The 470,819-nt window shown below is 44.7% G+C and overlaps 1 protein-coding gene across 1 annotated transcript; it reads left to right on the top strand.

Annotated features, from left to right (window-relative positions):
- The first annotated feature begins 58,867 nt into the window (after positions 1-58,867).
- UCHL3 (ubiquitin C-terminal hydrolase L3) lies at positions 58,868-395,424 on the top strand. The gene is made up of 7 exons (XM_069205275.1): positions 58,868-59,000; positions 105,846-106,002; positions 132,877-132,962; positions 159,063-159,110; positions 342,212-342,287; positions 377,632-377,690; positions 395,195-395,424. Exons 2-7 carry the CDS (start codon positions 105,921-105,923, stop codon positions 395,276-395,278), a joined length of 435 nt encoding a protein of 144 aa, XP_069061376.1. The 5' UTR covers positions 58,868-59,000; positions 105,846-105,920; the 3' UTR covers positions 395,279-395,424.
- The last annotated feature ends 75,395 nt before the right edge of the window (positions 395,425-470,819 follow it).

The following is a 470,819-nucleotide window of genomic DNA, read 5'->3' as shown; positions in this document are numbered from 1 at the left end:
TAATGTTATATACATTTGTTTCTATTCAGTTTTAGCATGGCGTTTCTGCCTGTGTTTTCATTATTTATCAGTCTGGGGCCATTAAGGCAGCCGAGGAACTAATTTTGAAGCGATTTCATCTTATGCGTACTGTTTAAAGTATGCACCGATATTGGGAAAAATACCGGCTATAGATTTTCGTAATTTCTGCACCAGCAAGAACATAAAAATACTTTATATGACTGCAAAAAAAGTCCCAGTTGCAACCTTAGCTGCTTCACTAGAGATTTAGTTATGTAGCAAGTCACAACAATCTTCAGGTTTTAGCACATGCTATAGAGCCGGAATAACAGCCTTAATCTTCATAAACGTTCAGGGTTCCTATACGACTCTCCGTGTAAATTACATAAAATATTCTCTTGGAAAAGTGAATGTGTGCATGCAGTTAATTCGGAATGAGCATGAACAGTACGTTTTAAATCATATTCACCCGCTGGATTACCCACTCGACATGTCCTCAGTCTGCAAGGGTGCCTATGACATCTGATAACTAACAGAAGCTACACTGCACTGTCAACAAACCCTTACAGCAACAAGTATACAAATTAGAACACAACCCCCCACTTATGCGATCTTTCCTACCCAAAAAATAAGACCTCAGACCTCACTGGACATTCTGTCACCTGAAGGCTCCATACAGGATATACATTCAAACATAAAGCCACCCATGCACCACACTACAGCAACATACAACGACCCTATCTCGCTTTCCATAATACTAGATAAACATTTAGGCACCAATATTAAACCCGCATTGTTACCACTGATGGTGTCCATCGGTAGAAACTATAGCCGCATACTGTCTACCTCTTCAGCACACTTATTCCACCTAGATTCTGTTTCCTATTCTTAAAACAGTTAGCTGCAGCATGGCAGACTTTCCCCCCCCCATTCCACCTACAGCTCAAACAGATCCCTTATAATTCCACCCATCTCCTGTTAGAAATTAAATATGCAATATTGTAGTAGAACAACTAGAAAGTCCTTAATCTTGTACTAATGAAGTCTGCATCCCTTCCTCCTCATCCATGATCAAGTGCTGTCCTACTCATCTGCCTTGGGCAAAATGATCAGACTATGTGACCACTGGACCAACTGTACCAACGATTGCCGAGCCGAAGCTGAATGTTTTGCCTTAAACACACCTTTTTGAATTTCTGACAGATACTTCAGGACGTTATACCCTTGATAACATCTTGTAGAGAAACACCAACATCATGGTTAAAGGCAATCTCTTTATCCTCATGGATCAGACACAAACATACATCCACCAAAACGATGTTCTGGATTATATCGATACAGAAATCTTTTCACCAACCTACTTGCAAAGCAGATCGGTGCTAAACCCTATCTCAAACACTCCAGCACCACATATTATTGTACAGCTGTACGATATAGTGCAAGCCAAATGCCCTACTCCAGGCAGGAAACCCAAATACTTTATCTCTTTTAAGATCTCCTAACTACTTGAGACTTTGCAGAAATGCAGGTTTGGGCTTGGTATAGTTCCAAGCTGAAAAGTCCTAGACCTACTTTTAACGGACCCCAACAGCCTTCCCCCAGACAACATACTATGACAAAAATAAATATATGCAAACAAAGGCTGTAGACCATCAGATTATAAAATAATTAAGCACAACTGACTAAAGCCAGCCGCTGCAAAAGTGATATCTTTCTCAAATGTAGCATCTTCATGTTGTGCGAAATCAGACTACTGATTTTAATTTGTTTAGCAATTTAAACGAATAATTTCCCACTGCCTGTGGAAGCTTACCTCTTATGCACGATTATCTCAGTTTATGATACATATTTAATTCCACGTAATTCTTCTAGTAAAAGCACATCAATACTTCAAAGTGGAAAACCGCTAGCAAATTAACAAAGTACTGCAGTTGAAACATAAGTTTCGGGATCTGTTAGCATAAGTTCATTTTGATATCAAAGACATAAGTGGCAACATATGACAATCTTATTATGTAAGTAATTGAACAACTTCCGAAGTGTTTAAAAATAAATTTGCTATTCGAATATATTACACAAGAACTGTCTCACCGCAATCATAAATCTGAATGATACTCACATGATTACCATGGATCAGTCATGGTCCCTTAACCAAGCATATACACTGCCTCTTTCTATTATTTTGAGTAAGAAACACTGTGTTGCTTACTGCCTTAATAATATGCCAACTCTGATATTTCTTTACATCCGATTATTGTTAACAAAGAACGTAGATATAAAAGTGAAACCATTTCTTACAGAAATTGACTTCAGAACTGCTGTTCAAGATCTCAGACTTTGGCATGTGAATGGTGGTAATGCTTTGTTCCATGACCTTCCCGACCCTTACTGGCACTCCTCAGGGGCATCCTAGATGCCACAGGACATCACATGCAGGGCTGAAGAAAAATGATTACATTACCCCCACCCTGATTGACCTCCATTGGCTCCCCTTCAGGCCCACAGCACCTTCAAAACCAGCTATATCAGCTTTATCTGTGGAGTGTTTGATGTACACAAAATCAACTCTGACAATATAGTATGCTGGTGTACCATAGTCTGTCACCATCTAGAAGGATTTCATCTTTGAATACAGTTCAACACTATGGTATTCCTTGGCTGTTACAAATATGAATCAGGAATACTCATGGACCTTTTTATACTTCACAGAATTTGCTTGTATGTTTACTCTTTATCTGTATATTAAACACAAAGATTAGTGAACTAAATATCAGTATGTGCCAATGGTAAGGTGGCTATGTGCCTTCATTTATTGTCCTTTTAGTCCGAGCTTGGACCTATTTGTATCCTGTTATTACTATTTTTTTTTAATCTGAAGCTTTTTTGGGTTTCATGTAAATTATACATTGCTCGTCGCATAGGCTCTCATTATCTTAATGAGACTACTGGATTTTGAGCAACAAGATCGTCCACGATGTGGGGAACTGAGTCTGGCCCACGGTAGATGACGCTTGTCACTCCAAATCCGTATTTTGCTCCGGCTAACTAGCAGTGCCTCATCTCTCCCAAATGGTAGAAACAATTGGGCAGCCGAGCGCATGACATCTCAGTACTTCTCAGGGAAGTCGTGGTTACTCAGGTCACAACTGGTTCTCTCATACACAGTGCGGTCTCATATATAAATCACAATAGAGGCAGTATAAGTTTTAAGGATTGGTTTAATAAAACGACTGCATTTGTGAGCTGCAATAACCAGAACTACACAACACAATAATATTAAAATAGTAATGATGAGTGTGAAGCACAAGAATGAGGCTATCATAGTGCCGCTAGATTCTTCTCTCTCTAAGTTATATTTCGAGCACAGCATGTTAAGCTCTAAGCCTGCCTTTCAGGTTCCCCCGGGAGGACATCAACCCTCATACCTGAGCAAAGGCCTGTAATCTGCATCAGTATCTGCAACAGGGCATTCAGCATACAGTTGTGGTTCCCTGGCTGGAATCTCCCTCTTGACGTGTACTAGGACTAGAAAGTGTTTTTATAACAAACACCCAGATGTTCTAAGAAAATGTCCCTACGTAAGGATGTGTGTTTTCTACGAATGCTGGAGACTAAACTTTTACCCCGTTTGCCGGCAATGCACCAGACTGTAGCCTTGACTGAAGCACAGGACGATCAAGAATGCATTATTTGAGAACACAGTGCTGATCTAAGCTAAACAGTGTGATAGAAGAAATTAAAACAAGACCGTAAAAACTGGTTATTGTAAAATAACAATGCGAAGCTGAATAAATTATATCTAGGGCAAAGTGCACAGCGGCCTAGTATGTTAAACTAACGTGCATGGAGCTATACTTGAAATGGCTACACAACACCCTCCCCTTGTCGGTAGAAAGTGGTTCAAGCCAAAGGTAAAATGCCCTAACCTAAAATATATCTAAAACCCTACTTAATTTTGACAAGTCAAGAGGACACACAAGCATACTAGTAGGCAATTTAAAAAATGAGCATGCGGCCAAGAGCCGAACTCAAAGGAAAATGTCAATTTAGGACAGTTCCAAATCAAGCATCAGTCCTGGAAAGCAGGATATCCTCCACTTCGGCAGATGACAACCAGTAAATCCGTGCCAAAAATAACTAAGGAGCATCCATAGCCCCAGTGTCAACCAAGGTGGCATCCCATGCAGTGCCTATTAATGAGTTAATGGTAACTTTCTCCAGGAAGGGTAGCTCGTAATCAGCTTCTCTGAGCAAACGCAGCCACTGCGTGCATGTCTGGTAATGAACCCTCAACGAGAACATCAACAGATCAGCATCAATCACTGAGGGGTGTGGCTGTGAAAGACAAACTTCCAGTGCATGTTCAAAAGAGCACCAACGGCACCGAAACACGGGCTGCACACAATCCAAAACCGGTCAGAATGACAGAGTCCAGTCACACCCCAAATGTTCCAGGAGTGTTGCTCCAAACTGCTGCATCATGCGTTCATGACACAGCTGCGCTGATGGGAGCGCCTTCATTTGTCCTTGTTGCGGCGCGACAGCCATTGCGGAAAAGCAACAGCAAAATGCCGGCTAATAAAGCCAAAGTTATTGGAAATTCCCAAAAAATGCTTCCGAAAAGTGAGTGAATAGCCAAAGGTATCAAACTGAATATAGAGGAAAAGGTGTGAACAAAACCAATACCAACAGCTTTGAAAAAATGTGCTAATCCAGCCGTGCTGGACGCATTAAATATACGTCCCACGAGTTCACCAAAGTGTCTCGGAAAGTTCGTATTTAACAGGGACTATATTTCTGCCGACGACCTTGCCACCTGAAGTGCGTAGGTCTCGCGTGCAGATGTAAGGGCCACATGCTTCTGAAACAATAAAGCCTTCAGTCTACTTAACTTGTCAAAATTCACCTTGGAAGTAGCAGTGTGAGGCCAGATATCAGCTACCTCCCTAAATTTAGTGGTGGGAAACAACACGTTCCCGCAGCATGTAACGACCTTAGAGACCGAAATGCTGTACCTTTTGTTCCCTAATAACACTGGATGTATTTACCTCAAATGTGCACTCACCTCTCCTAACTTGGTGATGCAGTACTTTATGTTGCAAGTTCTAATTGAGAAGAAAGATTAAAAAATACTTTTGAAGTAGCAGATACATTTGAGGTTAAAAGCCTCATAGGTTTAAACCAGTCATGCCCATCTTACTCCATTGTAGGTGAATCCTGGGGCTAGACTGTCACCATGCGCAAGAGCACTCCTTCCTGATTGATGATGTCTGTGATTTCCGTAGTTTCTTTAGCTACACAAATATCTCTTCTCCTTTCCCTTTTCAGCTGTGGAAATGCATGTAAACCTGTTATGGAGAGGTTTGCATTTAAACCTTACCACTTAAATTGAAATCTCCTCTGTCCCAGCACCTCGCTGGCTTATTTTCGTATCTGCTGAACAGTGTACAATAATTTCTGTCTTTCCTTGGGGCACTGATGATTCTGAATATCACCATTGACTATCCTGTATTCTTACTCCTTCCCTTCTTTGTCGACTCCACTTAGTCCTCTTTGTTCCTCGCTCCTGGATGGTCAGGTATCGATATAATGCATTACTGCCCCTTCAGATGAGATGTCAATGCTTTGTGTTTGGGCAAACTGTCCACAATCTTAGACTGTCATTCCCTCTCTCTTGTCCCCTCAATTGCTCGTTCTTATTACCTTTATTATGCCTTGTGCCTTCAAAACTTTGATGTGACCCCAGGATGGCTTAACATGTCATATTCATTCTGCACACCCATTATTCATCTGCTGATAATCTACACTATGCTCTCCCACCCCTGCAGTAGTCACTTGCTAATGTTCCTAATGTGCTTGGCTCCACATATGGTAGTCCCCTTCCTCTAGGTAACACTGCTACCCAAGCAGGGCACAAAAAGCATAGGCATGAAGGACCAGATCATCTTACTGTCATAGAAACGTCATGAATCCTTGTTTTTCCTGCTATCCTTTTTACAGTCCATGATATTTGGACATATGGATAACTTTGTCAGATGAGCATAATTGCCAATGCACATTGATTCAGCTATAAATCCAGTTTCACATATATAACTGCCATCAAGATCCTAACAAAACAATCAAGGTACATGTTATACTTATTTCAGAGTCAAACATTTAACATTGCACAAACACAGATCTTCTCCCTGTTTGGACCGCAGAATGTCCAAGGTCAACACAGGCCATGGCCAATCAACACCAGGAATTGCTATACTATGGACATATTCTGCAATGTGGCGTGTTATACAATGAATGCATTGTCTGCAGCAAAACTACTTATCATTTAAGTCGTAGTGTTAGCTCACTGGCCTTCCTTAGTAAACTCATTTGGGAAGCACAGCAAGTCGTTGTACACTCATCAGGTAACACTGTACTCTCTTCTGCTCTACAGCCCTTAGACAAAGGCCACAGACTGTCACTTGCCAGTCACTCTTCAAGCTCCTAATCATTAAATATTTTTTTCCGTAGATTCTTCACTAGTTCAAAGAGAATACACAAAATTCAGATTTTAAGATTTCCCGAGGTTCTCCGATAGGAAAACATAAAAGACATGGTGGGGATTTCATGTCTTGTCTTCAGACACACAGTGGAAGACCATTTTGTTACCATTATAATATCAACAATAAAGCTCTTGTAGATGAAGCAAGCACCAGAACAAGATAAATACAGAGTGGAAAATATGTGGATTCTTTTGCAGACCAGTTAAATATATTTTTATTTGACTGCTTCTAGCAAGTACAAAATAACATGCTCACACAGACGCTACTACAATATACCTCCATGACAGCAAAACACCTAAGTGTCTATTTGATCAAGCACAATCGACAACTTACAACATAAACTGTTTGGTACTTGAAATGTGGAAGATCTAACAAAACTACCCTCTGAGTATAACATTAAAAATCTAAAGCAGTCTAGCTCTGAGGAGGACCTGTGATCATTAAAAAAAACTCAAAGCAGGGAAGGAATTGCGCTATCAATGCACAATGCTAATTTCACTGAGATATTCTTACTGATCTTTAAGGAATCTATTGACATTCACACTTCTAAAACTTGACATTTGTAGAGTTGATGTCTTTGGTGTTATAGGTGCCACTATGAGTACTTTAATGGCACAAGGAACTGTACAATTTGTGATTTAAGTCCCAAAACTATTGTCCATACCCTAATAATATGTGAAGTCTGACTGACAATAGATTATTTTAAGAGATCTTTTCTTGGGGAAAAAATGTTAAAACTGTGGCAGAAGCATTTAAACTCTTTGTATTTATTTAGTTGTCGGCAGCAAATGCCAGATAAGTCTAGTTTTGAGACACCCAAAAAATAAAAAATGAACGGATTTTGGGTGGTGGAAGATGGGATCAAGAGGCATAGGTAGTGAGAGAGCTAATTTGGAACTTATTTTTCATAGCTAAAGCGAGAGTGAAGCATGCTGATTACAGATCAGATTTGTTATCTGGAGAACTGTTCATTAAGTGTATTTTCAGCATGGATTTAAAGGTCTTGAGAGTAGGATACCGTCACAGTAAGGTGTAAGTGCTTTCCTTTTGTCCTGTACTCTCTGTGGTGAGTGTATGTTTTCTTTGAGACTTTTTGTTAGACCAGGCATCCTCGGCATGGCCTCCCCTGCCTTTTTTTGCCTCAGCTTCCCATGTTGTGACTGTGTGCTGGACTCTGTTTTTGAAGTTTTGATACTCTGGGCACCTTACCAGTGCAAAAGTGCAAGTGGTCCTGTGTAAATTGTATGTGTAATTGGCCTTTCCATGCTTGCCATATTTGATTTACTAGCATGTCCCTAGCAAAGTGCCCTAGAGGTGCCCAGGGCCTGTAAATCAAACGCTATTAGTGGCCTGCAGCACTTGTTGTGCCACCCATATGAGTAGCCCTGTAAACATGGCTCAGACCTGCCACTGCAGTGTCTGCGTGTGCAGTTTTAAACTGCCAATTTGACTTGGCAAGTGTACGCACTTGCCAGGCCCAAACCTTCCCTTTTTATACATCTAAGGCATTCCTAAGGTAGGCCCGTGGGCAGAGTGCAGTGTATGTTAAAGGTGGGACATGTACTGATGTGTTTTACATGTCCTAACAGTGAAATAATGCCAAATTCGATTTTCACTTTTGCAAGGCCCATCTCTCTCATAGGTTAACATGGGGTCTGCCTTTAAATATCCTTAAAGTGCAGTTTCCCTTTGTGAGCAGATTGAGATCTGGCCTCACAATTTAAAAATACATCTATTGGTAAAGTTGTTTTTTAAATTGTTTGTTTGAAAATGCCACTTTTAGAAAGTGAGCATTTGCTTGCTTAAACCTTTCTGTGACCCTGCCGGTTTGTGTATTCCTTCTCTGGGTCAGACTGACAGTTGTGCTGTTCGAGAATCCCCTCTAGACATTGACACAAAGGGAGCTGGAGTGTAGCCTGCATATCCTGATAAGCCATCTGGGCTAGAGCGGAGGGAGGAGTGGTCACTTACAGCTGAATGGGCTGTGCATGCCCTCACACAATGCAGTCTTCAACCCCCTTGTGTGACTCTGGAGCCAGGCCTGGGCAAGGCAGGATCTTGTGAGCAACAGAGACTTTCCTTTGAAGTTTGTCTACTTCAAAGGCGGCAGAAGGGTGTATAAGTAGTGGACCCAAAACTCAAGATTTCTTCAAGATCACTTCTGGAATCAAGAGGAACCGCCTGCCAAGGAGAAGAGCTGAAGAGCTGGAGGAGGAGCACTACCCCTTTGCCTGTGACTGTGCCTTACTGGGTTGGCCTGCAGTTGTTGCTTCTGCCTGAGAGAAGACAAAGACTGGACTTTGTGGTATATTCCTGCTTGTGAAGAATCTCCAAGGGCTTGGATTGAGCTTGCCTCCTGTTTTGAAGTCTCAGGGCCATCAAAGACTTCCTCTGCAGCACCTGGACTCTCTACTTAGACTCATACCCTGCCAAGTGGTGCCCTATCCAGTCCCTGGGCCCTTGAGGGGTGAAGTTGGCAGAACAAGGACTGAATTCCACGCACCACCTGCAACATGGCTGAAAATTGACACTCCACCTGCATCGTCGCAAAAATCGACGCTCCACCTGCATCAAGGCTGGGAGATCGATGCAGCGCAGCTGGAGAAATGACGCACCACCCCTTGTGGCTGCTGATAACAACGCAAACTCCACGCAGCGCGATTTTCCAACACTGTGTGACCGGATTTCTTACGCATCATTGCTGGACATCAAAAATCAACGCAGGTTTGTCTGTATTCAAGGTGCCTGTCTGGAAATGTATACACCGCTCTCTTGCGGTGGAGAAAAATTATGCATCGCTGACCTGACCAGGGAAGAAATGACACACAACCTCACATGCGAGTCAGGAATCGACGCATCTCTGACTTTTTCACTGACGTTTTTGATGCACGCTCACCCGTTCGGCTTTATTTTTGATGCAAACCAGGTATTTTGTGTAAAATCAACATTTCCATTGTTATCTATGGAGTAAGACTCTTATTCTTTTGAAAATTCATATCTTGACTTGTGTATGTTGGATTTTTGTTGTTTAGGTCTTGTTTGATTTAGATAAATATTACCTCTTTTTCTAAGCTGGTGTGGTGTCCATTTTGTAGTGTTTTCATTATATTACTATGTGTTTTGGTACAAATAGTTTACACAGTGCCTTTGAGATAAGCCTGACTGCTTGTACCAAGCTACCATGGGGGTGAGCAGGGGTTATCTAAGTGTGTATCTTCTTTGCCCTAACTAGAGTGAGGGTCCCTGCTTGGATAGAGTGCAAACTGACTGCCAACCAGAGATCCCATTTCTAACACCTTTCTTTCTCTGTTTGGTTATCCAGAGCTTGGTGTCTTTTGTGCAATGTAGATTTCCTTTTGGCTTGATTGGTCTGAATAATTCTGTCAAGTATTCAGGGGAGTTGAAGTGTATTGCTTTCCAGAGGACCCAGAGAGTGTTTAATTGGTGTTTCATCGAAACTCACTTTAGTTTGGCAAGGTATGTCGATATGTGCTCATGATTTTTAGGATAAAGATGATTTGTATTGCTCTTTTTGGACCAGTTGCCATTTAGTCAAGATCTTCAATAATGCGTGAAGGGCAACAGATGAGCAGCATAGTAGGGTACTCTGAATAAGACTAGAGCTTGAATGAGAAGGATCCTTCAGGGATATACCGACATCAAATCAGATTTTTGGAGGGAGATGTTTCAGAGTAGATTATGTGCATTTCTAGTAATTGCTTGGACCTGTGGAGTGAATGAGAATCAGAATCAAATATAATACCCACATTTGCGCTTTAATGGGATTTTCTCATATAGAACACGTACAGTAGAGATTAGGAAGAAAACACAGGGATAAAGAGAAGGAGACAGGGTACCTACCAAATGATTGTAGCAAGTATCTTCTAGCTTTATTTTCCGAAAGTATATATTGCAGCTTTCTTGAAATTCCTCTGATACTTGGTAACTCACAGGTTCATCTCTCTTTGTGTGTTTAGGTGTTTTAATTGGCTTTATGGGGTCTCCCCGATCCATGGAAATGTAGTCTTAAATAGAAGTCTTAAACAGTCCTGTTCCTCCCGGCAGGGCCTTGTTGGTAGTCACCCCCTTCAATATCTGTCATTCTGTCATCCTCCTTTTTGGAGCCTGATGTTCTGTGCATCTTCTCCTTTCTTACTGAGTCAGTGGCATAATGGGACATTCTCCACCCCGATTTGGCCTTTATAAATGTTTTAAGTGGCCTCCAGATTTTTATTGAAGTGACACACCTGTCGGATAGGATGATAGAAAGCTTCTCCATGGCATAGACACATCATCTTTTAGACCACTGATTACTGATGGGGGTGGATCCTTTTTCCAAAATTGGATCAGGGTGAGTCTCCCTGCTAAGAGGAAATATGATAATACTTTATCCAGGGTAGTGTGTGAAGTGTATTTGCTGTCTTTGTCCAGGGAGCACAGGTGTATTATTGTGGAATCCGGAGGGCAATCCACTTACATGATATATTTCACATTGATCAGTGATGCCCAGTGTTATCTGATTCTGGGACATGAAAATCCAGACATATGAAAGAAAACAAACTTGAGAATTCTCATGGAAGCCTAATACACATATAATGCTAAAAATGGCTGTCAAGCATGAAAAATATTTAAAGTTCAGTTAATTTCCATGAACCTATCAGTTAGAGCATGTAATGCCATCTACTGTACATTTTTATACATGTCCTTTATACAATTTCTCTCAATGCAGTAAGTGAAGGACAGGGTACTTGATCAGCAGAAGCTCCAGATAGACAATAACAAGCAGGTTCTAGGCCTTTTTCATAGAAAGAATATGAGATGGCCTTAAAATGATAATACAAAAAGCTATGATAAAAGGCTGTCTCTCCTACATCTGCAGTTCGTGCTTCATTGCGCCATCTTCAGAAGAAGGATATACTTATTTGAACAGTCATGCTAAGTAATGTAATGTTGAACATGCCAATGTACCCACACAGTATAATAAGGTGATGGTGCATAGAAAATATTTTTAAATGTGCAGTAATGCTAAGGCTTTAAGCTAGCATGCAATTAGTTCACAACTGTTATTACACACAGCCAAGCTTACATAAAATAGCATTCTCACACGTACCATTGTTGCCCGCATTTGACACTTTCTCTATCATAAATTCCTGAATATGGCTCTGAATCTCACTGGGTTAGATACCAAGGAGTAAGAAGTTTATAAACTCTCTCATTGTGTTGTGTGCATTTTGATATTTCACTGCCCCATGCTAAATTGTTCTTTGGACAATGTCCAATCAAACTCCTCCCACTATGTAATGTAACTATGTCTGGCCATGGAGAGGACCATCCCTACTGTTAAATATATTCTCAGGATGCCCCTAAATGTGGAGACTTGTGAAGTAGAGATTCTTTTGGTGTCAATTCCTGACGACTTGTGTTTCTCACTAGTGCCCACCCTGTGTAGACCTTGCATTAGTTTAAATCTTTCTTGGGGGCAATTGTTATTGTCCTTTACAATCTGCTCTGTGCTTGAACACTTGTCCAATAACATTTTCAGCATTTACGGTCCAAGGTCGTCTCGTTAATGAAATATGTATCAAGTCCAGTGATAAAATCAGGGTTGTGGGTCATTTAGGTCATACGGATAAAAAAAATGTTTTTTGCATTGTACCACGGCATTCCATAGACTAAGATTTGTTGTTTTGCCCAGAAGAATGTTTCCACCTTTTAACCTGGAACGTGAAGGCAGCCACATTAAATGTTTAAGGAATCAAGAAATGCTTCCTTAAACATTTAATGTGGCTGCCTTCAGGTAGCCATGGTCTTGTTTTTCTTTCACAAATCCAGTCGAGAGCTGGGTGAATGTTGTCTTCTGTTAAATATCTGGGAATCTCTGGAAGTTCATCTTCTCTCTGTGAGGGAATTGTTGGATTTCTCCACTCTTAATGCCCTTTCTCCCTAAAGTTTAATAGGTGCTTCTGAATGTCTTTCCATATGTGTTGTGGAAACCTGAGTGGGATGGTCTGGTTGCATAAAGGAACCACAGGAAGAAGTTCATCTTAATTCTGTTAATCTTCAGACATAGTACAGGTCTGTTTGGCCCCATATATACATATTTCTCTTTCAAGGGGGAGATCCAAGATGCTGAGTCTGTCAAGAAGCAGTATAAATGATTTGTGACTAGAACACTGTTGTAGACTCAGCTCTCTGTGACCATCCATTTTATTGCTCAATAGCTGATTCTTGTCATGATTAGGGAGTTCCTTTGTGAGAAGTAGGATCAGGGGTGAAAGTGGAGACTCCTATCTCAAGCCCCTTATAAGGTGGATTCTCTGTGAAGGCTCACCTAGATTTTAATGTGACCTGATAATTATATGAAGTTAGCCAAAATGAATGAGGACTTTGTTGAGCCTAGATTAGTTTTTGACAGTACTTTTTGTAAGAACTACCAGTCTACTTGGTTGAAAACATTCTCCACATCAAGTGAGGGAATCATCTGTGTTTTCCCCTTGTGGTCAGCTTATTAAATTCATCACCAATCTAATGTCGCCAGTTTCATGGCTTTGTTCAAAGAGCTAGACTGTAATGGCTAGATTAGGTTGGCTAGACTAAGTGTAACCTGGAAACTAGGACTGCAGGAAAGATTTTAGCGTCTTGGTTAGTTAAAGCTATGGTACAATATGATGCATATAGAATTTCACACTGTTTTGACAGGAACAAGAGGTGCTTTGATGTCTGATGGCTTTTGGAAAGGGAGGACAGATGCCTTTTTTTGTACCAAATGTCAGTATTTCTATTTTGCCCTTGTTCAGTTGAAGGAAATTTATATTCATCTAGGTTTTAGTTCTAACTAGGCAAATGCCGATGACTGAGGAATTAGGAGTGTCTTAGTGGATGTCCAATAAAATCTGAGTGCCATATGAAATCATTTGAAATTTCAGACTTAATATTGGCAGCAAGTTGCATATATATGTGCTGAACAGTATGGGAGTCCCGGATGATCCTTGTGGAACCCTGTGGATGATGACGATGGGGTGTTTAGAAGGGTACTAATCTGGTTTTATATATTGTTTTCTGTTTATGATGGATGATTCTCAAAATGTGAGCTATCAGCAAATACCAAAGTCTGTGTCCAGCCAAGCAAGCAGTATTTTGTGGTCCATTGTGTCAAAGGCCATTGAAATAACTAATTATAAGTGCTGCATTATTGCCTTTGTCACAGATTCTGAGTAGTAGGGAGACTGCACAGAGAGACTGCTCATGCCTCAAGAGCAGTGGGTCTTTTAGGTTGTAGTCTATAGGCACCATGTAGTGAAAAATAGGTGCATTCCTGGCCCGAGGCACTACACAGGAAGGCAGGGGCCAACTAATGCATGGAAGGTACTAGCATGCCTGGTCCTTAGTAAGTAAACGTACATTGGGACGCGTATAGGTCGATGAACCTTTTAGATCGCATGGAGTATCCTACATATGTAGTGACCAGTGCTACTAGAATGCACTATAACCAATCAACAATCACTATTGGGAAACATTAGTCATTAGACAACTAGATCAACATTTCATGAATAACCACAACTCAATATACGTTTAACAATTTTTATTTCCCTATTAGTTTCAATTCTAATGCATTGGTTAATTCAGACTTTATTCAATCAGCTCAGAATTAGTTTATTAACGACCCCCAATAACATACTCTAATCAGAACTTAAGAAAACATATACTCTAATGCCTCAACATAAGCTAACAAAGATTCAAATAACAGCATTAATAGCAGAGTTCAGCAAACAGTTCGCCAATCATTTGTCACTGGCAACGTCACCCAAAGGATCCGTACCTAACCCAGATTAGCATTTAGCATGTGGGACTTCATGCAAAATCAATTTAGAAAACGTGAATTTGGAAAACATCTAGCTAAGAAAAAAAACGATAAAAACAGTGCAGTTGGTACCTAGAAGAAAAGGCACAAAAGTTAATCAGTCACATTGTCATAGCTACCTATCCACAATGGATCAGCAACAAAGTCAGTCCTCATCTTCAGGTCCTCAATCGATCAACAACGCATCAGGCTCTTAAGAGCATGAGCCCAATGACAGAATCTCGAACCGCGTCTCTTGACGTCATCAATTGTCCCCTCTCATATGAAGTTTTAGTTCCTTGTCATTACTTTTTATTAGAGTTTTTCAGTCCATCCCCCTAATTCCTAATTGGTCAGTTAATCACCATATGTGACGCTACCCAATACATTCAATTCTAAAAATATATGAATTCTAGTATTTTTCCGTTCTCAGATCATTGATTGGTTCACTGCACGATGTCCTCATCATCCGTCTCATCAGGTATCGAAAATATTGCATCTTCTTCTCCAGTCAGTGTCTCTATTGTTCAAGTCCTGGGAAAGTACATTGAGACTGTCTTACACCAAAGTTGTTACATTTTCTAGTCGTTCATCTCCTGTTTGTCGGTATATTGCAGAAAATTCTAGCTTAGCATATTATATTAACGCAAGTGATCAAGGTTAGTTTAACACATTTGCCTTCTTCCAGCATGCTCTAATAATTCAGCTTCTGCATGAGGCCTGGCAACTAGGCCCCAACTTTGTTAACTCTACAGTATAATACAAAACATAGGTTATACATTTCAATATGGCATACTACTACATTGTTATTATATATTTTCATTACTTAACACATTTTTAATCATTTTAATATAAGTGGCGGCATTTTCTCGGTGGGCACATTTTCAAAACGTGCACATTCATTTTTCTCTACAATTAATTTCTTTATAAACTTTTGTTAATCAAAACACACAAACATTCATTAATAATTTCTAATTAGCATATCTGCTTCAACAAAGGCCACATGCAAAGAGCAGCATAAGCCACAGAGGCCACTACGGACCTAGACTGAATGGAACTTTACTGGTCACCATGGGAAAACAAACAACCTTAAACAGCAACAGCTTGTGTTTGAGACCAAGTATGCCGATCAGGGTGAGAACCAGGACAGAGGCCAGACTGTGGAGGGAACAGAGTGAATGCACAAAGACCAGGTACACATGTCTGTTAATGAGAGACAGCAGTCAAACAGTTGTCGAGGCATATTTATTGAAGCCCGAGCTTAAAGAGATACTAAGCAGCCAGCTTCCAAAGTATACTCTAACAGGTGCAGCAGGCATAATCTTTATAGACTGCTTGAACTTCATTGACATATATTTAAAATGTTGGGTTAGCCACGTATGCACATAATAAATAATGTAAGTTGAACTTAAGCCAAACGCTTACAGGAATCGTATAAAAACATAAATACATTCTCACAGTGCCGAGGACAGATGTGATTTCAACATCTGCTGTTCATCGCCCTTTCTTAGCTATCTTTTATCTACCTGATCTTTTAGATTTTGATTAAAAAAAAAAGAAGCTATCAAGAATAAACATTTCATGGACTTTTACCTTCCTCATCCTAACTGTAAAATCCTTGGTTTTTACAGCTGCATGGTTCATGAAATCACAGTGAACACAACAACATGAAGGATAGTTATTCAATTTCTCACACACCACCCTTTGAACAACTGTTCAACATGTTATAATTTTGCTATTCAATATTGGTTTGCTTTAGTGCAGTCACTACTTCTTCCCGCTGTATGATGACGCTAGAAAGTGAACATTACTTGGTGGCGGGAAAAGCACAATTTGGTACATGCATAACAGCAAACAGGAAGCATATTTACACATAACCAACTGATGCAGTAACTACACCTATTATTACCTTTTATTAAAGTCCAACCCCAAGCTCCAAATACTGAATTAATATCATCCCTAGGACAAACTGTCATTGAAGACATCTCTATAGGACGAGCCTTTCCCTCTGATAGAACAACCCAATGGTACCACTATTTCATCTCTGTATTTGCGTCTGACATCAGTACCACTTGGGCCAGAAAACCAGGTGATCACTGCTTTAAATAGAACATAACAAAAACCATTAAGCATCAAACTCGGAGGCAACAAAGGCATCCTGTGTTGTGTTACAGAAGGAAGTTCTAGACAAATCCAACAATCTGAGGCATTTTATTCCTTGTGATTGAAGTTCATCATTTTTATGGTAATGTTTTAATGCTACTTTTTGGAATGGTGGTTGTGCAGATCTTCAGTAAGCATGGTATTGTTTGACTTCAGGAAGTGTAGATAATACAAGTAAATGAAAATGGCTGGGTAGTAGCAATGATCAGGGCAAATGGCATGCACAATTTCTTTTTCAGCATAGTTCCATTCTATTCTAACTATTACTCTTGCGCAGTTGGCTCCCTTTGTTCCTTATTCTTTACCATCACTAGGCTGTGCGAGGTCACCAGTACTACGAAGATCTGGATCCGATAATAGACTATCATTGGTTGGATCAAGAAGATGGACTTACTGTAGGAAGTGGGTGCAGGTTCAATCGAGGGCCAATGTCCTTGATGGACTGAGGTGGCACAGTCTTGGCAACTTTGTGTCCTGCAGCATGTAGTAAAGACTGATGCAAGGAAATGCTTTTCACATTTGAGAGTTGAATCCAATTCTCAAATCCTGTATATTTTACGCCTGACCGTGTTGCCAGAAAAATGTGTACGGGACCCTTCTAACATGGTTGTAGGCAATTAGCTCTTGGAAAGTTCTTCACTATCACCCATTCACCAGATTGTGATTGTGACCAGGCCCCTGCAAAGGCAATGGCAAGGTGTCTTCTACCTGTACCTATTTGTAGGAAGCAGCTCAAGAAAGTAAATCTGCAAATTTTCAAAGGGTGCCTCAGCAGTTGCAAAATGCCCTGTAAAAGTAGAAATGTGCTTAGCGTTATTATACTGTGTGAATGCTATGCATTGTTTTTACATATTTTGCCAAAACAGTTTCATGCTGTTTATCATGCAGTCTTTTCCCAAATGGGTAGGGTTGTGCCTCAATGTCATAGGATATGACAGTTTGTCAGGCAGCATGAATCAATAACCATGTTGATCCTTCCAACACCCATTTACTAGAGTACGATATTGTTGCTATTTTTGTATCTTTAGTTGCTTCTTTTTACAGATCTGCTCTGCTCCTATCACTGTAGTCATATGCACTTTCTTTCTCTACAAGAATCATTCAATGCAAACTTATGTTAATGGCTATTTGAGAGTGGCTATCCATATGTATGTTCACAGTTAATCCAGTGCTTAACTCACAGGCTCTTGGTAATGTTATTACTTCAGCCGCTTATGCCGCTAATTCTAATAGTTTACACGTTTCAATAATATTGTGTACGGTGGTAACAGCATAGACTGCAGTAGTTATCACATCCTTGAGATTTAAGTAAAAAATATCCACCCAAAAGTCAATATCTCTTACATCCATTGGTGTGTATTGTACATCTATTCTCCCTGTGGCCTGTTCTTCTGTGATCAATGCACAATCATGGGGCATGTCAGTACCCTTCTGTGGAAGGGGCAAGAGGGTTGCTGGATTAAGTGTGTTGCATTGATGTATGGTAATATTAGGACTGAACAAACATAAATCCTAATGTGTTAGTTGGCATTTATCAAATGTTGAGTTTGCATTTTGTTTAACAGTATACCTCCAGAGTGAGGTACATACACATGCACTTTGTGTCCAAGAATCAGAATTTTTACTTGTTTATGGGAAACATCAGCTGTTACAGTTTCTTGCTGATAAGCCTTGAAAAATCATGTCTAAGGTGGTGGAAAAATAAACGCAATGTCTTTTCCTGTCTGTTTTTGTGTAAGAGCAGCAAGTGTGCACCCATCTTGTTTATGTACAAGAGATGACATTGTTTAGTATAGTCAGGAATTACAAGACCAGGAGTGCCACAAAATGCCTGTTTGATTTGCAAACAAATATTCTGGTGTTGAGTTAACCACGGTAAAGGTTGTGGGGTGCCTTCAGTCATAAGGTTTTGCAGGGGTCTAGAGAGAAGGGAAAAGTTAGAGATCCATTGTTAGCAATAACCTGCCACACCCGGGAAGGCTTCTCCTTGTTGTATTGTAGGGGGGTTGAAAATTCAATATAGTGTTCATTCTTTGAGTGTCATTGTCAAGGGGACCAGATCCTCGGGGCTTGCGCATGTTCCCAACATGTCCACCTCTTGGCAGCTCCAAACTACACTAGTTATGTAGCACAGAGTATGAGAGAGAGAATGGCCAAGTGGGGGAACGGGTTTTGGGTTGGGAACAGCGGGGAAGGAGACCTGAGGAAGCAAGAGTTAAAGAACACAATTGCAAGATTAATCACAATGACTTTCAATAAGTTTTGTTTCAAATAAACATTTATGCTGGAAACATGAATGGCCAAAGGCTTCACTATAACTAGGCCTCAAGAATCTAGGTACCTGGAAATCAAGAAGGTTATGCAAGGTTTTCTCATGAACATTCCAGAATTAGCATATTATATTTTGAACAATAAACTCTCCAAAATACTTCTTAGAACAATCTCTACATTGTAGCAAGAATCAAAGAGCACATGTTTTTTTCTCTGCATGAATCAACTGTACAAATGCCATGAATAACACTTCTACGTCACTCTCTGATTAGGAGTGTCAAGACTCGAATGTTCAGGGAATATTATGCACTTTAATCAAAACTGCTCATCTAAGTTTCAATGTCTAGGATGATCGCGCACTCCGCCGATCTGGATTTCAAAAGTTAAACACCAGGAATGAAACGCACACTCTGTTGCCGATTCAACATCTAGATTTTACATGCACTGAAACAATCATGCACAACGCCGATCTATGATTTAAGAGTTAAATGCAGGGAAAGAATCGTGCACACTGTTGCCGATTCAGAATTTACGATACAAATGTCATGAAATGATCGCGCACACTGGCGATCCGAATGCCAAGAAGTAAATGCCTGGAAAGAATCATGCACACTGTTGCCAATTCGAAATTCACAATGTAAATGCCATGAAATGATTGCGCGCACTGCCGATCTAAATGCCAAGAAGTAAATGCCTGGAATGAATCGCGCACACTGTTGCCGATTCGGAATTCACAATTCAAATGCCATGAAATGATCGCACACACTGCCGATCTGGATGCCAAGAAATAAATGCCTTGAAAACAATCGCAGACGCGATTTCAAGATTAGGCTCAAAACTCGAGTTTCACTGGAAAACGGAGTCGGGGGCCCAACCCGACCTCTGCCGTAGTGCCCTGCTTGAAGATCACCAAATAAGCAAGTGCAGGCCTGGAAATGACTGGCTAGGCCTCCGGGACAGGAGCTCTGGAAAATGCTGCTGCTCTACACCGGGACGTCTGAATAGTGAGCATGTGGAGCTGGGCTGGCTCCCTAATATAGGGCCAAGCCCCGCCCATGAGCCACAGCCAACCATGCTGCAAGAAAGGCTTCTAGAAAGTCTGCAATGCAAAAGGTTAACATACAGCATAGAAACACAATGCATGAAATATGTCTCTGCATAAGGACTGGGTTTTTGCATTTGTGTCGCCCATAGAGCGCGCACTGTCCTGATGTTGACAGTCATGTCTCCTTTCTCCCTTCAACAGGAGGTGTCCTAAATAGGTAACCTCCTGTTGAAGAAATTGCAATTTAGTGGGAGACACCTCGTGGCCATGTATGGCAAGAGAATTTAGCGATGCAATGGTGTCAGAAGCACAGTCTGTTTCACAGCTCAAGGCCAATTATATATCATCTTTGTATTATATGAGCATGGTGGTTGGTGTCAACTGAAAGGTGTCTGGTTGTGCTTTTAGTGCCTGCAAATAAAAACCACAAACCTCCATATATCTTCCTTAGTGGGGGTGGGGGGGGTGGGGTCATCACTCTTTTTTAATACAGGAAGGATTGGGCCATTGCATGGGGAACCCTGTATCTCTCGCATCCCTCTATTCCTAAGTAAGTCCTGTATCACTAAGTCTATTCCCTGTTCTCCTCTTTTGATATTTTGTACTGTGGCACTCGTGGGAGAGGAACATTTTGTTTCACTGTTACAGATGCTATTGTCAAACGTCCCACATCTTTCTTATCAGAGGCCCAAACATTTTTATCTATTTTACCAAACACCCATTCAGTTATTGGGGTTTGGGTTCAGCTGAAGTAGGCATCAGTGGGAAAAGAAGAGTTTATGGTGCATTCAAGAGTGATGCCATCTAAGATGCATGTTTTTGTTGTGTGCAATTTTTGAAGTAGTCTATGCCCAACAAGGTAAGGGCACATTTATCTTCCATTACAAAATAATGTTTCTCAGTTATTGGGCAGATGGTATATATCAGTGGGGTGAAGACAGGGCTATAAATGGGGACACTAGAAAAACCCACAGATGTATTGTACTTTTCCGAGAGGGGTACATGTGCGATCATTTTTTAGTGAAATGGAGGAATTAGGTTTGTGTGTGTCCAGGAGGAATTTCCCCTTCTGTCCTACCATCTTTTCAGTATATGCCCCTCTTGGATCTACTGGGGTCTCCCCCGTCCATCACCCCCTTCCGGACTTCCCTATTGGACAAAATCATAATCAGACAAGGGGACAAATACCATGTAGGATCCATTAGCCTGTCTATTAACCCACAGGGTGCCTAGAGTGACCTGGACTCGTCCTCAGCCACGGTTGCTGTGTGCAGAGGAAGAGACCAGCTCGTCCTCCACCCGGCCCCAACCCCCATCAGGGATGGAAGGGAAATCGCTTCCTCTTCCGCCCCCTCCAGTGACGTCTGATGACATCCGCACACAATTGCACGCTGACCTCCCATCGCACTGGAAGTGCATTTCTCTTCCAACCGGGAGGTGGGGGCAGGCAGAGGCATGAAAGGAAAGGTCTTTCCTTTCCTTTCATTCCTCTCTGAGCATTTCTGCAGCCCGATCGTGAAGCGATCGTGCTGCAGAAGTGCCCACTAGACACCAGGGATGTTTTTTGTTTGTTTGTTTATGTATAAGGGGAGCAGCCCCTTTGGCAAGGGCCGCTCCCTGGGGGACAATTAATGTTTTGCCCTTTTCTGCCCCTTTTGGGGGCAGATCGGCCTATTTTTATAAGCCACTCTGCCCTCGGGGTGGCAGAAACCACTAGACACCAGGGATTGTTTTTTTTAGATAGATTCACGCAAGGGGAGCGACCCCTTAGGCAAGGATCAATCCCCTGGGGGAGCAGATTCATTTTAGGCCATTTCTGCCCATTTTAATTAGGCCTGTCTTCCCCCAAGGGGGCAGAAACCACTAGGCACCAGGGATTTAAAAGTTTTTAGAGATGGGGGGTGTGGAGGGGGGCAGGGGTGACCACTTAGGCAAGGGTCGCACCCATGGGGGGCAATTTTATTTTAGGCCATTTCTGCCCACCTTGGGGGCCAATCGGTCTATTTTTCTTAGGCCAGTCTACCCCCAAGAAGGGCAGAAACCACTACACCACAATGGATTTTTTTATGTCCGTTTCATGCAAGAAACCACTAGGCTCCAGGGATTTGTTTATGTTTTTATTTTTTACAGATGGGTAGCGACCCCTTAGGCAAGGGTCACTCCCGGGGGCGGGAGTTGGGGGGGTGGATTAATTTATTTTAGGCCATTTCTGGCCCCCTTGGGGGCAGATCGGTCTTCTTTCTATTAGGCCCATCTGCCCCCAGAGGATGCAGAAACCACTTATACACACACCAATCCCTGGTGCCTGTGTGTTGTGTTTGGGGGACAGCCCCTTGGGCAAGGGTCGCTCCCCATGGGGGCACCTTACTGTTGGCCATTTCTGAAGCCCCTTTGAGGCAGATCGGCCTATTTTTGTAAGGCCCATCTGCCCCCATGGGGACAGAAAGGCAACCAGAAACATTATTTTTTCTTTCTTCAAAAAAAGAGGGTGGCTATACCCCCGGACCCAAATAAATAGGTACAAAGTTGTTCTGCCCACCGGTGGGCAGATGGGGCAGTTACCCCCGATCCACTCCCCCCTGGGGTGGGGCAGAAAGCCTTCTAGATGCTATTGAATAAAAAAAAATAAAAAAATAGTGGGGTCGTGGCTATCAACCAGTATGGGCATGGTTATGTCCCACCCCAACTGAAGGGGGTAAGTCTTTCAGCTCTCCCCTCCTCACACAGCAAGCAAGAGGACATTTGATTATTTTGGGTTTTGGTTTTACATTTGGGCCATGAGAGCTTGTCTAACTCCAAATCGTGAGGGCTGCACTTTTTGGACTTTGGGATGCTGCCATATAGAAAAATCTGTGAGACCTAGATACATCTGGAAACTAAACATCTGGGTTAGTCAAGGGGGGTGTGCTTCACTTGTAGCCCACACCATTTTCTTACCCACAATGTCCTGCAACCTTCAACTTTGCTTGAAATCACACTTTTTCCCACATTTTTGTAATGGAACCTTCTGGAATCGGCAGGTATCCACAAAATTCCTACCACCCAGCATTGTTGCATCTATACCGATAACAATTCAGCCCCACTTGTGAGCCTAATTTTTTTTTTTCCAAACTGCCCTTTTGGACCCGCTTTGGTTCCCCCTCATTCTCGATATGTTTTTGGCTCTTCCCTGTCACAGGCACTTGGCCCACCTACACAAGTAAGGTATAATTTTTACCAGGAGACTGAGGGGAATGTTGGGTGGTACAAGGAAATTTGTAATCAGACACAGAAACGTGGGAAAAATTTGATTTACTTTTTTAGCTTAATTAGAGGTTTTCTGAGGATTCTGGGTAAGAAAACACAGGGGGATCCATGCAAGTCACACCTCCCTGGACTCTCTAGGTATCTAGTTTTCAGTAATGTTGTGTTTGGTAGGTTTCATTAGATGTTTGCTGAGCCCGGGACCAAAAAACGCAGATATCCCCCGAAAAAACAGGTAGTTTAGTATTTGATCATTTTGATGTGTCCATTACGAGCACTAGGCCTACCAACACAAGTGAGGTACCATTTTTATCGGGAGACTTGGGGGGAATGCTTGGTAGAAGGAAGTTTGTGGCTCTCCTCAGATTCCAGAACATTGCGGCACCGAAATGTGAGGAAAAGTGTTTTTTTTGCCAAATTTTGAGGTTTGCAGAGAATTCTGGATAACGGAACCTGGTGAGAGTGCCTTAACTTACCCCGTCCTGGGTTCCCCTAGGTGTCTAGTTTTCCGAAATGCACAGGTTTGGTAGGTTCTCCTAGGTGCTGGCTGTGCTACAGACCAAAATCCACAACTAGGCACTTTCCAAAAAACACACCAGTTGTCAATGTAAAGATGTGATGTGTCCATGTTGCGTTTTGGGGCGTTTCCTGTCACGGGCACTAGGCCTACCCACACAAGTGAGGTACCATTCTTTTTGGGAGACTTGGGGGAATGCTGAGTGGAAGGAAATGTGTGGCTCCTCTAGATTCCAGAACTTTCTATCACCGAAATGCGAGGAAAAAGTGTTTTTTGCCAAATTGTGAGGTTTGCAAAGGGTTCTGGGTAACAGAACCTGGTGAGAGCGCCGCAAGTCACCCCATCCTTGGTTCCCCTAGGTGTCTAGTTCTAAAGAAAATGCACAGGTTTGGTAGGTTTCCCTAAGCGGCAGATGAGCCAGAGGCCAAAATCCATAGCTAAGCACTTTGCAAAAAACAAGTCAGATTTCAATGAAAAAATTTGATATGTCCATGTTGCGTTTCCTGTCGCGGACAGTAGGCCTACCCACACAAGTGAGGTATCATTTTTATCGGGAGACCTGGGGGAAAACATTAGCAGAACAAGTGTTATTGCCCCTTGTCTTTCTCTACATTTTTTCCTTCCAGATGTAAGACAATGTGTAAAAAATATGTTTATTTGAGAAATGCTCTGTAATTCACATGCTAGTATGGGGACCCCAGAATTTAGAGATGTGGAAATAACCACCTCTCAACAACCTATCTTGTGCCTAGTTTGGAAATACAAAGGTTTCCTTGATACCTATTTTTCACTCTTTATATTTCACCAAATGAATTGCTGTATACCTGCTATACAACGAAAACCCATTGCAAGGTGCAGCTCATTTATAGGCTGTGGGTACCTAGGGTTCTTGATGAACCTACAAGCCCCATATAGCCCCGTGACCAGAAGAGTCCAGCAACGGTATATTGCTTATGAAAACTTGACATCGCAGGAAAAAGTTACAGAGTAAAACATGGAGAAAATTGCAGTTTATTTTCACCTCGATTTCAATATTTATTTTATTTCAGCTGTTATTTTTTGTAGGAAAGCCTTGTAGGATCTACACAAATGACCCATTGCTGAATTCAGAATTTTGTATATTTGTCAGAAATGTTTAGCTGTCTGGGACCCAGCATTGGTTTCACACCCATTCCTGTCACTAATTGTAAGGAGGCTGCAAGCACACAAAATAGTAAAAATGGGGTATGTCCCAGTAAAATTCCAAAATTGTGTTTAAAAATGTGGTTTTCTGATTCAAGTCTGCCTGTTCCTGAAAGCTGGGAAGATTGTGACTTTAGCATCACAAACCCTTTGTGAATGCCATTTTTAGGGACAGAACCATAAGCTTCCTTCTGTAGCCCTTTTTCCCATGTATTTTGGCTAATTTCTTGGTCTCCTCCAGGGGAACCCACAAACTCTGGGTACCTCTAGAATCCCTAGGATGTTGGAAAAGGACGCATATTTGGCCTGGGTAGCTTATATGGACAAAACGTTATGAGGGCCTAAGCGCGAACTGCCCCAAATAGCCAAAAAAAGGCCTGGCAGCGAAGGGGTGAAAGTAGTTTTGTTGGGGTCTCTGGTAAATGGTGTCATTTACATAATATTCTGCATAGGGACCATTATTGGGCATACCATTATGTTGTTGCTACCCTCTTAAAATAATTTTGTATCCCCTTAGGCATCTCCTCATGGCATGGAGCACCCTCTGTTAGTTGTCTTTAATAATAGACATTCTCTTATCCATTGATTACGGTCCTTGCAATTGTGGCATTCATTTGGGCATTCTAGGGTCGGTAAGTTGATGCAGAGTTCTTTTGTCCCCCCCCTTCCCCATTGTCCCCAGAATGTAGAACTGCCTCTCTTGATGTAGTTGCTGCTGGAACACTTTACTCTTTAACTCCTTGTGCTTATTATCCTTATTCTGTTTCCCCTGTGCCTGGTCTCTCAGCATAGTATTGGGTAATGGCCAATTCTTCTGTTAGCGGCTTTACTCGCCATGTTAGCTCATACACATTGATGGATAATCTTATACATTCTTGGAGGCCATAAACAAAACAACTTGAGAGGGCTTGTTGGGCCCCTCATCAGCTTTGGTCAGAGAACAACTTCTGTATTCTGGAGAAGAAGGCTGCTATATTTTTGTCCTTTTTCTTGTTTACAATTCTTTTAACTTAGTCCAGTCTAATCTTTTGCTGGACACTCATTCTTGCAATCTAGCCACCAGTTTGCCTGTCATGGCTGCTATTTTATCGGTTGCTTGGCCATCAGCTTTCCGGGCATCTCCTGTAGTATTAATTTTGGACCAATCAACTTATTCAAAGTTTTCTTTCCTGTTCTTCTTCCATATATCAGTTGAGAGAATGCAGAAAAACATTTGGTCTATCTTTCTATGTTACCTTGCTTATGCACAATCTATCCTGGCATACCATTCACTAGGAGGGGTTCCCTTATATCAAGGTAGTCTTTGGAAAAGGTAATGAGTATTACTTAATGCCATGTTTCATGCAGTTCTGAACAAATATTTTAATTTGATCTGTGGTGTTATGGTGCTTCTTAATAATTTAGTACTGGAAGCAGGTCCGCCTATAGGCAGCAAAGTGGGAGGAGTCGGAGGGTAAGAAGGGTCATCCTCCATTGGATCTCCCTGTTCTTCTAATGCAGGCCTACCAGAACCTGAGAAATTCATCACTCCTTTTCATTCTGTCATATTCCCTTGCCTTCTCCCTTTCCATCTTTATAACTTCCTTCATATGTTTTTGCCTGGCGTATTTTCTCACCTATTGAGCACATCAAACTGCAACAGTCTCGAATCCATTTTCTCAAACATGCATTATTTTAGATAATACAATGTATCATTATCAAAAGTGCTTTTAAATGGAAACTGTAATAAGAGATCATTTTCAGTATAGTCATACCATAAATGGGAAAACAGTCTAGTCTCCATCCTATGTTTAGTCATCATCTCCCAGGCTGGAGTTCCTTCTACTGGACATGGTTGTACGTCATCTACATAATGTTTATTTAAACCACACAATTACCTCAACAACTACCCATTTTTACTACTTCTATAAGATAGTTATCGTAGTGCGGTAATGGTGAATCTTCTTTGTCACGATGCAAATGCTTCCCATCACACCACTAGCCAATAAAAATCAACATCACGTGGGACTTTCACGTAAAAAAGTACAACGCACTGTACTGTCCCTATGGCCATATTTATCATTAGACGTCTCTCATATCATTTCGCATCATTTCACACATCCCTGGCACTTCCACTAAGTCTTGATGACTGTTGTCTCGGAGTTCTTTGGATCCAGCCAAGTCAACCTCGGGTCTCTGGGTACCAGTGATCCCTCCAGACTGGGACAGTGGGAAACGCAATCCCCTCTGTAGGTATGTACTTCGAAATCAGTCTGTTCGCCAACCGGCCCCCCGACTGCAGCTCCTGCTGGTCTTCCTGGATTGACTTGGTGGATCCCGGATGAGCCCCCAGTGTGTGAATGCACAAATTAAGTTCCATCGTCTGTTAATGAGAGACCGCTATCAAACACAATTGTGGAGGTATATTTATTTAAACCCACGCTTAGAGAGATAATATGCAGCTAGCTTCCAAACCATACTGCACCAGATACAGATGGCACAATGTTTATTTACTGTTTGAACTTCATTGACATTTATTGAAATAGCCGAGTCAGAAATATATGCACATAATAAATAATGGAAGTTAAACTTGGGCGAAACACTAACAGACATTTTATCAAAGCATGAATACATTCTCACAGTGCTGACAACAAGTGCTGTTTCAACATCTGCTGTTTGTCATCCTTTTATCTAACTCCTAGATACCTGATCCTATATTTCTTGAAAACTATGTAGAGGCTAACGAGAATAAACAGTTCATGGACATTATCCTCCTCAGCCTAACTGCTAAAACCAGGGTTTGTATAGCTGCAGGGTTCATGAAATCATAGTGAACGTGAAGGACAGTTCTTCGATATCTCATTTATAACCCCACAAGAGATGCCCTGGACACAAATGCTGACACCAATTTGAAAACTCTACTCCTGGGTAGGCAACAACCTCCAATCCATAGACCAAAAAATGGATGCCTTAAATCGCCGAATTGACAACATGACCACATGGCTAGACAAGCAGGATACCAGGCTGGTGGATGTAGAATAGAGAGTGTCACACATCGAAGATTCCCAGCATAGAAACAAAGGAAAAAGTGGTCAACATGATAAAAGAACTGGCATTTATTAAAGGCAAAAACAAAGAACGCAAGGCCAGATCCTGAATAAATAACCTGTGGATCCTGGACGTGGCAGAGACAACTAAGATGGACAAGATGGAAACATACATGGAGAACCTGCTGACAACACTGTTTGATGCAGATAAGTTTTCTATAGTGTTCATGGTTGAAAGAGCACATTGGTCACTGTCGGCGTGCCCGCAGCCGTGAGTACCCCCTGGCCCATTATGCCTGCTGTTGAATTACAGAGACTGAGCACTTCTGCTCATGAGAGCAAAGGTGGACGTCGAGTATGATGGAAGCAAACTTTTGCTGTAACCGAATTTTACCCTGCAAGTACAGGAGGTGCGCAGAGCCTATGCAGCAGTGAGAAGAAGCCCATCCAACCAAATTTGCAATGCTCTATCCTGTGCGTTTGAAAATCACGCACTGTCAAAAACCAGTGATCTTTACTAACCCGCAGCGAGTATCAGACTTTCTGAATTGTATGCAAGTGGAGAAGAATGAGACAAGAGAGGGAGGTCGAGATATGCAACAAATTCTGCACCACCCCCAGTCACAACCACTAAATCCTTCTATGCAGGAGTTAATGCACCAACTGTCGGACACCGCAACCTTCTAGAAAGCATGCTATGGGGTTTTCGGTTGGTTGGCCTCATACAAAATGACTTCCCTTTGGTCATAACTGACATACAGTGATATACTGCGAAAGATTAAGACCCTCCCAGTTAGTAAAATCCAGGTTAACTTTTCAATAACTTGCAATACCATCATTAAGCTACAGATGTTTTGGCTAAGTTCATGTTTCTCTTACAGTAGGGGGGAGGGAAATGTACCACAAAGCACCTTTTCTGCACACCACAGGTGACATGCAAAGTCACCAGAATACACATCCACGGGTATAAAATCAGCAAGAGATAGCAAGGCACAGAACTGACCCCATGGCATTCCAACTACATGATATTTGTCCAGAACTATGAAAAGACGCTGACATTCCTCGAATAGCATGTACATGGTCGCAACCCAGAAAGAAAAGGCAAAACATGGCATACATACAATGCCAGGATGTGAATGTTGTCTTCCTTACAAGGGATGGGCATCTGCTGAGCCAACACCGCAGTGCACTGTGCGCAGGATGGTGGTTCAGAGGTATCTGACATCATACTCCTCATGTGCTAGAGGAGTAACAATACTCCCTTGGTGTAGCATCACGTTTCAGTTGACTCACTCATATACAGACACAAATGGCTGCTATATTATAGTGCGGGGATTACTGCATGGGCAACATATTGCTAGGGTCAACACATATGGCCCCAACATTGACAGTCACGACTTCTTCATTGAAATGTGGGCCAGGGTGCGACAGTTAGAACCCATTATTCGGGGAGTACTTCATTTGACCCACTAATGTATTGATCAAACAAAGGGCCAAGAGGGCACACACCGATCATCAGGGTATTACATATCATTATGGACAAAGATCTTGTGGTCATATAGAAGATTAGACACATGAACCACAGGTAATAAGTTATTAGTCTGCATCCAACAATATGTAGCCCAGACTGGACTTCTGGCTCACCACTAGAGAGGTTAGCACCTGGGCTCCTCACGTACCCCACATGGTGCTTAAACTATCTGATCACTGTCCGGTACTGCTAAAACTCAAGTCCTCAAAGACATGGGCGACACGGGCAATGTGGTGGCTGTCCACAAGAGTACTGCTGGATAGTGCATTTAGAGAGGAGATACGTGCTGAAGTTACGCAATTATTTGAGACCAACCAAGGGACAGTGGAGAGGAAGGCCACCCTTTGGGAAGCATTTAAAGCAGTGATAAGGGGCCATTATATTGCTCAACAACAGAGGTCTTAAAAACTCTGTGAGAGCAACTACATAGATAAGATAGGGAAACCAAGCAATTTATAGCTGCCCTCAAGAAGGGGGACAGAGACCAAATTAGAGAACTCATAAGTCGCAAAGTGTCAGAATACAACACAGCGGAGAGTGAAGCCAAATTTCTTGGTGCATACTCTAGAGCATTTGTAGAGGGAGAGAGGCCTGGGAGAATTATGACAACCACAATAAAAAAAAAACAATGGGCTACATGCGATATCACTGCTGTTACCACAGCGACAGGGATTACCCTGCAGGAGGCATCGGAGATCGCTTATGAAATTGCACAATAGTGCAAAACGCTGTTTGCTATGAGTCCTGCTGCTGCGCCATGTTTGGTGATAAAACCACATTTGTGGAAGACACTGCATTTGCCTGGCTGGGGACAAATAGGTGAGGTCAGGAAGACCATATGAAATTTACAGAGTGCGAAGGCCCTGGGCTTGGATGGCTTGCCCCCCGGACCTCTAAAAAATATTTATATATCTATTAGCGCCAGGCCAGGCTTTAGGGCAGTGCAAGTGGTGTGGTTGCACCGGGTTCTGGCCTGGATTGGGGCGTGTTTACCCCAGGTGGGGCGCTATGTTTAGCAATAACCCACGAAACGTGCGATTTAAAAGCACCTGCTGAAAAGTTCCTTGTGCGTCCAGCCTTCAGGAAATAAATAAATTGTCAAAATACATCTTGAGATGAATGTTCTTGCTAGGACGAGAGATGGGAGTTTAGTCTTGGGGCAGCTTTGACTCACCATAAAGTAGTTTAGAGGGTTAATATACCTGCTGCAAAGAACAGAACCTTATTTTATGATGGACAGCTTAGTGGATTAGTAAAGTCAGCCTTTGCAAGCGCTTTAAAACAAATGAAATGTATGTGAAAGGGGGGCAATGGAGAAATGGCATGTTTTCTGGGTGGTAGTGAGTGAATTAGAGGAGGTGGTTATGGGGTGGAGGGTGCCAAAAAAGACTGTCGCACAGGGTGCTACTAGCTCTAAAGCCGACCCTGATTAACGATACTTGAAGACGTTATAACATTTGGTTCTCTGCCCCATACGATATCTGTAGCCCTTTTGATAACTAATCTGAAACCCACTGACCCTGCAGATAGTTGCAAGTCATGTAGGCCAGTATCCCTAATTAACTGCAATACCAAGATCCTAGCTAATGTAAAATGGACTCCTGCCACTAATGCCGCGACTAATATACCTGCCCAAGTGGGATTCGTCCAGTGTAGATAAACAACCCACAACTGCAGGCACTGTTTGTGGCTGTACATCAGTTCACCCTGCGACAAGTACTGTGGCGGTGTCCTAGACACGATAAAGGCCTTTGACACTCTGTAATGGCCCTGTAGGTTTGTGATCTGATCTCACACCTGATGGCTAGGCTGTACATTAATGACCAGTTCTCTGTTCACATCGTACATGACAGGGTTGTCCCCGTCACCATTATTATTATTTGTGATGGGTCTAACGCCACTGGCCGCCAGCAGTATGCCCAATATGCACTGGCCCTTGAGACAGACCTCTGCTACTATATGTATGTTATACATGGATGACATAACGCTAAGCGTAAACAATCCTCAAAATAATCTTAACCACATTCTTGGAGAATTCAGCAGATTCCAGGGACTTTCTGCTATTGATTTAAACTGGAATAACGAAGTTGGGTTCCCGCTCAATCTTTTCCAGCCCAGAGCCGACCTCGACTTTCCTCAGGAATGGTGCAAAAGCACCATTAAATAACTTGGGTTTGTAGATAAGCACAGGTGTGGAGTATATTGCTAGGCTAAAATATGACCGTGCATTTAGTCACCTTGGAGACCAAATAGACTGATGTTTAAAACTACTGCTCACGTTAGTGGGAAGGATAGGCCTAATTAGTATGTTTGTCATCCCACATTCCTGTTAATATTCCCATTGTCCTCCATAGGAGTTTCTTCCCGGTGTTCAAGTCGCTCTATACCAGACTGGTATGGAATGGAAAGATACCTAGACTTTCATGAGACACACTGACCCAACCTTACAAGCGAGGCGGATATGCAGTATTGCACATGGAACTTTACTACCTGTGCGTAGAAGCTCACTTTGCGCACTATTGGGTCCACCCACAAGTGGCTCACCTTGCCATCGAGCTCAAGGTAGCTCATTCCGCCCACTGCGATGATGGTGCGACACCCGGGGGTTAGCTCTGAGATCAACACTGTCCAGTGCACAGCCAAGGCCTGGGGTAAGCTTTGGAAGCTAGCTAGCACCCCTCCTCTATACTCCCCTGATGTCCCGCTGACCCTCCTTCTGCACTTACCTACAACTCAAGAGACAAAAGCAGCATCCCAGGTGCGCTGTTTGGGCATTGTGAAGTGGGGACATCTGTACAATGATGACCGCTACATTACATTAGACAAACCTGGTGCACCCACCGATATTACCCGACAAGGCATATTTCTCTGTCAAAGGTTAAAGGCCATTAGCACACTAGACTTGCTATAATGAGCCCGCACAGTTTCGACATTACAGATAATCATGGACTCCCACACCCCCAAACAGCACATTACCAGTCCCTACAAGGAGATGCAGAAGGTGATGCCTACGTGAGCGCCCCCCGCTAGAGAGGTATGGGAGGGGAGACCTTCGACCCCATGTCGAGGATACAGTATGGGAATACTTCTGTGCCCAAACGGGGGAACTCTTACCCAATACCCACCTTTTGACTACGTCACTTCTGATTCCTACACTGAGTTTATTATACCCGCCGTCTCTGTGCAAATGGATACTGGAAAGGACATACCTAAGGCCAATAGAAAATTAATTTCTTTGGCCTTGCTGCCTGCCAGATATCTTGTGCCGAGGCATTGGGGCGGAGGACTCACGCCAAAGAAAAACACTGGCTGGCATAACTGACTTATTGTAATGATCAGCTGGAAATCTATGACAAATTGTTGCCAGCAACCAGGTCCTCCCCACGGCACATATGAGCAATCTCCACAGGATTTCTGCTGACAGTGGGAGAAGGGCAACGCGTCCCAGAGCCCACACACCCACCACGCAAACTCGATCGGATCAATGAGATCGAGGGACAAATTTATGTTAATTGAGGCTTACTGGTGTGCTGAGCTTGAACTGTGACAGCTGATCTGGTACCATGTTTTTTGTTGTTGTTTTTTTTGTTTGCTTGCCTGCAGGGTTGTAGCTTCGGGGGTGTTAAACCCCGCTAATAAATGTATTTTCTAGAAAATAGTTGGATACAGATGCTTTCAATCTGGCATAGCGAGGTGTCTGTTAATGTAAAAATTCCTCGTGAAATCCGACAGTCAAAAAAACGCACATACACTCACTCACTCCCTCTCTACAGTGAAAATCTTCAAAAATATTGGTTGTTTAACAAACTATTGTGATTTCTCTAACTTAGTTACCCCTACCAATCATTTCCACTGCCCCTTCACCCCTTTCATGTGCCCTGTTTGTTGTATAATGTATTTTGACATTATATGCCATTGTGTTTGTTGGAAAATCTGAAGCTCACCCCCTACCCAGTCTTAAAGACCAAGCTATGCCCCCGGTTGTCTGTCTTTTTTTTCTTCTTTAATTATTTTTAATAAAAAAAATTAATAAATTTTTAATTTTTTATTTTCAATACATTTCATTTTTTAATAATATCTTTTATTGGCATTTCAACAACCAGACTGTCTACAGGAAAAAGTAACATCAGTTTAGTACCATAATTTCTAGGCTGAGCAGTCATTCAAATACAACGCAAAGTGGCATACTCATAGTTGCAGCAACAGTCGATGGTCCAAAACATCTTACATTATTACAATCAACATTGAAATCAAGTAACCCCTCCCTACACCTAAGGCCTCCACCTCTCTCATTTGAGGTGGGGCACATTGATCTAAAAAGCAGAACAATAACCATAGTCTTCGTGAAGTAATTGGGAATACATCACTGGGCCCAGTCATATTTCTAGCGATATATCCGTGACCATTGATCATCCTTTCTGTTGGGAATGTTCTCATTAAGGCGTCAGATTTGACAGCTCCTGGCATCTCATACCCAGTGCTTTGATATCATGAGCCATCCCTTAAGAGTGTTGCCAGCTCCCATGCCATCATACCCCAGGAAAGCAGTTTGTCCGCTGCCTGCCCAACCCTCCTTGTCCTTCTCATGTCACTTCCTCTGCTCTTGCCCATTCCAATAGGTCCTCACTCCAGGCTCTAACCGCTGGGGGTCTAGCATCAGCCAATGAATCGCAATGCGCCTTTTTGCTTCTATTAGTCCCAGATGTGTAAACCTTCTGCTTTGCTTCTTCTTCGCAGTATCTGGGAGTTAAGCCAGCAGGCTCTGTTTTAGCGTGTGAGTGACCTCCCATCCCGTATTATCTGCCCGTTTATCTTTGAAAAAGTCGAGTACATCAAGTTTGGAAAAAAACAAAAAAACAGGGTGTTCTTGAGGTAAATTAAATTGTGTGATAAGATGGTGTTTACTTTGGTGAGAAGGCTGAAGTCTCAAAGAAGAAGGATGCTGTTGGTATGCAAGCAGAGCTAAGAAGGGCAAAGATTACAAAACCTGTGCTACCATGACACGCTATTGAACAGGGCAAAAGTCAACCAACTGTGCCATGCTACTAATGAGCCATGAAATCAGGTGTTTATTTAGAAATAAGTTTTGTGCTTATGTTTGTACATTTAAGTGAACCTTTAATAACTGACTTGAGCCTTCATTAACTGACTGTTGAATGTTCTTAAGCACAGATATTATCACTGTAAAGTTAAAATGTGTGATGTTGGTAAATAGGAAAATTAGTTATGGTGAATTTTAGTAGCTTTTTAACTTTTATTAGAAAATGATAAGCAGTAAGTGGCTTATTAGTGAAAATGTGATCATTTCTATGAGAGTCCCTGCAGTAGCATAATAAGAACCTTTGTCATAGTGGTTGCAATTTTTTCCGTCTTACTTCTCTTCAGATGCTGTACGACGTTAGCGTAAAACCACATTTGATGCCATACAAAAAAAGAGGGAGCATAGTTCAAACAGACTGTAATATATTATATTTAGTCCTCCACTCTTGTGTCAGTCCAGAGTTAGTTCAAGTGTAGCTGAACAATTCCTAAGACATGATGAAATATTTTCAAACACATTATGCTCTTTAGTTATTAATTTTCTTTCTTACAATTTACCTTGCTTCTGGTGTTAGGTGCTTTGATATCAAATTGTGTTTTCTCTCTCATCCTAATCCACCTTTCACTCTCTTCTGACCTCTTTATTTGAATTATCCTCCTTTGTTGAGTGCAACTAAGAAAGTCAAGTGGTCATTGGTCAGTCTTCATTGGTTTTATCTCCTGGCATAAGGAAACAATGTGCAGTATCCATCAGGCCTCTACTCTTACAAACAAAAAAAATGTCTTTACAGTTAAAAATTTAGATGACAATACAAACATAATTTCACTTCGGATATTAACACCAAGATGGTCATGCCATTTGTAGATAAATCGTGGATAGAGGAAGGGAGAAAGCAGCAAGAAACAAAACCAACCCTCCCATTAACCCACCCGCAGTCCATGTTCATGGCTTTATCTCTGCGTTGTTTGACCTTCGAGACCAGCTTTCTTGTGTGAGCATCCCACTTTAAGCAGCTTTAAACCTTAAGACTTCAGTACATCACATAAAGGAAGTGTAATTCTAGTAACAAGATGTGCTTCCAGCAGGATGGTACTTGAACAGTGTTCATGGAGGACTATTACCTGAATGTTTGATTAGTTGTAGCCAAATAATTTCCATTGTTATAGGCTAAGAGGAGCACAGTTGCAGCTGCATATCTTCTAATCATGACCATTTTTCAGTAGCCTACCTGTACAATTAATACCCAGCAGTTTATTAGTGGTGCATGCTTCTGGTTTCCATGACATATCTTATATTTGTCTAGTAACAATGGCCGGTCAAGAGACATTAACCACTATAAGTGCACAGTGGGGCTTAGTAGCCTTACCTCTTGCCAAAGGAGGTGGAACCTCTCATTTATCTTTTCTAACATAAGCAGGGTCTGTAAAGAATGGATGGGCACAAGCATACCATAAGCACAAGAGCTGCTTGGACTGTGTTGCCTTCAAACAAACGCTTGACAAGGTATAATAAGTCCTGTGTGGTCTGACTGGTGATGGTTACCTGTGATGCAAGAATTTAAACTACGGCACTATTCACCAACTGCCTTTTTGTAATATGTTAACTAGTACTGCAGTAGTACTAATTACGTGCTTCAGAATGCAGTTTACTAACCTACAAGTGTAAATCTGAGGCTCCACCTCTGTCCTTTTGGATATCCTTACCATGTACATTTACTACTTAGTAATAAATGTATAAGAGGATATAAGGAGTATACCTGCTACTAAATGGGAAGGGTTTAAGGAGGAGTAAGGAGGGGTCTAGGGTGGGCCAACAGGGAATTTGAAGAAGGTTTGGGGATCTACAAAAGAGTCCGTTACTATTCGCAAACTGAATTTCTAAAGTTAATAGAGCCAAAAACAGCTAAAACAGTAGTAAATGTACTCCAGCTCAGATCAGGAGTAAGTCCAGTACCACACATTGCTAACCACTTGTATTGCAACACTCTCTGTTGGAAAGTGGCTTATTAGTATCTGCAGGTAGATACCTACAGGTAGTAATAAGACCACAATCACACATAAGGTCCAGTCAAGGTCTCAGTAAATGAATCCTTGCTCAACCCTTACTAGCTTGGCTCGCGAGCAGTCAGGCTTAACTTAGGGGACAGTTGTGTAAAGCATTTATTATCAACAAAACAGTAAATAAGTAAGATACAACACACAATAAAAATCCAATACCAATTTATAACTATGGAAAATATTTTTATCTTTAAAATGAAACCAAAGTCACAAAAATCCAATGCAGGGAACTGGAGACATACATTTTTAAAAGATTACATTTCAAAATGTGCTTTCTAGCTCCAACAATTGAAAAGCGCCAACCACAGCCATCTGGTCGCACCTGACTGGATCAAAGTCAAAGTTTGAGGTGGACGGCGGAAGGAGCTCGAGTTGGATACACTGAGTGGTAGGCCTCTGTCAAAATTTTACCTTTGGACATAGTCCCTTTTCTGGAGCTTTTTCTCTCGGCGTCAAGTAGGTCTGGTCAGGCCACCTTGCAGTTCAAAGACGGTGGCTTGGCTTGTCGCAATGCCTCGGTCAACTCCTGGAAGTCTCATCGATGACGACAAAGCTCCGGAGCTTCAGCGCGGCACACCTGAAATTCAGGCCGGGTCACGGTTCGATGTTGCCAGCTTGACTCTTGACGACGGGTCGGTCAACTTATGGAGCTTTTTGACAGAAATTCTCCAAATGATTCCAAACTTCTGTATCTTCTGCCTGAAGATCCTTTTGGGGTCTTGAAGTGTCCACATCAAAATCCAAGGTTCCAGAAGCTCTGATATGCTCCTTGGAGAGTTGGGACTACAGTTCCCACAATGCACCTGATCAGTTTCTTAAAAGTCCACTGGACGCTGGTCAGCGGGCTCTTCTTGCAGGAGTTGATGCAGGTGATTCTTGGTAGCTCCTTTATACCTGTTGCTTACAGGGAGTCTACTCTTGAATCTTGTAAAGCAAGGCAGAGTCCTCTTTTTGTGAAGCCCAAAGTGTGTAGCTCGTGCAGTTCTTCTGAGTGCAGTCCTTCTTAGTTCAGACCAGAGGTTCATCAGGACAGTCCTTCTTCTTGTTTTCCCAGCAAGGATGTGAGTTGCTGAGCTAGCGGCCCTAATTTAAGATGACAGACAGTGTCAGAAAGCTCTGACTTAGTTTGCCAGGCTGTCTGGGCAGGCTGAGTGGTAGGGGATAGTGTGTGTGTGCAGTGACTCAGGATACCTTCTGTCCAACTGCTGTTATCAGGAGAGAGGTCTCCCTCTGGCTTGTTTCCTCACTGCTCAGGTACCCACAGGGATAATACAGGTTCCACATCACAGGATGGGGATGATACTTATGCCAGCTAGTGCCTCCAAACTAAATAGCACATGTGGCAGAGAGATGGGCATGCCACTGAAAGGTCGAGACAGGCTGAAGTCAGATGTCTGGCTTTGGCTCAGCTCTAGGTCCTTTCAGACCCTCCAGCCTAAAATGAGCTGAACTTTCACATGGCATCTGTCTGCCACCCACGCTCTAACCTCTTGCACCAAGAACTAAAGAAAAAGTATTAACATTTGTTGTATGACAGGAGAGATAATGAGATATCTATATACTGACTGAATTGCGGGGTGTGAAACCAGAAAACCAGGGGTGACGTGCATTGAGGAGGAGTACTGTGCACTCCCCCCTCACTGCACATATATGTTTGGCCGTCTGTCTCAGGCTGGCTAAGCACACATGCGCACAGGGCTCTCCATGTCTGGTCTGGAGTACATTTACTACTGTTTTGGGTCGTTTTTGGGCTGTAGTAACTTTATGCTTGTATCTTTGCCTCCACACCCTGGGGTGGAAACGTGCAAGCTTGCACTTTATAGTAAATTTATACTTGGATATGGTGAACACCCAAAAGTAATACATTTAGTACAAATTGTGAGAGTAAATGTACAAGTATACGCTTACTCCTGTGTGAATTTTCCTTTGTGACTATTCCCCAATATGTTTTCAACAGGCATGAAGAGAGACCGTCTTCCAGATATGCCCCATTTTTTTGACATTTTGCTTTACAAAGACATTTTCTGTTCGTATTGATAGTAATGAGTGGTGTGGGTGGATTGTTGCCTCTGGCCCTCTTCCCAACTCTGAAAAGATACTTGATATGTATTGATGCACAGTTTCCTGTAAGTCTGCTCTCTAGAAAGAGTCATTGGCACCATATGAAAGTGAAGGAGAAACTGTCTGTCTGGAATCATGAACGGTGCCCCTCAGTCAGAGAAAGTATTTAGGATCGATGTATCGTATAAACTGCCCATGTGAATGAATCCTGCTCATAGCTACAGGACCACAGCAACAAATTACGTCAGGCTGATCTCTGCAGATTGGATTATCATGCATAAAGAGGCTGTGCAGCAGTAGGATTTGTTGTTTTCTGTCTTTTTCAGTACCCTCCTCCCTCAATTTTGTGAAACCGATGTTAGTTTAGCTGGTCTCTCAGTGGTGAAACAATACCACCTTTAAGCATATAGGTCACAGTCTATTGGACAGCAGTGTCTTTTCTATGGATAACTCTTGATATCTATTCATTGAGTATTCTGACAATGAAGCCAAATATTGCTCAATGTCACTTAGTCTCTAGCCCCCTCTTTCGACAGTAGCTGTTGTTTAGTTAAGGCAACCCTATATCTGTTTTTCTTCCAAACCAGAACATGGTTCTCTTTTCATAGGGAGATAATTCACGTTCGAGAATGCATTTTCCATGGATGCAGTGGAAAACAATGTGATTTTCCTACTCTATGTTGGGCCACAGATCCATGGCTTTTGATGTACGCCAGGATGCCATCCACTCAAATTAGATGTAACTTGTCTGTCATTGATATGGCCTGACTTGATTAGTATCTTTCACCATTATATGCCAGTGATTTCCTTGATATAGCAGATACTATTGGTGTAAAGTTCAAGGACCATGTGCCACATTCATACTAGCACTGTCAGATATAATGTTAAAATAATGTGACTATAAGGCCTCTAAACACCTGAAGATCAGGATCTGCTCCACATTTCACATACAGTTTCACGTCATTTTTGTTTTCTCCATTTTTCTATCTTCCTGTGGTGCTAAAACCCTGCTGCAGGTGTCTTTATACACAGTTATATGAATTAAAAATTACAATAGGGAAAGGATTTAACATGCCAGTTTATTTTGTATATTTTCAATCGTTGTATATTTCTGTCATCAACAGTTGTACATCCGGAAGAGAATGAGCTGTGTATAATTTTGATACTATACTGAAAACACAGTTGTGTGTTCATTTCAAGCCTAAAGTCTCTCCAGCCAATTCATGTATTTTCATAGAGAGATGCAATGAGCACATCGTAGTTTCTAACAATTGGATCTCCATTGAAAATAAACACATTAAAAGGGGCTTCAGATAACTTAGTGGTTGGGACTATTTACAAACTGGGTGAATAACCTCATGCCATGGCATGATATGCTATATCGATTTCTATAGCGGAATAATCACCCGAATGGGTTATGCAGGCACTTGTGTAGGTGTGTGGTCCCCAAGGTGCTTTTATGAAGAGCCAGGTCTTCAGCTACTTGCTAACTCTAGAAGTGAGGAGTAGGCTCTGATATGTTGATGGAGGTTAGAGACCCATCCAACAGGATAACGGAGCTGTTCACTTGAATGCAGAAAATAATTGGTATTTAGTGAACCAGAATTGGGTAGGTGTGCTGTCCAGATAAAAAAAAAAAGGAACCAGACTATGGACCTAATAAGTTTGTGAATTACTAGTAATACCCTAGTTTGCAAAATATTGAGAGGAAAAAACGTTTTCGAGAAGGGGTTATCCCTTTGTCGAACAGCACATTGTTGTCAATTAGAAACACAGATCACTGCTTACAAATTTACATTTTATTCCAACACAAATGGAGAAATTGGCAAGAGTTCCAGTAGGGCTGAAAAACCCTAGCACTGTATCCTGTTGACAGCTAGCTATTTGGTTTGTTATTCTGTTATTCTGACCTCTTACCAGACTCCTCCTGACAAGTGCTCAACATTGATTTGGGATTTCAGTAACCTACAGAGTGGTAGACTCTGCTGGTTGATGGCTGCTAACTCCATGATCAAGACATGTCACCGCTAATGGTTGTTTTCAGCTAATTTTAGTTGTAGGGTTCAGACCTTGTTACGTGAACCACATTGGAGAGACTGCTTTCAGACTCTCCCTTGTAAATCTGTTCAACAAGTCATGACCGCACCCTGTGGCTCCCCACTATGATAAGTGGAGTGTATACATAAGTCATTGGGTGCATAAGAGGTTGAAGTCCCCTTCAGGTGTTTATAGCCCAAAAGGCTTTATGTAGCTCAGTAGGGTTTAGTGATAGCCAGTGCTGCTATTCCTCCTCCCCCTTCCCCAGTGCTCTCTTCAGTGCTCCTCTGAACCTTCCTCCACCTCCCTGTATAAATCGTTGTTAAGCGAAGGTTGAGTGTCTGGTTTCTGATCAACATCTAGTTGATGCAGCAAGAACAGTTTTTTTGCTAGTCACAGGGTGTGGTCCAAGTTAGTTATAACAGTCCAGTCTGTAGCCCAACGAACATCATTTGATCGATAATGAGAACAAATGGACTTGCCATTGGAGCACCCCTCATACAAAACAGATAGCCTATCTCCCAACATTGCTACTTTCTGTGTCCTGCATGCTGTAGAGGGGAGACCCCAAAAGCAGCACCTGATTTGCCAGAGAGATTTCCGGAAGATAGTGCACAAACTGAAAGCCACAGCCTATCTGTGGTTGGTTACCATTGAGCTGTGGCATATCAAAAAATAATAATCAGGATTAATTTGTGCCTAAATATTGTAGCTTCCTCTGAAGCTGAGATTCAAGCCAAATGACCCTAGAGGTAAACCATTTTTACCTTTCCTCAGGAAGCTATACATAGTTGTAAAGGGAATACTAGAGGCAGAGTTTTTGGGCTGCCGTCTTTTGTTGAGTAAAGACTTAAAACTTTGCTTTTGTTGATGGAGACAAGGATGTGAACTGCCTTGCAAGCAGACGTCCTATCCTGCTGAACCCAGAGCACTAGTCCAGTTTCATAGCCTCATTCAGTGCACTGCCTGCAAGAGTGACTGCAGAGGTGCTGGGCGTGTTAACTTTCAAGATCTTGGATTGTCCCCTGTGGATGTTGTGCTGATGTGGCTTCCATATTGTCAGTCTTCTCTTGCATCTGCAGATGGGTATGGGAGAGTAGGGCCAGGTCATCTGCAAAAGCAAGGTCATCAAGCTGCAACCAAGGTGTCCACTCAAGCCATTTCTTCTCCTTGCTGTTGATGTTTTCATGATCCAGTCAGTGACTAGCAGGAAGAGAAAAGTCCTCACTTGGAAGTCTTCTGTGAGTTGTTCTCTGTGGACCATCTTCAGGTCATTTCCTCGTAAAAGTACCTCATGATTCTTGAGAGTTTATCTGGCACACAGTAGTGGTGGAGGAGTTTCCGTAGGATTTCTGTCCACGCTTTCGAATGGCTTCTCATAGTCAATGAAGTTGACACAGAGCGGTGTGTTCCATTCCATCGACTGCTCAATGATGATGCACAGTGTTGCAATCTGGTCTGTGCAGGATCTATCTTTGCGGAAGCCAGGTTGCAGTTCTCGCCAATGAGCTTTGACTTGTTCCTTCATTCTGTTCAGGATGACTCTGTTGAACACTCTGCCTGAGGTTGATAGAAGAGATATCCCTCTTTAGTTTGTGCAGTTACTCAGGTCACCTTTCTTGGGGATACTGATGAGATATGCCTCCTGTCAGTCTGATGGCACCTTACCTGTTCCCAGATCCTTCCAAACATGGGTTAGAGCATGTCTACTGAGGTTTCATTGTCTGCCTTCAGTGCCAGAGCATGAATGTTGTCCGGTCCTGCTGTCTTCCCATTTCTCAGATGTTTGATGGCTTGCCGTATTTCTTCCTTGGTGGTTTGTTGCATTTGAATGGTACGTCCTTGTCAGCTGGCTGTATGTCTGGCAGAGACTGCGGCATAGGCTGATTTAGCAGTTCTTCAAAGTGCTCCACCCATCTTTGTTGTTGGCCTTTGTTGCCCACGATTGTCTTCCCAGCTTTGTTGTTAAACACCAGTCATGCCACTACGTAACGTAGTAGCCTTATCTCTTAGTGCAGTGAAAGAAGAGCTCAAGGTGTTAGCATACCAAAACAACAACAAAAATACAGATCTCTTGAGGCAAACAAAAAGGGGTAATATCGTCACCCCGAATGCGAAGGACACTATTCAGGAGCCAGAATATCTTTACATCCCTCATTTGTAAGAGTATTTTATCCATTTCCCAACCTATGAAAAAGTTGAAAATCCCCCAGCTGGCTGTCCTTCCGCTCAGGATAGGTACAGTGACTGAGTTAATCTCACAGTGTGTCATGTGGGAGCAAAGAGAGTTTACTGACCTCCAATTGTGTCATTTGGGGGCTTTTACTTGTGCTCTACTGGGACCTCCTTAATAATGGACCCAAAACTGAACACCAAGGGCCAGATTACGACCTTAATGGAGGGGATTTCTCCATCACAAACGTGATGGATATCTCGTCCGCCCTGTTACAACTTCCATAGGATATAATGGAACTGTGTATTACAGCGGGCAGGATATCCCTCACATTTGTGATGGTGTGATCCTTTGTGCCAAGGTCGTAATCAGGCCCCAAGTGTAGTGTGGGCTAGAGACTCAGAATTCAGTGTGCACAATACTGGTTGATAAATCTATGCAAGCGCATGGATACCCTATAGGGTGATTAGCTGCGCTTTATAAATCCTGATTGATTGCGCAACCTTTACTTTGTTTTTAACAAAAAAAAGTATTTATCCCCCACACAGTTACAATGTTATTAATTAAATTATTTTAGAATCAACATACACATGGAATGCAGTTTAGTGGCTATCACCAGATTTTGCTAAAGTTCTAGGGAACTTGATTCTACTTTACTCGTCTATGTAAGTTATTACCATAGCAACAGCTTCTTTGCAAATGTCACTGTTCCTTTACACTGCACAATGTGTCGTGAAGGTTGGGATTTACTGGCCTCACTGCTAACTCTTGCAAAATGCCCTTTCGTCTGTCAGGCTTACTTTGAGCTGGGCCAGCACAAGCATTTGTATAGAGGGAGATCAGACGTCCAGTAGAACATTGCGGTTTGAGAGTCCCCTGTCCATATGGAGCCTCTGAAGTATTCTTTTCTCCATTTGAGAGTTACAGTGGCATACTAACCATCCACCCAAAGTGGGATTGAAGAGTCTACCCATGTAACCAGTGATTTTCAGAGGATGGAAGGTAGGTGCCGGAGGCCACTAATGGGTACTCTTAGGGAAGTCCAGTGGGACTTAGAGGTGCACCCAGTTAGCTGCACACAAAGATTCCTGGATCTAAAAGGTTTTGAGTGCTTGGAGAGATTTGTGAGTACTAATTATAATGCCACCACTTTCATTTAGACAAGGCCATGCTCGAGAAAGCACAGACATTCATGTACTTCTCAGTACATCTGACTAACTGGCTGCTTCAGTGGTGTAAATACAGGCTGCAAGGCATAGTGGTTCTGTGATCTTGCTATCCCTCCGATTGAAGGTTTTCGGGCCAGAAGGGAGGCCCAAGCATGCTCATGGCCTTGACGGGGCAAGCAGGCGTACACAGAGAGTCGATAACAAAAGGGCTCACCAAGGTTCTTGGCAGGCTGGTTCTTTCCCTGGGCTGCATGTGGTGCTGGTTGGTGTAGTCATTTTATTCTTCCTGCGCAGCTCTGCTTCTTTGAGATATTGGTTTCTGTATTCCTCTTCCAGACCTTGCTTTCCGAAAGTCATGCCTGCAGTATTTCCACCTCAGTTCATAAAGCAGGTGCCTCCATTCAAGGGTATTCCAAGCAGCACTTGCAGCAGGATGTGTGTGCATAACCTAGTATGTGAGCTGGGCTGGTAAGAATACCAACCCTGGGTTTTTACTCTGCATTATCCCAGTTTGGCAGACACTGATGTGTATTTTGATTTTAAAAAAATCCAGCTGTTTTAAGGAAGGCATGGTTTTAGCTAAGTAGGCCTCTTCCGCACTAGCTGCTGTCAACCATATGCATACAGGACTCCCTAAAATGGATTCTCCTATGCACACAGTAAAGCAACGTATACGTGATATATGCCCTTTCAGTCTCACTCATGCACAACAAATATACCTGTGCCAATCCATTTACCCAAATGGGTGGAACGAAAGACGTTTGAAAGAAAGTAGCAGAACTTTTAAAACCGAATGTCTGAGGCACCGAAAGACACAAGTTAAAAATACCTGCTCTTTCTACTTAAATAAGGTGCTGCACCACTGCCATTGTTCAACCTAGTGAGATGGCAGTACACACTTTAAATTAAGACAAGTACACTCTGTGTCCCTGAAGACTGGAGAGCCTCGCTCTTGGTCTGCAATTCCCCTGAAGGCTTTGAACACACATCTGTTTCTCTTATGTGTTGAGGCAAAAAATTAGAAACCTACAAATACATGCTGCAAAGGGAGCTTTGGGCAGGGGTACATGCTCTACTAAGCCATGAAGGAAGACATTTCTTTTCCAAAATAATCGATTTGTTAGGAGTTTAAGATGCTGAATCCAAGATAGCGCATGCAACGTTCATGAACTGATTTCAGTGCTGTGGCCTAAGAATTATATTTTGTTAACACTTCATGTAACAACTGTGCACACAATACATGAACATAGACGAAATGTAAGAAAATCATTTTGCAACCCAGGAAAACAGCATCTTTATGTGCAATAGTGAAATATTCCCCAACTACAAAGAACTGCTGAGTACTCCAACTTTGACCCTCTGTGGAAATGTGTGTATGTGTTGGGTGGAGAGAGAGTAGACTTAGGATGAAAATAGGAGTGGCCATTTACAGAATGTAATTGTGGCAAATTACACATTGATCATAATCTTTAGGCCTTAAATTTTCTGATGATAGAAGTCTGATAAAATGAAAACTTAGAAAATAAAATGGAGTGCTAATAACCTCCCCTACAGAAAATAAGTAATAATCTTGCCAATTTGGGCACAGGCCAGCAGTTCTGTGCAACCCCAGACTTAATTTCATCCTAAGAGCTACTGGGTACTGATGTTCTCAGGGGTCCAACACAACCTCTGCGCCATTGAGGCAGCTGACCCAAATGTATCTGGATGGGCGTGTCTCATTACACGGGAAAAGATGTCTAAGGCCAGACGGTTTTTCTAGCCAAGGGTAATCCCATTCTGATGAGCTTGTATTGGAGAACCTAACACAGATTGAGTTCTGCATGCTAGAAGTTTCCTCGTTATCTTGTGTTCTGACTTTATCAATCATAATGGGTAAGATGGAAGTTTCTCTGTAAATTCGTACCCTGGTTGGGGATCAATACCTTTGCTTCCGTTGGCATAGATACTGAAAACCTACGAGTCATGAATGTGGTAGTGTATGACTTCAACAATTGTTAGCACAGCTGTTTTTCCTTTTCCTAAAATTCATCCAGGATGTCATCAGAGCCTGTTATTTGAAAATCTCCTTTGGGATTACGGCAACTTCTTGGGATTCCACTTGGACCTGATCTAAAGCGTGTGCTCATACTAAGAAGTCTGGAGTTTGATACGAATGAGGCAGCTGAGTGTTATAGAGATCTGCCATCCACTTCCAGGGCTGATCCCTACATGCTTCTGTCTACAGTGGATAACATTTACACACACTTAGTAGCCTACTGTACTGCTTTGCATAAGAGCAGTAGTCAAGGCATTGTTCTGGCATCAGTTGTCTGAGTCTCATCTGTTGTGCATTGTAGCTCTAGCTTCTTAATATCTCTGTTCAAATTGTCTAGCAGAGCGAGTCGATTATACTGCCTGATCTGCACATTGCCTGTCTACTAAGTCTTCTACATTAATGTTTAAATAACGTTGCTTTCGCACTGTGACTGTTATGTTGCTGATGTTTTAATGGACTAGGCACTTTATGATATTTTTCCTTTTTCAGTCGGGTCTGACTCTCCCAGCTTGAAATGTGCGGGTCCCTCACCCTAGTTCACCACCTTTTTTTAGTCGAGGGAGACTCCCTCGAGCAGCCATTTTGGAGGTGCTGTGTTGGTCCCCCTTTTTCTTTAGACTGTGGTCTAATTGTTAAAGCTGATGTTAGACTCTCTACACATAGAAAAACGGTAATGCTCGGATCTACCAAAGGAAAGCCCGTCAATGCCTGATGTTCATCGCAGTGAAGTGTAACCAGTAGTAGTTGACAGTATTTTTCCTAGATATTACTTTCTTTCAGCCCTTGCTTAATACATCTACCCTTAAGAAACACAGTCTTGTATGAATGTCACACAGAGAAAAAAAATGAATAAACTCTACAATTTGAGTGAAAGTCTCTTACTCCTCATACAATGTGCAGTTTCCCAAAGTGAGCAGAAAGCATCTGACGTTCTGTTACACTCCACACCACTGCATTCTGCCCTGCACCACTCTACTCTTTGCCACTTCACTCTATTCTGGAACAATCTACTCTATGCATCAGCACTCTGTGTCACTTTACTACACTGCACCACTCCTTGCCAATGCACTCTACATTGCACCACTGCACTCTAAACCAAATCACTATATGCCACTCTACACCACTGCACTCTGCAACACTTCACTCTGCATCACTGCACTCTAGGCCACTGTGCTCTGCATCGCTCCACTCTCTGCCACTCCTCTCAGCACCACTCTGTGCCACTGCACTCTCTGCCACAGTACACCACTGCACGAGACTCTACTCTGCACCACTCCACTCCACTCTACTAGCACCCCTCTAAGCTACACCACTGTATTCTAAGAAGCTGCATTGCAAGCCACTGACTTCTACTCCTCTGCACTCTACCCTGCATCACTTCACCGTGCACCATTTCACTCTACTTTGAAACACTCTACCCCACTGCACTCTCCACCACTATTTTCAGTGCCACTCTTTTCTGTGCCAGTCTACTTTATACCTCTGCCCCCTATGCCTCTTCCCCCTATGCCATTGCACTCTACACAACTGCACTCTATGCCATTGCACTCTCCTCTGGACTAATGTACTCTGTGCCATTCTACTCTGTGACACTTCACTCTACGCCAGTCTACACCACTGCACTCTGCAAAACTGTACTCTGCAACACTGCACTCTCTGCCGCTGGACTCCGCGACCCTGTACTCTGCACTACTACTACACTCTGTGCCTGTGCCCTGTAAGACATTCTACTCTGAACTCTGCAAGACACAACTCTAACCTTCACCACTGCATTCTATGACACTGCATTCTATGCTGCAGCACTCTGTGCCACTCTTCTCTACACCTCTCCACCCTGCACCACTGCACTGTTTGCCACTGCACTCCTATGCAACACTATAATGTATGTGATTGCATTCTACGACACTGCATTGTAAGCTGCTAAATTCTATACCTCTGCTCTCCATTGGACTTTAGTTGGCAACACACTGTCAGTCCACTCTACTGTACACCATTTCATTGTACTCTACTTTACGAGACTCCACTCTATGCCACTCCAATACAGTGCACTCAACTTCACCATGCAACCTTCAACTCTACGACACTCCACACAACTAACTTTTAGCCATGCTAAACTGCAGCCACGCTGGTGTACAGCATGGCTAAAATACATTGGCAAAGCCAATAGCTCTTGCATAGGTTAGACCTGTTGTCTTTGCCAGTGCTTATTTACATTGTGAATTGATGTCTCTCGGGTACCCTCTCTGCTTGGTACTAAAGGATTGACTAACTTTACATGAATGCCATTGTGGTGCCTCTGAGAGTTCTATGGTGTTTAATACTGTGAACGTTGAAAGCTGGCTATATGCGGCTGAGCCCCCTGCTATCAGTTGTGTTATTATTGAGCTAACATATTCTGAAAATGAACTATAGTCTAGAATATGGCTTGCATGTATGTCAGTCTGCAGCTGACAAGTGTCACTTCAGACAGACTTCTGCGCAGTCTTGCTTGTTAATAAAGAGAAAAGTTTGATGTGATTTTATTTAGCCTGAAAGTTGAGCAGTGGTCCAAAAGTGATAACTTTTGAAGGCACATTGGATCAGGTGAAGCAAAAATGTATCCATAATGGAACTGGTGGTCGGTAGAGATTTCTGCTCTGTGGTTTTGTGTGTGGAGTAACCTATGAAAGGAATTTCACAGATTTCGTCTTACTGAGTGAAAGGCACAACCCTCTAAGCACAGTATATGTTTATTGAGTCAGCCATGGTGCTTAAAGGGGACTAGGTTAGATGGGAGAGGCGAGAGTGAGTCCCGGAAAGTGTTTTCGCTACATCACTTTAATTTACTATTTGTGTTGCATTTTTTTTATTGCTTTTTTTCGTAACATACTAACATACCTGAGTTGGCTCTTCCCACCTTATAAGGAAGGAGAACAACCAAACATAATACCCCTTGCTAGACACAACCCTAACCCACCGCTCTTTAACAATACCGATACAGTATTTAAATGTTTGCCTCTTCCTGTCTCAAACTTTCCGAATATTTCCTGCTGTGTTGGTTACACCATATATCCCTCACCAACTATTTAATTTACTACTTGGGATCTTATCATAAATATTTTCCGAGATGGTCTCCCTGCGACGAGGCGGTCCCACAATGCACTCTGACATTGTGGTGGAGAAACGCGAGTGTGGAGCCTGGGGAACAATAAAGAATTGGATATGGTGTCTCTCCTACTAACTAGTTGCCAGTTTAAGAGATTTTGATTACACACACAACATGCTGGATTTCGGGTCGGAAAGAAGTGGGCCCTTAACCACTGATTGGGTGTGGATCCACGTGAACTGCCAGGAAAAAATATCTCCAGCTTAGCCTGGCTTTCTTCTTTAATGTATGAACCTCCAAGGATACGGAAGTTGCCGTGGCCCCAGGACCACTGTGGCAGATGTCAGTGTTCAGATGTCTAAACTGACTTGGCTGGTCCCATGTGGAGGTCTGGCATTAATGCTCGAAACCAAGTGTGGACTGCCTATAGTCAGAGAGAGCTGTCTGGTAATGTTACCACAGGAAACTCCTCACAAGCATCAAAATATTGTCCTCAGATCTGGATTTTTCGCATTCAAGTTGGAAATACTTCTGTGAATCACTGGAGTGCTCTACAAAATACTACATCAACATTGCCGGTCCAGAACTAAATCTGCTGCCTGCCTCCCCACTTTATAAGTAACCCATGTTTGAACAATTACATTCTTTGGTTTTTACTTTTGCTGTTCTTTGGGCTGGTTATATGCCTCGCCACTATGATTTTCTCTGGAAATGTAGCTCATGCCACTCTACTAAAGATGAGCAGGAAACCATTTCATCCACTACTCGGTTTGCTAAGCACATATTCTGGGTTTTCTGAATTCATCTTGCAGAGCGATTACATAAATGCATTCTCACATTTGATATAGGGCAGGGCGAAATTGGTTATTTTTTTCCTTTAAAAAAATTGGAAATTCTTTAATTTTACAAAATTAAACTTTTCTAGCAAAATGGGCTTTGTTGGTATACTGTATCCTTTTTTTTCCACATAAACGTTCTTCTTGTTTTAACCAGTTTTTGCGAGATGCCAGTAGGAAACTGGTTTGAGTGGAAAATGCCTCTTGACAAGACATTTTTTACTCAAACCAGCCTCCTTTGGTATCTCAGACAACTTTTTAAAGCAAGAGCCCACTCGGATAAACAAGAACTAATTTGAAGACCAGTAATGCAAAATTCTGGAGAAATTTGACAATTTTATGTACGCAAAAGTCTGGGATTTCTCAAATGTACATGTCATCATTAACATTTCTTTCAGATTTAATTTTAAATCAGCACAACAAAAGTCCTTTAAAGCACATATGCAAATAACCAGGGATGCCACATCCATTTAGGCAGAGGAGCGTTGCTCCCCCGCCAGCGGCAGCAGCTGCAAAACCTTTCAAAGAAAAGGATAATAAACAATGTTTATTAACCTTTTCTTTGGAAGGGGTGGGGCAACGGGGGTGATGTGCACTGAGGAAGAGTGCTGTGCACCTCCCCTCAGAGTGCATTTGTATTTGGCCAGCCGTCTCGGGCTGGCCAAACACACATGCGCACAGGGCTGGAGAGAGCCTGCACCGGCTCCCAGTCTGCCTGGGAGCACATAGCCAGGGTGCTCACAGCTAATCCGGACGCTGGTCTGAGCAACATCAGGATTGTCGCAGGGCAGGCTGGGAGCCTGTATCTCCCTGGAGCGATGAGGGAGAGCGGAGCAGCGCGGAGCGAGGGAATTGGTTATATATATATATATATACGTATAAAAAACGTCCATTTTGTGAGCCTCAGCATCTTCCCTGTGTCCTAATACAGCCCAGTGTTCAAGGATTGCAAAAAGACCTAGGTAGGGAGCTCACAGATTTTTCTGGGTAAATAGTATTATTTGTTCAAAAGTGTTTATTTCAGCTACCTGTGTCTGTTTTACTGGGGACTCTCTGTGTTTCAGGCAGCCTGGACTCTTTTAAAGTGGTGTCTTTTTTATTTATTTGTTTTTGCAGTGACTGTGGGAATTGCCTTGCTAGTTTGTGGCACATAAACCCCTCCTCCCCCTTTTTCCTTCTAAGTAAAAAGACTACATACATCTTGCATGTTTTAGGAGACTGTTATAATCTGTTTCTGTGATTGAAGTTGTGTTTAGAAACTGTCTGCCCCCCCTGTTTTTTGCCTTTAAAAAAGCCTGATTTCAGAGTGCGCGTCCAGCAGTATTCCAGTGTTTGTTTTTTAAACAATCTCTCCCTTACCTGGAAATTAGACTCTGCTAGCTTGGAAGTGTCGATTCAGCCTGTCTGTATCCAAGGAGATTCTGAATAGAGCAGCAGATGCCTCCTCCCCGCCCACAGGGACTGGACTTCAGTTAACTTGCTCCTTATATAAGTTCCTATTGGTTGTTGCATATGTTGTTGTGATAGGTTGTTGGGAGATGGTCTTTCCGTTGGTTGCTAGCTCCATGGCTGGGGTTATGATTGGTGGATAGGGCTGAGAATCTGATTGGCTGTTGGTTCGAGGGCTGTGATTTGTGGATAGGGCTGGGATTCTGATTGGTTGCTGGTTTTAGGGCTGGGGCTGTGATTGGTGGTCAGGAATAGGGCTATGATTGGAGATTAGGGCTGTGTCTCCCATTAGTTGGTTGAATCAGGGCTAGAAATTGGATTGGCTAGGGTTAGGACCAGCTTCTTATTGGCCAGTAGGGCTATTTAAGCCTAGGACTCAGGGCATTTTAGCCCAGGCGTTGAGGCAAAGGGAAGTTGCCTGTTTGGGCCTGTTCAGGACTAGGGACTAGGGATTAGGGACTAGGGACAGAAATGCTGCCCAATTCTCAATTGACTTTGAATGGTTTCAGCCCCTACACATCCCTCAACATGCAAACACATATTTTACAAAGACATCCAACTCATGCATCATAAACTGACCACAGACAGATTGCAATGTCCCATCTCCCAACACAATACCCTTTATACAACACATATACACATATCTTCCACAACTACAACAGTCAAACACCTTCATTCTCACGGCAAACACTACTCTGTCCACTCCCACTAACACAACCTGCCATCACCCACACAACACAAAACTACAGTATACATTTCTCTCAGTCTCAGCCTTCCAGATACACACTCTCTGCTCATACTAACCAACAACACTATCCACTGTTTGCGCCACACAGACCACCTGTCATCATAACAATGCCCAAACACTGCCTTCAAACACACCATCTACAAACACTCTTCCCCTCTCTTCACCAATTACACACAACCATACAATCCCCAGATTTCATTCCACCACACATTACCTCTTCCAGTCATCACAACTAACACTAACTCCCCTGACACACATCCATCACCTCTTACACACCTCATACATTCATCTCCAAAACACATCAACACCCCATCTAACACTCAAATTCCACTCACCAGCACTAACTCACATACAAATCCCTCACCAAAAACAACTACACCAATATCCCCTCTCACTATTCCACAAAAACAATACAGACTACACACATCGGCACATCAAAGCAACACAAACTTACATTACACTTATCGTCATACCCACTCCCACCCTCAGGTCTACACAAAGAATACAAATTCCATCCTATCTTCAGCCCTACTTTCTCACTCTTCACAAACACCTACCACAAGCACCCCAACCCAGCAACTTTCTTTCACTCGCCTCTCCTCCATTGCACAATTTAGAGCCTTACATCATGATCCACATGCTCCTCCACCACCCCTAACCCATACTCCATCCACAGTAAACAAACGCAAACAAAATAAAAAACATGCCACTCTTAGCAACCTCGCATCCCCTTGTCTATTACATAATAAGACTACCCTACAAAAAACAGTACACTCTTCATGGCTCTCTCAGCCACCAAGTCCACCACCCACACACACAGACTACACAAAGAATACAAATTCCATCCTATCTTCACCCCTACTTTCTCACTCTTCACAAACACCTACCACAAGCACCCCAACCCAGCAACTTTCTTTCACTCGCCTCTCCTCCATTGCACAATTTAGAGCCTTACATCATGATCCACATGCTCCTCCACAACCCCTAACCCATACTCCATCCACAGTAAACAAATGCAAACAAAATAAAAAACATGCCACTCTTAGCAACCTCGCATCCCCTTGTCTATTACATAATAAGACTACCCTACAAAAAACAGTACACTCTTCATGGCTCTCTCGCCCACCACCCACACACACAGACCGAACAAAATGCCTCCTTAACCTGCTGGAAGAGGAACACTATATTGAAAAGCATGACTGTTGTGAGCCTCAAACAGTTATCACAACTAGCAACACTCCTGCTTCAAGCTCATATTATACTACTTACCCTTCTCCTAAACAAAACAACACTACCACTAACACACCTTTTCTAAACTGCCAGCTCATAAATGCTCAATCACTCTAAAAAAAAAATGCACCACATGTATGACCTACTCACAGACACACAACCTGACCTACTATTCATAACTGAATCCTGGTTGGGAGATGACATGGCCCCAGTGTTGCACGAAGCCGTTCCTCTGGGCTATCAAACCATCACACAAAATCATATAGGCAAGAGAGGAGGTGGACTAGCTATTATATTCAAACAGGCAATGAACCTCAGTAAAACAGACATCTCCATTCAAGGATGTGAAGCCCTCCTTACCAGATGCCACCCTACTCCAACTTCCTCCTGTAACTTTCTCCTCCTTTACAGACCTCCACCTAACAACACATTCCCAGATGCTTTTCTAGACACAGTCTCAAACCTTATTACACTGTACTCCAACCTATGCATTCTTGGGGATGTAAACATTTGGTTTGACAAACCCAATATGCCCCATCCAAAAGCTATCACCACTGGCCTAGTCGCATTGAACCTACATCAGATTGTACACAATCACACACACATCGCTGGACACATCCTAGATGTCATTTTTCTAAGCCTGAACTAGTTACTATTCATAGCATCACTCCAATCACTTGGTCAGACCACCATTTGATAACTTTCCGACATACAACTCCACAAATCAACACACCCCACAACTACTTACATACAGGCACCTATCGACCATGGAGCAAACTCAATTTGGATGACTTAGAAACACAACTAACAGCCAACACAGATCTAGATACAATTAATTATGTGCCAAAACTTTACGAGTGGCTACAGGAAGCTTTTGATATCCTTATACCACTCAGAAAAACTAAACACGACAAAAGAAAACCAACACCTAGGATAAACACAGAACTTAAAAAGATAGAGCAACAAATCAGAAAGTTGCAACTGACCTGGCTCAAAACAGTCAAGACAAACTGCAGCTACACAAACTTAACAGAATATACAAATCATCAATCAAAAAAGTTAAAAAAAAAAAAAAGGTACTACTCAGACAGAATTCAAAATACTGAATCTACAACCAAGGAATTTTATAAACTTCTCAATGAATTTTGAAAACCTACATGCATGGAAGGAAGTCATCCCACTACTCAAGATTTCACAAACAAATTGGCAACTCACTACACAACCAAGGCAGATACATTGGACCCCTATTTAAAACAGAAGAAAACCATCAGCACCAACCTCTTTCCTAAAATACTCTCTAAGAATAAACCACCCAACCTCTACAGTCCTTCCAACAAATATCCCAAGGTGAATTTATGGATTTGGTCAAAGCAAGCAGACCTTCTAGTTGCCCTTCTGACCCTTTCCCACCACAAATCTTCAAGAACATTCTTCTATCTACTTCTGCTGCCACACCTGTAAGAAGAATCATCAACAACTCTTTAACTACAGGGACTTTTCTTGTAGACCTGAAAAAGGCATTCATACGCCCATTATTAAAGAAAACAAACCTAGACCCACAAGACCCCAACAACTACAGAACAATCACAATTGGACCATTCCTGGGCAAATTGATAGAAAGAGCAGCTTTCGCCCAGATGTCACAATTCATTGAAGACAATTCTATACTTTCAGACTCCCAAACTGGATTCCACCCAGGAAGAAGCACTGAATCGGCACTCTTAGCAATCTGGGATGATCTTAAAAACACAATCGACCACAATGGAGTTGCTGCACTACTTCTCTTGGACCTCTCGGCTGCCTTTGATACGGTTGACCATGACACCCTAATTCAAAAACTCCAGGAAGCCGGCATACAAGGGATTGCTCTCGACTGGATTACTTCCTATCTTCAAAAAAGATCTAATATCATCCACTCGCCACCCTTCTCGTCCGAACCCTACCTCACAAAAGTAGGGGTCCCCCAAGGATCAATCATCTCACCTTTGCTTTTCAACATCTACATGATATCTTTACCAGAACTGATCCATGATTTCCATCTCACATGCTACAACTATGCAGATGACACTTAAATACTACTTAAATTAGAATGCCCCAAAAACATTGAAAACTCAGAAATCTTCAGTTGCCTCAGAGCCGTTGATCAGTGGATGACCTGGAGCCATCTCAAACTAAATACCTCCAAAACAGAAATACTCATATGTGGTGACTGGAAAAGTTATGACCCTCTGTGCATCTGGCCTGACGATCTCAGACCACCTCCTCAATTATCCAAGGAAGTTAAAAACCTTGGAATCACCATGGGTTCCAAGTTAACTATGAATGCCCAAGTGGACAAATGAGCACGAACAAGCTTCATCACCTTGAAGACTTTACAACGCATCTTCCCCCACCTCGGACTTCAACACAAGGTGCAAGCTACTGTCTTGCTTGTACTATCCAAACTGGATTATGCCAATGGCCTCTACCATGGATCATCTCTATCTATTATGAAAAAACTACAACGTATCCAGGATTCAGCAGCCAGGCTACTATTACATGTAAAGCCGCAAGCCCACATCTCCCCTGCCTTGAGAGCACTACACTGGTTACCCGTTGCCAGAAGATGCACTTTCAAGCTGCTTTGTATCACCCACAAAGCTATACATGGAACAGGACCGCTTTTTATCAGAAACAAAATAACCAAATACATCCAACAAAGAAACCTCCGCTCAAGATTGGCACCCCGCCTTAGAACACCACCATACAAGAAAAAGACTATAGGTGGTACGTCCTTCTCCGTTCAAGCAGCCAAACTATGGAATTAATTACCCCCAACTATAAGAGCCACAGATAACTTTCTTGTCTTCAGAAAACTACTCAAGAGTTGGCTCTTATCTTCATAACCACCATATTCAAACAACTATGGACTGCATTTGCCTATGTTGATAAATATTTTTTCTGATTATGTGTCTATTTCTAGTTATGTATAGTTCTTTAAAAAATATGTATTGCTACTATGTCATAACAATAAAATACACACACACTCTTTAAACCTGTTTGACTAAGTATAGTTACCCATGGTTCTAATTATGTATTGTATGTACATATATGTGTGTGTATTCATGTGTGTTTGTGTGTATGTGTGTGTGTATATGTATATGTATGTATATATATATATATATGTGTATATGTTGTTTCTGTGCTTGGCATGTTCGTGGGTCATTGCATGGCTCCTGGGTGGGTTGTTATACTAGATATCTATGAATCCCTGCTCTCATCTTATCACACTTATCTACCCATCATCATATGTCATGTCTCTGTCAAACTATCCTCCATTCCCACTCTGACTCATCCCAGATCCTTTCTACTCTACTACTTTCATCTCCTAAATAACTCTGCCTAAGCTTTTCCCTCCGCTTCCACATCTAACTCACCAAACCTCACTCTACTACCATGACCTTCCACACAACCCTACTAAATTCTCCCTCATGTATCTCACCCTGCTACTATGATCTCTCTAACCCTTCCACAGACGCTTCCCTCCTCCATCCCCCTTTACTCATCCCAAGCCTTTGGGTTGAGTAAATGAGGGATATACTCCCAATTAACACTTCTGGATTTCTTTCCTCCTCCACCCCTCCATTACTCCAGTCAATCTAACTAACAAACCTGCGGCTCAAATTAACTCATAATAATACTAAAACTGTACTCATATTTCTTGATACTAATCCATCACTAATTCTTGTTGGGTTCCAGAGTAGCATGCTACTCACCAAAAAGTGCTTCGACGCCTCATTCGGGGTAGTAAGCGCTATATAAATACTATTACATTACAATACAATACAATATATATATATATATATATTTATATTTATATTTTTAAAAAAATTACCTGAGCTCCGCCATCGCCACCACCTCACCCACGCCGCACCGCCCCCAACCTGCCCCTTCCATGCTTCCATGCAGCACGAATAACCCTTGTCTCTTCAACTGCTGAAGTAAATGTCTTGCTCCGATATTACTCCTCTAGCGGACATTAACCTGTATGCGTTTTTCTGACTGCTCATTAAAGCCGTGTTTTTACAATCTATAATTTTTTTAAATTAGTGTGAGAAATTGATTTCGCTAAAAAGAAAGAAGTACTCAATACCATACACACAACACGAAAAGGAACTCAAGCTATCAACTAGACAAGACTGTGCATCATTTTTACTGCATACTGGAAGCTAAAGAATACACGAAAGTGATGGATGGAATGCCTGAATTGATCTCAGCCATTGAAAATTACTTGGGCCGCATCTCAGTCCATCATTATTTTGCAATCCATGCCATCTCAATTTGGACCCAGGCATAGGCAAATGCGTCTTAAACCTGCTCCAATGGGGAACAAACCAGTCCCAGTTGACAGGCCGGTTTCCCCCTCAGCCTTAACCCCAAGCAACTCAGGACCAGTTTGCCCTGAGAAGGGATTATCAGCCAGGTATAGCATAGTTCCAGTGACACCGTGTGCGTGGAACCAAACCATATATATTGCTGGGTGCAAACTGAGGTGGCATGGTTTTCAAAATAATGATGGATTGGGGTGCGACGTGAGCGATTAAAAGTGGCTGAGAATAGTTTGAGCATTCCATCCATCACTTTTTAGTATACTTCTTCAAACCAGAGGCGTTACTGGAGTCAGTGGCTCATGAACTGTTATGAGAAGCTTAGATGTGGAGGATTTGTTTCACAGATATTCATTGAGAAAAGAAAGTTCAAGTTTGTTGAGCCTAGTTATATTTTCATATGAAGACCTGTGAAAAATCCTCCTAATAGATTATCAGTTTTTTTTATGGGCGAGCGCAAAGCACTCTGTCCAATTCTGTAATCTCTCTTTGGGTTTCCAACCACGCCCATGTCACGTCAATCACTTACATTGGTTCGTGGGCTTGCCTTTTAAAATCCGCTTGCTTTCATTTGTGAAAGGCATGCATATGTCAGGCCTTTTCTGGTGTTTAGCCCACCTACACAGCACCAGTAAACTACTAAAAACATATGACATGGTGCCCGGACTACTTTATCTGTTTTTTTTTTCTTTACAATGCTAATAGCTCTAACTCGAGAAAATGCTTGTCATGTTTTGCTAAGTGATGCTTCATACCTAAAAGATGGATGCAATTATCACTCATTTTTGTTGTTGCACCGCCATCTAGTGGCAAATGTGTACATTTTAATTTTGGAAGTATGTATGGTGAACTGAGTAATCATCGCCAGATAATCAAAAATGTAGAGAAATCATTTGTTTTTTCGTTTTCGACTAAAAACTGCAAAATGTAAATTTTTACTGTACATCAAAATAGCTGTTGTTACACAGCCTGTTTTTTCTTGTCCTAGTGCTGCATCTCACCAGGTGCCCGAAAGTCTAAGAAACATACACTCTTAAAACCATAAGCATGAGCTGTTTTAGAATATGATGAGATTTTAAGTGTGAATCTGTGATCCTTTCTGAAATCATTAGCATTGTATGTAGGGGAGATGTGGAAGGTAACCTCTGTGATTGTTCACGTAGAGCATCTATATTTATGAGGCAATATCTGTTTCTTACTTACACATTTCTTGTTTTGGGCAGTTTCTCAAGCAACTTGGAGTACTTTCTAGCTGGCAGTTTGTGGATGTTTATGGACTGGATCCCGAGCTCCTAAGCTTAGTACCAAGACCCGTCTGTGCAGTGCTGCTTCTTTTTCCAGTCACTGAAAAGGTAATTACGCCCCCTACACAATTTCGGTTGATATTAGTACTAAAGTTTGGATGCACAAGGGCAGTTTTAATCATGGTCTTATGTGACAACAAATAAAGACAAAAAAACTGGGAAAGAAGGGAAGTAAATGATTTTTTTTCAAATGAATGAATGCATAGTGGCACTTTCGAAGCTAGAGTGACAAATTAACTTTGAATACTAATGATTTTTATAGTGAGCAAAGGTTACGAAGTATGTTTATTAATGTTTCAACAATATCTTTATTCGGCCAATGTATATGGCCATAAAAGCACAAATAACATTGAAATTTCATATACACATAAAAAGTAAAAAAACAGTTGAAAAGAATCATAGCAAAACCCTTTCAATAAACAGCTAAAGTGCATAAATTTGTTTTAATAAAATAGCAGCAACAAAAAGACTTAAAACATCACCACAGATTTCAACATATATTTCATCCAATAATGATTTTAAATGCATAAGTTCTTCTTAATGTAATAGCAGCAACAATATAGCTAAGGACAGCAGTGCGAATTTCAGCAGAAGACAGACTTTGCAGGAATGTCAGTCCATCTTTATAAGATGTGAAGTGTTTATTTAAAAGAATTGGATGCAAAAAACTCATTCTGAGGGAGTCATACAATGTGCAAAAGAGCATAAAGTGTGCCGTGTATGTTGGGCAGTGACAGCATCACAGGGGCAGCATTGGAGAAATGTATGCCAGGAGCCTCCTATGGGAAAAGCCACTAGAAAGTGACTGTATTAAGTCTTAGCCTGGTAAGATAAAATCTCTGCTCTGGGTTGGGTTATCCAAGTTAGATGTGGTTCTATACATGTGGTTGTAAATATTTGCATGTACCTGATAACTAATGGCATATCCAGAATACCTTCAAGTCTGGTTTCCTCTTTAAAGGATTCATAATCCCCCTCTTCACAAGGCAGTCTGCCACCTTTCACTACAGCCCTTAACACATTTGTGACGAAAGAGGCCCAAAACTCTACATTTAATTTAAACAAGTCAATTGGTACCTCATCAGGCACAGGGGCCTTACCATTTGTGGCACCCATAATAGCTTCAATTACGGAAGCTAAATTTACAAGGTCAGCGTTCCAATTTTTCTCTATAGGCTGGAGATCCAACCCATTTTCATTTTCCATGCCATCCTCGTTCCCCCCATGCCCCCCAGCCCCCAATTGTATGGGTTGAAGACGAGAGAATAATGGTCAATCCAGTCTTGTTCAGGAATGTGGCACACAACCTCTGTAGAAGGGTTGTCTTAAAAAAGGGACGGTTAACTATTACCCAAAATTTTCTAGGGTCTTTCAGCTGTGCCACTTTAGATAGGTCCTCTCAAGCACTCAAACTAATATCATGTTTCCTTCGCTGGAGTGCTTGCTTATTTTTAAGCCTTGCTGCTCTGATATCCATGGTATTACGTGGGAGGAGGATATTTTTTGGCTACCTTGAGAGCTTTTACTGCTGCAGTACATTTATGGCTTCACCATGAGTGACCAACTCCCTCTTTGGGTGGTTTATTTGAAGCAAGCCCGTTTGATATAGCTTTGCAAATACCCGTAAAACTATCCAGGATGTTTACACGATCATGTGTAATGGAGAGGCAGCCCATGATCTCCTTGCGATTTACAGTGACCAGGTTATTAAAAACCTTTTTGGGGTCGATGGAGCCCCACTTTAGGCAAACCCCCTTCTTCACTGAATAACTAAGTAGGGATATAATTATACTGGGCGTACTTCCCAGTAGATAAGGGTGAAATTTAAAAATTACAGGGTTATGGCCGCTATATGGGAATGAGCACACCTCATAACCCGAGAGATGCTGAGCCAAGTCCCTCGATTACAAAACAACATCGATCATCTTTCATCGATCATCATCAGCTTCTAGCAGGTAGGTCGCTTTCTCCTCACCTCCACTACTGCCGACTGCCTTCTTGATTGGATTCCTTATTTTATCTTTCCTCATGTTTTTCGGATCCTCGTCACCGCTGCGTCCCCGCCCCCTTCCTCCTCCTCGAGTCTCCGTTCCGTTCCTTCCCCTGTGGTTTCCCACCTCTGAGCCCTGCTGCCCCACCCCCGCCCTTCCATTGGTCAAGCCCCCCCCTCCTCCCAGCTGCCACTCCCTCCCACCTCCCCTCTTATGCCCTGCTGCCCCGCCCCCCACTGCCCTTCCATTGATCAAGCCCCCCCTCCTCCCAGCTGCCACGCCCTCCCACCTCCCCTCTTATGCCAGCCGCAGCGCGGATGCGCTGCTGGCGCGCCAAAGGCAAGGCCTTCTGTGCCCGTCCGCGCCAAGACCGCACCCAGCGCCAGACCCCGTGGACAACACGCCCCCGTGCCACCAATCACCATTACACTGCCGACAAACTACACACCCTCAATCCAAGACGCTCTTCTATCTGCTTCCAGTCCACACCGACGTGCACCAAAGGACCCTTCTCCTGCAAAGCCTGCAATTTCACCTGCAACCTAACCTCCAAACTCCAAATCAAAGCAACAGACAGCCGCCTAAGATGCATCCTGCTTAACACTCGCTCCGTCCACAAACATGCAATTGAACTCTGGTACCTACTGACCACATACTTGCCCCACGTCGCATTCCTCACCGAAACCTGGATGAATTCGACCTCTGAACCAGACATATCCATAGCCATACCTGAAAACTACAAGATCACCAGAAGAGACCGCAGCAACAGACCAGGTGGAGGAATCGCCATAGTCCACAAAACCACCATAAGAGTCCAACAACTCCCACGACACTATCAAATCCGCTGAGCACCTCCACTTCAAAATCCACATCAACGCCAACAACACACTCAGAGGAACACTGGTATACAGACCCCCTGGCCCTAGACCGCAGTTCTGCGACGACAATGCCCGACACCATCAGCTCCCAATCCCTCGCCTCAACGGACTGCATCCTCCTCGGCGACCTGAACTTCCACCTAGAAAATAACAACAATATCAACACCACCAACCTAATTGACAACCTCGCCAACCTCAGCCTCAAGCAACTCGTCACTTCACCCACCCACTCTGCAGGCCACAAACTCGATCCCATCTTCTCAGCCAGCGACCACGTCTCCTTCAGCCACACCACCGAATTCAGCTGGACAGACCACTACTGCATCCACTTCTATCAGAAACCAGTCACTCACTACCACCGCACACAACCCCCCCGACGCAACTGGGGCAAAATATCAATGGATCAACTGATTTCCACTCTTGCCCGGGCCCCACCCCCGGGACCCCGGGACTCTGGATCCCAACACAGCCACCACCAACCTGCATCGCTGGATAGAAGACTGCGCCAACAGCCTTGCACCGCTCAAAAAAAAACTAACACCCCCCACAGAATCAAGGCCAGCTGGTTCACCCCAGATCTACAGGAATCCAAATGGCTATGTCTCAGAAGGGAAAGAACCTGGCACCTTGACCCTACCAACTCCAACCACATCGCTCTCAAGGATGCCCTACCAAACATCACCAACTGATCCGCACCACCAAAAGGACCCACTTCAAAAACTGCATTGAAACCAACGCTCACAACAGTAAAGAGTTCTTCGGCATCATCAAAGAGCTCTCCACTCCCAGGACCTGCTCCAACGAACCCCCGCCATCACAGGAGTTCTGCAACTCACTCACAACCCACTTCCGTCGAAAGATAGAAGAAATCCACAATAGCTTCAACCACCAGACCCTCCAGCTGACTACAAACACCCACGAACCCAACACTCCAAGCAACACCCACTTCCTCCACACCTGGACCCCCGTCAACATAGAAGACACCCCCAACACCATGGCCTCCACCCACTCCGGATCACCATCGGACCCCTGCCCACACCATATCTTCAATAAAGCAAACATCATCATCGCTCCCCGCCTCTGCAACACCATCAACAGTTCCTTCGAGTCAGCCACCTTCCCAGAGAGATGGGAGCACGCAGAAATCAACGCCCTGCTGAAGAAACCAAAGGCAGACCCAGACGACCCCAAGAACTACCGGCCGATCTCCCTCCTCCCCTTCCCAGCCAAGATCATCAAAAAAAACGTGAACAGCCAACTATCCCGGTTCCTGGAAGACAGCAAGGTACTCAACACCTCCTAATCCGGATTCCGCAAAAACCACAGCATCGAGACCGCACTCATTGCTGCCACAGACGACATCAGGACCATGCTCGATGAAGGAGAAACAGCAGCACTCATCCTCCTGGACCTCTCCGCAGCTTTCGACTCGGTATGTCATCACACTCTCCGCACACGCCTCCACAACGCTGGAATCTGCGACAAGGCACTCGACTGGATCTCGTCATTTCTCACAGGCAGAACCCAGAGAGTCCGCCTCCCACCGTTCCTGTCAGAAGCCACTAGAATCATCTGTGGCGTCCCCCAAGGATCTTCGCTCAGCTCCACACTCTTCAATGTTTACATGGCCCCGCTCGCCAACATCGCACGAACCCACCACATCAACATAGTTTCCTACACAGACGACACTCAGCTCATCATGAAAGACCCCACAACTGCAAAGAACAACCTCCACAACGGACTTCACGTCATCGCCAGCTGGATGGAATCAAGCCACCTCAAGTTAAACACAGACAAGTCAGAAATACTCATTTTTGGCACCAACCCCTCAGCTTGGAACGACTCATGGTGGCCCACCTCCCTAGGAGCCGCACCCTCACCCACCACCCAGGCACGAAACCTGGGATTCATCTTGTACTCCACACTCAGCATGACTCAGCAGGTCAATGCCATCTCCTCTTCCTGCTACAACACTCTCCGCATGCTCCGCAAAATCTTCAAGTGGATCCCTGTCGAAACCAGGAAAACTGTCACCCACGCCCTGGTCAGCAGCCAATTGGACTACAGAAAAGCCCTATGTGCAGGAATAACAACCAAACTCCAAATAAAGCTGCAAAGAATCCAGAACACATTTGCCCGCCTCATTCTAGACATCCCACGTCGCAACCACATCTCCCCCCACCTCAGAGACCTACACTGGCTACCAGTATCAAAGAGGATCACCTTCAAACTCCTCATCCACGCACACAAAGCCCTCCACAACACAGGTCCAGCCTACCTCAACGACCGACTCACCTTCCACACCCCCACCCGTAACCTTCGCTCCGCCAGCCTCGCCCTGGCCTCCGTCCCCCGCATCCGTCGCACCACCGCCAGAGGAAGATCCTTCGCTCACCTAGGTGCCAAGACCTGGAACTCCCTACCGCTCCACCTTCGCCAGACCCAAGACCTCTTGACATTCAGGAAACGCCTCAAGACATGGCTTTACGACCAGTAGCTTCCCTTCCCCCCTCCTCTCTACCCCACCCCCCAGAACCTTGAGACCCTAACGGGTGAGTAGTGCGCTCTATAAATCCTTTAATTGATTGATCATGCTGCCCTTACCCTTTCCTATAAATGTGGGTAGGTTTTCTTTACCACCACCCTGAGCATCAGATGGGAAGATAAAATTTTACAATAAAATCAACTGATTTCGGGCTTCACCATAAGTCGTGTGTGCAAAGTGACCCATATCAACATCTTGAACATTAGTAAATCGACACATACGGTCCCATCATAAGGGCATTTAGAAGTATGGAAATTGCCTGACTGATGTAAAGGTTTTTCCCTTGTCAACACATTCTGCAGTTAGCTTACCCACCTCTTCTATGATGCCTATAGGGTGTGCTGGAAAAAAATAAAAACTCATTAAAAGAATATTAAACTGGTTGGGCACGTAAAGGTTTAAAATGTGAAAACATGGCAATTATTTTATCTTCCAAATTCCTAATGGAACACACCACAAAGATAGCTAGGCCCCCTTTTCCTCTGCCAGTAGCGGGTGGAATTACATCAGTGCAGTAAGATTTGAACCCATTAATGGCTATGTTTTAATTAAGAAAAATGATTTGAACTTGCATGTTTGATCCAGGGAAGGCAAGTAACCGATAGAGCCGCAACCAGTCAGTAAAGGACAGAAGGACCAAAAACCAAAGAATCACGAGGGTGGGCCTCGTCTGGCCTCTGTTGGACTATGATGGGCTAAGACGGGCCATCTTGGCCCAGTCTTCGTCCTGGTGCAAGCCAGAGGGTGTGCCGTGCTGTTGGGAAGCGGCTGCGCTTATCAAGCGTGTCAGAGACCCACCCTCAAAGGATGGAAGGCTCGGGTGTCAAAGTCTCACCCCAGCCCATTGTTGCCTAACACAAGTCTGCAGAAGTCTAGTGGAATGTTAGCCGCGCTGCAGGAAAGCGGCTGTGCTTATCAAGTGCGTCAGAGGCCCTCCCTCTGAGGATGGAAGGCTGGGGGGCGAAGTCCCACCCCAGCCCTTGTGGCCCAACACAAAGTCTGTAGAACTCTGGTGGAATGTTAGCTGCGCTGTCTGTTATTAATGTAATTTAGTTATGCCACATTTTTACAGTGACACCATTTTTATTTAAAGGGATGCTGTTTTTGTGTTCTGTTCATCTTGCTCCTGCTCATTACTCCTCCCAATCAATGTCACTCTGCATGTCTTCTCTCCCTGCAGTCTTTGCAGAGAACAGGACACTGACACAATTGGTTATTTTCATTAATTTAAATACTGTATTGAGGCTCGAAGCCATAAACGTACATATCAATATACATTGTGCAATTTATGAGGCATTTATGTCTCATACAAACAAAGGCAATAACACAGATGCAGTGAAGTTATAATAGTTTTTATTCAACATAACTGCAATTTGTGATAAGTTGCATGAACTGCAATGATTAGGATAATGAATATACCAAGCAACAGTATTGTGAAGAAGAGTCATTGTTATAAAGACCCCCACCATTGTGCAATATATGAAAGAAATATATGTATATGTATAAGATGGAATAAGCCCTAATACCCTAAGGAGAATAGGTCTAACCTCCTACCTAAAAGGAGAGCTGGGTTTGTTAAACCTAATCTGCCAAAGCCGTGTCCATGAGAGGAGCCCCCAACCCTCGTTACATTGGAATGAGGTCTCTATCTCAGACTCCGCAGGGACACAAAGACTGGGTCAGCGTCAAGATGACTGCAGCATCGGTATCAGCGATGGTGGCGATGCCCTCTGGTCGGAATCCCTCTGATTATCTGTCTAAAGTGTGTTGTATTTATACAGATCTACAAGGTCCCCTGACATAAGTGTTATTCATAACAAGAGATAACAGGCATGCTTGGAATGGCAATTAATATCAACAATCCCTCGAAAGTATAGAGAGGGAAAATCCCTAAGTGTGAATACCTACTGTATGTTTGTCTTTCGTGCTTGATCTTGACGCCTTGACGCAGTGACACTGATAATAGAACCCATAACAAGTGGCCTAACTATAAACAAGGCCGCCATCTTAAAGGAAATAAATAATTAAATGGACTAAGACAGAGCAAGCTAAGTAGGTTAAAAGTCACTGGGTGACGGGGCACGAGTTTTCAAGCCTATGGCTAAGCTAACTCCTCTTATCCCGTTAAAACAAACTAGGATTCACTACATTATCTTACAGAAATCATTGAAACTGTCCAAAACCCTTTGGATGCCCATTGGCGTCTTTGAAAGAAGGAGATTGTCCTCTGCGAATACCATTGCAGGCACCTTGACTGAAGCTATCTTAGGAGCATCATTATTAATACCATTCACTGATTCAATTAAACCATTAATGTACAAAATATAAAGGTTGGTGTCTACACGCAACCTTGCCTAACACCCTTTCTAGCTGCGAAGGGAGCAGAGAGTTCCCCCAGTTTGCCATGGTGTACCTGTGCAAAGTTTCCTACATGCAGTCTTTGTATTATATTGCACAAGTAAGACAATACGCCCATGTCCATCAACACCCTCCCTAGTACATCTCCAGGGACCAGATCGAACGCTGCCCGAAAGTCCACAAAAATCAGATACAGGATAGCACCCTCCAACTCTACTGTTTTCCAATACAAAAGTTGTAATCTAAATACTTGGTCAATAGTAGAGGTTCATTGGTAAAAGCCAGCCTGAAGCGGGCAAAGTACTTTCTTATCTTTGATCCAGTCTTGAAGTTTTGTAAGATAATTCTAGCAAAAATTGTTTGCATCGTATCAATTAGGCTGTTAGGCCTATAGTTGACAGGGAGCAAGGGGGAACCTTTTTTAAATATGGGAATAATCTCTGCCCCAGCCCATATATAGGGGGTAGGCATCCCTTCCTTAATAGTATTAACCATAACCCAAAGGTAAGGCCTCATATATCTGGTGCTGAGCGATATAAATTCCCGGGGATTTTATCAATACCAGCAGCCTCTCCAGGAGCTACTTTGTTAATAGCCTTGAGCACTTCTTCTAGGGTGTTCAATAGGTATTCACTTGTTTCATGGATGAGGAACGCCCTGCTGTTTTTGGACCCCACTTGAACATTCTCACCAAATTGCGCGCCATACAAAGAGCAGAAGTGCTCATTCCATTGGTCAGCTGAGATGTTGCTCTTAATACTACCACCAGTCTCTGGTTTCCGTTTCTCTACAATGCTCCAGAAAGCCCTAACATCCTTGTTCCTAATGGACTCCCATATGGCAGTTTCCCAACCTTTCTTGGCAATACTGGTAGTGCTTTTAAAATTGCTTCTAGCAATACGAACCGGGGCACTATCTTTTAGTCCTATAGCCTTAAGTAAGGCAGTTTTAGGTTTTAGCCAGATGACACTGCATGTTAAACCATGAGGGGTGGTGCCTCCTGGGCCCCTCGACAGAGCTTCTGCCAAAAATAGGTCTTTGAAGGCTCTCACCAACTCATGATGTAGCTCAGTTACTCTAGGCCACTGTCTACCTTTCTCCTCCAACTCTAGTGCATTTCCAACCTCCTCCAAAGCAATCCCAGCTGCATCATGTACCACATTTACATGATCAGGAGTCCACTTAAGCTTTCTCCACTTAACTCTGCACCTGTTCGGTGCCAGACTAAGCCTGAAGTCTAATTGCTCTGAGAGCTTATATCGTGAATGAAAATTTCTTTGTGATCCCAGAGTATCATTCTGAAGGACACTTCTGCTGGAAGTTTGATGTAGGCTTATTGAAACATTAGTGTATGAGTCTTTGTTTGAAAATGTTTCATATTGTGTTGTACATCTCTGGGCTATCCTGTTGCTGTGGAAATGAATAGAAAATTTCTTCTGCCTTAGAAATGGGTTAGTGTTATAATAATTTTATTGACAACCGTGATTCTGATTTGTCCGGCATGTTATTGCTAGTCATGACATGCTGAATTAACAGTTTTTGCTTATTACCTATGCGTAAAATGTGTATAAAAGCCAATTGTTTAGTGGTGAGCCAGAGACTTTTAGTTTTCCTCACAAGACTGTTTGATCATTTTGATGACCTTCCTACTTCTCTGCAAATGCTGTCCGTTTCACTCATGCTTTTTTACTGTTTATTAGGCTTAGAATAATTCAGATTTCTGACAATGTACTCTGTATTTGAGCCTACATGGCATTGCATTGTAACTTTCTGTTTTGCCTATATTTATATATATCTTTTTAACTTTATTTGGTCTAGAACACAATTAAGTGAGTGGACCCAGTCATTTATTAAATGACTCTATTTGTTTGCCCTGTTGTTAAAAAGGGTGGTGACTCTTATCGCTAGATCAAGTGTGCTGGAGCCGAGTTGGAGGTACATTTGGAGTGATCAAAATACTGGAGAGCAGGTAAAAATTGGTGTAGGGCTCTCGCAGTACTCTACTGTAGAGTAGGCTATCACTGATCAGCAATATTTCATTATAGATGCCAAGCCTATGATATCTCAGGTCTCCAGCGTTACGATTTCATGTATGCCACTACGGCCATATCTAGACCTCCAGCATTCTGATATTATCTATGCTATAGGGACAATAGCCCTAGTGATCACTATTCTGAAATAGTCTGTGCCATTGTGAAGATGTTGAATGATCACCAACATTTTCGTTTAAGCTATTGATACGATTTTCCTGATCATCTGCATTGTGCTATCAACTGTTTCTTTGGGACGAAACCACAGATCACCAGCGTTATCTTATCATCTGTAAGCCACAAGGACAATATTACCAATAACCATCATTTTTTGTGACTTTATGATCATATCCGATGACCGTCATTATAAGATGATTAACTAAGGGTCAAGAAAACAGACCTCATCCATCATTACAAATCCTAATGTAGTTTGACATCTCATGCAATAAAACATGCCATCAATTGACCTGGAACTGGGACCACTGTTGCCTTAGTTTTTCTTTCCTCACAGCCAAAGAACAACTAAAACTGCACTCGGTTTCTCAATGTTTTCGCTGGTAGATGCCTTTTGGTACAATATTTGTGTTAATTTCTGATAAATTGCGGGTGAGAGGGTGACGGATGCATATGGTGAAGTGCACCTTGAGGTGATCTTTGGGAGCGAGCAGTAGCACGTGGAATGTGTGAATGAGAGGAAGAGAAGTTTAATTTGAGATAGCACAACTGGTACAAGAAGAACTATGTGAATACAAAATGCTGTGAGCAAACTGTATTGATTCTAGCTTCCTAGCCTTCCTACTTCGCACCAGTGAAGATGAAGATGTTGTGTCAGTGTACCACACAATGTACAATTTGGGGTATAAGTGGCTACCTAATAATTTCTGAATCAGGTCAATGGAAATGTTCTTTTTCTTTTATGACAATTTTTTTTTCATGTATACAAAGTTGACACCTATAGAAGAGACCGTATACAATAGCTAAGAGACAACTAATTAAGCCCAGAGTCTCACGTTTCATAACACTTACAATGCGAAGAAAAACAAGTACGAAAATAATTGGAGTGTTCTTGGGGCATTGCAATGCACAGATAGACAATAGCATTTGCTGAGGATGGAGTGATTGATTAGTGATTTGAGAGTATTGTGTAAACTTTGGCATCTTTGGCATTTTATGGTTTGCTCTGGGTCGGGGGTGGAGGTTGTGCCTTGCATAGAATGTGCATGTACTGATGTAGCACGGGACATTGACCAATCAGCCTCTGAGCTGAGTGACAAAGATTTACTCTTGTTTCTAGCTTTCTTCTGCACTATAGTTCATTCTAGAGCAGTGGTTCTTACCCCTTTGACTTCTGTGGACCCGTATTTTATCTTTGCTAGAACCCGGTGACCCCCCCACTAAATCTTTATTGGAATCTGGGGACCCCTTAATGAGTCCTTACTGGAAGCCAGGGACCGCGGCCTAAACATTGTTAGTGATTTGAACCGCAAAACAATACACAAAAAATACAGAAACAAACATTCATCAAACACATACACAAATGATAACACATTTTATTCAATTTGCAAACAAATATAAATAAATACAAATATTAGGAAGGTTGGAGCTTTTCAAAATTCATATGAAGCCACACACTGTCCCTGTTTATATTCTTTTAGATGCACCTGCACTGCTCCCATTATTTTGTCTGAAGGTACTAACTTTTAGCCTTCACTTTTCAAGTTCCTCGACATTTACAGTACGTTTTAAAATGCCCAATTGTATGGTTAGCCACTTTATTTATATACATTTTATCAATCTGTTAAAATGATTGTATTTTCTGCCGACTAGGCTTCAGACACCCACAAGTTGGGAGCCACTGTTCTAGAGTATTTCGCTGTAGTATGGTCAAGATTAAAGAAGGAAATATTTCAGCCTTCCTGCTATAAAGGTGAAACACAAATGTTGACACTTTGCACCTAGGAAGAAGCAGTCTTTGAAAATACTTTAAATCTATAGTTCCTTTTTAATAGTGAAAATTGCCTCTTTGGTCACTGTTTTGGGAGTGGAGTGCCTTGGATGTTGAGGCGCCTGGATTAAGACCATATCTCGAGCTCTTTTTAAATGGTGCATCCTCAGAAAAGGCCACAGAAATGTTGATATGTTGCCACCATATAGGACATGATGGTTGCCTTTTTTGAGTTATGACCCAAGATTAAATGTTGTGATTTGTTTTCTAACACAGCTGAGCCTGATCTGACACAATTCAGGATATAATACTTGGCATGGTTGTCGTTCAGTCGATGGTTTTATGGTTCTAAATGCCTGAACTCCTTCTTGATGGTCTAGGTCTTGAAAGAGATATGTAGGGAGTTGAATATGTCTAATTAAAAATAAGGTTCCGCTGTGGAAATTAATTGTTGCCTGTTTGTCTGTGTATGTACCTATAGTGTCTGTGTAACTGTATTCAATGAAAAATGTTTGTGAAACTTACAGTTCATGTTGCTCAAAAAGATGTATTAAAAATACATAAAGTTACTTAAAAACATTGCTAAAATGAATTTCTTGTTACTACTTTCAGTTGAAAAAAAATAATGGCTAACAGTGCGCTGTCCATGAACTCACAAAGAATTAACCCCTTAAATGCGGGCGACGGCCACTGGCCGACGCCCGCACTACCTCCCTGGTGCGGGTCACGACCAGTGGCCGACACCAGGGAGGGTGTTAATAAATCCTCGGGTGCGTTGTACCCGAGGATTATTATTTTTTTTTTACTTTTCCCGGGAGACACGGAAGCTTCCGTGTCTCCCCTCCACCCCCCACCCGCCCCGGCACGCTGACGTTACAAAGTTGTTTTCCCCATCGAAGCAGGAAGCAGCCTTGCGGCCGCTTCCTGCTTCGATGGGGAAAACGGTCTTCCCCACATTCGCGAAGGCCTCGTAAGAAAGGGGAGAGTCTCCCCTTTCTTACGAGGCCTTCCTGAAAGTGTTTCCTGGCCCCCGGTTGCAGCTGTGCTGCGATCGGGGGCCAGTAAACACTTTCAGGTTTCCTGGCCCCCCGATCGCAGCACAGCTGCGATCGGGGGGCCAGGAAACACTTTCAAAAGGCCTCGTAAGAAAGGGGAGACTCTCCCCTTTCTTACGAGGCCTTCTGAAAGTGTTTCCTGGCCCCCGATCGCAACACAGCTGCGATCGGGGGCCAGGAAACACCACTAGACTCCAGGGATTTCACTTTGGGGGGCGGCCCCCTCAGAAAATTTTTATTTTTCTCCCCAAAAATAAAATAAAAAATAAAATAAAATTACAGGGGGTCGCCCGTGGGCAGGGTGACCCCCTGTGGGGGCAATATTTTTTTTTAGATGTTGTAGGGTTTCCCTGGGGCCATTTTGGCCCCCAAGGAAACCATACAACAACTAAAAAAAATAGATCTATATATAGATCTATATATATATATATCTATGTAGATAGATATATCTATGTACATGGATATATCTATAGATATATCTATGTACATGGATATATCTATAGATATATCTATGTAGATAGATATATATATATAAAGGTAGATCTATATATATCAATCAAAGAGATTTATAAAGCGCGCTACTCACCCGTGAGGGTCTCAAGGCGCTCGGGGGGGTTGGGGGGAGGGAAAGGGGCTGGGAGGTTCACTGTTCGAAAAGCCAGGTTTTGAGGCCCTTCCTGAAAAGAAGTAGGTTTTGGGTCTTGCGAAGGTGGGGTGTGAGGGCGTTCCAGGTTTTGGGTGCAAGGTAGGAGAAGGATCTACCCCCGGTGGTGGTGTGTTTGATGCGGGGGACAGAGGCGCGAGAGAGGTCAGCTGAGCGGACGTTTCGTGTGGGGGTGTGGAAGGTGACTCTCGTTGAGGTAGGCAGGGCCTGTGTTGTGGAGTGATTTGTGTGCGACGATGAGGATCTTGAAGGTGATCCTTTTGTCAATGGGGAGCCAGTGGAGGGATTTGAGGTGTGGAGAGATGTGTTCGTGTCGGGGGAGGTCGAGGATGAGTCGTGCTGCTGAGTTCTGGATGCGTGTAGTTTGCGCTTGAGTTTTAGAGTGGTGCCGGCGTAGAGGGCGTTTCCGTAATCAAGCCTGCTGCTGATGAGTGCGTGAGTGACAGTTTTTCTGGTCTCTGTGGGGGATCCATTTGAATGTTTTTCAGTATACGGAGTGTGTTGAAGCATGAGGAGGTGAGAGCGTTGATTTGTTGGGTCATCGAGAGGGAGGAGTCTAGGATGATGCTGAGGTTGCGTGCGTGGTTGGCGGGGGTGGGTGCAGGGCCTAACGTGGGGGGCCACCATGAGGGGTCCCAGGTGTTTTTGTGTGGGCCAAAGAGGATTATTTTGGTTTTGCTTGAGTTGAGTTTCAGGTGGTTGGCTGTCATATATATATATCACTTTTGTCAATATGTGTGTGGTTTCCCTGGGGGGAAAAGGGTCCGACTTGTCTAGTGGCAGTTTTAGTGCCATAAAGAAGCGCAGAAGGTTTATATGCCTACTGCAAAGAGCAAATCTGTATTTTATGTAAATAGCTGAGTACATTAGTAAAGTCAGCTATTACCTGCGCTATAATACCAATGAAATGTATGTGCGGGGTGGAGGGCGGCTATGGAGAGATGAAGGGCACTTTTGCTGGGTGGTAATGAGGGAATCCGAGGAGGAGGGAGTGGGAGCACCAATAATGATTGTTGGACTGGGCGCAGGAGGTGCTAAAGACTGTGACGAATCGTATGTGACGAGGTGTTTTTTGAGTGTCTTGAAAGTACGTGCTGATTGAGGGAAGAAGCGCAGGTATGGTGGCCTCTACTGTTGCACGTATCTCACACACACCATCGATTTTGTGACTGTCTACGTAGGCTAGTGTTTTAGAGCAACAGTTTAGCCAATAGCAGAGATGGCATCTTGATGGATGACTGCTGCCTGCACTCGGGTAATAGAGGACCGCTCTGACATAGGATCAGAGACTGAGACATCAGATACTGAGACAGCATCTGAGGGATAGGACAATGGCGCAGACTCTAGGAGTGATTTTTCTGTCAGAGGAGTCCCATTCGATAACTCCTCTTCCAGTACATTATGAGGGAGGTGATGAGGACAGTCCTGCTGTCCCTTTGCAAGCTGTTCGTGCAACTGGGTAATAGTGGGTTAGGCCAACCCAGAGAGCAGGTGAATGCGGCGGCAAGCAGAGAGAGAGAGAGAGAGAGAGTGTGAGCTCTCTTGGGAGCTCCCCAATTTAGTTCAGCCCCAAATTCCACCACCCAAATCATATTGTGGAGACATCAAAATTATCTATGGCAAAACAAACTGGTTTTGTAAGGCAGGCACCTGTGTTTTTGGTCCTGGATTCGGCGGCCATATAGAGAAACACACTAAACCCAAACATTTCTGGAAACTAGACATTCGGGGGAGTCCACAGAGGTGTGACTTGTGTGGATTCCCCAAAGTTTTCTTACCCAGAATACCCTGCAAAGCTGAAATGTTGAAAAAAAACTCAATTTTTCTCGCATTTCTGTCACACAAACTACAGGAATATGCTGGGATCCACAACATTCCTACCACCCAGTGACTCCTCACCTGTCCTGATAAAAACACTACCCCACTTGAGTGCCTACACCTAGTGCCTGTGTCAGGAATGGATCACCCCAGGGTCAACAGCTGCCTCACGTAAGTACCAACATTGACCGTTGTGTGATCTATTCCTGTCGCGGGCACCAGGCCTAACCACACAAGTGAGGTATCATATTTATCGGGAGACTTGGGGGAACGCTGGGTGGAAGGAAATTTGTGGCTCCTCTCAGATTCCAGAACTTTCTGTCACCGAAATGTGAGGAAAACTTGTTTTTTTTGCCACTTTTTGAGGTTTGCAAAGGATTCTGGGTAACAGAACCTGGTCAGAGCCCCACAAGTCACCCCATCTTGGATTCCCCTAGGTCTCTAGTTTTAAAAAATGCACAGGTTTGGTAGGTTTCCCTATGTGCCGGCTGAGCTAGAGGCCAAAATCTACAGGTAGGCACTTTGCAAAAAACAGCTCTGTATTTTGTCAAAAAATGGGATGTGTCCACGTTGTGTTTTGGGGCATTTCCTGTCGCGGGCATTAGGCCTACCCACACAAGTGAGGTATCATTTTTATCGGGAGACTTGGGGGAACGCTGGGTGGAAGGAAATTTGTGGCTCCTCTCAGATTCCAGAACTTTCTGTCACCGAAATGTGAGGAAAACTTGTTTTTTTTAGCCACTTTTTGAGGTTTGCAAAGGATTCTAGGTAACAGAACCTGGTCAGAGCCCCATGAGTCACCCCATCTTGGATTCCCCTAGGTCTCTAGTTTTCATAAATGCACAGGTTTGGTAGGTTTCCCTATGTGCCGGCTGAGCTAGAGGCCAAAATCTACAGGTAGGCACTTTGGAAAAAACAGCTGTGTTTTCTATCAAAAAATGGGATGTGTCCATGTTGTGTTTTGGGGCATTTCCTGTCGCGGGCACTAGGCCTACCCACACAAGTGAGTTATCATTTTTATCGGGAGATTTGGGGGAACATAGAATAGCAAAACAAGTGTTATTGCCCCTTATCTTTCTCTACATTTTTTCCTTCCAAATATAAGAGAGTGTGTAAAAAAGACGTCTATTTGAGAAATGCCCTGCAATTCACATGCTAGTATGGGCACCTCGGAATTCAGAGATGTGCAAATAACCACTGCTCCTCAAAACCTTATCTTGATCCCATTTTGGAAATGCAAAGGTTTTCTTGATACCTCTTTTTCACTCTTCATATTTCAGCAAATGAATTGCTGTATACCCAGTATAGAATGAAAACCAACTGCAGGGTGCAGCTCATTTATTGGCTCTGGGTACCTAGGGTTCTTGATGAACCTACAAGCCCTTTATATCCCCGCAACCAGAAGAGTCCAGCAGACAAAACGGTATATTGCTTTCAGAAATCTGACATCGCAGGAAAAGGTTACAGAGTAAAACATAAAGAAAAATGGCTGTTGTTTTCAGCTCAATTTCAATATTTTTTTATTTCAGCTGTTATTTTCTGTAGGAAAACCTTGTAGGATCTACACAAATGACCCCTTGCTGAATTCAGAATTTTGTCTAGTTTTCAGAAATATTTAGCTTTCCGGGATCCAGCATTGGTTTCACACCCATTCCTGTCACTAACTGGAAGGAAGTTGAAAGCACCAAAAATAGTAAAAATGGGGTATGTCCCAGTAAAATGCCAAATTTGTGTTGGAAAATGTGGTTTTCTGATTCAAGTCTGCCCGTTCCTGAAAGGTGGGAAGATAGTGATTTCAGCACCAGAAACCCTTTGTTGATGGCATTTTCAGGGAAAAAACCACAAGCCTTCTTCGGCAGCCCTTTTTTCCCATTTTTTGGGAAAAAAACGAAATTTTCACTGTATTTTGGCTATTTTCTTGGTCTCCTCCAGGGGAAACCACAAACTCTGGGTACCATTAGAAACCCTAGGATGTTGGAAAAAAAGGACGCAAATTTGGCGTGGATAGGTTATGTGGACAAAAAGTTATGAAGGCCTAAGCGCGAACTACCCCAAATAGCCAAAAAAGGGCTCAGCACTGGGGGGGAAAAGGCCCAGCAGCTAAGAGGTTAATGACCTCACTGGTGACGTCATATATCACATCACTGTTGTCATTATCAGCAACATCAATATGAAACACAATCACTACACTACGAATCGAAATCATAAGTGTAATTGTTTACTGTTGTTGTCTTATTTATTGTTAACTATTCCTATGAAGTATTGCTTTACTTTTGGCAAAGCGGTGGGCCCAATCTTTATGCGGACATACCACAGTGTACACAGACAATGGCCATGTGCAGTGGTGGTTTAGTGCGAGCCATAACCTTCGGCGTGGCCCTGCACACAGACCCCCAGTTTATGTTGGCCACTGTTTCCAGCTTAGAAATGATTGAATAAAGGTTCTGGCCGAAGACTAAGCCATTCACCAAGCCCCCATACAGACATAAAATCTGTGAGAGAGCGTAGCTTATATAATCTATATTAACATGAAATGTTTATGAATCAATGTGTGATAATGCTGCATAGAAATTATGATGATAGTAATTTTGCTTAAACATGCACTTGAATTGTGACCACGGGGAGTGGCCACCAATGTATACGTAGACTAATAATAATGACCAAAATGTTTATATTACGTTTAAACAAGTTTATCCTAATAATTGCGTTATCGAATCTGTGCTGAAATTCTCACAGGCCTTAAGTTAGCATGAGCCGAAGCTTAGCTGCTTGGCTCTCGTATTAAATGTATTTTTCTATTTTTCAGTATGCTGACTCACAAAGGGACATGACCCCGCGTGTTCTTTTTCCTTTAAACTAGAAGACGAATGTAACCATGTTAGATCCGTTCTCACAGTCTTTGCAGAATAAATGTTAAAAGTAAATTGAAACAGTGTAGATTAATGTAATGTACAAGGTCATTCAAACCGGTGAAGACAAGGGAACTGCTGATCAAAAGATGTGCAAAGAATTACAGAAAGATTAAACCATACCGGAAGTGCCACCTCTGAAGACGTCAATTATGAAGACCAATCAAAGACTTGTAAAACAATATGGGGTGAAGAGTTGGGTTACCTAATGTGTTTTCTGTTAGGTTAAAGATAGTGGGGTATAGCAAATGTCCAATAGAATTTTGGGGGAATGTATAATGGAAAAGGGATAAAAACCCATGTCACGGGAAGTCATTTAGAATTAGGTAGGGAATGCTATTGATTTTATCCAGAAACTCTGTCACTCTGTTTGGTGACTTGGTGGGTTACTTAAAACCACCCTTGCCCTTAGTTTTGTCCATGTTACACTTTACCTCTTATGTGGGAAGTGCCCTTCTTGCGCCGGAGCTGAGTTCTGACTGATGGCGATTTGACTGATGTCCTGAAGACGAAGACTGAACCTGTGCGCTGACCTAAACCTTGGAGGGTAATTATGACAATGCGATTGTGATTTGTCTGTTTGCTTTTCCTTTCTAGGTACCAACTGCTTACTTTTGACAGAGACCATAGTTAGATGTTTTCCAAATTGGTGTTCTAAATTGTTTTGCATGAGGCCCAACATGCTAATGCTAATCAGTGGTTAGGACAGGTGCTCACTAAACTGACGCAAATAGACAAACAACCAAGACTATGCTTTGTTGAACTGACGCGTTATTGACACTCTGCTAATCTTGATCTATGTACACGCTGTGTTATGTTCTGATGTTTGTGATTCTTGCTCTAATGAAGTCCTATCAAAGTTGCCATATTGTGACTATGCTATTATGTTTCTTGGTTTTGAGATTGACGCATCTAATATTAGAATTGTAAGCAATAGGGAATAAAACTCATAAAATTCTACTAAACCGGTGTGGTTATTGATGGCTGAAAGGTCATGGTAGCGTCTTTGAATTGATTAATGACTTTGACTAAAGTGAAATGCATTGTTGTGATAAATATTGATGACATTATTGATGTATTGATTGACATATTGATCAGCTATCTCGTCCTAAGGTGTCTCTCAACTGGGTCAAAAGATTCATTGGCCTAAAACGAGTCCTGATGTGTAATAAATTATCATAAAGGGACGCGTTAGCAGTTCTGGTAGCAGATCGACGGTTTGGCCCTTTGGGGCCCTAGGACGGAGAATCATTGTTTAAATTGTTTTTCTGAGATAATGCAAATTGGAGGTATGATGTGTTTCTAAATTCACCATGACTTTCCCGGGATCTCGGAGCCTGCCTAAGTGAGTTGGGAATGTTTTCGGCGCCATAGTATGTGTGGTATAGGGTTTGCGCTTGCTCAGCTTATGCATTTTTCAGGTGATTTGTGAAGTTTGTGTGTATTTAGGCCAGGTAAATGTTGTTTTAGTAGGAGTGGGCGTACTCCGCAGTATGAGAGTAGGGAAGTCGGCGTACTTCATATGAGTGTGGCGCTTTGTGCTCAAAATTATCCACATGGTTGGTTGTTCGTGTACGGACCCGTCGTGGTCTAAGACTCCGGAGTATATTGACAAGTGTAGGAGACACTTGGATTTATGTTGTAATTTGTGCGGTTTAATTAGGTCAATTGGGCGTGGTTGACAAGTTGAGTCTGAGTCAATTGTGTGAGTGAAACCTTCGATGGAGATTTGGCAAGTTCTATAGTGCACTAGAGCAAACCATTGACAAGTCGAGAGTAGGATTTGCGGGTCGAATTCTGCTTGCAGGTGCGGGAACTGAGAAGGAGAGAGTAGCGGCCGAGGCTTCAAGTTAAATATCTGTAAAGTTCTGAAGCGAATGTGTTACCCTTCCTGTAGTAAACCGGCAAATTTGTGTTGTTGTTAAGGTGCTCGCATTCATTTTGCATTAGTTTGGTGTGAATCCAGTGAGGGGCGGACGAGCCGCAAGACTTTGTCAGCTGCAGTGTGTGAGTGTGACGTCAGTGGTGCCGCGCTGAGATAGGTCAGTTATCAAGAGGGGTCGCGCACAGATTGGCTGCCGTCTGTGAGAGGCAATAGGTTGAGAAAGGTGGGTGAAGAATGTCCTGGGAATTAAAGTCACTTTCTGATTAAATACAACAAAAGGAAAAGATGCAAAGAAGAATTTTGTTAAAGCTTTTAAGAGTGCGCTGAAAGGAGACGCATACATTATGGCGAGTGAAGGGGAGCCTACACCGCCTGAGGGTACTCCAGCTTACATAGTTATGGAGGAAAAAGGTGTCGCGCCTTGCTTATGGATGAAACAGTGGCGCAAATTGACAGAAAAAGAGGGATGTTTGGCGTTCCCAGAACACGGGACGTTCAATACGAGAGTTCTAGAGAATTTAAGGTGGATGTTAAGTGTACAGAAACCACCTCCGAGGCCAGCTTAGTATGAGGCTTTAGCAATTTGGGATTTAATGGCTCTTAAACAGAGACAAGAAAAATTCCAAAGAAGAATAAAAAGGGCAGAAAAGACTTATGCGGAAGCTGGGTGGGATAATGAGAGCAAAATGTGGAGACGGGGAATAGTTGATGGATTAAAATTGTTCCCAGCGATAACACAGGGAGATGACACAGGGAAAGAAAGCCACATGCAAAACAGACAAAGACTCTAGTAAGCCTTAAGAAACTAAGAGATCTTGGGAAGAAGAAGATGATTCAGACAATGAAGAATTTATGGATCCGATATTACATGATCGCCCGCCACCTTATGCAGTAAGTGACAATGTTCTGAGCACTAGTGCAGGTCCTGGGAACCAGACACAGGAGAAGGGAGTTACTGATACAGTACAGACCAGTGATACGGGTTTGATACAGAATGGTGTCAGTGTACCCACTGCGCCAGACATGCAGATACAGTTGCAACCTCCACCGCAGATACAGAGAATCTATCCAGATGTCCCAGTACTAGAGACTACTACAAATCTGATAGTGCCCCCAGACCCGATATATACAAAATCGAGGTTAGTGCAGATTGAGCCAACTCCACAATTGCTGCCCCAGCCACAACTGATACCGGGATATAATCCAGCAGCAGGACCTCCATTAATACCTGCCCCGGCTTCAGAGAATCAGACCTTTGGAGTCGCATCTCCACGGGGTTTGGGACCAGGTCAAACACCAGCTTCCATATCATTGCCAATTACTGTTGGTCCACCTGTACCACTATATGCGCATAGTAAACCTGAGACAAGTGATCAAGGAATGGGGACCCAGGAAATGATGATAGGGGAATTCACAGAAACCCCCGATCAATATCGCCAAGATCACAAACAGCTGAACACCTCAGGTCCCTGTTAAGCCTTAGTCCGATCGGGGCTCCTATTGAAGCGATAAGACAAGCAGGGTCAAGTGTGTTATCCCCTCAGACAATGAGTGTGGAAACATCACAGTCTCCAATAATGCAGGCAGGAAATATCTCATTGCAGGGTTTTTCTGTGCAACAACTAAACGAGTGGCTGGGAAATAATAAATCTTCACAACTTGCTGCGATAAGGGCAGAGAGAGATGATTACCTGAACTTTGTGAGATAGGGCGTGGAAGCGGCTGAACTAGTGGATGGAACAATGGGGGTAAACAGATTAGAGTCATACACCGAAGCAGAATTGAGATATCTGTGCGCTAAGATTACTAAAGAAGTAGACAAGGTACATCAGAAATTAGCAGATTTGGCAGACAAATACAATATCGACATTGAGAATACTAAACATTTGAAAAGAAGTTACAGATTAGACTTTGATTCAAAAGACTTCGAGCACATGATGTCTGCCGAATGGAAGGCGCATTTAAAAGAAATATTACAAAGTGCGCAAATCTGGGGAGCATTTGAAAAGTGGGAAGGCAGATGGGCTAAGAAAAGAGACAAGGAGAAAGGTGACAGTCCTGGATCGAGTAAAGCTAAAACTTCACCAGATACGGAATCAGTAAAGATGTTACCCATGAGAGAAACAGCTGGTGGGGTTTTAATTCATGTACCGTGGTCCAGGGGAGACATACTATCTTTTACAAATGATTATCCCAGGTTGTGGGAGAAACCGATCGAGTGGTACCAACAAACAGATAGGTTTGTGAAGCTTGCAAAGTGTCTCTGGGAAGACCTGAATACCTTATTTGAGATTATTGTTCCGCCTGACTTATGGCTTAAGTGTAAGCAAGGGGTAGACTGGCCGACGCAGGAGCCGGCAAGGGATAAGGTGACCAGAGGACCCTCTGAGGAGGTGATTAAGTACTATCATAAAGTGATTGAGTTTTTGAAGCAAAAGGTGTCGCCGAAAGTGACTGACTGGCAGAAAATCAACCGGACCTCACAAGAGGTTAAAGAATCAATACATGCTTACTATGAAAGGTTGTTGAAGGCATTCAAACATTACAGTGGTACTGAGACAATTGAGCCGAAAGACATGAACCATCTTGTGTTCAGATTTGTTGAAGGTCTGAAGCCAGAGGTTAGTCAGATGATTAAAAATCATTTGATTTGTTGGCAAGCGAAGCCGATTGAGGAGGTGTTGTAGTATGCGAAATACTGTAGTGGTGAGATTGAGTTGAAGCAGAAAAAGTTGAAGGAGAAAGTGATGGTGATGCAGATAAGGGCAGCGCAGGCAGGAATACAGGGAAATGGGATCCAGCAGATGATACAGGAGCAACCGCAAGGGAATGGTGTGTTTCAGGCACAACCAAGAGGTCGAGGTTGAGGTTTTGTGAATCGCGGTCCAGACTTGAACACTGTTGTGGTTCAAAATAACGTGCAAGGGATGAAAAAGATGTCACCATGTCATGCGTGCGGGGGCATGGGGCATTGGAAGCTGGAATGCCCAAATATGGGGCAGGATTGTGTCGTTCAACAAAGCACTAATGTCAGTACATTGCCAAATATGAGAGGTCCAAAATTGAGAAATCAAAATTCAAACTTCCAAAATAACATGGTTCAGATGCAAGGGTCACAGCACATGCAGCAAATACAAATGCTGCGTGTTCAGCCAGCGCAAATGCAGCAAGTACAACAGCAGGTTCCCATGGTACCTAGACAGCAAATGCAACTACCAATGGCTCCGATGGGACAGCAGCAGGTGATGCTTCCTCAGCAGGTCACAGGTCACATAATGAGCCAAAATAATACAGTACAGCAATTCCCATTGCGCGGTGAAGACGGAATGAATGAAGAATGGTCGGATGACAGTTCAGATAGCGAAGAATGCAGGCTTGCAGCGTCCCTAGAGGTAGATCAGAGGGGACCATATGTAGAGGGAAAGGTGATGGGTCACAAGGTTTCATTCTTGGTTGACACTGGAGCTACACGCTCCACAGTCAGGAGTGCAGAGGTTCCGAAATTGCCACTTTCGGGGCGTACCATAAGAGTGGTCGGAGTAGCAAACCAGTACTTGACAAATCCAATTACAGATCCGGTGTAAGTTGAGATTGGCAACTTCCAGGGACTGCATAAGTTTGTAGTCTGTGATTCAAGTCCGGTATCCCTACTGGGAAGAGACTTACTGTGCAAAACGAAATGTTCGATTACCTGTTCCAATGATGGAATTGAGGTACAGACAAACAGTGATGATGAAGGGGATGATGGTCAGTTCTCAGAGTTAGAGACAGAAACCGCAAATGAAGATTACCCTTTGATAACATTATTCCTGATGCTTACAGTGACTGACTAACCAGCCGAGTTACAGGGAACGGTGACAGAGAAAGTGTGGGATTTGACAGGAAAGGAAGTGGGACTGATAAAAGGAGTGGAACCAGTTAAAGTACAAGTGAACCAAATGCAGTGTTTCCCCAGGTGCCGCAGTACCGTATGGCACAAGATGTCCTTATTCAGGTGTCGCAAATAATTCCAGACTTTGTGAAACAGGGAGTCCTGAAAGAAGTATTGAGCAGCCCATGTAATTCACCGATAATGGATCTGAAAAAGCCCTGTGGGAAAGTTCGAATTGTGCAGGACTTGAGAAAAATAAACGAGATTGTGGTGAAGTGTTGCCCCATAGTGCCCAATCCAGCAGTGATTATGTTTCAGGTCCCGTGTGATGCTGAATGGTTCACCGTTGTAGACCTGTCACAAGCTTTCTTTTTGATACCTCTTCATGAGGACAGCCAGTTTTTATTCAGTTTCAAATTGCTGGACAAGGTGTACAGTTGGTGCAGAATTCCTCAAGGGTTTTCTGAATCACCGTCCATCTTCAATCAGATATTGAAAAAGGACTTAGAATCCCTAGTACTGCCTTTCAATTCGACTCTGGTACAGTACATTGATGACTTGCTGATTGCGTCCAGGACAAAAGATGACTGTAAATATGACACAATTGCCTTGCTGAATCATTTGGGAAAGAAGGGACATAAAGTGCCACTCAAGAAACTGCAGTACTGCCAGAAAGAGGTGAAATACTTAGGACACTTGATTGAGAGAGGGTCCAGGAGAATATCGAAGGAAAGGGTAACTGCTATTTTGCAAATGAACCCCCCCCCCCCCCCCGACAACAGAGATGTCAGGATGTTTTTGGGAATGGTGGGTTACTGTCGCCAGTGGATACCCAACTTATCAATTATCTCAAAACCATTGATAAGGCTAACAGGCAAAGAGATTAAAGATGAACCGTACACCATAACCCTATCCAAAGAAGAGCTTGAGTCATTCATGGAGTTTAGAGAGTGCATGTGCAGGGCACCAGCTTTGGGTATGCCTGATTACACTAAACCTTTTCTACTGTTTTGTCATGAACGTGATGCTTGTTCTCTGTCTGTCTTAACACAGGTCCATGGAGGTGCAAACCGCCCTGTAGCATATTTTTCAGCTACCTTGGACCCCGTCGCAGAAGCCTTACCGGGTTGTTTGCGCGCAGTTGCAGCAGTTGGTCAAAGCCTCACGCAGTGTGAAGGCATAGTGATGGGACATCCCTTGACAGTAATGGTTCCACATTCAGTTGAAATTCTGTTAACTTGAACCAAAACCCAGCATATGACAAATGCCCGACTTACCAGATATGAGACAATTATTTTGGGGTCGCCTAATGTTTCACTGAAGCGATGTACTGTATTAAACCCGGCAACTCTACTTCCTGTTGAGAGTACCGAGATTAATAATGAAGAGGGAGTGGAGCATGATTGTCTTGAGGTAACAGAACTATGTACCAAGCCCCGACCTGATATTCAAGATACACAGTTAAAAGAGAATGACTGCATTATGTTTGTTGCTGGATCCTGTTTGAGAGACTCAGTTGGAATGCTGAGAGCCGGTTACGCTGTGTGTACCATAGTTGGTATTATTGAAGCTTCCTGGCTCGAGAGAGTGTATTCCGCACAAGTAGCAGAATTAATTGCCCTTACTAAGGCATGCCACGCAGCTGAAAATCTGAGGGTCACTATCTATACTGACAGCAGATACGGATTCGGAATTGTACATGATTTTGCCAATTGTGGTCACAGAGAGGTTTCATGACCTCATCTGGTTCTCCTGTGAAAAATGGTGAACAAATTAAGGATTTGTTACATGCAGTTCAGTTGCCTCTTGAAATTGCCGTGGTGAAATGCAATGCTCATGTTAAGTCGCAAGACTTTGTGTCCATGGGAAACGGTTATGCAGATCAAGTCGCAAAATTTTGTGCATTGAACTGTATATCGTTCAAGGATCAGTGGGAATTATTACCACAAACTGAAAATGACACATGTTTGAACCTTGCATCAAGGGAGGTTGATACATTAGATTAGCTAAAAACACTACAGGGTCGTGCTAGCAAAGAGGAGAAACGCTCCTGGCAGAGAATGCAATGCGTACAAAGGGCTGATGACTTGTGGGTCTCAGAGGAGAGGAAATTGGTTTTACCAAACAGTCTTCTGTCACAATTTGCAGGGCTCTACTATGGACAGGCACATCTTGGGAGAGATGCAATGATCAGGTCATTCAAGATTGACTGGTTTAACCCAAAATTCAGACATGCTGCAGAGGTTACTTGTCACAGGTGCATCATCTGTCAACCGATGAATGCCGGAAAAGGGACTGTGGTAACATTGAGCCACATAGGGAGAGCTGGTGGTCCATTTAGCAAGATGCAAATGGATTTCATTGAAATGCCTGTTTGTGGAGGATTGAAGTACGTGTTGGTGATTGTGTGTGTTTTCAGCCACTGGATTGAAGCTTAACCCACACGTAGAAACGACAGTCTCACAAAAGCAAAGCTGCTGCTTAGGGAACTAATACCCAGGTTCGGGTTTCCGGTCTCTATAGAATCAGATAGGGGCAGACACTTCGATAATGAGGTGATTAAGCTCTTGTGTGCTGCATTAGACATTGAACAGAAGCTGCATTGTAGCTACCGCCCTGAAGCATCAGGACTAGTAGAACAAATGAATGGTACCTTAAAATCGAGAATGGCAAAGATGTGCACAGCTACCAATATGAAATGGCCAGATGCATTGCCCTTAGTACTGATGTCGATGAGGAACACCCCTGATAAGAAGACAGGACTATCACCCCACGAGATCCTTATGGGTAGAGCTATGAGGCTGCCCGCAGTACCTGCAAATGCTCTTGTGAATATCACGGATGATATGGTGTTGGACTACTGCAAAGGTTTGGCTGATGTGGTTCGCTCTTTTTCTCACCAGGTGGAAGCTAACACATTGCCACCGATCAGTGATCCAGGTCACACCCTGCAAGCGGGTGACTGGGTGGTTGTCAAGAAGCATGTGAGAAAATCGTGTTTGGAGCCGCCCTGGAAGGGGCCATATCAGGTAATATTGACAACAACCACTGCTGTGAAATGTGCAGGCGTTCCAAACCGGATACATGCCAGTCACACTAAGAAGGTAACGTGTCCAACTAATGAGGAACTTGAAGTCTCCGACTCAACAGTTCCAGAGAGGGAAGCCTCAGGGCCTGAAAATAGTCAAGAGAGAACTGAGACTGCAGGAGAGCCCACTGAGAACAGCCTTGTCCCTCAAACAGTAAACGAGTTCGAGAGAGGTGACAGTGTGCGTACCTCAGTAGAGGCAGCAGGAGAACTAAAAAAAGGAGAGGTTCTCCCAGAAGCAGACGGATACAGGTTAGAGCTTAAACCTGTTACAGATCCGGAGCAAGAAGAAGAAGGGGAAATAATAGAAAGAGATCAAAGTACACCGGCATCCCCTGAATCAGTTGCAGGTCCATCAAGAGAAAACACCATAGTACAAAAGGAGGGTGCTGTTCAGCGTCCTGAAAGGACAAGCAGGAAAAAGACGCATAAGGGAGATAACTGGCCAGAAAAGCAGGCTGCAAAAGAAAAGGCTATATCAGGTGAAACTATAACAGAAGAAACCGATACCACAAGAACAGAAGATCTGAGTGAAGAAGAATTGCAAAGCGAACGCAGATTGAAAAGAAAGAGACCCGCAAATAGAAGGTACGCAGGTCCTGAATGGGCATATGCAACAACATCTGAATGGCAAAAATAATTCTTAGCATTCTGTTTTGATCGAGAAGTACCAGGCCAGTACTACGTACCTGAAAGCAATCAGGCAAAGAGACTGTGTTGGAACTAAAATATTGAAATTGGAAAGTTGAGAAAGAGACTTATAAATTACCGGATGCGACACTGATAACCTGAATTGACTTTGAAAACCTGATTGTGACAAGCTGCTAACCTGATTTGACAAAAGGGTCCTGGAGTGAGTGAAACACTGTAAATACACGCAGGAAGAAAGAGACTTTTGCATCAAGAAAAAAGAAATCGTTATCATCCTCAAGTTGATTATTGTTCTGCTATCTGATTCTTTACAGACATGGCTTATAATAGAGGTAGTAACAAAAAGGGTAAGGTGTGTGGTTGGTTGAGTCTTATATTAGGTATTGTGTGTGCAATAATAATTGTGGGAGTGATTGTCGGAATGCCGTGGTTGGATAAGAAAGTGACTAACAATGCTTCAAAACCTGAGACTACAACATTAACACAGTGGGAAAAGTTTGAGCAGGATGCAAGACACTTGCATGAGGGGACTAACTCAAAGGGGGAACTTTCTACTAATGTTTTCTATTGTTTGCTGAATGAGTATGTTGAGACCATGGATGCGAAAAACTGTTATGTGTGCACAAAGATTCCTTCATCAGTGCAAGAAGGGGTCACCTATCACAGCCTTCCACTAACTTACGCGATAATTTGTAGCTTGCTATTAACAAGATTCCATAATCAGGAGCATGTGCAATATTTTTATTCAAATTTGGATGTAGTGTTTTCTTTTGTGCCTGTGACTGAGTTTCTGAACAAGCAAGCTAAGGAGCATAGTATAAAATTAGTAAGAGGTTTCTTTAAACCAACGCTTACATTTGGGACAGCTTATGCACACCGAAACAATCTGACTTGCTTATTGACACCTGTAGAGAAAAGCTTTTTAGATCACACTGATGATAGATGCAAAGCATTGAAAGAAAGATTAGAAAAAGGGTTAGAGAAACGCACATATGCAAATCATTATGCTTACACTGCAATAAAGATGCAAGGGAAATTAGCTATAGATGCTTTACATGTAGGAAGGCTTTGTATATATAGGCCGAAGTCTGAACATGACACTTTATTTGTAGGAACGAGTGAATGCAGACATGTGATTTTGTTTCAGAGTAAATGGACATTCATGTTAAATGGACAGGACCCAGCGATCCCTGGGATCTATTATATCTGTGGACTTAATGCTTATTACCGTCTCCCTAAGGGATGGTATGGGACATGTTATTTGGGAATAGTCTTCCCAAAGATTTACCAGATTGATGACTTAAAACAAATATCTAAAACGTCTGAATTACAACATGCTGGACAAAAACGAGAGACAGCGGCTGCTGTTGTTGGAGACATATTTGGAGCCAAAATTCCTTCAGTAGGGGTTATCTTAAACTCCATAAAGATTCAAAAGTTGTCTACTATTGTGGATAACATGCTGACAAATTTTACAGGGGCTATACTCCTGATGGATACTGAACTTGCTGCGGAAAGAGCTATGACTCTTCAAAATCGGCTTGCCTTGGACATTCTTTTAGCAAGGTGTGGCGGAGTCTGCAAGATGCTCAACAAGTGTCATTGTTGCTCATATATACCAGACAATAGTAAAAAGATTAGATGTATGCTTACTAATCTAACTAAAGATAGTGCAGATTTGAAGGATTTGAAAGAACCTGGAGTGTGGGATAAATTAGGAAAAGGAATTGCCAGAGTAGGGAGCTGGTTTAGCAATATTTGGAATGGGGTACTTGCAAAAATATTAGGAGGTCTATTAATTGTTCTGACCTGTCTATTAGGATTATGAGGAGCATGCAAAATTAATGACAAAATTAAAAGAAATTGGACAAAGAGAAACAAGAGAAATGAGGAAAGTGAAAGGGAGAAAATGTTTAATGAAATTTGGGAGAGTTCACATTAGGGACAAGATGTTCAAATGCGCATTATGCGTAAAGTGAAAAATTAAAGTGAAAGGTCGAAGGGAAAGGTTTGTGTGATGACGAACGTCATCAGAGGAGGGACTGAGAGAGCGTAGCTTATATAATCTATATTAACATGAAATGTTTATGAATCAATGTGTGATAATGCTGCATAGAAATTATAATGATAGTAATTTTGCTTAAACGTGCACTTGAATTGTGACCACGGGGAGTGGCCACCAATGTATACATAGACTAATAATAATGACCAAAATGTTTATATTACGTTTAAACAAGTTTATACTAATAATTGTGTTATTGAATCTGTGCTGAAATTCTCACAGGCCTTAAGTTAGCATGAGCCGAAGCTTAGCTGCTTGGCTCTCGTATTAAATGTATTTTTCTATTTTTCAGTATGCTGACTCACAAAGGGACATGACCCTGCGTGTTCTTTTTCCTTCAAACTAGAACACGAATGTAACCATGTTAGATCCGTTCTCACAGTCTTTGCAGAATAAATGTTAAAAGTAAATTGAAACAGTGTAGATTAATGTAATGTACAAGGTCATTCAAACCGGTGAAGACAATTGAACTGCTGACCAAAAGATGTGCAAAGAATTACAGAAAGATGAAATCATACCGGACGTGCCACCTCTGAAGACGTCAATTATGAAGACCAGTCAAAGACTTGTAAAACGATATGGGGTGAAGAGTTGGGTTACCTAATGTGTTTTCTGATAGGTTAAAGATAGTGGGGTATAGCAAATGTCCAATAGAATTTTGAGGGAATGTATAATGGAAAAGGGGTAAAAACCCATGTCACGGAAAGTCATTTAGAATTAGGTAGGGAATGCTATTGATTTTATCCAGAAACTCTGTCACTCTGTTTGGTGACTTGGTGGGTTACTTAAAACCACCCTTGCCCTTAGTTTTGTCCATGTTACACTTTACCTCCTTATGAGGGAAGTGCCCTTCTTGCCCCAGAGCTGAGTTCTGACTGATGGCGGATTGACTGATGTCCTGAAGACGAAGACTGAACCTGTGCGCTGACCTAAACCTTGGAGGGTAATTATGACAATGCGATTGTGATTTGTCTGTTTGCTTTTCCTTTCTAGGTACCAACTGCTTACTTTTGACATAGACCATAGTTAGATGTTTTCCAAATTGGTGTTCTAAATTGTTTTGCATGAGGCCCAACATGCTAATGCTAATCAGTGGTTAGGACAGGTGCTCACTAAACTGACGCAAATAGACAAACGACCAAGACTATGCTTTGTTGAACTGACGCGTTATTGACACTCTGCTAATCTTGATCTATGTACACGCTGTGTTATGTTCTGATGTTTGTGATTCTTGCTCTAATGAAGTCCTATCAAAGTTGCCATATTGTGACTATGCTATTATGTTTCTTGGATTTGAGATTGAAGCATCTGATATTAGAATACTACTACTAAACCAGTGTGGTTATTCATGGCTGAAAGTTCATGGTAGCGTCTTTGAATTGATTAGTGACTTTGACTAAAGTGAAATGCATTGTCGTGATAAATATTGATGACATTATTGATGTATTGATTGACATATTGATCAGCTATCTCGTCCTAAGGTGTCTCTCAACTGGGTCAAAAGATTCATTGGCCTAAAACGAGTCCTGATGTGTAATAAATTATCATAAAGGGACGCGTTAGCAACTGCACACAGACTTCAGCTGTGCTCAGTAGAGGTTGGGGGCGGAGCCTGTTCCGAAGACAGGCCCTGTGGCAACCCCATATGTGCCCAACCCAAATCGCAAAGCCCTTGGCCACGCCCAGCATGAGTTGAGAGCCTCATCTGCTGTGTATACTATAGTCAAATCTGCATTGGCCAAAATAGGCTCTTATCACTTTCAGCTTGTCTAGAAAAGACTTGCCATCCTTAGTTGAATGTATAATTTATAGCTTCATAATCTTATCATTTTCAGCGTAGAGTCTAGTCTGTTTTAATATCGAAATGCTGTGTTTATCTTAGAGTTCCTTTTGTTTGTATGCCGCTGTGCTGCTTGGCTCATTCATAGGGTTGTCATCCATGATGCCAATGGTGAGGTGACGTGTTGACACCACAGCAGTGATGTAGTTTATGATGTCACCTGTGACATCTTATCTGAGGTAATGAGCAGTGCATTGGGGTGAGTTATAATAGCGCATAACCGACAAATTTCAGGTTTTATTTTCAACTGAAAAATCATATCCATAAGGTAATTTTACCCATGTTTTTCAGTTAATTTATGTGTGTGTTTGTTAATAAGACCTAGATTGACTGACTTTTTTTTTCCTGCTTGCAGTGTTCACGTTGGTATAATGTACTTCTCATCTGCCAGCCCCCATGACCAGCGTTGCATCACCCTTAGTGCCTCTGAGCCCACTACCCAAGGCCTTCAGTCATAGGCAGTGGGCTGTGGGTGCAGGTCCTTGACTCTGGCAAGATTCTGTGTCAGCAAACATGAATTCTTAGTCTGGCTTTTGACCGTCCCCATTGTGCTCTGGGTGCCTGGTGTAGCCTGTGGGTTGGTGCTGCAGCAGCCCTGTGCCACTAAAGTCATTGCAGATACCCTTCATCTTGGCTCTGTGCACAGGGACTGGCCTATTGCTTCCAACCCTGCTGTGTATGGCCTTTGGTCCTGGGCAGCATGTTACGGGTGTGTGGCCTTGCCTGCTCTTTAAGCCCTGTGACCCGCCCATGCCAACAAGTCCAATGTGAAAGGCATGTGCACTACTCAGTGACAGAAAGTCTTGCTGCAGGAAACAATCCGTGCTTCAAAGTCTGCTGGACAAGGCCTATGGCTTTGAGCAGTTGGCTCTAGATGCAGGGCCTGGCCTGTGACCAGGCTGTACACCAGCCCATATGCCGCCAAGCAAGCTGCATAAGGCCTGCCTCTTGGCACTGCTCCAGACCCTGTCTCAGTTAACTAACTTCAAATGGCATTTGGCTAAGTGTTGCAAGGTTTGCCCGCCAGGCCTGAACCACACGAATTCTGTACATTTTGATTCTATGTACACCATTTTCTGAAATGTTCTAATAAATGAGATTGCTATAAACATATATGTATTGTGGGATTCTTAGAGGTCAATATTATACTGTAGGGTGGACTTGGGAGTGATAGTGAATGGGTTTGAAATTGGGTGCTGCTCTCACAAGGATGTGTTTGGCCATTGGTTCTGCTAACTCAAAAGGAAGGAAGGAAGGAAATGAAACAGCAGATTGATAAGAGGTTACTCTGAATATTGAAAGCAGATGCCCGGGGGGCAAGGAAGAAACTGAGCTGAGATCAGTAAGGAGGATTGTTTCAGGTCTCTTCATGAAAGACATTATTCTGGCTTTAAGGGTTGTCCAGATTAAAATTAAATTTTTAAGTTTTAGAACAGAGGGGAAAAGGAAATAGTGCGATGGTGGAGTAAAAGGCATTAAGGGTGACTTGAGAAATACGCTGGCTGTCCATGTAGAGCAAACAAAATACATTTTGGTTCGTTATTCTAACAAAACGATACATGGAAAAAAAGTTAGTTATTGCTTATAGGGATTATTAAAATGGACAATAACTAAAGAATGTCTTTTAGGTAGTACCTTAAACAAAACTTGCATTTATGGTGCCTCAAGTTGAATATTGTGAAGCATTGCAATTAAATTACAAGCTTTGTGTGAGTCATCATGAAATATCAAGGAAGGCAATACAAGGAGAAATTTAATATTCCAAGAGGTGAGGATTCTATGTGATGTTGTCACCTCAGTAGCAGATGTGGAAGATCTTAAATCCTTGTGCAAGTGACAGTCATGGACCATCTTTGAAGGACGTCAAATCAAAATTTAGTAAGGGGTTCAAAGCAAGGTAATGTAATTAAAGTTAGTTTCAAACCAACCAAGATCATGTTAAAGTATGGGGTCATATTGACATGAGTTATGGAAGCTAAGGAAGTTTGGATGACAAATATCAAAGATAACAGATGTGACAAGATTGTATAAATGTCCTTCTCTGTTTTTTTCTGGTTTAAAAGGCCAATGATGATATAAGATTCTGCATTGACTTGGTCATTACAACAAATAGGTGGTCAAGTAATCTAATTTTGAGCTTGCATAAATTTGTGTCTAACCCACAAATTCCAATAGTACTCATTTCTGTAGATTTTGCCAGTACCTATAGCTAGATTCTGTTACACAAGATAAACCTTCACATTCAAATGATTGACAGCCTTATTGGCAAGCGTACCATCCATACTGTTAATGTTTTAATTTTATTAAGTAGCCCCAAAATAATTGTAGCATTCTAAGGCAGTGTGTTAAATTCAAGGCAAAGACTTGTAAGATCATTACCATTTTCCAGTTCATTCTGGAAGAACTGACAAAAGTGGTCTAGCTTTAAGGGTAGAGAAGTTCACGTTTGCCTAGAAACATACAGAGTTCAGGAACTTCACAATTTCAGTGAAAGGAATTATGAGAAATAAAAAGTCAAGAAATTAAGGATTGTTGGAACTGGAATGGCTCTTTCATGATAAATAAATGCGTACTCCATTCCTTAGTGACCCGAATTAATGCAAAACTGATATCCTGACTTTTTTTTTGTGGCCCAGCTAGAGTAGGTCTCTAGCACTAATGCATAGACATATCGATGATTGAGTTACAGAACCTACCCTGTGACTTGAGGGACACACCAAGTGGCACATGTACGAAGACTAAAATTTGCAATTCAATTGTGATTCAATGCGAATCGCAATTACCGACTCGCAAATCTGAATGTACGTACAAATAGAAGACCAATTTAGCAATTCGGTGCCGAGTCGCATCGCAATTTGCATAATTGCGATTACCTAGATTGTGAAGGGGGGTGTTACCGAATCGCAGTTTGCGACCCGGACTCGCAAATTGCAATTGAGTCGTAATTAGCGAACGGTGCAAAAGAACAGAGAAATTTCACTTCCTGGTGCGGGGTAATGACCTTAAAATCCAGAAGTGCTTCCCAGCTGAGAGGAGCAACTGCAGCCACGGCTAGTCAAACAAAGGAGGGAAACACACCAGGGAGGAAGAGAAAGCTGACATTTTCAGAAAAAGAGTTGGAAGTCCTCACTTAGGAATGCTGCCTACATCATGAGGTCCTGTTTGGGAAGGCAGCAATGGCTGTACTTGACTCACAGAACAAAATCTGGCTGAACATGCAAAGCAAAATCAATGCTATTGGAGTCAGTCACCGCTCCATTGAGGAAGTGCGCAAAAGATGGTATGACCTCACGTCAAGAAACCAGGAAAGGGTTGCAGAGTGGATGAAGGAGACGCATGGAACAGGTGGGGGACCATCCACAGTACCACCACCCACAGCAATTAGAGTATGGTAGAGACCACACTGGAGCCAGAGTCTGTTGTGGGAATCGGGGACCTGGATAGTTCAGCGCCAGGAACCTCCAAAAGTAAGTAGCACACCTCACTTTCTCAAACTTTTCAGGGCACTATGCACACAACCACAGTTCAAAAAAGCATGCATCATTCAAATATTTCAATGCCTATAAGTCCAGCTCAAGTATAGTGCATTATGGGTAATGTAGTACAGTAGTTCAAATGTTGATTCATTTTTATTTTGATAAGCCACACATCTGAGAGGCACTGACAGTGTATCCCCTGTGTCCCACAGGTCTCCCTCGGGTATCCACTGATGACCCCAGTGTGGAGGAAAGTGATGATGCCACCATGGCAGCAAAGGAGGCAGTCAGCATTTCCGCAGAGGAGTGCAACACACCAACCATTGTTCCCATTGCACCTGAAACCACAGAGGGGACAGATCTGGACAGTGAGGGTGTAAACCTGACTCCCAGTCCACAGATGTGTGATAGCCAGCCGCAGAGATTTGCAGGGCGTGGGTGTAGAAGGCGTCATCTGACACATGATGCAGCTGATGAGGATGCCAGTACTCAACTATTTCTGGGACTGGAGGCATCCCTACTCAGCAGTCAACGCCTGCAAAACAAACAAAAGCGGTTAATGAACAGGAATTTACACAGTATGCAACAGACAGTCACACATGGATTTGGGAATGTGGAAACACTATTGTCCACCATGAATAGCAACATGGTCAACCTCACCACTGCCATCACTGACCTATGTAGGGAAATGGTGGCAGATCGTGACCATGTAAGGCGCCATGAGCGCAGCACAGCTGCACGGTTGGACCAGCTAAGTCAGTCTATTGGCCGTCTAGCCACAACAACATGCCTGTCACGACGTACTGTCACGATGCAGGTTGGACTGGGACATTTTGCTGGAGATGTGGCCAGGGGACTAGGCCACATTACTGCAGCTGTGGACCTACTTCATACCTCCCAGGCAGCAAGAGCCTGGTGACACCCCTCAGGACAGTGAGGACATATCGAGTGTGAGCAGCATTTCCGCTTCAGATGCCCGCATCCTGCGTAGCAGCATTGCCTGCCAGACACCCGTGGACCAACAGGGGTATTCCCTTGTAGTCACACTCACTCCAAAGGGAGTGTCTGGCACCGGCACATAGGTACTCTCCACGGTAATCCCTTTGGAGTGAGTGTGACTACAAGGGAATACCCCTCCCCCCGGCGCCATTCAGACCAGAGGCCAATCGCCCCTTACTCCGAGCCATTACAGACCTACCACACCATGAACCACCTGTTCATGTAGGCTCCTTATTATTCACTTTGAGCACTTCACTTACTGTTAGTGCCCCGGGATCCTAGACCCTGACGAATGCCCCTGACCTACCAGCACTTTGAGAGGGCAGAAACATGTTGGTCGTACGTATTCCTTTTTAGACTCTAGGAGACATTATTCTCCAGTGAGCCTCCTCCTTATTTTTTAATCTTACCAACATGCACCTCCATTAAAATTTAACATATATTAACTGGTGACATGTATGGTAATTTTATCTCCACCTCATCTGGATCCCCGTATTTATCCAGCTAGTTTAATTTCAGCACTCCCTCTGGTTCTTTTAACCAAGAGGTCGAGTCCGCCCAAGTAGTATCATCTTACTTGGGTGGGGCTAGGTGGTCAAATGATGAAGCAAGACATTATTATGTGTGTGAGGCCACCTAGTCCGTAAGGGGACTCCCCCCTTTTTTTCTCTCCCCCCCTAGGACAACACAGTTTCTCATTCCTGGGACACTCTTTGCTCATGCCTTCTACAACCCGTACGTTAAGGCGACCTAATTGATACCGCTCTTTGAGGGAACACTGGTTAAGTTCCACCCTCAAACCTCTACTACCCCACACCCTTAGTGGTTCGATAGATTTCTTTTGGGAGGTGGTGTGGGTTAGCAAATACTCCCAGTACTCTCCTTTTGTGTTTCACATTGGTGTGTACTACACAGTACCTAATAAATATTCATCATCAAACTCCCCATGTTCTAGGCGTTGGTGTATCCCACTGTGCCTGAAAATATATGCATCAAGTGTGCTCCCTGGGTATTTTGCCACTATATCGGTTATGACATTGTGGGCATCACATACCACCTGGATGTTTTCCTATTGCGGAACATATATTCCAGATGTGCAGTAGGATATAGGGGTACATGTGTCCCGTCCACACACCCTATTACATGGGAAAAGTTGGCAGTTCTGTAGAAGTCCGAGTTGGTGTTGTGTATTTCCTCCGCATTCCTGGGAAGGTAAATGTACCTGGACATGTGTGCGAGTATGGCGTCTAAGAACGGTGTAAAGAATCGTGACAGGGCACTTTGGGAAACCCCAACAGCAATTACCCCCTGGTAGCTACCCGAGGCCAAGAGGTGCAGTGAGCACAGCACTTGCACATGTGTGGGGATGGAGCAGCTGTGCAGAGTCTGGCTTTGTAGCTGAGGTTTTAGCAGTTCTATTATCTCTAAGATTACTGTGCTGCTCAATCTGTATTTCTCATATCCTCCTCAGTCTGTTGAAATATGGTCTGCCTGGTTCTGTATATCCTCTCCTGTCTCCGCCTCTTCCTCCTCGGCTGGGCAGCCTGGAATCGCCTCCTCCATGCAATCACGTAAAGTGCAGCCATTGTGGTAAACCCAGATTCCTTCTGGGTCTGCTTTTATACTTTGGTTCTGCTTACCACCTGTTCGGAATCAGTGCTAATTTGCATGTGCAAAATGGCCTATTTGCGACTAATCGCAATTTGCGACTACCATGTACATTTGGTTTGTGAGTCGCAAATTGCGATTTCTTATTTGCGAGTCGGTTATTGGTCACATCGCTATTTGGGACTCCAAAATTGCATTTATACCTACCATTTAATGTTTTGCACTGTCGCAAATAGTGCTGCGACCCATTTGCGAGTTGCAAAACGTACGTACATGTGCCCCCAAGAGTGGTCTCCATCAACCAATCAATAAGTGTAAATATTTTATTCTGCATAGATTAAGATTAGCTATAAAAGCAATTCAACACAATACATCAATTGTAAAAAAAATAAAAAATACAATCCATCCATGCTAAGTCTATCTTGTCACACACCTAGCTGATTGCAATGACAGTAACCCCCATGGTGCAAGAGAAATATAATCTGAGACATATAAAGTAAACAAAATCATGCATTTCAGTTCATTAGTGTCCCATTACCAGACATACTTCCACTTTAAATACCGCAATTCAATTACTAAAAGGCATGTATAAAACTTAAAGAGAAAAACTAGACCTGACAGGCCTTTCCTGTTCCTTCATAAAGTGCTGGCTGCAGACTAGCAAATAAGGGGAGAATGCAATTGTTGCAGCTACGGTAGCCTTGGTCTACCTTGTTTAAAATGTACCTGTCTCACCAGGGGTGTAATAAACGTTGTCCTTGGCTTCAAGTAAAAGTTGCAAAGGTGGAGCGTACTTTGCTCTGAGAATTTGTCACATGGGCAGGGCGTAAATGCGTTTCTTATGCTATAATCTATAAAAGTAAATAGATGGTGTACAATGTTTAAGCAAAATCTAGTCAATAAAAATCTGTGATGTGTATGCGAGAACATATAGGGTGGAACGCAAGGCTGGGTTAACAGAATGAACGCTGCGACTGTTTTGTTTTTGAATGCTTTACCCGTCCTACTTTCTGAACTGTATTCATTGATCAACGTTTTAAAATATTTTTCACTAAGTCCTACCATGGTCTCCGGGTCATCGAATTATTTAGAAATTCCCGTATCTGCACACTATTTCCTAATAAAATTATTTTAAGGGATTTGATTAGCACCACCCAGGGGCAGACAATCACGATAGCCTATTCAAAGCCACTACATGCTTCTACCGCGTAACAGGCCACAAGAATAAAGGAGCTGAATAAATTGGGTCCTCAGTGTATAGAATATACAGTTCCTCATTACATATGTCATTTGCACAAGTAGACGGAACAGCCAGCATCCATTTAAGCAGTTTTTTTCCACTTGCTGAATTGTATTCACTGTAGTGTCCCCCATATACCTGCAGCATAATACACCCCTGACATGCATTAACTACTGTATATGGTGGACTGTGGGTTCAGTGGTCTCTTCACTAACCTTGATGCAAATCTGAACAGTGCTGCAGTCGTTTTTTTTTTTTCTTCCTTCAAAATATAAGATTCTAGATCAGGAATTCCCAACCTTTTAACTTTTGTGGACCCTCCTCCACCACACTTTATCATTACTGGATCCCAGGGACCACCACTGAATAATTACTGGAATCCGGGGACCCCTCACTAAGTCATTACTGAAAGATGGGGACCTAATCTGTTAATATTACTTATTTTTATAAGCAGCCACGGATCCACTGAGGAGTCTCTCTGGACCCCCATGGGTCCCCGGACCACGCGTTGGAAACCACTGTTCTAGATTATAATACAGGTTTCCAATCGTTATGGTTGCTAAGCAGAAGACCAAGGTATGAAAAAGTGTCTGTGGAAGAAATCTTATTTCCGTTAAGGAAATTAGTACAGGCCTTCCCTGCTGCTCCTATTATCATGGTGTATGGCTTTCCCAGATTCATCTCAAGTCCCAGGTTATCCATGAAAACAATAAAGCTATAGAGAAGTGGATGGAGCACCCTTTCTGTGCGTGCCATCAAGAATTCGTCATCTGCATAAAGCAGAATAGGCAGTGGTCATGATCCCACTTGTGGCATGTTGCACGCTGTATCCACCAGAAATGTTTCAATGTTATTGATCTATAATGTAAACAAGAATAGGACTAGGATGAATCCCTTTCTCAATCCTTTACACACTCAAAAGGCTCCGTACACTCACACATACCATTGTAGTGCACCTTCGCCTTGGTATCTGCATATTAAAGGTGCAAAAAGTATACTATCGATACTCATGTCCACCAGAACGCCCGGTAGCCTGGAGCGAGTAACAGTCAAACGAGCACACCGGGCCCATGAAAGCCATCTAAAACTACCTTTTTTTTTTCAAATCCGACTTGTATTTGCTAACAAGAAGGTTTAGGTTCAAACATTGTTTCATCGTACCTAGTTCCCCCGGAAAGCCATACTAAACATAATAATATTCTTTCCTTCTTCCCATTATTTCAGTCTCGACAAGAGTAGCATTTGTGCTACTTTTAGAGGGAAATCTAGTAAGTAAATCGGCCTATAACAGCTTGGATCAGATTTATTTCATTTTTTTTAAATCAGGACAATCTCTGACTGATTCAAATCATTGGTAACCAACTGTACCCAGAGATGCGAATTTCCTATATACATATCTGAAGCTATGCTGTCCAGCCACATGGATTCTCTTATCTATATTTCTTTATTGCACCAGTGACCTCCTATATCCCTCTTGAGTGGACAATGTGGATGCTCATCCTCCCCTCTTACGAGTTGCCCTGCAGGTATTGACTCTCCCTTCCTTCAGTTGCCGAATAGGTTGCTGAAAAGTTTTTGACCCATTCCTCTGATGGAATTGCTATATCTTCTGTTGGACCTACCGGTTCTCTAAAGAACGGGACTTTGATGGCTTTACAGAAGGCAGCAATATCAGCTCACCTCCTCCTCTATTGCTTTTTACACTTCTCTAGCATGTTTTTGTATTCTGACCCACATAATTAGAACCTTTCCACAGCTCTAGGGACTACTTTTGAAGCACTTTAGTGCACTATGCACCTTAGTGCATGCTGAATCGAACCAGACATAACCCCTCTTTAGTTGATCATCTGGTTGTCGCAGTAGAGCTTTGCCAAGAAGACGGTAATGACTTCACCCCCCTATGCAAAATCTTTTAAACAAATATCGAATACCCCCATGTGGCATTATTAAAACGGACAAGAGTATACCAGTGTCTGTTCTGTCCCATTTGAGGGCTAATCCATTACATCCCACCCCACCCACCGCTAGACCATGAATCTGTAGTGTCGGCTTTCAAATCATTTACACCAACTTTAAGTTTACAATCAGCGGATTTTGGTCACTCATGCAAGAAGGAAGAATCTGATAACTATCTATAAATGGCTTAACATTCTCCAGTACCACAAACAATCAGTGGTGCTTGTACGGCCATCTCCCACAAATGTTGGGTGCTACATATATTGTTAAGAAGGCCTTTGTTTTAATTTTAAAACCAAATAATTTAATGCATCTCCATATGCATTTTAAAGAAAATGTGTCATCCCCTCTCCGTCATCGTTGGTCATGCCACAGACCTCCTTGACATCTAATGAGCTTTTTTGAATGTTAAAATATCCTACCCATCTAACAAAGATTTCTCTTTCTGTATTCTCAAGGACTCCCTTTGGTTCTTGTTATAGTGTAAAAAACACATTGGCACAATTACTGTAGTATTTAATGAGCAAGAGGTCCTGCCCCCGGCACTCCAACCTGACTATTTGGGAAAAAAGGTGTCTTAAGTTTACCTAATCACTTTACCTGCAAGTGTTAGTAATATTAAGGTTGCCAATACCCCCTTACCCCCACCATGGTCATCCAAATGAAAAGAGAAAGAGCTAATTGACCATGTTTCTTGAAAGCATAGGATAGAAAGATCTAGCATGAAGCTGTGCCAATCTGGATTAGCTCTTTTAGACCTTACCCCAGGGATATTCCAACCCAAAACCTTTATCCCTCCTTCTGTTAATGCTAGGTTGCTAGAATGCACTGATGATCTGCCTTCCTCTCCTCCCTTGTGGGCATTTCCTGTGACCCCATGCATTCAAATATATGCGAGAACCTCTCTAGATCTTGGCAGACTCATCACTGATAATTGTCAATCCTGCTCAGAGTGCTTGGGTGAGGTGTAAAACTGTGTCCACACTGAAGTTATAGGCATAGGCTAGTGATGAAAAACTTGAGGATATACACTGGGTGAAGTAATAGTGCTCATTACTGAGCACGGGAGGGGGCAGTAAAAATGCCCCAAAGGGCCTTCCAAGATTTTCTTAACAAGAGGGACAGAAGAGGCCAGTAATCCCAGAGACATTTTAGCAAAATAAGCAGAACGTTAATTCCCCACCACACAGTGCTATCTTCGATTGTTTTATCCCTTCTAAACAGTAAGTGGCGGTGGCCTCCAGTGCATCAATTAGTTTAAAAGTTGAGTTAGATGAGTCTCCCACAAAATACTTGGGAGCGTAGCATATTATCTATGATCTCGTGCATCAGGTGTTTTAGCCCTGATATGTCCAGATCTTTTAGTTCCGATGACCTTGAACAATTACTGGCTTTCTGCAGCCCCCTCTGTGGGAGAGAGAGCTGAAGCTACCTTAACTTTTGTACGAACAATCCTGGGAACCCCTTTTAACTTCGTGGCTGCTGTAAACTCAATAGGGTCCATTGGGGAAACTGACTCGATGGGCAGTGAGTCATTTGACACACAGGGGTTAGTGACACCTTCGGTATGACCTACTGATGAGTGAGTTGATGGGCAGCCATCTGTAATAGTAGTATGATCTTTAGAACCGGCCACTTCCTTTGTAGCCAGCTGGGTATGCACAAGCCTCTCCGACACACTACACATTTTGTTGTTAATAGCCCTCATTGCATTTACCAAGAAAGTTTCAGTGCTGGGTGTAGGGGTACATTCTGTGCCTGGGCGTGAAGAGATAGATTTACATTTCCCCATCAGGCTGTTTGTTTTTACCGATGTGGAGACACCTAAATCGTACATCAACTCCTTGCAATGACCCGAACTCCTGCACATCTACTAGTGGCTAGACAACCATCTAAGTGGGCACTGGACCACCAATGTCCATCCAGTATGGTTCTAGTGTCCGATCCAGCAGCTTGTGCTTATTAAGGGCTACTTGAAGTTGGGGATGGCAGTGTTTAGTTGATAAACAATAAGGAAAGGTGGGGGAACACCGGATACTTGTGCCGGACGCCTTCGCTCACCCCCGCACTACAGCCAGCACTGCTGCACCTAGTGTGCTATGGCTTACCTCTTCATTGTGACTTAGATTCCTTGCTGCTGCTTCCACTGTTGGTCGCTTTATGAGTGCACGGGGCCTGGGATCTGGATCCTGATTCAGAACCCTGCACTAGCCTGACCGAGACTTTAGACGTGCCCCGGACTACCCACTCTCATAGTGCAAGGGACAAGAAGGTTGCAGTACTTCAAGCCCTCAAGGAGTCTCGTATCGGTTCACCAGGAAGCCATTGTGAGAGCCACTAGCGGACCTGCTGCCATTGGGTGCCATGCCCGAAACCCTACTTCGTGTGCTACAGTCGCCAAAGTCGCACACACCCTCAGTGCCTTTCCTGAAGGCTGCGCTTCCTGCTGGGGGAGCACAGGAGGGGCATATGGAGAAAATCTTGGTCACAAGGCTAGGTAGGCCATACAAAACCTAGCTGCTTCCGCCGGCAGGCACTGACTGCAGCCTCTGCATCTAATGTGGAAATGTGGCTCAACCGCTTCAGATGCCTCACCTGCCTATATAGGACCGTGGGGCTCGAGTTTGTAACTGCAGAGGGCCTGGATCTGTGCATTTCCTGAGGTTAGACTCTTGCCCTCCAGTGATAGTGCGATGATTTCCAGCCTTTCTCATTGGGCTCCATATTTGTCAGTGCCTCGGTTCGGTCAATGCAGAATAATTTAACTACCCTCAGTCTTGACGTGGGCCTACTGTCCACCTCCTGGGTTCTTGCAATAAAGCGATTGTGGAGGCATACCAGTTTCTGTAGATTATAGTACTGAACAGACCTTTTTGTTGGTTCATATGGAGTTCAATGAATAATGGTTAAGCTTATATTGGGCACCTCGAGCCATGACGCTGAAATCTGTCTGTGTGTAAGATGTGGGCTTGCAGGGGCTGTAAAATGAAAGAAATGCATGCAGGCAGGCAGATAGGTCTTGTGAAAGATCAGTTACTCTTGGGTGGAAGAGGAACAAGTCGGTAGGAGAAACCAAGGTAACCTTCCGCCCCCACTGTTGCGCAGGAGAAAGGAAAGGAAGTCCCTCGTTGCCGCCATATCAGTAGGATGCACTGAGAACGATGCCTGCAAAAGCTCCACTGTAGTTGGTCACGGTCGCAGTCCTAGATCTCTTCCATAATCAAACCGAGCTGGGTGAATACCCTGCCATAGTCATTCGTTAACCTTTGTTCACGTTGCTTTCCAGCAAAGGTGGGAAGTGTGACGTAGGACGTGCAGAATCCGAACACGCTGTGTTTCACTTTTGAACCGGTGGCGCACTAAGGGCGTTGTCGGCTGATACGAATGTTTGCCTTGTAGGGAGGGTAGCGGAGCGGCCACGCTCCCGAGTCCTGAAAGATGACTAATCCCGACGTTGCGTGCCTCCACTAATTACCCTATGACTTGAAATGTTGCTTACGTGCAATCAACGTGTTTTTCCTATTGCTGTTAACAGCTGCTGGCTTTCTTGTTGGCGCCATGGTTGGTAACTCATTTATGAATTTACGTGAGATCGGTGTATGTTATTTTTCCTTCCACCACAGAGTACAGGAGAGTGAAGCATTTTATTTATATGTTTTATTAATGTATTAACCATAGGTCTATCTCATTTCATTTTATTTTCAAATTGGGTTATACCTTCGTCATTTTCTGAAAGTTTTTTGTAACAGAAAAACTAAACGACAATCTCTAGTGAATTTGATCGTGTTCTCGTTTATGCTGAATATATTGGAGGCAACATTACTTCTTGAGGTGATTTTTCTAGTTTCTGCACTGTGTAATGCTTCACTAGTAATATGCGTGCGTACTCTCTCTCTCTCTCTCGTTAGAAAGGAGCTGTGGTACGATTCAGGATGGTTTATAGCGAGGCCCGTAACAAATAGGCTCCTACTGTGTGGGTTGGTAGTGCACTTTAGTGAGATGTGTCCTCGATTTCGTTATGAATTGTAGACACCCACCCTGGACCGTCTGCATCTTCACCATACCCATCCTCCAAATCTATATGTAAATGAATGCTTCAGGTCTACTTGCCAGAGTTGCAGCAGTGTCGAGGATGCTCTACCCAGACCAAAATACAATATCCTTGAGCAGCCCTGGAGTTTGTAGAGCTGCTGTTTGCATATTTATCTTAAACCTACATGGTTACATTATCAAGGGTGTCTGCGGAGGACCATTCCTTAGGACTGATGGATTAGGCACCCACGAGGCACACAACCCTCAGAGCCTGCCTCATGCTGCAGCCAAGACTGGTAGACTTCCATTTTCCTGGAGGAGTATTGCCCTCCCGGATTTTCCCCAGTGCGTGATGAGCGAACACAATAAGAGCTGGCCGGGCCCCCTCTGTAATCGCTGACCTGGTGACAGTCAGTTTTATATTGGATGGTTCTTCTGGCTGGGAGACGGTGTGGGAGGGAGATCAGGGTGACTGCAGTGGAGCCTTACCACCCCTCGGCGCACGCTGCCTCAGTTCACTAGAGGAAAGGGGAACAAGGGACTGTCGCAAGCTCTACGAAAAGCCAAACTATTTTGTACAATAAAAGTGAGGAACATGTTTATAGCAAAACAAGAGCGCGCAAAAATGGTGTGAGTTGTGCTGCATCCTGCCAGGGTATGAAAGGAAGGCGACTGCTCCAAACGCACAGTACATGAATGTACTGCAGGTTTATGCGATGCTAATGATGTTCACATGTATAGCCCGCAATACACACTTGATCGTTGCACTGCGCCTAATAATACAAGTTAATATCGCTTCTTTTAGTCGGCTGTGGTTATTTAACTACAGTCCTACTTGCAGTCCATACTAATGAAATTAAGTGTTCACACTGGAATATGTTAACGTGTCGCAGCATGACTTCTAGAGCTGGGCGAGCCACTGAAAGCTCGAGCCAGGATCGGCTCTAGCTCGACCCTGAAGCCTGGCTCTGTTAGAGGTCCTGTTGAAATATCGAGCCCATAACGAGCCGGGCTTTTGTGTGGCTTTTGCCCGCCACCCTCCCTCAACCCAGGATGTTGGAGCTGTCTCTTTTGGGAGTGGGGAACCAAGGTTTAATTAAGTCCGTGTTGGCAGCAGCATACTGTGATTGTGGGCAGCTCGTTTAATCTACCTGTGGCGAAAAACAACGCGTGTGACCTTGTGCAATGTAACTGGTCGTCATTTAAAGTAGCTCTAACAATTTGCACAGTTTGAGTAAATCACAAATTGGTTAAAAAAAAACACAAAAAAACAGAGAGTTACCATACAGAGAGCCAAATAAATACCCTTTTGCTAGCTGATTTGTACAAAGTGAAACCAGAAAACCTGGATAAATCGCTACTTTCCCACTTGAATTGTGTGACCCTGGGTACATTTTTTACTTCACCAAAATCACTTATCATTATCGCACATGAACGCCCTTTCAAATATGTGAGTTCAGAACAGCAGTTGTTCCCGAATCTATTGTGTTTGGTTTAATAGAATATAATGTTGCTCTGTAAGAATCTGAGTCATATACAGGGTTTAAATGACTGTTTTATCTCTTTGCTCACCGATGGTTCGTGTTTAAAATCTATCTGGAAGTACTTCTCAGTGTTGTGATATGATGTGACGTATTAATGCCAAGGCTGCTACATGTTAAAGAAGCACACTGTTTTTAAATTTTGAGGAGACTTTATCATATTTGACATAACATGTGGTGTACGCTTTACCTAGCAAGCGCTGTCGGGCGGTTCGGCCCGTTCGTGGGCTCGAAGAGCCGAGCCAGACCCTTTCCCTGTGCGTGATTGGTCTCGCCCACCTTTACTGATTTCTACCCACTTTACCAGCTGGGTATGAAGGCGGGCTGGGGAGGTTGGGGGTAGGCGGCAGGTGAATACTTTTGCATATGAGGGTGTGCAGTCTTGCAGTTTACCCCGACGTGCGTTCTTTTAGTGTAACATGCGTTTATCCTATAACTTATTTTCAATCAGTATGAAGAATACAAAGCTGAGGAAGAAAGCAACATTAAAACTCTTGGACAAGACGTGAGCTCCACGGTGTACTTCATGAGGCAGACCATCAGCAACGCCTGTGGCACCGTCGCTCTCATTCACGCTGTCGCAAACAACCAGGGGAAATTGGAATTCGGTGAGTCAACCTCGGCTATCTTTCCAGACTGAAACTGTGCCTTTTGCCTAGTTGTCACTAGATGGCGCGCGTGCTCTTTCAACAGCGCTCCCTTTGGTTTATGGCTGACGAACGTGCTCTGTGTTCATCTGCAACAGAATGATGCTAACGAGGAACGATAGGTTCGGAAAGAGGTTTACATGGTGGTTTATAGCAAATAGACCAGTTCTGGTCACATAATAGGATAGGGTTTACTCCCCTCTCGTTTTTCGGCAAACGTGAACGGCATTCCAGGTTTTGTAAGGCCACCCTCAAGCACGGAAGTGCAGTGCAAAAGAGCCTCGTCCAGATCGTTTACACACACCCTTACAACTCTCTGTTAACGGACGATTCCACAGAATCGTGCTGCTACCAAAACAGGCTCTCGAATTTTGATTGTTAACTAATTGTGTGCAAAGGATAAGAAAAATACGGCTCCTGCAAACAGCGTCTCACCAAACATGACGTTATTGGCAAAGGTACGTCTGTAGACAGGGGCGTAGGAGACACTAAATTTCTGGGGGGGACAAGGACAATCTTGAGGTGGGCCCCCTGCACAAAGTTTGCACCCAGAAGGGTTGCCGCGGTGGGGGGAGATGGGAGAGGCGGTCGCTTCCAGTGGTGTCCTGCCTGTGCGGCCTGCAATTCCCTGTCTGCTGGGCCCTTGGCTGCCTTTTAGGCAGCGACAGGCTCTGTGCTGCTGTCCGCCTGTGTGAAGTCCTAAGAGGCCTGTACTGCCTGCTGGGCGCAGTGCTTCCTGTTGATTCCTGTGCTGCATGCCATGCACTGTGCTGCCTGTTGGGAGCTTTCTAGTCAGGCTGTGTCAGTCTCTACCCCCCCCGCCTGCCTATGAAGGCCGGTAAGGCCTATGATTGCTGCTAGGTCCGTGTCTGCTGTCAAGTGGCAGTTTCTGTGCTGCCGCGTTCCTGTGAACTGCTGTGCTGTCTGACAGGGCCGGCCTTAGTGCTGGTGGCGCCCTGTGCAACATTGTTTGTTGGTGCCCCCCAGTGACCACCTCCGCCACGGATTCCCTCACTACCATCCATCACCACTCTCTCTCAGATGCATGTCATTAGTTTTATAGCACCACTCATACCGGGAAATATTCCTTACAAGGCAATCAACGCAATGCAATGCAATGCAATGCATTGACCACGCTGACATTACCACAAATATGGGTCTAGCACGCATGCCTTTACCACACATCTTTACTACACATATGCATGGTTACAGCATAGAGAGCGGTCTAGCTGTCCGGGTGGAACAGGAAGAAGCAGACGAGAGAGAGGTAAGTAGGGCTCTGGACGGGTTTAGAGTAGGAGGTTGGGGTCATTTTTAGGGCAGGGTAGGGTCGGGGTAGTTTTTAGGACAGGGTGGGGTAGGATTTAGGGTACAGGGTGGGGGTCATGTAGTATTTAGGACAGAGGGGGTAGGTTTTAGGGTTCATGATGGGGGCAGGGGCATCAAGGTAGTTTTTAGAACAGTTCAGGGTAGGTTTTAGGGTTCAGAGTGGGGGTCGGGGTAGTTTTTAGGACAGGGCAGGGTTACTTTTAGGGCTCAGGGCAGGGGGGTTTAGGGCTCAGGGCAGGGGCAGTTTTAAGTGCTTGGAGGGGTGGAGTATGGTATCAGGTGTAGGGAGAATTTACCACACATGTTCCTTTACCAAACATGCTTTTACAACGAAATTCGTTGTAAAGGCATGCGTAGTAAAGACCCGGTCATAGTTGAGACCGCGATGTTAAGGCATGCACGATATACGCATGTGTTGTTCCATCATTCATCCCTCATACCAGTGTAGGGTGTCAAAGCACTTTACATCACACAGACATTAGGCAGAGATCATCATATATGTGTGAATCATTGTATATGAAATGTTACATAAGACAGGACTACAAGGTGTAGGTGTCACAGGTCATCCATACTGGTAGCAGGTTTAGTTTCAGAGTGCTTTATCTGGAGAAGCACAAACTCAGAATTTAAAACATAACACCATGGTTGGGGGCTCTCTTTAATAATAAGAACTGATTTGCACTCAAATCAACTTGTTTTGCAACATTAAGTTAATCAAAAAGTGGGGGGAAATCATAACGCTCTAATCTATACCTTGATGTTTGCATGCAGCTCTTTGATGAGTTCATTGCTCACTGTTCTATATTCAGTTTTCATTTATAAATTGCAGGGGACAAAAAAGGAGCTCTCTGATGTAGGAAGCTGGCCTGGTGTGTGGTGAGTACCTATGGTATTATCACCTTATACCAGGTCCAGGTATCCCCTCATTAGTGAAGTGTAGGCAGTATCTAGAAGCTAGGCTCTCTAGAGGTAGCTGTGGATGATCAGCCAAGACTTATCTAGGACACATGCAAAGATCATGCAATACCACTGTAGTCACACAGCACTTACACACATGAAAGAAACACGTGTTATGAAAATAAAGGTTCCTTATTGCAGTAACACAAACACTAAAACACTAGATAGGCAATACTCCAATAGGATGTAAGTAACACACTATTATATGTACAGCAGCAATCACAAAATTGGCATAAAAAGCAATAGAAAACTGTGAAAGGCAATACTGAAGGCCTAGATGGGGACCAGACCATATACTAAGAAAGTGAAATGCGAAAGCCGGGTCCCCACCCAAGGAAGTGGAATTGGTAGAGGGGAGCTGGAGGAACTAGGAAACCCCAAAGGTAAGTACCAGAGTGCCCCCCAGCGACCAGGAGAAAAGAGGTAAGTTACTGTTTTTTCCCTGACCCACCAAAAGAACTTCAGAGAAGGATATTGCAAAACGCAGACAAGACTGCAAGAAACTAGAGGTGGATCCTGGAAGAGTAAGACCTGGAAAAGAAGGGCACCAAGTCCAGTTTACGTAGGATGGTCCGGTCTTGGCAGGAGCCACTACCCACCCATCTGTGGATGTAGGAGTTGGTCGACGGGGAGACGAGATGGTCAGCAATGCAGCACTGGAGCAGATGAAGAGTTCCTAGGTGATGCAGTCGACGTCCCATGCCAGATGAAGAATTGCAGTCAGTTTGTGGTGTGGGAAACCCACCAACAAGCCTTGGCAAAAGAAAATGTCGCAGTAGGAGAAAAGTGGAGCTGCCGGGGACCAGCAAGGTCCAGGGGGACTCAACCCATGGAGGGGAGTCCCAGGTGACCATCAGCAAGGCAGAGAGTCTGGAGGAGGAGAGGCAGCCCCCACAGAAGACCTACAGGCAAGGAGCCCAGGAGCTGCAGAGAGGCCCACAGCACACCTGAAGAGAGGTCCCACTTCACAGGCGAAGCACGTTGAGGGCTGTGCTTCACAGAGAAGAGTGCCGGGGGCTGAGGCTACATGGAGCCTGAAGATCCCTTGGAGGAGGTAACAACAAGCCTTGGTAGCTGCAAGAGACGCGGTGCATGGGGGTACTATCCTGCATGGGAAGGCAAGGACCTACCTATTCCAAAGTTGGGCAGCTGGTAGAGAGGACCAAGGAGACCACTCCAGACTAACACCCCTGATGCAGGATCCACGCAGCTCAGGAGGAGAGGAGATCCACGCAGCCGGTGTTGTTGCAGTTGGTGCCTGCAGAGGCAGGTAAGTGACTCCTTCACTCCAAGGAATTTTCCTTCTTTCTTCTCATGCAGACTGAAGACTTGCTGCCCTCAGAGGAAGCACAGCTGGGCAAATGTTGCAGTTGGTGGAAGGAGTCGCAGAAACAATGTTGCGTGGCGAAGTCGTTGCTGGAGCTGTAGATTGTAGGTTCCTGTGAAGTCCAGTTGCGGTTCCAGTGGCCAGAAGTCAAAGCAAACGTTGCTGAGGAGTCCTGCTGGAATCTTGCACGTCAAATCTGAGGACCCACCCAAGAGGGAAACCCTAAATAGCCCAGAAAGGGGGATTGGTCACCTAGCCGGGTGACCACCTAGGAGGGGGCTGTGATATCACCTCCCTGATCTGGCACTCAGATTCTCACAGAGGCCTCTGCCAACCTTGGATTCAAGATGGAAGAATCAAGTGGCCACCTGGAGGAGCTCTGGGCACCACCCCTGGGGTGGTGATGGACAGGGGAGTGGTTACGCCATTTCCATTGTCCAGTTTCACGCCAGAGTAGGGGCTGAGGTCCCTGAACTGGTATAGACTGGTTTATGCAAGGAGGGCACCAAATGTGCCCTTCAGAGCATACTAGTAGCTTAGCGAGCCTACCCCTCCCAAACCTTGTAACGGAGAGGGTGTTGCCTCCCTCTTCCAAAGGAAATCCTTTGTTCTGCCTTCTTGGGCATGAGCTGCTCAAGCAGCAGAAGGAGGGCAGAAATCTGTCTGAGGGGTGGCAGCAGCGGGGGCTGTCCGGAAAACCCCATAAAGCTGGTAGGAGCAATGCTGGGGATCCTCTAAGGAGCCCCCAAAGTGCATGGAATCATACAATCAATACTGACAATAGTATTGGGGTATGATTGTGACATGTTAGTTACCCAACATGCCCAGGTTTGGAGATACCATTATGTAGCTGGACATAGGTACTGACCTATGTCCAGTACAAGCGTAAAATGGCGTCCCCGCACTCGCGAGGTCCAGGAAAATGGAGCTGGAGTTCGTGGGGGCACCTCTGCTCCTGTAGAGGTGCCCTCACACACAGGTACTTGCACCCTGCCCTCTGGGCTAGGAGGGCCTACCATAGGGGAGACTTACAGTGACCTGGTGCAGTGACCTGAAGTGAAAGGGTGCAAGCACCTTTTCACGCAGGCTGCAATGGCAGGCCTGCAGACAGTTTACATGGGCTCCTATGGGTGGCATAATACATAATAAATGCTGCAGCCCATCGGGAACCCCTGATCCCCCAATGCCCTGGGTACCTGGGTAACATATACTAGGGACTTATAAGGGGCACCAGTATGCCAAGTGTGGGGTGTGTGTGGTCCAAGCAACCAAATTTAATGGGAGAGAGCACTGGGGTCCTGGTTAGCAGGATCCCAGTGAACACAGTCAAAACATACTGACAACAGGCAAAAAGTGGGGTAACCATGCCAAAAAGATGGTACTTTTCTGCATCTGACAAAAGCAGTAACCCACTGACCTATTCACATTAGGTACACTTTGTGATCTGCATGTAGACGGCCTTTGTAGCAGGCATAGTAACCCTGTATGTTATGATGAGTCAAAACTTCCACCGGACAAAACTTTAATCTTTCTCCAGAATGACCATTAATCACCGGAATTATCTTAAGATTTTTATTGTTGCCTGAAAACTGTTGGTGGCAAGGAACATCCAGCAGGTGCTTTTAAAGTCACAATATAATTGCAAACATAGCACCCCCATCCTACGTCAGCACCCAGTGCAGCAGCAACGGTTGCATCACCCTAGCTGCCTTACCTAGCCCTGTCCATCTGGTTCTTCCTGGGACCCATGCTGTGTGCTGGTCTCTCCACTGTCTATCCAGCAGTGTCAGGCTCTGTTCCACCACAGCCTGTGAAGTCCTGTGAAGCCTGTGAGATGCCACAGTGCTGGCTTCGCATCCACAGGCCATTGGCTGGAAATGAGATTTACAGACAGCCCTTGCCCTTCAGAGTGGGCTTTCACAAATACCAGGAAGGCTGAGGGAGAGACAGGGGACCGAACTGTTGGGGGGGGCATGATGTCAACTTAGGGGACAATAATTAGCACTGGGGCAGGCAAGCTAGAGACAGAGGAGAGAAGAGAGTGAGAGAGAGGTGACAGAAAGGGGGGCCCTAACAAACATTGTTGCATCAGCGCGCCAAAGCCTGCCCTGCTCATATCTCACAGTAACTCAACAATACTGTTTTTAGAAAGGGAGATACTCTGCAACACAGCACTGTATTTAAAAAGAAAGGGAGTTACTTAGCAATAGTTTATTTAACTACCCAAACCTCCTTACCTTCTTCAAATCTTGCTGCTGTCTTCAGGGTTCTTTCTTCAAGGGACAGGAAGGGTAGGGCTCAGGAGAGACGGGATGCAGATAGCAATCAACAAAGGACCTCTCTCGTCTTCCTTTGTTCTCAGAAGTGCAGACTGCAGGGGGCTGTGTGGCAAGGTGAGAAAGAATCCCTTGTGTGCTGCAGCACAACAAAAGGGCAGAGGGCGAGTGTCCTGGAGCCAGGTCACAGGTCGAGTGCAGGGCCAGTATATGTAGCGCTTTCATGCGCTAATGGCCCTGCGAATTACAGGAGAAGGGAAAATTCTTCTGTCCCCTCGTCCCCCCCACCCTTGTCCCCTGTGTCCCCCCCACACCAAAATCTGGGGGGGACATATCCCCCGCGTCCCCCACACTTCCTACGCCCATGTCTGTAGATAATGTGAAACATTCCCTTATACTTCGCCGTTTGTGCAGGGTGACCAGGCGTCCCTGATTTCGCCAGCTGTCCCGGCAGATTTCGGGAACTTTAGCTCGTGTCCCGGTTTTTAAAGAGGGTCGACCGAAAACGGTGGAGGGTGCCTTGTTAAGTTTTCCGAAGCAGGGATATCAGGCAGGTGTTATAAGAAAGCACATTTATTAGCAGGCATAATACTGGCTTTAAGAAATGCATTTTATGTATATTCTTAGTGCCACTTCTGTAATTCTATGCTGATGAGCGCTGTCATTATGTGCCCTCAGTTGAAGGAAAATATGTAGACCATCGATTTTTGTCAAATGTCCCGGTTTTTGGTTTTAACATTCTTTTTGGCCACCCTACGTTTTTAGCTACACGTGTGATTCAGTTGGCTTACATCCACATGATGTTCCCAGGAATTTCTGGCACCCATTCCATCCGCACAAATAACACTTCATCTTTTTCAGCCACCTTGGCCGGGCCACAGTACTAAGCCGCGCTAGACTGCCTGTAATGCCAAGCATTCTGGAAACGTAAAATGACTCTCATTCGGTTTCCCGTCAAGGTCTACACATATGGGAAGCGATAGTCTGTTGGCGATTGTAACTAGCCAGACAGTAGATTAAAATATGTTGCATAGTCCCACACCGATGATTACAATCTGCATCCGCTCTGCGATTTGGGAATAGACATCCAGGAACCAATCGGCCATGATTGCTTACTTCCCCAAATCGCAGACATCTTTTTTTCTAATCTCCTGTTTCCAGACCAAACCGAAATGTCCAAGGGCAGCTCCGTTATTAAAAGTGCTTATGTATTGCACCTAAGATAGCAAGTCACAAAGGTTACACATATCAACAGCTCTACCATATTCGGTTATAGTCTTGAAGGCCGACAAAGTGACAGTCTGTTGTGAAATAACCCCTTCTCCTTCAACCCCTCATGTCAAAGTTTGCAAATGGACCTGCCATCAACAAATTAATTATTACTTTCTTCATGAACCAAAAATCCAAGTAAGTACTAGCAACAGCTCCCTAGTCCAATATATCAAACCAAAGTAACTCAACAGGAATAGCTCCTCAATAAAGAGGCCTGTAAACCCTCCGTGGAATTCAGTGTCAGTGGTAGCCATAAAGGAGCACCGCAGAATAAGATGGGGATCATTTTGCAATTTTAGGCATGAATTAAGAGATAGACTGTGTGTGGTCAGTTTTACGTGTTGAGCTTTTAAGAAAGCATTATCTGCTGTTTCTTCTTGCTTCTCATTTTTAGGTCTAGGGCACAGGTGCTTTCCGACCTTTTGTAAGTATTCTGTGGGCTTTTAACCATGCCCATGTCTCGCCCATCACTTATGCTAGCTTGTGGACTTGCCTTTCAAAAATCCCTTGATGTCATTAGTAAATGCTTTGTTTTATCACCGCCTTGCAGACTGACCCTTTTACATGGATTATTGTACAATTGCTGATATACTTCAGCGTGGGTGATCTACTTTTTCCTTTCATCTCTCCCCTTTGTGCTCATGGCAGCCATGGCCCTCGCAGCACGAACAGCGCAGAAAGCATGCTAGTCACATTCTTCACACTGTTACCTAATTAGAGTCATTTCTTTTGGCTCTCCCCTAAGTATGTTCTCTCTCCAGAAAGAACATTAATCGCCCAAGTTATTTTGACATTTTTACGTTATGTGCACTTAGTGATTTGCCTAGTACACTTTCTTTGCAGCAGGCACATTAACCCTCTGCACTGCCTTATAATGAGTCCAAACTTCCACTAGACAAAAGTATGTTCTCTCTCCAGAAAGAACATTAACCCTGGTCAATACCTTATAATGAGCCCAAGCTTCCACTAGACAAAAGTATGTTCTCTCTCCAGAAAGAACATTAATCACCAGAGTTATTTTGCCATTTTTACATTATATGCACTGTGATCTGCTTAGTAAACATTCTTTGCTGCAGGCATATTAACCCTGTGCGCTAGCTTATGATGACTTCAAGTTTCCACTAGACAAAAGTACGTTCTTGCTCCAGAACGAACATATATCACTAGAATTATTTGGAAATGTTTATATTATATGCACTTTGTGATTTACCTAGTACACATTCTTTACAACAAGCATATTAACCCTCTGCGCTACCTTATTATGAGTCCAAACTTCCACTAGACAAAAGTATGTTCTTTCTCCAGAAACATTTGTCACCAGAGTTGTTTTGACATTTTTGCATTATATAAACTTTGTAATATGCCTAGTACACGTTCTTTGCAGCAGGTACATTAACCCCCTACGTTATCTTATAATGAGCCCACGCTTCCACTAGACCAAAGTACTTTCTCTCCAGAAAGAACATTAATCACCAGAGATATTTTAACATTTTTACATTGCATGCACTCTGATCTGCTTAGTACATGTTCTTCGCAGCAGGCATACCAACCCTCTGTACTACCTTATTATGATTCTAGACAAAACTACATTCTCTCTCCAGAAAGATCGTTATTCACCAGAGTTATTTTGACATTTTTACTTAACATGCACTCTGTGATCTGCCTAGTACACATTCTTTGCAGCAGGCATTTTAACCCCCTACTCTACCTTATCATTAGTCCAAGCTTTCTACTAGACAAAAGTATGTTCTCTATCCAGAAAGAACATTAACCCTTTGTGATACCTTATAATGAGTTCAAGCTTCCACTGAAGAAAACCATGTTAAAACTATGTTCTCTCTCCAGAAACAACATTAATCACAAGAGTTAATTTTACATTTTTACATTATATGCAGTCCGATTTGCCTAGTACCCATTCTTAGCGGGAGGTGTATTAACCCTCAGCGCTACATTATAATGACCCCAAGCTTCCACTAGACAAAAATACATTATCTCTCCAGAAAGAACATAAATCTCCAGAGTTATTTTGACATTTTTACATTACATGCACTTTGTGATTTGCCTAGTACACGTTCTTTGCAGCAGGCACATTCACCCTCTGTGCTTCCTAATCATGAGTCCAAGCTTTCTTTAGACAAAAGTATGTTCTCTCTCCAGAAAGAGCATAAATCACCAGAGTTATTTTGCCATTTTTACATTACATGCACTTTTTAATTTGACTAGTACACGTTCTTTGCAGCAGGTACATTAAGCCTCTGCGCTACCTTATAATGAGTCCAAACTTCCACTGGACAAAAGTAGTTCTTTCTCCAGAAAGACTAATAATCGCCAGAGTTATTTTGACATTTTTACATTAGATGCACTCTAAACAGAAAAATGTCACAAATGGAGAAAAAAAATAGCTGTAACTGTGAGCTGAAGGGGCCAGGTGTGGCTGAACATGGAAAAAATAGGCACAATATGGCTTTAAATTTACATTACCTCAGTATTTAGTGGTTTAACATTTACATGCAACAGCTGTGTTACTGCATAGCGCTTTAAAACTATTTTCTGCTTTGAAGATGTTTGTGTTTTTTGGGCCCCCATGAAGGGGTTATTTGTTTGAGCTTTATTACAACTTTACTGAACTCCTTAATGAATACCTTTGAAATGTGTGCACTGGCCACTTCCAAATCCTGTACAGGCAGCCAACCCCAGCTAATGAGCTGTAGCTGCAGTCCGTGATGAAAACAGTCAGGTAATGTGCTGAAATGCTGGTTTTGCCCTGTTTTTACTGTGATACACTACTACTCAAGAGTGCATTCCCACTGTAATAACATAAAGCTGGAAGCCAGCCCTTGGAGTAGTATTTGTAGAGGTGTTCAGCCCCCCTAGTTCAAAACATGATTCAGTCATTTAGTTTGTTTCTGCTTTTCATTCTGGGACCCGTAGTTTTATTTTTATAACATGATACAAGCTGGAAACCAGCCCTTTGACTAGTATTCATAGAGTTGTTCAGCTCCCTAGTTCAAAACATGATTTGCTAATTTAGTTTATGTTTCTACTTTTCATGCTGGGACCTGTAGTTTTATTTCTATAACATGATACAAGCTGGAAACCAGCCCTGGGAGTAGTAGTCGTAGAGTTGTCCAGCCCCCCAGTTCAATGCTTGATTCGCTCATTTAGTTTGTTTCTGCTTTGCTTTTTGGGACTTGTAGATGTATTTTTATAACATGATACAAGCTGTGAAAACAAAGCAGAAACCTGACTAGATGAACTACACACTATTGAGTCTGAAAATTGAGCTCTGTGTGTGCATGTATTTATAAAACTAACTTCAAGGAGAGCTTACAGTTGATTATGCTGTACAATGGTCATTATTTTATAACTAATATTTCAGTTCAAGACTGATAGAGGCACATTAGTATGATGTGAGATGGGGCCCCTCAAGCGTATGAAAAATCCTTGCTGTTTCATTAGACTCCCCAGACTGCAGTAAAGGGATAGTGATCAGTAAGCACACATTCTTGGAGTACAATTATTTATTTTTTGCCCTGCGGGCAACGTCGCCTGTACCAACAGCCAAGTAAATATGTTTTGCACCTGGGAGTAGTTTGTGTTTTAAGGGCCTTGTTTAAAAAAATATTCCAATAGGCCTAGTAGACCTTTAGTTATATACAGGGACACTGGAATGATTTGGCAGAAAGGACCGATATATGCAGCAGGGTTGACCAATTAATGTGGCAGAAAAAGTCCAGTTATGCATTTACAATGCCAATACCTCCAACTCAAGTAAATTTGAGACCTATTGCAATGCAAATGCTTGTTTACCAGTGACAGCATTTTATCAATGAGTGTCCCCAATAATTTAGTATGAATATGTTGATTATGACTTGATTGTGATTTCCACTTGAGGGCTGCAAAAACAAATATCATTGTTTGGGTCCTGACCATATTTTTGGGGGCAACCCTTGCTTTCATAAGTCCCCTTCTTTGCCATCATGCGCCAATCCATGTCACGTTTCCATTCTCCCATTTGCCATTCTTGTGACACCCCTCACAGCCTTGCTGTGTTGCGTTCGGCCACAGCCAGTCCTAGGGTCATCCAAATTTTCTCAATTCTCTTTAGGTCCGTTGCATCCCATATATTCTGCAGACACCATTTCGCCAAGGCCTCCATATCACTCCCACATACTTCACCCATGCAAGCTACCTCCGATTCCCAGTACTGCTGCATTGCCGGGCAATCCAAAATTATTTGCAGGGAGGACCCATCCTGGCCGCTTTGTCAGACAAATATAAGTTTACTATCCTGGAATGTTAATGGACTAAGAGACAAAATTAAAAGAGGAGTAGTTATGCAATACATAAAGAGACTTTCCCCAGATGTCATTCACCTACAGGAAACGCTATTCTGCCCATTTTCATCTTGATGGTGCATGTAAAATAGGACCTATGAAGTATTTTGAGTTGCATCAGGTGGAACCCAGATTTAGTTACCACTTCCCTCTGGAATGCTAGGGCTTCACGCCATTCATCGTATTCCAAACCCCAAAAGTCACTCTCCCAGTGTGTCCTTAATTGTTTCAGAGTATCTGGTGAGTTATTGATTAATTTCTGATATGTAAGGGATGTCTTTTTCTGGTGCATATGTTTCTCCAATAACCTGTTCTCTAGGGGTGAGGATTCAGGAAGTTCACCCCCGCTTAGTGAGTGCTGTCTGAAGTGTATGTCACACCTGGGTAGCGGTAGCATTTGATCGGTAGAAGGTGAAATTCCCGTTGCATGTCAACAAGAGGAAACACTTGCCCTTGCGACCAGAGATCCCCCCACCCTGGAAGGGCCAATAGGATCCCACTTAGCGAACCCAAGTTGTGTCCCCAGTACGCCCAGTTTCTCAGTATCCCAGTGGGGAGTAGCCTGTGTTATTCCCCCACCCCACCCCCTCCCTAGTGCATGGAGCGCTGTGTGTTGGAGGCAGACCATCACTGCCGTTGGGCCCCGAGTGTTGTGCCTTGGGTTAGCATAGAGGGCTCTTAGATATCCTTCTGAGTGCATTATTTGCCTGTCCATACAATATGCTGGCTCATCAGGAGGAGAGTGTACCCATTGATTAATGGTCATGAGCAGTGCTGCCCAACAATATTTTCGAATGTCGGCCAAGGATATCTTCCTGTCGTACCACCCCGTGGTTAGTTCAGCAAAGGCTTTTCTTGCTGGCCCACTATCCCAAAGCAAGGTTCTGACTTAGTTTTCTTTAGTTAGCTTTGATATAGGTCGCTGGAACAGAGTAAGGCGTGTTGTGCAAGGCATAAAGAAAGCGAGGCAGGGCCATCATTTTGAAGAACAAAACCCTGCCCAGCATTAACAGCGGCAAGGATCTCCAATGTTGCACGTCACTTTTCAATCATGTCTGCAAGGGAGCTAAGTTGCGATAGTAAAATTGGGGAGGGATCGTTGGTGATGTGGATTCCCAGATACAGGAAACCATCTCTGCCTATTTGTGCTGCATATCCCTGAGGCAAAAGTGGCTTCTGCCCATTAAGGATATAGATAATGGATTTCGTCCAGTTTATGGTAAAGCCAGAGTATTGTCCTAACTGGGTCAAGTGTGGTGGGTAGATCAGCTGTATAGAGCAAAATATCTTAAGCATAGCGTGATATTCTGTCCTCCCAATTCTCAGTCCATCGCAGACCATGAATCAGCAGATTCATTGTGATCCATACCACAAGGGGTTCGAATAAAAGAGTAGGGAGGAAAACGGGCATCCTTGCCTGGTGCCACATTGGAGGCTCAACACTCCGGCCGTCTCAGCATTAACCACCACTTGTACCAGAGGAGAGTCATAGAGGAGCCCTATCCATTCTATATATCTAGGTCCAAAACCGAGTGTAATCAGCACTTCAAACAAGTAGGGCCGTTCTACCGTATCGAAAACCATATGGGTATTACGGGAGAAGACGTCATGGGACCGCAAGTAGAATGTGAAGAGCTGTGCGTATGGCTTAGGGCGCACCATGCATCAATGAGGTTTAGAGCATCAAATAAGGCAGCGAGTGGCCGACAGGAAGAACTCACCAGGAGTGTCTGTCAGTAGTGTCACAAAGTGCTACATTAAAGTCCCCACCTAGTAGTAATTACCCATCTGGAACAGTAATCAGTAATGTACTTATGTCAGGGAGTGTGGTTTCATGGAGTCGGGTGGGACCTATATGGAAAGTATGATAACAGTTACCCCTTCCCAGGTTCCAATGAGTGCCGTGTATTGTCCACGTTGATCAGACCATGTGCATTGGACTGTAAGGGGGAACAACTTTTCCATCAGGATTCCCACTCCCTTGGACGTGGAGGTATAGTCCATAAGGACAACCATTTTATATCCCCACTAGTCCAACGCCCGACATGTGTTGCCCATGAGGTGCGTTTCCTGTAGGTGAATGACATCTGGGGAATGTCTCTTTATGCGTTGCATAACTACTCCTCTTATAATTTTGTCTCTTAGTCCATTAACATTCCAGGATAGTAAACTTATATTTGCTCTTACGAGGAATACCAAAGCTGAACTGCATGAAGAACCAGGAGGAAATCCGGCCACACACGACGACGGATCCAAAGGCCACCGTGCATCAACCGGAGGAGGAGCAGAGGCGCGGCCGAGGACCGCACGCACACTCTCGGACCTGAGGCCGGGGAGTCGGGCTCGCAAGACAGGTGAGGGCCTGGCAGAGGGAAGCGGCCTTGGAGGCCTCCCCGGCTGAGCCTCCGATAAACAGAGAGGGCGCGGACTGCGGAGTGAGGAAATCCGGCTGCACGCGACGACGGACCCAAAGGCCTCCGTGCATCCACCGGAGGAGGAGTAGAGGTGCGGCCGAAGACCGCGCGAACACTCTCTGATCCGAGGTGGTGGAGCCAGGCTCGCGGCCCGTAAAACAGGTGAGGGCCCGGCAGCGGGAAGCGGCCTCAGAGGCCTCCCCGGCTGCTGGGCCTCTGATAAATATAGCGGGCGCGGACTGCGGTGACGTACCGGCGGGCTTCTTGATACCAGTCCCTTAGGGCCAAAGAACACCCCCCCACTCCATTGGGCACGTGCGACCCCAAACGGCAAGTACGCCGTTCTGACATGCCATTTAACTGCCATAGCTCCTAACGGGGAACCCTGCCCACAGTAACCAATAGGAATATCAGCCAATTCGAGCCACGGACCAGGGTGATCCTACAGCACCCACAGAGCGGCATATCAGCTGCCCAACGCTTGGAAACACCTTACTCCTCACAAAGTGATGCTCCGTGCCCCTCCGGCGACATAGATCGGGTCGCGGGCCCCTTGGAGTGCTCCAAGCCCCACATAATTTTCTGGAAAACACAACAGCTGCTCCTCAACATCGCACTCCCCGTAGTAGAACTGCTCTGCGCACAGTAACTGTCCTCAACCGGCCACGCTCTACAATTACAGCCTGCTACAAAATAAAGCAAAACTACCCAACCAAACAAGTATCGCTCAGCTGCATCAGGTCAACATCGCTGGTGCCAGACCTGGCTACTGCACACGTCGTGCTCTTATATACAAGGGACAAGGGAATTAATTACTATTTGTCCAAAACTGCAACTCATCGTCCGAAAACAGCATTATTTGCCTTGTGCTCAAGCTCCTGTAAACTGAGACACTGCCCTCACTCTTGCTAAACTAACAGCTCGCATATTTATATTAACCACATATTATAACCTCTGATCGCTGCCCCCAGAGCGCAACTGAGCCAGATACTACTGGTGATGGAAACCTAAACTTTAGCGCGTGCAGAAGCAGTGGAAAGAGCACAGCAGAGCGGGAGCGGGAGGGGGGCTGCTCCTTGAGGCCTCACATCTAAAAGCAATTGGGAAACCATAACCAGGGGATACCGTCGGACTTGCTGTTTGCTGCTGGTTTGCTTTTGGACTCTCCTCTGCTTCGCGGGTCCCGCTGCGGCGTGAGAGCCGCTTGTGCAAAACCTACGGACAGATTCAGTGAGGGACCGGGCGAGTGCAGGGGCTGCGAGCGTCGGGACAGGACTACGTCTCCCAGCAGTCCTGTTAACCCGCGCCTCCTGTCACCTGGCCGCTCTCCCTGCAAGCCCCGCCCCACTCACAGCCTGAAAAACCACTTCTGAGCTCCACTCCCCTGGGATACCGTCGGACTTGCTGTTTGCTGCTGGTTTGCCTTTGGACTCTCCTCTACTTCTTGCGGAACCCGCTTCGCGGGTCCCGCTGCGGCGTGAGATCCGCTTGTGCAAAACCTACGGACAGTTTCAGTGAGGGACTGGGCGAGTGCAGGGCTGCGAGTGTCGGGACAGGACTACGTCTCCCAGCAGTCCTGTTAACCCGCGCCTCCTGTCACCTGGCCGCTCTCTCCACTCATAGCTTAACTTTTCTCTTATAAATTCAAACAGCTACTTCCGCGTCGCGGGATAAGCCCGGGACAAGGGCGGGACCGTCTGTGGCCGTCAGGGCACGCAGGAGGCTGGGCTGGGCCCACTCTCTTTCTCCTGCATTCCTTGATCCTACTTGGTATGCGAAAAAGGTTCTGGGCATGCCATCATCAGCCCTAGGTGGAACAGCAGCGAAGGAGGGGGGAGCCAACACTGGGACTCTGGACAATTACTTTAAATCAGTAAAGGGTGATGGGGGAATCGAAACCTCTCTGGAGATGCGTAGGACAGAGCGTCGTCGCTCGATTGAACACATGAAAAATAGGCCCCTCAGTGACATAACTCCCTATCCTATCTCCCAAGAGGAAGGTTCCCCCAATGGCAGCCCGGATCTTTCATCCCAAGAAGACGTTCCCCTATTACTCCGGGATAGTTCTCCCATTTCTGGCCCACCTTCCAAACAAACTACGGCCTCCACTCTACTATTAGTTGCCAGTAGTTCGGCAGTTGACTTATTCACCCAAACACACACCAGAGCCAAAATCAAGATTAATAAGTCAAAGCAAACTGTGGTGGCAGAGGTGTATGACCTACCACCAAATAAACGCAGAAGGAAGATGAGGGGTGGTCAGGGGAAGAAAAAGATCCCCCACTCTGATTTTGGAAAGTCACTCAAGTCCGTACCTATGTTGGACAGGCCTTTAGTTAATGTGCAGAAGGCTACTCCCCCTAAGGGTACTAATATTATTACCACTGCTTCCATTAGCGACAAAGGGAAGAGCCCACTTAACACATTACTTCCCGGTAGCTCTTTGGGGAGCATTGAATCCTTAATTAGATCACTCTTGTTGCCCATTAGCGAGAGCTTGCAGAAAATAGAATTCAGGCTGACCACTCTGGAGGCAACTTTAAGCACCCTGAAATTTTTGGACAACAAACAGAGTAGAACCATTGAGTCCAAACTACCAATAGGAACCTTCCCCAACATACAAAACCCACCGATCCACACGGGGCCTCCCTTGGGTACCACTGCCGCCCCTCTTTTACAGCCACCTATGGCTATCCCAGTTCCAATTTTACCTACTAATTCTAACATCCTACCATCAGAAACAGATGGCCCAGCACTCCAACGTATACTCCCTGGTAAGCCTGCCCCTAGACCACGAGGACCCGACTTACCACCAGAGGCTAATAGCCTCATGGTGGTGTTGGCTGGTGTTCCCTCTCTAGAATTGGGTGAAAATGAGAACTATCACTCACTCAAGAGGAAAACCATTAAATGGTTGAATTGGAACAGACCTCTTCCAGCTCACCTCAATAATGAGATCATTATGGTAAGAAGGGTACCATGGTTGGGGAAGTCGGGGAAATCAATAGCAGGGGACTGTATCATTGTGTCTTTTCGAGACCCTGGAACAGTACTATACATTTGTGCTGGGTCAAATAGATCACTGGATTCTACCATACAGACTTTGCCAGTTTCTTTCTTTTTCCCTCCCATTCGCTTGCACCATGACTTGTCACAAGGTAACTGGACAAGGGTGGAACGAAGATCTAGACATAGGGGATATGCTCCACGTCCAGTTTACCGACCTTCGGAGACTCCCTTTTTGGACCACAATCGTTTTAACTGTCTGAATGGTCTGGATGGTGTGGATTGACTGCCCCCAAACCCGAACTCAAATCCTGTGACCTCGGATAATGGTCCCAGTAAACTGCCTGATCCGGCTGAACCCACTTCTGAAAATGACCCTGTTAGAGTAATTGGTGTAGTTTCTGGCTTTGGTACTGGCTCTCCCCCCCACTCCACCCCTGCAATCTGTTCTGTGGCTTCTCCAGCGCACATGAGACTAATTTGGTGGAATGTGGCTGGTTTAGCCAGCAAACTGGGCACCCAAGATTGGATAACTTACATTGAGTCCGGGGATGTTTGCATGTTCCAAGAGACTTGGGCAAGGGAAGATTACAACCATCAAGGTTACGAGTCATTTTCCATCTCGGCTAGGTGGGAGGGTAAGGGCCGCCCCTCTGGTGGACTCACAACTTGGGTGGCTTCCCACCTAGGATGTCAGGCTTCACGCCTACCGGTGCCATCAGATGATATCCTAGTGGTTTTATTAGCCTGGCCGAACCTAGCGAAACTTGCCCTGATAAATATTTACTCCAGGCCAGTGGGAGCTTCGCGTGAATCCCCCACTATAGAGGAGCTCTCAGTATATTTAGCGGAAATGCCAAGAGATATCCCTTATATAGTGGGAGGGGATTTAAATTCCCATTTCGAGCCGTTGGTCGGTCTCGTAGAGGGATTTCCCATGGAAGAAGAGTTCAGGTGGTCAGTACCCTCTGTTGTAGCACCTTCCCCAAAGGCATGGACGCCTGTGGCTTTGCAGATTACTGCTCTCACCCTAAAGCATGGAATTAGAGCCTGCAATGGACGTATTAAGTCTGATGTACCAAGCAAAACCACGTACAACAGAGTGGGAAGAGAGTCCCGCTTGGACTATGCTCTTGTACAGATAGTGAACTGGTCTTCTATCCTGGACTTTAGGGTGGTGGAGAGACTTGATAGTGACCATAACGCCCTTGAACTCGATCTTAGCCATCCTGGGCCAAAGGCCTCCATAACAACCATGGGGGAGTCCAAACCTGAACTACTATTAGGCAATAACAGGAGAAGAATCAGGTGGGATAAACTAGCTACGAGCCAAGTGAAACTTTCGAAGCTCTACGCAGGTTTAATCCCCATTTTGGAAAAAGTGGGAGAGCTAGCCAACGATGTGGGCAATATATTCCACCATGAGAAATTATATCAGGCTCATGAGGACCTTATAAAGGGAGCGGCCTCTGAGCTTTTTACCAGGGTCCAGAACCAGAAGAGGATCCAACAACATAACTCCTTATGGTACAATGCAGTCTGTAGGAAGGCAAAGGGAGAACTCCTCAGATGCATCAAGGAGGGAACAGATAGAGAGAAGCTGCGAGAAAGTAGACGGGCTTATAAAAAACTGGTCATCCATGCTAAAACCGAATGGGAGGAGAACCAGTGGGAGGAGCTTACCACTTCCCTCGCAACAAGAGACCACCGAATGTTTTGGAGAGTAGTAAACGGGGGGTCGGGGAACCTCCATTCGGCAGATTGATTTCGGTACTGGACTAGTAGAGTATGGCGGGGATTTGATAACAGTGGGGGAGGTGAAGGTAGCACTAATGGGACTTAAAGCTGGAAAGGCGCCAGGATTGGACGGCCTGCCCGGGGACCTGTTCAAGCAGGAGCCCGGTGTTTGGGCCCCCTATCTGGCTGCAGTGTTTAATGGAGTTTTGTGTGGCATGGAAATTCCGAGTACTTGGCTGGGGGCAGAGGTGGTTGCTATATTTAAAAAGGGCTCGCCCCTGCTCCCAGCCAACTACAGACCAATCAGTCTAATTGACGTGTCACAGAAGCTGTTTGGCAGGATACTGCTGAATCGGCTCCAGGACTGGGTGGAAGAAACGGGTGCCCTCAGTCCGTATCAGGCGGGATTTAGAAAGGGAGTTTCTACAGTGGACCAGGTTTTTCGTCTGAACGTTATCTATTGGAGGGCAGCAATATTGGAAGGGAGTAGTTTATACACTATATTTGTGGACCTGAGGGCTGCGTTCGACCTCGTGCCCAGAGGGAAACTCTGGAGTGTTCTGGCTGAGATGGGGGTCCCCCCAGACATCCTGATAATTTTAAAGAGATTGCACCATAATAACTATGCCCGGGTCAGGTGCGGGAAATACGTGGAATTAACGGACAGATTCCCTGTTGACAGGGGGGTTTGACAGGGCTGTGTATTGGCACCGACCCTGTTCTGCCTCTTTGTCAACGGGGTAATCGCCCATCTCAATGGAACTGAATACACTGATGCCCCAAAATTGAATGGCAGCAGGGTGCCTGCAATCACTTTGCAGATGACACCCTGCTGCTGTCCAAAACCCCCATGGGGATACAGAGGATCCTTGATTCTTTTGTGGCTTTTTGCACAGATAGGGGGTTAGAAATCAATGTTAACAAAACCAAGTTTATGGTTATGAACCCAACCCCAAGATCACGCCCGAACCCCTTACTGGGAGCTTCACGTTTAGAGAGAGTCTCCACCTTTGAATATCTAGGTGTAACGTTGAATGAAACCATGTCCTGGGGAACTCACCAGACTAGGGTTAATCTTAAATTAGTGCAGACCACTGGCGGCATTGCTCGGTTGATGAGAAGCTCCACATATCGACCGCTGGGGCCGCTTATCCAGATATACAAGGCACAGGCTAGAGGAGCTCTGATGTACGGGGCGGAACTGTGGGGTCACACAGCTTCCTGCAGTTTGTCTATAACTGAGAACAACTTCATTAGACAGATAGTAGCACTCCCGTCCAGTACTCCGCTCCTCCCCCTGAGGATGGATCTGGGTCTGAGTCCAATAGCAGATGAATTAGGTCTCAGACCCATAGTCTTCTGGCGAAGGCTATGGAGCACCGAAGAACTCTCTTCTTATAGGGCGGAACTGAGGGAGTTTCTAACCCACCCTAAAGCTCTACAGATCCCGTGGATAAAATATATAAAAAAGTCCTGTATGGGATTGGGCCTCCCTGACCTGTGGTCGGACCCAGCTAACGCCTCACTAGGGATCCCACGAAGAGCTTTGGTCAGTGCTTACCACGAGCAGAAACTAGCTATGGCCCTAGACTGCAAGAACGAGGGGTCATTAACATCTGTATTCGCGCAAAGCAAGGACTCATACCGCCTGGAGAGGGTTCTGGATGCTATGTCTCCTGTGCTGGCCAGGAAGCTATTTCTCCAATGGAGATATGGCACATTGCCTCTGCGATCTTACACCTGCTCCTGGTCAACACTGCCATCTACCAAGCTATGTCCGACATGTGTGGGAGCAGAGGAAAGCGATCTGCATGTGGTCTTGTTTTGTCCAACTTACAAGGCCGCCAGGAAATATTGGCTCCTACCACTTATTAGAAACCTTGGTTTTAGGGAGTACCTCCCGGTGTACAGAATTTTAAAAACTGATGTTTCAGGTCCAATTGTGTTTGCACTAGCCAAATTCTTTACCAATGTCTGGCATATTCGTACCCGTATTTTAAAGTTGCAGGCTCCTATCTAATTTTAAGTTTTTATTTTAATTGTATGGTCTCTTATCTGATGTGTTTCCTGTTTACTTTTCCTTGATGGTTTTACATGTTCATATGTGTGTTTTTTGTGTACATCTTTTATGGCCAAATTGGCCGAAATAAAGATTAAAGGTATATATTTGCTCTATCTGAGTGCTCATATGTAGGGCTATTTAGCAAGTGGGTCAAGTATGTCCCTTATAGTGAGGTAGTTTGGGAGTCTGGTTGAATGCTTGGACTTAAACACCATGTGTCCCTTTTAACATTAGTGTGGTATATGCAGCTTGCCATAGCCAAAACATTAACAAAAAACAAACATTGTCCCTTAACAAACAAACAAACCCCCACCAACCCTGCCTCCCTGCACCATGGAGTTTGAACCTCCCACCTCCTCAACTTTGGAGATTGCCTGTCACCTCAAACTAACATTTAACCTATAGGTGACTGTGGCAACCGCCTAGGGGACTCCCACCCACCCACCACCATAAAGGACATTTGTTACCAAGTTCTGTCGACAGTCGTAGACCCCATAACCCAGAGCACCACTCAACTGGGCCTTGGGCCCAGTAGGCAAGCTGCAGTTTCGGATCAGTGTCAATTTTAAAGATTACAGTTCACCAAGTCATTGGTCTCACTCCGTTGTCTTGAATCAGTCTTTATGCGAATCTTAATGCGAAGTTTGGTGCTCCTGGTTTTGCAGCATGGACTGCTGCTGGTGTGGATTGTCAATTCTCTGCTGGCACTCTGGGGTGTGATCGCCACTCGGTGTCTTTGGGATCGGTCTCGGAGATTTGACCCCCCAACCTGACTCCAGCTGGGCAACCAGTCCCAGGTTGTGTCTGGACTCATTAAGACGTGAAACTTTCCCTTTGCCACCACTCGCAATTGTGTCGGATATATCCTGGAGTATTTGATCTCCCGTTTCCTGAGGGCTTTTTTGACATCAAGTAAGCTTCTGCAACTGTGACACAGTTTACAAACGTTATCACCCAGCAGCCAGTAATATCAACCTTAAGATTAAACACTGAAAAAAAGTAACAGTGAAGCACACAGACAATCCAGAATTGGTTGCAATGCTTGTATCTAGAGATGTCTGAGATGATACTCCTTGTACTTTCTCGTTGTAGTCATATCCATGAGGTGGAGGCCACCTGCAGGACAGGAGAACTATACTTCAGCACTGAAATTAACCTTTGCAAATGTCTTGATTACCAGGGCAGGGAAAGCACAAACATCCAGCATACAACTGAATTATTTTCTTCTGCCTTGTGAAGACGGAAATAACCCACGTGAGGTGTTCTTCTTTGTGCAGAAGGTGGTGCTTAGGGAGTAGCCTTCATGTTTGTCCTGCTGAGACCCAGAGACGGGGTGAAGGAATCTAGTCCCTGGTCCATGGAAATGATGGTGGACTCAAAACAGCTGCACAAGAGGTTGAGTGAAAGTAATCCCTACATGTGGCACCTCACTATTGAATGCTTTTTGTAATTTCTTTATTGCCAGTTTACACTTAACTTTGGGCAATTCTCATAATCATTGCTCCCAAAATTCTGCTCACAGGCACCACTGTGATGGTCACAGTTGTCCAAACAATATTCAGAAATCCTTAAGATCAAACGTTGTTGGGAGGTGTTAGTGATATCTGTATTTAACCATTGCTCCATCTTGACCACTGACTCCATTTTTGTGCTTAGCTCTACACATCTTCATATTGGCGGCCAGCAGCTCCATTTTGATTACAGACTCCATTTTGTGCTTAGCTTAGCTTTAGCCACCATCATGTTAGAGGTGCAGGAGGTGCAGATATTTTTATGCGCACAAGTTATGCAGTGTGTTTTTCGCTCATGTTTTCACTCTTCGTGATCTTTTTCACCAAGGGCTAGAACATAACATGGAGGGGTAGGAGTTAGATAAGGATGTACCAGGATGATGTTTATGGTGCGGCAAGGAACAGTTTGATCTTGGAAGAACACCTTGGGATGTGGCCAATTTACAACATGCCCTTCTCAAAACCAATCTGCTTTGGCCAGCGTTTGACCAACAACTCCCTGGGTGAGAGGAGGGATTCCTAGAATTCTCTTCTCCAGCCTGTTTAACATATATAAGAGGAGGAAACTAGGCGACTGTGGAAATATGGAACTCTGGTCGGACGGGTGCGCCTGTGCCCACCACTCTCCCTTGAAGGTAGTTCTCTCTCTTCACGATAGACTGGGTTCACGGCCCGTTGCTGGCAAGGAGATGAAGCAAGTGAGCCCGACGGTGATGAATTCTTTTTTGATTATTTCTAGCTTTGCATTGTGCATGAATATATAATCACTGTCTATGCAGATATATAATCCATGATTAAAGTAGTGTATTTTCATTGTTTGCTTTTCTGAGCATTATTATTCTACTGCTGTGATTATTTTTGGAAGTGTATTCGCGTTGCTGCATTTGACCTACATGCTTCCTCTATTCAAACCTGAAATAGTGCTTTAATAAATGTATTACTCAGACTAATCGCTCTGCAGTGGTGGAATTCCTTTTATTTGTGTTTTCTCTCAGTTTAAAGTAAAAGCAGAACACTTTTATTTCACTGCCGTAACTTTCTTCATATGTGCACTCGTGTTGTACATAATTGACCTTTTTATTCAAACCTTGCAAAGTGCCTCCGTTGATGGTGTCTGTGTTTCCATACCTGGACCAACTAGCTTACCGGAGCACAAATGATTGAGAAGGTGATGGCAGGAATGGAGTATACATATTCAAGACCCCGCAAGTTTTTGAGATCAAAGTTTTTGTTTGGGTTGGTCAGAGCGGGAAGTGATCAGTGAAGAGTTAAAATGTCTGAAGTGTTGCCAAGTTAATTAGGATTCATGGACAAATGAGAGTCCTTTTTATGGGCGAGCACAAAGTGCTCCGTCCATGCTGTAATCTCTCTTTGGGCTTGAAACCACGCCCATGCCACCTCAGTCACTTACATTGGTTCGTGGGCTTGCCTTTTAAAATCCGCTTGCTTTCATTTGTGAAAGGCATGCATAGGTCATGCCTTTTCCGGTGTTTAGCCCACCTACACAGCACCGGTAAAGTACCAAAAACATACGAGGCTCGATGTTTTCAGCCTGGAGTCCGGACTACTTTATCTGTTTATTTTACATAGTGCGATCGCGCTGCATTTTTTTTTGCTTTACAACGCTAATAGCGCTAACTCAAACAAATGCGAGATCCGTTGCATTGAAAATGCTTGTTTTCTACTGTGTTCTGCTCTGTGTGTTAAATGGTGCTGAATGCAGTGATGATGACATCTAATAGATTTCGATAAGGGTGTAAGCGAGATCTATCATGAAGAGCACATCAGATTTGTGTTATTGGATGATATTGGCATGGTCATGTGCAAGGAGGACTGCAGAGTAAGTGTTGATCATGAGTTGGAAATTTATTTTCTTGCAATGTGCATTTTTGTGAGAGGAATACAAATGAGGTGCTTGCATGGCGGGAATGGAGTGTGTGGATTGCAAAGACTGTGGGTGTGGAGCAGAGTGATATGTGGAAGACAATGCCCACCTCCCTGTTGCCCCTATCTGACAACGTTAGGGCAGTAGATGCCAAAGGCGGGGATGCTTTCAGACGGTCTGAGTGGCGTAAAACTGAGATGAAGCTAGTGAATTGGGATGCAGGCTCTCTGATGGGTCACATGACCTTATCACTGGGTAATCTGGGAAACTGTCTTGCTTGATAAGGAGCACGCTTGCACAGTTAGTTTACAAATCCTGCATTCTGTTCATCCCTAATTGACTTTTTCACCTGAAGAGTTGTTGCAGGGATTGTACAGTCAGTGAAATCAGATGCTAGGAGAATCTGATTAAGAACGTCACTGTTGGACAGGATGCAGAAACCTTGCTTTCAAGACACCACACTCGGTTATCACTCTAACAGCGGCCACGTTGTTAAATGGATCGATGTTGCACCCTCTTACTAGATTGCTCTATTTGAGGACACTGGTCGTCCAAAAAGCAAGAATCACATACCACATCTTGGAGAAAAGAACTTTTCGATTAGACCTTCAGGGTTTCTTACAGTCTGTCAAAAGGCAGGCGGTCAAAATAAGATATGCAACATTATCTTGATGCTTTACATCAAGAAAAAGAGAAGCACCCGATCTTAAGAATAGTTGTCAGAGGCCCAGCTTGTTTGGCGCTTGCTCAGTTTCAACAATGGCTCTAGGTCAGTAGTACCTCTGCAACGAAAGATTAATTACTTTACATATGTACTCAACTTATCTAATAACCTCTGTCATGAGTGGAAATGAAACAATGACGCTTTATAGGCCCTATGCAAAAGTTGGGGCATGTCATTGCTGAACATTTTTTTGGTACAAAAAAGAACCTAACATGCGGATTAGTGCCAGATGACTTTGACAGACGGGACCCAGCTGGAAATATTGTTAGTTCCAGGTCAAGCTTCTTTTCCTCACTCTTCACTGCCCTCCCTCCCCCCACCCACTTCTGAACTTGATAGCGCCCTACATCAAGAGATAAAATCCTTTCACTTGGCAGCATAGCTTTTGCACACCTTAGGTTCAGCCACCTAGACATACCAGAAAATGTGTGCGCATCCTGAGAAAGGCCAGAATTGTGCCATCAAATACCTCTCTGGTCTTTGGGCAGCTGTCATCTCTAAAGAAATGTATCCTTTACTGTTCTCTCTATGGCCCATCTCGGGAAGAACACAATGCTCCATTGTTGTTTTACCATCAACAAAGGAGTTCACGCCAGGCCTTTTTTGTGTTATCCCATTGGTAGCAAAACCTGTTCTTAGGAACAGAATAGAGTACTGTCCAAATCCATGCTGCCTCACCTGCACCCTTGGGCCAATAAATAAGGCACACATTAAGTATCTATTCTGCTATGTAGTGTTAACTTGCCATATAACATTTTTTTTTTATCTCTGTTGGTACTGAAATGAGTCGCAACACATACATTTGCCAAATCGGTCAAAAAAGTTTTGCTTCCTGCAAGATGAGATCAATAAATGCGGTACTGTTTACATGAAACCTATCTGTTATGTGTTCATACCCCATTTTAGGTGGAACAATCTTTCACAGGGTAAAGCCTCTGGCTCGTCCGTCATCCATTATATACAAATGTAATACAATTAAGCCCAGAACAGAGCCTTGCTGTACCACTTCTGTACAATGAGTTGTTATCCTTGGGACACCTGTGCTGATGTATCCTTAAAAGGCAGGCTATCCTTTACCAATAAACCTTATTTTCTGCTGACATTTGTCACACAACTTTTATGATATTGTATTTTTTTTTTTAATTGGGTGAAACAAACATCTGGACAATCTGTTCTCATAAGTGGATTCAGCAAATGTTCTGATATGGGTCATGCAGTGACACTGTTAAATTTACGTGGGGGTATAGTGATTAGGGATATTGCTCCAAGTCAGGCCACTGTGTTCTGTAATGCGCATGTAGGGAGTGTTTTATAGGGCCTGCTTTTTGGAGTAGGTTTCATTACACAGAACTGTATGTCCTTACATTATTTTTGTTTGCTATAATATAGGTACTCCTAGAGTGAGAGATACAATAGATGATCTCTCTTGCTGATTCAGCTTTCAGCAGGTAGAAGCATTGGAAACTGCATTTGCATGGACGATACTTGCCAACAGTGGTATGTAGAGGTTCCTTCTGTTGGAGTTATCACTCCAGTAGGGTTCTCATGTCACTTTCTCTTATATAGTGGTCTATACCTAGCTCAGAATGTACTACAGATTTGCTTATCCAGGCCCAATGTGTTCTGTGTTGGAGCACGTGTCAGAGGAAGACACTGCATTGTGATGTGGAGCATGCATTGGTGCAATGTTCTGATGAAACCATCAGACGAAAAATGCATCTTATTTTCTCAATGAAAAATCTATTTTGTAGCCCCTCGGGGGTGAGTGAATTGATCAATGTTTCTTAAAGTGGAGACCATTTTTTCTTTGGAACTCAATTAATTGATCTAGCTATAAAGTGAAAAAGTTATCTGGGATAAACCTTTTAATTTGATGTTAAAACCCATGTACTTTTCAAAATAACATATTTTACTTTGTGTGTTGCCTGCGACCTGCCTCTGTAGTGTTTACCAAATAAGTAATCTGTAGTATTTTACTTTCTTTCCTATCTATAATAGGACAGGATTCCGCCATGAAAAAGTTCCTCAATCAGTCATCTTCAATGAGTCCTGAAGAAAAAGCAAAGTTTTTAGAGCAGGATGAAGTAAGTAAATAAAAAAACAAATGTGCTTTTTGTCCTCAAGTTTGTAACTAATTTAGAGATGTTTATCTTGACAGACCCAGTTTTTAGGTCTCGCCTAAACTGCTGTTGCTGCAAGGGATATTGTTTTCATGAAGGGCTTAGAGCCCGTCCATTACTTAAAATTTGCTGGCTTAATTGCCATTCTTTTTAGCTGCCTCCTAATTGCCCTGCATATGTCTCACGTCACTTCCTTTTATTTCTCTGGAGCATGGACCAAGTACTAATTGATTTCATTTTATTTGCGTCTTTCTGCTGTCCATCCGCTGCTCGTGCTGTGATTTGGGGTACTTTTTTTCAATTTTTTTCTCCTAAATGCATTTTTTTTATAGTTATTTTTTTTTCTTGTTGTTGGAATTCGGTGATTCCTTTTACACCAACAAGCAAATGCCACAGACTCTTGGGACAGTCTGCAGCTTATTTTGTTTTTACAGTTTGGCGCTTCCTTTTACCAACACTTTTGGATTGCTTTTAACTTGTGTCCCAATTCCTTGCATAAAGTGCCAGCTTGTTTGTTTAAGCGCTTAAGTTTTATGCAGCACAATAACTACACTGTTTCTCCTTAAGGCCTGAGCCTCAGTCTTCATTCTCCTATGTATTCTACCAAAAGCACCTTCAGGTGCCCTTAAGTCCTATTCCTGTAAGTGCAAGAGATGTAGCCCAACTGCACAGCTACACTCTACTCTAATCTTCCCAAATCCACTCCAATCTACCCCACTCTACTCCAATCTACTCCACTCCAATCTACCCCACTCCACTCTACCCCACACCACTCCACTCCACCCCACACCACTCCACTCCAGTCTACCCCACTCCACTCCACCCCACTCCACTCCAGTCTACCCCACTTCACTCCACCTTATCCCACTCCAATCGATCCCACTCACTACAATCTACCCCACTTCAGTGCAGTCTGTCCCTCTCTACTCCAGTCTACCCTGCTGTATTCCAGTCCATTCTTCTAAGAAGAAAGTGTATCCTGGACAGTCTGCATATGAATCCAGATGGAAGCGTTACAACGAAGATCCCAGATGCAGGCGTACAAACCTCACTGAATCTTCAGCATCACTTGAAGAAAGGTGCAGATGGTCACCTGCATGGTCTATACTCTACTAGAAAAATAGCATTATTGGAAATTGTGTTAAACTTTGTGTGAGAATCCCTCTCCTGACATTATTTTGCTATCCCCTTTAGAACTTCAGTGACTTTCTGATTTCATCAAGCACTGCATTTGGGTGTAAGTTACCTATTATAGGTGATCTGTAGGTATAGTATTTATTTTATGGTTGGAAGGCATTGTTTGACCCTCGCTAAAAATTTCATACAGTGCAATAAACCTTTATTTTTTCAGTACTGATAGGTGCTCTGATACCTCAGTACTGCAGAAATGTGGAATCCGGATTCTACAACTAGGCACTAGTTACTTGAGGGTCCACCTCTCAACCTGTAGTACAAAGACTAGGGGAGGTAGTTTTGACTGACAGAATGCATCTTACGGTTTTGATATCCTGGAGTTTTTCTCTAGTAAAGCCCGAAAGGGGGGTCTTAGGTAGTGCTCAAAGTTTACAGGGGCTACTCGAATTAAGTCATCGAGGTCAATGAAGAGAACACAGCTCCCGGCCTACTCCACATTTTCGCTGCTAGATCTCGAAACTCACATATTTACTCTTATCTCCAAACACCTGACTCCTTACTGACTGAATGTCAAAGCATTCTCCTTAACCCCAGCATGAGCCCCAACATTCCACTGACATTTCAGGAGACTTCAGCTCCGACTGGTTCTGGAACATTCTGCATCACACAAATAAACACGCGCCTTCCAGATAAACAATCCAATCCTAGTAGAAGCCTTTTCAGGAAGCAAATAAATAAACCAACTGCCACTTAAAGTAACAGACATGCACGACAAACTGTGTCCAGTGCACTATCATCGTCCTTTGCTAAACATTGATACCTAAGAAAACATCTGCATTATAAACCTCGAGGGTTATACAAGATCTCCTGCTCCAGTAAGCATACCAGGTTTAGCAGAACATAAACATGAGGAGCAGATTTTCACGCGGACACAGTGGCATTCACTTCCGGCCTTACAGCCATACAAATATTACATTTGAAAACGTATTAAAAAGCAAGCTAACAAAGTCCATAAGGCCTGGACCTTGTTTACTCAAGCACTGCATCTAACAGCTTTGCTATGTAGTATTGTTTACGGGTAGGTCTTTCACGTGTGGATACACTCATATCTAACCTGACAAGTTTATGTGTCTTATTCTGGTGTCGCTTTTAGTTTGTGAGAAAGAATTGCCAAAAGGCAAGCATGATTAGGAAAACAATGTGCCTATTTACTGAATCTGTGATATCACGGTGGGGCTAATAATAAGCTTAACAGGGTGTAGCTTGGGTCTAGTTGGCTTGTTTTAGAGATAATTGCCTGTAAGGTGATGCTGTTGTTGATATTCAGAAGCTTCTATGGAAGAGACCTTTCAATCGCTGTAGTTGATGGGATAAGCAGATTGTCTCCACCTGCATCTGGAATTGACTGTAGCCAGTTTTCATCATCTTTCTTCAATGCAAAATATATTTGGAAAACTATGGTTTTAATTGGTTATCACAACTGTCCTTAATAAGTACTTACAAGGGGATGCAAATAGGTCGATGAACCTTTTAACTCGTTTAAGATGTTCTTGTCATAGCTCAATTTCATGAACGATAATCAATAATCATTAGTCACAATCAATAATCAATGGAGTCAGTAAGTATCACGCACCATGACCTTTCAGCCATGAATAGCCACACCTTTAGTATAGGTTTAGTAAGTTTATTCCCTTATATTAACAATGCTAAAGTCATGTAGATTAATCTCAATATCAAATGAGACGCATATAAGAACCATACCGGTTGACCAAAGTGACGAAAGAAACGCAATCTAATCAAGGCTTGAATCACGACACATTCCAAGGCAATGGTGCAAATCAGTAGCAAAGTCAACTGCAACAAGGATATGGCATACGTAGAGTTTCAGCAAGATAATTCTTCAAAACATTAGTCCCTGTAATTCGTCAGTCGTTATGTGAATACTCTCATCTAACCCAGATTAGCATCAGCATGTCGGGCCTCGAAAAATCCTAAAAACGTTACTAGACCTGCAGGTCGAGTAGCTTGAATAATCTACTCGACCTAACTGTCATGTATTTGACCCGGAAATGGGACTCAAATTGTATGATCCTAGGCAAATATTGTATTTTACAGTAGCCTTTTTCTTCATTCTCACATGAGTGTACCTTCAGATATGAGAGTTCAGCATTTCTGCTGTAAGAAAATTCTCTTTTGTTTGATAAAATACAAGAAACGTTTGCTCCATGTATAATAAATCTAGCCCACATATAGGGTACACATGATCCATGCATGACGTACCTCTTAGTTTACTAATAGCTTTGCAATCAGAGCAAGCAGGTTTCTCAGTTTGTTTAAACACTCACTTTTCATAAATATATTAATAAAGCATGATGTGGTAGTGCACTGTCATTTACAGAGAGTACATTTCCAAGAGATGTCCAAAAACCTTCCCACTAACTTGCAGCTTTACTGATAAAACTATATAGTGTATAAACAATAATCTGTGAAAACCGGTTTTCCTAAAACATTTATCATTTGCTCATCACCAAGTAAAGTGTTCTGACTTTTTTTCATCCTATTAAAATATTTTTTTCATCACACCGAAGTACAAAAATGGTCTTTCACAGCTACTGAAATATATTTTGAAATGTTTGTAAAGTTGACTTAGTTATATAAATGCTGTTTGTTAGGGAAAACCTGATTCCAAAAGCCTTTCATTCACATAGGTCAGACAGTTCACCCTACAAAATCCTGGAACTATGCAATCACAAGGAAAAGTATTTGCATTGCAAGAAGACAGACTGACTTATGACCTCTGTCTCTGAACACAGAGCAAATGTGACAAGAATAAAATTTAAAGGCATCTTAATTGCTAACTCAGTTTCTGACTGAACAGAACACTTGTTCTTTGTCCACTGCCAGATGGGTCCAAATCTAAAAATAGCTCGACCTCATAAATTAAAACTTGCCACAGCAGTGAGCCAGTAGATTTTTCCAGTCTTGGGAACTGTGTGTGAGTGGGGTCCCAGTATAGGAAAAGAAGTGAGCTTGCCAGGCTAGAACTGAGGTGCACTGATGGAGCTGCGCCCGAGGTCCCAGTACTGGAACAGCAGAGTGTACTAACTGTGAGAACTGAGGTCCTCTGACAGACAGCGTGTGTGGGGCCCTGGCATGGGCACGACTGAGGAGCTTTGAGTGCGTGAACTGAGGTACACTGATAGAGCTGCGCCCGAGGTCCCAGTACTGGGGCAGCAGAGTGTACTGACTGGAAGAACAGAGATGCTGTGGCAGCGCGTGTGGGGTGTCTGATACTGGCAAAGCTGAGGGCTTGGAGTGTGTGAACTGAGGTGCACAGATGGAGCTGTGCCCAAGGTCCCAGTACTGGAGCAGCAGAGTGTACTGACTGGAAGAACAGAGGTGCTCTGGCGGACAGCGGGTGTGGGTTTCCTGGCACTGCCACGGCTGAGGCCGTGGAGTGTGTGAACTGAGGTGCACTGATGGAGCTGCGCCTGAGGTCCCAGTACTGGAGCAGCAAAGTGTACTGATTGCAAGAACTGAGGTGCTCTGGCAGACAGAGGGTGTGGGGTTCCTGGCACTGCCACGGCTGAGTCCATGGAGTGTGTGAACTGAGGTGCACTGATGGAGCTGTGAGTGGGATCCCAGTATGGAGCAGAAGTGGGCACTGTCTCTAAGGATTGCAGAGCCCTGGTAGAGCTGGATGCCTAGGCTATAAGCAATTACAAGCGATCCTACGCCCTTGCTCTCAGCACCCCACAGGCAGGCACACTTGGTAAAAAAAATCCAAGCCAAGGAAGGGCGGGAGCCAGGCAGCTGAGAGAGGGTGCAGAGAGCCCACAAAGGCCAAATGTGACCAAGATAACAGCCGGATTTATAGCATTGTTTACAGCTAAACTCAGAGCAAGAATGCTCCGCAAATGAAAAGGGAAGTGTCACTAGACAGGAACGGGAAATAAAGGTAAAAAAGAAAGTCCCCTACAGACCAGATAATCAGGACAAAGTGGAATTATACAGTAGTTGGTCCCTGTTCCCACACAGAAGAAGGAGGGACAAAGAGGCATGACTGACTACTAGCAAGCAATGAATTTTAAAGTACACTGAAACTAACAAATGAAATAGCTGGAAGCCCACAGAAGACGCACTCAAATCGGAACGGGCGGCACACGGCCGGGCCCCGTCACTTCTTATACTCACCGGCCTTGGACACTTTCTCGACCACTTGCTTTATAATCTCTTGATGCACTGCACAGGCCCATTACATGCATTTGTGTCTTCACACTTTGCAGAATTTCTTTTGCAATATCTGGAATACTACTTTGCCCTGAAGAAGCCCACCTTTATGGGGCGAAACGCATTGGCTGTTTTTTCCGTATGAACTTTGTCATAACAATCCCTTTATGCCAATTAAAGAAATCTCCAGAAGGCAACTGAGAGAAGTCTTGCATCATTATCATTTCAACAGTATTGGACTCTTCATGTTTACTATTGTCGCTTGATGTTCTTGAGTGGTGCACCCCCTGAATGTTTTAAGCCCACAGAAGACGTTTAATTAAAAGTATACAAGAGGTCGTACGGTAGCGCTCGACCTAAAAACCACCAAGCACAAATCTATCTTTAAAAAGCTGAAATAAAGACGTCGTGATGTTCTTTCCAGAGACATATATTACAAATGGGGAATAGCATGATATGCAATCCATGTTTTCCCTAGCATTATTTATCATTCTTTTCAATCAAAGGAGTTGGTGTGCAAGGAAGGATAGAATGGGTGAGCTAGGATTTTCAGATCTGGACAAAGTGTGAACAGGAAGTTTCAATGTAGAAAATGCATGTCTCAAAATGAAATTTTAGAGGTTTTTGTAAGTGGAAGTTTTTCAAAGACTAAAGAACATTGCAAGTGATTTTCTTTGTAGACATATTTCTAGATCCCTTTAAAGAGGCATCACGCCCTAACACGTCGACTTTTTTAAGACTGCTCATGTTGAGGATATTGAAAATGACTATGCTTGGTGTCTGGAAATGTTCACAACTCTTTCGACACTTGATTTCTAGGGAAGCAGGGACAAGACCTCAGAACTGAACAATCAATCAACAGGCACAAACCCTAAATGCCCAGCTTAGTTTTGTCTTTTTATAAAAGAAACTACTTTTAATCACACAGCAGAACTAAATACTATACAGTATGGTTCAACTCCTGAATTTAGGGTGTTACTCATCATGATTCTCCCACTTAGCACTACACCCCTCACCCACTCAGTGTGCTATTCTTACCTTGTTGTTTTAAAAACATTTTCCTAATTGATTTTATTACAACAGAAACGATACAAAAATGTAGAAAGGAGAAAAATAAGGAAAAAAGAAGGGATAAGTGAAAAAGGAATACATTCAAGCATCACCCTGATTAATCTGCCTAGTGGGGGTGATAAGCTGTACAGTCTTGAATGTGGAAGCTGAGGCATTGAAGTTGGTGCCATAAAGGTGGCAGAAAGACCTTGGGTGCTTATGGATGCACATAGCAAGAACACTCAAGCAACAGTGAATGGGGGAAGGTAAAAGCCCAGGGGTACTCAGCTATTTAGGTAAGATTGTGGAGTAGTGGGGGACAGTAAGGTGGTGAGGCAGGCTCAGCCCGTCTCAATCCAGAGTGGGTGGTAAGCGGCTATGAGTATATTGTAGGGAGGTAAGTTTTAGCAGTAAGCGTCATTAGGGAGTGAAGTGGACGTTGCATGGGTTATTCATGTGTATTGAGTGGGAGGAGCGGCGAGACGATTAAATTCTGAGAGCATAGTATTCCACGCTGGTGATATGGGTTGGCGGCGGATCTGCTGAGTCTCTTCTTGGCGGAGTGCAGTGCTTTTCGCTGCACCCCATTTTCACATTGCCCGAGCCAGGTCTCCAATGGAAGAGCCGCAGGAGCCTTGTGTGCTTAGCTAGTGTGATGGCCAAGTTAGCAAAGCGATTGTGAACTACCTGGTTCTTCCAGCATTTATTCTTACCTTTGTGACCTTAATTGCTATAGTCTCTTGCAGAGGCATGAATTGGGCACAGATGCAGATTACGATGCCCACAGCATTAAAAGTACAATTCGTCACTGTGAACTTTCCCCTGTTATAGTTGTGGATAGAAACTCTTATGTCCTTGTACTCAATTCAATGCTTTCCAGTTCTCTGTTCTGACTGCAGCAGGAACCCATGGTACTTGGGTACTTTTTTCATCACAGTAGAGGAGGAGTTTGAGCACAGAGGATGTTTTCCAAGTGCAAGGCCTCTAGGTGGAGCAGATGAACACCGCTTAGTGGCTTCAGGATAGGGATACAAGCCTCTTCTGCAGTGGCATCCCTTGTTCGGACCAGTGCATGAGAAGCCCACAGCTAGGTAGCTGTGGCTACCGTCCTGCAGACGAATCCTACAACAAGGTAGTTATGAGCCTCATGCCTTGCAATGAGCCATGGTTCATTAACAATATACCAAGTGGACAATCAACAATAAGAGCTTGGGTGGGCAAACAGGTTTACTGGTGGTTAAAGAAGGGTTTAAATACTTAGCATTATGCATGTCTGAAGACAGGGATACCACTTGGCATAGAAATGCCCTGCCACAAATAGACAAACTATGGCACACAATTATGTTCTAGTCCACTCTCCCTTATCAATAATTCATAAAGTCACTGTATTTAAAGTGATTGCACCGCCATGAATACTCTACCAACTCCAGAACTTCCCATTTGAAATCCCGAATTATTTTATTCTGATAGAGACTTTAAGCTGCAAATTCTTCACCTTTTGAAAAAACCCCAGGTATCAGACTGGATCTGGATACTTTTCAGCAGTACCTCACTGCGCTGTCAAGTGGTGGTGTGGAGGCTCCGTACTGTTGCTATTACGTTCTGGAAATGACATGCAGAACTTGTATAGGCGCCACCCCGACCACTGTCTGTCAGGAATCCCCAAGGTGCTTCCTGCGTTATCTGTCAGCATCCCCAGGGTTTAGGGTTAAATCACATTATTATTATTGTAGTTACTTGCCTAATTGTGCTTCAGGAAATCTGTTTGAGCTCAAGTACTACAAAAAGTGACAGTGCAATTTTAAAAGAGCATTTACGTGACTTTTCTTTCTCTAATAGCATAACTCTTGGATTCAAACTTTCATTCATGCCTGTGTTTCAGGTTTGAGGAATTTACTTTTTGAAGGGTTTTTCACACACAGAGTGAAACCACCCTAACTGTTTGAACCCAAAGTGTACATTTGTATTTCTTGGATTTTTTGTTCCCTTTTGTTTAAACCTATGCATGCAGGAAAGTTATATGTGATATAATTAATGCCCTTGTTGTCTTTCTTGTGCATGACAAGTGCAACCACAGTTCTAATTGTAGTATGCAACAGTGAATCTCTGTGAAGCCAGCCCTAGTGTCACAGTACTTATTGTTATGGTACTCAGTTTGGGTTTTTAGCAAGGCAGTGTTAGTAATTGTGCCAACAGTTATTATTATCTAAGAAAAGTGCTGGAGCATCCCGGTGTTCTTCTACCGCTCCCATATCAGAAAGAGAGATTCTGTTTCAAGGAAGTTGAGTGCACTAACTCTACTATCACTCTGTCAACAAAGACCTGCCCCCCTGAAGATACAGGGTGCCTGGCTGGACCGGCAAGATGTGGCAGTGTTTTGTCTCTTTCTTTTCCACTCCCCCTTTCCTTTTGGAACACCTGCCGGTGTTTCTGTGTCTACCAGGAAGTGCCGAGAGGTGTTCCAGGAGGTCGAGGGGCATACCATAGCCCCTGCAGACATCCTGCTTTTCAGGTGATCGGCCCGTCTCAACATCGTCTTAACCTTTCTTTCCGTGCCACCAGACACGGATCCTGACCTCTTTTCGTGTATCTCAGAGACATTTTCCTTGAACATTTCTCCAATGTGCAAGGAATGTCACCCCAAAAACAACAGGCTTTAAGCCCTGTTGGGACTGTTGCAGGCACATGTCTGTGACAAATTCCTAAACGGTATGCCTATAGTGTCTGGGTTTGGACCTCAACCGACTTGGAAGCCAAACCCACAGCTGTTTCTGGAACAAACGGAGTTTCCGGGGCCAACAGCCACGCCACATCATATCAATGTGTTCCAAGCAGCTGTGCTCCTGCCAAACTCCCTCTGCCGCGCCTTCAGGTCCCAAGGGACTGAGAGGCCTTCCATCTGGAGTACTGCTGGCAGGATTACCATCAGTGCAGTTTAGGCCCTCCAAGCCTGCTTTGCCTCCGGCTCCAGTCCTGATCCCTTTGCCATCGCCTCGAATTGTGCTGGCCCTTGGTGCTGTGATGCCGACTTCATCAGCTCCGGAGGAGGAGGTTCTGGCACTTCTATCTGACACCAAGTCACGCCGGTTGGACCTTGACAGAAGTCATGCCACTTCCCCCTCTTAACTTGCCAACTCCACAAGTCAGAATGCATATTCTGCATTCTCTTTTTGTTATGGACCCAAACAATAAATATGGCCTGGGTCACAAGTTAGCTCAACCCTACCAGGATGACAATTGGTACGATGTCTACTTCTTCCCCTCTGGGCCGACCACAGAGGAATCAGCTTCCTACATCTTGGTAATCTGTAGAGCGGCCAAAGTATTTGACCTCCAGCTTACCAACCTGGATGTTAAAACTAATGTATTAACAGAAGTCCTTCAGCCAAGGCATAAATCTTCTGTGCCCCTTCTTCCATTTAATGAGTCATTGGCAAATACCTTATTGGGGGCTTGAGCTGAACCTTATTTTGGTTCCCCAGTCAATCAACAGATTGCCAAGCAACGTCGGCCTGCTCCATGCTACCTTGCATTTCTCTTGTAGCACTGATTCCCCGAAAGCCTATTGGTGCAAGCCTCCATAAGTATGTCTAACCCAAATACGTTACCTACCGTTCCCCTGACAGGGAATCTAAGCGGGTGGAGATGTTTGGGCAACATGTTTTACTGTACCTTTCTGGAAGTCTGTTCAGTTAACACCAGATGCTTGTTGGGGCACTATTCCTATGCCCTTTGATACGAAGTGGCACAAGTCCTCACTTGTGTGCCAGAACATCTCTGACCTGTTCTTGCTTAGGCAAGACTGCCATGATGTGGCCAAGCTTATGTTGTTGTTGGTTGGACACCTCAGAGTCCATTGAGCAAACCATTGGCACCAGTGTTGCCATTCGATTCCACATGTGGCTGCAGTCAAATGGGTTCTCAGACGATGTCCAGTCCTCCCTCATTGACATACCCTTTGATGGGACTTTCCTCCTTGGTAACAGGGCTGATTCCGCGTCACAGTATTTTAAAGAGAGCAGAGCTGCTGCACACTCTCTAGGCCTGTCCACCCCACCTTGCCAACTGCAATAGTTCCACCAATCCTTTTGCGGATTTGGCTAAGGTGCCCCATACTGCCAATCTGTCCAGCCTCTGCATGTAACCCAGCAATTTTGCAATCAAGACTGTGGTGCCCACTGCCCCCATGGCCAAGGTTAATGGGCCGCTCAGTCTACCATGCCCTGTGCAGCTTCTCCTGCCAAACCTCTTTAGCATGCCCTCACAGGTGCACAGCTACCCGGTGGGAGGCAGAATTCACAGATTCTTTCGGAGTTGGTGGGCAGCAATTTCATACAGGTGGTTGTACACATCATTTGCAGGTGCTATGCCTTATCTTACCTTTCTTCTCCACCACACCTTCCACCATCCCCACAGCCACTGACGGAGGACCATCTCTCCATTTTGCAGCAGGAAGTGTAAGCTCATTTGCCCAACGGGGCTATTAAAGGGTGCCAGTGCCAGAAATAGGACACAGTTGTTATTCCTGCTAATTTCTGGTGTCCTAATGTAGACCTGCACCCTCTCAACTCCTTCCATCGGAAGGAGAAATTCAAAATTCTCACCTTAGCCCAGGTCTTATCTGCCCTGAACCCTGGAGACCAGATGGTGGCACTGGACCTCCAGGATGACTATTTCCATATACCCATGAAAAAGAATGGACAATCCAATAACACCTTGTGAGCTTGGGCATAACCCTGTCAGGTAAAGGGCAATCGAGGGGATCATTTATGAAAAATATTAATTAATTAAATATATTCAATGTCCCAAAGGGTGACATTATGAATTAATCATATGGAACATATCAGTGAATTAATCATATGGAACATTTTACTGAGATATGCCAAACAATCATACATAAATCATGCCTGGAAAAGGTTAGTTAAAAAGAATAAAGACCATGAAGTAGTTTATGATAAAGTCCACTCTCCTATGAGGGAATTATTCCTTTGTGTGCAACAAATAATTCAAGGACGTCGATGCAGATGTGATTTTATATATGATTGTTTAGGATATTGTATACCCTTGTATTTTGTTACATCACAAAGTATTTATATGAAAAAAGACACCTCTTTCACATGCACCTGTTTTCTGTATCAGATTTTTTTCTATTATATCTGTGTGTCTCAGTTATATGTTCCATAGGATTAATTCGTGATGTCACCCTTTAGGACACTGAATATATTTAATTAATTAATATTTTTCATAAATGATCCCCTGGTTGGCCCTTTACCCTTAATTCCGTATACCGTTCCTGCTGACCCACTGGCAGTGCCTGCGGTTTGAAGTGGGACAGGAGCATTTTCAGTTTGCCATCTTCCCCTTTGGTCTTAGCAGTGACCCTCCGGGATTCACAAGAGCGATGGAGGTAGTGACAGCACACCTTCGGAGGTCAGGGGTGCTAGTTTTCCTCAACATACCTCAATGACTGGCTGTTAAAGGCGGGCTCATCCCAGGCAGTCGTCAACCACCTTCAGACTATGGTGAACCTCCTGTCATACCTTGGGTTCACTATCAATGTGCCAAAGTCATCCTGACTCCTCAGATGCTCCCTTTATTCAGAACCATTCTGGGCTTGGCTTGGTTTGGTTTTGTGCTTTTCCTCTGGGAAAGAGAATCTAGGACGTTTAAGTTATGATCCTAGTCTTTCGACCTTGGTCCTGGATTTCAATGAAGTTGACTCTGGGCTGATGGCCTTCTGCGTCCTGCTGATTTAGCATGCCAGGATGCACATGCAGGCTCTGCAGTGGGATCTATAGTCCCAGCAGACCCAACATAAAGGGGATCTTTCCAACCATGTTCAGATCTCAGAGAAGACCGTGAACGACCTACAGTGTTAGTTGTTGGACCGTGATTAGGTCAGCAGCAGATCCCTCTCCCTACCAAACCCAGAGCGGCCAGTGGTGACCGATGCATCAATTCTAGGTTGGTGCGGCCATCTGGGAGAGGTGGAGATCAGAGGCCTCTAGTCCTTGACAGAGTTCCGGCTCCGCACAACCTTCTGGAGCTCGGTCATCTCCTTTGCACTGGAAGCCTTCCTTCCGTCTGTCAGTCAAGGGGAGGTGGTTCAAGTGCTCATGGACCACACCATTTCCATGTGGTATTGCAGCAAACAGAGCATGTGGGATCTTGACCCTGTACCATGAGGCGCTGTGCCTCTAGAAATGGCTGGACTGGCAGATAATTTTCCTAGTGGAGAAACACCTGGTGGGTTCTTTGAACGCCAGGGCGGACGAACTGTGCCGTCAGCGCCAAGCGGGTTTCGAGGGGAAATTACACCTGGAGGTGGTGTAGGGCCTCTTCTGTGAATGGGGAGAACCTTGGCTCAATCAATTCACCAGCACTAAGAATGCGCAGTGTCAGTGCTCCAGCGTGTTGGAGTTTCCAAGGCATCTCTTGCTCAGAGACACATTCCACATCAAGTGGAACTCCGACTCCTGTATGCCTTTGATACCACTCCTGAGTTGACTTATCAAGAAGATCAGGACAGACCGGATCCAAGTCATCCTAGTAACTTCTGTTTAGGCACGAAGAGCATGGTATCCAAAACTCCTGGGCTTTAGCGTATGTCCTCTGCTGAGGCTGCCCCTCCAAGGGGACCTGCTGTTGGAGCAACAGGGCAGGGTTTTGCACCAGGATCTTTGCAATCTCCACCTTCATGCTTGGAGATTGAATGGCCACAACTTAACAACTTTGACCCTCCAGAAATGGTGGATGTCATTTTGGCAACCAGGCATCCCTGGGAAAAACTGTTTGTGCCGGTCATTGGGATAATTTTGTGGTTTGCTGCAGCACACCCTACATTGACCCCCTCCAGGCCAAGATATCTGATGTTATGTTGTTTGCTTTGTTTCTAGCTTGGGAATGCTTTGCTTTGAGCACAGTTAAATGTGATCATTCCGCACTTTTGACCTTTTTACGGTTGCTAGATAAGACCTCCTTGTTTAAGTAACCAGTTGCGGTGCTGTTTTTGAAAGGGCTACAGTATATGTTTCCCCCTTCTCACTTAATCCACCATACACTACCTTCTTCCCAGAAAAACTGGTTCTGCCCAATTCGGGAGACGGGAATTGACAAAATGATGTGACTCTGCAGCTGTCTAGTAAAACAAGTAAGGAGGAATTGGAAGGCGGTCAAGCCGAGTGTTGAAAGATCATGCTAATACTACTGCATGTTCGGAGACACTCACCTGCTGGAGTGCATGCATTGCGCATGACACAGAGAAATGCACGTTTTGTGTGTACCCGGTCCAAGTCTGAGGGGCCAGAAAGGAGCTGTGAGGGTGACGCTGCACGATTGGTCACACTGTTGTTCCTCACAGTGTGACGCATTGACTGCTCTTCTATTTTGTTTTTTAGGGTGAAAAACAGATAATCTGACTCACTCATTTTATTCAACATTACTCGCTTTCCCTCCCTGTTGTTTTCTGTGTTTTCTGTGAAGTTAGTGTATGGTGGGAGGCAGCGCCTTTGAAGGGAGGAGCTCACAGGCTCAGAGTGAGCTAGACTGTGTAATGAAAAAGGAGCTTTACCCGGCAGCATATTGGAATCTGGTTGTACTTTGCACAAGTGGGAGTTTTACTTGTAGTGGCCATTTTGAAGCAGCATTTGTAACCTAATTTTTAGAAGCTTTTTACCAAGAACATTATTTGGAAACTAGACAGTAAACCAAAGTAGTATTAGTACTGTCTTTCATATAAAACCTGACAGTTTCTTGGAGAAAATTTACCAAGTTGGAAATTGTAACAGTAAATTACACTTACTGCTTCAGAGGTTTAATTAGTTATTAGAGGTTCTGCAAGTAGAACATTCAGGACAGTAAGATGCAAAATGCAATAGCTCCACCATTTTTCCTACAGTCACCTGGAAAACCTGTAATAAAATGAAGTAGAGGGAATTGTTTTTTTTAAACTACTTCAGAGTATGTGGCACAAACATAAGTGCAGGAAGACGACATGCACTTCTGTTACATTGTCTTGGAGCAGAGGGACAAGAGATTCTTGAGAATTGGCCAGATTTACTGACCAATTAGGCTAGAGACTTGCATGAATATGAAATAATGTAACCAAAATTAGATGTACTTTACTTACCAAGAATAAACATGATATTAGAACAATATCACTTTGGTCTTAGGAGTCAGGGAAAAGACGAGACAGTGGAAGAATTTGTAACAAGCCTTCGGAAGTTAGCATCCACTTATAAATTTGGGGCAAGGTTGGAAGAAAGGATGTGATAAATTTTTATAAAGGTGAAACAGTGACAACATTTGTGAAGAATTGTGAATGAAAGATGAACCACCACTGGAGGAGTTGTTTATTATGGCAAAAAGACCACATGCTGAAATGTGTTGAGTAGTTAAATAAAGGGGAAGAAAGTGAACAGTTCAAAAGGCACAACTACTGATGTTTGTGTGGTTGAACCCAAAAACAATCAGAAGAAAAATGTCACTGAATTCAAAGGGTCATGTTTTAGATGTGGTCTAGAGGTACACAAGGTGAATGACAAAACATGCCTGACATTATTTCAAATGTGTAATACATGTGGGATAAAAGGGCACTTTAGTAAATGTTGTAGAAGTAAAAGTAAGAAGTTCTCTAGATCTAAGGTCTCTGAAATATGCCAAAAAGTAGTATTACTGGTGAATAATCTTCCAAAAGGATATCCAACTGGGATGGTACTGATTGATGGGGCAATGGTCTCAATGAAATTTAATTTACGCTCACAAATTACCATGATTTCCAAGCAAACCTTAGGAGAAAAATCTCGTTGTTGGGAAAAACTGTGCTGCATGGATATTAAACCTGAAGGATATGGTTGCTCAGAGATTAAAATGTTGGTGTACTTTGAAGCCAATATTAAAATTGGAAACAAATTCACAAAAGGAAGAGTTTGTCTCGTGTGAGGGAGATGACCTGTTAGGTTGGGTACACCAAGGTGATTTAGGAGTCAGTCTGATCTCCAATAAGATTCCCCAAGTGCAGATAAAAGAGGTAGCACAAAAAAAAATTGTTGGGGAATTAAGCTGCTTATTTGGGAATGGACTGGGAAAATTAGTCAGATACAAACATAAAGTCAGATTGAGAGGATCAGCCATTCCAGTAGTTGCAAAAGTGAGACGTGCTCCCCTTTGTGTGCAGGACGCAGTGGCTGATGAATTGGAAAGATTAAGTAATGGGGGGGGGGGGGTCATTGAATACATAGAGAATACAGAGTGGCTTTCACCTATTGTAGTAGCACACAAAGGGAATGGAGATGTTCGTCTTTGCATTGATCTGAGAGCATTAAATAAACAGATAGTAGTTGACAGTTTCCCTTTACCTAATATAGAAGAAATTATTTCCACATGCTCTGATGCAAAGGTTTTTACGATTTTGGATTAGGTGTCAGCATACCATCAAGTAGAGTTGGAGGACTCATCTCAAGAACTAACTCTATTTGTGACTCCCAAGAGGATTTATAAATTCAAAAGAATGTTGTTTGGGCTCATCCCAGGGCAGCTGTTTTTCAGAGGGCCATGCAAAAGATTCTTAATGGCATCCCTGGGGTCAGATTCAACCAGGACAACATTATAGTCTTCAGATCATCCATGGAAAAGCATAATGTGAAGGTCTGGGGAGTTCTTGTAAAGTGGCAGAGAACGGGGTTAACCCTGAAAGCTGAAAAATTGAAATGTGGCCTGCCCGAGGTTGATTATCTTGGTTACAGATTGTCAGGAGAAGATATTAATACCAAATAGGAACTGAAATACTATCATGGCTTTGATAGAACCAGCTAACAAAGAAGAGTTGGCATTCTTTCTAGGAATTACACATACTATAGCAAATTTGTACAGAAATTTGCTAGTAAAACATTTTGCGTGAAGTATCTTCTCAAGAAGAAAGTTGAATTTCATTAGAGTGAACAGTGTATTGAGAAATTTGAGTAGGTGATAAAAGTTAAGTCAAGCTCCTTCACTGCAATCATTTGATCCACAGTGTAATACCAAAGTAATTTGTGACGCACGTGCAAAAGGTTTAAGAGCATTAGTAGTTCAAGAAAAGAATGGTCGAGAGAATTTAATCACATGCATATCAAGAGCTCTGAAAGAGCGGACAATAATTATTCAGTGATTGAGAGGGTGTCATTGTCAGTGCTCTGGGAAATAAATAGATTCAAACATTGTTTATGAGGATTGAAGTTTTCATTAGAGTGATCACAAATCTTTAGTAGAGATCTTTTTTTTAAAGTTTTGGATTGCATCACATTGAGGATACACAGGTGGGTTGTGAGTCTACAGGAGTATAATTTCATGGTACAGTATAGACCAGGAGCAAATAACCATTTTGCTGATTGTTTATCAAGAGTGGTGAAAGTGGAGGAGTCAAGTGAGATGGGAAAGGAGGAGAATTTTGATGACTTACTCAAGGTATGTGAGGTTACTCAAGAATGTGTGAGTGAGGCGGAATGGTTCTCAGAACTAGAAAAAGGTTCTGAAATAAAGGAAGTTATGGAGTTGGTGAAGAAAGCGGCACCTCATGACAAAGAATTCAAGAAGTGTGGTGGGTGCTGATAATTGGTAAGAAAATAATTATCAATGACAAATGGTTTCTGTTTAGAGGCACCCGATTAGTTCTACCACAAGGTTTATAAAAAATACTATTTACATTTGGCACATAAAGGTCATTTGGATATAGTAAACACAAAAGGGACATTATGGAAAGACGTCTGGTGGCCGCCATTGGATTATGAGGTTGAACACAAAGTTATATAGTGTGTTGAATGTGTAAGGTCCGACAAGGGTTTGAGAGCAAGCCATGTATCTATGGTGTATAGGGGTTTACTTTCTCACCCTTGGGAAAAGATAGCCTTAGATATTTTGGGACTTATAAGAGGTGAACATGCTACACTTTATGTAATTGTTTTGTTAGATCTATACTTAAGTTGGATTGAAGTATCGTGTGATAGATATATCTTCAACAGCGGATATCACATTTCTTGTTAATATTTTCAGAAGAGAGAGTTGTCCATGTTGTCTGCTATCTGATAAGTGTAAAATTTTGTTCTGCGCAAATCAGAACGTGTTTGAGAGAATGTGGGATTACTCATAAAACATCAGCGCTATATCACCCTCAAACCAATGGTGCAGTTGAAAGAGTGATCAAAACACTGAGAGAGGGTATACAATTTGCAAAAGTGAATGGTATTGACTTGAAGAAAGAGTTGTTCCGGAGGGTAGCTGGGTTTTGCATGTCTCTTATTCCACAACTGGAAAGTCTCAATTTGAATTTTTCAAAGGCAGACCCCCCTCCACCAATATTTGTCCTCTTTAGATGAGTTGGAATAAAGGTTATGTAAACAATACTTTGGGTGGAGAGACAGAGAGAGAGAGAGAGAGGCTGTGGAAGTTAACTTAGGATACTGTGTAGGAGTGTGAGTGCCTAAGGGATATGTTGAATAGTCAAAGTTCACAGGAAACTTGGATGTAGTCAAGTTGTAAAAAAAAAAAAGACACAACTGTAGAATCTGGAACAAGAGTACAGTTGATGTTATACATGTACCTCCAGAGAGGAAAATATATGATGATGGTCCTCATACAGATGGCAATAAAGGGAGAGAGGAAGTTCCAATATCTGTGAATTCAAAACAGGGTATTACGAATACAATGAGGTGTAGTATAAGAGTATGTAGGAAACCTTCCTACTTACAGGAGTTTATGGCTCAGTAATACAGTAATATACTGCATAGTCATGATTCTATTAATTTATATTGACAATACCATTCTTTCTTTATGGGCAATAATGGTTGTTTTCACATACATGTTAATTTGTAAGTTTGTGTTCCACATTCTGTATTTCTTTTTCAATTTCTTTATTGGCATTTCAGCAATTTCAACTGTTTGCAGAAAAAAAACATAGCAGTATGGTACCACCATTTGTAGGTCAGTTGTAGGCTGGACAGTCTCTCAAGTATAATATAAATTGCCATTTACATATTTGTATCAACAGTCCTTGGTTACCAGTATCCAGACGAATCCTTACAGTACAACATTTAAGTTTAAATAAACTTATAAGGTCTGAAAAAAAATGATAACCATAGTCCCACAGTGCAAAATTGGAAATACATCATAGGGCCTCATCATGCGGAATAGTGATATACCTGTGTCCACTGATCATCCTGTCTGTTGGGAATGTTTTAGCAGTTTTTGCTTTTTGTTAAACTCTTTGGGGGAGTTATTGTTTTCTTTCTACCGGGCGCCTTTTGTGCTCCGATATTCGCTACTTAGTTTATCTCTCAGGAGAGGTGGCCTGTTAGAGCCCTCCCCTTTAGAATTTGCATATCGATCATCTTGGGGGAATTTAGGTCAGCAGTCTAGCTGCTAACAACCTGTGATCACGCGCAAATTGAGCCGTAGCCCTTATTCAGGGGGCGATGCGGATGCGCAGCGGACGTGCACAGCGAGTGTGCCAATGGCGTGCCTAAGGCAAGCCTGTCTGTGCCCGTCCACGATGGACTGGGGGTCGGAGACTATGCCCCTTCTCGGTCAGGTTCTGCCCCTACTTCCTACTTCTCTCATGCCCTCCATTTAAAAGGGTGGAGTTGTAAACATTGTAATTGGTCACCCTGGACAACATATGGCATCACTTTTCCTCATACTACATTACAGGAGGTACGTGTAAGCTCGAAAAATGAAGTGGTTGTGAATGCTAACTCTCTGATTTGTGCACTAGTTAATGCACACTCTTTGGTCAAGCATAAGACCGAAATTGAAGACTTAATTGTCCATCAATTGCCTTTTTATTACCGAAACTTGGGCCCTGATTTCATAGCTGCCACTCCACTAGGATATTCATTTTGTAGACTGGATAGAGCTTCAAGTAGAGGAGGAGGAGGGGTCTGGCTATTATTTTTAATTCTATTTTCTCCTGTCAATGGGAAGCCATAAATGTCATATCAGATATTTGCGAGGGTATTTGCTTTAAAATTCATCAGAAAAATACTGTGCTATTTGAGGGACTATTGTTGTACCGACCTCCAGGTCCCTACTTTAGTTTCCTGCAGCATTGGTCAAACATAATTGTGCCATTAACCATGTCTACCAAATACTTTCACTTTGATGATAGTCAGGACCCTCACACCAAAGAGTTCCTGAATTTTATGGCAGATTTTGATTGGAAATTAAAAGTAACAACAGCCACACATAGGACTGGTCACCTGCTGGACGGGATATTTGCCCGTCATGATGACTTGGTTTTGTTGAAGAATAGGCCGCTTGATTGGACTGACCACTATCTTCTTATCTTTAGTTTGACTAATGCCCAATGCCCTCTACATGTCAGCCCTACCTTGAAACCAGTTAGAAATTGGAACTGCATTAAGAGTCAACAATTAGGACCGCCATTGGTTTCAGGGTGGGAAGCAGCTATGAATCTTCCTCTGTCGACAACGGACAGTTTTAATCAGGGGATCAATTTGACAATTGATCATCTGGCTCCGCTTATAACCCCTTTCGTTTTAAAGAAGAAAAAAGTTAGTTGCCCTTGTTTACTAATAACCTCAAAAGCCTGCAGAGGAAATATTGCCAACAAGAACCGAGATGGAAATTAGATCCAAACTCTGAGGAGAAAGAGAAGCTTAGAACTGTCCTTAGTACCTACAAAGATGCAAGAAATAAAGCTAAGACCGAGTATTTTACTCGACAAATCAAGGAGGCATCAAATGCCCCTAGAGAACTTTTTAAAGTAATACGCTCCCTTGCGGTCCCCTCTACAGCCCCAGAGTTGGAGAATTCTCAAGAATTTTGCAATAAGGTGGCTACCTTTTTTGAAAATAAAGTTTTACAAACTGAAGCGAGTTTTATTCACTCTGTGGAGATATCTGACCTGTATGAATATTTAAATAGCACTTTAGGGAGCCTGCGACCTCTTTACCCGCGCTTATGGAGATACTAGTTGAGTTTAGCCAGGTTTCGGGATTTAAAGTGAATATGCAGAAATCTCAGGTCCTTGTTCTGTCTCTGAGCGCTGATCACAAGGAGGATTTGAAGGCTCGATATCCCTTTATTTGGTCGTCCTCACGCCTTTCCTATCTCGGGTTGAGTTGGCGACGTCTGCAGTTAAAACGGCGAGCGTGAACTATGCGAAGTTGGTTTGTGAAGTACGGCGGGACCTGGAGTTGTGGGGAGCCATAAACTGTCTTGGCTGGGTAGGGTGGCTGCGGTCAAGATGACAGTCTTGCCGTGAATACTATATATGTTTCAGGCACTCCCACTAGCCCCACCTCCTCGGACGATTGCCACCCTACAATCGGCGGTCCTGAGATACATATGGGAGGGTCGTCCGACGCGTCTATCGCAGCAGGTTTTATATCGTCCCAAGGGCAGTGGGGGATTGGCGATACCATGTCTTCTGAGATATTTTCAGGCAACACAGTTGCGCTTTCTGGTGGAGTGGAGTAGCCCACTCACAGAGAAACACTGGTGTTTTATGGACCAGGTGGTGGCGAGCTCTCATATATGGACGGAGCCCTGGCTCTAGCGCCTGCATAGAGCGGGAGGTCTTTATTCTTCCCCGATTACCGGAACAACGTTACGCCTATGGGATGCGGTTGCTTGCCGTCTAGGGCTGACTTCCTTTCCATCCCCTATGACCCCCATAGGCGCGAACCCTGACTTTGAGCCTGGACTTCATCTGGATGGCCTGAGACGTTGGTATGAAGGGGGCTGTAGGAGAGTAGGAAGTCTTTTTGATGAACAAGGGGTGTTGTCCTTCGACCAGATGAGAGAGGCCTATGGCCTAGTGGAGGCGGATAGATTGATGTATTATCAGGTTCCACACTGGGCTCTCTTGCCGGTGAACAGAGCTTTGATAGATAGGCCTCTTACGCCATTTGAGAAATGGCTGTTCCTAAAGAAGGATGATAAGAGAATTATCTCGGAACTCTATCGGCTTCTGCAAGGGGAAAACCACCCGCCTAAGTCAAAGGGTCAGTTGCGATGTGAGAGGGAGCTGGAGAGAGAACTCTCAGATGAGGAATGGGACAGTATATTCTATAGAATACACCACACAGCATATAATGCAGCTGGGACAGAGACATCATATAAAGTGTTTCGTATTGGTATTACACTCCTGCGCAGTTGCATGCATGGAATCGTGATAAGTCAGACCTTTGCTGGAGGGGGTGTGGAGCTACAGGTACGCTTACGCATTTGCTTTGGCACTGCCCCAAGCTGCATCGTTATTGGGAAAGCATTATAGATGATATTGATGTAGTGTTCCAAGTTAAGATCCCGAGACTCCGATCGTATATTTTATTGGGATTGCCTAATTACCTTACTTTTCCTTTACGGTCCGTAAAAGGGAGGCAGATGGCTCTAGCACTTAACGCAGCGCTGCAACTGATCCTAGCTCTCTGGGGTACAGATAGTCCCGACGCGTATCTCATGGCTCCAGAAGTTGTGGTTTATCTTAGCTATGGAGAAACTTACGCTAGCCTCCTAGCAGCGGGCAGAAGACTTGGGCGAGTTGTGGAAGCCGTTCCTTCGGATTCTCTCTGCAGAATTTACCGAGCTGACATGCCTGATCTACCTGCGAGTTTTGAGGCTGATTTTAATTCTTGGTTGGAGGGCTGAGGGGGGGAGGGGGAATTGGATGGGGGGGGGGTGAGCTTGGATGATGCAAGGGGTTGAGGCGTGGAGAGACAGGAAGATGACATGGTTTCTCGGAGGGAGGCATAATTGAAGTGTTTGCGTTTAAATGTTTGTGTTCTCATCTGTGGGACTAGCACCTTGGAAGACTATTGGACACTGCCGGCGGACACATGATTCTGCAACGAGAAGACTGGCTGGGTGGTTCCTCTGGGTGTGGTCTTTGATTACGAGAGAGACTTCTGCATGAAGATATAAGATTGCTATTGTGCTGATATCTTGCATCTGTGTCCCGCAATGAGCTGTGTTTTGTATGTTTATATTTTTTCGCTTTTTTTTTCAAAACAATAAACAGATTTGATCCTAAATAGCACTTTAGATAAGGACTGCCCCATGTTGACTAAGTTTCATCCACTGCAACCGAAAAGGATTAAAGAGATCTTGATGGGGATTAAGTCAGGTTCCCCCAGGGACCCTTGTCCTCCTCATGTATTACAGCTTGTCCCTGATTTAGTATCTACAGCTCTTGTTCCGGTCTTCCAGGAGGTTCTGACTATGGGAGTTTTTCCACCATCCTGGAAGGAAGTGACAGTTTTTCCCCTGAAAAAGAAACCAGATGGAGCAGCATATGATCTCAAGAATCTGCGGCCCGTTGCCTTGCTGTCTTTTGAGGCTAAACTTTTTGAAAAACATATTAATGCAGAGCTAGCCAAATTTCTTCAAGATTCGGGTAGCCTAAATTCTACTCAACATGGCTTTATGAAAGCCCACAGCACGGAATCCACCCTCATTACCACATCAGACACTATCCGCAGATTAGTGGATGAGAGACAAGGAGCCATTTTAGTACTATTAGATATGTTAGCTGCTTTTGATACCATCTCCCCTCATATTATGGCATCTCTCTTCTATCAAGCAGGGATTAGAGGCACAGCACTGAATATTCTGAAATCCTTTTTAGGAGAGAGATCTACCACAGTAAGTTGTTGAGATTTTACAGCACCCGCGTATCAACTACCGTGCGGGGTCCCCCAAGGCTCTTCACTCAGCCCCACACTATTTAATTTGTACGTAGAACCATTGGCCAGACTTATTTGATCATTTGGTTTTATGGCCACTTCTTATGCTGATGACACACAACTAATCATTCCTGTTCTTAAGAACTGGGAAGAAGTTGCAGAACGCTTCCATCACTGTACGAGTAAGGTTAACAGTTGGATGGGCTTGAATTGCCTTAAGATGAATGGCGATAAAACAGAGATTTTGCTCTTTGGCTCTAGTAAGGAATTGTGGAGGTCACGCTGGTGGCCATCAGTGTGTGGTGAATTGCCTACCCCATTACCTCCACCAGAAATTTGGGAGTTATATATTCGACAACTGCCTGTCCATTATGTCACCAGTTAATTCCATTACTAAATTTTGAAGAACATTTTTCCTTATTTACAAAAGGAGCTTAGAATCACAGTGACCTTGGCATTAGTAATTTCTAGATTAGATTACTGTAATGCTCTAATGCTTAACATTGACAATGCCTCATTTACGAAACCCCAATTGATTCAAAGCAGAGCTGCCCGTTTAATATTGGACCTCCCCCACTCAGCTTCCGCTAGCGGACGTTTAAAACAATTACATTGGCTACCTGTCATGAAGCACATTATTTTAAAAACTTTGTGTTTGACTCACAAGTCTCTGTATATGTGCGGATCTCAATATCTCTCCTCAAGGCTACGTTGGTATAGGCCGAGCCGTCAGCTCAGATCAACAGGATCCCACCTGCTCCAAGGTCCTCACAATCGTAAGGCCAGATGGGGGGGATAAAACATTTATTGTGGCTGCTGCTAAACATTGGAATATGCTCCCCTTGACGATAAGGAAGGAACATAATTTTCTGGCCTTCAGGAAGCAGCTGTAGACTTGGCTCTTTCCTCAGCAGTTTTATTTTCTCTTTTCCTGTTTTCCCTTTAGACACTCTACCCTCTATTGCTCAGCGCTTCGATGCTACGGGCGCAATGCGCTTTATAAATACAAATACAAATGTCTCAGTTAAGGTATCAGATTTAATAGTTCCCTGTATAATGTGCCTAATGTTTTTACATTATGGGTCATCCCCTAAAAGTGCTGCCTACGCCATTATACCCAGGAAAGCAGGTGTTCCGTTACCTTCTCATCCCCCCTCTTTCTTCTCATACATGGCTTCTCTGCTCCTGCCCTTTCCAATAAATCATCTTTCCAGGCTCTAACCACTGGGGGTCTAGCCCAGGAAGACCCATCAGGATATGCAGAAGGTACCTCCGCTCCCTTTGTGTGACTGTCTGAAGTGAATTCACTAATGGCTCAGCTGTCATCTTGATACAGACATGTATTTCAGCAGACAGGCAGAGGCACAATATGGTTAAGCAAGAAAATGTGCACTTTCTAAAAGTGGCATTTTCAAATTTACAATCTGAAAACCAACATCACCAAAAGATGTATTTTTACATTGTGAGTTCAGAGACCCCAAACTCCATATTTCGATTTGCTCCTTCTGGGAAATTACACTTAAGATATTTTAAGGCAACCCCCATGTTAACCTTTGGGAGGGGTAGGACTTGCAATAGTGAAAACCGAATTTAGCAGTATTTCGCTATCAGGACATGTAAAAACATGCCAGTACATGCCCTACTTTTTAAATACACTGCACCCTGTTCATGGGGATGCTTTGGGCCTACCTTGTGGGTGACTTACATGTAGTAAAAGGGAAGCTTCAGGCCTGGCAAGTAGGTGCACTTGCTATGTGGAACTGGCAGTTCCTAACTGTCCACACAGATACTGCATTGGCAGGTCTAAGACATGTTTACAGGGCTACTCCTGTGGGTGGCACAATCGGTGCTGCAGGCCCACTAGTAGCATTGGATTTACAGGCACTAGGCACCTCTAGTGCACTGTACTAGGGACTTAATAGTAAATCAGACATGCCAACTATGGACAAGCCAATTACACATACAATTTAAACAGACAGCACTGCTCAGCCGTGGTAAAGTGCCCAGAGTCCTAAAGCCAGCAAAAACGAAGTTCAGCACAGGATCAAAGCAGGAGGTCAGAAGCCAAAAAAGACAGGGGAAACCAGGCCATGGGCTGACAGTTCTAACGAATAATAAAAGACCAATATCAAAAACTGAATTGTGTTACCTGGGATGTATTTTTTAATTTGCACCAGAAAAACAATGGACTAAGTGGTGGACTGTTTTTCTATGACAATTTAGGAAAGGGATACAAATTAGCAAAAGCTATTGGAATTACTTAGGTGTGTCTCCCACTTTGAGGTAATTACATTATCATAGCTTGTACCTGGGGCTGAAGATAACACTGTGGACTGTTTGTCGCTATTACCCTGAGCTGATGACCAGTACGAGCACAGTGGAGAATTCATAAAAAATGTGCTTAGGGACATTATTGGATGGACGGTAAGAAATGCAGAACATGAGCTACACTTGAAAACGTCTGGCTGAAACAGCAAATTTATGGGGACCCATTACTTGACCAGTAATACCAGAAAAAGGTGTTTTCTTTAAATACTGGAAGATATTAATATATGAAATTAGTGTCATTGCTTTTTTCAAGAGCACATTTGCTAGGGGTTTTGCATTTTTCGTCGGTATGTTTGCTAGCATATTTTAAGATTTACATGAAATTGAAGTTGATATGGTTTTCTGCGCCAAAAAAACAGGGGAGGGCCGAATTTAAAATGACACAAGGAAAAAATATTTAGAGATTTGTATACTAGCTCTGAAAGTGCTGAAACGTGTTTGAAAGCATATTGTTTTGTTGTATTCGTCCTGATTGCAGCAATAGTCCATAACTAAAGAGCCGTCTGCACTACTTCCTACCGAAACTTGTCCTAGTTATCCTCAGCATACGTTTTATGTTCAATTTCTTGCACGGTTTGTACATTTTGTACACGTTCTAGTTTAAATTAAACCTTAAAGATTCTCTTCTCCATTCTCATTTCAGAGTATTCGTGTAACTCACGAGAGTAGTGCGCAAGAAGGACAGACCGAGGTATTTGAATCTTTAAATGTCTTTATTTCCATTTTCAAAAGTGAACGCACAAACATTTATTATATGGAAGCAGAAACATGATCTCATTGGTAAACCACAGTGGTTAAATAAAGTCAGCAAAACATTTATTTCAAAAGCCATTCTGCAAGTCTTTGTCAATTTTGAATGTGTTGGGCAGAAGTCTGTTTTGGAAATGTAATCTTATCCTTTGGAAATATTTTCTAATGTTAATTCATTTTTGATTACAAGATGGTAGTGTTATATAAGTGTTTAGCTATAAACATCGAATTGTTTTTGTTATGTTTTTTGGTGACTTGAACCCTTTAACTCTTAAAGAACTAGAACATTGCTATTCAACCATTGCTTTCAAACGAAACCGTAGAATCTTTTTGAGTACATGTACCGGCTTCATCTTTCATCTGTGAAAGGGTAGGGTGGGGAGGAGAGATGAATATGTTCTAGAACATTTTGATAAATCGTGTATTTCACCACACGGTTATCCATGTGTTTTAGATAAGCAGTCGGGTGTTTTACAGTAACATTTGCAATGCGTAGAGAATCTTGTGAAATATTCTAGTACTTCAGTGTCTACGGTAATTATTTGTGCTGGATCATGCCTATAAAAATGGTGTTCCAAAAATACTCGACACATAGCAGAAAAATATTTGTCCCACAGGAGGCGCAGTCTGTTTGGTAGAAGTCTGCTCTATGGGAATACAGCTCATAGCAACAATCCGTTCCATGAAGAACTACTTACCACGGTTAAAATTCTTCCTGTGTCAGTTATAACTTGTCAGATTTTTGTGTGGCAGAAAATAGAATATAATCTGTATTGGTGCTATTCAATGCCAAGAAACAGCCACTCTACGCCTGCACACTTCAGTATGCGTTCTTGAATGTTCTCTGTTCCTAAATAAAATGTCTGCCTAGTTGCGTGATCTTCGGCGCGGCTGTCCATCTGTCTGACTCAGGGCTGCTGCCATGAGTGAGATGTGAAGGGGAGAGCTAAGATGCCAGCACAGCTGTATGCACAAAGAGTGCCAAGCTCATTGGTTTTGGATTGACCAGCATGTGGTGCTGGTGAGATAATGGACCTCTGCCCTGAACAAAATGGAGGTAGACATACCTGAGAGTGACTGCCAAAGTAACTTAAACGTTCTTTGCAAATTGTGACAGAGCATAAAATGAAAGTATGGCTGAAGCTGATCTACTACCACGTTATCCTTGGGCTTGTAATGCTATGCATCATGACCCAAATCATAATTTGTTGCCTTTGGACATCAAGTGGTGTTAAGTTAATCCTTGGTCCATCATTAGCTAGAAAACTGACTGCACAAAGTGCACAGTCGAAGATGTTTAATGTATCTTAAGATGAAGGGATCGCAGACTAACCCAGTAGAAGCTAGTGTGCATAGTGAAGTGCCAGTCAGAGGAGCATGGGATGAACAGTGAATTTGGTGAAGGCGAGTACAGGTTTAGGAGACTGAGATCAAGTAATGACAGGAAAAATGTTTGTCAAAAGAAAAATACGCTGGACCGTTCTAAGGTGCACATACTCTAAAAATCACAAATAAGTGAGCTAGGTTTGTTTTAATGAACTTGTAGGGAGAGAAGCAGGAATCAAATCACTGAATTTAATATGGTTTGGGTGAGATTATTGAATGAAGATGGAAAAAAAACAGCTGGTCAGTAAGAAGACTCTGGTGTTGGGTTTTATGGCTCTGTGTGCATATTCAGCTGCTAATTCCATTGCCGTGTTTTATGATATTGAAATAAACATGTCCCTCAAATTGGCTATAGCTCCAGTTTATTTCTTGTCAGTGTAAAAGTCTGCTGCTCTTGGGACTGACTTCTTAGCTGAGAGTGTTTTCATATTTGATTATTAGAAGCAGAAGACACATATATTCTGCTTGTACTATCCATTTGTCCTTGTGTAGCTCAGAATTTGTGCAAATTTCATGCAGTGAAAACAATGTTGTCAGACTCCCTTTTGTTGTTGAGTCCTTGACGTGTACTTGTAACTTCTTTGAGGTCTTAGTTGAAACTCCCTTACAGATGTTTGATCCTTACGGAATATCCCACTTCCAATTGTCAGACAACAGATTAGGGTATGTAAACCCCTAGTCTAGTTTTATGAAGGATTTCTGAATGTGCAGAATCTTAATTGGAAAAATAGGGCAACTTTTTCAATTGTTTCTATTTTTTACCACTCAAGTCTGCATGTGGATCCATTTTGCAGTCAGTGGTATTGTCTTTTGGAGCTCGTCTGCTGTATGATAATGAGAGAATGAACACATTTCGGTTTATTAGTAGGTAAAGGACCCTTTAAACTGAATAAAATCATTTTATACGATTCCTACTCAGATAATGGGCTGCGTATTTAGGACGGTAGGACTTCAGAATGTGGGCACTAAGTCCGTCCACACCATCAGAAACTGTCAGCCTGATTCCTGGCTAGCTCACAGTATCTCAGGTGAACCCCTGAACCTACAGGGGCAGAAGGTGATTATGGCAACCTAAACATGAGACACTGACTCCCCACATAAGTCATGGAAACACATTGCACCCTTTTGTTTTTCTACTCATGCAAGCCCAGGCAAAAAATATACAAATTGAGTTTTCAATATATTTATTGAAACAAAGGTAATCTTGTATAAAGCAAATGATCTACAATAATTAGGCAGATGAAAGAAAGCAAAATAACCAGCATGATCAACATGGTGAAGACCGTGAATATTCTAACCATGGTAAATGTGTTCTAGAAGTTCCTACCTAACCCTAAGACTGTGCTAAGAGCATAGCGGGTGTACCCTTCTGCCTGGCCTGATCTAGGGGATTAGCCCCAGCCCCATACCTGAAGACAGTGTCCGGAGCCGACCTGCAGTGTGGATGGCAATCATCTCACGGGCTGATAGATTAGTGCCAAAAGAGCTGTGTGTTCAACACAGCATTCGTTCCAGTACTGTTGTGACTGGAGTGCCCTCCGCCCCATCCAGGTCAGTGCACAGTTTATATAATAAAGTCATACTGTGTTGGAAGCACAGCTCTGATGCAATGCTCTGTCTAGATATTAGAAGCTGTCTCCTGAACAGGCAGCACAAGATCTAGGATATTGTCTACAGTGTTCCTAGCGGTGTCAAAAAGTACTGATTACATGTCATGCAAAAGCTAACTAAACAAGCAACTTGTACCACATATTCCTAGAAGAATATCATGCAAGAAATGTATGTAAAAGGTTATTGCTAAAAGCAGTGCAGCTAAAACGCATAAAATATGACATATAATATGAAACTAAAAAATAGGGGGGGGGACCAATTTTGTTCCAAAAGGTCCCCAAGACATTGAGGACCTTAGTCTCCATACTGTTAATGGAAACATATTAATTCTAATATGAGAAATTTAAATGTAGACTTCTCAGATTTATCCGTACATGACCAAAATGGGAGATAGGAACAGGCAAGGCAGTTTTGGTAAGAACTGTATTTTGTTTCCATTGTTCTGTTATTGAAGAGCAGTTTCCCATTAAACTATTCTACAGGTTTACAATGGTTGCATTCAGTATTGCAGCAGAGAGTGATTTCATCTTCAGGTATAAAGATGGTTTCTGTTATGGAACCTATGTCTGGGAAAATTTGTGAAATGACCAAAGTTCAGCTAATTTAGGTTTATCCTACAAATCTTACGGAGAGTTTTTAATGTTTTATTGACAATTACAGCTATTATATTCTGCCACAGTTATATAGGCTGTAAAGGGCAGTTGAGCAAGTAAACTTCTTTTTACTATGCACGGTTGTTTCAATGTCTTGGATATGATGTTGGAGAATGAACGACCTTCAGTTTTGCTTTTGCAAATGTGGGAAATGTGTGTGAGTGAGGCAGACCGTAGGTGTCTTGAGGGTTGGTAAAAGTAAGTTTTATATTAATTGCTGTAAAATTAAGGTTCACAGCAGTGGTATAGGGATTCGAACAAGCTATATTGACTGTAGTATTAATGATTTTTAGTGTACATAAAAATGATGGGCTGAAATATTAAGTGCTGTTTGCATCAAGAAGGCTTTTGGGCGATACAATTAAAAAAAGAGCTGTTTTATGACAAGAGGTTTGGAGCTCTCTCTGAACATAAGCTTAACCTCTCAAAAAACACACAGAATACTTAATTTCCAAGTAGAAAATCAAGTCACCAGGATTGCTTCAGCTGCTACCTATATATGGTTTAAGGTTAGTGCTTGAGTGGACCGCATTTTGCAATTGAACTATGAGCCCCACTTATTCATATATCGCCAATATGGGGTCTTGGAATAGTCTTCCAGTAAGCATAATAGGATGATGCAATATCATTAAAAAGAATTTTCTCGCCCAAGTTTCTCTATCTCTTCTGCACAATCCCGTTATGCATTCCCAACTGTGCGTTTTAAGACATTGGAAGGGGCTATTAGTAGCTTTTTTGGGGAATATAGCATCAAGAAGGCTCTTGGCAATTTAATTTAAAAGAAGGACTGTTTTTTGGCACTTCTGTCAATGAAAAAGGGAGCTGAAAAAATTGAAGGCTGTTTGCTGAAAAGAGTTTTAGGTTTAACAGTGGGCAGCCCCAAGAAGACAATTTTATGAGAAGCGAGTGAGGCTTCTTTTGACAAAGGAACTGGCTGTGTGCTCAATGACTTCCTGGCTGTTTAACATGAGGAATGTTGAAATGAGTACCCTCCACAAGTTAGTTGCAAAGCAAATTCTAGTTTTTGTGATATATTATAAGAATTTGTATAGTGTTTTCTCTTTTTTGTGGGCTAGGAAACGTAATGCCAGAGTGCTGATTAAAGTGGAGGGTTTTTCAAAAAATGAGTTCGGCTGGGGTTTCTAGGGACATTTATTTGTATGTGTATGTTTTGAATTACCGCTTTGAACTCGAAATTTATTGAAGGTCTTTGTTTTAAAGTATCCTTACACTGCATTGTTGCTAAAATAAGAGATTGACATATCCGTGAGCCACTGCAGTCATCTAACTCTTAGTCTAACAATTACGACTTTAATTACCGCGAAACGTTAGGCATTTTCTTGAAATGTTGCAGTGAACACTTTCTCAGTTTACGCTTTGGATATACGTGTTCTAATGACTTTTTAAAGTTGAACTGCGGCATTTCAAAAGTCTTGCCGGGTGTCCTGTGTGGAGACCTGCGCAAGAGCTCAGCATTATCAGAACTGTAAGTAGTTGCTGTCTGGCATGGTACATCAGTCATGCTTTAGACTTAGTGTTAAGGTGACCACCTCACTCTAGGTCATTACGGCCTAAGATCCTGAACTTTCCACCAACAAATATTTTTTTCAAGCGTGTTAGAGTAATTAGTTCAGTGGAAGCAACAAATCGAGCCTGCAACACTCAGAATGTATTTGTTATCACCAAAATGTCCAGGATTAGAAACGTTGTAAATGACGTGGAAGGACTGTGTAGCCCTACATGTCTGCATGTGTATTAGGTCGTTTAAAGTTAAACACACTTCATAAATGAAGTTTAAATGGGGTTCCTACTCAATTATATTGTTTGAGGAGGCTCCAGGTTTAAAGTGTGCGCACAACGTACAACTCGCCCCCACCCCCCCTTCCAGAAACAATTTGAGACAACTTAAAGTATGTGGCTCACCCATGCGTAGACCTTTTATTCCAGTAATGCACGTTTAAACATTTTATAGCATATACCACTTGTAAACCATCAACCCAAAGACCACCACAAGGAATGGCAGATTTCAACAGACAAATACGTAAGGCAGAAAGGCAGAAAGATATGGCTTCACGCATTATCAAATTTTTACGACGACAGCAGACAGCTGATTGGTTACAGCACTCATGGAGACAGTCTCTTGTCACTAGGGCTACAGTGCGCATTGTGCCGGTAGGCCCCAACATGCACCACCACCCGGGCTTTTAAGTCAGGCAGAAGAGGACGTCACCATAACAACATTGGCACAACAACTTTTGCATCCCTTCAATCCAGAAGGGTGGTCCCAGCGAATCCCAGGGCACCGCATAGCTCATTGGCCCTGCCAGAGTACCTGAACACAGGGGTAGCCCCCAAAGTTCCAACCAGGCATCTAAGGCAGGGCAAGATAGTCCCGGGCCACCGGCATGGCAACCCCCCTCTCTCGCCAGCCCAGTGCCCACACAGTCACACCCCGCTCAGCGGTCAGTCCAGCCAAGAGTCCATATTCCGAGTATTCCCTGATATTTCTAGCCCTGGGGCCCGCCACAGGGTGAGGAGCTAACTGGCGAACTCGCCCTCCCCCCAGCGCCACCGCAAGACCGACTGTGTCCCCCAAAATGGTCTGGATGAACAACTCATGGCCCCCGATGGACAAATGCACCCCATCATTGTGAAGTTCTGCCGCACCAAGCCCATAGACAAGCTTGTCATGATTTTCTCTATCGAACGGTTCAGAATCTTCACACGGTCATTAATTGCCCTGGTGGACACCCCTCCGGACCACTTTAATTGTGGGATAATCTCTGACCACAGCAAGGCTACTGTTGGTAGATGATTCCGTACCCTAGACAGGGTGGAGAAGAGAGCCTCCCTAACACCCCGCCTACTTAGGGGTTATTGCCTCCCGCATGGATGACCATGAAGTCAGGGGGAGGGACTGCGCCTTCGTTCAAGGCCTTTGCAAGATGGTGAAATAAATCTCCTAGCTTGAGGTCTCCAATACCCACCCAATGATGCTGGAAACCTGCCTCCAGCTGGCCCCTCTCCAGGCCAGAGTCAGTGAAATATTGAGCCGCACTTTGAATAGAGTGTCCACACCAACACACATGAATTGTACCACGTCCGACAGCTGGAACAGAGGGAAAAGGAATCTAGGTCAAAGATCAGCCTAAACCAAAAGGGGTGCACATAGCGTTCATAGCATTTTGATTTCCACCTGCCAACCCTCCTGATGGCATCCCCGGATAGGCCCAGAGCAGCCGCCGTAGTGGCTGTGCTAATGCGAAAGGAGTGGGAAGTATACCCGGGAGCCTCCTCGCCCATAAGAGCCAGGGGGTGCTTACATACCGGTGTAAATTGGAAGCGAGTGAGCATGGACCCATCCTTGTGTATCAACAACTTGGAACAACCACCCACAGGTCGCACCCGGCGGAACTCTCTGGCCAACGTCACTGGACAATAGGGTGTCTCCGGGGCCAGACTTAGCCACACCCATGTACCTTTTTCCCACGTCTCCGTCTTCGATCTCCTGACCTTCACCCGTAGACAATTATCAGTCAGGATAATGTCTGACTCCTCAATCCCAGACCCTGCCCAGCCTTGGAGGATGCTACCAGCTCAGAAATCCTGAATGGGCCAAAAAAGGCAAGTGAGTAAGTGACGCGGAACAGGCTAACTTCATAGGGAGATCGCATATCTGTTGCACTACCCCCACAATGCGTACTAGCCTCACTACATCGATGGGCCTCCAGGTGTCTTCCTTAGTGGGGGGTCATACGTTCCCAACCTGTGATAGCCCTCCTCACCGTAGGATCTTTGGTTGGGTCCCTTACCCCTTTTAGCCCAGCGAAGAAGGCAATTGCTGACAGCTGCCTCCGTACTAAGTGCACAGACTTGCCCCCCTCTCTGTGCTTCACCAGGAACTGTAAGACATCCATGGGAAGAAAGAAATCTACTGCGATCAGGGAGTCAAAGGAGGTGTTGCATTTCTGCCAAGCCAATTCATACATATGTTTGGTCTTAGGCACCAGGGATGCAGCAATCAGGTCAGGGGTGATGGGGCACCAAGCTTCCATAACTCCTGAGTGAAGACTGACATCTCTTGTCCGCTTGCCGCCACAGTGCTCTGAACTCTGTCGTCTTGGAACGAGACAAGGAATCAGCCACTGCATTGTCAACCCCCAGGACATGCTTTGCCAAGAAGAACATGTTATGCGCCAAACAACTGCAAACCAGGGCCTTAAGTAAGCGTAACATAAATGGGCACTTCACACTCTGTTCCATTATTGCCATGACTGCCAACATGCTGTCTGACCAGAACACCGTCCTGCTGTTGGCCAAGGCGTCTCCCCAGATCTGCAGTGCTACAATAATGGGGAACAGCTCTAAGAAGGTAATGTTGTGGGTGAGCCCAGAGGTCACCCATTCTTCTGGACAATGCTGCATACACCATCTTGTGCCAAAGATTGCCCCAAAACCCACGCTGCCTGCAGCGTCTGTGAACAGAGCAAGCTCAGTACTGGACCGCAGCGACTGTTGCCATAAGAGGGTGCCATTGAAGGAATCCAAAAAACCCTTCCATGTCCTCCCTGACCTCGGAGGACAGCCTAGTGTGGTGATGCTTGGCCTGAAGGCCCATCATAGCCCTGGCAATATCCTTAGAAAAGGCCCTCCCCATAGGAATCACCCATAAAGCAAAATTCAGCTGCCCAACCAACACTTGCAACTGACACAATGTGACCTTCCTGCCTGCCAGGCAAGTCTCTATGGATGCCTTGAACGACCTTTCCTTATCCTCAGAGAGCCTGCACACACAGGCCATTGAGTCAATTTTGATACCCAGAAATGTTATTCGTGTAGAGGGACAGTCTGTCTTGTCATCTGCCAATGGCACCCCCCAGGGCTCAGGCCAACTGTTAGAAGCCCAGCAGGGCCTTCTCACAGTCTGTGGAGCCTGTGGGTCCCATAAACAGGAAATCATCCAAATAATGAACTACCCCATCTGTGACTGTCACATCCTTCACTGCCCATTCTAGGAACCTGCTAAGAGTCTCAAAAAACGAGCATACAATGGAGCACCCTCTGGGCATGCAAAGATCAATGAAAAACTACCCCTCAAATGTAAACCCCAAAAGACAAGTGTCCACCGGATGCACTGGTGGGAGACGGAAGGCAGATTCAATATCAGCTTTGGCCATCTATGCCCCCCTGCCTAATTTCTGCAATTTTTTTAGGGCTGCATCAAAAGTGGTGTACTGCACCGTGCAAAGGTCTTGGGCTAAACCATCATTGGCCGAAGCACTTGCTGGGAAGGAAAGATTGTGGATTAAGCAAAATTTACCTAGCACTCTCTTCAGGACCAGACCGAGTGGAGAACAGACGAAGTCCCCGGAGGGGGGTGACAGAAAGGGGCCAGCCACCCTCCCTGCCTGCACTTCCTTCATGATCTTTTCATATGCTATCTTTGGTTGCTGCAGGACTGACAGCTGATTCCTAGGAGGGACCAGGGTAAGCGAGGCACTAGAAAGTATGCGGAATCCGTTCCTAAAACCATGGTACAGGACATGGGCATCTTTAGAATTCTTGTATCTACCAAAAAGAGGGGCCAGAACATGGAGACGTATGAGCTTAGGAAGCTTGCTGGGATGTTTGTTATTACCTGCTTTTGGTGGGCTGGGACTCTCTTGGTTTTCTGTGCTTCTTGAAGCACTTGTTTTAAGGGTGCCCTTGAGTCCCGCAGAAGGAACAGATGTGTTTATATTTGCAGGCGGGCCCCCCTACTGCATTCCTTTTTGTTATATTGCCAGCAGGTGCAGTTTTTGTCCACAGAGCTTTTATCAGACCGAAAGGGTTTCCCAGCTTTTGACTCATAGGGGTACATGGTAAATTCAGAGTGCCATAAGTTAAACACCTTCTGATCCCATGTCATTTCTGGCCTGACCACCTTCATCTGTCTAAACTTAACATCATATTGGAGCCGAGCAGCACCCTGAAACTCTGAAGCCGTGCTATAAATTATCAAGATGTATGCGAACAGCTGGGGGGCCAACACTGGATATATCTCTGTCAAGGTTGCTGCATAGATTGAAAACCCAGTCACTCGATTCTTCAGGGACCACTCCACCCAAACCTTCCGTGGCCTGAGTTCCCCTTCTTTGCCCAGTCTGGGCTTCTGTGGGACCACACCCACGTTAATCAACTCTTTTCTTTGGTCTTTGGCGGTACGTGCCAGTCAATTGCCTTGGGAGGATGAGGGTGGGTGCTGTTGAGCCTAAGAACAATGGACTGGTCGATAGTGGGGTCTGCACTGGGACGGTTAGGACCGGGAGAGGTACCGCGGACGGCTGCGCCCATACTTGTGCTGCAGTGACGGCTTGGTCAGCCACGTGAATTGTCTGGGTAGCGGCCTGTCCATTTCTCACTTACCTAACCATATGCACCGGGGATAACCTGGAGGAAAGTTGCGCTCCAAGTCGCTGGAGGGGGTTGATCGGAAACTGTCCCCTTTCACGGATTTGCACCAACGCAGGAGCCAAATCCGCCGCAGGTGCAGCATCACTCGGACCGGGAGGATAGAGGTTAATCTGACCCTTTGCCCCCAAGCTGGAGTCACCTACTGGGTCACCAGGGGGCTGACCTCCGGGGGCGGATGAAGGGGGACTGCACTGTGGATTCACCCTGAACAACCGCGCGGCCATTGTTTTTTTGTTTTGTTTTTCCAGCAATTTGACTTTTTAATAACCATAGAAACTCTTTAGAAAATTATCAAGATTCTGTTGGTCATCGCCACACACAGTAGAAATGAATCCGTTTTATGTGAAGTGAATGAGGCTTCTTTTAGCAAAGGAACTGGCTGTGTGCTCATTGACTTCCTTGCTGTTTAATATGATGAATCCTGAAATTAGTACCCTACACAAGTTAGTTGCAAAGTAAATTCTAGTTCCTGGGATATATTATGAGATTTTGGATGGTGTTTTCTATTTTTTGTGGGCTACGATTACAGAGGGCTGATTACAATGGCGAGTTTTTCAAAACGAGTTTTCTAAATGAGTTTGGAGAGGTTTCTGGGGTCTTTTGTGTGTGTATATTTTGAATTACCACTTTGAACTCGAAATTAATTGAAGGTCTTTGTTTTCCAGTATCATTACACTGCATTGTTGCTAAGACAAGAGATTGGCAGATTCATGAGCCACTGCGGTCGTCTAACAATTACAACTTTAATTACCACAAAACGCTAGGCATCTAGAAATAACGCAGTGAACATTTTCTCAGTTCCCGTCATTCCCTGCGGCATTTGTGTAAACCCCTCCAGACGGCCCATTCCCGCAAAGATGATAACAGTCTGTAGTTTTGTTGGAACATATTGGCCGCAGTTTTATTGAGGGATTATTTACAGCATGTCAGCCCTTCTTTTATGAGGGTCATAAATCAATCTTACGTGTTGTCGTAAAGGCCATAAATTCATTATACCTTGATACATTTGTGTCATAATCGCTTTCTTTAACAACTTTCTAATTAGATGATAATTATCTATTACATGCTGCTTGCTCTTTGTTTCCAATGACTCTCCTGCCTTGTCCGTCATTTTTCGCTAGGAGTGTACTCGTGTTTTCGTTTAGGCTTAGCTCGCTACCTTGTTTTGGTCCTTGTGTCCCGCTCTCCAGTGGACCCGGGCTGCGAGTGCCGTGTTACCGAGTACCTCCCCTGACTGTCTTACCCTGCCGTGAGGCATCCCAAGGTAAGTAGCCTTGCCACCCCGCTGCGCTGGGTGTGGCCTTTGTATTTCTTTTTTCCCTTTCTTTCCGCCACGCCGCACTTTGGGTTACCGCTCAAGGGCGGCTCCCCCTTTGTTTGCTTTAGTTGCAACCGGCGAGCTGTAAAGCTGCCCACAGGTTGTCCCCAAAATAATTCTGTCCCCTTCCTGGATAGGTGTACCCCGTCTGCTGCAAAATACTCTGGTCTTTGTAGGTTGATTAGCCCGTGCCTCACACTCTCCCACCCATTTTGGATGCAATATTTTTTGGCCGCGACATTCAGTTTCTTCCGTGATCTGTCCAGGGCGCCCAATGATATGGCCCCCCTTCATTGCTGTCTGGGGATGATTTCTGACCAGATCAAAGTGGTCCCCCCCAAGCGCCTGGCTGCTGCTGTGAGGTTTGACCTTATGGCCTCCAAAAGGCCTTTCCTCCCCAGTTGAGCCAATTCGTTCCCCCCCAGGTGGATTACCAGTATGTCTGGTGCGTGGTGCTGGGAGGCCAGGAGCTCGTCGATTCTGTTCATGAAGTGCTCCCACTTCATGCCTGGGAAACCGAACCATTTTATGTTAGTCCAACGTGGCAGCTGCCTGCCGGTGCTGGCCGCTGATTCCCACCAAGTTTTTGTTCTGTGGATGAAGGAGTGACCGACCACCCATGCCGTTCTATGTGTACCTGTGGGTGGAAAGGGAGATTGTGTGGTGACTGTTGTGGTTCCTTAGGGGTAGTCGCCTCCTTGGTGTATCCTAATGTATCTTTTGTATGCCTTGGAGCGCCACCTACCCACTGCTTTGATGCCTGTTTCTGACATGCCGTGGCGGGCTGCTGTGGTGGCAGCCCCTATCCGGAATGAGTGGGTGCCAAAATTATTGGCTTGAAGCCCCGCCTTGGCCAATGCCCTTCGGAGTATAGATTTGAATTGGAACAAGCTCAGACATTCCCCATTTTCGTGTGTTAGGAGTGAGCCTTGCGTTCCGGGGATGAGCTGTAGTAGTTCCCGGGTGTTGCACACTGGGCAGACGTCCTGGTCGTCAATGCAATTTAGCTTTATCGTTGCCCCTTTTCCCAGCTGGTCTGTTTTGGACTTTCTGAGTATGATTGCCATTTGACTTCGGCCTATGTGCACGTCGTTTCTTTGGATTCCTGCCTTCTTGTGGCCTGTTTTCGCCGGGGCCACTAGCTCGCTTATCCTGAACGCCCCAAAGAATGCCAGTGAGAAGGCCGTCTTGAAGAGTCTATGCTCAAATTTGTTGCGGCATATGGCCCCTAGGGTTCCAGACAGCTGTTTCAGTGTACTGAAATCTATGGGGCGCCTTTTGTCCACCGCTGGCCCTTCCAGCCTGCGCCAACCTTTCATTGCCGTTTTTATGTAGTGGGAGCTCGTGGGGTCCCTGCCCGTTGCCAGCTTTCCAACGTGTGCTACTGCTGTTAGGTGTGCTTGTGCCCATGATTTCGTTTTCTTTTCTGAGAATGCCCATTGTATGAAGCGTTCTACCGCTTTTTGTGACTCTTCGTGGTGAGACCAGGACTTTAGGCCTGTCACTGCAAGCACTCTGGCTGCGTGCGTTGTGTAGCGCTTGTCTGTTTTTGGTGCCAAGGCGTGGGCAATTAAAGCTGCTAAGTCCCCTCTACCAGTCCCCACAGGCTGTGTGGAAATGGGGTCATCTCCTCCTCTGCCTCGGGAGCCAAGCTCCTGAATTTTTCCATCTGGAAACGAGAGAGGGCATCCGCTTTAGAGTTTGCTGAGCCCTGCACATGCCTAGCTCTTAATTCTAAATTGCCTTCCAGTTGCCTGAACACCATATATCTCAATAACCTTAAAACAGCTGCGCATTTGGCGGACCCTCTGTTGATGGCGTACACTACCGCCTGGTTGTCTGACCATAGGGTGAGTTTCATGTTTCTCAGCTGCTCCTGCCAGATTGTTAGGGACACTGCGATGGGGAATAGTTCCAAAAGTGTGATGTTCTTGTTCAGGCCACGCGCTGCCCAAGATTCTGGCCATTTCATGGCACACCACCTGTCTTTCAATATTGCCCCGAAGCCTGTGCTGCCTGCTGCGTCTGTATATAGTTCTATTTGCTTAGCCGTCACCCACCCTTCCCTCCATATGAGGGTCCCGTTGAAATCTGCTAAGAATGCTTGCCATGTCTGCAGGTCTTGTTTGGCCCCGGATGGGAGTCTTACGTGGTGGTGCTTTTTGTTCAACCCTCTGGTCAGCTGCGAGAGTCTCCTGGAAAATACTCTGCCTGCAGGGATCACTCTGGCGGCGAAATTTAGCTTGCCTATGAGCTCTTGGAGCTCTCCCAGGGTGGCTTTCTGTCTCCCCAGCAACCCATTTATGTTGGTCTGTAGGTCTTTAACTTTGTCTGGCGGCATGCTGGATGTACCTGCTATTGAATCTAATTCGATTCCCAGAAATACTAGCTTAGTGGTTGGCCCTGAGGTTTTGTCTTCCGCCAGAGGCACGCCCAGTGAAGAGGCCAGGGACTGAAATGCGTCCAGTAACTCCTGGCATTCAGACCCCTTGGGTTTGCCTATAAATAGGAAATCATCGAGGTAGTGCAGCTTCCCGCCCCTGGGGTATCGCTTGTGTAATGCCCATTCTAAGAGGGTGCTGAATTTCTCAAAGTACGCACAAGATATGGAGCAGCCCATGGGCATGGCTTTGTCAAAGTAAGTTTTGCCCTCAAAACTGAACCCCAACAGGTGGTAGCTCTCCGGGTGTACCGGGAGGAGCCTAAAGGCTGCTTCGATGTCTGCTTTAGCCATTAGCGCGCCCCGCCCTGTTGCGCGCAGTAAATCCACTGCATCATCTACTGATGCGTATCCTACCGCGCAGTGCGCCGGGTCTATGCCATCGTTCACTGACCCGCCTTCTGGATAAGATAAGTGGTGGATGAGCCTGAACTTGCCTGCCTCTTTTTTGGGGACTATTCCTAGGGGGGATATCGTCAGTTTTTGGGGAGCAGAAGGGAGGGGGCCCTCTACTCTCCCTAGCTGTAATTCTTTTTTAATTTTTTCTTTTACCACTTCGGGGTATTCGCTTGCTGAGCGCAGGTTCTTTGGTTTTTTATTAATTGATAAGGGTGTGGACGGTATCTTGAAGCCTTGCTCGAACCCTTCACATATTAACTTTGCGTCTTGTTGGTTATTGTATTCGTTGGCCAGCTGTCTTAACCTGACCGTGTTGATGGGGGATACCGCTAGTTCTACCTCTCTCCCTAGCCAGGATATGTGGTTGGTGTGTTTATTTCTTCTTGTCTTTCTCTCGCTTGAAGCTGCCGCCGCCCCCTTTTTTGCATTCTGATGCGGGGTGGCCTCCCCCACATGCCGAGCATACATGTCTGAATTTACATGCCGCGCCCCATGTGCACTCGTCTTTCTCAAATTTATAGCAAATTGCTGACACCGTTCTCCCAGTTTGGGTCCCTTTCCATTGTGTGTATGGCTGTCTTTTTTGGTAGGGCTTGCCCTTTTCATGCCTGTTTTTCTGGAAGCTCCCGCGAAAGGGCTGCTCGCCCTTGTGGGCCCAGTTCCTAGCTTCCCTTGCTACCATCATTTTATGCATGTATCCCGCTACATCTTCATCGTCCCATTCCATGTCTGGGTGCCCTTGCATTTTTAGCCTGAACCCTTTGTCATATTCTAGCCAGGCTTCCCCTGTGAATTGCCGTTGTGCTTCGTGTATCTTTGCTTCGTAAAGCCACAGGTCCTTTGCGCAATGGGGGAATTTCTCCACTATTATACACGCCATGATCCTAAAGGCATCAAGCCAGTTGTCAAAGTTCCTTTCCTTTCTAACTCTGGTGCGCTCTCTCCTTTCTTCCTCCTTTCTGTCAACTGTGGTTAAGTCTAGCCCTTCTACCTGAATCTCAAGGAGGGTAAAAATGTCTATGAACTCCCTGCGCCATATCCTCTCCTTCACCGCTAGCGGGATGCGGCCTGCCAGGCCGGGGGCCCTTGCCACCATGTAGGGTTTACCTAGGGTCCCCCTTTTGTATGTCTCGGGAGCCTGCCCGTCTGCCGTTGTGTGTCGCCGCCTGCGCGCCGTTTCCCTTGGCCCTGAACCCCAGGCTTGTGTGGGTCGGGCCGGGGATCTTGGGGGGGCTGGCTCCTCCCCCCCACTGTCTGGTGATATGCTTCTCTCAGGTGTTGTGCTTGCCCTGACTACCCGGGGGGATTTTTCTTTTGCCCTTTTGGTGGGGGACCTTTCCCTTAGTTCTGTGCCCCTAGGTGTTTCGTCTACTTGCCCCCCCCCTGGCTTTACAAATAATAGAGGTGCCATTGATTTCAGACATTCTTGCACAATCATGCTAATTTGCTCACCATTTGATGTCTTCGCTTTCTTGCTTGGCCCCGGGGTTGCCGCTTCTGTGGGCTCGCCTGTCTCTTTCTTGTCCCCTCTCTTTGGTCCCCTGCTCGTATTTCTCTGTCGCTTCTTTGTTTCTGGGGGTGTCGCTTCGCTTCCCGTTGGGTTAATCGCGCTGCTGTCCCCCTGCGCTTCTTGCGTTTCCTTTTCGCTTGCTCCTGCTCCTCTTATTTGTTTCAAGATCCAGTCCTTGCTGCCTGTGGTCGCCGCCTCCCTGGCCGCTTTGATGATCTCTTCCAAATCGAGGCCCTCGCTGGCTTCTGTGGACTCCATGTTGCTCTGTCCCCCAAGGGCCTTGATCGGTGCTGCTTTCAGCCCCCACTGGGCTGCCCCTGCAAACAACTTGGTCAATGCGCGGATCGCGTCGCCCTAGATGGTGGCCGTCCCCGGTGATGCCCGTGTGGTGTTTCTACAGCCAGGTCGCGTCGCCTCTCTGGCTGTCCCCGGCTGTATTTTGCTTGGTGTGCGCTTGACTGGTTTCCTCAGTTTTGTTGACCCGGTGTGCTGTAGTCTCTGTCCATGCACCACTTTGTCTCTTGTGCAAGTGAGTAGGGTTGTGCTGGCTCTGCCTGTAACAGCTGGGATGTGTCTGCGCTAAAAGTTTTTTTTTTTTGTTACTTTGCACCGCTCGGTAGCGTGTCCGTTCCTTTAGTCCTGCTCCCTGCCGCGTGCAGGCTGTTTGTGCTGGGCCTGTGGCCCCGCCTCCCTGTGGGTGTGGCCCCCGTTAGGCCCGATCGGCCCGATGTCGTGAACGGATGCGTTGTGTGCGAGGAAGCAAAAACGCGGCCCGGGGAAGGTGAGTTTGTCCCTTCTCGCTCCCTGTTCTTGTGCGGCCGCGTGTACCTCCGTGGCCCCGCGGCTGCGTGCACTGCCCGCCCTCTCGTCCTCTGCTTCGTTGGCCGGACCGCGTCTATCCTTCTCTCGGCCCGGAACAGGTAAGGTGATGGTTTGAAACGGGGGGGTGGACGGGTGCAGTCTCTCTTCACACCGCACCCGGAAGGGATAGCGGCGCGGGGGAGAGCGGGCTGGGCCCCGGGCGGACCGAGTGCTGCCGCTCCGCGTGTCTCGATGACGCAGGCAAGGTACTGGTTTGCACAGGGGGGGGTGGACGGGTGCAGTCTCTCCTCGCGCCGCTCCCCGATGGGTCCTTCTCCTGGTCCCGGGGGATGGCTGCCGCTCTGCGTGACTCTAGGACGGGTCGCAGCAGCGCCGCGAAGTCTTGCTGCACAGTCCCGGGGGCGAGGGTCGCGTCGCTCCGATGAGCGGTCCCCTCGTCCCCTTGTTGCCCTCCTGCTTATGCAGAGCGTTGAGGGAAAGCTGCCGGGTGGATGCCGGTACGATGAGCGGGGGTTGGCTCCAAGCTGTAGGTGAGTCCAGTGGCGAGGGTCGCGTCGCTACGATGAGCGGTCCCCCGTCGATTTTCTCCTTCGCTTCGCCTGATGCACGATGTGATGGTCGTCTGGACGTCTGTCATCCTCCACTCGGCTGCCCGGTCACCTGCATTACTGTCTGTAGGCCACAGTATACCGGCCTGCACTGCTGCCTTCACGTAGCTCGGTTTTCAGTGGTCTGGGTCTTTATTACGTTCGGTACGCCCGTCGTTATTTCTGTGGAACGTCATGCTTACGTTGGATATACGTGTTCCAGTGATGTTTTAACGTTGAACTGCGGCATTTCAAAAGTCACGTCGGGTGTCCTGTGTGGAGACTACTCGAGAGCTCAGCAATATTAGCCGTGTGGCATAGTACATCAGTCAAGTTTTAGACTCACTCTGGGTCATTACGGACACTGCCTAAGGTCCGGAACTTTCCACCAGCAAATATTGTTTTCAGGTGTGTTCGTGTAATTAGTTCAGTGGAAGCAACAAATCAGCCTACAACATCAGAATGTATTTGTTATCACCAAAATGTCCAGGATTGGAAACGTTGTCAGTGACCTGGAAGGAGGTCTGCACTGTGTTGTGTACATGTCGGCGTGTGTATTATGTCTTTTAAAGTTAAACACACTTGATAAATGAAGTTTAAATGGGTGTCCAACTCGATGTTCTAGTTTAAAGAGGCTCCAGGGGCAGGAAGAGTAGTCTGGCAGTGACAATAGTATTATAAATATGATAGAACTCTTCATTTAGGATGAGCAGAGCCAGTATAACCTCACCAAATGGTGTTTGAAAAAAAAAAAAACGACAAACATGAAGTAATTTTAATGACAGCATTAGCATGACGAAAAGAGAGGAGTAAATACAAATTAATCATCAAGATTAAATTCAGTCCATACAGTGGCTCGAGCAAGTTTAGAAAACAAGTAGGGCCAATTTAAAAGAGAGCAAGTTTATAAAGTCTTTAAAAGAATTATCAACAATTGCACATCATTTTGCAAACATACAGCTGCAGCTTGATCTGATGAACTGAATGTGGATTAAAAGTATGACACCCTTTGGAGAGTCCATTGAAACTAATGCAATTAATTTTATCCGTTTTATCAGTTTGCAAATTATTTTTGACCCTTAGTCTTAAGAATCATCATTCCCCTGTAGAAGCAACTTCTCTGTAAGGTTTGGCCAGAGAAAGTCTCCTAAAAATGGAAAATGGAAATATGGTTGGGCCGGATACAGGAAGTAAAATAGGCAAGTGAGGTTTATTTTCAATTCTAATACTTTTCTGCCGAGACCATACATCCTGACACAGATTTTGCTCCTCATTTTCAATTTAATGAAATTTAAAACAAATGTACCAAAACTTACACGTGGCTGTCATTCCACCTTTTGTGAATCAATATTTTTTTTTTCTAACCAGATCCACAGCTTTTTGAATATGTAAACTATTACATTCAGTTCAGATACACTGTCTTTTAATTGGAATAAAATATGTATTGATTAATAATTGATTTTCGGTATAAATATAAATCAATTCCTTGTTTCTAAATAGTCATTGTGAATTTGTTTAACAAGTGCACTCTAAAACAGCTACTCACTTTGTTAGCAGCAACTTAAGCATACTTTGCTGTAACTCTCAAATATAAACTTTATTGTTGTTTGACTTTCTGCTTTTCAGGCATAATGGTTTAGTGTTCACTTTTGTTAATACTTACATGACAATAAATTTCATAAATTACTACAAAATTGTAAACTAAGATCAACTTCAGTTTTAGAAATCGAGATTGTATCGCTGCAGCAACCGACCCTACCAATTTTCTGAAAAAGTGTCAGTGGAATTAATATGTTAAACCAAAACTGATTAAACATACTTATAATGTTGGTCACAACATTGAAATAACCAATACTTAGTGTCGAATAAACTAGTTGCATATTGCCAGCGTGATCTTTTTCAAATAGACTTCATTAAATCAAACATTTTAACAATAATTTTTAACAAGAACATCTTTCAAACACAAGGATCTGTGGCATTTCAATGGTATTTAAGTTAATTAAAATAAACACTGGCCATCTATCAGTATTTCCGAAGTGCTTGTAATTAAATGATTTTCAGTTGCACGCTTACCTTTGAAATAATGAAAAATCAGGTCGCAGAGCACTGGTTCTTAGAAAACAAGTGCTTAATGTTTGGTATAGCTTGTATTTAAGATTTTGGCTTCTTATTTATCGTTTCTGTGAATAAGAAAACAAGACTTTTAGGTCAATGATGCTCCCAAAGTGACAAATTTCATCTTCTAGAACCATATTTTTGATTCTTAGCTAACATGTTCAAACGCTCCTTTAGGAGTGAATTTAAACCACACCCTTCAAATCACCAAAAGAGAAATTAATTAGAGGCTGGCTTATCTTTGTCTTTCTTCCTTTGGAAGACTATTGACGTGGAAATCGTTAAAATTAATTCTATCTGAAGCTATTGTTTACTGTGAAGAATATCTTACCTGAATTAACATTGAGATGGTGATTGTGCTGTTCTAACCCGGGCCACACTTGTTTTAAAATACTCTGCTACTGGCTCAGGGATCTCAGTCAGCAGCTGTTCTCACTCCTCCTAATTCGAGTCAAGTCACTTCTCCTCGACCATTGGTCAGTTATCGATCAAATCCAATAATCCCATTCACACTTGTTAGCGTCCTGGATAAGATCAGCTCTCTTTTGTGTCTGGTTAGCATCTCTTCCTTTTGTTTTTCTCATTAACCCTACCTCCCCCCATGTCTCATTCAACCAGCTCATATTTTTTGTCCTTTTAAGATAACTTTCCTAGTCCATCTTTTCGGTTGCCGTTTATACTGCAAGACCATATTCAGATTTACTTATAAGGTAGACACTTTCCCAGCCTTACAAGAATAATTATACAGTTCTTACAGATACCATTAGGGGCACTGTAGACTGAATTGTTTGTATGCTATATACTTGTAACGGAGAAAGAGGAGAACTCTGACAACCTGTTTTTTGGAACCGGTCAAACTGACCTCTATCAAAGAATAGCTGTTGAAAACATAGTTTTAATATGGCTGTGGGAGCTATATTTTATTTCTTCTCAAATACATGGGAGACTTTCGAAAAGAAGGTCACGTGCTACTAAGGACGCAGTCTCAACATTTGCCAATGCTGATGTTTCCCCTAGTTTTGTAATTTATGGGTAGAACTCCCTTTTGTGCTTTTTACATTGATAGCCCATGCCTGTTTTTTCCTCATTAGTCGGGGAAACCAAGGTGTTAGCAAAATCAGCAAGATCTTTCTAACTACTTCCATTTTGCATGTTTTTGGTTCGAGTACAGATGAATGTTTTCTAGGAATTGCTGCAGCAGATTAACGGTTACCTGCAAACTAGCTTGTACATCATTGTGTGCTCGGGACTTTTTAAGACATTAACAACACGAGTTCAGCTTTAGCATATGTCACATTTCAGGAAGGATTTTATACATTTCTTGAACTTGCCAATGTGTTTCCTAGTTGTTTTACATAATTGTACAGCTTTTAATCTTTGTTACATGACCTCTTTTGTGCTTACAAAATTACTCCCAAAATTATTTTAAATGTTGTGTGCTTCCTCCTATATGCAGCAATCATTTTTCAATTGTTTGATTTGCAAAAAACGTCACCCTTTTTTTTTACCTGTTTAGTCGTTCATCCATGGATAAAGAAACACTGTTGCTCATAATACACTGAGTGTTTTCTTTTGCTTCAAGCATTTCATTTTCATTTTTCCTGCATATTTCACAATATATCCTTTAATTGCATATTTATTAATATGATTTTTCTAGTTTGGGACAAAACTGTAAGTAGGCATATGCCACCATCAAAGCAATAAAGGGACTAGAAAGGACAGATATGTTTTGTGAGAAGAATAACCTTGGAATTCCTGGCCATATTATGTTGAATAGTGTGGGTTCGGTAGTAGTATAGTGTGTTATCTTGACACTGAAAGGGCAGTGAGCTTATAAAGTTGCCAAGTGGCAGAATCAAAATCTGTGTATTAACATTGCTTTGGGCAAACGAGCTTTGGTGATAAATGTTTGCTGCTGCCTAAGTACATGAGCATCTCTGGCACTCTCCTCTTCGATAGTTTGTCCCGTGTTGGCGAATGCTGCTTCAAAACTTAGCACCTGTCAAGTCACAGAATTGTAGGCCCACTACCGGCCTGGATTAAAGCTACTTAAGTTTTAAAGTCCACAATAATAAGATCACTCATGAGTTCTTGCTCGTTTTAACTTTGATTTGCTGGTTCCTGTGGACCAGGGCCCTGTAAGGATTGTAATGGCAGATGGTGTCAAGTTTCCCATATGATGGTGGCTTAGGCATTGCTGGCGTTCTGTTGCACTATTGCACCTCACATCTGATAATTGTGAACAAATGGTTACATGAATTGAAACTTGACCCTGCTTTCACTGCTGAGGATTGGATTACTGAAGACATACCCCAGAAACACTTCCTCTGTGGTAGGTGACTCTATGTAGACCTTCCACCAACCGTTACTGCTGCACAGAGACTATGGCTGAAACCTTGCATAGAATAGGTTGGTGGGGCAGGCTCACAAGGGAGATGACGTTATGGAAAGTAACTATATTCGGCCAGGTACATGGTTTGTTGGGATTATCCATACTATGGCATGTTTTGTCCCACCGCACATTTTGCTTGCACTTTCACAGAGCTTCCGGCTTACTTTGATGAATACAAAGATTTATTTTTTGGTATCTTCTATTCCGGCATGTCATAGCTCCCTATATTAAAGTTTTTATGGACTTGGCTGATTTAAGTTCATGTGATGCAAAATTACTAATGGAGAAACACAAAATTTTATCCCTTTACTGTTCTCTGATGGTCCACACCCTTAACACATTCCCCACCCTTAAACAGTCTTTCGAAACAGATGTGAGCTACAGAGGATTGCCCTTATGGCCACACAGGATGAAGCTATTGCAACCCATTTCTGAATGATTTATTCTAAGTACTTTGCGAAGGTATATCTCACTAGGAAAAACTCTGGCACTTCAGATAGGGCTGCTCCCTAGAGTGCCTGCAATGCTGGAGTCTCTTGGGGGACTTCCCGCAAACAACAAGGTCGTTTCCTAAACTGCAATCTTCTGGCTTGACCTACTGAACATCCTTTCTGACTTGTATACCAATAAAAAAAACTAGCATATAACATATGAATCCAAATATTGCCACGACAATCATCGCCAGAATATACTACAGTGCTTACCTTCATGAGTGGGCATGGGGGAATGGACCGCTATATAATGACCCTGGAAACACTAATATACAGGACTAGAGGCTGTCATATGAAGTATAATTTGAGAAGATGCACAACATCCAAGCCCGCTGACGTCAGTTCCTTTATTTCCACACCTTTGCACATGGATGCAGAGCTAGCTCCTAAGTTATTTTCTCTTCAGTTCCCAAGATTTTCTATTAAAAAATCCTTTCCTGTCTGCAAAGGAACATGTCCTCTCAAACTACAATGTTTAAACCGTGTAGAGACTGTCGCAAGCAGATGTCTCTGAAAGGTCCATACAAGGTGTCTCTGTTGTTTGGGTTCAGGTCATGACTCCATATTGTGCGAGGAGTGTTCCCTTATGAATTTGTAGGTGAAGCGAGAACACAAAACCAATCTGTATGTCACTGAACACCACAGGAATATTAGCCGTGTGGCATAGTACATCAGTCAAGTTTTAGATGTTTTACATGTCTTGTAAGCCTCAGTCTTGCTCTAAGTCAAGAACCCAGACTCGCTCCTGCCACAGGTCTTCTTCACGGTCGAAGACCAAGCGGGCCTCATTCTACTTTTGCCACTTTCTTTCTGAGAAGTTGAGAGGATGCCTAGGTGGCCTTCCATCTCCCTCACGGTCACCTGCTGAGCAGTCGATTTCGCAGATGATCTGGATGCATCCTAAGTTTTAGCTTGTCAGCAATATTACAACAAATGTAGGTTTCCAAGGAAGCGATGTTGAAATATTTTACACCCTGCCTAAATCCCCTTCTCCCTGCCCCTCCCCCCTTTCCTGGCACTCATTTGGGCTCCATGGAGCCACATAGACCTTTCCACAGTGGATCTGTCTTTGGCTCCTTCTGAACTCATTTTGAGTTCAACCTTGACTCTGGAGTCAACTCCTGGTGCCAAGAGCCACGCTGGTTTCTGCCACATCTATAGTGGCCCTGATGCTGCAGGAGTACGTTGTTTCTATTGTCATCTGACTCCAAACAAAATTGGTCTCTACCCCAACTAAGGTCACGCTCTGGAATAGTTCCATCTGGCGCGCCTGGTGCCAGTTCTTGTGATTGGGCCAAAACTCTACTCTTATCTGGGAGCTGCCCTACAGTACTGCAGCAATGTCTTTGCTCTCACTCTGACGACCAGCTTTAGCTTTTGATGACAATTGAAATGATAGGGATGACTTAGTGCTACCATTTGATGATAATAATTTCTATTTTGACCTACCTGAGTCCAGTGGTTTGGACACTTATCCTGACACAGGGTTGAGTTCTCTCACTTGACCCTCTATGGAAGAAGCAGCTTCATTTGCTGTTGTCATTAGATAAGCAGCTGAGATTCCGGACTTACAGTTGCCTTCTGTTGAGGTGAAAACCAATGACTTTGCTAAAGTTTTGCACCCTGGGCAGACTTCGTCCAAACCCTTGCTGCCATACAACAAAGTCCTATTGGCATTCGTGGGTACTTGGGCAAAGCCTTGTTTCTTCCCATCTGGGAATCGACAGGTAGCACCACCACATACCTGCTTGGTGACTCTGCTTTTCTGAAGCTGCACCCTGCTTCTGAAAGCCTAGTGACGTCCATTCATTTTGGACGGTCCATCACACCCCTGACGTTCTTTGCTCCAGCTCACCTCTCAAAAGAGGAGGAGAGATTCCATTGTTTGGACCCCGGAAAGCACTACGTTGTTACATCAGTCGCACCAAAGACCATCTCGTAGCCAATCAGCTGTTTGTGGATTTCTCTGGGGCAAAGATGGCCAGGGCAGTGCAGTGCAGAAAAGGACTCTGTCCAGGTGGGTAGTTCTTGGTATACGGTTTTAAAAGTGCACTGGCCAGGAAGCAGTCTTCTGAGGGTTCATTCCATCAGGTCCACAGCTGCTCACACTGCGCTGGCATGCTGAGAGCCTGTTCTTGACATCTGTTAGGCTGCAACGTGGGCTTCAGTGCACATGTTCAAGAAGCACTACTGCTTTGAAATCCAGGTCAGACAGGAAACACATTGTGGCCATTTGGTCCTGCATAACATTTAAGTCAGAGCAACTCCAGATACCCACTGCCTGGTGAGGTACTGCGCTAATATCTACAGGGAGTGCAGAATTATTAGGCAAGTTGTATTTTTGAGGATTCATTTTATTATTGAACAACAACCATGTTCTCAATGAACCCAAAAAACTCATTAATATCAAAGCTGAATATTTTTGGAAGTAGTTTTTAGTTTGTTTTTAGTTTTAGCTATGTTAGGGGGATATCTGTGTGTGCAGGTGACTATTACTGTGCATAATAATTAGGCAACTTAACAAAAAATATATACCCATTTCAATTATTTATTATTACCAGTGAAACCAATATAACATCTCAACATTCACAAATATACATTTCTGACATTCAAAAACAAAACAAAAACAAATCAGTGACCAATATAGCCACCTTTCTTTGCAAGGACACTCAAAAGCCTGCCATCCATGGATTCTGTCAGTGTTTTGATCTGTTCACCATCAACATTGCGTGCAGCAGCAACCACAGCCTCCCAGACACTGTTCAGAGAGGTGTACTGTTTTCCCTCCTTGTAAATCTCACATTTGATGATGGACCACAGGTTCTCAATGGGGTTCAGATCAGGTGAACAAGGAGGCCATGTCATTAGATTTCCTTCTTTTATACCCTTTCTTGCCAGCCACGCTGTGGAGTACTTGGACGCGTGTGATGGAGCATTGTCCTGCATGAAAACCATGTTTTTCTTGAAGGATGCAGACTTCTTCCTGTACCACTGCTTGAAGAAGGTGTCTTCCAGGAACTGGCAGTAGGACTGGGAGTTGAGCTTGACTCCATCCTCAACCCGAAAAGGCCCCACAAGCTCATCTTTGATGATACCAGCCCAAACCAGTACTCCACCTCCACCTTGCTGGCGTCTGAGTCGGACTGGAGCTCTCTGCCCTTTACCAATCCAGCCACGGGCCCATCCATCTGGCCCATCAAGACTCACTCTCATTTCATCAGTCCATAAAACCTTAGAAAAATCAGTCTTGAGATATTTCTTGGCCCAGTCTTGACGTTTCAGCTTGTGTGTCTTGTTCAGTGGTGGTCGTCTTTCAGCCTTTCTTACCTTGGCCATGTCTCTGAGTATTGCACACCTTGTGCTTTTGGGCACTCCAGTGATGTTGCAGCTCTGAAATATGGCCAAACTGGTGGCAAGTGGCATCGTGGCAGCTGCACGCTTGACTTTTCTCAGTTCATGGGCAGTTATTTTGCGCCTTGGTTTTTCCACACGCTTCTTGCGACCCTGTTGACTATTTTGAATGAAACGCTTGATTGTTCGATGATCACGCTTCAGAAGCTTTGCAATTTTAAGAGTGCTGCATCCCTCTGCAAGATATCTCACTATTTTTGACTTTTCTGAGCCTGTCAAGTCCTTCTTTTGACCCATTTTGCCAAAGGAAAGGAAGTTGCCTAATAATTATGCACACCTGATATAGGGTGTTGATGTCATTAGACCACACCCCTTCTCATTACAGAGATGCACATCACCTAATATGCTTAATTGGTAGTAGGCTTTCGAGCCTACACAGCTTGGAGTAAGACAACATGCATAAAGAGGATGATGTGGTCAAAATACACATTTGCCTAATAATTCTGCACTCCCTGTATTCTAAAGATGAGAATTTTCAATCAGCAGTAACCATTAGAAGAACAGCTTAGTTAACTTCAGTATGCTCTCTGGCGGATTCTCTATCTAACCACAGATTTCTCGCTTCTCTCCCTCTTCCCTGTTGTATGGAATTACTTCTTTTCTTTCTAAAAAGGTCCCAAGTCAAGAGATCTTCACACTGGCATGGAGAATTGTTTTTTTTGTGTGCTCTTTGTCCAGGGTGTGGACAGTGTCAAGAAAGAAACTGACATCAGCACAATTGGGTAACGGTATTGTGCAGCTCCGACTGTCACTTCCAAGTTGGAATTAATTCAACGCAGAGTTGCAGAACTCAACCTACTGGCACGCAGGGGGTATGCTAAAATATTCTAAGTGGGAGGAATCAACACTTAGAATGAGTATTCAATCCACCAGAAAGAGTATTACAGAGGGTAATTATTGGCTTTCTCAGTGCTGTTACCTCTTTGTGCTTATTGTCAACGCTTTTTTAAAATAGATTTCTGGTTTGTGCCCATCAGCATAATTTTGCTCTTGTCTTTTCCGTCTAACTGAAGCTTAAAAATGTTAATTGCTTCTAATGGGGCCTTTGCAGTGCCATGCGGTGGATGTGGTGGAGTACTGCTTTTGCACAGTCGTTGTTTAGGGGCGGCAGCGCTGCCCCTCTATCCACAGCATATGGAAGGAGAGGAAATGAGGAATAACTTCACACTGTATCCATGTTTAGTCCACATGGCACCAGTATTCGGTTACAGCCTTCTACAACTGTGGCAGTGTCTGTTGCTCATTTACATTTGGTTTAAAATTAATCGAGCAAATATGGGAACCTGGGCAAAGATGGGCTTCCAATGTCTGCTTTTAACATATCACAAGGTATCATTTACAAGGTGAACCGACATGTGACACACATGTGAAACATAATGAGTTTTTGAGTGGCTTGTAGAGCAGTCTGGCTGTCCATAAGTGCTGGTCTGATAGGTCAGTGTGAGAGCTGGAATTTGGGATGTTTGTGGGCTTGTTATGGTCTGATGCACTTTTTTTTACTGTTGATTTTCCTCATATAACTGCAAACATTACCTGCAGCAAGCACAAATGATGCTGTCTCCCTTATGCTGCTAAACACTTACGCAGCATGCCTTTGGAAGTTCAAAACTTCCTTGATTTGCAAATATGGGACACTTTTTAGGTCTCACCTAGACAGCGCATGCTGTCTCTTCAAGGTATTTTGTTTACTGAAAGTGAAATTACAGCCCGCCCATACCTTACTATTGGTTAGCTTCAGCGTCGCTCTCATTTGTTTCCTTTGTTCCCATTTGCCTGCATCATGTTATCTTCCTGTGTTTGGCCCTCCACTGGAGCATGGCCCATGTACTTGTATCCTTCCAGTGCTCTCGTTTTTGGAGTTACATTTTTTTTTGTGGGTGTGTTCATGCACTCCATATGAGTGCTTGTGTTTTCAGGACATCACTCCTATCGGCTTCTTAAGCATGTGCTTCTGCCTCCCACTCATCCATGCTGCATCTTTATCCACCTCAGTTTCTTTTACCACGCCGTCAATGTTGCTTCTTTTTACTGCCACATCCCTGTCCAGGTTGCTTCTTTAGAACATTCCCCGTCCACCTGTGTTGTGTTTAGCAGTGTGTAGCAAGCGCTGATTTTCCGACGTATTGGTATGTATCTGGGCTTTTAACCACGCCCCTGCATGCCCATCACTATCACTTGTTCGTGGGCTTGCCTTTCAAAAATCCTTTGTTTTCGTTGGTAACTGCTTTACGTTTGTCCCTCCTTAGGGCAGTTTTGTTACCGCCTTAGCCATCGACCCTGTTACATGGATAATTGCACTTTTGCTGATAACTTTGACTGCAAGCGAACTTCTTTTTCCTTTTGTGTCTCTCTCCTTCACGCTCCTGGCGGCGCTTTCAATTAGCTTGCTTATGCCAACTGTTTTACTTTTTATTTTCAGTTTGTGTGGCAAGAAAAGTCCAGTTAGGAATTTACAACGCTAAACGCTCTAACTCGAGCAAACACGAGACCCATTACATTGCAGATGCTTCTTTTACCTCTGACCCCTCTACCTTGTCCATTTCTTAACGCCCCGCCCACCACCACCCGCTCAACCCTGTTTTAGCCCCACCCTAAACGGCTGCCCTGTCTCTTTTCCTACGTCAGTTTCTTCTCCCTCCTCCCACCAGATGCAGGCAGCTCTGGCCACTTCATAGTGCATTTTTATAACCGCCTTGCTTGATAGCCCCATGTACCCTCTCATTCACCACCCCACCCCTGTTCACATCCCCTACCTCCTTCCAATTCACAAACCCCACCCTCCGGAGCCCCGCGTCTTAGAAACGTTAATCCTATCTTGGGGTTTGTAGTTAATGTCTAAGAACTGGGTCGAAACCGAATATTATTTTGGTTGTGCCTTGCCTCCTCATTTTCTGCGTTGTACGTCACTTGGAACGTGCCCAGGTGTGGTTTACGGCGTATTTTCAGATACCCTGCCAATTGTGTGATTTAATCCACACTTTGGATGAGGGGCATCGACCTCCAGCGAGACTCGAAATACCATCTTCTATGTCATTATGTCCCTGGCAAGGAGGGGGACCCCGCCAAAGGCGCTCCTGTGGCCTGAAGGGGCGCAGATAGATGTTGGGTGCCGTGTCCACAGAAGGTGGTAACTGCGCAGCAATGTCTGGTACAGCGAGTCTCGCGTACCAGAAGAACAGGTTGAGTTCTTCGAAGTGAGCACATAAATACACGCGGGGAAGAGTTTCTCCTCCTGGCAGCGCAGTTATCTCATAGCAATGCAAGAGGCGGAAATATTTGAGGGCTCACAGCAGGTCATAGCAGTGATGCAAATCAACGCGGTAGCTTTTGTTCCAGGACACCCCTCGCTTCTTGGGGGCTGTTTGCATATTTGACCCGGGCTCCTACACAATGCATACCAAACTCATAGGAGGGCGGCTCCCACATGTGCAGGTTTATCGTTACTACTGGAAAGGATTCCACTTGCTGGCATGCACGCGATTTCCAGCAACGCTTCTCTTAAAAACCAAAATGTCTGTGTCTCCATACCATGCTTTTATTCGGGCTATTAGTCACTCGTGTTAACTTTTAACGATTTAAAGCTGCATTTGATCTGTGCCATGGCACTGAGAGAAAAAAACATATTCCAGGAAATTCTTCATTGCAATCGGACTGTGTGAACAGGGTAGAGGCATTGTAAAGCTTTTGAAACTTGAATTGCACGCCCAGCATTTCTTAGTTCTATGCGCATTTTTCCAGAAGCACACACAGAATGTCCTGTTTTAGATCCGCTTTGTTTCTGCGCGTCTTTCTAGTTTTTTTTGTTATTTCTCATCTCCTTTTCTCAGTATTCTGTTCTATGTAGCTTCTACTGTGACACAGTCATGACCATCTGAGAGAACAACAAACTTCTTCTAGTCCATGAAGAGTAATTGTGAAAGAAATGTGCCTATTAAAACTTACTGTGTGATTTATTGGTGAACGGTATAACAATCATGCTGACGCAGATATGTTGATTCAAATTATTAATGAGTGTTTATGTATTTTTGAATAATAAGATGTAAAGAAAATAATATAGAAAATTAATGTGCACGTTGAAAATGTGCCCACGAAGAATGGCTGTCAACTCACATGAATTATACTAAAAATGATTAAAAGATGAATGAAATGATGAAAATGCGTAATAAAATTGCAGTAATACGTCATATTGAGATGTATAACGTATGTTTTGCATTATATTGTAGAGTTAACTTAGCCGAAGTTGTGGCCTAGTTTTGCCAGGCCCCATGCAGAAGCTGAATGCAGTGTAGAAAAGCTGATGCATTGAACTGACCACTTATGTAAAAAAAAAAAAAAAAGCCTGTTAGCTAGATTATTCTGCAATGAACTGACGGACAGGAGATGAGGAGCTAGAGTATGTAACCATTCATTGTAAAGCAGACAAGATGTACTTTCCCAAGACTCGAACAATAGAGACACTAACTGGAGAAAAAGATGCAACATTTTCGATACCTGATGAGCCGTATGATGAGGACATCGTACAGTGAACCAGTCGACAACCTGAGAGCGACAAAATATTAGAACTCATAGATTTGTAACAAAAAAAAAAAAAAACATTGGCTAGCGTCACATATGGTAATTAGTTGACCAATTAAGAATTGGGGGATGGACTGTGCAACTATAATATAATATTATGACAAAGGGGGAAAACTTCAGATGTGAGGGGAGAACTGACGCAGACGTTAGGTGTCGGAAGATGCGATTTGAGACTTTGTCATTGGGCTCATGCTCTTGAGAGCCTGATGCGTTGCTGATCGATTGATGACCTGAAGACGAAGACTGACTTTGTTGCTGATCCATTCCGTGGATAGGTAGCTATGACAATGTGACTGATTGACTTTTGTGCCTTTTCTTTCTAGGTACCAACTGCGCTATTTTATAGTTTTTCTTTTAGTTAGATGTTTTTCCAAGTATATGTTCTAAACTTTTGTCGCATGAAGTCCCACATGCCAATGCTAATCTGGGTTAGGTAGGGTTCCTTTTCTGAGACGTTGACGTGTACGGTGACAAATGATTGATGGACTGATTTGCTAAACTCTGCTATTCATGTTAGCACATTCTTCTTTATTGGCTTATGTTGAGGCATTAGAACGTATGTTTTCTCAAATTCTGATATGGTTATGTTATTGGTGGTCACTAATGAATTAATCTTGAGTGAATTGAATAAAGTTTGAATTCACCTTATGACTTAGTATGTAACATATAGGGAAATAAAATTGATGAAACGTATAATTGAGTTGTGGTTATTCATGAAATTTTAACGTTAATGAATGGTGATTAATGATTTGCTTATTGATTATTGATTCGTATTTTGATTATTGATGGTAATCGATTACTACCTAGCTGGGATACTCCATGTGATCCAAAAGGTTAATCGGCCTATATGCGTCCTCTTGTAAGTTTACTTACTAAGGACCAGGCGCACTACCAATCATGATAACAAAGCGTTTACCTACAGATGTAGAGACAAATGTTTTTACTGTAATAAAGAATTTTATTTTGGCTTGTTTCCTTTCTCTGTGCTAGGAGAGCTCGGAGGGTATGTTTCTATTGCAGCGAAGCGTGTCTGTATGTCCTGCAGAGATTTGTATCCCACCAGGTCTGACTCAGTTTAAGATTTTGAATACCCATTTGACCGGACTAAACTATTCATCCTTTCGCGGTCAAAACATTTGGCGTGCTTAATTTGTGTCAGAACGTTTCTGTTGAAAGCACATTCGACAGCCCACTCTTCGTTGCGCACAGTGTAAGTGGTCGACCTCGAAAAAGTGAAGTTTTTCCACCGGCATTCGATTTGCGAAAATGATAGCACTACTAGATTATTTATACAATTTTACTAATATGCCAGGGTTACTGCCTTGTAAATTATTAAAAGAACTAGACCTGATGTTACTTAAGCTGATGTGGAGTTCATGTCGATGTAGGGTGGCCTTCAGCAAATTTTAACTGCTGATCTATTGGGAAGACCTGGGAGTCAGTGGTGTAAAATTAGTCCCGACATTCCCTGCGGTGAGGGGTGACCTCTGACACAGGACTCTTTTTGGTGTAGTTGAAATGCCAGTTCTGCTTGCTGAATCATTTTTCTTCCAAGCCCTCTCAGCCATATACCTGTAGTTTCTTGCAGAGTGAACTTTCCTTCATGTCACTTCTAGATACATTGCCTCCATTTGTCTTGTCCTAGGTCACCTTGATTAGCAATTGAACATTTTGAGCTTCTTTTTAAAGCAATCTTTTATTTTCCCTGGCAGATGTCTTTTCAGAGCAACGTCCCCTTTGGAGTGCAGGACATGTGGTGGTATTAAATTAGCTGAGATGAATTAATGATTTTATTTAATGTTGCAAATACAAATGTCAACATATGAATATGACTATTTGTTTGAATAGAGACCTGCATTTGTATTTATTCACGCATTGAATGTGTTTATGCAAAGCAAAAACATGTCAGTGAATGATTTGTTCCAAATAGTCCTCATATGCTGTTAGTCTTATAAATGAGTCCCCTGTGACCTATGTTACTGTTCACCTTTTGTGTATAAAGGTTGTCCCTGTGGATGAATATCGGTGCCTTCACGCCAGCCCCCAGGAGTAGCCTCTGAATTTTCTGAACTGATGCGGGAAATGCCTAGTAGGAGTCTATAGTGAGGAGTGACCTCACTGTGGCTGTACTAGCTTTAGAGCCCTCTAAGGCAAATTGGCTTTTTCACAGAAAATAAATGTGCAATCACAGGACATAGCCAGGAGAGAGGCTTGTATATCTTCACCAAATTCTATGGAACACATCCATGCGTGTTCGCAGAGCACAACACTGGTGCTGAACTCCCTTCCCAGGCAATCAGTAGTATCTAGGCAAGAATGAATCACATATTTGGCCACATCTTGTCCATCTTGAGTTGTCCGAGCAACAGGGGTCCCTAAGATCTTCCTGGACTGCCAGCAAGAGTTTGCTGGGAAAGTCCTAGAGGGCATGTGTGTAGCAACCTGATAAACCGCATTGACCGATCTCAGTACCAGGCAAGCAGGAGAGAATATACGTTTTCCAAATGCCTCAATCTCCCTGGACTCCCCATCCAGAAGAGTTATGAGAAATGAATTGAGGTTCACCTTGCTAGTTGGAGCCTGAAAAACCAGGCTATCTGGAGTGTGATAATTAGTGAGAAAATGGCGATCTCTAGGAGCAGGACGCCTGTCACCCTGCCTGTTCACCGGTAGGCAGGAACAGGGCTTTGAACAAATGCTCATCAAGGTATCATTGAGGGCCTCATTAAAAGGGAGCTCAGTGTCACACTTGGCTGGCCCAGGCTGCAACATTTCTCTAAGTATGTTCATTTGGTCTCAACTGAAGGCAGCTGCAGATTCGGCAGATCAGCTGCTTCATGGACCGCCTCTGCAAATGAAGCACTTTCATTGGTGTCCCATGTGGCGAGTCAAACCCTGTTTCAGAGGAGGTCAGAAATCAAGCCGACTGGCTTCTAGTAAGTTCATGTAATAATTGTCTTCTGTATAGGGAGGAGGGAGAACACCACCCTCTCCCCTCCATCATCTACTCCTCTCTCTCAGGGTGTATCCTTTTGTGAGTCCTGACAAAACGTTGAGAGATACTCTATTGGCATGTCCGCTCTGGTAGAGTCACTGGTTCAGAGTCAGGCGGTATGGTGACCGTTTGTGCTTTTGTAGCCTCATAGTGCGACGTCAGTTGAGATAGGACTGAAGTTAGTTTGGTGTCATACATCATATTCAGCACCAGATCCTCATCTGGCACCGGTGGCATCGGTGCTGCCATCAGTGAGGAAGGGCCCAGTGCAGGTCTTTCAAGAAGTAATGGATATCTGTACCAGAGTCAATACAGGGCCTGAAGAGCGTCCCAAGGGGTCAGGTCTTTGAAGAAGGCTCTGCTGGAGGTACTACATCGGATTAAGTTTGGAAGTAGTCAGAAGGCAGTCACAATTGAGAGAAAAGCTCTGGATCCATGTTGGAAGGCGTACAATAAAAGTAACTGATGATGGCACGCAGGTATGGCACTTAAATGCAACTCTACAACATCAGTTCTGGAATGGTACAGAGTCCGTGCAGAGTCGCACACCACCACGCCATGTAGAGGCACGCAGGAGCATTACCGGAGAAAAGTTTCCAGATCCAGTCTGGCACCTGGCGAGTATTCTGAGGTGAGGAATCAGCAGTTAGAAGTATCCATCGGAAAAGGCTATTCTCTCTCTTACTGGCTGTGTGATCTGCTATTTTACATCTGTGGTAACTTAAATTAGTAGAGCAATTCTTGGGTCCAGGATATTTCCACCTTGCACAGCAAATGGAGCTGTTCATTCTTGTGCTGCTTCAGTCCTTCCACAACTGTTGCACACAATGATTCATCCATTAACAATAATATTTTTGCTAGTTTCTATTCTATCCTCTTAAATAAAAAAATTGTGAGTTTTAGTTTTCTTTATCTGAACATGGTACCAAGCTATAGCAGTGACAGTCGAGGGTGAAAGCGTTGATGGGTGACTTTTTGCCGGCTATGTTTCCTTTTGCCAAATTGCAAGTTCTGATTACTTGGAGGATAGGGTTTCTGTAATCCAAAAGCCAAAGTGTTAATACCACAGAGATTCGGCAGAATGCTACTGTCGGCTCACAGGTTAGCCCCTGAACGATGCATTGTAAACTATTGCTTCCTTAGTAATGTTGAAAATGGGGGCATCTATGTTAATATGCTAAATTGCCATTTTTGCAATGCTGACTTGGGAATGGTAATTGGAACTGTCAAAATTGCGTTAAAGTTATTAAAAAAGGCACTTGAGTCCTGAAAATAGAGTTGTGGTAATAAAAACGAAATCCTATTTTATGAAAATGATCCTGTTGCATCAATATGTCTGTGTAAAAACCCTTTTGTATAATGTAAATATCAATAAACCAGGGACTAAGTCTTGGGATTTGTTCTCTGCCAATACATCATTTTTGATGCTGTCAAGTTTAGCAGAAGTCTGTTTTATGGTATCTGCTAAGGCTGTATTGAAAGTATAATTGTATTGAGGTTTTTAATTCTAGGCCTTATAATAAGTATGAATCCTGACTAGGGTGGTGATATTGTTTTGTTTTTCTGGCTATCCTAGCAGTTGGCACACGGGTAAAGTAGAGGAGGAATAAGTTATATGATGTTGCCTTGAACGAGAACTTTTTGTATGCCTCAAACTGGGCAAGGGCTATTTTGTCTACACCATACAGCAAACTGAATCACTCTACATGCTAAATGAGTGGAACCGTTCAGTGGTTTCTTACCCATTCATTACCTCTCTGCCTCTTATCGAGACCACCAGAATGCCTGAGTGCGAAGCAGGTGCTAGTAGGATTGATGTGTGACCCAAGTCGCAGGTTCGAATCCCGGCCGCAGTTTTTATTATTTAAGTGGTAAAGAACGAAGGCCTTTTGACCTGAGCCACGGGCTGTCGGGAACCTTTCAGGAGTGGCGTTGCGCTGTTTTGAAATTCTGACGATAGTGCTGCAGTGGGCCCCTATTTTTTCGGCTCCCGCAGAACCCAGAAACTTGCTAATTTGATTTGAAAACGGTTGTGCAGTCAGTCTACCTGAATTCAGAAAGGGGTCGATGTAATTTATTACACGTGACAGTCTTGTCATGTATTATTTGTAAAATGTTGATTTAGTGGTACATGTTCCTATGGATCTTCTAGGGGTAATTGTGTAAATGTGTCTACATTTTCTTTATCAATATTCATAAATGATACTTTGATGTTAACTAAGTTTTTTTTAAAAATATAAGTTAAACGTGTCTTCGGTGTTCTGATTGAGGAATACGTTTAGTTTGTATTTTCTACATTACTATGTATAACATTCTATCACAGATTATGGTGGAAAGGGGCCGTTTCTTCAAGGTCATATCCAGACATTTTGCCTTCCTCATCCTATTTTTACTGAATTCGTTTTTGTTGGACTTAGGACTCAGTGCACTTTGCCGCTGCCAACCAGTGCTAAAGTGCTTGAGTTCTCCACTCTAAACCTGCTAGTTTTGTCTTATGCACAGTTGGCATATTTAATTTACTTCTAGGTCCCTAGTAAAGTGTTCTACATGTGCCCAGGGCTTGTAAATTAAATGCTGCTTGTGGGCCTGCAGCACTGATTGTGCCACCCAATTTAGTAGCCCTTTAAGCATGTCTCAAGCCTGCCTTTGCAGAGCCCGCATGTGCCGTTGTACACTGCCATGTCGACTTGGCAAAGCAACCCTTCTGCCAGGCCAAACTTTCCCTTTTTATACATATAAGTCACCCCTAAGGTAGACCCTAGACAACCAAGAGGGCAGGGTGCAAAGTATTTATTACATTTTTATAAGTGTACTTCCCAATTGTAAAGAGATAGACTTATCTGATAGGGACATCTAGTTGCAGAGTTCTTACTTAAGAATTTCCTCCAGGCGTACTCATGTGCACCGTAAGTGGCGTTGATTGGCTTTGCATACGTCATTGGCGTTGTCCATGCCGGAAATGACTTTGTGGGTCCTATAAGCCGCCACCACAGCAAGCTGACATCAGTCCTTTTCTTTCTGCGCCACCAAGTGCTTATCGAAAGAGAGCTACCCTCAGTCATTTTTTTGACTGGCCTTTTGCAACTTTTTGTCAATTTTTTTTCGAGTTAACTCCTTGTGCGTCGAGGGATGTCATCGATGAAGACTGGGTTCAAGCCCTGCAGGTTCTGTCATCGGGCAATGACCGTGACAGAGCCACACCTCACATGCCTTTGGTGTTTGGAGCACAACCATGACCCGAAGTTGTGCTCCAAGTGTCGGCCCATACACTCAAAGGCTTTGAGGGAGGGGTCTCTGAAGCTGATGCAGCTCAACGGTCGACTCAGCTCAAGTTGAGGTCCTGGTCGAAACGAAGGTCCTGTGAGCGGTCACGGAGTCCTCCATCGTCATCATCCCACTCCAAGTCCTCGGGACGATCGGGTAAGTCGAGCTGCAAGAAGAAGTCAAAGAAAGCAAAAATGTTCTTCGACTTCATGCCTGTCAGCCGATGAGGAAGCATCGTCATTCTAGGCCTTCCTCTGCGGTGCCTGCGTCTGGGCCAACTCCGCGTCTCCCCAAGTTTCCGGGAGCCAAAGCGACCCCAGCCAAACTAAGAGTTGTATTAAGCCATTCACCTCATTTTTGGGCAGTCTGACATCGCTGACGTGCCTTCGGGCCCCGCAGAGTTGGTAGCAGCCCTTTCAGATTCTTCACCGGCCGCTTCGGCTCCCAGGGAAGGCTTGCATCCGGGACGGCATTGGTCATCCCAACTTGACCTTTCCCAATGCCGCCCATGACCCCAGGTGGCACCATACCCATCCTCATTGATGACTGACAGAGAACTGAATGGGCGTCGGACAACTCTGATGCCGGCAGGAGCCTTGCCTCCTATGTTGGATTTTAAGCCCCTTTTTTATGGGCTAGTTTACAGTGAAGAATGGGAGGGGTCACTGGACCCTTTAGAATACCAGCTCCAAGATCCTGTGGACTGGCGCACAGACTTGGATGAAGCCAGTGGACTGTATACCTCCCCAGATGCTGACATGCCTTCTCCCCCTACGGTGGCTACAGAGGAGGGCGCTTCCTATTTTGTGTTGGTGTGAAGAGCAGCTGAAGTTCTGGGCCTTGAGTTGCTTTCGGTGGGAGTCAGGACTAACCTCATGTTAAAGGTGTTTCAACCTGGAGTGTCATCCTACGAACCCTCGCTCCCCTTCAATGAAGCCCTCACAGATGATATACTGGGTGCCTGGTCCAAACCCAGCACAGGGGCTCCTGTGAACAGGACAGGGCCCACTACCATTGCCCTGCTCCGGGCGACCCAAGTTTTCTTACGTAACACCCCATCCATGAGAGCTTGGTTATCCAAGCCTCCACTTCCCATGGTGCGTTCCCTTCCGCAATCCCAGATAGGGAATCCAAGAGGCTAGATGCACTTGGGAATAAATTTATTTTCGTCCGCCAGCTTGGCATTGCAATCCGTGAACACCACATGCCTTTTGGGCTGTTATTCCCACACGCTGTGGGATATGGTTGTGCACGTTCTGCCACAGGTCTCGGGGGGAGGGGGGAAGCTATACTTTCCAGGCAGTTGCTGGTGGGAGAGTCGCAGCAAAGTTCACGATCCGATGTGGCCTGGACACAACTGACTTACTGGGCAGAGCGGTTTCATCAATAGTGGCCCTTAGGCACCACACCTGGTTGAGGACACCTGGCGTTTTGGGGGGGATGTCCAAACCAATCTTATAAACATGCCCTTTGATGGCACACATCTCTTTGGAAAAAAGGCAGACTAGACACTCAAGCGCTTCAAGGATTGTCACGCTACAGCCATGTCTTTGGGCCTCACGGTGGCTCTTTGTCCCCCTCAGTCTGCTTTTTGCCCCTTTTGTGGCTACAGAAGGGGCACCTAACTGCACCTGTTCTTTTCCAGTCTCCGTGCCATACATGAGCCAAGCCTCTGCGTGGCCAGAGGCTTGGGGGTCCAACGACCTAGTGGATCGGGGAGCCAGCAGTCCGGCCAGTCCAAAGACAGCCCCCTCCCTCCCACAGCTGCCGTCCAACCTTCCTAGTCTGACTCATCTCCACCAGAAACTAGTCAGAGGCAGAATACACCATCATCTGCTCTGCTGGCAGTCCATCACATCAGAAGGTGAGTTTTACAGATAGTCTGAAGGGGCAACTTGCTCCTCTTCGAGACTACCCATCCGTCCATGCCATTATCCTACGATCGGAGGACAGAGGATCACTTGACACTTCTCCAAGAGGAAGTTATGGCTCTCTTGGCCAATGGCACCATGGAGAGGGTTCCCGTGCCAGAAGTAGGTCATGATTGCTGTTCCTGCTGCTTTCTGGTACCCAAAAAGTACAAGGGCCTCTGCCTTATCCTAGAGCTTTGGTCCCTCAATCTCTTCCTCAGGAAGGAGAAGTTCAAAATGCCCTTTCTGGCTCAGGTTCTATGTGCCCTGGGTTCAGGAGACTGGATGGTAGCGTTGGACTTGCAGGACGCTTATTTCCATATTTCCGTCCTGCCTGCCCACAGACATTACTTGTGGTTCACATTGAGCTACGAGCACTTTCAGTTCACTGTGCTCCCCTTTGGCCTTACCAATGCCCCTCGGGTGTTCACCAAGGTTGACAGTGGTCGCAGCTCATCTGCGCAGATCAGGAGTTTGTCTTCCCCTATCTGGACGACTGGCTGTTAAAGGTGGGCTTACCCCAGGCTGTCGTCTCCCACCTCCAGATTATGGTGCACCTCCTGCATTCACTGGGGTTTCCTATAAACATGCCAACATCACACCTGAATCCCTTTCAGACACTCCCTTTCATCTGAGCCGTTGTGGACACAGTGCAGTTTCGGGCTTATCCTCCCGAGCCCCAAGTATAGGATATTCAGGGTATGATACCATTATTTCAGCCTCTATACTGGATTTCAGTGAGAATAACTCAGAGGCTGTTGGGCCTCATTGCCTCCTGCATCCTGCTAGTGACACATGGCAGATGGCATATGCGGGCTTTGCAGTGGTACCTGAAGTTCCAGTGGGTGCAGCATCAGCGGAATCTCTCAGACATGGTCCAGATCTCGGATAGAACTGGGCACGATCTGAAACCAACCGCGATTGGGTCAGAGGCAGATCCTTCTCCCCTTCCCAACTGGATTTTACAGTAGTGACAGATGTGTCTGGGCTTGGGATGGCCATTTGGTCTCCAACAGAGTCCGGACTCCACATAAATCTGTTGGAGATCTGTGTGATCATACTAGCATTGAAAGCATTTCTTAACTCTCTCAAGGAGAAGGTAGTGCAGGTGTTCACAGACAATACCCCACCATATGGTTCTGTAACAAGCCAGGCGAGGTGGGGGCCATGGATCCTTTGCCAGGAAGCACTGTGTCTCTGGAGGTGGCTGGGACAACAGGGTATTTCCCTGGTGGTTCAACTTCTGGCAGGCTCTCTGAACGCCAAAGCAGACAAACTCAGGCGGCAATGCTTAGCCAATCATGAATGGCGTCTCCATCCAGAGGTGGTGCAAGGTCTTTTTCAGCAGTGGGGAGAGCCTTGGTTTGATCTCTTAGCCTCCCCAGAGAAAGGGCAATGTCAGTAGTATTGTGTGTTGAAGTTTTCAAGGTCGCAATCACTCTGCCACTCTTTTCGTCTCAAGTAGAACTCAGGCCTCCTCTACGCTCATGCCATTTCCGCCCAGAGTTCTCAAGATCAAGAACAACCAGGCCCAAGTCATCCTTGTGGCTTCAGAATGGGCACGTAGAGTCCGGTGTTCTGAGCTGCTGAGCATGGCCATCGATCCTCCAATCAGACTGCCCCTTCGGGAGGATCTTCTGTCGCAGCAGAAGTAGAGAGTCCTCCACCCTTACCTCCCAAGTCTCTGCCTTCTTGCGAGAAGATTGAGCAGTGACAGTTGACAGCTTTTGACCTTCTGCTGAAGTCTGTAATGTAATCTTGGCAGCCAGGCGCCCCTCCACCAAAATGATATACACCTGTTTTTGAAACAAATTTGTGACATGGTGCAAAGACAAGTCTGTTGACCCCCTTTCCGCCCCTCTCTCTGAGGTCATATTGTTTAGCCTTTCTCTTGCCCAGCAGGGCTTTGCTATGAGCGTATTCAAAGGTTATTTATCTGCTATTTCTATGTTTTTGAGGTTGCCTGATCAACCTCCTTTGGTTAAGGCTTTCATTATTACTAGGTTCCTCAAAGGTCTTACTCATATATTTCTTCCATCCCCACTCATTATGTCCCAATGGGATTTGAATTTGGTTCTGAAATTCCGGATGTCTGCTCCTTTGAGTCTCTCCACAATTGTCCTCTCAGGCTTCCCGCCTTGAAAACAACCCTTCCTTGTGGCTATTACATTTGCCCACAGGGTGAGCCAGCTGCAGTCTTTGTCATCCAGGCCGCTCTAGCTTTCCATCTATCCTGCCAAAGTGGTGCTTCACACTAGGGCTTCCTTTTTGCCAAAAGTGGTTACACCCTTTCATTTAGGCCAGTCCATCACCTTGCCTACTTTTTACGCACCCCCTCATCCTTCAAAGGAAGAGGAGAGACTCCACCCCCGTGACCCAAAAAGAACTTTGGCGTTCTACCTTGATCTTACAAAAGAGTTCTGGGTGGATGACCAAATCTTTGTTGGTTAAGTGGGTGCAAAGAAAAGTCGGGCAGTGCAGAAGTGGACCCTCTCCCAATGGATCATCCTCTGCATTAAAATCTGCCACACACTGACCAAGAAGCAGCCACCTGAAGGTTTGCGTGCTTATTCTGCTAGAGCCACAGCTGCTACCACTGCATTAGCATGTGGATTTCCAGTCCTTGACATCTGTCAGGTGGCAACTTGGGCATCTCTACACACGTTTACCAGACACTACTGCCTGGACATTCAGGTCCCCAGGGATGGGTACTTTCCCCGTTCGGTCCTGCAGGACCTTCTAGTATGATTCAAGTTAGTAACCCAGCTTCCAGGGATGGTATTGATTGGGTATCTATTCTAAGTTAAGGAATCTGCATCTAGTAGTCCCTATTAGACGGCAAGGTGCTTACCTTCAGTAACGTCTTATCTGGTAGAGATGATATATAGTGGCAGATTCCTTACTGGCCCACCTGTCCTCCCCACTCTGCAAACTGATTTTTAGGGACAGGGACTCCCTTTCAGGGCATTGATTTTGATGCTCCAGTGGTCAGTGATCTTCATGGCTCTGTGCTTCTGGATTAGAAAGTCGTGAAAAGAAACTGACGTCAGCGCGCCGGGGTGGCACCTATAGAGGATCCGCAATGTCATATCCAGCATGGACGTAGAGCAGATTGACGCCAGCTAATGACGCACAAGCGTATTGCTCAAGAAAGATCCAGACTGATGCCAGGGGGGAATTCCAAGGTAAGGAATCTGCAATTAGATATTGCCTTTACCAGATAAGGCGTTACAGAAGGTAAGTAACTTGTCCTTCAAACTTGGTGTCTCTAGATCACCATTTAAAATCCAAACTTAAGGTGACGTCGGATTTTAAATTGCACTTCTGAGAATGCCTGTTTTAGAATGTTGGCATTTTCTTACTTTCGCCGCTTGGTGTCTGTTACCTGTCTCTTGCCTGGAGATGGTGACAGCAGAGCTTTGTGTATTCCCCTAGACAGGCACACACAATGGGAGCTTAGCTGTGAATTGATGGGCCATCCAGGCAGGATGTGAGGGGTGAGCTGGTCCCAGCCTAACTTAAACCTGAAAAGGCTGTGTCCTATCCCTACATCAAAGGGCTGCATATCCCCCTGTAGGGAGTCTGGAGTGAGGGCAGGTAGTTCAGGACCTGTGTGCACTTCAAAGTCCTGTCTTTGAAGTCTGTCTCACTTTAAAGGTTTCACTGGGTATAAGAACTGGACCTCCGATATCACCACTTCAGGACCTCTGGATACTCTGCCAGGAAAAAGGACTGCCGTGCTGCTGAAGGACTGCCACTCTGCTGGACTCCTGCTTTGCTGTGCTGACCTGTTGCCTGCTGCCCTCTGCCCCGGTGAGAAGGACTGGACCTGCATCTCTTGAACCCAGAGGGACTCCAAGGGATGGTTGGCTGGCCTCCTGATCTATTTTAAGGCATTTCATTTAGCCACAATCACCCCAGAGTATGCCTAAAAATGGGTTGACTGTTTCTAAAACCTCTTCTTGTTCTTCGGACACTTTAATTTTACACTTGTAGAAATTGAATTGTTGGTTGACTTGGGGTTCTGATGTTTCTTGTGTTTTTTTCAACAAACATGTTCCTTTGATCAATGTATCCATTAATTGCTATTGGCACATCCGATTCTCATTGAAGCAGCCTCTAAGCATCATTGAGCAAGGCTTAAAATGTAATTTACATCTTGTTACTTTGCCACTTCTGTGCCACAGAGGAATTTGCACAGCTCCTTCTACCAGATTGGTAAAATGAGATCACTAGCTCTTTTCCGAATTCATCATGCCAATTAAGACAGGTTTATGATCTGTGCCAGCATCTGCTATACAGGTACTCCAGCTGTAAAGTTTCAAAAGTTCCTAGATATCTCAATTGGAAATGGGGAATATAATTAGCTCAACTTCTTGAGTCTTATTTTATTCTTTAACATGGATATTAACATCAGAGGTTTCTCAAATGGGTATTGGAAAAGACCATCACTAACTGTTTAATTCTGGACCTTTTACCCAAATGCAGCTCCTTGTCTGTGTTGATGCTGTAATCCCAGCCACATTACAGCATACACTTAGGGGGTCATTCTGACCCTGGCGGTCTTGGACCGCCAGGACAAGAATGACGGAAGCACCGCCAACAGGCTGGCGGTGCTTCATTCCCTATTCTGACCGTGGCGGTAAAGCCGCGGTTGCACTGCCGGGGCTGGCGGTTTCCCGCCGATTTTCCCCCGGCGGTGATAATCCGCCAGGGCAGCGCTACAAGCAGCGCTGCCCTGGGGATTATGACCCCCTTACCGCCAGCCTGTTTTTGGCGGTTTACACTGCCAGGAAGAGACTGGCGGTAAGGGGTGTCCTGGGGCCCCTGGGGGCCCCTGCACTGCCCATGCCACTGGCATGGGCAGTGCAGGGGCCCCCTAACAGGGCCCCGGCCTGCTTTTCACTGTCTGCATGGCAGACAGTGAAAAGCGCGACGGGTGCAACTGCACCCGTCGCACGGCCGCAACACCGCCGGCTCCATTAGGAGCCGGCTCCTGTGTTGCGGCCTCATTCCCGCTGGGCCGGCGGGCGCTAACATGGTTAGCGCCCGCCGGCCCAGCGGGAATGTTGGAATGGGGGCCGCGTTATTGTGGCCGCATGGCGGCTGCTTGGCGGTAGCCGCCCACCAAGGTTGGAATCACCCCCTTAGTCTCTTCCTGGGTTATGGACTGTTCTATGATAGAATACTGCTGTTTAAACTCTAGACCCTTGCAAACTAGAATTCTCCACCCATCAGCGAGAAACCTATGTCTTGGCCACAGTGGCAGCTGGTGGAACTTGAAAGGGGCGGGGCGCCTCTTGTATGCTTTTAACTTGTGGGAGCCACTTTGGTGCATCAGTTTATATTGCTATAGTGAGAGGCATTTATTAAAACTATTAATAAATGCTTCTCATTGTAGTGATATTAACTGATGTACTAAAGTGCACCGTTCCTGCATGTTAAAAGATTACAAGAGACTAGAGCACCTTTGTTGAGGATGCCTCACATATTTGAAAGAGCTCTCTTGTATGCTTTAAACATGCAGGAGCGTTTCACTTTAGTACTCAAGCTATGCCACTTTACTAAGAGGCATTTATTATAACTGTTAATAAATGCATTTCAGTATAGTGATATTAACTGATTTACTAAAGTGAAACGCTCCTCCATGTTAAAAGCATATTAGAGACTAGAGCACTTTTAAATATATCACTTCAGGATGCATACATCCTGAGCTCACATATGTAAAATAGTTCTCGTGTATGCTTTAGTGCTTCAGTTTATATCACTATATTGAGAAGCATTTATTAACAGTTTTAATAAACACCTCTCAATATAGTGATATAAACTAATGTAGTAAAGTCAACAGACCAGCGTGATAAAATCACACAAAAGGAACACTTTTAAATAAATGAGTTCCGGATGCGTGCTCTGCTGTGCCAACCTGTGGTTTGTTTTTATTGTTTTTAAAATAGTAAAAACGAACCACAGGCTGGCAAGCATGTAGAAGGCCTCCATCCTCCTGCCCCACTTAACTGGCAAATCCTTCTCTGGAACACACACGGCAGCCCGCAACAGGGTTTGTTGCTGCTGTTCCAGTCCAGGATGGGAGGGTGTCAAGCGTGCCTCTCGGGTGCCGATGCAAAGGCATGAATGTGGCTCGAGTTCACAGAGTCTCAGGACTCTGTGAACTCGAGTCATGTGCCTGCAGTCGTTCACATGCTGCAAGCATCACCCTTGCCCAGCACGTCACAGGTTGCTTACAGCCTGTGAAAATGATTGCAGGCAATCTGGGGAATACAGGGCTTATGCCCTAGACACCCAGGACTGCCTGTAAATATGACGCTGCTGGCATCATGAATGGGAGGTCTCTTCAGACCTCCACACATTACAGGCCAGGGCTGGTGCTAGGTCAGCCCTTAGCCTGCATAAGCTTTTTTTCAAAGGAAAATGCTGAGGGACACATGCTTACTAGAGTATGTGCCCCACTCGAAAGTGCCTGGCTGCCTGACTCCCAAGTAGCAAGCGAGAGAGGCAACCAGGCACATAAGCAGCACTCCACAGGCTTAAAGCACTTATTTAATTAAAAAAACAACTTATTTGGATGGTAATTACTCTTTGCAATTATCATCCACATAACTTGAAAAAAAGCAAGATGTGCGGCTCCCGGGCACCCTCTAGTGGCAACTGCTGCTGCTTGTCCGTCAACCAGAATATGATTTCCCTCTTCAAAAGTAAATTGAGCCACAAAAAGAACTGCATTTCACCAGCTTTTTCATAAGCCCATGTCATCACCAGTCTAGTTAGGCCAGCAAACCTTTACCAATGGCTTATGTCTTGAGGAGCAAATAAGGTTGCATAACAGCATCCTGGGGTTGAAGACCATGTTTGTTGCCCTGAATGCTTATTCCTGCTGTCCATTAGGATATCTACCTTTGCACTGGCCAGGGATTTTTTATTCCTAAACAAGCGGTTTTGGGGGTAATTCTAGCCTGCCTGTTTGCTGGGCATAGGGTTAGAGGTATAGATTGTACACAGCAGCTGCTCCCTTATCACTATCTATTTGCAAAAAAAGCTAAATGTTGATAGGCACAGTTTCCAGGAATGAGAACGAAACCTGTATACCCCAGCAGGTCAGTTGGTCTTTTCCATATGGGGTTTATTTCAACATGTAAACAGGTGCAACTGTTGATACTAATTATACTCTTACTAGATGTTCAGTAGTATGGCATCCCTAAGGTACTGCATTACCTTATTGACTGGTTGAGGAACATACTATAGTTAATTCCTTTCAGAAATATAGTCACACCTCTTAAGGCACACTCATTCTTATGGCACAGGCCTGAAAATAATGCGCCTTGTTTTGGGAGCTCTGCACTTGGCCACATACAGGAACATTTTCTTTCTGAAGAGGCTCACTTTACTGTCTAAGCAGGAAAAATTTCGAATTGATTTGGAAAACTGTTTTTATGGTGAACATCTCTTAAGACAATTGAGTGATTTCATCTTACAGACTTGTTCTGCTTCTAAGCCACACAACCTTCTTGGTGCCATGGCATTTAACATCTCCTAAGCTCAGGAAACATGCATTATAGATGAAACATGGTCTATGTTTCAAGTTTCATGTGCCAGTTTAATGTCCGTATTTCAGTGTTTTGTAGTGTGTAAGTAATAAGCCCAGCCTTCCTATTTTCTCAAGCCGTACTTTCTTTCCCTTACTGTAGTTCACATCACGGACCATAGGTTTCCTCTGTTTGTGTTTTTAGTTGGATTATTTATTCTCACATTCGCATTATTTTGACAATAAATACCTTACCACCATCCTCACTGAGTCACTGGGTGTCTGTACCTGAGATAATCTGTTACTCTCTCACTAATATTGCCCTCCTTCCCATTTTACATACCTATGCCACATCTGAGGCTTAGGTACAGCTATACGATTACCACAGCACTACGAAGCTCCCCAAATGCTCCCCACTCTGTCCACACTACATTCTGTCTATCAACTAATGAAAAACATCAAAACAGCTACTTGTCAATCAGATACAAATAGGCAGACTTGCCTTGCTCCATCTTACAATGTCTTTGTGTATATGTACAGCCATATCATGCCACCATGATGTGTTTGGAGTACCCCTCCAGACCTTATACTCAACGCGGACTCTTGCCACACAGCCCAAACTAAAATTCCAGACCCTCCCAACCATATCCGACGAAAGGAAAAGCCTCTCACCCAAACGCTATGTATCTTTCTTACATACCTATGTATATCTTATATCCATTTCTTTTCTTTTTAATCTGTATTGCTTCCTAACTCACACATGCACAAATGAACTGATATAGTGAGGCAAAATCCTCTAATTCTTCTGGAACAACACTGTTACTTCAGGCTTCACTATGCCTCCTGGTCTCTTTCCTTTTCCACCAAGGAGCCGACTCCATCTCTGGGCTTGATGAACCCTGAGTTGCTCTGCTCATTGATGATGTTGCAGCAATTTGGAGCAGTTTGAGAGGCTTTAATGAACATTTTGGGCACCCTTTTGGCTTCCTCTGGTGTGCCTTCAGGCCCTAAGGATCTGCAGAATCCTCCAGTTGGGTTACTGCCAGCGGGTTTCCCTCAGTGCCATCTGTATCCCTTGAACCTGCCTCAGGTTCTGTACTGAGATCTGGATTAGTGCCGCAACCCACACCAGTGGCTCGCGCATTGACATCGACAGCGATGGTGGAGGAGGGCATGCATCCTATTGTACTGTCAAACTCCAAGACAGCTTTCTCTCAACCAAGTCATGTCCAGATCTTGACTTCTCACAGCTTATACTGATACCCATCAGTCTGAGACATGATTCCTCTAATGCTTGGTCTCGCACATATAGTAGACCAGCTTTTTGGCTCAGACTCTGATCATAGTTAGCCATATGAAGATGACAGTGGAAGAGATGGGGACAAATTTTCCGCTCCTTATGATGAAGACAACAGTAACATGGAATTACTGGGATCAATGGACCGAATACCTCATCTGACACTAGGTTGGTTTCCTCCTCCAAGACCAGCCACAAAGAAGAGGACTTTCTTTGCGAAAGAAATCAGAAGACCTACTGATGTCCTTGATCTTTACCTCTCTATTATTGAGGTTAAGACAAATGTACTCAAATAGGTCCTACGGCCTGGTTACTCACAGACTTAAACTCTTTTACCCTTCAAGAAAGACCTTATGGACGTACGGTGGGGCACTTGGGCTGTACATTGCTCTGGCCCCCAAATCAAATGACAAGTTGCCTGTCGCCATAGCCCTGTTCTGGTGACCTGGATTTCCTAACTCTGCATCTCACACCTGAGACCATGGTGGTGCTGGCATCCACCAGTAGAGGAAACCTTAACTCTTTTCCAGCCACTCCCCCATAAGGAGTCAAAATGATTGGATATGTGTGGCGAGCGTATGTTCTCGTTATACACTCTTGTCCTGAAGTAAGTGCTAGCTTCCTACTGCGGCCTTATACCCAGCACACTTTAGTTCATGGTGAGGTCCCAGAAGACCAATGAGCTTAATTAGCCCAAACCATTCGGGATGTTTGGGATCCAGCCAAACCAGCTTCGGTCTCACCACCACATATTATCTAGGCAGGGCTATGGGATCTAGCGTTGTGTTTCAACGACACACATAGATGAAGTCCTTGGGCTTCTCCAGGGTGTTCAAGGTGTCCTCAGTGGGCATGCATTTTGATAGGTTCTGCCTAAGGGGTGAAAATGCGGACCCTGCCCTGGAATGTTTATAAGAACTGTGCCACTGCACATTTTCTCTGGGCCTCTCAGCCCCAGTCCTGCAATCCATACAAAGGATGGTGTATCTCAATGTTTCAACCTCTGCCCAGTGTCTCAGGAAAGATGACTGTAAGGCTTGTGCTCACAGATCATGTCAGATGGCTCATGCAAGCTGGACTGGATGTTTCAGTGGGTCCAGCACCAAAGGAACCTATACTTTTTAATCCAGGTGTCGAAGGAGACCGCAAACAAGCTGCAGAGGTGGCTGCTTGACCACAGTTAGACAGCAGCAGCAGACCTCTCTCCCTACCTCACACATAGCAGTCTGTGATGACTGAAGCATTGCTACGGAGTTTGGGAGGCAATCTGGGAGAGGTGGAGCTGCCTCCAAATCAACTTGTTGTAGTTGTCATCTATTCTCTTGCTATTGAATGCATTCTTGCAAACATCAAAGGGGGAGCTGGTTGCATGTTCTCACAGACTACACTACTTCCATGTGACACGGCAACAAGCAGAGCCTGATAGAGAAAAGGATCCTGAGGTGTCTAGATCACTAAACATTTCAGAGTGGTGATGGATCTTTAACAAACTTAGTCTGCAATGGCTAGTGCATCACCAATGGCATTTACATTCGGAGGTGGCAGAGGGCATCAGTGTGTGGGGGGGTACCCTAGCCTAGATCCCTTTTCTGCCACCAAAAACGCACTCTGTCAGCACTTTGTTCACTCTGGAGGTCTCAAGAAAGCTTTCTCTCGGAAATGCATTCTACATAGAGTCAAGCATGGGACTCGTGTGTGCCTTGCCACCGTTACCTCCCCTTCACTGAGTTCTGAAGAAGATCAGGGACAAATGGTCTCAAATCATCCTAGTGGCACTGTATTTGGCTGGGAAAGCGTTCTGGAAATTCGGAGTCTGCGCATCTGCCCTTAATCTGACTTCCACTGAGGGAGGATCTCCTGTGGCAGTAGCAGAGGAGGATATTGCAACTGAGCTTGTGCCATGTGCACCTCCATGCATGGAGATTTAATGGCGATGGTTGAGTACTTTTGATCTCCCTCCTGAGGTCATTGATGTCATCCTGATGGTTAGGCGTCCTCCCACAAAATCTGTATTTGCTTAGTGCTGGCAAAAGTAAGTGGTGTGGTAACAGGCAGTTAGATTTGTTGCAGGCAAAACTGTCTGATGTCTTGTGGTTTGCTGTGTTTTTGGACCAGCCTTTGCTCTGGGCACAGTTAAAGTTTATCAGTGGGCCTTTTTACCCTTACGACACCAACAGTTCTGGTTCAAATTGCTGAGTGTAATGAGTTTTCTCAAAGTTTTGCAGCATGTTTCCACTAACACCTTTTGTTATGCCACATTGTGACTTAACTTTAGTCTTCACCTTTCTGATGTGTACTCCTTTCAAATTAATACTTAGTTGCTCATTGTTCCTATTTACCTTAAAAACTGTCTTCCTTGTGGCGATCACATAAGCACACTGGGTAAATTAACTTCAGGCCCTCTTGGTCCAACCTGCTTATACCACTTTTTAATTTTTTTAGATAGACTGGTGCTAAGGCCAGAAGCTGCGTCCCTACAGAGGATGGTGACTCCTTTTAACGTCAGTCAAGTCATCACTCTTACGACCTTCTTTGGTCCACCTCCCTAGAAAGAGGAAGAGAGACTCCTTTGTTTGGGCCACAAGAGAGCACTCCACTGTGACGTTGATCATAATACAGACCATCAGGTGACTGATCAGTTCTCTGTGGGATTCTTTGGGACAAAGAAAGGCAAGGCAATGCAGAAACTGACCACCTCTCGATGGGTAGTCCTCTGCATCAAGATCAGCTATGCTTTGGCCAAGCAGCAGCCTTCAGAAAGTCTGTGCGATCGATTCACCAGGGCAAAGACTGCTACCACCGTGTTGGCATACCGAGTTCCTGTCCTGGATGTCTGTCAGATAGTTATGTGGGCATCGGTGCACATGTTCACTAAGCACTATTGCCAAGACAGTCCTGTCCTTCAAGATTTTCCCTACCTGGTACTGCTGGACTTTTAAGCTTGAACCATTCCACAAACCTGTCACCTTAGGAGGTATTGCTTTGATATTTATTCACAAGGTGGGGAATCTGAAGTCAGAGTTATCCATCAGAAGAACAAGTTACTAACCTTCAGTACCTATCTTTTAGGTGGATACTCTATCCAACCGCAGATTCCTTAAAACCCTCATGCTTCCACAGTCTTCTGTATGGTCTATCCCATTTAAAAAGATTCCAATTTAGGAATCTACACACTTGTTTCAGATGATCAATCAGTATCGCATCTAAGGACGTGAACGGATTAATGTACGAAACCGACGTCAGCACACATAGGTAGTGCTTATATGCAGCTCAGTTTGTCATTTCCTGAGCGGGATGGTGTAAGCACTGAGTTGCATGGCGCCACATGCAAGCACACGAGTACTGTTTTGAAATTTCCAGATCCAGTCTGGTGCCTGAGTACCAGTAAGGTAAGGAATCTGTCATCTCATATAATGTCCACCTGAAAGAGCATCACCAAAGGAAAGCCACTGGTTTTTCTGGGTCACCAATTATTCAGATTTCAAAATGTGAACAGTGTGTCAAGTCTATAACTACCTCACTTCTCCTCATAGCTTCCAAGGTTTCAGATTGCCATGTGTGACATTTTCTTAATTTCAGTTTAATTTTGAGTGACATTTCAATGACTATGAGTGAGACTTGCTCGCAAGCAAAATAAAGCGATGAAGACAAGGGAGCCATAGAAATATCGTTGAGAATCCTTTTCCTCCCATTGTGCACCAGCGCCACCTTCTGGCCTTTGATAAACACTACTCTTAGCTTACCTAGGAAAGTGAGAAACTGGAACAAGAAGGTTTTACCGCACTTCAGGACGCGGTTCTTTTGCGTGACAATCTCAGGCATTGTGGTAATTCAGGAAAATTACCGTATATGTGTTATTCTAACACAAGATGCGTGACACTTGGCAGGGCTGTCTCCTAGGTGTGCTCAATTGCCAAAGGATCTCTTCTGTTGAATACGACACTCCCTGTGTGTTGAATTGTTTTCATAATTGAAAACATATACAGGTTTGTGGAAGGCCTAGCATCTGTGCCTTAAAAGAGATCTTTGGTCCATCCCTTACCTTCACTCCTTGATTAAACGCAACCCCAAGTTTGCAGTGAGACGTTTGGAGAAGCCATTCATTGGTCATACACTAGACAAAGCTTTTACCACATAGTTCATTCTGTAAACTCACACCCTACCAACCCCACGCAACAAACGGAGTAGCTTTTCACTCGACCAGCGGAAGTACAACAAGGCTTAGAGGCACTATATAACATTTACAAACGCACCTCATCTCTGCTGCATTTATATCATGGGTTCATCTGATCTGGTGATATTTTCTTAAATCTCTTTGTATACATCCGTGGAAAATTTAATACTAGATTTTAGTAGTCCCTTATTTCACGTTCAACTCGTGCCATGGCTACATTCACTGCACCCATATCCTTAATCTCACAGAAGTGTTTGACTCATAGAAGAAAGGATCGGCAGAAAACACAGCAATGATATTTATCCTTTTCAAATAACTTACCTTTTCATGAGATTTTCATTTCTGCGCATTGACAATGAAGAGTGGTGCACGATTACACGTAATTAGAGTGCTTTTTTTTCCTGACAAAGTAATAAAAGAAGACTTAAAAATAGACTCCATCTAAAAACAGCTTGGTTTTATTTCATACATTTGCAGTTTTGGCTGTCGGTGAAACTGAAGTCCAATATTATATGCAAAGCCACCCACTGGGGAAACCAAAATACTGTTGTGTTTGCTAAGAGAACGTAGATTGTTTTCAACAGTTATGATATATTGCAAAGCTGGCGGAGATGACAAACATTTTAATACCATTAACAAGTTCCCTTAAATCTTTCTTGGTACTTCAACGTCATCTGTGCCTAAGAGATGGGTTTTAACTATGTTTCATCACGTATGAGAAATAATTCTGACAATACTTTTTATGGGTTGTTCCATTAACAGTAATTCTGTCTTCTTTCTCTGCACTGCGTTAGTCACAGTAAAGCATCAGTGGTACTCTTAGGTAAGGGCCTTATTCGTGTCGGTACTGAGAACTGACACCAATTTTTGTTGACTGGGACGTATTTTTCCTCATCAGACTTTTGCCTTGAGCACGAGAGAAAGACAGAAAGAAGAAGATAGGAATACAGTGACAAAATAAAGAAAGCCGGGATGAAAGAACATGCAGGAGTAGGATAAAGACATAGAAAGTCTCCCAGGGTGGAAGAAATGCATGATGTGAAGTCAAAATCAAAACTAGGCGACCTTGGTTTTAGGCAGCCTCAGCACCACAGGTGTGCAAAAGTAGCAGTGGTGCTCTCCTAAGAAGTACTTTGGTTCCTTGCACACTTAGTTGTGGTTTTTATTTTTACAAATTAAAAATAAACACTACCTAAAGTCATACGCTCGTTGTCACTCAACTCTGTCTTCAGTTTGACCTTGTTTTTCTTCTTGACCGATTCAGTACACCCACATTCTAATCCGTGGTGTCCAGTGGTTCCAAGAGAGTCAGATCCATGCCATGGTTTCACGTGGACCACTCACACACTGGATGAGCCCCATTCAGAATCAGTGCAGTTCAATTATCTCAAGTTGATATCCCAATAAATTGCCTTGGATCATCCTTTCTGGATCGTCATTGCACACTGTTTTATATTCCATTCACTTTGACACACACCATAGCCAAAAACATTAGAAAGCACCACTTCTCTGTTAACTACAGATAAGGCATCGTGTGCTAGCACAATGTAATTTTCAGACAGCATGTTTTCCATTACCATTAACTTTGCACAGGCAGTTTTACTGGTAAAACTCTGTAGCACTTAAATGATAATGGATAGAAATCCGGTTTCTGTGAATATTATCTTGTGTGCATCACCAAATAAAGTGTATTGATTTACCTTCATCCTGTTAAAATCGGTTTCCAGCACACTTCAGAATAACAAAAAATGTTCTTAATTCGTTTTTCTTTTACATACTGGTAATTTCTAAGTATTTAGTAGTGTGTTGCAAAAAATGAAACCCTACAGCCTTTCCTTTCACAGTCCCTGTACTCCAGCAAGACTTGCGTAACACTCTAAAAGCACCTCTCACTTTGCAGTAATAGAAAGAAAAGTAAACACCAATCCCATGTTAAAAGAATAAGCAGAAATTTGTCAGAACATACTCACTCTAGACATATGGACCTCATCTGCAGTCAACCACTTGTCACATCGCCATTCAAATAACAAGCATTTGCAAAGCCAATTGGTTTGGTCTTTCACATAGTTACAGCTGCATCAAGTAATTACTAGAATTCTTTTCTGAGTCAGAAAACACTTGCAGACTTCCAAAACTTTACTAGATGTACCTCTCAAGTCATAAGCATGTGCTTAACAAGTCTGATCGCAGCCTAGCAACATGGTGGAAGGGTGCCTGTGTTACAGCCAATGTTAAAAATGGGGTCTCTAGTTGGCAGAGGTATTCACCTTTGTCCAAGTAGGGACCACAATCCTAGTCAGAGTAAGTCACACACAGTCCAAATTATCCTCTGCCCTCCCTCTGGTAGCTTAACACTGAGCAGTCAGACTTAACTTAGAAGGCAATGTGTAAAGTATTTGTGCAGTAAGTCATGCAATAACGCAGTGAAAACACCACAAAAATACACACACAGGTTTAGAAAAATATATGATATTTATCTAGTTAAATTAAGGTCAAAACGATTAAGATCCAATAAGCACAAGTTGAGATATCACTTTTGCAAGATTAAAAAGAGTCTCAGATCTTAAAAATCAACAGTTGTCTCTTGATTACACAAAGTAACTGGTTTGCATAAAATTACACGCATGGAGACCGAAGAGGAGGAGATATGTGGAAAAATAGGGTGTGCGCCAGATTTTCCGATGCAGCACAGACAATGCATCATTTCCTTCCACGCTGCGAAGGGCTGTGTGTCGATTTCCGGCATGCAGTCTTGGTTCCTCACTGTGATGCGGGGATCTTTTTGACACCCAGGGACGATGTGGGGAAAATCCTGGGCGTGCGGGAAGGAGTCACAGGCGTTGCGTTAATCCGGTAGGCAATGCGTCGACTTTTCTGTTGCACGCCAGGCACTGGGTCGATTCTTCACTCAGGAAGTTGGACTGAGTCGTTCCAGCTCGGCTTTGTGTCAATCCAGAAGAGTTCTGTGTTGAATTTCCGGTTGCAACGAAGGCGCTGCATCGAATCTTCACTCGAGAAGTCGGACTGCGTTGTTCCGGCTTGGCTGTGTCGTGATGTTCTCGTCGCAGGGCAGACTGTGCTTCGATTTTCCGCGCACAAGGAATTTCTTCAAGCAACAAAGGCCCTCATTACAACCCTGGCGGTCGGTGATAAAGCGGTGTTAATACTGCCAACAGGCCAGCGGTAAAAACAATGGAATTATGACCACGGCGGAAACCCCCAACACAGACAGCCACTTTAACACACCGACCACCAGGGTGGTAACAGCCGCTGGGCTGGAGACTTTGGTCTCCAGCCAGGCGGCCGTTACAATCCCACTCTCGGGATTATGACCCTGCCTACCGCCATGGTTTTCGTGGCAAGCGTACTGCCACAAAAACCATGGTGGTAGGCACTATCCGGTTGGAGATGGGACGCGGCGTTGCTGTCAGCAGCAGCATCCCCCAGCGAAACACCGCCAGGCCGTATCATTGCTCATGATACGGTTGGCAGTGTTTTGCTGGCATGGCGGTGCTGCTGACAGCAGCACCACCTTACCGCCATCCGCCACCATGACCTTAGCGGTATTCCGCCAGCCTTCTGGTTGAATTCCATCTACGATCATAATACGCTTGGCCAGCTGGTAGCTACGGCGACGGTATGTTGGCGGCCATCACCGTGGCGGTAGGCGGCAGTTACCACCAAAGTTGTAATGAGGGCCAAAGTCTTTTTGGCCCTGAGACTTCAGAAAACAGGAGGCAAGCTCAATCCAAGCTTTTGGAGAGCACTTATCAGCAAAGTGAGAGGGCAGCAGGGCTACAGCAGGGCAGAAGCCCTTCTCAGCAAAGCAGTCCAGGTGAGTCCTTTTGGCAGCCAGGCAGTTCCTCTTGATAGGTTGCAGGTTCAGGTCCAGAAGTGTCTGATTTGGTGGGGTCAGGGACCCACTTTATATACCCAAAAGTGCCTTTGAAGTGGGGGAGACCTCAAAGTGTGGTTTTGAAGTGCACAAGATCTCTTTTCAATACAGGTCTGTCTGCCAGGGTCCCATGGGGGTGGGGGTGGTTGGCAGTCCATTGTGTGAGGGCAGGCCACTAGCCTTTGAAATGTAAGTGTCAGGCCCCTCCACCCTTTCAGCCCAGGAAGCCCCATTCAGCATGCAGATGAGTGCAGGTGTTACTGAGTATCCTGTGTTTGTGGTGGTTTGGATGAAATGCACAAGGATGCTGTCAACAATCCCATCCCAGATGTTGGTTGGAGACAGGCTGTAAGGCACAGATGGAATTTTCAGTGCAGAGAAATGCTCACTTTCTACAAGTGGTACTTCTAAAATAGTAATGTAAAATCCAATCTCACCAGTAAGCATGATTTTCTATTACCATTCTGGCCATACTAAACATGACATGTGTACTCCTTTCTGATCAGAATCTACCACTCAGACAGTATGTGAGGGTAGCCCTAATGCTAGCCTATGGAAGGAGCAGGCCTCACAGTAGTTGAAATCGAATTTAGGTGTTTTCCACTACCAGGACATATAAAACACACATGGATATGTCCTGCCTTTTACCTACATAGCACCCTGCCCTATGGGTTACCTAGGGCCTACCTTAGGGGTGATTTATATATAGAGAAAGGGGAGTTTCAAGCTTGGCAAGTACACTTAAATGCCAAGTCGAAGTGGCAGTGAAACTGCACACACAGGCCTTGCACTGGCAGGCTTGAGACATGGTTAGGGGGCTACTTATGTGGGGGGGGGGGGGGTACAATCAGTGCTGCAGGCCCATTAGTAGCATTTAATTTATAGGCCCGTGGCACATGTAGTGCACTTTACTAGGGACTTACAAATAAATAAAATATACCAATTGGGAATGAGCCAATGTTGCCATTTTTGAAGGGAGAGAGCATATACACTTTAGCACTGGTTAGCAGTGGTAAAGTGCACAGAGTCCTAATACCTGCAAAAACAGTGTCAAAAAGTGGAGGGAGGCGGGCAACACAGCAGCCACGGTCTTTGGAGGAGGCTGTTGTCCCTCTTGGGCGACAAATCCAGGCACAACCAGCACTCAGGGGTCCAGCAGACACGGGAAAACCTTTTGGCTATCTCCGAATTATCCTTGGGGATGCCCAGTGTCCGGTAGTGGCAAAACCTCTACAGTGGATACCAGATATGTAACTTGGGCTCTTTAATCTTTAATGACCCCAGTGCTGTTCTGGGAGGCCAGCTAACTGACCCTTGGAATCTCTTCTTTGGACTGAGGTCAGGAATCAGCTTTTCTTCAAGCCAGACACGCAGAACAGAGTCCAAACTCTGCTAACCCAAAGTGCAGCAGGTATAGTCGCTCTGGTGTCGCAGCCTCTCTTTGTGCACTTCCAGTTGGTGCAAAGTGGTCTTCTCGTCCCCATTCCAAGTCCAGAGAGTACTTAGGGTCAATGTGTCAGGGGTGCCATACTTATCCCAGGAAAGTGCCTTGAAGGGACCACATGGTACTAGCCAATGGGCTACTGGCTGCCCTCCTACCTAGTGACGTGGTTTCTGTGATGGGTGGCATCTGGCTCTCCCAGAATGCCACATTCTTGCCCCATTCAAGATGGCACAACCCTTCCTCAGTCATGAGAAGCAAGGTAGTCCACGCTGGAGATGTGGCTTCCAATTTGAAGCATGCTTCTGGGCTAAACCCCACCTTGAGTGGCGATCCTAGCAGAGGAGGTGACACCTCGCTGCTGCAGCACTGCCTTTGCTGGGCCTGAGAGTCATTCACGTCTCTCCAGGCAGCCAGAAAAGGGGCTGGGGGAGAGTGTGTGTGTCTCTTTGTGAGGCTGCTGGATGAGCACAGCCCAGCGGCAGCTATCTAAAAGTTGCCTACGTTTAATAGGGACATTAATTTTGACATGGCCATTCGGTCTCTTTTAATGCAACAATTAATTTGATACCTTACAATACTGAGTTTTGTAGTCCCAGTCAAAAGTTAACCGGGTTGGGATGTCACCCAGGAACTCTGTGTTAACCAATGGGGGCTGCCAAGTTCACACACAGCAAAATGACAATTTCGAAGTGTGGCTGCTAAGACGTATCGAAAAACATATGTCCTACTTAACAAAACACAGCTCCTTTTCATAAGAGTCCACAGGCCATGCTTAGGAAAGACGTATATAATGTTAAGGGATAACGTGGCTTTTCCATTGGTGTAAATTGTAAAGTCGAACTGGCAGTGAAAACACTGCCCTTCCAGTCTGCAGTGGCAGGCTGGGCGCCATTTTGTATCTTGTCACATGAAGGGTGGCACAAACAGTGCTGCAGCCCTGAGTGGACACTCTGTCTTACATGCCATGGGAACCCTGGGTACCATATACTAGGGACTTATAAGTAAGTCAGGCCTTGCCAATTGGGTGTTTCCAATTCATACAAATGTAATTTGTAAGAGGTTAAAACACTGGCACTGAGGTCTGGTTAGCAGGCCTCAGGGCACTCTGAATCGAACGACCAGCAGTATCAGTCCAAAAATGTGAGGGTGAACATGCAAAAAGAGGCAATTCCTTAAAAAGTAGTTGTTAGACCTGGCAGCATTTTGGCGTGTCTCCCCTGTCCTTTTGCCTTCTGACCTCCTGTTTTTATGGCATACTGGACTCTGTTTTTACTGGTTTATTGTCTCTGCAAACTTTACCACTGCTGATCAGTGCTAAAGTGCAAGAGCTCCCTATGTAAATTGGATTGGTGATTGGGTCATCCATGACTGGCATATTTGATTTACTAGTAAATCCCTTGTAGAACGCACTACAGGTGCCCAGGGCCTGTAAATCAAATGCTGCTGGTGGGCCTGGAGCACTGGTTGTTCCACCCACATTAGTAGCACTGTAAACATGGCTCAGACTTGCCACTGCAGTATCTGTGTGTGTATTTGTAAACTGCCAATTCAACCTGGCAAGTGTACTCACTTGTGGATTCCCCATCTGGGTCAGTTTGACAGTTGGGCTGTTTACACCTCTCCTCTAGACAGTGACACAAAGGTAGCTCAGTGGTAGTCTGCATATTCTAATGAGCCATCTGAGCTAGAATGGTGGGAGGAGTGGTCACTCACACCTGAAAGGACTATGCCTGTCCTAACACAATGCAGTCTCCAACACCCTGGTGTGTGTCTGGGGCCTGGCCTGGACAAGGAAGGGCTTACAAAAACTTGAGACTTTGCTTTGAAGTTCGCCAACTTCAAAGGCACAAAGGGGTATAAGTATTGGACCCAAAACCCTAGACTTATGGAATCTTTCCAGAATCAAAAGGAACGGTGGTGACTGATGACCTCATCAGAGGCCTGCCCCTGCTTTTGTATTTCTCATCCGATCACTGGAGGGGCGAAGAAAGACATGAAAGGAGAGGAAAGGCTTTTCCTCTCCTTTCATGTCTCTCTCAGCCTTTCTGCTGCCCGATCACGATGCAATCGGGCAGCAGAAATGCCGACTAGACATCAGGGATTTTTTTTTGTTTTGTGCAAGGGCCGCTCCCCATGGGGCCAAATTATTTTTAGGCCATTTCTGTCCCCCCCTCCTCCCCCACCCACAGGAACCCCTTAGACACCAGGGATATATTTTTTATATGTGGGGAGCGACCCCTTAGGCAAGGGTCACTCCCGGGGGGCAAAATTAATTTAAGGCCGTTTCTGCCCCCCCTTAGGGGCAGATCGGCCTATTTTTATTAGGCCAGAAACCACTAGACACCAGGGATTTTTACTTTTTTTTTGTTATTGACATGAGGAGAGTGGCCCCTTGGGCAAGGGCTGCTCCCCCGGGGGCCAACTTATTTTTAGGCCATTTCTGCCCCCCCCCCCCGGTATCTCCACCTAATATAATTAGTCCAATCTACCCCCCGGGGAGAGCAGAAACCCCCTAGATACCAGGGAGCGACCCCTTAGGCAATGGTGGCTCCCTGGGGGGCAAAATTACTTTTAGGCCATTTCTGGCATAATCTCTTCCCCACCCCCAAGTGGCAACTGATCGCATGCTGACCTCATCAGAGGTCACCTCCATCGCACTGAAAGCATAGCTTCAAGCGTGACCCGAGAAGAAACTGATTAGTTTCATCTCAGACGGGGAAGGGGGTAGATCGGAGAGGCATGAGAGGAAAGGAAAAGCTTTTCCTTTCATGTCTGTCTGAGCATTCCTGTAGCACGATCGCATAGCGATCGTGCTGCAGGAATGCCCACTAGACACTAGGGAGTTTGTTTACTTTACGTAAACAAATAAAGGGAGGGGCCCCTTGGGCAAGGATCGCTCCTCAGCGGGGGAAATTTTTTTCTAGGCCATTTCTGCCTATTTTAATTAGGCTGATCTGCCCCCAAGGGGGGCAGAAACCTCTAGACACCAGGGATAATTTATTTTATTTATGTTACAGGGGGAGCAGCCCCTTAAGCAAGGGTCACTCCCCTGGGGGCCAAAATTATTTTAGCCTATAGGCCTATTTATATTAGGCCAGTCTGCCCCCAAGTCGGGGTGTGGAGAGGGGGGTGGGGTGTGGAGAGGGGGGTGGGGTGGGGGGGGGGACAGAAACCACTAGACATCAGGGATTTTTTTTTTAATTATTTACCTAAGGGGAGCGACCCCTTAGGCAAGAGTCACTCCCGGGGGGGAGGGAGGGGGCATATTAGGCTATTTCTTCTTCCCTTGGGGGCAGATCGGCCTACTTTTATTAGGGGGCAAAAACTACTATACACCAGTGATTTTTTTGTCAATTATTTTATATAAGGGGAGCGACCCCTTGGGCAAGGGTAGTTCCCCATTAGGGCATATTATTTTAGGCCACTTCTGCCCTCCTTGGGGCAGATCGGCCTATTTTTATTAGGCCAAACCACTTATGCCCCAGAGATCGGTGTGTGTGTGTCTTTTGTTGGGGGAGTGGGGGCGGCCCCTTGGGCAAGGTTTGCTCCCCATGGGGGCATATTACTGTTGACCATGTCTGCCCCCCTTGGAGGCAGATTGGCCTATTATTATAAGGCCCATCTGTCACTAAAGGGCCAGAAACCACTTAGGCACCAGGGATTGGTATGTGTGTGTGTGTATGTGTATGTGTGTGTGTTTTGTTTGGGGGAGGCGGCCCCTTGGGCAAGGGTCACTCCCCATTACTGATGGCCATTTCTGCCCCCACGGGGGCATATCGGTATATTTTTGTAAGGCACATCTGCCTGAAGCAGGGCCGAAAGCCCACTAGACACCAGGGAAGATTTTTTTTTTTTTTAACCTCCAGCTTTGCTTGAAATCATTCATTTTCCTTACATTTTTGTGATGGAACCTTCCGGAATCCACAAAATTGCCACCACCCAGCATTGTCGCATCTATAAGCCTAAAAACATTTTTTCCACACTGCCCTTTTGGACCCGCTTTGGTTCCCTTTCAATTTTGACATGTTTGTGGCCCTTCCCTGTCACAGGCCCTTGGCCCACCTACACAAGTGAGGTATCATTTGCATCAGGAGCCTGATGGGAACGTTAAGAGGTAGGAGATGTGTGCCGGTGCTGTGATACCACACACAAATGTGAGGAAAATGTGCTTTTTTTTTTTTAGCTAAATTTGAGATTTGCTGAGGATACTGGGTAAGAAAATACTGGGGGATCCACGCAAGTCACACTCCCTGGACTCCCTCGGGTGTCTCGTTTTCAGAAATGTCTGGGTTTGGTAGGTTTCCCTAGAAGGCTGCTGAGCCCAGGACCAAAAACGCAGGAGCCCCCCTTGCAAAAAACGATAGTTTTGTAATAGATAATTTTGATGTATCCATGTTGTGTTTTGGGCCATTTCCTGTCGTGGGTACTACACCCACCCACACAAGTGATGTTCCATTTTTATCAGAAGACTTAGGGGATTGCTGGGTGGAAGGAAGTTTATGGCTCTCCTCAGATTTCAGAGCTTTCCATCACTGAAATGTGATGAAAAAGTGTTTTGTTTGCCAAGTTTGGAGGTTTGCAAAGGAGCCTGGGTAACAGAACCTGCTGAGAGCCCCACAAGTCACCCCATCTTGGATTCCCCTAGGTGTCTAGTTTTAAGAAATGCACAGGTTATTTAGGTTTCCATAGGTGCCGGCTGAGCTAGAGGCCAAAATCCACAGCTAGGCACTTTCCAAAAAGCATGTCAGATTTCAATGTAAAAATGTGATGTGTCCATGTTGCATTTCCTGTCGCGGGCACTAGGCCTTCCCACACAAGTGAGGTACCATTTTTATCGAGAGCCTTGGGGGAACACGGAATAGAAGAACAAGTGATATTGCCCCTCGTCTTTCTTTACATTTTTTCTTTCCAAATTTTAGACAGTTTGTAAAAAAGAAGTCTATTTGAGAAATACCCTGTAATTCACATGCTTGTATGGGGACCCTGGAATTCAGAGATGTGCAAATAACCACTGCTTCTCAACACCTTATCTTGTGTCCATTTTGGAAATACAAAGGTTTCCGTGATACCTATTTTCACTCTCTATATTTCACAAAATGAATTGCTGTATACCCGGTATATAATGAAAACCCATTGTAAGCTGCAGCTCATTTATTGGCTCAGAGTACCTAGGGTTCTTGATGAACCTACAAGCCCCACATATCCCCGACCCAGAAGAGTCCAGCAGACGTAATATGATATTGCTTTCAAAAATCTGCCATAGCTGGAAAAAGTTACAGAAGAAAACGTAGGCAGAAATGGCTGTTTTTTTCAACGCAATTTCAGTACTTTTTAATCAGCTGTAACTCTCTGTAGGGAAACCTTAAAGGATCTACACAAAAGACCTCTTCCTGAATTCAGAATGTTGTCTACTTTTCAAAAATGTTTAACTGTCTGGGATCTATCATTGGTTTCACACCCATATATGTCACTAACTAGAAGGAAGCTGAAAGCACACAAAATAGTAAAAATGTGGTATGTCCCAGCAAAATGCCAAACTTGTGTTGGAAAAGTTGGTCTCCTTCAGGGGAACTCACAAACTCTGAGTACCTTTAGAATCCCTAGGATGGTGGAAAAAAGGACACAAGTTTGTCATGGATAGCTTGTGTGGACAAAAAGGTATGAGGGCCTAAGTGCGAACTACCTCAAATAGCTAAAAAAAAATAAAAAATGCTTGCCACTGGAGGGAAAAAAAGGCCTGGCAGCGAAGAGTTTAAGCAACCGCATTTCAAGTAATGGAGTACACACTTCAAAAGGGAAAGATAAATGCAAATAAAGTAGTGAGAGGAAAATTTACATTATGAAGCTTCACTTAATACAGTTACTGCAGTTGTCTTTGGGTAACTTAACCAGAGAGGAACCAAACTGAATCTTGTTTGGCGCAGTGGCTGGTACAGAGGTGTTTATTCATAATTTTAAAACTGTATTGCACCCAGTATTCATAGGATGCCACAAAATGTGCAAAGAGATTTAGTGTTAAATATGAAGCTATTTGTTTTGCAATATATACAATATGTAATGGCAATTGCATATAAAATGACATTCGTGGAAAATGCGCTCTTTTACAGTCTAAAACCTCTAAATTAGTTAATGCATCACAGCAGTAGTGCATGTGTGTGTCTGTCTGTCGGTGAGAGCAAATGTGTGTAATCTGAGCGAAACTGAATTGAATCCTGTTTGGTGCAGTAGTTAATAGTGAGTTGTGTATTTATAGTGCTTGGAGGTGCAATCAAAAAGCATAATAAATATGCAAGTTATCATTTTAAAATAGGGACAGTTGGTTATTGAGTTCCCGATTCAGGTGTTTTGCAGCAGTTTCATGATTTTTTCGGTGCTTCTCATTTCTCAAAATGGTGTACATATGAGAAATTAACTCTTTTCATGAATTTTATTTCTTGGCTTTACTTGCGAGAAAGTGTCACTCTTAGTGTCACACATTTGGCAGTTGAATATCACTCATAAGAACATTGAAACCATGGAAATGTCACACTTAAGCAACCTGAAAACTTGGTAGCTATGCATTTGCAAAATTCTTTGATTTAAGAGAAGGGTTTTCTGCATACTGACAGTGCTTGTACAACACTCCAACAGGGGAGATGCTGCTCCACAACTAGTTAAACAAGCATTTGCAATACAGTGGGTCTCACGTTGGCTAGAGTTAGAGCTATAAGCATTGTAAATTGCTAACTGGGCTTTTCTTGCCACATAAATTGAAAATGAAAAGTAAAACAGTTGACATACGCAAGCCGATTCAAAGCACCATGGCTGCCATGAGCTCAATGGAGAGACACAAAAGAAAAAAGAAGTTCGCTCGCAGTCAAATATATCGGCAAAAGTGCAATTATCCGTGTAACAGGGTCAGTCGCCAAGGCGTTAACAAAACTACCGCAAGGAGCGACAAATGTAAAGCATTTACCAATGATAGCAAAGGATTTTTGAAGGGTACGCCCATAGACGAGTAATAGTGACGGGCGTGCAGTGGGCATGGGTAAAAGCCCACAGATAGAGTGCAACAGGCAGAGCACTTGCGCGCTCACTCTAAAAAGGGCACTCTCAAGTCAGATACAAGTGTTTGAAGTGTCAGTCACAATGCTGTGGGAGGTGTGGCTTCAACCTAAAACTCAGCATATACATTCTAGCTACCCCAGTGACTTATACCTATTTTCATTTGGACAAATAAATATAGCAAAGCTGGTTTATGGTGAGGAATGAACATTAAAATTTACAATAAATCTGTTGAAGGGTATGAAAATAGTTCATGTAACCCTACTGTGCATAGGGACTATCAAACATTGGGAAATTCAAGTATCTAACAATTTCTATTTTTGGACTGACTATGGCCATACTGGACTATGGCTATACCGTTGCCCTACAGCACCTTAAGGCCCACATGGCACTGAATGGCAGCTGATTGCACCATGCTTTCACGACTGGCCTGGTGGCCTTGTACCGCTTTGCTGTGCTCTGCCAGATGTTGTGGCTCTGCCTCCAGCATGTTTGATGCTGCAGTGTGACCTGGAACTGTAGTTGTGACACTACTGGGCTTTGTCTACTATTCTTCGCACTCTGTAGTGATTGAACCCTCCCTTTTTTTCTTTCTTCTTGAGCAGCATTCTATGGCCTGCGCCTCTGGTGATCCACCACAATTTTCTGCCTCATTTGGGGACCTGTAAATTTAAACTCTGCTATCCCCATCACTGGACCTGCTTCCCCCTCCGTCTACTACTGAACACACAACACGCACATGGCCAAAATGGGCCGTGACGACCCTAAACAAACCAGCTTAGTTTGGAAGCTGAGAGAACACCACGACAATAGCATTCCCGCCCTGGAGCTGAAGTTCCCCTATGCGATGCCGAATCAGCCGCCAATATGTGCCTCTTAATGGCTCTTTCCTAACTTCACCCAAGTGGTCCAGGAGGGATGATGTAAATTTGCTGATGTGAAACACAGTCTCCAGAAATTAGGGCTCAAGTACAGTATGCTTTACCCAGCCCGTCTGCGAGTGAAAGTAGACAGCAGCCAACATGTGTTTATTACCCTTGCTAACGCTATTCAGTTCTGCAAGCAGCATACATTTAGCGGGACCTCTCCTGGCGATACCTCACCCTCCCGCCAGCCGTCTCCACATTTGGATCCGAGTCTAACCTCTCACTAAGACGGACCCTCCTTCGGCTAAATTGCCTGCCTCCAATGTGTATGACTCAGGGTGATCTGGTGCCCCTACTCTATACCATATCACGCTGGAAGGGTTGCTGTATATGTATGTGTGTGTATATATATATATACATGTTGTATATATATATATATTACTATCCGTGTGTGTGCTGCCCCCCTGAGCGTTGTCGCCCCTCGGAGGTGTATACCGCCACGTTTGTTTTTCTGATTTGTTTTTGGGTTCTGGGGATTCTCCAGCACTTGATGTTCCAGATGTGGGGGGGTGGAAAATTACTGTGATGTTATGTTTGATTGTGGAAGCTACACCTTTAGTTCACTGTATGGCTCTCTATAACCACTCTCCTGGCCATATACATCACATTTGTACTTGCCACTATGGCGAAGCACACTAATGGGAGCTCGACTTTTGCACTCAAATGCATGACATGGAACATTAGGGGCCTCAATAATCCAAGGAAAAGGAAGCAAGTCCTCTCCTACCTCATCCGCCATGGCCTTAGGGTGGTCTTTCTGCAGAACACTCACCTGTCACCCCATCCTGATTGCGCATAGGCTGCTCAAAGGGGCTCTAATCGTTATTGTTTCCACTACAGCTCATATTCACATGGGCTCTGTATTCTGATTCATATCATTGTCCCGTTTGTGTCTCAAAAGAGTATCTCAGACCCAGAAGAACGATAATTATTATTATTGGGTAGTCTGGCTGGTAAGTCGATAATGCTAGTCAATGTATACGCACTTAATACTGATTTCCCCGAGTTTTATTACAACCTTTACGCTCAGATAAGCCGCCATCCAACCCATTTTTATTGGGCAGTGATCTCAATGTTACATGCCGTCCAAGTCTTGATTTCACTGGCTCTACTACATTTGCTAGGCGCACTTGCTGCAGGACCTCACAGACCTATTAGACACCTTTCACCTCAATGATGCTTGGCGATACCGACATCCACAATAGAGGGACTACTCATTCTACTCTGCCCCACACAACATCTGGACCTGCATTGGTCATTGGTATTTATCACATGATGCGCTATTGTGACCTGCTTCTATCGCAGACTTACCCCGCATGCTATCGGATCACGCCTCCATAACTGCAACACTACATATCCCTTGCATACCCACTTGGTCAGAAATTGGTGCTTTCCTGATAATGCACTACGTGGTATAAAAGGTATTCCGCACAGAAATCCGGGATGCTGTAACTGAATATTTTGCTTATCAATACTGGAACAGTGCAGAAATACTCTACTCTCTCGGAGGCCTGCAAGGCCTATAAAAGGGGTACGTGTATTGATAAACATGCTGGGGCCCTTCATAGTATTAGGAATGACCTAGCCAAAGTAAAGGGAAAATTACAGGGCATGGACATGATGGACAAGTCTGCCACAAATGCCATGCTCCAACATTCGATATCCGTTCTGCTGCAAGTTTTTGAGACCTAGCTGCACAATAGGTGAATTACTTGGGCAGGTACGCTAGAGCACGCAGGTACGGTGAGGATGAGCGATCATCGGGCTGCACATAGACTCACCTTCTGTGTCCCTCGTACCATGCCACTTATGTGACCAGCGTACAGTGGGCTGATGGCATGGTCATTACAGACAATGCCACCATCATAAACGATGTTACGACATACTACAAACAACTTCACACATTACACATGGGTGACGATGTGGCTGTGTTTGCCGATTATTTAGCTGAGATGGCAATGGTTTGGCTTGACACTGTCCAGGAACAATTCCTCGCAGCTCCCATCACTTGTGAAAAAATATTGCAGGCCATTGATGTCCTAAGTGGCTCTAAGGCACCCGGGTTGGATGGATTCACGGGAAACGTTTATAAAGCGTATTAGATAATTTTGGTCATCTATCTGTTGGAGGTATGCGCTGAATCTCTCAAGCTTGGTACACTCCCCCTCTCCCCCAAACACTATTTGGAGTTGTCATCCTGGACTCCGCCCTCACCATGTCCAAACAGGTCAGCGCCGTCTCCTCTTCCTGCTTCAACACCCTTCGAATGCTATGCAGAATTTTCAAGTGGATCCCAACAGGAACCAGAAAGACGGTGACCCAAGCCCTCGTCAGTAGCAGACTTGACTACGGCAACGCACTCTACACAGGCATCCCAACAAAAGACATCAAACGACTCCAGCGTATCCAAAATGCATCCGCCCGCCTGATCCTCGACATACCCCGCCGATGTCACATCTCCCCTCACCTGAAGGACCTCCACTGGCTCCCCGTGGACAAGAGGATCACCTTTAAACTCCTCACCCACGCTCACAAGGCTCTACACAACACCGGACCTACCTACCTCAACTCCAGACTCAACTTTTACGCCCCCACTCGTCAACTCCGCTCTGCCAATCTCGCCCTCGCCATCGTCCCCAGGATCCAGCGCAAGACCTCCGGCGGCAGATCCTTCTCCTTCCTCGCCGCCAAGACCTGGAACTCTTTCCCCACCTCTCTACGCCAGACCCAGGACCTCCTCACCTTCAGGAGACTCCTCAAGACCTGGCTCTTCGACCGCTAACAGCTCACCCCCCCCCCCCCCCCCTCCAAGCGCCTCGAAACCCTTACGGGTACATAGTGCGCTTTACAAATGAAATCATTGATTGATTGATTGATATGTGAAGCTGTTATTACTTTCTGCTACTTAAGCCAATGCCCCCCACCTCTGCATCTCCTACTGGCCATTATCACTCTTAACACAGAATAACAAAATCTTAGTTAAGGTAATAGCTACTCTCTTTTGTCTCCTATTGGTACATATAATTTCCCGATGCAATCCAGCTGTGTTCCACATTGCTCCATCTCCATTAATCTTTGCACTCTCTTTGCTGTAATCAACCAGATCTCCCCGCTATCCCGGCAGTGGTTGCCCTATTAAATGCTGAGAAAGCATTTGATTCCCTCAAATGGTCTTTCTTCGACACCACATTAACTAAATTGGGCATTCCTAATGGGTTCAGGAAACTTATAATGTTCCTGTACATGGATCCCTTGGCCTGCCTTTAATTTAATGTCACACTATCTGAGCAATTCCCCTTAGCAAGGGGCACCCAACAGGGTTGCCCGCTATCCTCCCTCCTATTTATTATTGTCATGGACCCCATAGTTAGGCTTGTGCAAAACTGGCACCTAATGCTGGGCCTTGGATTCCCCCACCTTATGTTTTTAGCCTCCCTTTTAGCTGATGATATCCTGCTGTTTGTCCGTGACCACCCCTGCCAATCTCCTGCCTCCTATTCGAGAAGTGTTGTGATTATGGACATTTTCTGACTTGTGCATTAACTGGCGTTAATCGGAGTTATTCACACTCATGGACGCCACTACATCCTGCGAACTCGAATTCCCCTTGCAATGGTGTATGAACTCCACCAAACATCTGGGCATTCACATACACTGAGACAGGTCTGAAGTGAACCAACGCAACTATGGCCCTGCCATAGACAATCTTGCTGCGCAGGTAGAACACTGGATTAAATTGCCATTGGGTAAAGCTGGGCTCATAGCCATCCTTAAAATTGTGATTTTATCCCGATTTCTGTATTTAAAAAAATAAATATTCCCATTGCATTAACAAACCGTTTTTTTGCTGCACTCTCAGGACTGTTAATACGTCTCAAATGGGCTGGTCGCAGGCCCCGTATTCGATGGGAAATGCTGACACTCACCTATGATTGGAGCGGTTTTGGGTTCCCGGCCCTACAAATATATTATTTAGTGGCTCAGTCATACTTCGCCTACTACTGAGATCACCCAGATACTAGACTACCATATCTCAAACCCGAAACAGCCCAGATGCCTACTCTCCCTTCCTTTCTACCACAGGGGCTGCAACGGACCTCCACTGAAATACAAACACACTCTACCACTAGTTGGGCTTGGTCCAAACTCCAGACACACTCTACCAGCAGTTGGGCGTGGTGCAAACTCCTACGGTATCTAGGCATAGATAACTTATACTCTATGCATATACCCCTTACAAGCAATCCATAGCTCTCACTTACACAGGAACGTTTAGTGCAATGCCACATCATTGTGGCATTGCACTAGAGATAGATAGACTTCACCACACTTCTCTGCAACTGACATCCATTGGTGCGGAGAAGTTTAAAGCTGCCTGGGAGCATGACCTGGGATACTCTATTCCAGACAAAATCTGGTATTTGTGCTGTACATGGACCATAATTGTCTCTAACAACCACTGTCACAAACTACTCCACTATAAATATCTCCATCAGGCATACAAAACCCCTAAGGCCTTAGTTAAACTCGACCCCACCACATCTCACCATTGCCTCAAATGCAAAACGGAACAAACGACTCCGCTCATTTGTCATGGACTTGTGTAACATTTGCATCATATTGGGGGAAATCTATACCATCCTGTATGTCATGCTTGAATAACCACTCACCCAAGATCAGCTGATGAGCCTACTAAGCTATGTTAAGGCACTACCTCCCAGATTACGTTGATTCTCTGCTATTTCTCCCCTCCTGACCAAACAGCAGGTGTCACTCCATTGGGGCAATAGTACACTTCCCACCGTGTCCTCTTGGTTGAGAGATGTCTAATTTTGGGACATCACTTTCGAACTTTGTTTCCTTACAGCCAGTTACCTCCAGGCCTAAAGACATTTGGCAGCCACTTAGAGACTATCTGTTAACTTTTGACCAGGCAGAGGACCATGGAGAAGCAGACTGACCTCTTTCGGCTATTGAGTTGCCCCACAGAGGGGGGTACTTACACAATGTTGCCCTGATGTGATGTACTCAGTTTGTTGTCGTATGCCCCACCTGAATGTATGATCGTCATTGTTGTTCTTTTTTCCTTTCCCCTTGCTTCCCCTACTTTCTTCTGTTTTTCTTCCCTGCTCATTGGAGTGTCATAGATGTTTTGTTTTAAATTGTAGCTTCTTGTGTTTCTTGAAAAATTATAAATAGGGCTTTTAAAAAATGTGAGGTGAGATATAGTCTGTGGAGGAATTTAAAATATGTTTGATCGAGTCTAGTGTTGCTTGACAGTCTGTTATGGTATATTAGTATTTTATCACAGTCCCTGTTGGGCAACTGTGTTCTGAGATCTCTTTCCCATTTATTACCACCCATTGAGGGTGGGGTCAGTGCTCATCGTTATCCACACTCTGAGTTTCCCGATTCTGTCTGGCTATGAAGAGGTCCAGCACCCTGGTTGCTTGTAATACAGATTGATATCTCAAAGAAGGTCTTTAGTAGTCCTTTTGTGTGACCTTTGTCTGTTGGGGCTGTATCCCAGTTTTTCCCAAGAGTTCAAGATTGTTGGCCTCTTTCATTGGTAAGATCTTTTATTCTGGCACTTGGAGCTGTTGACCTATTGTCACCCTTATTTTAGATCCCAAGGTGTCCAATGCTAAAGGGTGTATGACAAACCTATTTCTAAACCAGGAAACAAATCAGTTCTTAGGACTTAGTTTTGGAGGGACGTTCCATTAACAACTGAGTTAAGTTTCAAGAAGACACAGACTGAGGTTTCCTAATAGGCAAAATTATTTTGATTTCTTGTACCAAATCTGAGAATGAGCATGAATCCTGTCTCAGTTGTGGTTTTTTGGAAACGGCGCTTATCATGCTATGCAAATCATGTCTTAAAATCGAGGAAAATGAACATGCAACATATCACTTTTATGGGGTGATATTCAGCAATTTTTATGTTGCATTCTGTGTACTATATATATTACACAGTGGCAGTCACCAATGTGTATTTAGAGTGAGAGCAGACATTCCTTTGGAAGTTTTTTGTTTGTTTTGCCAATAACTTTGGCGACGTTTGATGAATCTTCACAAAACTCACAAAAAACAGTTTTGGAGTGATCTATGAAGCGGGGGCTTAGAAAAAAAGGGAAGTTCCAAAACACATTTTCCCACATGCAGTTTCCCATAGGAATTTTAGACAGCTGCTGTATAACCAACAGCTGAACAGAATTACACCAAATTTGGCAAAAAGCTAAATCTTCATTCCGAAAGCATTCTTTATGTCATTTGTGTTGAAAGAAATTCAGGAACTGGGGAGGGCCTGGACCTAGTGGGGGCAGAGAAATTGTACTGCTGGTCCAGTGGTACTCCGAAAGGACTCCGATGTAATCGTGCGAGAAATCTGCGGGATTCAGCACAGACTTGTGTGGTCCTAGGGCAGTGACATGGGACCTCGGAATTAAAAAAATAAAATAAATAATAATAATAATTTTTTTAAATAAAAAGGGTGGGAGAACTTGGGGGGGTTGGCTGACCGCGGGAGTTTGGTGGCCAGGCCTTGCATCCAGTCTCCTGTTGAGCATGGCAAAAGGTATGTTGCATGAGGGACTTTGGTTCATATGATCAGAAAATCCAGAAATTCACCGAAAAAAAACATAGGTTAAAGTGACATTATATAATTAGACCTTGCAATAATGTAAAAACTATTGTTTTTAAACATAAAAACACTGAAATTCATCAGTTACAGTTTAAGGAGCTAACTATAACTTGCAACCACGCCACGCTCAGTTTATGACCTTGCGTATTACGTCACTTATGAGATGTCAAAGATCTTCCTGTGGAACAGTCTTTTGTGCTTCACCTGCATGACTATTCCATATCTCAGAACGATCTACACTGTCCCTCAGGGGCTTCCACATCCCACTGGTTCCCATGGTATATTGTAAAGTCTTTTCTCGATACACCACCTGGTTGCACAAAGTTCATGTAACCTCCTGTACATTTATCTTTTTTATTTGCCATGTGGAAGTTCAAAACAACTTCCACACCACTGGTACTTTTTCAGGTCTTGGTTGTTGTGGCGTTGCAGAAGTAAACTGAATCATGATAATGTTGTCGTCCTCTGATGCTGCACTTGGGATAAGCCTGGTGGGTGATGTGCTTGGAGTTTCCTGGTGAGTAGTTTTGTCTGCTGCCATGATGGACTGTGATTGCATTTACACCAAAATGCATCTTTTAATCACCAATCAGGTAATCGCAGTCTGAAAAAAAATATTTTTTGAATAGTGTTCCATGAGTCAAAATGGCTGTTTTTTTTGTTGTTTTTTTTATGTCCCCTAGGCACCACAGTACTCTAGCAGGACCCACCGAGCCTATGGGTCAAGAAGGACAACTGATTTTTGATAATCTTCTTGAAATCGAAACACCATTAGATTCTTTTGACACCTGGAATGAGTATACAGAAGGAGTTAAGAGACTCACAAATAAGTTTTCACAAAAAACAAGTGTTTTATTAGAGTGTTTCAGTATCTTCAAGCACAAACAAGGAGGGGATGAATCAATTGAAGAGTTCTTATCTTCACTTAAGAATTAGCTGCATCCTGCAGTTTTGGATTTGCTCTAGATACTTATATAAGAGACCAATTTGTTTTAAATTGTGTGTCCAAGAACATCCAGGAACGTTTGCTGAGCTGCAGGGATCCTACACTTGAAGAAGTTTTTGACACTGCAAGAGGCATAGAACATAGTATTATTTCGAGAAAGTTGATCTCCTGTGAAACAAAATCTTCCAGTGTATCCACTATAGACATTTCTAATGATGAAGAGTTAGTTGTAACTATTTGTCAAAAAAATACTTTTGGGAAACGGAAAGTTAATAAGAATACAAACACATGTTATTGCTGTGGTTTGAAAAATCATAATGCCAATAATCCTGCATGTCCGGCGATCAACAAGAAGTGTAATAAGTGTAGTAAAGTTGGACATTTTCATACAGTTTGCAGAAGTTACAGAATTCAATCTAAAGTCAATAGTATTGAGTTGGATACTGAACAAGATATCAATATTTGTCAAAGGTGGTGTTGACAATATTGTCTGAAACAAATCCGCATAAAATTAAAGGTCCATTGTTTCAAGCTAAAATTGGGGAATATCAATTAACCATGATGGTTGATTGAAGGTTTACAACAAGGATAATTTTAAATTATTTGTTCAAAAAGATTTGGAGTAATATCTCATTAATGTCTTCTGATGTTAATTCAAAGGCTTTTGTAGAGTATGATATTAACATGTTAGGTTTTTTCTGCAACACGCTTACTTGCTTAGGAAGGTCTATTACCAAAAAAAATATATGTTGCAGAGAAAGAAACGGATATTATTGGATGGAAGGATCAGGCAAATCTTGGGATCATATTGGTGCTTGGTTCAGAGAATCCAATTGTACTTTCTGATTCTAAAGCGTTTCTGTTGATAATCAAGATGATTTATCGGCAGATGATGTAATTTCTGCTTTTTCCAAAATATTTTCTCATAAAATAGGTAACATCAGTAAATTCGAACATTGTATAAAATTGAAGAGCAATGCTATCCCCATAGTACACAAAGTAAGACCTGTTCCCTTAAGTGTTAGAAAGGATTTGAAGAAGTTATTAGAAAAACTTTGTTCAGAAGAAGTTATAAGGGCAACTGATTCTTCAGAATGGGTTAGTCCTGTGGTTATTGTTAAGAAAAAAACAGGAGAGCCGCTTGTGCATCTATATGCGTACCTTGAACAAGAATATTAAAGTTGATTGCTACCCTTTACCTAAAGTACAGGAGTTACTAGCTAATTTAGGAGGGTCCAAATTATTTTCTTTACTAGATCTGCATACCATCAGATCCTACTTGCAACAGAGAGTCAAGAATTAACCACTTGTATTACTCCGTTTGGAGCTTACAAGTTTTTAAGGATGCCCTACGGATTGGCCTCTATGGCAAGTGTATTTCAAAAGTTTATGGACACTATTCTTGCAGACATTCCTGGTGTGCAAGCGTTTCAGGATGATGTACTGCTTCATGCAGAATCGTTCAGGAAACACAATTGGATTCTACAACAAGTGTTGACTAGATTTGAAAGTGTTGGAATTACCTTAAGAAAGGATAAATACAAATTTCAGGTTAATTGTTTATATTATTTGGGACATAATATATCTGAGAAAGACATCAAACCCAAGTAAACTTTAGTGCAGGCTATACAGGACACAACTCCACCAAATAACAAAGATACTGTACACAACTTTTTAGGGCTTTGTGAGTATTATTCACGTTTTATTGACAGGTACGCGATTATTGTGCCACCATTGAGAATGACTTTGAAGAAAGGGAAAATATTTTTATGGTCAGAGGAAGCACAAAGAGCGTTTTTGAAGATAAGATTATTGGTTTCTTCTAAACCAATTTTGTCGCCTTTTAGTTATGGAGAGTCATGTACTTTGTGTGTTGATGCCAGTCTGTTGGCTTCAGGCGTGGTACTTTCTTAAATGGTCAATCATAAAGAACGCACCATTGCTTTTGCTTCACGATCTCGGAGTCCCACAGAAAGCAATTACAGCACGATAGAGAGGGAAACATTGGCCTGTGTATGGGCTGTATAGAAGTTAAAAACTTTCCTATGGGGAACACGTTTTGACATCTTCACTGACCACAAACCTTTGCTTAATGGACATGGTACACATAAAGCTTCTGCTTTATTGGTGAGAATACTGTCAAAGTATCATGAATATAATTTTTGTGTGAAACATCTTCCGGTGGAAAAAAGTCAAGAGGAGATTGTTTATCAAGAATGGTTTCAAAAGAAGTAGACAGTGGCAGCAGTTTCGCTGATGATATAGAATTTGTAGTGGCACTTGTAGGTGATGGTTGGGAGGAACATCAAGTTGGTAAAACCAGAAGGGAATCGTTGGAGGCTTTGGAAAAAGATGTTCTATTGAAAGAATTTATAAAATTTGTGAGGGAAGGTTGGCCAGAAGATAGGAATTTGGTTTCACAATTGAAGCAATATGCTCAGGTGGCTGATACGTTTACCATAATTCACAGATTTTTAACCAGACATAATTTGTTGGTACCACCTGTAGAACTTAGAAAGTCACTTTTTAAATTTTCACTTGAAGGACACCTAGGTATTTCAGCCACCGTTTGCAACATTAGGCAATTCTATTGGTGGCCTGGTTTAGATGCTGAGGTTGAGGGATGGATTAATGAGTGTGATATGTGTCTAGTGTCAGATAAGCATTGACAATCTGTTGAATCCAGTCTGCATGTTGTACCTTTACCTGATGGTCCTTGGGAGAAGGTTTCTTTTTTAGGACCTTTTGAACTCTTACCAAAGGGGATGAGATATTTGATTGTATTGATTGATTATTTTTCTAAGTGTCATTATTATGATTTTGTGTCTTCAGCTGATACCAAAACTGCTGTTGCGTTCCTTACCAAGATTTTTGAATTAGAGGGTCCACCTAAGGAAATCGTTACATAATGGGACACATTTCAAACCTATTCAGATTAAATCCTTTATTGAAAGCTTTAACACTAAACATCTACAAGTAGCCTTGTACTCTCCTTCATCCAGTGGTCAAGTTGAACGTATTAACAAATTCTTAAAGGAAGGTGTTCAGACTGCACTTTCTTCTGAAAACAATGTTGCTGAGTTTTTAAGATAGAAAGCGTGAAATTACTTAATAACTCCTCATAGTACTACAGGGGTTTCACTATTTAATTTTTTGTGTAAATGCATCCCATGGTGTCAATTGTATCCTGACTGGATAAATGAGCTTGTGACATTAGAAAACACAAAGAATGAGTAAAATTGTTGCACAAAAACAAAGAAAAATTGAGTATAATTTTAACAAAAAGCATAAAGTTAAGTGTGTAGTTTTGAGGTTGGAGAAGCCAACCAGATCTAAGAAAGGTGAATCTAGATTTACCTATGCTTCCAGAATTGTTAGTGTCAAAAGGATCTATTCAATTAAAAGATAAAGGGCCTGATTACAACTTTGGAGGAGGTGTTAATCCGTCCCAAAAGTGACGGTAAAGTGACAGATATACCACCAGCCGTATTACGAGTCCATTATATCCTATGGAACTCGTTATACGGCTTGTGGTATATCCGTCACATTTGGGACGGATTAACCCCTCCTCCAAAGTTGTAATCAGGCCCAAAGTGTGGTAAAGTAGAAGGAGTCTTGTGAAAATATCTAATGAGCAAGCTCGAAAGATTGTGATGACTAAAGAAAAAGGCATTGAGAAACATGTTAACCAAACTGACAGGTCATGTTGATTTGATTTTGATGCTGAAATGCTTAATTGCAGCAATGTGAACGCAACTGGGGAACATACTCAATGACTTCTGCATTTCAGATCAGAATAATATAGATGACGATTTGAATACTAATGTTCTTTCTAATCACAATTTGTCTGAGCACTCGTTTATAAAGCATCATAGGAATATCTCTGTACCTGTTAGATTTAAAGATTATTATTTGTAGCAATGAGGTTTTTTTTTCTTCTAAAGGGGGAAGGATGATGTAATGTTGTTATGTATTGTAATTCCATTATGTGCTGGTTGGCTCGTGCTCCAGTGGTTGTTACCGGGGACACCTTTGGCAGCGGATGGAATTACTGACCTGGCTGTGGGAGAGAGATATATATATATATATATATATATATATATATATATATATATATATGCATACATACAGTGAGATTGAGTTTTCACACCCCTTTAAGTCCAACCCGAGCCTGTCTTTAAATTCTAATTTCTTGTGAAAAAGCTGAACAAATTTACACTAAATCACAAAACGCTCGCTCTCTGAGTAAACGTGTAGCTTTTTGCCAAATTTCGTGTATTTCCCTAGAGCCGTATTTCTGGATCAGAAAGCAAAGTTTCCTGTAGGAATGAACATGGGAAATCAGCACTTTGGCATGTAATGGAGTATTATGGATTAGGGAAGAAATTTATTGCAGCAATAAGGGCTCTATATAGATCACCGGTAGTTAAAATACAACTAATGGGGGGACAATCGGAGAGTGTCCAGGTTAAGAGAGGTACTAGACAGGGATGTCCATGTTCTCCGCTCCTGTTTGCTGTATATATAGATCCCTTGCTTAGAAAGATTAAAGATAACAGCAAGATTCCACCAATTCATAGGCAGGGATGGGATATAAAAGTTCTAGCATATGCAGATGATATTGCTATACTAACCCCCACCCCTGATCCGGCATTGAGAGAGGTTGAAAAGGTGCCAATGAAGTTCGGAAGATTTTCTGGATATCTTCTAAACAGAGATAAAACACAGATATTGATTAATCAATACGCCAGCACTCAGGATACACGAAGTGTCGACCATGCAGTATATCTGGGCATAGATATTACGCCGCAAGTAGGAGAAATTGTTAAATTAAATCTGGATCCCATACTTGCTAAAGCAAGACAAGATATGTGTAGATGGAATAATTTACATTTAACCATCATGGGGAGGTGTAACATGGTAAAAATGATTTTCCTCTCTAAGCTGCTGTATTTGTTCCGGGCTGTACCATTGAGCTTCACTAATTTCAGATTTAAAGAGATAGATAGAGTGGTTATGAGATTCATCTGGGCATATGGTAAATGTAGAAGAGCAAGTAAATTCATGTCACTTTCCCGAGAAAGGGGGGGGTGGTCTCTGCCGAATATAAAATTATACCAAATGGCGGCAGCCTTTCAGTATATGCGCCCTTTATGGGGTTCTAAGAAAGGAGGGATTCCAGAAGAGGATTGTCCTGACATATACGAGCTGCAGATAGGTGCAACAGCTAATGGATGTCTGGTAATTTTTCATGAGCCCGGGTACTACAAGAAAACTCGATATAAGGTATTGGAGGCGGCCTATAAGTGCTGGCGGTCATGGTATAAAAAGAAAGGATTCGGCAGATATAATTATTATACCATGATCAAAAAGAATCCATTGCTCCCCGACATATTCAAGGATAAATGTATGGCAAGCTGGGTCTCAGCAGGTATAGAGAGGCTGGGGAATCTCTTTGATAACTCTGGGGTTAAGGTATTTGTTGATCTACAGAAGTGTTATGGTTTGGAACGTAGGGATTTTTTTTAAATACCTTCAGATACGAGATTTCCTTTTAAGGAAAACAGGAGGGGTGCAGGGATTTAGGAGCGTTCAATTGCTGGATGATATTGTGACTAATCCTAATATATCAATCAGGTCAATCTACCGATTATTAATGATAGAACAGCCCGATGATTTAGAGAAGAACTGTGAAAAGTGGAGTAGGAAACTGGAAGACGGGAGTAAAATCTTTCTAAGGTCATTAGAATTGGGACATACTATTCTACTCTCCTCCTCCCTCCAAGCGCAACATTATAAAACTGTGTTTGATTTGTATCATACCCCAGCTCATCTTGTTAAATGGGGTAGTTTATTGGGAACAAGCTGTCCAAGATGTGGGATGTATGGAATAGATATTGTACACATGATGGCTACATGCGGGGAACTGAAGGATTTGAAGGAGGGCATTCAATCTGTATTGAAGGAAATTCTGGGATTTGATCTAATCCTTACCCCCGAGGCAATGGTTTTAGGGGTTATGGGTGATACGGACAATCTATATGAAGCATTTATTTTTGTGGCCATGGCAGTATTTCGATTGTGTATAACATCCGCCTGGCTCAATGTCCGACCCCCGACCTGGCAACAATGGTTGGCCAGATTATTGTCTGTGTATTATTTGGAGATAGCATTGTATGAACGGAAAGGGAAATATGCGAGGAGGAAAGGGAAGGCAATATGGGGGGCATTTCAGGATTGGATTTTTGTTCATAATGATTAAATGTTTAAATTGAAATGACATGTCACTATTTAAGAGATGGATATTTGTCTTCTAAAGGTTTATCCCCTGCTGGGTTTAATCTGCTGTATTTTCTTATTTTTATCTGTTGTATGATACCTTTCCATTATAAAAAAAAGAAATTAAAAAAAAAAAAAAAAAAAAGGAAATCAGCACTTTGGGACTCCACATTCTTCTTGGCCCATGGCTTGAAGGATCAGCACGTAATTTTCCATGAAGGGCTTGCCTATTGGCCTATTGGCTTTGACAACGGATTTTAACAATACTATGCACCATCCCCAATGCTGTAAAGAATGGCTAAAGACTAAACAAACAAAAAAAGTCCCATAAAATGATGCAGGTGTTTTTGTTTTATTTTTTTATTTTACAGCTTACAATTGAATCTGTAAATAATATGTTTTAAACAAAATAGTGCAAAGCATTTTTTTTGCTCTTTTTTTTTTTTGGAGGCAGAGGTGAGGGAACCAACAAACAGGGCTTGGATACAGAGCAACATGGAAGATGCAGGTATGTGAGTAAGCGATATTGGCCGGCAGAAGCAACACAAAGGGTGGGGAGCAAAAGCAATGCATAGAGCGCAGGTGGTGCAATACACAAGATGGAGAGAAGCAACTTGGGGAGAGAGAGAGGCCCTGGAGCATGGGTGAAAAGAGAAGCACACAAGTTAGAGAGAGGAAAATGAAGTGGTGGAGGGAAGCACATGGGCAAAAAAACAATGCGGGTGGTGAGGCACCCAGCGACCAGCACAACACTTGGGAAAGTGAGGGAGAAGCACATGGGTAAGAGAGAGCAATACAGAGCACGGTGGAGGGTGAAGAGCAGTAGTTTAAGAAAACCTCTGAAAAACGCATGCACTCTCATGGACTGCATAACCAAAAAGACAAAAGTAGTGCTTCAAAAGTGAATAGTGGACAATAGAGGCAATCCATGGTAATTAATGGGTGGTCTTTAAGCCAACTATAAGGTGACAGTAGGTCTTTTCGTCAACAGACAGCTTTCTCTGTCTTGTAAGCGAGACCTAAAAAAGCATTCTGCATTATGACATATACGTGTGCATGTATGAAGACACGTACATTTATATGTCATCATGCTTGCTGTTTGTTTCTTTTTTTTTGCCAGTTTTGTTCCATTTTGACAAACAAATATTTTTAGGTCAAGAGTGCAAGCGCTGTTGTATGTATTGTGTGCTTTTAACCATGCCTACCACACTCCCATCACTTTCACTCGTTCATGTGCTTGCCTTTCAAAAATCCTTCGTTATCATTGTCAAATGCTTTACGTTTATCCCTCCTTGGGGCGGTTTTGTTACGGCCTCACAGACTGCACCTCTTACATGGATAATTGCACGATTGCTGATACGTTTGACTGCGAGCTAACTTCTTTTTCATTTTGTGTCTCTTCTTGCGCTCATGCTCATGGCACTTTGAATCAGCTTGCTTGTTTCAACTGTTTTACTTTTCATTTTCAATTTATGTGGCAAGAGAAGTCCAGTTAGGAATTTACAACGCTAATAGCTCTAACTCGAGCAAATGCGAGACCCATCGCATTGTAAATGCTTGTTTTTCTATTTGCTGATATGGAACAGAGTTGAAAAAAAATATTTGTAAAAAAGCATTGGCAAGGTCAAAAGGTTGGGTAATGATGTTAAAAAGTGTAATTTATGAGCTTTTCCAATACTTGTGTCCCCACACTAACAGTTTTGCACGGAATGCCCACATGGACCCCGGTTTTCTTCTTTTTTTTATTCCACCCCAACTGAAGCATTCTTGGACACCACTGTTGTCCTCCCCACCATTTTCACATCCCCTTTCTCACTTTCAACTTGCTTTTACCTTCTCTAATTCTCTGCCTCCATTTTTAGGTCTTATCTACAGACTGGTTTAACTGTCATTTGTTGAAAGGCCTTTTCTGGACAATGTTAATATTTACAGTTGGCTTTTGGTGAGACCCTTTTTTATCATTGGTTAGCTTTTTTCTCAATTTTATTTGCTTATTTCACATTCAATGGCTTTCCTTCCTCTTTTTGTGTTTGTCCCTCCCTTGCAGCATAGCTGCTTTGTCATCCTTTTGATTGGATGGCTTGTATCCTTCCACCGCATGAACTCCAGGAACTACTTTTTTCTTTAGCTTTTATCTGTTTTTTGGAGTGCATTTTTCCCTTGCTCTTACCAATTCTTCCCTATGTGCTGTTTCCCTCCTAACACAACACTCCCCTGTGCTTTTTTTGTTTCTTTTCCACCCCATAGTTCACAAATTTTTCCCTCATCCCTTTCCATCCTGCTTGACTTTGTTTTTTGAATCATAATAATCCCTACTGCTGTGTTTCCCCCCCTCTCCCTGCTCACCTCTGCTGCCTATCATCATCAGCAGCACCCCTCCTGCTCCTCTGACTCTTCGCTGCTCCTCTATGTCCCACCTTTATAGGTTTCGCCTGCAGAGCGCTTGCGCTGTGGTGAAGTCTTTTGTATTTAAAAAAAATATATAAAAATAAATCTTAAGAGGGGCTTAGAGTCCGCTAATTACTTACATTGATTCACCAAGGGATGGCTCCCAGGTTGCGCCTACGTCACATTACTTACCATTGGCTGGCTTCCACATGATTGCACATAGCTCTACATACCATTGGCTGGCTCCCATGTGGCTTCTTGCTGGTCAATGCCTCCTCCTCACTTCCTTCGTTGTGCTGTGGAAAATGGCCACTGGCCCAAGTCCTGTTCTGGTGGCCAGACTTCTTCCACTTGCGTCTGCTGGATACTTCTGATGGCACTTTTTGTTTAAATTACTCCCACCCACCCCTGCAATGTTTTTTTAATACATTTTGTTAACTACCTAGTGTCTGCAGACCCTCTTCTTTCGTCCCCTACACTCAGGGTGCATTGCTGCTTCATGCAACCCGTTGTTAAATTTTTTTTTCCTCAGCTTAAGTGGGGGGGAGTGAAAAAAGCACAGGAGAGAAGGACTTGAGATGGCGGTTTTATATATCTTTGTGCTCTAATTATATATATATATTTTTTTGTAGTTTTTATATGGCACACACTTGACCCGATGCGCTTTACGTGAGCACCAGCTGTGAGTTTGCACTATATAAAAATTGCAAAATAATTATATGCGTACCACAAAAAGACATAAAACAGCAGGATTTTGCATTGGCATAGTTAATAAGATAATTGACTATTTCACTGTTGTGTTTGGCTGCGAGGACACATGATCTACGATTTACCAGTGAATGACAGTAGTACTTTGTGAGACTACAGAGGAAAGAGTCATTGCTCATTGTATGTGGCCAGGCACGCTTAAGTTACTGGGATGACTACTTGGAAATGTATGCATAAACCCCACAGTGTCCAGTTTAAATACCACATCGAGGCCTCTTTAATGAGTATCCACTTCTTACTCAGACATGGCAGCTATCAAAAGTGATTACAGGCACTGTTACTTAACAGTAGCAGAGGCCGACTTGTCTATAAGAACATGGGGAAAATTGGCAACAGGAAATACCTCTGTAAGCCCACGTGTCGCTTGCAGAGTCAGTTATTTGCATGTAACTGAGTGCCCATTAGAATATAAACAAGCATTGGCAAACCAATAGGTCCCCCCTCCACTCCCCACCCTCCCCCCCACGAAAGCTATTGGTTTTGTTAATGTTTTTTAGGCATGTTACACAGCAGCGCGAGATGCAGCACAGCATGTCTGAAATCTGAAAAAAGTACTATCACAGGATCAAAGGTGGGTGTATCATAGCTCTTTTTAAAACTTTAAGACATGCTACACAGCAGCTCGGTCTGTTGTGTAGCATGTCTAAAAACATTGACACAACCAATCGATTTCGTAGAGGCGAAACCCATTGGCTTTGCCAATGCTTGTTTTAAAATGTATATTCTTTAACCTTCTTATTACAGTCTTGAAAGCTGCACTTTGCTACACAACATTTTCCTTTGGGAAAATGTGCTTTCAAGCATATTTAATTTTTAAAAAATGTTCTTAATCTACTGGTCCAGGGAGGTGTCTGCCTGTTGAATTATGCGCCTGCAAGCATTGTGATCTCTGCTCACGTGTGCATAATCACACTAGTGTCTTAGCATTAGAAGCATGCATGCATATATGTTGGGGTGTTTGTTTTGTTTTTTCTGTTGTTCTGCATTATCTATAAAAATAAATTATTTTTGCTGATCTGATTCTGAATAAAATTGCAAAAAGCATTGGGAAAGCTAATAAGTCTGAGTGGCAAAGCCAAAGGGATATGTTTTGCAGGAAACTACCCCCCAACTTTCACCCCGCCTCCTTTGCAGTCTGTGTTAGGCTTGTCCGGCACTCCTACAGCCCTCCCTAAGTAGTTCCCCTTTCTTTTTGTTGAGCACTTCAAATTATTGTTTCCATACAGCTGTGTTTTTGGCCTGCGTCATTCCACATTTGGAACCTTCTATGCCTGCTGTCCTCTGAAACAACTGTACTTCTAACATGCACTTTTTATCGTTTTTGTTTTTCATCAAGGCTATCCTGTTTTCTTCGTAGTACTTCACACTTTTAATTTTTTGCACTATAAAAACTTTTTCGTAGTCTCTCTTTTGACTTCACAGCGTTGGCACTACTTTTTTTGTTCATGACTTTGTTTCTTGTTTTTAGGTTGAGCGCACAAGCGCTTTTCGACTTGTTATAAGTATTCTGTGGGCTTTTAGCTATGCCCATCTCACGACAATCACTTTCACTCGTTCATGGGCTTGTCTTCATTGGTAAATGCTTTATGTTTGTCCCACCTTGGGGCGGTTTTGTTGCCTCTTTGCAGACTGACCCTGTTACATGGATTATTGCACGATTGCAGATATACTTCAGCATGGGCAAACTATTTTATCTTTTGTCTCGCCCCTTTGTGCTCCATGGCGGTCATGGCGCTTACAGTGCAGAACAAGGCGAACTACATCGGCGGTCTGAAGCGCTGGTCACATTGTTCATACTGTTTCCTAATCAGAGTCATTTCTTGTGGTTCTCCACTTCACACTCCATAGCTTTCACAAAAACAGTTATAATTGACAAATGCTTTACATAAAAAACAGAGAAATCCTCAAAGCAGCTCTCCTGACACAGCAGTAGAGCTGATATTACAATATTCACTGCACTCTGGAAACTGTGCCCATGATGCTTTGCAGGCCATTACTTTTAGAAAACATTTTTGCTCATAACTCAGCGTGTGGTGGTTCTAGAACAATGGGACCACCTTCAAAACATTCACCACAACGTGCTCTTTCTGTCTGTATCATCTCTGGGTATCCACACTAGGTTAGTGGGGACCCCAAAATAACAACTCCCACTATTGTGTCTCTTTAAGCTCTCTCATGGCTGAAACTTTTGTTTTACAGCTGGGAGTAGTTTTCTTTTACGGGCCTTGTTTGGTTTTATCATTGCAGTAGGCTTGCTAGCCTTCAAAATGTGTAATGCACTGCACCCTCTGGGGCTAAATATATGGCTACACTGCAGCACTTTGTGCCATTCTCTTTTCATGTGGTTATGCCCCCTATGGGCTAGCTATATGGTTACATGACAGTTTATTACAAGTGCTATTTTTACTGTGGTGTCCTCTAGGGGCTGTTCTGAGCATTACAGTCAGCATACTACAGTGTTCACAGGCATGAAAACTCGCCCCATAATGCTGTACAAGACATTGCTTTTACAAAACATTTTTGCACATATCTCCACCTGTTGTGGTCCTAGGACAAGGGGACCACCTTCAAAACGTTCACCACAGTGTGCTCTTTTCGTCTACATCATCTCTGGGTCCCCACACTACGTTAGAGGGGACCCCAAAATAACCCTTAGCACCATTCAGTGTCTTGTGAAGCACTCTCATGGTTGCAACTTTTGTTTTACAGCTGTGAGTAGTTTGTGTTTTAAAGGCCTGGGTTGTAATTTATTTGTAATAGGTCTTCTAACCCTAAAAATGTGTAATGCACTATGCTCTCTATGGGCTACAAATATGGTTACACTGCATTACTTTCTGACATTTTCTTTTCTTGTGGTTATGCCCTATGGGGCTAACTATATGGTTACATGACCATGTTTTTGGCAAATGCTATTTTGATTGTGGAGTCTTCTAGGGGCAGTTCTGAGCATTACAGTCTTTTGCCAAAAGTTTATTTCTGATTAAGGTTTTCATTGGATTTACATGATAATTATAAATGTTTTATTAATCTCCCCTTATTGCGATAATGACCATGATTCAGGCTAACTTAACATCCTTATTACACTAGGACTGTTTGAACACTCTTTATATGTTTGGGTGACCTGCATAGTTTATTTCTCTTGTTACTCCTCCGCGGCTGGCTTGTGTCTTTTTTGGGGGAATTGTGTTAGCCAGCCAGCAACTCTGATGATAGGGTGGTGAAAGTGGTTTTCTATTGGAATTAGCAAGGCAGATTTAAATTAGGATGCTAAATGGCACCGTTTCAGTTTTGGCTGCAGATAGAGGAAGAAGGTAAACAAGAGTGCTTTAGTTATATGCAGAGCCACTGGAATCATGTGGTAAGAAAAGACCAAATTATGATTCAAGGTTGACCAATTTAGGTGGCAAGAAAAGTCCAGTTATGAATTTGCAACTCCAATAGCTCTAACAAAGCAAATGTGAGACCTATTGCATTGCAAATACTTGTTTTGTTTTGCAACCCACAATGTTAATTGTTTGTTCTAGTCTAGATTTTATGTTTCAGGCTTTGTGGAAGGCTGTAATCCTGCCTGGAATGCAGTGTGCTACCTCCTTTAAAGACAGAAGTGGTTAGCATTGTCTTGGGCACATTCTGTTCCCAATTCCTCTGAAATCGGCAGTCTTTGAAAGTGCTCCAGTTTTCTGGGGAATGCTTGATTATTGCTACTGAAAATAGTTGGGAGTCAAGTGCCCACTTCCTCTCTTTTACAACACTCGAGGCTGGTGTTTGATATGTTTAAAATCCATACCTGATGATTTCTTTTGTGTTTTCCTTGCCCACGTACCTTGTGCTTCTTGAAAGAATGTGTGTTGAGCCTCACCCAGGACTCCCTTTGTCATTGCTTGCGCTAAAAATACGGGCTGTAGGTGTGGTGTGAAAGCGTGCTAGACTAACTAGTAGGAACAGGAATGCAACTATAACCTAATGTATTTTTTTCTTTGTAGCTAGATAAATAATTATTTCCTCCGTGTGATTAATTTATTAAACAAAAATAAATAAAACAAGTTTGGGGCCAAACATTTTCTTATGCTCCTGCCACTGGCAAATTCCGGCGTTGCCAGGTACCAAGGCCTCATAGCCATGCCTCTTCCTTCCACTCAAGCACGCACAGTAATTGTTGCAGGCTCTGTTTTTTATTCCCAGTGTATCCCTTTATCAATATTTTCCTATCTTTCCCCTTTCTTTCTTATTTTTTTAGGTGTTGCCTACAGCGAAAGCTATTACTACATAAAAAAGCTTTAAAACACACTTAGATCCCTTCCCTTACGTACCAGTGGTTGGCTTACAGTTTACGCTTATTCCCTTTCTACTTACTATCACGCCTCCTGCTTCCTGCCAACTGCTCTCCTCCTGCATTCTTCTTCTCCGAGCTTCTGTTCCTGCTTTGGAGTATGGAATATGTGCTGTACCAAGTCCTTGTGTTTTTGTCTTGCTTTTTTCTTTTCTTTTGGCCATTCATTCTGAGAGCATGGCGCTGTATAGTCTCCCCACCTCTGCCCTCCGTTGTTACTCCCTCCCACACTAACCTGTGATCCATTTTCCCCACCCCCTCTGACTTTTTACCCCTCACTCCCTGCTATCTGTTTTCCCTCCACCCCAATGCAGTCCTTTTGCCCTCACTGCCAACTCTGTGCCCTCCTACCTTGTGTTGTTTAACCACCCTGTGCTGTTTTCACTCATAATGCACAGCAGCAGTGTTGCTGTGCAACATGTCTTAAATGAAAAAAGGCTTATGACGTGGGCAATGGTGGTCATGTCATAGCACCCCCTTATTAATATATTGATTTATTTAATACTTTAAACCATGTTGCACATAAGCTCATCCTGTTGTGCATCATGTCTAGAAAATTGACAAAGCCAATAGATCTCACAGAGGCGAAAGTTATTGGCTTTGCCAATGCATGCTTCTGTTCGATGTGGATCAAAATCGGATAATGAAAAACAAATCCCTATTTTGAAAAATGAGCGCTGGCACCTATCCTCAGCCATATTTGGCACAATTAAGCTCTGGTGATTGTGCTTATATCGTTTGTCTGTACTAGGTATTTCGATATGTTTTCAGCTTGTTTACTAGAGCCTCACAATTAGACTTGTGGATATCTTTGACTTTCTGGTCTCTAAGGCTTTGCCTCCTGGTTTACTTGCAGCTTATATTGTTGTGACACATATCCAGTCTTATTAGCAAGTCACCCTGCTTTTCCTAATATCTAACTTTGAAGAAACAAATCTGAAGAAGCATTGGCACTGTCAATAGTTCCGACTTACGAAAGCACTGTCAAGCTATACCTAAAAATCCATGCACCTTAATGACTGCCCTCCTCTCATCAGTGCTGCTGCCGAGTAAAACACCATATTTTATGTAGTTATCTAAGACACTTTAGCACATATGTGTGCCCCTGAAATTACAAGCTCAGGCAGCTGGATAAATACACAAAATGATGACAGCTGTGTGGAGTGCAAGCACTTTTGTGAAGAAGCACACAACGTCTGCCCAATCAAAACATGTACTCCTGGCTCCCAGTATGTAGGCAGAGCCAAAGCCTCCTCCTGGTGATTTTCAGATAGTTTTTTTTCCTGACAGCAGTGCTTTCAAACCAGACTTTAAAAACATATTCAGCATACAGGCACACTTTATAATCAAGATGTTCATGTAACAGAAGATTGGGTGATGCTACACATATCTGTCTCTCCTTATGTTGGACCCCAAAAGATTTTGCACCTTGCCTCTCTTTACCACATCAGTTATTCCTGTAAGAAACTCTCACTGGTCTCTTGTATAGTCCTTATTTTTTTGATTGGTGAAACTTCCTTTGAAATTTGCCTACTTCAAAGGCAGAAATGAGTTTTAAGTATTGGGCCTCTGAGACCACAACTTCAGAAAACATCTGGACTTAGGACACTCTGCCAGGGAGAAGAGCTGAATTCCGAAGGAGGACCTGCCACTCTGCCTGTTGCTTTGCTGTGCTGGCCTGCTGCTGCAACTTCTGCCCTTGGAGTGAAAGGACTTGACTTTGCATTCTACATCTTGCTTTTCAAGGTTCTCCAAGGGCTTGATCTGAGCTTGTGAAGTCTCAAGGACATCAAAGCCTTCATTTGCCAGTGCTTGGACTCTTATACTGAGAGTACTGACTTGCCAAGTGGTGCCATATCCAGTTCCTGTGCCCTTGGTAGTGGAAACTGGTGACCTGAAGTAAAATCCACACACTGAGGTCATTATGTCAGAAAAATCAAGGTAGCGTGTACACTGTGGCTGAATATCAACACATTGCCTGCCTGAGAGAGGATCCATCGTTACCCTGCGTCTGGATTTTCCACTCATCTTCCTTGGGAGTCATTTTCTTCATCGATGCTGCACAGCAGTGAGGAATCGATAAGTTGCAAGCCCGGTGGGAAAAGAATCCATGCATCGCCTGTCCGGTAGGAAAAGAATTGACGCATCGCAAATCAGACGGGAAAAGAATCCACACACCACCCGTTCAGCAGGGAACTAATCAACGCATCACTTTGTCGCACCACCTCCTTTGCGGCCCACATCATCTTTGTTTTGACGCATCCAAGGTACTGTGTGTTATAAGGATACAATCACTGATTCTTCAGGATTAAGACTGTCTTTTAAACCTTTAAAAAGGGATATCTCTACTTGAGTATGTTGGATTTTTGTCATTGTGGTCTTGTTTTACTCAGATAAATATTGGCTTTTTTTCTGAACTGGTGAACTGGGGTTTAGTACTTTTGTGGTGTCTTAACTGTGTTACTATGTATGTGTGTACAAGTACTTTACACGTTGCCTCTGAGATAAGCCTGACTGCTTGTGCCAAGCTACCAAGGGGGTGATCAGGGGTTGCCTGGGTTGTGTATCTCCCTTACCCTGACTAGAATGGGATGCCCTGCTTGGACAGGGTGTAAACTGACTGCCAACTAGAGACTCAATTTCTAACACTCTTGTTCATGGCTTTGGCTATTTTTTACGTAGGTATGGCACCTAGGGTGTTGCAGTTTCAAGTAGAGGGACTGCTGGTGGCTGGCCACTAGCAAAATAGTTTGTCATCCCAAGTGCATAAGGGCATCACGCCTGCCAAACCGTCCTCTAGAGGGAGAAAAGCATTTTCCCCCTCCAGAATTATTTCCCTATCCACAAGGTCCTGGACCATTGTGTGGCCAAAATCCCAGGCAATAATTTATAAATGCACTAGTGAGTTGTAGTTAACAGAATGGAGATCTGCCACTTTTCGTTCTGCATCTATGAGGAATCCTACTCATGCTGAGTCCTTAAATGTACTGTAGCCTAGGCCTTACACTGGCTTCAGTCCTCCTGGTGGGGTAATGCTGTTGGCAGGGATGGTCTAGTGTTAAGCTTTGGGTCTGAGCATGAATGCGAGGAGAGATGGTCCAGCAGGTGGGCACCAACAACAGCACAATATTGCATTGAAGCACTGGCATGGTTTTGAAACCACCTCGTGATCTGTATATCTTTTGTCATATGTCAACACCGGAGTTTTAATCAGACTGGTAGCTTTTGCATATCTTCTGATGATATAAGGAGATTTGATCCCTCTCTGCAACAATGAAAATGCATGCCACTGTTCTCGGTACTTTATTCTCCCTTTTTTCCTCTTTGGGGCAATGACCATACAAAATACTTGATTTGTTGGGTATTATCAAAATCTTTTTCCAAACTTAATCCTTCTCATGTTCTTTAACCGCTGCTGTTCTTCAGGCAGCATGCCTCAAACTTCTTCCTGTTGTACGAGTCCCTAGGGTTGGATACACCTAGATAATCAGCAACAACCTGCAACCAGAACATCTGCTTTGCTATTTAGCAATGCAGCATAAAATCGAATGTACAGAAATGTCTGCTGTTTAAGAGTGCCAAACAGTACTTTTAACACAAAAACATTGAACTTGATTTGGAATGGACATTAGTGTAGTTCTATTCGTAGTAGGAGAAAGCCCAAATGTCTACAAGTGACTACCTATCTTTACAAAAAATGTTGCCCTAGCCGGTATCTATTTCAAGGTAAATGATTCCCTATTTTTCTGAATAAGTGATCTCTTTCCTGTCTCCTCACAGCCTCCCCAGAGTTTCGGGCATCCTCCAAAAGAATCTGTATATATTCAAAGAAATGCAGTTCTTGCAGGCTAGTCATAGCCTGTCTATTCATTGGTTAAGGATTCAGACCGTGAATAATGCCGAGGATTATTTATTGGTATTTGGCTGCATAGCCTCTGCCTTACTTGAACCTGGTTGTTGGTGCAGATATGTGCAAATGTGTCCCAGTACTGTTGCACCTTGATCAGAATATTGGTGCTGTCAAACTGACAACTTTGTGCAACCTCCTATTGTGGTTTGTGGACTAAGTACTTACTTATACTACCATGTATACAAACTAGTCTCCACTTTCCACACTTTTGGAGGATTATCTCTTGGTGAATTAAATCATGACTGGGACTTCAATATATACTTATGTGATTGTTAGAATATTTAAGCGATTTACTGAACGTGACGGAAGAGCTTTCTCTGTAGTTATTGCTTTCAGTCCACGACTGGACCTCATAAGTGTTGTCAACAAATGAAGTCAAGAAGTGACGTAAAAAAATTGAACACTTAATAAATATTCTAGCAGCACGCTGTACTCTTGTACTTTGTTTTGTTTATAGAATAACAGTGTCTTGTTGCTGTTACAGGAGTTGTGTTACATATCTAGCTGTATTTCTGCATAATAGTTGTGAACGTATATTCCTGTGGATTATTGTATTCCTTAATATTTTATTAGAATACATTTTACAAGTGTCTAACTTTTGTGTACAATATTGTTAATATACTACTGTTGTGTGCTCCAGCCAAGCCAGGATCTATATATTTCGTATTGCTTTTGCAGTTCCCATACATATACTTCTTGGTAACGGGAGTGTAGTCTGTTGAAGCACCAGTTTTAACTTGGCCTTACTCTATACTGGCCACAAACCTTGGAGAGGAGATAGTGTGGGTATCTCATTTCCTCTGTTAACTTTGTGATAGTCTTTTAAAATAATAATTTGAGAGGTTGCAGAGGCCTTGGAATTGAGTCTAACATTCTGATTGAAGGTTTGCAGTCCTCCAGGGTTTCCACAGAGCTTTTGCTTACTTCCAATGAGGCTCTCCCTAATCCTATAATGGCTTCAGAGTAGAAACTAGTTAAGGGCCTTGCAGTCTACAGACATTTTCTAAAGAAATGCCTCTTGTGATTGCATTTTTTGTCCTCCTGCCTTCCACCAGAGGGTCTAGCAAAGTTATTTTAATGGCAGAGCCCCAACACATTATCTGCGGCTCTCCAAACAGGGAATCAAAGAAGATTGATATCTTGGATCATACAGTTTTTGTCTCCTACAGCATGGCTCTGAAGTTGTCTAATGGCACCTATATTTTAAGTCAGTATGTATATGCCTTGTGGGAACTGGTAAAGGTTACAGTTGTCAGCCTGGACCACTATAGGAAGAAGCCCTTCTATGACCTAGTTACTGATGGCCTGGGTGTGTCAGAATAGAGCCTAAATTGTGTTTTTTGAATTTATGTATACCATTGCTCAGTCCATGGGTCAGGCTTTCACACTGTGTTTGCATGGTTAGATGTTTTCCACTAGATTTTCTGGAAATGGCCAAGCTGGGAGAAATGTCTGGCTCCTCTTGGGAATGCTTCAAGAACAGCAAGGCTACAGCTCGTGTCCTTGGCAGAGCTTCCTCTCCCTGGCAGTTTCACCATAAGTATTGAAAATCCCATGGTTCTAGTGCTGTGCACTCACTACAACACAAACTTTCTCAGCCCCTCCAAATGCCGTAGCGAATATATTGCTCTTTTTAAGGCACACTTTTATCCTAAAGGAATAACCAGAAGCAGGGAATCCAGTCCCAACTGTCCTCTGTGAATATATTCACAAACAGCACATGCTGGAACCACGCATGCCTGAACAATGCAGTCGGAACAACAACCACATTGTTACAGCTAATGCCTTTACCACGAATGCCTTAACAGCAATATTTTGTTGTAAAGTCATTCCTGGTAAAGGCATGAGTGGAATGGCATGCATGGTTCCAGCAATCGACCCCCCTGAGTCCCCACCCCACCCCTAAAACTACCATGACCCCCCCCACCACAGCCCCTAAAACTACCCCAACCCCCCACCGACCCTAAAACCTAAAATTACCCGACCCCTGCCCCTAAAACTACCCCACCCCTAAAACCTAACCTACCCCCACCCCGCCCCTCAAACTGTCGTGACCCCCGCCCCTCAAACTATCGTGACCCCCACCCCTCCCCTAAAACCACCCGACCCCCCACCCCTCCCCTAAAACCTAAACTACCCAAACCCTCCCACACCCCATAAAACTACCTCGACTACCCCGCCCTTAAAACTACCGCTACCCTCCACCCCCACCCCTAAAACCACCCGCACCCCTTCCCCTAAAACTACCCCGACCCCCCCACCCCTTCCCCTAAAACTACCCCGACCCCTCACCCTTGCCCCTAAAACTACCCCGACCCCCCCACCCCTGCCCCTAAAACTACCCCGACCCCCCCACCCCTGCCCCTAAAACTACCCGACCCCCAACTCCCACCTCTGCCCCTGAAACTACCCCGACGACCACCCGCCCCTAAAACACCACAACCCCCACCCCTAAAACGACTGCAACCCCCCCACCCCGTCCCTAAAACTACTCCTACCCCTAAAACCACCCCAACCCCCCCACCCTGCACCTATAACCTAAAATTACCCCCACCCCTGCCCCTAAAACTACCACCAACCCTGCCCCAGCCCCACTTACCTGACTGCGTCCTCTCCGATCTGGAGTCTGTTTTCCTCTACCTTAACAACGCATGTTCGTTGTTCCGGACATGCGTGGTTAAGACAGAGGAAACCAAGGTCGTTGTTCACGAAATCGTTGTTCCGCTTTCGTGGATAATGTACCTCATTGTTCCCGCGTTGTTGTTGAGGCTGCTTCCCGTCCTCTGCAGCTCTGCTACTTCTAACCCCCTCTGATTCCTCCCCTTGTAATATGATCTTTCTTGTGGGGGGACTCGATTTAGTTTCTCATTGAGTGGTGATCACAGCAGACCACAGGGTGCCACAATTAATCTGCCTGGCTGCACCCTTCCTTACCTATACCCAAACCTCCCAGACAACCCTTCTTCCTTTAGATTGTGCATGCAGGCTAATACCTTGATCTTAGAGGTGATATGGCTTGAAATGCTGGAAATGAAGCCATAGAAGTGGTGCCTCGGGAAGAGAGGGGCACAAGATGATACTTCTTTTACTTATTGACATGAGGCTCAATTCCTGTCTTGAATTTCCACCTTAAGAATTTGTTCATCCGACAGGACCCTTGCTCTTAAGGACACCTACATTCAGCTTCCAATTCTCCATTTTTAAAAGCGTTTTTTAAGGCTTATAGTGGGGTCACAGCAATTTCAGTTACTGTTCCCCTCTTGTGGGCTGACAGCAGCACCAGACATCTTTATGAAGGTGGTAGCGACCACACCAGCTTCACTGCAGAGGTTGGACAACTGGCTAGTGAAGACAAAGTTCGCAAGGCTGGTCCAGGAACATCTTCAGTGGATGATGGCTCTACTGTGCAACCTGGGCTTTACCTTTGACATCACTTCGCTCCCACACAGAGGCTGACCTTTATTGGGGATGTGCTTTAAATAACCCTGATGATAGCCTTCTCCTCACAAGGTCATGGATACTTGGGCGAGGATTCCCGTGCGTCCTGTAGGTCTTGCTTAGATCCTGCTCCTGTAGGTCTTGTGCCTGCTGGTCTTCATGGCCACATACATCCTATTTCTGCCTTGCTCCAGGCGTGAATGAGAAAACGCTCTTGTGGTGTCTGAGGAAGCAATGGATGCAGCACCAAGGAAGTCTCTCGGGTATAGTTCTTCCAGTAAGTGCATGAGGATCTGCACAGGTCATGGACCCCTGCAACCTTCTGAAGCGATGTAAAACCCTCCACAATCTCAGGCTACCATGGTCAATGGTGACTCCTTGCTGAGCTAGATTCCTCAGCGGGATGACTTGACAGCACAGCAAGAGGTTCAGCAAGGGCTCAAGAACCTATGTAGATTCACAACACCCAACTGGGGCCCACAGACCCTAATAAAAATAAATTAAAAGAGCAGGAACACTTCTGTTTAGCCCTCTGAAGGCTGTGTGCAGCGGGGCTCGGAGACTGGTCCTGGTGGTAGATGTGACACTTAGTGGCGAGTTCACAGGAGGTTGAACACAGGGCTTGGCAATTCCCTGTAGCCAATGCCTGATATGCTCAACCTTCAGGCCGCAGACCAGGCCCTCAGCCAACCCTAACTGTGCACAGCACAGAATGGGGTGTAGGTGCTCGCGGAGGGCTTGGCACAGGGCCTGGCAGGTATGGTTTCTTTAGTTAGAAACCCTTTACTTCTGTTTGTAAAAAGAACTTGGAAATTCACTTGAAACACAGTTAAATTTCAGTTATGACAGAAATTCACATGGTTAGGGCCATAATCCATAACTCCCACAACAACCACGCAGACCTTAACTAGCACACCAAATACAATTCCAATGACCTAATAATAATTATACCAGTAATTAACAACTTCTAAAAGTAAATGTAAGTAGTTAATGACACATTCTCTAACCACTACATAATACTACATTCCTGATTGTTTCTTTCATAGTATGTATTCTCAGCTGTAAGATTATTTACGTTTATAACTGTAACTGTGACATTTTGCGTTGGTTTGTAAGCTGTGGTTTGCATGGCTATTTTGCAACATATGGTTTGCAATACTAGCCATTTCCTATCCAAAACTTGGAAATTTCAGTCTTTGAATTTCTAACCATAACTGCATGTTAACTATGGCTTTGTGTCTGTGTATTTTCACTAAAAAAAACAAAGGTTAAAGTACTGTTATAATTAGGGGAATTTCTCAGTGACAACGTTAACGTTTTGCACTTCCTAAAACCCACAGAAATTCAGCATTTATTGTTAGTAGCACTATCTGTAACATGTGCCCCGCAATACACTGCTTATAACTAGGGCTCCCGGTTTTGTTGTATTATTTTTTTAAGCGTTCCGTCTGTATTTATCCATATTTATTTTTTGTCGATCTTATTTGTATTTATCCATATTTATTTTGTGTGTTTGAGAATAAATTGAGTCATAAAATGGTATATGTCCACTCTTTTTTTTTTAACTGACAAGCTTGCACTCATACTTTGACACCTGTTTTGAATTAACAAATTAAGCAGCCAACTATTACAAAATACTATACCCACAGATAAATATTAGCGTTTTATATATATATATGAACCACAAAGATAACGCTGCACTCCCAGAGGTTATATCTTTGCAGTTTCCAATTTATTCCAGCATCGATATTTGGCAGATTTCATGCATTTCTCCAAGCACCACAACGCGTTTCAACCTCCGTCTTCATCAGGTGGTTTCAATTTGCATTGAATCTTAAGTAATCCGGTACTCCTTGTTATTATATAAAGATGATAGATGGACTGATCTTTGTGCCAATACCTCCCTCTTCTATCAGGGGTCCCTATATTCCAACATGGACAAGGAATGAGATATCTCTACTAACACCTCAGTGTTGCATGACAAGTCACCATAGCTGTATAGCAAAATATTTGGCTTCTACAGTGCCTGTAGAATAAAAGATGTGTGTATAATACCATGAAGATACACATACATGCAGCAGCATATTTACAGTTGCTGAAGATGGAACTGCCAGTTTTGAATATTGCAATACTATAATAAAACTAAAATTTATAATTATTGAGCAAACAAATCAAAAGTAACCTCAAACTTTATTACTACAACAAAACAATTTAACAATACAGAACTACAACTATACTAACAAACCATATGGACAACTATTAAACAAACAAAACAAACCATTTTAACTTAAAACATTTTTAACACTCATCAGCAGGCGCCTATGTCTTTTTTTGCTTTATTCGCCTACTGGATTTTGATTCAGGTAACATCTCTTATCCATTCTTAAAGCTACCTTGGCCTGCCAAAGAGTGTTCAGCTTCATTTATATATCAGCAGGCTAGGTGGCAAGAAAGTTTCAGCATGTCTGTAAATTACAGTTCACAAAGACTAGCTCAGTCAGAGTTAGCTCGTGCTGCCGAACTGTCCAGTCACTGCCACATCCTTCCAACTTGAAAACACTCTGATTTGAGACATAGTTATTTCTCAACAGCACAATAATCCTACTTGTGTTAACAAGGCTCTTATCTGCTGCTTATTTAAACAGATATTTTTTCCTTAGACACAAGGTTCCATTTTCCTCCTAAAAAAAAGAAAATAACCCAAAATATAAAAGTTATGTAGTGATAAACAATTCATAAGAGTGATACATTACTATATTGTCTAAGCTGTACTACATTTTTTCTTGGACAATCCCATTTATGCCATGAACTCTACTTCCATAACAGTTTCTAAGGTAACACAATCATCTTTGCACACCTTTGCTAACACTCACCATAGTGTTTCAGTCACGAAATAGTAACATCATCAGTGGAACATCTCATAGGGCTAAAATATATACAATGAGGTTCATAAGAACAATAGAGCATGTATTATTACATTTTTTGTTTTATAATTTAAGGAACAGTATTTCTTTACTGAGAAGTATATATGGTTGAAACTCTTCATTTTTTAACATAATCTGCAAACCTTGCTCACATCTCTCTGCATCGTAATGTGTACCTCTCTAAAGCTATATTGGCACATCTACACCACCCCAAACAGGTTCTCATTCTGCAAACATGGTGTAGAATAAGTTTACCAACATTTGTATACTTAATGACAATTCACAACAGAGTTTATAAAATATATTATTAGATACCTGAACGTGAAGGGTTAAATACAGATAAAGACACTAGCCTTTGTCAACTCCACATAAATTCACTCCTGCTAAGCACAACTCAAACAGACTTCCTTTTGCTTCAAAGCATCAAGGACAAACTGAGCTATCTCTGGTTCAGGAGCCAGTCACATCACAGCATTTCGTCAACCATGTAATATGAATGGTAACAATTGGTTGAGCCTTGGCCCTTTTGTTTTTTCCCCAGTATGATCTTGCAAGACTCTTGCAGGACTGTAAATCATCTCACAGTGAGCCCTGTAATTTTCCAAGCGGGTCTTGCAAAATGCTTGCAGGATTGTAAAACACCTTGTGACAGGCCCAGTAATTTTCCAAGTGGGACTCGTGTTTCGCAGGATCAGACAATCCTCATGCGGCAAGCCTCACTCCCTAAAGCTTGCACTCTATTCTTGCAAGAAACTCGCTGAATCGCAACACAATTCTAGGGAAATAGTAGTATATGGGAAGCACTAGCCTCTCCACTGAGTACCCTCTGTTGGACAGTGGATGTGCATAATGGGTTATGAGGAAGGACTACTCTCTGCTTCCAAACCGCTCTCTAAAATGACAACTGCATACTAGGCGTATGTAGGGACTGGCCTCTCCACTGAGTCCCTTCTCTTCCATAACAGCTGTACATAGTGGGGTGTGTGGAGAGACTTGCCTCTACGGTGAGACCTCTCTATCAGATAACAGATATGCATAGCAGGGTGTTTGGTGGGACTGGATTCTCCACTGACACCTCTCTCTGGAACACAAGTTTACATAGTAGAGTGAGTGGATAGACTAGCCTCTCCACTGAGACCTCTCTCTGAGCTCATAAGTGTACATAGTAGGATGTGTAGAGAGTCTAGTCTCTTTGCTGATTGCTTTCCCCAGGGAGTCGGGTGTATGTATTAGGGTACACAGAAGGACAAACATCTCCACCCACACCCATCCGCAGTAGTGTGTGAGGAGGGACTAGCCTCTCTGCATACTCCCCTCTCTTCGATAATGAGTATGCATTGTAAAGTGTGAGGAAGATCTGTCCTCTCCATTCAGCGTGGAGAGAGACTGGCCTCTCCGCTGATACCTCTTTCTCAGATAACGGGTGTACATAATAGGGTGTGTGGATAGACTGGCCTTTTTATTTAAGACCTCTGTCCCAGGTGACCGGTGTGGGTAGTAGTATGTAGAGAATGACAGGCCTGTCCTTTCACACTTCTCTCTCAGATGACTGGTATGCACAGCAGTGCATGGGGAGGGACTGCCCTCTCCTGTCAGACCTCTCTCTTCGATGACAGTTGTGCGTATTAGGGTGTAGAGAGGGACTGGCCTCCCCTCTCAGAACTCTCTCTGTCAGATAACCAGTGTGCATGGTAGGGTGTGTGAAGAGAGACTAGCCTCTCCGTTGAGACTGCTCTCTCAGAAAATGACTGTGCATAGTAGGGTGTGGGGAAAGGCTGCCTCTCCTTTCAGGCCTCTGTCTCAGATGACGGCTGTGCATAGAAGGATGTGGCGAGGGCCTGGCCTTTCTTTTAAGAACTCTGTGTCAGATGACAGGTGTGCGTGCTAGGGTGTGTGAAGAGTGATGGCATCTCTGCTGTGACCTCTCACAGAGAGCAGCTGTACATAATAGGGTGTGGGGAGGGACTTCCTCTCCCTTTAGACCTCTGTTTCAGATGAAGTGTGTGAGTAGTAGTGTGTGGAGAAAGGCAGGCCTGTCCTTTCAGACATCTCCCATGGATGATGGTTGTACGTAGTAGTGTGTGGGGAGAGACTGACCTCTCCATTCACTGTGGAGAGATACTGGCATCCCCGCTGACACCTCTTCCCTCAGATGGCAGGTGTGGAAAGTAGTTTGTGACTAGACTGGCCTTTCCTTTCTGACTTCCATTTCAGATGATGGGTGTGTAGTAGTGCATGGGGAGAGACTGGCTTCTCCTGTCAGACCACTCTCTCAGATGACAGCTGTAGGTATTAGGGTATAGAAAGGGACTGGTCTCTCCTCTCGCCTCTCTTTCAGATGATGGGTGGGCGTGTTACGGTGTATGGAGAGAGACTGACCTGACCACTGAGACCTCTCTCCTGGATGATGGCTGTATGTTATAGGGTGTGGGGAGGGAGTGCCTCTTCTTTAAGACCTCTGCCTCAGATGACAGGTATGCGTAGTAGTGTTTGGAGAATGACAGGCCTGTCCTTTCAGACCTCCCTCTCAGATGACAGGTGAATGTAGTAGTGTGTGGGGAGGGCCTTACTGCTCCACTCTGTGTGAAGAGAGATTGGCCTCTCCACTGACACCACTCTCAGATGACTGTGGGGTGTGTAACCTTTCCCTTCAGACCTCTGGTTCTGATGAGTGTGCATAGTAGTGTGTGTAGAATGACAGACGTGTCCTTCCAGACCTCTTTTAGATGATGGGTTTGCATAATAGTGTGTTGGGAGGGACTGACCACTCCTGTCGGACCTCGCTCTCAAATGATGGGTGTGTATAGTATGGAGTGTGGGAATGACTGACCTCTCCACTGACACGTGTCTTTCAGAAGACGTGTGTATAATTGAGTGGAGAGGACTGTCCTCCTCGCTAACACCCCTCGGTCTGAAAATGTGTGTGCATAGTAGGGTGTGATAAGAGACTGCTCTACTCTGCTCACAGCCTTTACAAAGCCGATGAGTGTAAATTGTCTCTGATAAATACCATCTTCAGTAATATTCCTTCCTAGAGTAGCAAATGTGCATACAACAGTGTATTTAAAGATCACCTACTGCTTTCTACTTGTCACAGTCCTGCAAATGTCTTGCGAGATTGTAACATTTTTTTAAAATGAGAATTAACCCTCCACTCAGCACACTAGTTATCACTTACACAGTTCCTCTCCGTATCAAGGACCACAATGTGCATTTTTTCTATCAGAGTAAACTGAGAACTCCCATACTCCCTTTTACTATTTGTGATCCTGCAAGATCTATACAAATTAGTTGAAAATATTATACATTTATAATCTTCACAGTGGCTGTCCCTTAAACACCTTCTCTCTAAATCTAGGGGGGAAGCATGCCCTTCTGTTGCCCTCATATATAGTTTGTTTACTTAATTTCCACAGCACCTCCAATTTTTTACAGTAAACAGTAATGGCCACCATTTAATGTTTTACATTCCAACCGACAGCCAATCAGAGCACTCTCCCCTACGTGAAGGTTTACAGGAAAAATGGGCTCCTCGACCAATAACTGGACTCCATTTTTGATTTTGCGCTCTTGCAGGAGGCTTGAGCCCAATTGCCAAAATAGACAATTATTTTTTACCCTTAATTTCTCAAAATCTAGTGAACGGATTTACACCACATTACAAAAAACACAATATTTAAGCAGCGATCTAGCTTCTTGATGAATTTGGTGCAATTCAGTTCAGCAGTTTTTGCTAAAACATGTCTTTAAAGAGATGTATAGAAAATGCATGGAAATTTCACATTTTGGCACCACTACCCCAATTTTTCTCAGCCCCCCCACTTGACAGACCCCCCTGAAACTCTCCATGAAGAAGCTGAGGTGAATAAACTTTTTTTTGATAATTTTTGTGAAGATTCATTAAGCGGGGCCAAAGTTAATAGCAAACCGAAAAATGCTCCATCTGTGGAACAGCAACCTCACTATCGCTACCTACTGGCAACTGCCAGTAGTTTGTGTATGTGTGTGTGTGTGTGTAAATATATATATATATTGAGGTCTGCTTTTTGACTTGGCTGTATTTTTGTAGCTGTTTGAACATTTAAGAAATTTTCCAAATAAAATGTGCCCAAGGATTTTGTTGTATAGGAAAGTTTTGGATGATCTGTCAAGTGGGGGCCGAAAAGAAGAGGGTTAAAAAATAAAAGTGTTTTTCCCTTTTTAATTCCCATGCGGATTTTGAACATGACTACAGCCTGAACAGCTGGATCGAATTACACCAAATTTAGCAGGAAGTCAGCTTTTGGTTCAGAGATCAAACTTTTTGTTACTTGGTGTAAATTCATTCAGTAGTTTCGGAGTTATTAAAGGAAAAATACATTTGAAATATGTATATCTAAAAGTGGGGCTCCTCCTCAGGTCTGCACCTCTAGGCCCTGATTGACTGGCCGCAACCTGACAGAAAAGTTGCGGCCACCATGTTGTTTCGCACATTGGCTGAGGGTGGGTGAAAAATCTGTGTAAAAATATATAAGGGGCCAGGATACAGGTAGCCTGACCCCATAGTACACATGGATGGGTCCATTGGCAAAAAATTGCCTTTTTAGTGGCCTTAAAAAAAAATAGAAAATTCCTCGGATCTTACTCAAAATTTAGGGAAAAAGCAAGGCCCTGATTCGCTGGGTGCAACCTGGCACAAATATTAACATGGATGATAAAAATAAAATTTAAAAAAAGAGACATTCACTGAATAAAAAGGTTACAAGGCCGTTATCGGTTGGTTGACGCTTTATTCATACAAACCATAAAGATTCAGCAGTTATACTTATAGCTATACTTAACATCTGTCCCTCCCCCCTCTCTCCCCCCCCCTTTGATGGACCTGTGTGAGATTGAGAAGAAAAAGCGTAGACTAAACATGTTAAGTATTTGCCAACTTTCATGTAAATCCACCAACCCGTCCCAAAGTTATTAATGAATAAACAATATTTTGACTCCTTCCCGCCCCCATGGCGCGGTATGAAACCTTAAATGAATGCACTGGGTGTAGCTTGCTAACTGTCTGTAACAGCTGATGCAGATTCATCAAATAACAGTTAAGGTATAAGCAAATCAAAATGTTATACCCTCCCCACTGGATGGATTAGGAAACAATTCTTTCAAACTTGTGTCAAATTGTGTGCAAGTGCAGTGTTGTGGCACAGTGACAGTGTTATTAGCAAAATAACATTTTAACCCCCATTTTTTAACAGCACTCCCCCCTTCCATTTTTAGATCGCCATAAATTTGAAAATACCCAGAGTGGGCCAAATGTGCTAAATCTTGAAATTTGACAAATATAGTAATAAATCAACCCCATTCCTCTTCTCCTCTTTTAACTTTGTTCCTCTATTGGACCTGCACAAAATACGGCATCCAAGCGATGGCTGTAACTTGTTAACTCCACGCACAATTTGATGCAGATTTTTCAAGCATCATCAAACCTATGTGCAAATAATATTTTTATTGCTGCCCCTTAGGTTTGCCAACCCTTGCTGGATTGGCACACAATTTGACCAAGCAACTGAAAACTAACCGTTATAACATTCAGACAAGTTTTGTGTAGATTCATCACACAATGCCAAGGTTATTAGTAAATTAGCACTTTTAGCCCCTTTTTAGGGTCGAGCCTGCGTTGCTTGCGCTCGCGCATGCGTATCTCAGCGAGACGCTTCAGGGTTTAGAAAACTGCTCGGTGCCCTGTCGACGTCACGTCAGTGTTTTTCATTGGTTCGTGGGCTTGCCTATTAAAATCTGCTTGCTTTCATTAGTCGAAGGCATGCATACGTCATGCCTTTTCCGGTGGCTAACCCTCCTCGAGCGCAGCGACCAAGTACAGAAAACATGCGCAGCTCGCTGTTTTCTGTCCGGCTCGTGGACTACTTTTTCTCTAATTTACTAGCGCGATTTCGCTTGGCAGAAGTCGAGCGCTTTACATAGTTAATTGCACTTTTTTGGGTTACGTACATAAATGCACTTTTGCCGATAGGTGAAAAGTCGGGTTAGGAGTTTACAACGCTATCAGCTCTAACATGAGCAAACGCGAGACCCGTTGCATTGTAAGTGCTTGTTTAAACTGCATGGATCTGCATAAATGTAAGCAATACCATGTGTGATTTAAAAATACTGTCTACAAAATTCCATATATGTTTGTGAAATGGTGGAAAAGTTGTAAGCAAATCAATAAATGCATTTCAACTGACAAGATATTCAAAAGTTTTAACCCTTTAAAGGCCACCAGACACCTTTTTCAAACACTAATTTATCTAAAACAATGCTACAGATTTAAACCAAAACACAAAGAAACAGCATTGCTGTACGAGTAAAGTTAGACTTTCATGCAAAGTTTGGCATACATCCATTCAAGTCTTTGCTGTATGTGCGAACAACATTTCCTATGGACGCTAGAATGGAAAAACACATCTTACTTTCTGCCATCCCTCCACCCCCTTCTGTCTTTTTGTCTAATGGAGGGATGCGAAAATAGGCATGCCAGACCTTAATTATACCTACGCTGAGTGCCAACTTGGTGCTGATCCATCCATAGGGCCAAAGTTATAAGCAAATCGAAAACTGCCTTTTTAATGGAAAGTGCTGCTGAATCATAGTTATACGATGGCGACTGCCAAAGTCTACTATCGGGAGAATGTGTGTATCAGTCAAGGTGATTGCTGGCCAACCTCCATTTGTCATGCTACACACTTATAGAGAAAATACATGTGAATCGTGTACAGGGCCGACTGTGCGGCTGGATGCCTAGTCTTGTGTCTGAAAGAGCTGTGTGGTTCTGCTTGTGCGGTGGGAATTAAAGCACAAAAGACATACGCAATTTGTAACCAAGGGCTCTATTGTACAGAAGCGTGCCAGGGACGGGTAGGTTGTTATGCTCAGAAATGGTAATAATTGTTCACAAGTAGTCATCTATGGGCAGGGTGAACTGGAAATGCCAGCTCACAATACCTTTAAATGGAATATTGACATAAACAACAACGTTTGGGCTGGGCAGAATCCGAAGTGTAGAGTTTTCCGTATTTGGTCACCCCAATGGAAAAGGCAGATAGTTACAGTACTCCGCCTGAGGTTGCTCATGGAATTTGTGTTTATTTTATAATCTGCATTTCATTTTTGCTTATGACTTGCATTTCTCAACTAGATGCTTGTGGTGATGTGGATTGCCTGTGTAAAATAAACCCTAAAATAACTTTGAAAGTGTAACCTTCTTTTTCTCCACTTCCAGTACATAATGTGGTTTATGTGCTTATTTTAATTTCTGCACTCTTTTAGATGTCCATCTCTAAAATGATTCCACCCAAAGTCTGCTTTGAGGTTTTACCAGCTGCGCCCCTCCCTCCATTGTGCATTCTTGCCTTCGCCCACAATCGCGAGCAATTAACACCAGTCAACTAACTGAACTGTCAGGTTTTATGAGTATTTTATTACTGAACACTTTGTTTATTACACGGCACTGTAAAGAAGGTGCAAAACCATGCTTGAGATGAATTGCTAGGAATATTAAAGAATAGAACATATTGTGGATAATTAATGGTATGTTCTTGATCTCATGAATCAAGTCAGTATAACTTCATTTTTAACAGCCGTTTTAAGACCTATTTAGTAACAAATACTATTTTGGTTGGCACCAAAACCACATATGTCGCACAAACTACATGTTGAAGGTTTGGATATGCTGCCACCTGAGAGCTCAAACATACAATGCATTATTAAACAACTTCACAGCAGTTTTAAAGGAACATGAGCTAATTCATTCATCGGATTTTAGTAGTTTAAATTTAAAATGCATTGTTTTGCCGAAAACTTGGTTTGAGGCATTACCTCGGGAGACAAGAGTGTTGGACAACCTATAATGTGTAGGCTCTCTGGTAGAGAAGAAATTTGTAATAGGTATATTGAAAGGGAATACAGCTATAATGTCTGCATGCATCTACTTATCTTATCAAGGAGTCTTTATTAAAAATTCTTGTAGTGGCTTTAGTGAGCTACCCAGTACCAACGACTCATGACATCATGCATCTGTCCACCCTGAAGCCAGGCACGGCAGACCGTGTGCCCCACCCTTGCCTCTCCCAAAAACATTTAGAAGGCCGGGCCTCACAGGATAGGATCCCCAGGGCATAAATCGACCAGGGGAGGAGGAACCATGAGGACCTGGGGCCAACTCCAGCTGCGCATGGCCTAAGGCCATGCGTAGCGTGGAGTTGGGTGGTTAGGGTTGTTGTCCGCAGGCCAGGTACTGCGGCCAGCCCCACTGGGCACGGCCAATGGCGGTGCATAGTGCAAAGTTAGGTGGCTATAGGCACGCAGCCAAAGGACGTGTGCTACGGTGGTTGGATTAACATATAGTAATGAAAATTACTTTACTATAAAAAAAAAAGTAGAAATTCCCTGAAAAAAAACAAAGGTTACAGGGAAATTATAGTTAGGAAATAGAATAAAAAAAAAAAATAGGAATTCACTTAAAAAACATTGGTTGCAGGGACCTTATAGTTAGGATTACATTTTAAGAGTTCAAAACCATATAAATTCACCTGTGATAGTTACTTGAGATAAATCTGTCTCCTGCCCTAAGGTAACTATAATTCGCGTCCTTCCCATGCACTGCCAGTTAACCTACAAATGATGGCACTCTTGACATCTTTGATAAAATCATTGAGAATATCAATGTACTATTTGCAGTAAAAGATTTGCGAATAAAACTGTGCATGGCGAGGGCGCAAGTTATAGTTATTTGAGATAACCCTAATTATAATGAATTTCTACGGTTTGGTATGTTTAAAACGTGAGCCTAACTATAACGTCATGGATTTATTACATTAAATACAAAAGAATATCTAGGAGGTACTATTATAGCCTTAGAACCTGCCGTAGCGGGCTCTACCGGCTATTAAAGGCCCGCTCCCCGCGTTCGGCGAGGGCATTTAACAAGGGAAAGGGCCTTTAATAGCCGGTAGAGCCCGCTACGGCGGGTTCTAAGGCTATTAGAACATTCTGCCACTCAGGGCAGAATGTTCTATTTTAAAAAACAAATTGCTCACAGAGACCGAGGGGATTAAAATCCCCTCGGGCTCCGTGAGGCTTTGTTCACAGCTGCTGCTGTGAACAAAGCGAACATTGGAATGTAGGCGCTGCGGGCTTTTACCGGCCAGTAAAAGCCCGAAGCACTCCATTGTTTTCAATGGAGCTTCCAGCATTCCAATGTTCTAATAGATATTTAAATTATGTTTTGAGATCAAATGTGGAACAAATTCAGGTACAACAGTACAATCTGTATAAGCAGTTATGGAGCAGTACCTTCTATAGAGCTTACAGAATAGGATATTCATATGTTATCAGATGGCTGAGCAGGAAATTTGTGGGTCCACTAGAAGTAGGTACCAACATATTAAGTTTTACTACCTATTCTTATTCAGAATGCAGTCCCTGATACAGTGATGGTAATCCTGGCAACATGCTGACCATTGCCCTACACTTGTTATCCCTGGCAACAAACATACTTGCCCTGGTACATATTTGGCAATTCATGGTGAAAGAATGACCCTAACATATAGTTGGTCATCTCTATCAACACACTGGCCCTAGCACAACAGTGATATTTCTTGGCAAAATTCCAGCCCCAGCTCAAACTTGATAATATTTGGCTACATGCTGAACCAGACACAATGGGGGTAATTGATGGCAACATGCTCATTGTGGCACAATGGTGATAATCCCTGGCATATTGTGGGCAGACATAGTATCAGTTGCCAAGGAACAAATGTTAATAACTTTAAATACTTTGAAGTTTAGGCAGGCTGAGAAAAGGGAACCAGTGCAAAGTGTACATATGTAGAAATATACAAATATACAAATATATTCAAATATTGTATGTCTTTATTTAAATGAAACTTACTATACAAGAGGCCGAACATCCAAAATTACTCACCAAAAAAGAAAAGAAAAATAGTAAAAATACTTGCTATTAATAACAGAAGTGATAGTAGTAGGTTACCTTTTGAGATAATCTCTGTAAAACCCAAGACAAATGTCTTTGCCATTTCCTTGGCTTTAGGGAGAGGTTTGTACAAGGCAAACCCTACTGCATATGTAAAATACTTGTTCTTAGGAGCCTGCTGCAGAATGCCAGAGTTACTAATGCAAAAGCCACCTACTTTTAATCTCACTTTACCTCTTATTTCCACCATCCTATAGTTCCCATATCTTTTTCCCACTCTTGAAGGTTCTTTTTCAACCCTGCTACTTTCCTTTGTTATTTTTTTTTTATCTTTCTCTTCTTTCTCTCTTTTCTGCTCGGTCAAAGAACAATGATTAAAGAAGTACAGGCCCTCAAAAATATGTGCATTTGCCAACCGCCTACAACAGTTAAGCACTACTCTTTGGCAGTAGCAGCTCGCTGGCTGCAGAAGGGGCTGGGTGGGGAGGCGTTGGGGGGAGGAGGGAATAAACATATATATTTTTTTTAATCACTTACCTCCTCTGCCGCTCCTCTGTCCCTCTACTCTCTTGTCTGCAGGCACAGGCTCCCAGTCTGCCCTGCGCTAATCCTGACGCTGCTCAGAGCAGCATCAGGATTGGCTGGGAGCACCCGGTTTGACCGGTCTGAGACAGCCAGCCAAACACACATGCCCTCAGTGCACGTCACCCCTGTGGCCCTGCCCCTTTCAAAGAAAACAACAATTAACATGGTTTATTATTGTTTTCTTCAAAAAGGTTTGCCGTTGTTGGGGGTGGGGGGGGTGCAATGCTCCTCCACCCAAACGGAGGAGCCACCACTGCTCTTTGGATAAAGCAGACAAACGCAAATACAGTTCTTCAAGGTGAATAGGTTGTGAGAATTATTTGTTTTTCATTCTGTTTCCCTTTTAATGCTCTAACAGCTAACAGGATGTTGGATATATGGTACTAAAGATTGTTACATGTTGGCCGGTTGTCTCATTGAGTATCCCAGTATAGTAGAAGGCCTGTTTGCTTTTTTTCATTTTAATGTAGTGCTGTCTAGAAACGTTATAAGTGCCTTTTTTCCTTTCATTTTTAAGGATTGTGTCGTAAGGAGAGAGTAGTTTGGTCATGTTCAAGGAGATGGACAAAGACCTTTGTTCCGAGTTGCCTTGCTGTGAATTTGTGGTTCCTGCTATGAGATTAACTAATTCACACAAATTGTTTATGCAATAAGCAACCTTTACACCGTGCCAACCCTTTGCCGTGCAGTTAAACCATGCTGTATATTCACAAATTAAGGCTATGTATGAGTGAAGTTCCATAGGTTTTTCCAACATACTACCTTCTTCGCAAACTATTTTTTCTACTTGAGTATTATGAGCAGTGAAGTTAGGCTGAGGAAAAGTAGCACAATAATCTAGGTGAAATTACACTTGTGTAATGTTTAAGGACAGGTTTCATTATGGTAAGCTGCCTTTGATGTTCATCTGTTTCTTGTTCATGTTTATTTCTGAAGAATGAGTTGTAGGTCCTTTTACCAATGTGATAAAGCCTACTTTATTTCACATATGGGGTGGTAGAAACGTTACGAGTGCAGCATTTGCTTGTATCAACATTGTTGTTGCATATCTATTTTTTGGGGTTTTGTCACTCTATGTGCATGTGTTGCTAGTGGGGTGCATGTATAAATGAGTTGCGGTAACAGAAATTCACTCTACCAGGTACTACATTTAGGCCTACGTCACCCAACATTATAACTTGTTCATCTTCAGCATTAAGGTTAAGTGCCACTTCTGGTAAAGTGTAGGTCTCAAAACTGTGAACATTAGAATAATATATGGATAGTGCCTGCCTTGATTTACATACATGGAGTTAGCATTTGCTCCATCTTTCCATAACGAGTATCGTATATTTGGTGTTTGTATTTCCTTTGGCCATGCTCCTGATATAGTTATGTGTTACTCATATACTAATGCAACATGAAAGAATGCTATAGAATAGTATCTTGAAAGATTTCTTTTTAGTAGTCCCTAGCAGTGTTTGTCTATGGTTTGAAGTAGGGCAACTGCCAGAGTTTTATCTCATGTGCAAGCGTAGAAAGTTTGCAGGTATATATGCATATTTAGAGCAGTAATAGGCCTCCTTATGGCTCCACTGGCTGGTTATTTTCTTCATAAAGGTGAATGGATAAATACTATTCCTATTACAGTTACAATATTGTATCAGAATCAATGCTGTGCTGAAATGTTCTATTAGTATAGTAATATTGTAACAAATTTTGTTCTTTGGTAGGTTTTTATGTTTTAGTCACTTATTACGTTGTTTTGGACTGTCACTGCTTCTCTGCTCTTAATGTCAATTTAGCTATCTCCCATGCTGAACCCTGAGTGATGCCGGGAGCTAGCATTCATGGATGTTGCCATCCAGGTCTATGCGTTTCCTTTCTACTGGTTTAATAACTCCCCAACAAGGCAAGTATGGTCTGCGGTATTTTTTAGGACTCAAGATTGTTGTTCTGGTGCATTCACAGGTTCAATATAGTTCCATTCTTTTTTTTAGGAAGGAAGTGTGGCCCAGGTTTTCAGCTTCATTGCTAGCTGCCCCTGTGGGTAAGCACTGGCCACTCACCATCACTGCCTTCGATTTGCTGTATCTTCTTCTCAGCATGCCTTGGTTAAGCTCATTTTCAGGAGCAATTAAACTATGGAAATACTCACCCTTCTTTGTATTTTTTTTATCTTCGTTCCAAGTAGGGCTGCATGAGGAGCCAGGGATTTCACTTACATTCCAGTTTTGGATATTTTTGCTTTTCTGCTCATTGTATAGGGCAAGGTTTTATCATTTTAAGGTCTTTCTTTGCTTTGCTTACAGGTGTGCAACAGCTTTTAGAGGATTGTCTGGAGTTTTTCCTTGTAAGTGCAGAACCCTGTGATTTAGTCCTCTGTAATCTGGGCTTGAGCTATTTCCTTGGGCTTCACCCTTTGCAGTGATCACGATTCGCTTGGCATAATGGGCAGAAAAACAGGCAGTTTTCCTGGTAATACTTCCCTATGATGTGGGTCTGTAGAGTTCTATAGGACCCAGAAGCGGAAGGAGACTAGTTTTAAAAGCAAAATTGGGCACACAAGTTTCCTTTCAACTCAGTGAGGAGTCACTTTAGCATCACAAATAATTTAGTTTTAAGTAATAACAAATATCAGTAACTAATTGTGAGATATAGCTTTCTTCAGCCCCGCCCCACTTTTTTTCCCTACTTTATGACTCTTAGTTACTGTGTAATGACGGTGATGCACCGTGCCCTGCTGACCAAGCCTCATTTCATGTGCTATGGCCCTTAAAAGTGTATGTTTAATTGTCTGATACCCAATTAACATAGGTTAACTTACTTATAGGTCCCTAGTATCTGGTTCCAGGGCTGCCCCGGGCCTGTAAATTAAAGCGTCCCCGTGTCCTGCATGACTTATTGTACCTCCACGAATATGACAAAGTAAAGCATGTCTCCAGGCCTGCCACTGTGGACTGGGAGTGTAGTTTTAAATTGCTAACTCGTCGTTGCCATTTAAAGTACTGGCAAAACACAAACCCTCCTTTTTAATATATGTCACCCCCAAGGAAAGCCTTAGGTAGGATGCTGAATATTAACAAGCATTGGCAAAGCCAATAGGTCGCTCCTATGCAAGAGCTATTGGCTTTGCCAATGTGTTTTAGCCATGTTGTACACCATTGTGGCTGCTGTTCAGCATGGCTAAAAGTTAGTGGCATAGAGGAGGGCGGTGTGAACTGTTGTAGGATGGGATGGTGAAGAGTAGTGTCCGAGAGTGGAGTGACATAGAGTGTTGGGTATTGGAGAGGCATACCCCTAGAGACATACAGTGGAGTGGACTGGTGTAGAGTTCATTGGCGTAGAGTGTTGTAGAGTATGGTGGCATAGTGTGCAGCGGCATAAAATTCAGCAGCGTACAATGCAGCATCTTAGAATGTAGTGGGGTAGATTAGGCTGTTGCATAGTGGAGTGCAGTTGGTGTATAGTGCAGTGTGGAGTGGTGGAGAGCATAGTGGTGGAGAGTAGAGTGGACTGGTGTAGAGTGCTTTGGCGTAAATTGTTGCAGAGTATAGTGGTGTAGAGCTGAGGGGTGTAAAAGGCAGCATCTTACAGTGGTGCAGAGTAGAGTGGCGCACAGTGCAGTAGAGCAGAGTGGTGTAGGGTGGCAGAGAGTGCAGTGGTGCAAAGTGGAGTAATATAGAGTGGTGTGGAGCAGAGTGGCGCAGAGCAGAGTGGCATAGAGTGGAGTGATGCAGAGTGCAGTGGCGTAGAGTGCAGTGATGTAGAGTAGCGTAGAGTGCATTGGTATAGAATGTATTAATGCACAGTAAAATGGGGTTGAGTTCAGTGGCATAGCATGGAGTAGAGTAGAGTAACATAGTAGATCGTTTCAGAATAGAGTGAATTGGTGTAGAGTGGAATGTTGCATGGCAGAATACAGTGGCATAGAGCGTGATGGCGTAGAGTAAAGTGGTGTTGAGTGCAGGGGTATAGAGTGCTGTTGTACAGAGTATACTAGAGTGGTGTACAGTGGATTAGGGAAGAGTGCAGGGGGTAGAGTGGAGTGGTACAGAGAACAGGGCATTGGCAGAGAGTGTATTAGCTTTAGGGTGTATTTGCTTTAGAGTGCAGTGGTATAGAGTGCAGTGGTGCAGAGTCGACTAGAGGGGCGTAGAGTGCAGGAGTGTGCAGTGGAGTGGGTGATGTAGAGTAGATTAGAATGGCGTACAGTGGATTGACATAGAGGGCAGGGGCGTTGAGTGGTAGAGAGTAGAGTGTATCGGTGTAGAGTGTACTGGCATAGAGGACAGTGTTGCAGAGTGGTGTAAAGTGGAGTTGTGCAGAGTGACGTGGAGTGGCCTAGATGAGTGGTGTAAAGTGCATTGGTGTAGAGTAATACAGAGAACACTAGTGAGGTGTAGAGTGCAGTGGTGCAGAGTGGAGTGGCATAGAGAGAAGAATGCATGGTGTGGTAGCACACAGCCATTACAGACAACACATTTTTAGTTTAAATTACCATTACGTTTACAAAGGCATACAGGTCACTGATAAAACTATACAGCCCATAAATGATAAGGTGTGGAAATGGCATCACACAGTGTATTGATATGTTTTGATCATAATAAAGTATTTGTTTTCTACAAACTTCAGAATTAACAAAAACATGCTTCGTTTGTGTTTTCCTAATTCTGATATATTCTGAAATACTTTCAGGTCATTTAAATATTATTGTGTGGTAGACAGAAATGCTTTCCTACCCCCAGTGTTCAGCAAGATTGTCGCATTAATCATCTCACTTTGAAGTCAGGGAAAGAAAAATAAACAGGCTTCCTCAAGGACATTTTACCTCTGTCTTTGAATGCACAGCACATGTGCCAGGATAATAACTAAATTTACAGGCCTATTTACAGAAAAGAGAACTCATGAAAGTATACAAGGAGAGGTAGTGTGAAGAGGCTTTACTTCTTGGCAGCGCCAAACTCACACTGGACAGCATAAAACAAATAAAGCTAGCAAATATAAAGCCAGAAAATGTGAGTCACAAAGCCAATGGTAAGCAATGGGCAGAATGTAATCCCCGGTGAAGCTTTTTGAATGTCCCCACTATGTCTTAAGCAAACCAGACAGCTGTGGTTTCTGGTAGGCTGCTACCTAAAAAACAAGGCATTTGTTTTTACATTTTCTGACAGTAAAAACCCCACATTGTTGTTTTTGCTGGAGAAAAGCCAGTAGCCCCATTGGTGAGAACAAGGTTGCTCACTGCCAACTTAGCGGTGCTGACTTCTGAATGGGACTACTAAAGTTGGTACTTCAAGGTATCAAAATAATTGTTACATTAAACCATTCTTAATGCCCAAATTGAATTTATTGTAACTTTTAAATAAATAGCATCTTTAAAAAGTTTTCAGGAACAACTGAGCCATAAAGGTGACTCTGAGCCAGTGCGTACAGCCTGAGGCAAATGTTTTCAAGCTTACTGAATACTTGGTCAAAACAATATGTTTTACAGATATTTCTCAAAAGCACCCCTTTTAAAGCTGCAAAGGCTGAAATACTACATGCATAATGATGACAGTTTATGTTCTGTTGTTGCTGAAAACACAAAAGGTATGTTGTAATACGTTCTTAAATTCCTTTCAAGCTGTAGATTATATATAAAATCCAATGCATTTTGGGACCAGATTGTCTATTCTTCAGGGGTAACTGGAAACAAAAACAGGAAACAAGGAGGGAAATTGGACATACTGTCACATGTATAAACAGTGTGCTGTTACTGCTCAGGGTTGCTGACAACTCGCGACACCAGCTTAGATGGTATCAGTGTTGTTAAAAATGTTTCAAACCAACATGATCAGCATGTGTCCTCTGTGAATAGTTCCGAGCACAATTAAACAATTCTATAAAAAAAAATGCTCACATGGTTAAAGCCTTCAAAAATTGCTCCTCCTCCCCCAGATATGTGAACAAGACAAGCGCTTATAACATAAAGACATGGATATCACACAGACTCAATGCTCACATTTCCATGCTGTGCTAAACAACCAAAATTGCAGTGAAGAGTGCAGAAACAAAGCAGTTGGTGTGGTGGCCCCTCATCATGCTGTAACACAGGTAAAGAGTTGTATTTGAATTATTACTCTCTTTTTCTGAGAGAATACCAATACTTTAATGCCGAAGGCTGGGTCCTCTATAGAACTGAAATAAGTCACCAGGTTGTCACTCCAAGATGAGTCTGAGAAGATTAACTTGTTTTCAAATTTCACCATGAACATATTCACATAGGTGGGAGTGCCTGAGATGCAGTTTGTTTGTAGGTAAAACTTCTTGTCCCACACAAAATAACTGTGGTACAGGTAGAAATGTAGCACCTCCAACAGAAATACTTTGTTGGCCCTTACGTCTGTCTGTTGCAGAAGTGCCCATTCAACCTCTTCCAGCCCCTCACCTTCACAACCAAACCAGAGAAAACATTTATGTGTCTACATTCTTCACTAAATCAGCATCTATCAAATGGATATTTGCAAAAGGTGGGAATTGCTCCAGTCGAAGCTGGATTTTTAGAGATCTGTTTAGCCTAAAACCCTGATTTGCACATATTCACACTAAGAACTTAAAAGAGATCTTGGCATCACCCAGAGAGGTCCTCAACATAGTGGACAGGTACTAAGAAATGTCAAAACTGCATTGATTGCAATAACGTAATAACTGGGAATACACTAACACACTCTGCAATGGGACAATCCATTAAACTCAGACATTTTGCTGACTGCAAAATATCAAATGTAATTTACTGCATGAAGTGCTCGTGCAGCCTTTTATACATCGGACAAACAGAAAGGAAGAACAATGTCCGGATCACGGAACATAAGAACATGATTCTCAACAAGAATTGTAACTCTATAATTTGTCAGCTCATTAGTTGGAAAGCAAACCCAATCTAGCCAAACTGCACTCCCAGGTCATAAGATTTAGCCCTGAAACTTATTTATCCAGACTGGATTAGACGATTTGGTACTCTAACCTTGCAGGCCTCAATGACAAATTTGAGTAGGCATGTTTTTGATAAACTGCCCATGACCATCTATTCACACTTCTTCCCTTCTAGGTCTAGATATCTGATCTGAAAGGGGTAACCAGATCATATTTAATATGGCCAGAAGGGTCATAGAAAATCCTGCTTATTGGTAAGGTTGGATTTTATATTTCTATTTTAGAAATGCCACTTTTAGAAAGTGAGCATTTCTCTGCACTTAAAATCCATCTATGCCTTACAGCCTGTCTCCAATCAATGTCTGGTCTGTGCTGATTTACAGCTCCCTTGTGCATTTCACTCAGATAACCACAAACACAGGACACTCAGTCACATCAGCATACTGAATGGGTCTTCCTGAGCTGGAAGGGTGGAGGGACTGACATTTACATTTCAAAGGCCTGCAGCCTGCCCTCACACGAAGGACTGATAACCCTCAACTGGGAACCTGGCAGACAGGACTGGGCTGAAAGAGGAACTTGTGCACTTCAAAACCACTTCAAAAAGCCTCCCCACTTCAAAGGCATATTTGGGTATATAACCTTGGTCTCTGACCCCACCAACTGAGACACTTCTGTACCTGCACCTCAACTCTGTCAGAAGACCAGCCTGGCTGCCCAAAGGACTCTCTGGACTACTTTGCTGAGAAGGACTGCTGCCCTGCTGTTGCCTTGCCTCCCTGCTGGCCTCTGACTGTGCTGGAAGGACTCTGCCTTCCCCCAAAAGTGCTCTCCAAGTGCTTGGATTGAGCGTGCCTCCTGTTCAGAAGTCTCAGGGACAGCACAGACTTTAACTACTAGCTTTTTGCGAGTACCCGACTCCAGCGACGCACGCATTGACCACAGCCTGCAACGCAAGTCTCACGTTGTCGCGGCTCGGCTAAAGCCACTCAGGGACATGGCAACACTGCGAAGTAGACATGTCATGTCCGGATGGACCGGAACCAGCGGCGTCCTTGTTTTTTGTTTTTCAAAAGGTACTGTACATGGGGGTCTGTGTGACTCTGTAACCGGCACCGGTGATGTCGGTTTGTTGGGAACAATTCTGTCAACGACGCCGTCATAGCCCCACTCTCAGCTATTGTGTTCTAGGTGCTGTAGTTGGATCTAATCTTTAAAAATTCATAACTTTGATTGTGTAGATTGGATTTTCCTCGTTTAAACAGTATTTTATTCAGACAAATGTTCTCGATTTTTTTCTAAACCTGTGGGGTGTCTTTTTGTGGTGTTTTCACTGTGTTATGGCATAAGTTCTGCTAAAATACTTTACACATTTCCTTCTAAGTTGAGCCTCACTGCTCTGTGCCAAGCTACCGGAAGGTGGGCACAGGATAATTTGGATTGGGTGGTGATTTACCTTGACTAGGATTGTGGTCCCTCCTTGGACAAGAGTATATACCTCTGCCAACTAGAGACCCCAATTCTAACAGTATTGTCAAACTGAACCTTTATATCCTAGCAATTAGGTGTATTACAAAAACATTTTTGTTTTGTATACAACTGTCTCCACATGTTGAGTATGACCATTTACATAACACTATTGTTACTGATCAACTGTTGTAAATACTTGACATGTTTATGTATTGCAAGGTGCCATGTTACCATCCCTATATAAATGGCAGGTTATTATTGTATATAATAACCAGCATCTGCAAGTTTACTGTAACTCTGTTTTCATCTTGATGTCTTAAAATGGCAGTGTTGCATCAGTCATCAAACATATGTTCAAGACTGTACATTATCATTATGTTACTTATTGGTTTTCATGTGTGTATGTTCATGTTCTTGTGATCATAGTGCACAGGCAGGTGACTCTCTGCAAAGTTTGCTCTTAAATATTTTGTGTTTACTGACTTTGTCATTAGTCTGCTCTTTGTGTCCATAATTTTTATCCACTCCGGTTTCACGCCGTTTTTTTAAAACTGGAAAGCAGTAGATGGGAAGCGTCATAGCTGCGGGAGAATGAATGGTTACACACAGTAGACGCTGGAGAGCAGTTAGGAGATTTTTGAGGTCGATGGGGATAAGTCCAACACCAAGGATAGGCATAAAGCCAGTCTTGTTGGAGACACGTGAGCATTTGCTTATGGATTTTATATATTTCCTTGGGTCACAATCTGGTCCTGAAGTGCTTTGGGTTTTATACATAATTTACAGCTTGAAAAGAATTCAAGAATTTATTACAACGTACCATTTGTGTTTTCAGCAACAATAGAACATGACCTGTCATCATTGTGCATATAGTATGTCAGCATTTCAGCTTTAAAAATTGTGTTTTTGAGAAATATAAACTCTGTAAAAAATATTGTTTTGAATCAAGTGTTTGTTTAGTTTGCAAACATTTGCCTCAGCCAGTGTGCACAGGCTCCAAGTCACCTTTGTGGCTCGGTTCTTGAAACCATTTGATGTGGGGCTGGCAGAGCACATTCCAGTGCAGCATGCTGTAATTTGATGAACTGTGTTTAATTCAGAGAAAATGTATGTTCTGTTTGTTTTGGTTGCCTTGTACATCAGTTTACAAAAACTTCAGAAAGTTGCCACTCTGTTCCGCAAGTTTTCCAGTGACTGTTTACAGTTGTTGGCCACGAAACAGCCTTCTGCCTTCCTCTTGGAGGTGTTAATGACTCTTGTGATGGAACACAAAGTGTTTGCTGTTGGAAAAGGTCTTTCATCTCCCTGACAGGAAGGCCAGACAGGGTGTAAGCCCAAAAGCCAAGCTCCAAAGTTAAACTGCTTTTGAAGGGCAAATGGTGGGCTTACATGAGAGGGGCTGCTGTTTTGTTCTAAGTTTGATTTTGGGGACACAAAGGGGAAAAAGCTACCAAACCAGTTTGCCATGGGTGTTTAGCTCTCAGGTAGACCTCTAGGGTGGGCTACCAACCTCCACACCCTGAGTAGCTCTCCCATCTAGGGAGTGGGCAGAATATTGCATTTTGTGATAGCTAGATGCCACAGTATGCTGCAGGTGGAAAGGGACCTGGTAGTCCATTGGCTAGTAATCATTGCATCCAACAGGGGCAACTTGTGTACCTCAGATCACATCTGCACTGGAGAGAGGACCGAAGGACTGCCCTTGTGTTCCCTAGACCCAATAACGAGAGGCTGCACCAAAGACTGGACTGCATGTGCTGCTCCTTGGGCTAGCAAACAGAGGACTGTACCTGTGGCGCCCTGCTCCAGGAAGAGTTGTTCCCCACCTCAGATAGAAGAAGTGACTCCAAGTGTCAGTTGACTGACTTTCCTGTTACAGCTACATGGCCACAAAAGCTGTAGAAGCCTCCCTTGGTGAGTTGGTAGCCAGTATTGCCTGACCGCCGCTGAACGTTGAAGTGCAGCATGAGAGCCAGATTCTTGACACTTAGAAGGTGCAACTGAGTCTAGTGGGACCCAGGAGAGTATGTCAAAGTGCAATTTAGTCATTCAAGATGGACACTAGCCTCAGTTTAAGGGAACTGCTCGATTTGCTGTAACTGGAGACCGGTCTAAACTGATTTTTGGTTGGACTTCAACAGGACTTCAAGGGACATTGACCTCTGTGACCAAAGTAGCCCCACCATGTTTGTGGACTGATGGGTGGCCCCAGGAAAACCTCTGTCACTGTACGAGCATCCTTCAGCATCTTCTGCATCCTGTATTCCTTGCATCAGGACCACTCCATTGATGTCTATGGAAGTTTGGCCATAGGAACTGGACTGGATACTGATTTCACTTCAAGATAATTGTCCCTCTCAGCCTCATTGCTCCCTGCCAGAGGCGGTTGCCCAATGCGAGCCAGAGTGATCAAACGCAACTTTACAAAAGTTTTCAAAAAGTTTTCCAGTTTACAATGCTTGTTTGCGATTTGAGTGAAAAGCAGTTGTTTATTATTTGTTCCGAAACAAACCAGTACATATTGTTTGTTTCGATGTCCAAAAATTCTGAAAAATAATAACTATTTTTATAAATTGGTATCGGATTTTCTTTGTGTTGTGTTTCTGTTTTTATTCAGCTCTTTCGATACCTCCAAGTGCCACCGCTACCCAGGATTGAGCTAAGGCTTTGAAGACGAACCCGACTAGACTGAAGACTAGTTTGTGAGTTTATTACATGGTGAGGTCGCACAACCACACCACGTAATAAACCACTTTCATCACAGCAAACAAACGAGTTTTTTTTCCAAGGCCTGACTACTATTCCGCCTCTGAAGTGAAGCTCAAGTAGCACTGTCATTATGGTCACAGTAATACGCACTGCCAAGGGTGTGAGTACTCTTTCACTGTTAATCATTCACTTCTTTGTAACTATGTTACAGGAATAGTCACTACATAAACGAGCCACGCCCCTCTAACCGCACACCTTAATCTCAAATAGCAATATAAAAAGCAAGGAAGTTGGAATAAAGCTATGTATGTTTTTTTATACGGTTTATTATTGAATCTGTTTACGCGCTGGTGGCGTTTAACGCCTTTCCTCAATTAGTCCGTGTTGGCACCTGTTTAACACATTTCCTTCGTTGTTAAAGTTAAAAGTCAATCCTGATGAGTCAGCCTTTAGTTTTGATAGTATGTGTATGCAGGAGACTGTCTAGTTACTGTATAATTAATGTCACGGAATTTGATAAAGCACAGCGGACGCGCATGTTGTAACAAGTGGCTTGGAGTTGTTTAGTCTGGAGCACGCATTGCATAAACTTTTCAAGCTTTGTAGCTTTGCAGCAAAATTATTATTTACAACTGCACGGCTTGGCTTCAGTGCATTCTGCTTTGATGTGCGTTGTAACGAGCTGTGGAATAGTCACTCTGATGTGTGAAGGGTTCAGAATGTGCCTTGTGAAACTGTGTAACCCGCCGGCCCGGCTCACCAGATATCACAAGATTTATATCACGGTTAACTGAGCAACATATAGCGAGATTACAGCAATATAACACACGAACTGACTTGTTTACACCGCAACTACCGTCGGGGGAATAAACTGATGTAGTGGATGTTTATATAGCCAGACCTAGAAGTGGTCTTTAAAATATAAAGTTAAAACTCTTATGCTCTTGCTCTATGTACTTATCTCCTTCAGTGTTTGTATTTTTTTCAAGATTTCACTCAGTGGACTAATGACTAGTGTTTGTTTAGCACGCAGCTGTCACTAGAGTGGTATTGTAGCCAGTGCTTTAAATGGGCCGGTACTCACAGGTACTGAGTACCTGCGTTTCTCAGTAGGGATTCATTACGTTTGATGGGGCAGTACCTGTACTCAGTAGCACAGTTACTCTTGGCCTGTGAGTACCGATCTTCTGTAATTCCATTTCAACTACTGCTCGTAGCACTGTTGCCTGGTTTGGTGAGTCCTTTTACACCCATGCCCAACACCAATATGCTTCCCCCCAAAATCTCATTTGGAAGTACACTATTGCCACTAAGCATACCCCCATGGTGTAGCATAAACATGCTACCTGTGCAATACTTTGCTTCAACATTTCTCAGTGGGGTGTAATGTGGTAGGCGAATCCTGTTACAGTTATATCTTCCTTTCGATTGAGGGGACAAAGGCAGGTACAAAGTAGATGTTTTCTTTACAATTGGTGACACAACACTTATATGCGGTAACCATTTTGACACTTCTAAGCAGTCTCTCATAAGTCACAAGCTCAAGGCTCATGTACCATTCTCTATCTTCAAATATTTCAAACCAGCGATACTTTTTGAGGACCTTGCCTTTTTGGATCTGGACCAATTTGCACTCTACAATTTGCCATCACAGTGGATATGCTTTACGAAACACTCAAAAGATTTTTGAGGCATGCATTCTGTAGGACCGCCAAATAGTTGCCCACATTATAGACCCACCAGTGTACATATTTAGACTTTGCTATAAATTTGGAGTGATAAACTTTCTTGACTGTCGAGCAAAAGCCACTAAACCACTGTTTGAGAATCAGCTAGAAATTATTTAGCCATATAGCTGCTCCGACATAAAGACGCAGAAAATCTAATCACACGTTATGCTATATTACATCACCCTTTCTGCAGGACCCATTCACAAGACGTGCTCTCTAGAACTTGGCTTTCATATTTCCTATTGTAATAGCATTGAACTTCAAGATTCTCACTGCCGGTTTCTAGCCCAGGCAAAAAATATTCATGCAAGCCACAAGTTTATGCAGCACTCTGAATGTCTTGACACTAAAGATGGCATTAGCTGGGAATAAACATGAAATCCATGAACTCTACATAAAAAATGTCCATTCACAATTAGGTTATTTAGTTTAGCGATTGAAAAAGAAACAGTGGCCTGGGTGACTGTTCTAGTGCCAGCCTGATGACAATCCTGACAATGGCCTATAACTCCTGTCTCTTCAACCAGATTACCAATAATCTCTGAAGGGATTATATCAATACATGTAGGCAAAGAGCTAATACCTTACCAAGCTGTTGCTTACACATCCACCTGTTCTTTATTATTTCTGTTTTTAGTTGTCGTAGAAATAGGGTCTCTAGTTGGCAGTAGTTTGCACCCTGTCCAAGTAGGGACCCTCACTATAGCAAGTGTAAGGGAGTTATACAGCTAGATAACCCCTGCTCACCCCTCTGGTAACTTGGCACAAGCAATCAGGCTTATCGCAGAGGCAATGTGTAAATTATTTGTACACACACACAGTAACACAGTGAGTACACCACAAAAGTACTCCACACCAGTTTAGAAAAATAGCCAGTATTTATCTGAGCAAAACAAGACCAACATGACTAAAAATCCAACATACAGAAGTAAGGATATTAATTTTCAAAGATTAAATCTTAGTATAGCCCTTAGAAACATAAAAGCTTCAATTTGGGCAATTACAACTTCTTGATGGAGTCGTTTCCACCAGTCCAACGCCACTCACAAGGGATTGCGGGCCAGTCACAGAGTCACATGGACCCCAGGTACAGCATCTTTGAAAACAGCAAGGAAACAGAAGTCGAATGGAGTTGGGGAGGTCGCTGGAGCCAGTGCGGCTCTGGTTCCTTACTGCTACCAGGGAGGCGAGGCATTGGTTCCTTACTGCTAGGCAAGGGAGGTGAGGCATTGGTTCCTTAAAGTTGCAGGGTAGATGATGCGGTGCCGGTGGCGGGGCTTCGGAGGCGCTGCGGCGGCATCAGACCTATGGTGTCAGTTGCGGTCGTACTCTGCTGGGGACCAAGGCTCCGGTGCAGGCAGAAGTGCAGAGTTAGACAGTGACGCCGGTTACGAAGTCGTTCTGGAGTCGATGAGCTGGTTTCTTCTTGGTTACACCAAAATTCACTCCCAATGGCCCAGAACTGGATTTGGCACCACTTGGCAAGTCTGGACTCTCACCAAGAAAGCCCAGGTGCTGGAAATTACCTCTTTGGTGTCCCTGAGACTTCATAACAGGAGGCAAACTCAGTCCAAGCTCTTGGAGAAACTTTAGAAGCAGGATGCAGGAAGAAAAATACAGTCCTTTCACTCCTAGGAAAGAAGGAGCAAGCAGCAGGCCAGCACAGCAAAGCAACAGGCATCGTGGCAGTCCCTCCTACAGCATTCAGCTCTTCTTCCTTGCAGAATGTCCTCAGTCCAGAAAGATTCTAGCTTTGTGGGGTCAGAGGTCTAGTACTTATACCTGTTTCTGGCTTTGAAGCAGTCTAAATTCAAAGAAAAGTCTTTGTAGGGCACAAGATCCTTCCTTTCCTTCCGTGGCCCTAGATTCACTCCATGGGGTTGGAGACTGCTTTGTGCAAGGACAGGCACAACTCGTCTCGGATGCAAGTGTCAGCTCCACCCACCACTCTAGCTCAGGAAGACCCATCAGGATATGCAGCGCACACCTCAGCTACCTTTGTGTGACTGTCTAGAGTGAATTCACAAACAGCCCAACTGTCATGCTGACCCAGACGTGTACTCCACAGACAGGCAGAGGCACAGAATGGTTAAACAAGAAAATGCCCACTTTCTAAAAGTGGCATTTTCAAACTTAGAATTTAAAAAACAACTTTACCAAAAGCATTTTTTAAATTGCAAGTTCAGAGACCCAAAACTCCATATCTCTATATGCTTCCAATTGGAAATTACACATAAAAGTTATTTCAAGGCAATTCCCTTGTTACCTATGGGAGAGATAGTGCTTGCAGTAGTGAAAACCGAATTTAGCAGTATTTCACTTAAAGGACAAGTAAAAACACCAGCATATGTCGTACCTTTTAATTACACTACACCCTACTCATGGGGCTGCCTTGGGCCTACCTTAGGGGTGACTTACATGTAGGAAAATGGAAGGTTTTGGCATGGCAAGTGGGTGCACTTGCTAGGTCGAAATAACAGTTTAAAACTGCCCACACAGACGCTGCAGTGGCAGGTCTGAGACATGCTTACAAGGCTACTCATGTGGGTGGCACAGTGCTGCAGGCCTACTAGTACCATTTGATTTACAGGCCCTCGGCACACATGGTGCACTATACTAGGGGCTTACTAGTAAAACAAATATGCCAATCATGAATACACCAATCATCATTAATTACCATTTAGAAAGGAAGCACTTACACTTTAGCACTGGTCAGCAGTGGTAAAGTGCTCAGAGTCCTAAAACTAGCAAAAAAACGAAATTCAGTACATGATCAAAAACAGGAGGTCAGAAGCCAAAAGACAGGGGAAACCACACCAAGGGCTGACAGGTCTAACACGTTGTTTCAGTTAACATTTTCGTTTCTATTTTAAATTTAAAATCAGTGTACACCTAGAAGTTATCTCTTTGTTATATAGTTAATGACTGGTATTCCGTAATTTGAATTGCTTTAATGGTTTGCTTTTTATTGTGGGGCTTTCACTTGTGCCACTGTTGGAACCTGTCTAGACTTCAATCCTTCCTGTCCCTCCCATTTAGGATTGTTGCCTCACCCAGCCCACATCATGTTACAGGAGATGCATGGTCCAGGGCTTTAGGGAGAGAGGCATAGAGAGGGTGGGGGGGGGTAGATACCCAAGTCAAGTCTCACCGTTCTTGTCTAGCAGAGTCAGAGCAGGTTGCTGACCATGCTGATGGAAGTAAATTAATGTTCAGAGCAAGGGGGAAGTACACTTAGACTTCCACGGTAATCTAATAAATAAATAATTATAAATATACAATCTATGTAGCATCAATAGTGATTTATTGCTTTTGTTATGTTTCTTCATTACATTTTATCACAGGAAAAATATTATACTTGTGTTGATAGGTGCTCCTAATTTGAAAAACACAGTGAAGGTGAATATTGTGCAGAGAAGTGAAGGTGATATATACAATATGTACTGAAGGTGGTGTAAGAACAATATGGACTTCCAACGGTTTTTAATCCGCATTCAAAATCATGTAGACGTTTCGACCCCTGGGAATCTGGGACGGGAGGCAGATCCAGGCATAGAGCACAAGGCACTAGACGAAGCAGGAACCGAGGCCTATGGCCACCCAGATTGCCTGGAAGGATAAGTGAGAACGTCATCCATAGACCACACAGCTCCTCAACTGCCCAACCCCACGTGAAAATCTACCCCCTACTCAGCCATAGCCTATGGAGACTAGCCCTCTGCAACTGGTGCAGCCTCAATAACCAGTCCGATAGAAATAAGGACTGCGAGTGGCAAAACCTGGACTCATCACGCGCATACTCACTAGATACCCTCCCCTGGAGACCCTCACACACTGGGGGAAATGCCAAACGGGAAGTCTTCAGGTAAACACTCCAGCCAATTGCTGTTTTCAGAGGCCATTGCACAACCGAAAACCATGGCGGCACAGGCGGCATCACCCTGCCCCACATCCTCGCCAGCGGACCCTCCTGCACTGGAAGCAACATACTGCATATTGCAGGAGATTGCCTCGGTGGGACGTCTTCTCGAGGCAATAGACCTAAAGATAACAGACTTAACTGTAGCCTCCTCTTCCATCTGAGCTGACATCGCCGGCTTCCGGAAGACAGCGAAAGCCTTAGACCAATGACTCACAGCTGTGGAAGACCAAGTAGCGGCATTACCCGACCAAGAGGCAGAGCTAAGATCCCTCTGAGCAAAGGTCACTGACCTAGAAGATCAGAGTTGCAGGGACAACGTACGCTTTTTTGGCGTCCCGCAACATAAAGAGGGATCTGATATCAAGGCCTTCCTCAAATCACTCCTGTCTGACCTCTTCGGCATAGAGCTCTCACCACCACCAGAGTTCCAGAGAGCACACACGATTGGCCCACCCCATAAAGCCACCTCCGACAAACCACGTCCTATCATAGCATGCTTCCTACACCAAGAGTAAGTCCGCCAGGTCCTTTCAGCAGCCAAAACACAAGGCCTGGTCTCCCTGGAAGGTCACGAGATCAGAGTAGCTGCGGATTTCTCTAGACTGACAAATGAAAAACGAAAGGCATTTCTGGCTCTTCGCCCGCAACTCAGAAACCTAGACATTAAATATGGCCTTTTCGAACCAGCACGTATGTGGATCACTTACCATGGTAAATCCAAAGACTTCACTGAACCAGAAGACCTTAGCTCCTTTCTGAGTGACCTTGCTTCACACCCCATGGACACCTCACCCAGACACCTGGACCCTGACTCCTTCCAGACTGGGAACGCCATCTCTGCCACAACCTTGCGGTCCCAACCCCAGCGCCCATCTTCACAAAAGAGAGGCAGAATGTACGAACGTCCCACTAAATCCCAAGACAGTTGTGAGCATGTCCTGCAGGCAGTAATTGACCACACCCAGGACATGGGCAGAGACAAATCCCATCCAGGACATTGAACTCTCAGAACCCCGGAGGAACGCTGGATCCGAACCTGTCGCCAGGCCCACTCACCTTCGGACAGCTAAGTGGCAAACCCAATAAATCTAATTGAGGACTACCTTTTTGGTGGGAGAGGATCTGGGTAGGATTTGGGTCCCAGCCTCATCTTATTGTGTGTGAAAGACCCATAACGTTCGATATCTATTGGCGATGCTACTACCATATCAGCTTAGGACCACAATTATGACTTCTGATTGGACAAATGGAGGTAACTCCAGGGGTTTTAAATGTCATGTTAATTTGTTGTTGCATATTCTGTTCTTTATTTTTCTATGTTGAGGTCTCCCTGATACAATTGTTACAAGGTTAAAAGTACCCCTCCCCCATGACGAGCCCACACGCACACCCCCCTCAAGGTTCTTTTACAAACAGGTAAAAGAAAAGGCTGATCCCACATTAACCAACCATCCCCTCCACATACGATGGATGGGAAGAGTACGCAGGGTTCCAGTACAACAAACCCCCAGCAGCCACACTACGTTCCTGGAGACCTACCTGACCTCCCTAAACAAGCCCCCCAGACGAAGCCCCGTGGCTAACCCCCCTGTAATTGACCCCTGAAGAATAGATCAGCGAGGGCACAACCACCAACCGCTAAAACGAACTTATTAGGCACTAACTTCCTCAGATACAGACAGTGACAACACTGCCCTCACCCCGTATTTGACAGCATTGGGTCTATATCCTCCAAATCTCTTTCTGGGCACCCACACAGAATACAACTCTATTCGTTATAATTTTCAGCACTCTGCAATAGTTAGCTACGCACATACCATGCATCGCACATATTTAAAGATATAAGATATATCACATGATTTACCATCTCTGTTTCTCCAAGCCTCGGCCCTCATATCTATAACTTTAAGCGTCCCATCCCCCCATCATACAAAACTCATGTAACAAGGAGGTTGCCTGACGGACCTCTAAGGCTACTTATGAACCATCAATCCCCCCACTTTAACTTCACCCTGTAACAATACCCTCTTGGCGCGCAGGCCCTACAGGTTCAGACCCGCAGTTTAGTAGGACTTCCGGTAGCGAGCTACTTTTCGCTACTGTAATTTTTCCTCCCCCTTTTCTCAACATCAAACATCCCAGGTCTTTATTCTCAGAGTTTTACACCCTCTTCCCCACCCCTGTACTTATTCAGAACACCGGCCACTTTCCGGCTATCTAGAGACTATTTTTTCCTCCCTCATATCTCCCTATACCATTTGTTACATAATATTTGATACTCCCCTGTCTTGTCCTCTTACCTACCTTATCCCTCCCCCTCTGTGACCGAGGGTTCTATCTCCACCACACTTCTTATTCTTCACAGCTTATTCACCACCACCCGTCTGGGTGGAGCTCTTCTATACCTGACACCACCCCTCCCTACTCTTCCCCTCTCTCTCTTCATCGCCAAACACAAAATCAGGTACATCTCGTAGACTAGACCTCACATACACACACCCATGGGATCGACAACTGCACTCACAGTCCTATCCTGGAATGTACATGGGATGACCCACTACATCAAACATCAGAAGGTACTATCCTATCTCTGCTCCAAACATGCCGATATTGCCTTATTGCAAGAAACACACCTCTCCTCAGCGGAATCCGGAAAACTCCGTAGAGATTGGGTGGGCAAAGTGCTCTTCAGTGGACTGCCACCTATGCATGACGGAACACAAGGCACAGGGAGGAGATGCAGGTTAGCAATTCTCCTTCGTCGCACATTACAATTTTGGCTACTCAAAACATGGCATGACCCGGAAGGACGTTACGTCCTCGCCAAACTTATGGTAGGCCCCTCCACAATTTGTATAGGCTCCATATACGCTCCCACAGGCTCTAAACGGCCCTTCTTCTCGCTCTCAATCGCCGACTAACACAGGCGCCTCACAATATATACTAGGAGGAGACTGGAACATTGTTCAAGATGCCATCTTTGACCACTCAAGCGGTCTTGATACAGGCAACAACTCAGACCGAGCTCTTTTACAGGATATCCTTTCTGATCATGGCCTGCTAGACTGCTGGCGTCTATCACATCCTTCTGACCGCAAATATACCTTTATCTCCTCGGTCCATGGGACTCAATCACGGCTAGACTACTTCATGATCAATCACCGGATGGTGCAATCGATACGAATGTCGGAAATTCTCACAACCGCACTGTCTGACCATTCCCCGGTCCTAATAACGTTGGAATTCGGGATGATCACACCTGGCCGTAAGCCCTGGCACCTTACCAATTCCAAATACCGAACCCCGAAAGGAAAGGAACAACTCAAAACTCATGTAGCCACATACCTTAAGGACAATAAGGGCTCAGTGTCTTCACCCCAACTTCTATGGGCAGCAGCAAAGGCAACTATTAGAGGTCAGCTAATGAGAGATGCTGCCATCTCCAATGCTCGAAGGAGAGACCAACAGGCCAAACTAGAAGATAGTATAGCCCACGCCACCAGGGAGTACACACGAGCCCCTACCTCACTTAAACGCCGTCAACTAGAACAAGCTAAAATGGAGCTCAACTCACTCTATACCTCACGGGCGAAATATGCATTACAAAAGGTGAAGGGCCACCACTACGAACACGGTGAGAAAGTGGGTTGCCTACTAGCCGCCCAACTACATCAAAGAGAAGCCACACTAACTATACCAGCAATAAACAACTGAGACAACACACTTATTACACATCCGCAGGCAATTGCAAATTAATTTGGCTGCTATTATCAAGCCCTATATACCACAGAAACGGTCGAGGCCACTGACCGCCTAGATGCCTTCCTACAGAGAGCAAATATACCCTGTTTCACGGCTGAAGGTAGGTCGATATTAGAGGGTGATATTAGTATAGTGGAGATTCAACAGGCGATAGACAACTTATCATATCATAAAGCACCAGGAGAGGACGGGTTTTCATCCGAATTCTATGAATGGTCTGGAGCTGTACGAGGCATTCCAAGGGGCTGACCAAATGGGCTCCCTCCATCCTCTCTCCAATAAGGCCTCCATCACAGTTTTACCCAAACCAGGGAAGGAACCTCTTCTCTGTGGAAGCTACCTCCCCATCTCCCTCCTCAGTGGAGACATCAAAATATTGGTGAGGATATTGGCGACACACCTCAAAAAAGTCATCCCCTCCCTAATTCACCACACTCAAGTAGGCTTTGTACTGGGTCGCTCTTCAAAGAACCACCTCCGCATGTTATTTCACACTATCTGGACAGCACGAGGAAGCCCTTGCCCTCTCATTGGATGCTGAGAAAGCATTTGATCGAATAGAATGGTGGTTTCTTTTCAAAGTCCTAAAACGTTTTGGATTAGGGAATAGTTTCATCAATAGAGTACGACTACTCTGACTCCCCTGACTCAGCGTGTAATTGCTAGATAAGGGGCTGTGTGCAGAGTATGTCTATGGTAGTGGCTGTGTCTACAAGAGGGAGTTCCTTTTATGGATTAGGTGGTCTCACACACATAATAGTGACATGCTGCATCATTTGACCACCTAGCCCCACCCAGGTAAGATAGTACTACCTGGACGGACTCAACCTCGTTGTTAAAGGAACGAAAGAGGGAGTGCTGAAAGAGTCCACTTTGAGCGGGTACATCACTGGCTTTGCTCACTTGATTCGGAACTCGCAATACCAAACTTAAATGTCTACAATTTCTACGAGTCTGCCCTTGGAGGAAGGAGGATTTGCCAGATACACAAGTACACATAATGAGGGCAAGCGGGAAGATGTACAACCCTGTTGCTTTGCAGGGCCACGTAGGAACTTGGAAGACATCCTCCCATTGAACTTAACCTTTGCCTCGAACCATGTATACAGCAACGATATCCAAAAGCTGAATTCTGCCTGAAGCTCATTATATGCAAGACTATGATCAAAAAGTCAATTCATTAGAATTGAATGCCTTTTCCACTTCAAGCAAAGGAATCACTTGAGGCTCCATCAAATTTGAACATTTGTCAGGTACCCATAGAGATGTCATAGGTTGAGCCTGGAAGATATGAATTGCATAAACCCAGATTGGCCCGGGTGAATCAGAGTTTCTATTAACCCACAGAGCTTATTTGCAAGTACTTTTAGACAATATGTTTTTTTAGGCATTTAGCAGGCAGCTAGGCCTCTGGAAGGCATAGTACACAGTTGGTTTGCCTGATGTTTGAATAAGAACTACAGTGTCCAAGCAAAGACCTGGAAAAAGGCTTCCATCTGATCTTGCTATTTGTAACATGTAGAATATGTGAGATAACCTTTTCTGACAGACGCTTGCAGAGGTCGGTCAGTAAACTGTTGAGGCCAGATAATTACTCATCATTTCATCATCCTTTAAGTCATCCTCTAGCATATCACTGGCCTCAGGGGTACTTGGATGATCACACCACTCTTTTTCATGACTTCTCTCCCCAGCACTTTAGAGCCATTGAAAGTGCTGCTCGAACAACTGTGTCAGCTTTGAGTCAACTGTCATTGATCTATCATCTTTATCTGGTGGGACACTACATCCCCCTTTATCTTATGACCCAGTCAGTTCACGTACGTTGCAAGTATATTGAGATTGCTATGTTTCCTCGTCATGTTATGGGCCTAATCAACCCTTAGTGTTGTGAGTACACTAGCACATCCAAGAGCTCTACTACAATAAGATGCTGTTGCTTACAACATTCAGACTTATTTGGGTATATTCATTATATCCTTGAATATCAAGTTTGCAATAACCAATGTATGTTAAACATCTCATTTATTATAACCAATGTGTGTTGTTTATGCACTCTGTATTCCACCTGCTCCAGCTGTAACTGCCAAAATAGGTGCTCTTCACAATGTGATCTGTATTGAGCATGTGCCACAATTAGGAGGATAATTGCTCATTTCTATAACAAGCAACCAACTGCCTTTCCACCTGCTCCAGCTGTAACTGCCAAAACATGTGCTCTTCACAGTGTGATCTGTATTGAACATGTGCCACAATCAGGAAGACAATTGCTCATTTCATTAACAAGCAATCGACTACCAAAAGGCACATGTGCACATTTGATTATTTAAGGTTTGTGAGTCTGAGGCCTTACTTGGCTTCGTACCTATTGCTCTACTCAGCTGTCTTCCGCCATGTTCCTTGTCCTCCAGCCTGTCTCCAGTCGAGTTCCACTGCAAGTCAAGTTCCTTGTTCTCCTGCCTGCCTCCAGTCTAGTTCCAGTGTTCCTCGTTCTCTCACCAGCTTCTAGTTGAGTTCCAGTATTTCTCATTCTCCGGACAGCCTCCAGTCAAGTTCCGGTGATCTTCACCCTCCGTCGGCTTCCTGCGGAGTCGTGGCTCTCCTCTTCCATCTTCTGCCGACCATCCTGTATTTCCTATAAAAGAGAGAAAATAAGAAAGGTGAAAAAACCCAGTTTGGGTTCTTCTGAAATTTTCAAGCAACTAATTTCATTTCAAGGTAAAGAAAGATTAATCGCTTCAATTAAACAAAACAGAGATCAGTCTTTTAAAAAATGTATGACAAATAGAACTAGCGTGATTTATCGTTTGGGTGGGATTCCAAGATATCGCTAAACAGACATTAAGGAAAGAAGCATTTCCTGTAACAAGCGCTCCTGTGAGAATTAAGCAATTGGAAACAGAGCAAGTTTATCAAAACTATTATTGGCAAGGGATTACGCCAGAACACAAAGAATCCCTTCAATCAAGTTGATTGTTTTTGAGATTGGACTTTGCTTCAGAGACTCTGAAAGTATTGTAAAAAGAGGAAGACTTGTTCAGCCTTATAGAAACGTATGCACAATGTGTCAACAAGGTATAATTTCGCAATAGTTTATGCACGTGCTATATATTAATGAAATCATTCTTTTGTAGCCCAGAATTCTAAAAACCAGAAACCCAGTATTGTGAGAAATCAGAAGTCCTAAAGCTCAACACGACACGCAGCCCAGGGTCCAGCAGTCCGATTCTGCAGTCCACAAAGCAAAAGCTGGTATTTTCTCTTTTTCTCTCCCCAAAACCCCCTTCCTCTTGAGGACTTACGAGATGGCAATGTACTCTTCATCGCGTCACGTAGGTCCTCATCGGGATTGGGAAATTGTCATTGCCCCATCGGAACGCATTGGAATTCAGGCAAGTGGCTCGCACACAACACTTAATCATCATATTGAGGCACTGTGGTGATGTATGACATCATTTGCGAAAACTGTGATCCAGAACTCTACTAACTTTAAACAAACCCTGTTTCCCAACACCCTATATCTTGGTTCTTGAACCTGGAATAGCCCACCTTATCCCTGTTGAGGTGTCTGTCACCACAACATAACTACGGTAAAATATGTCTGGGCTGACTGCACTTTAAACAGAACATACATAGTGGGGAAGGGCTGAAGCTCCCATTCACCAAAGGCCTTTAAGTCACTTACTTCTCTCTAGTAAAACCCATCGTAAAATGTATAGCATTGGCCAACCACGCTTTAGGCTCAGCTGATGGTTCTCTCTCCCAAAAAAGAAAAAAGGCCTAACAGTTCTTGTGGCCCCAGGCAGCAACACCCCCCAGCATGCTGGAGGATCAGCGATAAGTTAGACCTTTCAAAGTTTACTGTGACCTTGTTGGAGCGTAAATTTTAGTAATGCATTTGAGTGACCGAGACGTCAGCAGAAGGTGACAAATTATGTTAACAGCCTAACGTAGGAATCTGAACTGACATATATTTTAAAAGTGCTCATGTTTTATTTTTGGTGGTCAGAATTGTGCCTACTGGATTTAACAATCTGCTATTAAGGTTTAAATACTGCCCAAGTATATTTTAAACTTGAGGTTAAATGCTGTAATAAAACAAATGTGGTTTTCTAATGTTTAATGTGTGATTTATGAGTTTAAATAGACGTGCGCATAAAAATAAAATGCACTTCTCTAGTATATCTAATATGATGCATTAACAAAGATTTACAGTTTATTATGAAATGTTTTACTTATTCTGATGGTATATTATTATTGCTTAATTTACAAGTTTGCATACTATTTGTGTTTTATTAACAAATGTATTAATGCATTTATGTTTCTTGTGTTAGCATAACAAGGCCTGCAGAGTTCGTATTTTGCATTCATGTAAAAGTGATAAATCATTATTCTTATATATATATATATTCATGTGAAGTGTAATTTCTCTCTACATTCTGTTCTCATGAGTAGCAGTAGGTTCTTTGTTTGATTGCACAGAGACTTTCAGTTTAGTAACCTTGAAAAAGGAACATCCAAGCCTGTGGACATAAGGTGAAATAAATTGTTTCAATTAACATATGGATTCACATGGGACTGAGACAAGTCCATTATACACCCTGGGAAGAAACTTGATTTATGCAAGTGAAAATAAATTGTTACTGAAATTTTTGGAGAGAGAGGAGTTGATCCCAGACCAGACGTGGGTCCTGTGCTCCCCATGCCACTGGAATCAAGCTAGCCTGGCTGATGAAGGGTGGTACCCTGAAACGGTCCTAGGATGCTTGTTTCCAGTCCAGGGAGGACCTGGTTTGGCAGCTCAGGCTGGACTGTTCCCATGGGGAACAGAGTCAAGACTGATTTGCATATAGCTGGGTCTAATCTGGAACGGCATGGGTGGCAAAAATCTAGGCCCAGATCTCTGTACTGGGGGTGAATGTTTGACATTGTTCAGCATTCCGTCCATCACTTGTTCTTTTTGCATTGATCCCAGACCCAACCTGAGAAAATACCGGATTGTTGCAAGCTGACATTTTATAGATTTCTTGATTGGATGAGGCCCCTTTTGCGTGATGTGAGGCCACTGAACTTACATATCAGAGCCTGTTGTGTGCTTTTCTATAGAGATGGACTTTGTAGATTTTAGTCAGTCTTTCCTTGGCTCTTGAGAACACTTGACTCAAAGCAGTTCTCTCTCAGCACTTTTCCGATGATGCCTAATTGGACTTTGATGCTGATCTAATGCTTTGCTGATGAAGAATCTTTGAACGATGTACATTGGAGAGGTATATCTCCCTGCTGATTGCCATTTCCCTTGACATGTTTTTTTTCTAGAATAAAAGTTAGAATGCTCTCACACACTTTTAAAAACGTTTTTTGTAAGTAATCTATAGCCCTAGGTATATTCTTTCCAAATTATTTTTGTATTTTGCCCGCATGTGTCTGTCCGCACACATGCATTTCCTGATTTGGTTAACTGTAGGGACAACCTATGTCCAATCCAAAATTTGCATGCCGTGCTTAATTGAATTTGACTAATGATGATAGAATCTAACCCGAGATTTGTGTCTCTGTTTGATTATCTCTTTAATGATACGTAGTGCTGTTCTTGAATGCTTAGTTGTGTTAATGCTCATTCTATTAAATTTGTTTCGCTGCTTTGGGCAGCAAATAGTGTTGGTATATCTCTATAATTTGATTTTGCGCACAGTCTTCATGATAGCTTTGTGGTTATAAAATAACGTTTTGAAACTTTTCATTTATTGGAGTCCCCTTCCATGGCTACACTGGTCATGGTGTTTAAATTTGTTTGCGTGGTGGTAATGTAAATTTGTTCTGGTGCACCACACTCCTTCTGGGTCAAAAGGTCTGCTGACCTCGGTGAAGCGTTTGATTCCTGTGAAGGATGAAAAACGTGCTTGCAGTTTTAGTAGAAGAGTGACAATTCTGTTCCATAAGAGGGGGAACCATATATTTAGTTAATGTTAGGGAAATAGGGTTCACAGTCTTGATAGGAGAGTTGCAGTTCTGTCCCATAAAAGGGGGAACCATAATTTGTTCAGTGTTAGGATTGACAGTTTGGGTAATAGGGTTATGGTTTCGTCCCATAAGAAGAACCAGTGAGTAGATTAGTGGTCTCTAGTTCACGTCATTGCCCAGTCCTAATTTTGCCCACCCTGTAATTCGCCCCATGATCCATTCCAGCGGCTGATGAAGTTCCAGCATCGTGACTACAGTTGTACTTGTTGTGTAAGCATATATAGGGATTTGTCTTGCAATGCTTTTTGCTTGAAGGTTGCAGTAAAGTGTTTTGCCAAGTCGTCGTACTCGAAGTGATTGTGGCGCGTTGTGCTCATAAATTGTCTGCCGTTGTTGATGTGTCAGTCGGGGCCTTCGATCTCGGGATAATGCGAGTGTAGAAGACACTTGATTAAGTTATTGTCTGCTGTGAGATATGTGGCCTGCAAAACCATTGACAGTGCCGTTAGTTTACCTTGAGTGTGTGTGGGTTGTTGGTTGGTACTAGGTGAATCATGAGTACGTGGAGGATCCGTATCAACCAGGGTGAGTACTGCTGGTCAAATTTCACTTGTAGTGTAATTGCGAAAGCCACAGTTGGAAGTGTAGCTGTACAGCTTTCAAAGTGTTTGAGCCCTACCCATAGTGTGCAGACAGGTTTTTTTTTTTTTTAATCTTGCTAGCAATATTTTGCGTTTAAGAATGAAGAGTGATTATGTGAGCGACAAATGCTAAGTGACTGAGGTGCTGAGTGAAGTGAGTGTGATGTCATTTGTACCTCGCTGGGATAGGATGGTTGGTTCGAAATCCACATTGGTATTGGTGGACAATACTGTGTTGGTATTGGTTGAGAACAGTTTGTGAAAAGGATTGTAGGATTGAATTTACTTCCTGGTTTCTTTGAAAATCATTGTGATTAATAGAATTTGTGCAAAAATGAAAATTTTCAAAGCTTTAAGAAGTGCTCTGAGAGAAGATGTGTTTATTCCAGTTAGAAAGGGGGAACAGGTAGCACCAGAGTAAACACCAGCTTATGAAGTGTCAGAGGCGAAAGGAGTTTCAGCATGCATTTGGGTTAAACAGTAGTGCAAGATCACTGAGAAATTAAAAAGCAGTTAAAACATTAACAGAAGCTAGATGGGATGCAGAACACAAAAGTTGGAGAGCCGAGATACTAGATGGAGTGAGAATGAGTATTTGATGCAGAGTGATCCCCATTTCCTTAGATGACCACACCAGATCACATTGCAGTATCCCATAAAATATGCCACAGAGAAACAAAATGAGTTTGCAAGGTTTTTCAGCACAGCAATGAACAGATTGGTTAGACAGTTTGAGCCCAAAAAGAGCAACAGGTGCAACAAATGGTAATGCTAGAGCAGACGAGACATCAGAAAAGGACAGAACAGTGAATGTGTCCAGATTAAAATTAGGATCAAGTGAATTAATTACAGGAATGCATGAGACGGAGCAGCTGGAAACATACACAGAGGATGAATTGCGATTCATGTGCAGATATGTTACTCATCATGCAACACTGGCTTATGAGAAGTTAGCAGAATTGGCAGAGAAATATGAAGTTGATTTGGAAAAATCTAATCCCTTAAGAAGTTAGAGATTAGAGTGCGGTACCAAAAAGAGAGCAAACATGACATCACCAGAAAGAGAATGCACATAAAGTCATTATTTACATACATACAAAAATAGGGAGCATTAGATAAAGAGAAGGTAGATGGGCAAAGAAAAGAGATCAGAAGAAAACAAAGCAGAATTTCTCTCCGGCTGGAGCAAATTAAGATAATGACAATGTAAAAATGATGCCTATGAGAGAAATACCAAGTGGAGGTAATGTACATGTCCCTTGGAGCAGAAGTGATATACTGTCATTTGCAAATGATTACCCAAGATTGAGAGAGAAGCCAATGGAGTGATAAAAGCAGACCACTTTCAAAATGCCTGTAGGAAGATTTGAACACTTAGTTTGACATTGTGGTTCCAGTAGATTTGTGGGTTGAATGTAAGGGAAGTGTTGATTGACCAGACTGTGACCCGCCGTTAGATCCGGTAACAGATGTGCAGTCTGAAGAGGTGATGAAAGATTATTATGAAGTAATTGAATTCCTGGAAAACACAGTTTCCCGAAAGATATTGATTGGCAGAAGATTGATGGGAAACCAAAGAGTCAGTTCACGCTAGTTATGAAAGATTGTTGCAAACGTTGAAACAGCACAGTGGTTCTGAAACCATTGAGCCAAAAGACATGACTCATTTTGTATTTAGATTTGTACAAAGATTGAAGCCTGAAATCAGTACCATGATTCACCAGCATTTAATTTGTTGGCAGAAAAAGCCCATTGACGAGGTACTACAGTACGCAAGGTATTGCAGTGCCAAAATTGAATTGAAGCTGAAGGAAAAATTATTGGTGATGAAATTGAAATTGAAATGTGCTCAGACAGGAAATCAAAGCCCGCAGATGATGGTGAACGCAAGGTGTGCAACAGCAGGGTTAGCGGCATGCCTCAGTTTAGAGGAAGAAGACGTGGTGTTCGGAGTGGTCAGAATGGAAAAGTAATTGATGTGCAGTCAATGTAGAAATGCAGCCATGTCATGCATACAGAAGTTTTGGACAGTGGAGACGGGAATGTCCTTAAAGTAATGTGACTAATTTGTTGCAGAATGGTGGTGTTGCTGAGACTGTTGACAGTGATCAAATTTAGAGAATTCAAAGACCCCGAGTCCAAAATGTGGCTGTGTCCTCAAGTACACAGCAAGAACAGATTCCACAGCAGATACAGGTCCCACAGCAAATGCAGATTCCACAAGCCCAAATGATACAGCAACTAGTGATTGTTCCCCAGCAAAACATGAATCAGAGAGCAAATGTAAATTAGTTAGTGACACAGTTTCCCTTAATCGATCTGAGTGATGAGGAGTTTCCAGAAACATTTAACAACGACAGTTCTGATGTTGACGATTGCATGTTAGCAGCATCCTTAACATCCCTATGTAAATGTCAACGTTATGGGGCACAGTGTTTCATTCCTGGTTGACACTGGAGCTTACACGCACCACTGTCAGAACTGGAAAATTACCAAATGTGCCTTTGTCAGGAAAAATAATTCGGGTGGTAAGAGTAACAAATAAGCAATTGACAAATCCTGTTACAGAGCACATCCTGGTTAAAACAGGCTCATTTGAGGACTGGCTCCAATTTGTGTTTTTTCGATTCAAGTCCTCTTAGCTTGTTCAGTCGTGATCTTTTGTATAAGCAAAATTGTTCATTAGCTGCACACACCATGGAATAGCAATTCAAACAAATAGTGATGAAGAAATGCCCTGTAAAATTAAAGAACTGTACCCTCTTATCAAATTGTTCCCAATGGTGACAGTTAAAGATCTGCCTGATCAGTTGCAAGAGACAGTTTTATCAGAAGTTTGGGATTTTTCAGAAAAAGAGATAGATCTCATAAAAGGAGTTAAGCCAGTAAAAATAACAGTGAAGCTAAACACAGTGTATCCGAAGGTACCACCTGATAACATGACTCCATAAGTAATTGAAGGAATATCTCCCGTAACTGAAAATGTAATTGAACAAGGTGTACTAAAAGAAATCTTGGGAAGCCCATGTAATTCCCCTATTTTAGGATTGCGGAAGTCTAATAGAAAGTACCACATAGTTCAGGATTTGAGAAAAGTGAACAAGATTGTCGTTTCTTGTTGTCCTGTGGTGTCGAATCCAGCAGTTATTTTATTTTTGATCCCTTGTGGAGCGGAATGGTTTATGGTCATTCACTTGAACTAAGCATTTTTTTCCATTTTCCTCCATGAGAACAGCCAATTCTTATTTGCCTTTAATTTCAGAAGCCTTGTTTTTTCATGGTGTCATACGCCTTAAGGGTATACGGAGTCACCCTCAATTTTCAATCCAATTTTGAAAAAGAATTTGGAATCCCTTGAAATGCCTTTTTATTCAACTTTGGTTCAATACATTGGTGATTGAATGGTTGCATCAAATACATGTGAAGCCTTTAGGAGAGATACAACTACAGTGTTAAACCATTTAAGAGATAATGGACATAAAGTTTTCCCAACAAAATTCCAGTATTGTCAAAAAGAAGTAAAATACGTAGTTCACCACATAGAAAAAGGTGCAAGGAAAGTGTCCCAAGAGAGGATTTCAGTAATAATGCAGATGAATCCACCCGTTATGCAGAGAGATGTCAGAATGTTTTTGGGAATGGTTGGCTCCTGCCGCCAGTGGATTCCAAACTTTTCCTTTTTGTCCAAGCCTCTACTGAAATTGACACACAAGTATGTGTCTGTGTAAGGAAATGCCTCCTTGGCATGGTTACCCCCTGACTTTTTGCCTTTGCTGATGCCAAGTTATGATTTGAAAGTGTGCTGAGGCCTGCTAACCAGGCCCCAGTACCAGTGTTATTTCCCTAACCTGTACCTTTGTCTCCACAATTGGCACAACCCTGGCACCCAGGTAAGTCCCTTGTAACTGGTACCCCTGGTACCAAGGGCCCTGATGCCAAGAAAGGTCGATAAGGGCTGCATCATGTCTTATGCCACCCTAGGGACCCCTCACTCAGCACAGACACACTGCTTGCCAGCTTATGTGTGCTAGTGGGGAGAAAATGACTAAGTCGACATGGCAGTCCCCTCAGGGTGCCATGCCAACCTCACACTGCCTATGGCATAGATAAGTCACCCCTCTAGCAGGCCTTACAGCCCTAAGGCAGGGTGCACTATACCACAGGTGAGGGCATAGGTAGGCATGAGCACTATGCCCCTACAGTGTCTAAGCAAAACCTTAGGCATTGTAAGTGCAGGGTAGCCATAAGAGTATATGATCTGGGAGTCTGTCAAACACGAACTCCACAGCACCATTATGGCTACACTGAAAACTGTGAAGTTTGGTATCAAACTTCTCAGCACAATAAATGCACACTGATGCCAGTGTACATTTTATTGTGAAATACACCCAGATGGCATCTTGACTAGTTTGCCAGCCTGCCACACACCAGATATGTTGCTGGCCACACGGGGAGAGTGCCTTTGTCACTCTGTGGCCAGGAACAAAGCCTGTACCGGGTGGAGGTGCTTCTAACCTTCCCCTGCACGAACTGTAATACCTGGCGGTGAGCCTCAAAGGCTCACCCCCATTGTTACAGCACCACAGGGCATCCCAGCTAGTGGAGATGCCTGCCCCTCCGGCTACTGCCCCCACTTTTGGCGGCAAGGCTGGAGGAGGTAATGAGAAAAACCAGGAGGAGTCACTCCCCAGTCAGGACGGCCCCTAAGGTGTCCTGAGCTGAGGTGACTCTGACTTTTAGAAATCCGAACATCTTGCAGATGGAGGATTCCCCCAATAGGATTAGGGATGTGCCCCCCTCCCCACAGGGAGGAGGCACAAAGAGGGTGTAGCCACCCTCAGGGCTAGTAGCCATTGGCTACTATCCTCCCAGACCTAAACACACCCCTAAATTGAGTATTTAGGGGCTCCCAGAACCGAGGAAGATAGATTCCTGCAACCTGAAGACGAAGAAGGACTGCTGACCTGAAGCCCTGCAGAAAAGACGGAGACAACAACTGCTTTGGCCCCAGCCCTACCGTCCCGTCTCCCCACTTCAAGAAAAACCGCAACAGCGACGCATCCTCCAGGGTCCAGCGACCTCTGAAGCCTCAGAGGACTACCCTGCATCTAAAAGGACCAAGAAGCTCCCGAGAACAGCGGCCTTGTTCAACAAACCTACAACTTTGCAACAAAGAAGCAACTTTTAAAGACCACACGTTTCCCGCCGGAAGCGTGAGACTTTCCACTCTGCACCCGACGCCCCTGGCTCGTTCTGCGGAAAACTAACTCTACAGGGAGGACTCCCCGGCGACTGTGAGCCCGTAAGTAGCCAGAGTTGACCCCCCTTAACCCCCACAGCGACACCGGCAGAGGAAATCCAGAGGCTCCCCCTGACCGCGACTGCCTGCTTCATGGAACCCGACGCCTGGAAACCACACTGCACCTGCAGCCCCCAGGACCTGAAGGAACCGAACTCCAGTGCAGGAGCGACCCCCAGGCGACCCTCTGCCTAGCCCAGGTGGTGGCTACCCCGAGGTGCCCCCCCCCTGTGCCTGCCTGCATCGTTGAAGAGACCCCTGGGTCTCCCCATTGATTCCAATTGAAAACCCGACACCTGTTTGCACTCTGCACCCGGCCGCCCCTGTGCCGCTGAGGGTGTACTTTCTGTGCCTGCTTGTGTCCCCCCCGGTGCCCTACAAAACCCCCCTGGTCTGCCCTCCGAAGACGCAGGTACTTACCTGCTGGCAGACTGGAACCGGGGCACCCCTATTTCCATTGAAGCCTTTGTGTTTTGGGCACCACTTTGACCTCTGCACCTGACCGGCCCTGAGCTGCTGGTGTGGTAACTTTGGGGTTGCCTTGAACCCCCAACGGTGGGCTACCTTGAACCCAACTTTGAACCCTGTAAGTGTTTTACTTACCTGTGAACTTAACATTTACTTACCTCCCCCAGGAACTGTTGATTTTTGCAGTGTCCACTTTTAAAATAGCTAATTGCCATTTTTGCCAAAACTATATATGCTATTGTGATTATTCAAAGTTCTTAAGATACCTGAGTGAAATACCTTTCATTTAAAGTATTGTTTGTAAATCTTGAATCTGTGGTTCTTAAAATAAGCTAAGAAAATATATTTTTCTATATAAAAACCTATTGGCCTGGAATTGTCTTTTGAGTGTGTGTTCCTCATTTATTGCCTGTGTGTGTACAACAAATGCTTAACACTACCCTCTGATAAGCCTACTGCTCGACCACACTACCACAAAATAGAGCATTAGAATTATCCATTTTTGCCACTATCTTACCTCTAAGGGGAACCCTTGGCCTCTGTGCACACTATTTCTTACTTTGAAATAGTATATACAGAGCCAACTTCCTACAGTCTGTCTCAGTACCATTTGATGACACATGCATGAAAGCCTTCACCGAGCTGAGAGGAGCCTGTGCCAATCCCCAGCTCTGGGAATGCCTGATAGCTGCAAATGCTTTTCTTTAATTTGCTGCCTAAGAGATGGTTGTGCACTTTCTTTTTTGACACAGTTACACAGAGATGCCAACAGGCCAGTGGCATAATTTTCAGCTACACTGCATCCTGTAGCTGCTGCATTGCCCAGCTGTTTAAAAGCCATGGCAGCTGTGGATGTCAGTATTGGATAGTGCAAAGGGTTTGTCATGGGTTACCTCCTGAATGTTTTTTGTGCCCAATTCTGTTGAAGTTTTTTTGACCCGTACAAAGACTCAGCACTTGACCAGTGCAAGCTTAACTCGCTAAGAACAAGTCATTTTGGGGGGGATCCCCCAATGTCAACATTAAAAGATGTAATATCGTGAATGTGGCAACGCATTTATCAATTTCTGTTGAAAAGTAAATGACCACAAAGATGGGACGGAGCATGACTATCTCGATGGGACTGAACTGTGCACCAAATAAAGACCTGATATTCAAGATACCCACTAGATGAAAAAGACTGTCTTGTTTGTTGAGGGCTCCTGTTTAAGAGGTGCTAATGGAACTATGAGATCTAGTTATGCAGTTTGCACATTCTCAGGAGTGATAGAAGCTTCATGACTTAAAGGAGCCTTTTCTGCCCAAGTACCTGAATCGGTTGCTCTTACCAGAGCATGCTGTGCTTCTGAACAGCTTTAAGTGACCATTTTCCCCGATAGCCAATATGGTTTTGGTGTTGTTCATGATTTCGGATAGTTATGGTCAAGAGAGGCTTTATGACCACTTCTGGATCACCTATCCCAAACAATGACAGGGTTTACCAATCGTTGAAAGCATTACAGTTAACTGTGAACATTGTAGTTGTCAAATGTGCAGCACATCAAAAGTCAAATGACTACATCTCGTTAGGCAATGCCTATGCTGACTGAGTGGCAGGTCATTGTGCTCTCCATGGCACATCCTTTGATGAGGAATGAAGCGATGGAAGCAGCACCAGTGAGATAAACCAAAATTTCCTTTACTTGATACTTGGGAAGAAGTAAAAAACATACAAAAAGTGCCAGACGAAGAATAAAAAGGTTGGAATAAAGCAGATAATGTTCAGAGAGATGAGGATGATGGTTGGGTTTCCAGTGAGGGAAAAGCAGTATTGACCAATAGATCTGATAGAGACTTCTAGTTGCAGATTCCTTACCGTAGAATTTTCCCCGAGGCGTCAGACTGGATCCGGAGATTTTTTCTTCTAGCAATACCCTTGCGCGTTGGTAGGTGGCGTCAGTCGACTCCGCAGGCATCGTAGGCGTCGTGGTCGCCGTGATGACGTTGGGAGTAGTACATAGATGCCGCCCTTGCGCAGTGACGTCAGTTCTTTTCTTTCCGCGCCACGTGCTGATCCGAGAGAGAGCTACCCTCGGCTATTTTTTGGGCAAATTCGACCATTTTGTCAACATTTTTTGGTACAAACTTGGTGCGTTGAGGATGTCCTCAAAGACCGGGTTCAAGCCGTGTAGGACTGTCACCGCATGATGTCGGTGACGGACCCTCATCGTGTCTGTCTGTGGTGCCTCGAACGCCACCACGACCCGAAGTCATGCTCCGAGTGCCGGGCGATGCATCCAAAGGCTTTGAGGGAGCGGTCCATAAAGCTGATGCCGGCCTGGCACTCGACTCCGCGTAAGTTCTGATCTCGCATGAGAGGAAGGTCTCAAGATCGGTCGTGGAGCCACCACCACTCGTCTTCATCGAAATCATCGGGTCACGGTAAGAAAAAGAAGTCGTCGAAGAAGTCCCATTGCTCTCTGACTTCACCCCGTCGCTCGGATGACCCGACGCAGGACGAGCGTCAACGAAGTAGGCCTCTGTCCTCGGAGCCTACGTCTGGGTCGGCTCCGCGCTTCCTCGAGTATCCCAGAGCCGGAGCGACCCCCGCCCAACTCAGAGTTTTACGAGGCATGAGCCTCATCTTTGGGCTTGCTGACCCTGATGCGGTGCCTTTGGGCCCAAGGGGCTTGGCTGAGGGGCCTTCGGGTTCCGCGCCGGCGGCTTTGGTCCTGGCCACCAAGGTCGCCTCCAGATCCGTTTGTGGAACCGCCCCGATGCCGGTCGAACAGTGGAGACCTTACCCGGCTCCTGGTCGTTTAGCGACGCTCTCGACGTCAGTAGTGCCCACTATCGACGTCAACCCCATTCTCATCCCCGATGACTCGGAGCGGCGTCGGCCAACGCCGCCATCGGCTTCAGTGGGCCCTATTCACCCGAGGTCGGATTCTGACCCATTTTCCTATGGGGAATACAGGGAGGAATTGGAGGGGTCCCTGGACCGTTATGAATACCAGGAAGACCCTACTATGGACTGGGCACAGGACTTGGGCGAAGCCAGTGGTCTTGAGACTTCTCCTGACTCTGGCATGCTGTCTCCTCCTACCGTGGCTACGGCGGAGGGAGCTACCTGTGGTATGGTGGTTAGTAGGGCAGCTGAGGTCCTTGGCCTTGAGCTACCTACTGTCGAAGACATGTCTAACCTCCTGACGGAGGTGCTACAGCCTGGGACTTCTACTTCTGAACCCCTTCTTCCATTTAATGAAGCCCTCACTGACGTCTTTTTGGGTACGTGGTCCAAACCCAACACCGGGGCTCCTGTGAACAGGACGATCTCTCGCCGCCATCGGCCTGCGACGAACGACCCGAAGTTCCTGTCCCAACATCCTACGCCTGAGAGTCTTGTTATCCAGGCGTCCTCTTCTTCTGGCGCGTTCTCTTCTGCACCCCCGGGTAGGGAATCCAAAAAGCTGGAACAGTTTGGTAAGAAGTTGTTTTCTTCCTCCAGCCTCGCGCTGCGGTCCGTGAACACCGCATGCCTTTTGGGCCATTATTCCCACTCCCTGTGGGATACAGTTGCACAAGTCTTGCCGCAGATACCGGAGGAGGCCCGTGCTATCGTCTCCCAAGCAGTCAAAGACGGGAGAGACGCTGCAAAGTTCACCATCCGTTGTGGGTTGGATACGACCGACTCTCTAGGCAGATCGGTTGCTACGGCAGTGGCCTTGAGGTGCCATGCCTGGTTACGTACTTCTGGTTTTTGGGGGGATATCCAACAGTCACTCATGGACCTGCCCTTTGATGGCACCCGTCTCTTCGGAGACAAAACGGACTCTGCCTTGGAGAGGTTCAAGGAGTCCAGGGCTACGTCTCGGTCCCTTGGCCTTTCTGCTGCCACACACCCCCCACAGTCCACTTTTTGTCTCTTTCGTGGCCACGGAAGGGGCGCCCTGTTGCGTCCTCAACCCAGCCACCGGGCCATGCACGCTGGACAGCCTATGCGTGGCCGGGGGCGCGGAATCCCACGTGGTCGTTGGCCAGGGAACCAGAGGTCTGTCCAGTCCAACCCTGCCCCTGCAGCAGCCTCCAAACCTTCCTAGTCCGTCCCCTCACTCTCTCCCAGTAGATAGCAGAATCCGCCATCACCTGCCCCACTGGGAACATATCACCACGGACGGGTGGGTTTTGCACATCATTCGGAAGGGCTACTTCCTCCCTTTCGAATCCGCACCACCACATATGCCACCATCCTTCCATCCTCTTTCGGAGGATCATTTGGTGCTTCTCCACCAGGAAGTCGCAGCTCTGTTGGCCAAGGGAGCTATAGAAAAGGTCCCTGTGCCAGAAGTAGGTCGTGGTTGTTATTCCCACTACCTCTGATACCAAAGAAGGACAAAGGCTTGAGCCCTATCCTAGATCTTCGGGACCTGAACTACTTCCTCAAGAAAGAGAAGTTCAAAATGCTCACCCTGGCTCAGGTTCTGTCTGCCTTAGGCCCAGAAGACTGGATGGTAGCGTTGGACTTGCAGGACGCTTATTTCCACATCCCCATCCTGGCTGCCCACAGACGTTACCTACGATTCGTGGTAGGTCACGAGCACTTTCAGTTTACCGTGCTCCCTTTCGGCCTTACCAGTGCCCCTCGGGTGTTCACGAAAGTGATGGCGGTGGTTGCAGCTCATCTGCGCAGGTTAGGGGTCTCAGTCTTCCCCTACCTAGACGACTGGCTGTTGAAGGCGCCTTCGCCCCAGATAGTGGTCTCACACCTCCAGACTACGGCGAACCTTCTGCACCAGCTGGGGTTCACTATCAATGTGCCGAAGTCCCACCTGACTCCCTCTCAGACGCTCCCTTTCATCGGGGCAGTTCAGGACACAGTGCGGTTTCGGGCTATGATTCCAACCTTTCAGACTTAGTCTTGGGTTTCAGTGAGACAGACTCTGAGGTTGCTGGGCCTCTTGGCCTCCTGCATCCTGCTAGTAGCACATGCCAGGTGGCATATGCGGGCTCTGCAGTGGGACTTGAAGTTCCAGTGGGCGCAGCTTCAGGGGAATGTCTCCGACATGGTCCAGATCTCGGCGGGCACTGCGAAAGACCTGCAGTGGTGGCTTTCGAATCCCAATTGGGTCAATGGCAGATCCCTCTCCCTTCCCCAACAAGATCTCTCAATATTGACAGATGTGTCGCTTCTGGGTTGGGACGGCCACATGGTGTGATGCTATTAATTGTGTTTGACCAATCATTTTGTGGTTCACCACTGCGCATATTAGTTGCTCAATGTTCACCAGTAGCACATTATATGTTTTGTTCAGTTTAGCCGCCTATTGGCTTTGACATGCTGTATTCAGTTTAGCTGCCTATTGGCTTTGACAGGATATTAGCCATTACATTCTGTATTCTGCCTATTGGCTTTGACATGCTGTATTCAGTTTAGCTGCCTATTGGCTTTGACGTGGTATTAGCCATTACATTCTGTATTCTGCCTATTGGCTTTGACATGCTGTATTCAGTTTAGCTGCCTATTGGCTTTGACATGATATTAGACATTACATTCTGTATTCAGCTTAGCTGCCTATTGGCTTTGACATGATATTAGACATTGCATTTTGTATTCAGCTCAGCTGCCTATTGGCTTTAACATGATATTAGACATTACATTTGATATTTAGGTTAGCTGCCTATTGGCTTTGCATGACTTTAGACATTACATTTGATATTTAGGTTAGCTGCCTATTGGCTTTAACGTGGAGTTAGACATTGCAGTTGAAACATCTCAGATGTCTGTATTCTTCCAAGCTGTGTTTTTTTCCACAAGATGGACCAAGCTGTTTTCTTCACACCAGACTAGACCTGATAAGAGAGAGTACATCTGGTGTTTTCCTTTCTGCTCAGGCTTGGGAATAGGAGAAGTCTAGGAGATCTGGCCAGTCTCCAAAGGCTTGTGTAGTTTTCCCCAGTCTGAGAGGAGGGGGGCACGCTTTTGTAAGGATGACTCTGGGCTACAGTGAGTTAGATTTGAATCTGCTTGACTTCAGGCTGGAGCTAGACGTCAGTTGCCAGTCTCCCGTTTGGGTAGATAATCTCTTTCTCGCAGTTGACCGGAGTCATCAATTTGCAGACCCCAGAAAGATGAAGCTGAATATGTAGGCCCTGCCGCCTTGCTCAAACGTGATGAATTAGACTTTTATGCTTTGCTTTGAATATATTATATATTTGCTTTGTACATTGCAACTGAGAAGTACTGTGATATATTTTGTTTCCTTGCTGCAACTACTTTGTGCTTGAAATCTATTAATTCGTCTCTCAAGAAGTTGTGGGTGGGGAAGAATTAACAACAATAAAGGTCTTCTTTGAACTCAGAAGTGCATCCCAGAGAGGTTCTGTAAGCTCTGATATGAGATATGTAGGAAAGCAGAACACATGGGAGAGACGGAGATCAGAGGCCTCTGGTCTCCAGCTGAGTCGGGCCTCCACATCAACCTGCTGGAGCTCTGATCGATCAGACTTCTGTTGAAGGCATTCCTTCCCTCTCTCAAAGGGAAAGTGGTGCAGGTGTTCACGGACAACACTACCGCCATGTGTTACTCCAACAAGCAAGGCGGGGTAGGTTCCTGGACCCTATGTCAGGAGGCACTACGCCTCTGGACATGCCTGGAACATCAAGGCATTACCCTGATGGTTCAACATCTGGGGGCTCTCTCAACGCCAGAGCAGACAAACTCAACCGCCGACGCACTGTCGATCACGAATGGCGTCTCCATCCGGAGGTAGCGCAAGGTCTCTTTCTCAAGTGGGGAGAGCCTTGGTTAGATCTGTTCGCCCCCGCAGAGAACACATAATGTCAGCTATTTTGCACGTTGGAGTTTCCATGGCGGCACTCGCTCTGAGACGCTTTTCGTCTCAAGTGGAACTCCGGCCTCCTTTATGTCTTTCTGCCTATCCCTCTTCTGCCCAGAGTTCTCAAGAAGATCAAGAACGACCAGGCCCAAGTTATCTTGGTGGCTCCGGACTGGGCTCAAAGAGTGTGGTATCCCGAGCTACTGAGCATGTCCCATCGATCCTCCACTCAGACTGCCTCTTCGGGCGGATCTTCTGCCGCAGCAGCAGGGGACGGTCCTCCACCCGAACCTGTCCAACCTCCGCCTTCATGCGTGGAGATTGAACGGCAACAGTTGACGGCATTTGCCGTTCCACCCGAAGTCTGCAATGTTATCTTGGCAGCCAGGTGTCCCTCGACTAAAACCGTATACGCCTGTCGTTGGAATAAATTTGTGGCATGATGCACTAACAAATCTGTTGACCCCCTATCTGCCCCTCTTTCAGAGGTTCTTCTATTCATTCTTTACTTAGCCCATCAGGGCTCTGCATTGGGCACCCTTAAGGTGTATCTTTCTGCCATTTCTGTCTTTCTTTGGCTTCCTGATTAGCCCTCACTAGTTAAATCTCCTCTTGTGAGTAGATTTTTGAAGGGGCTCACCCACTTATTTCCTCCCACTCCCTTCATCATGCCTCAGTGGGATCTTAATCTTGTACATGCTTTCTCGATGTGTACTCCCTTTGAGCCTATGCATAATTGTCCATTACGGCTCATCACATTCAAAACTGTCTTTCTTATCGCCATCACCTCTGCTCGCAGGGTGAGTGAGCTTCAGGCCCTTTCTTCAAAACCTCCGTACTTCTCCGTACACCCCGACAAAGTGGTGTTATGCACAAGAGCTTCCTTTCTTCCTAAGATGGTTACACCGTTCCATGTCGGCCAGTCCATCACTTTGCCTACCTTCTACGCACCCCCACATCCTTCCCATGAGGAGGAGAGACTCCACTGTCTGGACCCAAAAAGAGCGTTGGCGTTCTATCTCAATCGTACTAAAGACTTCCGGGTGGACGATCAACTCTTTGTTGGCTATGTGGGTGCGAAGAAAGGGAAGGCGGGCAGAAACGTACCATCTCTCGATGGGTGCTTCTTTTCAGCAAAATGTGCTACGCCCTGGCGAAAAAGAAACCTCCAGAAGGCTTGCGGGCTCATTGTACCAGGGCCACTGCTGCATCCACTGCATTAGCACGCGGAGTTCCTGTCCTGGACGTCTGTCAGGCAGCTACGTGGGCATCCCTGCACACGTTTGCTAAACATTACTGCCTGGACATTCAGGTCCGTCGGGACGGCTACTTTGGTAGTTCGGTCCTGGAGGACTTTCTAGTATAATCTTAGTTCGCAGCCCACCACCGAGGATGGCATTACTTGGGTATCTATTCTAAGGTAAGGAATCTGCAACTAGAAGTCTCTATCAGATGCACAAGTTACTTACCTTTGGTAACGAAATATCTGGTAGAGACATATTCTCGTTGCAGATTCCTTACCGCCTACCCATCCTCCCCGCTTGCAAACTGATTTCTAGGGACAGGGATTCCCCCTTTCACGTCCTTAGCTCTGGCGCACCAATATCAGTGTTCTTGGCGGCTCTGCGCTCTGACGTGGAAAGTCGTTAAAAGAAACTGACGTCACTGCGCGAGGGCCGCGTCTATGTACTACTCCCGACGTCATCACGGCGACCACGACGCCTGCGGAGTCGACCGACGCCACCTACCGACGCGCAAGGGTATTGCACGAAGACAAAATCTCCGGATCCAGTCTGACGCCTGGGGGAAAATTCTAAGGTAAGGAATCTGCAACTAGAATATGTCTCTACCAGATATTTCGTTACTGAAGGTAAGTAACTTGTACTTTGTTGCCTTCGATGGCAAAACATTACCAAGGATAGGCACATATAGCTAGAGATGCAGTGATCAGAACAATCAGACAAATATACCACAACCCTTGATTCAGGTTGGTTGCAGAAGCAGTGTTTCACAGATGTGTAACATGTCAACAAATTAATGTAGGGAAACACACTGTGGTCAGTCTGAGTCACATAGGTAGATCAGGAGGTCCTTTCAACAGGATGCATCTTGATTTAATTGAAATGCCTGTGTACAATGGACCCAGATATGTTTTGGTGGTGGTGGTGTGTCTTCTCTCATTGGGTCGAGGCTCACCCAACTCACAGGCATGATAGCCTTACAGTTACAAAGCTGCTTTTAAGGGAATTGATATCTCAATTTGATTTTCAGACTTCTCAAGAATGAGACTGAGGAGCTCAATTCAGTAATAGGATCATAAAGTTGCTGTGTGCGACTTTACAAATTGAGCAAAGATTGCATTGCAGTTATAGACCAGAACCCTCCAGTTTAGTCGAGCAAATGAATACAACGCTGGTCTTGACTTACTAAAGTGTGTGTATCTACAACGTTTAAATGGCTGGATGAATTGCCTCTTGTCCTGATGAGCATGTGCAGCACACCTGGCAGAAAGACAGGATTGTCCCCTCACAAAATAATTATGGGGCGTGCTGTGAGTTTGCCAGCTGTGCCCGCAAATGCACTTCTGAACATTACAGATGACTTAGTGCTGGATTATTGCAAAGGACTAGCTGATGTGGTTCGCTCTTTGTCTCGCCAGGTTGAAGAAGCAACTGTTCTACTACCACAAGGTCAGTGCCACGACTTGAGACCTGGAGACTGGGCTGGTGAAGAAACATGTCAGAAAGTCATGCTTAGAGCTGCGCTGGAAAGGGCATTTTCAATTTGTCTTAGTTACTACAACTGCTGTGAAGTGTGCTGGTCTGCCAAACTGGGTTAATGTGAGTCTCACATGCAAAGTTCCAAGTCCTCTTGATGATACAGTGCCTGTTACTCAAGAGTCGGTTACAGTAAGAGAAGGGGTCCAGGTTAGCCAAACTGTGAGGACTGAGCATGCACAGTCTGGTGAAAGTCTGAGCACGGCAGAAGCAATCGAAGGTGCAGGATGGTCAAGTCAAAATCAGGCAGCCCTTTCTAGCTCAGTGAACACTGAAGTCCCAGTAGTGCCCGAGAAAAGAATTGTGGTTGGAGACCAGTGGCCCGTGAAAAGTCCATACCCAGTGATAAATGTGCCTCCTGCTATTGCTGAAGTAACTGAAGAAGCAGATCAAAGTGACAGCAATATTGAAGGTTATGCAGCAAGGAAAGAGTGCCCAGTCGAAAATATTCAGCTCCTAAATAGACTCATTACACACCTCATGATTGGGAGAAGGAGTTCATTGCCTTTTGTGCTGACAATTGGAATCCAGCTGAACCTTTTGGAACTTGAAATTGCTTTAGAACTGAACTTTGAAATCTCATCGCCACTTGATGAACAGAGACATTACTTGCTGGAAGTGCTAGTCAGTGATTACCAGATAGTTTACTATTAGAGACACTTAAACTTTTAGGGGTGACTTTTGAACATTTGCAAGTAGAGAAAACGTTTGCTAAACTTTTTAGAAGCTCAAGAACTTTGTAAATAAGTGCAACAAATTTTAGAACATACATTTTGGATTTTTAGTTTTTTGCTTTGTTCACAGCTCATTGGCTTTGTGGTTATAAAATAAAGCTTTGAAACTTTGCATTGATTGGTGTCCCCTTCTGTGGCCACATTGGTCATAGTGTTTAAATTGTTTGCGTGGTGTTAATGTAAATTTGTGTATGGTTCACCACACTCTTTCTGAGTCAAAAGGTCTGTCGACCTCTGTGAAGGATGAAAAACACGCTCACAATCTCATCATCTGTCTGAAGGTGTTAGGCTCATTCTAGGAGTTCAACATTAGTAAATCAGTGGAGGGACACCAATCCTGTTTCCCTCTGCCGAACCCTTTTCAGCTTCAAACATCTTCTTAGCTTCTGAACTCCCTAACATTCTCTAGTGTTTTAAAGAAGATCATAAATTACCACACACACTGTTGTAACAGCAGCTACTTGCCATTAATATGTTTTCTTCCTCAAATTCCATCACAAACAGACTCAGCCTTGGCACAGCGCAATTTAGGTGTTTTGGAGGTTCAAATGAGGCTCTTTGTAGAGGTGTTGCCCTATAACGCTATTCTCCACAAAACAGTGTTGGCCTAATTACACTGTAGATACAGAGGCCTTTAAAAAGCTCAAATTCAACTGATACAAGTCGCAGTTGCTGTGAAGAAATATTTAAACTACACATTTATTTCAAAAATATAATTTGCTTTTTATTTATTAACATTCCAAAATATGTCTTAGATTTCAACCTTTCTTCTCTTCTTAAATGTGATGTAATGGAGACATGAGGCACATGTAAATAAAAGTGGAGCATTGGGAATTATTTGGTCCCATAAAAGAATAAAATGCAAATAAAAAGTGTTTATAAAGGTGTGAAGTCCATTAGGAGGGCTGAATAAAAACAAAAGAAACACTATTCTGACTTTATTGTGAATGATGCTGGGATTGATGGATGAAATTGAACGAAGGGGGAACAAGTGAAAACCTTAAGAAGGTTTTAATCCCTGTAAGAAGTAAACATGAGGACATTGAGAGCGCGATGTGTGACTTCAAATCCATATTGATACATCATTGAAAGAAATTAAGAATATACAAAGACAAAATAAGATTGCCCTAATGAAGACTGAGAAGTAGCTGGCTGAAACTATGGATTTGTAGTCGATTTAGTAGATAATATAACTGTTAGACGGCTCAGAGAAGAGAGGAAAGATTGAGATCTGTCATGTGGTTTGAGGATTTTAATATTTATAATGTGCCATAATGATTCATGCTCTCTCTGTCAAGCTTTTAAATGTGAAAGGTTAGTGTGCTTGAATAGGCTTATATCTTTAGTGTTTCTAGAGTCTGATGCATCTGAGACATTGTATGGAGATCAAAACATTTTTTGATTGATATTTTGATTGTTCATAAATAAAAAGAAAATTATATTTTTGAAAGAAAAGTGCGATTTAAGTATTTCTTTGCGGCAATTGTGATAGGTATCAGTTTAATTTGAACTTTTACCCTGTAAAGCTACACTGCTAGACTTAAAAAAGAAAAAAGAAAATACAAGGCCATGTTATATACTGCGGATTGTCTTGATTGGGCTACCAAAGGTATACATACTTTAAGGGATCTATTCAGGGACTCTGCTCTAAAACCTAGATAGGATTTTTGCTGAGGGTGATTGTCAGAAATGGGTTTTTTGGTTGGCAGTCAAGTTACCCTCTGTCCAAGCAAGAACCCTCACTCTAGTCAGGGTAAGTCACACACAATCCAAGATTAGCCTGTGCCCACCCTCTGGTAGCTTGGCACGAGCAGTCAGGCTTAACTTAGAAGGCAATGTGTAAAGTATTTGTGCAATAAATCATACAATAACACCATATAGCACCACAAAAATACACCACACAGTGTTAAGAAAAATATATAATATTTATCAGGATAATTGTAGGTCAAAACGAATAAAGATGCAATGTGAAATTGTAGAGATATCACTGAAAAGTGATATAAAGTGTATTAAGTCTTTAAAAAGCAAACAAATCTCTTTCAAGCACAAAGTACCTGGTTTGGAGTGGAAAATCTCCGCAAAGGGCCGCAGAAGAAGAGATACGTGGAAAAATGGTGTGTGCGTCGATTACTCCCCAGCACACACGGACTTGCGTCATTATTTTTCACGTGGGGAAGTCGTGCGTCGTTTTCCGGCGCGCAGACAGTCTCTTTCTTTGGATCGCGGGGATTACCAGATGTCCCGGGTCTGTGCGTGGATTCTCCTGCTGGTTTTCCGGCTGCGCGTCGTTCCGCGGGGCTGTGCGTCGAAGTTTCGCTCTCACAGCAGGCGTCGCGTCGATTTCCCCTCTGGAAGTCAGGCAGCGTTGTCCTTGCGAGGCCGTGCGTCGAAGTTCCGGTCGCCCCGAAGGCGTCGCGTCGATCAGCGTCGGTGTGTGGCGTTTTTCTCACCGCGGAACAAGCTGTGCGTCTAAATTTTCGGCGCACGAAGAGTCCAAATGAAAAAGAGAAGTCTTTTTGGTCATGAGACTTCAGGGGACAGGAGGCAAGCTCTATCCAAGCCCTTGGAGAGCACTTTCACAGCCAGACAAGAGTTCAGCAAGGCAGCAGGGCAACAGCAAGGCAGCAGTCCTTTGTAGAAAGCAGTCAGGTGAGTCCTTTAGGCAGCCAGGCAGTTCTTCTTGGCAGGATGCAGGTTCTGGTTCCGGTTTCTTCTCCAGCAAGTGTCTGGTGAGGTAGGGCAGAGGCCCTGTTTTATACCCAAATGTGCCTTTGAAGTGGGGGAGACTTCAAAGAGTGGCTAAGAAGTGCACCAGGTCCCCTTTCAGTTCAATCCTATGTGCCAGGGTCCCAGTAGGGGGTGTGGCAGTCCTTTGTGTGAGAGCAGGTCCTCCACCCTCCCAGCCCAGGAAGACCCATTCAAAATGCAGATGTATGCAAGTGAGGCTGAGTACCCTGTGTTTGGGGTGTGTCTGAGTAAATGCACAAGGAGCTGTCAACTAAGCCCAGCCAGACGTGGATTGTAAGGCACAGAAAGATTTAAGTGCAAAGAAATGCTCACTTTCTAAAAGTGGCATTTCTAGAATAGTAATATTAAATCCAACTTCACCAGTCAGCAGGATTTGGTATTACCATTCTGGCCATACTAAATATGACCTTCCTACTCCTTCCATATCAGCAGCTACCACTCCAATACTGTATGAGGGCAGCCCCAATGTTAGCCTATGAAGGGAGCAGGCCTCACAGTAGTGCAAAAACAAATTTAGGAGTTTTACACTACCAGGACATGTAAACTACACAGGTGCATGTCCTGCCTTTCACCCACACAGCACCCTGCTCTAGGGGTTACCTAGGGCACACATTAGAGGTGACTTATATGTGGAGAAAGGGGAGTTTTAGGCTTGGCAAGTACTTTTAAATGCCAAGTCGAGGTGACGGTGAAACTGCACCCACAGGCCTTGCAATGGCAGGCCTGAGACAAGGTAAAGGGGCTACGTAAGTGGGTGGCACAACCAGTGCTGCAGGCCCACTAGTAGCATTTAATCTACAGGACCTAGGCACATATAGTGCACATTACTAGGGACTTATAAGTAAATTAAATAGTCCAATCAGGTATGATCCAAGGTTACCATGTTTAAAGGGAGAGAGCATATGCACTTTAGCTCTGGTTAGCAGTGATAAAGTGCGCAGAGTCTAAATACCAGCAAAAACAGTGTCCAAAAAGTGGAGGGAGGCAGGCGAAAAGCTAGGGGTGACCACCCTAAGGCTGTCAGGTCTAACAGTGATTTAGTTTGCTTCCTGACAAGATGTTACCTTATCTCGGTCACTGCGCACAAACATCATCCTTAAAATGATCCATGTTACACAAGGTGCTTAGCATCTGATGACATTTTTCTCCAAATAGTGTGATTTTGCCCATAAAATACTACATTTTCCGTATGATAATGTTATATAGGATAACTTTGTAAGTCCCCAGGGTATTTTCACTGAGATTATTAACCCGTAAACCGAATACACAAATGCATTTTCTGGGACTGCCCTTATTCTTGTCTACACATCACGTCACCTTTCAGTGAATGCAATAAGCTGCTCTGATACTCCACCTGGGTTAATGATTCACCTTTGTGCAGTGACAATAAGGAAAAGTTTCAGAGCCTAGTGCGTCCATCACAGTGTTTGTAAAAATGTTGTCCTTTAGGGATCAATTATGCAACTTTCTAAAGGTTTAATTTAGAAAATAGTTATATAAAAATCCAACTTAACAGTTAAGTTGGGTTTTATGTTATTAATAACATGACTCATTGTACCACTTTTGTAGCTATTCCTAAACTGAATGTAGCACTTATTAAAGGTTATCTTGTAAACCAGTGTTAACCTATGGGAGAGCCAGCCTTGCCACTTTGAAAAACAAACTTTTGAGGTTTTTCACTTCCAGGATATGTAAAAGATCAAATATACATGTCCTACCTTTTACAAATCATGAACCCTGCCCTATGGGGTTTTAAGGTCTACTTTAGGGGTGATTGTAAGAATTAAAAAGGAAAGTTTCGACATGGTAGGAGGTGTACTTTGCCAGGTCAAAACAGCAATGTAAAACTGCACACCCAGTCTGCAGTGGCAGGCCTGGAGACCTGTTTTACAGTGCTACTTTAGTGGGTGGTGCATTTAGTGCTTTAATTCATTAATAGCATTTAATTTACAGGCACTGTATATACAAGTGGTACTATATACTAAGGACTTTAAAGTAAATTAAATGTGTCAATTAGTAGTGTGCCTTTTCTAACATGTATAGAGAGGAGAGTGCAAATGTTTTACTACTGGTTAGCAAGGAAAAAGTGCATAGACTTTTACAGCCAACAAAAATAGATAGATCAATAGAAAGGCAAAAGATCCCTGGTGACCCTGTAGAATGGGCCAGTTTCCAATAGTGATTCTGTTTGTCTCTTAATTATTTGCTGACCTTCATGGTACAGTTAAATTTGGTTGCAGCCTGTTTCTTTTTGATGTGCATTTTGCACAAGATTCTTCATCTCTTAAACTATCTTCTTGAAAAAACAATGATTACTGCATTCAGAGGGTTATGGCCTCTCCCTCCCCCTTCCGGCACATCAGGAGCTGCTGGATGTGGCTCTAGAGTAATACCTAGACAGTCTGCATAGCATCAGTTAGATTTGAAAACCGGTCTTAGACTCTCAATTGCCATACATGCCCAGAGGCCTCCCATCTCACTACTCTCAGGCCATAAGAATCTCTGTTTTCTTTTGCAGTGTGACACTTAATATTATGGCCCTCCTTAGAAGGGGGACTCTCTGGTTCCTCCCTTGTCTTCAAGTTAATGTCCAGACTCAAAATTGCCGTTCATTACCTTGTCTACTTTTCTCAAGCCGATCACTGTGTTTTGTTCTTACATTGAAGTTGAGTCGAGCGTCCTGGCTTAGCCAAGCATTTTCTAACTCTTTCTCCTTAAGGACTGTTTTAAATTGGCTTCACCTTTAACTTTATAATCATGGTTGTTTATGGGAATAATCAAGAGTTTGTAGACATGAAGAGGACCCATAAATCTCAGTATTATAGCCTTTTATTCTTACCTTTCACCTGTCAATGAGTCTTGATTTTTTCTGGACATTATCTCCTGTTTCCAGAATCTTTGTGTCCCAGTCTTGGTACCTGGTTGCCTTCTTGACCTACCTCTACAACAGTGGATTGTTCCAAAGAGCCTTCACAGGTTTAAAGCCACTGAAACACCTCATAATCATCCCTACCTACATTCAAGATGTAATCATGTTGATGCCCATCCATGGGCTGAAGCCCATGTTAAACTGGCTCCTCCTGAGAAATGAAGACTGTTTCTCTTGACACTCATCCTAAACTGAGAACTGCTTGGGGCACTCTGATGCTGGAAAGTAATGAGACCTCAATCACTTCAGTTTGTTAAGACTGGTTTGATCCTCGTTCACACCGAGATCAACAAGATATCTTTGTAAATAAAAATGTAAGTTAAAGGTCCTCAGAAGCATGGACCTCACTTTTGTCGCCAGTCACTTGATTCTTCTTTGATAGATCCCTCCCTGCTCCAGGTGACAAATGTGCTGGTAATTTGAGGCAAGATATTATCAAACATATGTCTTGCAAAGAAAAGGAACAGGAAATCTGTTGAAGGACCATCTAACTGTGCAGAGTTTGAAGGTTGTTCAGTCCAGGATGAAATATAAAGCCCTCACTCATCAGATGATTTAGCCCTTTCAGGCATTCATTCTGCTGTGCTCCCATCTCATGAGATATGTCTGTGTAGTTAGAAGGATGACAAAGACTGGCCATGGGTTTTTGCACCCTTTCATCATCAGTTGTTCACTCTAAAAGGCCATCTAGTATTTGAGACTCAGAAAGTGTGATGCTTCTACAAACTTGTCTTCTACTTAAGAATCCACTCATTTTGGCAGTAGTTGGCTACTGGTAAATTAACACCACTTTGTTTGTGACATGTCTGCGTGTTTGCAGAATGTCAGAGCACTCCATAGAGGCAGTAAAGCAGCATGTTTGATTTGTAAAGCTGATCAATAAGCAAAAGGGTCGGTGTGTATCAGTGTCCTGGTCTCCTTGTCGTTTTTTCCAGTTTTCGAAACTCCCAAAACACAGGGTATTTAATTCTTCCATGGGGGTTGCCCCAGACTTTTATTCAAAATTAATGTCTAGTGCAGTAATGCTCAGACTACAGCTACATATGACCCTCCTGGCCTTTACGTGCAGCTCCCCGGTCAACACAAAGCTGCTGTTTACTCAACTCATTGCTAACCTCAAAAATATATTACATGAACAGGCAAGCATTTGTTTAAAGGTAATTTGATGTTAAAGAAAGGAAGTAACTAGGGTGTGAACAACTTCATTTTTTTAAATATCTTGCAGCAAAAGTGTAAAAATATGATACTCTTCAGAATTCAAAAAGTGTATTTCATTCACCTGCAGAACCATTTCACCTTAGTACATCAGATTATATCAGTGCATTGTGAAGTATGTTTAAGTGATCATTTTCAAACATTAATTTAGAAACATTCATTCTTCCGCCTACCCTGACAACAAAGCCAATAGTAAAATAAGAGGCAAGTCACTTGTTATGTGCACTCTGAGTTAGGCAAAGGGTTCCTATAATACCAGAACATTATAGTTTATACAGTTAAATACAGGAGAGGGTTTTGTACAGTGCACGGTTTTGTACAGTGCACATCTTGAAGTCATGTATTTTGAGGTCCCCTTATATATGATAATGAACAAAAAGGAGGGAAAGTAAAATATACCAATTGCCCAGCATCAAAAAATGTGATTAAGTGGGGAACCCAGGAATAATCCCAGGTTTTCTGGTTTCACATTGTACAATTCAACCTTTAGATTTATATGTTTTTCTTCCCCTACAGCTTATTTACTGCTAATCCCCTCCAATCTCCGACCGCCACCCTGTTGGCATTAACACAGCCCTCATCGCATCACAGACTAAACTTTTAGACCCCTGGGAAAATGTTTGCAAGTACCAATGTTTTAGGGAATGTGACTATATTGCCCTATCTTTGTTCCCACTGACGAAAAGAAAAGCAACAGATGTTCTTGAAACTATCAAGATGGTATAGGTTTTTGCTCAAAAGACTTAGGACCTAATTACAAGGTTGGCGGGCCGACCGTCTGCCCACCAGCCCTGTGGAAATGTGGTCTTCCCCCCAGGCCGATTGCAAGGTTTCCACAGGGCTGACTGGCGGAAGGCTCCGAAATTGGAGGTTTCAGGGTGTCAGCCCATTGGAAACTGTGTGACAGCATTGTCCTCAAATCCTCATGGAGCTAGCGCCAATGCTGTCGCACAGAGGGTGCGGGCCGGGGGGGGGGGGCTCCACTGCCCTCTGTGGCCCCCAGCACTGGCTTTCCACCAGCCTTTTCATGCCGGGGTCCCTGCCATGAAAAGGCTGGCCGAGACTGGACTCGTGATCAGCACGGCAGCGCTGAACTCAGCATTGCCGTGTCTGACCACGACTGTGACCGCCACCACCCTGTCAGGAACCTTGTTCCTGGCGGTGGTCCCCTGGTAGTCAGACCACCAGGAGTGTGATGGTCCGACTGCCACCGTTGTCTGGCAGTCTGAAGCCCCCCAGACTCGTAATGAGGCCCTTAATTTTTCCATAGGGCAAGCGCCTGGCCACTGTGGAGTACAGGTGTAGAAAAGCATGAATTATTAACTGTTGCAAGAACCACAGGTAGAAATCCACTTCTAAAATAGCTTCTCCAAGTGAAAAATAAACACAGGTTGGTATAAACCCAAACAAGAAGGCACTTGTTCTCATATTTGATGATAAGACCTTTGCTACTGGCTTAGCCTTACATTTTATGCACACAGTAAAACAAAGGTTTCTCAAAATATGTGCTGTATATGGAAAAAAACTATTTCACTTGCAAAGCCAGGGACTAGATTTATATATCCTTTATACCCACATAGGCGAAAGTGCATACTTTGCTCATAAAAGAACACTTTGTGAATATTTAATTGCAGAGATAGTTGTAATGGCTGCAGAAAATCCTGAGTGTGTGTGGATCAGGTCAGTTATAACTGTTGAGCAGTGGAGCACTCCCTGTGGGGGTGTCATGGAAGTGGACAATGGAAATGGGAAAACTAGAGATTGGAAATCGTCACTGCCGAATACTCTGCTACGTTTGAAGGCAAGTTAAACATGCGGCCTAGGGCCCAATTTACTAAACGCGCCGAAGTGTAATTCACGAAATTACAGCGTTTGCAAGCACAAAGACAGTGTTTTGAGATGTACAGAACCTCTTTTGTGGGTCGGAAAAGAATTTCCAACTCACAAACGTAGTTCTGATAATGAATCCAAATCAGAAACGACCTTAAAACCTATATTAATCAACAAAGATCTTGTTATGGGTTCTGCAAGATCAGGCTTTCCCAAGAAAAGTGTAAGGGAGTGATTTCGGTATTTAGTGATGGGTGTAAAATTTGAAATTAGGGTAAACAACTGGCATTCTAAATAAAACTATTATTGTGAGAGAAGAACCGTGTATTTTAAGTATTAATTAGCCTCTTAATAGGCTGTTGGTTCCAGAGAAAGTAAGACAGTGATTGCCTGTAAAAATAGCTCGTACCTTTGGATTTTTTCAGAAGTGTTGTGGTATCAATGTTGAGGTAATTCATATGTGAAGTTGACAGCAGTGTGGTTTACCAAAAAATGCTGTATTGGAACAACTCCTAGTTCTTCCTAATTTTTCATCCATTTGGTACTCTAATACCCCATCAGATGCACACCTTTCTCATTTCTCCTTCTCTTGGTGAGGCTTACCCCTGTATCCCTCACCTCCTCCCACCCATCAAGCTTCACTTAACGGTTGCAACCCTGCATGCACCCTGCTCACTCTAAGTCTGCTCCCCTGCTAGTATGTGGTTGTCAAAAAGGTATGAGAGTGCCCTCCAATTTAAATATTGAATAAGGTGGTCTAGAGAAGGAGACTGGTGTGTATCAGATCGTGAACAGCCTGAGAATACGTCTTCAACTGTAGCACTTAGTAGACTGGGGAAAAAAAACATTTTTTTATATAAAAATATTCTGTACAAATGAGTCACTTAAGCATTTGCAACCAGTCTTGAGAATGGAACCATGAGCTATTGCACATGCAGTGCTGTGTTGTGAACGTGGTGCTGGAGTTCATGGTGCCTTCTAGTCAGGTTATTCACACAGACTTGCCTAAGGTGACTTATCCCCAAACCACAAAACTCTCGTAAGCAAATCATTCATTTTATGCTGCTCCAATAGAAAACACGCTTGATTATTTTGTTTATTTCTTTTAAAGTAACTTTGTGAACCTTCTTACTAAATCAAATGAAACCTATTGTTTATTGTGATTTTCCTGCTCAAACAAAGGGGAAAACGTCAAGCCTCCTAAAATCTAGCATTCGGACCTCAATGGAAGACATGAACTAAGCTGCAAGGCTAATCTATAACAGGAAAAAGACTGATTACATCTTTCTGGTTATAAAATCATACAATTAGTTTCCAGTAGAATGCGATGTATTCTTAGAACTGCATACATGACATACAAAGCCACAAGAACTCTTAGGATATACTTTGCACAAAAATTGAAGAATCTAAGGAAAAATTAAAATTCAAGGAGCAGGAAAAAGCTTAGTCCAGACATCCTGAACTCAGTTAACAGTAAACTCTGAGTAATTTTTTGTGGTATGGTACTAAGAATTTGAGGCAAATCAACGCCTGATACACTGCCTTCATTTAACACAGGTTGGTATAAACCCAAACAAGAAGGCACTTGTTCTCATATTTGATGATAAGACCTTTGCTACTGGCTTAGCCTTACATTTTATGCACACAGTAAAACAAAGGTTTCTCAAAATATGTGCTGTATATGGAAAAAAACTATTTCACTTGCAAAGCCAGGGACTAGATTTATATATCCTTTACACCCACATAGGCGAAAGTGCATACTTTGCTCATAAAAGAACACTTTGTGAATATTTAATTGCAGAGATAGTTGTAATGGCTGCAGAAAATCCTGAGTGTGTGTGGATCAGGTCAGTTATAACTGTTGAGCAGTGGAGCACTCCCTGTGGGGGTGTCATGGAAGTGGACAATGGAAATGGGAAAACTAGAGATTGGAAATCGTCACTGCCGAATACTCTGCTACGTTTGAAGGCAAGTTAAACATGCGGCCTAGGGCCCAATTTACTAAACGCGCCGAAGTGTAATTCACGAAATTACAGCGTTTGCAAGCACAAAGACAGTGTTTTGAGATGTACAGAACCTCTTTTGTGGGTCGGAAAAGAATTTCCAACTCACAAACGTAGTTCTGATAATGAATCCAAATCAGAAACGACCTTAAAACCTATATTAATCAACAAAGATCTTGTTATGCGTTCTGCAAGATCAGGCTTTCCCAAGAAAAGTGTAAGGGAGTGATTTCGGTATTTAGTGATGGGTGTAAAATTTGAAATTAGGGTAAACAACTGGCATTCTAAATAAAACTATTATTGTGAGAGAAGAACCGTGTATTTTAAGTATTAATTAGCCTCTTAATAGGCTGTTGGTTCCAGAGAAAGTAAGATAGTGATTGCCTGTAAAAATAGCTCGTACCTTTGGATTTTTTCAGAAGTGTTGTGGTATCAATGTTGAGGTAATTCATATGTGAAGTTGACAGCAGTGTGGTTTACCAAAAAATGCTGTATTGGAACAACTCCTAGTTCTTCCTAATTTTTCATCCATTTGGTACTCTAATACCCCATCAGATGCACACCTTTCTCATTTCTCCTTCTCTTGGTGAGGCTTACCCCTGTATCCCTCACCTCCTCCCACCCATCAAGCTTCACTTAACGGTTGCAACCCTGCATGCACCCTGCTCACTCTAAGTCTGCTCCCCTGCTAGTATGTGGTTGTCAAAAAGGTATGAGAGTGCCCTCCAATTTAAATATTGAATAAGGTGGTCTAGAGAAGGAGACTGGTGTGTATCAGATCGTGAACAGCCTGAGAATACGTCTTCAACTGTAGCACTTAGTAGACTGGGGAAAAAAAACATTTTTTTATATAAAAATATTCTGTACAAATGAGTCACTTAAGCATTTGCAACCAGTCTTGAGAATTGAACCATGAGCTATTGCACATGCAGTGCTGTGTTGTGAACGTGGTGCTGGAGTTCATGGTGCCTTCTAGTCAGGTTATTCACACAGACTTGCCTAAGGTGACTTATCCCCAAACCACAAAACTCTCGTAAGCAAATCATTCATTTTATGCTGCTCCAATAGAAAACACGCTTGATTATTTTGTTTATTTCTTTTAAATTAACTTTGTGAACCTTCTTACTAAATCAAATGAAACCTATTGTTTATTGTGATTTTCCTGCTCATACAAAGGGGAAAACGTCAAGCCTCCCAAAATCTAGCATTCGGACCTCAATGGAAGACATGAACTAAGCTGCAAGGCTAATCTATAACAGGAAAAAGACTGATTACATCTTTCTGGTTATAAAATCATACAATTAGTTTCCAGTAGAATGCGATGTATTCTTAGAACTGCATACATGACATACAAAGCCACAAGAACTCTTAGGATATACTTTGCACAAAAATTGAAGAATCTATGGAAAAATTAAAATTCAAGGAGCAGGAAAAAGCTTAGTCCAGACATCCTGAACTCCGTTAACAGTAAACTCTGAGTAATTTTTTGTGGTATGGTACTAAGAATTTGAGGCAAAACAACGCCTGATACACTGCCTTCATTTAAGGGCGAAATAATTTTGCTGCTTTGATTTGTCGAGTGGGTAGCTTGATTTGCTAGCTAAACAACAAAGAATGAACCCGACAGCCCATTCCTCCTCCACTAATAATGCAGGTCTTTAGGAGGGTAAGAAACTGTAGTTAGAAACCTGGTGTTTTAATATGATTTGTTTTGGTCTATTTCCTTGTTCATCTGTTTACTGCTATGTAATATGACCTACTGTGAAAAGTGTGTGGCCCCAGCTATATAAAATGTAAAATAAATATCTTAAACATTAGGAATGTAAATCTGAAGACCAAGCCTTCTGTGATCACAATAGTCCTAGAGCCATATTCTGATTGTCAAAAAATATAATTTATTGAGATAATGCTTGGGGGTGGCTGTCTACTTTATTGTGATTCATGAGCTAGTACTAAATGATTTGGACCTTATATGATGAAAACTGTTATCTTGTGTAAGGAAATGCCTCCTTGGCATAGTTACCCCCTGACTTTTTGCCTTTGCTGATGCTAAGTTTTGATTTGAAAGTGTGCTGAGGCCTGCTAACCAGCACCAGTGTTCTTTCCCTAACCTGTACTTTTGTTTCCACAATTGGCACCCCCTGGCATCCAGGTAAGTCCCTTGTAACTGGTACCCCTGGTACCAAGGGCCCTGATGCCAGGGAAGGTCTCTAAGGGCTGCAGCATATCTTATGCCACCCTGGGGACCCCTCACTCAGCACAGACACACTGCTTGCCAGCTTGTGTGTGCTGGTGAGGACAAAATGAGTAAGTCGACATGGCACTCCCCTCAGGGTGCCATGCCAACCTCACACTGCCTATGTAGTATAGATAAGTCACCCCTCTAGCAGGCCTTACAGCCCTAAGGCAGGGTGCACTATACCATAGGTGAGGGCACCAGTGCATGAGCACTGTGCCCCTACAGTGTCTAAGCAAAACCTTAGACATTGTAAGTGCAGGGTAGCCATAAGAGTATATGGTCTGGGAGTCTGTCATGCACGAACTCCACAGCACCATAATGGCTACACTGAAAACTGGGAAGTTTGGTATCAAACTTCTCAGCACATTAAATGCACACTGATGCCAGTGTACATTTTATTGTAACATACACCCCAGAGGGCACTTTAGAGGTGCCCCCTGAAACCTTAACCAACTACCCGTGTAGGCTGACTGGTTTTAGCAGCCTGCCACACTCGAGACATGTTGCTGGCCACATGGGGAGAGTGCCTTTGTCACTCTGTGGCTAGTAACAAAGCCTGTACTGGGTGGAGATGCTTATCACCTCCCCCTTGCAGGAACTGTAACACCTGGCGGTGAGCCTCAAAGGCTCACCCCCTTTGTTACAGCACCCCAGGGCATTCCAGCTAGTGGAGTTGCCCGCCCCCTCCGGCCACGGCCCCACTTTTGGCGGCAAGGCCGGAGGAGATAATGAGAAAAACAAGGAGGAGTCACTGGCCAGTCAGGACAGCCCCTAAGGCAACCTGAGCTGAGGTGACTCTGACTTTTAGAAATCCTCCATCTTGCAGATGGAGGATTCCCCCAATAGGGATAGGAATGTGACCCCCTCCCCTTGGGACGAGGCACAAAGAGGGTGTAGCCACCCTCAGGGCTAGTAGCCATTGGCTACTGCCCTCCCAGACCTAAACACACCCCTAAATTCTGTATTTAGGGCCCCCCCCAGAACCTAGGAACTCTGATTCCTGCAACCTAAGAAGAAGAGGACTGCTAAGCTGAAAAACCATGCAGAGAAGACGGAGACACCAACTGCTTTGGCCCCAGCTCTACCGGCCTGTCTCCCCCCTTCTAAAGACACTGCTCCAGCGACGCTTTCCCCGGGGACCAGCGACCTCTGAATCCTCAGAGGACTGCCCTGCTCTAGAAGGACCAAGAAACTCCTGAGGACAGCGGCTCTGTTCACCCAAGACTGCAACTTTGTTTCAAAGGAGCAACTTTAAAACAACTTGCGTTTCCCGCCGGAAGCGTGAGACTTGCTACTCTGCACCCGACGCCCCCGGCTCGACTTGTGGAGAAACAACACTTCAGGGAGGACTCCCCGGCGACTGCGAGACCGTGAGTAGCCAGAGTTGCCCCCACAGCAACGCCTGCAGAGGGAATCCCGAGGCTCCCCCTGACCGCGACTGCCTGTTCCTCAGATCCCGACGCCTGGTAAAGACTCTGCACCCGCAGCCCCCAGGACCTGAAGGATCCGAACTCCAGTGCAGGAGTGACCCCCAGGAGGCCCTCTCCCTTGCCCAGGTGGTGGCTACCCCGAGGAGCCCCCCCCCCTTGCCTGCCTGCATCGCTGAAGAGACCCCTTGGTCTCCCATTGATTTCCATTGAAAACCTGATGCTTGTTTGTACACTGCACCCGGCCGCCCCCGTGCCGCTGAGGGTGTACTTTCTGTGCTGACTTGTGTCCCCCCCGGTGCCCTACAAAACCCCCCTGGTCTGCCCTCCGAAGACGCGGGTACTTACCTGGTGGCAGACTGGAACCGGGGCACCCCCTTCTCCATTGAAGCCTATGCGTTTTGGGCACCACTTTGACGTCTGCACCTGACCGGCCCTGAGCTGCTGGTGTGGTAACTTTGGGGTTGCTCTGAACCCCCAACGGTGGGCTACCTTGGACCCAAACTTGAACCCCGTAGGTGGTTTACTTACCTGCAAAAACTAACTAACTCTTACTCCCCCCAGGAACTGTTGAAAATTGCACTGTGTCTAGTTTAAAAATAGCTATATGTGATTTATGTGAAAACTGTATATGCTATTTGGTACAGCGCTGCACGGCTCGGCGCTATACAGTACGGCTTTGAGGAGAACGGTGCAGCTCAGGGCAAGCGTCCTGTACGCCCCGGGAAAGTTGTTACTTGCTGACTGTCAACAGTGAACGGACGCTGGTGCCGGGTGGTTCACGTCTCGGACCTGCCGCGGAGTGTAAGACGCGGATGCGCTGTTGCCGCGGCGATCTTGGGGGAGCCGCACGAGCCGGGGGAGGACTGCTTTCTGAGACTTTTGTTGCCGGTGTGTGTCCCGGCTGCCTCCCGGCTGAGGGGCTGAGGGTGCCTCCCCTGCTCCTTTCCAGCGCCAGATCCACTGTCTTTGCTGTTTTGACCCAGGTTGAGGAGCCAGGAGCCAGGAGGACCCCGAAAGAGAGTCAGAGGGAGTTTTTGCTGCCCTCCCCGGTGGACCCCCAGCAGACCAGGTGAGCAGACCAGGAGAGACCGGGAGAGGCCGGGAGAGACTGGGAGAGACCGGGTGAGACCGGGTGAGCAGCTACTCCTGCTGTTTCTGGGGGGCTCCTTGGTCGGATCTTGGCGTGCGGGACACTCCTTGACCACTCCTTGGCCACCTGATCCCCCCCCCCCACTTCTACCCTCTGCTTCAGCTACGGTCCCGGCCTTGGTGCCGGTGTTTAGTCGACACACCCGGCCCCCCGCTCTAGCCTCGGACCCGGTGTTGTTGGTGGTCCGGTTGGTTGTTGGTCTCTCCTAAAGACTAAGACTAAAGTAAGGTAGTAAGTAAGTAAGGAACCAAGGGGAGGGACGGCGGACGGAGAACAGAGAACGGCGAAGTCCTCGAGGATGGTTGGGACAAGAGGAAAAACAAAGAAGGCCAGGGAGGCCAATGAGGCACTCGTTCACCCAGTGAAATTTCAAAGTTCGGAGCAGGAACTCAACAGTTCACAAGATCTGGGGTTAGATCAGGGTCAGGTCCAGGACCAGGATCCTGGAATCGTCCAGATATCCCAGGGGGGATTCACAAACCAAGGAGAGGTCACAGCAGAGGGTGTCCAAATCAGGATTCCCGGCGACGAAAACGAACCAGGAGGAGAGTTGGGTGGGACAGAAGCGGTGTCAGTGTCTCTGCTGCCAGCCCATACTGACTCCGATGATATGGAGTGTGCAATACTGAACGCAGAAGAAACTGCAGGAGTAACTGCGGGGGGCCTTGTAAGTCCTCTGTGCAGGAGACAACAGTATACACCGATGCACCTGGGCCTGGGTGCAAGGAAAACTAAATTAAAGATAAACACCATTACTAACTACTATAACCAAGTGAACCAAGTGAACTTAAACTTTGAACAGCCGCAAACGCAAAGTTCCAAAGCTAGTGACCTCCCATTACAGTCATCGGGGGGAAAGGGTGGCAATAACATGGGGGGGGGGGTGAACTAGAACTAGAGCTCTCAGAGACCGGGTACCAGGATACTTGCCTATTCCAGCAGCGATCGGATGGTTTATCGCGACTATCCTGTCCAACGAATAACCCCCTCGGGGATGGTGAAGTGGAGTCAAATAATTTCCCAGAGTGGGGCAATTTTCCAGGAGAGCAAAGAAAAAGCAATGATTCACCTTATCCTGAACCCCAAATGGGACTATTAAACTTTGGGAATTCCTCATTAACACTCCATCCACGAAGTGCCCAAGCAGAACTTATAGTACTCCAAAACTTAATGGGTCCTGAAATAGACCAACTACCATCTAAACAGACCCGTAAACATTCAGAGCCACAGCTTCACTGCGAAAGCCAAATTGTAAAAACTAATTTAAAGCTGTGCAGACTCAATAGTAGTTCCTTTAGCCTGGAGCTGTCCTCTCCTGACAACTCCGTTATTGGTAATACAGACCCCCAGCTAAACAGTATAACGTCAGAAGATCTAAACTTCCTGGAAGGCAGCATAATAAAAGGCCACAGAGGAGAGGACGACAAGAACTTAGAAGGCCAGATAACCAACGAGCAAAGTGGGCAAAATTGGGGAAACAGAGATGACCTCTCATTAGATCAACCAATTCTTAGCATCATGAAAGTTATATGTACAACACTGGGGTCAATAGCAACAACGATCATGGCCCAGTCTCAAAAATTTGACGATCAACTTGAGCTGACTAAACAATTTACAACCTCAATACAGACTATAGATTACAGGATGGCCCTAGTAGAGGGCGTAATAAGGGAAAACCTGTTACATCAGGCAATGGCAGACAAAATGGACAAGACGGATAGACAAGCCTGTGGACCACTGCTGGAAAAATTACTGGAAGTCCCGAAAGTAATCAAAGACATAATCGAAGATTGCAAACATAGCCTTAAAAGCACAGAGGAGTGCAATCACGAGTCAGGAAAAACAGAATCTAGATTAACTGAAAGGCCAAGAGACAGAGTAGATGGAGAAGGGCACTCTGGTCCAGGACGAGAGAATTGCCCAGATGCAAAAAACCAGTCAGACAAGATTGAGAGAACCAACGGAAGTCCTGAATTTGGAATCAAAGCCTCAAATACAGTAGAAAAAAGGACCCCGAGTAAAAGGTCTCAACCAATAGGCAGATGGAAAAACACATGGAAAAAAGCTAGAAGAAATAAAAAACTACTAGCAAAAAAGGCTCTAAACATGCCACAACAGATAAGCCTAATAGCGGAAATCAGGAATATAGGTGTTGAGCCTGCCCAACAGCAGCATAGAGATGAAAACATCAAGTTTGAGAGTCTCGAGAAATCTACTGACAAAGCCATTAATTTCATAAATAAAAATCCTGGATTACTGTGCGACAAGAGTTGCGCTCACCATTCCCATATAAACCGTATACCTATTGGCCCCAGGGGATACCAAGCAGTCGGGCATGACTTAGATAAAGGAAGGAGGCTTGGAAAAGATCCTGGTACAAATCATGGGACAAAGGAGGCAAACGACTCCCTAGTCAATGGACAACCCAAATGGAGCCCAGAAACATCCAAATCAAGTACCAGCATCGATAAGTACCTCCCTGCCACAAAAATAGAACACTCAGCCCAGGTACATTACTCAAATACAATAGGAGACCATTATGAAAAATGCCAGCAGCCTCTGAACTCCATTACTGAGGGGGCAGAACAAGACAACAGCAAAGGTGAAAGCAGAAGGGCAGAGACCCCAGAGTGTATAGGAAGCAAACAAAGTATAAAAACAACCAAGTGCGTGGACAACACAACTGCCCCGGTTCCCGCACCCCGGTCAAAGATAAAATACTGCTCTCAGGCTAGCGCTGGAAATCTCAATTTTAGTAACCAGTCAGGGTGGATTACTGATTCGCTTGCCCTACCGCGCCCAGTGCTGGACCTGGAAACTAAAGGAAAATGGGATAATTGGCCCCCAAAAAGGCAATCTTATGAAGAACATAGGAACAAAGAGTTACAACTTGGGAGGGAAAAAGGCCAGGTACAACGAACACTGACTGGTCGGGCAGTTATCACTCATAACAGAAAAAACGAAGACAATCAACTCCAAGGAAGACGGTCGCAAGGAGGTAGCGGGCATACTGAGATCTGCACTGAAATGACTAAAGACCTTTAAGCCACGATCATGTTTATCCCCGAGTACTCCTCAAGAGGAAGTCATGACATCCTGAACAGGTCTAATATTCTACATCTGGTCAATTCCCTGCCAGCCGTACAGAATGTAACATCCAAAGACCTTCTCTCAGTAAGATTCATACCAAAAAAAGAATTAGAGAACAGGGAATCAACAGAAACAGTCTGGGCCTCACCTTGGATAGCAGGTCAGATCCTAAAATGTTCTAACATGATGAAGACCTGGGGAATATCTATTGCTATTCCACAAAAGGAACCATATCCAACAATATTCCTTGAAAAAGCTTTAAACCAAAATATGATGGGTAGGCAAGAGGCAAAAGGCAATTCTGGTTCGATACTCCAGGGAGCAATTAGCTCCAAACAACAACTCCCTGAACGAATAAATCTGAGCAATATGAGGTTCTGCCTGTCGGCTAATTCCCCTAGAAACAGCAGGGGTAATCTCTCACAGTTACAGAATTACGAAGATCAACCATCTAGAAGCTTGTAGCAAAAAATGGATGGCTTGAACACAAAAGATAAATCTAGTCCCATATTAAAAATTCTAAGCTGGAACATTGCAGGCCTAAAAAGTAAAATGGAAGATAAGGACTGGGTTGAATTCATTAAAAAACAAGACATCAGCTGTTTCCAAGAAACTTGGGCTATTAATGCTATTGACCTAGATGGGTTCTCCACTTTCCACTCACCCGCTATCAAGCAAAAAAAAGGAAGACCAACTGGAGGCCTGATCATTTGGTTCAGAACTTCACTACTGGGAAACTCCGTAGTAACCCATGCTGTATTAAGCAAGGAAATCCAGACGCTTGCGGTAAAATATGAGGAGTGGTCACTCGAAATAGTAAATGTGTATTTCCCTCCTATTAGCCGGGTCCAAGTCATGCCAGGTGTGCGGCTCCTTAAGGAACATATCCTAAAGAAAAGAACTACGGGTTGGAGGAACCCACCACTAGGTCATACGAACAACCGCTCTCCCGAGCCTTGTAAAACCTTTTTACTGATATGCGGTGATTTCAACACTAAACCTCATTCTATCCTCTGGGATGAACAAGTAGTAGAGGAAGACCATGCTTGGAACATTCCAACGCCCCGCATCCAATGTAGTAAAGACTCCAAGAAAGGAGAACTAATCTTTGAAGCATTAATAGAAGGAGGAATCCGCACCTTAAACGGAAGAACAAATTCAGATAGAACTTTCAAATCTACCTTTCGATCTGGAAAAAGGCAAAGTATAATCGACTACATGGCAATAAACATCGAAGCCTGGCATTATGTCATCGATATGGAAATAAGGGACAGGATTGAGAGTGATCACGACCCACTGCTAATGGAGATAGTCCATCCGGACATGAGCCCAGGGAAGGCTGTATCTCCATTCAACGGAAATAGCTTAACAATAACTATGAGACCAAATAGGAAAAACATATTAAGGTCAAATGAGGATGAACCCTATACGAGCACACCTAGTCAAACCTGGTTGCTATTACATAGCACGTTTTTAAACCTACCAGTCAACGAAGCCTTACCCCTCCTGCATAATTTTAATAATCTGCTATTACAAACAACAAAGGAAAAGACCAAGCATCTTCAAATTAATCCTAAAACGATGGAGGGCTGGTTCGATGAAAAGTGTTTGAAACTAAAAAAGACCTTATCACAAGCACTAAAGAATCGGCATTTGAATGACTTTAATGAGCAATATTTTCATGAATGCAGGCAACAGTACAAAAATTACTGAGATACAAAAGGAAGACATTCCCACATAAACTCTGGAAAATTCTACTGCAGGTAATATCGGCAGGGAACTGCAAAAAGTTTTGGGAGATAGTCAGGTGGGGTTGCGAAGGTCCTTCGAAAAACCTAGAACTGAATATTAACCCACAACTTTGGGTAAAGTACCAGGAAGTTGCCAAGACGGCATCCGGGAGTACCAATAACCCATACAGTCTCATTCAAGGGCTGGCAGGCAGAAATCAAAGATCAAGTAAGGTACTTCCACTTCAAAAGACCTATGCAGTACCTTCAAATTGGCTTGTTAGATCAGTAAATGAATCCCAGAATGAACTAGTCCCTAACAAACTCCCCAGCACAAATTCCATGCAAGCAACCCGTGCCACTCCACGTGCAATGGAGTTAATACCGGAATTCAGTGAGAAAGAAATTAAACAAGTTATTCTCCTCCAAAAGCCGCACAAGGCTCCAGGCCCAGACGGTATTCCTTCAGACGCTTACCGTAACCAACTAATGTTATGGCTACCCGCTCTAGCCCGTCTATTCAACAGTGTTTGGCACCACGAGGTAATCCCTACTTCCTGGAAGAAATCAATAATTGTTCCAATTCATAAAAAAGGTCCTCGGGACATGGTGTGCAATTACAGGCCTATCTCACTGCTTGATAGTGTTGGAAAGATTTTTGCCAAAATGATTCAGTCGCGCCTAGACCATTGGCTAGAGGATGGAGACTTAATATCAACACACCAAGCTGGTTTTAGGAGAGGCCAAAGTACAACAGATCAACTTTTTAAGTTAAACATGATCTGTGCTAAATACGCCACCCTAAAAGACTGCCCATTATATCTGGTCTTCGTGGATCTTCAAACAGCCTTCGACAGCGTAAACCGCCAAACATTATGGCAGTTATTGTCGGAAATGGGCATACAGGGAAAAATTTTAAGGCTGTTAATTCTACTGCATACAGGAAATACTGCCAGGGTCAGATATACTACGAGAAATGATTATACGGCAGAAATTCCAATCGAGCGAGGAGTAAAACAAGGCTGTGTTTTGGCCCCAACCTTATTCAATTGTTATATAAATGAAGTAAGTCAAGACCTGAGGGAATTAAATCTGGACGTACCAAAACTAGCCAATGAAAGTATACCTATCCTGCTCTTTGCTGATGACGCTGTACTACCGCCAAGAACGGAGATAGCAATGCATCGACTACTCAGGAGTTTCGAATCATTTTGCACCTCAAGGAGCATGGTAATTAACGAGGGGAAAACAAAGTTTATGATTTTTAACCAAAAACAGACGATGCAATCGACCTTTAGGGTAAACAACAAGCCTTTGGCCCGAGTGGCTACTTATGATTACCTGGGTTGCAGATTAGACGAAAAACAGACATGGAAACCACAAATTTATAAAAGCAGCATCTCCCTGGCCCAACAAGCTGGAGCAGTACTCAGATTTGCAAAAGCTACAGGCAACCATTCTGTGAGTTCTGCATTGCTCGCATACAAAACAAAAGCAAGAGGCGCAGCACTTTACAGTGCAGAGATCTGGGGATTCAGAAAGACTCCATCAATACAAGTAACCAAGAATACATTTCTACGCCGATTACTTTGTCTAGGCAATGCCACACCAATGAATGCAATAAGAATTGATCTACAAATGAGAAAGGTTGAGGACTAAATTGCTCTGGCTCCAATAAGATACTGGATCCGTATTTGGTCAAAAGAGGAGCTCAAACCATATAGTGACGTACTTATGGACATCATGAAGCTACAAAGCCATCTGAAATTGCCCTGGTTCAAACACATCTCAACTACCCTGGCTGCTATCGGCCAGGAAGACCTCTGGCTCCATCCAGAAAAAATCAGAAGGCCTAGTTTAGCTGTCATAAAAAAGGCATATTGGGAGAAAAAGACTGAGAGTATGTGTGAGACACTTAGCCCCTTATTCAAGCGCTATATCTTGTTTAACCAAGAGCTTAAACCAGCAATATTCATAGACAGTATTTATCCGGAGGAAAAAAGGCTTCTCTATTTTAAATTCCGCATGGGCACACTACCTGTGATGGCGGTGACCAACAGATGGCAACCCGTTCCTCCGGATAGATTAGAATGTTGTCCATGTCTTCACGGTGGCCCAGAAACACTTTCCCACTTCCTCTTATTATGTCACTTCACGCTTAAACTCCGCAAATTGTATTTATGTCCACTTTTTAGATCCTACGGAGTTAGGAAGTGCAATGAGGCGGAAGTGCTATGTATGCGATCAGACGAGAAACACATTGTGACAAAAGTTTCAACTTATATATTGGAAGCATGGAAGCTACGCTCAATAATGCACCCACAGTTGGCACAAACATAACTACATGTGTCATCCCATAGCTATCTAGCCTGGGAAATTGGTGCAGGGTGTTGCAAAACTGGGTTAGGCATCGGGTTTTTATTAAACGGTTGGCAGCCACCGTAAGGTCCCAAATGATTTGTGCCTGAACAAGATATTTAAATATTAGATTTATAATTTTTTTTTTTTTAGAATAAGTTAAGTTTTATGCAAATTATGGCTACGCATTAAGTTTTATGATAATGTAGGGCAAATCGGATATATTTCGGCACATGTCAAATCAAAATTTAAGCACAGTTTATTTTTATTGAGATGTTTTATTTAATGTGATTTTTTCCGAGTGTGATGGACTGATATTTATTGTGTGATTATTGTTATGGCCGGATAGGCTAACAACAATTAAATAAATGAAATGAAAAATGAAATATATGCTATTTTGATAATTCAAAGTTCCTAAAGTACCTACCTGCAATACCTTTCATTTGAAGTATTACATGTAAATCTTGAACCTGTGGTTCTTAAAATAAACTAAGCAAATATATTTTTCTATACAAAAACCTATTGGCCGGGAATTGTCTTTGAGTGTGTGTTCCTCATTTATTGCTGGTGTATGTACAACAAATGCTTAACACTACTCCTTTGATAAGCCTACTGCTCGACCACACTACCACAAAATAGAGCATTAGTATTATCTCTTTTTGCCACTATCTTACCTCTAAGGGGAACCCTTGGACTCTGTGCATACTATTCCTTACTTTGAAATAGTGCATACAGAGCCAACTTCCTACATTGGTGGATCAGCGGTGGGATACAAGACTTTGCATTTCCTGGACTACTCAGCCAATACCTGATCACACAACTAAATTCCAAAAACTGTCATTAGAAACTGATTTTTACAATTTGAGCTATTTTTCCAAATTTTTAAAAGTCTTGCTAGGGCCTTGTGTTAGTCCCTGTTAGCATTTCTTTTAGAGTTTAAAAGTTTTGTGAAAGTTTGAATTAAGTTCTAGAAATAGTTTAGATTCTTAAAAGGTATTCCAACTTTTAGAAACATAATGTCTAGTGCAGAAGAGAATGTGATGGAACTCGACATCACCCCTTACCTCCATCTTAAGATGAGGGAGCTGAGGTCTCTCTGCAAAATAAAGAAAATACCAGTTGGCCTAAGACCTTCCAAACTACAGCTCCAGGAGCTGCTGGCAGAGTTTGAAAAAGCCAACCCCTCTGAGGATGACCTTCCAGAGGATGAAGTTAGTGACTTGGAGGAGAATTCCCCCCCTCCAGTCCTAGTTAGGGAGATCAGGGCCCCTCAAGCCCTGACTCCAACTGTGATAGTCAGAGATGCTGCTTCCCTCACAGGAGGGTCCAGCACCTCTGCAATCACTGAGAATAGCCTCAGTGAAGATGACCTCCTGTTAGCCAGGATGGCCAAAAGATTGGCTTTGGAGAGACAGCTCCTAGCCATAGAAAGGGAAAGACAAGAGATGGGTTTTGGTCCCATCCATGGTGGTAGCAACATAAATAGGGTCAGAGATTCTCCTGACATGTTGAAAATCCCTAAAGGGATTGTAACTAAATATGAAGATGGTGATGACATCACCAAATGGTTCACAGCTTTTGAGAGGGCTTGTGCAACCAGAAAAGTAAACAGATCTCACTGGGGTGCTCTCCTTTGGGAAATGTTCACTGGAAAGTGTAGGGATAGACTCCTGACACTCTCTGGAAAAGATGCAGAATCTTATGACCTCATGAAGGGTACCTTGATTGAGGGCTTTGGATTCTCCACTGAGGAGTATGGAATTAGATTCAGGGGGGCTCAAAAATCCTCGAGCCAGACCTGGGTTGATTTTGTGGACTACTCAGTGAAAACACTGGATGGTTGGATTCAAGGCAGTGGTGTAAATGATTATGATGGGCTGTACAATTTGTTTGTGAAAGAACACCTATTAAGTAATTGTTCAAATGATAAACTGCATCAGCATCTGGTAGACCCAGGACCAATTTCTTCCCAAGAATTGGGAAAGAAGGCGGACCATTGGGTCAAGACTAGGATGACCAAGACTTCCACAGGGGGTGACCAAAAGAAAGGGGTCACAAAGCCTCCCCAGGGGAAGAGTGTTGAGACATCCAAAAATAAAAATAGTAAAGAGTCTTCTACAGGCCCCCAAAAACCTGCACAGGAGGGTGAGCCCAGAGCCTCTTCACAATCCAATTTTGGGTACAAGGGTAAAAACTTTGATCCCAAAAAGGCCTGGTGTCGTAGCTGTAATCAGCCTGGACACCAAACTGGAGACAAGGCCTGTCCCAAGAAAAGTACCACTTCTAACTCCACTCCAGCTAACACTGGAATGGCTAGTCTCCAGGTGGGATCAACAGTGTGCCCAGAGCAAATCAGGTGTCACACTGAAGCTACATTAGTCTCTGAGGGTGGGGTGGACTTAGCCACACTGGCTGCCTGGCCTCCTAACATGCAAAAATACAGGCAGCAGCTCTTAATTAATGGGACAAGTGTAGAAGGCCTAAGGGGTGCCAGTGTCACCATGGTGACAGAGAAACTGGTTTCCCCTGGTCAATACCTGGCTGGACAAACTTATCCAGTCACCAACGCTGACAATCAAACTAAAGTACACCCCATGGCTATGGTAACTTTAGAGTGGGAAGGGGTCAATGGCCTGAAACAGGTGGTGGTCTCCTCAAATATCCCAGTAGACTGTTTGCTTGGAAATGACCTGGAGTCCTCAGCATGGGCTGAGGTAGAACTAAAAACCCATGCAGCCATGCTGGGTATCCCTGAACTGGTGTGTGTCAAGACAAGGGCACAGTGCAAGGCTCAGGGTGAAAAAGTAGAGTTGGAGCCTGGAAAAAGGGCCCAGCCTACCAAGAGAAAAGGAAAGACAACTGGGAAACCAGCTGCAACACAACAACAAAAAGAGAACCTCTCTTCCCAGGAAGAAGTTCTGCCCTCTGAGGGAACTGAGCCTATGGAGTTAGAACCTTATCAGGTTGAGCTCTTAGGCCCAGGGGGACCCTCAAGGGAGCAGTTGTGTAAGGGGCAAGAAACCTGTCCCTCTCTTGAAGGCCTTAGGCAGCAAGCTGCTGAAGAGTCCAATGGCAAGAAAACTGGAACACATAGGGTCTATTGGGAAGATGGACTCCTTTACACTGAGGCAAGAGATCCCAAACCTGGTGCCACTAGGAGAGTGGTAGTGCTTCAGGAGTTTAGGGAGTTCATACTGACCTTAGCCCATGATATTCCTCTTGCTGGGCATTTGGGACAAACCAAGACGTGGGAGAGACTAGTCAACCACTTCTATTGGCCCAACATGTCCCAGAAGGTCAAGGAGCTTTGTGTCTCCTGTACCACCTATCAAGCCAGTGGTAAGACAGGTGGACACCCAAAGGCCCCCCTCATTCCACTTCCAGTGGTGGGGGTCCCCTTTGAAAGAGTGGGTGTGGACATAGTGGGTCCACTTGAACCTCCCACAGCCTCAGGGAACATGTACATACTAGTAGTAGTGGATCATGCTACTAGATACCCTGAAGCAATTCCCCTTAGGTCGACTACTGCCCCTGCAGTAGCCAAGGCCCTCATTGGTATCTTTACCAGAGTGGGTTTTCCTAAGGAGGTGGTTTCTGACAGAGGCACCAACTTCATGTCAGCATACCTGAAACACATGTGGAATGAGTGTGGAGTGACTTACAAATTCACTACACCATACCATCCACAAACTAATGGCCTTGTTGAGAGATTCAATAAGACATTAAAAGGCATGATCATGGGGCTCCCTGAAAAACTCAAAAGGAGATGGGATGTCCTCTTGCTATGTCTGCTTTTCGCTTACAGAGAGGTGCCTCAGAAGGGAGTAGGGTTCTCACCCTTTGAACTTCTGTTTGGCCACCCTGTAAGAGGACCACTAGCTCTTGTGAAAGAAGGCTGGGAGAGACCTCTTCATGAGCCTAAACAAGACATAGTGGACTATGTACTTGGCCTACGTTCAAGGATGACAGAGTACATGGAAAAGGCAAGTAAAAACCTTGAGGCCAGCCAACAGCTCCAGAAGTTTTGGTATGACCAAAAGGCTGCAATGGTTGAATTTCAACCAGGGCAGAAAGTCTGGGTTCTGGAGCCTGAGGCTCCCAGGGCACTCCATGACAAATGGAGTGGCCCTTACCCGTTGCTAGAAAAGAAGAGTCAGGTCACCTACCTAGTGGACCTAGGCACTAGCAGAAGCCCCAAGAGGGTGATCCATGTGAACCACCTTAAGCTCTTCCATGACAGGGCTGATGTGAATCTGTTGATGGTAACAGATGAGGACCAGGAAGCTGAGAGTGAACCTCTCCCTGATCTCCTCTCCACAAACCCTAAAAATGGCTCAGTTGATGGAGTGATCTACTCAGACACCCTCTCTAGCTAACAGCAATCTGATTGTAGGAAGGTCCTGCAACAGTTTGCTGAGCTCTTTTCCCTAACCCCTGGTCAGACACACCTGTGTACCCATGATGTGGACACAGGAGAACAACATTTTCAGACAGTCTGACCAAGTTAAGGAAAGCATCAAAGTGGAAGTCCACAAGATGCTGGAATTGGGAGTCATTAAGCACTTTGACAACCCCTGGGCTAGCCCAGTGGTCTTAGTCCACAAACCTCACACCAAAGATGGAAAGAGAGAAATGAGGTTCTGTGTGGACTACAGAGGACTTAATTCTGTCACCAAGACAGATGCCCATCCCATTCCAAGGGCTGACGAACTGATTGATAAATTGGGTGCTGCCAAATTCTTAAGTACCTTTGACCTAACAGCAGGGTACTGGCAAATCAAAATGGCACCAGGAGCAAAAGAAAAGACAGCATTCTCCACACCTGATGGGCATTATCAGTTTACTGTTATGCCCTTTGGTTTAAAGAATGCCCCTGCCACCTTCCAAAGGTTGGTGAATCAAGTCCTTGCTGGCTTGGAGTCCTTTAGTGCAGCTTATCTTGACGATATTGCTGTCTTTAGCTCCAGCTGGCAGGATCACCTGGTCCACCTGAAGAAGGTTTTGCAGGCTCTGCAATCAGCAGGCCTCTCTTTCAAGGCATCCAAATGCCAGATAGGGCAGGGAACTGTGGTTTACTTGGGACACCTTGTAGGTGGAGGCCAAGTTCAGCCACTCCAGCCTAAGATCCAGACTATTCTGGACTGGGCAGCTCCAAAAACCCAGACTCAAGTCAGGGCATTCCTTGGCTTGACTGGGTATTACAGGAGGTTTGTGAAGGGATATGGATCCATAGTGACAGCCCTCACAGAACTTACCTCCAAGAAAATGCCCAATAAGGTAAACTGGACTGTAGAATGCCAACAGGCCTTTGACACCCTGAAACAAGCAATGTGCACAGCACCAGTTCTAAAAGCTCCAGATTACTCCAAGCAGTTCATTGTGCAGACAGATGCCTCTGAACATGGGATAGGGGCAGTTTTGTCCCAAACAAATGATGATGGCTTTGACCAGCCTGTTGCTTTCATTAGCAGGAGGTTACTCCCCAGGGAGCAGCGTTGGAGTGCCATTGAGAGGGAGGCCTTTCCTGTGGTTTGGTCCCTGAAGAAGCTGAGACCATACCTCTTTGGTACTTACTTTATAGTTCAAACTGGCCACAGACCTCTCAGGTGGCTGATGCAAATGAAAGGTGAAAATCCAAAACTGTTGAGGTGGTCCATCTCCCTACAGGGAATGGACTTTATAGTGGAACACAGACCTGGGACTGCCCATGCCAATGCAGATGGCCTTTCCAGGTTCTTCCACTTAGAAAATGAAGACTCTCTTGGGAAAGGTTAGTCTCATCCTCTTTCGTTTGGTTGGGGGGGGGGGGTGTAAGGAAATGCCTCCTTGGCATGGTTACCCCCTGACTTTTAGCCTTTGCTGATGCTAAGTTTTGATTTGAAAGTGCGCTGAGGCCTGCTAACCAGGCCCCAGCACCAGTGTTCTTTCCCTAACCTGTACTTTTGTTTCCACAATTGGCACCCCCTGGCATCCAGGTAAGTCCCTTGTAACTGGTACCCCTGGTACCAACGGCCCTGATGCCAGGGAAGGTCTCTAAGGGCTGCAGAATATCTTATGCCACCCTAGGGACCGCTCACTCAGCACAGACACACTGCTTGCCAGCTTGTGTGTGCTGGTGAGGACAAAACGAGTAAGTCGACATGGCACTCCTCTCAGGGTGCCATGCCAACCTCACACAGCCTATGCGGTATAGATAAGTCACCCCTCTAGCAGGCCTTACAGCCCTAAGACAGGGTGCACTATACCATAGGTGAGGGCACCAGTGCATGAGCACTGTGCCCCTACAGTGTCTAAGCAAATCCTTAGACATTGTAAGTGCAGAGTAGCCATAAGAGTATATGGTCTGGGAGTCTGTCATGCACGAACTCCACAGCACCATAATGCCTACGCTGAAAACTGGGAAGTTTGGTATCAAACTTCTCAGCACACTGATGCCAGTGTACATTTTATTGTAACATATACCCCAGAGGGCACCTTAGAGGTGCCCCCTGAAACCTTAACCAACTACCCGTGTAGGCTGACTGGTTTTAGCAGCCTGCCACACTCGAGACATGTTGCTGGCCACATGGGGAGAGTGCCTTTGTCACTCTGTGGCTAGTAACAAAGCCTGCACTGGGTGGAGATGCTTATCACCTCCCCCTTGCAGGAACTGTAACACCTGGGCATTCCAGCTAGTGGAGTTGCCCGCCCCCTCCGGCCACGGCCCCACTTTTGGCGGCAAGGCCGGTGGAGATAATGAGAAAAACAAGGAGAAGTCACTGGCAAGTCAGGACAGCCCCTAAGGCAACCTGAGCTGAGGTGACTCTGACTTTTAGAAATCCTCCATCTTGCAGATGGAGGATTCCCCCAATAGGGATAGGAATGTGACCCCCCTCCCCTTGGGAGGAGGCACAAAGAGGGTGTAGCCACCCTCAGGGCTAGTAGCCATTGGCTACTGCCCTCCCAGACCTAAACACACCCCTAAATTATGTATTTAGGGGCCCCCAGAACCTAGGAACTCAGATTCCTACAACCTAAGAAGAAGAGGACTGCTAAGCTGGAAAAACCCTGCAGAGAAGACGGAGACACCAACTGCTTTTGCCCCAGCTCTACCAGCCTGTCTCCCCCCTTCTAAAGACACTGCTCCAGCGACGCTTTCCCCGGGGACCAGCGACCTCTGAATCCTCAGAGGACTGCCCTGCTCTAGAAGGACCAAGAAACTCCTGAGGACAGCGGCTTTGTTCACCCAAGACTGCAACTTTGTTTCAAAGGAGCAACTTTAAAACAACTTGCGTTTCCCGCCGGAAGCGTGAGACTTGCTACTCTGCACCCGACGCCCCCGGCTCGACTTGTGGAGAAACAACACTTCAGGGAGGACTCCCCGGCGACTGCGTGACCGTGAGTAGCCAGAGTTGCCCCCTACTGAGCCCCCACAGCGACGCCTGCAGAGGGAATCCCAAGGCTCCCCCTGACCGCGACTGCCTGTTCCTCAGATCCCGACGCCTGGTAAAGACTCTGCACCCGCAGCCCCCAGGACCTGAAGGATCCGAACTCCAGGGCAGGAGTGACCCCCAGGAGGCCCTCTCCCTTGCCCAGGTAGTGGCTACCCTGAGGAGCCCCCCCCCTTGCCTGCCTGCATCTCTGAAGAGACCCCTTGGTCTCCCATTGATTTCCATTGAAAACCCGACGCTTGTTTGTACACTGCACCCGGCCGCCCCAGTGCCGCTGAGGGTGTACTTTCTGTGCTGACTTGTGTCCCCCCCGGTGCCCTACAAAACCCCCCTGGTCTTCCCTCCGAAGACGCAGGTACTTACCTGCTGGCAGACTGGAACCGGGGCACCCCCTTCTCCATTGAAGCCTATGCGTTTTGGGCACCACTTTGACCTCTGCACCTGACCGGCCCTGAGCTGCTGGTGTGGTAACTTTGGGGTTGCTCTGAACCCCCAACGGTGGGCTACCTTGGACCCAAACTTGAACCCCGTAGGTGGTTTACTAACCTGCAAAAACTAACTAACTCTTACTCCCCCCAGGAACTGTTGAAAATTGCACTGTCTAGTTTTAAAATAGCTATATGTGATTTATGTGAAAACTGTATATGCTATTTTGATAATTCAAATTTTCTAAAGTACCTACCTGCAATACCTTTCATTTGAATTATTACATGTAAATCTTGAACCTGTGGTTCTTAAAATAAACTAAGAAAATATATTTTTCTATACAAAAACCTATTGGCCGGGAATTGTCTTTGAGTGTGTGTTCCTCATTTATTGCTGGTGTATGTACAACAAATGCTTAACACTACTCCTTTGATAAGCCTACTGCTCGACCACCCTACCACAAAATAGAGCATTAGTATTATCTCTTTTTGCCACTATCTTACCTCTAAGGGGAACCCTTGGACTCTGTGCATAGTATTCCTTACTTTGAAATAGTGCATACAGAGCCAACTTCCTACATCTTGTGACTGTGTACTTGGACCTTCGTATGTGGTGGTGTAGTTGTATTTGGGAGTGTTTATGTATGTTAGATCTTCTTAATGGCGTGGGTGTCCCCTTTTTGTTGTTTTGTGTGACAGTAGGAGTGTGTTTTTATTAATGTTTTACCCTAAAATGTATAAATTACACACAACATAATCGTACTTTCACAAAAATGAAAATTCTTATTACAGAAATCATTCCAGAGAAAAGATGGGATTTCTTACAAAGTTCTAAATTATTTCCACAGAAAGAAAGCTAAACAATTATGAAATCTCTATTCATCTATAAAGGATGCACATAGATTTTTTTAGCTTATGAAATGAATTATATTTGAATTATTAATGTACTATTGTGGTATTTCAAAATCTATATCTGATTACACTTAGTTGTAGCCATATAATGATCTTCTAACCTTCAACAGTGGTAGACGTCTTAGCTTAGCTGCTATCATCATTTTAACTTGCAGATGTCTATATTTAAAGGTAGGATTCACCTTGGCACTATTGTAGTTAGAATAAATCCTATTAGCATATGTAAAGTTGAGATCTGTTTCACATGTTAATGTTTTAGCAAATGTATTTTTATTGATAACTTTAAATGAATTAAACAAGACTGTTAAATTTAAAAAAACTTTGCTTAGACTTACCACGGTGTCCACATGGAGCTCACAATAACATCCTTTCTGTACCGGTAACTTTGCACGGGGGTCATCTTAGAGGGTAGTGTTCTATCACAGTAGCTCTTCAAATGTGCCTGAATAGATGAGCAGCATTCTCATACTGTGACCCTCTGTCTCCTGCATGAGCATGGTGTGCAAGCACGGAGTTTCAGTTTGTGGACTACAGTTGATCCATTTTGTATGCGATTTATTTGATTCATGGAAAGTTGGTCAGAGAGTTATCCTGAGACTTTGTCTTGAGGTTAAGTTTATACCTCGGGAAGGATATTTGCTCTGTCAGTTTTTTATTTCTATGTTACATTGAATTTCTCTCTTACTTTGGTGTACACCTTGATTTGGATTTTGGTTGTGCAAAAAAACCTTGGATGGCGCAGTTATGTGATGGAATGCTAGTATTCTGTTAAGGAGGAGATGTGTTTTTTTGTGTGTGTTGTGGTATGTAACAAGATTTTTGTGCTGTGTGTTATGTATGTTTGGTACTTCCTTGGTCAAGTACGGTTTGAAGCAAGGTGTTAGTGTGTGTAGGGTGATAATGCAGTGGCTGCAGGAGGCTGAACATGGAGATGTTCGGTTCTTGTTGGGGCATGTTCTGCCCTATTAGTAACTGAATGATGAAGACACCATGTAGTACTTGAGAGAGTTATTTCTGCTTCATCCAAGTACACTCATCACTGCACCAGATGTGTTTACTTCCAGGGTTCATGTTTGTCTCTTCAAATTTAAAGATAGGTAGCAATGGAACATGCATGGTCTGTGTAAAGATATTAACATTTATGTATATAAAACTCCTTTGGTAGATATCAGAAAACGAAGAAAAAGTGTTGTAAAAAACAGTTTGTCTCTTAAAGTGTTATCTGTGTAGTCCTCATAGAGTGCTTCATGTTTAAGAAATGTAACTTGGAGTAATGTAATTGTTTTTTTCAGGCCACATTGAAATCCACTGTCAATAGGTACACAGTGGATTTGTTATGGTTCACTTGTTTGAATGTCGAATATTTACTCTTTTGAGGAACTTGTTGCCTTTTCTGTTCAGTCATTTTTTACATTGTATGTTGTATTTTGCATGGTGTTAGGTGAGACTGCTGCTTCTTCTCAACAATGTTTAAAGATACAATTACTTTTGTGTGTTGATGTCCATGCACTTAATTCATTTCTTTCATCTTTTCCGTCAGGCACCAAATCTCGATGACAAAGTAGATTTGCACTTCATTACATTTGTAGAAGCGTACGGCTCTCTTTACGAATTAGGTAAGCACCGGCATGACTTCATTTCTAATACGCAGAAAGAGATGGGATATGCAGAACTGGCAAGCTCAAGTGAAACACAAAATATTGCCGCAACATAAAGTAAATTGTGATATGTATTTGAAAATATTTTTGAAGATTTTATTTGTTTTGTTAGTAGAAGATGTGGCTCTTAAAGTTGAGACTGACTAGTTCCAACTCTTGTTCAGTACTTAATTCCTTGTAGAAGACTCAGATTTGGTTATTTTGTTAATAATATGGAAGGCTTTTTTCTTGACAATATGTATGAAGGTAAGGTGGAAGTTAGAGGACTGAAGCAGCTGCACTAAAAGCTAAGCACCAGATAAGCTATGTGTTTGAGGAGAAGGCTAACATTGTTTCTCCCATGGGAAGGAAGGATGATGCAGCAAGAGCTGATAATGTAGGATTTCTGGATGACTGAGGGCTGAACTGTCATTTGATTGGTTGACTATATGGGCATGGCAGTGTACAAGAAGTTCTTCTAGGATTTACTTCTGATTTCGGGGTAGTAAGCTAGTGTTGGCGAACAGAACATCATTCTAGGACACTCCCTATGGGGCAGCCTGCAGGGCCACTTACTTTCTAATTCCACCTTGGATGACTGGCATCTTATATCAACTCTGAAGGGAAGTACCCTAGTGCCAAGGGTCCCTGCCGTCACAGGAAGGACAAGATAGAGGATGGCTGGATCCTAAACTTAATTGAGCCACTGGCGGACAGCGTCTCTGGGGTGTTTGATGTCAAAGAGTCCGTCCTCAGATGTGGTTAGATAGAAATTGCTACTTGAGAGGGAGGTTGTAATGCACTAGTGGGAAAAGCTAGTGCTAGACCATGGAGGCTTGATATCTGATTTTTGTCCACAGGCATATCTGGGTTGGTGTGGTGGGTAAGACTTTGGCTAGTTGTACCAGGAATGTAGGATAGGGAATTATATGTAGTCGGGACCCTCCAAAATTAGATCGATAGATATGTTTTTAATTGTTTTTTTTCTCATAGTGGTGACTTGCAAAATAGAAGTTTATATTTCATTGCATTCCTGATGTTTGTTGTTTTTCTTTTTCCGAGTCAGGAGTGCAGCCGTTATGTGTGCCCGAGGAAAAACAAGTGTACCCTGCAGTGCTTAATTTGTGCCATTGGCTGAAGGTGGTGCCCACTGGCACTCATTTTTTAGGGCTGACACTTAACGCACTTTGATCCGCAGCAGGAGAGAGAAAAACACAAAAGTGGGAAAGACAGAGAAAGACGGAAAAACATATACAATGTGAAAAGGCAGGGCTGAAAAAGAGCCTGCAAGAGTAGGATAAAGGGGCAAGAAATGTCTGATGGTGAAATAATGAGGCATGAGATGAAATCAAGAAAATGCTGACTTGATATTCGATACCCTGATCTTCAGTAGCACCAAAGACTTCTGAACAAACTTTGGGCCCCAGCACTTATTATTTAACAAATTAGTCATTCGTTTCCTGCCACCACTCGCATGATCATTCCAATGTTACCTCGCCACCAATTTGACACACTATTGATGGTAACGCACAGGAATAATGAACTTGGCTTTTTAATTATACCTTCCTTGAAAAACCGATATGCACAAGAAAGCATAGCTGAAGCAGGGACAGGGCTATGGAATTAGTAGGAAATTATTATAGTTGTGATGGCTTTAGGGAATTTCATATCAAAGTTGTATTCCAAGCGGAATATTCTTGATGTGAGAAAAACAAGTTGAAAAACTCCTGAAAGTATCTCATACCTTCTGTTTGTTACTTTAGAACAAAAAGAACCCAGGCACTACATTTTTGAACTGTGATAGAGACTGTCAAACGCCCTGTAACCCAAATCGTTTTTTAATAATGCAGTAGACAGTGGCAGCTGGTAATTTTAGGAGGAAGGGGGCGGGCAGCACACTCACACTCATTCATTCACACATGCACGCACATCCATTCACAACACTCATCAACATTCAAACTAACACAACTGCACCAAACATTCATTTAAAACACACACACATACACACCCTTCAGCTCGGAGGTCCGAGGAGGGTTAGGTCTGCTGTCTGTCCCAGCTTTGTCACAGAGTGGGATGGGGTCAGTGAGACTGCTGACCCCACTCTGTGATGAGGTGTCACTAATTGACACTCGCCCAGGTCGAAGTCAGTGGGTGACACTTTCCCTCGAGTCACCTTTGCTGAGCTGAGGAGGTCACGCCTATAGGAGCTGTGACCTCTTCAGCCCAGCAAAGTTCAGCTTAGGCAGCTAGGAGTGTGCGCAAATCTTGCATGTCTCACTCCTAGTTACCTGAGCTGAACATGATGAGTGTCTGTCTGGATCACCTTTGCTCAGCTTGACTGGCACTCTTCATGAGGGGCAAAAGGTGGGGGGGGGTGGCCCCTCCGCCCTAAAGGACAGGCTGCGGCTGGCAGTAGATGGTATGGTAAGACCAGCTTGGGCCAGACACTGAAGAGGATGATTGAAGCACTTCCATAGTTCGCTGAACCCATAGAGGCACTGGGGAAGTTACAGCACTGATTAAAGAGTTCTCATGTATTATCATCACACAGTCCGTCAAAGCGAAGTTTGCACTCATGGCTCTCCAGACAACAAGAAGACAAAGTTGTGTATCTGGTGCCAGAGGACTCCATTCTAAGTATGCTCTGTGAAAGTGGGTTGCTGGTTGACAGGAGTGTGAGCCCTGTTCAAACAACAGCCAAGATCCCTTGTAGGGTGAACCACAAAATCACTAAATTAACCTGTGCTTAACCATGAGTAGCTTGGTACAAAAAGAAGTCAGACTTAACTTATAGGCAATGTGTACAACACAATAAAAAACCCAAACTAATTCAGACAAATTGAGTATAATTTTAATAAACTGTTCGACATCACAACAACAAAAATCCAATCGGTAGAACCAGAGATATGATTTTTCAAGATTTTTAGTAAAAGTAGTACAAAACCAGGTAGCGTCAACTCAGGATATCTGGTTGTGCTGAACGGGGGCAAAGTCACTCTTTCAGAGCGACTGCAATGGAGCGTAGGTCAGATGCAGTCATCAGGATAGGCCTGGTGAAGTTTATAAAGTCCATGCCAAGAGTCCCTTTGGCCTTGAAGGGGCAGCAAAGATCAGGAAAGGCATCACAAGAGGCTGCCTGTGTGGCATCAGGCCACGTGTTGCTTGAGCTTTGCATTGGCGGTTCCTGTGCGCGGTTGAGGATGCAGTGGAATGCGGCGCGAGCAGCGAGGTCTTGATGTGAGCAGACCTCTTTGTGATGCCAAATAGCCCAAAAGCTTAATTTCAGCTCTCTGAGCCACACCAAGGGTCCAGGACCTGAGGGGCACCGCTTGGCTGCAGGAACTCACTACAGCCAGATCCAGGTGCTAGTGCAGGATATTGGGGAGCCACAGAATAGTCCTTGGAGGTACTCTGGTAAACCTGGCTTTAAGATGAAGTTGCAGGTCCAGTTATCCTTCGCCAGGCAAAAGTGCAGCAGGTTAGAAAGGCAGCAGCACAGCAGTGCAGCAGCCATTCAGCAGTCGTTTCAGCTGCACAGCATACTTTATTTCTGGCAGAGTATCCACAGGTCCAGACGTGTATTGTAAATTGGTGTCTGAGGTACCATTTATAAACCCTGGTGCCTTGGTTCTGGAAAGTGGGCGAAGCTTCTAGATAATGCCTTTGAAGTGCATGGAATTTCCTGGCTTCAAACTGGCAGCAGTGACAATATGAGGTATTTGGGCCATTTGTGTGAAGGTAGAGCACAACCTATTCAGTTGCAAGCGGGGCTGTGCTCTGCTCTGCCCCCCCCCCCTCTCCTGTCAGCATATGTTCCATTCAGACACACACCTAATCCCTTTATTGTTTGACTGTCTGGGAGGAATTAACAAAGTCTGTCAGTCACTTCCAGTCGTGTGACCTCTGACATGCAGCAGGCACAACAGAGCTATGGGCAGGAAAATGCCAACTTTCTTAAAGTGGCATTTTCTAAATTCTAATAAAAAAAAAGTATTTGGTTTTTGGTTTTTTTGGGCAAGGTCTGGTGCCTGGCGAGCACTCTAGGTCCTGGGGCAACCATATGGAGAGGTGATTTTAATGTAGTTCTCAATCCCCTAGCAGATAGGTCTTGTGCTTCTAGACTGCACCATCTGAATGCGGCCACCCTGCTCCGATTTCTTATGGTCGACAATGGCCTCATTGACCTGTGGAGGGCCCGGTATGGGGACAGTGAAGAGGGTACGTTTATCACACTGGCCCAGCTTGCTTGGTCATGTATTGACTTCCGGCTGGCTTTGCGAGATATGATTGCTTGGACTAGAGAGGTTTTCCACATGCCTCACACCTTATTGGACCATCCCCCGGTGCTGCATACGTTCTCCCTTCCTGACTTTAAATCTCACACCTTTATGTTGTGCCTCCCGTCAGGGGCACTGTGCAATCAGGTATTTCCAGAGGCGGTGTGAGCAGTGATCGTAGAATATTTTATACACAATGCGGGCACAGTTGCTTCCAGCTCCCTTCTATGGGAAGTGTTCAAGACCACCATTCGCAGGGTATGCATAGCTAAGCAAGAAGGAGTGCTGCATGCACTGCGGTTAGACTTGTCCTATCTTGAGATGGTGCTCTGTGCTCTAGAGCTACAGTCCTTTGCTGATGAAAGCAACTCCAGGCTAGCTACTATCTGAAGCCTGTGCCTGGCGTTGCGGGGAGGGCGACAGAGCAGGGAAGACACTTGTGAGCATATTATATAAACCCTTGGCCAATGACTACATTGTAGAGCTGAGAACTAACGGAGATGTGCAGTTGTGGGGACAGATGTGGTACAGAAAGAAATGACAAATTTTAACCTTTCATTATACCATCCCACACAGGATGCCACTCCCCTAGACGTCACCTGCTTCTTTGAGTGGTTACAACTGTTACAGCTTGATTAGGGTCACCGCAGGTTCCTGGATGTGCCATTTACGGTGGAGGTGCTCTGCCGAGAGGATGGGCCCAAGTCTGGACAGATTCACTGCCGCATTGTACAAAGAGTTCTCTCCCCTTCTGGCTCCGCACCTTCTTGCCATGTATGGAGAGTCCCTGACGAGAGGGGACCCGCCCCCTTCCCTACAAGAGGCACTCATTGTCACAGTTCTAAAACCTGAAACGAGCCCACAGAAATGTGAATCCTACAGACAGCTGTCCATGATATCATAGATAATCAAATCCTCTCCCTGCTGGTTTACCCCGGTTATTACCATTGCTACCACTTATGACCAGAACTGATCAGTCTGGATTTGTTCTGGGGGGTTCCACCCCCTGTCATCTTCGGATGTTCTTTGCAATATTGCACATGATTGAACTTAGCCTTAGTGATGCCACTAAGGCTTTTGAATTACTTGCATTGCTGTACATCTACGCATTATTGTCCCTCCTCGGTATAAACCATAAGTTTATTAAACTTATTCATCTCCTCTACGCACAACCTTTGACCCGCCTTCAAATCAATAGCATGGTCACACACCCCTTTCCAATCTCCAGAAGCACTCGTCAGGGATGACCCTTGTGTGTCATCCTCTTTGTCATTGCGATGGAGCCACTTGTGGCTCGCCTCCAGCAGCACCACTCCCATTGCGGTCTGGCATTTATCCCCCACGTTTTCCTGGTCTCTATGTATGCAGGCGATGTCAGCCTGTACATTAAACACCCCCATGAAAACCTGGACCCTTTGATTAGGGAATTTACTAGATTTGGTGGGCTATCTGGAATTTCTATAAACTGCCGCAAAGTCAGTGATCTTCCCCCTGACGGTGGCTGCACAGGAGGTAGTTTCGGAGTTTCCCCTGCGGTGGGCCACCAAGCCACTTAAGCATTTCGGTGTCTTGCTGAGCTGAGATTTGGACATTCTATAGCAATCCAACTACGGCCGCCTGACAGACTGGCTGTAGGAGTGAGTGGCTGTATGGAGGAAACTCCTGCTCTCGAGGACTGGCAGACAGGCCCTTGCTAAGATGGTGGTCTTACCCAAATTCGCCTACTTGCTCATTATTCTTCTGCTGCGACTGTGTGTTGGCGTCGTTTCAGTTCACTCCTGGTGTCACTTGCATGGGCTTGGGCCTAGAATTTCTCGGGAGGTCCTTACGCTTCCGTTTGAGCAGGGCAGGTTAGCTGCACCAGAGATGGATCTTTATTCTGTGTGCAGGCACAATACGCACACTACTGGCTGTATTGTATCCAGTTTCTACCACTTACAGCGGTCGAACATCACTATGGTGCCCCATGGCCCCTTCGCATGCTACTATACCAGACCCCCGAGACGCTAAAGAGCCACACTTGACACTGTGAAATGCACGATTTGTGTGTGGGACAAGCTGAGGAAGCACGCCCATCTAAATTATAACTGTTATTATTGGCTAATAGGCGAGTGACAATGCATTGGGGACAATGCACTGTTCTTCAAAAAGACACCTGACTTAAAGATGCAGTGCACTGTCAAGACAATATAACTGCTTTTTAGGAATTGAGGTCCATGAGATCGTGTTCCGGTGACATCTGGTTCTCATTGAAGACATTCTTGAGTGCATGGGCTGGGAGGGATAGTGATGTTGTCCAATCTGCTGCACAGGTAACAGAATAAGAGGGGTTGTGCCGGTGTCTGTGCTCCCTGAGTGGCTGCTGCCCAAGGCTACTGAATTTTACGCATTGCTGGGGTACTCTTACTGACATGACCGGTGTCACAATTAGAGGATCCCAAACCGCTTAGCTTGCTGAGTGACCTTTTTTCCCTCCCCCCTCATTCTGTTGTGTATTTCAAGTTCTCGTTGGCAGTGAACCTTAACTTGATGTGGCAATTGACTATGCAATGTATTGTCATTTATTAACCCTGCTGACAAATGTAATCATCACTCTCTGTAATGCCTGTGTTCCTCCCCTTCTTTTAGGTGTCTGTTCCCCAACTACCAATTTAAACAAAAATCCAGCATACCATTAAAGAGGATTTTTCATTACAATTTCATAGATACCAAACATGAACTGAATACATGCCCCCAATCAAAAGTCAACACTTATTAAATGTAATAAGGCAATCCAATGTTATCCAATGGAACAGGCAGCCCTCAAAGTAGTGACAAACAAATTTAGGAGTTTTTCACTTCCAGGCTATATAAAACTTAAAAGTACATGGACAACCTTTTAATTCAACAGCACCTGCGCGATGGGCTACCTAGGGCCTTCCTTCAGGGTGACGTATATGTAATAAAAGGGACAATAAAGGCTTGGCAAGGGGGTTTAAATGCCAAGTTGACATAGCAGTTTAAAACTGCATTCAGGCTGCAGTGGCAGACCTGGAACATGTTTTAAAGTGATACTTAGGTGGGTGGCACAAAAAAAACTGCAGGCTCACTATCAGCATTTAAATGATATGGTCTGGCTATATGGTATACCCATTCTACAAGGGACGTTCATGGCAGTTAAATATGCCAACTGGGTATAAGCCAATTTTACAATGTTTTAGCGAGAGAGCACAAGCATTTTAGCACTGGTAAGCAGTGTTAAAGCGCATCAAGTCCTGAGATCTCCAAAAAATAATTCAGCAAAATTGGAAGGAAAAAGGCAAAATGTTTGGCGGCTACCCAGCAGACAGGACCAGGTTCATCACGACCCCCCATGTGCCTAAATCATGCAGAGACTAATTAGTACCATGATGGGCTTCCCAGCTTGGGTGATAGAATATGGACACTGGCCCTCTACTGCAGAGGCTTGTGCCATTTCTACGCCCCCACTGAATTCAGCTGGATCCCTCTTTCTACACTCTCCTGACCCACTGAACTGACCCATGAGGATCCTTTCCCCTCACCTATGGACCCCATCTGTGCAGTACTTAACACTGATTTGTTCACAGTTGCATCCCATTACCAACATAGTGATGTAGCTCATTCCACCACTTGGATTAGGCCCATGCCCGCAACCCAAGGAAACATCAGCCCATAAGAACAGCAACCAAAGAGGCCACTGACAGCTGATAGTGTCAAGAGCCACGTCCCAGTCCTTTCCTGGGTCTCTGACTTCTGAGGTTTCTCAGAGTGGGGTGCAACAGCCCTAGGTGTTTGGCATCCTTTTTCCACTCTCCTTTCCACCAGTCCAGGGGTGGTAGCCTGAGACTGGTCACTCAGCCCATGATCTGTACCCTGAGGCTGAATTGTAGTCAGAGTGAGTCCTTTCTCTCAATGCCCTTCCATCCCCCTTTGGCAGTTCATTCCCCAGAAGGCAGTCTATGGGCATTTGGGGACTAACTATGCCCCTCCTCTGGGTCACCTCCCCACCGAACTCTAGGGATACCAGTTCCATTGGGTGGACAGTGACTGACTGACAGGTGTACTGCTCTGAGGAAACCATCTTTTCCATTGCCATCGTCTGACCGGCCTTAGTTTTCCTCAGAGCAGCGACTGAGACCCTCATTCACATTGACTTGAAGGGGATGAGGACTCCCACCCTCATAGATCACAAGTCTACTCTCCAATTATATCTTCCAATCAAAGGAGACTAGGGCATGTTCTGTTATCTGCCTCTGGGGACTTCCTCCTCCTAAGGCCATGAGGGCTTCCCCTGTAGACCCCTCAACCAGTGGATCAGCCTTGCTCACACCGGGTCCCGTGGCTTATACCCCACACGGGAGCAATCAATTCATTGGGGTTGTGAATGGGGAGCTCTGCACCGCCCTCCCACCAGAACCTCCATTCCTATTCTTAGGAGTGGTATAGGACCCCTTCACCCCACATTATACTGGGACATGTCTGAGTCACTGTGTATCCCCCCTCACTTTGTTGGGGGGGACCCTGAACTACGTTCCTTAGGATCACTAGTAGCATTCAGTTTACAGGCTCTGGGTATATTTTATACAACTCTACAAGGACTTACAGGTAAATTAAATATACCAGTTGGGTATAAGCCAATTTGACCAGGTTTTAGGGAGAGACTGAGAACACTTTAGTACTGGTTAGCAGTGGTAAAGTACTCAGAGGCCTAAGGCCAGCGAAGGCAAATTCAGCAATAAGTGGGGGGAAAGAGGCAACGGTTTTAGGGATAACCTTGCAGAGAAGGCCTGGTCCAACATCTGCCTCATAGGCACATCCACATTTAGTCACTTATCTGGATCGAGTTCTGATACGCAGAGCTAGAACATATTGAGCCAGAAGGTAAAAGAAATAGAATAGTATGCTGTGTAGAAGTACAGTCACAGGTCAGCTAAATCTAGTAACTGGCACAGTGCGGGCCCCTGCAATGCAGGCCCCCCATTCAGCATAGGGCCCATAAATACCTTTGAGACATGGGAATCTTAAGTGCCCATCGCCACTTTCTGCTCAGGGCCTCATCATTTCTCTTGCTAAGGAGTTCTGGAAGCAAGACGTCAACACAATATTTCTGCCATCTTGACCGCATGTCACCAACTGCTGGAAAAGATGATGAAATAATGGCATCAAGCCTCAGAGATGAGAATTTAAGGTGAGCAAAATCTGAAGCACATTTTGATTGCCTAGATAATGCATTAGTCATGAATAAAGAACAAGAGGCCTTCAAGAGCGAGAGTCTTCACTCAGTATGTTTGCAAATTTTCTCTGAAATGCCTAGACAACTGTGACACATTCACCGACCTTGGAGTAAAGATGTGGGTATTAGTGGGTGTAAATTCTTGTCTTAACTCGAGAGTGCAAAATATCTTATTGTGAGATACGTGGGCATTTTTTAGGCTTTTGCTACATCAACATATGTTCAGCAAGGTAAAGCAGTATTGCTGCACATGTGTTAACATCAAGAAGTTTGGAGTGTGGCAAGAGGCATCAGGGCTGAACCTTCAATGACCACCATGTTTGTACGAAGGGAGTGAACTGACTGGACCACAAGACCAAAATCAGACGCTTGAAAAACATGACTGGGACAAAGCCGCAGCATCTAAGACTGATAGGCGAGTAGCTTTAGGCAAGTGAATACTTGAGAAAAGAATTACGCTATACCGTAAATATTTGTTTCTCCTCACCTGGATGTTTTTATTTTTTTGTTTTACTGTTGTCCTGTTCGGTGGATAAAATCTTCGGAGGCTGCCATGGGACTATGGTATGGATTTGAGTGTATTTGTTTGTAAGATGGGTGTTTGCAGATGCGTGTGCAGAAGTGATTTGTACCTTTGAGCATGGATTGTTTTGTGTAGCCAGGAGAACTGCGAGAGTTTGTGATTACCATTGACCAGTTCATGGTCTAGGTCTAGTCTAGAATGCCTCTTTTAGTGTGGGAAAAGGAACATTCGTATTGCAGAGGAACTCAGATCTGGTGATTGGAGCTGTGACTATCAGGAGGATCCCATAAGACTGCAAGCTTTAGTCAAAGCAAGTGAAGTGTTGAAACAGAAACCATTAATACTTTTGAAGTAATTTCTGTGGCCGTATACTAGAGTTAAACAGTCATACAGAAATTGTTTCTAGGTTTTGTTGTGTGCTTCATTTTGGGACTTGACTTATTATGGAATAGCCACTGAATTTAGTATAAGCACATCAACAGGTTATGATTAAAGAGTGATAGGCATGCCTGCAAAGTCTACAAGAGACTATATGCAGGAAGGTTAATAAGCATCTGAGGCAGTATATGTTTAGAGCATAAAAATTAGGCATGTACATAATTGGATGTATGTGTGGAAATAAGACACTGGCAGGGTTCCATCGAGGCTTGAGTACATACAGATATTCATCAGCGAGTCTACCCTAGATAAATGCACCATTTTGCCTTTGATCAGTCTGCTACGTTTTCTTCTTGGCAGCCTACACCGTGAGATACTGTGCCAGACTTCTATTTATTTGATGTAATTCTCAATTCCTACAGTCTTCTCACTGAATGTGAAATCTCTTGTATGAGGCTTATTAGTTTTCTTTTCTATGTAACGTATTGCCCCCTGAAATCCTCCAGTACTGAGCCAAAAGACATGCAGATTTGGTCATCCTCTTTTTGTTTAGTTTTGTGAGCTTGAGGTGTGGAAACATTCTCAATATTCTGCCTATTTGTCCTTTCTCCTTTGCTTACTGTCCATGTTCTCATCAAAATAGGCGGTTTCCTCATGGAGCCCTTTGAAGCACTGTTTCGTGCAACACGCAAACTGGATGTTGATTGGGGTATTAATCCAGAGACCTCTACTGCCTGAATGTTTCTAGAAGCTTCTAGGACTTTTGGCCTTCCTCATAGGGTTAGTACTGCATGGCAAGCTCCATGTGTGTTCCATGCAACTCCTTCTTGTGGAATCACTCTGACCAGTTGTTGGACAACCAGTTATAACTCATTCCTGTTCATGCATCACAGGTTCCAACTTTAGAATAGTAGGATCACACTCCAAAACCCATAGATGAAATGCCCCTTCAGCCTGCTTTATTCACAGCTTATGTTCAGTACAGGCCATACAGAGTGTGCATAGGGTAAATATAAAAAAAAAAATCATACTTTATGGGACAGATCAGATTCTTCTTTGCTATATTTGTTATGGGGCTCAGGGCTATATCTCAAAAAACATTTTTATTGTTGATAAGATCCATGATGGCAGTGGTTGCACCATATCACCACTGCCATCTAATGTCATTGCACACTCACTCCTTGCAGGTTACTGGCTGTAGTGGATCGTTGGACATACATATTTGAACGAGACACAATTTTTTTTTTACTGCCCCACAACTCTTCTGCTGAGGTGGTGTGTGGTTTGGGTGTTAAGCACACCTGCTTCTTTCTAGACCAAACAGCAGACCTGCTTTAGTTGAACTGGCTTTTTGTCACTTTTGAGGACAATAATGCGACTGAGCTGCTACTAAGATTACCATTGCCAGTTATGTGGCCAAAGCCTTAGCAAGATGGCTGCGACCTAGATGTGCTCCTCAAAACCCTGTTAAATACTGTTGGCAAATTTGCAAAAGTGGCGCCATATTTGTAGAGCTGTTGCACAACAGCACGATAAGGGGAGGAGCTGAATTCTCAGTGCTAGGGCTCTGCAGAAGAGTGAAAAGAGGAAACATCTCTGCCCACACAGCCTCAGGTAGATGAACGGCCTGCAGGGCCGGACAATCCTGACTGAACTGGGGGAAGACTGTAGTTGTGTAAAATTAAGCTACAAGGCCTGGGGGCATACGGAGGAGGAGAGGCAGGCGAGAGATACTTGCTAAGGAGAGTGAGATTCACTCTCAACAAATGCAGAATCATTGATGCGCACACCCACAACTGAAGCTGGTGGAGCGGAGACTGGGTGAACTTCTTATGAGCCTGAACTGGAGAAGAAATACCTGGGGGTTAGGAAAGTTTCAATGATCAGAAAAGGAACCAACGGCGAGAACTAATGGGCGAAGAAGTCTGATGGACATATTATGAGAGCTCCAACGTAAATTGCAAAGAAAGTGGTGGCAATTTTCAAGGTACAGTGAAGAATGTTGACAAAAATTAGAACTAAAACTGCTGCATGCTCAATCTAGTGTCACCCTGATGGCTAGAGATGGACTGTACTGATGATTTCCCTTAGCACTTGATTTTATGAGCACAACTGGGAAACAAGGACACCAAACCATAACAACAGTGACCTCACAGATACAGCGAAGGAAACCCAACAGTCGACTGGTGGACCTTACTATGGTGTACAGTGTAGATACATGAATGCCCGTGGACCTCAAGGGCAGGCCAGCGATGAGAATCTTCCCCCCTTCCTTTTCTTTCTTTTCAGTACAGAACAAAAACCTTCGGAAGCTACAGTGCAGTTCAAGCACTACTGCCAGTCCAAATACAGGAAGTCAGCCACTGGGTTCGTGAACAAAGGAGACTAGCTAGCAAAACCCACCAGTGACAAACAATGATCTGAGAAAGCCGACCAACAGACCTGTTTACATAAATATGCCTTCCTAAGCCATAACTCTAGGTAAATGGAACAGTGTCAATCGCAGGAAGCCCCCTCCCTTCCGACACCCATTCTTGTCCCCTGGATGCCTCCTCACAGACTGACCAACACTGAGGCAAGTCTTTCTACCTGTAAGACACACAACTCCATGCTAGGACAGAAGATTCAATAAATACAGAGGTCAAACTCGAGTGTGGAATGACAGTGTTATAGGAACTGAAACAGCTAGTGGCTTGAAGCAGAGTCCATCATCGTCTGTTGCAGAGGTCATTCGGTCTGCTCAGGCATTGGACATGGCTAACTGCTTACAGCGTGGGCAGCTAAAAAACAGCTGCAGTCCTAAAAGGTGGGAGGAATGAGTACTTTGAATGCAAACAAGGGGACATGAATCATGATGGTGGAAGCAGGCTAAAATAAATACACTGATGCCCTCAGGTGCCTTTGAGTAGACTGAGATCCTCCTTGGGGCATCAGCCACCTAGAATGTATAACGCTCAGTATGAAATAAAATGATTGATAAATATAATCTACGACCAGACACAATTTCGACATACTATGATGCTGCCCTATGAATGCTAGATAGACTTTGTCAGGAATTAGAATCAAGCCTGGGGCCAATTATGCATCTGCCAATATCTACTGTACTCCTTGGGATCTGGGATGCAACAGACCAGTCCGGTTATCAGAATATTTTGTGCCTTAAGTCCTCTTTGTGACAAAGTGGGGTATTGTGAAAAATGGAGAAGCCCTACTGTACCACCTGTTGAAAAAAAATCTAAATCTTCACGCCTACCAATAGTGTAAGCATGTATATGAAAGCAAAAATATAACAATGAAGCTCTCAGTAAGGCAGCATATCACCCCAGAGATAATGAGCAGTGCAATGCCAACTCCAACAATTTACACATTTGTAATACATTTTCAGCTCATAAGTACCAATAGACAGACGTGACAGAAAGCAAAAAGCTAGACTGTAGAAGTTTTACCAGGGGTTGGCTTTACTCATGAGTAGGGACACAGAAAACCTCGAAGAGATACACATAATATACATTTCTCAGACGCTTGGTAAGTCATTTGTGATCCATACGTATAAGTGTCAATACAAAACGGAGGCTCAATATGTCAGAAGCATGAGTACAGTGCCTGCCTGATCTAACATGGACATCCATATTTATTATGGTCAGACAACATGGTGTATTAATTGAATGTATACACATCAGTACAAAACAAAAGGAAAGAAGAAGAGTGGAGAGATGGAACCACAACAAGGATTGGTGTAGGGCAGCCAAAAGAGTGGTGGTGTCCTAATAAATTTGAAAGATTCTAAGGAGTGAAGCAAACCAACTGCCATTGCTAAACCACCAATACATGGTCTGGAATGCTTGGATAGTGCCCTCTTGAAGATACCGCTGAACACAGCATATTTGACTGAAAAGGTGATTGTGTTGAAGGCAGTATTTTAGTGTAACTGGTACCTCTTTCCACACAAGCTGCAAATATTTTGAATAGTACAAAAAGTCAAAAAATGATATCTGCCCAATAGTGTAACTGTTGCTGCACTCTCAAATTGTTTGATTATGGCTTTTCTTTTTCTGTGGTTTGAAAAAACACAATAAGATGTTTTACGAAAATAACCAGAAGGATAAAATCATGCTTCACCAATTGCCATTCTCGACACGTAGTATTCGCTAGGAATGTATGTGTCACAAAAATTCACAGTACCACACATGCACAGATGTGAAATCTGGCTTGACTGATCTCTCCAACCGTTTAGCTTAGTCCTAAGTAGTCCGATTCTGCATTCCTAGCCCCCTCTCGTTTACAATTATCTGCGAGTGTACAAACCCCTTGAGAATGTGAAAGGACATATCAATAGGTTAACGTTAGTTTGCTGTTAATCTCTAGGCTCCTTCCCTTTATGAATTTACTTATGCTGGTCACTTAATCTTTATGTATCAACATATAGGGGTGTAACCAAATGACCCTACTATACCCGGGCATAGGACAAACTAAATTTAAATGTGGTACACAGTGGAAAATGATAACACATAATTTAATAATACCTCAGTGAATACTTCAATTAAGCACTGGTATGAAAAAAGGATTTTAAAGTACATGATTTATTCACTTAGTCGTAGCGTATTAATCTTCACTCTCTGCATTGATACCCGATGTCTGTATTAAAATGTGAACACAAAAAGGATAAGACAAGAGAAATAATCACCAAACTATAAACACAAAAACATGTAGCAACTCGAATGCAAAAAAATGTACTTGTCCTCCATTTGTTTTAAACAGCCATGTGACTGTCTTCCTTATTTACCGTGCAATCCACTGAGGAGGTAGTCTTTTAGATGGTGTCACATGGAGGGCAAACCTATCCTCGGTCTATTTGGTGTTTGTTCATAAAATTGTTGAATGTATTCGAGATTAGAGGTCTCCCCCCGAAGGAAAATGCCAATTAATTTCAGACCCTTGTTGATCTGCTCCTCATCAGGACTTAGGAAGAAGGAAGTACCTATTAATCAGACATAATGTACGTTATAAAAGCTTTTTCGGTGCTAAACAGGAATTTTCACCTTGTGATTAAAACCAGGTGAAGGAACTTTGGGTATCAATGCAGAGCCAAATCAAAAAGTATCACCAGATCATTCTCAAGCCGCTTGTACCTTGAACAACCCAATCGTTGGGATAAATTCAATTATTACGGCTGTGGTTTTATTGGGATTGCGGTCACTCCGCCTTTGGCCAGAAAATATACATCAACTCCATTTTGTTTTTAAAATTGGAGGTAACTGGCGTCGGTGGGGTGAGCAGAGACACGCAAAATGGCTCACAGGACGCACTACTAGGAGGTTCCCGGCTCACTCCACTAAATCCTTCAAAATCCTCCCTTAAAATTTATGCTGCTCGCTGGCTAACATAGTTTTTTGACATTCAGAGGGCCAACCACACTGAAATTTGAGAACTGGGGGAGCCCTGGCGGCGAACGGAAAAGCAGCAGTGCAGAGGACTGCAAGGCTGCAGAAGGAGGGGCCTGAGCAGCAGCGTTTTGCTACCCAGTGGCAGAGCGAGTCTTGCACTGATCTGTGTCAGGCACGTGGCCGACTGGTGGTTCATTTGGCCAGGGGGAGGCCCCGTGAGTGACAACAGCGCCCCCTAGGGGCATGAGGAGAGCAGGGGAGGCCTGCACCAAACTGATGAACTGGACATTCTGAATACTCCCCCTTTACTCCTGGGATGTATGACCCGGGCCCTTAGGATCTAGTGGCAGTCTCCTGGTGCTAGCTGAATGGGTCATGTAAGGTACATTAAGGGAGACCGCTAAGTTAGGCCAGAACTGCTGACTGGGATCGTTGGGTCTTCCTGGCCCTGAACTGACTGTTTGCAGGGCTTCACCTTGATTGGCTCAGGAACCTATGATAAAAGGTATTGAGCAGACCCCACAGATGGTGATATTGGTGGGCCCCTGAGCAGATGTAAACGGGAAGTCCGTACTCTAGTGGGGACGAGGGGGAGGACTGAACTTGCCCTGTGCTGGGGGAGGCTGCTGTGCCGGGGGCCTTGCTGGAGAGGGGCCCATGGGGCTGGAGCTCAGGACCTGACTAGTGGCTTGGAGGGGCACAGTTGGAGTCTGTGGGACCCATCTGAATCCTCATGGGCTGCAATAAGCAGGCTGGGGCACCCCAGGGGAACACCATGAATCTCTACACTACTCCTGGTCCTGCCGCCAAATGGTCCACATGCCAGGCCCCAGACAGGGGCGATCCAGCCCGGAACGTGCTGCTGATGAACCTGTCAGGGCAAAAATACTTGCAGATATTCAAGGGTCCAGGGTGGCTCTGGAGCACAAAATTGAGACCAGGCCCTGGAGGTCAACCTGTTACGAACGGACCTCCGTAAAGTCTCTGACAAGGTGCAAGTGGCTGAGTGTTCCATTGCAGAGCTGCAGAGAGAGATGACACAAGTCACCTCGATCATGTCTAAGTTCAGTATCATGAAGGCCCGCTTGGAGGACACAGAGGGAAGTGTGCGGTGTAATAACGTACTGGGTTACCGGAACGGGCAAAGGGCAATGCCGCAGGGCACTTTCTGGAAAAGTATCCAGACCATCCTGAAACCCGGTGTACTATCCCCCATGTTCGCATTGAGAGGGCGCATGGGACTCTGGTCTCTCCTCCTTGCACCAGGGCACCCTCGGGGGCTATCATTGCCCGCATATTGAATTATAAAGACAGAAACCATGTGCTGCGAGCGGCTAGAGACACTGATGCTGCCAGATTGGAGAACCATTCCATCTCCATTTACTCTAACTACACCAGTAAAGTGCAGGGGGCCAGTAAATCATTTAAGCTTCGCACAGTGGGCCTCCAGTACATGTTATTGTATCCGGCCAGGTTGAGGCTACTGCTGGGGGGCAAATCTAATTTCTTTGACGACCTCGAGGATGTTTGATGCAGGGTGGAGGTATGAGACAGATTGCCAACAGGAAGAGCAAGGCCTTGGAGATCTGGGACCCCAAGATCGACCACTCCAGGCGATCCTCGTGGGAGGAAAGCTTCCCGGTCAGGATCAAAATACAGGGGTATGGAACTTTGACTCTGGCACCCCAGAAGCAACATCTGGACTTGGGAGGGATGCAGATGCAAAACAGGTCAAACATGCACAATGACACTGCCGAATGACGCTATGCTGATTGCTCCAGAATAGATGTCCTATACTGCCTTACTGACTGCACCTATCTCTTCCAACTTGCAAATGGGGGTATCAGTGATGGAATATTGTATAGGCTCTAGGGTCACAAATGGATCATGCAATGATCAAATTGTGAATGTTGTACTTGAGGTAAAAATGATCCAGAACAAACGTGGTTTGAAGACACAGTCTTTCTTAGGGTAAGCACAGGTTGATTTTCCTTCTCACCTTGGTGGTAGGCCTTAAAGAGGGGTTTGGGAGTTAGGCTGTAAGTCCTGACAGCGAGAAAACTATTGGATATGTGGTATTAGTTGTTGTTTCAATACTGCACATCTGGGGAGGGGGAAGTTCAATTAAGTTACTTGTTCTGTTTTCCCACGGTTGGAGAAAGGCAATTGGTTTTTGTTATAATGCTGAATGGTAGGCAATGCATGTATCTCCTGGCCCACTGGGCCTGATTGCGGAGTGTGTGTATGGTGAGGTGTGAAGGCTTCGCTCATCAAGATCAACTCAACATGATATCGTGGAATGTTAGAGGACAACATGGATATTCCAAATGATACTGGGTCCACACATTCTTAAGGTGTCAAAACATACAAATAGCTTGCATCCAAGAAACTCATCTCAGATGGGGGATGAACTGCAGAAAGTGATTCGGAAATGGAGGAGGCAGTTGTATATGGCCTCCTATTCTTCCTACGCCATAGGGTGGCTTCTGGGGTCCCCCCTTTTTTTTATTTTTATATATTTTTATTAACACTTCGCTGTCTTACATTTGCAGTTCCATTTGTGGTAACATCTTATATTAATCATACTTATCAATCAGATAATCCGCATTTGTGTTATACCTTACATGTACTTTGTTATACACCTTCTTAGTACTGTTATCAGACCCTTTGCATTCCTTAATCATTAAAACTGGTATACTAATATCCTTGCTTTAAGGGGTTATGCTCCTTGCGGTTCTGTTTTACCATTTAAATTGTGTGACCACATAACAGTCTTAACTCAACTCTAATCTATAACTTAAAAGAAAAAAAAAAATACAACTTAATGGCATTGCGTGGGTGTGTTTTGGGTCTGGCAAAGAGGGTCATTCCTAGGGCGCGCCAGTTCACAGGGGATGGCCAGCAACCCACTCTCCCCCCCCCCCCCCAACAATGATGTAGCAATTTGTGTCTCGCCCGACATTGCACTATATTGCTTGGTGCAGCCTGCTGATGTGTTCATCAATACCCCGGCCTCAACTTTGGGAACCCTCCCTAAGGGCCAACCCTGTAGAGTGTGTTAATCGGCTCATGCTTCTATTTCGGGGTCTGTCGGTCTCTTCATTAGGTTATTCCAGCCCGTCACTAAGTCCTCCCAGTCTGGAGCAATGGGGGCCTGGCGGATGCCCCTAGCTTCCTCAGCCTTCAGGACCTGCAGTTCAGCCCTAGTCCATCTCACAACTTCGCCTTTCCATTCAGTCAGTGAGGGGTGGCTAGAGGCCTTCCAACCCCTCGTGATCAGTCTTTTGTAAAGGGCCAGGGTCAGGTCCAGGAAACGACCCCTAACCTTCCCCCGCAGTGCATCCGTCTTGAGGCCCAGCAAGCATAAAGCAGGGGTGGGCAGCAGTTCCGTCCCAAATAGTCCTGACAGTATCGTCAAGTCGCCAGGCATGTGCATAATAGCGAAGATTCGCCTTAGATTCAGGGAGGTGCTGCGACCGGGGACAAAGCCGTTCTGGTCAGCCTGTATCAGCGTAGTCATGAGGGGGAGCAATCGGCTAGCCATGACCTTACTAAGGATCTTAAAGTCACTATTTAGCATTGACAAAGGACGGAAGTCAGTCACTGATGCTTCCTTGGTGTTTGTCTTGGGGAGTGGCACCACCAAGGCCTCTCGTAATGTACACAGCAGCTCCCCACGACGCAGTGCCTCTGCGTACATCTCCACCAGCTGGGGAACCAATAATGGTTTATATTTTTTGTAAAAATCCATGGGAAGACAGTCCGTACCAGGGGTCTTCCCAGGGGCCAATTGTGCTATGGCCTCACTTATCTCCTCCGCTGTCACTGATCCTCCTAGGCTGTCCCTCCTTTCTGGATTCAGTATCGGCAGTGGGATTTGGTCTAGGAAGTTATCAAAGGCCTCCGTCTCCAAGTTACCAGGTCTCCCATACAAGTGTGTATAATAATCCCTAAATGCATCATTTATGGGGCCCGGTCTAAGTCTACGAAGTCCCCCTTTGTCCAGTACGCTTGTGATGGGCTCGCTGTCTCCGCTCGGGCGCACCAGCCACACCAGCAGTCTCCCTGATCTACCCTCCTCTGATTGTAGGGAAGCCAAATATTTTTGCATGCTGTGACACCTAAGCCGCTCCTCAATACGGGAATGTTCTCTACGGGCACGGTTATATTTCTCATTTTCTTGAGCTACTGGCCCCTGTCTCAATTCCCCCTCATGTATGTCCTTCTCCAGGGCAGTCAGTTCCCTCTCAAGTGTGCGCCTCACCCCCACCGACTGCACCAGACAAAAGCCCCTCATCACCACATTGAGTGTCTCCCATTCCGTGGCCCTAGAAGGGGTAGATCCACTATTGGTCTCAATGTATTCTACCAGGTGGCAACGTAGGGCATCTCTGTACGCCTGATCTTCAAGTGCCGCTGGGGCCAGTCTCCACAACGGTATGGGAGGCCTGTCATCCTACACCCTCAGTGACACCAACAGGGGACTATGGGCCGATAGAGTGCGGGCAAGGTATTCAGAGTGGGTCATGCTGCGGGCCAGACCCGCCGTACAAACCACTCTGTCAGTTCTGGTGTGCACCTATGGAGGCCCGAGTAAAACGAGTAGTCTCTAACATCTGGGTGTTGCTCTCGCCAGACGTCCACCAACCCCCAAGCGCTCAGCCATTCACCTTGTCTTTGGGCTATCTTAGTGGACACTGCCCCCTGCAGTGGTGGGGTTGACCTGTCCGTGTTTATGTCTAGTACTGCATTGAAGTCCCCTCCTATTAGTAATTCTCCAGTGCGTTGGCGGGTAAGGTGGCTTGATAAACCTGCCATGAAGTAGACCTGGTCCTGATTAGGGGCATAAATGCAACTCAAGACCATCGGGGTACCGTGCAGCTTCCCCTCCAGTATCACGAATCTGCCCTCCCGGTCTATGTTGGAAAAGTCAATCGTTAGGGGGACCCCTGCTCTGACCCATATCAACACACCTCTTGCATAAGCCGAGTACTCCGTGGCAAACACCTGCCCCCTCCACCTACGTCTCAGTTTCTCTCCCTCCCCTGGTGCCAGGTGGGTCTCCTGTAGCATTGCCACCTGTACGCCCCTTCTCTTTAAGTAGGAGAGGATTCTATTTCTTTTAGCCGGTGTGCCCATCCCCTGACATTCCAGGTTAAGAAATTGTAGTCTGCCATCTTAGTCGTTCAGTCTGGTGAAAATGTACCTGGCGCGCCCAGGACTCGGACTGGCCCCCCTGCATGTTCAGACCCTTTCTATGGTCAATCTTCCCCACCCACTTTGCCATTTTAACTTGTAACTGTATGCCCCAACTCCCATTCCCCAGGGCGCCTCTGGAACTGTAGGTTGATCAGAAAACTGTGCAACAGTGCAACTTGTTCAAGCTCATAACTGCAGTACTCGCCAGCCTGATTGGACAGGCGAGATTCTAGTCTGGGGGGCGGCCGGGTCCAGAGGGGCCACTCGTTCACTCGTTGTGCCATGTCTCCGGGCACTCCTGTAGTCCTGGATTAACTATGTTCGTCAGCCGTTTGCGGGGTCACCCTCGGGGCCCGGGCTGAGCACCCAGAGTCCCCGGCAGAGGACACCAGCGTGTCCTCCGACTCCGCCTCAGAGCCTTCCTGGGGGGACACCTCTCCGCCCGCACGGGCTGCCGCCTCAAGGGCCGCCCTCCTGCCCCTCTCTTTCTGTGTTTGTGTTGGCGCCAGTCGATGTCGATCTCTGGGTCTCCGTCCCCTCGGGGCCCGGCGAGCCTTGCTCCCAGCCGGGTCCTCTCGTACGGGTCGCACCGTTTGGGATCCATGCTTTTCGAGCCAATCCCATGCCTCCTCCGGGGACTGGAGGAACGTGGTCTTCCCCTCCATCATCACTCTTAACCTGGCTGGATAAAGCAGCGAATACTGGATCCCTTTGTCACGTAGGGCCCTTTTAACTGCCAGGAATGAAGCTCGCTTGTTCTGGACATCCAGTGTGAAGTCCGGGTATAGCGTCACCTCACCATTCGCTACTTTAAACGGTCCCATCTCTCTGGCCTTCTGCAAGAGGATGTCTCTATCCCTGTAGTGCAGAAGTTTGGCAATCACAGCGCGGGGAGTTCTGCCAGGGGCAAGAGGTCTCAACGGCACCCGATGTGCATGCCCCAGCGTGTAGAAGGGGGTCAGGCACCCAGACACGATCACCTCACTCAACCATTTCTCCAGAAATTCAACCATGTTCGCTCCCTCTGCCCCCTCGGGAGACCCACCACACGCATGTTGTTCCTCCTGTTTCTCCCCTCCGCATCCTCGGCTCTCTGTTCAAGTCGTTCCACTCTGTTAACAAGGGAAGTCACCTCGGCCGCCACGTCTTTCTGCTTTGGCATGATATCCGCCAATGCGGATTCCATTTCTTTGACTCTGTCTACCAATTGATGGTGATCTGCCCTCAGAAGACCCACCTCCTCCGCAACTTGATTGATGTCGCGCTGCAGTGTTGTCTTTGTGTCTTCTATCGCCCCGAGTATCTTGTCTAGGGTGTCTTGGACTTTGAGTTGTGACTGGTTCTGCAGGTCCGCCCCCCCCCCGGTACCCGGCGGCGCCGTGGGGTCCATGGTTCTGCTCTTGTGTCGGCCCTTGGGGGGCATCGGTCGAGCAAAGGGTCGTACCCCAGAGGCCCAGAAAGAGGGCCTGAGTGTTATCGTATGCTCTTCTCATTCCGTGTCCCCACACTCTGGTACCCACGGGTCTCACCGCGGCCCCAAGCCGGGCCCCAGGCACCCCACCAGCTATCACCAGCTTCCAGTTACGGGATTGGGGGGCTCCACGATGTCGGTCCGTGGCTGACGGCCACTCACTTCAGCCCCGGTCGACTCACCCGTTCCTTCGCTCGTTGCATGTCCAGGGCCACACTCCACCACTTGGGGCCAGAGGTGCGCCGCGGCTCGGTCACCACCCCTCACGAGGTAGCTACCCCCTCTTCAGTGCTTCCTCTATGAAGAAAGCATCACATCTGGGCGTACTCCACCACCACAAGCTCAGTTCCTCCAGGCGCCCATCCACAGTGCACTCACTCAGGGGTCGTCGGCGCTCCGAGGCACCCAGGGCGCTCAATGGTCTTCCCCCGCCAGGCAGTGAATCCTTTGTTCCTTTGTGGGGTGTGCTTCCTCAATCGCCAGCTCCACTCACTATTTAACCTCTGCTCCAGCTCAATCTCACTAGGGGGGCGGCCTCCTTCCAGTCCGGCATTCAGTAGTTACTGCCCAGTGCGGTCGCGGGCCAGCTCCTGTCCAAGGAAGGGCCAAGTCTCCTCCTCCTGCAATGGCCTCCTTCAGCCCCTCAGAGGTCCGGAGGGGCCCACAGGGGTCCCCAGGCAGCAGGGTCCATCGCCGCTCACTTTGTTCTTGGGGTCACTTGCCCCTCTCTATTGGCGTGTCAGACGGCCCTCTCCCAACCCGGGGGCCGCGCCGCCAATCCTTCTCTGCTGTGCCCCGCCCGGGCCAGGCGTTTCATTCACGGGCCGGCCCCAGTGCTATCCAGGGCCGCTCCCGCCTCTCCGGCTTCCCTGCAGGTTTTCCTCTCGGGGCAGAGCCCCCCCAGGGCCCACGGGCCCCGCCGTCCATCTCAGTTCCAGTACTGCAGCAGGGAGACCCAAGCAAAGTCCCCCGATGCACCCGGGCCGTCCGCTCCACCTCTGCGGTGGCCCATGGCTCCAGGCGAGGGGAGGGGCCGCCTGCCTCCTCCCCCGTCAATCGGGCCCGGCTCAATCCTCTGCGGTCTTCAAATCCACAGCGGGGGCCCAGCAGCATCCAGGGCCGGCCCCCAGCACATCGCCCAGGCTTAAGCGTCAACTGGCTCGATTTACGGCATTCTATTCCATCGGCCCCTCCGGATGTGGACAATTGGCATTTATATGAGGGTCTTCAGGACCTGTTTGGGTATGGCATGGGAGCCCCTGTAATATGGGTTGGGGACTTCAGTTGTATCCTCGACGGTAGGGTGGACGGGCCCCCGCTAAAAGGTAGTACCAACCCTTTGATGGTGGGCTCCCTTAACATAGGGATGCAGAACCTTGATCTGATTGATGGTTGGCATGCGTTGCACCCTGAGGGACGGGAGCTCTCCAGCCACTCACAGACCCATGACACCTATAGTAGGCTGGATCGATTCCTGGTGGAAGGGCTAGATTCTTCTCCGCTAACTACAGTGAGACACTTGAGCAGGTTTCTTTCAGACCTCTGCCCTACACTGCTGACTTTGGATTGGAGGAATAGTCCAGCTGGGTTCAGGGCCTGGCGTATGCCCTCTGACCTCATTGCGGATGTTGATTGCTGGGCAGAGCTGGCGACAGCACTGGAGTCTTACCTCGCCATTAAGTAGGAAATCAGAGCAGTTGAAACGGAGGCACTTAAAGCAGTGATCAGGGGTGACTGTATAGGGACAGTCTGCGGGGTCCAAAGGCAACTAACAGAGGAACTCAAGGTGCACAAGGGGAAGCTAGCTGAATTCCAGCAATGAGAGGTGTTCTCTTCAGAGGTCCACACACATAGACTCTAGGGGTGCACAGAGAGCTCCAGTCACTCTGGGATACGTTAGATAAAGTCTCACTCATATCCTACAGACAATTATTGCACAAGGAGGATGACAAATCTAGACCACTTCTGGCCTGGATCCTCAGACATGAGTCAAACTTACCACCCATTCTGAACATTAGGGACGTGTGAGGGCATTTGTAGTCCTGGCGCAAGGACATTTTGCCAGCCCTGCTCGATCATTTTAAGGTGATTTATTGGGCAGGCCTACAAAACTCAGAGGATGAAATTGATGGTTATCTGACTAGAATTGGGCTGCTCCCGTTGCACCTGGACCTGGTGGGGGAACTGGAGATGGACCTCTCTGTAGAGGTGTTGACTGAGGCCCTGAAAGCTCTCAATAGATCCAGAGCTCCAGCGGAGACAGGTACCCAGCAGAGTTTCATCAGGCCTACTCTGCTAGTCTTAAGAAAAAAGTACTGGAAATCTTTATACGGGTGAAGGGTAAAGGAATCCTGCTGCCAACCATGTGAGAGGGGATAATCTGCTTAATGCTGAAGTCTGGGGGAAACCCGGAGAACCCTTCCTCATGCAGGCCCTTCACTATGCTCAACACTGATATTAAGGTCCTTTGTTAAAAAAATTTTTTTTTTAAAAAATAGTGACCAGGCTACAGAGAGTGTTTTGCGACCTGATTCGTGAGGACCAGTGCGGCTTTTTGCCGTACCACCGTGAATTGACTCTCGTGTTACCTACTGCCTTGATCAGAAAAGGGGAGTTGGCTTTAGCCTCTCTTGACCTGGAAAAGGCATTTGATACGGTATTGTGGGGATACCTGATGGCCGTATTGCATGGTATGGGATTCGATCCAAGTATCTGTGCTTCAATCCGGCTCCTCATATACCCAACCCAGCATACGTATCCGAGTGGGGAGTGAGATTCCTGAGACATGGACTCTGGGCAGGGGCACTCGACCGCTCGACCGCTCGACCGGAGTACTCCCTTTCAGCCTTGCTCTTCGTGCTGGCAGTGAGCCCTTGGCCTTGCTGCTGTGCAGGGAAATTACTCCAAGGGGATTAAGGTGGGAGACTCCACTCATGTGATATCATTGTACACAGATAATGCATTGGTATATGTGCACTCCCCTGGAGAGTCAATTCTGCTCTGGTTGAACTTGATGAGTGCATCTGGTGAGGTTTCTGGCCTGAAGGTTAATACCTGCAAGTCGCTGTTGTTTCTTCTGGGAGCCCTGATTGGATGACAGCTGCATCTGTTACCAGAGGTGGGTCTTTGCTGGGAGATGGAGGGGTTCAGGTACCTGGGGTTCTGGGTCATGCATACTGAGGTCCAATACCAGAGCAAGAACGTGGATAAAGTCCTGTTAGGCCTCGAACAATCCATCAAATTCTGGAACAGGCTTCCCATATCTGTAATAGGCAGGGCTGCCATAGCGAGAATGGTGTGTATGCCATGCTGCTCTTACCTGATCCAGAATTCCTTGTTCCCATTGAGGGATAGGTTTTTCTACAGATAGGACAGGCTTTTAATCCCTCTCCTGTGGGGGGGCAAGCACAGCAGAGTGGCATTGGCAGCACTTAAGAGGGACTTGGAGGATTTACAGGTACACTACTTTGCAGCACATCTGCAGCATTCAGCAAAGGGGTTGAAGGACTCTCACAACTGGGAGAAATGGTTGATGGGGACTCTGATGGGTGGAGCTACCTTGCCCCCACTGCTGATGCAAGGGGTTTGACCAGACCACCAGTTCCATATGTGCCAAAGCACACAGCGCATGTTTGGGAGAAAGTGGTTCAGAAAAGCCTGTGCAGAACTCCCTTCAGTTTGGAACTACAGTTGTGGGATCTAGCTTCCTTTCAAGGCATAGAGGATGACATGTGACTGGAGCAGTGAAGGGCCGGAGGGTGTCAAACTGCAGGCGATATTTATCCAGGGGAGACCTTTATCTCCTTTCAGGAAGCCCAGGACACATTTGGGATAGGGCGGGACCATTTTTTACACTATGCTAAGCTGGAGAGTGTTACATAGGAGATATGGAGTGGGTTTCCAGGGGTGCCTCATGCCTCCGAGGCCCTGGATGGTCTAATTGGTTGGGGAGATACGTGACATCTTGTAACACTTTTCTATAAAAGCCTTAGGAAAGACATGCACCATAAACAGCAGGCAGCACGGGGACCTGGGAGAGGGAGCTGAGAGAGCCAATCTCAAATTCTGATTGGGAGTGGTCGGCCTCCCTTGTGCAAGTAGTGTCTTGTAACCAGAGATTCAAGTTGCTGCATGTTCACTTTTTACATTGCACGGTCACTACTCTGTATCAATTGAACAAGATAAACCCCTCTAGAGGTGCCAAGGGCACACGCTTTGGTAAATGCAGGGCCTGCTTTTTACACTTGCCTTGGGAGTACATTGAGATTTGGGCGTATGGAAACAATTGGTGTCATGGAATGAGACAGCCGTCAGGGTACAAAGCCCATTGATGCCGCTGGCCTGCCTATTGGGTGTGGTGGTGCGGCCTTGAAGCCGAAAGATACCCTACAGACTCTTACAGATGGCCCTTCATTTGGCGAAATGCTGGGTGGCAATCTACTGGTTGGTCACTACGACGCCCTTGCTGGACCACTGGAGGAGAGACCTACTGGAGTGGATGGTGGCTGAGGAACAGCGCACGAAAATTGCACATTATGATGATAGAGCATCTGATGAGGTACTACTATTGGCACTGTTACTGAATCAGTTCTCAGAGGATGCGGATTAGGTCTCTCAATCTTCGGCTGAAGGAAAAGGATGAGGGAGGACTGGGTGGTTACCCTTGTCTATTTTTTTCGACTGAGTGTTATATAAATGTATGCTTTTATGAAGGCTGAGTTTGTCGTCTTGGTTCATCTGACAACTACGCATAGATCAGTAGAAAGAAAGAAAATAATACCCTCCTGTATGTGGGGTACCAACAAGCTTGTGACTGTAATTTAGCACTGTATAGTTCTATTGTTTTGTTAATCTAAACCAATTAAATGCAGTTTTTAAAAACAACCGACTGGTGACGGTTGACATATGTACATGAATGGAAGCACAAGTTCTACAGCCTACTCCTTCTTATGTTGTACCGGCGCTCAACTCAATATTAACAATGTTAAAAGCACATTCAAGTCCTGCCAGTAGGCAGAAGGGTCACCATAAATTGAAAATAGTAATGAATTTAGAGATGAAGATTATCAGACACCATAAGATTACATTACTGTTACAGGGTAATCATTTTTGTAGTTCTCAAGAACTACTGGATAATGACACCTTAGCAATGATCTAACTTTCGACATTTTCATAATATAATATATATAGTATAATATATACCGAATATAATCTAATATACACTTCAGTGTGCTCATGATTGACTATGTTTTGTTTATATTTTTACATGCTGGCATTACTTTTTAATACCGTGATTAAATATAAGTCGTATCCTAAATATATTTAACCGGGGGTGTGGCCAAGATGGCGGCGTGAGCGGACGCGTTGGTCGGAGCTCTGCCGCCCGGGCCTCTAAATCTGCCTGGGGACTCCCGAGCTGGGGGCCCGTGGGGCCCGGCTGGGGTGCCTGACGTGGCGGGGCCCGGAGGCATCCGGGTGAACTGAAGACGCCCGCGGCCGGGCCATCGCGCGCGGAAGTGGCGCATCCTGGGCTGGTGCCGCGACCAACGAAGGAGGAGGGCTGTGATCCCTGCCGTGGTGTGGGCCTGGAGCCCGGTGACCCGCTGGCTGGGCGACGGAGCGCGGAGGCGCACTTCGTGAGGGCCGTGACCCTCCGGTGAGAAGAGCCTGCGGCGAGGGCCCAGCGCGGTGCTGGGTGCTGGAATTGAGAGCAGCAGTACACGCCTGGTGGGCCTACTGGAGAGAGGCCTTAGGGACGACGGTGAGCGGGCAGAGCTGTGCCTAGGCTGCAGGGGACTGTGCTGGCGGAGTTTGGGGGCACGGAGTGAGACTGGCCACTGGTCGGCGGTGCGATCGGCCCGCGGTGGCCTTATATAAAGCTGAGACTGACTGCTTGGTGACGAAGCCCGCGGGGCATCTTTCAGCGTGAAAGGTCGACGCCCACTAGCAGGAGTGTGCGGCCAGAAGAACACGACCCCCAGTAGCGGCGCGGAGAGGTCCGACTGGGGTTCCAGTGTCTCCACAGTTAAACGGCAGAGGGGATGGCGACCTCCAAGACCAAGCGGGACCAGTCGGTGAGAGACATGCTTACTGGGGGACGTCCAGCCCCAGGAGGGGCCCCTGAGGAGCTACCGTCCGCGAAGCCCCCTAAGGCAAGTGGGGAGGCAGCAGAGGACGATGCAGCCCTGTTACGAAGGCTTTCCTTACCTCCCTGTTTGAAGCTCTCCGCAGCGACTTACAGGAACTCCGCAAAGACATATCTCAGGAGGTTAAGGAATTACGAGTTGAACTTACCTCCCTAGGTGAGCGGGTGACGCAGGTTGAAGATGGGGAAACGGCCCATGGTGAAGAGGTGGCGGGCCTGCAGCAGGAGGTTATTCGCTTGCGGGAGCAGCAGGACTCCCTTCAGATGCGGTGGAGGATCTGGAGAATCGGTCGCGCAGATATAACATCCGCATTAGAGGGGTACCGATTGGGGCTGAGAAGGAGGACATTGGAGATTTTGTGGTGGCGCTGTTCCGATCTATCCTCGACCCGGAGGAATCTCGGGAGATCATCCTGGACAGAGTCCATCGTGTGGGCCGATCTGGTGGAACTGGGGATCGCCCGCCGGACATCTTGGCGTGTGTTCACAACTTTGCACTGAAAGAAAGCATCTTGCAGCGAGCGCGCAACCTCCCGCAGGTCCATTTTAGAGGACATCAGCTCCAATTATATCCGGACCTTTCGATCCGGACCTTGCAGTGGCGGCGTGAGCTTAAACATATTACAGAGCACTTACGAGCACATGCTGTGTCGTACTCGTGGGGCCACCCGTTTCGCCTTGTCTTCCGTTGGGAGGAGCAGCTCCGCCAGGTGAAATCTTTGGCGGAGGCGACCAGGATACTGGGTCTGGAGGGAGACACCCAGGGCCTGGACATGAAGCTGGGGCCTACCGACGGGACTCGCCCGCGTTGGCGGAGGAAGGAGAGACAGAGAAATCAGCGGCGCCCTACTGTGTCGGAGGAGATCTTGGAGCGTAAATCGGCAGTGAGCAGTGTGGCAGCCGGGACAAGTACCTAGGCAATGAGAGACGAGGAGCTACTGGTCGGCTGTGGGTTGCTCTTTGCGGGATTTAGGCCTTTATAGCGAGGCCTGGGCGGCGGAGTCGATGGACTTGGTGAACGAATCTGTGTGGTTCTACGGCCCTGCTGTGACTTTTCCTCTTTTCCTCTTTGTGATGTGTGAGAGAGGACTTCTTTGCTTTGAGCACCTGTTGTGCATTATAGTTATATGTTGGTATGCTTCCCTGCGAGTCTGGCGTTTATGGATTACAACGGTGTTGCCGTGTGAACTGGAGTGGCTGAGGTGCTGCTCTGGGCCTTGGCTCCTCCATGGATCTCCTTCCCACCTTGGCAAATTTTGAATGTCCGTGGGCTTAACAGCCCGACCAAGCGACTGGCAATATTGTCGAGGCTAGAGAAATCTGGGAGTCATATTTGTTTATTACAGGAGACGCACCTGCTGCATAAGGACACATTTTGCATGTGTTCGCGGTGGTTCCCTAGACAGCTTTGGTCTTCTGCAGCCACGAAGCATGCTGGGGTGGCAATATTGCTTTCAAGGACCTTTCCTGGGGAAATAGTGGGGAAGGTACACGAGGTGCAAGGGAGGTTTCTGGCTATTAGAGTAAGGCATGGTCCCTTCCTTTTCACTATCGCCTCTCTCTATGCTACGAATGCCCAGCAGGAGGCCTTCCTGAAACAGGTGGTTTCCCCGATCCTTAGCTCGCCGGACAGTGCCATTTTGGTAGGCGGAGATTTTAATCTGGTGATGGACAATAAGCTTGATCGCTCTGCCCAACGCTTTGGGCAGGCAGGGGCGTTATCTGAGGCGGGACATCAGTGGCTGGCTGAATGTAGGTTGGAGGATGTATGGAGGAAGTTACATCCCACGCTCCGAGATTACTCCTTTTATTCAGCAGCGTCCAGCACTTATGCACGGCTCGATCTTTTCCCTGCTTCACACAAGTTTATGCCCCGAGTCAGGGAGGCCACGATTGAGCCTAGGGCCTCGACCGATCATGCTCCGGTTACTGTAGAGCTTGCCATGGACGTCGGTCGGGTAGGTACTCCGAACTGGCGCTTTAGGGGCTCCTTGCTCCAGAGTGTGACAGTGGTGGAGTTGCTCCGGCGCACGATCTTAGACTACATTAGCTTCAATGACGATGGCAGCACGTCCTTGGAGACTGTGTGGGAGGCTCTAAAAGCTGTGATACGGGGTGAGGTAATGGCACTGTCTGCAAGAGACAATAAGGCGAGGAGGGAGATAAGGGAGAAGTTGGAGCAGAAAGTGGCTGTACCGGAGCGCTCCCATAAATCCACCGGCACACCTAGAATTTGGCGGGAGTTGGAGAAGGTGAGGCAGCAGCTGAAACGACTGGATTGGGATAGGGCGGAGTATGCGGTAGTGCGACTTAAGCATAAATACTATTTTGGGAGCAACAGATGCGGAAAGCTCTTGACGCATCGGCTACGAGCGCAACGAGCGGCGTCGGCGATAAAACAAATCCGTTCTCCTTCTATAGGGGAGGCCCATACGAGCGACCAGATTGCAGAAGCCTTTGCGGAGTTCTACCGGGGGTTGTATACGGCGGATAGGCGGGACGATGTGGCCCTAGATTCCTATCTAGAGAGCATAGCAGTCACCCCTCTTAGGGAGAGGGAGGCATCCCTGTTGGAGCAGCCGATAAGAGCAGAGGAGGTTATATCAGCTATTTCGCGCCTAAAGGTCGGGAAGTCCCCTGACCCTGACGGGTTTACGGCATTATTTTATAAGACCTTCTGCGCGGAGCTTGCCCCGCTCCTTGTGCCGCTTTTTAATTCCTTCCAGACGACGGGTGCCCTGACACCTAGTATGTTGGACGCTACCATTGCTGTTATACATAAACCGGGCAAAGACCCAGAAGAGTGCGCTTCATATAGGCCGATTTCGCTCCTGAACATTGATGCCAAGCTGTTCACCGGGATCCTTGCGTGTCGCCGCAACCCTTATATGCCGGGTCTTATCGATCCGGATCAGTCTGGTTTTATCCCAAGCCGACAATGTGGTGACAACACGAAGCGGCTTCTGCATTTGTTAGATAAAATAGGTCGATCTCGTAGGGAAGCGCTCTTTTTGTCTATAGATGCCGAAAAGGCGTTTGACAGGGTTCATTGGCCATAACTCTTTCAGGTGCTGGAGCGTTTTGGCCTGGGTCCTGGGTTTAGGTCCTGGGTTTAGGTCCTGGATCCGATGCGTCTATCAGTCCCCTAGGGCTGCGGTTCGAGTTAATGGCGTGCTCTCCTTGCCGTTCCCGGTTGAGCATGGGACTAGACAGGGATGCCCGCTCTCCCCCCTCTTGTTTGCGCTATATATGGAGCCTCTAGCGCAACGTCTGCGGGACAGCCCTTTAGTTTCTGGTGTGAAATTCGGCGGGGACCACCATCTCATTACCCTCTATGCAGATGATGTGATCCTTACTATTGCGGAGCTGAGGACCTCGTTGCCCTCGCTTATGGAGATACTAGCGGAGTTTAGCCAGGTTTCGGGATTTAAGGTGAACATGCAGAAATCCCAGATCCTAAGTCTGTTGGTGCATTCGGAGCATGAACAAGAATTGAGAGCTAGATACTCCTTTCAGTGGTCGTCTTCGCGTCTTTCCTATTTGGGGATTGAGCTGGCGACGTCTGCTGCGAAGACAGCGAGCCTGAACTACGCGAAGTGGTTCGCGAGATACAGCGAGACCTGGAACTGTGGGGGAGGCACAAGCTGTCTTGGCTAGGCAGGGTGGCGGCGGTCAAGATGACTATTTTACCACGCATATTATATGTGTTTCAGGCGCTCTCACTGACCCCACCCCCTCGGACGATTGCTACTGTACAATCAGCGGTTCTGAGGTTTATTTGGGAGGGCCGACCAGCGCGTCTCCCGCAACAGGTTTTATATCGTCCTAAGAGTGGGGGGGGGGGGGGGCTGGCGATTCTGTGTTTCTTGCGATATTTCCAGGCAACGCTCCTGCGCTTTCTTTTAGAGTGGAGTCGCCCACTTACGGAGAAACATTGGTGCTTTATGGACCAAGCGGTAGCGGGCTCCCATATCTGGAAGGAGCCCTGGCTCCGACGTCGGCACAGGGCAGGAGGACTTTATTCTTCCCCGGTCACAGGAGCAACAATGCGAATATGGGACGCGGTGGCCTGTTGTGCGGGGCTGATGTCGTTTCCCTCCCCGATGACTCCCATTGGTGCGAGTCCTGACTTTGAGCCTGGACTCAATGTAGAGGGCTTACAACGCTGGTATGAGGGGGGCTGTAAGAGAGTGGGAAGCCTCTTTGATGAACAGGGTGTTTTGTCCTTTAATCAGATGAAAGAGATGTATGGCTTGCTGGAGGCAGATAGATTGATGTACTATCAGATCCGGCACTGGGCCCTCTTGCCAGCTAATAGAGCATTAATAGATAGGCCCCTTACACCATTCGAGAAATGGTTGTTGCTAAAGAAGAACGATAAGGGCGTCATTTCAGAACTTTATCGACTCCTGCAGGGGGAGACGTGTCCGCCCAAGTCTAGGGGACAGCTGAGGTGGGAGAGGGAGCTGGAGAGGGAACTTACAGATGAGGAGTGGGCCAGTATATTCTATAGAACACACCACACAGCCTATAATGCAGCGGGAACAGAGACAGCATATAAAGTGGCCTACTACTGGTATTACACTCCAGAGCGTATCCACGCATGGAATCCTACTAAATCAGACCTGTGTTAGAGGGGATGCGGAGCGACAGGTTTCCTGGTGCACTTGCTTTGGCACTGTCCCAAGCTGCACCGCTACTGGGGAAGCATACTAGATGATATTGATACAGCGTTTAACACTGAAATCCCAAGATTCCCATTGTATATTATACTTGGGTTACCCAATCCTCTTACTTTTCCTCTAAGATCGTTAAGGGAGAGGCAAATGGCCCTGGCGCTTAACGCGGCGTTGAGCAGATTCTAGCTCTCTGGGGAACAGGGTCCCGACGCTGGTGGCTTGGCTCCAGAAACTTTGGTTTATCCTTGCTATGGAGAAACTCACCCTGGCATCCCAGAAGCGAATGGGGGATTTGAGTGTATTATGGAAGCCATTCCTTCAGATCCTATCCTCAGAATTCACTGAGCTGACATGTCCGGCCTATCTGAGCGTTTTGCGATTGACTTGAACTTGGGTAAGAGTGCTGCGAGGAGAGATTTGGGAGGGCCAGAGTTAGAGGGGGAGGGGGTAGAGGAGTGGAGAGACAGTGAGATGATTTGAACTCTGGAGGGGAAGCATTGTTTGTATGTTTATTTTTATGTTTGGGTGGTTCGTTCTTATGGGACTCGCAACCTTACAGTCTATTGGACGCTGCCAGCCTACTCTCCGGATTGCGGAATGGGGGTCGGGGAGGGGCCCCTTCAGAGCGATTCTGGGGTTAATAGGGGGAACCTCTGTCGATGGGGTTGGGGGTCTTTGCTGGAGCGATATACTTCATCTACTGTCCTGAGATGTGTTGTATTTTGTATGTTCATATTTTTAAAATAATAAACAGATTTGATCCATAAATATATTTAACCACTCCAACTGCTTTTGAATGCCTTTCTTGAATATTTGTCAGCCTATTTCAGAAATTGCCAACTTATATAGCCTTTTAGCCCATCATAGCGGGCTATACTGGCCATCTATATTGGCCATTAAAGGCCCACTCCAGCGTTAAACGCCCGAGACGAAGGCAAGGGCCATAACAATGGAGCAGGACTTAAATGCCAGTATAGCCTAGCTGAGGGCTATAATGTTATTAGAATATTCTGCCACTAGAGTGCAGAATGTTCTAATAAAAAAAAAACAAAGGACTCAGGGAGCGGAGGGGATTGAAATTCCCTCGGGCAGCATGAGGCCTTTGTTCACAGTAGCGGCTGTGAGCAAAAACATTGAAATGTTAGAGCTCCTGGCTTCTACCAACACTTAGCAGCCAGGGGCACTCCACTATTTTTAATGGAGCTCCTACATTCCAGTGTTCTAATTTTCGATAGTTTTGATTTGTTCCATGACACTAAGAATACATGAAGGTCTGATGATTGCAATATGCTATATCACTGGGGGCGGGGAGGCAGAACATGTCCCACTCGAGGCTTCGCCTATCACGGTCCCATCTCAGACACAGCAATGGTATTAAATATCGTATTGCGCTCTACACAGTTGCATATTTTACAGAGGAGGTGGTGATAACGCTGTGTAATTATAGTTAGGTCAGAGATGCAATAAAAGCCTTTTTATGTTTTCGTAATAACTAAATAACTTTGCACAAAACCGTACCAATAAAGAAAGTTGATTGGATTCCATTATCTTTGTATCATTTTCTAATGTTAACACTCCCTGGCTCCATGTTATCTATGTTCTTTAATTTTTCTATCTACCCCAATCCATTTTCTTCGTTCATTTCATGATTTCCCTTCTTACTCCCAGCGTCCATGTGCTTCTTTGTGCCTTTGTTCCTTCTCACTGCTTGCTCTCTGCCCCTGAAATAATAACCTCCCATCTCTAACCATTCTGCTCCTCCTGCATCTTTTTTCAGAAAACGTTTAAACAAACATCTGCGTAGTCTGTCAGTCTGAAGGAATCTTGCTGTACCTTAAGAGACACTTACTATCATTCTGCATCGGACCGTTTTTTGTTACTTGCATGTGAAGTGACTTGGATATTGACATTGTATTAAAACCTCTAAGTTTGATGAGGAAAACATTTCTTATCATTATAATTATGTCCGAGCTATAGGAAAGCAAGTATTCAAATGGATTTTGTTGACCTTTTATTTTTTATTTTTCTACATAGATGGACGCAAACCGTTTCCTGTAAACCATGGCTCTACTAGCAGTGACAGATTGTTGGAGGTAAGAACGTAAAACCAATTAAGCAAGTGTAATGACTGTTTAAATGATTGTCAGTACCAGCTTTAAAAGAATGGCTGTCCTCTGGGAAAATATTGCAAAAGTATTGTCGAAGAGGGGTAAGTTTGCACAATGTGGCATAGTGTTATGCACATTAAAGAATGTAGGCCTGCATACCACAGTGGGCATCACTGCAAATATCAGCACTCATCCTGTTGCATGTATTTTTTGATCCATGAGCTTGATTTAAGCGAGGAGTGCCCAAATGGCCTTTGATTCCTCTGGCATTTTCCCAGTGGGTTGGAGCCTTTGAAGGGTGCTTTTCAGAGTCTAGGGCCGCTGAAGCCCCTTTTCACAGCTCCCCAGGGCTAATTAAAGCAAGGTCAGTGAAGTTTCAAGAGAGGAAGAAGGGTACAGAGGGAGAGAGACAGAGCAAAAGGAAGGGAGCGACGCTGGTTTGAGCATGATGTATTTAAATTTTAGTTCTCTCCCTCATGTCACAAAAGTCATCCATTTGTGACAGTTTATGGCTTATGTTAAACAAATCACTAATGGTTTGATCGGAGAAGCTGCACTGATACATCTTTGTTAATTTGCATTTGTTTATATTATAGAGTTCAACATAGAAGGTATTTGAATTAAAATAAATATTAAAAGGATTAAACTGATGATGTAATTTAGACTTTAGACTAATTGAATGTATTGAAACGATATTGAATTTCTAATGATTAACGATTTAAATATGTGTGCAAAAAGAGAAGTGCAGTTCTGCGTTCTATCAATTGAAATGCATTAACAGAGCCTTTTCCCGTTTAAAATGAATGTAACATGCATATCAATTAAGTATTATCAATGTTGAATTCAAAAGTTTGCATATTACATGTGTTTATAAGAACATAGTAATTCAGTGTCTTGATAGAATCTTTCTTGCGTTAGCCTAAGTGAGACCTGCTAAGCTATATTTTGAGATTGTGCAGGAAATGCCGATTCATTCTTTAACGTGAGCTTTCATTCCCACGGGAAGACAAGCTTTGGTAACGGACCCCTATTGTTTTAGATGTAGAGAGTAGTGCAACAATGTCCTTGAATGTAGTACATCGTGGGACATGGACTGCTGTTGTATAAAATTGTTTCAAACTTGCGTGGAGCCACATGGATGGACGATATTCCCATGACAGACTTGGGAGGATTCACTGATGTTGAAAAATAGAGTCCCTTTTCCCAGCTGAAAACTATAACTTTTATGATTTGAAACTTACTGATGTTTGCTAAGCCTGAGCAATGTTTGATTTCTATATCACAATTGATTTTGATATTTGTTATGGATTTTTCTTTTTGAATGCTTAGTTTTTATCAGTGTTAGTATGCCTGAATCTATTTTGTCATCTTGGGCAACCCTTGGTGATTCTGTATCTGTATAATTTTGTCTTCAGAGTTGTTTACCTGACTTTGAGTTTGTAATAAATCCCTTAACTTTATTCCTGAATGGAGTTTTCCTTGTATGGCCAAATGAGTCAAACTGATTAAATAAATTGGTTTGTATTGAAATTTTGCAAATGGTTTGCCACACTCTGTTCTGGATCCAAAGATCTGTTGACCTCGATGGGCATTGATTCCTGCAAAGAATGAAAATACTTCAGCTGATCTGGTAGCAGAGTTATAGTTTGTCTTGTAAGGGGGGAAAAAACATTCAAGTGTAATGTTAGGGAATTGATGATCAGCCCTATGCAATTGCCCAGTTCAAAAATTGTCCACTCCGAATATTGTCCCATGGTTCGTTCTGAAGGCTGATTACATTCCAGCGTTGAGCCTACAAGTGTCCGGTGTGCGAGTATTAATATGGTTTTGTGCTTGCATTGCTTTTGGCTTGAAGAGTTTGGTAGACTGTGATGTTGTGAAGTGTTTTTTTCGTTGTCGTCATACTCATTTGATTGTGGTGCTTGTTGCTCAAAAATGTCTGTGGTTGATGACAGGTCCACCGTGGCCTTAAATCCTGGGATAACGCACAAATGTAGAAGACACTTGGTTAACTAATTGTCTGCAGTGAGGTTCTTGTAATGAGATGTCATTGACAGTGCCAGTAGTTTTCCCACGAGTGAGGTTGAGTTATTGGTTGGTATAAAGTGAATCCCGTGTGCACAAGGAGGATCTGTATCAGCTGGACTGAGAATTCCTGGTCAAGTTTTTCTCATTGTGTAATTGTGAAAGTTACAGTCGAAAAATGCATCTTCGTACAGCTTTGAAGTGTTTGAGTTCTTACCCGTTGTGTGCGGACAGCTTGTTGGTTTTTGCACACAATATTTTGCATTAGAAGTGTGTGAGTGATTGTGTGAAAGACAATTGTGAAGCAACTGCATTGCTGAAAGAAGTAAGTGTAATGTCATTTTGTGTCGTGATGGTATTGGTGGACAGTGCTGCTTGCTGCTGATTGAGAGAAAATGATTTTGGGATTGAAGTTACTTCCTCATTTGATCAAAAGTTATTGTGATTAATTGAAATTGACAGAAAATTAAATTCTTTAAAGCATTAAAGAGTGCGTTAAGAGAAGATGTGTTCATTCCAATTAGTGAGGGCATAGATACCTCACCCAAATGAATTCCAGGTTATTATATGTCATCTGTCAAAGGATTTCATGCATGTGTGTAGCTTTAACAATGATGCAAAATTACTGAAAATGAAGGTTCTTTAGTATTTCCCAAATACGGAACCATCAATCTGAGAATTTTAGATAATGTGAGACAAGTATTATATGAGTTAAAGCCGCCTCCAAGACCCGCACAATTTGAAGCGCTTAACATTTGGGAACTCAGGCAAACAAGTAGAATTGGATGCAGAAAGCAATTAAAACACATGCAGAGGCTAAATGAGATACAGAGCAAAAAATAGGGGTATCAGAATGTTTCCAGCAATTTCAGATGAAGAAAGTGAAAAACAAAACCTAACACTCGAAAGAAGACAGAAAAGGCTACAGACGCTGAGGATGAAGAGACTGTGACATATGAGAGTGATTCAGATGATGAGTTTTTAAATCAGATCCAGTTGAATCGTCGACCTCCATATCACTCAGTTGAGGTAGGATGGAGAAGTGAAGTAGCACAAAATGTTACCCTGAATGTGCCAACTGCTCTAGTTGCACAGACCCCAAATCAGATAGTGACAGGCATTCCTGCTGTTAGACCTGGTATTCTGGGCGTAGTCTCCCCTGCTTCCCATGTTTTGACTGTGTGCTGGACTCTGTTTTTGGTACTCTGGGCACTTTACCACTGCTGACCAGTGCTAAAGTGTAAGTGCTCCCTGTGTAAATTGTATGTGTAATTGACTTTTTCATGGTTGGCATATTATATTTACTAGTAAATCCCTAGTAAAGTGCACTAGAGGTACCCAGGGCCTGTAAATCAAATGCTACTAGTGGGCCTGCAGCACTGATTGTGCCACTCACGTGAGCAGCCCTGTAAACATGGTTCAGACCTGCCACTGCAGTGTCTGTGTGTGCAGTTTTAACCTGCCGATTTGAGCTGGCACGTGTTCCCACTTGCCAGACCCAAACTTTCCCATTTTATACATTTAAGGCTCCCCTAAGGTAGGCCCTAGATAGCCCCATGGGCAGGGGGCAGTGTATGTTAAAGGTGGGACATGTACTGATGTGTTTTACATGTCCTAACAGTGAAATACTGCCAAATGTATTATTCACTGTTGCAAGGCCCATCTCCCTCATAGGTTAGCTTGGGGTCGGCCTTTAAAATATTTTTGGTTCAGCTTCCCTTTGGGAGTAGATAGAAATATGGAGTTTGGTGTCCCTGAACTCACAATTTAAAAATACATCCTTTGGTAAAGTTGGTTTTTAAATTGTCAGTTTGAAAATGCTACTTTTAGAAAGTGGGTGTTTTTCTTGCTTAAACCATTCTGTGACTCTGCCTTTGTTTTGCTTTACTGCTGACTGAGCCAAAATATACACACACTGAAAAAAATAAAAAAGAATCTCTGGAATGCACATTTATTAAATCACTCTGCCAGGCTCGTAAAGGAAGGTCAGTACAACCGAAAGTGCACCTTTAAAATGTGCGCAACAGTAAAGTGAGAAGATGTACAAAGAATCGTCAATCTATAAACAGCAAATATATACATGCAAAAATACAGATACTTATATTTATATATATATATGTATGTATATATATATATATATATATATATTCATACACAATGCAAAGCGAATAATTAGTAAAATTTCATCATCATGGGGCCCAGCTGCTTCTTCACCTTTCTCTCAGCAGCTTCAAGCCGTAGACTCTGAGATTGGCTGCGGATGAGAGAGATCTACCCTCATGGGATGTCAGGCATTCAAAGTCACAATCCTGACCGTAGTCTCTGAATCTCCCACTGTCAATCCTGGGTCTGGTATATATCTTAAACAAGCCAGAGGGGAGAGTTCTAGAAAACCTCCCCCACTCCCTGTTATTTAAAGCTACTTCAGGTCAGGTTTGAAAGAAATACGTTGGAAATAGCCAGGTTCCCAACGTGTCCTTCCCAAAACTAAACTGTTCACTGCCGTACCGTAACCATCATCCTAGTACATCCTTACCTTGCTGACTGACTGACTCCTCCACGTTATGACCTAGCCCTTGGTGAGAAAGAACATGCAGACACGCAGAGTAGAAACCTGAACGATAAAACACGTTGCATACATGTTTTGTACAGAAAAATACTTGCACCTTTAACGTGGCGGTGAAGCTTAGGCTAAGCTGAATACAAAATGGAGTCTGTACTTTTTGACCACTAATGTGACAGTGGACAGCTAAGACAAGTGCAAATTGGTGCGACAAGGAGTCAGTGGTCAAAACACAAAAATCACTGTAGGCTGCTTGTGTTTTCCCTGTCTGGGTCAGCCTGCCAGAAGTGCTCTACCAAGTCCAGTGGTAAGACAAGTCACGCCAAATTCTAATGTGAGTACGACGGTGCGCTCACCGTGAATCCACCTGTGCAAAATTATACCCCGATCAACCTGTGCCAATGTTAGGCCAGTTAAATCAATGTCAATTGTTACCCCGAGTCAAACAGGACATAGTTTTAGTACTGTCTTAATAGGACAGCGTGAAGGAATGAAAATTCCTCAGAATCAGACAAATCTTATGGGTCCTGAAGGATTAATAGTTCCAGTTCCCAGTTGTTCCCTTGTATGCGTCAGGTACAGTTTGGAAGTAATGCCCATTCCATAAATGCCCCAACTGTTCCTGATGCACCAATTACATTTGCTGGGATATAACCAATTGGTATGCTGAGATCAGTATATTCAGAAATTCAGAAGTGGAGAGAACAGCTTCTCTTGTTAGAACTTTGACCCCCTACTCGAATTGCAGAACCTAACCCAATGTTAAATCAATCAGGATTTAGTCCCACTGTGAGGTTTCCTTAGGGAGCCCCACCTTGTTTCATGCCCAGACCTGACCAGATCCGTAATGTACATTGCAGCACCCTGCAAGGAAGTGTTACATATCACACACCAGAGAATGTCAAACTTCAATACCCCGAATCAGCAGAACGTAGGACAAGTAAAAACAAAACTACCATTGAGAAATAATATCAGTTTGCAAAGGTTTACAGTACAACAGTTGACAGATTGGTTAAACAGTTTGAGTCCTCAAGGTGTGATGAATTACAATGCCAGAAGAGGCACCAGAGAAGGACAGATCAATGAATGTGGCAGGATTGAAATTGGGGTTGAATGAAATGATTTTAGGAACACTAGACACTGCCCAATTGGAAACTTACACAGAAGCTAAACTAAGATTCATGTGCAAGGATGTTACCCAACTTGCAGGACAGGCTTATGAGAAACTAGCTGAAGTAGCCGAGAAATATGATGTGGATTTAGAAAAATCATAACCCCTGAAGAGAAGTTACAGATTAGAGCTTAGCACAAAAGACATAGTTAACATGATATCTCCCCAAATGAAATTGCACATTAAAGAATTGATTACATTCATTCAGAAATGGGGACCCTTAGATGAGTGGGAAGGTAGCTGGGCGAAGAAACTAGATCAGAACAAAACCAAGCCAAATGTGCCTTCAGCAGGAGCAAATCATGCCAACGACAATGTAAAAATGATGCCTATGAGTGAGATACCAGGTGGAGGTTACGTCCATGTACCCTGGAGTAGGAGTGATATATTATCATTCACCAATGATTACCCTAGATTGAGAGAAAGGCTTGTGGAATGGTACAAGCAAATACAGAGATTTGTGAAAATTTCAAAATGCCTGTGGTAAGATTTGAATATGTTGTTTGATAATCAAGTTGAAGTCCAAAGAGTTTAAAGACCCCAAATGCAAATTGTAAAGGTTTCCCCAGGGCAGCAGATGCAGGTACCGCATGCCCTGATGACACAACTGAAAATGATTGTTCCCCAACAAGTCATGAATCAAATTGCAAATGCTAGTGTGAATCGCATAGCATCACAATTTCCCCTAATGGACCTGAGTGAGGCGAAACTTGCAGAAATCCTTCAGGCTAAATCCACTTTACAGTGATGTGAAATATTCACCCACTGATGGTTTCAGAGGTAATTTATCAACCAATGTGTATTGCAAACTTCTGTATGAATACGTTGACACCATGGAAGCTATAGACTGCTATGTTTGCACACAGTTGACTTCATCAGTAAGTGAGGGAATCACATATCATAGTTTGCCCCTAACCTATGGAAATTATTCTATCAGCAGGAGTATTATCAGTACTTCTATTCAAATTATGATTTGTTGTTTTCAATTGCCTCCATCATGAAGCATTTAAGTGACATTGCAAAGACAAAGAACATAGACACAGTTAGAACAAGCAACTTATTTGCAGAAAATGTCTTTACACCGTGTTAATGTTTTATTGAAGCAAAATAATTCCTTTTCTCTAACACTGTCTTTTAAAAGCTTGTCATTTGCGAGTATTTCAGCAAGAGCCTAAGAAGTTTCTTAGAGCCTACCCTGACATTTGGTATAGTTTGCACACACATAAACAATTTGGCATGCATTCTTAACCCAGTAGAAAAGAAGTCCATTGGACATGTTGAGGAGAGAAGAAGAGCAATGAAAGCAAAGCTAGAAAAGGGAGTAGTTTTACAACATTGGGAAAAGAATACAACACATTCAGTAGCTGCAAATCAAGGCTGGCTATAGATTGGCAACATATTATGTTTTTATGTTTATATAGACCTAGATCAAAGAGTGACACAGATTTTGAAGGACCTAGTGAATGTAGACATGTACTTTTGTTAAACACATTCATGCTAAATGGCCAAGACCCCGCCATACCAGGCGTTTATTTCTTAGGTAGGAAAAATGTCTATTACAAGCTGCCAAAAGGCTGGCATGGTACATGTTTCCTGGGAGTAGGTTTTCCAAAGATGTATCACGTGGACCATTTTAATAATCTAATAGGAAGTGAGAAATCAAAACCCAGAGTCGAAAGAGGAGCTACTGTTTCAGAGATTGTAGGAGACATTTTTGGTGTCATAATTCCATCAGTAGGTGTTATCTTGAATGATCTCAAGATAAGAAAGCAGTCAACAATAATAGATGATTTACCTACAGACAATGAAGGTGTCATGTTGTTAATGGACACAGAAATGGTTGCTGTAAGATCCATAGTTTTACGAAATCTCCTTGCATTGGACATCCTCCTCAAAAAGGAAGGCGAAGTTTGCAAAATGTTGCATGTGTAACAATGTTGCATTTACATACTTGACGGTAAAGAGATTAGAAAGTACATGTCAAACATATCTCACTTGAAACAGGACCTGAAAGGGTTAACAACATATACATGGGAAGTGATAGGTAGCGGTTTTTCAGCCAGTGGAAAGTGGTTTGGAAATCTAGGAAGGGGTTTTGTGGGAACCATTTTGAAACTCCTGTTTATCATGGTTTTTGTGTGCCCTTGTCTCATTTGGATTTTACAAACTACTCAAAAAGCTGAAAGAGAAAAGAGCAAATAGTAGACAGAAAAAATTAGAAGCTTGAAATGGAGACTACAAGAAGCATGTATTATAGTAACATCAAGCAGTTAGAGGATTTCAGAAAACACTACCTGGATATGTCTCTGAAGTTTTGAGCTGTCTCATTGAAAATAAGAATAGAAGCATGTTGTGATGGCTTGATTTGCCATCAAAGAGGAGACTGAGGTCTTTAAATTTTAGTACTGTCACTCATGTTACAAAAACCATTGATATGTGACAGTTTATGCTGTATGTTAAAGAAAACACTAATGGGTTGGTCGTAGAAACTGCACTGACACCTCTTTCTTAATGTGCATTTGTTCATATTGTAGAGTTCGACATAGATGGTATTTGAATTAAAATAAGTATTTGAAGGATTAACCTATTATGATGTAATTTGTACTCTAAAATAATAGAATGTATTGAAACAATATTGCATTTCTAATGATTAATGATTTAAATGAGTGAGCAAAAATAGAGAATTGGAATTCTGCGTTATATCAATTGAAATACATTAGGATCCTTTTCCTGTTTAAAGTGAATGTAACATGCAACATACATGAAATATTATCAATGTTGAATTCATAAGTTTGCATATTAACTGTTTATTAGAATGCATCAATTAAATGTATTGATATATTTTCTCTTGCACTGGCCGTAGTGAGGCCTGCTAAGCTTGTATTTCATGATTGTACGGGAATGCTGATTCATTCTTTAAGGTGAGATTTCATTTCCATGGGGAGGCAAGGTTTGGTAATAGACAACTAGTGTTTTAGATGTAGAGAGTAGTGCAACAATGTCCTTGAATGTAGTACATTGTGGAACCTGGACTGCGATTCTATGCAATTGTTTCAAACTTGGTTGGAGCCAAATAGATGGAAGATGTTCCCATGACATACCTGCAAAGATTCACTGATGTTGCAAACTAGTTGTGTGAGCAAATATTATTGGTTGATGCTCCTTCAATGTAACATTGGACCGTCTGTCATAGCGAATCACATTGCTTTATGAAATTTAATATAACGATGACCAATTGCACTTTGGTTAGTTCTCAGAGATCGGGATGCCCGAAGAGGAGATGCAGAGCCCTTTTCCCTGGGACCCCATATGCTATGCCACTTGGAGAGGTAGCTTCCTCTCTGTCTTTGACCCTCTCACACACCAAACGAAAACATAGAGATTTGCTGAGACTTTCTCTTTTTACTTATCGTTTGCCCACCTTAGTTAGTACCTATATGCCTAAAATGACCTTTTTTTCCAAATTCTTTTGGTCTTTTTGCCCACGTGTTCTGCCCCATAAATGTTGATTCTCAATTTGACTATGGTAGGGTTTTCCCTTTGCCCAGCTGAAAACTATAACTTTTATGATTTGAAAATGACTGATGCTTGCTAATCCTGGGCAACGGGATATTTATATATTTCAAATGATAAATATTCTGTATTTTTCTTATTGAATGTTTAGTTTTATTAACGTCCGCCTCAATCTATTTCGCTGCCTTGAGCAACCCTTGGTGATTCTGTATCTTTATAATTTTGTCTTTAGAGTTGTTTACATTACTTTGAGCTTGAGTTTGTAATACATCCCTTAACTTTATTCCTGACTGGAGTTTTCCTTGTATGGTCAAATGGCTCATACTGTTTAAATTAATTGGTTTGTATTGAAATTGTGTTAATAGTTCTACCACACTCTTTTCTGGGTTCATAGATCTGTTGACCTCGATGGGCATTGATTCCTGTGAAGGATGAAAATGCTTCAGCAAGCATTTTTGTCAGGACTGTTTTTGGTTCCCCAAACAGGCCCTGGAAGTGAAGGGGGCTGAAGGGAAAGGCTAACCTGTCCCTCAATGCTGAGTGGTTATCTCTATGTGCACCCCAATGCTGTGAATTTTCACTGTGCATGGCACATTATGTGTGGATTGTAAATCCTACTTATACATTACATGACTGTTAGAAATGGGGTTTCTAGTTGACAGTCAATTTGCACCCTGTCCAAGTAGGGACCCTCACTCTAGTCAAGAAAATGGAGATACCCAGCTCAGATAACCCCGGCTCACCCCCTTGTCAGGCTTATCTCAGAAGCACTGTGCATTTGCACATAACACACAGTAATACATTGAAAACACTACAAAAAGGCACCACACCAGTTTTAGAAAAATAGAAAATATTTATCTATATAAAACAAAAACAAAACGAGAAAAATCCAACATACAATAATAAATATATGAATTCTGCAAATGTTACTTAGAAAGACAGTACCTTGAAGTCGATAGCTCTACCTGGGGCTATCATGGCTTTGTGATCAACAAAACCAACATTTCAGTCCGGCTACGGCGTCGCGGGCCAGCTATGGTGTTGGGAAGACCCGCAAACACTACCTTGGAAATGCAGGGCATCAGGATCCTCGCGATGAGATCCATAGAGGGGCGTTGCTGGCGTCAGTTCCGGAGGTCAGTGCGGGGGTCATCAGGTTCTTGAAGTCACACGTGTTGCAGATCGAGCTCCGGGCTGATGAAGTCAGGAGCGCTGGCGTGAATGGCATCGGGGCTGCGGTACAAAGCAGGACGATGCGATGTGAGGTGCCCACAGGTCATGGTGCAGGCAGGTGCTCGGTGATGGCATCCAGTGGCATCGGTGAGACCAGGGCTGCCGTGTGAAGCAGAGCGGTGCGACATACGGTGCCACCAGGTCACAGTGCAGGCAGCGTCGTTGTTGCTGAAGCGCTGTTGTGTGTTGGCCCTAGTCGGTGGTGCTGCGCAGCACGGGCTCTCTGCAGCACATCCACGGATTGCAGTGTAGACAGGGACATCTGTTGACGACACTGGATTCGATGGTGCTGGCGTCGGTGGGCCGGGACTGCGGTGCGGGACTGGACAGTGCTTTGCGTACCTCACAAGCGGTGTCCACAGGCCACGGTGCTGGCAGTGGCAACGGTGTCAGCGGGAGCTGCATCGTCGGGGATGCCCAGGCTGCGGTGTGAGCCAGGCGATGCCGGCGTGCGGGGCCCACAGGTCACAGTGCAAGCAGTAGCTCGGTGGTGGCGTCAGATGGTGGCATCGATGAGACCAGGGTACTGGTGCGAAGCGGGACAGTGTGGTTCCGTGCGTCATCCGCAGGTCACAATGCAGGCCAGCTGCGTTGCATTGGTTTTTCTTCCTGAACAGCACAAAACACACAGTTCCCAGTGCTGTAGGCAGATGAAACTGAAGTCTTTGGTGTCCATGAGTCTTCTAACAGGAGGCAGGCTTTATTCCAAGCCCTGGGAGGACTTTCTCAAGCAGGATACACAGCAAATTTGACCCTTTGCTCTCTTTTAAGTCAGAAGCAGCAACTGTAGGCCAACACAGCAAAGGGACAGTACTCCTCCTCCAGCTCTTCAGTTCTTCTCCTTGGCAAAGGTTCCTCTTGATCCAGAAAGATTTTAAATGTCTGGGGTTTTGGGTCCACTACTTATACACCTTTCTGGCTTTGAAGTAAGCATACTTCAAAGGAAAGTCCCTGTTGTTCACAAGATCCTGCCATGCCCAGGCCTGGCCCCAGACACACTCCGGGGGCGGAGACTGCATTGTGTGAGGGCAGGCACAGCCCTTTCAGGTGTAAGTGACCACTCCTCCCTTCACTCTAGCCCAGATGGCCTATCAGGATATGCAGGCTACACCCCAGATCTCTTTGTGTCACTGTCTATAGGGAGTTCGCAACAGCTCAACTATCAGTCTGAGCAAGACGTGGAATATACAAGCAGGCAGAGGCACAGAATGGTTTAAGGAATTAAATGCCCACTTTCTAAAAGTGGCATTTTCAAACAAACAATTTAAAAACCAACAATTTAAATTGTGAGGTCAGAGACCCCAAACGCCACATCTCTTTCTGCTCTCAAAGGGAAACTGCACTTTAAGGATAATTAAAGGCAGACCCTATGTTAACCTAAGAGAGAGTTAGGCCTTGCAACAGTGAGAACCAAATTTGGCAGTATTTCACTGTTAGGACATGTAAAACACATCAGTACATGTCCCTCCTTTAGCATACATTGCATCCTACTCTTGGGGCTACCAAGGGCCTACCTTAGGGGTGCCTTACATGTAATAAAAGGGAAGGTTTGGGCCTGGCAAGTGGGTACACTTGCCAGGTTCAATCGGCAGTTTAAAACTTCACGCACAGGCACTGCAGTCCAGGTCTGAGACATGTTCACAGGGCTACTCAGGTAGGTGGCACAACCAGTGCTGCAGACCCACTAGTAGCATTTTGTTACAGGCCCTGGGCACGTCTAGTGCACTTTACTAGGGACTTACTAGTAAATCAACTATGCTAATCATGGCTAAACCAAGCACCAATACAACTTACATAGCGAGCACTTGCACTTTAGCACTGATCAGCAGTGTTAAAGTGTGCAGAGACAATAAACCAACAAAAACAGGTCAGAAAAAAATAGGAGGAAGAAGTCGAATTATTTGGGGATAACCCTGCAGAATGGGCCATTTCCAACAATGACTATGTTGTCTTGACAAAATAACTCTGCTATAGAGTTAACATGTGGGAAATTGGTGCAAACCCTAGTCTCTGCTTCCTGCTTTCTCAGAAAGAATCAGAATGATGCCCACTGCCATCCTTCAGGACTAGAGTGGATTGTGGAAAAGAAAGGCCAAAAGGAAGAACGGAAGATAACGTGAGTAAGGAAAAGGAGAGTATGGGAGAAAAAATGAGGTTAAGGTAGTTAGGTAACTAGAGATGGAGTGTGTGAAGGAAGAGAAAGATGTCTTAGAGGCAGCAGCTTCATCGACATAGGAAAAGAATAGAAATGAAACCTGAAGATATACTGAAGGGCACAGGTGACCATTGCGCCTCAAACCAGGCCTGTGACTCACCTTACTGTTTCATTGCTGTGGACTCACAGCTTTACCAGTGTGTCTCGGTGCTGGAGCATCAGGAGGTGCTGCATGGATGGACTAGAAATCTATGTGGCACATGCCAATTCTTCCCTGCTGTATACCCTTCTAATATCAGTACTGAGGGTCACCCCAGCTCTATCAAAGCATCTTCGTCAGCTGCTGGCCTCTCACTGTTCTTATAGTACTCGAGCTTCCATCCTGCTTTTAAATAATTGTATACAAACATAACTCTGCCCTTGCACCTAAGCATTACCCTCTAACTAGTTCAGTCCTCTTATTTCCATACCATAAAAGAATTACTTGGGTGGACGAGTATGAAGTGGATTAAGCAGTTATCGCCTCCGCTCATAACATTTCACCCCCTCCCCATCCTAACCTGCCCTGTGATCCCTCTTTCCCTAACAAAAAACAAATATTTTATGCTAAAGGAAATGTGGTGGGGAGGTTGTCTCCGTCCTTGGTGTCTGTCATACGCCCATGAATGGTCAGGCTTTGTAGAGTTAGCTGGTGTGTTGTAAGGACATCGTGAAATAAATTATATCACAGTCTGTCAATTATTTTATATCCAAGTCATACATTGATGTTCACCTGATTGTTTTAAATCATTTCTGGAAATCTTTAGGGGGCATAATAGCATAGCTGTGGAGCCAGCTGTATCTTCAGGCTGGTATTAGACTCCATTGGAGTTATGAGGTTAAACCACTCTTATCCCCCATCCCTTCAAAATATCACAGTTGCTATCTTTTGCTACAAAGGAACAGGAAGGTGATTTTGATGCAGTTGGAGTGATTCAGTTACATTTGAGACGCCTGTTACTTGCGCAGGCCCTTTGATAGGCTCCTAGCACCTAGGAGTCCTGTGGGTGAGATACAGAGTAAGCATATTAGTGGCCAGGGCAGGCCTGTCCTGCACCCATCAGCACCAGAAGGCGGCAGATCATTTGGATCTTATTATGCTTTATGAAGGCCATTGCCCTTCATGCTTTGGCGGTAAGGTCTTATATTGGAACTTGCATTGTGATTATCTGGGCATTACTATAGTCACCAGCAATAGCCAGCAGGATCACATTTGGATCTAAAAGAGACTTTTGTGGCACATGTAAAGGCAGTCTGTTACCTCTGACTTGAATTATACCTCTCCTTGGTAAAAGGGTCCTATAAATCTCTGCCCTATTTTCCTTTTTGTACCATTTAAGCTGCAAGGGAGTATTCTGAAGTATTGACTCCTTGGGCTCGGTCACCTCAGAGTGTTTTGGTCCACTAGCCACATCTTTCGCGATTGTGAAGCTATTCCCCACAGATTGGTAAACGTAAGATAAATGAGCGCACAAACACTCATAAGGAGCTGATTGCCCGTAAGTTGCAGGTAGAGAAAACAAGCATTTTGTCCTTCTTTTCCTCAGTGGTAATAGTTCTGGAGATGCAGAGGGGGTGACTCACTGGACAGAGTAAGTGAGGGCCCTGCGGTGAGGGCTGCTCCCCCTAATGCAAATATTTTGACCACGCAAGCACAGGTCCTTTGTCGGTCCACTCCGTCTTGCACAGGATTCCCCCAATGTAATCAACTGTGGCTGAGAACAGGTGGCTGACTCCCTCCCACTGTCCTGTAAACAGAAGAAAAGGCATAGCATAGCACCAAAAGGCCATTGTGGTCCCCCACGCAAGTCAAGGACGCAACTTTGAGTTCAGTGGTGGAGGACTTTATTAACATTCAATTCCAGAACTTTTTAGACTCACTGTCTCAAGAATGGTGCAGGGAGTTACTTCCTCACCTCTGGGAAGAACCGGTGATGGTCTGTATGTAGGCAGGACAAGTGGGGTCTTGCCCTGCAGAGTGGAAACTGACTCTAAAGTTAATTGTAACACTGCTACTGGTCCTCTTGCTGGGCAAGAGGGGGAATTTGTTAGCGTGGCCCCTGTAGCTGGAGAGACCCCATCAAAGTGACAACAGCAGTAGAACCTTTGACCCGAGGGACAGTCATGGCCTCGATGCGGAAGGAGGGTACCCCAGATTGTCTCTCACTCAAACATTTAACCATCCACCTGAAGCATCCCCTTATATGGTGATTCTGAGCAAAGTACTGCCTCTAAGGGGTCATTCCCAGGAATCATTCACCCAGTTGAAAAATAAAGTGAGCCATTGAATGGGTACTAACTTGAACCTGGGCTCAGCTATACATGAACGTATTAATATGGTGAGGAGGTTGAGCTGGGTTTGAATGGCCACCAAGACTTTGAGGGGGTGTGGTGGGTCATAATTAATTTTAATCAACCCAAAGTATAGGAGCATGTACTAGCTCTAGCTCGTTCCTCTAGGCCAATGTTGCCATCCACCATCCAGGTACTTCCTTTGGGTTTCTTCTATAAACCGGAGACAGCTTGTTTTAGATTGTGGACCTTGGTTGACACCCAAAGTCCTATTGGCCCCACTATGCAAATCTCTTCCCTCCTCCCCGAGTGGTGACTTCCAATAGATTTGCTCCTCTAAAACAGTTGGATTCATGTGAGTGACTGGAGTCACCTTGTGCCCTCATTGGTCCCTGCTTCAGCCCCAATTAGTCCTGATATTTGCAGGGTCTCCCAGCCCGGCGATCAACTAACATCTATTTTTGGCCATTTGCAGGTGATAAGCTGGAACATTTCAGGACTTGCCTCTAAGTTTACAGAGCTAATTTTTCTGAAATAAGGTTTCCAACTGATTTGTTTGCAGGCAACCTGGGAGACCACTAATACTCTTTTCCTAGAGGGACATTAAACTTTCTTTAGCCCAGCCATTCGTTCAACTTCTGGCAGGTAAAAAGGGGCATGATAATCTTCCTATCACTGGAAATAGCAGGCCGAGACAATACAAGCTCTCAGGTTAACACTTTGTGGCATTGCTCGTGGAGAAAAATGAATGACGAGTGGGCGTGGTTAAAAGCCCACAGAGAGATTACAACAGGCCAGAGAGCTTGCACGCGCGACCCTAAAGATCTTTATAACGGTTTCAGTTACAGTTGTTGCCAATATATACTCTGTATGGAGTAGGGAGCAGTTGATAGTTTCCATGATTTGACAAAACGTGCCTCTGATATTATTTTGTTTTCTGTTTTTGCACTTTTGTCTAGTGTGAACCTGAACCAAAGGAGCACTTTACATTAGCACCAGTTACGTGACACAGGATAATAGTCCGTTTTAGCCACAGGAGATTGGGAGAACAACAGAACGTTTTCCAGGTCCATTCTCTTGCCTGTGCATCCATTCTGGGTCATGCAGAGGCTTGAACATTTGGAAGGCATATAAGCTTAATGTGGTCTGCTCTGGGCTGAGTATTAGATGCGTAGCGCGGCTAGAGGTAAACAAAAAGGCGATACATGTAAAAAGGATAGTTTTGGATGAGCATAAATGCAAGTTTCTACTAAGCAGGTCTGAAGTGTTCCTACTAATGTGCTCTTTGTGTTACACACTATGTCTAAAGTTGGTAGTTTGCACGCTTTATGGGGCTTCAGTCAGCCTATGTTTCACTTCATAACTTGTGACGTATTTCAGTTAGTAAAATATGCACACATTATAACAGACCCTACTAAGGTGGGAGATTCCTGATTTGTGAAGCCAAAAATGGCTTTATTGTAGCTGTCTCCTGCCTAAAATGCTTCTGCGTCATTATATGTCCATTGGTAAACTAAACTCCACCGATTTTTCTTTTCAGAATCTCCCACTTTTTACTTTTAAAAAGTTGACATGTATGAATATGATGAAGGTGAATAACATGGGTTTAATGTTCAGAAGCAAGTTGGGTGCCTCATAGCACGTTTTGCAATGACATTCATCCATCCTGCAATTCAGGATGTCTAAGAGAGATTGACCTTGACAAAGCCAATAGGTCTGGCATTGTCGTGACCTGTTGGCTTTGCCAATGCTTGTTTCAGTAATAATTCTTACTTGTTTTTTGATCCCTCACAGAAATGCTTGATATACATAGGAAGCGGCACACAGCACTTAACAGAAAATTAAAAAACTGCGATGGAGTGCATTTAGGGACAGCAGAGGAAGTACAGATAAGACACAGCACAAATTAGTACTTGGCAGTTTGTGCAATTTGCCATTAAACCGTGAGGCGACATTAGCTAAGTAAGGAAAGCTAAAGCTAATGATTGGCTGACTTGTAGACCAAAGTGTGGGAGATCCACAGGATCTTGGTTTTAATAGCGCACCAGCTGTCCTGAAAAGTTGGGTGTAAGAAAGGAAGTTGGATTATTATTTAGAGTGGGTGACATTCCACTTCAAGGAAAAATCTAAATTCTTGTCAGGGTGAATCCTTAAAGTCGCTAAACAAAACTAAGCTCGGTGCACGCTGGTAGCTGTGAGTAGACAGGCTCAACTTTGAGGCAATGTGTAAAGTATACATGCAATACCAAAGCAGCAATAAAGTCTAAAAGTTTCTGAGTTTTTGTTTGGAGTCAGTCTGCCTTTGCCAGTAGTAGGAATCTGGAGAAATGGAAACCACAAGGACAAGCAGTGTTAGGACTGTACATTCTTTATTATGTACTATATGGCCGCCCTTCTGTTTCGCATCTTTAATAATTGTTGTCTTGTACTGTCAGTAAAAGGTTTGTGTGTGCAGTCACAACGCACTCTAAAAGGTCTGCTTGTTTTTCTTTTCGCAGGATGCAGTAGAGGTTTGTAAGAAGTTCATGAACCGGGACCCAGATGAGTTAAGATTTACCCTGGTTGCTCTTGCCAAATCTTAAATTTCCCGAATTTGAAGAAGACTACAACCATTCTAAGCTATTTGTAATTCAAAAGGTGCCATGTATTACTGCAAATTTTGATATTGTCTTTACCCTGTTCATGAACTGAAGAATACTTCACACAAATAAAGCCATTAATCCCTCCATTTTTTGTTTGGTGCAATTGAATATGTTTCTTTGTGGAATAATTATAATCTGCCCTCTTTTTTTCTTTAGTCGTTTAGGGTAATTGAAAGAAATCCTCTTCTCTGATAAGAACAAATATCATAACACGATTCACTACCGCTCGTTTGAATCCGTTTTCTAAAAGCAAGAAAGACTTACACACAGTAATTGTGTTTTTACAAACCTACCTTTATGATTTACTAAGCCTCATATGTCAATGAATAACCATAAAGATTCATTACAAATTGCAAATGATCTGTCAAGGACAATCTATTCATCTTTCCTGAATGTATGTCTAGTGATCACATATAAACAGAAAATGTGCCTTCCATGACCCAATCCACGTACTTTGAATTATTATTAAATAATACTGGTGAATACACGACCACAGGCACAATCTGTTAAAAAAACATGTTTATTAGCTACAGTAATAGGATGCAATATTACCACACATCAGATTTTTTCCTCATTCTAAAAGCTTTTCTTGTTGAAACAATTCAGGGATACTTTCGCCACGGAAATGCAACGCATGACAGCTGTTTCAAGCATGTGAAATACTTTGTAAGTCTTGCTTAGCCAAAGAGACTTTGGCCCTCATTACAAGTCTGGCAGTCACTAGACTGCCGGACTCGTGGATGGGGGTTGGACTGCCTTTAAAGTGGCAGTCCCAGCTGCATATTTCAATCCTGGTGGCTGGGCCGCAAGGAGGGGGTGGGGGGTGCCACCAGGTCTGTCAGAAGGTGGCGGTCCTAATCCACCAGGTGATTATGACCTTGTTCTCCGCCAGCCATTTCATGGTGGTAGCACCGCCATGAAGGGGAAAACGGGTGCAGGGGGGCTCTGCACTGCCATGGCATGGTCAGTGCAGATCCCTCCCTCCCCCCGGTTCAATTATGAGGTTGAGACAATGCTGTAGGCTGTTTGAAACTCGGGTTACCTAGCGGAAACTCTTAATGGCCGAGTCGGGAGGTAACCAGTATACAATACACTGCACCTGCCCATGGGTCTGCCTTGGGCCTACCTTTGGAGTGTCTTACATGTAGTAAAAGGGGAGATTTGGACTTGGAAGTGGGTGCACTTTGCAGGTCAAACTGACAGTACAAAACTGCGCACACAGGCACCGCAGTGGCAGGTCTGAGACATGTTTACTGGGTCACTCATGTGGGTGGCACAATCAGTGCTGCAGGCCCACTAGTAGCATTTGATTTACAGACCCTGGGTGCACATAGTGCACTTTACTAGGGACTTACTAGTAAATAAAATATTTCAGTCATGGCTAAACCAGTCACCAAAACAGTTTGGACAGAGAGCATGTGCACATTAGCACTAGGTAGCAGTGAGAAAGTGCCCAGAGCCCTAAAGCCAACATAAACAGGTCAGAAAAAAGGAGGAAGAAGGCAACATGTTTGGGGGGTAACCATGCAAAAAGGGCCTAGTTGAACAATCATGCTTGTAAACCTAATCATGGCAATGATTGCATGATGCATTTGTGCATGATGTTTGAGTGCCTGTGGGCTAGTTTGTAGAAGATACTTGACTTCAGCAAATCATTTGCAAAAAAATCACCAGCTGAAATGTTTTGGGGAGTGTCTGTCCTGTGAGTACTAGGCAGTCCTTTTTTGGCTTGTGGACCTCATGAGGTTGAGTATTACTGTGCAGTTCTTTGCAATGCCAAAAACCTGTAATTTAGGCTTTTTTTTGCAAGTTATAAAGATCATTAGTCAAAACTTAGTCTTGTAGGGTGCTGCAGGTTTAAAAATTAAGTTCCTGTTGAATCTTGAATAAGTTACAATTTATATATAGTTTTCAGTCAGTGCTGTTCGATTAAAAAACAACTTTTAATCATAATAAGATTCAGGGCCTCATTACGACTTCCATAGGACCGCCGCAGCAGTCAAAAGACCGTCAGTAATGGAGGCCTTTTGCACGCCATATTAGGAGTTTTCCACTGGGCAAGCGGGCGAAAACAGCGTTTCCACCAGCTGGCCCAGTGGAAAACTCACCACAACATAATCAATCCGGCGGCAATGTTGTGGTGCGTCGGGTGCAACAGCACCCGTTGCGCATTTCGGCAGTGAAATGTGCAACGGGGCTGTCCATGGGGGGTCCCTGCACTGCCCATGCCAAGTGCATAGACAGTGGAGGGGCCCACATGAGGCCCCCAATGCCCCCTTTCCGCCAGCCTTTGCATGGCGGTGAGACCGTCATGCAAAGGCTGGCGGAAGGGGCCTCGTAATTCCCTGGGCAGCGTTGCTTGCATTGGATTGAGACCACCAAGATCGCCAGGCTGTCGACAGACGGCACCCTGGCAGTGCCGGCGGTCAAACCGTGGCCCATCTGGCGGTCCGACCACCATCATGAGTGTGGCGGTCTTGAGACTGCCATACTCGCAATGAGGGCCTCAGTGCTATTGAAAAATATAGTAGTTCCCAAACTAGTACTTTTTATGATTACAGGATTTTCAGCAACTCCTCTGTCTTATCTGCAAATACTTCGAGTGGGTATTTAACATATCTCTGTGTTCTTCGATATCCAGCAGTTCTAATGTGCTTGTTCCATTGTAACACTCACACATTAGAGCATAGTTTTATCTCTTAGTTATTTCAGCCTTACTTTATTTGGATCATGTCTCGTTTGTAGTTTTCTTTAGCAGTGTCGATACAACATGCAACTTTACGGGCACTTGTGGTTTTAGTAGTGTGTGTAAGTGATGCAGCTATGTGTGATCATATCTGATCTAAATATTGGTGCTAGCAGGAAGCAGCCACAGTCAAGCTAAGGAGGAGTAACACTGTCATGTATCTGACTTTTCTTCCAATCACCTAAGAACTGTGTGACATCTGACCTATGACCTTCTCCTATAACTTGTGTATGATATCTGCCAGTGGAGGTCGCCACTGGATAGTTATAGTTGGGTCTACATTTTGTTTCCATAGGAAATGCCTTTTTGTGGTTTGCTAATAACTTTAGTACAGTTTGGCAAATCCTAACAAAACTTTGAAACCTTCCAAAAATTGAAGGTTTTAGGGTGATCCTTCAAGTGTGGGCCAGGAAAGAGAGGGGCCCAAAATGCAAAATCCCCATGCATTTTCCATAGACTTCACCATGCACAGCTATCCAACATATCACATATGACATGTTCTATTACATCACTGATAACATCACTACAGCATTTGAAATTAGATCTTTCATGACACAACTGTGCAAGGCGAGGGCTGAAGCTATAGTTCCCTTAGGGTACGAGTTATTGTTACTTGAGAAAACTACGACTGGTGAGTTTCAGTGTATTTGTTTTTAGTTTAAAACGTTACGTTGTCACTGAAATTTTCACCTAACTATGAACTTACTTTAACCTTTGGTTGTTTCAGAGAATTTCTAGGGTGTTCAACGTAAAGTTATATTTTATTACAATCGTAAAGCCAATGTTATGAACAGCCTGCAACCATGCCAATGCGTTAAGCCCCAAAAGGCAACCATCATCCCGCCGCACATGCCCGAGCTTGCAGGCAACCAACCCTACATCACGCATTGCCTTTTGGCTTGCGTGACAGGTGGTTGGTCTCACAGGTCCTGGCAACATTCAAGCAGGCTTAATGACTTTGTCAAAAAGTCACAACACCAAAATATAAAAAGTTAGCGTGTTGGCTTTATCAAGGGGTGACAATATATATGTGTGTGTGTGTACATACATATATATAAATATATGTGTGTGTGTGTGTGTGTGTGTGTATATATATATATATATATATATATATATATATATAGCACAGATCAGTCTTTTTCCAAATTTTTTAATCAAATATATTTTTCAGTAATTCACACACTACCATGTCTACTAACGTTTATTATTCAAATGTTTAATAAAGTTTTTATTAAAAAAAAGGCTGCACCTTTTACTTTTATTATTATGTTTTGTGGGTGAAAATGACAAAACAAATATTCAGAGACATAGCTTTAAAAAAAAACAAACAATGAAACCAACATGTTTCTGTGTCTTTCTCGTAATATTTTTTGGCTCAGAAAAAACAACCACAAGTGGGCCTTGCACTACAGCTGAAGAGCGTAGAGCACCAGCTAGGAGTGGTTTACGAAAATATGATAAGTTTGCCTCAGCATGGATTTAGTGACCCATGAGATTGTGTTTTTTTAATGTTGTTGGTGTCCTGCCGCCCCCAAAAACATTAAAAAAAGCTTGGTAGTTCTCCACCCTTTCCTAGGGGCACCACTAGCTCAAACAAATATTTCAGGGTATTATGGTGTCCTCTGTCAAAGGAGCAGTAAATAATAAACAATCAGCTACTGCTTCACTTTAAAAAGAAAAAATTATTGTGGGTGTCCCAATGCCCACCTAGAACATGGATATATTATATTTATAAGGGGGGGGGGGTGTGCAGCCTCTCCTTCCCAAGCCTTTGCAGGTGCTGGGGGACACCATCCCACCAGAGCATTTTTATTGGATTAAGGGGAAGAGGCAGTACACCCCCCACCTCCCTGGTTATTTACGGCCCTCAGCATCTCATCCCTGGGGCCTCTAGTGGGTGCCCTGTGCCCACCTGAGGCAACACAAACCGGTAAGTTGGGGATCCCATGGTCTGGTTGCTGGTGGGAGCAGGCACCTTTCCTTTGCTCCTGCCCAAGTGGAGCAGCATTTCTATAGTGCTCCTGCTGTGTGAAAGCAAAGTAGAGATCCCTGTCTGGGAGAGTGCAGGCATGATACGTGGGCACTCTCCCGGGCAGAGAGCCACCGTGTCCCAGGGTAGGCTCCTGCCCAGGTTGTTGGGGCCACAGGATGAATAACACCACAGGGAAGGGGCGTGGGGCCCCCCTCCCATTTATGTTATCTTTTTTTTGGCCCTCGGGATGGAGGCCCCCCACACCTAGCACTACCCACCCCCTGCCCCCCCACATCCCCCAGGAGTCCTAGCCCAGTCCGTGGGGTCATATTTATTTAATTTAAAATGCAGATGGCAGTCTTGAATTTTTCATTATAAAAGTTGCACTCCACAAGCGGGATCGCAGTTTTTTTTTTTTTTTTAAACTTGTATTTTTGCTCTTAATATCTCAAAAACTATTGAACAGATTTACACCAAATCAACAAAACATACTTTATATCTAGCTTCCCGACGAATTTGGTGTAATTCCGCTCAGCAGTTTTTTGTGATAGCGCTGGTCAAAAAAGTAAATAGAAAATGCATGAGGATATTGTGTTTTGGGACCCCTTGGTCCCCGAATTGATGGATCACCTGAAAACTTTCCATGAAGGGGCTAGTCAAAAAGAGCACTTTTTATAAAAGTTTTTTGAAGGTTTGTCAAATGATGCCTGTTATTGGCAAACCAAAAAAGGCATACCATTTGGAAACGCAAACCTAACCATAAATACCCAGTGGTGACTGCCACTGGGTTTTATATATCAAAATGGAGGGATAACAATCTCCATAGTATACTTTGGTGTGCACAGGGGTAGGTATTGGCAAACACCTTCCATTAAAAAGAGTGACTTTCCCCAAAACTATGAACTAACAGTTGTGGTAATGGCTCTCCCTAAACCATATAAATATATAACCATTCTTCCAACATATCAGAACATATCTTCCCCACAATTCTTCAGATAAACCAAGTGGTCAAAGCCACTAATCCCAAACTGTCCATGCTGAAAAAAATATCCATCTTCGCCAGACAAATCATCTAATCGAATTGACAAGATCTTTAGCCCTATCAAAATGCATCACTGCAACATCATCTATGCCAGCTTTCCAAAAATATAAATCCAACAATTTAAAAGAAGAATGCAATGAAACAGGCCATCGGCAACTACTTCTAACCTACAAAGAGTCTGAGATCTTCAGTCTTCTTCCAAATAAAGCCTGCATGAATAGCACACTGTGCAAGATCTCTTAAAGTCTCCAGCCCTCCTCGCTGCAGTGATCTAGAACTTGCCATACTATGAACTATCATAATTTTTTTAAATACCTTAAGGCCTCTGCTTTTAAAGATGCTTTCAACACACATTGCCGGCTCTCTGGGATCAGGATACATTCTCCATTAAGATCTTTCAAGCCAAACCCGTGTTCAAAGACACAAGTAGCCACAAATATCTCACTGACAGACTGCTGTATTTTTGTCTAGAATTGATTTCTTTAGTCAGTCACTTTCTGCCTGAAACCTCAAAGGTTATTGTCCCAGGAATTTTTCACCAATTCCCACAGCTATGACCTGACTGGAAAGCTACATGTCAGTATTGCAAAATGTCCTTAAATAAACGTACGTACATACGTGGCATGGTGTTGGCTGTCTTCAAGGATTTGGTTGCAGGCCAGCTGGCCAACCCTTCCTAAAAAAAAAAATTTTTAAATCACAAAAAAAAAACAAGGGTTACAAGGACGTTATAGTTAGGAAATAGAATATGAAGTACCTTAAAAATAAAAATAAAACAAAGGTTACAGGGATGTTAAAGTTAGGTTATAGCCCTTGCCATGCACTGCTAATTACCCCACATATTACAACACTGATGACATCTTCTATGAAACAATTAAATCACTTCAACATTTGCAACATTTCTAATAAAATTATTGATGAGAACACTGTGCATGATGTGGGAGGGTTAACTTAAAGTTACCTTATGGCGCGAGTTATAGTTTTGTGAGATAACTCTTACTGCTGAATTTCTGTGGTTTTGTGAGTGTGAATTCGGAACCTAACTGTAACGTCCCTGTAAAACACACACACACCCCCGCCCAAAAAGGCAGTCGCAACTTTTTTTTTTTTTTATCTATATTTTTATTGTTTACCTTGGGCATGTATCATAAACATTACAGCCTTATATCTCATCAATCAAATGCAGTCCTTAAAAGCATCATAATTTTCAGCTGTCTGTAGGCGTGGACATATGTCACACACAATGATCATTTGCATCCCACTGTGAAAGATCATGCAATCATGTATTAGCGGGTGTTCTCTATGTGTCATCTATTTGAGCTCTGTTCCTCCACTAGGTTCAACGGCAGCCCATATGGATCGAACTGTATTTCAAACTAATAACATTTCAAACCAAACTTGGGTCTTTCCAGGGGGGGTCTATTATCATACTCGTGTTTGTTCTATAACCTTTTGTCTGAGGCCTCGATTTGATTCTCCCCTGTCTTTGTCAGTCTACAGGGGCTTATGTGGAGAAGATCTAGCCACTGTCTATTCTCCACCTTGTCTGCGGACAGCCTCGGCTTCCTCTGTGTGAGCTCTAAGGGCTGTCTGGTTTTAAGCAAATATCCAAGCGGCTGTTGGTCTCAATTATTGCTATCAGCTAGCAAGGTCTCTTAGGAGTTTAAGTGTGAGAGGCAACTGAACTTGTTTCTGTCCCTGTATCTTCACCCTGGTGTTCCCAGGCTCCTAGGATATCTGACCAACGCCCCGCCAATGGCTGTCGCCTTATCCCCCGTTTATCTTCTTGGACTAGTGCCCATTCTTTGGCCCTAACCCATTGTGTTACTTTTTGCTTCCAGCGTAACACCGGTGGGCCCATCCCAGACTTCTACTGTTTGGCTATAATTTTTTTAGCCATTATCATGGATATATACACAAATGTATTGCCCACTTGTTTCCGTCCAACCCTGGGGTACAGCCCCAACAAACAAGTCTCTGGGGTACATGGAAGACTACGTCCCAGTACTTCATTCAGCCTGCAAAGGACCACCTCCCAGAATCCCTGGATTACAGGACAGGTCCACGCCATATGGCCAAAGTTAGCCTCCAGGGACAAACATCTTGGAGATTATTTTGGTTCCCCCCCATATATAGCTTGCAGCCTATGTGGTGTTAAGTAGGTCATGTGTAAATAATTAACTTGAGTATACTTTAATCTTGTATTCCTGGAGACTTTACGTGTATAGGCCAACATTTTCTTCCAGTCCGTGTCCGATACCTCTCGACCTGGTAATGTCTTCCATCTCTGCCTTATCTTAATTAGGGGCTTCTGGGTTGTGTGTAGGAGTGCCTGATATAGGCACTTTACTAGGTGTCCAGTCCCCCCCAGTGTCAGTAAGCTCTGTAGTACTGGGTGCATTTCCGGTTCCCGGTCGGTGCACTGCCACATGTCTCTAAAGGAGCACAAAAGAGCATGGTACGTTAAAAAATGGCCTGAGGGTAAGTCATACTGCTCCCATAGTTCTGCAAATGGCAAAAGAGTCCCCTGTTGAAAGCAGTCCCCCACTGTCAGTAATCCCACCTCCGTCCAGGATGCCAGCTACCCACGCTTAAACACAGTCAGGAGGTCTGTGTGGTAGTCCCATCAAGGGCACCACCGGTGCATACGTAGGAGACCCCTTTGTTCTACTAAGGCATCTCCTCCAGGTCCACAAGGCCACTTCCAACAGTGCCAGCGGACAAGGGGCCACCACTGATTTGCTGAGTAGTTTAGCCAGAAGAGGCCACTGATTCTGTCACCCCTCTGTATCCCCCAATTCCCCAAGGTTAGCGCCCCCCCCAGCCATTCCGCCACCCACAGCAACTGCACTGCTACAGCTCAGAATCTGGCACTCCCTCGTCTAGGGGGTTGCGAAGGATCTCTAGCTAAACTCTATTCCGTGCACCATCCCAGACCAGGTCACGGAGCAGGGAGTGTAACTGTTTAAACCATGTGGACGGTATCTTAACCGGTAAATTAACAAAGTAATATAGCAGTTTGGGTAGCATTATAATTTTGGCTAAGGAGATCCGAGCCATTATTGACAATTCAGGGGCCTCAAAAAGGACACACAAGATCTGAACGATCTAAAGGCAGCGCCCATGTTAGCATCCTGTAGGTCCAGCAGGGAGTGAAATATACAAATGCACAGGTATTTAAAGGAGACAGGGGCCCAGGCCAATCCATGTGGGATCATAGGTGGCTGGGGGTGTCTGCTCCCAGGGGGAATAAATAAGTTTTAGTTGTGTTAACGTGTAGAATATGTAGGCCTGAGTATCTAACGAATTCCTACAGTATAGACATTGCCTTTGCCACTCCATAGGAGCCATATTTTAAATAAAGGAGCAGGTCTTCAGCATAGAGGGATATGGTATGCTCCTGGCCATCCAGAGAGAGCCGCATTTCCGCCCTTCGCTGGCGAAATGTCACTGCCTGTGGCTTAAATGCCAGTGCAAACAGAAGGGATGACAGCGGGCACTCCTGCCTGGTGCCCCTGTGAATTCATATTGGGCGGAAACCACTCCTCTCGTCCGCACCCTGGCCTTGGGGCAGGCATAAAGTAGCTTTACCCCATTTGTCGCATAACAGTAAGTAGGAAATCCCATCTGAGAGAGTCAAATGCCTTTTCGAGGTCGATGGACATTAGCATCGCGTCCGGGTGGAGCTCCACTCCCAGGTGGTGCATGTCATGGTACACCATACGTAAATTGAGGGAGGTGTTTCACGATGAGATAAACCCATTCTGATCTGGGTGGATCAGGCTCTGCATATGCGGGGCCAGTCTCATGGCCAAGACCTTACTATTTTGAAGGCTAAATTAAGCAAGGAGCGGGGGCGGAATGCCGTGACCGGAGCCCCCTGGACCTCTTATTTGGGTAATGGTATCACCAGTGTGTTGCTAGTAGACATTGGCAATTGTCCCAGTTTAAACAATTTGGCATATAGTATTGCAGTTTGGGAGCGAGCGTCGCAGTGAAGGCGGTATAAAACTGTGCCGGAAGTCTGTCAGGGCGAGGGGTTTTCCCGTACGCCATCTCCTTAATGGCTGCCTGAGTCCCCTACACTGTTACTGGTCCCCCAATTCCCTAAAGTGCCCTGTGAAGTAGGATATATCATGTTCAATTGAATGGGGTTCAGGTGGTCAGTCATTTCCGTCTCTGCAAGGGCCCAAGGGTGGCAATATAAATGCTCGTAGTATTTTCAGAAGGCCTCATTTATCTCCCTCTGCGTGTACACTAGAAGACCATCTCTTAACAGTTGAGTGATTTGCTTCCCCCCAGTTGGGGATGCAACTAACCAGGCAAGCAGCCTCCCAACCCTTCCCTCCTCATCGCGTGTCTTCACCATGTAATCATTGTGATCTAAACAACGGAGACAATCAAATGCTTTAATCCGCTCTAATGTCCTCATGTAGGTCACCTACTCCTTCTTCAAGCCCAAACCGGTTATCTAGCTCCTGAGGTCTATCCTCCATCCCCTTAAGCTCTTCCTCCAGCCCTTTCCTGGCCCCCACCCTTTGACCGATGCAGTACCCATGGAGCACCACCTTCAGGGCCTCCCATTCAGCCAGCCTGGTGGTGGCCGTTCCTTGTTTGTATTCCAAAAAGTCTGTAATGGCCTTTTGTAATGACTCCCTGAAGGGAAATGTCTTCTAGCAACGGGGGTTAAGATCCCAGAGGGGTATTGCTGGACTCTCCAGCAATGGGCAAAGTTGAAGTAACAGCGGGCTATGATCTGACAAAGTGCACCCAGATACTCTGTGTGCAGTGGCAAGTGGCCCAGTGAGGAGGAACATAAAAACATATCTAACCTTGTGTGTAATTTGTAGACCTGTGAGTAATAAGAAAATTCCCGTAGTTGGGTGTGGCGAGCTCTCCATATCTGTAGCAGGTCCCAGTGGGTCAACCATTGTCGCAGGCCCTCAGATAATCTCCGTGCCGTTGCTCCCGACAATGGGGAAGGAGATCTATTGAGTTCCACGTTCACTACACGATTAAAAGTCACCACCCAGGAGTAGTTTGTCAGCCCCTATGATAGCCAAAGGGTTCAAGAACTCATTAAGGAGCTGTACCTGGTCTTGGTTTGAGGCATAAATGGATCCTAATATTATTTCTTTACCCAGAAGCCTACCCTTAATCAAGACATAACACCCCCTTTCATCAATCAGTGTATGTATGTGTTCAGATGGGACACCCTGCCCTTACCCATATGAGCACTTCCCTTTAGTAGGCCAAGTATGTAGTGGCGTAGATATGACCCTGCCATCAAGAGCACAGTCGCTCGACCTCACCCTGTATTAAGGGGGTCTCCTGTAGCATAACTATTTGCGCCTCTCTACGTTTTAAGTATCTTTGTATACTGTATCTCTTAGCAGCCGACCCCATTCCTCTGACATTCCAGGTTAGAAATTACAGTTTGGGGTGTGGTTCATCTGTCTGCACCATAAACGAGTATGTGTGTGGTACTCTCCAGCATGCTCCCCACTCTGCTCTGTGTGGCCCTCTTATACATCCGTGACCCCCAGGACCTACAACAACAGTCCCCACATTGAACTCCCTCTCCCAAGGGCAGTCCAGCAACGGCTGCCCGCCCAAACCTAGAAAACAAAAACATTAGTAGAAAATCACCACTTCCAGTTCCGCTGTTGCAACTTGATAGTTATAGTTAGGTCAGCTGTTCTACAGGAAAAGCATTTTTTTTGTTGCTAATACCTATGGCACCATTTGACGAATCTCCACAAAACATTCCAAAAAAGGTGCTACTTTTTAACTATTTTGTGCATGGAAAATTTTAGGATGATCCGTCAAGCGGTTACAGAGGGGTGGAAAGGGGGGGGTCCCAAAATGCAAAATCCCCTGGTATTTTCCATTGACTTCTTTCAACAGGACTACAGCAAAAACTGCTGAATGGAATTACACCAAATTTGACAGGACACTAGATCTTGGTACCCAGATTGTGCTTTTTGTGATTCGTTTCTTTGAGAAATTAAGGTTTATAAAAATATATATATCTGCACTATTGGGTTTGAAGAACTCTCATGAGAGTACCTTGAATGGTGTGTTTTTTGAGAAAAATGTTGCCGGCAGCTGTTTCAGGACTTGGGGGCTTAGTTAAAACAAAAAAATAAAATAATAATAAATAACTTCTGCTTCTCTAGACCTAATGAGGGGGCCTAGAGGAACCACCCCTGGGGCCAAAACACAAAAAAAACAGAATTTTTTTTTTGCCCTGCTCCCACAGTTTCGCAAAAACACAGGAAAACAAAATGACAGCCGGGGCCACTTTTTTCACTTATAGGCTCTGGGGAGCCCACCCCTGGGGCTGCATTTTATATGTGGAGGGGGGAATGCGGGTTCCCTTCCTGAGCCATTGTAGGCCCTGGGGAGCCCACCACCAGGGCCATTATAGGCCCCCAGGGGCCACTTACTTTAAGAGGGGTCCTACGCCACCCGCTCTGTGAGCCTTCTGTGGCCACAGAGAGTCCACCCCTAGGGTCTGCTCACTAGCTGTGTTCTAGGGAGCCATGCCCGGAAAACAGGAGTTTCTCTGCCTGCACCCTCATTAGTGGGGAAACTTGTGTTTGCTCCCACACATTTTCATAACGCTCCCAGTGGGCAGCAGCTTTGAAAATGGTCCCGCCCACGGGAGTATTCTTTTGATCTGTTACCCTGCCCTCACAGAGGCGAGCAGGGAAACGGATCAAGAGAATTCTCCTGCCCGGAGAGAACAGCATAAGTAGCTGCTCCCTGTGGGTGGGAGCACTGCCAGCTCCTTCAGCATGTGGGAAGCCAACACGGGCTGCTGGGGCCGTGGTCCCCAGCGTTGTGATTGGTGAGTCCTCTATCATGGCGGGCCCTGGGGAAAACGGCTCAGTGAAGGGGACCACAGCCCCACCTCCCCCTTTAAGAAAAGTAGTGACCCTGGGAGATGGGCCCCCCAAGGCCTTTTAAAGGCTCTGGAAGGGGGGCCGCGCTGCCACCCTATCCTTTACCAATAAAAAAATGGCCCTGAATGATGGGGTCTCCATGGCCTAATAAGGCTCAAGGGGGGAGGGGGCACACAGCCCCATTCTGATTTTTGTAAGTTTTGGCCCCCTTCCCCTTGAGAAAATAAAGTCTCTGGTTGATGGTGTCCCCAGGGTCTAAAGGTGCTTGGGGCATGGGGTCCCGCAGGGCCATAATAGGCTCAGGGACGGGCCCTTCTCCACTTAATATATATATATATATATATAAACAGCTCTGGGGGTATGGGGTCCCCAGCACCATAATATGCTCAGGAAGAGGGGCCACATTGCTTTACTGTGTTTTTCAGTGCAAAAAAAAATATATGTGTATATATATATATATATACTGGTCAAGCCTGGGTTTGCTAAATCTAAAGAATTCAGCAATCATCTACCCTTATCATACTACCGCCTGTGAATTTTGAAACTGGATCATCTTTATAAATGACGAAGAATACCCAAGTTAGTTCTCAAATGAGCATTTATTTATTTTTCAATTATTATCAAAGCAAAGTTTAACAATTCTCCTGTACCGAAATGCACCAAATACAGACTACAAAAATAATGTGAAATAATATTTAACATTATTTCTTAACTTCTTTTGGATGCTAAAAATCAGCAATATGAACACAACCAACTTACATGAAACCTAACCCAAATGTGTCTTCACCAATATCGTGTTAGCCAAAACGCAAGCATACTAAAATGTACATTTACTTAAATCCAGTTTCAGGCACTTTAGATTGTTAATGTTGAACCACTCTTAAACCCTGCCAGCCTGCTGGCTTCCTCGCTTCGACAAGATCCAGAAATTCCGTCTGTGATGGTCCTTTGAAGGAGCATAAAGGCTGTGCTTGCCTTTCCCTCAAGAGTTTTGTAGGAAATTGGTTGGGCCTGTGGTTTTTTTGTTACTTGCATAAGAATTCAATATACATGCTTTAGTTATGAAATGATTTTCCAGTGCATTTTGGCTTACAGAATTCTGTGAGTATTTTATAAAATTATTTATTAGCACACTTGCATTGTGGATTTGATTGGAATAGTACTTTTTTTTTTAGCCTTTTTGATTGTGACTTGTATATTCTGTATTATCGGTGTTGGCATATCTTGAGCCAGTTGCATTTAAGTTTAGCTATTTGTTTTTTTATATTTTTAATTCTTCATTCATCCTAGGGGCATGGTTTTTGTTATGCATGGATGTTTAGATGAATTAGGAGATAAAATGCTTTCTGAAGCCATCCATAGACTGTTTGTACAGAATTGATTGTGACCAGATCTGTGGTTGAGGTAAGCAGGTTTTCTAGTTCCTCCAAATTTACCTTGTTACAGGGTGGATATCTAGTTGTGGGCAAGAAGCTCTAGTTGGGGTGAGTTTTGGTGACTTGTGTTGGAAGGCAACGAGGTAGTAGTCTGACTAAGTGAGTGGAGTAATTGTTTGGAATGTGACTAGGCCTGGGTTGTCGAAGATGATATCTAATATGTGTGCAGCGATGCATGTGTGACTTGGGAAAAGTGGTTGTTGGATGTATGTGCCTAGGCCAGCCAGTGAGGATGGTTCTGGAGTGCTGCATTTTATGTTTTTGCAAACCATATGTTGAGGTCACCAAGGATGCATATGTTTGAGTATGTTGTGAAAAAAGATAGAGATTATATGTAGCAACGTGTCTGGGAAGGTTGCATTGCTAGGTTGTGGTCTGTAGAGAATGCAAAAGTCACATGAAAAGGTTGGGGTAGGTTTGGGTCTGACAAGGAAGGTCTCAAGATTGTAAAGAAACATCCTTAGATTTGGTAATAGCATGTTTTTTGCACGCTGCACTGTGCATATGAATTACATAGACTGAGAAAGATTCAGGATTCCCACGTGTTTACTGCAGTCTTGAGTGTTTAAGGATCTTGCCTTTAGGGAAGTCCTAAGGGCTTCTTCATAGAGAATTGAGGGGTTGATACCATCCAACAGACGACTATGGAAGGCATTTAAGATCATAATTTGGGCCTATTGTATAGCCCCTTATGGTGTAAGAAACACACAGTGGGCAAATTAATGATCTGGAAAGAAGGCTCAGCATCCGGACAAAGATCAGTTAGTGTGGAAAGAGATAATGCCATACTGGGTTTGAAAGCAAAATCAGAAAAAATGGGTAAATTTGACCACATGTGCTGCTTTTCTAAACATTACTGCAAGAATAAGGTGAGGCTTGTCATTCGGGAGAGAGGGAAAAGGGCAATAGCAGCTGTTGTTAAAAAGCGGGGCTGATTTTTGATAAAAATTACATTAATGTGGCATTTTTTAAATCCGGGGTCTCCAACCTTTCTAAAGCAAAGTATCAACTTATTCATTTTACAGTTTTATATAGCACTCATATAAAGTTAGTTGAAAAGAACGTGGGCACTTTACATTTCAATAACTGTCAACAACTTGTGACTAGCTACATCCCTAGCTTTTTTAAGAAAAGATAGTGCCATGACTCACACATCATTACTAAATACTATACAATCCAAATTATTTTGACGATGTAGGAAGTTGCAGCCCCAGTCAGGCCATTGCGATGGTATCAGCAGGTGTGGCCCCGACCGGGCCAATGACAGTTATTTTAATGGCACACATATCACCTGGGAGGGTAGCCTGGGGCCAGAGGAGAAGGGTGCTGTCCTGGTAGGGGCCTATTGGAAGACCCAGGTTTGGTGGTTTTTTTTTTTTACAAACGTCTAGAATTTAACTTTGATGTGCAGGGCCTTGGAAGCCAGGTACGAGAAAGTGTGCCTGATGGCTATTGCTCTACGGATGCTGGGAATGTGGGTGAGCAGGAGGCTGGCCAAGCAGAGGTTTCTGGTTGATTTGAGGAAGCTGGTGCTACTGTTCAGATATGCAGGACCTAGATTCATCTGAAGATTTTCTGCAGAGATTGAGGGTGTGAACAGGAAGAGTTGACCACAGTGATCTGGTTGGTCAGAGATTTTATTGTTGGCTGCTAACCCTAGGTTCCTGGCTTGGTTTGCCAGGTTCGGCATCAGTCCTAGTTCGGGTGGCCAGCAGGCTGTACTCCAGAACAAGGTGTGGGCACTGACGATGTTGGTGAGTGGTGCCATGTAGACATTGAAGAGTGTAAGGCTGACCAAGAATCCTTCGGTGTCACCCTAGATCAGGCTAGAAGCAGAAGAAGTGTATGGATCCAGGCTGAGAGACTGTGTGTTTGCTGAGGAAGGAGCTGATCCATCAGAGAGCGCGTCTATGTTTTCCAGTTTTGTGGAGGTGTCAGATAAGGATGGGGTGAGAGATGGTGTTGATTGCCACAGAGAGGTCAGAGTTGGATGAGTGCCACTGTTTCTCCCATATTCATGGTAAGGCCTATTTTATTGCTGGTGTCACCAATGAGGGATGGCTTGGTGCTGGGCCCCGATCGGGCCACAGCCTTTGTCAAAGCACATATAACCCTATCCGGGCAAAGGCAGTTGCTGCCCAGTGAGGCAAAAGCGATAATCAGGAAAAGATGCAATCATGACCAGGCCAAAGGAACAGTAACTTGAAGAGGTTCCCAACAGAACTGATAATGAGAGACTAGAAAATCCTGAGCAGGGTAGCTCACCCCTAGTTTACTCTCAGGCAGTCCACATTTTCTGAATGTCCCTGGGTGCCCGGGAACAGGCTGTGTATCTATCCTTCTGCAGTCTCTTCCCCTGCAGGAACAGGCAGACTCGTTTACTCTCTCAGCCGGCTTGAAAGCTTCTAGTCTCTACAGACAGATCCCTAACTCCTCCAGCAGAAAGTGCAAACTTCAGGTGATGTACCCTCACCTCTGGGAGACCTTTTTACTGGCAGACACTAGCCATGGCTGAATAGCAGTCATTTGAATAGTGCTGAGTACAAGGGAGCACCCAGATATTTGAGTACTGCTTAGTATAAGGGAGTACACAGAAAACTAAAAGACCACCCCACACTTTGAACACCAACTCTTAAGACACCAGCCATGCGAAGAAAGTCATTGCAACCCTCCCCAGAAGAACTTGCTTGTCTATTCAACCCAAGCATCTATACATTCATCCTTTCATCGTTCCATTCACCCACTGATATCATCCATTTTCCCTTGGTATTCTGTCATCCATTCAGTCTTTCTTCCATCATTCTGACTCACCATTCTGTCCATCCATCTGCCTACCTATCCATATCCAAACCTATCCACCCTTTCTCTGTCATCCATCCTTTCAATTATCCATCCGCCTTTCATTCATCCATCCATCCTTTCACTTATCCATCCATCCTTTCACTCCATCCACCTACCCTTTGACTCCATTCATTCACCCATCCTCCCTTTCACTCAGCCATCCACCCTTCGATCCATTCATCCTTTGACCCATCCATCATCCATCAATTTACACTTTCACTCATCCATCGTTTCTCTCACTCATCTATCCATTCATCCATCCATCTGTCCATCTTTTCATCCAGCTGTCCATCTACCTTCCTTATCACTCATTCATCTTTACATCATCTTTTCACTCATTTGTCCATCCATAAAAACATCCTGTTGCTCATCTATCCAGCCTTCCACTACGCCCATTAAGACAACCTTTTACTCCATCCATTCACACCCTCTTCCATCCATTTACCCTTTCACTCATCCATCCATCCTTTCACTCAATCATCCATCTATCCTTTATCTCATCATCCATCCATTCACTCTTTCACTCAGCCATCCTTTCTTTCTCCCTCTCATTCATCCACAATTTCACTCATTCATCTATGCATCTATCATCCACCTTTCACTCATCCATCCATCCTTTAATTAGCTCACCTTCCTACCTTTTCATGTTAATTAACAGCCTTTGTCTACCGAGTTCAGACAGAAGAGGCCCATCAAGAACCCCTCCCCCGCGGTGGCTGCTAAAGCTGGGGATTGGTGATGCCTCTAGTCGAGTAACACTGCCAAAAAAAAAAAAAGGAAAGAAGCAAAAGAAACTAGAAGTTTGGAGAAAAATAAAGAAGGAAGGTGAAAATTATGGCAAGAAAGAAGAAAAAGGGAAGGAAAGAAAGAATGGAAAAGGAATGGAACTCAATACATTGCCGTAGCAGAGCTGGAAAACCCCTGTTATGTCACAACTGAAGGGCTTTCACAGTAGCTTTGTCGCAAACAGTGGATGTCTGCAACAATGAATGATGTAGCATAAGCAGGACAGTTTTTTTTTTTTTTTTTAGAGGAGTGGGGGCCACATGGTCCTGGACTGTAATCTCCTCTGGCCTTAAATAACTGGAAGCACAGTGTTTTAAAAGCTCTGACAGACAGCTGCATATCCTCTAAATCTTTAACATGTGAGCTACTCATATACAGCCTGTGAGCTTCAAGTAGCTCAGGATTGGCCTGTGAAGATCCCTATATTTGTGCAAAGCCTGATGATTAGACATTGTGCATCGTTTTAGAAAAAAGACTAGCTTCCTGAATGTTAGTCTGCCAGTTCTTAGCCATATTGCTCTTTGTGTCATGATTTATGATGAGTAAGGAACGGTTTCTTACTTGTAACTCCAGTTCTCTCGTAGGGGAGTCTCCATTGAAGTAATAAGCACTGAATGGTCCCGCCCACGTGTGGGGACCCTGGAGCATTTCTTCTCAGTATTTCTTCTTAAGTGTAATTTTTGACTTTCTTCGGGAAGGCCTGCAGTGTCACTTAAGAGAGAACATTATTATGCAGCCTACAGGAGTAGGATACAATGGCCCGATTCTTAATCTTAGAGTCAAAAAAGGGGCAAGGAGAATTATATCTGTATATAATGTCATGATGTTTTGGTAAAACAGCTTAAATGCCTTTCACAAACCCGTTTGTGGAAGAGTAGAGAGATGAAGTAAAGCAGGACAGTGTAGCCCCATAGGCTGTCAGTATATGAGTTAAAATAGGAGACTGTGCCTTTAAGGACCCAGAGACCACCAGTACCCAATCATGCTCAGCAGATGACATTTGCTTCACTTCTTTTTGAGGCAATGGAAATATGTATGTATGGGATATATGTACCTCTGTCCACTCCACTGGGGAGAAGGGAGGGTTGATTATGACTTCATTGGAGATTCCCCTGTGAGGTAACTGAAGTTACAGGTAAGAAACTGTTCCTTCCCTAATAGAACATTGATAGTCATAAGCACTGAATAGAATAGCTAGCCCATCCGTACTAAAAGTGGAAGAGACGACAAAGGAATGAGATTGATAGCCCAATTTAAGCAAATTTCTGAGTGAGGCCTGTCCTGCTTGAGTATCTGCTCTAGCATCCGGGTCCAGGCACTAGTGCTTGGTTAATGTGAGAACAGATCTCCACTAATATCTGCTATGGGGATATTCCTCAATAAAGCTGCAGTAGGCCCTTTACCTCTGGTGGAGTGAGTTTTTGGTCTACCTGTTAGTGTCTTGGTAGCTTTTTGACAGCAGAACAGGATAAAGAAAACTATCCGTTGGGAGATGGACTTTTTTCATGTGGCTAACCCTGTACGAACCGGCCCATATTTGATAAGTAGTTGGTTTGTTCTCTGGATATTCTGTGTCTTGTCAAGGCAAGATAAAATTTCAGAACTCTCCTCACATCTACAAAGTGAAGAGTTCTCTCAGCTGGAGTAGAAGGATTCTGAAAAAATGTAGATAACAAGAAGGTGTGGTCGACATGGAAATCTAAAATCACCTTAGGGAGAAATTTCAGGTGAGTCTTCATAACCACTTTGTTTGAGTGGAATACTGTGTATGGTTTGTGAGAACATAGAGCTTGGATCTCGCCAACTCTGCAGGCTGATGTTATAGCTACCAGGAAAACTGTTTTCCAAGAAAGGTGCTGCAGGGAAGCCTTTTGAATTGGCTCAAAAGGTTCCTGCATAAGTCGTGAAAGGACTATGTTAAGAACACAGGGAGGTGAAGGACGCCTGATGGGAGGAAAAACCTTTCTTTAACCCGTCTAAAAAATCCTTTATTACAGGGACTTTGAAAAAAGAGGTTTGTGAAGGACGTTTTATGTAAGCAGCAAGAACTGCACGATGAACATTTATGGTAGAGAATTGCAAGGCAGATTTAGCCAAGTGTAGCAGGTACAGAAGAATCACATCTTCTTGGCAAGTCGTAGGGTCCTTTTCAGTCATCCAGTCATCCTTTCACTCAATCATTCATCCATCCTTTTACTCATTCATCCATTTACCCTTCCACTCATCCATCCATCCTCCCTTTCACTCATCCATGATTTCACTCCTTCATCTATGCATCTATCATCCACCCTTTCATTCATCCATCCATCCTTTCACTCACTCACCGTCCCACTTTTTCATGTTAATTATCAGCCTTTGTCTGCTGAGTTGCAGACAGAAGAGGCCCACCAAGAACCCCACCCAAGCTGTAGCTGCTAAATTGTGCGGGGTGGGTGGGCTGGGGATGCCCCTGGCTAAGTAACACTGAGTAAAAAGGAAGGAAAGGAATCTAGAAGTATGTAGAATAATAGAGAAGGAAGGTGAAAATTAAGGCGAGAAGGAAGAAAAAAGGAAATAAATAAATAAAAAGGAATGAAACTCAATGCCTTGAATTAGCAGAGCTGGAATACCCCTGTTAGGGCACATAATTCTTTCACAGTTGCTTCATCACCAACAGTGGAAACCTACAACTATGAATGATGTAGCGTAAGCAAGGCAGTTTGAGAAATGGACACACTGACTGGTGAAATAGGTCCATAACCCACCATTGACCTGGCTACTCTGGAGCTATGAGGATCATCTTGGCTCTTGAGTGGAACAGCTTGATGAGGACTGCTGGTATCAGGGGAATCAGCAGAAAGGCGTAAAGAAATTTGCCGGACCAGTTGATCCATAGGGCATTCCCCAGTGTCCCTGATTGGAAGTACCTCGAGGCGAAACCACAGCATTCTTTGTTTTCTACTCTGGTGAACAAGTTGGTGGTTAGAGTGCCCCACAGTTGGAAGATGTTTCCTACAACATCGTGGTGCAAGACCCATTCATGATTTTTTTCCAGAACTCTGCTGAGAGCATCTACCTAAGCATTTTCAACACCTGGGAGGTGATTTGCCTTGATTTTCAGGTTCCTGGCTAAAAAGCACTTCTAAATCGCCTGAGCCTCGCGTGACAAGGGCGTGGATCTCATTCCTCTCTGCTTGTTGAGGTAGTACATGGTGGTTGTATTGTCCTTCTGGACAAGCAGGGTCTGGGTCGGGAATGACAGGGGAAAGGCCTTGCGCGCTAGGTGAACTGTACAGAGCTCGAAGAGATTGATGTGATAGGTCTTGTCTCTTTGAGACCACGTGCCCTGTATCTGGATGTGATCCATGTGAGCTCCCCATCCTAGTAGTGATGCATCCATCACTATGGTTTGAGAGGGGACCTGTTGGTGGAACAGCATCCCTTGCAGGAGATTGGTTGGAGAGCACCACCATTTCAGGGACCATTTTGCATGAAGAGACAGTTGGAGCTTGTCCTCCCAGTTGCCCGTTAGTTGGTCACACTGGTCCTTGAAGCAGTCTTGGAGAGGCCACATGTGGAAATGTTTGGAGTGAGGAAGTGGCAGGAGGCCATCGAGCCAAGAAGACAGGACACTATTGGATGAGATACCTTCATGAGAGGGTGACACTTCTGAAGGATCGATAGGCATCTCTCCTCTGAAAGGCAGACTTTTGCCTGTATGGTGTCCATGGAGTCTCCCAAATAATGTAAAGTCTGGATCTAGGTGGGTGTGGACTTGTTGTTTTTTACATGAAGCCCCAATCGTTGAAGGGGGTCGCAGGTCCAGTTGTAATGACATTGGGCTCCTTAAGAAGTTGATGTCTTTATGAGCCATTCGTTTAGATATAGGTATGTGAATATTCTGTGCTGCTTGAGATGGGCCAAAACAACTGCCATGCTCTTTGAGAATGTTCTGGGTGCTGACTTTAGGCCAAATTGAAGTACTGTGTATTGGAAATGGTCCTGCCCCACAATGAACCTCAAGAACTTTCAATGCTTTCTGGTGATTGGAATATGAAAGTATGCGTCTTGAAGATCGATGGAGCAGAGCCAATCTCCCTGCTGTAATCGGGGATAGATTCGATGTAATGCCAGCATATAAAACTTTTCTCCCCAAATCCACTTGTTGGCTACTGTGAGGTTGTGTGTGGGTCTGAATTTGTTCTTGTCTTTGTTTCTCACCAGGAAGTACCTGGAGTAAATTCCTGTTCCCCATTGTCTGTGAGCAACAGCTTCCACCACCTTCTTCTGTAATAAGATGTTGACTTCTGACAGTAGCAATGGGAGATGGAAATTGGATGGTTTCAGATGTATGGACGGTGGTGGGCTAGTGAACCTGAGACAGTACCCATTTTGCACAATATTCTGACCCCAGGCGCCTCGTGTGATGTTCTGCCACTCTGTCAGATAATGAGAAATACTTCACATACCAGAGTGGGTAAAGGAAGAGGGGGAAGAAAGAGCTCAGGGCGTCGAAATCGTTGCCTGTTTTACCCCCTTGAGCAGGCTGTTGGGTAGAGCGTCCTCTTGTCTGCTTATGTGGTTGTCGGTATGAACCTTGATGTTGTTGCTGCAATTGACCTGAGTACCATTGAGGTGTTTGAACCCTCTGAGGGTAAAAGAGACATTGATAGGGACGGAAAGATTTTCTGTGTTATTTTGGTCTTTTTGGACCTACCCCTTTAAGAGTTTCCATCTCAGTTTACATTCGCACAATCTCCTCATCAGTGTAACTTCTGAAAAGAGTAGAACCTGAGAATGGTAGGTTCTGGAACCATTGCTGAGACTCCAGTTTGAGTGATGCTAAGTGGAACCACGCATATCTCTTTAAGGCCACTCTGTGACAGCATTCATGTGCAGCTAGAAGGAAAGAATCCGCTGCTGCACTTATGACCTGATTGGAGACCATTACACCCTCGTTCACTATCTCCATGAAATCCTCTTTATTGTCTCTGGGAAGATGTTCCCCAAATTGTTCGATGGAGTCCCAGAGGGCTCTGTCATATCGTCCAAAGAGAGTGGTAGCACTGACTGTCTTCATGGATGTTGTGGCAGCTTGACAGACTTTGTGGCCTGCCTAGACTTTGTGGCCTGCCTAGTCCAGCAGCTTCTTGTTCTCCTCATCCAGAGGAACAGATGAACACTGAAAAGTTGAGTGGTGCTTTTTTAGCTATTAAGATTACCACAGAGTCTGGAGGAGGATCGGAATGGAAAAATAGAGCAACTTGATCCTGAGGATGATATTTCTTTTGATGTCTTGATAGAGCAGACTTAACTGATGGCGGTGTCAAAAACAGCTCCATTGCTGTTTCCAGGAGGCCAGGAACTAGTGGGAATAGTGGTCTTGAGACTGTCTATTGGTGCAATGCCTCAAATATGACAGATGTGGTGGGTGTTGGTACCTACATCGGTGTATAAAGTTTGGATGCCCCTTGAACTATGACCTATTGGAAGGTTGTAATGTCATCCACTGTGGAGCTACGAGGTGATGATAAGCCAGATAAACTTGGAGAATATCCTCTAGTTGAAGGGGAGAAAGTATCTCTAGATCTATGATGATATCTTGTGTAAGACTTTGATCTGGAGCAGTGTGATCTATGACTCCAGTGAGAATGGTGCAAAGATGTGAATGAGCGCCTGAAGTGATGATGGCATCGGTGATGGTGAGAGCAGTGGTGCGTTCAGGAGTGCGACGTATCCCTTGCAATCGGAGTCTCCATGGGTGGATTTGGTGACACTGGAAGTGGGGCTGCCGCTCGAGGTGGTGGTGGTGGAGTTGACGTCGGTTGTGGTGGTGCAGGAGGCAACGTTGAAGGTCCCAGAGGTGATGTAGCTGGTGGAGGTGGAGAAGGAGGCGTAGGTGGAGGAGACGGAGATGAAGATGGCACTACAATGGGAGAAGGTGAATACATTTGGGAATATTGAGAATCTGGAGATGATTAGATTAGTCTCTACTTCCTTATCTCCTTGACGTCAACCTTCTACTACAATGCTTTGATGTTGATCTGCTCCTTGACGTCGACCTTTGCCGACACCTTGACGTCGAGGGACTCCCTCCTGACGATATGATACTCCTTTGTGTCAACCGCAGCCTGCGAGTCGACAGTGTATGAGTCTTGAACGTCAACTGGTGCTGCCTCAACACTGACTGACAACACTTTCTTCAACGTCGGCCCAGCTCTTGACAACGAGCAGGTAGGATTTGTACCTTGCCTTGACGTCTACTGGGACCAATGTCACTTTTGTGCAGGAAACCTCTTTTTGGACCTCCCACGTCCGTCAGAGTTTGAAGAAAGAGCCCTGCTGGAAGACTGACTTTCACCTTGCTCTGAGGTCCCAACTCCAGCCTACTGTTGTTGCCACCATCGCTCTTCACTCCATGGAGGTGAATCTTCTCTATTTCAATTAAAGTGCATCACCAAAAGTTCCTACAGTGATGATATGCGTCAGGAACGTGAGATTCTGGAAGGCAGATGTTGCAGACTTCATGAAGGTCTGTTTTGGCCTTTATTCTCCCATAGGCTGGGCACTTATCAAATAAAGAAGGCATTGTATTTGACAAAATACCTCACTTTCTGTCAGGAAAAAACTGAAAAAGGAAGGGAGAGATGAAATCATGGAACGAAGGGGTTGTCACCAAATTGTACTGTGAATTTTTGATGAGAAAAAGTCTAAAAGGGCCGAGCTGAATGCTCTAGGATCCTGTCAGCAGGAGCTGAAAAAAGAACTGAAGCAACTGCCACCTGCTAAGCATGATGGGATACTGGTGGTCTCTGTGTCCTTAAAAGCACAGTCTCTTATTTTAACTTGTATACTGACAGCCTATGGGGCTACACTGCCCTGCTTTACTTCATCTCTACTCCTTCAAAAAAGGGTTTGTGAAAGGCATTTATGCTGTTTTACTAAAACATCATGACATTATATACATGTATAAATGCCCTGGCCCCTTAATTGACTCTTAGATGAAGAATTTGGCAATTGTAGCCTACTCCTATAATAATTTTCTCTCTTAAGTGACTCTGCAGGCCATTCCGAAGAAAGGCGAACATTAGAAACATTAGACTTAGGAAAAGATATTGGCCCTCATTACAACATTGGCGGTAAAAGCCACTTACCGCCGTGCAGAAGACCGCCAACACACCGCGGCGGCTGCGGAAATCCGCCACAGCTATTATGACCCACAGCTCATAATCCGCCAAAATTCAGACACCCACACAAGTCCGCCACACCAAAGTTCAGTGATAAACTGGCAAAAACAAAACCTCCACCGTCACGCCAACAGAAATACGCCCACACTATCACGACCCACAAATCCATGTGGCGGTCTTTCAACCGAGGTATTCCATTGCCGGTACACACTGCTGCGCTCAAAATACACACACATTTACAAAACACAGCCACATTGGACAATTCGAAACACACACACCTGATACACATACACCCACCACTCCCACACACCAATTACAATATAAAACACACACCCACATCACCCACAAACCCCTACGACCACAATTACCGAGAGAAGGCCAGAGAGAGACACCACAAACAACTACCAAGCATCCACAGACACACAATATCATCACCCACAGAACTTCCACGCACCTCACACCACTAAATATCACCCCACTTATCACTACACACACTACCCCACACATCACCCACACCACCCTATGGCACGGCAAAGACACCCCAGGTTCTCTGAGGAGGAGCTCAGGGTCATGGTGGAGGAAATTGTCCGGGTAGAGCCACAGCTATTAAGATCACAGGTGCAGCACACCTCCATAGCTAGGAAGATGGAGCTATGGCGCAGAATAGTGGACAGGGTGAACGCAGTGGGACAGCACCCAAGAAATCGGGATGACATCAGGAAGAAGTGGAACGACCTACAGGGGAAGGTGCGTTCCGTGGTCTCAAGACACCACCTTGCGGTTCAGCGGACCTCCAACTCCTCCCCCACAACGAACAACATGGGAGGAGCAGGTCTTGGCGATTCTGCATCCTAAGGGCCTCGCAGGAGTAGATGGAGAAATGGACTCTGGTAAGTCAAATCTTAACTATTACATCACCCACCCTACCTGCATGCCATCACATACCCCCACCCTCACCCCCATCACTCCAACTCCTCACAAATGTCCCAACATCACAAACCACACATCCCAACACCAAGCCCTGCATGCAACAACAAAGCATGGACACCCATCACCAAAGCATGGCCACTGCACATACCCATACACCCCCCTAAACCACCATCACACAAGGTCTCACACAGGAATGCAAACACTGGGGTACACGGTCACCCACCTATTGCACACCATGGCACACACAGATGTAATAAACATCCTTTTATACCCCTGCAGGACCCCTACCTAACGTCACCGGACAGGAGGGTCCACACATGTCCACACCACCAACAGAAGAGGCCCACAGTGATAACAGCAGCTCTGTCCAACTGGATCTAGATGACCAGCCCGGCCCATCGGGGACCTCGGGACAGTCGGTTCCCCTCACACAGTCACAGGCCACTACAGAGCTTCCCCCCTCTGGAAACACCAGCACAGCACCCACCCAGCGGGCCCATACCTCTGTCCCCAGGACAGGTCAATCAGCAGTGTGTCCACCACTACAGGGAACCCAGGCTAACCCACCATCCCAACAACACCAGGGACTTGGGGGCAGTGGTAGTGGGCACACGGTCCAGGGGACGGAGGCCCAGGAACACAGGGGAACTGGGAGGGCTGCTGTGCGACAGGGGGAGGACAGGCCAAGGGAACCCACTCTCCACGAGGCCCTCTCCAACATCATGGGAGCCTACCACCACTCCCAGGAGACAATGGCAACGGTACAGGCCAAGTTTCAGGAGACCCAGCGCCTGCAGGAGGAACAGTATTTGGGCTTAAGGGAGGAACTAAGAGCCATCAACTCCACCCTGGGCACCATCGTAGGGGTGCTGAAGGAAGTACTCAACACCAGGAGGGACACTGTGGCACAACAAGGGGCCCCTGACACTAGCCTGGACGATGAACTGCCCACCACCTCCGCCGGCGCTAGTGGACAGGAGGCACCGCCACAGGACCACCACACTAGCACCCCACCCCCTGCAGAGGGAGAACCACCCAGCAAGCGGTCCCTGAGATCCAGGACAAAGACAGAGAACGATGCCAAGACCCCCTCCAAGAAATGAGACCACCCTGAATGTCATCTGTCTGTCCCACTTTGTCACCCTGTCCATCCTCAAACTGCCCCAGCTCCACTTCCTATGCCCATTTGGGCAATGCACCTGTGAGACTAATAGACTGGACTCTGCCATGGACATTCCTCCCCCATCACCCCTCACCATTTTACAACCCCCTCCAATATTGAGCACTTAAAGCCCTTGAAGCACAAAACAATCTGGAGTCAGTCTGTGATTTCGAAATAGTGTATTAGCAATTACAGTGTCAAAATGCTCATTCATATCTAATGTCAACATACCTATGTCATACAGCTCTAGTCCATGAGGAAACAAAGCAGATGTCACACAGTGGGACCCACATCTGTGTAATCGTAAGGGAAAGTGACATCTCAGTGACCATACACTGGGTGAAAACGACAGACAGTAGAGAGGTAGTAGTGTTAAAGTACATGTAGTAGGCAGGTTTGTATTCTTACCTGTGTCTCACTGGAAATATTGCAGGATCACTGAGCTCCTGTTGTCTATGTCCTCTTCTTCTGCTTCCTCGTTTTCACTGTCCACAGGCTCCACAGCTGCAACAACACCGCCATCTGGATCATCCTCCTGCAGAAAAGGCACCTGTTGTCGCAAAGCTAAGTTGTGAAGCATACAGCAGGCCACGATGATCTGGCACACCTTCTTTGGTGAGTAGAATAGGGATCCACCTGCCATGTGGAGGCACCTGAACCTGGCCTTCAGGAGGCCGAAGGTCCGCCCTATTATCTGCTGAGTTCGCCCATGGGCCTCATTGTAGCGTTCCTCTGCCCTTGTCCTGGGATTCCTTACTGGGGTCAGTAGCCATGACAGGTTGGGGTAACCAGAGTCACCTGCAAATGGCGAGGGACAACTGTTAGACACGCATTAACCTGCAGTGATATCCCCAGACAACCATTCCCACAGACTTGCTTCCAGGTGCTCACCTAATAGCCACACACGGTGCCTCTGGAGTTGACCCATCACATAAGGGATGCTGCTATTCCGCAGGATGTAAGCGTCATGCACTGAGCCAGGAAACTTGGCATTAACATGGGAGATGTACTGGTCTGCCAAACACATCTGCACATTCATGGAATGATAACTCTTCCGGTTTCTGTACACCTGTTCACTCCTGCGGAGGGGGTACCAAAGCCACATGGGTCCCATCAATGGCACCTATGATGTTGGGGATATGTCCCAGGGCATAGAAGTCTCCTTTCACTGTAGGCAAATCCTCCACCTGAGGGAAAACGATGTAGCTCCGCATGTGTTTCAGCATGGCAGACAACACTCTGGACAACACGTTGGAAAACATAGGCTGGGACATCCCTGATGCTATGGCCACTGTTGTTTGAAATGACCCACTTGCAAGGAAATGGAGTACTGACATCACCTGCACTTGAGGGGGGATTCCTGTGGGATGGTGGATAGCTGACATCAGGTCTGGCTCCAGCTGGGCACACAGTTCCAGGATTGTGGCACGGATAAGCCTGTAGATGATGATCACATGTCTTTCCTCCATTGTCAACAGGTCCACCAGCGGTCTGTACACCGGAGGATGCCGCCATCTCCTCACATGTCCCAGCGGACTGTGCCTATGAAGGACAACAGGGAGCACAGAGTCAACCAACTCAGAGGTACGTACCCACAGCTTACACAGAACACGAATCATAATCCGATATTTGGCCTGTATGAGGGTTGAGGCAAGGCCTAGTTATGTGTGACACAGTTAAAAATTAAGCCATGTGGGCCCCTGAAATGGCGGCTGCCTGACCTGTAAAGTGGGACAATGGGATGTGAGGTAACTGCACTGGCGTTGTACACTGTCGTGGTAGGCGGTCGAAGACCGCGGCGCAGTGCTGCATTGGTTAACATTGGACCCTTTGGGTCCCAGGAGCCAATGTCGATGTACGCCGGCGGTGATGGTACGCACCGCTGCAGACGTGACCGCCATTTTCTATCTGTTCAATCACTCGATACCTGATCTTTGACAGGAGAGGATCTACACTGCAAGTGCTGCTGTGACCTCGGTCTGGAAGAGACAATGGCTCGTGCGTCTGGAGGAAGGGCCTTTGCCTTCACATCGGAGGAGTTGAAGAAACTCGAGGATGGGGTCCTCCCCCAGTACACGCTACTCTACGGTCCTCCAGACAAACAGGTAAATACACTGGGAGCATGCTGTATGGGCTATGCCTGTGTGGAGTGGGGTGGATGAAAGATGGGGGGGGGAGATTGAGGCGTGCATGAAACGACGGTGAGTGCATGTGCATCATGGCAAGGGTAGGGATGGGGGCCAATGACTGTGACGGTGCATTTGGTAATAACTTTTCTTTTCCCCTGTGCAATTCATGTAGGCCAGCGCCCACCAGAAAAAATATATTTGGCGTGCCATCGCCAAGGATGTCCGGACCCTGGGGGTCTACCACAGACAGAGCACCCACTGCCGTAAGAGATGGGAGGACATTCGCCGCTGGAGCAAGAAGACAGCGGTGGCCCAGCTGGGGATGGCCTCCCAACGTGGGGGGGGTACCCGTCGCACCATGACCCCCCTGATGTTCAGGATCCTAGCGGTAGCGTACCCGGGGTTGGATGGGCGCTTGAGGGCATCACAGCAGCCACAAGGGGGTGAGTACACTCTCATTCTGCTGATTTTGCGCGCAGTGGAGGTGTCTGGGTGGGGGAGGTGTGCTTTGGGTTTCGCTAGGCCAGGGCGAGTGTGCTAGTTAGGTCCCCTTGTTCTGGCAGACCCTGTGACACCTCAAACCCACCTGTGTACAGTGCCAAGTACACCTAGTCAGGCTCCTGTGTCATCCATGTGTGCAGATGTCGTCCATAGCCTTGTAGGCCATGTTCCAGGGATTGAACAGTGAAGGCCAAGTCCGTGGCGTAGTGCAGGGGGCTTCTGTGTCTGTCGTGTCCGCCAACGGTAGCGGTAATGCATGCACTCAACATGTCTTTCTTCTGTTACACCCCCCCTTTTTGTGGTCTCCCTGTTCTTGTGTGCATTAGCATCATCAGGCGGAGGAGCAGTGGCACCGGAGCAGGAGGGAACTGCATCCCACATGACCCTGGAGGGCGACACTACGGACACCATTGGGGCGGAGGGCGAGGGGAGCTCAACGGCGGGGACAGGAGCTGACACCAGTGACACAGACTCGTCCTCTGATGGGAGCTCCCTTGTGGTGGCGGCAACATCTTTGCCCCCCGCATCTACAGGTACAGCCGCCACCAACCTCTACCAGCACCGCCCTCTCAGCAGCCCCTCAGCCTTTGCCCATTGCCCGCTCACCCAGGAGGGTGGGCATTACCTTCGCCCCAGGCACCTCAGCCCCTGCCCCAGTCACCACTGCTGCCTTCAGTGAGGAGGCCATTGACTTCCTCAGGTCCCTCACTGTTGGGCAGTCTACCATTTTGAATGCCATCCAGGGTGTAGAAAGGCAGTTGCAACAAACAAATGCATTCCTGGAGGGCATTCATTCTGGTCAAGCGGCCCTTCAGCGAGCTTTTCAGACTCTGGCCTCAGCACTGATGGCAGCCATTGTCCACATCTCTATCCTCCCCCCCTCCAACTTCCTCCACCCAGACCCAATCCCCTCTATCTCAGCCTATCCCAAGCACACGTTCAGACCAGCATGCACACACGTCAACACACAAGGGAAGCTCTTGCAAACATAAGCACCACACATCCCACAGGCACTCACGCAAGCATCACACACATGCAGACACACCAACATCCACTGCCTCCACTGTGTCCCCCTCCTCCTCGTCTCCCCCCTCCCTCCTTGTCTCGTCTACACTCACACCTGCATGCACTACATCTACAGCCACTACTTCCATCACCAGCACACCCACCACCACACCCCGCTCACGTGTAGTCACCACCGCCACTGCCATTCACACGTCCCCTGTGTCCTCTCCCAGTGTGTCTGTGACGCCCGCTCCCAAGATACACAAACGCAGGGACACACCCACCCAACAGCCATCCACCTCACAACAGCCTCCAGCGCATGCACCTTCACCCAAAGTCACCAACCGAACACCTCTTACAACCACAACCTCTTCCTCCACTCCAAAACCCCCTCCAACTACCAGTCCCAGTGTTACCAAAAAACTTTTCCTGTCCAACCTAGACCTCTTTACCACACCTCCCCCACCCCGTCCGTCTCCTAGCACCCGGCTCTCCAGGTCCCAACCTAGCACCTCAGCCACAACATCTCCGGGATCAGTGGTGCCTGTAGTCACCGGAATCTGGAGTGCACCGGCCACCAGGGCAGCCAGTGTGGCATGGAGCCACAGCACGGACAGTCCCCCACCTGTCAAGCATCAAAAGTTGCCCAGTGCCTGGCGGGAGAGGGGGAAGACTCCAGCCACCAAAGCTGCTCCCAGGGGTACAGGTGGAAGTGTGGATTCAGCTGCGACACCTTCCAAGGTGGGGAAGGGCCAGAAGAAAGTCAGCAAGGCTGGGAAGAGCAGCACGGCGGAGAAGACCGCCATCATCCCCGCTGCCCAGGAGGCCACCGCCACCAGCCCTGCTGCCCAGGAGGCCACCGCCATCATCCCCGCTGCCCAGGAGGACACCGCCAGCACCAGCCCTGCTGCCCAGGAGGCGACCGCCACCAGCCCTGCTGCCCAGGAGGCCACCGCCATCATCCCCGCTGCCCAGGAGGCCACTGCCAACACCAGCCCTGCTGCCCAGGAGGCGACAGCCACCAGCCCTGCTGCCCAGGAGGCCACCGCCATCATCCCCGCTGCCTAGGAGGCCACCGCCAGCACCAGCCCTGCTACCCAGGAGGCCAACGCCACCGGCACAGCTGCCCAGGAGGCCTCCGCCAGCACCAGCCCCACTGGGCCATGAAGGACCGCCAGCACCAGCCCCGCTGGGCCAGACAGGACCCCCAGCACCAGCCCCGCTGGGCCATGAAGGACCACCAGCATAAGTCCCGCTGGGCCAGACAGGACCGCCAGCACCAGCCCCGCTGGGCCAGACAGGACCGCCCGCACCAGCCCCGCTGGGCCATGAAGGACCGCCAGCACCAGCCCCACTGGGCCATGAAGAACCGCCAGCACCAGCCCCGCTGGGCCACACAGGACCGCCAGCACCAGCTCCGCTGCGCCATGAAGGACCACCAGCCCCGCTGGGCCAGACAGGACGACCAGCACCAGCCCCGCTGGGCCAGACAGGACCGCCAGCAGCTGAGTCACTGCAAAGGACCCCGCCGCAACAAGCACCACTAAACCGGGCACCGCCGCCACAAGCACCGCTGAACAGGGCACCGCCGGCACTAGCACCGCTGAACAGGACACCACCACTACTAGCACCGCTGAACAGGGCACTGCCGCCACTAGCACCGCTGGCCCATGAGCGCCAAGGGCACTGACGCTACTGAGTCCATCACGAGAAGGATGAAGCACTCTGGGCACCAAGCCCCCTCCAGAACCAGTGGAGATTCACATCCATTACCTCTGTCCTTGGTAGGATGAAGCACTCTGGGCACAAAGCCCCCTCCAGAACCAGTGGATATTCACATCCACTACCTCTGTCCTTGGCAGGATGAAGCACTCTGGGCACAAAGCCCCCTCCAGAACCAGTGGATATTGCCATCCACTACCTCTGTCCTTGACAGGATGAAGCACTCTGGGCACAAAGCCCCCTCCAGAACCAGTGGAGTATCACATCCACTACCTCTGTCCTTGGCAGGATGAAGCACTCTGGACACAGAGCCCCCTCCAGAACCAGTGGAGATTCACATCCACTACCTCTGTCCTTGGCAGGATGAAGCACTCTGGGCACAAAGCCCCCTCCAGAACCAGTGGAGTATCACATCCACTACCTCTGTCCTTGGCAGGATGAAGCACTCTGGGCACAAAGCCCCCTCCAGAACCAGTGGATATTTCCATCCACTACCTCTGTCCTTGACAGGATGAAGCACTCTGGGCACAAAGCCCCCTCCAGAACCAGTGGAGTATCACATCCACTACCTCTGTCCTTGGCAGGATGAAGCACTCTGGGCACAAAGCCCCCTCCAGAACCAGTGGAGATTCACATCCACTACCTCTGTCCTTGGCAGGATGAAGCACTCTGGGCACAAAGCCCCCTCCAGAACGAGTGGAGAAAGGCGTCCACTTGAGAGACTGTGGCTTTGCACTCCCCAGGATGGAACAGTGGGCAAACCACCCACTTGTGAGACTTGAGAGACTGTGGCTTTGCACTCCCCAGGATGGAACAGTGGGCAAACCACCCACTGTAGAGACTTGAGAGACTGTGGATTTGCACTCCCCAGGATGGAACAGTGGGAAAACCACCCACTTGTGAGACTTGAGAGACTGTGGCTTTGCACTCCCCAGGATGGAACAGTGGGAATGTGGCCCTCTGGTGGATTTGGCATTGTGCACTCAACCGGCTGAGGTGCCCCCCCTTTCCCTTCCCCCTGAGGTGCCTGCTTTATTGCTATCTGATGCCCCTGCAGTGTTCTCTCCGTCATGTTCGGGGATTGAGTATGGGCCTCGCCCATACCGTGTGGGCCCAGTGTTCCACGGACTTCAATGGAGCACTACCTGGACTACTATTCTTGGTGTATATTTTGTTTATAGTGTATATATATATTTTTGCGTCCTGGATTTTAATATATTCCAATGGTTACACTTATTTCCTTTTGTCTTTGCGTTCTTCCGGGGGGTTGGGGGGTGTAACTGTAATGTATCAATATGTATTAGTGTGTGTGTTGTCGTGGGTGAGGGTGAAGGTGGGGGTGTTGCGTATTGCGTGTGTGTGTCCCTGTTTTTTCCCTCCCCTCCCCTGTGTCGTAGGTGCAGTACTCACCGTGGTCTTCGCCGCCGGCGTTCGTGCTCCTGGTAGAGAAGCAAGAAGATAAGGGGTGGCAGGATCTGGAGCTCAGGTTCCATGGCATCCTGATTCCTCGTGGGGTGTGTAGAGGTGAGCGTTTTCCCTTCGAAGTCCTGTTTCCGCCGTGTTTTAGTTCGCGGGGAATCCGCCCCGAAAAAGGTGGCAGATTGGTAGGTTGTAATACTGTGGGCGGTACATTGTCCTCCGCCTGTCTGTTGGCGGTGACCGCCGCGCTGTTTGTTTGTACCGCCATGGTGGTCGGAGTGTTAAAGTGGCTGTCTTTGTTGGCGGTTTCCGCCACGGTCGTGATTCCATTTCTTTTTCCGTCCGCCTGTTTGCGGTTTTACCGCCGCTTTAACACTGACCGCCAGGGTTGTAATGACCACCATAGTGAAGAAATGCTCCGGGTGCTCCCACACGAGGTCGGAACTACTCTTGCTTATGACTATCAGTGGAGATCCCCAACGAGAGAATCATGTATGCATTGGTTTAGTTTTAATTGATTTGAAGACATGTAGTTCTGTATCTTGGAGATGCAGTTAGATGAATCATTATTTATTTATCGATCTGTGTATCATCTGCTTATTGGTAGTATGATAGACCAAGGAAATTTAGAAAATCTCCAAATGATTTTCAATACAGGTTAAGCAGTTTGGAGGCAGCGTTGGGCATTGAGGAACTGCAGAAGGAGTTTGAATGAGGTGATTGTAAGTGTTGTTTATCATGACAATCTGAACGTGGGTCCCTTGCTCACTGTGCTACTGGAACCAACCTACACCTGGCTGATGAGCACTATTCAGGGTGAAACCGGTCCTATGTTGCTTGTGTGCCGGCTCTGGGAGGGCCTGGCATGGCAGTTCTGTAAGGACTGTTCCCATGGTGAGCAGGGTTAAGACATTTGTATATGGCTGGGTCCAAACTCAGGTGGCATGGTGGGAAAAAATGATGGATTGGGATGCAGCCCGAGCGATTGTCAGTGGTTGAGATGATTTTGAGCAACCCATCCATCACATTGTTTTGCATTTGACGCCCACAGATGCCATCCTTGTGTTATGATTACTGCTGCTCTTTACCAAAAATGTCATAAAGTTGTGAAAATAACCTCTTGTATTTTTATTTATTGTGGTATATTTTTTCTATGGAGTTTGATCTATTTTAGTATCTACGTTCCTGAACCAGGTGCTTGTGTTTATTCTGAAATAAAGTTTGTAGTTATTTAATGGCATGAGACCAGCCTTAAAAAGTGGCGTCCTTCCCAAATTCACAAAGCACACCGGATGGTTATCTGGCGACAGCTGATATAATTGGATTAAGGCTGTTAGTGTCATGGCGTGACAGATCTCGTGTGCAGTCCTTTGACACAGCGACGTACAGCTTCCGGTTGCTGCTTCTGTTGAATGGAAGGCTTAGCTAGTAATGCGAGATTTCGTTCACCTCCCCAGCACGTTGTAGGCAGGCAGGCTGTGAATCTGCCACTGCCAAGAATGCAGGGACACAGTGTTGTTTGTTCGCATGATTAAGCTCGCCGTGTCAGTTCCTGCCTTGTTTACAAACTTCACGAGTCAGTGTAACCCCAGGCCCTCCTGAGTGTGCTCGCTGTCTGGCAAAGGAGTTTTCATGCTGACGGCTGAACACATAGGAAGCAGGACGGTGATTTATTGCCAGTTCAATAGCTGTGTACTTTACATTGTGGAATTGAGCGCTGATGAATAGGTCGTTTCATGTTTTCTTTGGGAAAGTCATTTGAGAAAGGTAGTTTGTTTGAAGAGGGCAACTTTGCGCACAGACGACAATTCACCAAAATGCCAGTGGTAGCGGAATTGACATCAAGCGCCATTTCATATTTTCTTTCATTCACACACACCTGCTTACACCAACACTCATTCACTCAAACATAGGGCCTGATTCTAACTTTGGAGGACGGTGTTAAACCGTCCCAAAAGTGGCGGATATACCACCTACCGTATTACGAGTTCCATAGGATATAATGGACTCGTAATACGGTAGGTGGTATATCCGCCACTTTTGGGACGGTTTAACACCGTCCTCCAAAGTTAGAATCAGGCCCATAGTCTCTTTTCCATAAACACGCTCTCACCCGCAAGCATGAACAAAACATACATTTAAAAGTGTTTTTTACTTACATCAGCTACTAAGGAAGGTCCTATTTCAGCAAAATGTACTCCATATTTTTTGCATTTATAGTGAATGATCATGTATTATTCACTTAGTATTAATAAAAAAAAACTGATTGAAAACAAGGAAGTGAAGCGCCAAGCAACGTTCATAATGAGGAGCTGCCCCTGTGTTCCTGGCACTTATTTTGCCAACTCTGGGGCCAGGGGTCGCAGAGGCAGCGCCAGGGGTCGCAAAGGGCAAGCTGGGGGTCGCAACCGCGAACCCTGTCGACCCCTAAATGACGTTCATGAGTTGTGCCTAAGCCCCTTGGATGGGATGTGTAATTCTTCACAGGCTAGGTTTAGGTTACAGCTTGCTAGTTATGGTGTTAGTTTAAGATGCTGGTGCATCATTTCAAGGTGCACTGCTACGTCTCAACTAGAACAGCTTATAAAAGCAGTTTATTTGAATGCTATACATATAATTTAAATGCATGTGGACAACCTTCCATTATACATTCGCAGGAGACTTTACGTGCGTGGACACGCTTTGAGAACAATGAGACATCAGATGATGTTTGTTGGGGGTTGGCTTTGAGTGGCATAGAACAGTTATGGGGTTAATTCCTTCATTTTTGGTGCTTCATTCCATCATCCCGCAACTCCCTTCTATAAACCAGGCCAGATAATGAGCTTATCCAGTCTGAATACTATATCATGCTGTATTTTCGTTCCAATCCATTTACCTGGTATAAACCTTGAGTGCTCGATGTTACCACTTTTGGGAGGCAAGTTTACAAAATAATTAACTCAGTTATAGGAGTGGAATGGAATGGCGTTAAAGCCTGGCACATCAGTGATAAATCTCAGTATCCCCTATAGATACTGCCAAATAACCACCTACTGCTGCAGGACGCAAAGAAAAGGTGTTAATCCACTTATTTCTTGTTCCTATTAGTTGAAAATATTCAGAAAGTTTAGAAACAATAAGAATGCAGGCAGTGAACGCTATAAATATCCCTTGACAGAACGCATAAAAGGCGTGCATACCGTAGAACTAGATGTAGTCCAATGGGTATGTTTGAGTCATGGAACCATGATGCTTTACATCTGGTCTTGCTTGCCACTTCACCTAAATATGCCGAAAATAAACCGTGTGTTCTAAATCCGTGCAGGTCCACAACTCATTGACATTTCCCTGAAAGGGTGGTCCCTTGGCCTTGCCATCAAAATCACTTCCACCACAGTTTGTTTCATGTTTATTAGTTTTCAGTGTTATAAAAGATAGTACAATATATAATTTCACTGAGCAAATTGCCATCTTAATAGACAGCATCAATGAGCATATAATTAGATAGTAGTTAGTCAGAGGTCCACCATAGAGTGTCTCAGTACAAAAGCTTGTACACATTTTTTTTTTACATTCATCAACAGAACTACTAAGTGGAAAAGAAACATAACAATGCATTTGTGGGACTACATATGTTGGGATGGGGGTGAGTGCTGTTTTCATTGCAGTGCTGAGCATCCCGGGACAGAGGTATGTAATGGAGATCTACATTTTAGACATCTGGATATATACACATGGGGCCTAGCAATACACATATCGGTGCCTGACTCACAGCTCAGGGCAGATGTAAATCATTCTTGGCCTCCACATTAAGTACTAGAGGATCCCAACATTCCCTACCCATACAGATAATACCTCAAGTTCGAAGCCAATGAAGATAATGTGCTTCCGCTTTGTCCCAAGTTAACAGATCTTTTAACCATTGGGATATGGTCGGATGGATCGAATATTTCCATGCCATAGCAATCCTGCATTTAAATAGTACAAAGGCTAAGTCAATAAACCTGTGAAGGAATTTATCCCCTTTCTTCCGGGGGCGAATGCTCAAGAGACAAGAAGTAGGTGTTACAGGTAGGGCATGGGTTGTCGGGTCCCATACTATCGCCGTGATCGTGTGCCAGGTGGTTTGTAACACCTGGCATTCCCACACTATATGATAAAACCCCGCTAAGGGTAAAGTATAGCAGAGGCAGTGGGATACATGCAATGGATACGATGGGTGTCCAAATATGCATGGCGTATATAATTGAATTATGTAAATTTGAATCTAGCATTTCGGGATATCCGAACTATAGTCTGTAAAGCCCCACTCCATTCCCCATCAGTGAGTGGCTGCAGCAACACCACGTTCCACCTCTCACGTGCAGTCTGTAGGTGGTTGACTGCAGGGGTATGTAATGTGGCATATAAGGTGCTAATAATGCATTGAGGGCATTAACAAGATGCCATGTAATGCATGAGATGTGGGTGGTTCAGTGTCCAGTACTCCCCAGAGGCTGCGCATGACCTGTAGTATAACATAATAAGTGAGAAATTGCCCAGGTGCAATATCGTATACAGTGATGATGTCCTGAAACCACTTAAGTGTACCTTCTGAGAATATATTCCCCAGCTGGTTAATCCCTATTCAGTCCATTGAATTCGATCTTGAGCACGTGTTTTCTGTACTATCCCAGATATCTCCCAAACGGAACTCTCTGGTGAATAAGGGAAGTGTGGGCCTTTGAGATGTATAAAACAATGCCAACATGTGTGGGCTACTTTCATTACTTGTGTCATAGTTTTGCGAGGGGTACTAGTGTCTGCTAGCCAAGTGTACACTGCTACGGTCCCTAATTGGGCTTGTATAGCTTGTGTTTCCGGGTGTGTTGGTGAGATTAACCAGGTAATTTGCCATCGTAGCTGTGTGTTTGCATAATATAGCTCGAAGTGCGGGGCACCCAACCCGCCCTCTGTCAGTGGCCTCTGGAGTTTAGACAAGGCTATCCTACGGCGTCCATCACCCTGACTCAAGTCCAGGAGCAGGCCATCAAGCGTCCTGAAGAAGGCGTGCTGTACCACTACAGGTAGTCCTGAGAATAGGTACAGCAGTCTGGGTATGATTAACATCTTGGATATCACCACACGGCCAATCGGCGATAGTGGTAAAGATCACCAGAAAGTGAGGGAATTACAGATATTTGCAAGTTACCATCAAGGAGGTCACACATTTCATGATAAACATTAACTCCTAAGTACTTGATGGTGTCACAGTTCCACTGCAAGTGGGAGTCTGCTGCGACCAGTCTGTTGGCGGGAGGGCATGGGGCCAGCGGGAACATGCATGACTTGGACCAGTTAACCTGGAGACCTGAAATCTCGCTGAAGGTCTCTAGGAGATCTTCAAGCTCTGGAAGTGTGGCTCGTACATCTTTAAGGTAGATGAGAGTGTCGTCGGCGTAGAGAGACACAACGTGGAATCGCTGCGAGTCCTGTATACCCCAGGCTTCAGCACGATCCTGCAGATAACAGGCTAGAGGTTCCAAGGCAAAGAGAAGCGGCGATAGTGGGCATCCCCTCTGTATACCAAAATAATTAGAAATCACCTGACCTGTCTTCACCCTGGCCAGCGGTTCTGTGTACAAAGTGATAATCCATCTGAGAAGTTGCGGTCCGAATCCCATGCATTCAAGATTCGTAAAGAGAAACTCCCACCCCAGTGTGTCAAAGGCTTTTTCTATGTCTAAGGAAACTTCCACTTGGTGTGGGTCATCAGGTGGGGTAGTACGAATGATATGCAAGAGACGTCGTATGTTGAGAAAAGTAGTGCGGCCCAGGATGAAACCCGATTGATCATGGAGGACTAATGATTTCATTTTAGGGGGTAATTGGTTTGCCAATACCTTCACCAATATCTTGCAATCATTTGTGGGGAACACAAAGCACCGTCCTGTCCTGCACCACACCCCCGGTCCACCGACACCAGCACCATCGACTCCAGTGTCGTCACCAGGCATCCCTGCCTGCACCGTGGCCTGTGGACACTGCTCGGGAGGGTCACAAAGCACTGTCCCGTCCCGCACTCCTAGCTTAGGCCTACCAACGACAGCGCTTCAGCAATGATGATGCCGCTGCTTGCACCGTTACCTGTGGACACTGCACTTTACACCGCCCCGCTTTACACGGCAGCCCTGCTCTCACTGACGCCACTGGACGCCGTCACCGAGCCACTGCCTGCATCGTGACCTGTGGGCACCACACGTCGCATCATCCTGCTTCGCACCGCAGCCCCGACATCATCCATGGCAGCTCTCCTGACTTCAGCAGCCTGGAATTTGATCTGCAACGCCTGTGACCTCGAGGGCCCGACAACTCCTGCACCGACTCCGGAACCAACACCCCGATGACGCTCTCCGGAGCTCACCGTGAGGATCACGATACCCTGCAAATCCAAGGTACTTTTTGCGGGTCTTCCTGACACTGTAGCTGGCCTGAGACGCCGCAGCTGGCCTGAACTATTGGTTTTGTCAAACACAACGCCCTGATAGTCCTAGGTGGAGCTATGGACTTCAAGGAACTGTATTTTGATCTTGTTTTACACAGATAAATATTGGCTATTTTTCTAATACTGGTGTGGTGTCCTTTTTGTAGTGTTTTCACTGTGTTACTGAGTGTTATGTGCAAATGCTTTACACATTGCTTCTGAGATCAACCTGACTGCTTGTGCCAAGCTACCAAGGAGGTGAGCAGGGGTTATCTGAGCGGGTATCTCGCTGTGTAAAATATCTATACAAACACACACAGTAATACAGGGAAAACACCACAAAAGCACTCAACACCAGTTTAGAAAAACAGCCAATATTTATCTGAGTAAACCAAGACCAAAACAACAAACATGTAACATACACAAGCAAAGACACACATTTTCAAAGATTAAACTTCAATATAGCGCTTAGAAACACCATAGCGCCAACTGGGGCTATCGCAACATCTTTGACGGAGTCGATCCCAACAATCCGATGCCACTCGCGATGAGGGCAGCGCCAGTCACTGAGTCACACGGACCCCCAGGTACAGTACCTTTGGCAAATAAGGTAACAAGCAAGTGCATGGAGTCAGGGAGGTGAGGCGTAGCTGGATCTGGTGTGGCATCAATTCCTTGCTACAGAACAGGGGAGGTGATGCAGTCCTAGTTCCTGATGATACAGCAGGGTCGATGAAACCAGTGGGTCAAGAAGCGATGAGCGAACTCACAGGGTCACAGTCACACCACGGGGCTACAGGCACCGCTGAGGAGTCGGGTGTCACAGACGTCGGTGACATGGCACTTTAAGACACACAGAGTCGTGGAACTTCAGCAAGGCTGCAGTGGCGTCGGAGCTGCGGTGTTGGTCGGAGTCGGAGCACTCCAGCTGGGACCACACCTTTAGGGTGCGGGGTCATGCAGCGGCACCGGTTCTGGAGTTGGGTGCTTGGATCTTCTTTTTTTCTCACCAGAACTCACTTCCAAGGGCCAGGAACTGGATAGGCACCATTTGGCAAGTCAGGGTCCTCAGCAGGAGTACCAAGGTGCTGGCAGTTGAAGTCTTTGATGTTCCTGAGACTTCCTAACGGGAGGCACACTCAGACCAAGCCCTTGGAGAAACTTGACAAGCAGGATTTCAGAAAGCAAAGTTCAGTCCTTTTCCTCTCAAGGCAGAAGCAGCAGCAGTAGGCCATCACTGCAAAGCAACAGGCAGAGTGGCAGGTCCTCCTCAAGCATCCGTCTCTTCTCCTTAGCAGAGGTTCTTCTTGATCCAAAAGTAATCTAAAAGTCTGAGGTTTTGGGTCCACTACTTATACTAATTTCTGCCTTTAAGGCAGGCAAACTTCAAAGGAAAGCTGTTCACAAGATTCTGCCTTGCCCAAGCCTGGCCCCAGACATGCTCCAGGGGATTGGAGACTGCTTTGTGTGAGGACAGGCACAAACATGTAAGGCACCCTTAAGGTAGACCCTAGGTAGCCCCATGGGCAGGGTGCAGTGTATGTTAAAGGTGGGACATGTACTTATGTGTTTTACATGTCCTGATAGTGAAATACTGCCAAATTCGTTTTTCACTGTTGCAAGGCCTATCTCTCTCATAGGTTAATGTGGGGGCTGCCTATAAGTATTATTAAAAGCGCATATTCCCTTTTGGAGTAGATAGACATGTGGAGTTTGGGGTCTATGAACTCACAATTTGAAAATACATCTTTTAGTGAAGTTGGTTTTTAGACTATGTGATTGAAAATGCCACTTTTAGAAAGTAGGCATTTTCTTGCTTAAACCATGCTTGACAGTTGGGCTGTTTGCACCTCTCCTCTAGACAGTGACACAAAGGGATCTGGGGTGTAGCTTGCATATCCTGATGGGCCATCTGGGCAGAGGGGATGGGAAGAGTGGTCACTTACACCTGAAAGGGCTGTTCCTGCCCTTATACAATGCAGTCTCCAACCCCCTGGTGTGTGTCTGGGGCCTGGCCTGGGCAAGGCAGGATCTTAAAAACAACAGAGACTTCTCTTTGAAGTAGCCCTACTTCAAAGGCAGAAAGGGGTATAAGAAGAGCACCTAAAACCCCTGAACATCAGATTACTTCTTGAACCAAAAGGAACCTCTGCCAAGGAGAAGAGCTGGAGAAGCTGGAGGAGGAGTACTGCCTCTTTGCCTGAGCTTTGCTGGGTTGGCCTGCAGTAGCTGCTTCTACCTGAGAGAGGACAAAGACTGACTTTTGTGTGACTTCCCACTGGTGAAGAATTTCCAGGGGCTTGAACTGAGCTTGCCTCCTGTGGTTGAATTCTCAGGGACAACAAAGACTTCTCTCTGCCAGCATTTGGACTTTCTGCTGAGAGTCCTGCCAGGCAAGTGGTGCCCTAACTTGTCTCTGGATTCTTGAAAGGTGGAGCTGATGGAAAAGGACAGAAATCCACGCAAAGACCTCCGTGTGGAGAAACGTTCGACGCACCACCCACCCTGAGGCTGATAAACGACGCATCACCAGCCTCACAGCTAAAATCGATCGATGCAATGTAGCTGGAAAAATGACATGCAACACCTGCAGCTGCTGCTGTTAACGACAAAAGACCCCACACAGTGCAGTTTCTTGACACCCTGCGATCGGATTTCAACGCAACATCGCTGGGCGTGGAATATCAATGCAAAGCCTGCCCGTCCACATCGACGCATCGCTCTCTTGCAGGGGAGAAGAAACGACGCACACTGACCCGACCGCAGGAGGAACGACGCACTTTCTCGCTTGTGAATGAGAACTCGACACAACGCTGGCCTTTTCCAATGCACACTCGCCTGTGCTGCTTTATTTTGAAGCTACCCAGGTACTTTTGCGCGCTAACTGCGTTCTCACTGTTTTCTAAGAATTTAAGACTCTCTTTCTTTCAAAATTCATAGCTTGACTTGTGTGTGTTGGTTTTTTATCGTTTTGGTCTTGTTTTGTTTAGATAAATATTACCTATTTTTCTAAACCTGTGTTGTGTCATTTTGTAGTGGGTTCACTGGGTTACTGTGTGTGTTGGTACAAATTACTTTACACATTGCTTCTGAAGTTAAGCCTGCCTGCTCGTGCCAAGATACCAAGGGGGTGAGCTGGGGTTAACTGAGGGTGATTCTCCTTCTCCCTGTCTAGAGTGAGGGTCCTTGCTTGGACTGGGGGGTAACCTGACTGCCAACCAAAAGCCCCATTTCTAACAAGGCGATACCTAGTGATGAGAGTATCCTTCATGTTAGAGTAGGTGAGCTCACTAGCTACCCCTATTGCTAACAAGGTGTCCCTTCCCTCTGCTGTGAAGTAGTTGAACAGGGTCACCCCCAATCTGTCTCAGGGATCGCATGCATGTGGAGAGCTGCCTCATAGCACCAAAACCACCTGCGGATGGCATCCTCCTTAGTGTACTCTTTCCCTACATTCTTGGGACTGCACGCAAGAAACGCTGCCACTTTCTGTGCTGGACCTGCTCCTGCAATCCAGCTCCTTCAAGCTCAGCTCCTGAGATAAATTAATTTTCCCTTTCTCCATAGTAATTCCCTCTTTTTCCATAGCAATTTTGTCTTTCTCCTCTTCCCTTTTCATCTTAGCCAGCTCAAGCTGAAACTCCCTTTAATGCTGCAGCTTGAGCTTCTCCATTTCCAATTGATGCCTCCTGATTTCCTGCCTATCATCCAGTTCCTTCTTAGTCAGGCCTTTGGAAGAAACCATGCTGCCTGCCCTGGTGGCCATCACTTCAGGCAGGCCTTTGTTATCCAAGAAGACATGATGGACGCCCTGCACATCCATATCCCCAGCAACATTCTCCTCCTCTGTGGGCCCATCAGCCTCCTTTGCTGCCAGCCAGGCCTTCAGCACCTTTTGCAGCTCGTCCTTTTTAGTGAGGTTTTAATAGGACATTTGAAAACTCTGCAGAACTTTTTGAGATGAGGCACCATATAGGTCTCCAGCCTCTCCTGCTCAAACACTACTTCTGCAGCTCCAACTGATGGTTCACCAGACTAAGGCCCTCATTATGAACATGGCGGTCCGTTCCGCACCGCCGGCAGTGGAGGCAGAAACCGCCAACAGAGGAGCGGTCTGGAACGCCAAATAATGAACCAAACTAAACTCATGCATCCCGCGCACCACCTACCGCCAGGAAAGGATTCCCGCTGCCGACGGCAGAGGCCGCCCACAGGCCGTCGGAAAGGCCCAACCCGCCCATCAAATTATGAACCACCATTCCGCCGACAGTTCCGGGGCGGGAACCACCGCCACACAAAGCCAGGCGGAAATGAAACAGATAGAAGGAAACACTCACCGGAGCTCAACAAAACGTGCAGCGGCAGCCATGGACAGAGAGCTGCAGATCATGCCAGCTGTGCTCCTTGCCATATATCTACACGACCGAGACCGCTGACGAAGACGACGACGGTAAGTACCGCAACCTACAAAACAAGGGAGGAAAGGGCAAAGTTACATACCCACCCACTCCACCCACCCCGCAAAGCTCCCCTAACCCTACCCAGCAGCAATAGTCAGACACCCCACACCAAGAGGGACGTACCCGACCGAAGGCCACTGCAACTTGGCCATAGGACATACAATAGCACCACAGCCATAAATTATATAAACAAACACCAGGGTGGAACTGCGTGCAGCCCAAACACAGGCCACACCAAAACTTTATTATGAAGCTCACTGAGTAAAATGATGAAAACAGAGCCAATGGCCAGTCCATAAAAAGTCAATTTTCCTTGGCCACAACTGGCCACACCTGACTCCCACAAGTGCTGGGTACTCCACTCAACAGGGCACCATAGGGTGATCTAGGCACCTCACGGAATGGGGTCAAAGGGGGGGAGGGGGTGTAGATTTACGACAGGGGTGGGACTTTGACTTGCGTGAGAAGGTTGGAGGGGGAGGTGGGCTTCTCCTTAGAAGGGAGTGGGGGCTGTTTGGCACGGGCGGAGCTGGATGCCTTAGACTCAGAGCGGGCCTTCTTTTTAAGTGGAGAAGGGGCACGGGAATGGGAAGGCTGGACCGGGGTGGGCTGCGATGTGGAAGGAGCGGAAAGGGCAAGGAGGTGGGCACGTTTCGGGACAAGACGGGGGTGGGCGAGTGGGTTCAAACAGGTCTCCACAGAAGAGGAAAAGTTTCTTGGGAGCAATTGGGGTGGGCGTGGATGAGGGCGTGGGAGTGGAGGCAGAGGGAGTTGATGTATGGGGTGTAGGTGTGCGTGTAGTGGGTGCCGGTGACTGCTCAGTATGCTGTGGTGTGGTGGATGTCTGATGGGTGGGTGTCTTGCTGCGTTTGAGTGTTTTGGTAGGTGGGGGGGCGGACGCAGTGGGAGAAGACAGACAACTGGTGTGGATGTATGTTGGGTGAGTGTCTGCAAGTCAGGTGAGTGTGCTGCATGTGTCAACTACAGTGCAGGTGTGGTGTATGGGGTGCATGTATGGCTGTCTGCAATTATGGTGAGTGCAGGAAGAGGAGCAGTAACAGTGAGTGACGGTGCAGTGCATGAGGGTGTGCATGTAGAGGGGACATACAGGGAGGCGGAAGAGGCGGGCACACTGGGGGAAGTGGACGTTGTTGTGTGTGCAGGTGTATGTTGGCTATGAGAATGGTTGTGGTAGGAGGTGTGGTGCCTGTGTTTGGAAGTGTGTTTTTTGTGTGTTGAAGTGCTTGACTGCGTGTCTGAATGTGTGCCTTGGACGGGTAAAGGGAGTGGGGTGCTGGAAGGGGTAGAGGAGGTTGGAGGGTGGACAAGATGGCCAGGGAAACTGGCTGCCGTCCAAGAGGAGGCCAGAGCCTGAAAAGATCTCTGTAGGGCAGACACAGCACCGTGAATGCCATCCAGATAGTCATTAGTCTGCTGCACCTCTGATGCTAGCCCCTGGATGGCATTGATAATGGTTGCCTGCCCTACAGAGATGGTTCTCAGGAGGTCAATAGCCTCCTCTGTGAGGGCAGCAGGGCTGACTGGGGCAGGGGAGGAGGTGCCTGGGGCGAAGGAGACGCCCACCTTTCTGGGTGGGCGGGCACGGCCAACTCGGTGGGGAGCAGAAGGGAGGGCACTGATGGTATGGGTGGTGGCGGAAGATGTCATGGTCGTGATTTGTCCACTAGTGTCCGCCACCGCCAGAGACCCCCATCGGAGGAGGTTTCAGAGTCACTACCACCAGTGGTAGTAGCGTCCCCCGTTGAAGTCCCCTCGCCCTCCCACCCACTGGTCCCCTGGGCATCCGTTGTCTCTGCCTCTGAGGATCCGTGGGCCGCTGTCTCCCCACTGCCTCAGCTCCCTCACCTGATGTTGATGCTGTACCAGACACACAAAAGAGAACAGGGATGGGGAGACAAAACAGAAGAGACACTTGTAAGTAGCTGAATGCTGATACACAATGGCCAGACATATACTTACCCAGCAGACACACCCAACAGGCAGCACCGTACACTAGGCCCATGACCATGGCCCTGACTACTGAGCAGTATATTGACCTACACCCATATCCTGTCATTGCATTGAAGCTGAGGTAGGTGAAACCTGACAGGGACACCCCTACACCCTTTGGGGAGCAGACAGTAGCTGGACACCAGCCAAAACCCTGCTCTAAGCCCCATGAGCCCTATCGCACACACACTCATCCTTCCGGGCTGAAGTATGGGCTGAGTACACACCCCCTTCTGACTGCTGTGCAGCCTTCAAGCGCCCATCCTGGTCTCGGTACGCCACCGCCAGGATCCTTCGCATTAAGGGGGTCAGTGCCCAACGGGCACCCCTACCACGTTGGGAGGACTTCCCCAGCTGGGCCTCACTGATCTTCCGCGCCCAGCGCCGCAGGTCCTCCCACCTCTTCCGACAGTGGGTGCTCCGCCGGTTGTAGACCCCCAGGGTCCGTACCTCCTTGGAGATGGCATGCCAATGTGCCCTCTTCTGGTGGGCGCTGACCTAGTACGGAGACACAGAGAAGAAACACAGAGGTCAGGCACCTGCATAATCGCAATAGCTGGCTGATTGTTAGACATAAGACAGACAGTAATCCCAGACATGCAGGACAGTGGCACGCAGCATTCCATGTACCAAGCCCCATCCTGGCTCACAGGAACGCACATCAGAGCAATCCGCTCCATCCATTACACACACAGTGCCCCCCAAACCCGGACTCACCTGTACCTCTGGCCGGCCGTAGAGTCGGCCGTACAGGACCCCTTCCACCAGTTTCTCCAGTTCTTCCTGGGTGAAGGCCGGGGCCCTTTCCCCTGCACCATGTGGAACATCCATAGCCAGAGGCAGGCCACATCAGTACACGGAGTGGAGTACTTGTCCGCACAAGATCAGGGAGTCAAGTGAGCACACGATGACGAACGCGCGTATTTTCCGCGGCAGGATGCACTGTCACCGCCGGCGGCTGTCATGATACGCCAAGATTCCCCATTGGCATCCATGTTATCCAATGAGGGTGCAAACAGTGGTAAACACCGCCGAACGCTGTGACGTCAACCACTAGCGGTCTTAGGTCACTTCCACAACGAAGGTGCAGAACTGCAGTGGGCAGACATTTTGCCATCACCTAAGCATCTTGAAATTCAATTTAGTCACAATGCTGGACCTTCTAGCCATAGGATTCACATATGTGTCTATCCATAGAGTATATTATCACACATGATTTACTCCGTTCCCTCTCAGTGATGACAATGTACATCTGTCAGGTTGCAGTTATTGTACAGACACTACTATGAAGAATGCAGTGAATGTGTTTAGCAAATATGCCTGTGTATGTATGCACATGACTCCTTGTTCTTACCCCTCACAGGTACAGACCCTTGTGGCGAGGAAGGGCACCTTCTGTGTACAGACCACTTGTGGATATGGGGACCATGGTGGAGCATCAGATCATTATCACTTACAGACTCACAAGTGCAACTATTCAGGACCTATGTGCATTACTGGAACCTGCACTGACTCCCGGAAATCGTAATCAGCATGCCATTCTAACTGAGGTGCAGGTGCTCTCCTCACTCCATTTCCTGGCCACAGGCTCCTTTCAAGTGACTGTGGGCATGGGTGCTGGTTTCTCACAGCCAATGTTCAGCCAGGTACTTACAAGATTTCTAAATGCATTTGTACGACATCTGCAATCCTATGTGCGATTCCCCCAAAGTGCTGAGCTCCCTGCCATCAAGTCAGACTTCTATGCCTTTGCAAACATTCCCCATGTTATTGGTGCCATCAATGGAACCCACATACCCATCATCCCCCCCAAGAGTGAGTGAACAGGTGTACAGAAACAGGAAGAACTTTCACTCCTTGAACATCCAATTGGTATGTACAGCAGACCAGTACATATCCCATGTGAATGCCATGTTTCCTGGTTCAGTCCATGATTCATTTGTTTTGAGGAACAGTAGTGTGCCACAAAAGATGGAACAACTCCAAGAGGACAGAGGGTGGATCATAGGTAAGTGTGCCTGTCACTAACTGACAATTTGCTGAAAAACAGCCTTTCAGACTAAGGACATTCCAATGACGACTCTGTATTGACCATTTCTCTAGGTGATTCTGGCTATCCAAACTTGCATTGGCTCCTGACACCAGTGAGGAATCCCAGGACGGATGCAGAGAGGAAATACAATGAGGCCCATGGACTTACTAGGAGGGTGTTAGAGTGTACTATAGGTCTCCTGAAGGCTAGATTTCGGTGCCTACATATCTCTGGGGGTTCCCTGGCCTATGGGCCTGATAAGGTGTGTAGGATAGTGGTGGCCTGCTGCATGCTGCACAACATGGCAGTGATACACTCAATCCCCCTTTTGGAGGTGGAGGGTGCTATAGGTCTTGATCTGTTACCTCAGAGAGGTGAGGAGAGTGATGGTGAGGATGAGGAAGGGGAAGATGTAAATTCCAGAAACCAACTGATACAACTCTACTTCCAATAACTGTCTGGGACTTCAGCCTCTATATGTGGTTAGTGACTGATACTGTAAGTGTGCCATGTCAACTAGGGGGAATTGGTCATGATATGCGAGTCATGGACCTCTTCAGCATGGTACAGACAGACAACATAAGCATTCCCTTCTTGACTTTTTAAAAACACACTGTACCAGCAGCATGCACAATTTGACAATGAAGTTTATCCTTGCCTGTTGCATCATTACTCCACTTTGTTCAACATTGAAGACAGGGGACAGTGTTACAGGTGAGATATGTTGTTTATTGGTGGAATACAGTGAAATGTGCTATGTACAGTGATGGTAGTCGTTATGGTTGGTTGTCCTCAAAACCGACTTGGTGGCAGGCCTGTTTGATTTCATAGGTGGGTCCTATTTGTAGTTCTGTTCATCATTTAGCCCTCAGCTAAGTGCAGTTTGTGAATGGGTGTGTTGATTGCTTGGCAGTAGCACCAGTGTCAATTGTTGGTAGGGGGCTTGTTCTTTGCTGGGTTTCCAGTGCCATATCTTGGCCTGAGGCTACGTTTGGGTGCCTGCTGTGAACCTACTTGGGGTGACATGGTCAGCCCTTGTAATTGCTGGGAGTGGTTTTCCTGTGCTGTTTCAGTTGCTTGGGACAACTGTTGCTGTTTGTCCAGGGCTATTGTGGGGGCCTCTTGTCCGGTGTGGGTGTCTGAGGGTTTGTTGACCAACTGCAGCAGTGCTCCAGCAATGGTGGCCATTGTGGCATTGTGTTCTTTCCACTGCTCCATGGCCTGTTGGTGGTGTTCTAGCTGCATCCTCTGGCTTTGCTCCAGGGTGGTTACAATCTGTGCCAACCTGTCTTGGGTATGTTGGCATGCCCCCAATACCTCTGCAGTGACGTCCTGGGCTGCTGCATCTATCCAGTGCCCTACCCCCTGACCCACTGGGGCACTTGACCTTGCCCTGGCCCCCTGTGCCTGTGTCCCCTGCACATGTCTGGACGTGCCACTAGTACTGGGGCCCTCGTCTTCCTGCATGTTGGGGGTGGGAGACTGTGGCCTCTGTTGCTGTGTTCCACCTGTTTGTGCCCTGGGTCCACTGATGTGGGCACGCCTCCCCTGGCCTGCTGGTCTTGACTGGGTGTTAGGGGTGACTGTGTTTTTCTGGGTGGGGCTGCTGCATAGTGAGCATCCAGGGCTGTGTGAAGGGCCTGCCTGCTCATCAGTGTCCAGGGATCCTTCACCAGTGTCCTGTGATGTACCTCTGTCTCCCTGGAATGCTGTGGCACTCCTTGTCCCCTCCATTAGGGTTGCATGGGTGGTGGTGCCTGTTGGGGGACATAGAAGTGTTTGTTACATATGCAGGAGGGTCTGAGGTGGGCAGTACTGTACAGTTTAGTGCTGGTGTGCCTTTCAGTGGCCTTCAGGGGTGCCTTTGTGAGGTGGACATAGCATCTAGTGGCAGTGGTGGCGTTACATTGTGGTGGGGGTTATTATTCCATTGTGGGAACGTGAAGGGGTGGGTGGCTGTGCACAGCAGGAGTGATGTGGGCCTGGTAGTGAGCTGTGGATGATGCAGGGTGGTGGATGAGGTGGGTAATGGCTGGGAGGGGGGTGGGTCTAGGTGGGTGTGGGTGGGGTGGGGTGGTGCATGCATTACAGGTATGGTGTATATGGGGTAAATGTAGACGACTTACCCGAGTCCATTCCTCCAGTGAGTCCAGTGAGTCCCTCTGGGTGCAGGATGGCGAGTACCTTCTCCTCCCAGTGGGTGTAGTGGGGTGGTGTTGGTGGCGGCCCTCCCCCAGCCTAATGCACTGCAATGTGGTGCCTGGATGCAATGGCCCGGACCTTCCCCCGCAGGTCGTTCCATCTCTTGCAGATGTCGGCCCTGGTGCATGGATGGTGTCCCACTGCATTCACCCTGTTGACGATGGTCTGCCACAGCTCCATTTTCCGGGCGATGGGTGTGTGGTGCACCTCGGAGTCGAATATTTGTGGCTCCACTTTTAGGATCTTGTCCACCATGGTCTTTAGCTCCCTTTCGGTGAAGCGTGGATTTTTTGGGGGGGGACATGGTGAGGGTGGTGGATGGCGTCGGGACTGGGGATGGTGTTTGGGTGCTCCTGTGTGGGTCACTATGCGTGTCCTGTCTGCTGGCGTTCTCTGTCTGGCTCTGGTGCTCTCCGTCTTCTGGTCCTGGTTTCCTTGCAAGGGATTGTGGGGTGTGTCTGGGGGTGTTCTGGATGTGTGTCAGGTGTGTTGGTGTTAAGCCTAGCCAATGTGTGCAGTGGTTGCTGTTGGGCCCACTTACTGCCCGTGGCGGTCGCAGCCGCCAATGGTTGTCCGGCCTCCACTGCCCGCCGAGGTCATTTTGTGCATCTTTATTTGGAGGGCGGGATGTGGGTGTGCTTGGGGGTGGTGGGGTGGGGTGGGCCGTGATTCCCGTCGGCAGGGTCCTGGTGGGGAGTAGTGGTGTGGGAATGTTTGGCGGTGTTGGGTTTTTTGTTCATTATATGGCGGGTTTCCATTCGCTGGCACCGGCGGAATTCTGTTTACCGCCGCCACGGCGGTCGGCGATCTTTACCACCATGTTCATAATGACCGCCCAAGACATGATTGTGAGTAAGGTTCAACAAAGGTGCAGAGTTTTAGAAGGCAAGGGAAATCCAAAAAGAGGAAAAAGCAAAAATACCAGAGAAAAAAACAGTGTGTGGTTGTGTAATGGTCTGCAATAAAACAGTAGTGTACACCAATCACTGATTGTCAAGTACAAATACTAGTCCTAACCTCATCGCTGATCACCAGTGTTAGAAATTTGGCCTCTAGTTGGCAGTCAGTTTACACTCTGTCCAAATAGGGCCTCTCACTCTAGTCAGGGTAAGGGAGATACACACCTTGGATAACCCCTGCTCACCCCCTTGGTAGCTTGGCACAAGCAGTCAGGCTTATCTCAGAGGCACACACAGTAACAGGGTGAAAACACCACAAAAGCAGTCAACACCAGTTTAGAAATAAAGCCAATATTTATCTGAGTAAAACAAGACCAAAACAACACAAATCCAACATACACAAGCAAAGATACGAATTTTCAAAGATAAAACTTCAACATAGCGTTTGGAAACACAGTAGCTCCAACAAGGGGTATTGTGACGTTGTTTATGGAGTAGTTCCCAACAATACAATGCCACTCGCGAGGAGGGCGGTGCCAGTCACAGAGTCACACAGACCCCCAGGTACAGTACCTTTGGCAAATGAGGAAACAAGACAGTGCACGGAGTCAGGGAAGTGAGGTGTAGCTGGATCCAGTGCGGCGTTGGTTCCTTAGTGCAGAGCAGGGGAGGTGATGCGGCATCAGTGTGAGGCATCAGTTCCTGACGATCCGGCAGGGTCGGTGAATCTGGTGGGCCTCATAGGGTCACGCTCACGCCACTGGGCTGCAGGCGCGGCAGTGGAGTCAGGTTTCACAGATGTTGGTGACATGCCACTTTGGCACTCACAGAGTTGCGGAACTTCAGCGAGGCTTTCACAGCGTCGGGCCTGCAGTGTCGGATGGGGTCCTTGCACTCCAGTGGGGACAATGGCTTCGGGTTGAAGGCAGCGGTGTGGGATCGTGCAGCGGGCCGGTTCTGGAGGCGTCCGGAGTTGGGGTGCCTGCATCTTATCACCAGAACTCACTTCCAAGGGCCCAGGAACTAGAGTAGCACCACTTGGAAAGTCAGGTTCCTCAGCAGGAGGTGCTGGCAGGTGAAGTCTTTGATGTCCTGAGACTTTTTAACAGGGGGCAAGCTCAGTCCAAGCCCTTGGAGAAACTGCACAAGCAGGATTTCAGAAAGCAAAGTCCAGTCCTTTCCCTTCTAAGGCAGAAGCAGCAGCAGGCAGGCACTATAAAGCAACAGGCAGAGTGGCAGGTCCTCCTCGAGCACCAAGCTCTTCTCCTTGACAGAGGTTCCTCTTGAACCAGAAGTAATCTAAAAGTCTGGGGTTTTGGGCCCACTACTTATACTCATTTCTGCCTTTTAAAGGAAAGTCTCTGTTGTTCACAAGATACTTAAACACACCAAGAGAGGGGTGAGAGGAACAAAGTTTCCTTGTCCGTTTTCCCAATTAACTGAACCACTATCACAAAAAGGACAGGAAACAATAGAAGATGCCCCCCAAAAAAACGGATTAAAGCTACCTACATATCAAGCACAACTAGGTTGTTAAAAATTCCTCTCACAATCTGATCGTGGCATGCTTCATCATTGGGCTTTGCTTTCCCATTCCTGCGATAGCCAACTTCAGGGATGGAGCAACAGGCAAGGGGAAACAATACAGCATAAAACATATAGGGATCTTTCATGCACATCACAATTGTTAAAACTATCTCATGGTTATCCGGTCTGAATCTTTATTCAGGGATCACCTGGGTAGGGTTGAAAATAGACTTGTGGTGGTGATATTGGGGCCAAATCACCCATTCACCCGAAGTTATCTGCTCTTAACTCAACATATTTAGGCCACATCCGTTGCCCGTAAAGGTCAGTCGGCCTTCATCCGGACATTAGAACCCCTATGTCATGACCTATACCTGTTGTCATATGATCTCAATCAACAGAATAGCTTGGACATAATCGTCCCTTATCAATATACACACTTCAGATCATCAAGTTTCATTGCTTTGTCTCCTAAATTGGAACTCGGTGGGAGCGCCTCCCTGTAGTCACACATTTGTCAAGGGACCAGCGCCTCCTGTTTTAGCCACTCGTAGCTCCATGATGTTTTTTGGGGGACATCTACTGTTGTTTCCTGTCCTATTTGTGATGGTGGTTCACAAGATCCTGCCTTGCCCAGACCTGGCCCCGGACATACGCCAGGGGGTTGGAGACTGCACTGTGTGAAGACAGGCACTGCCCTTTCAGTCAGCTCCTCCCTCCCCACTCTAGCCCAGGAAGACTCATCAGGATATGCAAGACACACCTCAGCTCCCTCTGCGTGAACACCTAGAGTGAATTCTCAAACAGCCCAACTGTCAGTCTAACCCAGACATGGATTCCACAGGCAGGCAGAGGCACAGAATAGTTAAGCATTTTCAAACAGACAATCTAACAACCACCTACCAAAAGATGTATTTTAAAATTGTGAGTTCAGAGATCCCAACTCCATATCACTAACTGCTGGCAATTGGAAACTGCACTTAAAAGATATTTAAAGGCAATCCCTATGTTACCCAATGGGAGAGACAGGCTTTGCAATAATGAAAAACGAATTTAGCAGTATTTCACTACCAGGCCATGTAAAACACAGCAGTCCATGTCCTACCTTTTCAATTCACTACAACCTGCCCCTGGGGCTAACTAGGGCCTACCTTAGGGGTGACTTACATGTAGTAATAGGGAAGGTTTGGGCCTCGCAAGTGGGTACACTTGACAGGTCGAATTAGCAGTGCAAAACTGTACATACAAACACTGCAGTGGCAGGCTTGAGACAAGTTTAGAGGGCTATTTATGTGGGTGGCACAATCAGTGCTGCAGGCCCACTAGGAGCATTTGATATATAGGTCCTGGGCACCCATGGTGCACTTTACTAAGGAGTTACCAGTAAAGCAAATGTGCCAATCATGGAAAACCAATTACCAATTTCTTTTAGACAGAGAGCACTTGCACTTTAGCACTGGTTAGCTGTGGTAAAGTGTCCAGAGTATCAAAACCAGCAAAAACGAATTACAGCAGAGCATTCAAAAACAGGAGGTGAGAAGCAATAAGTACAGGGAAATCACTCCAAGAGCTGTCAGGTCTAACCAAAAGTTTGTCTGCTATCTCCAGATGACATTAGCATAGAGTGGGGTTGATTCAATAATCATGTAATGGGATAGTGTTTAGATGTTAGGGTGATATTACGTTTAGTAAAACTGTGTTTTGATTTGGTGAAATTATTACTTTTTTGCTAATTTCATGATGAATTTTTCAGTTTTAGTTACATGCTATGAAAAGGTACTCTATACAAACCCTCCAATGTGGGGGTGAGCCATTTCTGCTCATTTAGGACTTAGTAATTATTTTGAAATGTTTCTGATTTTGCCTACTATTGTCTGTTGCCATTTTATCAAGAGCTTTAATGGCACAGACATATGTTCTTATTCTTTGTAATTTCTGTATTGTACCCTTTTGAATTTTCACCAATTAATCTTTTTAAAATGTTCCGATTTCTGCCCTAGAACACAGTTATTGAGTCTGTTCTTACATAACTGACTGTATTGTTGATATGTTGTGTGGTGCCTTGTCTCAAGACACATTGACTTATAAAATTGAGGTATTACATTATCCCCGACCCATCCACCTGTGGGCATGTTAATGAGGTGTCTTTTTGGGTGTAAGAATTTAGGGATTCCCAATACCCACATCACAATTAAATTGGAATTTTAATAACTATTAAAAATAGTTGTTTCATTATTTTCTCGCTGTTCCTTATTCAAAATTAGCATTATTAAATACGCAATATTTTCCTATGGAATAACCAACCTTGCTACAGTGAAAATAGCTAAATAGCTTTTGGAGCACTTTAATTGTAGTGACAGGTTTAACATTAAATTCCTACATGTCCTACTTTTTATTACCATGTACCCTGTCTAATGGGCTGTGAGGCCTACTTAGGGGTGACATAAATATTTAAAAGAAAAGTCATGACCTGTCAAAAGGGGTTATTCTGACAGGTCGAATTTTCAGTTCAAATCTACAACAGCCAGACTACAAATGGTAGGCGTTCAGTCAAGTTTGCATGGTCCCTGTAGTGGTTAGCAAAATGGGTGCTGCAGTCCATTAGAGACATTTTGTCAGGTGTTAGCCAGGGCGCCTACATTGCCGATCGGGATAACATAGTCCTTTTGGACTACATTTCCCATGACGCCTAGAGGGGAAGAGGTCGCTTAAAAAGCAAGCACATACAGGAAGTAATGTGCGTTATTCGTTTCCTAGAAACCAGTCGGAGGGGCAACGAGGGCTCTTGCTGACGGCGTTTCCGAGGTTGAGTTGTTTGCAAGGAGGTTTAATTCCTCCTTCGGTTTTCCGTGGAGCCTGGGACCTTCCCACTATCAGGGGGAGTGTCGAGTTTATTTTCCCCGAGGAACCTGCCACGAAGGAGAAGTGGTAGCGGTGAGACGATTTGGTGCCGGAATCCCTCGCCTTTCTTTTTCAGTTCGATAAGGACACTGGTAACTTCTGAAGCACGGCGGTCTTTTGTTTGAGTTACCACTAAAGCACGATTATCCTTGGGGCCAGAGAACATTATAGTTTTGGCTTCGACAAGGGGTTAATGTTTATTTTTGCGGGAATTGAACTGCCGGGACGATTTTTTCTTTTCGATACGTAATGAATTAACACCGGGTTATTCCTACAAATTGCGTGACTATGACCTGGGGCTTAGTGGATTAACTGAGTCATAGAAAGGACTACGAGATATGTTCTTATCATCGTTAATTTTATTCCCTTTCTCTTTGTTCTGTCTCCTCCTTATTTCGTGACTATCTTGTATAAATGTGGGTGTTGAGCAACCCCTTGGAGATCATCGGTATTAATTGTTGGCTTGGGGCGTCCATCTATGATTCAGATGGGGCACAGATAGGTGTTGGATTAGTTCTGCCCTCATGAGTTATGGGCAGGTACAGTCGTTGGTACTTTAGCGAGACATTGCGAGAGTAGACAGGCAATGTGATATTAACTCTGTGTATTCCTCTCTTTACAGATATCCCGTCCCTGCTGTTCCTTCCCCTTCCTTCCCTCACCCGATTACTCCAATGCACCGTGGTTTATATAGGTGACTTGGTGGAGTCAGGAGGCAGACCCTTATTTGCATCGCGCCGAGTCTGAGGAGCATCTACAACGTGACAGAATAACGCACCCACGAATAACGCTCCTCCCGCTCGGTGTGATGCAAAGATGGCGTCTATGGATGATGTATTACAGGCGTTAGTAGTAGTGCAACAAGAGTTGGCTAATTCTAGGGTGGAGGCAGCAGCGTTAAAGGAAAAGGTAGAAAGGCTTACTAGGAATCCCTTTGATGCTTCAGCATCCACACCACAGGTAACCGTGAATGTCTCCCCTCCTATCCCTTTGGCCAGCCCGGAACGGTATTCAGGGGACCCCAGGAAAGTTCAGGCCTTTCTAACTCAGTTGTCTCTACAATTCTCTTGTAGACCCGCGTCTTTTCCCTCTAACCTTTCCAGGGTAATGTTCGCTATTTCTTATCTCTCAGGAGACGCAGCCAATTGGGCCGTACCATTAGTCAGGAACGATGACCCCTTGTTATCAGACTGGACTGCCTTTCGGACGGCGTTCGAGAGGGTGTTTGATCATAGAACAACCACTTTTAGTGCTGACAGGGAATTACTGGAGTTGAGACAGGGGAGGTCTGATCTGGTCTCTTATCTCACGACCTTTAATAGATTGGTGGCAGAATCAGGGTGGCCAGAAGAGAAGAGAATGTCTCTCTACTATCAAGGTTTACGAGACGACATGAAGGATATACTCGCTCAAATAGACCCGCAGCCTTCCACTTGTACAGATCTTATGAATCTTACCCTGAGACTGAATCACAGATTAGCAGAAAGAAGGGGAGAGCGTAGAGCGGGGGAGAGGCGACCAGGCATTCCAGAAAGGGAAGTGCGATCTGTTTCTACTCCCAATGATATAGGTGGGGAGCCTATGGACGTGGGAGCCATTAGGGCACCCTTGTCGAAGTCCGAGAAGGAGAGTAGGAGGGTACAGGGGTTGTGCATGTATTGCGGCAGGAAGGGTCATTATGTAAGAGAGTGTCCCCAGAAACCACGTAAGAGATTCTCCTACTCCCCCACCCAAAAGGCAGCGGTTACGGCAGGAAAAACATCGGAGAAAGAGGAATTGCCCGTTATAGAACCCCAACCGGTGTTACGGTTAACTTCCTTAGCCCTTTTTCCACAGGAGCAAAAGGCGTCCCACCTTTTGTTAGCAGTGGAGCTGGTGTCCAAAGAACAACATTTTCCAGTATGGGCGATGATAGACTCCGGAGCCACGGGAAATTTCATAGATGCAGGGGTGGTTAGGAGATTGGGACTTCCTAGCATTCCGAGAAAGGACCCCGAAATAGTGTTGGCGGTTGATGGTACACCACTGAAATCTGGGCCCCTTACAGAACATACTGAGGACGTTGGGTTGATCTTCAAGGGGGTATCTCCGGAACATAAAGAAAGAATTAGACTGGATATAATAGAGGCTCCTCAGTATGAAATTATTTTAGGAATGCCCTGGTTAAGAAAACACAATCCTGTTATAGATTGGCAAACCAAGACGGTTAGTTTTCAGTCCTCGAGGTGTGAGAATAACTGCTTCTTGTATGACGAATCCCCCATGTTAGCATTGGCTCAAGGGTTACAGTTGGCCACAGTGATGGAGAAAACAGTGATATTGCCCTCTGTTTATGCCGAGTTCAAGGATGTGTTCGACGAAGGTCAGGCTGAGACATTGCCACCCCATCGTGTATATGATTGCAAGATAGATCTGATTCCTGGAGCTCTCCTTCCTTCCTGTAGGGTATATGCTCTATCAGACCCAGAAACCAAGCATTTGAGAAAATACTTGGATCACTTCCTGGAGATCGGGTTCATCAGACCATCTTGTTCTCCGGCAGCCTCTCCACTCTTTTTCATAGCTAAAGCTAATAAAGAGTTGAGAACCTGCATCGATTATCGAATGCTGAACAAGAATACAGTGAGGAATAGATACCCTCTTCCTCTCATTCCTGTGTTATTGGAACAGGTGAAAGAGGCGGTAATCTATACAAGGTTGGACCTGAAGGGAGCTTACCATTTGGTCAGAGTCCGCGAAGGGGACGAGTGGAAAACGGCGTTTAAAACCCGTTATGGTCTGTTTGAGTACTTGGTAATGCCGTTCGGGTTGTGTAACGCCCCGGCGGCATTCCAGTATTTTCTGAACGATGTTCTCAAGGAATACATAGACCGTTTCGTGATCGTTTATATAGATGACATTCTGGTGTATTCCACATCCCTGGAGCGCCACTCTGACCATGTTTCCTTAGTACTCCTAGCATTGCGACAGCATAGTCTTTTTTGCAAACTGAGCAAATGCGAGTTCCATGTCCGGAAGGTTGAGTTCTTGGGGGTGGATTTAAGCCCTGAAGGGTTTTGCATGTCGACAAGAAAAATACAGGCTGTTCAGGAGTGGCCAGTACCCACTAGTGTGAGAGACGTGCAATGCTTCCTTGGGTTTTCCAATTACTATAGAAGATTCATCTTTCATTTTTCTCACATTGTGTCACCTATAACAAGGTTACTAAGAAAGGGGGTGTCTTTTGTTTGGTCAGAGGAAGCAGAGGAGGCCTTTTGCTTTTTGAAACAGGCCTTCTGCTCCGCACCTATACTTCAACATCCCCAGCCGGATGCCCCTTTTATCGTCGAAGCGGATGCCTCGGATATAGCGATAGGGGCCGTGTTATCACAAAGAAATAAAACCTCCGGACAGCTTCATCCTGTTGCGTTTTTATCTAGGAAACTATCGGCTGCGGAACTTAACTATACAGTGGCAGAAAAGGAATTGTTAGCCATCAAAAAGGCATTCCAAGAATGGCGACACTACCAATGGGGAGCTCAACACCCGGTCACGGTATATACGGATCACCGAAATCTGCAGTATATGAAGGAGGCAAGACAACTTACCCAGCGGCAAATGAGGTGGATGCTGTTTTTTTCAGAATACGAGTTTGTGGTGACCTTCCGTCCTGGGGTGGACAATCGCAAGGCAGATTCACTGTCTCGACAAGAGGACGTGAGAACCATCGCTTCAAGACCTGAGGAAGCAATCATCAAACCTGAACGAGTGCTTTGTGCCCTTCATATCTCCCATTTCTTAGAAAAGGTTTCTCAGCATAAGTCTGCTGCTCAGTGGAAGAAATGGGCGGAGTTAAGTCAGGACCGTACCCTTAAGCATGGAATACCGTTGCAAGGTAATCGTTTGTATTTGCCAACACGTGAACTCCGAGTGCAAGCCTTTAATTGGTGTCATGATGCGGTAACGGCTGGTCATCCTGGTTACACCAAAACGGCGCAAATAGTTCGACGACATTTCAGGTGGGAAGGTTGGGCTAAAGACGTTGCGGCCGGGGTGGCTCGGTGTGAGATATGTGCACGGGCCAAGGGAGAAAACGCGAAGAGCCAGGGCAAACTGATACCTTTGCCCACTCCGGATAAACCATGGCAAACCATTAGCGTGGATTTTGTGGTAGGATTACCAATGGATCAGGGGTACAACGCTATCATGGTGGTAATCGATAGCCTTACCAAGATGGGTCATTTTCTCCCTTGTAGAAATCTGCCTACAGCCAGTCAAACCGCCCATCTAATTTTGTCTCAAGTGGTGAGGTTACATGGTCTACCGAGAACCATTATTTCGGACAGAGGCCCTCAGTTTGTTGCTAGGTTTTGGCGTATGTGGTGCAAGGTGCTGCGCATTGAATCCGCACTGTCCACCAGTTTTCACCCACAAACTGATGGCCAGACGGAGCGCCTCAATCAAACCCTGAAAAAATATCTGAGGTGCTATGCAAAGGACGCTCACGAATCCTGGGTTTCGTTGCTATGGCTGGCAGAACTATCATACAACAATGCTTGGCATAGTTCGATACGAGAATCTCCTTTTCGTGCTAACACGGGGTTCCACGCGGAAATGTTGCCCATAAACATACCGAGGGAAGTCACGGATCAACCTACGGTTCATGCCATGATTAAGAATCTGCAATCCGTGCAAAAGAAGATAAGACTCAATCTAGAGAAGGCCAAAGAACAGTATAAAAGGTGGGGTGATGAACATCGGCGTGAGGGGCCGGCATATCAGCCAGGCGATAGAGTGTGGCTTTCCACCAAGTATATACGCTTCAAGATGCGTAGCATCTTTCATCCTCGTTACATTGGTCCCTATGAGGTGTTACGCCAGATAAACCCTGTGGCTTACCGTCTCAACTTACCTGCTTCCTTAAGGATCCATCCGGTATTTCATTGCAGCCTTTTGAAACCGGCTCTTTCAGCGACCCGGCAGGCGGTGCCTCCGGTGGTCAGAGATGGGCAGCTGGAGTACGAGGTGCGCAGAGTGTTGGATTCCAAACGACGGGGGGGTCAGCTGTGGTACTTGGTTTCATGGAAGGGGTACAATGCTGAGGACGATTCATGGGAGCCGGAAAGCAATGTCCATGCCCCTAGGGCAGTACGGCTGTTTCATGCCCGTCATCCCTCTAAACCTGGTCCTAGGAGGCGCCTTGGAGGCGGGCGTACTGTCAGGTGTTAGCCACGGCGCCTACATTGCCGATCGGGATAACATAGTCCTTTTGGACTACATTTCCCATGACGCCTAGAGGGGAAGAGGTCGCTTAAAAAGCAAGCACATACAGGAAGTAATGTGCGTTATTCGTTTCCTAGAAACCAGTCGGAGGGGCAACGAGGGCTCTTGCTGACGGCGTTTCCGAGGCTGAGTTGTTTGCAAGGAGGTTTAATTCCTCCTTCGGTTTTCCGTGGAGCCTGGGACCTTCCCACTATCAGGGGGAGTGTCGAGTTTATTTTCCCCGAGGAACCTGCCACGAAGGAGAAGTGGTAGCGGTGAGACGATTTGGTGCCGGAATCCCTCGCCTTTCTTTTTCAGTTCGATAAGGACACTGGTAACTTCTGAAGCACGGCGGTCTTTTGTTTGAGTTACCACTAAAGCACGATTATCCTTGGGGCCAGAGAACATTATAGTTTTGGCTTCGACAAGGGGTTAATGTTTATTTTTGCGGGAATTGAACTGCCGGGACGATTTTTTCTTTTCGATACGTAATGAATTAACACCGGGTTATTCCTACAAATTGCGTGACTATGACCTGGGGCTTAGTGGATTAACTGAGTCATAGAAAGGACTACGAGATATGTTCTTATCATCGTTAATTTTATTCCCTTTCTCTTTGTTCTGTCTCCTCCTTATTTCGTGACTATCTTGTATAAATGTGGGTGTTGAGCAACCCCTTGGAGATCATCGGTATTAATTGTTGGCTTGGGGCGTCCATCTATGATTCAGATGGGGCACAGATAGGTGTTGGATTAGTTCTGCCCTCATGAGTTATGGGCAGGTACGGTCGTTGGTACTTTAGCGAGACATTGCGAGAGTAGACAGGCAATGTGATATTAACTCTGTGTATTCCTCTCTTTACAGATATCCCGTCCCTGCTGTTCCTTCCCCTTCCTTCCCTCACCCGATTACTCCAATGCACCGTGGTTTATATAGGTGACTTGGTGGAGTCAGGAGGCGGACCCTTATTTGCATCGCGCCGAGTCTGAGGAGCATCTACAACGTGACACATTTAACGTACAGGCCCTTAGTGGATTTTGTACCATATACTAGGGACTTACAAATAAAATAAATTTGCCAGTTAGGGTATGCAAGTTTCACAATGGTGAAAGGGGAAACACAGGCACTTTATCACTCGTTACAAAGGGTAAAGTGCCACAGCCATCAAAAATGTGGGGTCCAGCAAAAGAAGAAAAAATCTGAGGTGATCCTGCAAGAAAGGACAAATTTCCTACAAGCATAATTTCCTCATTACAGCACACCTGTCAAACTTTATTATAAGCTCAGCACGAAGTCATCCATTCATACAATACTGAGCATGTTTACTTCACCAGAGGAATTTTCCAAAAACTGCAACATCTGCTAGATACAAAATTAGTGAAGACTATTTGCCACTGCAAATTTGTGAATGCCTATTAACCACTTGGTACAACATCCAGTCCATCAGAAAAAAAACATATGTTGATCTTGTGCTTGCTAGTCGGTCCTCTAAGGCAGGCTGCTAAGCATAATGGGTACGCAATCACTTAACACAATTTCAGAAACCTTCTACCTGCCATGTGTGATCTCAGCTTGAGTAGTGTAACCTCAACTTCTGTTACCTTGTCCACGAACAAAATGCCTTTTTAAGTATGATTATTGAGTTAGAACCTTTGAGGTCTATGGTGATCAAAAAACATAATGTTAACAATTTGAGGCTAACATATAAAGTGGTTATCTAAGAGATGAAAGGAAGAAACAGTTTTGAAAGGAACCCTAGTGCCACTAACAGTATCAAAGAAATCTTTACCATCACATAGGAACTCAGCAGAGCTGCATACGGTTCCCAGACCCATGATAGCTCATCCCTCTCATGTTATTATTCAAGATTTCTATCCAACCCCACACTGTTGCCTGCTAAAGTCCTCTCCTCCCCCCTCTCCGCCTGACAACTTTTACATGAAAGGCTGTATCTCCTGTAGAGGTGGAAGCTATTATTGGCAGCATGAACCTTACTCGCTAAGTAGACTTAGACTAATGCATGTTATCCATTAAAATATAATGATGCCAACTGTCTCTACTCAGTAAACCTTTTGCCATAAATTATATCAAGGAGTGCAGCAGACAGGCCTGGATCTGTTCCACACATCTGTTCCCTGCAGATGAATACTGTACTGAACAGAAAGGATGCTATCAACTTCCATCTTATTGCATGGCTTATTTTCTTATTGAGCAACAGAATTGTCCTCTGGACAGCAGAGAACAGCTGATCCAACTGACATACATAGGCTCAGTGGCTTTGGTGGGCTGCTAGAATTTTCCACCACCTTTGGTACTATTAGTAGGAGTGGTTGAGATCATCTTTTTTCCATCTCATCTAACTGAGTTATTCAAGTACCCTGTAGCAAATAGTTAGATCTCCACTGCAGTTAATTTTTTGGTGCCCTGCTGTGCTCCTCCTCTCACTGATTGTTCTAACATCTACATAAACATGCTGCTTTTGGCACTGGAAGGAGACTGGGGTTTTTAATATTTACGTGGATGACACCCAGCTGTTTTCTTGACAAGGACATCACAAAAGAAAAATCTTAGTTATCATGTAAAAAACTGCAAGTATTATCATACAAAGAGGAAGGGGCTTATTCAGAATCTACATTTTGTAGAATGTTTAGTTTTCCTACAAAAGTACTACTCACATACCAAAAATGCTATTCACAAACCTGCATGCAGACATTTCTGACCCCCCTATCTTTTCTGTACGGAGATCTGTGCCCCAAATACAGATTTCTCCACATACATGGGCCTATTTTTCAGTTGTAAATGTGGAAGAGACGGAGTAGTGGGTGTAAAGTGAAGTATACTTACTACAAAATGGGAAGGGTTAAGAGATGGGTAAGGAGGGGTTAAAGGAGGGCTCTCAAAAAGGGTTAAGCCCATTGCCATTCACAGAGTGCTCTTCTGTAGTTACTATGGTTAAGAAGGACCCAAGACAATCGCAAATGTACTCCAGTTCAGACCTGGAGTAAGTCCAACACCACACATGGCCAACCACTGGTACTGCAGCACTCTCCCATAGCGAATAACAGATTGAGGGACTTAAAATACAACCCTATAGGAAATAATGTGATGATAAATTAATGTATTTAGACATCTTTCACATGAATATATATATATATATATGTATACCAATAAGGTATCAAATGTGATAATTGGAGATATTGAATTATTACATACGTTATGTGAGTTAGATGAAAATACGGTGGCTGAACAAGATCCAATCTTAAATTTATCTTAAATTTATCTCAAATGGGCATTGAAGTTGATAGGAGATGTCCAAGTAATTTTAAACCGAGGTCAACTTTTCTACCACAAGTTAATTGTGATGCGATTAATGTTTTTGAAAAGGGAGTAATTGGCTGTTTAAAAAATCTGAGTCATTCAAGGAGATCTAAGTATGATAACTTATCAAGAGAACAACGTGAAGCGATTGAGTCCTTACGAAAAGATGAGAGTATTGTAATTAAAAAATCCGATAAAGGTGGAAATATTGTGATCTTATCTAGGGATGATTATATTAAGGAAGGTTTAAGACAACTGCAAGACAAAGAAAACTATTCTGTGGTGGATAGAAATTAAATGTTAATGGCTAAAAGGAAAGTTTTTGAAAAATTAGATGAATGGAAGGAATCAGGACTGATTGATTGGGATGAATATTCATTTTTAAAGGTCGAATTCCCTATAACAGCTGCTATCTATTTCTTACCCAAACTACACAAGAATGCAAAAAATCCTCCGGGGAGGCCTATTGTTTCCTCTATGGGGAGTTTGTTGGAAAATGTCTCTAAGTATGTAGACTACTTTTTGTGTCCCTTTGTAGAGACCCTACCCTCTTATATTAAGGATACGAGAGATTTTCTACGTACAATCAATGGAATTGGATGGGAAAAGGATTACCTTTTACTTAGTTTAGATGTGAACAGTTTATACATGTGTATTACTCATGAAAAGGGTATTGAGGCAGTGAGACATTTCTTAAGGGCGAGGTCACTGTCTTACCTTCTGCATACAGAAATGTTATTAGATATGGTACAGTTGTGTCTGACTCATAATTTTTTCACGTTCAACGATATTTTATACCGTCAAGACCAGGGGACTGCAATGGGAACCTGCTTTGCCCCCAGCTACGCGGGTTCATACCTTGGCTGGTGGGAGAAGCAGGTTGTCTGGAACATCTCTGGTTTTGAAAACCGAGCAGTCCTGTGGGTTAGGTATATAGACAACATTTTCTGTATTTGGAAAGGAAGTAAAGAATCAGCTTTGAGCTTTGTGGAGGAATTGAACAGTAATAACTTGAACCTTAGGTTCAGCTGTACAATGGATCAAGCTGAATTGGAATTTTTAGACGTTAGAATTATGGTAGTAAAAGATAAATTGGAATGTGAACTATACAGGAAAAATACAGCGGGTAATAGTCTATTACATGCTATGAGTAGTCACCCAAGGAATTTGATCCGTAGTATCCCTTATGGGAACTATTAAGGGCTAGAAGAAACTGCAGTTTGGATACCGCATTTGAAAATGAGGTTAAAGTGATGACCAAAAGTTTACTGAAAGAGGTTACTCACAAGCTGTAATAAATGAAGCTGTGAAGAGGGTCAGGCACACCAAAAGGGAGGACTTATTGGTTGAGAATGAAGCAAACATGATGAAGGAAAACACTAAAATAAGATTTATAACTACATACCACGATAAAGTAAATTAAATCAAGAAAGCATTTGCTAAATTTTGGCCAGCCCTTATGACTGATGAACATATAGGCAAAGTATTAGACGATTACCCAGCCTTTACTTTTAGAAGAGGCAAATCTCTGAAAGACACATTAAGCCACAGTTTAATATGTAAGAATGAGACAACACAACCCATTCAGGGTTTTTATATTTGTGGTAAATGTAAGGCGTGTAAATTCAGTTCCAACTGTAAGGAGGTATTATTTCCGGGGACTAACAAATTGTTTAAAATAAGAAAGCATGTTTCATGTATATCAGATTATTGTGTTTATGCCCTGAAATGTCCTTGCAATAAATTCTACATAGGAAGCACCATACATATAGCAAAGAAGCGCATTTTGGAACATTTAAGAGCAATTAAAAATGAGGACAAAACCTATCCTGTGGCGAGACATTTTAAAGAATTCCACAATAAAAATGAAAAGAAGTTACAATTTGTGGTCCTGGATAGGGTTGCATTGAAAATAAGAGGCGGCAATAGAACGCTAGACTTAAGAAAATTAGAATCAAGGTTGATTATTAGCTGTAATACAATGGAACCCATTGGTTTAAATAAGGATGAGGAATTATCGGTGCATTTACATTGACTGATTATGGAATATAAATGTATTTAAAATTTAAAATTGAATAGATTTAAAATCACACGTCGAAGCTCTGCCATTTCTGAATTAATGAATCTTTATCCTTTTTTCTTTTCAGATGATGTAAATTTAATAAGAAGCAAAAGAGCTATTATATCTCCAGAGTATTGTGAAATTACCCACAAATACATGGTTAAAAATAAGATGAGTACTTTAATTGAAGTATGAGTATAAGTAACAATTGGTTTATAATATTGGGAAATGAATAAGATGTATTACAAATATGTGTTTAGATATGTATTTAGGTAGAATTGTGGGTTTAAGCTGAGTATATTAATTTTACTTTTATTTTATCTTATTTTATTTTAATTGTATTTTGGATCACTTAAAGATAAAATGTTAAGATGGCTGCCATTGATTTCAGATTGTTTATATAGTCCATTTTCTATGTCTATTATGTTAGTTATAATGGAAAGGGAAAAGGGTCTCAGAATACCTCTGTGATCAAGGGAGCAGAGTCTCCCGAAACGCGTTGGAGAAGATTGTTTTGTATCTCACGGTGCTGATCTGCCTGAATAAAGAATACTGAGACTGTAGCAAGTAAGTGGCTGCGACACTGTCTTCTTTTTAAGAAGCATGTTGGATGATATATATATATATATATATATATATATATATATATACATATATATACACATATACATAATTAGATGTTACAAAATATACAAATAATATTTTATTTTAAAATATTTTAGTAACCTTTTTTACTGAAAAATAAATGTTTGTTTTTTTATAAATTAATAAAAGTAATCTAAATTAACTCTGTACTTAACTTGCAATAATGTTAACTAGGTCATAAATAAATATAAACAATTTACTTCAGTTTAATAAATGTTATTTTTAAAAGAGACGTCCGTCTACCTGTGAAAAGTTACTAGTAGTAACTTTACACTCATAAATTAGGCTCTGCCACCGGTTTTCAGGAAGTGGAGACAGTAGGTCTAATTTAGACCCGTAAATTTACACTTTACACCTGTAAAAGATGAATAGCAAAAAGTAGAACATTTCCTACAAAGTGTAAGAGTAAACTTACATATGTAAATTTAGTCATGTGGAAGTTTACTTTTAAAATAACCCCCAAAGTGTAGCTCAACACCCTCAGGTCTGAATGAATCACAGTGAGTGAGCCAATTACTTAAACTATAAATGTTTCCCACTTCTGAGCTATAGTAGTGGGCACCTTGAGTATGTTCAGAGACCCCATTAATACTTCTTAGGACGCTCCTTTATTTTATCAACGCTAGATAAAAACAAGAATTCTAAGCACCTTATTTAGAGCCACAAAAATGTTCCCGAAGTCAGTGGTTAGTCCTTACTCGTACTTGGAAGATCTCATGTACACCTCTGACCTGCTGGGCTAATATCTACAACAAGCTTTATTTATTACCAACTCCTAAGGCTCAAAGGGCTCTCTTCCACTACTGAATTGATAATACTGGACCCGATCATGACCACAAATTCAGAAGCTGCTCAAAACTTACCACTGTCTCCTGGAACTCCAGACTGCATGAATGTGTGCTCGTCCAAGACTGCCTCACATAGTGCATAATTCAAATTGTCCCATGCAAGGTAATTGGAATATGTAGCCTTCAGTCTGTAGTTTAAGGAAACAGTTTAACATAAGCCTGTATTCACCTTATTTTACTGCTTATTTACCCCTACTATGTCAGGGCCAGTGCAGGGCAGAATGGTAACCCCCATAAGCTTGCTTGTTACATCTATGAATTAAGCGACCAACATCTGCTAGACTAACGCATCCTTCTACAAGATCTTTCAGAAGGTATTTTTGAAGGAATCGGTCAACGAGAAGTAAGATCCTCAATATGAACACAAACTGAGGGGGGTCACAACAGGTTGGCTAGCTTAGAGATCTCAGAGTATCACTGTGTATATTTGTTTGTATGTCTGTACATATGTATGTATGTGGTATTTGGCATAATGCCTACGTGGAGCACTACAAAACTGTATACAGTCAGAAAAAAAAAAAGATACAGCTGATGAGTGCGTGTCAGTGTAGCTGAGTTCTGAGAGAGGAAGTGAACTGTTACTTCTATGTGTACTGCTCACAATTAAGGTAGTGCTACACAGGATGTAACCTTTGCCTATAATAAATGGTGGTATCCTTGAAAAGGGCTCACATGGACTTTATACACAGCATCCAGTGATTACTGAAGAAAGATAAACCTGCCTCTCTTTACATTAATCTGAAAAATAGCAGAGCCAGAAGCATATTGAACAAAAAGGTACATATATGATCTAACAATGTATATCGGGTGGGTCAGTAAATAAAGCTAGGGGTGAATACATTACTTCCAAATTAAAAAAAGAAACATACTTAAGATTTTCAAAAGACAGAAAGGCCTAATATCTGCTGTTCCAGAGTTGAAAAGATACATCAACACAAATGTGGTTATTTGTTAAAGTGCTAGGGGACCTAAGCTTACAAATACCATTGGAAACATGGAAAATTATTTTCATAATGACTCTTAATGCCTTTATTTAAAGGAGATTGGTAGAAGGACAACTGTCAAAAAAATGACAGTGTCTTTTCTCCCCTCCTCTTGGTTCCTCCGCCTCATTGAGAGACCTGGCAGTTTGGGTTTTTCCCAGTGGTGCATCCTAATGCAAACTCGGGGAAAGCATTCAGAGCGCCAATAGCAGGAGTGAACAGCATTGAGAGGGACCACTATAAAGCCTTAGTTTGGATGGCCTCTCTGAGGCTATTCCCACCGGCGTGGTTCTGTCCAGTCTGACCATTTCGACCATGGTAGTCCAGGACAGAAAAAGTCCAGAACCTTCACACCCTAGGTCATTAGTTATACTATTTGAGTGGGTCTGCCATTAAATATGTCATAAGTGACTACATAACGACAGGCCCATCATGCAGTGCCTTTGTGGCTTCTATGCACCCAAGTTACATTTTTCACAAGAAGCGGCGCCAGCATGGGTGGTGGAAGCAGCACACCTGCTATGACCTCGGGGGCCAGGGGAGCTGTGTTTAGCAATAACTTACGATTTAAAAACACCTACTGCAGAGTTCCTTGTGCATCCAACTTTCAGGTAGTAATATAACTGTCAAGATAACTTTCATGATTAATTGTCCTGCTACAGAGAGAGAGATCAGAGTTTTGTCTAGTGGCAGTTTTGACTCACCATGAGGTAGCTCAGAGGGTTAATATGCCTGCTTCAAAGAACAGATCTGTATGATATGTGGTTAGCTGAGTGTATTAATTAGTAAAGCTAACCTTTACCAGCACTTTAAAACAAATGAAACGTATGTGTGAGAGGGGCAATGGAGAGATGAGGGGCTCTTTTGCTGGGTGGTATTCAGGGAATTCCAGGAGGAGGTCATAGGGTGGGTGCCAAAAAAGATTGTCGCACCAGGCGCCACCAGTGATAAAGCCGACCCTGTCTGTGAGACCGGCCTTAAAGGCAGAGACAGCCAGCTTATATATTTTTATACTAACGCTGCCTGGATTTGGTGAACATTGTGTGCATTACAATTGTTTTATATGTAGGCCATCAGTACTTAAGTTGTGCCGTTATTTGCTGGAGCTCGGCACCTACATTCATTTCTGACAGTTGACCACATGGTGGCACTGTCTTTCTATTTTTGAGCAAACCAGCAGCGTGTTTAGAAACAAGATACATTAAAATGAAAGTAGTAATAACTCCTCCAAGCCATCCATACAGTTAGGTGACTAATAATAGGCCACATTAACACATTTGTTGGAGAGTGGTGGTTAGTAGATAATAGTGGTACTGGCATTTGGCAGCACTGGCATGGGCAGTGGATAATTCAGTTTGCAGCCTCCCATGAACACCTTGGGCCCTGGCACTTATTTGTGTTTTTTAATTTTATTTTACAAATTGAGCACTGCAAGCCTCACTAAGAATGTTGGATTTCCTGAGGCAGGTACACTGTAAGCTTTGGCAAAAGAAAAGAAACTTGAAAGCATTCAGTTATCTACCCAGACCATCTATCCATGCAGTAACTCGCCTATTCATCATCTACTCACTCAACGATTTTTCCACACATTGCCATCCATCATTGAACTAGCCATCTGCACAAACTTCCATACACTCACCCGTGCAAGCATTCACCCGTGCAGCCACTCATTAATTCATCCATTCAACCACCCATTACTTTATTCTCACAGGCCCCTTCTTAACCCCCTCCCCCCCCCCCCCACACACACACACATACACACAAACGCACCATTCAATGAAGAGGCATTTTCAACTATATAAAAGGTGGACTTATTTGTGTCATCAATGTTTTTTTTTCTACTTTGCCCAAAACTAATTATTGCTTCTTGAGCACTGGATAGAAAAGTTTCAGACCATAATGGCCATTAATCTAAAGGGTCAAACATGAAAAGTATATGTTGTTCCTTAGTCTAGCGGATGTGCTCTAGATACACAGAGCTACAAAGCAATGGCACCTATTTCAGGCTATGAACTGTATATCTCTGCTGAGGCGTTCCATCCAAACTTTGTGTCGGTGTAGTTTGTCCATAAAAGAGTAGATGATCGGTAAAAGGGTGATTGGTCCCTAAGATTGTGGTTGGTATTCTCAGACTCTGCAAAGCAAGCAAGCATCTCAATGTGTATGACAATATTTCGGCATTAAGCTTGGCAGAGGATCAAGAATTACTTAATGTTAGGATACATTTATAGGAAAGGAAATGGTGGTTGGCACTCGTGGCAGTATGAAGCTATGTAAATTGATTGCTTATTCCATGGTTGTAACAAATAGACACGAGCTTGACTATTCGTGTTCCTAACTTTCCAGTCTTTCTTGTCTTTATATAAAACATAACTGCCATCAAGATATGATTGAAGAAAATATAGGGTGGGCCGAGATCTCCAAAATGTTAAGTTTAGTTGCAGTCACAAACATGTGAGGCCCTTTTGTCCTAAGTGCCTCCAGAAGTCTTCTCGTGCTAAACTGGGGACAGTCGTGACACGTGAAGCTGGTGTTTGGAAGACAAAATATCAGAAGGAGTTCTTAAGTCTGACAAATGATGTTTTTGAAAAGCTGACAGGAATGCACCGCTTAAGTGTGTCAGGCAGCACAGAGCAGATCTTGTTTCAATAAAGCCTCCAGTGTCCTACGAGGTTTTAAGAAATTAAAGGAAGACTGTGTGCCTCCGGCTTACCTGAGGTGTCTCGTCGGTGTGGGCAAAATACCCTAATCCTTTCCTGTGAGGCTAAATTTCAGGCAACTTTAAAAAGATAAATACAATGTCCCTACCTCGACCCAGAATTAAGATATAAGCAGAGGAGGTATTAGTTTGAAAAATCATAATTGTTTGCTAGAAATAACAAACTCGTCATTTTATAAATGTAGATATTTTGAAAAATGTGTTTGTGATGTGGTGGGGCGGCTTTCAAACAAGCTATTGGACGAATTTCGCAACGCGAATACCCCAATACATCGTATTCGACAATCTTAAGGTGTAAAAAAACAAATGAAAACATAAAGTACTGTACATCATGGATCTGCACCTTTCACTCGAGTGGCATGCATTTTCGCCAGCTTTTCTGCATTTCCCTGGAAAATGACCCCAAATAACGATGTCTGTGCCTGATAAGCCCAGGATTAGGAACACAAAACAGGCCCTGGTTCCTTCTTCTGTCAAATCGTTTTTTGTCATTCTGTGAAGGAAGCACTGTATGGGAGAGATAAGTGACTTTGGAAATGGATCATTATAAAGAGGCATGCAACAGGCTTGATTTGTATACAGTGTATTTTTGTCATTATTCATTCATAGTTTTATTAATGCTTTCTTCATACCGTTTTTATTATTGATTATTGCTAAATAATAGCAATTGTCTTCAGAGTTCCCCAGTAAATGGGAATGTTTATAATAATTCTTATCATCAACTTTATCAATTGGACATGTTGTGAAGGTGCGGTTCGACTATTCCTGTTTTATTTTATAAGCCATCAGCTTTAAGCATTGTAGGACTTGTACTTGCACATTTCCCACTTTGTATGAAAGCCTCCATGCCCCGGCTATCTAGTGCTGTTAGATCAAAAACGCGGAACGGCTGAATGTCACCTCTACAACAGTGAGCAAGTTGACAGCTATACAACAGATTACACATTCTAATGGTTACTTCTGAAGATTAAGTACTTCTAAATGCAGATTCCTCATCTTTAGAATATTACCACGAGCCACACTGGATGTAGATTTTTAATGGCAATTGTTCCTGTGTGCCGATATGTGGTTGTCATACTCTTCAACAGCCTTGCACCAGCACCACCCCAAAAGTTGTACCACTAAGCTGTATATAGGCACCACCCCAGCTTGCTGATGTCAGTTCCTTTCTTTCTGTGTCCTTCAACAGCAGATCCAGAGCTCTGCTCCCAACTTTGTCTGTAGTACCCATGTCAAATTTCAACAATAGGCAGCGGGCCGTTAAAAAGGTCTTTCCCAAGTAACAGGTTGTAATCCATGCCACAATTGCAGGAAGCAGATGTTGGTCACGGATCCACATGACAATTGTTAGTGGCATCTAGGTTCTAAGTTGTGTAACAAATACACACTGATGGACCAAACAACAGCTAGGGAGCAGCTGTGCTGCAGATCTTTAAGTCAATGCCATCTCCCTCTGAGGTACTCTCGGGTTCCAGGAAGTCATGGGGGGCAACCAGTCACACATCCACTGGTCAATCCTTCCCCAGAAGTGACTGATGCTGCTAGGCCTCCTTTAAGTTCCATGCTGGCACCAGCCTATAGTTGCACTCCTGGGGTCATGCCAGTCCTGACCACACCAGCTCCAACCCCAACCGCCGATGTTGGCCAGTTTGGCCCTTTGTTCCCTAAATGCAGCGTGTCTACTTGGATTTTGAATGCATGCTTTTTGGGACCTGGCCAGAAAGATCTTGCCAGCTGCCCCAGGCGAATTCAGGACAGCCCTTGCCAAACAATTCAGGATGGAAAAGACTATGATGTTTTGAGCACTAGCCTTGACACAAAAGACTGTATTGTGATTATGTCTGAATGTGAGCTGCTGGCTTTTCTAGTGATTTTTCTGGCATCCTTAATGGACATCCTCTTCGATGGATCCAGACTCTTTTGAGAAAAGACTGACTCAGAGGTTTAAAGACAGCCACATACAGCCTGTTCACTAGAGTTGTGTTCACCAGACCACCAGTTTTACTCATAATAAATACAATTCAGAGGTTACTCACTGGGTCTGGCACATTGACAGCAGCAGCCCTCGCAACTAGTACTGTAACGAGCCAAGACTATTCATGGCTCCACAATACAGGGTGGTGGCCTGGGGTGGGGTCGTGGACAATACTAAGGGCGGCAGTTTTCTATTTCATTCTCACCCGCCGCAACAGCTTCTAAGTTTCTTTGATTTCGTCTTAGAGGGCCATTCATAGCCGGTACAAGGCAGGATTTGATTTTTCCTTTCTGGCTGGGAACCTACACTTCATATCAGTGGGTGCCGCATATTGTCCAAAGAAGTAGCCCCTACAATTCCTGTCAAGCCCCCTTCTATCTAGTCCTTTCCTACTCAAGTTTCAGCAAATCATGCAGGCCTCATTTTTCAGGAATTTAAGTTGCTGTGGGACAAGCGCACCGTCAAGGGGGTACAGGGAAAGGAAAATGCAAAGGGTGTTGTTCCCACTATTTTCTGGTGCCCAAGAAAGATGGGGGACTCAGGCTGATTTTGGATATTAACCCTTTGAATGCCTACAGTCTCAAGGATAAATTCAAAATGTTCTCTCTGGCCCAGGCTCTTTCTTCCCTGGACCTGGGTGTTTGGACGGTATCCTTGGATGCATACTTTCATGTGCCTGTCCTGCAGTTCCCAGACAGTACCGTTGGTTTGTGCTGGGGTCAGAAGATTTACAATTCGTGATTTTACTCTTGGACACTCTTCCCCTCAGGGGTTTATGAAAGTGGAGAAGGGGTCGCGACTCTCGTTCACAGGTCGAGTTACATGTATTCCTGTACCTCAACAACTGTGTGCTCAAGCTGGGCTCACCACACTCATTCGCAGACCATCGCTGAATGACAGTTGCCTTTCTTTCATCTCTAGAGTTTTCCATCAGCTAACTGAAGTCCCATCTCATTCATACTTGAGACATTCACCAAGAGCCATGCTGGAACAGTAGTGTGCAAAACCGGGTATTCAGTAGATATTTCTGATGTTTCAGGATAAATCCAGGGTGTCACTGAGGTTAGTTCTACTGGCCTCATGCATCATCCTTGTAAATTGTGTTACTTGGCACATATAACTCAAATTTTCAGTGGGTGCATCATCAGCCAGGCTGTTGAACAACATCTGCATCTCAAAGGAGACAGCAAGGACCTTTGGTGGTGGCAACTGAACACCAACTTGTCATGCAGCAGTTCATTCTCCCTACCCCATCCAGAGATCACAGTATTGATGGATGCACCATGATTGGATTGGGGTGGACACCTGGGGTGGAGGGCGGTTAGAAATAAGTGGTCTAATGTCCCTAGTGGAACAAAGGCTGCATAGCAACTTCATGGAGCTTTGTGCCATACGTCTGGTTCTGAAGGCCATTTCCCATCTATCAATGGAAGATGTGTTCAGATTCAG

Source organism: Pleurodeles waltl, chromosome 8 (assembly GCF_031143425.1).
Source record: "Pleurodeles waltl isolate 20211129_DDA chromosome 8, aPleWal1.hap1.20221129, whole genome shotgun sequence".
Taxonomy (NCBI): domain Eukaryota; kingdom Metazoa; phylum Chordata; class Amphibia; order Caudata; family Salamandridae; genus Pleurodeles; species Pleurodeles waltl.
This window is presented reverse-complemented; position numbering and strand designations above follow the sequence as displayed.

Excerpts from the sequence above, each read along its gene's own strand:
- UCHL3 (XM_069205275.1), top strand. The coding sequence starts at position 105,921 with ATGAGGCAGACCATCAGCAACGCCTGTGGCACCGTCGCTCTCATTCAC. Across the intron at positions 132,963-159,062 it reads AGTTTTTAGAGCAGGATGAA|AGTATTCGTGTAACTCACGA; the intron begins GTAAGTAAATAA and ends TTCTCATTTCAG. Across the intron at positions 342,288-377,631 it reads CGGCTCTCTTTACGAATTAG|ATGGACGCAAACCGTTTCCT; the intron begins GTAAGCACCGGC and ends TTTTCTACATAG.